Source organism: Mustelus asterias, chromosome 18 (genome assembly GCF_964213995.1).
Source record: "Mustelus asterias chromosome 18, sMusAst1.hap1.1, whole genome shotgun sequence".
NCBI lineage: Eukaryota > Metazoa > Chordata > Chondrichthyes > Carcharhiniformes > Triakidae > Mustelus > Mustelus asterias.
Window position 1 is genome coordinate 87,579,782 of NC_135818.1, and position 576,716 is coordinate 88,156,497.

The following is a 576,716-nucleotide window of genomic DNA, read 5'->3' on the forward strand; positions in this document are numbered from 1 at the left end:
AACTGTAATTAAAACACAGGAATAGTTTAAACATCACACACACTATCACACACATGGACACACACAAAAAAAACAGTCCCACATACTCACAAACACACACTGTCACATGCACACACTAAAGCACACTCACTCACTTATACTTCTGTACAAACACATAGACACATTCTCACAGACACATTTTCTAACACACACATTCACACAAAGACACACAAACACACACTTTCTCTCATACTTCCCCCCCCCCCCACACAGACACCCACTCTTTCGCACACACCCACTCTATCACAGATACTCATGCACACACACACACACACACAAGCTCACACGCACACAACACATACATGCACACATAAACCCTCTCCCTCACACACACTCCCTCCCTCTCACACACACACACACACACACACACACTCCCTCCCTCACACACTCTCCCTCACACATAAGCTTTGTTGCTGTGATCAGTGTGACGGGAGCTGGACGTGGTGTGTGTAAAGGGTGACACATTCACAGAATTCTTGTGATTCTCTTTCAGTGTGACGAGGTCAGGGTGTGAATATTTCAGTGGAATTTGTTGATGCTTTAGATTCCTTGCTGCAGTGTGGGCTGGGGAATCCTGAATGGTAATACGCTGAGGCTGAAATTGGCAAAAGCTTTCCCACCCCGCTGCCCCATGGATTCACTGCATTTCTCACCCACCTCCCGAATCCTGTTAACCCTCTACAGAACCGCAATTACACCCAGTCCAGAGAGTGCTTCCAGTCACTCTGCTGACAAGGCCAATTGTGAATATTCTCATCACCAACACATCAAGAAAAACAACAAAATAACTCTCACCATCATTCTCAATTTCCTGATGAATGTTTTTCAAGCTGCATCCTCAAAATAAATCTTGAATTCCTGGAGGGGTGGTCACCCAAGAGGGCTACAGAGAGAGAGCGGGACAGGGGGATGAGGTAGGATTGACACAGGGCTATGGGGAGGGAGAGAGCAAGATAGTGGGATGAGGTTAGGATTGATACAGGGCTATGGGGAGAGCGGGGAAGTGGGATTAGTTTGGGGATTGATACAGCGCTATGGGGAAAAGGTGGGGCAGTGGGATTAGTTTGGCATTGATACAGGGGGGTCTATGGGCAGAGAGCGGGGCAGTGGGATTAGTTTGGGATTGATACAGGGCTATGGGCAGAGAGCGGGGCAGTGGGATTAGTTTGGGATTGATACAGGGCTATGGGGAGAGGGTGAGGCAGTGGGATTAGTTTGGGATTGATACAGGGCTATGGGGAGAGAGTGGCACAGTGGGATTAGTTTGGGGATTGATACAGGGCTATGGGGAGAGGGTGAGGCAGTGGGATTAGTTTGGGATTGATACAGGGCTATGGGGAGAGAGTGGCACAGCGGGATTAGTTTGGGGATTGATACAGGGCTATGGGGAGAGAGCGGGGCAGTGGGATTAGTTTGGGGATTGATACAGGGCTATGGGGAGAGAGCAGGGCAGTGGGATTAGTTTGGGGATTGATACAGGGCTATGGGGAGAGCACGGGGCAGTGGGATTAGTTTGGGGATTGATACAGGGCTATGGGGAGGGAGCGGGGCAGTGGGATTAGTTTGGGGATTAATACAGGGCTATGGGGAGGGAGCGGGGCAGTGGGATTAGTTTGGGGATTGATACAGGGCTATGGGGAGAGAGCGGGGCAGTGGGATTAGTTTGGGGATTGATACAGGGCTATGGGCAGAGAGCGGGGCAGTGGGATTAGTTTGGGGATTGATACAGGGCTATGGGGAGAGAGCGGGGCAGTGGGATTAGTTTGGGGATTGATACAGGGCTGTGGGGAGAGAGCGGGGCAGTGGGATTAGTTTGGGGATTGATACAGGGCTATGGGGAGAGAGCGGGGCAGTGGGATTAGTTTGGGGATTGATACAGGGCTATGGGGAGAGCACGGGGCAGTGGGATTAGTTTGGGGATTGATACAGGGCTATGGGGAGAGCGGGGCAGTGGGATTAGTTTGGGGATTGATACAGGGCTATGGGGAGAGAGCGGGGCAGTGGGATTAGTTTGGGGATTGATACAGGGCTATGGGGAGAGAGCGGGGCAGTGGGATTAGTTTGGGGATTGATACAGGGCTATGGGCAGAGAGCGGGGGCAGTGGGATTTCCCTCGGAAAGAGATAGCATTGACATGATGTACCCAATGGCCTCTTTCTGTGCTGCAGTGGGTCTGTTACCAGTGCCAAATATTGCGTTGCATTGTTATTTGTGACGAATTAAAAAGAGACGAAGAACGGCCACAGACATCAGACTGCCAGCTAAACAATATTTACAGGAACGAAGCATTGTAGAGCCAATCATTTCAAATCAAAACAAATCATTCCTCGAATGTCACAGAAACACCCCCATGAATGGTAACAGAAGGGCAGCAGTCAGGAGGCTTTCAGCAATGTGACTCGAACCCACTGAGTATCCGAATCCTTTGTGTGCTGGGAGTCAGCAAGCAGAGACTCCCTCTGTGGTCCCACAACAGACAGATGGACATTCCTTGAATGGTCAGCACTATATCGCTGGCAGTGACAGACTGAAGCCCACCTACAGCTGCCGAAACAATGCAGACCCTCCTCATCACCCCCCCCCCCCCTCCCTCCCGCCAACCAACACGAAGGGAGGGGCTGCGCTTGAAGCCTTGTCTCTGCGTTCTGAGTGATAGAGAATGTCAAACAAGAACAGATTTCATCACAGTCAGAACACAGTCATTTTATTGTGGCTTTTAAAACTGCTGTACTGTACCAGGTGGGAGTGAGTTATTCCTTTTAAATAGCTCCTGTATATGTACAGGAGCCAACAGATACACACAAGCTGTACAGTACGTACAGCTGTACGGGTACGATATAGTCACGATTACGGAGACATGGCCGCAGAGTGACCAGGGAAATTGAACATCCAGGTGTATTTAGTATTTAGGAAGGACAGACAGAAAGGTAAAGGCAGTGGAGTTGCATAGCTGGTTAAAGAGGAAATTAACACCAAACTGAGGAAGGATATTCGCTCTGACAATGTGGAATCTGTACGGATAGAACTAAGAAGCACCAAGGGATAAAAAGCATTAGTGGGACCCCGAAACATAATGGTGATGTTGGGAACGGCATTAAACAGGAAATTAAAGATGCATGTGATAAAGGAACATTTGTAATTATGGGTGACTTTAATCTACATATTGATTCGTCACAATCCGGTAGAGAAGGAATTCCTGGAGTGTATACGGGAAGGTTTTCTGGACCAATATTTTCAGGAACCAACTAGAAAGCAGACCACTCTAGACTGGGTATTGTGTAATGTGAAAGGAATAATTGGCAATCTAGTTGTGCGAGACCCCCTTGGGGATGAGTGACCATAACATGATAGAATTCATCATCAAGATGGAGAGTGACGTAGTTGATTCTGAGATTAGGGTCCTGAATCTAAATAAAGCCAGGATGGTATGAGGCGCAAGTTGTCTATGATGGATTGGAAAACATTAATTAAAGGGATGACAGTGGACAGACAATGGCAAACACTCAGAGAGTGCACAGGTGAACTGCAACAATTCTTTATTCCTGTCTGGCACAAAAATAAAATGGGAAAAGTGCCAAACCATGGCTTACAAAGGAAATTAGAGATAGAATTAGATCCAAGGAAGAGGCAGACACCTTGACCAGAAAAACAACAGGCCTGAGGATTGGGAGCAGTTTAGAATTCAGCAAAGGAGGATAAAGGGATAGATTAAGAAGGGGAAAATAGAGTATGAAAGTAAGCTTGTGAGGAACATGGAAACTGAGTGTAAAAGCTTCTATGTGTATGGGAAGAGTAAAAGATTGGTGAAGATAAATGTAGGTCCCTTACAGTCAGAAACAGGGGAATTTAAAATGGAAACAAAGAAATGGCTGACAAACTGAGTACATACTTTGCTTCTGTCTTTATAAAAGAGGGAATGACAGAAATGTGGGGAACACAGAGTTTAGTGAGAGGGAAGAACTGAAAGAAATCAGTACTGGTAGAGAAATGGTGTTGGGGGAATTGATGGGATTGAAGGCTGATAAATCCCCAGGGCCTGATAATCTTCATCCCAGGGTATTTAAGGAAGTGGCCTGAGAAATAGTGGCTGCATTGGTGGTCATTTTTCCAGATACTATAGACTCTGGAACAGTTCCTATAGATTGGAGGGTAGCGAATGTAACCCCACTATTTAAAAAGGGAGGTAGAGAAAAAACAGAGAATTATAGACTAGTCAGCCTGATAGAGAGGAAAATTCTAGAATTCATTAAAGATTTTAACACAAAACACTTGGAAAATGGTGGCGGAATCAGATACAGTCAGCATGGATTTACGAAAATGAAATCATGCTTGGCAAATCTACTGGAATATTCTTTGAGGCTGTAACTAGTAAGAGTTAAGAGTGGATGTGGTTTGTTTGGACTTTCAGAAAGCTCTTGACAAAGTCCCACATAAGAGATTAGTCTGTGAAATTAAAGTGCATGGGATTGTGGGTAGTGTATTGAGATGGATAGAAAACTGGTTGGCAGACAGGAAACAAAGAGTAGGAATAAAAGGGTCTTTTTCCAAATGGCAGGCAGTGACTAGCGGGGGTAGCACAGGGATCAGTGCTGGGACCCCAGCTATTCACTGTAAATATTAATGACTTCGGTGAGGAAACTAAATGTATCATCTCCAAATTTGCGGATGACACAAAGCTGGGTGGGAGAGTGAGCTGTGAGGAGGATACAGAGATTCTTCAGTGTGATTTGGACAAGTTGAGTGAGTGGGCAAATGATTGGCAGATACAGTATGATGTGGATAAATGTGAGGTTATCCACTTTGGAGGGAAGAATGTGCAGCGGGACCTGGGTGTCCTCGTGCACCAGTCGCTGAAGGTAAGCATGCAGTTGCAGCAGGCAGTGAAGAAGGCAAATGGTATGTTGGCCTTTATTGTGAGAGGTTTTGAGTACAGGAGCAGGGGTGTCTTGTTCCAGTTATACAGGGCCTTGGTGAGGCCACACCTGGAATACTATGTACAGTTTTAGTCTCCTTGTCTGAGAAAGGATGTTCTTCTCTCAAGGAGCGCAGAGAAAGTTTACCAAACTGATTCCTTGGATGGCAGGACTGACATATGAGGAGAGATTGAGTCAGTTAGAATTGTATTCGCTGGAGTTCAGAAGAATGATTTGATTTATTATTGTCACATGTATTAACGTACAGTGAAAAATATTGTTTCTTGTGCGCTATACAGAAAAAGAATACCGTTCATAGAGAAGGAAAGGAGAGATCGCAGAATGTGGTGTTACAGTCATAGCTAGGGTGTAGAGAAAGATCAACTTAATGCAAGGTAAGTCCATTCAAAAGTCTGACAGCAGCAGGGAAGAAGCTGCTCTTGAGTCAGTTGGCGTGTGACCTCAGACTTTTGTATCTTTTTCCCGACGGAAGAAGGTGGAAGAGAGAATGTCCAGGGTGCGTGGGGTCCTTAATTATGCCGGCTGCTTTGCTGAGGCAGCGGGAAGTGTAGACAGAGTGTAGAATGAGGGGGGACTTCATAGAGACTTATAAAATTCTAACAGGACTAGACAGGGTAGGTGCAGGGAGGATGTTCCCGATGGTGGGGGAGTCCAGAACCAGGGGTCACAGTCTGAGGATTCAGGGTAGACCATTTAGGACTGAGATAAGGAGAAATTTCTTCACCCAGAGAGTGGTCAGCCTGTGGAATTCTCTCCCACAGAAAATAGCTGAGGCCAAATCATTGTACGTTTTCAAGAGGTAGTTAGATAGAGCACTTGGGGCAACGGAGATCAAAGGATATGGGGGGGAAAGGTGGGATCAGGCTACTGAGTTGGATGATCAGCCATGATCATAATGAATGACGGAGCCGGTTTGAAGGGCCGAATGGCCTCATCCTGCTTCTATTTTCAATGTTTTCTATACAAGTACCAGGTGGAAGTGAGTTATTCCTTTTTACACACTGTGTACAGGAAATGTACAGGAGCTAACACAGATACACACAAGCTGAATAGTACCGGACAGGAATGAATCTTACAACAACAACTTGTATTTAGATAGCTTCTTTGACCGAAAAAAGCATTTTAAAACATTTCACAGAAGCGTTCCTGATGAAACAGGGCCTATAAAAGGTGAAGGCGGGAAAATCAGTACGGAAACAGTAGAAATGGCAGAGGTGCTTAATGAGTATTTTGCCTCGGTTTTCACAGAGGAGAAAGACCTGGGTGGATGTACTGCGGGCATGCGGTGGACTGAAAAGATTGAGTATGTGGACTTTAACAAAGAGGTTGTGCTGGAATCTTTGAATGGCATCAAGATAGATAAGTCGCCGGGTCCAGATGGGATGTACCCCAGGTTACCGTGGGAGACGAGGGAAGAGATTGCAGAGCCTCTGGCGATGATCTTTGCGTCGTCGATGGAGACGGGAGAGGTGCCGGAGGATTGCGGATGTGGTTCCTATTTTCAAGAAGGGGAATAGGGATAGCCCAGGAAATTACCGACCGGTGAGTCTAACCTCAGTGGTTGGTAAGCTGATGGAGAAGATCCTGAGGGACAAGATTTATGAGCATTTAGAGAGGTTTAGTATGCTCAAGAATACTCAGCATGGCTTTGTCAAAGGCAGATCGTGCCTTACGAGCCTGGTGGAGTTCTTCGAAAATGTGACTAAACACATTGACGAAGGGAAGGCGGTAGATGTGGTTTATATGGATTTTAGAAAGGCGTTCGATAAGGTCCCCCATGCAAGGCTTTTCGAAAAAGTGGGAGGGCATGGGATCCAAGGGGCTGCTGCCCTGTGGATCCAGAACTGGCTTGCCCAAAGGAGGCAGAGAGTGTGTATAGATGGGTCTTTTTCTAAATAGAGGTCGGTCACCAGTGGTGTGCCCCAGGGATTTGTTCTGGGACCCTTGCTGTTTGTCATTTTCATAAATGACCTGGATGAGGAAGAGGAGGGATGGGTTGGTAAGTTTGCCGGCGACACGAAGGTTGGTGGGGTTGTGGATAGTCTGGAGGGATGTCAGAATTTACAGAGGGACATAGATAGGATGCAAGACTGGGCGGAGAAGTGGCAGATGGACTTCAACCCAGATAAACGCATAGTGGTCCATTTTGGCAGGTCAAATGGGATGAAGGAGTACAATATAAAGGGAAAGACTCTTAGTACTGTGGAGGATCAGAAGGACCTTGGGGTCCGGGTCCATAGGACTCTGAAATCGGCCCCGCAGGTAGAGGAGGTGGTTAAGAAGGCGTATGGTGTGCTGGCCTTTATCAATCGAGGGATTGAGCTTAGGAGTCTGGGAATAATGATGCAGCTATATAAGACCCTCGTCAGACCCCACTTGGAGTACTGTGCTCAGTTCTGGTCGCCTCATTACAGGAAGGATATGGAAAAGATTGAAAGGGTGCAGAGGAGATTTACAAGGATGTTGCCTGGATTGAGTGGCATGCCTTATGAGGATAGGCTGAGGGAGCTCGGTCTTTTCTCCTTGGAGAGACGTAGGATGAGAGGAGACCTAATAGAGGTATATAAGATGTTGAGAGGCATAGATCGGGTGGACTCTCAGAGGCTTTTTCCCAGGGTGGAAATGTCTGCTACGAGAGGACACAGGTTTAAGGTGCTGGGGGGTAGGTACAGGGGAAATGTTAGGGGGAAGTTTTTCATACAGAGGGTGGTGGGCGAGTGGAATCGGCTGCCGTCAGTGGTAGTGGAGGCAAACTCAATAGGGTCTTTTAAGAGACTCCTGGATGAGTACATGGGACTTAATAGGATGGAGGGTTATAGGGAGGCCTAAAAGGTAGGGATAAGTTCGGCACAACTTGTGGGGCCGAAGGGCCTGTTTTGTGCTGTAGTTTTCTATGTTTCTATTTTACTCTGATGAGAATGTAATGAATTTCACTGCAATCTATGAGCTGTTTTCAATGATTAAACTTTGTCATATTTTCAGTTTAATGCATCAACCCTTTAATATGGAATTGTTATTGGTGCAATTTCTCTCTGAAAGAATATCATAAAGAATGTTCCATTAATGAGACAATTATCCTGAACAAATATTCTGAACAAAGATGTCCCACCTGATAGGTAAATTACTTTCATGAGATTTCTATAAATAAGTTTCCATGTAAAAATGGGACTTGTAATTTCATTCTTTGTGGGAACTCAGAGTCAATCCCATTTCAATAACAATTCAATAAGCAACATGAACAATATCCCACTATTCAGCCCGGTGCAACATTGCTCTTTGACTCTCCCCCAAGTCTCATTCAAAGCTCCCAATCTTTTCAACCTTTCCTCAGGATGAGAATTCCTTCATCCTCAGGCTATTCCAGTGAAGCCTTGCTGTTCCCATCACTCCAATATGTCCCCTATATTGGGGAGCCCAGCACTCTGTCTGCAATATTCCAACCAGCTCATGTCCTGTACAAATTCAATAGCACTTGAGTTTATATTCAATGACTTTCTATGTAAAGTATTAAATCTCATTTACCTGTATCATTGGAATGATGTTGATAATTAGAATAGAGCGAGGTATCACGACGAGCAAGCCTTGAACCACACAGTTATTTATTGAAGGAAAGATCAAACTATGTACAATAAGATCAATACAGGTAAAAGTCTAGTTCCACTGATTCCCAGTCTCACACTAAAGGTTCCTTCCAACCAGGAGCCACGCCTTAACACCCGATAGGTGCTGCTTTGCATGCTTCCTCCTGATAGGCCCCAGGAGGGTCCCGCGACCCACGAACACCCACCCCTTAAAGGGGCCAAGCTCCCGCAGTAACCTTCTACCAAGTGACTATTTGTATCATTATACTTCCCGTCTTCACAGGTCAAGGGGATTAATGAACATTAAAGAGGTAGCAATAGATTAGAAACAAGACTTTAAACAGGCAAAAGCAGCGACAGAGAGACAGCTTAGTCCAACACACAGATTCGTGAAGCTTTCCATATTTTTGCTGAGTTGATCTTGCAGAGAGGCAGCATGAACTGAACAGACCGAATGGCCTTTGTGCCAGAACCATCCTCCTTCATAAGGATGATTCGGGGGTGACCTCATTGAGATTTTTACAATGTTAAATGGATTCAGGAGGATTGATAAAGAGGCATGGGGTGAGATTTTCTGGCCGTATTCGCCCCAAGGCCAGAAAATTCCGCCTGAGGTCAACTGTCCTTTGCATGGTCTGTGTCCCCCCCCCGCTACGAATCCTGTGGTGGGCGGGAAAATTGTGCCCATGGTTTCCACTGGGTGAGGAAAATTCCGAACAAGAGGACACAATCTTAATGTCCGGGCCACGTAATTCAGGAGCGAAATGAGGAAACACTGTTTAACATGGCACTGCAGCGAGGCGAGTGACCGGAGCAGGAGATGAAGGAGCACCACATTCCCAAGGGTAAGGTGTTGGATTGGGGGAAGGCTGACTTTAGTGGGATTAGGCAGAATTTGGCAGCTGTTGATTGGGAGAGGCTGTTTGAGGGTAAATCCACATCTGGCATGTGGGAGTCTTTTAAGGAACAGTTGTTAGGGCTGCAGGATAGGCATGTGCCTGTAAAAAAGAAGGATAGGAAGGGTAGGATTCGAGAACCGTGGATAACCAGGGAAATTGAGGGATTGGTCAAAAAGAAAAGAGTGGCGTATGTTAGGTCCAGGCAGCGAAAAACGGAGGGAGCTCTGGAGGAATACAAAAAGTAGGAAAGAACTCAAACGAGGAATTAGAAGGGCAAAAAGGGGTCACGAAATGTCCTTGGCAGACAGGATTAAGGAGAATCCCAAGGCATTTTATTCATACGTTAAGAGCAAAAGGGTTGTCAGGGAAAAAATCGGACCTCTCAGGGACAAAAGTGGGGAATTATGCTTAGAACCCAAAGAGGTAGGGGCGATCCTAAATGAATACTTTGCGTCGGTATTCACAAAGGAGAGGGATGTGTTGACTGGGAGTGTCTCGGAGGGGAGTGTTGACCTGTTAGAGAAAATCTCCATTACAAGGGAGGAAGTGTTAGGTTTTTTAGGGAATATAAAGACTGACAAATCCCCAGGGCCTGATGGAATCTATCCAAGGCTGCTCAGGGAGACGAGAGATGAAATCGCTGGGCCTCTGACACAAATCTTTGTCTCGTCACTGGACACAGGTGAGGTCCCAGAGGATTGGAGGATAGCTAATGTGGTCCCGTTATTTAAGAAGGGTAGGAAGGAGAACCCAGGAAATTATAGGCCGGTGAGCTTGACGTCCGTGGTCGGGAAGTTGTTGGAGAGGATTCTTAGAGGTAGGATGTATGTGCATTTAGAAAGGAATAAACTCATTAACGATAGTCAGCATGGTTTTGTGAGAGGGAGGTCATGCCTCACTAACCTGGTGGAGTTTTTTGAAGAAGTGACTAGAATGGTTGACGAGGGAAGGGCCGTGGATGTCGTCTATATGGACTTTAGTAAAGCGTTTGACAAAGTCCCTCATGGTAGGTTGGTGCAAAAGGTTGGATCTCATGGGATAAAGGGGGAGGTGGCTAGATGGGTGGAGAACTGGCTTGGTCACAGAAGACAGAGGGTGGTAGTGGAAGGGTCTTTTTCCGGCTGGATGCCTGTGACTAGTGGTGTTCCGCAGGGCTCTGTATTGGGCCCTCTGATGTTTGTGATTTATATAAACGATCTGGAAGAAGGTGTAACTGGGGTGATCAGTAAGTTTGCGGACGACACAAAAATGGCTGGACTTGCAGATAGTGAGGAACATTGTCAGAGGCTACAGAAGGATATAGATAGGCTGGAAATTTGGGCAAAGAAATGGCAGATGAAGTTCAATCCAGATAAATGCGAAGTGATGCATTTTGGTAGAACTAACGTAGGGGGGAGCTATACGATAAATGGCAGAACCATAAAGGGTGTAGATACGCAGAGGGACCTGGGTGTGCAAGTCCACAGATCCTTGAAGGTGACGGCACAGGTGGAGAAGGTAGTGAAGAAGGCATATGGCATGCTTGCCTTTATAGGACGGGGCATAGAGTATAAAAGTTGGGGTCTGATGTTGCGGTTGTATAGAACGTTGGTTCGGACGCATTTGGAATACTGCGCTCAGTTCTGGTCGCCACACTACCAGAAGGGCGTGGAGGCTTTAGAGAGAGTGCAGAGGAGGTTTACCAGGATGCTGCCTGGCATGGAAGGGCTTAGTTATGAGGAGAGATTGGGAAAACTGGGGTTGTTCTCACTGGAAAGACGGAGGATGAGGGGTGACCTAATAGAGGTGTATAAAATTATGAAAGGCGTAGATAGGGTGAACGGTGGGAAGCTTTTTCCCAGGTCGGTGGTGACGTTCACGAGGGGTCATAGGTTCAAGGTGAGGGGGGGAGGTTTAACACGGATATCAGAAGGACGTATTTTACACAGAGGGTGGTGGGGGCCTGGAATGCGCTGCCGGGCAAGGTGGTGGAGGCGGACACACTGGGAACGTTTAAGACTTATCTAGATAGCCACATGAATGGAGTGGGAATGGAGGGATACAAAAGAATGGTCTAGTTTGGACCAGGGAGCGGCGCGGGCTTGGAGGGCCGAAGGGCCTGTTCCTGTGCTGTATTGTTCTTTGTTCTTTGTTCTTTGTTCACACCAGGGTGGCACAGTGACACAGTGGTTAGCACTGCTGCCTCACAACGCCAGGGACCCGGATTCAATTCCCGGCTGGGGTCACTGTCTGTGCGGAGTTTGCACATTCTCTCCGTGTCTGCGTGGGTTTCCTCCCGGTACTCTAGTTTCCTCCCGCGATCTAAAGATGTGCGGGTTAAGTGGATTGGCCATGCTAAATTGCCCCTTAGGGGGGCTAGCTAGGGTAAATGCATGGAGATAGGACCTGGGTGGGATTGTGGTCAGTGCAGACTCGATGGGCCAAATGGCCTCCTTCTGCACTGTAGGGATTGTATGATTCTATGATCTCCTCGGATGTCACGGAGGGCAGCGAGAGGCAACCTGCAGAGGAGGAGGAGGAAGAATCTCGGGCTTTGGCCAGTGCCCACATGGGGTTCAGGGCTGGGGATGCCCTCAGAGTCTCTCCGTTTGGTGACGACTCGGACCAGAATGTGAAGAGCTCTCCCCCCCACCGCCGTGGAGTCTGACATCCTGTCACTGGTGTCCTGCCAGAGGGAGATCATTGTGAGGGTGGCATTTCTTCCTGATTTTGCGTCTCTGCCTTGTAGCTCCAGCAGCTCTGAGACGCCTAGACCCAGGGCACGTCACCGGCCTGGGGCTCCACCGAGTGCCAGATCCCTGGGACGTCTGTGCCTCCGCCTGTCAGGTGTTGGCATGGGGTGACTGGGAGGGAGGTCACCGTGGGGGTGTGATGGGTGCGTTCTGGGGACAGAGGGAGACACGAGGAGGCAGATTTACCCTGGCTGCATGAAGCAGGTCGTTCATCTTCTTTCACCACTGCAACCGTGTGTTTTTATGGAGTGAGTTGACACTCACTATCGCGGCACAGCCTCCCGGGCGAGCTGGTGACCTTGCTTGCTGGACGGCCTCTTCTTGACACCATCCAGAGGTTTGGTGAGGGCCCCCTCGGTGAGGGGTGGTGTTACCTAGCAGCTATTCTCCGACTGGGACAGCGCTGGGCAGTGTGGGGGAGGCATTTCAATGGTGCACTCACTGAATGCAGCCAATAGGGCTGTAGCTGGGTCAGCGAATCAGAGGCACGCTGCCACAATCACAGCGAGAAACTTTTCAACATTTTTTATTGAAGAGGCTGAAACAACAGCGACTTTTCCCACTGGGAGCAGTGGCGAGATCCTACCAATTCTCCCACCAAACCCAACACTTGGAAAAAACACCAGAAAACTGCACCCATTGTGAGGGGGGGGAGTTGGATGGGGTACAGTGTGTGTGTGTGTGTGTGTGTGTGTGTGTGTGTGTGAGGGTGGGGGGTTGGATGGGGTACAGTGTGAGTGTGAGGGTGGGGAGTTGGATGGGGTACAGTGTGTGTGTGTGAGGGTGGGGAGTTGGATGGGGTACAGTGTGTGTGTGAGGGTGGGGAGTTGGATGGGGTACAGTGTGTGTGTGTGTGTGTGTGTGTGTGTGTGAGGGTGGGGGGTTGGATGGGGTACAGTGTGAGTGTGAGGGTGGGGAGTTGGATGGGGTACAGTGTGTGTGTGTGAGGGTGGGGAGTTGGATGGGGTACAGTGTGTGTGTGAGGGTGGGGAGTTGGATGGGGTACAGTGTGTGTGTGAGGGAGGGGAGTTGGATGGGGTACAGTGTGTGTGTGTGTGTGTGTGAGGGTGGGGAGTTGGATGGGGTACAGTGTGTGTGTGTGAGGGTGGGGCGTTGGATGGGGTACTGTGTGTGTGTGAGGGTGGGGAGTTGGATGGGGTACAGTGTGTGTGTGAGGGAGGGGAGTTGGATGGGGTACAGTGTGTGTGTGTGTGAGGGTGGGGCATTGGATGGGGTACAGTGTGTGTGTGTGTGTGTGTGTGAGGGTGGGGAGTTGGATGGGGTACAGTGTGTGTGTGAGGGTGGGGAGTTGGATGGGGTACAGTGTGTGTGAGAGGGTGGGGAGTTGGATGGGGTACAGTGTGTGTGTGTGAGGGTGGGGAGTTGGATGGGGTACAGTGTGTGTGTGTGTGAGGGTGGGGCGTTGGATGGGGTAGTTTGTGATTTAAAAAAATGATGATAACTGTTTTTCTTGCCATTAAAAAAATCTGACATTTCCTTTCAGAGTTGTTGCAACTTTTCTCCATGAAGTGATTCTGTCGCGAATGAGACATTTATAGGACAGCAGCTTGCAAAAAAATGTATAATTCAGTGATAGAAAGCAGAGCTCTGCTCTTGATACATCTCCCCTTCGAAATAGTCACAGAATGACATTGGTTCTGTATCTCCGTGTGTGCAGCCAGCAATAGTCCAAGTGTTTGGTACAAAATAACTACCATCTATCAATTGTGAAATAGGAAGTTGTGTAAAATTAAGCAATGCCCCACATTTGTTTGCTCACGTTTGGATTGTTGTGTTCTGCAAGCCATGCCAGTGGGTTTTGAGGATGTTTATCAGTTTCTGCTCGTTTCCTACTTGGATGTGAGACTTTATAACCTCCGCATAGCTAACTCAACACACAGTAGGGCTCGTAACATCTTGTGTCATTGCTCTGAGATCGTTGCAACCTCCCTCTCTCAGAATGTAGGAACTTGTATCGAGGTACTGGACTGTGTCAAGGTCAAGATGTTGTAATTATCTGTTGGAGCACTTGACAGCTTCAGGGTCTTTTAGAGCAAGTAATTTATACTCTTATTGGAAACGAATGCCTGATGATTTGCCTTTTAATCATTGCATGGCCTGAGGGGACATTGCTCCACTCTCTGAACACGTGGGCCCACGAGACCACAGTCTCGATTCACTGCTTACCTGATAACATTCGGAATTACTGGAAGGATTGATATCACCATGAACATATCCTGGCAACAATATCCATTCAAATTGTTAGAACGTTAGGGACAATGTTTAGTCAAATTCCATATCTGCAGCGAATTAGAATATTGCCCCAAATTGAGGAGCTTTGGGTGATAGAGTCACACTAACTCCCATCACATTTTTATATCACTCTATATGTAGTGTGTGTGTGTGTGAGTGTGGACAAACACAGATACTTAAATATACTTCTATATACAAGTGTGTGCGTGTGTGACCATAAAGATTAACATTGGACAAAATATACAAAAATATTGAATTCCATTGGCATTCTATACGTTGGGTGTGAATGGGAAGATGTTTAATCTGTTAGGATTGTACACAATGGGAGTGAATGGGAGGAGGTTTAACCCATTGGGATTGTACAGATTGGGAATGAATGGGAGGGGGTTTGATCCATTGGGATTGTACAGATTGGGAATGAATGGGAGGGGGTTTGATCCATTGGGATTGTACAGATTGGGAATGAATGGGAGGGGGTTTGATCCATTGGGATTGTACACAATGGGAGTGAATGGGAAGGGGTTTGATCCATTGGAATGGTTTGTGTGTCTACCTGGAGTTCCTGGTTGTCGTGAGAACAAAAATATTCCGGGGAGATGAGTGACATTATTCCATTTCCAGTAACTATTCCCTGGAGTTATTTAAAAATAGATTGAGTTTTAACATTTGATTGCTTTCCAAAAAGATTACATTTCAAAATGTATATACATAAAAAAATTATTTCAATCCAGAACCAATAGACAGGCAGATTCCAGAAATGATCAGCACTAGTAACGCGGTAACTAGCAACTGAGAAAATGTAGCCACATTATAAAGCCGGTTACACAGAATAGGGATTACCACTGACTCTGTATTTTAATAAGGAGCAGATGGTGATGTCACTCAATGCAGGAATGCACCAACGTTGCAAAGAGCAAGACAGGAGATTTAATAAAGTAACGCAGGAAATAATGTTCAGGTGATGCTGCAAGACTGAGGGTATGAGGTGTGCTACAATCCTTGGTCAGTGACCAGGTCTGTTCGCATTATGTCGATGGAGTGTGAGGGAGTGTTTCATCAACAGGCTCGTTCATCACTACTTGAATGAATGATGTGGAGATGCCGGCGTTGGACTGGGGTGGGCCACGATAAGAAGTCTCACAACACCAGGTTAAAGTCCAGGTTAAAGGCTTATTTGGAATCACAAGCTTTCGGAGCGCTGCTCCTACATCAGGTAAACTTTAACCTGGTGTTGTGAGACTTCTTACTGTACTTAAACTAATAAAAACTGTTCAAACACTAAGAGCTATCCATGATCCCACCTCAAGGCTAATGGAAAAAGTGATCTGGGTAGCTCTGACCAACATCTCTTCATCTGTCAGTGTTAGAGGGGAGATGGTGATAATCTGGTAATGTCACAGGGCAGGAGCCCAAGCTAATGCTCTGGAGACACGGGTTCAAATCCCAAACTCCAGCTGGTGAAATTTCAATTCAATTAATAAAATCCGCAATTGAAAGCTGGTCTTAGTAATGCTGACCATGAAATTGCTGACCATCATAGATTGTCGTAATGTCTTTGAGGGAGGGAAATCTGCCACCCTTACCTGATCTGACCTATGTGTGACTCCAGACCCACAAAAATGTGCTCTGAAATATTCAGTTGAAGGGCAAATAAGGATGGACGTAAATGCCAGCCTTGCCAGTGACACCCACCCATGAAATAATTTTTTAAAAAGTGTGCAGTTAGTGTCTGACCTCAAAAGAGCAATGTTAGACTCCAAGATTCAAAAACCAACCAAATTGGGCAGTTTACTATTGGAGAAACAAAACAAGACTGTTAAATGTTGGCTATTTAACGACTAAACCTTTTCTTGGTCATCACTCAAAAACAGCTCTGCTGGGCAGGACGTGTCGTTCCTGTGTCTGACACCAGATTTCTGAAGCAACTGCTTTACTTGGAACTCGATTAAGGCAGGAGATTTCCAGGAGGACAGTGGAAGTACTTTAGGGATGTCCTCAAACAACCCTGGAGATATCAAACATCCCCGCTGACTCATGGAGACCCTAGCTTGTGACCAATCAAAATGGCGACAACTCCTTGGGAAGGCACCAAACACATAGAGGGACTCATTATGAACACGCAAACCATCAGAGGGAGCTCCCCAACCTTAAAGTAAAGTTTATTTATTAGTCACAAGTAAGGCTTACATTAACACTGCAATGAAGTTACTGTGAAATTCTCCTAGTCGCCACACTCCAGCACCTGTTCGGGTACACTGAGGGAGAATTTGGCTAATGCACCTAACTAGCACATCCTTCAGAAAGTGGAAGGAAACCGGAGCACCCGGAGGAAACCCATGCAGACACGGGAGAACATGTAACCTCCACACAGACAGTGTCCCAAGTCAGGAATTGAACCCGGGCCCCTGGCGCTGTGAGGCAGCAGTGCTAACCACTGTGCTACTGTGCTGCCCCAACAACCACCAAATAATCCAGCTACCTCTTCATCATCACAAAGATAAGTGGAAAAGTGAATCGTGTGGAGGGTGTAGAAGGTCTGCAGAGAGATTTGGACAGGCTGAATGAGTGGGCGAGGATCTGGCAGATGGAGTATAACGTTGACAAATGCGAGGTTATTCACTTTGGAGGAAATAATAGCAAATTGGATTATTATCTAAATGGAAAAAAATTACAACATGCTACTGTGCAAAGGGACCTGGGGGTCCTTGTGCATGAGACACAAAAACCCAGTTTGCAGGTGCAACAGGTGATCAAGAAGGCAAATGGGATGTTGGCCTATATCGCAAGGGGGATAGAATATAAAAGCAGAGATGTCTTGCTGCATCTGTACAGGGCATTGGTGAGGCCGCAGCTGGAATACTGTGTGCAGTATTGGTCCCCTTATTTGCGGAAGGATATAATGGCCTTGGAGGGAGTGCAGAGAAGGTTCACCAGGTTGATACCAGAGATGAGGGGTGTTGATTATGAGGAGAGACTGAGCAGATTGGGTTTGTACTCGTTGGAATTTAGAAGGCTGAGGGGGGGATCTTATAGAGACCTATAAGATAATGAAGGGGCTGGATAGGGTAGAGGTGGAGAGATTCTTTCCACTTAGAAAGGAAGCCAGAACTAGAGGGCACAGCCTCAAAATAAAAGGGGGGTCAGTTTAGGACAGAGTTGAGGAGGAACTTCTTCTCTCAGAGGGTAGTGAATCTCTGGAATTCTCTGCCCACTGAAGTGGTGGAGGCTACCTTGTTGAATATGTTTAAATCACGGATAGATGGATTCCTGATCGGTAAGGGAATTAGGGGTTATAGGGATCAGGTGGGTAAGTGGAACTGATCCACTTCAGATCAGCCATGATCTTATTGAATGGCGGGGCAGGCTCGAGGGGCTAGATGGCCTACTCCTGCTCCTATTTCTTATGTTCTTATGCTCTTTATCATCTGACCTGAAGAGGCAGGTGTCTGCAGATGGCGCATTGGTCTTATCCGAGGGAGGGCTTTAGATTTCTGAGGCGTTGCGCCCAGATCTGAGGCAGGTGGGACTTGTACAAGAAGGATGGTTTACACCTTAACAGGGCTGGGACTAATGAACTCACGGGGGTTTGCTAGTGCTGTTGGGGAGGGTTTAAACTAGCTTGGCAAAAACTGAGGGTAAATTCAGAGAGGAGAGGAGAAGAGAAAAACAGGCAGTGGGAATTCGAGAAGTATTAACTGATAAGGAAGATATCTCAGAGAGTGGTATCAAGGTATATAGAACACTGGAAGAGTTTAATAGAATAAAACTACAGCACAGGTTGATTAATGGAACAATGATATTATTGCTATACCAGGGACCTGGCTCAAAGAAGGGCAGGACTGAGTATTAATGTTTAGGAGAGACAGGAAAGGAAGAAAAGTGGTGGGGGAATAGCAGTATTGGTTAAAGGTGGCATTACAGAACTGGAGAGAGGATGTTCCAGTGGGATCAAGACAGAATCTTTCTGGCTGGAGGTAAGGAATGAAAAAGAGGGAATAACCACCAACTGGTGGAAGGGAGGTAGAGAAGCTCTCTGAGATACTTGCTCATCAGATAATACTTGTCTACCTCTCCCTGGCAGTTTGTCTCCTCTCCTCTGGATGGAACCACAATCCCGCCCTCGTCCGACCTGCCAGACATCCATCTCTGGGCTGGATCGTCAGCGATGGGATCAGGTGTCTTGGCCAACGTTGCTCTGGCGGTGAGGATGGAATGATGATGGTTGAGCCTTTCACGAGGAATTTTCCTGATCTTGTGCAGATTTGGAGAGATTCACTCGCAGATTATGTGAAGACAACTTAAGATCGATTACATTTTAAACATCTGTAACTGGTGGGTGTGAATGGAAAACAGCTGGTGAATTGAATAATTTGAAGTCATTCTCGGCTTGTCACAATGGGACATGACTGGTTGGCAGTAGTTGCATTGTCACTGTTGGGGCCCAAGGGCAGGAACCCATTAGAAACAAAATTACTGGGATATATAAGAAGCATGTCCTGAATAAATACAGGGCCCTCCTGTATTTTGAATAATTCAATTCTATCAGATCCATTCAATGAGGTGAATGCACTTGTCTCTGTGTAATCAGATTGAAGTGACAAATAAATATTGTTATCAGAGGGAATGCAGTATCTCGGTGATTTGGGTGCCAATCCAGCCGTTAGATCAGTTAAAGATCGGATTGGAACCTGTGTTAAACACATTTAGACAATTTGCTTTGGCAGCAAATTGATCCCAAAACGGTAGTGTCGCCCTAAAAACAGGAAAATCATTCCATAACAAACTCCTTCTGAGTTTACAACTGGCTCACATTGTTAATAAATGTAGACAGTGCAGAGACAGTTTTACTCTGTATCTAACCCCGCGCTGTCCCTGTCCTGGGAGTGTTTGATGGGGGACAGTGTAGAGGGAGCTTTACTCTGTATCTAACCCCGCGCTGTCCCTGTCCTGGGAGTGTTTGATGGGGACAGTGTAGAGGGAGCTTTACTCTGTACCTAACCCCGTGCTGTACCTGTCCTGGGAGTGTTTGATGGGGACAGTGTAGAGGGAGCTTTACTCTGTATCTAACCCCGTGCTGTACCTGTCCTGGGAGTGTTTGATGGGGACAGTGTAGAGGGAACTTTACTCTGTATCTAACCCCGTGCTGTACCTGTCCTGGGAGTGTTTGATGGGGACAGTGCAGAGGGAGTTTTACTCTGTATCTAACCCCGTGCTGTACCTGTCCTGGGAGTGTTTGATGGGGCAGTGCAGAGGGAGTTTTACTCTGTATCTAACCCCGTGCTGTACCTGTCCTGGGAGTGTTTGATGGGGCAGTGCAGAGGGAGTTTTACTCTGTATCTAACCCCGTGCTGTACCTGTCCTGGGACTGTTTGATGGGGTAAAAGCACTGATGGATTCCCAGGGACCTCCTGTCAGGAGCATAGTAGTAACACCAGGTTAGTGACTGACAATTATCAAAAAGACATCAGTCTCTTTGAAGGAAGTGTTTTAAATGTGTAAAACAACAGAAATAAGATAATGAGTCAGGGACATGGAATAGGAGAGCAAGAGGAGCAGGATTTTGGACAATATCTCGATGGTGGCCTCAGGTAAACGGTGCTCTGATGACCTTCCAGAGTCTCGCTTGGAATCTGAGGTCTGTTGCCCCGAGTCAGATTAAAATTCCTCTGTCACTCTAGAGGAATGCTTTAATTAAAATCCAATCTCGAGCTAGCTGCTAGCGATGTGAAGTTTGGATTAACAGAGCTGCAGTGAAATTAAACACCAGACATTCCTGAAAAGCTCATTAAATAGTTTCTCAGCTCCATCCTCACTCGGAGTTAACCAATAGGCCCGGCTGTCATTCTCTAGAAAACACAGCTCTCAGAGAGATGACCTGATAGATGGCTTTAAGATTTAAAGGATTTAATAGGATAAACATACATATGATGTTTCCACTTGCAGGCGAGACCAGACATGACGGCCATTAATATAAAGATTGTCACTGATAGGGAATTGCCTGGATGGATGTAGCTCCAACAACACTCAGCTCAACACCATCCAGTAGAAAGCAGCTCATTTGATTGGCACCCCATTCACAAACATTCACTCCTTCCAACACCGACACACAGTGGAGGCCGTATGTACCATCTACAAGATAGTTTAGGCTGAGCTGGTGCAGCCAGTCCAGTGTTGGATTTCCCTGGTGACCTTTTGAGAGAATGGCTGCCAAATTATAGGAAGAGCTGAACGTATTCCAGAGTTTCCCCTTCAACATTTAGCTGATCAGGTGTGCGCTGATATGAGTTTTATTTTGGCAACATTCAAGGACAGGCCAAGTCAGAATCGAATAGATTAAGAGTGGTTTGAAAATCTGGTGCAGAGTGGGTAATGACACTACAGCCATCCGCAAATGGCAGATCATGTACATCTACTGCGCTTAGTCTGGATTTGGCACAGAGGCGATTGAGGTTAAAGAGTTTTCCATGGAGATGGTATTTAATCCTGTCACAAGAGGACAGTTAATGTTTGATGAGGTAAACAGTCACTGTGTTAGGTAGATTGTATGATGAGGTTTAGAGAAGGTAAATAAGGAAAAACTCTTCCCATTGGCTGATTGTGTAAGGGCTGGGGGGGATACAGATTGAAGGTTTTGGGTAAGAATTGCCGGAAGAATGTGAGGAAGAAGGGTTTACACAGCGAGTGGCAAAGAGTTGGAACTCGCTGTCTGTGAGGGGGGCGCGAGCGGAAAAGATCAATAATTTCAAAAGGAAATTGGATGGACAATTGTAAGAAATAAACTTGCAGAGTTATGGGGTTGGTATGGGGGAGTGGGACTGATAGGTTTGACCCGTGGCTTGCTGGCACGGACTTAATGGGCCGAATTTCCTCCTTCTGTGCTGTAAGTGACTCTATGACTCTAAGTCTCTGGATTGGAACTTTAACCCTCAGAAGGACTAGAATATTCTACCCACTGGGTTAAACAGGCCTCACTGATTGAAGTGTTAGCACTTGACAGAAGTCAACGTCAGCATTCACGGGACAGGTGGAGGAAAATGGATAAAATGGGGATTAAAAGACTAGAATTCTGAACAGCGTTACTCTTTGTGTAACTGTATCAAAAACCTGCTTAAAGAGGTTGATTTTATGGAGAGTCTTACAGGAGAAGACACGGAGATTGAGGGGGGGGAATTCCAAGTTTGACTGAAGTCACCAATGGTGAGGCTGGGGAATGAACAGGGTTAAAGGGTTGTAGGTTTGGAAGAGGAAAAGCCAGGCGATGGGGTGAAGGAAGTGAGAGATACAGAAGAGAACTGCAATGGATTGTTATCAAAGTCTAGTGACCTTTGGTGACCTTGTGTTCAGCGACCTCTGACATACAGCAATGAGACTAACGGGCAGGGGTTATGGGGCAAAGTGATTAATCATTTACTCTTGTGAGTGGGAAGGTCACTTTCGGGGGCTGTTGTATTTCCTACAGTGACTATACTTTGTGAAAGTATTTTTGTTAGCGGTAAAGCTCTCTAAACATCCCGAGGTAGCGAAAGGTGCTTTTGAAATGTAAGGTTTTTATTTCGTTATCTTCTCTTGTCTCCGGCCCTCTCTATTTTGATCATTCCTCAGCTTTCTTCCTGGGACAGCTTTCGGCTGCACTGCCTCTCATTTCTCTCTCTTTCTCTCTCCCTGTGTCAATCTCCCTCTCAGCAGCCCACACACTCATCAGCTTCTGCCTGTCACTTCCCGAGGAGGAGGAGGACAGAATTAGTCAGAGACAGCCGAGTTTGATGGTGGCGAATGTTAGGTTTACCGTTAACCTGATTTGCTAGCTGGCTGATGGAATGAGAGTGTGTGCAATCAGCCATCCTTACATAACACTGCGCTGTGTGGTGATGAGTTACCAGTCTCTATTTAGCAGAGTGTGTTGCTGAGCTACGTCCCCCGGGTGTGGGATCTTGCTGTGCATGTACTCCATACTGATAGCCTATAACAATAACCTTAAAACTAATTCAGCGCAATCTCCTCCCCACACTCTATTCACCTCCCTGTATCTCTGACCCCCTCCAACCCTCTAACTGGAGAAAAGCTGGAGAGATCGCCCCAGAGTCCTGATCCATCGACCCACATCACCAAATCAGATGATCTGGTCATTATCACGTTGCTGATTGTGGGATCTTGCTGTGCACAATTTATTTTTTTACATTACTGGAGTGAGGGCGGCACGGTGGTTAGCACTGCTGCCTCACAGTGTCAGGGACCCGGGTTCGATTCCCGGCTAGGGTCACTGTCTGTGCAGAGACTGCACGTCCTCCCCGTGTCTGCGTGGGTTTCCTCCCACAGTCTGAAAGACGTGCTGGTTAGGGTGCATTGGCCGTGCTAAATTCTCCCTCAGTGTACCCGAACAGGCGCCGGAGTGTGGCGACTAGGGGATTTTCTCAGCAACTTCATTGCAGCGTTAATGTAAGCCTACTTGTGACACTAATAAATAAACTTAAAACTGACTGCATTTCAAAATTATTTTATTGTGGAGTGCTTTGGAACATCCATTAGAGGCGCTGTAGCAATTCAATCCTCTCTTTTGTAAAGGGTGATGGCAATTAGACTATTCAACTTCAAAGGGAGGTTTGAACCTCTAGTTAACAATAAACCTCCCCACTCCACACCGCTCAGTCAGGGAACTGTCCCAATTAAAATCTGAGCTCACACTTATCCTGCTGGAATCATACTGTGATAAAACGTCAGTCTAATCGGAGTAAAGCACAGACACAGGAGACTGTGTGGGCTGCATTCTGTCAAGTGACTGTCTCTCCACGGCAAGGAGAGAGGAGATCTTTGTAAATGTGTTCTTTCGTTGCTTTTTCACAGAGCTTGTCACAGTTTCGGGAGCGGAGCCCTCAAGTTGCTTCTTGATCTCTCCTACCGACACTCTGCTGGGAATAAGGAGCTGGATGGAGACCAGGATCCAGGCCTTATGGCAGCACAGTGGTTAGCACTGCTGCCTCACAGCGCCAGGGACCCAGCTTCGATTCCTGGCTTGGGTCACTGTCTGTGCAGAGTCTGCACGTTCTCCCCGTGTCTGCGTGGGTTTCCTCCGGGTGCTCCGGTTTCCTCTCACAGTCTGAAAGATGTGCTGGTTAGGGTGCATTGGCCGTGCTAAATTCTCCCTCAGTGTACCCGAACAGGCGCCGGAGTGTGGCAACTAGGGGATTTTCATAGTAACTTCATTGCAGTGTTAACGTAAGCCTTACTTGTGGCACTAATAAATAAATAAAATGTTTATTATAATAGTAAACTAATATTCACAGGAGCTGGATTTGGGGTGAATCCACAATCTGGATTAGCATTCCCGTCAGTCTGCAATGACCCTTGAGTCTCTTCATTGTCAAACGGGCTGCTCCATCCAGGAAGGACAATGTTAATATTCAGGATGAATGAATGGTGAAAGGAATTGTTCAATATTGGTGATGTGTGGGATGCTGCTGAGACTGGGGCTGAGGCACTTTGCAGAGATTCTAAAGGATGGAGCTTCACAGAGTCTCCCAACAAATATGATAAACACATGAATCTGGAACAGGGGGAGGCCATTCGGTCCCTCGAGCCTGCTCCCTCATTTAATAAGTTCATGGCTGACCTCATTGTGACCTCAACTCCACAATCCACCGACTCCCTCGATAACATTTGACTCCCTTGTCAATCAAGAACCTATCTGACTCGGCCTTCACAATATTTAATGACCCTGCTGCCTCTGCCACTTACTGGGGGAAAGAATTCCAAAGATTCTTCAACCTCAGAGAGAGAAAATCTCTTCATTTCCATCTTCAATGCGAGATGCCTTATTTTCAAATTGTGTGCCCGAGTTCTAGACTCTCCCCCAGGGGAAACATCCTCTCAGCCTCCACCCTGTCCAGTCCCCTCAGGATCTTACATTTCTATAAGATCACCTCTCGATCTTCTAAACTCCAGTGGATACAGGCCCAATCCGTCCAACCTTTCCTCAGAAAATAACCCCCTCCTCTCAGGAATCAGTAGAGTGATGGACTGCAGTTGTTCAAGAAGACAGCTGACCACCACATTCTCGATGGTAATTAGGAATGAGCAATAAATGTTGGTCGAGCCAGTGACCCCCACAGCCCTTGAATGAATAAAAAAGAACCTTACCTGAATTGCTCCTAATGTAATTAAATTCATTCTTAAATAAGGAGACCAAACCTGTACACAGTACTGCAGTTGTAGTCCAATTAACACCCTGTACAGCTGAACAAAACATCCCGACTTTTATATTCCATTTCCCTGCTCTGACCCACATGTGACTCCAGACCCGCAGCATTATGATTGATTCTGAAGTGCCTGAGCAAGCCACTTAGTTCAAGGGTTGGGCAATAAATGGTGGCCATGCCAGCGACAAGCACATACACAATACATTCCATCTGCCTCCCTACTCGACAAACCTGAGAGAGTGTGTTCTGGGTGTTGTGATATCTGAATCATGTCCAAATGTGCCCACTTTCCGACAGCAACATGATGAAAAAAGGAAGTGTGAACAGGGACAGAAGAAATGGTTTTGTGCTGTCAATCTATCTGTGTTTGGAAAAGATTATGGGTGGGTTTGAAAGACTCACGGGGTCGCAGGTCAACAATGTAATGATTGCAAAGAGAACTGTCAACTATTTCACATTACACCAGCAGGAAAACATTTCCATGCAATCCGGGCTCAATACAATCTCAGAGAAAAATTGCTCAGAATGCAAAACACATTGCCCAGCCCACACTGTATCAAACATGGATCGGAGAGTGTTTGATGGGGGACAGTGTAGAGAGAGCTTTACTCTGTATCTCACCCCGTGCTGTACCTGTCCTGGGAGTGTTTGATGGGGACAGTGTCGAGGGAGCTTTACTCTGTATCTAACCCCGGGCTGTACCTGTCCTGGGAGTGTTTGATGGGGACAGTGTAGAGGGAGCTTTACTCTATATCTAACCCCGTGCTGTACCTGTCCTGGGAGTGTTTGATGGGGACAGTGTCGAGGGAGCTTTACTCTGTATCTAACCCCGTGCTGTACCTGTCCTGGGAGTGTTTGATGGGGACAGTGTAGAGGGAGCTTTACTCTGTATCTAACCCCGTGCTGTACCTGTCCTGGGAGTGTTTGATGGGGGACAGTGTAGAGGGAGCTTTACTCTGTATCTAACCCCGTGCTGTACCTGTCCTGGGAGTGTTTGATGGGGACAGTGTAGAGGGAGCTTTACTCTGTATCTAACCCCGGGCTGTACCTGTCCTGGGAGTGTTTGATGGGGACAGTGTAGAGGCAGCTTTACTCTGTATCTAACCCCGTGCTGTACCTGTCCTGGGAGTGTTTGATGGGGACAGTGTCGAGGGAGCTTTACTCTGTATCTAACCCCGGGCTGTACCTGTCCTGGGAGTGTTTGATGGGGACAGTGTAGAGGGAGTTTTACTCTGTATCTAACCCCGTGCTGTACCTGTCCTGGGAGTGTTTGATGGGGACAGTGTAGAGGGAGCTTTACTCTGTATCTAACCCCGTGCTGTACCTGTCCTGGGAGTGTTTGATGGGGACAGTGTCGAGGGAGCTTTACTCTGTATCTAACCCCGGGCTGTACCTGTCCTGGGAGTGTTTGATGGGGACAGTGTAGAGGGAGCTTTAATCTGTATCTAACGCCGTGCTGTACCTGTCCTGGGAGTGTTTGATGGGGACAGTGTCGAGGGAGCTTTATTCTGTATCTAACCCCGGGCTGTACCTGTCCTGGGAGTGTTTGATGGGGACAGTGTAGAGGGAGCTTTACTCTGTATCTAACCCCGTGCTGTACCTGTCCTGGGAGTGTTTGATGGGGACAGTGTCGAGGGAGCTTTACTCTGTATCTAACCCCGGGCTGTACCTGTCCTGGGAGTGTTTGATGGGGACAGTGTAGAGGGAGCTTTACTCTATATCTAACCCCGTGCTGTACCTGTCCTGGGAGTGTTTGATGGGGACAGTGTCGAGGGAGCTTTACTCTGTATCTAACCCCGGGCTGTACCTGTCCTGGGAGTGTTTGATGGGGACAGTGTAGAGGGAGCTTTACTCTGTATCTAACCCCGTGCTGTACCTGTCCTGGGAGTGTTTGATGGGGACAGTGTACAGGGAGCTTTACTCTGTATCTAACCCCGTGCTGTACCTGTCCTGGGAGTGTTTGATGGGGACAGTGTCGAGGGAGCTTTACTCTGTATCTAAACCCGGGCTGTACCTGTCCTGGGAGTGTTTGATGGGGACAGTGTAGAGGGAGCTTTACTCTGTATCTAACCCCGTGCTGTACCTGTCCTGGGAGTGTTTGATGGGGGACAGTGTCGAGGGAGCTTTACTCTGTATCTAACCCCGTGCTGTACCTGTCCTGGGAGTGTTTGATGGGGACAGTGTCGAGGGAGCTTTACTCTGTATCTAACCCCGGGCTGTACCTGTCCTGGGAGTGTTTGATGGGGACAGTGTAGAGGGAGCTTTACTCTGTATCTAACCCCGTGCTGTACCTGTCCTGGGAGTGTTTGATGGGGACAGTGTAGAGAGAGCTTTACTCTGTATCTCACCCCGTGCTGTACCTGTCCTGGGAGTGTTTGATGGGGACAGTGTAGAGGGAGCTTTACTCTGTATCTAACCCCGGGCTGTCCCTGTCCTGGGAGTGTTTGATGGGGACAGTGTCGAGGGAGCTTTACTCTGTATCTAACCCCGGGCTGTACCTGTCCTGGGAGTGTTTGATGGGGACAGTGTAGAGGGAGCTTTACTCTGTATCTAACCCCGTGCTGTACCTGTCCTGGGAGTGTTTGATGGGGACAGTGTCGAGGGAGCTTTACTCTGTATCTAACCCCGGGCTGTACCTGTCCTGGGAGTGTTTGATGGGGACAGTGTAGAGGGAGCTTTACTCTATATCTAACCCCGTGCTGTACCTGTCCTGGGAGTGTTTGATGGGGACAGTGTCGAGGGAGCTTTACTCTGTATCTAACCCCGGGCTGTACCTGTCCTGGGAGTGTTTGATGGGGACAGTGTAGAGGGAGCTTTAATCTGTATCTAACGCCGTGCTGTACCTGTCCTGGGAGTGTTTGATGGGGACAGTGTCGAGGGAGCTTTATTCTGTATCTAACCCCGGGCTGTACCTGTCCTGGGAGTGTTTGATGGGGACAGTGTAGAGGGAGCTTTACTCTGTATCTAACCCCGTGCTGTACCTGTCCTGGGAGTGTTTGATGGGGACAGTGTAGAGGGAGCTTTACTCTGTATCTAACCCCGTGCTGTACCTGTCCTGGGAGTGTTTGATGGGGGACAGTGTAGAGGGAGCTTTACTCTGTATCTAACCCCGTGCTGTACCTGTCCTGGGAGTGTTTGATGGGGACAGTGTAGAGGGAGCTTTACTCTGTATCTAACCCCGGGCTGTACCTGTCCTGGGAGTGTTTGATGGGGACAGTGTAGAGGCAGCTTTACTCTGTATCTAACCCCGTGCTGTACCTGTCCTGGGAGTGTTTGATGGGGACAGTGTCGAGGGAGCTTTACTCTGTATCTAACCCCGGGCTGTACCTGTCCTGGGAGTGTTTGATGGGGACAGTGTAGAGGGAGTTTTACTCTGTATCTAACCCCGTGCTGTACCTGTCCTGGGAGTGTTTGATGGGGACAGTGTAGAGGGAGCTTTACTCTGTATCTAACCCCGTGCTGTACCTGTCCTGGGAGTGTTTGATGGGGACAGTGTCGAGGGAGCTTTACTCTGTATCTAACCCCGGGCTGTACCTGTCCTGGGAGTGTTTGATGGGGACAGTGTAGAGGGAGCTTTAATCTGTATCTAACGCCGTGCTGTACCTGTCCTGGGAGTGTTTGATGGGGACAGTGTCGAGGGAGCTTTATTCTGTATCTAACCCCGGGCTGTACCTGTCCTGGGAGTGTTTGATGGGGACAGTGTAGAGGGAGCTTTACTCTGTATCTAACCCCGTGCTGTACCTGTCCTGGGAGTGTTTGATGGGGACAGTGTCGAGGGAGCTTTACTCTGTATCTAACCCCGGGCTGTACCTGTCCTGGGAGTGTTTGATGGGGACAGTGTAGAGGGAGCTTTACTCTATATCTAACCCCGTGCTGTACCTGTCCTGGGAGTGTTTGATGGGGACAGTGTCGAGGGAGCTTTACTCTGTATCTAACCCCGGGCTGTACCTGTCCTGGGAGTGTTTGATGGGGACAGTGTAGAGGGAGCTTTACTCTGTATCTAACCCCGTGCTGTACCTGTCCTGGGAGTGTTTGATGGGGACAGTGTACAGGGAGCTTTACTCTGTATCTAACCCCGTGCTGTACCTGTCCTGGGAGTGTTTGATGGGGACAGTGTCGAGGGAGCTTTACTCTGTATCTAAACCCGGGCTGTACCTGTCCTGGGAGTGTTTGATGGGGACAGTGTAGAGGGAGCTTTACTCTGTATCTAACCCCGTGCTGTACCTGTCCTGGGAGTGTTTGATGGGGGACAGTGTCGAGGGAGCTTTACTCTGTATCTAACCCCGTGCTGTACCTGTCCTGGGAGTGTTTGATGGGGACAGTGTCGAGGGAGCTTTACTCTGTATCTAACCCCGGGCTGTACCTGTCCTGGGAGTGTTTGATGGGGACAGTGTAGAGGGAGCTTTACTCTGTATCTAACCCCGTGCTGTACCTGTCCTGGGAGTGTTTGATGGGGACAGTGTAGAGAGAGCTTTACTCTGTATCTCACCCCGTGCTGTACCTGTCCTGGGAGTGTTTGATGGGGACAGTGTAGAGGGAGCTTTACTCTGTATCTAACCCCGGGCTGTCCCTGTCCTGGGAGTGTTTGATGGGGACAGTGTCGAGGGAGCTTTACTCTGTATCTAACCCCGGGCTGTACCTGTCCTGGGAGTGTTTGATGGGGACAGTGTAGAGGGAGCTTTACTCTGTATCTAACCCCGTGCTGTACCTGTCCTGGGAGTGTTTGATGGGGACAGTGTCGAGGGAGCTTTACTCTGTATCTAACCCCGGGCTGTACCTGTCCTGGGAGTGTTTGATGGGGACAGTGTAGAGGGAGCTTTACTCTATATCTAACCCCGTGCTGTACCTGTCCTGGGAGTGTTTGATGGGGACAGTGTCGAGGGAGCTTTACTCTGTATCTAACCCCGGGCTGTACCTGTCCTGGGAGTGTTTGATGGGGACAGTGTAGAGGGAGCTTTACTCTGTATCTAACCCCGTGCTGTACACGTCCTGGGAGTGTTTGATGGGGACAGTGTAGAGGGAGCTTTACTCTGTATCTAACCCCGTGCTGTACCTGTCCTGGGAGTGTTTGATGGGGGACAGTGTAGAGGGAGCTTTACTCTGTATCTAACCCCGTGCTGTACCTGTCCTGGGAGTGTTTGATGGGGACAGTGTCGAGGGAGCTTTACTCTGTATCTAACCCCGTGCTGTACCTGTCCTGGGAGTGTTTGATGGGGACAGTGTAGAGGCAGCTTTACTCTGTATCTAACCCCGTGCTGTACCTGTCCTGGGAGTGTTTGATGGGGACAGTGTCGAGGGAGCTTTACTCTGTATCTAACCCCGGGCTGTACCTGTCCTGGGAGTGTTTGATGGGGACAGTGTAGAGGGAGTTTTACTCTGTATCTAACCCCGTGCTGTACCTGTCCTGCGAGTGTTTGATGGGGACAGTGTCGAGGGAGCTTTACTCTGTATCTAACCCCGTGCTGTACCTGTCCTGGGAGTGTTTGATGGGGACAGTGTCGAGGGAGCTTTACTCTGTCTAACCCCGGGCTGTACCTGTCCTGGGAGTGTTTGATGGGGACAGTGTAGAGGGAGCTTTAATCTGTATCTAACGCCGTGCTGTACCTGTCCTGGGAGTGTTTGATGGGGGACAGTGTAGAGGGAGCTTTACTCTGTATCTAACCCCGTGCTGTACCTGTCCTGGGAGTGTTTGATGGGGACAGTGACGAGGGAGCTTTACTCTGTATCTAACCCCGGGCTGTACCTGTCCTGGGAGTGTTTGATGGGGACAGTGTAGAGGGAGCTTTACTCTGTATCTAACCCCGTGCTGTACCTGTCCTGGGAGTGTTTGATGGGGACAGTGTCGAGGGAGCTTTACTCTGTATCTAACCCCGGGCTGTACCTGTCCTGGGAGTGTTTGATGGGGACAGTGTAGAGGGAGCTTTACTCTGTATCTAACCCCGTGCTGTACCTGTCCTGGGAGTGTTTGATGGAGACAGTGTCGAGGGAGCTTAACTCTGTATCTAACCCCGGGCTGTACCTGTCCTGGGAGTGTTTGATGGGGACAGTGTAGAGGGAGCTTTACTCTGTATCTAACCCCGTGCTGTACACGTCCTGGGAGTGTTTGATGGGGACAGTGTAGAGGGAGCTTTACTCTGTATCTAACCCCGTGCTGTACCTGTCCTGGGAGTGTTTGATGGGGGACAGTGTAGAGGGAGCTTTACTCTGTATCTAACCCCGTGCTGTACCTGTCCTGGGAGTGTTTGATGGGGACAGTGTCGAGGGAGCTTTACTCTGTATCTAACCCCGTGCTGTACCTGTCCTGGGAGTGTTTGATGGGGACAGTGTAGAGGCAGCTTTACTCTGTATCTAACCCCGTGCTGTACCTGTCCTGGGAGTGTTTGATGGGGACAGTGTCGAGGGAGCTTTACTCTGTATCTAACCCCGGGCTGTACCTGTCCTGGGAGTGTTTGATGGGGACAGTGTAGAGGGAGTTTTACTCTGTATCTAACCCCGTGCTGTACCTGTCCTGGGAGTGTTTGATGGGGACAGTGTCGAGGGAGCTTTACTCTGTATCTAACCCCGTGCTGTACCTGTCCTGGGAGTGTTTGATGGGGACAGTGTCGAGGGAGCTTTACTCTGTCTAACCCCGGGCTGTACCTGTCCTGGGAGTGTTTGATGGGGACAGTGTAGAGGGAGCTTTAATCTGTATCTAACGCCGTGCTGTACCTGTCCTGGGAGTGTTTGATGGGGGACAGTGTAGAGGGAGCTTTACTCTGTATCTAACCCCGTGCTGTACCTGTCCTGGGAGTGTTTGATGGGGACAGTGACGAGGGAGCTTTACTCTGTATCTAACCCCGGGCTGTACCTGTCCTGGGAGTGTTTGATGGGGACAGTGTAGAGGGAGCTTTACTCTGTATCTAACCCCGTGCTGTACCTGTCCTGGGAGTGTTTGATGGGGACAGTGTCGAGGGAGCTTTACTCTGTATCTAACCCCGGGCTGTACCTGTCCTGGGAGTGTTTGATGGGGACAGTGTAGAGGGAGCTTTACTCTGTATCTAACCCCGTGCTGTACCTGTCCTGGGAGTGTTTGATGGAGACAGTGTCGAGGGAGCTTAACTCTGTATCTAACCCCGGGCTGTACCTGTCCTGGGAGTGTTTGATGGGGACAGTGTAGAGGGAGTTTTACTCTGTATCTAACCCCGTGCTGTACCTGTCCTGGGAGTGTTTGATGGGGACAGCGTAGAGAGAGCTTTACTCTGTGTCTACCCCGTGCTGTACCTGTCCTGGGAGTGTTTGATGGGGACAGTGTAGAGGGAGCTTTACTCTGTATCTAACCCCGTGCTGTACTTGTCCTGGGAGTGTTTGATGGGGACAGTGTAGAGGGAGCTTTACTCTGTATCTAACCCCGTGCTGTACTTGTCCTGGGAGTGTTTGATGGGGACAGTGTAGAGGGAGTTTTACTCTGTATCTAACCCCGTGCTGTACCTGTCCTGGGAGTGTTTGATGGGGACAGTGTAGAGGGAGCTTTACTCTGTATCTAACCCCGTGCTGTACCTGTCCTGGGAGTGTTTGATGGGGACAGTGTAGAGGGAGCTTTACTCTGTATCTAACCCCGTGCTGTACCTGTCCTGGGAGTGTTTGATGGGGACAGTGTAGAGGGAGCTTTACTCTGTATCTAACCCCGTGCTGTACCTGTCCTGGGAGTGTTTGATGGGGACAGTGTAGAGGGAGCTTTACTCTGTATCTAACCCCGTGCTGTACCTGTCCTGGGAGTGTTTGATGGGGACAGTGTCGAGGGAGCTTTACTCTGTATCTAACCCCGGGCTGTACCTGTCCTGGGAGTGTTTGATGGGGACAGTGTAGAGGGAGCTTTACTCTGTATCTAACCCCGTGCTGTACCTGTCCTGGGAGTGTTTGATGGGGACAGTGTCGAGGGAGCTTTACTTTGTATCTAACCCCGGGCTGTACCTGTCCTGGGAGTGTTTGATGGGGACAGTGTAGAGGGAGTTTTACTCTGTATCTAACCCCGTGCTGTACCTGTCCTGGGAGTGTTTGATGGGGACAGTGTAGAGGGAGCTTTACTCTGTATCTAACCCCGTGCTGTACCTGTCCTGGGAGTGTTTGATGGGGACAGTGTCGAGGGAGCTTTACTCTGTATCTAACCCCGGGCTGTACCTGTCCTGGGAGTGTTTGATGGGGACAGTGTAGAGGGAGCTTTAATCTGTATCTAACCCCGTGCTGTACCTGTCCTGGGAGTGTTTGATGGGGGACAGTGTAGAGGGAGCTTTACTCTGTATCTAACCCCGTGCTGTACCTGTCCTGGGAGTGTTTGATGGGGACAGTGTCGAGGGAGCTTTACTCTGTATCTAACCCCGGGCTGTACCTGTCCTGGGAGTGTTTGATGGGGACAGTGTAGAGGGAGCTTTACTCTGTATCTAACCCCGTGCTGTACCTGTCCTGGGAGTGTTTGATGGGGACAGTGTCGAGGGAGCTTTACTCTGTATCTAACCCCGTGCTGTACCTGTCCTGGGAGTGTTTGATGGGGACAGTGTAGAGGCAGCTTTACTCTGTATCTAACCCCGTGCTGTACCTGTCCTGGGAGTGTTTGATGGGGACAGTGTCGAGGGAGCTTTACTCTGTATCTAACCCCGGGCTGTACCTGTCCTGGGAGTGTTTGATGGGGACAGTGTAGAGGGAGTTTTACTCTGTATCTAACCCCGTGCTGTACCTGTCCTGGGAGTGTTTGATGGGGACAGTGTCGAGGGAGCTTTACTCTGTATCTAACCCCGTGCTGTACCTGTCCTGGGAGTGTTTGATGGGGACAGTGTCGAGGGAGCTTTACTCTGTCTAACCCCGGGCTGTACCTGTCCTGGGAGTGTTTGATGGGGACAGTGTAGAGGGAGCTTTAATCTGTATCTAACGCCGTGCTGTACCTGTCCTGGGAGTGTTTGATGGGGGACAGTGTAGAGGGAGCTTTACTCTGTATCTAACCCCGTGCTGTACCTGTCCTGGGAGTGTTTGATGGGGACAGTGACGAGGGAGCTTTACTCTGTATCTAACCCCGGGCTGTACCTGTCCTGGGAGTGTTTGATGGGGACAGTGTAGAGGGAGCTTTACTCTGTATCTAACCCCGTGCTGTACCTGTCCTGGGAGTGTTTGATGGGGACAGTGTCGAGGGAGCTTTACTCTGTATCTAACCCCGGGCTGTACCTGTCCTGGGAGTGTTTGATGGGGACAGTGTAGAGGGAGCTTTACTCTGTATCTAACCCCGTGCTGTACCTGTCCTGGGAGTGTTTGATGGAGACAGTGTCGAGGGAGCTTTACTCTGTATCTAACCCCGGGCTGTACCTGTCCTGGGAGTGTTTGATGGGGACAGTGTAGAGGGAGTTTTACTCTGTATCTAACCCCGTGCTGTACCTGTCCTGGGAGTGTTTGATGGGGACAGTGTAGAGAGAGCTTTACTCTGTGTCTACCCCGTGCTGTACCTGTCCTGGGAGTGTTTGATGGGGACAGTGTAGAGGGAGCTTTACTCTGTATCTAACCCCGTGCTGTACTTGTCCTGGGAGTGTTTGATGGGGACAGTGTAGAGGGAGCTTTACTCTGTATCTAACCCCGTGCTGTACTTGTCCTGGGAGTGTTTGATGGGGACAGTGTAGAGGGAGTTTTACTCTGTATCTAACCCCGTGCTGTACCTGTCCTGGGAGTGTTTGATGGGGACAGTGTAGAGGGAGCTTTACTCTGTATCTAACCCCGTGCTGTACCTGTCCTGGGAGTGTTTGATGGGGACAGTGTAGAGAGAGCTTTACTCTGTGTCTACCCCGTGCTGTACCTGTCCTGGGAGTGTTTGATGGGGGACAGTGTAGAGGGAGCTTTACTCTGTATCTAACCCCGTGCTGTACCTGTCCTGGGAGTGTTTGATGGGGACAGTGTCGAGGGAGCTTTACTCTGTATCTAACCCCGTGCTGTACCTGTCCTGGGAGTGTTTGATGGGGACAGTGTCGAGGGAGCTTTACTCTGTCTAACCCCGGGCTGTACCTGTCCTGGGAGTGTTTGATGGGGACAGTGTAGAGGGAGCTTTAATCTGTATCTAACGCCGTGCTGTACCTGTCCTGGGAGTGTTTGATGGGGGACAGTGTAGAGGGAGCTTTACTCTGTATCTAACCCCGTGCTGTACCTGTCCTGGGAGTGTTTGATGGGGACAGTGACGAGGGAGCTTTACTCTGTATCTAACCCCGGGCTGTACCTGTCCTGGGAGTGTTTGATGGGGACAGTGTAGAGGGAGCTTTACTCTGTATCTAACCCCGTGCTGTACCTGTCCTGGGAGTGTTTGATGGGGACAGTGTCGAGGGAGCTTTACTCTGTATCTAACCCCGGGCTGTACCTGTCCTGGGAGTGTTTGATGGGGACAGTGTAGAGGGAGCTTTACTCTGTATCTAACCCCGTGCTGTACCTGTCCTGGGAGTGTTTGATGGAGACAGTGTCGAGGGAGCTTAACTCTGTATCTAACCCCGGGCTGTACCTGTCCTGGGAGTGTTTGATGGGGACAGTGTAGAGGGAGCTTTACTCTGTATCTAACCCCGTGCTGTACACGTCCTGGGAGTGTTTGATGGGGACAGTGTAGAGGGAGCTTTACTCTGTATCTAACCCCGTGCTGTACCTGTCCTGGGAGTGTTTGATGGGGGACAGTGTAGAGGGAGCTTTACTCTGTATCTAACCCCGTGCTGTACCTGTCCTGGGAGTGTTTGATGGGGACAGTGTCGAGGGAGCTTTACTCTGTATCTAACCCCGTGCTGTACCTGTCCTGGGAGTGTTTGATGGGGACAGTGTAGAGGCAGCTTTACTCTGTATCTAACCCCGTGCTGTACCTGTCCTGGGAGTGTTTGATGGGGACAGTGTCGAGGGAGCTTTACTCTGTATCTAACCCCGGGCTGTACCTGTCCTGGGAGTGTTTGATGGGGACAGTGTAGAGGGAGTTTTACTCTGTATCTAACCCCGTGCTGTACCTGTCCTGGGAGTGTTTGATGGGGACAGTGTCGAGGGAGCTTTACTCTGTATCTAACCCCGTGCTGTACCTGTCCTGGGAGTGTTTGATGGGGACAGTGTCGAGGGAGCTTTACTCTGTCTAACCCCGGGCTGTACCTGTCCTGGGAATGTTTGATGGGGACAGTGTAGAGGGAGCTTTAATCTGTATCTAACGCCGTGCTGTACCTGTCCTGGGAGTGTTTGATGGGGGACAGTGTAGAGGGAGCTTTACTCTGTATCTAACCCCGTGCTGTACCTGTCCTGGGAGTGTTTGATGGGGACAGTGACGAGGGAGCTTTACTCTGTATCTAACCCCGGGCTGTACCTGTCCTGGGAGTGTTTGATGGGGACAGTGTAGAGGGAGCTTTACTCTGTATCTAACCCCGTGCTGTACCTGTCCTGGGAGTGTTTGATGGGGACAGTGTCGAGGGAGCTTTACTCTGTATCTAACCCCGGGCTGTACCTGTCCTGGGAGTGTTTGATGGGGACAGTGTAGAGGGAGCTTTACTCTGTATCTAACCCCGTGCTGTACCTGTCCTGGGAGTGTTTGATGGAGACAGTGTCGAGGGAGCTTAACTCTGTATCTAACCCCGGGCTGTACCTGTCCTGGGAGTGTTTGATGGGGACAGTGTAGAGGGAGTTTTACTCTGTATCTAACCCCGTGCTGTACCTGTCCTGGGAGTGTTTGATGGGGACAGCGTAGAGAGAGCTTTACTCTGTGTCTACCCCGTGCTGTACCTGTCCTGGGAGTGTTTGATGGGGACAGTGTAGAGGGAGCTTTACTCTGTATCTAACCCCGTGCTGTACTTGTCCTGGGAGTGTTTGATGGGGACAGTGTAGAGGGAGCTTTACTCTGTATCTAACCCCGTGCTGTACTTGTCCTGGGAGTGTTTGATGGGGACAGTGTAGAGGGAGTTTTACTCTGTATCTAACCCCGTGCTGTACCTGTCCTGGGAGTGTTTGATGGGGACAGTGTAGAGGGAGCTTTACTCTGTATCTAACCCCGTGCTGTACCTGTCCTGGGAGTGTTTGATGGGGACAGTGTAGAGGGAGCTTTACTCTGTATCTAACCCCGTGCTGTACCTGTCCTGGGAGTGTTTGATGGGGACAGTGTAGAGGGAGCTTTACTCTGTATCTAACCCCGTGCTGTACCTGTCCTGGGAGTGTTTGATGGGGACAGTGTAGAGGGAGCTTTACTCTGTATCTAACCCCGTGCTGTACCTGTCCTGGGAGTGTTTGATGGGGACAGTGTCGAGGGAGCTTTACTCTGTATCTAACCCCGGGCTGTACCTGTCCTGGGAGTGTTTGATGGGGACAGTGTAGAGGGAGCTTTACTCTGTATCTAACCCCGTGCTGTACCTGTCCTGGGAGTGTTTGATGGGGACAGTGTCGAGGGAGCTTTACTTTGTATCTAACCCCGGGCTGTACCTGTCCTGGGAGTGTTTGATGGGGACAGTGTAGAGGGAGTTTTACTCTGTATCTAACCCCGTGCTGTACCTGTCCTGGGAGTGTTTGATGGGGACAGTGTAGAGGGAGCTTTACTCTGTATCTAACCCCGTGCTGTACCTGTCCTGGGAGTGTTTGATGGGGACAGTGTCGAGGGAGCTTTACTCTGTATCTAACCCCGGGCTGTACCTGTCCTGGGAGTGTTTGATGGGGACAGTGTAGAGGGAGCTTTAATCTGTATCTAACCCCGTGCTGTACCTGTCCTGGGAGTGTTTGATGGGGGACAGTGTAGAGGGAGCTTTACTCTGTATCTAACCCCGTGCTGTACCTGTCCTGGGAGTGTTTGATGGGGACAGTGTCGAGGGAGCTTTACTCTGTATCTAACCCCGGGCTGTACCTGTCCTGGGAGTGTTTGATGGGGACAGTGTAGAGGGAGCTTTACTCTGTATCTAACCCCGTGCTGTACCTGTCCTGGGAGTGTTTGATGGGGGACAGTGTAGAGGGAGCTTTACTCTGTATCTAACCCCGTGCTGTACCTGTCCTGGGAGTGTTTGATGGGGACAGTGTCGAGGGAGCTTTACTCTGTATCTAACCCCGTGCTGTACCTGTCCTGGGAGTGTTTGATGGGGACAGTGTAGAGGCAGCTTTACTCTGTATCTAACCCCGTGCTGTACCTGTCCTGGGAGTGTTTGATGGGGACAGTGTCGAGGGAGCTTTACTCTGTATCTAACCCCGGGCTGTACCTGTCCTGGGAGTGTTTGATGGGGACAGTGTAGAGGGAGTTTTACTCTGTATCTAACCCCGTGCTGTACCTGTCCTGGGAGTGTTTGATGGGGACAGTGTCGAGGGAGCTTTACTCTGTATCTAACCCCGTGCTGTACCTGTCCTGGGAGTGTTTGATGGGGACAGTGTCGAGGGAGCTTTACTCTGTCTAACCCCGGGCTGTACCTGTCCTGGGAGTGTTTGATGGGGACAGTGTAGAGGGAGCTTTAATCTGTATCTAACGCCGTGCTGTACCTGTCCTGGGAGTGTTTGATGGGGGACAGTGTAGAGGGAGCTTTACTCTGTATCTAACCCCGTGCTGTACCTGTCCTGGGAGTGTTTGATGGGGACAGTGACGAGGGAGCTTTACTCTGTATCTAACCCCGGGCTGTACCTGTCCTGGGAGTGTTTGATGGGGACAGTGTAGAGGGAGCTTTACTCTGTATCTAACCCCGTGCTGTACCTGTCCTGGGAGTGTTTGATGGGGACAGTGTCGAGGGAGCTTTACTCTGTATCTAACCCCGGGCTGTACCTGTCCTGGGAGTGTTTGATGGGGACAGTGTAGAGGGAGCTTTACTCTGTATCTAACCCCGTGCTGTACCTGTCCTGGGAGTGTTTGATGGAGACAGTGTCGAGGGAGCTTTACTCTGTATCTAACCCCGGGCTGTACCTGTCCTGGGAGTGTTTGATGGGGACAGTGTAGAGGGAGTTTTACTCTGTATCTAACCCCGTGCTGTACCTGTCCTGGGAGTGTTTGATGGGGACAGTGTAGAGAGAGCTTTACTCTGTGTCTACCCCGTGCTGTACCTGTCCTGGGAGTGTTTGATGGGGACAGTGTAGAGGGAGCTTTACTCTGTATCTAACCCCGTGCTGTACTTGTCCTGGGAGTGTTTGATGGGGACAGTGTAGAGGGAGCTTTACTCTGTATCTAACCCCGTGCTGTACTTGTCCTGGGAGTGTTTGATGGGGACAGTGTAGAGGGAGTTTTACTCTGTATCTAACCCCGTGCTGTACCTGTCCTGGGAGTGTTTGATGGGGACAGTGTAGAGGGAGCTTTACTCTGTATCTAACCCCGTGCTGTACCTGTCCTGGGAGTGTTTGATGGGGACAGTGTAGAGGGAGCTTTACTCTGTATCTAACCCCGTGCTGTACCTGTCCTGGGAGTGTTTGATGGGGACAGTGTAGAGGGAGCTTTACTCTGTATCTAACCCCGTGCTGTACCTGTCCTGGGAGTGTTTGATGGGGACAGTGTAGAGGGAGCTTTACTCTGTATCTAACCCCGTGCTGTACCTGTCCTGGGAGTGTTTGATGGGGACAGTGTCGAGGGAGCTTTACTCTGTATCTAACCCCGGGCTGTACCTGTCCTGGGAGTGTTTGATGGGGACAGTGTAGAGGGAGCTTTACTCTGTATCTAACCCCGTGCTGTACCTGTCCTGGGAGTGTTTGATGGGGACAGTGTCGAGGGAGCTTTACTTTGTATCTAACCCCGGGCTGTACCTGTCCTGGGAGTGTTTGATGGGGACAGTGTAGAGGGAGTTTTACTCTGTATCTAACCCCGTGCTGTACCTGTCCTGGGAGTGTTTGATGGGGACAGTGTAGAGGGAGCTTTACTCTGTATCTAACCCCGTGCTGTACCTGTCCTGGGAGTGTTTGATGGGGACAGTGTCGAGGGAGCTTTACTCTGTATCTAACCCCGGGCTGTACCTGTCCTGGGAGTGTTTGATGGGGACAGTGTAGAGGGAGCTTTAATCTGTATCTAACCCCGTGCTGTACCTGTCCTGGGAGTGTTTGATGGGGGACAGTGTAGAGGGAGCTTTACTCTGTATCTAACCCCGTGCTGTACCTGTCCTGGGAGTGTTTGATGGGGACAGTGTCGAGGGAGCTTTACTCTGTATCTAACCCCGGGCTGTACCTGTCCTGGGAGTGTTTGATGGGGACAGTGTAGAGGGAGCTTTACTCTGTATCTAACCCCGTGCTGTACCTGTCCTGGGAGTGTTTGATGGAGACAGTGTCGAGGGAGCTTTACTCTGTATCGAACCCCGGGCTGTACCTGTCCTGGGAGTGTTTGATGGGGACAGTGTAGAGGGAGTTTTACTCTGTATCTAACCCCGTGCTGTACCTGTCCTGGGAGTGTTTGATGGGGACAGTGTAGAGAGAGCTTTACTCTGTGTCTACCCCGTGCTGTACCTGTCCTGGGAGTGTTTGATGGGGACAGTGTAGAGGGAGCTTTACTCTGTATCTAACCCCGTGCTGTACTTGTCCTGGGAGTGTTTGATGGGGACAGTGTAGAGGGAGTTTTACTCTGTATCTCACCCCGTGCTGTACCTGTCCTGGGAGTGTTTGATGGGGACAGTGTAGAGGGAGCTTTACTCTGTATCGAACCCCGTGCTGTACCTGTCCTGGGAGTGTTTGATGGGGACAGTGTAGAGGGAGCTTTACTCTGTATCTAACCCCGTGCTGTACCTGTCCTGGGAGTGTTTGATGGGGACAGTGTAGAGGGAGCTTTACTCTGTATCTAACCCCGTGCTGTACCTGTCCTGGGAGTGTTTGATGGGGACAGTGTAGAGGGAGCTTTACTCTGTATCTAACCCCGTGCTGTACCTGTCCTGGGAGTGTTTGATGGGGACAGTGTCGAGGGAGCTTTACTCTGTATCTAACCCCGGGCTGTACCTGTCCTGGGAGTGTTTGATGGGGACAGTGTAGAGGGAGCTTTACTCTGTATCTAACCCCGTGCTGTACCTGTCCTGGGAGTGTTTGATGGGGACAGTGTCGAGGGAGCTTTACTCTGTATCTAACCCCGGGCTGTACCTGTCCTGGGAGTGTTTGATGGGGACAGTGTAGAGGGAGTTTTACTCTGTATCTAACCCCGTGCTGTACCTGTCCTGGGAGTGTTTGATGGGGACAGTGTAGAGGGAGTTTTACTCTGTATCTAACCCCGTGCTGTACCTGTCCTGGGAGTGTTTGATGGGGACAGTGTAGAGAGAGCTTTACTCTGTATCTAACCCCGTGCTGTACCTGTCCTGGGAGTGTTTGATGGGGACAGTGTCGAGGGAGCTTTACTCTGTATCTAACCCCGGGCTGTACCTGTCCTGGGAGTGTTTGATGGGGACAGTGTAGAGGGAGCTTTACTCTGTATCTAACCCCGTGCTGTACCTGTCCTGGGAGTGTTTGATGGGGACAGTGTAGAGGGAGCTTTACTCTGTATCTAACCCCGTGCTGTACCTGTCCTGGGAGTGTTTGATGGGGACAGTGTAGAGGGAGCTTTACTCTGTATCTAACCCCGTGCTGTACCTGTCCTGGGAGTGTTTGATGGGGACAGTGTCGAGGGAGCTTTACTCTGTATCTAACCCCGGGCTGTACCTGTCCTGGGAGTGTTTGATGGGGACAGTGTAGAGGGAGCTTTACTCTGTATCTAACCCCGTGCTGTACCTGTCCTGGGAGTGTTTGATGGGGACAGTGTCGAGGGAGCTTTACTCTGTATCTAACCCCGGGCTGTACCTGTCCTGGGAGTGTTTGATGGGGACAGTGTAGAGGGAGTTTTACTCTGTATCTAACCCCGTGCTGTACCTGTCCTGGGAGTGTTTGATGGGGACAGTGTAGAGAGAGCTTTACTCTGTATCTAACCCCGTGCTGTCCCTGTCCTGGGAGTGTTTGATGGGGACAGTGTAGAGGGAGCTTTACTCTGTATCTAACCCCGTGCTGTACCTGTCCTGGGAGTGTTTGATGGGGGACAGTGTAGAGGGAGCTTTACTCTGTATCTAACCCCGTGCTGTCCCTGTCCTGGGAGTGTTTGATGGGGGACAGTGTCGAGGGAGCTTTACTCTGTATCTACCCCTTCGTTGTTTCTGTCCTGGGAGTGTTTGATTGGACAAACAGCAAAGGATAAATGATCAGTTATTATTCTTTTGCTGATTTTGATTAAGGGCTAAATATTGGCCCAGGAAATTTCCCTTGTTGATTTCTGAAAGTGGCCTTGGAGGGGTTTTATATCCACCTGATAGGGACAGACAGAGCCTCTGTTTCCGAATTCCTTTTTATTCCTGTTTCTCAAGGGGTCGTTAGTCTGTGGAATTCTCTCTCCAGACAGCAGTGGGGGCTGGGTCATTGAATATTTTTAAGACTGAGCTCGACAGATTTTTAAGACACAGAAGTCGAGGGGTACGGGGGACAGACAGGGAAGCAGACCTGAGACAACAATCAGATCAGCCATGAATTTCTCACATGGTGAAGCAGGCTCGAGATTCTCTATGTTGCTATGTTTCTAATGTCTCCTCTGGAACCCGTGACAATGTTGCACGCCCTCAGTACTGATAGGGCCAAATTTTACCATTGCGTCACGTCCGTTTTCGGACGCAAAAACTTGGTAAAGTCAGGCATGGGGCGATTAGCGCGATTTTCGCCCACGTCTGCGCAGATATCCATTTTGCCAGGGCCCGAAAATGGCCACGATCCAAACCGCACCCAAAACGGGCGCAATGGCGATTTAAATGCATTTGCATGCCTTTAAATTGAATAAATGGGCTGCCCGCCCAACTTTATCAGCAATTCCCCCATTACCATCGCATTCGCCCGTCCAGATTCGGCGTGAAACTGGCATGCTCTGTAAAGGTCTGTTTCGGGAGCTCCAGCTTCTGAAGAGGTAAGTTCAGAGCTTCCAACGGCTCTCTGACTCAGATCGGTGGGGGTGGGGGGAGGGCGGGGGGGGGGGGGGGGAGGGGGTGGAGAGGGCAGGCCAGATCAAAGAACAAAGAAAATTACAGCACAGGAACAGGCCCTTCGGCCCTCCAAGCCTGCACCGACCATGCTGCCCGACTGAACTAAAACCCCCTACCCTTTTGGGTACCATATCCCTCTATTCCCATCCTATTCATGAAGAAGGCATATGGTATGCTTGCCTTTATAGGACGGGGTATAGAGTATAAAAGCTGGAGTCTGATGATGCAGCTGTATAGAACGCTGGTTAGGCCACATTTGGAGTACTGCGTCCAGTTCTGGTCGCCGCACTACCAGAAGGACGTGGAGGCGTTAGAGAGAGTGCAGAGAAGGTTTACCAGGATGTTGCCTGGTATGGAGGGTCTTAGCTATGAGGAGAGATTGGGTAAACTGGGGTTGTTCTCCCTGGAAAGACGGAGAATGAGGGGAGATCTAATAGAGGTGTACAAGATTATGAAGGGGATAGATAGGGTGAACGGTGGGAAGCTTTTTCCCAGGTCAGAGGTGACGATCACGAGGGGTCACGGGCTCAAGGTGAGAGGGGCGAAGTATAACTCAGATATCAGAGGGATTTTTTTTACACAGAGGGTGGTGGGGGCCTGGAATGCGCTGCCAAGTAGGGTGGTGGAGGCAGGCATGCTGACATCGTTTAAGACTTACCTGGATAGTCACATGAGCAGCCTGGGAATGGAGGGATACAAACGATTGGTCTAGTTGGACCAAGGAGCGGCACAGGCTTGGAGGGCCGAAGGGCCTGTTTCCTGTGCTGTACTGTTCTTTGTTCTTACTGTATTTGTCAAGACGCTCCTTAAAAGTCACCACCGTATCCGCTTCCACTACCTCCCCCGGCAACAAGTTCCAGGCACCCAACATCCTCTGTGTAAAAAACTTGCCTCGTACATCTCCTTTAAACCTTGCCCCTCGCACCTTAAACCTGTGCCCCCTAGTAATTGACTCTTCCCCCCTGGGAAAAAGCTTCTGACTATCCACTCTGTCCATGCCTCTCATAATCTTGTAGACTTCTATCAGGTCTCCCCTCAACCTCCGTCGTTCCAGTGAGAACAAAGAACAAAGAACAGTACAGCACAGGAAACAGGCCCTTCGGCCCTCCAAGTCTGTGCTGCTCCTTGGTCCAACTAGACCAATCGTTTGTATCCCTCCATTCCCAGGCTGCTCATGTGACTATCCAGGTAAGTCTTAAACGATGTCAGCGTGCCTGCCTCCACCACCCTACTTGGCAGCGCATTCCAGGCCCCCACCACCCTCTGTGTAAAAAAAATCCCTCTAATATCTGAGTTATACTTCGCCCCTCTCACCTTGAGCCCGTGACCCCTCGTGATCGTCACCTCTGACCTGGGAAAAAGCTTCCCACTGTTCACCCTATCTATCCCCTTCATAATCTTGTACACCTCTATTAGATCTCCCCTCATTCTCCGTCTTTCCAGGGAGAACAACCCCAGTTTACCCAATCTCTCCTCATAGCTAAGACAGTCCATACCAGGCAACATCCTGGTAAACCTTCTCTGCACTCTCTCTAACGCCTCCACGTCCTTCTGGTGGTGCGGCGACCAGAACTGGACGCAGTACTCCAAATGTGGCCTAACCAGCGTTCTATACAGCTGCATCATCAGACTCCAGCTTTTATACTCTATACCCCGTCCTATAAAGGCAAGCATACCATATGCCTTCTTCACCACCTTCTCCACCTGTGTTGCCACCTTCAAGGATTTGTGGACTTGCACACCTAGGTCCCTCTGTGTTTCTATACTCCTGATGACTCTGCCATTTATTGTATAACTCCTCCCTACATTATTTCTTCCAAAATGCATCACTTCGCATTTATCCGGATTAAACTCCATCTGCCACCTCTCTGCCCAATTTTCCAGCCTATCTATATCCTGCTGTATTGCCCAACAATGCTCTTCGCTATCCGCAAGTCCAGCCATCTTCGTGTCATCCACAAACTTGCTGATTACACCAGTTACACCTTCTTCCAAATCATTTATATATATCACAAATAGCAAACCAAGTTTCTCCAACCTCTCCTCATAGCTAATGCCCTCCATACCAGGCAACATCCTGGTAAATCTTTTCTGTACCCTCTCCAAAGCCTCCACATCCTTCTGGTAGTGTGGCGACCAGAATTGAACACTATATTCCAAGTGTGGCCGAACTAAGGTTCTATAAAGCTGCAACATGACTTGCCAATTTTTAAACTCAATGCCCCGGCCGATGAAGGCAAGCATGCCGTATGCCTTCTTGACTACATTCTCCACCTGCATTGCCACTTTCAGTGACCTGTGTACCTGAACACCCAGATCCCTCTGCCTATCAATACTCTTAAGGGTTCTGCCATTTACTGTATATTTCCTATCTGTATTAGACCTTCCAAAATGCATTACCTCACATTTGTCCGGATTAAACTCCATCTGCCATCTCTCCGCCAAGTCTCCAACCGATCTATATCCTGCTGTATCCTCTGATGGCCCTCATCGCTATCCGCAAATCCACCAAACTGTGTCGTCCGCAAACTTACTAATCAAACCTGTTACATTTTCCTCCAAATCATTTATATATATAACAAACAGCAAAGGTCCCAGCACTGATCTCTGAGGAACACCACTTGTCACAGCCCTCCATTCAGAAACGCACCCGTCCACTGCTACCTTCTGTCTTCTTTGTTCGAGACAGTTTTGTATCCATCTTGCCAGCTCACCTCTGATCCCATGTGACTTCACCTTCTGCACCAGTCTGCCATGAGGGACCATAGAACCATAGAAAATTACAGCTCAGAAACAGGCCTTTTGGCCCTTCTTGTCTGTGCCGAACCATTTTATGCCTAGTCCCACTGACCTGCACTTGGACCATATCCCTCCACACCCCTCTCGTCCATCAACCCGTCCAAGTTTTTCTTAAATGTTAAAAGTGACCCCGCATTTACCACGTTATCCGGCAGCTCATTCCACACTCCCACCACTCTCTGCGTGAAGAAGCCCCCCCTAATATTCCCTTTAAACTTTTCTCCTTTCACCCTTAACCCATGCCCTCTGGTTTTTTTCTCCCCTAGCCTCAGCGGAAAAAGCCTGCTTGCATTCACTCTATCTATACCCATCAAAATCTTATACACCTCTATCAAATCTCCCCTCAATCTTCTACGCTCCAGGGAATAAAGTCCCAACCTATTCAATCTCTCTCTGTAACTCAGCTTCTCAAGTCCCGGCAACATCCTTGTGAACCTTCTCTGCACTCTTTCAATACATCCTTTCTGTAACTAGGTGACCAAAACTGTACACAATACTCCAAATTCGGCCTCACCAATGCCTTATATAACCTTACCATAACACTCCAACTTTTATACTCGATACTCCGATTTATAAAGGCCAATGTACCAAAGGCACTCTTTACGACCCTATCCACCTGTGACGTCACTTTTAGGGAATTCTGTACCTGTATTCCCAGATCCCTCCGTTCAACTGCACTCTTCAGAGTCCTACCATTTACCCTGTACGTTCTACTTTGGTTTGTCCTTCCAAAGTGCAATATCTCACACTTGTCTGCGTTAAATTCCATTTGCCATTTTTCAGCCCATTTTTCCAGTTGGTCCAAATCCCTCTGCAAGCTTTGAAAACCTTCCTCACTGTCCAGTACACCTCCAATCTTTGTATCATCAGCAAATTTGCTGATCCAATTTACCACATTATCATCCAGATCATTGATATAGATGACAAACAACAATGGACCCAACACCGATCCCTGCGGCACACCACTAATCACAGGCCTCCACTCAGAGAAGCAATCCTCCACAACCACTCTCTGGCTTCTTCCATTGATGTGGAGATGCCGGCGTTGGACTGGGGTACGCCTCTGATATTCGGGTAAGCGTTCTCCAAGGCGGCCTTCGCGACACACGACAGCGCAGAGTCGCGGAGCAGAAACTGATAGCCAGGTTCCGCACACACAAGGACGGCCTCAACCGGGATATTGGGTTTATGTCACACTATTTCACATAAATATTTCTGCTTTTTTCCTCCTGAGTCTTTATCATGCGATCCTAGAATCAGAATTTATGTCACACTATTTGTAACTCCCACAGTTGCGTGGACCTGCAGAGTTTCACTGGCTGTCTTGTCTGGAGACAATACACATCTTTTTAGCCTGTCTTGATGCTCTCTCCACTCCCATTGTTTTGTTTCTTAAAGACTGGATTAGTTGTAAGTATTCGCATTCCAACCATTATTCATGTAAATTGAGTCTGTGTCTTATAAGTTCTGTTTGTGAACAGAATTCCCACTCACCTGAAGAAGGGGCTCAGAGCCTCGAAAGCTTGTGTGGCTTTTGCTACCAAATAAACCTGTTGGACTTTAACCTGGTGTTGTTAAACTTCTTACTGTTCTTCCATTGAGCCAGTGTCTAATCCAATTTACTACCTCCCCATGTATACGCAGCGACTGAACTTTCCTAACTAACCTCCCATGAGGGACCTTGTCAAAGGCCTTACTGAAGTCCATGTAGACGACATCCACTGCCCTACCCTCATCAATCATCTTCGTCACTTCGAAAAACTCGATCAAATTCGTGAGACACGACTTCCCCTTCATAAAACCATGTTGCTTCTCACTAACACGTCCACTTATTTCCAAGTGGGAATAAATCCTGTCTCGAAGAATCCTCTTCTTAATGTTTCTCAATAACCCCAATACCTCCTCCTTTTTGATGTCAACATGACTCAAACTATCTACACATCCTTTTCCAGACTCACCATCCACCAGGTCCTTCGCTCTCTGGTGTGGGGGTGGCGGGGGTGGTTGGGTTGGGGGGGGAGGAGAGAGGCTAGATGGATCTCTGGTGGGGAGGCCGGTGAAGGGGGGGTGCAGGGGCGTGGGGGACCGCTGCCACTCTGTGGGTGATTGGTGGGGGGAAGGGGGGTCCACTGCCACTCTGTGGGCAATCAGTTGGGGGGAAAGGAGGGCAGGGGGGTCGCGATCGGTCTGGGTAGCGGGGGGTCGGTGGATAAGGGGGATAGTTATGTTGTCGGGGTGGGGCGATATCTGTGGGGGCCATTGCTCCCGCTTTTTGCTCCCGAGGTGCTTTATCAGCTTTTTGTGGCCCGGGAGCGATGTGACAGGGGCGCACTTTTTCACATTTTTTTTCACTGCGCAAGTGCAGTTCAAAGCTCCAATCAGAGCTGCAGCATTTTGGGCGCAATAGGCCCCGCCCACAATGCGATTCAGACTCGCGATTTTTTTTTCAGGCTAAGTGTGTATGGGGGCGCATGAGAGCGGTTTTACAAGTTGGACCTGAATTGTGCCCAGATTCAGCACTTTGAATCAAAATGGTAAAATCGGGCCCATAGAGTCAGAGTTTTACAGCACAGAAAGAGGCCCTTTAGCCCATCGTGTCTGTGCTGGCCCTCAAGTACCTATCTATTCCAATCCCATTTTCCAATACTTGGTCCGTAACCTTGTATACTGTGGTATTTCAAGTGCTCATCTAAATGCTTCTTAAATGTTGTGAGGGTTCCCGCCTTTACCATCCTTTCAGACAGTGAGTTCCAGATTCTCACCACCCTCTGGGTGAAAAAGTCTTTCCTCAAATCTCCTCTGAATCTCCTGCCCCTTAATTCAAATCTATGCTCCCGAGTCATTGATCCCTCCACCAAGCGGAAAGGTTTGTTCTTATCTACATCTCTCAGAATTTTGTACACCTCCATGAGGTTCTCCCCTCAGCTTTCTCTGCTCCAAGGAAAACAGCCCCAGCCTATCCAACCTCTCTTTGTGGCTGAAACGTTCCAGCCCGGGCAACATCCTGGTGAATCTCCTCTGCACCGTCTCCAGTGCAATCACATCCTTCCTATAGTGTGGCGACCAGAACTGCACACAGTACTCTCGCTGTGACCTAACCAGCGTTTTATACAGCTCCATCATAACCTCCCTGCTCTTATATTCTATGCCTCGGTAAACAAAGGCTAGTATCCATGTGCCTTCTTAACCACCTTATCTACCTGTTCTGCCACCTTCAAGGATCTATGGACGTGGACCCCTTGCCTTGTTACATCACCTCACACTTTTCAGAGTTAAATTCCATTTGCCACCGTTCTGCCCATCTGACCAGCCCATCTGTATCATCCTGTCATCTAAGGCTTTCCTCCTCACTATTTCTCGCACCACCAATATTTGTGTCATCTGCGAACTTACTGGTCAGACCTCCCACATTCACATCCAGATTATTAATGTGCACTATAAACAGCAAGGGACCCAGCACAGATTTCCCTCCCACTGATGCAATGGAGGAGTTGCCTGGGTGATGTGCTTAAATCCTCCAGCTGGGTTTGAACCCAGGATTTTTTGGCCCAGAGACAAGTGTCTATCTGAGCCATCCTGGCATTACCACAGTCACTCCCCAAACAGTGTGTTCGCTGCTTTAGATATTTGTTCCATTTGCTTTCCTAATGAGTTATCAATGTGAAGATAATTTGAGATAATAATGCATTCATTATGTTGGAGACTTGGTTGAAACCAAGCTGTGTGAAATTAGTAATCAACACTTTAACATGTTGATATAAACTTTCTTTGCGATTGCAGGGAAGATGCTTATCCATTTTTTATAAATGCTGATCTTGGTTCTGCCTCAGTGAAGATCGGTTTGAGTCTAATCAGTCGGGCGATGAAGTTTATTATGAGACAGTCCTGATCACAATCAAAGACAGGATGATGGCAGCAGGAGAAAGAGGTTCTGAGGAGAAGCGCGCATTACTGGGACTATCTCCACTGACAGAGAGAAGTCTTCGGGAAGAACAAAGAGGTTTATGAAGTTCGGGAAAGGTTTCTTACAGGTTCAAGAGGGAAAGAATTATTTCCTGTGGTTCTGGAGTCAGTGATGAGGGGCATTAATTGAAGGTAGTTCCCAAGAGGGGGAGGAGAGAGGGTAAGGAGAAATTTCTTTCCAGAGAAGATAGTTGTAGTGTGAAATATTTTGCCACAGGGAATGGCTGAAGCAGAGACCATAGAAAATTTTAATGAAAATATATTTCAGGCAGAGAAAGATGCTGAAAGGGGTAGGGTGCGTAGCAGAGAATTAGTTTCGTAAATGGCTCCAGAATAATGATTGAGAAAGTAATTAATCGCAGGGCGAATGGATTGCCTCAGAGAGATGACCCAATGAGGATCAGTACTGTGTACAATTCCAGTCTCCATTTATTGAGGTTAGGCTATATCTGAACACTGTACACAACTCTGCTCTCCAGAAACCTTGGTTAGACCATGCTTGGTAAGAAGTCTCATTACGCCAGGTTAAAGTCCAACAGGTTTATTTGGCAGCACAAGCTTTCGGAGCGCTGCTCCGAAAGCTTGTGCTACCAAATAAACCTGTTAGACTTTAACCTGGTGTTGTGAGACTTCTTATTGTGCTTACCCCAGTCCAACGCCGGCATCTCCACATCATGGAGACCATGCTGGGAGCACTGTTTTCATCTCTGTAACTTTGCCCGACTCTGCCCTTGTCTCAGATGTTGAAAGCCTCATTCATGTTTTAGTTATCTTTAGGCTAGACAGTTCCAATGCTCTCAGGGCTGCTCTCTAATGTTCTACTCTTGTAAAGTTGAGGACATCCAAAATCCCACTGCACGTGTCCTAACTTGCACTGTGCCCGCTGATCCACATTGGTCCCTAGAATAATAGCATCTTGATTTTAAAATTCTCATCCTGTTTTCGCATCTCGATGTGGCCTTTAGAATCTCCTCCAGCCTCACAGCCACCAGATTATCTGTGCTCCTCCAATTCTGGCCTCTTTTGACCGATCTGTCCGATTTTAACTGTTCCAATATCGGTGCTTTCAAGTGCCTAGGACCCAAGCTCTGAAACATGATATATTGATGATTTGGAAGAGAAAACTGAACGTATTATCTCCAAATTCGCAGATGATACAAAGTTGGGTGGGAGGGTGAGCTGTGAGGAGGATGCAGAGATGCTTCAGTGTGATTTGGACAGGCTGAGTGTGTGGGCATCTGCATGGCAGATGCAGTATAATGTGGATAAACGTGAGGTTATCCACTTTGGTAGCAATAATAGGAAGACAGATTATTACTTGAATGGGTGTGAATTGAGAGAGGTGGATACTCAACGAGACCTTGGAGTCCTCGTGCATCACTCGCTGAAAGTAAGCGCGTTGGTACAGCAGGCAGTAAAGAAGGCAAATGGTATGTTGGCCTTCATAGTGAGAGGATTTGAATATAAGAATAAGGATATTTTGCTGCAATTGTATAGGGTGTTGGTGAGGCTACATCTGGAATATTGTGTGCAGTTTTGGTATCCTTATCTGAGGAAGGATGTCCTTGCTATAGACGGAGTACATCAGGCTGATTGCTGGGATGGCAGATCTGTCATATGAGGAGAAACTAAGTTGGTTAGGATTATATTCACTGCAGTTTAGAAGAGTGAGAGGGAATCTCATAGAAACGTATAAAACTCTAACAGGGTTGGACAGGGTAGATTCAGAAATAATGTTCCCAATGGTGGGGGAGTCCAGAACTCGGGGTCATAGTTTGAGGATAAGGGGTAAACCTTTTAGGACTGAGGTGAAGATAATTTTTTTCACCCAGAGAATGGTGAATGTGTGGAATTCACTACCACAGAAAGTAGTTGAGGCCAAAACATTGTGTGATTTCGGGAAAGAATTAGATATAGTTCTTGAGGCTAAAGGGATCAAGGGATAGGGGGGAAGGTGGGGGGGGATCAGGATATTTAATTTGATGATCATCCATAATCATAATGAATGGTGGAGCAGGCTCGAAGGGCCGAATGGCCTCCTCCTGCTTCTAGTTTCTATGCATGTTTCACTCCCTAAATCGCTCCACCTCTACCTTACTTTCCTCCTATAAGCCACTTCTTAAAAACTACCTATTCAATCACACTTTTGTTTATCTGATTTGATATCTCCATATGTGGCTTGGGACCTTTCATTATGTTAAAGATGCTATATGAATATAAGTTGTTGTTGTTCCACACACTTGGTTTCACTTCATTTGGAGCTGATATTGTATAAAATAATTTCAAGGTATTGGAGAAGATACAGAAAAGATTTACAACAATGAATTGAGAGATCATAAATATCAGGAAAGAATGAACAGGCTAGGGTTCTTTTCTCTGGAACATAAAGCCTGAGGCGATTGCATAAAAAGATCTTTATAATTCTGAAAGGGTTTGATAGAGTCAACATAGAGAAAGTACTTTCACCTGTGGGCTCAACCAGAACTAGGGGGTCATAAGCATAAGATGGAGAGACAGAGAAATGGAGAGAGAGAGATGGAGAGAGAGAGAGATGGAGAGAGAGAGATGGAGAGGCAGAGAGATAGAGAGAGGGAGATGAAGAGAGAGAGAGATGGAGAGAGAAAGAGAGAGATGGAGAAAGAGAGAGATGGAGAGAGAGAAAGATGGAGAGGCAGAGAGATGGAGAAGCAGAGAGATGGAGAGATGGAGAGGCGGAGAGATGGAGAGGTGGAGAGATGGAGAGGCAGAGAGATGGAGAGATGGAAAGGCAGAGATTGAGAAGCAGAGAGATGGAGAGGCGGAGAGATGGATAAGCAGAGAGATGGAGAGACGGAGAGATGGAGAAGTGGAGAGATGGAGAGGTTTGGCATGGGAGTTCCAGAGCTTGCATTGCAGGCAGCTGAAGGCACGGCCGCTAATGGTGCAGTGATTAAAATGGGTAGTGCTTAAAAGGCCAGAATGAGGGATTTTGGAAGGTTGTGGCTTGGAGCAGATTACAGAGAAAAATGGAGCTGAGCGCATGGGGCGGGGGGGGGGGGGGGGTGGGGGGGGTGGTGTGCTTGATGTGTGAATTCTAAAATTGGGATGTTGGTGGCTACTCTTTTGATTTCTGGCCTATGGGTTCTGTTGTATAAAGGGCTGGCGTAGAAAGGATTAACATGGGACAGAGTACAGCACTGTCCACAATGTCATGTAAAGGAACACATGACCCGATCTAGAGGGTAGTCTTGTACTGGACAGAGACGTGTGTAGAGGCAAGCATGGAAACAGCTCCTAGCTTAGACCATACACTGTGTGTATGAATATTGTTAAGAGCAATTAATAAGCACTTACTGTTAAACTATACAAAACTCAGAATCCTTTTGGGGACCTACTGAACTAAACATATCTTACAAAAGGTTCGAGTCCCACTTGAGGAGATGAAGAACTTGCTTGAGGAGGAGTCAGAATGGTGAGAATGCGGAATTTACTACCACGTGGTGGGTAACAGCACATACAAAGGGATTAGAGGATTCGGTGTGGGTGGGTGGGAAGAGGGCTTGTGTGGAGTATAAAGACCAATAGAGGGCGATTGGACTGACTGGGCTGTTTCTTTGCTGTAATACTCTGCGTGGCTCAGACATAGACTGATTCTCAGCTTTGACAGAGGGGGGAAAGCATTCCCTCTTTGTCAGCTTATGCTGAGTGTTTATCTATCAGGCTATATTCCAGGGTGCATCAACAAGCTGGAATGGGCTGGTGGAGCCCTGAACTCATTTAAAAAACGGCAGGTGATCAGTACCAGACTAAAAGATCGAGTCTTCATTACCTGAACCCATCTTTGTGGGACTCTAGCATCTGCCTGCTGCCCACTCTTAAATCACCCACTGGGATTGTTAAAGAGAAGGCCAGAGAGAGGGGAACGTGTGGGTGGATCCCGGGGAGGGGAGTGGGGGGGGAATATTCTTCAATGCACAGTCTCTGATAGGATCTTTTGCTTGGGATGGACAGATGTTTGGCTGCATAGTGGGGAAGCTTTTTATGATGAAGGACATATGGTGTGCAGTCCAGGTGAGCAGGGGGCTCCCAGCTAATGAAAGACTTTCAGAATAAATTATACCAAATGCGAAGTGTTTCGAATGCCTGTGATTCAACTGACTTCTTTAAATGGAGAAACAGATTGTGAATCTTTGTATTTTCCCTGGGATATTCAGGAATTATTCTTGTAATTTAAAAAACATTCTGCCGGAGAATATTTTTGGAATGGAACAATGAGTCTTATGTTTAACGTGTGTCATATTCGGAGCTAATATCCTTCCCTTCACTGCCTGCCCGGCCAGCAGTTCAAGTCAATCCATGTCCCAATGTGATTTAACCCTTTCTGTTCTGGTGTTAATTAGCTTGGGGGAGGGGCCCTCAAGAAGGGGAAAGGACACCTCAGGGCGTTCCAAAGAGCTTTCACAGCCAATGACGTGCAGTCACTGCTGGAATGTAGGAAAACACAGCAGCCAATTTGTGCACAGCAAGATCCCACAAACAGCAATGTGATAATGACCAGATTATTATTTCAGTGAGGATAGTTTAAGAATAAGCATTGGCCCCAGTACACCGGGGAGAACTCCTCTTTCAATAGGGGTCATTCGATACCAACATGTGCCTCAGGAGTATGAGGAGGCCATTTGGCCCCTCGAGCCTGCTCCACCATTCAATAAGGTCATAGCAGATCTGACTGTGGCCTCAACTCCACCTTCCTGCCAGTCCCCCAATAACCTTTGACTCCCTTGTTAGCCAGGTCACGATAAAGGCTGCGGATTAATGAACCGTTTCGATGCTCATGGGAGGCCATCAGCCTGGGAAGGGTCAGTATTTCTGGATGGGAGGGGAAAGGGGGAATAGGGGAGGGTAGGGGTGGAGGGACAGGGGCTATCGCTGGAGGCAGTGTCACGGCAACTTGTCAATGCCCATCCGCTGCTCATCTCGACTGAAGTGGGGGTTAGAGGGGAGAGGGGGCTTCTGTAGGGCAGTGGGTTAGAGCTGAGGAGGCAGCAACAACAACTTGCATTTATATAGTGCTTTAATGCGGTAAAAACATCCCTAAAAACGCATCATGAAAGGCAATTTGACTTTGAGCCATTTACAGCGATATCAGTGCAACTAACTGAAAGCTTAATCAAGCGATTACGCTCTAAGGGTCAACGTTAAGGAGGATAGAGTGAGGTAAAGAGGCAAAGAAATTTAGGGAGGGAATTACAGAGCTTTGGCTCAGGCAGCTGAAGGATCAGCTGTCAATGGTGGAATGATTTAAATGGGCCTATGTCAATGTTCTCTGGGCAACACATTCTCTGCTGCACCCGTGGAGGGAACACTGACACAGCTTGCGATACTGGAGGAGGTTCCAGAGATAGCGAGGGGTGAGGTCATGGAGGGATTTGAAAACAAGGATGAGAATTTTAAAATCGAGGCATTGCTGGACTGGGAGCCAGACCAGGTCAGCGAGCACAGGGGTGGTGGGTGAACAAGAATTGGTGTGAGCCTGGACACAGAGCTCACAGTGGGACTGACCAGAACTCTCTAAAAAACAGAATCTTTAACCACTTTAAATCACTGGTCCTAATGATCTACACTTTAATCCCACTGCATTGCTTTCTCTGTGTGTGTCAATTGCAGCCCTCTTGTCAAGTGTCTCTCTGTAAACTTAAACACTGTCTTCAATTTCTAATTACACCTTCTGTCCTTGTTTGGAGTTGAATGTCTCACTATTGTGTGGCAATCACATTAAAGCAATCCTGAGAACAGTTGCCCAGAGGAATGAGCCTCCTGCTGTGCTGGAGGTGGATGTTGTAATGGGCACCTTCATGTTTCCCCTAACACTTTTCTAAAATGGTTTATTCTCCACACCTGGAAATCTCTGCTTGGGATGAGCCCTTTTGCTGAGATTGAGGAATTTTGAGAGCAGAGGGATATGGGAACGCGTCAGTCTTTCCTGTAAGTAAACCACCCAATGAACTGAATCCAAGAAAAGCATCAGAAACCAGGCTGATTGAGTTACACAGACTCCCAATATAGCATTCCCAATCCAACAAACACAACCTGCATTGATATAGCACCTTTAAAACAGCAAAACATCTTGACGCTCTTTACAGGGGCTTTATCAAACTAAATCTGACACTGAGTCACACGAGGACCTTAGGACATCAAAGGCTCGGTCAAAGAGGGAGGTTTCACGGAGAATCTTAAAGATGGAAAGAGATAGAGAGGGTGAGGGAGGAAGGGTGGGTGAGGGAGGAAGGGTGGGTGAGGGAGGAAGGGTGAGAGGGGAGGGTGAGGGAGGGAGGAGGAGGGAGGGAGGAGGAGGGAGGGAGGATGAGGGGAGAGGATGAGGGAGGGAGGGAGGATGAGGGAGGGAGGGAGGATGAGGGAGGGAGGGAGGATGAGGGAGGCATGAGGGAGGGATGATGAGGGGGAGAGGATAAGGGAGGGAGGAAAGATGAGGGGGAGAGGATGAGGATGAGGGAGACAGCTGGAGGATATCAGCTTGGTGAAAGACGCTCTTTGTTCTGCCTGAGAGGCTTGTCCTGGAACGAGAGTTGCTGACTGGCACATTCCAAGCTCCCAGGACTGCGCGCTGAGGGACGCGCTAAAGCTTGGAGCGGCTGCCAGCAAGGTGCAATGAGGAAAGGTTGCTAAGGCCTTTCAGCCAGAATGAACCGAGGAACTGGAAACTGTATCGAACCCCTGGGGCTGTATGTCTGACACAGTTCTGGAGCTTTGGGTCCAGGGAGCTGTAGGTGAAACCACCAATGGCACAGTAATTAAAATCACAGATGCCCCAGAGGCCAGGATTCGAGCAGCACAAAGATGATGGTCTTTATCTTGAGGGTGTGAGCTGAGCAGTGTTGGACCATCAGCACAATCGCTGTCATTCGATAGACTGTCGGCCAGGATACACTTGGTTTTGTCACACTCACATCAGCCAGACAAGGACGCGGTGCCTCAGGTGATCACATGTGGGGCCTTTGTGAAGGCTTCCTTGCAGCAAATGCAAACCATGCCTCAACCTATTGAGTTAAACTCACTACAATGAACTATCCAGGGGCCATTGCTAGCCTTGTCAATGGGGAGTCCCTCTCAGATGCTGAAATATAACTTTCAAACTGTCTTTACACCTTGGATGAAGCAAAATCTAGACTTTGTTCTGACTCAGGTCAGGCCATTTCTGTTGTCTCCCTGCAAACACTGTACTCAAGAGTCAGCAGATCTCTGGATCTGTTGGTGTCTAGAAGAGCTTGCATTTCTATAGCACCTTTCATATCCTTAGGACATCCCAAGGCATTTCACAACCAGTGGGTGTATGTAAGTCCCCTTTTGTGCGCATGTCAGTGTTTGTGTATGTGCGTGTGTGTATGTCTGCTGTGTGTCAGTGCATTTGTGAGTGTGTCTGAATTTCTGTGTCTTTTTATGTTTGTATGTCTGTGATTGCGTGTCTGTGTTTGCTTGTGTTTTGTGTCTGTGCATGTGTTTGTGCATGTCTGTGTTTGTGTTTATGCATGTGGGTTGTGCGTGTGTGTTTGTGCGTGTCTGCGTTTGTGAGTGTGCATATCTGTGTCTGTCTGTGCATGTCTGCTTGTTTTTGCGTGTCTGTGTTTTCGCGTGTCTGTCTGTGTTTGCTATACAAGCATTCACTCCATTGTCCCACCCACGGGTGTCCCGAGGAACCGCCCCATTACACAGACTGCCTGAGACGCATTCTGCACGGTTAGTCCTGCTTGACAAGGACGTGGCCCACATGTCAATCACAACATTGATCGAAAGTAAAGAGCCTTCCTGTCAAATTTGATATTTCTCACACTACATAAGGCCATTTAATTACAGACCGACCACTTCACTGACAACCCTCACAGGAGGCTGAGAGATCAGGAAGACCTTTCCCAGTCGCTGACAGCGCTCATCAATTCTCCTTTATATTATCAAATTAAAATTCTACACTCCTTCACTAAATTGCTGTGTCATGGTGAGGACACTTTGATCTCATGGTCTCAGCTGGAATAATACACAGTTAACACCAAAGGACAGGCGCTTCTGAACTCTCCAAGTCTCCCTCTGGCAGCTGCAGGCTACCGACTCCATGGGCACTTGTTGTCAATCTGAATGCATGAGGCTGGCGAGCAGGTTATTACAGAATGGAGCTATCACAATGGATCTGATCCTGTCTCCATTCATCATTCACTCCCTCCCACTCCAACACAGGTCACTGAATAATGAATGTTATATCGTTCCCTTGAGTATTTATTATATGGGAGGTCCATCTCCTGTCTAAAGAATCAAATATTAGATACAGAGTAAAGCTCCCTCTACACTGTCCCCATCAAACACTCCCAGGACAGGTACAGCACGGGGTTAGATACAGAGTAAAGCTCCCTCTACACTGTCCCCATCAAACACTCCCAGGACAGGTACAGCACGGGGTTAGATACAGAGTAAAGCTCCCTCTACACTGTCCCCATCAAACACTCCCAGGACAGGGACAGCACGGGGTTAGATACAGAGTAAAGCTCCCTCTACACTGTCCCCATCAAACACTCCCAGGACAGGTACAGCACGGGGTTAGATACAGAGTAAAGCTCCCTCTACACTGTCCCCATCAAACACTCCCAGGACAGGGACAGCACGGGGTTAGATACAGAGTAAAGCTCCCTCTACACTGTCCCCCATCAAACACTCTCAGGACAGGTACAGCACGGGGTTAGATACAGAGTAAAGCTCCTTCTACACTGTCCCCATCAAACACTCCCAGGACAGGGACAGCATGGGGTTAGATACAGAGTAAAGCTCCCTCTACACTGTCCCCCATCAAACACTCTCAGGACAGGTACAGCACGGGGTTAGATACAGAGTAAAGCTCCTTCTACACTGTCCCCCATCAAACACTCTCAGGACAGGTACAGCACGGGGTTAGATACAGAGTAAAACTCCCTTTACACTGTCCCCATCAAACACTCCCTGCGTTGGAGATCTCTACTGCCTCCCGAAGATACACAAGGCAAACACATCTGGCTGTCCCATCGTATTGGGCAATGGGACCCTGTATGAGAATCTCTCCGGCTACGTCAAGGGCATCCTGAAACCCATTGGACAAAGAACCCCCAGCTTTTGTCGCGACACGACGGACTTCCTACAGAAACTCAGCACACATGGAGCAGTTGAACCAGGAGCACTCCTCGTCACAATGGATGTCTCGGCACTCTACACCAGCATCCCCCACAACGATGGCATTGCTGCAACTGCCTCAGTACTCAACGCCAACAACTGCCAGTCTCCAGATGCAATTTTACCACTCATCCGCTTCATCCTGGACCACAATGTCTTCACCTTCAACAACCAGTTCTTCATCCAGACACACGGAACAGCCATGGGGACCAAATTCGCACCTCAATATGCCAACATCTTCATGCACAGGTTCGAACAAGACTTCTTCACCGCACAGGACCGTCAACCGATGCTATACACTAGATACATCGATGACGTTTTCTTCCTTTGGACTCATGGTGAGCAATCACTGAAACAACTATATGATGACATCAACAAGTTCCATCCCACCATCAGACTCACCATGGACTACTCTCCGGAATCGGTTGCATTCTTGGACACGCGCATCTCCATCAAGGACGGTCACCTCAGCACCTCACTGTACCGCAAGCCCACGGATAACCTCACGATGCTCCACTTCTCCAGCTTCCACCCTAAACACGTTAAAGAAGCCATCCCCTACGGACAAGCCCTCCGTATACACAGGATCTGCTCGGATGAGGAGGATCGCAACAGACACCTCCAGACGCTGAAAGATGCCCTCATAAGAACAGGATATGGCGCTCGACTCATCGATCGACAGTTCCGACGCGCCACAGCGAAAAACCGCACCAACCTTTTCAGAAGACAAACACGGGACACGGCGGACAGAGTACCCTTCGTCATCCAGTACTTCCCCGGAGCGGAGAAGCTACGGCATCTTCTCTGGAGCCTTCAACATGTCATTGATGAAGACGAACATCTTGCCAAGGCCATCCCCACACCCCCACTTCTTGCCTTCAAACAACCACACAACCTCAAACAGACCATTGTCCGCAGCAAACTACCCAGCCTTCAGGAGAACAGTGACCATGACACCACACAACCCTGCCACAGCAACCTCTGCAAGACGTGCCGGATCATCGACACGGATGCCATCATCTCACGTGAGAACACCATCCACCAGGTACACGGTACCTACTCTTGCAACTCGGCCAACTTTGTCTACCTGATACGCTGCAGGAAAGGATGTCCCGAGGCATGGTACATTGGGGAGACCATGCAGATGCTACAACAACGGATGAATGAACACCGCTCGACAATCACCAGGCAGGAGTGTTCTCTTCCTGTTGGGGAACACTTCAGCGGTCACAGGCATTCGGCCTCTGATCTTCGGGTAAGCGTTCTCCAAGGCGGCCTTCACAACACACGACAGCGCAGAGTCGCTGAGCAGAGACTGAAAGCCAAGTTCCGCACACATGAGGACGGCCTCAATCGGGATCTTGGGTTCATGTCACACTATCTGTAACCCCCACAATTTGCCTGGGCTTGCAAAATCTCACTAACTGTCCTGTCTGAAGACAATACACATCTCTTTAACCTGTGCTTAACGCTCTCTCCACTCACATTGTCTGTACCTTTGAGACTTGATTACTTGTAAAGACTTGTAAATTGAGTTTGTGTCTTTATATGCCCTGTTTGTGACCAGAACTCCCAATCACCTGACGAAGGAACAGCAAGCGCTCCGAAAGCTAGTGGCTTGTGCTACCAAATAAACCTGTTGGACTTTAACCTAGTGTTGTGAGACTTCTTACTGTGCCTACCCCAGTCCTACACCGGCATCTCCACATCATGGCCATCAAACACTCCCAGGACAGGTATAGCATGGGGTTAGATACAAAGTAAAGCTCCCTCTACACTGTCCCCATCAAACACTCCCAGGACAGGTACAGCATGGTGTTAGATACAGAATAAAGCTCCCTCTACACTGTTCCCATCAAACACTCCCAGGACAGGTACAGCGCGGGGTTAGATACAGAATAAAGCTCCCTCTACACTGTTCCCATCAAACACTCCCGGGACAGGTACAGCATGGTGTTAGATACAGAATAAAGCTCCCTCTATACTGTCCCCATCAAACACTCCCAGGGCAGATACAGCATGGGGTTAGATGCAGAGTAAAGTTACCTCAGGTCAAACACAACCTTTTACAGCCTTGGGGTCCTTTCTGACCTTTTGATATGATAAGGTATCAGCACCAAGCTCCAGCTGCAGAACACTGTCTCGCTCCCCCTATCCAATCCCGGGTCTCTTTCAGCTTTTGCCGGTTTCTCATCATCTTTAACTTGTCACAGATATTCTCATGGACACCCTGTCCTTCCCGGCCAAATGAGCTCACACACTAAATTTCAAATCCCAGCCTTCACTGTAACACACACTCACATCTGAGCCTGGCTCCAGACACACTGCAGCTATGCTAGCATGGTGGGTACTTTACGGGACTAATAATCCAGAGGCCATTTGCAGATGTGAGTTCAGATCCCCCCCCCCCCCCCCCCCCCCCCCGCCCAAACATGTTATTGCTGCCGGGCACCTTGTTATTTTTGGTTGGTTTGAACGCCCCCACCCACCGTACAGTTTCAGTCTCTTTATCCAAGGTTGAGGATTGCCCCAACATTCAATATGATCATCTGCCTACCTCCACGACTCTTTCCCACATGCTTCCATTTCCTCCTGTCCAAAACAATCCATCCATCCCTTTGAACTTGGTGTCTGAGCCTCCAGGGCTCTCTGGATAGAGACTTCCAAAGATTCACTGAGTGTTGAGATTTCTCAGTCCTAAATAGCTGACCACGTCTGAGAATCTGATCTGGTGTTGCAGGTTTTCAGGCCAGGGGAAATATCCTCTCAACACCCACCCTCTAACAATTGAATATTACCAATGAGATCACCTCTTATTCTTTGGAACCCCAGACAATACAGATCTCCATTATAGAGCAGCCCAGGAATCCATCGAATGAATCTTTGTCGCACCCTAACCTTAGATAAAGAGACTGAAACTGTACAGGAAGGGGAAGTTCAAACCAACCAAAATTACCAAGGTGCCTGGCAGCAATAACACATTGAGGGCAGGTGGGGAATGGAACTGCAGCTGCTCAGTTAGAGAAAACACCCCCTCCAAGAACTGCCAGCCAGCTAGCAGTCCCAGCAGCTCCAGAATTCAGAGGTGGGAGCTGCCCGGACGACTAGTAAGTCCAGGATGGGCAATAGATCCGGGATCTTTATAAGGTGGAAGGGATCCTAGGGAGGGGATGATGGGGGAATGAGTTGGCGGGGGGGGGGGGGGGGGGGGGGGGGGGAATCCCAGTGTTGTGCTGGGGAATCCCTCCAGGAAGTTCCCAAGTAATGGTTTACTCCACAATTGCCCAGAAGTGTTAACTTCCTCTGAAACAATCAGGCTGCACTGGGAACTATCCGACAGAAGTCATGTGAATTGTTCACCTCAGGTGGTTCTGTCAGTATTACCCTGATAGTTACTCTGAAAGAGTTAGAAGGAAAATAAAATCCCTTATAGCTCCAGAGTAATAATCTAAATGCCCAGACCCATCCCCGCAGGGGACACCCCACACACCCCTTCCCCCCCAGGGGAGCCCCTCCCAGTCTGACCCTTCCTCCCCCAGTCCTGAACCCCGTTCTACTGCCTCACTCTCAGGAACTCGTCAACCACAGTCTTATAGAAATACACAACTTTCTTTCTCTCTTCTCAACTTAAAAAAGAAATTCTCAAACATCAATTGGTCCCATTTTCTGCTGCTCTTTCTCCAGAGCCTTGTAAAATTTCAACTATTTACGCAATTCCCTTTGGAAAGTTACTGTCGAATCTGTTTCTGCAGCCTTTCAGGGAGCACATTCCAGATCCTAATAGTTTTCTCTCCCTCTGGTTCATTTGCCAATCATCCTATATCTGTGTCCTCTAGTTATTGACCTTCCTCCCAGTGGAAACAGTTTTGCTTTTATTTTATTGAAGCGCTTCCTTCGCTCTTTCTGGCTCACTGCCCTTTTCCTATTTATTTCTATTTTGAGAGGTCTCGGAGCTTTTTTGAGGCTCCAGAGCTTTTTGTCTTACTGGTACTGATAGAGGGATAGAATCTAATAGTGATCGGGTCAGGCAGTGCAGTCCACTCAGTCCAGGAGGAGTTAATAAAACGGAATCCCAGTATGGGAACAGCTGAGCTGAGTGCTGATGTGAAATTGAGCCACACTCCTCCATCTACGCAGTCTTTGGAAAGGAGTACAAAAATAACTTTTTATATTGACAACCAGTTCCAAAAATAGAATGAGAGGCACCAACCAGAAGTCACACAGCAACTTATTTAGCAGCCAGCTTGTCTGTTTCAATCCTGGCTGGCACCGAGTCATCCTTTCTCTATGGCCATGGGTCCTGGTGGATAATCATACTCTCTGTTCATCACTGAAAGCACACGGTGCTCTTTGCCCAGCTACCAGTTATGTGAAAGGAATACGCTTCATGGTGAAACCTCCCTTCCACAGTAAATGTACCTGGACCCTACTCCCTCATTTATTTAATTTATCCAAAAATGTGTAGGTTAAGTGGATTGGCTATGCTAAATTGTCCCTTAGTGTGTAGGTTAAGGGGATTAGCAGGGTAAATGCGCAGGGTTAAAGGGATAGGGTGGGGGAGTGGCTGTGTGGCCTGGATAAGATGCTCTGTGCAGATATGATGGGCCAAATGGCCTCCTTCTGCACTGTAGGGATTTTATGGTTCATGATTCTACTCCTTGGTGAGGTCCTACACTGGGGAATTCCATTGGATTACATCAGATATGTGGCACAGAAACAGGCCATTCGGCCCAATCAGTCCGTACCAGCATTTATGCTCCACTCGTGCTTCCTCCCATCTTAATCCACCATTGTGACCCTCTATTCCCGTCTCCCTCAGATGTTTGTCCAGTTTCCTTTGAAACACATCTGCTGCAAATATTCATTTCAAACACTTTCTGTGGGAGCGAGTTCCATATTCTCATCCCTCTCTGGGTAAAGAGATTTCCCCTGAATTCCCCGTTGGATCTCTTCGGTACTATCTTATATCGATGGTCTCTAGTTATGTTCTTCTCCACATGAGGAAGCATTCTCTCTGTATCCACTCTACCAAAATCTTTCATCATTTTAAAGACCTCGATTCAGTCACTCCTCACCCTTCCTTTCTTCAACAGAAAAGAGACCGCCCTCTCATTGCTTTCCTGATGTGTATATCCACACATTTCTGGTATCATCCTTGTAAATGTTCTCTGCATACTCTCCAATGCTTCTATAGCCTTTCTATAATATTCGATTGATTACATACTATATCTTTCTAATTCCTTTTCAACCTGGTGATATCTTGCACTGTGAACTCTGACCCTTCACCCTGGTGACATTGAGCATTGTGGGTGTTAGCCCTTCAATTGGGATTCTCAATAAATTGAGGCTTTAAGTGACGATTGCCTATCTGGCTGACAATGTTGCTTCCTGTGCCAAATTTTATTATTGAATTTTACGAATTTAATACACCGACAGTTTGTACAAACCCCGGCTACGGGACTAGAACAAAGGGAATTTATCCAAATGGGCAAAGGGGCTGGTGTTGGAACTTGTAGCAGAAATGACAGCAACATTTGGCTCAAAGAGCTTCTCAGAACCTTGATCTAAATAATATGTTTCTATTTCTGATCATGGGACCCCGTTCCTTTGGCCAAGTCAGCAGCAAAGTATGGCTTAGGCACGAACTGGGCTTGTAGTTAATTCCCAGGCAGGAACTTTCAGTGACTGCAGGACTCAGCTTGTGTCTCCATGAATTAAATCACTAAAGTGGCTCCAGAGCCAAGGAATCTGGACCGGGGCTGGAAAACTCCATTTTTGACAGGTAGAAGTTTGGAAAACATGCGTCAAACATCAGGCGTCACATGTCAGGTGCCACACCTCAAAGTCTCATCGAGGTATACAAAAGCCAGGCATTTCCTGCTGGAGCTAAAAACCTACAGGCTCCTTCCAATCTAGAAACTTCCTTCACCAAACAGCAGATGAACTCATTGTGAAACATTTGCAAGCTCCATGGTCTTTAAGGGGCCATATTAATAAGTAATAGGAACATAGGAATTAGGAGCGAGAGTAGGCCATTCAGCCCTTCGAGCTCACTCTGCCATTCTATATGATCATGGCTGATCTCTATCTCATCCTAACTCCACCTCCCTGCCTTTTCCCCATCGTCCTTTATGCCACTTTTGATCAAATATTTATCTATCTCTTTCTTGAATCCATTGATTGATTCTGTATCCACTGCACTCTGGGGCAGTGAGTTCCATAGATTCACAACCCTCTGTGAGAAGTAGCTTCTTGTTATCTCTGTCCTGAACCTCCCCCTCTTACTCTACAACTATGACCTCTTGTCCTAGACTGTTCTAGAAGGGGGAACATTTGGTTACCATTTACTTTATCAATCCTGTTGAGTACTTTATAAACCTCAATCAAATCCCGCCTCATTCTTCTGTGCTCCAGCGTGTACAATTCCAAAATACTTAACCGCTCCTCATACGACAGTCCCTTCAAACCTGGAATCAGTCCAGTGAACCTCTTCTGAACCGCCTCCAGTGCCTCCACATCCTTCCTCAAAGGAGGTGACCAAAAACTGAATACAATACTCCAAGTGTGGTCTCACCAATGCCTTGTACAATTGTAACAACACTTCACTACTTTTATACACTAGACTCTTTGCAATAAATGCCAAGATTCCATTTGCCTTCCTTATCACATTCTGTACCTGCACACTCACTTGCTGATGCTATTGTTAGGAAAGTTATATCCTCCAAATTACTGGGAACAATGCCACAGGAGTTCTGCCAGCACTTTGATATAGATATTTTCACAGACCCAAGATGAGTATCTAGAGTTGTCTTTGAATTTGAAATTGAATTGAAAAACCTTTCAATTTGCTGTGTCCCTCTCGAGTTTCCTTCATCAGTAAGGTCAGGAACCCATGTCCAAGCAGCTAGAATCTTAGAATCTGGTTGGTCTAAAGCAGCTCATTAAATATTTACCCTTTTACCAAAGCAATCTTGTCTTTCCTTCCTTCCAACGAGAGGATCTGTCCTTCTGTGACTTTCGTGTTTTCAAAGTCAATGCACTCCCTCTGCAGCATTTTTAATACACTTTACATGCAAGATAATCCTCAGAACTGGTGGATAATAGCTGCTTAATACCAAGTGAATCATCAAACATCAAATGATCTACACACACACACTACCAGCTCTCTCTCAATTCCCACTTAACTATATATTTTCAATAATTCCCTCTCTATCCTGAAATAATTAGAATTTATCATTTATAACACAGTGCCAAAAATGGCCATCCTTCTCCGTTTGGACAGCTGGGACCTATAATCCTCCTTTAGACACCTTTTTGACCCTCACCACTGAGCAAACAGTGGGTTCATATCACCATCTTGTCACTGTTGGTCTGTAGGCAAGTATTACAGCCGAGTTGCACACAGCCACAGGACTAGCAACAGGTGGAGAGCTGATTTGGGTGCTGGTACGCTCCCTCGCATTACCTGCATTTTCCTTCAACTACAAGCTGTCCAAACTGTGCTGCAAGTATCCCATCCCATAATAGGGTCATCCAGCAGATAAAATGTCCTCATACCTCAAATTTAAAATAGAATCACAGGACGGTTACTGGCGAGGAGGCCGCCACTTGGCTCTTCATAGCGTTGCTGCCTCTCCGCAAGGTCGACTCAGCTAGACCTGTTCCTCCACCTTTCCCCATCGTCCTGCAGGTCTTTTCTCTTCAAATAATTATCCAATTCCCCTTTGAAAGCCACAACTGAATCTGCCTCCACCACAATCCAGATTCTAACCAGTCGCTGAGTAAAACCTCATGTTGTCTTTGTGTATTTTGCCAATTGCTTTAAATCTATTTCCGCTGGCTCCTGATTTTTCCTTCAATGGGAGTTTCTCCCTATCTGCTCAGTCCAGACTCTTGAATAACTCTATCAAATCCCCTTTCAATCTTCTCATCTCCAATCTATCCACACCCCTCGTAAATATTTTCTGCACTCTCTCTAGTGTATTAACATCCTTTCAAAAGTCTGGTGCCCAGAATTGGACACAATACTCGGCACGGTAGCACAGTGGTTAGCACTGCTGCTTCACAGCTCCAGGGACTTGGGTTCGATCCCCAGCTTGGGTCACTGTCTGTGTGGAGTTTGCACATTCTCCTCATGTCTGCGTGGGTTTCCTCTGGGTGCTCCGGTTTCTTCCCACAGTCCAAAGATGTGCGGGTTAGGTTGATTGGCCATATTAAAAATTGCCCTTAGTGTCCTGAGATGCGTAGGTTAGAGGGATTAGTGGGTAAAATATGTAGGGATATGGGGGTAGGGCCTGGGTGGGATTGCGGTCGGTGCAGACTCGATGGGCCGAATGGCCTCTTTCTGTACTGTAGGGTTTCTATGATTTTCTACTCCAGTTGAGAACCAATTAGTGCCTCTTACGTGGCACTTTATCAAACGCTTTTTGGAAGCTAATCAAACTTCTACAAAGTCATCTTCACATCCCTCTCTGTAACCTCATCAAAAATCTCAATCAAGTTAGTTAAATATATGGTTTTTCTTTAACAAATCCATGCTGACTTTCCTCAATTGATCCACATTTGTTCAAGTGACCGTTGTATTTATCCAAGATTATAGTTTCTGCAAGTTTTCCCACCAAGGTTAAACTGAATGAGCTGTAGTTTCTGGGCTTATCCTTAGACTATTTTTTGAACAAAAGCATAACATTTGCTTCAGTATACAAGGAGAATTGGGAAGATTCTGGCCAGTGCCTTTGCAATTTCTACCCTTACTTCACTCAATATCATCAGATGCATCTGATCAGGTCCTGGTGAGTTTTGAACTTTAAATACAGGCAGTCTTTCTAATACCTCCTCTATCACGATGTGGAGATGCCGGCGTTGGACTGGGTTGGGCGCGGTAAGAAGTCTCACAACACCAGTTTAAGGTCCAACAGGTTTATTTGGAATCACGAGCTTTCAGAGCGTTGCCCCTTCATGGTGAGTCACTTGATGAAGGAGCAGTGCTCCCAAAGCTCGTGATTCCAAATAAACCTGTTGGACTTTAACCTGGTGTTGTGAGACTTCTTACTCCTCTATCACATTTTAGCTCATTCAGTATCTCAACTACTTTCTCTTTCATTAGGATTTCCTTAGTGAAAACAGATGCAAGGCCACTTAGTGCCTCAGCTATGCTCCTGTCTCCATGTGTAAATTCCCTTTTTGGTTCTTAGTCGGCGCATCCTTCCTTTGACTATTTATGTCAATAGAAAACGTTTGGATTCTCTTTTATGTCAACTGCTCATCTCTTTTCACTAAACACCTGGAAAACCAAGATTTTCTTCCAACCAGCTCTCACTGCACAACACTTCTCGTCTTCGATTAAAATCAGCAGTGATATCCTAGATAAATGTGCGCCATTTTCCTTACCTTGGGAGCCTCCACTCAACGGAAGGCAGACATAGGTGACAAAATTCATCATTGCCTCCAATGTGTCAACTCAGTCTTTGGCCAACTAAGGAAGAAAGGATTTGAGGTCCAGAATCTCAAACCTGAGGCTAAGGTCATAGTTTACCAGCCAGCAATGACCCTGAGCTCCAAAATGTTTCAGAGACTTGGACAACCCACAGCCGGCACCTCAAAGCACTGGAGAAGTAGCATCAGCAATGCACAAGATCTTTTAAATCTGGTGGCAAGAAAGGTGGTCCAACAGCAGTGTCCTTTCCCAAGCCAGCTTTGAGGTAGTTATCACTCAGAAACAGCTGTGCTGGGCAGGACATGTCATCATGTGCCTGACACCAGATTTCTGAAGCAACTGCCCAACTCGGAACTTCCAGGAGGACAGCGGAAATATTTTAGAGATATCCTCAAAGCATCCCTGAAGATATAAAACATCCACGCTAACTGATGGGAGACCCTAGTTTATGACTGGCCAAAATGGAGAAGGTTTATTGAGGCTGGTACTGAGCACATTGAGAGACCACAGTGGGTTCATGCAGAGGTGAAGTTGAGGTGTTGGAGGGAATGCTCAAAGCTTCAAACAACCCATCTACCCAACCCTGCAATCACCAGCTGCCCTGCATGTGGCAGGGTCTGGATCACACACTGGATTTATCAGTCACCTCATCAAACTGGAGTGAAAGCAAGTCATGCTTGAACCTGAGAACCTAAGAAAGAATGCTCTCTCTTTGCTTCTTATTAGATTTTTCACTTCCCCTCTGAACTTTCTATATTCAGCCTGTCTCTCACTTATAGCTTCAACCTGACATCTGCTTTATGCAGAAGTTTCCCACATCCTCTTACTCTCTATCTCATGTCAAACAGGGAACTCTGGCTATGGTTGCCTTCGCTTTTCCCTTTTGTGGGAACACGTTCCAACAATACCTGAGCTATCTTCCCTTTAGAGGCAGCCAGCCCATTGCTCCATTACAGCTTTGCCTGTTAATCTTTGATTCTAGTTTAATTGTGGCATTCTCACCCCAGTGAAATTAGCCCTCCCCTAGTTATTTTTACTCTGGATTGCTCCTTGTCCCTTTCCATATCTAACCTAAACCTGATGATGCTTTGCTCAGAATCCTCCACAGCTCTTGCAGCCCTGAAGTTTCCTTGCAAATCTGTTCCTCTGCATCTTTCCACTAATTGTTGGCTTCTTCCTCATCTTTACATCACACAGGGGAGGCAATGGTGTAGTGGTATTGTCACTGGACTAGGGTCCAGAGACCCAGGTTAATCCCCTGGGGACCTGGGTTCGAATCCCACCACCACAGATGGTGAAATTTGAATTCAATTTTTAAAAATCTGGAATTAAAAGTCTAAAGATAACCATGAAACAATTGCCGTAAAAACCCATCTGGTTCACTAATGTCCTTACCTGGTCTGGCCTACTTGTGCCCCCCATTCCACAGCAATGTGGTTGACTTTTAAATGCCCTGAGGGATGGGCAATAAATGCTGGCCTAGCCAGCGACGCTCACATCCCATAAACAAAATTTTTTTTCCCTACCTCATCTCCCTCTGCAAACTCGTCTAGCCCTACATTTTACCCCTGAACACTGTCCCTCTGACCTTAAACCTACAGTCACCTGGATCTTACACACTGACTTCCACTCCCCCTCCCCGATGTAAATCTTGCTATCTCTCCACGTCTTTTGAGAAATCTCCTCACAATCCATTCCTGTTGCTCTGCCCTCCTAATCTTTCCTTTGCCCAATTCAGTGCCATTCTGTATCCAATCCATAAAGAACCATCAGGTTTCAGGCTCTTTTGACCATCGTTCCAAATAGTTTCTGTGGGGAGCAGGGTTAGTTGTAATGTACCGTACTCAGATATTTCATTAAAGGACCATTCTTTTGGGATTATAGTTCATTAAGATGCTAATGAGTCAGCTTTGACATTGTTTTCCCACAGAATGTAAATAGGTAATTCCTTACCTTATCTCAGCAATCTAAAAGATCCCTCATGCCTATTGTACTGGGAAGTCTTTGATCCCAGGACACAGAAGCTCAGACACTGGCGGCAGCGGCTTACACTTGAGAAGGTGCAGAAATGGAGAGGTTATCTCGATCAGGAAAGACTGAATAGGCCGTTTTTCTTTTCCCTGGAAAAGGGATGGCCTGCTAGAAAATCTTTAAGGTTATGAAGTGGTTTTTCAGAGACGACATAGAGAAGATGTTTCCATTTGGGAATGAGGCCAGAACCAAGAGACCTCAATATTAGATACTAATAAATCTAATAGGGTATTCAAAAGAAATGTCTTCAGCTCAAGAACAGCTTCTTCCCTGTTGCCATCAGACTTTTGAATGGGCCTACCTGGACCTACTTTATATAAAGCTGATCTTTCTCTACACTCTCGCACTAACACTATATCCTGCACCCGCTCCTTTTCTTTATGAACGGTATGCTTTGTCTGTATAGCGCGCAAGAAACAATACTTTCCATTGTATGTTAATACATGTGACAATAATAAATCAAATCAGCTAGACAAGAGCTAGAATGTGGAACTCAACACCACGAGTAAACACTGGCATGGAACTGTTGGATTGAATTATCTGTTTCTGTAAATATTTTGTTTTGCTGCACAAGTCATCGGTTTTACTTTAAAGGGAGTTGTAAGGGTTTTAGCTGATACTAAGAGATCAGAAGTACTGAAGGAACAATCAGCAGGCCCACTGATGCAGGGAGGCGTATCGTGTTCATTATTTTCTATCATTATGTAGAGTCAATTCCCATAAAAGATGTTCAGACCGCTTCATTACAAGGGCTACGAAGCTCAGACAGTATCTCTGACAGATTCAAATTTGTAACAAGTGCCTTGGGATATTTATTACGTCAAAGGTGCTAAATAAATGTACATTATTGTTGGTTAAGGTCGGAATATGGGCCAGAAAACTAGATCAAATTTCTGCTATTTTTCAAATTGTGTCATGGAAACTATTAAATCTACCAGAACAGGCAGACAGGACCTTAATTTAACATCTGAGACAGAGCCTCACACAGTGCAGTACTGACATGTTGGCCTAGATTATGTGTTTAGAAAGAAAAATCTTCCAACTATGTCAGGCTAACATCTGAAAAAGCAGCCTCTGTAAAAACTTTGCTGGCCCCGTCCTCACTCGCACTAAATTCCATTTGGCTTAAGCCTTGTGTTCACTGACCAACCCTGGCTCCCAGCCTGTCAGCAAAACGTGAACGGCACTGTATACAGTGCTTCACACAACCACTGGATGTCCCAAAGTGCTTTACTGACAATTAATTACTTTAGAAGTGGAGTCTCTATTGCGATTTAGAAAGCTTAGCCAATTTACACTCGATCAGCAAACTCCCACAAACAGCAACGTAATATCGACTGGATATTGTTTTTTGTGATGTCGATTTGAGACACAAATATTGGCCAAGACATCCAGGATAACTAAGCCTGCTCTTCAAAATAGGTAGGTAAACGAGGCCTCGGCTTAACATCTCATTTGACAAGACAGGATCTCTGACAACGCAGCACTTCCTCGGCACTGGAGAGTCAGCCTTGATTTTTGCACTCAAGCCCAGGAGTGGAACTTGAATCCAGAACCTTGTGATTCAGAGACAAGAGTCCCACCAACCGAGGCACTGCTGACAAATAGATTTGAAAATTTGCATCCTTGTTTTGAAATCCTTCCGTAACCGTCTCCAGTCTCTGCATCTCCCTGAGATCCCTGCATCCCCCCGAGATCCCTGCATCCCCCCCGAGATCCCTGCATCCCCCCCGAGATCCCTGCATCCCCCCCGAGATCCCTGCATCCCCCCCGAGATCCCTGCATCCCCCCCGAGATCCCTGCATCCCCCCCGAGATCCCTGCATCCCTCCGAGATCCCTGCATCCCCCCCCGAGATCCCTGCATCCCTCCGAGATCCCTGCATCCCTCCGAGATCCCTGCATCCCTCCGAGATCCCTGCATCCCTCCGAGATCCCCCCCGAGATCCCTGCATCCCTCCGAGATCCCTGCATCCCTCCGAGATCCCTGCATCCCTCCGAGATCCCCCCCGAGATCCCTGCATCCCTCCGAGATCCCCCCCGAGATCCCTGCATCCCTCCGAGATCCCCCCCGAGATCCCTGCATCCCCCCCGAGATCCCTGCATCCCTCCGAGATCCCTGCATCCCTCCGAGATCCCTGCATCCCCCCCGAGATCCCTGCATCCCTCCGAGATCCCTGCATCCCCCCCGAGATCCCTGCATCCCTCCGAGATCCCTGCATCCCCCCCGAGATCCCTGCATCCCTCCGAGATCCCTGCATCCCCCCCGAGATCCCTGCATCCCTCCGAGATCCCTGCATCCCTCCGAGATCCCCCCCGAGATCCCTGCATCCCTCCGAGATCCCTGCATCCCCCCCGAGATCCCTGCATCCCCCCCGAGATCCCTATATCCCTCCGAGATCCCTGCATCCCTCCGAGATCCCTGCATCCCTCCGAGATCCCCCCCGAGATCCCTGCATCCCCCCCGAGATCCCTGCATCCCTCCGAGATCCCTGCATCCCTCCGAGATCCCTGCATCCCTCCGAGATCCCTGCATCCCTCCGAGATCCCTGCATCCCTCCGAGATCCCTGCATCCCTCCGAGATCCCTGCATCCCACATTTTGTTTGCTAACACCACTTTAAACATTTGGGACATTTCTGACATTAAAGGTGCTACATAAATGCAAAATATAAGCAGAAAGTGCTGGAAAAACTCAGCAGGTCTGGCAGCATCTATGGAGGGAGAAACAGAGTTAACGTTTTGAGTCTAATATGACTCTTCTTCAGAAGTCATAGAATTATAGGGTGGGATTTTCTGGTCTCGCTTGTCCCGAAACTATAAAATCCTGCCCGAGGTCAGCAGACCTTCTCATGCCCTGCCCCTCGCCCGCTCCGATTCCCATGGCGGGTGGGCCAGAAGAATTTCGGTCATAGAATCTCTACAGTGTAGAAGGAGGCCATTCGACCCATTGAGCCTGCACTGACAACAATCCCACCGAGGCCCTATCCCTGTAACCCCACATATTTACCCCGCTAAGGGACATTTTACCATGCCCAATCAACCTAAACCCCACAACCTTGGAATGTGGGAGCACCCGGAGGAAACCCACGCAGACACGGGGAGAATGTGCAAACTCCACACAGACAGTGACCCAAGCCGGGAATCGAACCTGGGTCCCTGGCGCTGTGAGGCAGCAGTGCTAACCACTGTGCCACCGTGCTGCCAGGGAAGATCTAACAGTCAGAATTGGTGCTACTGGCGTGCAACTCACTACAGCATTACACTGATTAATACTGCAACCAAAATCTCATTTACTGCTCAGTGGCTCACCCTCCACGTATACAACTTGCGTTTATTTAATACCTTTCTCTGTGACCAAAGGTGCTTCACTAAAGTGACATTGAGGCGGAAGGGCAGATGCCAGAGTCTGGTCACAGATCCAGGATCTAAGGTGTGACATGGAGCTGAGGTCTCCACTGCCATCTCAGGTTAGTATAAAAGATTCCATAGCCGCTACTTGGGAGAAGAGCAGGGGGGTTCTTCCTGGCGCCTTGGTCAATATTTATCCCTAAACCAACAACACTCAGAACAGATTATCCTTTCATTGGTCGCATTGCTAATTGCTGGAGCTTGCTGTGTGTAAATTGGCTACCGCGTGTCTTACATTACAAAATGTGTACACGCAAACTAGCCACTTGTGTGAGGGTCTGTTGGGAAGGAAAATGGTGAGATAATAATCAGCAATAGTTAATTTAACACCTCAAACACAACTTTCGCAGCAGAAGTTCCATCTCCAGCTCCCTAATTCTTGTTTTAATTGAAGACTTCACTTCTTTTTAATTGAACACAGTTTGCAAGAACCTTCAGCAACTACCATTTTAAATCAGCAAAGCTAAACCTAAATAAATGGAACAATCTGAACAGTTGGCAGTTTTAGGCTTTGATAATATAAGCCTTGAATCCTACTAATTAAAGGATTAGCTAAGCCTTGATTTAAAATAGGTTACTAAATGAAAATTCAAGCTATAAAAGAAAAATTGACACCAATTATTCCAAACGTTCAATCTTCCACTTGATATTTAAAAAGAATCAAATGGCTGGTGCTTCCCTCCTCTCCTGTGAATTGCAAAAATCTCATGTTTCTATGGAACCTCATTTCACCCTCTGGAGGTTGGGAGTGCTTTCTGAGCCAATTAATTGTTTAGTGATGGTGCTGTCATTGCGTAGGCAAATGATAACAGTCAACTTGTGCACAGCAAGATCCCACAAAGCTGTTGGACAAATGTAGATCTGTTTTTTGGTTGAGGGAGGAACATAGGCCAGAGTATCTACTCTCTCTTAAACGATGGGATCTTTTACATCCACTGGAGTGGGATGATGGGCCTCTGATTAATGGCTCATGTAAAAGAATGTCAATGCAGTGCCCCCCAATACTGCACTGCAGTATCAAGTCTCGACAATGGGGGCTCAAGTCTCTGGAGCTAGGTTTGAATCCCACAACCTTCTGATCAGATATGAGAGTGTGACTCACCAAGCTGCAGCTCAGCAGAACCTAAGGACTATTTCCAGCTTGTGATACGAACTTCCAGCCATTAATTCAAGTGCTGCCTCACCAGATTAGGAAAGAGCCAGTATAATGTTTCACTGTAAGTAGTACAGGTACAGCATTACACTGATTAATACTGCAACCAAAACCTCATTTACTGCTCAGTGGCTTTTAATGAATTTTTTTTTGCATTTTGTAATTGCTGAGTAAAAGATCGAGTCACAGAGCGACACGGAGGGAGGGAGAGAAGGAGAGGGGAAGGTGGTGTTTGCTGCGAAAACTAAGCTGTTTACTATTAATTCTTCAATAGAACTAAAGGGGGCAATTATTATTGTTAATCATCAGGCCAAAAAACAGGCGAAGGTGAACTGCCACCTTTTCCAATCTCAATGGAAAACAAGTGTTTAATGGGATTCAGATGCAAAATAATGTGTTTTTCGCCTGGAGCCAAAATTTAAAATTACCCTCCAATGTTGTGACGGGTGGCCGATGCATTTTTACTACACTTCACCGAAGCCTGCTCTTGTTCCTGTTTGAAAAGACACAATCTATACACGGACTGCTGGCTGCAGAACCACAGCTTCAATCAGGGTGAAATTCACACAGAGCCAACACTAATTCTTCACTGAAATGCTGAGGTGACAGCACAGGTTCTCCATACTGTGCATGTCCCTTTATAGCTATCTCCACTTAATAGCTATGTTTTGGTAAAACTGATGCAGCTGTTGTGTATAGAATGAGCAGCTAATGTAATCCGTTATTACAGGAATATAATTATATGAAAAGGGTTCTGTTAACACTTCAACATTGCAGCGAAAACTCAATGTTTGATATATGGAATGGTTTAATGTATTTGATGTCACATGCACTCCACACACAGCTGTGGTGTGAATAATGACTGCATATATTCTCACAAATTGTTCAAATCAAAATATACATTAAATCCATAATGTCCTTGCTCACCCTTCAGTCGAACAGTGCTAAATCCCCTGAGTTCACGTTTTTATTATTTTTCTTTTAAAAAAAAGGAAGCGTAACACTGATCCTGTGGAACGAACAAAAAAGACCCCAGAATGACTCAAACCAGTGAATCCATTAACAACAATCAGCGATTTATACAGAGACCATCGAGTTTCATCCTGTGAACCAAAGTTAACATTGGAACTCTCCTTCACAATAACTTCCAGACCACCACAACGACGCGTTTCCAAACATAATTCATCACTCACGCACAGTTTTCAAATGTCAAATTGGACCCTGGGCAGGTTAGACAGCCACAATTTCTCCCAGTTCTCATCTTTCTCAAGAATTCTCTAACCTCTCACCCCCCCGTATTGGTTTGTTTGGAGGTTACTGGCCCCCTCCACAGAGAGACGGTCATGCCAATCCTGGCAAAATGGGGCAATTGGCATTGCGGGCGAGCTTTGCTCTGTGTGCCCATGGCTGCAGCATTTTCAAGTTGGCATCCCAACATGACAGCGCTGGTGGCTCCAGTTTCTGAAACCACCGCTCCACGCTCAAATGTTTAAGCACCTCTGCCCCACAGGATGTTAAGTACAGAGAAATACAAAACTAAACTGTTCAAATTAACTGTAATAAATAGTAAATTCTGTACAAAAATAAACAAAAAAAAAAATGAAATCAAAAGGCCAAGGGTCATCATTTCATGTTCAAACAGATCCTGATCAAAGAGGATTCGTCAGTCACAGCTAGTTGAAGTGCTCCACCTCGTTGCCAACATTCTGTCCCGGCCACAGACTTTGGAGACTTTTTTCCTGTCTCAAGCTTCTCACGCAAGGGAGTGGGATTCTGCCAGCAAGCCGTCTGTCAGGAGAAGTCCAGGAATCTTTCCCACTTTCTGACAGGCTGTTCACAGCCCCTTCGGGAAAGTGCCGAGATTGCTTAGAATGCATCGTCCTCCTCCATCTCAAAGCCGTAATCTTGAACAGAAAAATGATGCATTTGAGCGTCCAAAGGTAAAATTCTCTCTCACATTCTCCCCACTCTGCTTTTATCTTTATTCCTTTCCCTGACACATGGACACAGGCTAAGGTACAGTGCTGTTGACACCAGCTGTCCTCGAAAACTCATTCAAGTGGCTATTTCTGACTGTTTGTATTGTGTCTCTGATAGAACGATGTTCCAAGGTGCTTTGCAGGTGAATGATATCAGAGCATTATTCTTGTCAAGGCTCAGGAACAGTCTTGTCCAAACCTGATGCTCACACGCGCGCCTGATGCCCAGACGTGTGCCTGATGCCCACACGCATGCCTGGTGTCCACATGCTTGCCTGTGCCCACACGCATGCCTGGTGCCCACATGCGTGCCTGACTGCAAGCAGCAGGAAGCTGGACCCCCAGCACCTGGCCCTTTGAACTCAGCACTCAGAACGGACGGAGAGCTCAGTGCTGAGCTGGTTTGTGCTCCTTAGCCACTGAGTTAGATGGCCTGTCTACAACAGCTCAACTTGTTGTCAAACCAGCAACGAACACTGTTTCCCCACAATGTGTCATCTCTGTTATCTGATTGCACTGTGGCCCAGGATAGGAAGCTGCTGGTCCAACGTTACACACGTAATTGGAATCAGTGCACTGTTGAGGGGGGCAGTGTTAAACAGAGCATCCATTTCTTACCCACTGTCTCCCTAAACCCCCACCACTCAGCTCACCCCTAAATCCCTTACCCTACTACTCATCATATCTCTCAAACTCAGCCTCTCCCCCTACCCCTCAACCCCAGCCTCTCCCCCTATCCCTCAACCCCACCTTATCCCCATATCCCTCAACCCCACCTTATCCCCATATCCCTCAACCCCAGCCTCTCCCCATCCCTCAACCCCAGCCTCTCCCCCACCCCTCAACCCCAGCCTCTCCCCCAACCCCAGCCTCTCCCCCTTCCCCTCAACCCCAGCCTCTCCCCCAACCTCAGCCTCTCCCCCTACCCCTCAACTCCAGCCTCTCCCCCACCCCTCAACCCCAGCCTCTCCCCCAACCCCAGCCTCTCCCCTACCCCTCAACCCCAGCCTCTCCCCCACCCCTCAACCCCAGCCTCTCCCCCATCCCTCAACCCCAGCCTCTCCCCCACCCCTCAACCCCAGCCTCTCCCCATCCCTCAACCCCAGCCTCTCCCCCATCCCTCAACCCCAGCCTCTCCCCCACCCCTCAACCCCAGCCTCTCCCCCACCCCTCAACCCCAGCCTCTCCCCCACCCCTCAACCCCAGCCTCTCCCCCTACCCCTCAACACCAGCCTCTCCCTCTACCCCTCAACCCCAGCCTCTCCCCCTACCCCTCAACCCCAGCCTCTCCCCCTACCCCTCAACCCCAGCCTCTCCCCCTACCCCTCAACCCCAGCCTCTCTCCCAACCCCAGCCTCTCCCCCCTACCCCTCAATTCCAGCCTCTCCCCCAACCCCTCAACCCTGGCCTCTCCCCCTACCCCTCAACCCCAGCCTCTCCCCCTACCCCTCAACCCCAGCCTCTCCCCCTACCCCTCAACCCCAGCCTCTCCCTCTACCCCTCAACCCCAGCCTCTCCCCCTACCCCTCAACCCCAGCCTCTCCCCCTACCCCTCAACCCCAGCCTCTCCCCCTACCCCTCAACCCCCGCTTCTCCCCTACCCCTCAACCCCAACCTCTCCCCTACCCCTCAACCCCACCTCATCCCCATATCCCTCAACTCTTGCACTCAATTTACAATATTTGCTGAGGTTTTTCACTGATAACTGATTCTGCAATGTAATTACCTTTAACTGGAAAAGCACTGTTCATTCCCCTCTGTGTTTCAACTCCTCTCCTCTGAACAATTTTCCAGGGAGAGTTTTTGTTTAACACTCACCATTTCCACCGATCAGCTGCAGTGCACTCAGGCAGTTCTCTTCTTCTTCTTCCACCTCTTCCTCCTCCTCCACCTCCTCCTCATTATATACCACAGGACCGCTCTCCACCAGCACCGCAGCAGGTTGCACAGCCTGCACTTCACCACATCCTGAATCAACAGCCTGAGGGATAGAACATTATAACTACAGTGACAGAGCCACACACATCAGAGACACTGTCACCACGGTGACACCAGAGACACTGTCACCACGGTGACACACACACACACACCAGTGACACTGTCACCACGGTGACACCAGAGACACTGTCACCACGGTGACAGCAGAGACACTGTCACCACGGTGACACACACACCAGAGACACTGTCACCATGGTGACAGACCCACACCAAGACACGGTTACCACGGTGATGGACCAAATCTAATCCTGATACAATTCTTGAACTGTAGCCACAATCACCATCGAGTTTGTTTCTTTGAAGCCTTTGGATTCCCAAAGCTCCCTCTCTGCTGGGTGGATTTCCAGCATCTCATCTCAACAACAACTTATATATAAATATAACACTGTTAATGTGTCAAGGTGCTTTATAGGGGCATTATAAATCAAAGCACGGTATAGAGCCACGACGGGCGAGAATGGGTCAGGTGATGAAAAGCTTGTGTTTGTTGTGTTGAGGTTGATTGAGGTTGATCACTGTGGTTGGTCAACAACTTGATTATCGTGTCAAATATTCGCTCGAACAACAGACGGGGATCTGGTTGGACCTTGGCCTCAGCAATCCCAATGTTTATGACTAGGTTGCTAGCTAGACTACCTCAGTGGGCAACAAGTGTCAACCACACATGGGCTAAATGCAAAATACTGCGGACGTTGGAATCCAAAACAAAAACAGAAAATGCAGGAAAATCTCAGCAGGTCCGACAGCATCTGTGGAGCGAGAATAGAGCCAACGTTTTGAGCCTGGGTCGTAAAGGTAAGTGGGCCTAATGTCCCTTCCTGTGCCATCCTGACTCTGTGACGTATTAGATGCTTTAGATATCGGACAGAAAGTCAATTTTTACAAAATTAAAGGCGATTGAGGGCAAATGAAAATCCCAGGTGTGGAGTTGATTCCAGTGAAGGGGACACAGAACATAGAACATAGAACAGTACAGCACAGAACAGGCCCTTCGGCCCACGATGTTGTGCCGAGCTTTATCTGAAACCAAGATCAAGCCATCCCACTCCCTATCATCCTGGTGTGCTCCATGTGCCTATCCAATAACCGCTTAAATGTTTCTAAAGTGTCTGACTCCACTATCACTGCAGGCAGTCCATTCCACACCCCAACCACTCTTTGCGTAAAGAACCTACCTCTGATATCCGTCCTGTATCTCCCACCACGAACCCTATAGTTATGCCCCCTTGTAATAGCTCCATCCACCCGAGGAAATAGTCTTTGAACGTTCACTCTATCTATCCCCTTCATCATTTTATACACCTCTATTAAGTCTCCCCTCAGCCTCCTCCGCTCCAGAGAGAACAGCCCTAGCTCCCTCAACCTTTCCTCATATGATCTATCCTCCAAACCAGGCAGCATCCTGGTAAATCTCCTCTGCACTCTTTCCAGCGCTTCCACATCCTTCTTATAGTGAGGTGACCAGAACTGCACACAATATTCCAAATGTGGTCTCACATGGGAAAGTGAAGGTACTCAATGCTGCATGGTCACTGAGTGGTGATCAGGGCAAGAAACTCTCTGGGTCAACTGTGGCATTCTGATCTCTGTGATTGGATAAACTCAGCGTCGAGACCAAGGCAAGCATTGACTGATCTCGTGGGCACAGTACCACCCTGGGAGCAGTACCACCCTGGGAGCAGTACCACCCTGGGCACAGTACCACCCTGGGGACAGTACCACCCTGGGAGCAGTACCACCCTGGGCACAGTACCACCCTGGGCACAGTACCACCCTGGGCACAGTACCACCCTGGGCACAGTACCACCCTGGGAGCAGTACCACCCTGGGGACAGTACCACCCTGGGAGCAGTACCACCCTGGGGACAGTACCACCCTGGGGAAAGTACCACCCTGGGAGCAGTACCACCCTGGGCACAGTACCACCCTGGGCACAGTACCACCCTGGGCACAGTACCACCCTGGGCACAGTACCACCCTGGGGGCAGTACCACCCTGGGCACAGTACCACCCTGGGGGCAGTACCACCCTGGGCACAGTACCATCCTGGGCACAGTACCACCCTGGGCGCAGTACCACCCTGGGCGCAGTACCACCCTGGGCGCAGTACCACCCTGGGCGCAGTACCACCCTGGGGGCAGTACCACCCTGGACACAGTACCACCCTGGGCACAGTACCACCCTGGGGGCAGTACCACCCTGGACGCAGTACCACCCTGGACGCAGTACCACCCTGGACGCAGTACCACCCTGGGGGCAGTACCACCCTGGGCACAGTACCACCCTGGGGGCAGTACCACCCTGGACGCAGTACCACCCTGGGGGCAGTACCACCCTGGGCACAGTACCACCCTGGGGGCAGTACCACCCTGGGGACAGTACCACCCTGGGGGCAGTACCACCCTGGGCGCAGTACCACCCTGGGCGCAGTACCACCCTGGGCGCAGTACCACCCTGGGGGCAGTACCACCCTGGGGGCAGTACCACCCTGGGGGCAGTACCACCCTGGGCGCAGTACCACCCTGGACGCAGTACCACCCTGGGGGCAGTACCACCCTGGGGGCAGTACCACCCTGGGGGCAGTACCACCCTGGACGCAGTACCACCCTGGGCGCAGTACCACCCTGGGGGCAGTACATCCTGCAACTGAGGACAAAGGGTTGCTGAGAGATAGCGCCAAATGAAAATACATCTCTCTCTCTACAATACTTAGGATGAGGTGACAATTTAAGAGTGTTCGGTTTCCCTTTAATTCTTACTAATTATCACAGACACTATCAGTCTGTCACACCAGGAAAACGTGTGCTTATCTTCAGTAATGAGCAGCACTCGCTGCATAAAAAACTATTCCCCAGGTACTTTGTCAGCCTGTGTCTGAATATTAGAATGTATTTTAATTCTGATTAAAATGAAGCAATGCAAATTAAACCATTAGGATTTTTTTAAACTAACGTATTAAAGGATTTACATACACAACAAAACAATCACAGTTTTCAGCCTCATTTAATTTTACGATGGAAAAGACCCTTGTTCAGTAGACGAACATGGGGAGCGGATTCCACCCAATCCATGGGCTTGGGGAGGGGGTGGGGGAAGAGATCCAAATTGGGAGTAAATCTGAGACAGAAAGACTGGTGTCAAAGTCCCCCCCTCCACCTTGGGTCCCGTCTCTTCCGGATGGCTATTACTGAGCCGGGGAATTGGCTATGCTGCAACAACATTGGCGCGCCAACCAGCATTATTACTAAGATTACAGCCTGCGATCAAACCCGCTTCCCTCACTGAGCAGGGAAAGAGCTCATCCCACCCCACCCCATCTCCCTCACGTCACTTTACCCCACCGCGCCCCATCGCACCCCTCCACATCACTCTGCATCCCATCACACACCACCCTATCCCACCCAACCATCGCCTTTCTCTTTTTGTCAGGGCTCACAGTAAGGAATGATTCCTCATCTTCGGGCAGTCCCACTGCAATGAGGTCCCACTGTGATGAATACAACGAGGACTGTGACACAGCATCAACCCTTAATGAGCAGCCCCCCCAGCACTGAACTACAACATCAAACCGTAACCCCAACAATAAACCATAGCAAGAGCAACTCCACAGTACAAACCCCAAACAGGGTAATCCCGGCACTGAACCCAACGGGGACTGACACTGAACCCCAACGGGGACTATTTTGACACTGAGCCCCAATTTCACAATCAGTAACACCAGGAGAGGAGGAAAAGTTGATTTAAACATAAGAACATAAGCACTAGGAGCAGGAGTAGGCTATCTGGCCCCTCGATAAGATCATGGCTGATCTTTTCGTGGACTCAGCTCCACTTACCCACCTGCTCACTATAACCCTTAATTCCTTTACTATTCAAAAATGTATCTATCCTTGCCTTAAAAACATTCAATGAGGTAGCCTCAGCTGCTTCACTGGGCAGGGAATTTCACAGATTCACAACCCTTTGGGTGAAGAAGTTCCTCCTCAACTCAGTCCTAAATCTGTTCCCCATTATTTTGAGGCCATGCCCCCTAGTTCTAGTTTCACCCACCAGTGGAAACAACTTCCCTGCTTCTATCTTATCTATCCCCTTCATAATCTTATATGTTTCTACAAGATCTCCCCTCATTCTTCTGAATTCCAATGAGTATCGCCCCAGTCTACTCAGTCTCTCCTCATAAGCCAACCCTCTCAACTCCGGAATCAACCTAGTCAATCTCCTCTGCACCCCCTCCAGTGCCAGTATATCCTTTCTCAAGTAAGGGGTTGAAATGCAGTGAAAGCTGAATAAGAGCAAGTTACCTGGTCGAGTGCTGGCTTTTTCGAAGGTACTGAAGAAATCAGTGGCCGAATCCTGGAATAAAAAGGGAGTGAATAAGTTTTCCGATTGAACTGCTCAGACCAAGACCAAAGAGTGGGCTGAATCATGCAGGAAAAGAACATTATTCAAACTAAACCAGGGCCGATGCCCAGAAATTCACATTAATGAGTAAGCTTTAAACACACAACCAAAAGACCATTAATCAAAAAGTGTGGTGAGTGTTTTAAGTAATCTGTTCGGCAGTATATTAGGGATGTTTGAAATGGCGTGATATTACAATGCGAGTGTAGCTTATTGAGAGATGGGCTGCAGATTTAGAGTTAATGTAGGAATGGCCTTCACTGGAGCAATTTGCACACATGGACAAGAATTTTCAGTACTGGGCACTGGGAATCAATGCCTGTCATCGAGCCCATGGACAATGGGTGAGGGGGCCATGTGAGAGTCAGGTTACAGACAGCAGAACCTGGCATGGCCTGGGGTTTATGGAGAGTGAACATAGAACATAGAACATAGAACAGTACAGCACAGAACAGGCCCTTCGGCCCACGATGTTGTGCCGAGCTTTATCTGAAACCAAGATCAAGCTATCCCACTCCCTATCATCCTGGTGTGCTCCATGTGCCTATCCAATAACCATCTAAGTGTCAGTTCAGTGTCTAAGAGGCAGGTAAAGCAGGCATGCAATGAGAGTCATCTAGACTCGAAACGTTGGCTCTATTCTCTCACTACAGGTGCTGTCAGACCTGCTGGGATTTTCCAGCATTTTCTGTTTTTGTTTCAGATTCCAGCATCCGCAGTATTGTGCTTTTATGCAGTGGAATTGTTGGGTTTGGAGTTAACAAAAGCCTGGATTTGTATTGTGTGTGGACAGTGAGCAGGGGCAAAGGTGCTGTGTGAATGTTACTACAGTAATACCAGATCAAATTACAGCGCACGCTAAAAATCTGAAATGAAAAGAGAAAATGCTGAACAGGTCTTGCAGCATCGACAGGAGAGAAACAAGGTGAATGCTTCAGTCTGTGACCTTTCATCAGAACTGAATGTTTTTCACTGACGTCCAGTGATAGTCACCATGTGGCCTCACACAAGGCGGCCAGCATTTGGTCCATCCCAGCAAGGAGGGAAAGGAGCACAACATTCTTCTCTGCAGGACAAACTGAGGTGGAGATTGCGTTTTCCTGAAGTGATTGGCAGTTCCTGTTCACACAGTATCAGAGAAACTACAAAGCAAAGGGACCCGAGGGACACTAGCTCCTAATTAACTCACTTAGGAAATGATCTGTGCTTAATGAGGGGAACTGCTCCTTGCTGCTGTCAGAGAGACAGGCACAGACTGGCACACTGGATAACACAGAGTGATAGATCGGAGAGGTCCAGGCCTCCTCAGGACTGCTGCTTCATTGTATAATTAATTTCCAAGGTTATCTGAAAGGCCTGTGGCAGTTTGTTTAATTGTGAAGCAGATTTTCAGTCGTTTCGTTGTTTCCAGTTTAAAAAGCAAATTGATTTGTGTGTGCGGATACATTTCATTCTTCTGCCCTGCCCAAAGCCCCTCGATCATACGGGTGCAGTACCATAGAACAGCAGAGTGTTTACTCTGTATCTAGCCCAGTGCTGTACCTGTTCTGGGAGTGTTTGATGGGGGACAGTGTAGAGGGAGCTTTACTCTGTATCTAACCACGTGCTGTACCTGCCCTGGGAGTGTTTGATGGGGACAGTGTAGAGGGAGCTTTACTCTGTATCTAACCCCGTGCTGTACCTGTCCTGGGAGTGTTTGATGGGGACAGTGTAGAGGAAGCTTTAGTCTGTATCTAACCCTGTATTGTTCCTGTCCTGGGAGTGTTTGATGAGGACAGTGTAGAGGAAGCTTTAGTCTGTATCTAACCCCATGTTGTTCCTGTCCTGGGAGTGTTTGATGGGGGCAATGTGGAGGGAGCTTTACTCTGTATCTAAACCCGTGCTGTACCTGTCCTGGAGCTCCATCTGACAAAGGAGCAGCGCTCTGAAAGCTAATGGCATTTGCTACCAAATAAACCTGTTGGACTTTAACCTGGTGTTGTTAAAACTCTTACTGTGTTTACCCCAGTCCAACGCCGGCATCTCCATATCGTGTTTGATGGGGACAGTGTAGAGGGAGCTTTACTCTGTATCTAACCCAACTGGAAATCTAAGTTATGCCATGCTTCTCTGGTCGCCCACAATGATGATATTAAAATGTAAAATAAAGGCTCCCAGGAACTGAATCAGAGATGCGCCTGAGTGCCTGAAGATGGCCATCACAGAACGCTTGCATTTCTTGGCGAATATTGCCTGCTCTGAGGTGGTTTTATTGTCTTTTCCTCTGTGTTCAGCTCTCTTACCCACGTGCATATGAATAACATGAGAACAGTGACACTGCAGAGCACTGTAATGTACACAAAGCGAGACAGCATATTCCAGTGAAATCCCAAATACCATTCCATAAAGTGAAGCTCACCAGCTGTTCCATCCCACTCCCTATTCCCAAACCCTGATAGGTGAATGGTAGTGTTCGGATTGCAACATTCTCCATCTCTTCAAACAGCAGCTCCAGCCTGTGTCAGAGGCTGAAAATGTTTCAATAAAGCAATGGGGTGACCATGCCCCGGGAAAGCTCTGTCAGGGAAAGCTAAGAGCTGCTTTTTAACAGCTTATTTGGGGATTAACAGCAATGTAACTATCTGCATCCATGATTCTCTAAAAGCACCAGATGGTCTTAAAGAGTTTGCTTCAAGTTTGTGTGGAATTGGCAGTGGAGAATGCTTGGCAAAATCAGCTGTCACCTGTCCTTCCAATTGATTGATAAGCCACAGTGAAAAGGGCGACTTTTGAACCAGGAGGATTGAAAAGCTGACAGGCGGCATGTATGGAACAACATCAGCAGAGAGCAAATAATGGAGAACGAACAAAGGAGTGCGTGCTTGGGCACAGAAGCAGCACCTTCCACTGAGCTTCACCCGTGATACACACACTGGATGAGGGGCCACAGCTGGCTTGCTCTAGTGCATCAGTGCGGCAAAGGGTAGCTGAGATGGCAGAAGAGTCAGAGGAACAGAGATTACAGGACCAGCACTGTGCCAATATGGGGGGGTGGGGGAACAAGGACCAGCACTGTGCCAATATGGGGGGGTGGGGGAACAAGGACCAGCACTGTGCCAATATGGGGGGGTGGGGGAACAAGGACCAGCACTGTGCCAATATGGGGGGGTGGGGGAACAAGGACCAGCACTGTGCCAATATGGGGGGGTGGGGGAACAAGGACCAGCACTGTGCCAATATGGGGGGGGGGGGGGGGGGAAACAAGGACCAGCACTGTGCCAATATTGGGGGGTGGGGGAACAAGGACCAGCACTGTGCCAATATTGGGGGCGGCGGTGGGGACACGAAGACCAGCACTGTGCCAAAAGTCAAGAAGAAATTAGATTTCGCTCTTGGGGCTAAAGGGATCAAGGGATATGGGGGGGGAAGGGGGATCAGGATGTTGAATTTGATGATCAGCCATGATCAAAGTGAATGACAGAGCAGGTTCGAAGGGCCAAATGGTCTACTCCTGCTTCTAGTTTCTATGTAAGATGGATGTAAAAGATCCCAAACAGCAATTTTGAAGAGGAACAGAAGAGTTATCCCTCAATCAACTTCACAGAAACAGATGATCTGGCCATTAGCACATTGCTTTTTATGGGAGTTTGCTTTGTGCAAATGCACTGCTGCATTAAACATTACAAAACTAACTAACTTTCAAAGAACTTAGCTGGCAACATATAAATATAAGGCTTTCTTTACCTCCCTCTCCTACTTTAAGATGCTCATTAAAACCTATCTCTTTGGCCAAGAGTTTAGTCATTGGTCCCCATACATCTCCTTATGGCTTGGTATCAAATTCTCTGTTCGATGATGTCCCTATGAAAGACCTGAGGGTGTTTTGCTGAATGAAAGATGCTGTATAAATGCAAGTTGTTGTTGAAAAGGCAGCATATTGGCACAGTGGCTAGCACTACTGCCTCACAACATCAGGGACCCAGGTTCAATTCCCAGCCTGGGGTCACTTTCTGTGCGGAGTCTGCACATTCTCCCTGTGTCTGCGTGGGTTTCCTCCGGGTGCTCTGGTTTCCTCCCACGTACTAAAGATCTGCGGGCTAGGTTGATTGGCCATGCTAAATTGGCCGTAACGTCAGGAGAATTAGCGGGGTAAATGTATGGGGTGACGGGAATAGGGCCTAAATGGGATTGTGGTCAGTACAGACTCGATGGGCCAAAAGGCCTCCTTCTTCACCTTAGGAATTCTATAATTCTAACCTACAAGTCTGAGCAGCATCTAATTGGAAATCTCTTGGGAAATTAGTCATTCGGAGAAATGTGGCACCTGTTTAAAAAAAAACCCCACCACCCTGATTGAATGATTCCAGTTGTTTCAAGTACGTTGCTGGCTTCCCACTGTGCAATAGTTGGAACAGACGTCAAGCCGAGACACAGCGCTGTGTGCCCAAAGTAAACCCATTCCCATTATCATGCTCTCTTTCTATCCTGATGGCTGAGAACCTTGCCAGGGTACAGTTCACCTGGCACCACCTGTCCTCTGGTAACTTGGGCCATTTGCCATTCTTTGCTAGTTCACCTGGACAATTCTGATAACAACTACCACCAACGCCATATAGAGGCTCTCTTTATTATTAGTAATATAAAGTCCCAGTGTGCTTCACAGAGCATGAGGGAAAGAAATGGATGATGAGCTGAAGAAGCAGATATTAACAGGGCCGACCAAAACGTGGCGAAAGAAGCGGGTCTTAAAGGAGGCAAGGAGGACTGAGGGATTTGAGGAACATCCTCAATTGGCAGGACACAGAGGAGGGGAGGACATGAAGGGGTTGTTTGAAGGAATGGCTACAGGAATTGGCACAGTACTAAGAACGGGAAAGGGAGGCGAGGGGAGGGAATAGAGAGATTTAAATATAGAATCATAGAAACCCTACAGTGCAGAAAAAGAGGCCATTTGGCCCATTGTGTCTGCACCGACCACAATCCCACCCAGGCCCTACCCCCATATCCCCACACATTTTACCCGCTAATCTCTCTAATCTATGCATATAAGGATGAGAATTTTAAATTTGAAGCGATTGTTGAACTATCTGAGGCAATGCATTTCTTCTAATTACATCCTTGGCCAACATTCCCCTCCAACTTGATTTTCAAGTTTGCTGACGACATCACCGTAGTGGGTCAGATCTCAAACAATGACGAGACAGAGTACAGGAATGAGATAGAGAATCTGGTGAACTGGTGCAGCAACAATAATCTCTCCCTCAATGTCAACAAAACAAAGGAGATTGTCATCAACTTCAAGAAGCGTAGTGGAGAACATGCCCCTGTTCACACCAATGGAGATGAAGTAGAAATGGTCGAAAGCTTCAAGCTTTTAGGTGTCCAGGTCACCAACAACCTGTCCTGGTCCCCCCATGCCGAGACTATAGTTAAGAAAGCCCACCAATGCCTCTACTTTCTCAGAAGACTAAGGAAAGTTGGCATGTCAGCTATGACTGTCACCAACTTTTACAGATGCACCGTAGAAAGCATTCTTTCTGGTTGTATCACAGCTTGGTATGGCTCCTGCTCTGCCCAAGACCGCAAGGAACTACAAAGGGTCGTGAATGAAGCCCAGTCCATCACACAAACCAGCCTCCCATCCATTGACTCTGTCTACACTTCCCACTGCCTCAGAAAAGCAGCCAGCATAATCAAGGACACCAGACATTCGCTCTTCCACTTTCTTCCGTCAGGAAAAAGATACAAAAGCTCGAGGTCACGTACCAACCGACTCAAGAACGGCTTCTTCCCTGCTGCCATCAGACCTTTGAATGGACTTACCTCGCACTTTCTCTACACCCTAGCTATGACTATAACACTACATTCTGCACTCTCTCCTTTCCTTCTCTATGAACGCTATGCTGTCTGTATAATGCGCAAGAAACAATACTTTCCACTGTATCCCGATACATGTGACAATAATAAATCAAATCAACATTTATAAAAGTCCAATTCCTACAGCAGTCACAGGAAGATAATGAAAGGACTCTGCCAGTGTCCTCCCCCTCCCCTAGCGTGATTAGGATCAGTTTACAACACAGCTTTGAGTTTACATGTTTCCTACCACTCAGCTAATCTGTTGGAATATCCACTGAGAGAGCTCCATGCTAACTCACCTAGATGTGGAGATGCCGGCGTTGGACTGGGGTAAACACAGTAAGAAGTCTAACAACACCAGGTTAAAGTCTTTAACCTGGTGTTGTTAGGCTTCTTATTGAACTCACCTAGAGTACAGGGATCCCGGTCTAAGTGGCTCAGTAGCATTGCCAGATTTTCCAGTCAGTCTATGGCTCTTCTAGCATAATCCTGAAAGGATGAGAGGGAGGGGACCCAGATTCGCTGGAGTCTGGCTGCAGACAGGAATTCCCACTCAGTCACCGATGGCAGCGCCTCCTCATGCACCCTCTATTACAGCAGAACATTGACGGACCACATCTGGGGTGGGGCGGGGGGAGGGTAGGGGGCATGTACCTCGTCCCAAGAGGTTGATGGTAAGAATTCAAATTAATTAAAGAAACTTCCTTTAAAAAGACACCCAGCAAAGGCTTGGCTTAATACTGGGGAAGGTTTTAAAACGGGAATCTGTTCTCTCAGCCTCTGTGAGAGCAGCAGCAGGGCGAGGGGCTGCCTATCCAGGTCAGTCCCCTTGTCGTGTTGAGGGAAAACATTCCTCCTCAGCCTTTTAGGGAATAACTGCATGTGTCAACTAGAATGAAGAATCTGTTGCTGTTCTCCAACGCCTCTGAGCAGTGACAATGCTCCTGGGATGTTTGGGATTTGTAAATGGAAGTTGAGCGTTTCAGGGATTCCCTCGTGGTTCCGGGGTTGGGGGTTGGAGGAGGGGGCAGGTGGGTGAAAGTGAAACCGCAAACGAGCTTCCGTCTGGTCTCAGTGGGTCAGTGTTTTAGCAGCTTTACATGGCTCGTGTAACAGCAATGTAACTGTCTGGATTTCAGCAATCCTCAGCGAGATGCTGTCCACTCACTGGCACTCAGGAAGGTTGTCAGCTGCTGGGAATCTTGAAATAAAATCCCAGTCAAAACGCAGGGTGAGGTCAGTTCCCACCAAACCCTCAGGATTACAATTCCGGATCACAATTCCAGCAACCTCTGCTGGGAAATTGAATGCGCCAGCCACGGTTCAGCGGAAAGCACTCTCACCTCTGAGGCAGAGGTCACGGGGTTTCCGCCTCGTCTTTTGGATGAAATATTAAACCAAGGCACTGTCTTGCTTTCTCAAATGGACATAGGAACAGAAGTGAGCCATTCAGCCCCTCGAGCATACTCTGGTTAACAGCAGTTGTCTGTCCAATATTTATGCTTCAAACAACATCATTAAAAATAGATTATCCAATCATTACTACATTGTTGTTTGTGGGAGTTTGCTGTGCAAAATTTGGCAGCTCTTTTGCCTACACTACAACGGTGACTACACTTCAAAGCACATTGGGATGGCCTAAAGTCACAAAAGGTGCTATATAAATGCAAGTTCTTTCATTTCTAAATTAATTAAGCGAAGTGAGATTTGGACTGTGTGTGATGCCCACAATGACCCACCACCACCCCAGAAACACATCCAGCTACACAGCTGAAAAAGCTTGGGCTGCGGGAAGGGGAGGGGATGGAGGTGAGCCAGAGAAAGCTCAGGGTGGGTGGGTGAAGAGGGCAAGTTAGGATCGCTGCAGGGGGCGGGGTGGGGGGCTCAGTAGGCAGCTCAGGAATGACAGGTGAGAATGCTTGAGGGGATGGAGGGAGGAAGGGAAGAAATCTCGGGGAGGGGGAGAACATCTGGGAGGAATTGGAGAATGAGGAAAACTGCACACTAAGAAAGAGATGGAAGTGTGTTCAAGATTGTAACACACTCAAACTCCAGCTGGCATCAGAAATTGGTCTGTAGCAGCCTTGCAACACGCTGAGGGCCCAGTCCTTTCCCTCTGAGTGTTACAAGAGAGAATATCAAGGGAGTTTGAAGCAATTCAGGAATCATTAATGAGTGAAATTTATGCACCATGCATCCTTTTGTAGTTCACTTGCAAATTCATGTTCGAGAAAGCTACAAGCAAACATCTCACTGCAACAAAACCTGCCAGGCCAAGAGAAAATGCCGATTCAAACACTTTCCCAACTCTTAATGTTAAAGCTGGTCACAGATCAGGGGAGCCACAGGTTTCATTGCTGCTCTGTGCTGTAATAGGCTCTCTCAGTTGGGGTTGCCTTCTGGACAAGAGGAGAATACATCAGGCCAGGATTCCCATTCTCCCTCACCGTCCAGAAACTCATGGTGCAGATCCCTGCCTGTCATGCAGGGAGTGACAATCCATTTCACAGTCAAATCTCACACAAATGAAGAATGGACACTCGAGCACAGCACTGGAGGACAAGTGACTCCTATGGGACTATAGAATGGTATTTGATTTGAATTATTATTGTCACATGTATTGGGATACTGTGAAAAGTATTGTTTCTTGTGCATTATACAGACAAAGCATACCGTTCATAGAGTACATCGAGGAGGAAGAAAGGAGAGGGTGCAAAATAGAGTGTTGCAGTCATAAAGAGAAAGCATTGTTAGAGAGTTTATAAGAGTTAGAGTAGAGTTTTAAAAGCATAGAACAAGAGTAAAAGATAGAATTAGAGAGTGTGCTGGGGACAGCTCGCAAGAAGTCGCCTCATTCCGGCGCCATCTTGAATGTTTCTTCCTGGAGGAAAGGAGAGGGAGAATTGACCAAGAAAAGAAACTGTATCGTCACTCCCTTATGCATTAACTTTTGCAAAATATTTCAGAGTTGGAACATAAAACCCAGGCTGACACTCCCCTTGCAGTGCTGAGGAAGTGTTGCACTGTTGGAGGCATTGACTTTTGGATGAGGTATCACACTGAGACTCCTGTCTGTCCTCTCAGGAGGGACATAGAAGAACTCAAAGTCACCTAGAAAGATGAGTAGGACAGTTGTCCCAGCTTCCGGTAAACAACCCCCCAACCTTCTGAAACAGGTTTAACCGAGCACCCACTGCACTGCATTTTGTGGGAGCATGCTGTGTACAAGACAGCTGCCGCTGGTGGTTGCAATAATAATTCTCAAAATAGGCATTGTACATGGGGTATTTGAGAGATTTGATAAAACACTGTAGAAATGCAATTTCTTTCTCCCTCTAAAGCAGCATTACTAATGAGGCACATTGTGATGGGGACATGCTGAATCATTCGATTCACCATGCTAACACTACCGAACACTCAGATAAGCCAGTGTGCCATCAGGATTCTGAAACCTGTCGACATTCTGCCCAAGGATTACTCAGCCATGCGATGCAGGAATAAGTGAATACTTATTCAAATATGTGTTCAAACATGGACAAACAGAAATCTGTAACCTGTTATAAAGACAAAGGAGCCGTACGGAAGTGATATAAAGACAGCTGGTGCAGCAAGGGGAGAAGGGAAATCAAGCAAAAAACCAGCCTGGGAACTGAAATGCATAACACCTGCACTAAAGAGAGCACTCTTTATATTCTCAAGACCTTAAAACTCATTTTCTACATGGAAGCTGCCCCCAATTCATCCCAACTGTACGGCTGTGACCTCTACAGTCTCTCTTTCTCAGTCTTTATCCTCCTTTTACAACCTCACCATCTGCGTTAGCATGGAGCTAGTAAAGCCAACAGAGGCTGAATACAAGCTCATTAAGGATAGTTCCACTGTCCCTTTGGTTTTCTCCTTCACCCTCCTGGAACCTTCCTCAGTCTAATTCCTTACCCCTGTGGCCATTCTTTATAGGTGAGCAGCTCCATCAGGATGGACAAACTGTGGATGGTTTAATAACAGGGACTAATCCTAAACTGATTGATTTTGATTCTTTCAAAGGACTTGGTCAGCGTTTATTGCCCAATGCTAATTGCTTTTGAGAAGGTGGTGGTGAGCTGCCATCTCAAACCGTTATGTTGTAGTTAGGCCATAATGTTTTGGTGCCCTTATCTGAGGAAGAATGTCCTTGCGATAGAGGGAGTACAGCATAGGTTCACCAGGCTGATTCCTGGGCAAGTCTGTCATATGAAGAGAGACCAAGGCGGTTAGGGATCATATTCGCTGGAGTTTAGAAGAGTGAGAAGGGATCTCATAGAAACTTATAAAATTCTAACAGGGTTAGACAGGGTAGATTCAGAAAGAATGTTCCCAATGGCAGGGGAGTCCAGAACTAGGGGTCATAGTTTGAGGATAAGGGGTAAACCTTTTAGAACTGAGGTGAGGAGAAATTTCTTCACCCAGAGGGTGATGAATGTGTGGAATTCACTACCACAGAATGTAGTTGAGGCCAAAACGTTGTGTGATTTCAAGAAGAAATTAGATATAGCTCTTGGGTCTAAAGTGATCAAGGGATATGGGAGGAAGGGGGGGATCAGCATATTGAATTCAATGATCAGCCATGATCAAGATGAATGGCAGAGCAGACTCGAAGGGCCGAATGGCCTTCTCCTGCTTCTAGTTTCTATGTTGTTTCATGAGGGAGTTCTAGGATTTGACCCAGCAACATTAAAGGAATGTTGATTTTGTTCCAAGTCAGGGTAGTGTGTAACTTGGAGAAGCGAGACTTGGATTGTCTACACTTGCGCTTTCCAGTCTATGCTTTCTGAGCAGTTGGAGCACATATTGATTATTTTTCCCCTTTGTTGAGCCCAGGATCACAGTTGATGATTGTCTAGCTCCTCCCATCGCTTTGGAAGGGATCAGCTAACCCAGTGTGGATTAGTGATGCAACAGAACATCTCCCTATTTCAACTCAAGGACCTATAGACTGATAAAGTTATTCAAGCCTCCTGTGTGAATGCATTGTCACATGTATCTTCTCTGGGACATTTTTATGTCACGTTGAATCATAGGCAAATCTATTCAAATTTAACAACATTCATATAAACTTAGTAACATTTATTTCCATTACACCTATTAGGTTTTTCCTTCTCCCATCATTGACTTCCAGCCCCAGCTTCCTCAGCACAGAATATTAAAATCATAGTTAACCACAGAGCAGAGAAACCAGCCCAGAGCAATGCTAAACCAATCCCAATGTCATCTACTTCTACTCCAACTGAAAGCAGTAATCTCTGCCTCAATCACTCTCCATAGCAAAGCTATTCCATACTCCAACACCCCTCTGTATGTAACCGGATCAATTTTCCAATTTGGCAAAGGGGACAGTTAGATCAAAGCTAAATATTGCGTGTGCTGGAAACTGAAACAAAAACAGAAAATGCTGGAAATTCTCAGCAGGTCTGACAGCATCTGTGGAGAGAGAATAGAGCCAACATTTCAAGTCTGGATGACCCTTTGACAGAGCTCAGATTAAATACGGAGTCCAGCAAAGTCAAATGCTTTCTACTTCAACAATGAGTAGCAATCACCCTCAGAACACTCCACTAAGACACGGTGGCACAGTGGTTAGCGCTGCTCCTCACAGCACCAGGGACCCGGGTTCAATTCCAGCCTTGGGTGATTGTGTGGAGTTTGCATGTTCTCCCCGTGTCTGCGTGGGTTTCCTTCGGGTGCTCTGGTTTCCTCCCACAGTCCAAAGATGTGCAGGTTAGGTGGATTAGCCATGGTAAATGCACGGGGTTATGGGGATAGTGCAGAGATTGAGCCTGGGTGGGATGCTCCTTCGCAGAGCTGGTGCAAACTCGATGGGCTGAATGGCCTCTTTCTGCACTAAGAATTCTAAGGATTCTATGGATCTCACAGCTGTCACTTTCCCTTATGTGGAAATTAGTGGCTAACTGTGCAAGGACATACCAATCGCATCTCACTTCACAACCCAACCATTGCTGCCTGGTGCATGTGCACAGAGGAGTCAGAACTGCAAGATACACATGTTCCTTTTTGAATTTTCTGCAGTGGTTTGATGCAATTGAGTGGCTTGCGCAGCCATTTCAGAGCCAGCCACACTGACGTGGGCCTGGAGTCACAGGCAGGCCAGACCAGATAAGGATGGCAGATTTCCCTCCTGGAAGGACACAAGTGAACCGGATGGGTTATTGAGACTATCCTCTGGTTTCATGGTCACAATTACTGAGGCTAGCTTTTAAATTCTGATTTATTAATTCATTGAATTTAAATTCCACCAGTTACCGTGGTGGGATTTAAACCCATGTCCCCAAAGCATCAATCTGGGTCTTTGGATTATTTCTCTAGTGGCATTACCTCGACACAACTGTCCTCCCATCTCAGGGGTAATTATGAATGAGCAACAACTGTTGGCTTTGCCAACGATACCCATAATCCATAAAAGAACAAAAAGCACAGAGGTCACTGCAGCAAGGTATACGCACAAGGAGGTGATCAGTTTAAATCCAACTGGGGCTTGGTTGCGATGCCCTCCCCCCCCATGACTGAACAGCTTACTATGTTCATGGCCTGAGTTAGCACATTAAAAAGTGGCCATTCTGAAGTGGAACCAGAAAACAGCCAGTATTAAATTATAATCGTGCCGCAGCATGTATCAATACCTTCTGTGGACGTGGGAAAGAAATTGCAGTCAGGGTCTTTTATAGCAGGAGATGAAGGGGAGTTTACGGATCAGCTTGTACTGGTGCTGTGGGATCTGGGAGCTGAGCTCTGCATTATGAGCTGTGTGTGGGGAGATAGCCCCACATAGAGATGCGAATTGTGTGCAGTTACAACCAGGAGCCAGCTCTCATTAGCTAACAACTCACATCAGTGTATCAGCAGACTGGAAGCAGGAAATCATTTCACCTTTTGATCTTACAAACAAAAGCAGCAATCTCACTAACAAAACAGTAATCAAGATTGGCTAAAGGACAAGATTCACCAACCTTTCGCCTTCTGCCAGCTGCTAATAAAAGGAGCATTGAGCTGGTCAATCTACATCGCTGATGGAGAGAGTGTTCATTTTAAAATTCTCTTAAACTGAGGGTGGGGGTGGGGGTGGTGGGGGGGGGGGGGAGATACTCTTACAGTACTTGTCTAAAATAGTCACTTTCAGGCATCAGGTCAGATGGGCAATGTACCCCAGGGATATTTGATCATGGAAATCATCACAGTGTGTTATCCTGTTCTCATCTGACACCCATTCACAGACATTTTTCAATAGGAGTCAATACAGCCAGATCAGGAACATATGCATCTTAATTAGGTACTGGAAACCAGGTGAGGGAACCACTACTTTAATGGTATCCCAGATAAGATGTCAACCTGTGTGTGGGAGTATATTACGGAGGAGGCCAGAGGCAGGAAATGTCCAGGACATTGAGAAATTATGCAGTAGTTGTATGTGAAACGTGCTGTAGCTCTGTCAGCATTGACTTCATCCTGGAGGTAGCTGGTGTGTCCGTGCTGAGGCGAAGAGCTGGGTGGCCTAACCAATACCAGAGCAATAATCTGATCTGCAGTGAGATGATGGCCGCTTGGCTGTGGGTGTTACCCTAGTGCATGATGCCCAAGGGACAATGTTCAAAATCTGGCATTATAAAGCAAGGCCAAAGTGAATGTACAACGTGATGTTCTGTAAAAGGGAAGAACACTCGTGTCTTGGATGAGGCATCAACCCGTCAATGCCTTCTAGTGGACGTAAAAAGTCTCATGACATGATGACAGCTGCCTGGCGTACTGGGCAACATTTATCCCTCAACAAACAGTTATCTCTGCTATTGGTGAGATCCTACTGTGCATAAAATGGCCACTGCGTTTCCTACAACAGTGGCGACGCTTCCAAAGTACTTTATTGGTTATGAAGTGCTTTGGGATATCCTGAGGTTGTGATATAAATGTGAGTTGTTTCCTTTAATGAGCTGTTGCATGGCCAACGAGATGGCCCAGGGCTGACAAGCCCTCGCATTTGTTATGTGTCCTCATTCTCGTAAGTGATTGTCTTTACCGCACTTTCCCCCCTCTCATGTCCAGCAGCCCAGCAGGGACCAGGGGTCTGAAGGGTTAAACCCTGCTGGGGATGTGGTGTGTTGCTGGCCCTTCATCACCCCCCACCCCCCCACCCCCGCCGTGCGTGCCAATCTCCATTATTTAATGCCACAAGAGCAAAATTTGCACTTGAAAAGGAGCTGCAGATGAACACAGGAACAATATCAATTATTTCACACAGAGATGATCACAAACAACAGAATACCGCAGCTGAAATAAAGCATTTGCTGGTTGAAATGAAAGAGCGGAAAGAGGCCTGAAGAAATCTTGTAATTTTCTAATGAGTCCCTGTCCGTTTCGCGGCCCACGTGTCTCTCAGCCAGATGGTCGATAGAAGCAAAGAGAGAGTTCATCTAACTAAAGCTGCCACTTCCAATCAATCAGCAAAGCACTGCCTTCTCTAGCTGTTAAATCTCAGTCAGACAAGAACATCTTTGACTCTCGTGCACAAAGATTGCAACTAATAATTTCCAGTAATCATCGATCATCTTCTTGTTGGTTCCTTCACCCTCTCGGTACTTTATCCTCTCTCTCTCTCCCTCTCTGTAGCCACACACCCAGCTCAGCCGAATCTGGAGCAAACAGGTAGCTCGGCACTATCTATCTATCGTGTGTCATCAGGGAATTGAGCCCAAAGGAAGATTAAGGTGGATGTTAGACATCTAAAATCAGAACAAAAATGTTGTAAATATTCAGCAGGCCTGGCAGCATTTGTGGAACGAAGGTTTCAGGTTGATAATCCCGCATCATCGACCCAAAACATTCGCTCTGCTCCTTCCTGAACCTGCTGAGTATTCCCAGCATTTTCTGCTTTTATTATTGAGCCCATTATCCAGGCTGACACTCCCGGGGCAGTGCTAAAGGACTGCCGCATTGTCTACAGTGCCTCTTTTCAGATGAGATGCTAAAGCGATGTTCCATTTGCCCTCTCAGGTGACAGTCAGATTCCACAGGCAGTATTTGAAAAATGAGCAGGTGAGTGCTCCAGTGTCTTGGCCTACCTCTGGCCATGGCTGGCTGTGGGATCTTGCTGGGTGCTAATTGGCTGCCTATATTATATCAATGACTACACTTCAAGAAGTATTTTCTTGGCTGCAAAATGCTTCGAAACATCCTGAGGTTGTGAAAGGTGCTACAGAAATGCAAGTTTCTCCTTCTGTCTTTCAAAAACAAAGGGTTATTTATTTTTGTTTCCTTCAATGTGTGCCTCCTTCCCTGATGGAGGCAACTATTTCTGGGGTCTGCTACCTTGGGAGCAGGCTGCTTCTTCATATTGCAATCAACAGTTCACTTTTTTCCACAGACCGTTTACACAGCACCTTCAATATGTAAAAACCACCCACAGCAACCCACAGGGGTGCAAGGAAAATGGCAAATAGCTAAAGGAGCCACAGGGAACATTACACCCTCCATTGTGGAGGCAATTGGTTTAAGTGGGCAGCACCAAAGTGTGACTGACCTGCATTTAAACTATCCGATTGCTCAGGAGAGACACTGATAAAGATTGGTGAATAAATTTTGAAGATAAGTTTTAAAAAGGGAGTCTCACTCTGTATCTAACCCCGTGCTGTCCCTGTCCTGGGAGTGTTTGATGGGGACAGTGTAGAGGGAGCTTTACTCTGTATCCAACCCCGTGCTGTCCCTGTCCTGGGAGTGTTTCATGGGGACAGTGTAGAGGGAGCTTTACTCTGTATCTAACCCCGTGCTGTACCTGTCCTGGGAGTGTTTCATGGGGACAGTGTAGAGGGAGCTTTATTTTGTATCTATCCCCGTGCTGTACCTGTCCTGGGAGTGTTTGATGGAGGATAGTGTCAAGGGAGCTTTACTCTGTATCTAACCCCGTGTTGTACCTGTCCTGGGAGTGTTTGATGGGGGACAGTGTAGAGGGAGCTTTACTCTGTATCTAACCCCGTGCTGCACCTGTCCTGGGAGTGTTTGATGGGGACAGTGTAGAGGGAGCTTTACTCTGTATCTAACCCCGTGTTGTACCTGTCCTGGGAGTGTTTGATGGGGGACAGTGTAGAGGGAGCTTTACTCTGTATCTAACCCCGTGCTGCACCTGTCCTGGGAGTGTTTGATGGGGACAGTGTAGAGGGAGCTTTACTCTGTATCTAACCCCGTGCTGCACCTGTCCTGGGAGTGTTTGATGGGGACAGTGTAGAGGGAGCTTTACTCTGTATCTAACCCCGTGCTGTACCTGTCCTGGGAATGTTTGATGGGGACAGTGTAGAGGGAGCTTTACTCTGTCTCTTGCCCTCACCATAACTGATACAGCATTGTTTGATTTTGACATTGGGCGTCAAGTAAATACGTTTTCCATTTCACACTAACAACTAGCTGACTACAAAAGCATTAATCAATTTAGAATTGAGGAAACATATTCTGCAATTTTTTTTAAATGCCTGGTTACGGTGAAAACAGACTGCTGTACCACAGACACAATTACCATTTCAATTGCTGAATTACTCCCTCGGGATCAATCTTGCTGCTGCTCAATTTTCACCACTAATTCTCCATGCAGGAGGTAATAGGTATTCAAAACGCCCCCAAATCCAATTCCGCAGGATTTTATTACTGCCAGTATTTGGGCTGTATCACCAGAGTTCATGATGCAAGCTGCTTTCAGTTTAATTACCAATAATAATCAATGAATTACACCACTCGCGCTTCCAGAGCGTACCTGTTGGATTTGTGGAGGTTAAAACACGGTCATGCAGTGCTCATCCATACAATTTCTGCTGTCAATTCCAATGAATACCTTAAATATGCTGGAAAGAAGTGAGCTATTTACGTAGTGCTTCATATCTCTCATCTCAAAGCAATTAAGGAATTAACAACATTTAAAAAACGTCAGGGAGGAATAAAGCCATTTGGTTCATCGAAAACCAACACTTTACTCTGCTAACTGTCCCATCGAAGCTCATCCCACACATTAACTCTCACACTGAAGCCTATTCCTCTGGCAGATTAACTCTCCCAGCGTAGCCCATCCTTCACATGGTACAGTGATTCAAAATAGAGCAGGGTTTTAACACAGTACACTCTCAGATATAACTTGATGGTGTTCACTGCGATGGCATGGCCTACCTCTACTTAGGAGTTACTTCAAAGGAGAATTTGTACCTTCCAATACAGCAATACACCAGACCCTGAATATTCACTATCTTGTGGTGAAACCCATTTACTCAGCTGCAGGTCAGAGAGGAAACTGACTGTAACTTTCTGCCACACAAATCATTGTAGGAGCACAGATCTTAACCAGGACTGCTCCAAATTCTAGTCCAGTTGGCCGGTGACCACTACACATTTGTTGGAAATCTGGTCAGCCGGAGAGGGGGACAGAGATGTTTAAATATAGGATTATAAGGTGGGTGATGATGGAGGTTCTCACAAGTCCATAAAGGATAACAGTATTTCATGGGCTTTTACATCAGATATAAAGAGCTTACAGTTGAGTGTAGCACACAGTGTTCAGTTCACTAGCTGGGGCTTGCTCTGCCAGGCAAGTTACTAGATTATTTGAAAACATTTCGGGAAAACTATGACTATAGTTACACATCACTAAACTTCAGAGGGAAGTTTAAAGGGAAAATCAAAAGTAAAAACAGGTCAGAAACTGGGCCAAAGGAAAGGATAAAATTTGTGTTCCCGACAGCATTCTGTGATTGTAAGCAAGAATACCACTGCACTGAGTGTCAGTCTATATCAACGAACCATAGGGTTCAAGAAGGCATGTTTCCAACAACTTTCTTAGGCTAACTGGGGATGGACGACAAATATAATGTCCTTATCAGTAACACCCACAACCCGAGAACAAAACAGAAGGACACTTTCAAATGGCTCTTCACTTCAACTCACCCTCTTCTTACATAAAATGACGGTATTATTTGGGATGTTTATAGCTGGGGGTCACTTGCTGGCCTCAAAGGAAAATGGCAACACCTCCTGTGGGCTGGCATGTGCCACCACAATGACCAATGGCTACAGTTGCTTGGCAACAGATGCCAATGCTGAATACAACCCAAAATGCCACCTGGTAGTTTCATGTGCAGCATGTGTGGGAGAAGCTGCCTCCCAGGATTGGCTCCTTTAGTGATCAGCAAAGGTGTGCCGTGTGGAGATACCCCATCTGAAACGGACTGTTTGCTGCACGACCATCATCTTTCATAGATGGAAGGATGGTGGAACTGATTTGGAGTGGTGCAGTGCCAGTAAGTATATCTTTTTCAGAGTGCATTTACACCCCCCCCCCCCCAATTTCCACCAATGAAAATAAGCATTTACCAAGAATTCTGGCACCAAATCTTTCAAGATCTGTTGTTGGATATTTTACATATTGCTGCAGCAGAAGTAGGTGTGATGACATAAATGCAACCAGCAAGTAGTTCTGATAGTGTTGCTAAGCTAGACAATGAGGGAGTTGAAGAGATATCATTACAAAACCAGCAATCAGTTCCCTCATACCCCCTGGTTCACTCAGTCCTCATGGTTCAGTTGGTTAATGGAGTCAGGATGTGAACCACATCGGCTCAAGGTGTGAAACATTGGTCTGTGCTGAGCTAGCTCATCTGAGACAGGGCAGAGTTCGCAGTATCAGAGAACCTTACAGCTCAGAACAAGCCCTTCGGCCCATCGAGCATGTGTCAGTCTTTAAAAAATAGTCCCACTTCCCTGCTCTCTCTCCAAAGACCTGCAACATTTTCCTTTTTAAATATTTATCCAATTCCCTTTTGAAAGTTACGTTTGAACTTGTTTCCACGCCCTTTCAGCATCCCAGACCACAACAACTTGTACACTTTTTAAAATCCTCATCTCCCTGCTAATGTTTTTGACAATTATCTCAAATCTGTCTTCTCTGATCCTTCTTTGAGTGAAAACAGTTCCTAATTTATCTTATAAAAACCTTCCATAATTCTGAATATCTATTAAATCCCTCTATAACCTCTGCTGTCACAATCACAGTTTCATCTTCTGAACTGATTTGATTGCCCTTGGAGATTGGAGAGGTTTGCCAGTTTTTTTTTTCTCTTTTATTGATCCAGGTTTTTACTCTCTGCTTTTTGTCTCTGAGAAAATTACCTGACTGTGTGGCGGGTTAGGGAGGACGCTAGGGAAGGAGAGAAATGTTCAGTCACATGGTGTGGGCCTTTTCCTGTGTTGTCTGAGGTTCCACATCCTTGGTGCCATATTAATAAATCTTCTGTGTTTGGTCTTGACATCCTTTACTAAGATATTCCAATTGGCCTGATTACCTTGAGAGGAAGTCTTTACCATGTGTGTACGCTATGCAGTGATCCTCACTGGCTAGTACACTTGCAGACTTTATGTGATAGTCAAATAAATAACATACCCAGAAGGCAGGTGTTTGAACTCTGGCAGACACTGCCCTCCCCAGAAAGGTTTAGGTTCAGTAATGATGCCTTCTGAAGCTGAATGCTTGCCAACTATGCTGACTCACATGTCCACTTTGGGTGATGTCTGAAAATGATACTGCCCCCCCCCCCACCCACTCCCCCCCCCCCCCCACTCCCCCCCCCCCCCCACTCCCACTCCCCCCACCCCCACTGCCCCCCCCCCCCCCCCCCCCCCCCACACACAAACAACAATAACTACTCGCTTTGATATAGTGTCTTTCATCCCAAGATGCTTTACAGGAGCATAATCAGATAAAACTTGACAACAAGCCTGTCACAGATAAGGTGACTAAAAGCTTGGTCAAAAGCACAGATTTGAAGGAATGTGTTAAAGGAGAGGGAGGCAAAGCAGTTTAGGGAAGGAATTCCAGAGCTTGGGATCCAGGCAGCTGAAGTGATGACTGTCAATGGTCAAACAATGAAAATTGGGGTTCTGCAAGAGGTTAGAATTGGAGGAACACAGAGATCTCGGAGGCTTTAAGGGCTGCAGGAGGTTATAAATATATGTGAAGGTTGAGGCAATGGATGGATTTGAAAATAAGCAGGGTAAAAGTCAGCAGCTTCAGAAAAGACGCTGAAACTACAGCAAACTACAAAGAAAAGGGAGACAAGGTAGTTAAGGAAGAGGGCAAGAAGAAATCCGTCAAAGAAAAGAGAAAGAAAAGAGAATTCTTTGCAAGTGTTGAATTTTCCAGGGAGTCTCCCTGCAAAGATCTCTGCATTAATGAGATCATCTTTTCTAAACACTCAGACATGGTTAATAACCTGGAAAGTACATGGGCTGCAACCAGTCAGTCTCTAGACAGCCATCTCATAGGCCATTATATCTCATTTACTCCTCTCGTTACACTCAAGAGTAATGGTGTCTCTTGAAAGATGCATATATGAGGAGCCAGCAGAAATTATATCACACCAAAACACTAAAAGCATCAAAAACATTTCATTCCTTGAGGAGACAAAGTGACAAAACGACTTCAGCAAGTCAGCCTCAGGGAGACAGATAATCAAGGAGCTGGCTGGTTGGGAAGATCCTGGGTTCCATTAGCAGGGGCTGTTTCGGGGAATGTGACAGTCGGAGCAGCACAAACCTGGCCTCGACACCACAGGTTAGGACTCAGAAAATATTACAATCAGCCAAGTAAAAACCCTCTCCTGATCACCACCCAGGAATTCCGCTAGAACTCTGCTAGGGGCAGCACGGTGGCACTGCTGCCTCACAGCACCAGGGACTCAGGTTCAATTCCTGGCTTGGGAGTCCATGTCTGTGCAGAGTCTGCACTTTCCCCCGTGTCTGCGTGGGTTTCCTCCGGGTGCTCTGGTTTCCTCCCACAGTCTGAAAGATGTGCTGGTGAAGTGCATTGGCCATGCTAAATTCTCCCTCAGTGTACCCGAACAGGTGTCGGAGTGTGGCGACTAGGGGATTTTCACAGCAACTTCATTGCAGTGTTAATGTAAGCCTACTTGTGACATTAGTAAAACTGTTGAGGGGAATAGCCTCTCAGGGGAAGATACCAGCAGCAGCCAGTCCTGTGGCACCACACCAAGACCCTGTAGAGCAGGAATGGGCATAGAGCAAGCGAGCAGTAGTAATAGAGGACTCGCTAGTTAGAGGCACAGACAGGCATTTCTGTGGCCATGATTGAGACTCCAGGATGGTGTGTTGCCTCCCTGGTGCCAGAGTCAAGGACGTCTCTGAGCGGTTGCAGGACATTCTTAAGGGGGAGGGTGAGCAGCCAGACGTCGTTGTACATATTGGTACCAACGACATAGATAGGAAAAGGGGTGAGGTCCTGAAGTGTGAATATAGAGTTAGGCAGAAGGCTAAAGTGCAGGGTCTCGAGGGTAGTAATTTCTGGATTACTGCCAGTGCCACGTACTAGCGAGAATAGGAATAGGAAGATTAGGCAAATTAATGTGTGGCTTGAGGCTGGTGCAGTGGGCAAGGATTTAGATTTGTGAATTATTGGGATCTCTTCTGGGGCATGGGTGACCTGTTTAAGAGGGATGGGCTACACCTGAACTGGAGGGGGACTAATATCCTGGGAGATTTGCTAGAGCCACTCAGGCGGGTTTATACAGGTTTGGCAGGGGAGGTGTGACCCAAAGCAGTAGGGAGACAGAAGAGAAGGTTGAGGACAGCATGGAATATAAAGAGAGCACATTAAACAGTAAAGGCAGTGACAGTAATCCTAGTACTAGACAGATCAGGCAAAAGCAGGACAGAGAGCAAGGGAAGTCCAGATTAAACTGCATTTAATGCAAGCGGCCTGATGGGCAAGGCAGATGAACTCAGGGCATGGATGGGTACATGGGACTGGGATATTATAGCAATTACTGAAACATGGCTAAGGGAGGGACAGGACTGGCAGCTCAATGTTCTAGGGTACAGATGCTATAGGAAAGATAGAACAGGGGTGAGAGAGGAGGGGGAGTTGCGTTTTTGATTAGGGAAAACATCATGGCAGCACTGAGAGGGGGTATTTCTGAGTGTTTGCCCACTGAGTCTATATGGGTAGAACTGAGAAATAAGAAGGGGGAGATCACTTTGATAGGGTTGTACTATAGGCCCCCAAAACGTCGGCGGGAAATTGAGGAGCAAACATGCAAGGAGATTACAGATAGCTGCAAGAAAAATAGGGTGGTAATAGTAGGGGACTTTAATTTTCCCAACAATGACTGGGACAGCCATAGTATTCGAGGATTGGATGGAGAAAGATTTGTTGAGTGTATGCAGGAGGAATTTCTCATTCAGTATGTGGATGGCCCAACTGGAGAGGGGGCAAAACTTGACCTCCTCTTGGGAAATAAGGAAGGGCAGGTAAATTGGGGCAAGGCCAATCTTGATGGTATTAGACAGAAACTTTCAAAAGTTGATTGGGGGAGTCTGTTGGCAGGCAAAGGGATGGCTGGTAAGTGGGAGGCTTTCGAAAGTGTGTTAACCAGGGTTCAGAATAAGCACATTCCTTTTAGACTGAAGGATAAGGCTGATAGAAGTAGGGAACCCTGGATGACTTGAGATATTGAGGCCCTGGTCAAGAAGAAGAAGGAGGCACATGACATGCATAGGCAGCTGGGATCAAGTGAATCCCTTGAAGAGTATAGGGGGTGTAGGAGCACAGTTAAGAGAGAAATCAGGAGGGCAAAAAGGGGACACGAGATTGCTTTAACAGATAAGACAAAGGATAATCCAAAGAGTTTTTACAAATACATAAAGGGCGAAAGAGTAAGTAGGGAGAGAGTAGGGCCTCTTAAGGATCAACAAGGTCATCTATGTGCGGATCCACAAGAGATGGGTGAGATTCTAAATGAATATTTCTCATCAGTATTTACTGTTGAGAAAGGCTTGAATGTTAGGGAACTTGGGGAACTATATAGTGATGTCTTGAGGAGTGTACATTTTACAGAGAAGGAGGTGTTGTAAGTCTTAAAGCATATCAAGGTAGATAAATCCCTGGGACCTGATGAAGTGTATCCCAGGACACTGTGGGAGGCTAGGGAGAAAATTGCGAGTTCCCTAGCAGAGATATTTGAATTATCGACAGCCACAGGTGAGGTGCCTAAAGATTGGAGGGTGGCAAATGTTGTGTCTTTGTTTGAAAAGGGCTGCAAGGAAAAGCCTGGGAACTACAGGCCAGTGAGCCTCACATCTGTTAGAAGGTATTCTGAGAGACAGGATCCACAGGCATTTAGAGAAGCAAAGCCTGATTAGGGACAGTCAGCATGGCTTTGTGAGTGGAAAATCATGTCTCACAAATTTGATTGAGTTTTTTGAAGCAGTGCAGTCAACGCTGTCTACATGGACTTTAGCAAGGCCTTTGACAAGGTACTGCATGGTAGGTTGTTGCATTAGGTTAAATCTCACGGGATCCAGGGTGAAGTAACCAATTGGATACAAAATTGGCTTGATGACAGAAGCCAGAGGGTGGTTGCAGAGAGTTGTTTTTCAAACTGGAGGCCTGTGACCAGCGGTGTGCCTCAGGAATCGGTGCTGGGTCCACTGTTATTTGTCATTTATATTAATAATTTGGATGAGAATTTAGGAGGCATGGTTAGTAAGTTTGCAGATGACACCAAGATGGGTGGCATAGTGGACAGTGTAGAAGGTTATCTAGGATTGCAACAGGATCTTGATCAATTGGGCTAGTGAGCTGATGAATGGCAGATGGAGTTTAATTTAGATAAATGCGAGGTGATGCATTTTGGCCGATTGAACCAGGGCAGGACTTACTCAGTTAATGGTAGGGCGTTGGGCAGAGTTATAAAACAAAGAGATCAAGGGGTACAGGTTCATAGCTCCTTGAAAGTGGAGTCTTAGGTGGACAGGGTGTTGAAGAAGGCATTCGACATGCTTGGTTTCATTGGTCAGAACATTGAATACGGTAGTTGAAGTTGTACAAGACATTGGTAAGGCCACACTTGGAATACTGTGTGCAATTCTGGTCACCCTATTATAGAAAGAATATTATTAAACTAGAAAGAGTGCAGAAAAGATTTACTAGGATGCTACCGGGACTTGATGGTTTGAGTTATATGGAGAGGCTGGATAGGCTGGGAATTTTTTCCCTGGAGCCTAGGAGGCTTAGGGGTGATCTTATAGAGATCTATAAAATAATGAGGGGCATTGACAAGGTAGATAGTCAACATCTTTATATATGCCCTGTTTGTGAAACAAATCCTGCACTCACCTGATGAAGGAGCAGTGCTCCGAAGGCTCGTGCTACCAAATAAACCGATTGGAGACTTCTTACTGTTCTTTTCCCAAAGGTAAGGGAGTCTAAAACTAGAGGGCATAGGGTGAAGGTGAGAGGAGAGAGATACAGAAGGGTCCAGAGGAGCAGTTTTTTCACACAGAGGGTGGTGAGTGTCTGGAACAAGCTTGGTGGTTAAAAAAAGAGCGGCATGGATAAGTTGGGCCGAAGGGCCTGTTTTCATGCTGTAAACCTGTATGACTCTATGACCTGTGTTGCTAGTTTCTGGGAGAAGGCAAAGAAATAATAAGAACTATTTTTTAATTCAATGTCTTCTCCTGCATTGCCTCACACCCTGGAAACTGTACTGCCAGACCAGCACGTAAACTTAATCAGAAAAGCTGGCCCAGATGTCTATCGCCAAACCCCGGCCCCACTGAAATACAATCTGTAAAGGCAGATGTTTTGCAGCCTTGTGAACACAGTATTTATAGTGACTTCCACATCGTCAACCATCCCAAGGTGCTTCACAACAGCAATTATCAAACGAAATTTGACACTGAGCCACATCAAGAACTGTTTAGGTAGGTGACCAGAAGCTTGATGAAGGAGGTAGGTGACCAGAAGCTTGATGAAGGAGGTAGCTTCAGTGAGCCTTGTAAAGGAAGAGGAAGAGGTGGGAGGGAACTCGGAAACTAAGGGCCAAATAACTGAATGAAGGAATGGCCCCCAATGGTGGAGCAACTAGCATCAGGGATGAGCTAGATGCTAGAACAATGCCGATACCTAAGATGGCTGTAGGTCCAGAGGCACCAGAACAATATTAAAGTGAGGCTGCATAGCTACTCTGCTCCCCACACACACACATATATACCTAATGATCTATCTTTCTCAAATAAAACTGTCACACAAAATTAACTGTCCTCTCTCCTAACTCTTCAATCTTTTTTGTCAGCAGTGGGTGATCTGAGTTCCACATTGCGGGAGGGCAGGGATAATAAATGAGTCTGGATAAATACACTGGAACTGTCATTTCACATCAATACTTCATTGCTTTCCCTATTCCTCTCCATCTCCCAAAACCACACACCATTGAGTGATCACATTTCTGATCTCAGTCAGTGCCACACCATCAGTCAGTGGGGTGGCAAGCTTCATTCTCCAACACCACAATGCTGAGTCGGAATACAGCACTTTGCCCTTGCTCCCAGATCCCTTTATTCCTTTTTCTTCAACCACCAAACCAACCTGTTCCCAAACGTTGACTGTGTTTCTGCTTCAGCCACTGACCCCATTGGTGAATTCCACAGCCTCACAACCCCTGCATAAACACATGAATCAGAAGTAGGCCATTTGGCCCCTTTAGCCCTGCTCTGCCGTTTGAGGCCTCAGCTCTACTTTCTTGTCTGTCCCTTATACCTTATGACACCCTTATCAATCAGGAACCTATCTCACAGCTTTAAAACGATTCAGTGACCCTGCCATCACTGCTGTCTAGAAAAGAGAATTCCAAAGACTCACAAACCTCAGAGAAGAAAGTTCTCTTAATCTCAGTCTTAAACGGGAGATCGCTTATTTTTAAACTGTGTCCCCTTGTTCTAGTCTCTCTCAAAAAGGGAAACAGCCTCTCAGCATCTACCCCGTCAAGCTCCTCAGGATCTTATATGTTTCAATGAGATTACGTCTCATTCTTTTAAACTCCAAAGGATACAGGCCCAACCTTTGCTCCAAAGACAACCCCTTCACCCCAGAAATGAGTTGTGTGAACCTTCTCTGAATTCTTTCGAACACAATTATATCCTTTCTCAAGCAAGCAGACCAAAACTGTACACGGGCCTCACCATCACCAGTACACCTGGAACAAAACTTGCTGACTTTTATATTCCATTCCCCTTACAAATAAGTGACAACAATCCATTTGCATTCCTAATCACTCACTGTATCCACATGCCGCATTTTGTCAAACAATTTATTCTGCCCTCGGTCCTAATTTTCTCACATTTTAATCTTGAGTTTAGAACCTTGTTCTATTCCCCTTAGGCACTTAAATCAATCTGTTTTTATATACATTATCCCAGCCCATCATCAGTTTGAGCACCTCTGGATAATCACCCTGTAATCTGTTTAGTTCTAAAATGTCAAGTTTTCATCCCTTTCTTTGTGTGGGTATTTTTTTAACCCTGGTAGTGACCTCTAGTGAATCTGCACTGTACCCACCCTACTGACTTTCTCCATTGTGGAACCCAAACTGCGCAGTGCTCCAACTGTAGTCTTACTGAAGTTTTCTGAACAATATGTTTTGATTTATTCTATACCCTATTTACCCAGACCCACTTTGGAAGCTGTTTCCAAATCTCTTGTAAAATGAACTCCCAAATTCCTCTGCATTTCCACATCACCTGGCCTTATTCAAAATATAATTATTACTTCTTTTTTCTGCACCATCTCATTGACTGTCTTTGGATTCCATCTATTATTTCTAGCATCTTATCAACATGCCTTTCCAGTTTCACTAAGCTTCAGAATTTATTTTCACTGTGCTCCTTATTTCACTATTAGCAAAACTGGACACCACTCCCTGACCCTCTATCCAAGCCACTGATATACGCTGTCAACAGACAGTGCCCCATATCAGAACTCTCCCAGAGTGCAAACACGTTGTGAAATGACCCGTAACTTGTTTCCTATCTTCTAACCAATTTTTAATCGAAACTCCAGTCCTTCCCCCATTCCCACACCCATCAACCATTGCCAATAGTGCCTACAAACATACAAATTAGCAGTAGACCACTCGGCCCTTCGAGCCTGTTCCACCACTCAATGAGATCATGGATGATCTGAATGTAACCTTCCACCTACCCTGATAACCTTTCACCCCCTTGCTTATCAAGAATCTATCTAACTCTGCCTTGAAAATATTCAAAGATTCTGCTTCCACCGTCTTTTGGACAAGAGAGTTCCAGAGATTCAAGTCGCTCTGAGAAAAATAAAAACTCCTCATCTCTGTCTTAAATGGATGACCCCGTATTTTTAAACAGTGACGCTTCTTACGCTTCTAAACTCCATCGAGTTTATTCCACTATTTCACTGGGTAGCTACCCCACATGCCAAGCGTAGCTGTTCATGAAAGCGGCTCACCTCTCAAGCAGTAACAAATGGCCACTAGATTCTGGCCTTGCCAGCAGCACCCACAGCCCAAGGATGACTAACCGAATGAACAGAAAGAAAGAAAATGGGGTATTGCTGGTGTGTTAGCAGATTGTTCCTGTCACACACATTAGTCCCCACAACCACACAAATAACTCCTGCCCCTGCACGCACACACAAAAGCAACACAGACACATATTGCCACATAGATATGGACAGGCACACGCACACAGACAGACACACACATACGTGGTATGCTTAATGCCCTCTTCCACCCAGAATTGAATAGTCTACAACACATTAAAGCATTTAGACAGGTACATGGGTAAGATGGGTATAGAGGGACATGGGCCAAATTGGGACTAGCTTAGGGATTTAAAAAAAGGGGCGGCATGGACAAGTTGGGCCGAAGGGCCCAACTTGTCCATGCCGTAAATCTCTATGACTCTATGACATCTAAATGAAGATTGGCCACTTGTACTAAGTACTAGTGGACTCCTGGCGTCAGTGGAAACATTGTTCAGCAAAGGTCAGTGTCTTCAGGTAGGATAAAGCAAGTCTACAAAGAGATAGCTAGCTTGCTTTATTGTGTGTTTAGTAGAAAAGGTTAGATTATTCAGCTGCCAAATCCATAGAGAATGCGGCCCTGGCGTTTCAGAGCGAACACCACATCCATGGCAGTGACCGTCTTGCGCTTGGCATGTTCAGTGTAGGTGACCGCATCCCTGATCACATTCTCCAGGAAAACCTTCAGCACCCCGCGAGTCTCCTCATAGATCAACCTGAGATCCACTTGACACCGCCACAGGGAGCCAGGCAGCGGGTGGATTGCTGGCGCCCTGGATATTATCATGAAGCACTTTGCGGTGCCACTTTGCTCCACCTTTATCCAGTCCTTGCTTCCTTTCCCTCTGCCAGACATGATGATTCTTCACTCAGATCACTGCACAATACAGGGCAATGAAACATCCTGGAAATTAACCTGTGAGCGTTCTCATGGCTGTAATTTGTTGATCAAGATTTTCCAGCTCTGTGCACACACCAGCTGTTGGTTAATTCCAAGAAGCAGTGACATATGTTACAATTCTGAATCTTGTCTATGTGATTATATCTTGTTGACTAGGGATACAGATCCTCACTTAAACAATTTAATGATTAAATAACTGTGTTGCACCCCTGATGGTTTACCTAGTGAGTATCTGGATCTTAAAGCTCCTGGATAGAAATCCCACTCTATGCTGGGTTGGCTGATCGCAGTAAGAAGTTTAACAACACCAGGTTAAAGTCCAACAGGTTTATTTGGTAGCAAAAGCCACACAAGCTTTCGAGGCTCTAAGCCCCTTCTTCAGGTGAGTGGGAATTCTGTTCACAAACAGAACTTATAAAAACACAGACTCAATTTACATGAATAATGGTTGGAATGCGAATACTTACAACTAATCCAGTCTTTAAGAAACAAAACAATGGGAGTGGAGAGAGCATCAAGATGTGTATTGTCTCCAGACAAGACAGCCAGTGAAACTCTGCAGGTCCACGCAACTGTGGGGGTTACAGATAGTGTGACATGAACCCAATATCCCGGTTGAGGCCGTCCTTGTGTGTGCGGAACTTGGCTATCAGTTTCTGCTCAGCGACTCTGGGCTGTCGTGTGTCGCGAAGGCCGCCTTGGAGAACGCTTACCCGAATATCAGAGGCCGAATGCCCGTGACCGCTGAAGTGTTCCCCAACAGGAAGAGAACAGTCTTGCCTGGTGATTGTCGAGCGGTGTTCATTCATCCGTTGTCGCAGCGTCTGCATAGTTTCCCCAATGTACCATGCCTCGGGACATCCTTTCTTGCAGCGTATCAGGTAGACAACGGATGAATGAATCGCTGCCAGGGCACCAGTAGGAATACTATATTAACCTCAGCGCCCTGGCTTGAAGAGGAGGAAAATATAACCAGCTGACGTGTTTGTTGCACCAATGTGTGTGCTTCTGTCCACGCCTGGGCGTGTCTGTCTTTCCACGAATGTGTGTACATGTAGAACAGGATCGATCAGGTGAAACACCAACATTGCACAGTTGCGCCAAGGTGTTAGAGGAACTAGCACATAACCAAGCAGCTACCCTTCAGCAGAGCAGGGGGCGGTGGGGGGCAGGCGAGAAATTGGGGAAAACAATCTGCATTATAAAGCATAAAAGATAATGTACTGAGTCCATCAAATAGTGCAAGCACACTCCCCTCTGTCCTTCTACTAAATCTACAGCATTGACTAGTGTCACACACATTAGTCCCCACAACCACACAAATAACTCCTGCCCCTGCACGCACACACAAAAGCAACACAGACACATATTGCCACATAGATATGGACAGGCACACGTACACAGACAGACACACACATACGTGGTATGCTTAATGCCCTCTTCCACCCAGAATTGAATAGTCTACAACACATTAAAGCATTTAGACAGGTACATGGGTAAGATGGGTATAGAGGGACATGGGCCAAATTGGGACTAGCTTAGGGATTTTAAAAAAGGGGCCAAAGGCAATGCTCTAATGAGCCATGCTTGGAGACTTTCTGACTATCAGATGCTGCAGCCAGCCAGGCGAGGCTGGATCAGAGCTGGATCACTCTCCTGTCAAGGTCAGCAGGAGCAAACTACTGTGTGGTCACTCACACAGAAAAGGAAAACGGAGTGAGACAGCACGTTGGAGAACATTTGGCAGTCTCTCCTGATAAATTAGCACTTTCCGTGCTTTATTCTCCTGCAGTCTTCACTCTCCTGCTTGTGGATCAATATCAGAGCACTGACATGGGTGAAAGGCTTCAACCAGCCCCACAGCTCCTGATACCGCAGCACCCCCGTCCCAGTCCTGTTGCACAATAACATTGCCAATTGCTCTGTAACGTTCCAGATATGTTGGATAGCAACTAGCTGTGGGGCTGGCCCCATCAAGCTTATGGTGCTATGTTAACTCTGCCATGTACGTACATGCGTGTGTACAGTGGGCATGCATGTGTGCACACATCTGTGTGCATATAAGTGTTTGCGTTGTGTGTATACTTGCGCATGAGCAAAATTCATCCATGCCTTCTAATCGCCATCTACAGAATGGGTGAGGATTAAATCAGCAATTTGCATTCATATAGCACCTTGAATGTAGAAAAACACCATGTAGTCAGATTACAAAAACTGTGGGGGCAAAAACTCACTTCTTAATATTTTGTTTAATCTCAACACAATGATGTTTGAGCATTAATATTGCAAGGGAAGGTATTGTAAAACATTAGCATTCAGCCTGTTTTTACATCGGCTGTGTAAAGCACTAGGGATTTGATTCATGCGCTATTTGTGGGGGCCAATATCAGTACACATGTGAAAACCGTTGTGTGTCTCTGACTGTGGTTGGGGGCTGCAGGGGGTGGAAGAGAAGTGACATCCCTCTCATGCTGACCTCTTCTCTAATGGTGTGGGCAGAGGAGATGATAGGACGGGGTTGAAGGAAAGCTTATTGCGTACGTCTCCAGAGGGGACTGAAACATCATTGCATTGCTCCAGTTTTAAATGGAAATGTTACAATTGCTAATTAAATACTAACTGTATTTAAACAATATTGAATCGGATCTCCCAGCTACACCGCAAAGGATTTTGCACATTGAATTCCTTTAAAATGCAACTGGCATCGGGACCCTCCCAATGAGTCCCCCATCACGACCCCCTCCAACCCCTGCACACCCCCTTCCCGGTCTCCCCCCATCTGCCGATCACCCCCATTTGCTGGTCTCCCCCCATTTCAAGTAAAGTAGTTTATTTATTCGTAACAAGTAGGCTTACATTAACACTGCGATGAAGTTACTGTGAGTAAAACTCCGGCGCCTGTTCGGGTACACTGAGGGAGAATTTAGCATGGCCAATGGCACCTAACCAGCACATCTTTCAGACTGTGGGAAGAAACCGGAGCACCCGGAGGAAACCCACGCAGACACGGGGAGAATGTGCAAACTCCACACAGACAGTGACCCAAGCCGGGAATCGAACCCGGGTCCCTGGCGCTGTGAGGCAGCAGTGCTAACCACTGTGCCACCTTGCCAATCACCCCCCCCCCCCCCACCCACTGTTCAACCCCTCTGCATCCTGCATACTTCCCCCATTCTGGGCGCAAAGCCAATCCCACCGGCAAAACAGGGCTGAGAAGATGGCGTTCGGCGTCAAACCAGTTCATGTCCCCCCCCCCCCCCCCCCCCCCCCCCGCCCCTTGCTGGCACAGTGGGCTGGTAAGACCATGTCCAATGACATTAGGAAAATGTAACAATGTGTCATCAAGACCCATAATCACCTGATGAAGAATGAGCAATTATAGTCTATTTAATTCTAAATTGCTTAATTTCATTTGAAATCTCTCAGAAAACTGCTCCCGGTCTGTTTTATTTCAATTTATTTAATTCAAATTATTGGACAATTTAACTGCCCTTTCCGCAATCATTTTGACTTTGAACTAAACCTGTGCATCAACTCCAGTCTGTATATGATCAGTTTGGTTGAGGGAGGATGATCAGAACACTGCACTTTCTTCACCTGAACAGACAAACAGATCCTCAACTTAACGCTCAGACTCATTCAGAGTGTGCTGTGTTCTCGGCACTATACATATACTGTCCGTGGAGGATGCAGTGTATTATTCACCAGAATGTTGCCAGGGGTTTAAACAGTTAAATTATATGAGGGCAAGTTTCTCAGTCTGGGCCTGCATTTCCTAGACTATAGAAGATTAAGGTTTGATATCATCGAGTTGTTAACTAGCATTTTGATAGGGTTTATGGAGAGAAAACATTTTGTCTGGTGGGGGAAGTCCTGAACAAGGTTGGAAAACGTAGAAATTAAGGCCAGGTGGTTCAACGGTGACATGAGGAAGCAATCCTTCACAGAGAGGATAGTGAAAATCAGAACCCATCTTCCCACAGAAGCTGCTGGAGCTCAGACACAATTGAAAAGTAAAATAAACCCGAGATTTATCGATTGTAAGGGATTCACGGTAAAGACAGGAAAATTAAGATACAGCTCAGCTGTGAGCTGACTGAATGGCAGTGCAGGTTTGAAGGGCTGAACAGCCTCCTCCACTTCCCACAATAACACAAAGATACGCTTCACAGTGTGAGTTGCAGGTGGGAGGAAAGAGGCCAGGTGAGTCATGGGATAATTACCAATTGTTTTGGGTTCATTTCACTGCCGACAGTCCACAGGAAACATTTTCAAAGCTGCAATGGGGACAATGCTGGAGCCTGGCTCGTTAACAAAGCCCAGTCAGGATCTGGGAACCCTTGTTGATGTTATGGTAAATACGCCAACCCTTTTGAGCTTCCAGGCAGCACTGTGTTTGATATCCAATATTCTGAAGCTTTTAATTAACACCCAGGAGAATTTCAGAATGATCAAATTATACGGTTTTCTGGCTGCATACTGTGCAAAGCCACAATCACATCCCTCTCACTCCCGTTTGTCTCTCCCTTTGGAAGGCGATGAGTCAGGTTGGATCTTCCATACTAATGGCATTCTGTGACCTCGCTAGATTAACTAATGCTTCACATGTCAGCAAACCACAGCAGAAATTGACATTAATCGCAGTGTGCCCGCTCACAGACGGGCACTGTCCAGCCATAGCCACTGAATAGTGAACGGGAGGTGTTCACCTGTAGCAGTCCAGAGTCGCTAACACCAATTATAACCCTAACCCAATTATAATGCCCCTAACCCAATTATAATGCCCCTAACCCAATTATAATGCTCCTAACCCAATTATAATGCCTCTAACCTTATTATAATGCCCCCCAGATCAGCCAATTGGGTGAGAACATCGTTTTTGTGCAACTTCCCCTTTAAAGTACTCCTCTGCTCAAAGACCCCACACCCAGCCTGCAACTTGCATAAACAGCTCAAGCTGAACCATTGAGTCAATGGGCTGCAGAAGCAATGGTGAGGCTAACAACCTTAATGTGGAAATCGGACAGCTATTCCCAGCAATCAGACATACACAGCTAAACGGTGGGGCAAGGAAGCTGCGGTGTGAGGCTCTGTACGGAATTTTCCTGTCCCGCCCGCCACAGGAATCGTAGCAGGCGAGGGGGTGGACCATGCAAAGGTCTGTTGATCCTGGGTGGGATTTTCCGGTTTTGGGGTAAACACGGCCAGAAACCCCGCCCTCTATGTGAGAAGAGTATCTTGGTGAGCCACTCACCATTGAAGCATGCGGTGAGAGGTGAAATTACTGTACTTAGGTCCCTAACGCAGGGACAATAAAAAGCTCTGAAAAAGGGTCATCCAGACGCAAAACGTTGGCCTCTTCTCTCTCCACAGATGCTGTCAGAGCTGCTGAGATTTTCCAGCATTCTCTGTTTGTGCATGTGGACAATAAGGACAACCATGGTGGACTCCATAACTGCTATTGGGACCTAACTCAGCAATGATCTGGCGCGTTGTAGGTTTGGATGGCTCAGCATCTAACTGAATGAAATCAGTAAATCAGACTCAGCACAATATGAATTGCAGATTGATAATCTGATAAACAGATAAACATCCTGAGCACTGCAGCTGACGAAACCCCAAGTGATAATTCCAGAAAGTTGAAAACCTGCTCCACAACTCCTCTGTCCGTCACCATGTTAATCAGTTTAATTTCTTGTCTTTCACTCTGTATCCCACCAACGGCAACCTCCAAGTTCCTGAGTGAGCACAACACTCACCTCTCCTGTAATATAAAAGCAAAATACTGCGGATGCTGGAATCTGAAACAAAAACAGAGAATGCTGGAAAATCTCAGCAGGTCTGACAGCATCTGTGAGGAGAGAAAAGAGCCAACGTTTTGTGTCTAGATGGGTAGACTCTATGGCAGGGAAGAGTCATCTAGACTCGAAAGGCTGTCTTTATTCTCTCCTCACAGATGCTGTCAAACCTGCTGAAATTCTTCAGCATTTTGTTTTTGTCACCTCTCCTATACCCTAGCTATGCAGCTTCATAATCGACTTTACTTTGTAAAGTGTTAGCCATGGCCCAGTCAGCAGCACTCCTGTTTCAAGCCAGTGCAGTACTGAGACAGTGTTGTACTGAGACAGTGTTGTACTGAGACAGTGTTGTACTGAGACAGTGTTGTACTGAGACAGTGTTGTACTGAGACAGTGCTGTACTGAGACAGTGCAGTACTGAGACAGTGTTGTACTGAGACAGTGTTGTACTGAGACAGTGTTGTACTGAGACAGTGTTGTACTGAGACAGTGTTGTACTGAGACAGTGTTGTACTGAGACAGTGTTGTACTGAGACAGTGTTGTACTGAGACAGTGTTGTACTGAGACAGTGTTGTACTGACTTTCAGAGGAGACATTAAAACGCAGTCTGACCTGCCCTCACAGCTAGAGCAACATTTCCAAGAAAAACAAGGGAGGTAGTGTACATCCTGGCCAAAAATGACAACATTTTACATACAGAACCTCTAATGTAACAAAATAACCTGAGATATTTTACAGGAGCGTGAGAAAACTACACCCCAAAGTGTATCAGATCTGGAGCTATTGGGGCAGCCGACTGAAAAGTTGTTGAAAGAGGTCGGCTTTAAGGAGGATTGAGGTGATGAGGTGGAGAGATTATGGGAGGGAATTCCAGGGCTTAGGGCATCTGAAGGCACAGCCACCAATGGGGCAGTGGTGAAAATCGGTGACGCACAAGCTGCCAATATTTACCCTGCAATCAACATCACCAAAACAGATTCGCTGGTCATTATCTCCTTGCCGCAATCTTACTGACTAAAGCCTTTTTTGTTTGTGTAGCCTGCTTGCATGTGTGGATCTCAAAACCCCAAAGAGGGGGCTGCTCACAAAGGGAAATTCTGACTTTTTGATTATTAATGTAAAGCGGGAAATATTTTATCAGTTGCCCATCATACATATCTCCCAACTTTAATTTCCGCTGATAGATGCACAATGGGCTGTGGCTCCAATATCACCTGTTTTATACAACAGTACAGCACAGAACAGGCCCTTCGGCCCACAATGTTGTGCCGAGCTTTATCTAAAACCAAGATCAAGCTATCCCACTCCCTATCACCCTGGTGTGCTCCAAGTGCCGATCCAATAACCGCTTAAATGTTCCTAAAGTGTCTGACTCCACTATCACAGTAGGCAGTCCATTCCACACTCCAACCACTCACTGAGTAAAGAACCCACCTCGGACATCCTTCCTATATAGAACCATACAGTGCAGAAGAGGCCTTTCGGCCCATCGACCCCATACCGGTACACTGCTGCCAAAGTCAACAGTTTAAACCCATCTTCCCATCCATTTGCAGACATCTCAAGTTACTGATACTGACTGATTTTGATTTAGGATTTATCCACCAATATGAAATTGGAACAAGTTAAAAGCCCTTTCCAAATCTCCAGCTCATGAAATCCAAACAGGACAGAGTGTGAGTAAGAATTATGAGCATAAACTGGACCAAATTGCCTGGGGCTCAAGGGGCCAGGCAGTCTGGGCTGGGTTGTCCCACGGCTAAAGGTTGTACATCCCTTGTTTAAAATACATGAGGAAACATTTCCCAAAAAATTGTATTAGCTGAAGATTATATGAATAAAACTAGAACAAAAGCATGTACAGTGAGCAGTGTGCTCCTTTTATTGACGTGGGAAGCAGAGACAACACCGTGTTGTCCAGGGCAATCCATCAATATTTATAGGTCCCGATTTCACAGCCACACTGGGAAAACAGTGAGTAACCATACTGGGTCATTTAGAACAGCAGTGTGCATCTAAATAAGCTCAGAGGCCTGCTCCTGTGTTCTGCAGTTGGGTAAAGTTCATGAACCACTGAAGCTGAATTTACCTTTTACTTCTCCTCAGTTTTCAGTATAAGCTGTTATTGTATAAAATAAATACTGCATTGAAGAGGAACAAGTGAAAATGGGACAACTGTGAAGCAGAGACAGTGCCACTTAACCGTAAAGACTTCCTCATTACCCCACAGACGTTAGATCTGTGCTTTCTGGTGACTGACACCTGCCAACTGGAAAAGTTTTCACCATCTACTCTATCAACCCCCTCAATTCTGAACACACCTACCAAGTCTGCCCTTAACCTTCTCTGCTCGAGGGAGAACAATCTTCTTCTCTAGTCTCTCCACATAAAACTAATTGATCTGTGAGGATGGGCTTTTTATTTATTTATTCATGGCAGGTGAGTATCATTGGAAAGACCAATGCCATTTGCTGCCCATCCCTAATTGTCCTCAAGGTGAGCCCCCCTCCTGAACTGCGACAGTCCATCTGGTTTTAGGCTGGTTTGCTCTCCCCTCTATATTCAACTACTCACCTGAAACAGGGAGAATGTACATTTGGCTGGCAGAGGTTTCATATGGAATCCCTACAGTGCAGAAGGAGGTTATTTGGCCCATTGAGCCTGCACTGACGTATGGAGTTCAACAAGGACAGAAGTCATCGGGTTAAACACAGAAGTTTTGGGTAGGTTCAAAAGACCCTAGTTGTCACTGATGCAACACCATTTCACAGTTACACTTATGCTAAATCATAGAATCAGACAGGACAGAAGGAGGCCATTCGGCCCGTCATGTATGGGTCTGCTTTTTGAAGAGCTGTCAAATTAGCTTCACTGCTCTTCCTGGCCTTTTCATATAACCACACAATTGTCTCCTTTATGAACATGTTATGGGCTCCTGCAATTTGCTAAGGGAATTTCCGGTTTCAGGAGCCTTGTTATCCTTTAGTGGTACAGTGGTTTCTACCCACATCCGTACATGGACTCTGCTTCAGCCGCAAGCTCTGGAGCAAGTATGTTCAAGGCAGAACCAGGTCAGAGGAACAGGTCACGATGCAGGACATTAAACTGTCAAGACATTGGTTAACCAAGTTACTACACAGCGTATCGAACTGCTGGGGATAGTGGGAAAGCAAAATAAAAGCACATCAATCAAGAAAGTTCATTGCAACATCAAAACCCTCGAGCCTTGATTCTGAATTCCACCTACAGTTTAATCTGCCCTTGACAGCAGAGATTTCACCTTTACACTACAGACTGCGCTGATTGAAGGACACGGTCTCCGAATACAGTGTGGAGCAAAGCCACGTTGACCAAAGATCCCAAACACTAAGTCAACCTTTGCACGAGAAGGAAATTAGACAGATTTCATTCAGCAAATAACATTTTGGGATATGGTATGTGAGTGATTTGATGAGTGGTGAGTGTAGCAGATTCTCAAGGGTGCTTTCCTCACTTATGTTTGGATCTGTTATAGAGTCATTGACAGAGTTTGAGTGCTAGGATTAGTCAGCTATTCTGGAACTATAAGATCCAGGTTGATGCTCCAGTTGTGGCATGGAGGCGCTGTCCCACAGAGGAGGTGTTAAACTGAGGCCCCCTCACAGGTCGACGACAAAGATCCCACGGTACTAATTAAAGCAGGGGATTTCTCCCTTGTGTCCTGGTCAACATTTATCTCGCAATCAACATCACTCAAACAGAGACTCTGAACCCTGTCATGTGGCTGTTTGTGGCAGCTTGTGGTGAACAAATTAGCTGCTGTGTTCCCTACACAGAAGCACAGGAAAAGGAGGAGGCCCTTCGGCCCATCGAACCTGTTCTGCCATTCATCCACTTCAATGTCTTTTTCCTCGCTTTATCCCATATCTGTTTAAGCCATTGGCATTTAGAAAGCTGTCAATCTCTGCCTCAAGCACACTACACTCAGTGACTGAGCTGCCACAGCCCTCTGAGGTAGAGAATTCCAAAGATTCATAACGCTCTGTATGAAGACATTCCTCCACATCTCGGTCCTAAGTCGCATTCCCCTTATTTTGAAATTATGCCCCCAGACTCTCCAACCGGGGAAACACCTTACCCACATCTACTCTGTCTATGCCTTTAAATATCTGGTAGGTTTTAATGAAATAATTTCTCATTCTTCAAAGCTCTCGAGCAGACTTGCCCCACCTTTGTATGTCAGGTGGTGGTGGTTGGGGGGGGGGGGGGAGGCACATTTTGACATTTCAAAATTTTTCTCAATCAAGGGAATAATGAGCAAATTTTGGAAAGATAAAAAGTTTGGCACAAGATTAAGTTGATGGTGTCACGATGGCACACTGCTGCCTCACAGCGCCAGGAACCCGGGTTCAATTCCTGGCTTGAGTCACTGTCTGTGTGGAGTTTGCACGTTCTCCCCGTATCTGCGTGGGTTTCCTCCGGGTGCACCGGTTTCCTCCCACATGCCGAAAGATGTGAAGGTTGGGTGGTTTGGCCATGCTAAATTGTCCCTTAGTGTCCCAATATGTGCAGGTTAAGGGAATTTGCGGGGTAAATGTGTGGGGTTACAGGGATAGGGTGGGGGAGAGGGTCTGGATAAGGTGTTCTGTTGGAGAGTTGGTACAGACGCGATTGGCCAAATGGCCACTTTCTGCACTGGAGGGATTCTATGGTTCTATGATTTTTTTAAAAAAGCTGAAGTATAGAAAGAGACAACTTGCTGAGCAAACGAAAATAAGCAATAAAGAAAGCAGAATATTAGAGTGTAATAGGGTGAGTGTGTGTGTTTTTGGCTCACTCCCCAGTGAGTCTATCAGCAGCAAATATAGGACAGTAACATGATGGAGGAGCAGCTGTATGCGGATTCTTCCATTCAACCAGCTGTTTTATGGGCAGTTTGTAAACTGTCTGCCTCGGGCTGCACACTGGACAAGCCTCCTCCAGAGAACACAGGCCCAGATTCCCCAGTCTCTTTTCAAGTCCTGCCCAACAATTGACAGTCCTGCCACCCCAACAAGTCTACTGAACCCTCTGTTACACTCTCTCTATGGCAATAATATCCTTCCCAAGGTAAGGGGACTAAAACTGCACACAATACTCCATGTGTGGTCTAACCAAGGTTCTATAAAACTGAAGAAAGACTTTGCTACTCCTGTACTCAAATCCTCTTGTAATAAAATACTATTAGCTTCCTAATTGCTTGCTGCACCTGCATGTTAGTTTTCAGTGACTTATTGACAAGGACACCCAGGTCCCTCTGTACATCTACACTTTTATCCTTTTAGGAAATACTCTGCACATCTGTTCCTCCAACCAAAGTGAATATCCTCACATTTTTCCTCATTATATCACAGCTGCCATGTTCTTGCCCACTCACCAAGTCTGCTCAAATCTCCTTGAAGCTGTTTTACATCTTTCTCATAACACACATTCCCACCTAGCTTTGTGTCATCTGTCAACTTGGCAACATTACATCTGGCCCCCACATCCAAATCATTGATATATATTGTGGACAGCTGGGGCCCAGGTACTGATCCTTGCCGTACCCCACTAGCCACAGCAATGCCAATGCAAGAGTGATCCATTTATTCTTACTCTCTGTTTTCTGACTGTTAACAAATCTTTAATCCACGCCAGTATACTGCCTCTATCCCATTTGTTTTAATCTTTCGAATCAACCTCCTGTGGGGGACTTTATTGAAAGCTTTCCGAAAATCCAAGTACACCATGTCCACCGATCCCCCTGGGTTTTTTGTGCCTTGAAGTAATGTATAATTGCTGTTAACTAAGTAATAATTCTTTAAGACTATCCATTGCCTTGTACCGTCAGAATTTTTAATGTATTTTCCTAATCCACTCAGCCACTTTGTTCTTCATACCTTCATAATGTCCTTTGTTCAACGTTAACACCCTGGCTACAGATTAAACTACCTCACTTTCAAACATAATGTAAAATTCTACCATACTGTGGTCACTCATCCCCAAATGTTCTTTTACAAGATTATCAACTAATCCATTTTCATTACAAGAATAATTGATCTAGTCAGCTACTCAGCATACTGCTCTAGAAAACCATCCCCAACACACTCCAGAAACTCATCCTCCACAGCTCAACTTATCCAGTCTATATGCAGACTGAAGTCACCATAAAGACTGTATTACCCATGCTACATGCTTCTCTAATGCCCTCATTAATGCCATGGCCCACATTACCATTACTGTTTGCTGGCCTATAAACAACTCTAACCAATGTTTGTTGCTCTTTGCTGTAATTTAGCTCCACACATTGTTCCTCCGATCTGAGATTCTCCCTTATTCCTGCACTGATCCCGTCCTTATTATCAGCGCAACTCCATCTACTTTTCGCCTGTCCTTCCTAAATGTCAAATATCCTTGAACATTCAGTTCCCGTGTCCTGGTTACACTGCAGTGTGACTGTGTAGTGTAGACTGTCAATTGTTGGGCAGGACTTGAAAAGAGACTGGGGAATCTGGGCCTGTGTTCTCTGGAGGAGGCTTGTCCAGTGTGCAGTGTCCTGGTCACACTCCATCTGACGAAGGAGCAGTGCTCCGAAAGCTTATGGTATTTGCTACCAAATAAACCTGTTGGACTTTAACCTGGTGTTGTGAGACTTCTTACTGTGCTTACCCCAGTCCAACGCCGGCATCTCCACATCACACTGTAGCCACAGAAACATAAAAGATAGGAACAGGAGGAGGCCATTTGGCCCTTCGAGCCTGCTCTGCCATTCATTACGATCATGGCTGATCGTCCAACTCAATAGCCTAATCCTGCTTTCTCCCCATAACTTTGATCCCATTCGCCCCAAGTGCTATATCCAGCCGCCTCTTGAATACATTCAATGTTTTGGCATCAACTACTTCCTGTGGTAATGAATTCCACAGGCTCACCACTCTTTGGGTGAAGAAATGTCTCCTCATCTCCGTCCTAAATGGTCTACCCTGAATCCTCAGACTGTGACCCCTGGTTCTGGACTCCCCCACCATTGGGAATATCCTCCCTGCATCTACCCTGTCTAGTCCTGTTAGAATTTTATAAGTCTCTATTTCTGTAATGCTGATTAGATCATAGCCATTTAACTCTATTTGTGCTTTTAAATCATCTGTTGTTGTGAATACTGCATTCAGCTAAAGTGCCCTTAATTTTGTATTTGTGACATTATTCCACATTCCTCGCTTAGATGTTGCTCACCTTTCTTTCGCCTGCCTTCTAATTCCACTTGCTACTTTTCTACTTCCCAGCAAGCTAGTTTAAACCCACCCAACAGCACTATCAAATCTCCCTGCGAGGAAACTGATCCCAGTTCCAAAGAGGTCTACATCGTCCCACCTGCCCCAGAACCAGTGCCAATGCCTCAGGAATCTGATACATTCCCTCCTACACCAATTCTCCAGCCACTTGATCAATCGCTCAATCCTCCTATTCCTATACCCACTAGCATGTGGCACTTGGAATAATCCTGGAATTACTATTTTTAAGGTCCTGTCTTTTAAATTTTCTTCCGAACTCCATAACATCTATTTTCAGGAGCTCATCCCTCTTGCTACCTCCGATGTCACTGGTACCAATGTGGCCCATGAACTCAAGCTGTTTGCCCTCCCCCAGAAGGATGTTCTTCAGCCACTCCAAGACATCCTTGTCGCTCGTACCAGGGAGGCAACACACCACCCTAGAGGTGCATTTATAGCAGCAAAAATGCTCGTCAGATTCCTTGACTGTCGAGTCCTCCATCACTATTTCTCTTCCACTCTTCTTCCTCTTCCTGTGCAATTGTGCCATCTGTGGTGCCACGGACCTGGCTCTAGCTGCATTGCCATCAGGAACTACTGCCCTCACCATTATCCAAAATGGAAAAGCCGTTGGCAAGCAAGATAGACTCAGGGGACTCCTGCATCACCTGTCTGGTTCTGATAGTCTGCCTGGCGGTCACCCATTCCCTCTCTGCCTGCGTGTTCCTAACTTGTGGCGTCACCACCTCCCTAAATGTGCTATCTCCGTAGTTCTCCGCCTCATGGATACACCAGTGACTCTAACCGCCACCAGAGTTCTGAAACCCAGAGCTCAAACTTCTGCAGCCAGTGACACTTCCTGGAGGCATGTTCATCACGGGCGTCATGGTAGATGAAATTTAACCCTAAAAAGTGTGAGGTGATACACTTTGGAAGGAGTAATTTGACAAAGAAGTATCCAATGAATGGTTGGACACTAGGAAGTTCTGTAGAACAAAGGCACTATGGAATGTTTGTGCACAGATCTCTGAAAGCGCAAGGACATGTTAGTAGGGTGGTAAAAAAAGCATATGGGACACTTGCTAGAGTACCGTGTGCAGTTCTGGTCGCCACACTCCGTGAAGGACGTGAACACACTGGTGGGGGTGCAGAGGAGATTCACCAGGATGCTGCCTGGGATGGAACATTTAATTATAAAGAGAGGTTGGGTAGGCTTGGGTTGCTTTCGTTGGAGCAGAGAAGACTGAGGGGCAATCTGAGCAAGATGTACAAGCAGCTATTCCCCTTGGTTGAAGGGTCAGTCACGAGGGGTCATAGGTTCAAGGTGAGGGGCAGGAGGTTTGGGGGAGATGTGAGAAAAGACTTTTTTACCCAGACGGTCTGGAATGTGCTGCCTGGGAGGGCGGTAGAGGCAGGTTGCCTCACATCCTTAAAAAGTATCTGGATGGGCACTTGGCACATCATAACATTCAGGGCTATGGGCGAAGCGCTGGCAGATGGGATGAGGTGTGATTTCAGGCGTTTTTAATGTGTCGGTGCAGACTCGATGGGCCGAAGGGCCTCTTCTGCACTGTATAATTCTATGAAGTCCATGATTTCCCACATACCACGGGATGTACATTCTAATCAGCCTGAATAAGGTCAATAACTTACCAGTTAATCATCAATGACCTAACAAACCGCTCAGTTTGAAGGCAATTAGGGTTGGGCAATAAATGCTGGCCCAGCCACCGATGCCTACATCCCCTATACAAATTTTTAAAAATCAGATTCTTCCCCTGTACCAAAGTAAGAGCCAACAACTGGAGGCTGAAAAAGATAGAAAAAGAACGGAGTACCTCCCTCACCTAACTGCCAGCTTAACATTCTATCACCTCTCAGGATAGACCAAGCAGTACCGAAGACCCCAAAATTTATACTTTCAGAAAAACAACTGATTCAAACTTCTGAAAACCAGGTTAAGCTACCTCGCTAATTAACTAGCTGTCTCGAGGAGCTTGTATACTCCTGTTTTAAGCTGGAATATATTTAATTTGAGTAATTTTGAGTTATTAGATTTTTTTTTTAAAATGGACAGAGATTAATCCTTGAATCACCAGCTGTAACATCACAAAAGTGACTACACTTTAAAAAGTACCTCATTGGCTGTAACTCATTTTGGGACATTCTGAGGTCAGGAAAGGTGCTAAAGAAATGAAAGACTTTTCTTTTTTTTGTACTAAAGGTACATTTGCACTAAAGGTTGGATCTCATGGGATAAAGGGGGAGGTGGCTAGATGGGTGGAGAACTGGCTTGGTCACAGAAGACAGAGGGTGGTAGTGGAAGGGTCTTTTTCCGGCTGGAGGCCTGTGACTAGTGGTGTTCCGCAGGGCTCTGTATTGGGACCTCTGCTGTTTGTGATTTATATAAACGATCTGGAAGAAGGTGTAACTGGGGTGATCAGTAAGTTTGCGGACGACACAAAATTGGCAGGACTTGCAGATAGTGAGGAGCATTGTCAGAAGCTACAGAAGGATATAGATAGGCTGGAAATTTGGGCAAAGAAATGGCAGATGGAGTTCAATCCTGATAAATGCGAAGTGATGCATTTTGGTAGAAATAATGTAGGGAGGAGCTATACGATAAATGGCAGAACCATAAAGGGTGTAGATACGCAGAGGGACCTGGGTGTGCAAGTCCACAGATCCTTGAAGGTGACGTCACAGGTGGAGAAGGTGGTGAAGAAGGCATATGGCATGCTTGCCTTTATAGGACGGGGCATAGAGTATAAAAGTTGGGGTCTGATGTTGCAGATGTATAGAACGTTAGTTCGGCCGCATTTGGAATACTGCGTCTAGTTCTGGTTGCCACACTACCAGAAGGACGTGGAGGCTTTGGAGAGAGTACAGAGGAGGTTTACCAGGCTGTTGCCTGGTATGGAGGGGCTTAGTTATGAGGAGAGATTGGGTAAACTGGGGTTGTTCTCCCTGGAAAGACGGAGGATGAGGGGAGACTTAAGAGAGGTGTATAAAATTATGAAAGGCATAGATAGGGTGAACGGTGGGAAGCTTTTCCCCAGGTCGGTGGTGACGTTCACGAGGGGTCATAGGTTCAAGGTGAAGGGGGGGAGGTTTAACACAGATATCAGAAGGACATGTTTTACACAGAGGGTGGTGGGGGCCTGGAATGCGCTGCCAGGCAAGGTGGTGGAGGCGGACACACTGGGAACGTTTAAGACTTATTTAGATAGCCATATGAACGGAGTGGGAATGGAGGGATACAAAAGAATGGTCTAGTTGGCCCAGGGAGCAGCACGGGCTTGGAGGGCCGAAGGGCCTGTTCCTGTGCTGTATTGTTCTTTGTTCTTCTTTGTTCTTCCTTTTACCAGGATGGCAGGAGGTGAACTTTGGTCTTTTTGTCTAACAATACTGTACCATAGACTGGGGGAGGTATATATTGGTCACAAGAGCAACGCATCCATTTTATAAAGAACTTGATTTCCAACTCTCCTCATCCATTGTCATTTCTGATTCCAGACACTTTAGAAACATCACATCTGAACAAGCCTGTGTCACTTCAGTACTTCAACCACTTTGAGGGTGAGTTGCAAACCAAGCTCAGCTCAATCCTGGCATAGAATTCTACAGTGCAGAAGGAGGCCATTCGGCCCATTGAGTCTGCTCCGATCACAATCCCACCCAAGCCCTATCCCCATAACCCCATGCGTTTACCCTAGCTAGTCCCCCTGACACTACGGGGCAATTTAGCATGGCCAATCCACCTAACCCGCACATCTTTGGACTGTGGGAGGAAACCAGAGCACCTGGAGGAAGCCCACGCAGACACGGGGAGAAAACCTTATCACACCTTAGCCTGGAGTTAGCAGCCACTGATCAAAAACACGAGTTCTTATTTTTAAAGATTCCTCCCTGGGATGCTGGCAGGGTAAACAGTTACTGCCGTATCCCTTGCTGTTCCCCAAGTAGGTGCTAGTGGGCCTTTCTCCTGAACCACTGCAGTCTGTGTGCTGAAGATGTTCCCACAGTGGTGTCAGATATGGAGAGCGGCCGGGTGATGATGAAGGAACAGTCAATATATATTAGAAGCTGGATGGTGTGCAAGTTGAAGGGGGGCTTGGCAGGTGGTGGTGTTCCCATGTACCCACAGCCTTTGTCCTTCTAGGTGACAGAGGCCATGGATTTTGGAGGTACTGCCAAATGCTCCTTGGCTAGTTACTGTGTAAACAGTACACACAACAGCAGGAGATACAAGAGTCCAACAATCCAACTGATTACTCACCCAGACACACACAAACCAATTTTAGTGACTCTACTGTCACAATAATTAGATTAGAAGACACAGCACATTGCAGAGAGCAGGCCTGAGGCCTTCAAATTGCATCAGTCAATTCTACAACACATGTACCTAAGAATCCTCGCTTTCTAACATCTCTCATATATGGCAGAGACAAATGTACATCACAAAAACTGAATTTGTATTTATATGGCATGTTTCATATCCTCAGAAGTTCCCAAGGCAATTTACAGCCAATGAATTATTTTTGAAGTGGTTATTTTAGAGTTAATGATGATGAATGAAGGATAAATATTGGCCAGGACATAAAGGCGAACTACCCTGGCTCTTTGTATTAGAGCGGAGAGACCTTTTATCTCCACACAGCCCTGGTTTCATGTGTCTCCTCCTGAATAGTGATACCTTCGACACTGCAGCACTCCCTCAGTACTGCATTGGGAGTGGGAACCTAGATCATGCACTTGTATCCTAGGATGAGGCTTGAACCCATAACCTTTTGACTTAGAGACTATAGTGCCACCACTGAGCTGGAGCTAGACATCTTTAATAATACCTCAACAAGATAATAAAACCAAGTGAATTTCAACAGGACTTGCATTTCTCTCTAGTTCACAGGGTAAAGAATACTTTACAGTGGCATGGGAGAATGGAAAAGTTACTGCTTGCGCCAACATTTTAAAACGCCTAACAACCTTAAAAGACTCTGTCCAAATTGTCCCACAGCAACACCATGATTTATAGTGATAATTTATCTCAGCAACTCCGGACAAAATGACCAACTTTATTTGTCGTGCCAGGATGCCTCACTAACTCACATACCTTCGCACACCAGAAACCAACATCAAGGGAAGTAATTAGCACAGACAGAGGTAAAGTCTGAAGAAATTAGCATCTCAATAACAGACTAGCTCATCCAAATGAGGCTGAGATGGTGGTGAGGAGAAGGAAAGGAAAACTGACCACATACGACCCCAGAATATTAATCACCCTCCTTTTAAAAATCAGTATTTTCTTCATTTCGAAGTGAGGGCGACAGAGTGACGGCTGAAATGAAATTCTTTCCGAATTCAAAGTGATATTTTTAGTGAGGAAAACAAACGGCATTGTTAATCCCCTGCCTCAATTATATCCTGAAGATACAGATTTGTTCTGGGTAAAGCTTCATGTGGTCCAGCACTCCCGCAGACACCACAACCAAGAGAACATTTTTATGCAGGACTATTGGAGGGCTATTTGACTGTAGCAGCATCACCGCTGAGCTTGATCTTGTTCTTATCCAACACGCATGCATTCTGTAGGTTTATTTAGGGTATATGTATTTCAGGGTGAGTGCGATGTTAGGTATGTTGGCCCGACGTATCAAAGACAGCGTACAGAATATATCAAACAGCATAGGAACATAGAAACTAGAAGCAGGAGGAGGCCATTCGGCCCTTCGAGCCTGCTCTGCCATTCATTTTGATCATGACTGACCATCAAATTCAATATCCTGATCCCCCCTTCCTCCCATATCCCTTGATCCCTTCAGCTCCAAGAGCGAAATCTAATTTCTTCTTGAAATCAGACAACGTTTTGGCCTCAACTACATTCTGTGAACAAAGAACAAAGAAAATTACAGCACAGGAACAGGCCCTTCGGCCCTCCAAGCCTGCACCGACCATGCTGCCCGACTGAACTAAAACCCCCATCCCTTCCAGGGACCATATCTCTCTTTTCCCATCCTATTCATGTATTTGTCAGGACGCCCCTTAAAAGTCATGATCGTATCTGCTTCCACTACCTCCCCCGGCAGCGAGTTCCAGGCACCCACCACCCTCTACGTAAAAAACTTGCCTCGTACATCTCCTTTAAACCTTGCCCCTTGCACTTAAACCTATTCCCCCTGGTAATTAACTCTTACACCCTGGGAAAAAGCTTCTGACTATTCCACACATTCACCACCCTCTGGGTGAAGAAATTTCTCCTCACCTCAGTTCTAAAAGATTTACCCCTTATCCTCAAACCATGACCCCTGGTTCTGGACTCCACCAACATCGGGAACATTCTTTCTGAATCTACCCTGTCTAATCCTGTTAGAATTTTATAAGTTTCTATGAGATCCCCTCTCACTCTTCTAAACTCCAGCGAATATAATCCTAACCAACTTACTCTCTCCTCATATGACAGACCTGCCATCCCAGGAATCAGCCTGGCGAACCTTCACTGTGCTCCCTCTCTAGCAAGGACATCCTTCCTCAGATAAGGAGACCAAAACTGCACACAATAATCCAGGTGTGACCTCACCAATGCCCTATACAATTGCAGCAAAATATCCCTATCCCTATATTCAAATCCTCTCACTATGAAGGCCTACATACCATTTGCCTTCTTTACTGCCTGCTGTACCTGCGCGCTTACTTCCAGCGACTGGTGCATGAGGACTCCAAGGTCTCGTTGAAACATAGAAGATAGGAGCAGGAGGAGGCTATTTGGCCCTTCGAGCCTGCTCCGCCATTTATTATGATCATGGCTGATCATCCAACTCAATAGCCTAATCCTGCTTTCTCCCCATAACCTTTGATCTCATTCGTCCCAAGTGCTATATCCAGCCGCCTCTTGAATGCATTCAATGTTTTGGCATCAACTACTTCCTGTGGTAATGAATTCCACAGGCTCACCACTCTCTGGGTGAAGAAATGTCTCCTCATTTCTGTCCTAAATGATCTACCCTGAATCCTCAGTCTGTGACCCCTGGTTCTGGACTCCCCCACCATCGGGAATATCCTCCCTGCATCTACCCTGTCTAGTCCTGTTAGAATTTTATAAGTCTCTATGAGATCCCCCCTCATTCGCCTGAACACCAGCAAAAACAATCCTAACCTAGTCAATCTCTCCTCATACATCAGTCTCGCCATCCCCAGAATCATCCTGGTAAACCTTTGCTGCACTCCCTCGAGAGCAAGAACAACCTGCCTCAGAAAAGGAGACCAAAACAGCACACAATACTCTAGGTGTGGCCTCACCAAGGCCCTGTATAATTGCAAACATACATCCCTGCTCCTGTACTCGAAACCTCTCGCAATGAAGGCCAACATGCCATTTGCCTTCTTTACCGCCTGCTGCACCTGCATGCCTACCTTCAGTGACTGGTGCACAAGGACACCCAGGTCCCGCTGCACACTCCCCTCTCCCAATTTACAGCCATTCAGGTAGTAATCTGCCTTCTTGTTTTTGCTTTCAAAGTGAATAACTTCACACTTATCCAAATTATACTGCATCTTCCCCTGATTTGCCCACTCACCCAACCTGTCCAGATCATTCTGAAGGATCTCTGCATCCTCGTCACAGTTCATCCTCCCACCCAACTTGGTATCATCTGCAAACTTTGAGATGTTACATTTTGTTCCCTCATCCAAGCCATTAATATATATTGTGAATAGCTGGGGTCCCAGCACCGATCCCTGTGGCACCCCATTAGTTACTGCCTGCCAATTTGAAAAGCACCCATTAATTCCTACTCTTTGTTTCTTCTCTGCCAACCAGTTTTCTATCCATCTCAATACACTTCCCCCAATCCCATGCGCTTTAATCTTAGAACATAGAACAGTACAGCACAGAACAGGCCCTTCGGCCCATGATGTTGTGCCGAGCTTTATCTGAAACCAAGATCAAGCTATCCCACTCCCTATCATCCTGGTGTGCTCCATGTGCCTATCCAATAACCGCTTAAATGTTCCTAAAGTGTCTGACTCCACTATCACTGCAGGCAGTCCATTCCACACCCCAACCACTCTCTGCGTAAAGAACCTACCTCTGATATCCTTCCTATATCTCCCACCACGAACCCTATAGTTATGCCCCCTTGTAATAGCTCCATCCACCCGAGGAAATAGTCTTTGAATGATAATCTCTTGTGCGGGACTTTGTCAAACGCTGAAAGTCCAAATATACCACATCTACTGGTTCCCCCTTGTCAACTCTACGAGTTACATCTTCATAGAATTCCAACAGAATTGTCAAACATGATTTCCCCTTCATAAATCCATGCTGACTCTGTCTGATCCTGTCACTGCTTTCTAAATGCTCTGCTATAAAGTCCTTGATAATGGATTTGAGAATTTTCCCCACTACCGATGTTAAGCTTACTAGTCTGTAATTCCCTGTTTTCCCTCTACCTCCCTTTTTGAATATTGGAGTGACATTCGCGACCCTCTAGTCTGCAGGGACTGTTCCAGTGTCTATAGAATCTTGGAAGATGGCCATCAATGCATCCACTATTTCTAGAGCCACTTCCTGAAATACTCTGGGATGTAGATTATCAGGCCCTGGGGATTTATCCGCCTTCAATCCCATCAATTTTCCCAGCACCATTTCTCTACTTATATTGATCTCCCTCAGTTCTTCCCTCTCACTAAATCTTGCATTCTCCAACATTTCTGGCATTTGATTTGTGCCCTCTTTTGTAAAGACAGAACCAAAGTATGTATTCTATTGCTCGGCCATTTCTTTGTCCCCTCGTGTACATTGAGTATCCACCCATCTCAATTTATACACATTCAAGTAATAATCTGTCTTCCTGTTATTGCTACCAAAGTGGATAACCTCACATTTATCCACATTATACTGCATCTGCCATGCAGATGCCCACACACTCAGCCCGTCCAAATCACACTGAAGCATCTCTGCATCATCCTCACAGCTCACCCTCCCACCCAACTTTGTATCATTTGCAAATTTGGAGATAATACATTCAGTTCCCTCTTCCAAATCATTAATATATAATGTGAACAGTTGGGGTCCTCGCACAAATCCCTGCGAAACCCCACTAGTCACTGACTGCCAATCAGAAAAAAACCCATTTACACTACCTCTTTGCTTCCTGACTGCTAACCAGCTTTCTATCTATCTCAAGACATTACCAGCAATCCCATGTGCTTTAACTTTGCATAGTAGTCTGTTATGTGAGACCTTGTCTAAAGCCTTCTGAAAGTCTGAATAAATTACATCAACTGGTTCTCCTAGGTCAACTCTACTAGTTACATCCTCGAAAAATTCCAATAGATTCGTCAAGCATGATTTCCCTTTTGTAAATCCATGCTGACTTTCTCTGATTATACCGCTGCCTTCCAAATGCCAGGTTATGAAATCCTCAATAATGGACTCTAACAACTTCCCCAGTACTGACGTTAGGCTCACTGGTCCATAGTTCCCAGTTTTCTCTCTACCTCCCTTTTTGAATAGTGGGCTTACATTAGCTACCCTCCAATCTGTAGGAACTATTCCCGAGTCCAAAGAATTTTGGAAAATAACCACCTATTTCCAGGGCCACTTCCTTAAGTACTCTGGGGTGACGATTATCAGGACTTGGAGATTTATCCACCTTCAATCCCATCAATTTCCCCAAAACCATTTCTCTCCTAATGCTGATTTCCTTCAGTTCCTCACTAAAACATGTTTCTCTCAGCACTTCTGGCACATTATTCATGTCTTCCTTTGTGAAGACTGAAACAAAGTACAAATTTAATTCCTCAGCTATTTCTGTATTCCCCATTATGAATTCTCCCGTTTCTGAATGTAAGGGGCCTACATTCACTTTTGTCAATCTACTTCTCTTTACATATCTTTAGAAACTTTTACAGTCAGTTATGTTCCCCGCTAGCTTACTTTCATACTCCATTTTTCCCTTCTTAATCCCTTGGTCCTCCTTTGCTGAATTTTAATCTGCTCCCAATCCTCAGGCCTATTGCTTTTTCTTGCCAATTTGTATGCAAAACATAGAATCCTACAGTGCAGAAAGAGGCCATTTGGCCCATCGGGTCTGCACCAACCACAATCCCACCCAGGCCCTATCCACATATCCCTACATATTTACCCACTAACCCCTCTAACCTATGCATCCCAGGACACTAAGGGGCAATTTAGCATGGCCAATCAACCTAGCCCGCACATCTTTGGACTGTGGGAGGAAACCGGAGCACCTGGAGGAAACCCACGCAGACACAGGGAGAATGTGCAAACTCCACACAGACAGCGACCTGAGCCGGGAATCGAACCCAGGTCCCTGGAGCTGTGAAGCAGCAGTGCTAACCACTGTGCTACCGTTTGGCTGTTATAACAGGCAAACACTGACTGTACTCAATCAACCTGTGCTTGCAAAACTCAAAACACAGTGCCCAACATTAGATGGTGGAGAAGAGGATTAGAGGGAGTGGGAGGAAGTACAGTAGATTTCTGGGAGGATTTGGAAGCCGGGAATGAGGTGCAGGTGCTGACTGAGGGATTTCCAGAGAATGGGATGATGAGAAGGGAATAATGAATAACAATTGGGAGCAGGATACTGGATGATTGATTTTTCTGGCTACTTGACTAACAGCTGCTAATGGCCTGGATTGGGGATTACCTCTGTGATGTACCAGTTCACTAATATTCTTTAGGGAAGGAAATCTACTGTCCTTACCCGGTCTGGCATGTATGCAACTCCAGATCCACAGCAGTGTAGCTGACTATATCTGTCCCCGGTAAACAATTCAGTTATATTCAAGAAGGCAGCTCACCACCTCTCAAGGACAATGAGGGATGGGTAATAAATGCTGGTTATATGAGTGACGGCCACATTCCATTTGATTTGATTTATAATTTTCACGTGTAAAAATACTGTAAAAAGTATTGTTTCTTGCGCGCTATACAGCCAAAGCATACCGTTCATAGGGAAGGAAACGAGAGAGTGCAGAATGTAGTGTTACAGTCATAGCTGGGGTGTGGAGAAAGATCAACTTAATGCAAGGTGGGTCCATTTAAAAGTCTGACAGCAGCAGGGAAGAAGCTGTTCTCGAGTCGGTTGGTACGTGACCTCAGACTTTTGGTTTTTTTTCCGATGGAAGAAGGTGGAAGAGAGAATGTCCGGGGTGTGTGGGGTCCTTAATTATGCTGGCTGCTTTTCTGAGACAGCGGGAAGTGTAGACGGAGTCAATGGATGGGAGGCTGGTTTGTGTGATGGACTGGGCTTCCTTCACAACTTTTTGTAGTTTCTTGCGGTCTTGGGCAGAGCAGGAGCCCAGACCAAGCTGTGATACAACCAGAAAGAATGTTTTCTATGGTGCATCTGTAAAAGTTGGTGAGGGTCGTAGCTGACATGCCAAATTTCCTTAGTCTTCTGAAAAAGTAGAGGTGTTGGTGGGCATGAATGAATAGAAAGGTGCTGATCTGGATGGCTTGGTACTACAACAGTCTTTTTCAAGAACTGACCTTCAAATCTGGTACAGCTTTTGTAGCTTTTAAAATCTAATGTTGTCTCACGGCTAAAACATTGACATTTAACTTTTTCCCCGTTCCTTGTGAATTTTGTAAGATCGCATTGATATTTTAATTATTTGATTCAACTCTAAATATAACTTTTCAGAAAGTGGTCAACAATATAACGAGATTAAGGAATGGAAAACAAACACTGGAACCCAAGGGAACCTGTGACATAAAAACAGACGGTTTGGCTCAACCAGTCCATAATATTCATCATCTTCCACGAGCACTATTCCTAATCCGTGCTCACCCTGTTCCTGCATCCCTTCAACTCCTTTCCCTTCTACTGGTAATCAGAGTCAGCATTTTCAAGGCCACAGCAAAACTTTGTTCTGTTGAACTTTTCACTACTTCAGGATGTCCCAAAGCACGTCAGTGTGCTCTGAAGTGACAACCAATTTGCACACAGTAAACTCGCACAGACAGTAACGTGTTCATAACTGGATCAGTTATTTGAGTGATGTTAGTGAACGAATAAATATTGCTGACACTGGGAATAACTCCCCTCTTATTCTTCAAAGTAATTGAGTGAAACCTTTTACATCCGCCTGGCCTCAGTTTAGCCCCTATCGGAATAATGTCACCTCTGGCAGCGCAGCTCTCCCTCAGTACCGCATGGTGGGGTCAAGTCTCTGGAACTGCATCGCGGCAAAACGCCATCACCAACAGGAGAGGGCTGGCAGAATAACACAAGGCTGCCTGAAGGAGTGCACAGGGAATGCGGCATCGCCAGAAGCAAATTAGGCCAAAGATTTCCTTTAAGACGAGCTAACCTAATTCTGAATATCCAAGAGATTTACCTCCCCCTCTAGTACCTATGGCAACCAATTTATTTATAGAGAACTAATCATAGGGCATTATATGCTGCACTTATTCTCGGATAGAAACAGGAAACAAAAGCAATCGTCTGGAACAACCAAACATTTCAGAAATCTATTTCAGTTCAGTTACATCATTGAATCTATAATCTCAAAGGGATTTTTCATTAAATCTTCATTCCTAATGGAAGAATTATAGCTATTGCTATTTATCTTTATTCGGGTTAAGATGGATATATTGTACCACCGGGGCAGTCGCAATTCAACGCATCCATTCCAGACATCTGATGCTACATAGATGTCGCTTTACCCTGCACGGGAATCCCGTGTACAAATGAAGTCACAGTCTTGTCTCTTTTTGTAATATTTCCTTTTATGAACTCACACAGACACTGGTTCAGTCTCAACTGGAATACTGCGCCCAATTCTAGGCACTACCCTTCAAGTTACGTAGATAGATCAGAGAGGTTGGGACTGTTCTCCTCAGAGGTGAGAAGGCTGAGAGATCGGGAGACACTGTTAAAGAGGTCATAGAGGTTTACAGCATGGAAACAGGCCCTTCAGCCCAACTTGTCCATGCCACCCATTTTTTAAACCACTAAGCTAGTCCCAATTGCCCGCATTTGGCCCATATCCCTCTATACCCATGGAACTGTCTAAATATTTTTTAAATGACAAAATTATACCCGTCTCTACTGCTACTCTGGCAGCTTGTTCCAGACACTCACCATCCTCTGTGTGAAACATGACCCTCTGGACCCTTTTGTATCTCTCCCCACTCACCTTAAACCTATGCCCTCTAGTTTTAGACTCCCCTACCTTTGGGAAAAGATATTGACTTTCTCGCTGATCTATGTTCCCATTGGTGGACAGATTGAGAACAAGAGGGCACAGATTCAAGGTGATTGGTCGAAGAAGCAATGGCGACATGAGGAGAAACTTCTTTCACCCAGTGAGTGGTTTGGATCTAGAACACACAGCCCGACAATGTGCGGGGGGAGCTTCTATCGAGCCATTCAAGCACAGGTTGGATCTCTGCTGTGATAGTCTACACTGTTCCAAAATCTACCTGTATTCATTAAGCTGACTTACATGGGGACACCTGTCGATGGAACTGTCCGTGTCTCTCAGGGCAGCAGGAGGAAGGAAACAATAGAAACAAAACTCTGCAGTGAGGCTCAGCTGCAGAGAAACAGCCCTTCACAAAGCGGAGTAATTGCTGTAAAGCATGAACACACAAACCAGCAGGACACATTAAATATTCATATCAACCAACACACTGATGGCTGGCATTCAGTCATCTGTCGTTTAACTCTGATCAGAGGAAGCAGCTGAGAGGGAAGCAGGGCCCGGAACGGAGGAGTTTCAGGAGAGGAGTTTGGGGCAGGATGAGGAGAGGAAAGAATCAGGTTCCGTACTAATATTAACACTGACAGCTATCAGATCTGGACAGCAACCTCTGACACTCTTATTTTTAGCACTGCTTGCAAGGACTCGCTGACCTAATTTGTCCCTGATGAAGATTAGCTGACTACACACCTCTTCTCTGAGCTTTTGCTGATGGCTTTTTAAAATAAGATTATGACTAAGCTATTTCTGGACCACATGGAGCATGCATCAATTGAAGCTGAGGTCAAAGCCAAAGTCAAGGATGAGCATATCCAGCAGTTGTCATTGATCTCCAGATGATCTGCAATGATGTTGAGTTAGCTCAAAATGTCAATCAAAGGCTGAAATCAGAAGAAATAGGAGCAGAAGTAGTCCATTCAGCCCATCAAGCCTGCTTCACTATTCAGTAAGACCATGACAGATCTGACACTGGTCTTAACTCCACTTAGAAACATAGAATCCTACAGCGCAGAAGGAGGCCATTCGGCCCATCGAGTCTGCACCAACCACAATCCCACCCAGGCCCTACCCCCATAACCCTACTAACCCCCTGACACTAAGGGGCAATTTAGCCTGGCCAATCAATCTAACCTGCATATCTTTGGAGTGTGGGAGGAAACCGGAGCACCCGGAGGAAACACGGGGAGAACGTGCAAATGACCCGAGGCCGGAATTGAACCCGGGTCCCTGGCGTTGTGAGGCAGCAGCGCTAACCACTGTGCTACCATGCCTGTCCCCCATAAACTTCCAATTCTTTGTCAATCAAAAACCTGTCCACCACAGCCTTGATTCAATGACCAGCCTTTCTAAAGCCTCATCACCCTCAGTGAAGTAACTCCCCCCTCAGGTTGGACAAGATTCTCTGGCCCCCCAGCCACGTGTTTCCCATTGGTGGGAGGCGGTGCGCTGTTTGCAAGCAGCGGGATTCTCTGGTCCCACTGCTGTCAATGGGAATTCCCATTGATGCCACCCCATGCTGGCGGGAAACCCGCTGGTGGGGGTACACTGCTGGCGGAACCGGAGAATCCTGCCGGTGTGAACAGCCGGAGAATTCCGGCTCTCCACTTTAAATGAGTCATCCCTTCTTTTTAAGCTGTGCTCCCTAGTTCTAGATTTTCCACAAGAGAAACATCTTCTCAGTGTTTACCCTTCAGAATCTTATTTGTTTCAATAAGATCACCTCTCATTCGTCTAAACTCCACTGAGTATAGGATCAACCTGCTCAACCTTTTGTCAAAGTTATCTTCACCCTTGGAATCAGCCTGGTGAACCTTGACTGAACTTTCTCCAATGCCAGTAAACTCCACCCCTTTAGGAGGCCAAAACTGCACACAGTTCTCCAGGAGAGTGAGAGGTTAAATCAAGGACAATGTATTAGAAAGTTCTAACCTTGAGTTTTTAAGGTCTTTAGCTTATAGCAAATAAGGAAGAGAAAGGTGAGGTATAGGTGTTTAAAAGATTGGAGGGAAAAATAATGAGTTTGAGTAACTGAACTTTGAATCATTGGTAAAAAGTTGAAATTGCTTTTGTGATTTTAACAGGCAAAAGTTATTGTCCAATCTATCTGATCTAATTACTTTTAGCAATAGCCAATATGTATCTCCCCCTAACCCATTACCTATCCAGCCTCTATGCAGGAAGAGAAAATGATTCAAAAATCCCCCCCTGCATCGCATTGAAACTGCCTTCTAACCTCAGTGAGCACCCCGACTTCAGAGGCAATGCCTCAGAGGCAGAGAGAAGATGCTGTACATGGGTTGAGAGAAAAGGCACACCCCCTTCCTTCGAGGGCAAAATACCAACAGCTAGACACCATGACTGGCCAACGTGCAAGTCCAGTTCTGACAAAGGGTCATCCAGACTCGAAACGTTGGCTCTATTCTCTCTCCACAGATGCTGTCAGAGCTGCTGAGATTTTCCAGCATTTTCTGTTTTTGTGCAAGTCCAGTGCAGTACTGAGAAAGTGCCAGTGTGTCAGGCGTGCTGTATATTGGAAACATTAAGGCCTGAATTTTACATTTATCAGCCTCTCTCCAGAATCATACAGGTTTTATTTGTCTCGATTGGATGGAGACCCTGGCCAGGTTTCCTAGACCCTACCCAGGCCCTGGGGCTGACAAATACCTTGATCACCTTGCTAGCCAACATGAACCAACTATTCATAAACTGCTAACTGAAAGAGACACCTTCCTCGGCGAAGCATATCATCAAGAATCACACAGCACAGAAGTAGGACATGTGGACCGTCGTGCACATGTTGACTCTTTGAAAGAGCTATCCAATTAGTCAAACTCTCATACCGGCGGGATTCTCTGGTCCCGTTGGCACACACTCCTGCCCACGGGTTTCCCGTTGGCATGGGGTGATGTCAATGGGAATTCCCATTGACAGTGGCGGGACCAGAGAATCCCGAAACTGGCAAACAACGCACCACCTCTGGCCGGCAGGAAACTCCCGGCTGGGAGGCCAGAGAACCTCACCCTACCTGGCTCGTTCCCTATAAGTTCTACTATCAATGGGGAAAAAATGGTGTGACTGCTGATCAAGCCGTCAGGAAGCCCAATGTTAGACACACAGCTTCACAGTAATGTGGCATTTAGGAGTGGATTAAGCTGATGGGTTGGCACTATTCTGCATGAACTGGTAACGGTACCTCTTGCCCAGGTTGTTGACTGGTGTCGCCAGGTTTCGGGAGCTTGCTGCTGCCTTTCGCTGGGCTGGTCCCTTCTTACCGCGGCTGTTACTGCTGCCACGGTTATTGCTGTCACTTTCTTCCCGGCTTGGTGTGCTGCTCCCTTTGCTGTTTAGGTCCCTCAGCACATCGTAGTTTATCTTGCTTGAAATCTTCTTCTGCTCCAGCATTTTTTCGATGGCCTCTCCTGCCGTGCTGGCTCGGATTGGCTCGCGTTTCTTTGACGATTTTCTGGGCTTTGAAGAAATGGAAAGTTGTTGATAATAAATTCCCAGCTGCACGTTATTCAAAGCCGAAGGGCTAGCATCTAAGCCATGAACAACAGCAACAGCAGGGCCGGCACGGTGGCACAGTGGTTAGCGCTGCTGCCTCACAGCTCCAGGGACCTGGGTTCGATTCCCAGCTTGGGTCATTGTCTGTGTGGAGTTTGCACATTCTCCTCGTGTCTGCGTGGGTTTCCTCCGGGTGCTCCAGTTTCCTCCCACAGCCTGAAAGATGTGCTGGTTAGATGTATTGGCCATGCTAAATTGCCCGGAGTCCCGGGATGTATAGGTTAGAGAGATTAGCGGGGTAAATATGTGGGGTCGTGGGTGGGTGGGATTGCTGTCGATGCAGGCTCAATGGGCCAATGGCCTCTTTCTGCACTGTAGGGATTCTATGATTCTAACTTATATTTATATGTCTTTAATGTTATAAAACTTTCACTGGAGCATTAGAAACAAAATCTGGCACCAAGCCAAATAAGGAGATGTAGGATCAGATAGTTGGGACTATTTTCTTTAGTGAAGAGGAGGTTGAGGGGAGATTTGACAGAGGTATTCGAAATCATGAGGGGTCTGTTCAGTGTAGATAGGGAGAAAACACTCCCACTCATGAAAGGATTGAGAGCCAGAGGGCACAGATTTAAAGTAATTATTAATATTAATAATTGTGATAGGAGGAAAAGCTTTTCCACACAGCGAGCGGTTAGGAATGCTCTGTCAATTAATTCATGTTAATTGAAGCATTCAAAAGGGAATTAGACTGTTATTTGAAACGGAAGAAGATTCAGGGTTCCGGAGAGAAGGCGGAAGAATGGCACAAAGTGAGCTGTTCTTTTGGAGAGCTGAAGCAGATACGATGGGTCAAGCGGCCTCCGACTGTGCCACACTAATTCGGTGATTCTGAGACAAAAACTTGGTCAAAAAGGAGGTTTTATTTTGTAGCCGGAGAGAGGGATAGTGGGATGGAAAGATTTAGAAAGGGAACTGAAGAGCTTTGGCAGCTGAAAGCTTGGCCACTAATAATGGATCAATTCAATCAGGGGTGTTCAAAATTCCAGAATATATAGTAGCACAGAGATCTCGGAGGACGTGGAGCTGGAGGAGATTAGAGATAGTGAGGGGTAAGGCCATGGGAGCTGGAGGAGATTAGAGATAGTGAGGGGTAAGGCCATGGGAGCTGGAGGAGATTAGAGATAGTGAGGGGTAAGGCCATGGGAGCTGGAGGAGATTAGAGATAGTGAGGGGTAAGGCCATGGAGGCCATGAAAATGAGGATGAGAATTTTGAAATCAAGGTATCCCTTTTCTGGGAGCCGATGTCAGTCAGTGAGCCCAGGGTGACGAGTGATTGGGATTTGTTGTGAGTTAGCAAGTTCTGGATAACGTCAAGTTTACAGAGGGTAAAATGTGAGAGGCCAGTCAGGAATATGTTGGAAGGAATAAAGAAATTTCAGATTCAACACTGTGAGCATGTGTGTGTACAGGGCAACCAAAGATCTTAAACACTGGTCATAATAATAACGATAAAGTAGTCAAGGGAGTGGTAATGGTGAAAGAGAACACAGACAAAGAATGATCAGTTATTAGGAACACCAGGCAGAGAGAGAGCATGCGGCAGAGAGAGAGAGCGCATGCGGCAGAGAGAGAGGGAGCATGCGGCAGAGAGAGAGAGAGCATGCGGCAGAGAGAGAGGGAGCATGCGGCAGGGAGAGGGAGCATGCGGCAGAGAGAGAGAGGGAGCATGCGGCAGAGAGAGAGGGAGCATGCGGCAGAGAGAGAGGGAGCATGCGGCAGAGAGAGAGGGAGCATGCGGCAGAGAGAGGGAGCATGCGGCAGAGAGAGAGAGAGCATGCGGCAGAGAGAGAGGGAGCATGCGGCAGAGAGAGAGGGAGCATGCGGCAGAGAGAGAGGGAGCATGCGGCAGAGAGAGGGAGCATGCGGCAGAGAGAGAGCATGCGGCAGAGAGAGAGCATGCGGCAGAAAGAGAGGGAGCATGCGGCAGAAAGAGAGGGAGCATGCGGCAGAGAGAGAGAGAGCATGCGGCAGAGAGAGAGGGAGCATGCAGCAGAGAGAGGGGGAGCATGCGGAAGGGAGAGGGAGCATGCGGCAGAGAGAGGGAGCATGCGGCAGGGAGAGGGAGCATGCGGCAGGGAGAGGGAGCATGCGGCAGGGAGAGGGAGCATGCGGCAGGGAGAGGGAGCATGCGGCAGGGAGAGGGAGCATGCGGCAGAGAGAGGGAGCATGCGGCAGAGAGAGGGAGCATGCGGCAGAGAGAGAGAGAGCATGCGGCAGAGAGAGAGGGAGCATGCAGCAGAGAGAGGGGGAGCATGCGGCAGAGAGGGGGAGCATGCGGCAGAGAGAGGGAGCATGCGGCAGAGAGAGGGAGCATGCGGCAGAGAGAGGGAGCATGCAGCAGAGAGAGAGGGAGCATGCGGCAGAGAGAGGGAGCATGCGGCAGAGAGAGGGAGCATGCAGCAGAGAGAGAGAGAGCATGCGGCAGAGAGAGAGAGAGCATGCGGCAGAGAGAGAGAGAGAGCATGCGGCAGAGAGAGAGAGAGAGCATGCGGCAGAGAGAGAGCATTTGGCAGAGAGAGAGAGAGCATGTGGCAGAGAGAGAGAGAGAGAGAGCATGCGGCAGAGAGGGAGAGAGAGCATGCGGCAGAGAGGGAGGGACCGTGTGGCAGAGAGAGAGAGCATGCGGCAGAGAGAGAGAGAGAGAGAGCATGCGGCAGAGAGGGAGAGAGAGCATGCGGCAGAGAGGGAGGGACCGTGCGGCAGAAAGAGGGAGCATGCGGCAGAGAGAGGGAGCATGCGGCAGAGAGAGAGAGAGAGCATGCGGCAGAGAGAGAGAGAGCATGCGGCAGAGAGAGAGAGAGAGAGAGCATGCGGCAGAGAGAGAGAGCATGCGGCAGAGAGAGAGAGAGAGCGCATGCGGCAGAGAGGGAGAGAGAGCATGCGGCAGAGAGGGAGGGAGCATGCGGCAGAGAGAGAGAGAGAGAGCATGCGGCAGAGAGAGAGAGAGCATGCGGCAGAGAGGGAGAGAGAGCATGCGGCAGAGAGAGAGAGAGCATGCGGCAGAGAGGGAGCATGCGGCAGAGAGAGAGGGAGCATGCGGCAGAGAGAGAGGGAGCATGCGGCAGAGAGAGAGGGAGCATGCGGCAGAGAGAGGGAGCATGCGGCAGAGAGAGAGAGAGCATGCGGCAGAGAGAGAGGGAGCATGCGGCAGAGAGAGAGGGAGCATGCGGCAGAGAGAGAGGGAGCATGCGGCAGAGAGAGGGAGCATGCGGCAGAGAGAGAGCATGCGGCAGAGAGAGAGCATGCGGCAGAAAGAGAGGGAGCATGCGGCAGAAAGAGAGGGAGCATGCGGCAGAGAGAGAGAGAGCATGCGGCAGAGAGAGAGGGAGCATGCAGCAGAGAGAGGGGGAGCATGCGGAAGGGAGAGGGAGCATGCGGCAGAGAGAGGGAGCATGCGGCAGGGAGAGGGAGCATGCGGCAGGGAGAGGGAGCATGCGGCAGGGAGAGGGAGCATGCGGCAGGGAGAGGGAGCATGCGGCAGAGAGAGGGAGCATGCGGCAGAGAGAGGGAGCATGCGGCAGAGAGAGAGAGAGCATGCGGCAGAGAGAGAGGGAGCATGCAGCAGAGAGAGGGGGAGCATGCGGCAGAGAGGGGGAGCATGCGGCAGAGAGAGGGAGCATGCGGCAGAGAGAGGGAGCATGCGGCAGAGAGAGGGAGCATGCAGCAGAGAGAGAGGGAGCATGCGGCAGAGAGAGGGAGCATGCGGCAGAGAGAGGGAGCATGCAGCAGAGAGAGAGAGAGCATGCGGCAGAGAGAGAGAGAGCATGCGGCAGAGAGAGAGAGAGAGCATGCAGCAGAGAGAGAGAGAGAGCATGCGGCAGAGAGAGAGCATTTGGCAGAGAGAGAGAGAGCATGTGGCAGAGAGAGAGAGAGAGCATGCGGCAGAGAGGGAGAGAGAGCATGCGGCAGAGAGGGAGGGACCGTGCGGCAGAGAGAGAGAGCATGCGGCAGAGAGAGAGAGAGAGAGAGAGCATGCGGCAGAGAGGGAGAGAGAGCATGCGGCAGAGAGGGAGGGACCGTGCGGCAGAAAGAGGGAGCATGCGGCAGAGAGAGGGAGCATGCGGCAGAGAGAGAGAGAGAGCATGCGGCAGAGAGAGAGAGAGCATGCGGCAGAGAGAGAGAGAGAGAGAGCATGCGGCAGAGAGAGAGAGCATGCGGCAGAGAGAGAGAGAGAGCGCATGCGGCAGAGAGGGAGAGAGAGCATGCGGCAGAGAGGGAGGGAGCATGCGGCAGAGAGAGAGAGAGCATGCGGCAGAGAGAGAGAGAGCATGCGGCAGAGAGGGAGAGAGAGCATGCGGCAGAGAGAGAGAGAGCATGCGGCAGAGAGGGAGCATGCGGCAGAGAGGGAGGGAGCATGCGGCAGAGAGAGGGAGCGTGCGGCAGAGAGAGAAAAAGAGAGGGGGCACCAAAGAGAGATAGAGAGGGAACGTGGGGGAGGCACCACAGAGCTAGAGAGGTGCCAGTGGGAGAGGGAGAGTGGGGATGCCAGACAGAGAGTGGCATTCGACATGGCGCACACATCAGGCTGAGCAAGAGCGACCGAGAGGGAGTATTGTGACTGAGAGTTAGAGTTGTAAAGGAAGAGAAACACACACATTGGAAAGCTTGCACAGTCGTTAAGGGACTATTAGATTGATAATATCATCATTATTATCTGTCAACAAATGACATTCAGCGGAACGGCTGGTAGGATGCTGTGAACTAAGGAATCAGTAAAATTTAATGATGAAGCCATTAAATTTAAGGATGCAAATATATGCAATTCCAAAGAACTGTAGCTTAGGGACCTCAGTTAGTAAAATCATTCCAGTAAAATTACCTTCTGCTCTTTATAAATCCCAAGCTCTTTCTCTTTCGCTATCCGTTCCTCCTTTTCTGCAAAGAAAATATAAACATTATTTTCAGGATATAGGAATGATCTTCCCTTTGGTGAACTGACCAGAGTGGCATGGACAGCAAGGTGGCACAGTGATTAGCACTGTTGCATCACAGCGCCAAGGACCGGTTCGATTCTGGCCTTGGGTGGCTGTCTACGTTCTCCCCGTGTCTGCTTGGGTTTCTTCCGGGTGCTCCTGTTTCCTCCCACAATCCAAAGATGTGCAGGTTAGGTGGATTAGCCATGGTTAATGTGTGGGATTGGGCCTCGGTAAAATGCTCTTTTGTAGAGTCGGTGCAGACTTACTGGACCAAATGGCCTCCTTCTGTACTGTAGGGATTCTATGGAAAGATCACAGCCTGAAACGTTAGTGTTCAAGGTTATGAGGGGCATGGACAGGGTGGATAGGGAGCAGCTGTTCCCTTTAGTTGATGGGTCAGTTACGAGGGGACACAAGTTAAAAGTGAGGGGTGGGAGGTTTAGGGGGGATTTGAGGAAAAACCTTTTTACTCAGAGGATGGTGACAGTCTGGAATGTGCTGCCTGAGAGGGTAGTGGAGGGAGGATGTCTCACATCCTTTAAAAAGTACCTGGATGAGTACTTGGCAATTCATAACATTCAAGGCTATGGGCCAAGTGCTGGCAAGTGGGATTAGGTGGGCAGGTCAGGGCCTTTAATGCATCAGTGCAGACTCGATGGGCCGAAGGGCCTCTTCTGCACTGTAGGATTCTGTGATTCTGTTAACTGGGTGTCTCTCTTCATAGATGCTGCCTACCGAGCATTTCCATTTTTATTCCCGAATTCCAGCATCCTCAGTATTTTAGTTTTGAGTCAGATGGTGAAGAGTTCCATCAGTGGTTTGCGGAAGGTGGGCTGACTTCAGGTGACGCAGCAGCTGGGGAGAGTGCTGTCACACTCAGTGAACCTGGGCCAGGAGGGGCAGTGCCGATCCCAGCTCATCACTAACCTGTGGCCTCGCATGGGTGCTGGGTGACATTTCTGTTGTGGTCGTTATTACAGTCCAATAGAATCCCAACAAATGACAAATAGTCACTGAAACCAGACCTGTCGGCACTTGGGTAAGTTTGTTCCCAGTTCCACGCGACTGCCATTTTGTGAAGGAGAAGAGCATCATCTCAAAAGAGTCTTTTCCAACTTCAGGAATTCCCAAAGCGGTTTGTGGCCAGTTAAGTACTTTTTTGAAGTGCAGTCACCATTGTAATAGATCAGATATCCAACTGTACTCAATACGGAGAGATAAAAACCCTGGAATTAGTTAACAGTTGGACAAAGATGGGATAGGATTCCTGTTTCTCTCTCCCCTAGGAATGAGTTAATTGGCCACCCCCATCTACACTGCCACCTCCTGAATAACCATTCCCTGTGGGATGAGCACAGTCTTGTGCAGCTGTCAGATCCTCAGCAACAACACAGTCCATTGCTTATTCTACAGTCTGACTGTGTGGATGCTATCTAGTCCAAAAAAATAAATAAAATTCACAATGCACTGCGGCTGATGTGGCTTTACAAAACCAATGGTGCAGATAAAAGGTACTTGCTGAACATGTGAAAGAGAAAATGTTGCAGATAAGCAACTTGTCAACATCTGGAAACATTCTGGATGAGGGTTCCAATGGAGTGTCTCCACCCAAACTATTCACTGGCCTCTCCTGTTCACAGATACTCACTGACGTGCAGGATTTTTTACTTCTTTTTCGGAAAAGGAGCATTTGGAAATTTGATTCAGGGCAGAGCTCGATTCGAGAGAGATTGTACAGTTTGATGTGAGACAGGAACGCGATAGTGACCTCTGTGATCTACTCCAGTCCTCAGCAATGTCCTCCCCCGCTTGCCCTGAGGTCCGGCGTTCCAATTTCTCCGTTCTACCTGTGCTTTCCCGCCCTCCTCAGCTGCACTCACCCTTTTGTTCCTTCAGGTAATCTGCGTTTTCCCTCAGCCACAGCTCGGTTTTCATTTCCACCTCCTTCTCCGTCAGTAGATACTGCACACAAAAAAAATACAAGGTGTGATCGCAGCCAAAGGTCAACTATACAGCGAGCTGCTAAAGTTTCAACATGGCTAATGTGAAGGAGCTGCAGTGCACAGCTTCCTGACAGATAAATGAGGACACACCGCCTCTCGGTGCAATTCTGTCACGAGCTTCCAGTAAATCTCCACCACAACCTCTAGTTATACAGTTCCCTGAATGTAGTAAGACATTTTAAGGCTCCTCACAAGAGCATTATCAGACACTGAGCCACATAAGCAGATATTAGGACAGGGTCATGAAAAACTTAGTCAAGAAGGTAAAGTTTTAAAGAGAAAGAACAGGTCGGAGAGGGAAAAGTTTAGGGAGGGAATTCCGGAGTTTTGGGCCCCAACAGCTGAGGGTTCAGCTGCTGATGATAGAGAGCTGAAGTGAAGGAGCACAGGTAGCTTAGAGGGTTGTTGGGCTAAGGGGGAGTACGGGGACAGGAAGAGGTAAGACCACAGAGGCATTTGAAAATAAGGATGAGAATTTTAAGATTGAGCTATTGTTTGACCTTCGCGCAAGTTAGGACACGGGCAGCAGAGGGTTGGATGACTTCAAATTTACAGAGGCTTGAATATGGGAGAGCAACCAGGAGCGTGTTGTAATAGTCAAACCTGTAGATAGCAAAGGCATTGAAACAGGAATAGGCCAGTTGGCCCATCAAGCCTGCTCCACCATTCAATTAGATCACAGCTGATCATCGATTTTAATTACACTCTCCTACACTACCTCCATGAACGAGGTTTAGCTGCAGATGAACTGAGGCAGGTGCAGAGTCAAACAATGCTACAGAAGAGGAGGTAGATGGTCTTGATGATGCTGTGGATTTGGGCTTGGAAGCTCATCTCACAGTCAAACCTGATACCAAGACAGCAAACAATCAGGTTCAGCCGCAGACAGTTACCAGGGAGAGGGACGGAGTCGGTGGTTAGTGAGTGGAAAGCCAATATTTCAATTTCTGCTTATCCAGTTCAAGATGCTGGATAAGTATTCTGATCATTTTGAAACAGTCGAGAGAGTTTTGATGAAGTCGAGCTGGGTATCGCCAGAAACCCAAGTGTTTGCAGATGATTTCACAGAGGGAAAAGCAAGTAGATGGATCGATCCTTGGTAAACCCCAGAGGTAACAGTCCAGGAGTGGCAGGAGAGGCCATTGTAGCTGATTCTCTCTCTCTGGCTACAATTAGATGGATAAGAATCCAGGAAGGTCAGAGGACTGGGGAGATTCCAGAGATAGGTGAGATTTGCAAATCAGACTGAGAATGTTAAAATGGAGATACAGCCAGACCAGGACACAGTGCACAGCGGTGCTGCGAGAGCAGGATATGGGCAGCAGAGTAACAGGTTAATGATCTGCCTGCAATCCTTTGCCAATTCCAGACAGTAACTGGCCGCTAGAAGTTGCAGCTGGGGTGCAAAGACTCTCCTGCCGATTTAGCTATCTGAGGTAGTGTTCATCATGACTGCCATCTCACCAAACGGGGGGGATGGTGAGTGAAAATAGCAGACTCATTGCGAAGCACTGTGCCATGGCCTTGGTATTTCCAGAAACAATGCAACTGAAATCCAACTCCTCCCAATGACAATGTAAAGATGTAAACCGAGAGAATGAATTATTCTGCACAATGTCCAACATTCCTTTGAGAGGATGTCACTGCGAGGAAATTGAGCTTTTCCTATCCTTACCCAGTGTCACTGTCACATTTCCAAAGAGCAACAGTTTGCAGGGTCAGGTACACAGCACGAGAGTGTGTGTGCGTGGGACGGAGAGTGCGTACGTGACAGAGAGATAGAGAGCGCGTGGGAGTGCAAGTTACGATTTGCTCCTATCTGCCCAGCCGAACCACAAGACAGCTCGCTCCGATGCAAAGCCATCATTCCAAGCACACTGCACAATCCCAGCTTGATACAGTATTTTGGATGAGTAACAATAGACTATTATATAAGGTTACTTTTCCCAAATGAGTGCCTACAAAAAGAAAAGAGAAACCATCAAATGTGATTACAGTGCTGAAACCAGATTCTCTGACAATGAGCTGCTACACATGGTGAAAGAATTGCTCTTGTTTTACCTTTTCTTACATAACGTGATCTACAGTCTCATATTTCCAGTCAGCAGGGCTGCAGAATGAGCTTACCCTATCGATTTCACTGTCATCGATGCCATTCAGGTCCAGTTCACCTTTCTGAGGATCAATGTCTGCAAGGAGAGAATATAAAAACACCTGTTTACTCTATGTACTGAAGGTCAAAATGTGTCCAGCGTGTGCTAGGCTGGCTGGTCTCAATCAACAACAACTTGTAATTATATAGCACCTCTATTATTGTAAAACATCTCATGACACTTCAAGAAGCATTGGCAGATAAAAAGTTGACAAGACAATGAAAATATTGGGAGGTGGCCAAAAGGTTGGTCAGAGAGGCTGAGAGAGATGCCGAGGTTATGGGGAGGGAATTCCAGAGCTTAAAATCTAGGCAGCTGAAGCCACGGTCGCCAATAGTGGGTCAAAGGGAGTGGGGAGCGAACGAGAAGCTAGAATTGGAGGAATGCAGAGTTCTCAGGAGCACTGTAAGGTTGTGGGAGCACAGTAAGAAGTCTCACAACACCAGTTAAAGTCCAACCTGTGGGAGTACAGAGATGTGCGGCCAAATTCCCCTCCAACTCGATTTTCAAGTTTGCTGATGACAAGTGGGTCGGATCTCAAACAATGACAAGACAGTTATCCCAACAATGGTGGGATAGAGCATCTGGTGAACTGGTGCGGCAACAATAATCTCTCCCTCAATGTCAACAAAACAAAGGAGATTGTCATCGACTTCAGGAAGCGTAAAGGAAAACATGCCCCTGTCTACATCAACGGGGACGAAGTAGAAAGTGTCGAGAGCTTCAAGTCTTTAGGTGTCCAGATCACCAACAACCTGTCCTGGTCCCCCCATGCCGACACTATAGTTAAGAAAGCCCACCAACGCCTCTACGTTCTCAGAAAACTAAGAGAATTTGGCATGTCCACTACGACTCTCACCAACTTTTACAGATGCACCATAGAAAGCATTCTTTCTGGTTGTATCACAGCTTGGTATGGCTCCTGTTCTGCCCAAGACCGCAAGAAACTACAAAAGGTCGTGAATGTAGCCCAATCCATCACGCAAACCAGCCTCCCATCCATTGACTCTGTCTACACTTCCCGCTGCCTCGGCAAAGCAGTCAGCATAATTAAGGACTCCACGCACCCCAAACATTCTCTCTTCCACCTTCTTCCTTCGGGAAAAAGATACAAAAGTCTGAGGTCGCGTACCAACCGACTCAAGAACAGCTTCTTCCCTGCTGCTGTCAGACTTTTGAATGGACTTGGGCGGCACGGTAGCACAGTGGTTAGCACTGCTGCTTCACAGCTCCAGGGTCCTGGGTTCGATTCCCGGCTCGGGTCACTGTCTGTGTGGAGTTTGCACATTCTCCTCGTGTCTGCGTGGGTTTTCTCCGGGTGCTCCGGTTTCCTCCCACAGTCCAAAGATGTGCGGGTTAGGTTGATTGGCCAGGTTAAAAATTGCCCCTTAGAGTCCTGAGATGCGTAGGTTAGAGGGATTAGCAGGTAAATATGTGGGGGTAGGGCCTGGGTGGGATTGTGGTCGGTGCAGACTCGATGGGCCGAATGGCCTCCTTCTGCACTGTAGGGTTTCTATGATTTCTATGATTCTGCACCCTCTCCTTTTCTTCTCTATGAATGGTATGCTTTGTCTGTATAGAGCACAAGAAACAATACTTTTCACTGTATACTAATACACGTGACAATAATAAACCAAATCAAATCAAAAATGGGGAATGGCCATGGAGGATGGAAGCAGAAACACATGTTTTCACGGGCACCAGCTGTGCTCCAGGGGTTCCTCTGGGTGGATATCATACAGGTTTGGAAACTCAGCAGCTCAGCGTTACTTTTCCCACCAACCCTGTGAACATTTCCACACGACTCATTCACACGCCATCTCTCTAAACAGGACCACCCAATAGGGTCCACGAGCAGGAACACTAGCGGATTCCTCCAAGGGGACTTTGAAGCTGAATATAACAGAACCATAGGATGGTTAGTTTATTGGGAGATGGTGGCCTGGTGGGAATGTCACTGGGCTAGTATTCCAGAGCTTACTCAGTTCAACGGCAGTTAGGGATGGACAACGAACGCTGGTCCTGCCAGCGGCATCCACATCCCATGAAAGAATACAAAATAGTACGGCACTGAAGGCCATTTGGCCCAAAATTCTCGACTGGATCTTTCGAAGAGCAGTGCATTTTCATCCTACTTCCCAGCCCCTCCCCAGACACCAGAATGCTTTTTTCCTTCAAGTATTTTTCTGATTCCTTTTTGAAAGCCAGTATTGAAACTACCTCCAGTATTCTTTATCAGGCAACATATTCCAAATCCTTGGTCACCTCTGGTTTTTCTTGCCAATCACGAAGCCCTTGAGCTGACCCTCATTTCCTCTTCATTTAAATAATTTCAACCCTACAGGATATCCAAACGGCTAGCCAAGCTGAAACCAGCTAACTTAGCAGAGACCACCGTCATGTCGATATGTCTATGGACTTTGGGGCTCAATCAAAAAGATGGCTGTTACAGGTCACCTGATTTTCAAGTTGACTACAGTTCAGAAACTTCCAACAGTAATTTACAGAACTAAGTTCAGCGCTCTTCCTTATGGAATCTCACACCTATCAATGTGTGGACACATGGCAACCAGTGAAATAAGGGAACAGCAGACAGTTTGACTCCCCAGACTGGACTTATAACAAAGAGAGAACCACCAAAACTTGTTATACCCAGAGAATGCTAATAGCCACCATCTAGCTCCTAACATGAACAATGGATTTTGACCAGAGGCATTGAGACTGATTGTTTACCTGAAACTGACTCATCAATGGGCAATACCACTGGACCCAAGCTCCCCTGGCCTTTGGAAAGTTTGAATGTTACGTTCCTGGACTCCCAGGGCAGTCTGCTGTAAGAAACTTCGGCTGTCAATACCAAAGTCAGACTCCAGCCTGCCACAAGTCTAAAACTCCTTGAAACCTGGTTTTCTGGAAGATGATGTGGAGATGCCGGCGTTGGACTGGGGTGAACACAGTAAGAAGTCTCACAACACCAGGTTAAAGTCCAACAGGTTTATTTGGTAGCAAATACCATTTGCTACCAAATAAACCTGTTGGACTTTAACCTGGTGTTGTGAGACTTCTTACTTTCTGGAAGATTCCAGCCATCATCTGTAGAGTGCACCAAATCTCTGGATACCAACCTCACCTTGCTGCATCATCACCAAATTTGAAGGAATTCTGCAATTCCGGCTTAAACCAACCAGAATCTTAATTCCTACATGAAGGAACCCTCATCAGACTCTGACATTCATCGGAATTAACATCCCTACCTTTGCTTTTAAAAAAAAAAATATTCCTAGGATATGTGTAGGTGCGTGTGGTTGTGACGATCACCTCTCAGGTTTGAATGCATGAATAAACAATACTTTGGATTTAACCCGAGAGCTTGCCGTGAATCACTTTAAAATTGACTTTAAAAATTTGAGGAAACATGCCATAGCTTACTTCAAAAATTAAATCACAAGATTATAACAACGGCTAGTGATAGATCGGGAGTACAGTTCCAAAACCCTGTTTATTATTCCATTGCCAAATTAAAAGTTAACTGAAACATTAATTCTTACTCTCCCATCTTTACAATAAACTCAACAACTTTTCCTTATTTTTAAGCTGGGTTTTTTTTTGGGGGGGGGGGAGAGAATGAGGAGGTGGGAGAGTTGTTGTAAGTGGGGATTTGGAGTCCCTACATTCATGTGCATCTTATTGATGTTAAGAGTGAATGGGCTGTACTGATGATTAATTCTGAGCAGGTGGAGGGCTCCTCATTCAATGGGCCCATGCTTCAGGGGACAGCACTGAAATATCACAGTAATTGAATACAGATTCAATCCAGCTGCAGGTACAACAGGACCTTACCTAGCTTTGAAATGCAAGCTGTACACTGTGAATAGATTAAGACTGGGTGTTTTTTTTTGAAGACAGCCGGCTTTCTAAACAGCCCCATTATGGTGAGCACTGATCCTGCCACAAGGAGCTTTTCCTTTGAAGAAAGCCAGAGTCAGCATTTTCAAATTCAAAACTGAAAACACAGCGCAATACAAAAACCGAGGAGGAAATCTATTCCCATTGTGAAAAATAGAATAACAGAGACCCGGGAGTGAATTCCAGGCTGGAATCTAATTGAGGTTCCCGGGTTGGGAGGTTAGTGAGGGGGTGGCTGCGGGGGTAGGATGGTAGTTATGTCAAATACATGCAGGAGCAAGTTACAGGTTGGAATCTAATCAAGGGATTTAGTTGCACATTCATGAGGGGGAGAAAAGTTTGTGTCCAATTTCTTTTACACAGTGAGCTGGAATGTGCTGCCTGAAAAGGTGACGGAAGCAGAGTCCATAACAGAATTGGCTAAATATTTGTAACAGAAAGTTCTGGAGGGCTATAGCTCAAGTCTCACCTCAGCACTGTCACAGGCACCTCCCTTCTTCAAATCCACTCCTCTATCCCGGAGTCACACTCTAATAATCTCTCCCTCAATGTCAACAAAACAAAGCAGATCGTCATCGACTTCAGGAAGCATAATGGAGGACATGCTCTTGTCTACATCAATGGGGACGAAGTTGAAATGGTCGAGAGCTTCATGTTTTTAGGTGTCCAGATCACCAACAACCTGTCCTGGTCCCCCCATGCCGACACTAAGTTAAGAAAGCCCACCAATGCCTCTACTTTCTCAGGAGACTAAGGAAATTTGGCATGTCCGCTACGACTCTCACCAACCATAGAATCATAGAAACCCTACAGTACAGAAAGAGGCCATTCGGCCTATCGAGTCTGCACCGACCACAATCCCACCCTGGCCCTACCCCCATATCCCTACATATTTTACCCACTAATCCCTCTAACCTACGCATCTCAGGACACTAAGGGCAATTTTTAGCATGGCCAATCAACCTAACCCGCACATCTTTGGACTGTGGGAGGAAACCGGAGCACCCGGAAGAAACCCACGCAGACACGAGGAGAATGTGCAAACTCCACACAGACAGTGACCCAAGCCGGGAATCGAACCCAGGTCCCTGGAGCTGTGAAGCAGCAGTGCTAACCACTGTGCTACCGTGCCGCCCCACGGGCTGTTATAGATGCACCATAGAAAGCATTATTTTTGGTTGCATCACAGCTTGGTATGGGCTCCTGCTCTGCCTGAGACTGCAAGGAACTACAAAAGATTGTGAATGTCGCCCAATCCATCACGCAAACCAGCCTCCCATCCATTGACTCTGTGTACACTTCCCACTGCCTCGGAAAAGCAGCCAGCATAATCAAGGACCCCACACACCCCGGACATTTTCTCTTCCACCTTCTTCCATCGGAAAAAAGATACAAAAGTCTGAGGTCACGTACCGACCGATTCAAGAACAGCTTTTTCCCTGCTGCTGTCAGACTTTTGAATGGACCTACCTTGCATTAAGTTAATCTTTCTCTACACCCTAGCTACGACTATAACACTGCATTCTACACCCTCTCCTTTCCTTCTCTATGTACGGTATGCTTTGTCTGTATAGCGTGCAAGAAACAATACTTTTCACTGTATACTAACACAATACGTGTGACAATAATAAAGCAAATCAAACCAAATTAAGTCACTCCCACTCTGCATCAGGCTTGGGGGCTCACTTCAGAACATACAGGCATTTGGCTTTCCTGAACCTTGTAGTTACATAATGTTTACAACACTGAAACAGGCCTCTCAACTCAACAGGTCTATGCCGGCGTTTATACTCCACACAAACATCTGCCAACCCAACTTTAACTCACCCTATCAACATATCCTCCTGTTCTTTTCTCCCTGTGTACTTGTCTAGTTTTCCCCTAAATGCTATGATCTTCTCAAGTTTATTTGCAGGCAATGGGTAAATTAGTAACTGAAGCAAGTTCTATATTCCCACCATACTCTGGTAAAGACGTTTCTCCTGGATTCCCCATTGGATTTCTGACTGATTACCTTCTTTTTATGGCTGCTAATGTTGGTTCCCTCACCACAGAGTGGGAATATTTTCTTTTCATCTCCCCCGTCAGAATCCACCGTCATTTTGAAGGTCTCGATCGAGTCAGCCCATTTCGACATAGAGACCCAGCCCTGTTCAATTCTTCCTGCTGGACGTAACCTCTCAACTCTGGTATTTCTCTCGTAAATCATTTTTCACCTTCCCAGGGTTTCTACATCTTCTATTTCAATATAGAGACCAGAACTGAGCACCGTACTCTAACTTATGGTTATTTTATAGATTATGGAGGTACTTAAAGAATCCATCAGTGACACACAGGCTATTGAATACTTTCTTCAGCGATATGGAAAAGAATGGAGATTAAATAAGTGCAAGGAGAGAATAACTGCAGCCCTAGAGCACAATCGAATGTCATTATCCACTGATCCTGCGCTGCTTCCTTCTCCTCCTCCCAGATGTAACTCACTCCATATTGAACATCTACTAAAGACTCGCCTGTCTGGGCCCATTGCCCAGCACTGACTAACTGCTCCTAAGGGCCCAGTGATCAGAAGATGGGTCACAAAAGTCTTTTCCTTTTTCAACAAACACAAACAAAGTATGTTAAACATTAAATAAAGAATCTTGTGAAATGGGAATGACAGGTTTAATCTAAATGGTTCCAAATGATACAAAGGGACACGGTGGCACAGTGGTTAGCACTGCTGCCTCGCAGCACCAGGGACCCGGGTTCGGCTCCAATCTTGGGTGACTGTATGGAGTCTGCACGTTCTCCCTGTGTCTGCATGGATTTCCTCCGGGTGCTCCGGTTTCCTCCCACAGTCTAAAGATGTGCAGATTCGATGGATGAGCCATGCTAAATTGCTCCTTAGTGTCCTAAGGTATGTAGCTTAGGGTAACTTGCAAGCTAAATATGTGGGGTTACAGGGATAGGGTGGGGAGGTGGGCCTAGGTAAGATGCTCTGTTGGAGAGTCGGTGCAGACTCGATGGGCCAAATGGCCTCCTTCTGCCCTGTAGGAATTCTGTGGACTCTATGAGATTGCTCCTCATAGAGTAATACCTACGGTATTAAATGGGGAGCAGGTTGGAGACACTGGCATTGGAGGATAGAAAGCCTCCTTTATAGTTTGATTTCTGAGGCTACCAATATATTGGAATGTTCCCTATTTACACAGCGATGGAACGGACACTAGTGGCCTCAACACAGAAATATCTATAATGATTTAAAACTTGCAACTTCCCCCAGTGCTGTCTCCATTAACTGATGATGCAAAGACTCTGGACAGGTTTGTGGCATGTGTAGTCCCAAGGGATCAGGAAGCTTGCCTAAAAGTGCTTCGTACTTGTTGAATTGTAGTTACTGTCGTAAGATAGGAAATGTAGCAGTCAATTTCTACACAGCTGGCTCCCACAAACTGCAATGCAACGGTCAGATAATATGTTTCAGGTATTGGATGAGGGATAAATATTAAGATGTGGAGATAAATATTATGATGTGGAGATAAATATTATGATGTGGAGATAAATATTAGCCAGGAATAATCCTGCTCATTTTGGAGAGATTGGCTTTGGGATCTTTTATGTCCAGCTGAGGGAGGATGGATCCATCTTCTCTGGAAGAGAGAGGATGTGGCAACTGAGAGAAGAATTTGTGAGCGAAACCACTGCCACAGTCAGTGGTCTCCAATGCAGTAACGTGGAGGGACATCGGGCAGCTCCTTGCCCCTATCAACATAAACTCTACCCTAACACTCAGCCCGAGCTCCCCGCCATCTTCTGTTGTGTGCTTGGTGGGGCAAATGGTTGACTTTCCACAGCCTTGTTCAGGTTGTAAGCTGTGAGCTGGAATGCTAAAGCCCTTCAAACAAATATAACTAGCACATCCAAAAGAAGCGGCTGATAAACTTTAGCAGACAGCAATCTTTGTGACTCTTTGTCATTCAGCTCCTCCCATGCTTCAGTGCAAATCATTCCCAGTCTCATTAAAACTGCATGATCCCTATTCCCAAACAGAAACCTCAGAGTTCTCTTGTGGAATTTCAATTTCTCTAATTAAGAAAAAAAATCTCTTGAAAACAAATCAAAAGGCAGGCAGTGAAATGTGATCGAAGGGCTGAAGCAAAGGCTGGTTTGTAGTTCTTTTGCAATCATAAAGGAGGAGTGTAGAAGATGTTTTAGATGTGGCTCTTGTGCAGCTGAGACCTTAAAAATTATTCACAGCTTTGAAACTCATCTGTTCCTTAGGGTCATAAAATTAAATAGATTCACAGTGCACAAACTGGCCATTCGGCCCAAGTAGTCCATACTGAGTTCTGAATCACAGAATTATTACAGCACAGGAGGTGGTGGTGTCTGCGCTGGCCCTTGGAATGGACAATTCACCTGTTGCCATTTCCCCCACAGCTTTCATGGTCTTCCTTTTCAGATAATAATCCACTTCCCTCTTGAATGTCTTTATTAACCTACTTCTACCACAGTCTCAGGAAACACATTCCAGACCTTAACTACTCACTATGTGAAAATATTTCTCACGTCTCCATCGTTTCATTTGCCAATTACCTTAAATCTGAGTTCTATCATTCTCAACATCTCTGCATAACACAAGAGTCCTCCCACCCTATTTCATCAACCTCATCTCCATATCCATCTCTTCCTTTATCCCTCATGAAATTATCCAGCTTCCCCTTAAACAGACTTCAACCACTCCCTTCGGTAGTGAGTTTCATGTTCACACCACTCTCTGGGTAAAGACATTTCTTCTGAATTCCCCATTGGGTTTATTAGTGATGATCTTGCATTTATGACCTTGAGAATATCTTCCCTATATCTAAATCTCAATATCTAAATCTCAATATCTAAATCCCGACATCTAAATCCCGACATCTAAATCCCGATATCTAAATCCCGACATCTAAATCCCGACATCTAAATCCCGACATCTAAATCCCGACATCTAAATCTCGACATCTAAATCTCGATATCTAAACCCTGATATCTAAATCCTGATATCTAAATCTCGATATCTAAATCTCGATATCTAAATCCTGATATCTAAATCTCTATATCTATATCTCCATACAATGACATTTTAATTTTCTGATTTCTAAAATGCCTCAGCCTATTCTGTCTTAACTGATAAGTTGTTTTATTCTCTCACAGGACATGGACATTCAATTGCTGGTTAGGCAGCACTTTTATTGCCCATCCCTAATTGCCTTTGAGGAGGTTGTGGTGAGCTATATTTCCAAGTCAGGATGGTGAGTGGTTTAGAGGAAACCTGTAGATAGTGGTTTTCCCATGTGCTTACTGCTCTTGTCATTCTAGGGGGTAGATGCCATGGGTTTGGAAGGTGCTGTCGAAGGAGTCTTGGTGAGTTGCTGCAGTACATCTTGTAAATGGTACACACTGCTGCCACTGTGTATCGGTGGTGCAGGGAGTGAATGGTAACAGTGGTGAATGGGTTGCATTGTCCTGGATGGTGTTTGGTTTCTTGGGTGTTGTTGGAACTGCACTCACCCAGACAAGTGGAGAGTATTCCATCATGTTCCTGACTTGTGCCTTGCAGATGGTGGACAGACTTTGGGGAGTCAGGAGATGAGTTATTTGCTGCAGGAATCCCAGTCTGACCTGCTCTTGTAGCCACAGTATTTATATGGCTAGTCCAGTTCAGTTTCTGGTAAATGGCAACCCCCGTTGATAGTGGAGGATTCAACGATAGGAATAGTACTGAATGTCAAGGGGAGATGGTTAGATCCTCCCTTGTGGGAGATGGCCATTTGCCTGGCACTTGTATGGTGTGAATGTTATTTGCCACTTGTCAGCCTGAATATTGTCCAGGTCTGGCTGCATTTGGACATGGATTGCTTCAGTATCTGAGGAGTCGGGAATGGTGCTGAACATTGTGCAATCATCAGTGAACATTCCCATTTTTGACCTGATGATGGAAGGAAGGTTATTGATGAAGCAGCTGCAGATGGCTGGGCCTAGGACCATCACCTGAAGCTTCTTTCTGTCTCTAACATGTCATCACTAATCATTTTCCAAATACAAGGAAAATACAAGGAAGAGATCATCTGAAAGAGATCATCTGCACAGATTCAATGTTAGAGCAGCAATCAGTGTAAAGCCCTCTGTACTTCAAACTGCTCTAAAAAGAATGCACCTTCAGTTATATCCTCAGGACATCCTATAGCGCTGTACAACCAATGGATTAGATTTAACGCAGACAAACTACAAACATGACAATTCACTTTCACACAGCAAAGTCCCACAGTACAGCAAAGGGGAGATGATTCACCAGTTTTGCTGGTGTTCATTGCTGGAAAACTGCTGGCCTTCAAATTTACTGGTCTCTGAATAGGGCTGTGGGATCTTTAACACTCACGTGAATGGACTTGCAGGTTAATTCCTCGTGCAAATAAACCGAGGTCAGTTTTGTATAAGAGCGACAGGCTAGTTTATGTGCCCGCATCCTATAATAGGGCTTGAACCTCACTGCCTTCCTGCTCAGGGATAAGTGCGCTACCAAAAGGCCTAGCTGGCACAATAAATAGGTCAATAGTTTGAAGTGAGCAGAACAGGAAGGAGCTTACTACTTGTTTTACATTGCACACTGTTACCACGCAGCTTCCAAGTAACCAGTGACATGTAAAATTTGTGGCGAGATACTTTGGAACCCTAATACCTGGTGTTTTAGAACATGGTCTGTGTCTGTGAGTCCTCACATTCAAGAGTTCTAAATCTCAACTGTGCTGTCAGGGGAAGATGCTGAGAGAGATGAGGTATTTCTGCAGAGTGGAGAAACCGATTTCAGTTGGAGTGGTAGAATGCTCCAAATTGCCTCAGTCGATAGCACACTATTTCCATTCACTATTGTATCAGTAACAAGGAGGTAGAGCGTAGGATCAGTACCATGGGAAACACAGGAGTGTTTTACATGTATAGGGTCACTGGATTATGGAATATGTTAACAAAAGAGGCTGCTGGTGTCAAATCGATGATAAACCTTGTCAAGAAAAACTGAGAGCAATCTGAAGCTCCAGCAGAGGTGACCAAAAGCTTGGTCAAAGAGGTAGGTTTTGAAAAGACTGCCTTAAAAGAGGAAAACAGAGGGAAAGAGGCTGTTAAAGGAGAGAATTGCAGAATTTAAGAGGGAATCAGATAAACATTTCATGAGGAAAAGTTCTGAAGAGTAACAAGAAGGGAAGCAGAGTTCTAGTAGCTGGCTTTCATGCGGAGGCAGCATTGGCAGAGTTAGTGGTGAGTTCAAACCACGTCTTTCTGCTCTGAAATTTCTATTTCTAGGTTACTAAATATATTCCAAATTTTCAAGAGGATTAAAATTGCCCTAATGAATTGTACAAAACCGAAGCATGAACTACAAACAGTGCGACATGTTGCAGTGATTGGAGAGGAACCGACTCCACAATCTGACAGAACATACCTCACTGGTGGGTTAGTCTACATTCTGCTAAACTCTCACAAACAGCCCCAGTTTACTGATCATTCACTTCATCACTATTTGTCAGAGTCTGCATTGTGAAAAACGGCTGCCACATTTGCCAAATTAAGTCACTGCACTCCAAGGCAAGCTGATGTTTGTGAAATGCTCCAAGATATATTGAGAGATGCAATAAGACATTAAATAAATTCAAAGTCACTGCCTAGCATCTGACATCTAATATAACTACCCATCAAGAAATTAATATTTTTACATAAACAACATAAAATACAGGTAGTTTAAAACTCCTTGAAGGCTGGGAGTGCATTATAGGCAGTAATCCAACCTTGGGATTAGAATGGTTTAACAAATCTATTGATATTTGCTGTAGGGGTTTGTGATGTCATCCAGCCCTTTGATTGAGTTACAAGGGTAGGATTGCCTCTGTGAAATACTCCCCAGCTATGTATTATTCTCTAATGTCTTTTACTATTCCATATATATATGATGTAAGGTGCATTTTGAAAGCGTATGTATTACCACCTGGTGTAAGACACTTTGGGTTTAGTGATAAAGTTGAGAGTTTTGGATTTTGAAGTGGTTGTGAAAAAGGCTCAGATTTCCATCCCGACAGGACAGCGCTGCAGGGCATCGATAAAAAATACTTCATTCAAACAAGGGGATTTTGCCATTCATTTTCCTTTTTCTGTAGCCAAGTGCAAATATTGTGTATTTAAAACAAGCAGCAAGAGGGGTTGGCCATCTCTCCGCAGTCCTGCCTCATTAACCTCCTCAGTAGTACTCACAAAGCAGCCCGGAACAAAGCAGTGTATTTGATAGGCAGCCCCTCTACCAGTGAATCATAGCTGCATTGTGTTCTTTGCCGAGGTTTCTGTCTGCTCCTCCTAAATCCATCACCTCTACCAAGCTGGACAAAGTAAGAAGTCTCACAACACCAGGTTAAAGTCCAACAGATTTATTTGGTAGCACGAGCTTTGGGAGCATTGCCCCTTCATCAGGTGATTCACCTGATGAAGGAGCAGCGCTCTGAAAGCTCGTGCTACCAAATAAACCTGTTGGACTTTAACCTGGTGTTGTGAGACTACTTACTGTGCCTACCCCAGTCCAACGCCGGCAACTCCACATCAAAGCTGGACAAAAGCAGAAAACACACAAGAACACTGTCACCTCCACAACATCTCCACTTGGAAACTTACTGGTCGCTCCTTCATCATCACTGGATCAAAATCCTGGAACTCCCTACCTGACAGCATCTGTTACAGTGCCTTCACCACACATGCAGCAGTTCAGAGACATCTGCCATCAACATCTGTCAGCTATAATAGGCAGTAAATGCTGGCCTTGCCCAAATCCTGAAAATAAATATATATTTTAAAAGGCTATGTCTGTACCACTTCATAACAGGTCCCCTGCAGTTGGTGCAAGGCTGTATCTGTGACTCTTGTCTGCAGACTTTTTGTGGAACCCAGCAAGAGGAAAACCCAGAGTTCGGACAGGCCCAAAGCAACAGCCCGCGACATCAACCTTTATTGTTGTCTCTGGAGTGATCCAGCAGCTCCAAGGAGAGTTTTGGTGATGCCGCTGCCTTGGGTCAGTGACAATACACAGTCCACATGGCAAACACTTGGATGCTACAACTTGGATCTCAAACAATGATAAGATAGAGTACAGGAATGAGATAGAGAATCTGGTGAACTGGTGCAGTGACAATAATCTCCCTCAATGCCAACAAAACAAAGGAGATTGTCATTGACTTCAGGAAGCATAGTGGAGAACATGCCCCTGTCTACATCAATGGGGACGAAGTAGAAATGGTCGAGCGCTTCATGTTTTTAGGTGTCCAGGTCACCAACAACCTGTCCTGGTACCCCCATGCCGACACTATAGTTAAGAAAGCCCACCAACGCCTCTACTTTCTCAGAAGATGAAGGAAATTTGGCATGTCAGCCAAGACTCTCACCAACTTTTACAGATGTACCATAGAAAGCATTCTTTCTGGTTATATCACAGCTTGGTATGGCTCCTGCTCTGCCCAAGACCACAAGAAACTACAAAAGGTCGTGAATGTAGCCCATTCCATCATGCAAACCAGCCTCCCATCCATTGACTCTGTCTACACTTCCCGCTGCCTCGGAAAAGCAGCCAGCATAATTAAGGATGCCACGCACCCCGGACATTCTCTCTTCCACCTTCTTCCGTCGGGAAAAAGATACAAAAGTCTGAGGTCACGCACCAACCAACTCAAGAACAGTTTCTTCCCTGCTGCCATCAGACTTTTGAATGGACCTACCTCGCACTAAGTTGATCTTTCTCTATACCCTAGCTATGATTGTAACACTACATTCTGCACTCTCTCATTTCCTTCTCTATGAACGGTATGCTTTGTCTGTATAGCGCGCAAGAAACAATACTTTTCACTGTATACTAATACATGTGACAATAATAAATCAAATCAAATCTTTCCCCTCCAGAAATATAATTTTCAAAGGTGAAATGGTTCCGTTGCTGAGAAAGATGTTTAGAATGGGGAGCCACGAAGTATCTCGCCAACAGCAAGCAGATGTGTAGGTGTCTTGAATCACCTTCTTTCATTAAATGTCAGTATGAGTGAGTATTTCTGTGAGAAACTGAGAGTTCAAAGCAGTGTGACAGACAAAAAGACACAACAAGGATTAAATATGACCGGCACCTTTCATGACTTATGAGCGTGACTGTGAGATGCCATGCATTGAGAAATCCTATGACTCTAGTGTTAAGCATGACTTTCAGTTCTAAAACAGCAAGGTTATGTCTTTAGAACTTGTGTCCAGATGCAGTTTGAAATGCTGAGAATTGGCTGTGTCAGCTCTGAAGAGAGACTGATTAGGCTGGGGTTGCTTTCCTTAGAGGAGCAAAGGCTGAGGGTGGGGGGAACCTGACTGAGGTGTACAAAATTATAAAGGAGATAGATAGAGTAGATAGGAAGAAATCCCTGGTAGAGTGGTTTAGAAATAGGTAGGTTTTTCATGGCTGGCACAGACACGATGGACCGAAGGGCCTCTTTCTGTCTTGTAAAACTCAATGACTTTCCCCCAAGTAACAGAATTTTGTTTAAAATTACATAGAATTTACAGCACACAAACAGGTCATTTGGCCTAACCTCAAGATTTCAGGTCATTTAAGGTGACTATGCCAGTCTTTATGCACCACACATTCCTCCTCCCACTCTACATCAATTCACCCTATGAGACACCGAGGTAGCCTGCGCGAAGACTGTTCACTCTCCACCCAGCTTACTGAGATCCAGGGAATAAATAATTGGGTGCATGTATCATGGGTCCTCGGAGCCAGTCCCAGGACTTTCCCAACGCGACTCTCAGTTCTGCCCTCATGTAGTGCTATTTACCTCAACCATTCTATATGGTACAGAGTTCCATTTTCCCACCACTTTCTGATTAAAGAATTTCCTCGAATTCCTACTGGATTTATTAGAGACTACTTTAAATTTATAGTCCCTGATTGTGGACATCTGCATCCATACAAGCATCACCTTCACATCTACCCATCAAATCCTTTCATAACTTTAAAGAATAGGTCACTTCTTTTTCTAGAGAAAGGGGCCCAGGCTTGTTCGGTCTTCCCTGATAGTTACAACCTTCAGTTCCGGTATCATTTTCTCACTTTTCCCAGTGTCTCAGTTGGACTGGGATGGGCACAGTAAGAGGTCTCACAACACTCGGTTAAAATCCAACAGGTTTATTTGAAATCACGAGCTTTCGGAGCGCTGCTCCTTCATCAGGTGAGTCTGAAAGCTCGTGATTCCAAATAGACCTGTTGGTCTTCAACCTAATGTTGTGAGACTTCTCAGTTTGTTATAACAAGTCTAGAACTGGGCACAGTTCTTCAGGTGTCATCTAATCAAGGTTCTCTGAAAGCCGACTTGCTGCCAAGACTCACATTTTGAAGAGTAGAAACTTTTCTGCTGTTCAATTCTATTCCTCAAGAAATGAACCCCAATAATTTGATTGGTTTTTTAAAAAATCTCAGCTGCCATGATTTGTGAAGCAAAAGACACAGATTCAATGATGGTGATTTCCCAGGTACACCTGTGGACACAACCTGCATAAGGAGACCTTCCAGATCTTCCTGCGTGCCTTCACATGTCCCGGTACCTTTAATAACCAGCTCAGCAGAGAGAGACAGGGATATTGGCTTTAACACCTCTCCCACAGGTCAGCCTCTCCAACAATGCAGTGTGGGAGTAAGCCAGCCCTGAAACACAGCTCTGTTTTTGGGTTGAATTAGCACAATCTTTCCTGGGTTCATCGACCTCATGTTAAGTGCAAAGTAATTTTCTCCTGCACTTCTCCATCAAAAATGTATTTCCACATTCCTTTATTCAGGCTTCAATGTTTAACATTAAAGGGAATGAAAACACCAATAGAACTCCAGATCCAGGAGGAAAAAAAAAACAAAGAAAATATCTTTAGATGATAAAAAAAACTTCCACTTGCTCTTTTAAAAACAGCAGCATTTCAGAACACAGCTCACATTAAAAAGTCACCACTGACAGTTTAACAAGGGAAAGACAGACATTAGGCAGGAAGAGGAGGGGTAGGTGGGGGCGGATGCTGAAGGCAAGGTGTGTGCAAAGCAGGAGCAATTGTTCCCTGTCAATGACACAGTCACATACAGGCTATGCAGTGCCAAATGGGACGGTGTTGTCCCTGTTTTACCTGGTATGTACCCTACTTGTTCTACCTGGTGTGTACGCTACCTGTTCTACCTGGTGTGTACGCTACCTGTTCTACTTGGTGTGTACGCTACCTGTTTTACCTGGTGTGTACGCTACCTGTTCTACCTGGTCTGTACGCTACCTGTTCTACTTGGTGTGTACGCTACCTGTTTTACCTGGTGTGTACGCTACCTGTTCTACCTGGTCTGTACGCTACCTGTTCTACCTGGTGTGCACTCTACCTGTTCTACCTGGTGTATACCCTGCCTGTTTAGAAGCTGACCAGTACATCAAATCTGACAAGGTTTAACAATTGTTACTTCCTGTAACGTACTTCCAGCAAATTGCTCCTGTTAGAAAACTCTGACAAAATCAGTATAAGGACATTCTGCATCCACCTCTTGTTAAAAATAGCAGTTCAGCTTTACAGAACTTTGAATCGCCACAGTTAAGCCATTAATGTTCATTGCTGAGAAAAAACATTCGTTCTGAGCTGCAAGAAGTTTTGACCAACTAATTTTTTCCTTTCCACTCTTGCATATTCTCTAAAGGCTCTGCCCACCATGAGGAGTTACTGTGTACCCAGAGCGTGTTCATATGCAATGTTTCGAGCAGAGATCACTGGGTGTGGATTCGATACAGAAATCTCCCCTAGCCCAGCATCAGCCATTGTTATCTCACTCTCGCCTGGATCGGGTAGCGGCACGGTGGCACAGTGGCGAGCACTGCTGCCTCACAGTGCCAGGGACCCGGGTTCAATTCCCGGCTTGGGTCACTGTCTGTGTGGAGTTTGCACGTTCTTCCCGTGTCTGCGTGGGTTTCCTCTGGGTGCTCTGGTTTCCTGCCACAGTCCGAAAGACGTGCTGGTTAGGGTGCATTGGCCATGCTAGATTCTCCCTCAGTGTACCCGAACAGGTGCCGGAGTGTGGCGACTAGGCGATTTTCGCAGTAACTTCATTGCAGTGTTAATGTAAGCCTACTTGTGACTAATAAATAAACTTTAACTTTATCAGAAGGTCATGGGATCAAGTCCGACTCCAGAGTTGTGAGTGGATAATTCAGGCTGACATCCAGTGCAACACTGAGGGAGTACAGCACTGTCACAGGTGCAACCTTTAAGCTGAGATGTTAAATTGGAGCCCTGTCTGTTCACTCCCTTGCATTCTCTCCTGTGGCCAATATTAAAACAGACGATTTGGCCATGTGTCTCTGTCCTGTTTGTGGGATCTTGTTGTGCTTCCTGGCAGAGCTCAGCTGAAAAAGCAGCGATTGGAACATGCAACCTTCTGCTTTGCATAGTGCAGTGCATTTACTAATCAAGTCACTGGGGGAAGGTGATGGGACAGTTTCATGAGCTGATTCATGACTTGTATGTTTTCCAAATGAAACAAGATCCATCCAACATTTTACAGTGCTGCTTTGACACCAGCACAGATGAAGTAAATAACCTGATGTTTCATGTCATTGCATCTGCATGCATTAATTAAACTCTCCCACAATGCCAGCAATTAGGTACCTCTGATAACAACAGTCAGCAGGCCAGAACTACTTAAGCAAACAAATGGACGGGGAAAAAACAAGACAATGTCAACCATAATTTTCCTTAATGATCCAATTTTTAAAACAGCCCTCGACAATGCACAGCACGTTCACTGATCAAGTTCTGGAGTTTACAATCACAGAATGGGACAGCACAACATTCAGCTGCATCAGCGCTGGGAGAAAGCATGGACATGAGAATGGAAAGAAAGGAAATAATTGGACAGGCTCCGGTTCTGGGATTGTTAGGAAACCCAGCAGGACAATTCATCCCCTCATTTATCATCCTTGTTACCATCCCAGTTAGTGTTATAACTGGAAAGGAAGATCCCAGAATGGAATCTTGGCTCAAAAGACCTTAACTTTTACCTTTCTTAATAAAATATAGAAGAACAGAGTCGCAGGACCGCTAATTAGTTTGAATAAGAAAAAAAATGATTAAAGATGAAAAGATTGGATTATGATACAATAATCCTTAACTTCTCCCTTTAAGATTAACACAGATTACAAAATGTATCTTAAGATACAACGGTCTCAGTATCACAACATCCCTTGAAACAACACAAGATGGCTATGGTCAAATGCACTCTCCATGCTGAACCTCAAGTGGATGTCTGTGGATTTCTCCCTCAGAATCTCTCCAGATGATTGTCACGTGAGAGTTTCCAAACTCCACTTCCAAAAAACACCCTTTAAAATATTCTTCCACAATAATGCTTTCCATTCGCAGTTTTAAATCAGAAATCCAGTCAGGTTTTCCAAATGACTCTTAAACAAAGCCTCCACTCCACTTTTAACAACAAATCCAGTATCCAGGTTTTACCACTTCCCCTTTATAGAAACCCTACAGTGCAGAATGAGGCCATTCGGCCCATCAAGCCTGCACCGACAACAATCCTACCTAGGCCCTATCCCCGTAACTCTACATATTTACCCCACTAATCCTCTGACCTACGCATCCTGGCACACTAAGGGGCAGTTGAGCACGGCCAATGCGCCTAACCCAGGCATCTTTGGACTGTGGGAGGAAACCGGAGCACCAAGATCAAACCCACGCACACATGGGGAGAATGTGCAAACTCCACACAGACAGTGACTCAAGTTGGGAATTGAACCGAGGTCCCTGGAGCTATGAGGCAGCAGCAGTGCTAACCACTGTGCCAGTGTGCCGCCCTTTAGGATTTCTTGTCTTGACTGTTGTACAGACTGTTCACAATTGCTTTAACCAACGATTCCAGACTTTATTAAGACGGCATCAAACTTCTGATTTACCTCTGAGGTCTTTTCCCACTTTAAATCTGGTTACTGCAAATGCCTTTTTAACACACAACACTTTTCCCCTTGAGTTCTCCTGAACAATACCCTAGTCTCTGTTCTCTTAGCTTCAGTCTTCTTTATGTCCCAATTCCCTTGATTATCTGGATTGTATGTGGTTCTTTGGGAAGCTTGCCTCTGGTCCTGTCCAGTCTTTCTTCTGGCAGAGTTGAGAAATGTTTATTTCCAGAAGTCTTGTCTCCAACTGCAATCAAATTCAGCTAAATTAAGAATAAAAACCTTTCTGTCTTACAAGGTTCCCAGTTGCTAAGCAATCTCTGCTACTTCTATTTTCTCTTCATGCCGTAACTCTCTCTAAACATGAATGAAACACAGTTGGAATTGAAACCGACCTCCACACATACACACATCTGTCCAGCATGAATCTAACTATAAATTTTCTCCTTCCAGGCACAGAAACATTAAATTAAATTGAACCCACTTAAAACTATATCTTATTTCTAATGTTTACCAGTACAAATATAAATCCCTTAAAACTACATTTGTTTTCCTAGCACCCCCTCAGTTATTGGAAAGATAATCTGGAAGCCCAGGCTAATAATTCAAAAACCTCAGATTTCAAATCTCACAATGAACAACTGGAGAACCTGATCTCAGTTTCAAGGAAGGTTACCTGGTGTCCTCGTCCTTACACTAACATGGTTCCTTAACTATCTTCTGAAATGGCCTAGGAGTCACTAAATTATATCAAACCAGGACAATTTGGGATGGATAATAAATGTTGGTTTTACCAGTGAAACTCACATCCTGAGAATGATTTTTAAAAATTCACTCCCACTGTAAAGGATATCAACAGATCAACTTTCCTTCCCTCCCATTTTATATAATCACAAGTCACCTCCCACCCCCCAGTTACTCACACTATATAGAATACAAGAGGACAATCCTCTCATTCACTTAAAACTTGATAGAACCTCTACCCAACAACCTCCCGCCCATTCACTTCCATTGTACTGAACCCAAACAGATCAACTTCCATTCCCTGTTTAAAATTCCAAAAGAATAATCCTGTATTTATCAACACGGCCGCTCCCATCCACCTTTCCACTCCCAGTAGGAAAACCTCCCAATCCATTGTGTAGAATCACACCTCCACCCGATGTGCAGGATAATTTACAATGCACTCTCCCGATATAGCATCCCAACAAGATAATCCCCTCTTGCTCACTCCCACGACTGGTCTGATGGGAAGAAGGGCCAGGACCTGTGATTGTCTAAAGAGGGGACTTGTTTGTCAGATGCTTGCCTCTGCTTTGACCTGAAGGTGCATTGTGGATTGTTTGGCTGATGTTATTCGTCAGGCGGATTTTGTGCCTTTGAAAGATAAATTGACAGTGATAGTGGGTCAGCTTTGACTGATTGTATGTGGTAATGCCCATGCTTTTTGTCACAGTTTTTCACTAATTGTTAAAGACTCCCTTTTGATTATACTATGTCCCAGTTTAGGCTTCAAAGCAGAGAAGGGGTGTAATTATCTATCAATGTTCTTTAGTGAGCATCTGCTTTATCAGGAACTAATGGAACTTTATGAATATCTAATTTCACATGTAAAATCTGGTGTTAGTTCTAATGAGGAGCATTATTTTCAAAATCCATGAAAGATTTAAGACATTGTTCTGTAACGTAATAGATTTTGCAAGGTAAGGGAGCCACTATGATTCATTTTGCTACTAATTTCATTTCTTAATAAACTTAATTCACGCTTGGAGCATGAACCTTTCCATCTATCAAAGAGATCAGGAGCTTATGATTGCAATCTGTGTTGTGTCCTAAGTGATAAACGAGGTTCTCATTCAACCTACTGTCAAAACTATTTCATGGACAAGGTTGTTTCTGTGTTCATGGAGCATAGCTTCCCTGCAGAAACTGTCCCGTCTATTGGGCGGGAGAAAAAGTATCTGGATTCTAACTGAATCACAGCACCACTCTGCCCCACATTCGATAAATTCCCCACTAATATTTCAGATATCATAGTTAACCCGAGAGACAATCAAGGCTTCCTGATAACTAGTTCCAGGATACAAAGAAGTCACAACAAGGAAACAATGCGACTGAATCTGTCCATGCCAGCATTTACTGTCCTTGCAAGCAAAGATTCTGAATCACACTGACACGTTGTGTTCTATGTTTCTTCACTTCATTCTCCAGTCTAATGGTGAATATTGACACAGTTTCTGCCTCAGTCACTCAGCCTGGAGTGAATCCCAAAGCTGCACAACCCACCCATTGCCCTCGGTTCCAAAGCTCACACATTTATCTTCTAAGTCCCTCATTTAAGATCCCTCAAACAGTGGAAACAACTGACCCTGTCTCAGATTTTAAATACATCACTTGCATTAGAAAGTATTTATAATACAAGCACCAGCCATTTGGTCCAACGCATACACTGTAAATTGGAGCACTCTGTAAACTGCACTGGTATCACAAAACAAATTCAATGTTTCATGCTCTTTCTTTCAGCTTTATACTCAGCATCCTTGTGAATTTGTATTTAACCCTCGAAAAGCTCCACCCTTTCTTACAGCGAGGAGCCCAATGTTACATCTTACTCTCAGTGATATTGTGAAGCTTCTCATGCCCTGTTGGTCTCTCTGCGTCATGTGGTAAACCTGTAGCAGGAGTAAAGGCTGCTCAGCACATCAGGCAGCCTCCTTGCTCTGTGCATAGCTTGGCAGTTAGCATATGTATTGATGCATTTGCAGTTCCCCTTGGCAGCTCTCACTTTGCCTCCCACTCACAGTCAACAGAAAAAGACATGAAGAGTGCATATAAAGTAGGGGAATCAGTGTAAAACTAACTGCCACCAAGGTGTGCTGGGGCTCGATAGAGTGGGAGGATTTGGTACATGCTTGAAATCACACAATTTCAAAAATAATCTACATAATTGAGGCCATTTTAAACATCTGTTAGAGAGAAAATATGATCCTAATTAATTTGTACATCACGGAGGAAGGACCCAGCACCCGGTGTGATCGATTGCAGCAGAAACTCACACAATATCAACACTTTTGCATTTTCACTGCAAATATTTAGGTCTAGGGAGAGGGGGTGGGGGAGATTTCCACTTCCTATTGAAGCCTGAATGACTACAAGCCTCCCCCCGCTGCCCCCTCAATGTGCACCGCAGGGCAGAGGGTGATGTCAGTGGGATGGGGAAACTCTCTTGAGCAATTACAGGAGCTGCGATTCAGAAAACCCAACACTGAAAACTATCTGGTTAATTTTAAAAAGAATTCCCAGGTGGCCAATGCGTCACTGACTCAGGTAGCCGGCATTGTCCACTTCCCATCTTGTGTGACATTACCATGGGATCGAAAAGGAACTCAGCCTGGATCCTGGCAGTGGATTGGGCTGGAACAAAGAGACTTGAGCAATAAATCTAACAGGAAATACGAGCCTATAAGCATGGTCCCGGGGCCAAGGTCCAGGCTGTTCACCACAGACACTTCTAACTGTAATAGTCAACATTAGAAAAGTGAGCTGCAAGACCTACAAACATATTAATTAGGAGCAGGAGGAAGCCATTCGTCCCCTCAAACCTGCTGCATTCATCAAGATCATGGTTGATCTGATTGTGGCTTCAACTCCACATTCCTGTCTATCCTCGATAGCCTTTGACTCCCTTGTCAATCAAGAATCTACCTAACTCAGCCTTCAAATTCAGAACCGATAACTGACAAATAACATTCACGCCACACAGTACCAGGCTCCAACAAGAGAAAATCTGACCATCTCCCCTTGACTTTCAATGGCATTACCATCATTGAATCCCCCACTATCAACATCCTGAGGGTTACCAGAAACTGTACTGGACAGTATATAAATACAGAATATAAATACTGTGACTACAAGAGCAGGTCAGAGGCTGGGAATCCTGTGGTGAATAACTCACCTCCTGACTCCCCAAAGCCTATCCACCATTTACAAGGCACAAGTCAGGAGTGTGATGGAATACTCTCCACTTGCCTGGATGTGTGCAGCTCCAACAACACTCAAGAAGCTCAATACCATCCAGCAAAGCAATGTGCTTGATTGGCACCTAACCTACAAACATTCACTCCCTCTACCACTGACACACAGTGACAGCCGTGTGTGCCATCTACAAGAGGCACCGCAGCAACTCACCAAGGCTCCTTAGACAGCACCATCTAAACCTGTGACCTCTAGCACCTGGAAGGATAAGGGCAGCAGATACCTGGGAACACCACCAGCTGGAGATTCCCTTCCAAGCCACTCACCATCCTGACTTGGAAATATTTTGCCATTCCCTCACTGTCGCTGGGTCAAAATCCTGCAATTCCCTCCCTAACAGCACTATGGGTGTACCGACACCACATGGACCACAGTGTTTCAAGAAGGCAGCTCACCATCACCTTCTTGAGGGCAATCAGGGATGGGCGATAAATGCTGGCCTTGTCAGCAAGATTCACTTGCCATGAGCAAATAAAAAAAGGTTCAGCTGTTCTGGATGCTGTTGATTAAGGCAAGAGCAGGACACCAGAAAATCTTCCAACCTCTAATAATGCAATATCTACAGCTGCCTGAACCATAGAACGGGTAAGCCAGGATCTCAGTTACATATCTAACCAAGTGTTGTACAAGGAATGATCAGCATAGGTTACGTGTTCTGGTTATGGAGTGTGGCTTCATCTCACAAGCCACCAATTTGGTAAAAGTGCCGCCAACTAAACCAAACAGTCCTCTGGTAGTTTCGGTAAATGATATTTGGAATTTTTGGCTGCCCTCCTTCTGCAAACCGGGCCCCTCTGTTTTTATAAATTCTGGTGTCTTAGCAAGTTTATCAAGTGAACTGGTAGGTGACAGACCTGGATTGCTCAGGTTTGATCCCCAGTTTGGGTTGTTTCAGCCGGGGCAGCAGGATGGGTGCTATGGTTGCTTGAAGCATTCCTGGATCGGGAAAACCTTGATGTGGAGATGCCAGCGTTGGACTGGGGTAAGCACAGTAAGAAGTCTCACAACACCAGGTTAAAGTCCAACAGGTTTGTTTGGTAGCACAAGCCACAAGCTTTCGGAGCACTGCTCCTTCATCAGGTGAATGGGAGTTCTGTTCACAAACAGGGCATATAAAGACACAAACTCAATTTACAAAATAATGGTTGGAATGCGAGTCTTTACAGGTAATCAAGTCTTAAAGGTACAGACAATGTGACTGGAGAGAGGGTTAAGCACAGGTTAAAGAGATATGTATTGTCTCCAGCCAGGACAGTTAGTGAGATTTTGCAAGCCCAGGCAAGTCATCGGGGTTACAGATAGTGTGACATGAACCCAAGATCCCAATTGAGGTCATCCTCATGTGTGCGGAACTTGGCTATTAGTTTCTGCTCAGCGATTCTGCGTTGTTGTGTGTCGTGAAGGCCGCCTTGGAGAACTCTAACCCGAAGATCAGAGGCTGAATGCCCGTGACTGCTGAAGTGTTCCCCAACAGGCAGAAAACACTCCTGCCTGGTGATTGTCGAGCGGTCTTCATTCATCCGTTGTCGTAGCATCTGCATGGTCTCCCCAATGTACCATGCCTCGGGACATCCTTTACTGCAGCGTATCAGGTAGACAACATTGGCCAAGTTGCAAGAGTATGTACCATGTACCTGGTGGATGGTGTTCTCATGTGAGATGATGGCATCCGTGTCGATTTTCCAGCACGTCTTGCAGAGGTTGCTGTGGCAGGGTTGTGTGGTGTCATGGTCACTGTTCTCCTGAAGGCTGGGTAGTTTGCTGCAGACAATGGTCTGTTTGAGGTTGTGCGGTTGTTTGAAGGGAAGAAGTGGGGGTGTGGGGATGGCCTTGGCGAGATGTTCGTCTTCATCGATGACATGTTGAAGGCTCCGGAGAAGATGTCGTAGCTTCTCCGCTCCGGGGAAGTACTGTCCACCGTGTCCCGTGTTTGTCTTCTGAGGAGGTCGGTGTGGTTTTTCGCTGTGGCGCGTCGGAACTGTCGATCGATGAGTCGAGCGCCATATCCTGTTCTTATGAGGGCATCTTTCAGCATCTGGAGGTGTCTGTTGCGATCCTCCTCATCCGAGCAGATCCTGTGTATACTGAGGGCTTGTCCGTAGGGGATGGCTTCTTTAACATGCTTAGGGTGGAAGCTGGAGAAGTGGAGGATCGTGAGGTTATCCGTGGGCTTGCGGTACAGTGAAGTGCTGAGGTGACCGTCCTTGATGGAGATGTACTATCCAAGAATGCAACCAACTCCGGAGAGTAGTCCATGGTGAGTCTGATGGTGGGATGGAACTCGTTGATGTCATCATATAGTTGTTTCAGTGATTGTTCACCTTGAGTCCAAAGGAAGAAAATGTCATCAATGTATCTAGTGTATAGCATCGGTTGAAGGTCCTGAGGTCTTGTTTGAACCTATGCATGAAGATGTTGGCATATTGAGGTGCGAATTTGGTCCCCATGGCTGTTCCGTGTGCCTGGATGAAAAACTGGTTGTTGAAGGTGAAGACATTGTGGTCCAGGATGAAGCGGGTGAGTTGTAAAATTGCATCTGGAGATTGGCAGTTGTCGGCGTTGAGTACTGAGGCAGTTGCAGCAATGCCATCGTTGTGGGGCCTTCCAGATCTCAGGGTTCCTGTTCCCTATTCCAGTGAACTCTGCTGCTGGGAGAAGGGGATTGGAGCTCAGTGTAACAGTCTGTGGATACAGATTGTCCAGGCTTGCGAAACAGTCAGATGGGGGAATACCATGGGGGCCCCCTGCAGAGCTGTACTCCTGCAAGATTTAATGCCTTCTGGGCTGTTTGGGGGTGGGGAGACGGGAGAGAAACAGGAAGGAGCTTTCTCCTGCTAATGTCTGAAGGCGCTGGTCATCTGACACTGGCAGAGGGATGAATGATTCATAAGGATGGCCCATGCTACCCTTTTACACAAAGTGACACCCTAATCCTAACATTTACTGTAGCTGTAATGATCCTTTAAACCCTAGGTTACTGAACCTTTTCTTATTACTGCAGAAATGGATCTGTGCTTGTTGTTCATCAATATAACCTCGAGGCCTGACTGTAATAAAAGGATCTGCGAATATGAATTTTCTTTGTGATGGTTATAAGATGAGTGTTTACAGCACACAGAGAGCATTGTGTTCCCATATGGCTCGTGACTTTTTTTAAATGGGCACAGTCTTTGTTCAGAAGGCTTTTTGTTTTTCACAGGAACTTGGGGCAATTTATGCTGAACAGTACTGGGAGCAGATTTGTGCTTTGTTGGGAGCATTACTGGATCTCAAATCACTTACAACAGATTGCTTTCAGGCCAACATGACAACCGCTAGGCACACAGGAAGATCCCACAAACAGCAACGGAATTGACACCTTGCTGACCTGAGATTTGTTTTGCTTGAAGGAAGAATGCTGGTTAAGATAAGGGAGAAATTCCCACTCTACAAAGAGTGCCATGGGATTTCTGATGTAAACTACAGAAACCAATTAACTGTTTAACAGACTTATTTGGTAGCACAAGCTTTTGGAGCGCTGCTCCTTCATCTCCTCACCTGATGAAGAAGCAGTGCTCCAAAAGTTCGTGCTACCAGATAAACCTGTTGGAATTTAACCTGGTGTTGTGAGACTTCTTACTGTGTTTACCCCAGTCCAACGCCGGCATCTCCACATCCTGTTTAACCGAGAATCAGATAGTAGCAACAACGTGTATCTATATAGCGCCTCGAACGTATTAAAATGTCCCAATGTCAAGTAAAATGTCTTCACAGGCGTATTATCAAACAAAGTTAAACATCAAGTCACAAAGAAGATATCAGGGTAAATGCTCAAAGCTTGGTCAGAGAGATAGGTTTTAAGGAGCATTTTCAAGGGAGAGAATTAGAGTTGGAGAGGTTTGAGGAGGGATTTGGCAGCTGACAACATGGCAGTGGTTAAAATCATGATATGCAGACAGTCAGAGCTGCAAGAAATAGCTACCTCGGAGGGTTTTAGGGCTGGAGGGAGTTACAAAGGTTGAGCGGAGGCCATAGAGGAATTGGAAAACAAGGGTGAGAAATTTTAAATCGAGGTGTTGGTTTAGCCGACAGCTAGTGAGTGTCAGCGGGCACAGGGCTGATCGGTGAATGGGGCAAGGTGCAAGTTAGGGCAGCAGAGTTCTGGATGCTTTTCACATCAGGGAGAGTGGAAGATGGGAGGCCAGACCGGCGTGTGTTACAACAGTCAAGACTAGAGGTAACAAAGGCTTGGATGAGCAATTCAACAGCAGATGAGCTAAGGCAGGGACAGATTCGGATGATGCTATGCAGCAGGACAGACAGTTGGTGCTACATACTCCAAAGCTGCAAAGCTAATGAGACCCAAAGTTTTGTCGTGAGGCATAAAATATAAAACCAAGAGCTAATGATAAGCTTATATAAGGTCTCAGTTTGAGGAGGTGTGCAGTACTGGGCTCAGAAAATAAAGAGCTGGAGGCTGTAATAGAGGGCAGACTGCAGATTCATCTGAATGATGCTTGGTGAGAGGAAAGTGAAGACAAACTGAATTTATGTCTAAGTTTAACCCACTGCATGTGCATTGAAACAGAGAGATCCTAAAGCAAGGTGTTGCTAAAGGTCTCAGTCAAGGATTCTGCAGAAACAGCTGAGTCTCAGAGTATTCTTCACATGCAAGTTTAATTTCACCTTGGCTAAGGACTGTGAGATGTCCTGAAATTGAGTGAGATTGATGTGATGGGGGCCCACTAAATGAGGATGTGTGTATGTCCGTGTTTCTCCTTGCATATGCTTACCGTGTGTCACATCTACATGTCTATCATAGAATCATAAAATCCTACAGTGCAGAAGGCGGCCATTCGGCCCATTACGTCTGCACCGACCACAATTCCACCCAAGCCCTAAGTCCATAACTCCATGCATTTACCCTGCTAGTCCCCCTGACACTAAGGGGCAATTTAGCATGGCCCATCCACCTAACCTGCACATCTTTGGACTGCGGGAGGAAACCGGAGCACCATGAGGAAACCCCACAGACACGGGGAGAATGCGCAAACTCCACAAAGACAGTGACCTGAGGCCGGAATTGAACCTGAGTCCCTGGTGCTGTGAGACAGCAGTGCTAATCACTGTGCCACCATGCCACATATGTATACATCTGTGTGTGTACACTTTGCACATATTCACGTACATCTGTGTGTGTGTGTGTCTGTGTGAGTGCCTTTGTATATGTATGTGTCTGCGCCTCTGTATGTATGTGTGTGTGCCTCTGTGTATGTATGTGTGCGTGCCTCTGTGTATGTCTATGTGTGCATGTCCACACGTATCCTTGCCAATGTCTGTGTGGATTTCCCCTTTTCTAGTCTTTCAGATTTTATTTTTCCAAGGCATGTTTTAAGTTTGCTGATGAGACTGCCTGAGAGGCAACCCAGTAACAAAGAGTGCAGCGAGATGGAGGCACAGGCTTGTGCTGTCGCTGAGCCAAGGCAGTCTGCTGGAAAGACCGAGGCTTGTTTCCCTCAATCCTGTGACAGTATTGGATGATTTGAACAATGAGCTATTTCATCAGTGAGCGGGACCTCAGCACAAAGAGATCTTGTACATTAAAGTACCAACAGTCACAGTTGTTTAACTTTCAAATGAAAGGCTTTTTGCTGTTTCTTTTATTGTATCTTCATTAAAAAAAATCTTCACTCGGCAAAAGTTAAACCAGAATGGAGACTAGAACCCAATCAAAAAATCCAACTGGATCATCCTATTGGTTCCAAATCCTTGCTGGTTTGAGTTGGAGCATAATTTGAAGAAAACTGTAGTTGACACCTGGACTAGATGGAGAGGAATATTCAGCCAGGGTTCTTGTTAGATCCTTCACAGTACTTGCTGCTGGAAAGTGTTCACATCTCGGTGTTGATTTGGCTCAGATATGTTCTCCTAGATGGCCAAATATCAGCCAGTGTTAGCTGTAGACGTTTACACTTCCGATTGCCACATGGACAAGTAGTTACAGTGGTCTAGAGATTTAAGACCATGGCTGGAAATTTACCACCCTGCCCGCCACGGGAAATCGGAGCAGGAGAAGGGCGGACAATGGGAAGGTTGTTCACTTCGGGCGGGATTTTACGGTTTTGGGACAAACAAGGCCGTAAAATCCCACCCCATGATTCAAGCCTACAATCCCCAGAGCTGGACTGAGCAAGTTCTGCACCGTCAGAAAGGTCATCTTTCAAGTTTTATATTAAACAGAGTCCCCGTCCCTGGACGTTGGGCGGCACGGGGGCACAGTGGTTAGCACTGCTGCCTCACAGCGCCAGGGACCCAAGTTCGAATCTGGCCTTGGGTCACTGTCTGTGTGGAGTTTGCAGGTTCTCCCCGTGTCTGCCTGGGTTTCCTCCGGGGTGCTCCGGTTTCCTCCCACAAAGATGTGCAGGTTAGGTGGATTGGCCATGCTAAATGTACGGAGTTAAGGGGATAGGGCGGGGGTTGGACCACTGAGAAAAACTCTGTACTTTATCAAAATTGTGCCTTTAGGATGTTTTATGTCCTCTTGAGAGAGGGTCTTGGTTTAACTGAATGTCATCAAAAGACACTCCCCTAGTCATAAGTTCATAAGATATAGGAGCAGAATTAGGCCGTTCGGCCCATCAAGTCCGCTCCGCCATTCGATCATGGCTGATATGCTCCTCTTCCCCATTTTCCTGCCTTCTCCCCATAACCCTTCAACCCATTACCAATTAAAAATCTGTCTAACTCCTCCTTAAATTTACTCACTGTCTCAGCATCCACCGCACTTTGGGTAGTGAATTCCACAGATTCACAACCCTTTGGAAGAAGTAGTTTCTCCTCAGCTCTGTTTTAAATTTGCTACCCCTTATCCTAAGACCTCTCGTCCTAGAATGCCCCACAAGAGGAAGCATCCACTCCACGTCACTTTAACCACACCTTAATGCACTAGAAGCGTCAGCCTATATTCTGTTTTCAAATCTCTGGAATGGGAGTGTGGCACCACAGTAAAAGTACATCGCTGCATTCCTGATGCAATTTGCACAATGTTCCAATTTTCTCTGCTTTTTCTCTAAAGGTGCTGGCACCCGTGGTGCAGTTCCACAGCTACTGGCATCTCTTCAGCCCCTTGCCCATCATTCATGCTGGAGCTTGGAGTGTCATATTTGGCAGGCTGTTTAACTTTGGGAGGCATCATAGCCAAAATCGTCACTGACCAAGTGTGGTAATGCTGGATGACTCTTGCCCAGGAGGTGCTATGATGGGCTGTTGCAGTTCCCTGGCTGATGTCAGTACACTCAGTACAGGCTGAGAATCAAAGCTGGGTCCTTTGCTGTGTGTGTGGGTCAGTGCCATAGTGGGCAAGGCTTAATTTGGACTCTTCTTTCAAGTGCGAAAAGCAAATACTGTGCTGTTTTTACAAGTGCCAGCTGCCTGGCTGTTTGAAACCATTATGACATCAAAACATTTCAGCATGGGATAACTGACTGATCTCAATTCCACTTCAAAGTCTTCAAAATTACAGCGCCGGCCTATCAGCTTGCAGCCTTCCTCTCAGAAGGATTGAATATTCTTTTTAACTGCAATTCAAAGTGCTCGGTGCAAAAAGCAGTCAATAACCCATTAGCCACACAACTGAGTCACTAACTGGAGCTCATGGTCCTGTGCCCCATTTATCTGGAATATAATCCTGTTTCCTCACAGCCCTTTATATCCAGGGAAATGGTTCAGGCAGGATTGGCAAATCCTGGGCCACTTGCAGCTGGGCTGGGAGGGAGGAGACACTGGGAGTGCACAAGAGCAGTCATTATCATGTCAGCTGTGATACACTTGCCTCTGTTTGTAGTGGGTTCAAGCCCCATTCCACAGACTTGAGCACACAATTGTGGCTTATATTCCCACTGAGGGAGTGCCGCACTGTCAGAGGGTCAGTACTGAGGGAGTGCCGCACTGTCAGAGGGTCAGTACTGAGGGAGTGCCGCACTGTCAGAGGGTCAGTACTGAGGGAGTGCCGCACTGTCAGAGGGTCAGTACTGAGGGAGTGCCGCACTGTCAGAGGGTCAGTACTGAGGGACTGCTGCACTGTCAGAGGGTCAGTACTGAGGGAGTTCTGCACTGTCAGAGGGTCAGTACTGAGGGAGTGCCGCACTGTCAGGGGGTCAGTACTGAGGGAGTTCTGCACTGTCAGGGAGTCAGTACTGAGGGAGCACTGCACTGTCAGAGGGTCAGTGCTGAGGGAGTGCTGGACTGTCAGAGGGTCAGTACTGAAGGAATGCTGCACTGTCAGAGGGTCAGTACTAATCTCCAGAGAATAAAGGTCCAGTCGATTTAATCTTTTCTTCCAGGACAATCCTCCATCCCAGGAGTTAATTTAATGAATCTTCAATTCATTTCCATCGGTAAGTAGACCAAAACTGTACACAGTCTCACCAAGGCTCTATAGAATTGCCCAGTAAGAAGTCTCACAACACCAGGTTAAAGTCCAACAGGTTTGAATCATGAGCTTTTGGAGCACTGCTCCTTCATCAGGTGAGTGGCTTAGGGAGTGGAGAGCAGAGTGGGGGGTTGGAGAGCAGGGTGGAGGGGTCAGAGGCCGGGTGGGGGTCGGAGAGCAGGACGGGGATCGGAGGCAGAGCAGGGGGTCAGAGGCAGGGCGGGGGGTCAGTGGCAGGGTGGGGGGTCAGTGGCAGGGTGGGGTCGAAGCCAGGATGGGGGGGTCGGAGGCAGGGTGGGGTGGGGGGGAGGGGGCGGTCGGAGGCGGGGGGGGGGGGGGGCAGAGGTCAGTGGCAGGGTGGGGGTCAGAGGCAGGGTGAGGGTGGAGGGGGTCAGAGGCAGGGTGGGGTGGGGAGGGGCAGAGGTCAGAGGCAGGGTGGGAGTGGAGAGCAGGGTGGGGGTCAGAGGCAGGGTGGGGGTGGAGGGCAGGGTGGAGGGGGTCAGAGGCAGTATGGGGGGGAATTGGAGGCAGGGTGGGTGGGTAAGGGTGTAGGGGGGGGGGGGGATGTTGTGGAGTGAGCAGACTGACAGCCAGGATTGCTGTCCTCTGCCCAGTGATTCCTGTGCAAAGTGCATCCTGAACAAGAACAGTCCAACCGACACACTGTCTTGACTCACAACACAGGGAACAGGCGTTTGAGCATCGGGGGAGGAGGGGCAGCTGACAGATGCCAAATTCATTTTCAGCGATTGCTGCATAAAGCATCTCAAAAAAAAATCTGCAATTCAGCTGAATAGATTAATAACTTTCCAGCATTTTTTAAGAAACTGCCTGAAGGTCTGATTGAGGCTGTGAGTGAAGTTATTAGTTAGTGAGAGAAGATCTATCAAAAGCCTGGCCTAAAATTATTTTAATCATGGCCCAGCATATTGAGGCTTCATGATGCCTAGAGTTAAATATTGCTCACTATTTCTTAGTCCAGCGTAGCACAAAGACACGTGGCTCCAAAGTTGTAATTCCCTATTTATACGGGGCTAGCTGATCTCAGTTAAGTAGCAATAGGGGTGCAATAATGGGCCACAACTTCTCCAGCAAGGGAAAGAAGTTGGGGTTCCAATCCCAATTGGTGTCCAGTCACCGTGCTGTGGAACAAGAGGAAAAGACGCGCTGTATTTTCAGCTCCTGGTTTCCTGCTCTTTGGCTCCTCCAAAATCCATCCCGGACTCCCCTATCCTCACAAACTACCTCCCCATCTCTCAACTCCTTACCGTCTCCAAATTCTTTGAAGTTTTTTTTAACTCATGGGATATGGCTTTGCTGGCAAGTCCAGCATTTATTGTCCATCCCTAACTGCCCTTGACAAGGTGATGGTGAGCCACTGCCTTGAACCACTGCAGTCCATCTGGTGTAGGTACATTCACAGTTCTGTTAGGGAGTTCCAGGATTTTGGCCCAGTTCTGGTGAAGGAACGGCGATATATTTCCAAGTCAGGATGCGATGTGGCTGGAGGGGAGCATGCAGGTGGTGGTGTTGCCATGTGTCTGCTGGCCTTTTCCTTCTAGATGATAGATGTCGTAGATTTGGAAGGTGCTGTCCAAGGAGTTTTGGTGAGTTGCTGCAGTGCGTCTTGTAGACGGTACACATGGCTGCTGCTGTGTGATGGTGGTGGAGGAGGGAGTGAGGCCGGGATTCTCCGACCTTGCCCGTGGCTGGGATTCTCTAGTCCTGCTGCAGAGAATGGAGATTTGGCCGAGTGGTGGTGGGGTGTACAACACGGGAGAATTCTGGCCGAAATGTTTAAAGTGGGAATGGAATGCTTTCTCGTGGATTACGCCAAGCATCTTGAGTGTTGCTAAGGCTGTTGAACCAAACAAACCTTGCAGGTGTTTGACAGGCTTTGGGGAGTCAGGAGGTTGAACTACTTCTGACCTCCTTATGTCTCCTCCCAAATCTGTGCCGATCTTTCCTAGCTTCTTGTTTGAATCTTTGCAGTTAGGTTTCTGCCCCGACCACAGTCCTGGAATTCACAGATTTATTGCAGTGCAGAAGGAGGCCATTCAGCCCATCATGTCTGTCCTGGCTCTCCAAACGAGCATCATGACTTAGTGCCATCCCCCTGCCTTTTCCCCGGACCCCTGCACATTGTTTCTATTCAAACAATCATCTAACGCCCTCTTGAATGCCTCGATTGAACCTGCCTCCCCCACACATTTATCAAAGTAATAAATTACTTTGCAAAGTAATAAAATTCATCAACCGGCCTGTCCTGCAGCTTTTATCCTGGTGGACCACGCCACATTCTCGAATATCCCGCCTCTGATTTCAGGCTCAGTGGGACTGCCCTTGCCTCATTCAACTCTTACAACAACAACCTGTATTCATACAGCAGCTTTAACAGAGAAAATATTCCAAGCTTCTTCACAGGAATATTGTCCAGTAAAATGTGACACTGAGCCACATAAGCAGATATTAGGATGGTGACTGAAAGTTCGATCAAACAAGCAGACTGAGCAGGAGAGAGAGGTGGAGAGGTTTACCGAGGGTAAGTCACAGCACTTCGCCTTGGTAGCTGAAGGCATGCATGGCTGCCAATACCGGAATAATGAAAACTGGGGATGAGCGAGGGACTAGAATTGGAGGAGTGCCGGAATCTCGGATGCCTACTGGGCTGGAACACTGCACTCATCCAATTGTAACCAGTGTTCTAATCCTGATAGTCAGTCAGGGAAGGAAGAAACCAGAGCCAGTCTTTACTTGAGAGAGATTTATTCACAGAGTGAATCATTACAGGTGTATAACTCCAAATTCCACTCTACCCATGTGTCAGTAAACATTTCTTTACATATACGAAAGTAACCATTCAATCAAAGCCCTGCACCTCTATGTACTTAACCTCAATTGACAAAATTAACAACCAGGGCACTTCTAGCAGTGACTTCTCTACCTGGCCCTTTACCGATAACTTCAAAATTCCCAAAAAACCTACCCTGGTACCCACCCTCCCCGTCACTTTCTTTCTATATGCCTCCTTGGTGAACATCGTCAAAGGCGTGGATTCAGGGTGCACATGTGCACTGCTGGCACTCTCGGCCCCTCCCTCCACTGCTTCTCAATGTCAAGTCTTTCATCGGAAGAACAATGTTGTTTTTATTTGACACCTGCCACAAACGGTAAACCTGCGAGGCTGATTCCATCTCCCTCATTGCCATTGTTTCAGGCTGAACTGGGCTCTGTACAGCGTCAATCTATTGGACCCTGACCTGAGTGTCCTACTGCAGAGCACCACCCCTCTCACATAGCCTGTCTCCACCCATCTGCTGCTGAATCCACAACTCCATTCCTGATTTTTCCAATACTCTCCTCTTTGGCCTCCTACTCTCTCATTGCAAGTTATCCAAAAAAGCTGCTGACCAAGTTATAAAATTGGAGGAGGAGAAGGAGAAAGAGAAGTTTAACAAAATCTGAAGGAAGTTGGGAATGTAGTTGGAACCAAAGCATTCTGTCTCAATGGGGCAGGAGAAGTAAGGGGAGAATCTGATGACTAACAGGATGGTTATTGTGTAGGAGTGAGCTTTGTAACTCACTCCCACACATAATCACCAATTCAAAGCTGAACTGCCAATAAATCTGTTCCCTTTTTAGCATAAGCTCAATGGAAACCGTTTCACGATGTGTACTTCTAGTGCAGAAATAACACTGCTATCTCTGCCCTGCAATGTGTGCTGAAGATTCCTCCAACCTCAGCTTTTAAACGCTTGTTGCTTATACTGAGCTGGGAAAAGCTCATTTCCTTCCCAGTTGCTAATTGGCCCAGTTTAAAAAGCAGAAAAGGTTATTGAAGTTACAGAGAGCAGTAGAAAAATGATTGACCAATCTCAAAGGAAATTCTTCACAGACCTTTCAGCTACTTATCCATCAATGCCACCCAATCATCTTACTTCACTAAGCTGTACTCCTGCTACATTATATGAGAATTGTCTCCAGAGTGTGATGGATTTATTGTGAAGAGTAACTATTGAAGAACAGGTGTCAACTAAATTATCTTTCCCAATGTTTCACAGTGTCATTTGTCTTCATTTAATTTCTCATTATACATTCTGGCCTCAAAGCCCTTTCCCTCGCCAAGTTTTTTCTGGTGTAGAATCAAAGGCCTTTGAAGAGCATTGATTTCAGCAAACACATTGTCAGAGGATTTCCTTTCCTTCTCCTCTCCTCTGATGCTATCCCACATTAATTCCTGCTTGCCTATTACACCCAACCTTGTCAGACATTGACTCCCGACCCCGTAATTGCTCAAAAATTAAACTGCTCATCAATTTATATCCTTCTATGCTGCGTCTCTTGCCATCTCCATGACCTCCTGCAGAACCTCTTTCAAAACCTCTGATTCCAACCTTTACCATTCCTCTAGCCTCAGATCACCTAGCTCCCAATCATTGGAGGAGCTTCTCTAAGGCATTCCACCTCACCACTCCCCTCTAGCCCTTTAAGACCCTTCTCAAAATCCATCACTTTGACCATTCATCTCCAATATCACCCTTGGCTCCATGCCTATGTTCATATGTCTTCTCTGAAATATTTAAGATGTTTTTCTATATTGATAAATGCTCAGTGATTCACCCAAGTATGCTTCCTTCCATCTATTTTTTGCTATTTTCTTCTCTTGTCCTCTCTCAGAGCAACTGTCTCAGGCTGGATTCTTACTCAGGTAACTATCCCCTGGGAGTGTGGACAGGTTGTTTATCCACCATGACTATCACAGACCCCTTTCTGAGTTAATGTCCATAAAAAATGTTTTAGTTTATTTACTAGTGCCACAAGTAGGCTTACATTAACACTGCAATGAAGTTACAGTGAAAATCCCCTGGTTGCCACACTCCGGCACCTGTTCAGGTACACGGAGGGGGAATTTAGCATGGCCAATGCGCCCTAACCAGCACGGCTTTCAGAATGTGGGAGGAAGCCGGAGTACCCGGAGGAAACCCATACAGACTCGGCGAGAATATGTAAACTCGACACAGACAGTGACCCAAGCTGGGAATCGAACCGGGTCCCTGGCACTGTGAGGCAGCAGTGCTAACCATTGTGTCACGTGCCGCCCAATCCTATCAGTCACGTGAGAACAAGAATTTATATTTATATAGTGCCCTGCACCGTGAAAAATGCCCCAAGGTGCAGCGGCATAGAAGGGTCTGTGGAAGAGAGTCTGGGGCAGGGATGAAAGATCTGGAAGTCACAAAATAGGAGTTCCAGAACACAATAATGGCTACCACATCTTCCCTTTTATCTCTTTCTTTCCTATCGCCCGCAACGTTAGACATTTCTTCCAGAGAAAACAGCAAAATGGTGTCGACTCTCCAAATGAGGATCCCGCCAGGCCCTCCCTTCCTCCCTATTCCTGTAACCTTGCTAAATTACCATGGCTAATCTACCTAATCTACACATCTTGGGACACTAAGGGGCAATTTCCATGGCCAATCCACCTAACCTGCCTATCTTTGGAGCATGGGTGAAAACTGGAGCACCCGGAGGAAACCCACACAGACACGGGGAGAATGGCACGGTGGCACAGTGGTTAGCACTGCTGCTCCAACGCACAGGGATCCGGGTTCGATTCCAGCCTTGGGTCACTATCTCTGTGGAGTTTGCACGTTCTCCCTGTGTCTGCGTGGGTTTCCTCTGGGTGCTCCGGCTTCCTCCCACAATCCAAAGATGTGCGGGTTAGGTTGATTGGCCATGCTAAATTACCCCTTTGTGTTAGGGGGATTAGCCGGGTAAATATGTGGGGTTACAGGACGAGGGCCTGGGCGGGATTGTGGTCGGTGCCATCTCGATGGGCCGAATAGCCTCCTTCTGCACTATAGGGATTCTATGATTCTAATGTGCAAACTCCACACAGACACCTGAGGCTAGAATTGAACCTGGGTCCCTGGCGGTGTGGGGCAGCGATGCTAACCACTGTGCCACCGTGCCGTCCACCTCTGTTCAATCTGCAAAAATGATCCTGTGCTCTGGATATCTGACAGTTTAATTCTCCACCATAGGCCCACTTTGACTGCTCTGCACCTCCGATTCCAATGAACTGGAATGTGAACTCAACAAACTGCACCTCATTTTTCAATGAGACACTTCACTGCCTTCCAGAATTCAACATTCAATTCTGCAATTTCAGATCATAATCATTTCTTCCAGACAGAAACTATGGGTGGGATTCTCCAAGCTTGTTCGCCCCGCCCCCACTGCCAACAAGAATAGAGAATTTGATACCCAGACAAAACTCCATTCACTGCAGCTGGACTCGAGAATCCCAGCCACGGGTGAGTGAGATCGGAGGTTTCCAGCGATCGACTCTATTTCTCTCTCCACGGATGTTGCCAACCCTGCTGAGTTAATTTCCAGGATTCCAGGAAACCAGCATCCACAGCTTCTATCTATCTGTTGATGATGATTTTGCTGTTGCCATTCACACCTTCCCTGGACACATTTCATGCTCCATTAACATCCAGCGGTGCCTTGAACCACTGAGTCTTTTTAGACTCTCCAGCCATCCATGCATGGTTTCAGCCTCCTTATCTAAAAAAGGATGTACTTGTCACAGATGGAGTGCAGCGAAGGTTCACCAGACTGATTCCTGGGCTGGCAGGGTATTACAATATCCAAAGTAGAACAAGTGAAGTTGCTAGATTAGTTTACTTCCAAAATAAAACAAAAGCAGGAACATTTCACTTGACTACAACCCATCTAACTGAAGTAAAATCCTACAGTGCAGAAGAGGCCCTTCAGCCCATCGAGTCTGCACCGATGCATGAAATGCCATGGCCTGCCCACCTAATCCCACTTGCCAGCACTTGACCCATAGCCTTGAATGTTATGAATTGCCAAGTACTTATCCAGGTACTTTTTAAAGGATGTGAGGCATCCCCCCTCCCCCACCCTCCCAGGCAGCACATTCCAGACCCTCACCATCCTCTGGGTAAAGAAGCTTTTATTCAAATCCCCCCTAAATCTCCCACCCCTCACTTTTAATTTGTATCCCCTCGTAACTGACCTTTCAACTAAGGGGAACAGCTGCTCCCTATCCACCCTGTCCATGCCCCTCATAATCTTGAACACCTCAATCAGGTTGCCCCTCAGTCTTCTCTGCTCCAATGAAAACAACCCAAGCCTATCCAACATCTCTTCATAATGTAAATGTTCCATCCCAGGCAGCATCCTGGTGAATCTCCTCTGCACCCCCTCCAGTTCATGTCCTTCCTATAATGTGATGACCAGAACTGCACACAGTGCTCCAGCTGTGGCCTCACCAAAGTTCTATACAACTCCATCATGACCTCTATGCTTTTGTAACCTCTCTCCCGATTGATAAAGGCGAGTGTGCCATATGCCTTTCTCACCACCCTATTAACCTGCCTTTCCGCCTTTAGAAATCTATGGACAAACACGCCAAGGTCCCTTTGTTCTTTGGAACTCCCCAGTGTCAGACCTTTCGAAGTGTGCTTCCTTGTCAAATTACTCCTTCCAAAGTGCATCACCTCACACTTTTCAGGGTTAAATTCCATCTGCGGAAGGAGATGCCTGAGAAGAGAGATGCAACAAGATCTGTCTGCATCCACAGTCCAAAAACACATCCTGTAGGGTATGGTTCAAAATGCAGCTGAATGTGTGTCCGGATGAAGTCGGGTGGGAGGAGGATTGAGGAGAGAGCATAAACATCGGTATAGACCAGCTGGGCCAAATGGCCTGCCTCAACGCTATACATACTAGACTATGGAAAGGTCTATAATATGCTCTGGTCTGCCTTTCAAGCTAGTCAATGCAAAAAAAAAATATTCAAATGCAATAACTCCAAGGCAGCGGAGTACAGTCAGAGCAGCCGGGTGAGAAAGCTCCAGCTCTCCTCAGTGCCTCAGCCTACAGATGGGGAGGAGTTAAAAATCAAACAACAGACTTGGGTTTTCCACTCCCTCTTGTAATTCAGCATCGCAGTTGGAAAGTGTACAAATGCACAGGCTTTGGATCTGGACAGGATTGGGCCCATCTGTGACGCTCAAAGTGGCAGAATAAACTGGCAAGAAAACCCTGTCTGGCAAGTCTCGGAGGGAGGAGGGGGGAAGCACAGAGAGATGCCAGAGCAGGCTAAGGAGGGGAAGAGAAACGGCCCAAATAATTGATGCCTAAACAATGTAAAATCATGATTAGACATGTCATTACAGCAAATTGAAATTGCTCTTAAATTCACAAATGGCTGAATTTCCAGTGGACACAGTTATGAGCGTGGACCCAATCACTCAGCCAGTTACTAGCCTGAGAGGAATTGTGAACTCAACAATTTACAAGTTACTCCCTGGATGCCACTTCCTCAGTTTGATGGATGTTAGTGCTAATATTCTGTAATCCATTTAAAGATGATTGGTCTCTTATGATTTCCCTCCCTCCCACCAAACAGCCGAAATCCGGCAACATCTTTTTGTTTTTGAAAAGCTGCTGAAATTTAAATCTCTCCCTTTGTAACAGGGAACAGATGCACAAGGAGTGTAAAACATCTGCGCAAGATTTAACAGATACTACCCATCATCATTTCCCTGACACAGTCATGTCATGTATCCCCCATCAGCTGTTTCACACAGGGACGGGGGAGGGGACTAACAAACACAAGGGATGCTGGACTTTGTTAGCTTCACAAACTGGACATGGGTCCACTGGCGAGCAGCGGCGGTGCACTGGAACAGAAAGGCACAGTCCCACACTAAATGCATCTTTGGAGTCTCACCATCCTAACTGAGATATGCTCCGTGCATCAATCAGGCACCCCAACCGATGCATCTCAGTCTGGGTCAGCTCCAGTTTCTTCCCACATTCCAAAAGACTTGCTGGTTAGGGTGCATTGGCCATGCTAAATTCATCCTCAGTGTACCCGAACAGGAGCCGGAATGTGGCGACGAGGGGATTTTCACAGTAATTTCATTGCAGTGTTAATGTAAGCCTTTGTGACTAATAAATAAACTTTACTTTACTTTACCAATTCCTCCCCAGAGGTAAATGTGGGAAGGTGGAGAAGGATAGGGGCAAGGAAATTGGAAATAGGTGGACAAATGGCTTTGTGCAGCCAGAAGAACCATTCCCGTCACTTTGTGAAAGACAAGTGTGTAAATTTTCACATCTTTTTTTCAAGTGCTCCCCAGAGGTCCCTCCAGAAACTCTTCAAGACTGTGAAATACAAGTTGGCACTTGCATATTGCAAACTAGTCAAAATAAATTTCAATCTGAAATGTGTGCCAGGAGCATCATTTCAATTCCCTTCCCAAGGCAGTGACTCTATCTCGGTACTCGCAGAAAGTCACCTCAGTGCTCCATCCAACAGGGCAGGCTGGAGAGGCACTAAACCCAAACCAGATCCTATCCTCACACAGCAGACATGCATTTCCTGGAACAAGCTGGAGTCATGAGCAATTCTCACCCTTTCACCATCTTCACTGCACTAAAGGTGTTGATGTCTAATGTAGAACCTTCCGAAAGAAAAGCTTGCATCGTCATTGGCGCCTTTCACAATGTCAGGGCTCCCCCGCTCTTCTACAAAATAGCAAGGAACTACAAAAGGTCGTGAATGTAGCCCAATCCATCACGCAAACCAGCCTCCCATCCACTGACTCTGTCTATACTTCTCGCTGCCTCGGCAAAGCAGCCAGCATAATTAAGGACCCGACGCATCCCGGCCATTCTCTCTTCCACCTTCTTCCATCGGGAAAAAGACACAAAAGTCTGAGGTCACGTACCAACCAACTCAAGAACAGCTTCTTCCCTGCTGCTGTCAGACTTTTGAATGGACTTAACTTGCATTAAGTTGATCTTTCTCTACACCCTAGCTATGACTGTAACTACATTCTGCGATCTCTCTTTTCCTTCACTCTATGAACGGTATGCTTTGTCTGTGTAGCGCGCAAGAAACAATACTTTTCATTGTATGTTAATACATGCAACAATAATAAATCAAATCAAATCAAATCACTGCTGATTAGAGCTCCAAAAAGTTTCACTGCATTCCCTTAAATATAAAAGACACAAATCAAAAATCCTTGCCGATTGGAAAATACACTAATGATTCAAGTTTTCCAATCCATTCAATTAAGTGTCTCTTATGTCATCTCCTTTCCCTAAGGAGTGGGATTCCAGTATGCAGGTCAGGGTTAATGCTACAATTAGTAAGCTGAAACAGCAGCTTCCTGAGTGGCAGCCAGCTCACACAGGAAGGTCACAAGACAGCGCTGCTCCCGCCACACAGGTCCCCAGATGCCAAAATTAAACAGTTTGCTTTTGCTTAGATTTTCATTGTGACCTATCCCAGGCTGGGTTCCACCCCAGTGACCTGACTTACACAATGATAAATATTAATTGCAATCAATTTTCAACTTTGACCAGATTGAATGACACTTTTTTCTGAATATGCTTTACCAGGAGTGTTCCGGCTTAAATGAGAAGCCTGGACCCCCAGGGTCACCATATAAAGTTGCAGTTCCTGTTCCATTAATGCCCCCATATCTCCAGTTGCTGATAACAATGACCTTTGGTGCTCTGATTTATTCATCGGTAAAGAAACAGAACAATGAGCAGCCAAACGGACAGGCCCTAAAATCTGAACCATCCAAAACTCACGCAAGAACACCAGTTAGGGGAGAGCACCAGTCAATGGAGGTGTTGTAGGAGAGCACAGATTAATGGGAGAATAGGGGAGGGAACCAGTAAGTGGGTCCCTTTCCCAAGAAAAACAGGCAACCTGATTGGGTTTTTTGGGCTGATATGGAGATGATGGATTTCCTGGGAGGGAGTTCAATCATGAGTAAATGTATTAAGGATACACCTCGAGTGTGGTGAGAATGTCGAACTCTCCATCAAAGGAAACAGTTGAGGCAAATGACAAATACATTTCAGAGGAATCTAGATCAGTACAAGAGGAAGAAAGGAACATGAGAACAGGAGATCTGTCAGCATCTGTGGAGAGAGAAACATTTACTGGTGTGATTCGATAATGACTTTTTTTTGAATCCGAGTTCTCAGTTCTGAAGAGCAGTTTTATGCAGCACCTTAACATGCGGTACCTTGTCCAAGGTCTTGCTAAAGTCCATGTAGACAACGTCGATCGCACTGCCCTCATCTACCTTCTTGGTAATCCCTTCAAAAAACTCAATCAAATTCGTGAGACATGATTTTCCACTCACAAAGCCACGCTGACTGTCTCTAACCAGTCCTTGCATCTCTAAATGCCTTTAGATCCTGTCTCTCAAAATACCTTCCAACAACTTACCCACTACAGATTTTAAACTCAGCGGCCTGTAGTTCCCACGCTTGTCCCTGCAGCCCTTCTTAAACAAAGGTACAACACTCGCCACCCTCCAATCTTCAGGCACCTCACCTGTGGCTGTCGATGATTCAAGTATCTCTGCTAGGGGACCCGCAATTTCCTCCCTGGCCTCCCACAATGTCCTGGGATACAGTTCATCAGGTCCCGAGGGTTCATCTACCTTGATGCACTTTAAGACTTCCAGCACCTTTTTCTGTGATATGTACACTCATCAAGATATCACTATTAATTTCCCCAAGTTCCCTAACATCCATGCCTTTCTCAACAGTAAATTCCGATGAGAAATAATCATTTAGGATCTCACCCATCTCTTGCGAATCCGCACATAGATGACCTTCTCGATCCTAAAGAGGCCCTATTCTCACCCTACTTACTCTTTTGCCCTTTATGTATTTGTAGAAGCTGCTCTTTGGATTCTCCTTGGCCTTATCTACCAAAGCAAACTCGTGTCTCCTTTTTGCCCTCCTGATTTCTCTCTTAACTCTACTCCTACACCCTCTATACTCTTCAAGGGATCCACTTGATCCCAGCTGCCTGTGCATGTCATGCACCTCCTTCTTCTTCTTGTCCAGGGCCTCAATATCCCAAGTCATCCAGGGTTCCCTACTTCTACCAGCCTTGCCCTTCACTCTAAAAGGAATCTGCTTACCCTGAACCCCGGTTAAAACACTTCTGAAAGCCTCACACTTACCAGCTGTCCCTTTGCCTGCCAACAAACTCCCCCAATTAATTTTTGAAAGTTCCTGTCTAATACATCAAAATTGGCTTTGCCCCAATTTAGAATTTTAAGTTTTGGGCCAGACCTATCATTCTCCGTGGCTGTCCTAAAATTAATGGAATTATGGTCACTGGTCCCAAAGTGATCCCTCACTAACGCTTCTGTCACCTGCCCTTCCTTATTTCCCAAGAGGAGGTCAAGTTTTGCCCCCTCTCTAGTCGGGCCATCCACATACTGAATGAGAAATTCCTCCTGAATACACTCAACAAATTTGTCTCCATCCAACCCTCTAATACTATGGCTGTCCCAGTCAATGTTGGGGAAGTTAAAATCCCCTACCATTACCACCCTATTTTTCTTGGAGCTATCTGTAATCTCCTTACATATTTGCTCCTCAATTTCCCGCTGACTATTTGGGGGCCTGTAGTACAACCCTATCCAAGTGCTTTCCCCCTTCTTATTTCTCAGTTCCACCCGTATAGACACAGTGGACGAACCCTCGGATATATCCCCTCTCAGTACGGCCGTGATGTTTTCCTCAATCAAAAGTGCAACTCCTCCTCCTCTCTTACCTCCTGTTCTATCTTTCCTATAGCATCTGTACCCTGGAACATTGAGCTGCCAGCCCTGTCCTTCCCTTACTCATGTTTCAGTAATTGCTTTAATATCCCAGTCCCATGTACCCATCCATGCCCTGAGTTCATCTGCCTTGCCCGTCAGGCCTCTTGCATTGAAATAAATGCAGTTTAATCTGGACTTCCCTTGCTCTCTGCCCTGCTTTTGCCTGATCTGTCTAGTACTACGATCACTGACACTGCCTTTACTGTTTAATATGCTCTCTTTAAATTCTGTGCTGTCCTCAACCTTTTCTTCTGTCTCCCTACTGCTTTGGGTCACACCCACCCTGCCAAACTAGTTTAAACCCTCTCGAGTGGCATTAGCAAATCTCCCCGCCAGGATATTAGTCCCCTTCCAGTTCAGGTGTAACCCATCCCTCTTGAACAGGTCACCCCTTCCCCAGAAGAGATCTCAATGATCCACAAATCTAAATCTCTGCCCCCTGCACCATCTCTCAAGCCACGCATTCATCTGCCTAATCTTCGCTAGCACATGGCACCGGCTGTAGTCCAGAAATTACTACCCTCGAGGTCCTGCACTTTAGCCTTCTGCTTAACTCTCTATATTCACACTTCAGGACCTCATCCCTTTTCCTACCTATGTCGTTGGTGCCAATATGTACAACAACCTTTGCCTGCTCACCCTCTCCCTTTAGAATGTCCTGCAATCGCTCAGAGACGTCCTTGACCCTGGCACCAGGGAGGCAACACACCATCCTGGAGTCTTGATCACGGCCACAGAAACGCCTATCTGTGCCTCTAACTAGTGAGTCCACTATTACTGCCACTCACTTGCTCTTTACCCGACCCTGCTCTACAGGGTTGTGGTGTGGTGTGGTGTGGTGGCATAGGCCTGCCTGCTGCTGGTATTTTCCCAAAAGGCTATCCTCCTCAACAGTATCCAAAACAGTATACCTATTTAATAGGGGAATAGCCCCAGGAGACTCCTGCACTACCTGCCTGCCTCTCCTGGTGGTCACCCATCTACCTGACTGAACCTGTGGTGTGACCACCTCCTGGTAACTTATGTCTATCGCACTCTCTGCCCCCTGTATGCTCCGCAGGGCGTCTATCTGCCGCTCCAACCAAACAGTGCAGTCTGTGAGGAGCTGCAGCTGGACAGACGTCTTGCAGACAAAGTTGTAAGGGAGATTAGATTGCTCCCTGACTTCCCACATCTGGCAGGAGGAGCATACCACTGCTCTAACTGCCATGCTGCCCTTTTACAGTTAAAAAGATAATAGAATCTCAACTCACCTTTCCCTTGCTTGTGATCCTCACAGTGACATTTTTGATTCGAGGAGGAAGGAGGGAAACACTGAAGTAGTGTTTGGGGTTCAACTATCCCTTGGCGTGCTGAGTATTTCCAAAACATTCTATTTTTATTTCAGATTTCCAAGCTTTCACAGTCTTTTGTTTTTATAACACAAGTACAGAAGGAGGCCTTTTATTCCCTTGAGCCTGTTTGTTAAATGAGATGATGTCTGATCTGTGACATAGTTCCATACACCCTACATTGTTCCATATTCTTTAAAAATCTATCAATCTCAGTTTTAGACTGAGCAAACATACAGAATTCTGACATCAATTTTTACAATGTGTTTGTGGATTTTGCTAGGCCAGCATTTATTGTACATCCCCAATTGCCTTTAAGAAGATGGTGATGAGCTGCAGTCCCCGAGGTGGTGTACCACGCACAGTGATTGGCATTTGTGTGAAGAACTGTTTCTTAATTTCACTCCTAAAAGGTTTGGTTTGAAGTTTTAGACAATGGCCCAAATTCTCTGAGCAGTGAAATTGTTTCTCTCCACCTACCCCTTAACGCCTTGAAAATCAATCAAATCGCCCCTTAACTTCCAGATTCTAGGGAATACAACCCGCATTTGTTTAATCTCTCCTCGCAATTTAACCTTTGGAGTTCAGGTATCATTCTGGTAAATCTATTCCCCACTCCCTTCAGCAGCAGTGCATCCTTCCCAAGGTGTCGTGCCCAGAATTACTCATAGCGACCCCAGGTGTGGTCTAACCAGGGCTGTGTGTAGCTGAAGCCTGGCTTCTGATGAGCAACACAGAGATCTCCACAGTTGGATGTCCAACGTCAAACACAGAGATCTCCACAGTTGGATGTCAACCTGCAGATGTCAATTGGATATCTAATTGTTAATATCCTAGAAAATGTACTTTTCACACCTTTCGGTCCCAGCATGTGTGCTATTCCACCTGCAACCCAAGCCAGCTACAACTTGGAAAGTCAATTTCTCTTGGCAAAATCACTCAGGAAATGAGTCTGCCTTTTCTCGTTATCAAAATTGATGTGTAATTCTAGTATTTTCAGTCTTTGTTTTAGTAGCTTGTGCAATGACCGGGCTACTGTACCAATGATCCCTCATAACTGTTTGTAACAAGTTACTTACTTGTTTAATTTCTCCTAACAGAACTCTTTTCCTAAATAAGAAAAACCTCCTTCATAATCATGTAAACTTTGCAGTTTATAAAGAAATCAGGATGAATAGGGTTTAAACAATCTGTCCCCAAATCCCCCTTGTAACTCTGGTGGCATCTGGTTCTCATCATGTCCCTATTAACACAGGTTAATTTACTGAATCCACGGTGAAAAACTGTCTGTACCCTAAGTGCTGTGGCAGTGTCCATGCGCCTGTCTGCTAGTAGCCCTTCCCTGTGCAAACTGTGAGATTGCAGTTAGTATATTCTGCTTGCACTGAACTGATGAGTCCGGGTTTGATTTTTACAGGTTACACGATGCAAGATTACAGGAGCAGGAGCAGCAGCCCTTAAACTCCACTTTGACGCTGTCCCATTGATAATCAACAATTTCTATCCCCAATAAAACTGGTACAAATGCTGAGTTAAAAATCATTGAATGATTCAAAAAGGCACGTATGAACATAAATCTCTCACCGTTACCCCAGAGATCAGTGGCTTTGTGCACTGCCTGGTACACAGCACCCCCACCTTGGAGTCAGCAGCTTATGAGTTCAAGTCTCACTCTAGGAGTTTAATCACCTGGTCATTGCTACACACAAACCCACTGCCACATTTCCCACATTACAATAGTGCTTTGTGACGATCCGATGTTGGGAAAGGAAGAAGCTATTTTTTATTACTGAGGAGCAGCAGAAAAATCACAGCCTCTGGAATTAGTTGGATGTAGACGGGGCTAATTCGGATCGAGGGAGAGGTACAAGTCTGTCAGCATTCCCACTTTGGATCATTATTCATCGCCTTTCCTCAGGACATTCCCCAATCACATGACAGCTCCCTAGCTGCATTTAGGCTGATGTCAATAAAGGTTACTTGAATCTGTTGACAGAAGCCCTTGCAGCCAGATCCTTTAGAGGAAGGGGCAAAATGAGAAATGAAACAAAAAGCAAAAATGGCTCAGTCAACCAGTGTATCGTCCATTGTGCAAACCATTAGTTCTTGTAATGTATCGTCCGACTAACAAAATGTCTAAACAGTTGATCCTGGAAACTGTGAATCCTGATCCAATGACTCTTGGTGGAAGATGTATGTCTATGAATATCGAGAGGGGTATGCACTGGAGCTCAGCTATGATGCCTATCAGGGTCGAATGTCCAGCTGACACACACCTCCGAGGTTCGCAGTGACGAAGACCGCTTGGGTGAAGCGTTGTTGGGCTGCTTGTGTCAATGGAACACTACTCCAGTGATAGCTCACACCTTCAGCAGACAGAAAGAGAAAATTGTAGGAGGTCCTAGAGAAGGCTGGAGAGTAATTTTGTTGAAGGCTCGCACTTTGGCTGAGACCTGTACTGAGCTGGGGTGCAGTACTGTTGGTATAAACGGTGAACTGTACCGTAACCATTCAGTAAAGTGCCACCAATTCAAGTCTCCACTGACTGTCTGCCTCTGACCAACAGCAGGAGAGCCAACTATTTTTCCTGCAACTTGAGGGCATCAGTGGGGGAGTGGTACTGTAATCCTGTGCCACACTAGCAGCTGCTGGCTATTAGTGTTTGTAAATTACCCTACAATTGACATCTCTCACAGACTGGCATCAATGTTAACTGTGGAACAAGGACAGAAAGGCCATTAGAACCAATGGGCCTGGTCCTTTCAGGTTGCTGTCAACTTCACTTAGCTACTAGATCTCTTCATCCCATCCTTCTCAATTCCTTTCCATCGCAAAACTATCCGTCTTAAGTAACAACAACTCGCATTTATATAGCACTATTAATCCAGTAAAACATCTGTGGGCGGCACGCTGGCACAGTGGTTAGCACTGCTGCCTCACAATGCCAGGGACCCAGGTTCAATTCCCGGCTTGGGTCACTGTCTGTGTGGAGTTTGCACATTCTCCCCGAGTCTGCGTGGGTTTCCTCCGGGTGCTCCAGTTTCCTCCAACAGTCTGAAAGACGTGCTGGTTCGGTGCAGTGTGACGACTAGGGAAATTTCACAGTAACTTCATTGCAATGTGAATGACAGCCTTACTTGTGACCAATAAATAAACTTTAACTTTACTTTAACATCTCGAGGCGATAGGGAGGCAATGGCCTAGTGGTATTATAGCTAGACTATTAATCTAGAAACTCAGCGAATATTCTGGGGACCCGGGTTCGGCAGATGGTGGAATTGGAATCCCGCCTCGGCAGATGGTGGAATTGGAATTCAATTTTAAAAAATCTGTAATTAAGAATCTACTGATGACCATGAAATCATTGTCGATTGTTGGAAAACCCATCTGGGTCACTAATGTCCTTTAGGGAAAGAAATCTGCCATCTTTACATGTGACTCCAGAGCCACAGCAATGTGGTTGACTCTCAACTGCCCCTGGGCAACTAGGGATGGGCAATAAATGCTGGCCCAGCCAGCGATGCCCAGGTCCCATGAATGAATAAAAAAAGGCACTTAACAGGAGTGTTATCAGACAAAGAACTGATAATGAGCCTCATAAAGTGATATTAGAGCAGGTGGCCAAAAGCTTCGTTCAAGGGGGTAAATTTATAAAGGATGTCTTAAAGGAGAGAGAGAGGTGGAGAGTTTTAGGGAGAGAATTTTGGAATTTGGCGTCCAGGAAGTTGAAGCCATAGCCACCAGCGCTGCAGCAATGAAAACTGCAGATGACTAAAAGGGCAGAAATCTGCGGGGTGGGGTTGTGGGGCTGGTGGGGGTTACAGTGGAGATGGGGAGATTTGAGCACAAGAATTTGAATCATTTCTTGGACTTGGCGTCAGTGGTGGCACTGGTTGCCCTCTTACAGGAGCTTGATGATGGAATGTTTTCAGGTGGTTTAACTGTGGCAGGGCTTTGCTATAGGAATAGCAAAGATGTGCAGGTTAGGGGGATTGGCCATGCTAAATTGCCCTTTAGTGTCCCATAATATGCAGGTTAGGGGGATTAGTGGGGTAAATACTTGGGGTTACGGGGAACAGATCTGGGTGGGATTTCCCCTTAGTGTCAAGGGGATTATGTGGGTTACAAGGATAGGGCGGGATTGTTGTCAGTTCAGACTCGATGGGCCGAATGGCTTCCTTCTGTACAGTAGGGATTCTATGATTCTTTGAATCTGGACCGATTTTTTCCCTCTTCTCCGTCATTAATTTGGCAAATCCGAGGTTAATTCAAACACTTTTGTACCAACCATCCTGACATGGCTCGGTCAGTTGAATGCCTAAGCTCACAGCACTATCAGGAGAAGCGCAGAACCTCATCTAATTATCTCTTGACCCCATTTACACTGTTTGTTTCCCTGGTAATTTATTCAAAAATCGGATTATCCTTTGGGTAACTTCTGGCTTGCTCCTAAGTTCCTTATTTTTAATTTGTTCCCCTGGTATTTGATCCCTTCACCAAGGTTAGTGTTTTCCATATTGTGGTGCTTCCTCTATCACTGTTGATTTTACTGTACACATTATACCCGTTTAGTCCTGTGCCGATCTCCTCAGGAATGCACCAGTGTCCATCAACACCAACATCCCTGTGGCAGGCACCTGACCCCAGTGACCTACATCACTGTAACCTAGACAACGTGTGTCAGCTGGACATTCGACCCTGATGGGCATCATAGCTGACCCCGAATGCAAAGCCCTCTCACTATTCATAAAAATGCACCTTCCACCAAGAGCCACTGGATCAGGATTCTCTGTGTCTCTATGTTTCTCTCTGAGAAGATTTCTGTCATTGTTTGAGGCTGGGATTGTCCGGGCCGCTGCAAATGAATAGAATTTAGGCTGAAATGTCAAATTCTCCGTTCTGACTTGCAGCAGGGTGGCCACGGACAAGACTGGAGAATCCCGCCCAACATGAACTGAAAACACTACCGTGTAGGAAAATGCAGTGACTGCTTTGCACACAGCCAGCATAATTAAGGACTCCACGCACCCCGGACATTCTCTCTTCCACCTTTTTCTGTCAGGAAAAAGATACAAAGGTCTGAGGTCACGTACCAACCGACTCGAGAACAGCTTCTCCCCTGCTGCTGTCAGACTTTTGAATGGACCTACCTCACACTAAGTTGATCTTTCTCTGCACCCTAGCTATGACTGTAACAATACATTCTGCACTCTCTCCTTTCCTTCTTTATGAAAGGTATGTTCTGCCTGTGTAGCGCGCAGGAAACAATACTTTTCACTGTGTGCTAATAAATGTGACAACAATCAGTAAATCAAATCAAATCAAAAGGGTTCCCAGTTGAAGGGATCCTGCTGTGTGGAAAGCAGTCACTGCATTTCCCTACACGGTAGTGTTTGCAGTTTGCAGATTCTCTGATCTTGTCCGTGGCCACCCTGCTGCAAGTCAAAACGGAGAATTTGACATTCCAGCCGAAACTCCATTCACTCTCAGCGGCCCGGACAATCCCAGCCACAAACAAGGATTTTTGGTGGTCATGTGAAGCACTTTGGAGAGGTTTCGCCTGAAAGGGTGGTGGAAACACATTCAACAGTCGCTTTCTAAACGGAATTTTATTCATTTCTCAAAAGGAAATATTTGCAGCATTATGCAGGAGAGTGGGATTAATTGGTTTGCTTTTTCAAAGAGCTGGCACAAGCACAATGGGCCTGTTTTCTATAATTTTACGAGATTTTGTAAAGACATAATTAGGCACTACACTGCCTTTCTTCTTTTGTTCCATCCTCCTTATCCGAAAGGTGCAAAGGTCAAAAGAAAGTATCTGAACTGCTGCTATGCTGAGGTCAATGCTGAGAACAAGCTCAGGAAGAGACTGTCCTCATCTGAGTCGCCCAGTACCACTTCAGGCAACATCTTTAGACACAAAGCCAATGGGGCAGCCTGCTGACACTGATCATTTCTGTTTTGATTTGATTTTGATTTGATTTATTATTGTCACATGTATTAGTATACAGTGAAACGTATTGTTTCCTGTGCGCTGTACAGACAAAGCATACCGTTCATAGAGAAGGAAAGGAGAGAATGCAGAATGTAGTGTTATAGTCATAGCTAGAATGCAGAGAAAGATCAACTTAGTGTGAGGTAGGTCCAGTCAAAAGTCTGACGGCAGCAGGGAAGAAGCTGTTCTCGAGTCGGTTGGCACGTGACCTCAGACTTTTGTATCTTTTTCCCAATGGAAGAAGGTGGAAGAGAGAGGCAGGGTACGTGGGGTCCTTAATTATCCTGGCTGCTTTGTTGAGGCAGCGGGAAATGTAGACAGAGTCAATGGATGGGAGGCTGGTTTGCGTGATGGATTTACAACCTTTTGTAGTTTCTTGCGGTCTTGGGCAGAGCAGGAGCCATACCAAGCTGTGATACACCCAGAAAGAATGCTTTCTATGGTGCATCTGTAAAAGTTAGTGAGAGTCGTAGCTGACATGCTAAATTTCCTTAGTCTTCTGAGAAAGTAGAGGCGTTGGTGGGCTTTCTTAACTATAATGTCGGCACGGGGGGACCAGGACAGGTTGTTGGTGATCTGGACACCTAAAAACTTGAAGCTCTCGACCCTTTCTACTTCGTCCCCGTTGATGTAGACAGGGGCATGTTCTCCACTACGCTTCCTGAAGTCGATGACAATCTCCTTCGCTTTGTTGACATTGAGGGAGAGATTATTGTTGCCGCACCAGTTCACCAGATTCTCTGTCTCATTCCTGTACTCTGTCTCATCATTGTTTGAGATCCGACCCACTACGGTGGTGTCATCAGCAAACCTGAAAATTGAATTGGAGGGGAATTTGGCCGCACAGTCATAGGTGTATAAGGAGTATAGTAGGGGGCTGGAAACACAGCCTTGTGGTGCACCGGTGTTGAGGATGATCGTGGAGGAGGTGTTGTTGTCTCTCCTTACTGATTGTGGTCTGTGAGTTAGGAAGTTCAGGATCCAGTCGCAGAGGGAGGTGCCGAGGCCCAGGCCACGGAGTTTGGAGATGGGTTTCGTGGGAATAATGGTGTTGAAGGCTGAGCTGGTCAATAAATGGGAGTCTGACATGGGTGTCTTTGTTATCCAGGTGTTCCAGGGTTCAGTGCAGGGCCAGGGAGATGGCGTCTGCTGTGGACCTGTTGCAGCGATAGGCAAACTGTTCTGGATCCAGGCAATCCGGGAGGCTGGAATTGATTCATGCCATGACTAACCTTTTGAAGCACTTCATAATGATGGATGTCAGAGCCACCGGACGATAGTCATTAAGGCAAGCTGCTTGGCTTTTGTTAGGTACCGGGATGATGGTCGTCTTCTTTAAGCAGGTAGGGACCTCAGATTGAGGTTGAAACACTGAGATAAAGAACTGCAGGCTTCTGAGAAAGGATGAATGAGAGCTAATGACCTCAGGAGTGAGATATTGGGCCTTTTCTCTAAGACCGCCACAACAGAGATGAGGATGGCCTCAGGCTTACAGCTGGATCACAACAGGGGCGGCTATGACAATGCTGAAAACCTTCATGTTCAGTCCAGCTGCTCTCAACTTGAACAGAGCCTCAAATTCCCCAGGTTAAAATTCCTAGTCGGAAGTGATCACACGGATCAGTCATCTCAGGAAGGAGACTGAAGGATGGGTGGGTGCACCCAGGAGCTGGGAGTGTAGAATTAGAAATGGAAACATTTTGAAGGTCACACTGCTTTTAAACTCTTACCAATTTTACATCAGTGAACATTTGAAGACTGAAGCAGCTGCTCCTTGCTGGATAACGGCAATGTTTGATTCAATACCTGGTCTGTGTTCAGTTAGCAAAACTAGAACTAGCCTCACCATCTGCACGCTGAACTCAGGGCAAAGGGAGTGATTAGATTGGCTCCATGCACTCAATCAAGATCCAGTGAAGGCAGTAGATGTTTATTTTTCTTCATTCTTTCATGGGATGTGGGCACCTCTGACAAGACCAGTGTATGTTGCCCATCCCCAATCGCCTTTGAGTAGTTTGCTGGGCCGTTAAGAGTCAACCACATTGCTATGGGTCTGGAGTCACATGTAGGCCAGACCGGGTGAGGACGGCAGATTTCCTTCCCTAAAGGACATTAGTGAACCAGATGGGTTTTTACAATAATTGATGATAGTTTGTTGTAGTATAAGGATCTGGCATAGAAAGGGTTAATGTGGGACTGGGTACAGTACTGCCCACACAATGGTGGAGAACAGTCTTGCATTGGACAGAGACATGCATTGAGGCAAGCATGGAGACAGCTCCTAGCTTGGACCATATACTGTATATATTTATATAGTTACGAGTACCTAATAAACACTTAATGTTAAACTATACAAGACTCAGAACCTCTTCATGAGAACTAACAAACTGCACACAACATCTTACAACAGTTGTCATGGTTACCATTACTGATGGTGGATGTACTAATTTCACCAGCTGCCATGGTGGGACATAAACCGCACCCTGGAACATTCGCCTGCACCTCTGGATTACTAGTCCAGTGACATTATCTCCAAACCACTGTCTCCCAATCAATGGGGGTGTATGTGACTCGCAGGAGAGTGGGGCCCACTGTGCAGCAATTATCCAGCCAAAGCCCAACGTATATCTCACACAGGAAAAATGGGACTGTACATAATCTCCAGACATGAAGTTGTATCTTCCAGCTTTTATTTTACTGCTGCAATACAGTATATAGGTGTATGTAAATATGTATTTGTCCATGAGCGTCGATAAAGATGCGCACACTGTCTCGCGCGCTCACACACTCTCACACACACACACACTCTCACACACACACACACTCTCACACACACACTCAGTCTCTCACACACACTCAGTCTCTCACACACACTCAGTCTCTCACACACACTCAGTCTCTCACACACACTCAGTCTCTCACACACACTCAGTCTCTCACACACACTCAGTCTCTCACACACACTCAGTCTCTCACACACACTCAGTCTCTCACACACACTCAGTCTCTCACACACTCAGTCTCTCACACACTCAGTCTCTCACACACACAGTCTCTCACACACACAGTCTCTCACACAGTACCCGCCTCACTCCTCCAAACTGGCTGAAACATCATGGGTGGGGTTTTATGGCCTTGCTCGGGCGAGATTGTAAAACCCTGCCCGAGTTCCGTTCTGGGAACCTCGCCTGCCCCAATTCCAGGGCGAGCGAGATGGTAAGGTTTCGGCCTATGGGCGGGATCCCCTCTGGCTGCACTCGCCCCAAAACCGTAAAATCAACGGACCTTTCCACGGTCTGCCCCTCGCCCGCTCCGATCCCCTTAGCGGGCGGGACAGGAAAATTTGGGCCAGTGTTTCATCATTTTTAGCTTCCTTTTTGTGCTGACCAACAGAAACACAGAATATATTACAACTGAGAAAGAAGCGCTGGAGATATCAGCAAGAACCACGACATTCCTCTGAGTTCTTTATAGGAGTCATTTTTCCATTTACAACCTACAGGCTAACAGCTCCTAAAGTAGAGGAACATTGGACCAACATGTTAGAGAGGTGAGCACTGGATCGAATGCCCATGAATATCAACCAAAATAATCTCTGTCTTAAACAATCCACTTACTGATTTATAACAACATTATTCACAAAGCACCTTTAGAATCATAGAATCATAGAAACCCTACAGTGCAGAAGGAGGCCATTCGGCCCATCGAGTCTGCACCGACCACAATCCCACCCAGGCCCTACCCCCACATATTTATCCGCTAATCCCTCTAACTATGCATCTCAGGGACAATTTTAACCTGGCCAATCAACCTAACCCGCACATCTTTGGACTGTGGGAGGAAACCGGAGCACCCGGAGGAAACCCACGCAGACACGAGGAGAATGTGCAAACTCCACACAGACAGTGACCCGAGCCGGGAATCGAACCCGGGACCCTGGAGCTGTGAAGCAGCAGTGCTAACCACTGTGCTACCGTGCAAAATTCCCCACGATGCTTCACAAGGGCATTATCAAACACATTTGATGCCAAGCTGCATAAGGTGATAATACAAACAGACAAGTATAGCTTTGTCAAAGGAGGGAAGAGAGGCAGAAAGTTTAGGGAGGGAATTCCAGAGCTTTGGGCCCAGGCTGCTGATAAAGCGGCTGGTGGAGCTATGAAAATCAGGTGTGCGAGGAGCCAGGATTGGAAGAGTGCAGGGATCACGACAGTTACTTGATTCTCAATTTTAAACAATTTAACAACTGAGTAGATTGCATTGGAGCCTTGGTGCGAGACTTCTTGCCCAAGTCTCCGCGTAGACACAAACTTGTTGCATTACAGAGTCAGGGAAAGCAGCACACTTACCTGACTCAGGTTCATCAGCCGCTATACACTCTTCAATGGACTCCTTCAGGCCGAGGCTGGCAGCTGTTGGGAGGGGGCCTAATAGCGAAGATATGTTGGGGGGTTTGGGCGGAGGCTCCATTTCCTTCTTCTCTTCGGTTTTGTCATTGTCCATTGGCTGTTCTTCATTCAGGAAATCATCACAGAAGTCCTTGTTGAGATGGTTTGCGACCGCTGTCAACTCTTCATCCTCCCCTTCTTCCTCACCTAATCCACTGGAGGTTACTGAGGCTCCGTCATCCAGAGCATCTGGAACACAGTTATAGCAGAACAATGATGCAGGAATGCACAACGCACACATATCCAGCCAGTCACCATCACTGCCCCTTTGAGAAATCAAATTTATAAAACAATTTAACTGCTCTTTCGGGTTTTTATTTATATCAACTCCTCAGTGAAATCCCAGCTCACTCCCGGGTATCTGTTATTCTCTATATAAACCACCCCAAATCCATCGATTAGATTCCAGTCTGTAACTCACTCCCAGGTATCTGTTATTCTATATATAAACCGCCCCGAACCCCTCGATTAGATTCCAGTCTGTAACTCACTCCCAGGTATCTGTTATTCTATATATAAACCGCCCCGAACCCCTCGATTAGATTCCAGTCTGTAACTCACTCCCAGGTATCTGTTATTCTATATATAAACCACCCAGAAACCCTCGATTAGATTCCAGTCTGTAACTCACTCCCGGGTATCTGTTATTCTATATATAAACCACCCAGAAACCCTCGATTAGATTCCAGTCTGTAACTCACTCCCGGGTATCTGTTATTCTATATATAAACCACCCTGAAACCCTCGATTAGATTCCAGTCTGTAACTCACTCCCGGGTATCTGTTATTCTATATATAAACCACCCTGAAACCCTCGATTAGATTCCAGTCTGTAACTCACTCCCGGGTATCTGTTATTCTATATATAAACCACCCTGAAACCCTCGATTAGATTCCAGTCTGTAACTCACTCCCAGGTATCTGTTATTCTGTATATAAACCACACTGAACCCCTCAATTAGATACCAGCCTGTAACTCACTCCCGGGTATCTGTTATTCTCTATATAAACCCCCCTGAATCCCTCGATTAGATTCCAGTCTGTAACTCACTCCCGGGTATCTGTTATTCTATATATAAACCACCCCAAACCCCTCGATTAGATTCCAGTCTGTAACTCACTCCCGGGTATCTGTTATTCTATATATAAACCACCCCAAATCCATCGATTAGATTCCAGTCTGTAACTCACTCCCAGGTATCTGTTATTCTGTATATAAACCACACTGAACCCCTCAATTAGATACCAGCCTGTAACTCACTCCCGGGTATCTGTTATTCTATATATAAACCACCCTGAACTGCTCGATTAGATTCCAGTCTGTAACTCACTCCCGGGTATGTTATTTTATGTATAAACCACCCGAACCCTTTGGTTAGATTCCAGTCTGTAACTCCCTCCTGGGTATGTATTATTCTGTATATAAACCACCCGAACCCCTCGATTAGATTCCAGTCTGTAACTCACTCCCGGGTATCTGTTATTCTGTATATAAACCACCCGGAACCCCTCGATTAGATTCCAGTCTGTAACTCACTCCCAGGTATCTGTTATTCTATATATAAACCACCCCGAACCCCTCGATTAGATTCCAGTCTGTAACTCACTCCCGGGTATCTGTTATTCTACATATAAACCACCCAAATTGCTCAATTAGTTTTCCGCTTGCAACTCAGTCTTGGATAACTGTTATTCTATACATAAATTGCACTGAACCCCTCGATAAGATTCCACTCTGTAATTCACAGCTGGGTGTCCGTTACTCAATTTATAAACCACCCAAATCCTTTGATTAGATTTCGGGCGGTAACTCACTCCCTGGTATCTGACGTTTGATATATAAACCCATCGATTAAACTGCAGTCTGAAAATTCAATCCAACTCTGAGGTTTGGATAGTTCATATACAACTTGTATATCAATGACCTTTATTTGTTAGCAATCAGCGACAAATTGACACTCAATAAACCACAGAAATTACATAACGTTTGTCCATTCTTTGGTGTCATCACCTTTCAGTAACGGCTGATGCAGTCAAAATCAAAATATGTCAAAAATAAAATAAAAATACTCCCAAGATATCAATGTACACCGAATAAATGGTAGGAGTGCTCTCTATAATAGGTCCTGCTTTGCTCAGGTTGGTCTGGGAAGGAGTAGAGAGGGCTGGGGAAGAGGAGAGGAGAGGATTGTTACAACAAATTACCCTCTTGAGTCTCACTGGATAAAAGCAAACATTACGAAAGTGACCCACAAAAAACAATAAAGATCCCACAATCTGAGCCTGGTCTATGTGGAGTTCGGCAATTTCAATTGATTAAAGGCGGGCTTGAATCCCAGCATTAGTGACAGGTTTAGACTCAGTTATGTTCACCGCAGCATCAAACAGCCCGCTGCCACTCAATATCTCAGACTCTGCCCATTGTTTGCCAGGAGTGGTGGGGGAATCAATGTCTCACAGTGTTGTTAAAATGATTGCAATAGATTTCACTGCACGCCGTTTTATGAGGCAGGTTTAGTTTACAGTCAGTGCTAGTTCAAGTATGTTCTCCGGCACTCTTGCTCTGTCACACTGAGGATACTGAATAGCAGCCACACAAAGCTCACGCCACACTGGACTCAGCCTCTCCAAGGGGGATCATCACATCCTCTATCCAAGCAGCTGTTCATTCAACTCTTCATCTGTCCGCAACATGCGACTGTCAACCAATTTTAATTAAACTTTTCGTGTTACACAGACATATTCCTTTCACCCATTAAGATTACTGAACTGATAAACTATGAAGCAGGGAACTTGAAGAGAAAGGGTGTGTAATCTGTTTTAATCACAACAGCAAAAAAAATCGATAAAGACAGGTTGAGTGCTGCTCAATTAATTTTTCTTGCATTTCGAATATTTCATTCCAAAATGATCGAGGAGTTTAATTAAACTGCTGTGTCTCTCACAAAACACAGCGTTTAATCCTATTGTTGATGATTCCCTCGGCTCTTGGGCTATCATGGGCTTCAGCAGGGCACACACTACTCCCTCTCCATTCTTTACATTTCCTTTTCCTCCTCCCTACTCACTCAAGACAATCGACTCAGGCTGGAGGATGCTTGTTTCAGCTTTTAAACACCATGTGGCACCTGGAAATTATTCTGGGCCCTCACTGGCCCTTGTTTTTTTGCTCTGGCCCTCCCAAGAAATTCCATCGCTCTGACGGGAGTTGGGGGAAAACAGGGTGTGTCTAATTATGATGCTACAGCCGTCATGGTGTGGGATGATTTGGTAAATTAGCTCCATACCTCACTGTCGCCTCGCTCCAACCCTCCGCCATCTTCGACTTGTTACACTGCCTTTTCAACATCCAATCCTTAACGGGCAGAAACTTCTTCCAGCTGAATAATGGGAAAAGCCATTGCCTCTGGTCCCTGCCATAATGTTTCATTCAGAAACATCTGCATCAAACGCTTTTTGAAATGTAGTCACTGCTGTTGTCGAGTAAAATGCAGTAGGGAAAATATACACAGCAAAATCGCCCAATGGGATTAATGACCAGTTATTCTGTTTCTGCTGCTGGTAATCGGACACAGAGAGAGCACCTTGTGTTTTTTTCAAATAATGACATTACTTGATCACCCATCCTGGACACTAGGACAGTCAGACAGGGCTTCATCCAAAATACAGCACTCCTGACAGTGCCATACTCTCCCTACGTTGTTGTTAGCCTAGATTACACTTCTGCAACTGAGCTTAGCCCATAATCAAAGCAGAAAAATGACCTATTTAAAAACTGTAATCCAGAGCAATAACGTTTAGTCGTTTATTCCCCTTCCTGAAGCCAAAGTCACTGGAGGTCAATCATGGGGCCCCCCACACTATTACTGCCCTGCAGTGACCCATCAACCCAACACAGGACAGGTAGGAATGTTGCAACAAGTCTCAGGGGTCTAATGCTGGAGGTTACTTCTGTGAGTAAGCATCGGGTTAGGGCAGAATTAGGACTAGTTGTGATGCTCTACATCCACCAGCACCGTGAAGAACCATCACTTTGGGGATATGATAGAATGCTGCCTATATCCACAGCATTTTGTTCACTAACGTTTCCTCATTAATATAAAGTTGTCCTCTCACCACCTCCAGGGAAGAGCAAGTTGTTGTGTGTACAAACCTCCTTTAGCGTATGTAGCATATGCTCCTCGATACCTTGGCCGTGTGATCTCCAGCTCTGTCTCAATTTCATCTTGGTAACTTGCTATTTCACCTGAAAAATACAAAACAGAATTTTTCTTCTTAAGACACGTACTATAAACACTAACCGTTTACTGACCAGCGATGAAGTTAAAACTCTTCAAAACTGGAGGTGGGGGATTGGGGCAGAGGGGCATTGATGTTTGTGAGAGAGACAGAGAGAGAGAGGAAGGAATGTTCAATTACCTTCAAAATCCACCAACTTTTTGGAGAGTTCTTGCTCCAGCTGAAATGAAATGAAAATTACTTTTCACATATCAGCACCCTCTGCAAATAATTTATCCGACTCGTGTACATATTCCAGGGCCAGACAGAGGGAGAATCACACACTGAATGTGTGGTCTTTAGAATGAGATGTAAAACCAGGGTCCATTCGCCTTCTTTGCTAAACGGTCCCCTGACACAATGTCAAAGGAGAGCAGCAGAGGTTTACCCAAGAACTTCATCAATGTTTATTCCTCAATCTCTGTCACCAGAACAGATTATCTGGTCATTTAGTTCACTGCTGTTTGTGGGAGCTTGCTAGACACAAGCTAGCCTCCCGTATTGCTTACAACAGTGATTAAACTTCAACAGCACTTTATTGCCTCTGAAATGCTTTGGGACGTCCTGAGGTGGTGAATACTGTTCTCCATCAACGGGGATGAAGTAGAAAGGGTCGAGAGCTTCAAGTTTTTAGGTGTCCAGATCATCAACAACCTGCCCTGGTCCCCCCCATGCCGACATTATAATTAAGAAAGCCCACCAACGCTTCTACTTTCTCAGAAGACTAAGGAAATTTGGCATGTCAGCTACGACTCTCACCAACTTTTACAGATGCACCATAGAAAGCATTCTTTCTGGTTGTATCACAGCTTGGTATGGCTCCTGCTCTGCCCAAGACTGCAAGGAACTACAAAAGGTTGTAAATGTAGCCCAATCCATCACGCAAACCAGCCTCCCATCCATTGACTCTGTCTACACTTCCCGCTACCTCGGCAAAGCAGCCAGCATAATTAAGGACCCCACGCGCCCCGGACATTCTCTTTTCCACCTTCTTCCTTCGGGAAAAAGATACAAAAGTCTGAGTTCACGTACCAACCGACTCAAGAACAGTTTCTTCCCTGCTGCTGTCAGACTTTTGAATGGACCTACTCACATTAAGCTGATCTTTCTCTACACCCTAGCTATGACTGTAACACGACATTCTGTACTCTCTCATTTCCTTCTCTATGAACAGTATGCTTTGTCTGTATAGCGTGCAAGAAACAATGCTTTTCACTGTATGTTAACACGTGACAATAATAAATCAAATCTGATCAAAACAGAAATACAAATCCTTCGTTCTCTATCTTTCTACCAGTGAAGCCATCAGGAACCAGATGAAGGGGAGAGAACCAGAGAACCTCTTGAAACGTTTTCACTTTCTCACCATCGTCCCTTGTCACGTTTCAAGCTCAGCTATCTGTCTAGTTAGCAAGTTTCACATGGTTATACCAGGCTATCTGCCATTCAGGAAACCGCAGCCTTTTCATTTAATCCAAAGATAAACTCTAAAGGACCTACTGGTAAACACAGTGCGGGCAAGATAACTTCTACAGAGAGGCTTTAAAACCAGGTTTGCCTGCATGTATATTTAAAAAGGTAATCATTTTCAGTAGAATAGTTCCCTCGACAATTTTCCATTACTAATCTCTACTATTATTGATCCAGAAGATAGGGAGTTGTTTGTGCACAGTGTGCATCTATTTCTGGTCCATTTGCTGATATTTTGTTTTTAAAGTAAAAAGCAAGGTCTCCATGTTGGTGAAGCCCATGCGAGTATGATACTGAGTCTAAAACTGTTGACTGAACAGGAAGTAGGAAGTAACTTCAATAGTAACTTTCAAAAAGGAAATTAAATAAATTTGTGATAAACGGAAAAATTTGTTGGGTTATGGGAAAGAACAGAGGCAATGGATCTGGAACAAAGAAAATTACAGCACAGGAACAAGCCCTTCGGCCCTCCAAGCCTGCACCGACCATGCTGCCTGACTTAACTAAAACTCCCTACGCTTCCGGGGACCATATCCCTCTATTCCCATCTCATTCATGTACTTGTCAAGACGCCCCTTAAAAGTCATTACTGTATCCACTTCCACTACCTCCCCCGGCAACAAGTTCCAGGCACCCACCACTCTCTGTGTAAAAAATCTGCCTCGTACATCTCTTTTAAAACTTGCCCCTCGCACCTTAAACCTATGCCCCCTAGTAATTGACTCTTCCACCCTGGGAAAAAGCTTCTGACTATCCACTCTGTCCATGCCCCTCATAATCTTGTAGACTTCTATCAGGTCTCCCCTCAACCTCCGTCGCTCCAGTGAGAACAAACCAAGTTTCTCCAACCTCCCCTCATAGCTAATGCCCTTCATACCAGGCAACACCCTGGTAAATCTTTTCTGTACCCTCTCCAAAGCCTCCACATCCTTCTGGTAGTGTGGCGACCAGAATTGAACACTATATTCCAAGTGAACACTAAGGTTCTATAAAGCTGCAACATGACTTGCCAATTTTTAAACTCAATACCCCGGCCGATGAAGGCAAGCATGCCGTATGCCTTCTTGACTACCTTCTCCACCTGCATTGCCACTTTCAGTGACCTGTGTACCTGTACACCCAGATCCCTCTGCCTATCAATACTCTTAAGGGTTCTGCCATTTACTGTATATTTCCCATCTGTATTAGACTTTCCAAAATGCATTACCTCACATTTGTCCGGATTAAACTCCATCTGCCATCTATCCGCCCAAGTCTCCAACTGATCTATATCCTGCTGTATCCTCTGATGGTCCTCATCGCTATCCGCAAATCCACCAACCTTTGTGTCGTCCGCAAACTTACTAATCAATCCAATTACGTTTTCCTCCAAATCATTTATATATATTACAAACAGCAAAGGTCCCAGCACTGATCCCTGAGGAACACCACTTGTCACAGCCCTCCATTCAGAAATGCAACCTTCCACTGCTACCCTCTGTCTTCTTTGACGGAGCCAGTTTTGTATCCACCTTGCCAGCTCACCTCTGATCCCATGCGACTTCACCTTCTGCACCAGTCTGCCATGAGGAACCTTGTCAAAGGCCTTACTGAAGTCCATGTAGACAACATCCACTGCCCTACCCTCATCAATCATCTTCGTCACTTCCTCGAAAAACTCGATCAACTATCTAACTGGATATCAATGACATAAAGCCATTAGGTAAGGAGCTGACAGGGTGGCACAGTACTCAGCACTGGTGCCTCACAGAGCCAGGGACCCCGATTCGATTCTTGTCTTGGATCACTGTCTGTGTGGAGTTTGCACATTCTCCCCGTGTCTGCGTGGGTTTCCTCCAGATGCTCCGGTTTCCTCCCACAGTCCGAAAGATGTGTGGGTTAGGTGGATTGGCCATGCTAAATTGCCCCTTAGTGCCAGGGGGATTAGCTAGGGTAAATGCATGGGGTTATGGGGATAAGGCCTGGGTGGGATTGTGGTTGGTGCTGACTTGATGGGCCGAATGGCCTTCTCCTGCACTGTAGGATTCTATGATTTGGCTGAGCTGTGGTAGTCCTCTGATCAAACAGCTCTCTCAAAGAAAGGTGCTTGGGGCAATGTACTTGAGGAGGTTTGATTTCTGGGGAACCATACCCCACCAAGAGCCAGTATCTTCAGCAATCAGGTAAAGAAAAGTGATAAGATTGGAGAAAGAATTAAGAATAAGTTTTGTCAAAGACATCGCTCTGATGTTCTGCTACATATCCCTGGGTCTTCCAATTGTTTACAAGGTTACCTGTTGTAGTCTAATCTTCCGCTTGCCAGCTGTGAATGAAGGTGGGTCGCACTCTTCCTCCAAATCGATCTTCATAAACTCATCAATTGTTAACTGGCTAGTTGGTGTCTCTTCAAATTCATTGAGCCTACAACACAAGACAAAAAAATCAAACTGAAAGGCTTCAAATGCTTCATAACTACATAAAGCACATCTAAAATATTTACTTAGCGAACGCAAATACCCAGAGCTAAACAATCGGCTCCTCATTCGCTGAATTTAAGGTGAGTATTCCTCCACTCAGTAATGTGCCTCTTTGTTTGCGTCTCTCCACAAGGGTGCAAGGGGTTAGTACTGAGGTCCCAGCTGTGGAGGTTGGCTGCACAGGGCCCTGACTTGTCCTGAACCTCTTTCGCCCAAAACTGACATCGAAAAAACATCTAAACGTTGATGTCGGGGCATTCAACTCAAACCAATGTGGATTTATGAAAAAGAATGCCAGACAATCAGAGGGAAAATTCATTAACTATCATTTATTATGTGGGCAGCACGGTAGCACAGTGGTTAGCACTGCTGCCGCACGACACCAGGGACCCGGGTTCAATTCTGGCCTTGGGTCACTATCTGTATGGAGTTTGCAAGTTCTCCCTGTGTCTGTGTGGGTTTCCTCTGGGTGCCCCAGTTTCCTCCCACAGTCCAAGATGTGCAGGTTAGGTGGATTGGCCATGCTAAATCCCTAGTGTCAGGGGGATTAGCAGGGTAAATGACAGTTACGGGAATAGGGCCTAAGTGGGATTGTGGTCGGTACAGACTCGATGGGTTGAATGGCCTCCTTCTGTACTGTAGGAATTTTATGATTCTACCCGAAACTGCAAGCTATCAGCAGCTGCAATGTAAACCTGTTAAACTGCCAAGTCCCATCTCTGTGGGGATAGCAATAACTGCCTCATGTCTCTCAACAACTTGCTACACCAAACTCCCATTGAGAAGGGAAAAATAGAAGGATATTAATGTTAATTATAGTTTGTTTTACAGGGCAAGCTTAAAGAATCCATAATGTAAGAGATCACCAGGTCCTTGATGCAATAACCATACACAGACCAAATGGAAGGGGCTTGATGGAGTGAACAAGCCTCTCTGTAGATTACCGCTTCTCAGCTCACATTAGGACTGACTGTTTGAAATGGGATAAATATGGATATAGGAAACAAAAGGAAACATTTGCTGGACTATGGGGAAAGAGCAGGGGCAAAGGAACGAATTGAAAAGCTCTTTCAAAAGGTGAGCAGAAGCAGGGTGGTTTCCAATGCTGACTGTGAATTTAGACAGTATCCCATCGCTGGACACACACTCGTACTGATATTAGGATTTCTTTCAATGAAGAACAGAAACACAACTACATCTGACACATGAAGGAAATTGAAATAAAACTGGATAACCGCACACCACACACAGGACAGGCTTTTCCAGCCACACTCACCCCAAAACCGGAAAATCCCACCCGAGGTCAGCGGGCCTTTGCATGGTCCGCCCCTACCCGCTACAATGCCCGTGGCAGGTGGGATAGGAAAACTCCCCCCACACTCTTTGATTACTTTGTAAAATGCTGTAAATACATTTCTGGGCAATGCCTTTCTCTCAAGGTTAAATGGATTTAAAAATAGTTCAGCGAACAGGAAAATCAGGTTTGATGGCCTAATGTCCTTTCTAACACTGTGCTTTCTGACATCTCCACATCCATACACAGTCCTGCGATCAGTCCCTGAGGAAATGTGTGGCAGAGATAGGGAGCAGCTCTGTTATAATGGTGCTTTCTCATGATTGTGCATCCTTAGTTGAAGATGAAGCATGGCATATCAGTAGGGAAAATCAAATCTAATCTCCTGATTGAGGATGCCCCCATCACCACGGTGACACAGCTCTCAATGGTGTCCGTTCCATTTCTCGCTTCTCACCCCTTTTCCCTCCCATTCAGACAATGATACAGTTCCTCTCATCATTATCTTCAATCTCACCAGACTCCTCATTCACTGGATCTTCCCCCACCCTTTCTTCCACCACCAGTGAGATGCCACCAAATGCATCTTCCCCTCCCCTCCCTGCATTCCGAAGGGACAACTCCTTAATCATCCCACACCTCCCGTGCAAGAACAGGAGATGCAAAAGCTGGCTATTATCTCTTTCCTTCCCGCCATCCAGGTGAAGCAGTCATTTCCAGCTAGTATACTGTATTCACTCCTCACTTTGGAGTCCCCACTACATTGGGAAGATCAAATGCTGATAGGATGATCGCTTTGCAGAACACCTCTATTCAGCCCATACATGTGACCCCCAAGTTTCTGATCGCTTGCCATTTTAACTACCTGCCCCACCCTGACTTCTCTGTCTCCAACCTCCTCCGCCACATCAACTGAGCTCAACGGAAATAAAGGCAAAATACTGCGGGTGCTGGAATCTGAAACAAAAACAGAAAATGCTGGAAAATCTCAGCAGGTCTGACAGCACCTGTGGAGAGAGAACATAGCGGACGTTTTGAGTCTGGATGACCCTTCGTCAGGTGGGCTCTGAAGAAGGATCATCCAGACTCGAAACATTGGCTCTGTTCTCTCTCCACTGATGCTGTCAGACCTGCTGAGGTTTTCCAGCATTTTTTGTATTTCTTGTTGAGCTCAACTGAAGCTTGGGGAACAGCCCCATATCTGACGACCAGGCATTTTACAGCCTTTCAGACTCAAATTCAACAATTTCAAATTATAAACTTCTAATCTTTTTCACATTTGGATGGCGGCTGAATGGTGATGATCGTGCTATTCCCATTTACAACTCCCAAGGACACTTCTTTTGTTTCTTTACTTGTCCATTACCACCTCTTTCTGCCTTGTCCCGTCACCAATTAGTCATTCAATCTCTCCAACTATCCACTTCTTTTGTTATTTCCCCCTCCCCCATCTTTCCTTCCAGGCTTAAAAACATCTCCAAGCACTCCCAGTTCCGATCTGAAACATTAAATTCTGCTTTTCTCTCCACAGATGCTGCCAGATCTGCTGAGTATCATATCATAGAATCAAAGAAACCCTACAGTACAGAAAGAGGCCATTCGGCCCATCGAGTCTGCACCGACCACAATCCCACCCAGGCCCTACCCCCATATCCCTACATATTTTACCCGCTAATCCCTCTAACCTAGGCATCCCAGGACACTAAGGGGCAATTTTAGCATGGCCAATCAACCTAACCCGCACATCTTTGGACTGTGGGAGGAAACCGGAGCACCCGGAGGAAACCCACGCAGACACGAGGAGAATGTGCAAACTCCACACAGACAGTGACCCACACCCGGGAATCAAACCCAGGTCCCTGGAGCTGTGAAGCAGCAGTGCTAACCATTGTGCTACTGTGCTGCCCAAATTATTTGCAACACCTTTTATTTTTACCAAGAGAATATGCTGGAAAATCTCCAGCAGTGCAGTATAATCTCCAGCACTGCAGTATAATCTCCAGCACTGCAGCATAATCTCCAGCACTGCAGTATAAGTATCTCCCACTTTCTATGTCTTTTAGCTTTGACAAAGGATCGTCTGGACTCGAAATGTCAGCTCTTTTCTCTCCTTACTGATGTTGCCAGACCTGCTGAGATTTTCCAGCATTTTCTCTTTTGGTTTCAGATTCCAGCATCTGCAGTAATTTGCTTTTATCTTTATTTCCGATGTCCATCTTGTGCGGAACTTTACTCTTGAATTATCCCCAGTGTCCTGGCCAATATTCAGCCCTCAACCAATGTTGCCAATAAAACGAAATGATCTGTTGATGATCACATTGCAGTCAGCGGGAGTTTGTTGTTCAGAAATTGGCTGCCATGTTCTCAATGTTACAACAGCGACTATACTTCGAAAGTAGTTCACTGACTGTTAAAGTGGGATGTCCTGAGGCTGCGAAAAGAGCTGCAGAAATGCACGATAAAAGCAAAAAGCTGCGGATGCTGGAATCTGAAACAAAAACAGAAAATGCATGGCTGTCAGACCTGCTGAGATTTTCCAGCTTTTTCTGTTTTCGTTATGTAAGATGGTCTTTTTCCATAAGGACCAAAAGTTCGATCAGAGAGGTAGGTTTTGAGAAATGTCTTGTTTTTAAAATGCTTCCATGAATGAAGACAGGCTTATGAATGGAGCCACATCTCTGAAGCCCCGTGCAGGATATTAGCAGAAGGCACAGAGAGCAGTGAGTGAGACTCCTAAATCACAACACTGAAAGCTGAAATTTGTTCCATATGACTTTAATGAGACCTCAACGGAATGCTTCTTTCAGTTATTTGTTCCCCATGTTATCAGGAACTTTTCTACATGTCATGAACTCATAAAAAGGTGCGGCACGGTGGCACAGTGGTTAGCACTGCTGCCTCATAGCGCCAGGGACTCTGGTTCAATTCCAGCCTCTGGACACTGTCTGTGTGGAGTTTACACGTTCTCCCCGTGTCTGCGTGGGTTTCCTCCGGGTGCTCCGGTTTCCTCCCACACTCCAAAGATGTGCGGGTTAGGTTGATTGGCCATGCTAAATCGACCCTAGTGTCAGGGGGATTAGCAGGGTAAATGAGGGTTACGGGACCAGGGCCTGGGTGGGATTGTGTTCGGTACAGACTCAATGGGCCGAATGGCTGTACTGTACTGTAGGGACTCTATGATTCTATATTCCTTTTCTCTATCTGCATTGCAAACTCTGCCAAACAAGGCTTGAGGAATCTGACCTGTCAAATTTGGATCATGGAGCCTCAAAGTGTATCATGTTAGTGCAACCTCCATATTATCCCGATAAGGAACCTCAAACAAATAATGTAGAGAATAAAAATTCCACTGTAGAGATTTTCCTTTTACATTCGACACTGTAAATGCTTGAAAATTAATATTTTAAAAACTTCTCAACTCCAATCTAATATTTCTTTCTCACCCACCAGGACAAATATGCATTTTTATTTTTTTAAAAACTTATTGCAAGCTTCAGTTCCGTGCGCACACAGCTCAGATTCAGGCATCACTCCAGGATTAAGGCTGTCACTCTAGTGCAGTGCTGCATTGTCAGAGGTGCCATCTTTCACATGAGACTTGATCTCCTTGATTGAGTGAACACAAAAGTATTCAGTGAGGAGCAGAAAGCTCTCCCCTCTGTCTGAACCAACATTCATCCCTCAGCCAACACTACTAAGAGCAACTACAAATGTACGTTACTTAAGTGGGGAAGGAAAACCATTCCATTCAGTATAGTAACAGTGGTAGGAAAGTTACTAGAATCTGTCAGTGACTGTCGTAAATAACAGCTGATCAGAGGGAGTAGGTATGAATTTGTGAAGGGTAGATTAGGTCTGACTAAATTGTAAATATCCCTCTAAGGAGATCACTAAGGGAAAGTCAATGGATGTTAACCATATGGATCTCCAGGAGACATCTGATAAGGTTGCCTGTAAGGAATTATAAACAGGATGAAACTGCACAGAATTGAAGGAAAACTTGTGACATGGATTGGAAATTAGTTGGGAGGCAGGAAAGATACTCTGATTGACAGGATGGGGTAAGTGTACTCACCAGGGAAATTTTCTTGAGGTCTCAGCTTTTCACCCATTTACATTAATGACTTGGATGAAAGAATAGGGAGTTTGTATATCCAAGTTTGCAGATGACAGTTAAGAAGGTATAGTAATTTGTGTAGATGAGAACAGAAGTTCCAAAGCAACATAGAGTAAGTGAGTAGATAAAATTACCTTATGTAGTCCAGGATTGGGGTCCCTCTCCCAAAAAATGACTAAATGTAGGAAGATTGCAATCTGATTTACGCTGGCTTATCTCCTTTATGCCCCACCCCCATCCTTCCTGCCCCCCTCAGGCCCCACTCCCTTGTCAATGCCACTGCCCCCCTGGCAGTGTCCATCTGGCAGGCCAGGGTACCAGTTGGCACTACCAGTTTGGCATTATCCAGCCATGTCCCCAGCCATCCGGGGGCTTCAATGTCCTCTGGTCCCACCTCCCCAACCCCCCCGCGGGGGGATTACGTCCAGGCAAGGTGGCTGGGAGAATCGAAACAGGATTTTGGCCAATGCGCTAGACCCCTCACCCGCGATTCTCTGAGCCCACGCCGTCCCAATGCGATCAGCATCAGGCGCGATGCAGCTGGAAAATCACAGTTTATGTGTCAAAATAAGAAGTGATTATGATGTTATCAGATTGTTATGCAAACTGAGCAAGTTCATTAATGTCCTTTAGGAATGGGAATCTGCGTGTTTATCCAGTCTGGTCTCCATGTGATTGACTCAAATAAAAATGCTCAACAGCCTGACAGCATCTGTGGAATGGGAAACAGAGTTAATGCTTCGATTCTGACACAGTTGACTCGACTGCCTTCTAAATTGTATAACACCAGGCGACAGCAGCCCCCGATATTAGAACAAGTCATTATCATCTCAGAGCAACTGAGAATAAGCAAATGGCAGCATTGCCAGAGATTCTACAGGTCCAGAATAAGCAAACAGAAGATAGATTGTCTCAAGAAAGAAGAGTTCACACCTTAGCAGGAGGTCAAAGAAATGGGGAATGATAACATAATGATTATGCTACTGGGTGAATAATATGGAGGTCTGGACTAACGTTCCAGAGATACGGTTCAAACCCCACCACAGCAGCTGAGCAATTTAAATTCAATTAATTAAATAAATTTGAAATTATAAAGCTAGCATCGCCAACTGTGACCCATGGACCCGCTGGTTGTCAAAAACCCACTGGTTCACTCATGACGTTTAGGGAAAGGAATATAACATTCTTACCCAGACTGGTCTGTATGTGACTCTGAACTACAGCAATGTGATTGAACCTCTGAAATAGCCTAGCAATACCTTCAGCTGTACCAAACTATTGATGCTTGCCTTGTTTCAACAAGGCAGCTCACCACCACTTTCCCAAGGGCAATTAGGAATGGGAAACAAATGCTAACCTTGCCAGTGAAGCCCTCACCCTACAAACAAATTTAAAAAAGAAACTGCAGGAGCCAGGGTAAATTCCTTCTCCTCCAAACGCTTCTGAGGTTTCAAAACATTCGGTCTTTTAGATGAGATGTTAAGCTGGGTCTGCCCACTCACATTGACAGAAAAGATCCCTGAGCGCAATGTCAAAGAAGGGCAGGGAAGCTCTTTCCAATATCCTGACTCCCAACGATCAGCATTGATAAACACAGATTATCAAGGCAACAAAAACAGAAAATGCTGGAAAATCTCAGCAGGTCTGACAGCATCTGTGGAGAAAGAATAGAGCCAATGTTTCGAGTCAGGATGACCCTTCGTCAGAGCTATTTGTGGGAGCTTGCTGTGTTCAAACTGCCTGCTGCGTTTCCTACATTACAACAGTGAATACACTTTGAAAAGGATCTTCATTGGCAGTGAGGCACTTTGGGAGAGAAGGGCCTCTAAGTGACTTCTGTGGCTGGTTCTGGTCATTGCTGACTTACCTCTGCACACATCTGGTGAGTAGGTATGGATTGTTGTTAGAAAAGGGTGCTTACCCCAACAGTAACAGTTCTCTCCTGATCTAACATAACTTAGGCTGAAGGCTCAATATTACATGGCAGGTGATTAAAGCCTTTATATTAAAGTCAGTGACTATATGCTAAGATACAGAGGGGCGGTGCATTTATATAGTGCCTTTCACGACCTTGGGACCCCCTAAGGTTTTTGAAATAAAGCAGAGGAGTTCCGCTCAGTGCTGCAGCCCGCATTTATCCCTCAATCGGCCATCAGTAAAAACCCAGTTCGTCTGTATGGTCTAATATTCTTGACTAGACTCACGCAGGAGCCTTTCCCTTTCGGGGAAGTATCACTGGAACGGCATCCCAGCTAGAGTCAGCACCTTCAAGAGGTTAGGACACAACAAGGGAAAATAAACACATAATAAATTGAATATGAAAAGGCAATGCATTACACAGTTAGAAGCAAAGCTTCCGATCGAACATAAACTCTTCTGGCCCCGTATTTCTGACAGCTTTTTAACCAGCTGCACTTTTCCACAGGGACCTATTAAAAAGGCATTTGCCAGCATGCTTCATAACCCCTCCTCCCAACATACATGGAAAAGGAAAGAGATTTCCTATTAAATACTGGAGGCTACTTCAAAAAAGCATCGACTGGTGTCAAAAAGAACGTTTAAGAATTGCCCTAAAGGAAAACACATCTGTTCAACACCAGGGTGAGCACTCTCATCTTACAGGGAGATCCAGATACTGGAAGCCCCAAATGCTGAACTAACATCTCTCTGGCTTCAGACACAATACATACTCATCATAAAGAAAGACAGCATTTCTATGATGCCGTTCAAAACTTCATGATGTCCAATGTGCTTTACAGATCATGATGTACTCTTTGAAGTGTAGCCACTGTTGTACTGTAGGAATCCCGGCAGCTTGTACCTTGCAAACTCCCACAGTAAACAAATATAATTAAATATCATTGACCTGAACCGTTAACTCTATTTTTCTCTCCTCTGTTGCTGTTGGATCCAGTGAGCATTTCCAGCACATTCTGTTTTTATTTTAAATGACCAAATTGTCTTGTTTTAGGTGTTGACCAAGGGATGGAATGCTAGCCAAGGCACCTGGGACAACTCCCCAGTTCACCATCTTTGAAAGCATGTCAAAAACCTTTTCAATGTGCCAGTGTTGTAAAAGGCGCTATATAAATGCAAGCCCCTCTCTTCATTTCTCATTGATAACACAAATTTTATACACACAGGCTTTATTCCCCTCCGTGTGTGATATGCAACCTACACCCTGAACTGTAGATCAGCAGACAATTGTCTTTGTTGGTGTTGTCATCTCGTGCAAAGTCCAGAATCGTGGCATGTTTGAATTACTTTGCCATTGATAGGAAAAATGCATTAAAACAAAAATGTTTTATTCATTCTTGGGAGGTGAACATCGCTGACCAGGCCAGCATTTATTGCCCATTGTTAATTGCCCTTTGAGTAGGTGAGCTTCCTTCTTGAACCACTGCAGTCCATGTGGCACAGGTATATCCACACTGCTGTTCGGAAAGGAATGCCAGGATTTTGAGGCAGTGAAGGAACGGCGATATATATCCAAGTCAGGATGATATATGGTTTGGAGGGGAACTTCCAGGTGGTGGTGTTCCCATGTGTCGCCCGCCCTTGCCCTTCCAAATAGTGCATGGGTTTGGAAGGTATTGTCAAAGGAGCCTTGGAGAGTTCCATCATTTTGCTGATGATTGAGAGCAGACTGATGGAGTGGCAATTGGCTGGGTTGAATTTGTCCTGCTTTTTGTGTGCATGACATACCTGGGCAATTTTCCACATTGCCAGGTAGATACCAGAGATATAGCTGTACTGGAACAGCTTGGCTAGGGGCACGGTGAGTTCTGGAGCACAAGTCTTCAGGAGTATTGCTGGATTATTGTCAGGGCCCATTGCCTTTGCAGCATCCAGTCACTTCAGCCGTTTCTCAATATCACGTGGAGTGAATCGAATTGACTGAAATGCACCTAAAGAACAACTGAACAGAGGTGACAAAAAATCACTGTTGTCTGGTTTACAATTTGAAAATTTCTGGCTGGTTCCCTCGAAAAGCAGAGCAACTCTTTAAATTCAGCAGCTGACTTTTGTTGGACTAAAGCTTCAAAATCTCCTCACCGTCACACATCACACCCAATATGAGCTTTGACAGTGATTGGCACCAGGTTATTTGACATGAATGCATCACATTCCAGCTTGATCTCTCCCTGACCCTGCCACAGATACACACTACCATGAGCAATCACTGCTTAATGATCAGGATCAGTTATCCCCCCCATGGAACCGAGTGTCACTGAGTTCAACTGCAATACTCTCACTGCTCCTCTGGCTGAGATCAGCTCACGTGTCACAGACTGAGGTTAAGCTGACCTTCCCAATCTGTCTGGCTCACAGCCACACTGGCTAACGGCACCATTTTCATTAGAAAAACAATCTCTGCAACATTTCTGACAAATTATCAACAGTACAGGTGGACAACAGCATCTACACTCATGCAGCTCAGCTGAGACTGTTGAGATACACAGGCCACGCCTAATTACCAATAATGTGTACCAGCCTTGTATATAATGGTGCGTGTGAGTGAGAGGGTGCGTATGAGACAGCTTATTGCATGAGTGTTAAACAGTTTCTGTGCACGCAGTTGGACATTTTGGGAGGGCAGAACTAGCCTCGATTGTGATGCCCCCAGTGGTTGCACAACCTGTCCAGGTTTAGAAATGAAGAATGGGTGAAGAGGTAGAGATGCGGTAGCTGACTACGATGGAAGCTGTCAACACTTACAGAGGAGAAAATAGGACCAAAATAAGCGGATGATAAACGCATCAAACATTAAAATTCACCTTTTCCTGAGAGTTGACTCACAGACTTTGACCACGCGAATCACCTCTTTCACTGTCCGTCTGAAATCATGCATCCTGGCAGCAACCAAGAGAGCTGGAAAACACAACATCAAAACTCACTCCTCAAAGACTGGAAGAAAAACCTCCTGTAGACAGACAGGCAGAGGCACAGGCACCTGAGAAACACAAGGAGACCAATGCAGGCACCTTCAAATGAATGGAAATGAGGTTTTCTTCAAAAAAAGGGAGCAGGTGGCATAAAACTAGAAACCAAATTGAGTTAGTCTTACTCCAAGCAGTGGGAGGGCCCAGCCCTGGGTATACATGCCTATCAAACATACTGCTTGACACCAGCATGTTTATCTGATATTATTTCCCCGCAATGTCTATTCATCCTTCAGAGAGAGAGAGAGAGAGAGGGAATTTAGCTGTCAGGCAGGGAATGAGCTCAATTTGATGAGAATTGCCCATCGTTGAGAAGTGATGGACCGTTCTCGGGTTCATAGAGGAAGGCCAGCTCTCTGCTGTGGCAACAGGGGCCACATTAGATACTGTCTAGGTTGCAATTTATGGACAGAAACTAGAATCTTGATGTTCTCAGATACACAAAGTTTTGATATGTCAACATGGTGCTGAATACCTTAAATGATTTGAACAGCATTTAAAATATTGAAGCAACCACACAAAAACATACTCCATTAGCTTATCCTGTTTCAGTCTCTGGGTCTAAGTACAGAACTCTCACTTTCCTCACCTCATTCAGAATTAGCTCTGCCCCTACATCAAAGTACCACCAAGAACAGGAGCTCAATAGTAAACTGTGGCTCAAGCTAACACTCGATTGCCCCTTGACTCCAAACACTGAGGCCAATGGCAAGCTTTACTGCTTTCTTCAGCTTTCCTCCCTCTTCCCCCAGTCGTGCTGACTCCGGCTGGGATACAGTTCGACAGGTGCCTGCGCCGCCTTCCAATATCCCCCCCAAGCAGCCAGTCTTCCTCTGTGAGTGTTGCTGGGCTATTTCACAGCTGGGATGGGCATCATGTATGCCCACCCTATCCAGGACTCACACATGCACCTCCAGTCAGAAAGTGAGAATGATAAGGAGCAGGGTCCCGGCATGGTCTTTCTCCTCTCTAAAAAAAAAAGAGGGGCTGCTAGCGGCTAGCATGGTACAGCCCAGGGATGGAGCCTGTTGCCTTGAGGCTGTGTATCAGAGGTGGGGAAAGCATAGAATCCTGGGGACCAGGTCTCTCAACCATGACAGAACCTGCAGAGTGGATACTGCAGACCAACTGCCCTCTCTTCAGAATGCCTCACTTTGTTCCAAACCATTTAATCATCCGTCCCCTAATCGTGCATGTACGATAAGCACGGGAAAAATGGCACGTACACATCCACACTGCGGATGCCAAGCAGATTCTGGGCAATCACCTTGAAAGAGGCAGCCATCCAGGCAGTGCTGCTTCCCCACTCAGCTTCTGGACAAGAGCCACAACAACAACCTGCAAATAAGCAGTGTGGAATCTGGAACTTCCTCCACACAGTTTCTAATATTTACAATTCGGAAAAGGGGCTTGACGGACAGCAGTGATTCACACTGAATTTCAGTGCCTGCAGACTGGCCGCACTTGCAGTGAAGGAGGCACTGTACTAGCACGAGTCCACTGGAATAGAATATCCTCTGGCCATGTCCCTACTCCTCTCTCCCAGTCACCACCCCATGCATCTTGAACTGGTGCCATTTCAAGTCCCAGTCACTTAAGAATCAAAAGCAACTCTGGTCTTGAAGAGCAGACTAAATGGAAAAAATGCCCACCTGGACCGAGGACTGATTCAATGCCTACAATCCTGACTTGCTATATTATAAAAGGCTGTGTGAGAGAACCAGCACTTACCCAGGCAGAGAGGCGCAGAGAGTTTTAATCATTTGAACTATTCTGCAGGCAAAGCAAATTTCCTGAAGCTGATGTCACAATAAAGAAGAATAACTCTGCCTCCCGACTCCCTGGGCATATTGGATGGGTTGGGAAGGTGTGAGGGGGAAACGCGCCCTGTTTCTGCCAATTCCACCAGCACTGATCAGGAATTCACCACTTTGTCGACTGCAATCTTTAATCAATGTTTTGGGGAGTGAGTGTAGAGAACCCCGGATTGTTGGTAACAAATATCTCTCCAAGGTTTTAAGGTTTAAAGTTTATTTATTAGTCACAAGTAGGCTTACATTAACACTGCAATGAAGTTACTGTGAAAATCCCCCAGTCGCCGCACTCCGGCACCTATTCGGGTAACACTGAGGGGGAATTTAGCCTGGCCAATGCACCCTAACCAGCACGTCTTTCAGACTGTGGGAGGAAACCAGAGCACCCAGGGGAAACCCACGCAGACATGGGGAGAACGTGCAGACTCCGCACAGACAGTGACCCAAGCCGGGAATCGAACCTGGGTCCCTGGCGCTGTGAGGCAACAGAGCTAACCACCGTGCCACTGTGCCTGGACTTTCCATTATGATCATTTGCTCATGGGCCTTACCGAGAGCATTTAGACATTTTTTTCATATCCTTAACAACTTCTAGAATTTTTTAAAGAAGTGAATTTTGTGCTCTCGGGGAAGAGTGCAAAACCAGTGCCAAGTAAAGAGTGCGGCTCCCTCCACTGCTCCAACAATATACCTCAGCCCCTATTGTGTAGTAATTGTTATTCCCTGCACTAACCTCTCTGGAGGATGAGATTGCCAGGTTGTGCCAGCTTTGTGAATTTCTCAGGCGTATTACTCATCAGAGGAAGCCATAGGCCCAGAAGGAGAGCTGGTATTCAGTCTGCCAATCCCAGAGGTGAATTATAAAATTACTACTTCAACCAGGCACCTTCCCCTTTACACTTCCTTCTTAAAAGGTAAGGGCGATCCATTACATAGAGAATGCAGAAATCGTCAAACACGCTTGTTTTGGAGATTATGCTCTACATCAGCTTCTTCCCACTCTCCTTGATCTAATTCTGTCAGCATAACCTTCTATTCTTTATTGTGTGCTAATCTATCCTCTCCTAAAATTGATCTACTTTGTCGTAACTGCTTCTTGTGGTAGTTAGTTCCACATTTTCACCACTTCCTGCTTTCTCCTGAATTCCCTTTTGAATTTATTAGTGACCATATCATATTTCTGGCACTTGATTTTGAACTCAACACAAGTCTATCCGAGCAAACCATTTGAAAGGCCTCTTAGACTTCTATTTTCCAGAGAAAACAATTCTAGCATATTCATTCTTTCCTGATGGTTAGTTATAACCTCTCAGCATTCTTGTAATTAGTGTTTTCACCTCTCCCAATAGCTCCATATCCTTTATGGAATGCACAGAAATCAGGGTCCTCCAACTGGGTTCAATACAAGCTTAACCCTACATGTTTGTCTTGCCAGTCAGATTGTGCAAAGGGAGTTGCTATAAATTTGGAGAGGGAGGAAGGCGAGGGTGAGGGCGAGGGCAAGGGTGCGGGCAAGGATGAGGGCAAAGGTGAGGACACGCTGGGCCATAGAGAGAGGACGAGGATGAGTTACCTGCTCCGCAAAGTCCAGATGGCCTCCGGCCGGTGTGCATCCAGTCCCGCTTCATCCTCTGTAACAAACGGAGCGCCGTCATAGAAACCTCATGATTCTTATCCCCAAATTCTAGCATATGCGCAAACCTTGGTATATATAAACATGGATCTGTGGGAAAAGGAAGAAAATGTTACAATGGGGAGGGAAAGGAAAGAACAGGAATAGAACTCTGCTCCAATGAGGGTCAGGTACCTGCGTCAGGAAGAGTCAAATCTCCTCTGACCAAGGCTCTACCCTGGACTGACGTCTAAAAGACAGGATTTAAAATCAACCCATAGCTCTTCACACCCCTGTGGAGGTCTCCAGGAGCTACCTGGTTCTGTCCACCCGTTATCAGCACCTCATTTCTGCTGCTATAAATTAAGTAAGAAGTTTAACAACACCAGGTTAAAGTCCAACAGGTTTATTTGGTAGCAAAAGCCACACAAGCTTTCGAAGCTCGAAAGCTTGTGTGGCTTTTGCTACCAAATAAACCTGTTGGACTTTAACCTGGTGTTGTTAAACTTCTTACTGTGTTTACCCCAGTCCAACGCCGGCATCTCCACATCATGGCTATAAATTAATACAAAAATTACAACATTTCCTCCAATGATAGCTCTATTATCTTTTCAGTGGCAGGTATTTTAAATATCTCTCTCTAGAAGGTCTCCAAGCATGTCAGTTTTTGTGGATCACCCACACAAAGTTTGACTCTGCCCACTCATTTAACGCCAATCCAAAAATGAATGCACACTGCACCGACCAATTTAATTCCTGCCACTCCTATGAACAGCCCACAGTGTCAGCGCTGGCTCAGTGGGTAACTCTTGTGCCTCTGAATCAATACTTCACTGGCTGAAAAACACTTTAGGATATCCCCAGGTCATGAAAGATCCGATAGAAACTGGAGATAGAGTCATAGAGGTTTACAGCATGGAAACAGGCCCTTCGGCCCAACTTGTCCATGCCGCCCATTTTTAAAAAAAACCCCGAAGCTAATCCCAATTGCCCACATTTGGCCCATATCCCTCTATACCCATCGTACCCATGTAACTATCTAAATGCTTTTTAAAAGACAAAATTGTACCCGCCTCTACTACTACCTCTGGCAGCTCGTTCCAGACACTCACCACCCTCTGTGTGAAACAATTGACCCTCTGGACACTTTTATATCTCTCCCCTCTCACCTTAAACCTATGTCCTCTAGTTTTAGACTCCCCTACCTTTGGGAAAAGATATTGACTATCTAGCTGATCTGTGCCCCTCATTATTTTAAAGACCTCTATAAGGTCACCCCTCAGCCTCCTACGCTCCAGAGAAAAAAGTCCCAGCCTATCCAGCCTCTCCTGATAACTCAATCCATCAAGTCCCGGTAGCATCCTAGTAAATCTTTTCTGCACTCTTTCTAGTTTAATAATATCCTTTCTATAACAGGGTGACCAGAATTGCACACAGTATTCCAAGTGTGGCCTTACCAATGTCTTGTACAACTTCAACAAGACGTCCCAACTCCTGTATTCAATGTTCTGACCGATGAAACCAAGCATGCCGAATGCCTTCTTCACCACTCTGTCCACCTGTGACTCCACTTTCAAGGAGCTATGAACATGTACCCCTAGATCTCTTTGTTCTGTAACTCTTCCCAACGTCCTACCATTAACTGAATAAGTCCTGCCCTGGTTCAATCTACCAAAATGCATTACCTCGCATTTGTCTAAATTAAACTCCACCTGCCATTTGTCAGTTATACTCTTGCTTTGAAACTTTCTGATTTACTATTAGGCTTCATTTGAACTCCCTTCATTAAGGCAAGCATCTCTTCGAATACAGTCTTGTATTTATCCAGATGGTGCTATAGGTCTGTTTTCTTGCTCTCTTTAACCCCACCTCCATAAAGATTCTCTAACCACTTCCACTGGTCATCTCACAGTTTGTTCTTTATCTCGATACAACCTTTGTTTAGTCACGAATGATATCCTGTGCGAATAAACAACAGTAAATGGCCTCTCCTTGTCCTTTTGCCTGGGTGCTCTGCAGCCACCTGGACTCGATACTGAGTTCAACAATTCTCGATCTCCAGTTCGTTTTGTGCCTTTTTTGCTGCTTTGTTCCTTTCTCTCATTTCTTCCTTTGTTTCACATTCAGGTGCCTGTTATCCAGCCAGTCACACCTCATCTAAACACATCTTTTGTTTGTACACTTTTCCCATTACCTCTCACTTTGAGCTTGCATTAAGAAACCTTTTCTCATTTAATCTCTCCTGCCTCCCACCCCCCCCCCCCACCCTGTCACAGATACTCCCGCCCCCACTTCACTTGCTCAAACCTATTACATTTCTAACGCTTCCCAATTCTGATTCATTGAAACATTAACTTTGTTTCTGCAGACGCTGCCTGACTTGCTGAGTATTTCCAGTGTTTTGTTTTTATTGCCTCTTTGTACATCTCAATCTGCCTGCAGCATTTCACATGGTGTGACCACACCATCCTCCTCCAACACCTCTCCAATGCCCTCCAGCTGGGTGTGACTGCTCTCTCCTGGTTCCATGCTTATTTATCTCATTGTAGTTAGACTTTGCAAAGGCTTCTCTTCCTGCTCCTGTCAGCCCAAGCCCTGAGCACAGACTGCTTCATCATCTGACAAATCGCAGATGGAGCTGAAATGCCACAGACAGCAGCGGCAAAGCCCCATTTTTGATGTAACAGTGGAGCATGGATCAAGCGTGTGAAGATGGTTGGGCCTAGGACATTACCCAAGGAGTACCTGGAACAAAGTCCTGGAGCAGAAGACAAGCCCCCCTCCACCCCCAACTATAATCCTTTGTCAGGTGCGACTCCAGTCACTGGAGAGTTTATTTCCGCAGATCTGCTCTCCAGTTTTGCTGGGGCTCTTGGTTTTCACACTCAACCGTGTGCTACCACAACGTCATGGGCAGTCACTCTCAGCTCTCCTTCACAATTCAGCTGTGTCCATTTTTGGACCAAGGCTGCAATGGGGTCTGGAGCTGAGTGGTCCTGGCAGAACCCAAGCAAGGTAAGCAGGTGCCGCGAGATCGCATTGTCAATGACCCTCCTCCATTTCTGTGTAGATGACGGGGAAGAGGCTGAAAGGGCACTGATTGGTCAGGTTGGATTTTTCCTACTTTACATTTCTAGTTCTTCAAAGTACAAGGAATGCAGTGCATTGTCCCTTTGCTCACGATTACAATATTGTAGATATTTAATTGGGAATGTCACAGTCCATTACAACATTCATCAAAAATTCTGACATGAGAAAACTGCAATAGTGTGTAACAGGAAGAAGCAACATGAACAGTAACTCACTGATGTAAGATTGGGGGATATTGTACAAGTTTAACAGAAGATGTAATTGTTATCTCTCCATATGGTTCTCCTTTTCCATCTTGTTTTTGGGAGGGGTGGAATGTTAACATTCCTTTTGGATTAATGAGTTTTTCTCTGAACGTCTTGTGCTCGATATGACCGCCTTCCCATAATGACCCATCACATGATTTGGCATCAGCAAGCTATTCAGCCGTGAGGATGGGGCGTTATGGCCAACACCAGTACTGTCTTCACCCAACTACATTCTGCAGCCGTCACTCAGCAGGGAAAACCCTCCAGTGAGTTTGCCTCTTCCTAAGCCAAGGGCGTTGAGGTCAATGGTGAGGGGCTGTAGATGAGGAATCAAACCCAATCTCCCTGTGTACAAATGCCCAGCATGAGTCTTCACCAAGAGGAAGAAACAGGATAAATGTGGAGAACAATTTCACTCAGAACCTTCCTGATTCAGTTACAAAAGGAGATTACAAGAATAATTTTGGCACCAGCTGCTTTTACACCAAATTGTGTCTGTGACAGAAATCATTGTGCAAGGAATCAAACAAAGGAAGAGAGTGAGAAGTGTGCCAGTGAACACACTTGAGAGGGAAGAGAAAGCACCAGCTGAACCGTACACCAATTTAGGACCTAATGTTTTTCCTATTGCCAATCAATACATCATCACTGGCCTGTTAAAACAGGCTGAGTTTGGATAGCTATTTTTTTTGCCTCTGCAATGCAGATTCTGAGCTATGCGCTGGGTTCTAAGCACCATCTCTCACACAACAATGTTGCAGTGTCAAACTGCACTCTAACAAGACAGCTAAAGGGTAAACAAACGGTAAATACTGGTAGCGGTAGTGGGAGAAGGAAGAAGAGTTGAGATGCGAATAATGATGCTTTAAGCTTCTAAAATAGGTCTGAAAAGTCAAATGATTCCACAAAACAACATGCCATTTTTAAAGAGCAAAGTAAGAAAGGTCATCAAGCCTGAAACATTGGGGGCGATTCTCCCAAAAGTGCTGAATTGGTGGGAAAACTGTTCTAGATCATAACTGTTTTCTCAGTTCAACTTCTCACCTGAATCTCCCCACTCTGTGCATTGCAGAGGTCCCAATCGTGAATCTCATTAAAAACCCAGGGGGGCAGGGCCTATTCACGCTGGAGTTTGACAGTTCCGGAACTCTGCGCATGCGCAGTGATCCCGATCTGTCAGACTCCCCATCTGCTGGCCAGCTCGATCACTGGCCAGCCCGGGACCCCTGCACTCCCCCACGGCCCTCCACAACACTTCATGGGCCAGCCCTGACCACCCCCCACCCCCCCCACGCCCGCCCCGGAGAGCCCCGATGTCCAGCCCACCCCTCCCAAGCAGTGGTGATTCCCTCCCCCCCCCCCCCCCCCCGCGCCTCCGCACCCCCACCTGCTGGTCCCCCCCCCGAGTCAGACCCCTCCCAAGCCCACCCCAATCGCTGCCCTCCTTCCATCCCAGACCGATCGCCATGCAGAGCAGGACCTCCCAACCCCACCGATTGCCCCTAGGCCCTGCCCACAATAGGTCCTGCCCAATGCCCAATGGGCAGTGCCAAGGTGCCCCCTGGGTGTGGGCATTTTGCCCCTTGGGCAGTGCCGGGGGCACAGGCTGGCACTGCCCGGATGTCCATGCCCAGGGGGCACCATCCCTCTGCCACTTGACCCCCTGGAGGGCCCCGATTGCCACCCCTTCATTCCAGCGGGATCTCCCGCTAGTTCCCCGAAGGTAGGGAGCTACTCTAAACCCCGCCGGAATGAAGTACTCCTGGCGGGGTGGGAGATTCAATTGGGACCGGTAAGTTCCCGATAATTACATTTAAAATACATTTAAAACATATTAAACAAAGATTCAAATGACTTCCCTGTCTTCCCGCCGGTTTCCAGCGTGGTCTGGACTCCGACTGTTCGCCGGCGCTGGAAGATGTGCATGTGTTCCCGGCGCACGCGCAAATCCCGGAACAAGGCCGGCGACACACACCAGTAAAGTTGCGGGTCGGGATGGGAGAATCGCCCCCGTTAACTCAGTTTCTCTATCCACCAATACTGCCAGACATACAACTTTTAGCTTATCCTTCCCTCTCTGACCCCTAACACTGCCTCTAGAGGCATTGAACACCAGCTGAGTACTGCTGTACAGTGGAAACCAGCCCGCCATACATCATTCAGGTGGCTGTTCTTACCAGGCATGTCCAAAGAGCAACGGCCAACAAGCTATTTGACCATGAGAGGCATTGCAACCAAAAGGGATCCTGATCCTTTTCGCATCTGACAAACATACAAGTTCACGTTTAAATATATAATACTAAACAGGCAATTGAAGCTGGATTCTCAGGTTGGCACAGTTCAGTCGTGCAGAGATTGCAATTGTGCCAATTGGGCCATTCAGTTTCAACTAAAAAATATTGAAAGTCAATTATGTCAACAATATGGTCAACAATTGAAGAGGTGATCATTTGATCGTGGTTTCAAATTATTGGCAAACAGCCATAGAATGGCACATCATCAAGAATGGTAACATTAACTGGCTTCTGAGATTTTTCAATGGAAAGTCCCACAGTTAATTCCCTGGTACCCCACAGTTTGCTCATGGGAGCAGGCAGTATGTCTCAGTTCAAGCCTGGTCCACACGGAGTTATCTGGCTGCAGTCAGCTGGTGGCAGGGGTTCTTCAGTAAGGATCAGGCTACCCTACTGATACTGATAGGTAGCAGAGAGCTGTTCTCGGTCTTGGGCACGTAACCAAGTTAACATTGTTGTGCAGCAATGAGGGATTGTTGGAAATCACATTAAACTGATGCTCTGCTTGTCTACAAGTGTAGATGTTAAAGATTGAACAGCAGTGTTCAAAGAGCAGCACAGTGTTTCCTGAGGTCCTAGCCAACTTCACTCAATCAACAGCACTTCTCAAGTAACAAAAGCAGAAAAATGCTGGAAAATCTCAGCAGGTCTGACAGCATCAGTGGAGAGAGAACAGAGCCGACGTTTCGAGTCTGGACGACCCTTCGTCAGAGCTGAACAATATTTCAAATATAACCCCTTGGCTGTGAATTGTTCGGCTCATCCTGAGAATAATCGGGGGCTATATAAATATCAGTTCGTTTTTCCAGCTATGTTTTTTATGGAAAATGCAAGCAACCACAAAGTAAAAGTACTGGAATCCTTTATAACAATTCTAGCTCTTTCATCCATGATTGCAATGGGGTATGGAGCTGAATGTCCCGGGCAGAGTCTAAGCTGAGCACTGGCGAGCAGGTTATTGCTGAGTAAGTGCTGCTTGATAGCATTGTCAATGATACCTTACATCACCTTGCTGATCATTAGAAATGGGGGGATGGCTAGGTTGCTTTTTCTGGACAGACATACCTGGGCAATTTTCCACATTGCCAGGTTGATGCCACTGCTGTAGCTGTACTGAAACAGCTTGCCTAGGAGTGCGGCCAGTTCTGGAGCACAAGTGTTCAGCACTACTGCCAGCATGTTGTCAGGACCCACAGTCTTGGCTATTTCCAATACTTTCAGCCATTTTTGATATCACATCGAGTGAATAGAACGTCGCTTCCTCTTGTGGGACATTCTAGGACGAGAGGTCATAGTCTTAGGATAAGGACGAGCACATTTAAAACAGAGTTGAGAAGAAACTTTCTCCCAAAGGGTTTTGGATCTGTGGAATTCGCTCCGTCAAAGAGCAGTGGATGCTGGGACAGTGAATAGATTTCAGGAGGTGTCAGACAGATTTTTAATTGGTAATGGGTTGAAGGGTTATGGGGAGAAGGCAGGAAAATGAGGATGAGGAGCATATCAGCCATGATTGAATGGCGGAGCAGACTCGATGGGCCGAATGGCCTAATTCTGTTCCTACATCTTATGAACTTATGAATCAAATTATCCAAAGGCTGGAATCTGTGATTTTGAGGATCTCAGATGCGGGTCAAATTGGATCATCCATTCAGTACAAGTACACTGTCTCAAATCCAGCTTTCTGCAAAGTGCCCACCCCATGCGGACGTGAAGATCGCGCTGGACGAAATATACACCACTACGAATAGCCTTGAGACGAAACATTCCGAGGCCTTGTTCATCTTGGTCGGGGACTTCAATCAGGCCAAGTTCAAGAGCGTCCTACCAAGTTACCACCAACAGGTCTCCTGTTCCACCAGAGGCCCAAACATCCTAGACCACTGCTACACAAATATCAAACATGCCTACCGCTCTATCGCCAGCCCACACTTTGGCAAATCAGACCACAAGGCTGTGCTCCTGCTCCCGGCTTACAAGCAAAAACTGAAGCGGGAGAATCCATCAAAGAGAGTCATGCAATGTTGGTCTGAGGAATTGGATGATCTCCTATGGGGCTGCTTGGAGTCAGTGGACTGGTCAGTATTTAAAAACTCTGCGACCAGCCTGAACGAGTACGCCACTACAGTAACTGACTTCATTACTAAGTATGTAGAAGACTGTGTGCCAAAGAAGCAAATCCGTGTGTTTCCCATACGGGAACCATGGATGAACAGGGATATCCACTGCCTGCTGAAGTCCAGGTCTGAGGCGTTCAAGTCAGGCGACCCTGACCTATACAAGAAAACCAGATACGATCTAAAGAGATCCATCAAAGATGCCAAAAGTCGGTACCGGACCAAGCTAGAGTCCCAGGCTAGCCACACCAACCCTCGCCGAATATGGCAAGGTCTGCAAGACATAACAGGCTACAAGATGAAGGCATGTAAAATCGCCGGCTCCAACGCACCCCTCCCTGATCAGCTCAATGCATTCTACGCCCGTTTTGAGCAAGAGGTCAGCGAGAGCATGCCCTCCACCCTGGAAGCCCTGGATGAACCTGTATCTGGGGTCACCATTGCTGATGTCAGAGCAGCTTTCTTGAAGGTCAACCCACGGAAAGCGACTGGCCCGGATGGGGTACCCGGACGAGCGCTCAGATCCTGCACGGATCAGCTGACGGGGGCATTCACAGACATCTTCAACCTCTCTTTACAACAATCTGAGGTCCCTATCTGCTTCAAGAAGATGACCATCATCCCGGTACCTAAGAAAAGCCAGGCAGCGTGCCTTAATGACTATCGGTTGGTGGCTCTGACATCCATCATTATGAAGTGCTTCGAAAGGCTAGTCATGGCACGAATCAATTCCAGCCTCCCGGACTACCTGGATCCACTACAGTTTGCCTACCGCCGCAACAGGTCCACAGCAGATGCCATCTCTCTGGCTCTACACTCAACCCTGGAACACCTAGATAACAAGGACACCTATGTCAGACTCCTATTTATTGACTACAGCTCAGCCTTCAACACCATTATTCCCATGAAATTCATCTCCAAACTCCGTGGCCTGGACCTCGGCACCTCCCTCTGCGACGGGATCCTGAACTTCCTAACTCACAGACTGCAATCAGTAAGGATAGGCAACAACACCTCCTCCACGATCATCCTCAACACCGGTGCCCCACAAGGCTGTGTTCTCAGCCCCCTACTATACTCCTTATACACCTATGACTGTGTGGCCAAATTCCCCTCCAATTCGATTTTCAAGTTTGCTGACGACATCACCGTAGTGGGTCGGATTTCAAACAATGATGAGATGGAGTACTGAAAAGAGTGAGAGAATCTGGTGAACTGTAACAATAATCTCTCCCTCAATGTCAACAGAATGAAGAAGATTGTCATCGACTTCAGGAAGCGCAAAGGAGAACATGCCCCTGTCTACATAACAGGGACGAAGTAGAAAGGGTCGAGAGCTTCAAGTCTTTAGGTGTCCAGATCACCAACAACCTGTCCTGGTCCCCCCATGCCGACATTATAGTTAAGAAAGCCCACCAACGCCTCTACTTTCTCAGAAGACTAAGAATATTTGGCATGTCAGCTACGACTCTCGCCAACTTTTACAGATACACCATAGAAAGCATTCTTTCTGGTTGTATCACAGCTTGGTATGGCTCCTGCTTTGCCCAAGACCGCAAGGAACTACAAAAGGTCGTGAATGTAGCCCAATCCATCACGCAAACCAGCCTCCCATCCATTGACTCTGTCTACACTTCCCGCTGCCTCGCAAAGCAGCCAGCATAATTAAGGACCCCACGCACCCCCTATATTCTCTCTTCCACCTTCTTCCATCGCGAAAAAGATACAAAAGTCTGAGGTCACGTACCAACCGACTCAAGAACAGCTTCTTCCCTGCTGATGTCAGACCTTTGAAAGGACTTACCTTGCATTAAGTTGATCTTTGTCTACACCCTAGCTATGACTGTAACACTACATTCTGCACTCTCTCGCTTCCTTCTCTATGAACGGTATGCTTTGTCTGTACAGCACGCAAGAAACAAAACTTTTCACTGTATACTAATACATGTGACAATAATAAATAAAATAAAATCAAAGTGGCGATCCAAAAACCAGGCCTTTTTTTGAAGCTACCATGTGTGAATTTTAATTGCTGCAGAGCACCCAGGCAAAAGGACAAGGAGAGGCCATTTACTGTTGTTTACTCGCACAGGATATCATTCGTGACTAAACGAAGGATGTATCGAGATAAAGAACAAACTGTGAGATGACCAGGTTAGAGAATCTTTATGGAGGTGGGGTTAAAAAGAGCAAGAAAACAGACCTATAGCACCATCTGATAAATACAAGAGTGTATTCGAAGAGATGCTTGCCTTAATGAAGGGAGTTCAAATGAAGCCTAATAGTAAATCAAAAAGTTTCAAAGCAAGAGTATAACTGACAAATGGCAGGTGGAGTTTAATTTAGACAAATGCGAGGTCATGCATTTTGGTAGATTGAACCAGGGCAGGACTTATTCAGTTAATGGTAAGGCGTTGGGAAGAGTTACAGAACAAAAAGATCAAGGGGTACATGTTCATAGCTCCTTGAAAGTGGAGTCACAGGTGGACAGAGTGGTGAAGAAGGCATTCAGCATGCTTGGTTTCATCGGTCAGAACATTGAATACAGGAGTTGGGACGTCTTGTTGAAGTTGTACAGGACATTAGTAAGGCCACACTTGGAATACTGTGTGCAATTCTGGTCACCCTGTTATAGAAAGGTATTATTAAACTAGAAAGAGTGCAGAAAAGATTTACTAGGATGCTACCGGGACTTGATGGATTGAGTTATCAGGAGAGGCTGGATAGACTGGGACTTTTTTCTCTGGAGCGTAGGAGGCTGAGGGGTGATCTTATAGAGGTCTTTAAAATAATGAGGGGCACAGATTAGCTAGATAGTCAATATCTTTTCCCAAAGGTAGGGGAGTCTAAAACTAGAGGACATAGGTTTAAGGTGAGAGGGGAGAGATACAAAAGTGTCCAGAGGGGCAATTGTTTCACACAGAGGGTGGTGAGTGTCTGGAACAAGCTGCCAGAGGTAGTAGTAGAGGCGGGTACAATTTTGTCTTTTAAAAAGCATTTAGATAGTTACATGGGTACGATGGGTATAGAGGGATATGGGCCAAATACAGGCAATTGGAATTAGCTTCGGGGTTTTTTTTAAAAATGGGCGGCATGGACAAGTTGGGCCGAAGGGCCTGTTTCCATGCTGTAAACCTCTATGACTCTAAAATACCTTGTCAGCTTCCAAAGAGAAAATGCTGGAAAATCTCAGCAGGTCTGGCAACATCTGCTTTGCTTTTACCTTCTCAGCTTGTTTGGCTAGGTGCTGTATTTGCACAATGGCATGTCAACTGGTCACAGGCTTCGCACACCTGACTGCTCCTGTGGTCTGAGCAACCCTTGACCTCACCTGATCCACCCGATCCGGTCTGAACCATCCAATCTGAAAACCAGAATTCAGCACAGACTCAGTCCCAAGGCTGCTGGTTTTGAGACACTGTCCCTGTATTCCTGACTGAAGATGATTGAACACGTTATCTTTTACCCAGATGGACTCCCCCATCACTGGCAATGTTTTCAGAACCTCCTCCTCCGGTTAATTGCTTAATTGTCAATTCCCATTGATAACTGGATGTGGCAAGACTGCAGAGCTTTGGTCAGATCTGTTGGTCATGGACTGTCCATCGCATGCTGCTTCCACTGTTTAGCATATCATTGTATTGCAGCTTCACCAAGTTGGCATCTCAATTTTATGTATGCCTGGTACTGCTTTTGGCATTCTCTCCAGCACTCCTCACTGATTCAGGGTCGATCTCCTGGTTTGATCGTAATGGTAGAGTGGGGGATATGTCGGCCGTGAGGTTACAGATTGTGGGTGAATACAATTCTGCTGCTGCTGATGACCCACAGTGCCTCATCGATGCCCAGTTTTGAATAGAACATAGAACATAGAAAAGCTACAGCACAAACAGGCCCTTCGGCCCACAAGTTGCGCCGAACAATTTCCTTACCTTCTAGGCTCATCTATAACCCTCTATCTTACTAACCTCCATTAACCTATCCAAAAGTCTCTTGAAAGACTCAATTGAATCCGCTTCCACCACCACTACCGGCAGCCGATTCCGCGCACCCACCACCCTCTGAGTGAAAAACTTACCCCTAACATCTCCCCTATACCTACTCCCCAGCACCCAAAAACCTGTGTCCTCTCGTGACAACCACTTCAGCCCTGGGTAAAAGCCTCTGAGAATCCACTCTATCAATACCTCTCAACATCTTATACACCTTTATGAGGTCACCTCTCATCCTTCGCCACTCCAACGAGAATAGACCTAGCTCTCTCAACCTATCCTCATGAGGCATACCACTTAATCCCGGCAACATCCTCATAAATCTCCTCTGCACCCGTTCTATGGCTTCCACATCCTTTCTGTAATGAGGCGACCAGAACTGGGCACAGTACTCCAGGTGGGGTCTGACCAGGGTCCTATACAGCTGCAGCATTATCTCACGATTTCTAAACTCAATTCCTCTATTGATGAAGGCCAGTATTCCATACGCCTTCTTAACCACAGCCTCTACCTGCGATGCCGCTTTGAGTGTGCTATGAACCCGGACCCCAAGATCCCTCTGTTTTTCCACACTGCCAAGCGTCTTCCCCCTAATATTATATTCTTCCATCCTATTCGACCTGCCAAAATGAACCACCTCACACTTATCTGGGTTGAAGTCCATCTGCCACTTCTCGGCCCAGTCTTGCATCTTGTGTCTCGTTGCAACTGCTGACATCCCTCTACACTATCCACATTTAGCATCTATCCCATCTAGCACTGATGGTAGTGTCACACAACTTATCCTCAGTGTGAAAACAGGACTTCATCCTGACCAGGACTGTGGGGTGGTCACTCCCACCAATACTGTAATAGACAGAAGGTTCACTCAACTCATTCCCAGGCTGAGGGGCTCATCTTGTGAAAAAATGTTAAACAGGTTGTGCTTATACACGTTTGAGTTTACAGCAGTATAATAAAAGCAAATTACCGTGGATGCTGGAATCTGAGCTCCGACGAAGGATCATCCATTACTTTTAGGCTGGATTCTGACTTAGAGGCGTTCAGTCATAATCCCACGGATGGTAGCTTCGCACCATTGGCTCCTCAGCCAAGCACATACACCAAATGTCCGAACCTGCAGTTTTTCTCGTACTGAGCAGGATTACTATTTAAGTGGTTAGCACTGCGGCCTCACAGCATCAGGGACCCGGGTTCGATTCCAGGCTTGGGTCACTGTCTGTGTGGAGTCTGCACGTTCTCCCCATGTCTGCGTGGGTTTCCTCCCACAGTCTGAAAGATGTGCTGGTTAGGGTGCATTGACCTGAACAGGCGCCAGAATGTGGCGATTAGGGGATTTTCACAGTAACTTTATTGCAGTGTTAATGTAAGCCTTACTTGTGACTAATAAATAAACTTTAACTGTCAGGCCTGCGGAGATTTTTCAGCGTTTTGTCCGAGTTTACAGCAGTTCCCTTGCCTGTATTTGACCTGAAGCCATGAGACTTCATGGGGTTAAGAGTCAATGTTGAGAATTCTGTGGGCCATTCCCTGCCCTACTCTATAATATTATTTGCAGCATATATACACACTGCCTGTGGAACAACCAGGGGCAGTGATAAGGAATCTGGGACATAGGTTGTAAGGTATGATTTGGTGAGTATAACAGCGTCAGGTTCTCTGCGGGACAGCTCCCCCAATTTTGGCACAAGTTTCTGGATGTCAGTCAGGAAGACCTTGCAGGTCTGAGAAGGGAATGTTTTGGTCATTTCTGGTGCCTGGGTCAATGTCAGGTGGTCCATCCAATTTTATTATTTTTCAACTTTTGATATCACTAGACTATTTCAGAGGTCAACCACATTATTGTGCGTCTGGAATCACACACAGACCATACTGGGTAAAGATGGCAGATTTGAATCCATGTTCCCAAAGCATTAATCCGGGCCTCTGGATTACTAAGAACAAAGAACAATACAGCACAGGAACAGGCCCTTCGGCCCTCCAAGCCCACACCGCTCCCTGATTCAAACTAGACCATTATTTTGTATCCCTCCATTCCCACTTCGTTCATGTGGCTATCTAGGTAAGTCTTAAATGTTCCCAGTGTGTCTGCCTCCACCACCTTGCCTGGCAGCGCATTCCAGACCCCCACCACCCTCTGTGTAAAATATGTCCTTCTGATATCTGTGTTAAACCTCCCCCCCTTCACCTTGAACCTATGACCCCTCGTGAACATCACCACCGACCTGGGAAAAAGCTTCCCACCGTTCACCCGATCTATGCCTTTCATAATTTTATACACCTCTATTAGGTCATCCCTCATCCTCCGTCTTTCCAGTGAGAACAACCCCAGTTTACCCAATCTCTCCTCATAACTAAGCCCTTCCATACCAGGCAACATCCTGGTAAACCTCCTCTGCACTCTCTCCAAAGCCTCCACGTCCTTCTGGTAGTGTGGCGACCAGAACTGGGCGCAGTATTCCAAATGCAGCCGAACCAACGTTCTATACAACTGCAACATCAGACCCCAACTTTTATACTCTATGCCCCGTCCTATAAAGGCAAGCATGCCATCTGCCTTATTCACTACCTTTTCCACCTGTGACGTCACCTTCAAGGGTCTGTGGACTTGCACACCCAGGTCCCTCTGCATATCTACACCCTTTATGGTTCTGCCATTTATCGTATAGCTCTACCAAAATGCATCACTTCGCATTTATCTGGATTGAACTCCATCTGCCATTTATTTGCCCAAATTTCCAGCCTGTCTATATCCTTCTGTAGCCTCTGACAATGTTCCTCACTATCTGCAAGTCCAGCCATTTTCGTGTCGTCCGCAAACTTACTGATCACCCCAGTTACACCTTCTTCCAGATCGTTTATATAAATCACAAACAGCAGAGGTCCCAATACAGAGCCCTGCGGAACACCACTAGTCACAGGCATCCATCCGGAAAAAGACCCTTCCACTACCACCCTCTGTCTTCTGTGACCAAGCCAGTTCTCCACCCATCTAGCCACCTCCCCCTTTATCCCATGAAATCCAACCTTTTGCACCAACCTACCATGAGGGACTTTGTCAAACGCTTTACTAAAGTCCATATAGACGACATCCACGGCCCTTCCCTCGTCAACCATTCTAGTCACTTCTTCAAAAAACTCCACCAGGTTAGTGAGGCATGACCTCCCTCTCACAAAACCATGCTGACTATCGTTAATGAGTTTATTCCTTTCTAAATGTGCATACATCCTATCTCTAAGAATCCTCTCCAACAACTTCCCTACCACGGACGTCAAGCTCACCGGCCTACAATTTCCCAGGTTATCCTTCCTACCCTTCTTAAATAACGGGACCACATTAGCTATCCTCCAATCCTCTGGGACCTCACCTGTGTCCAGTGACGAGACAAAGATTTGCGTCAGAGGCCCAGCGATTTACTAGTCCAGTGTCAGTGCCACAGTGGAAAATCCTAGGACATTGCTGCAGGAACTCCTCAGGGTAATATGCTGGGGTCATACCTGGCACAAATGAATATAGTTGTTGTTGGAGTCAGTCATCTCATCTCCAGGACATCACGACAGGAGTTCCTCAGGGTAATATCCTGGACCTAACTACCTTCAGCTGTTTTATTACTGACGTCCCATTCATCATAAAGTCGGAAGTGGAGATATCCGCCGATGACTGCACAATGTTCAGCACCATTCGCAATTCCTCAGACTCACATTGTGCAGTCATCGGCGGACATCTCCACTTCTGACTTTATGATGAATGGGAGGTCAGTAGTAAAACAGCTGAAGGTGGTTAGGTCCAGGATATTACCTGAGGAACTCCTACCGTGATGTCCAAATGCAACAAGAACTGGACACTATTCAGACTTGAGCTAGTAAGAGGCAAGTAACATTTGCAGCACATAAGTGCCAGGCAATGACCTTCCCCAACAAGAGGCAATCTAGACATTGCCCTTTGATGTTCAATGGTATTACCATTACTGAATCCCCTACCATCAACACCCTGAGATTACCATTGACCAGAACCTTAACAAGATCAGTCACAGAAACACTGTGGTTACAGGAGCAAGTCAGAGGCTGGAAATTCTGTGGCAAGTAACTCACCTCTTGACTCTCTAAAGTCTGGCGACATCAACAACGCACAAGTCAGAAATGCGATGGAATACTCTTTAGTTTCCTGGAAGAGTGAAGCTCCAACACTCAAGAAGATCAACACTTTCCTGGACAAGCAGCCCACTGTGCCCCATCCACCATCTTAAATATTCACTCCCCACCACCGATGCACAATGGCACCAATGTGTACCATCTACAAGGTGCACTGACACAATGTGCAAATTAGACTGAGAAAGCTATTCTAAGTAACAAAGGGATTCAAAATACAAAAGAGAATATTAAAAACTTGCAAGGGATATGAAAGGTAACAAAAGTTTTATTAAAAGAAAGGAAGTGGTGAAGGATAATGTGGATCCATTAAAGGAGAGATGTAGGGAAGACAATAATGGATAATAAGCAAACCGTAAATTAGTTAAATGAGAATGCTGTACAGCACAGCAAAAGGATTAAATTCCAGCAAAACAGGAATCCGAAAAAAAATGAAACGAAGCAGGTTTAATATAAGCAATTAAAAAGATAACACAGGAAATAGTGAGTGGACACATTTCCAGAACCTAATGGTTTCCATCACAGAGTGTTAAAAGAATTAGGTGAGGGAATTGCAGATGCCACAGTCGTAATTTTTCTCACAGCTCTACAGATTCAGAAACTATACTTTTGGATTAAGTAATTGCAAGTACCATTCCATTACTTAAGAGAGAAAGGGAGGAACTAGGGTCGCTAACCCTCCTGGAATGGCAGTGAAAATACCAGAATAGCCCTCATTCTCCCACTGGCTACCGAAAGCAGTCTGGGACATTTTAAAACCATAGAATTAGTATTCCCTGTTAATCAATCAACTCTGGGAGTTCAAGAGTCCATTTAATTGAATGGCAGCACCACTGTGCAGGCACAGCCAGCGTGGTCACCCATGCAGACTGCACTCATGGACACCGCTGCTTGCTGCTCTGCCTGTTTCTTCTCATGGCGGCTGGCACTGTAACCGTCTGCGACTGGGTGGAATTAGGAAGCTTGAGTCGAGTCCTCAAGTACCCTGCTTAAGACTCGGAGAGGAGAACGAACAAAGGAGCCAGTCCAGCCTGCAGGTAAAGCAGTGAGCAACAGGGCCAGGCAGATGAACTAAAAAAAAGTTTATTTATTAGTCACAAGTAAGGCTTACATTAACACTGCAATGAAGTTACTGTGAAATTCCTCAGTCCGGCGCCTGTTCGGGTCAATGCACCTAACCAGCACGTCTTTCAGAGTGTGGGAGGAAACCGACGGAAACCCACGCAGACACGAGGAGAACGTGCAAACTCCACACAGACAGTGACCCAAGCGGGAATCGAACCCAGGTCCCTGGCGCTGTGAAGCAGCAGTGCTAACCATTGTGTTACCATGCCTACCTATCTGAACGCTGACAACTACCCCGGCTGGAAATCACCATTCCACACCATGGACTTTTCTAAAAAATACACACCCACAGTGCCCAGTCCCACCCGTCCAGCCAAGCCTAGTAGCAGCTCCTACAGCCCAACTGAAAAGGTGCTATTTGGGAGAGTCAGTGCAGACTCGATGGGCTGAATGGCCTCCCTTCTGCACTGTAGGGATTCTATGGTTCACGCAAGATAAAAGGGAGTGCGTCTGCTTCCAGCCCCTTGTTTGCTGCTGAGCTCTTGATTAAAAAGCCCCAAAAATCAACCTTCCAGAGCTTCCCATCGGGAGATTAGAGTAATCAAAGTGTCATACTTAAATAAAAAGGATGGCTTCACTGTGCACAGATTTGGAAATGATAAGCCAAAGGCCAATCACGTTCCGATAAAAAGAAATCTCTTGATAAAGCTTTATTCTGAGTTTGCAACCCTCGGAGGAAGTAGATAACTACAGACCTCCGTTTCATAAGAATTGTAATAAAGTTACTAAAATCCACCAGCCGAGAGAGGAGTGACTGAACTCCCACACAAATAGCAGCTGATCAAAGAGAGTCAGCATAGATTAATCCCGTTTTAGGAGATCACTATCACGCTGGATACGGGAGTGTTTATGGATGTTAACCTCTAAAAGGCATTTGAAAAGGTTCAACGTAAGAGATTAACAAAAATGAAAGCACGCAGAACTGAAGGTAACTTTATATCATGGCTGGTTGGAAAGTGGGACAGTAAGAAGTCTCTCAACACCAGGTTAAAGTCCAACAGGTTTACTTAGCAGCACAAGCTTTCGGAGCACTGCTCCTGGTGTTTAACCTGGGGATGTGAGACTTCTTACTGTGCTTACCCCAGTCCAACACCAGCATCTCCACATCATGGAACGTGGGAAACAGATAAGGGAATTTGACAAGTGTTCCTCCTCTGGGATCTCAGCCTTTCACCAAATACATTGACTTGGATGAGGGAAGAGAAAGTTGTATATCCAAGTCTGACACTTAAGTTAGGAGGAGCAGTGAGTCGTGCAGATAGGAGCAGGAAGTCTAATTGTGGGGAAGTGTGAAGTTATCCACTTTGGATCGCAGGAAGACAAATTGCAATATTATCTTAATGGTGAGAGACTAAAAGCTGTGGAGGAGCACAGGGATTGAGGTGACCATGTACACACATCACTAAAAGCTGGAGCACAAGTACAAAGAACAATTAAAAAGGTTAATGGAATGTTAGCCTTTATCTCAAGGGTGTTGGAATGTAAAAGTGAGGAAGTGATGCTTCACTTGTACAGATCCTGGGTCAGACTCCAATTGGAGCCCAGTGTTAAGATGCAAGCAGTAAACTTCAGGAAAGACATATTGACCTTGGAGTACAGTGCAGCTTCACAAGAATGATACTAGGTCTCCCGTGTTTAGACAATTGTCGGGTGAGCTAATTAAGAGCTTTAAAAATTATAAATAGAATAGATAAGGAGACATTATTACCTTTGACAGGGAATACAAATCAAGGGGATCACCTTAAATATAGAGGCAGGCCATTTAGATTGCAAGAAACTACAAAGAGTTGTGAATGTAGTCAATCCATCATGCAAACCAGCCTCCCATCCATTGACTCTGTCTACACTTCCCGCTGTCTCGGAAAAGCAGCCAGCATAATCAAGGACGCCGCATTCTCGTCTACTTTCTTGGGACAGCACGGTGGTTAGCACTGCTGCCTCTCAGTGCCTGGGATCTGGGTTCGATTCCCAGCTTGGGTCACTCTGTGTGGAGTTTGCATGTTCTCCCCATGTGTGCATGGGTTTCCTCCGGGTCCTCCGGTTTCCTCCCACAGTCTGAAAGACATGCTGGTTAGGTGCCTCAGCCATGCTAAATTCTCCCTCAGTGTCCCCGAACAGGCGCCGGAGTGTGGCGACTAGTGGATTTTCACAGTTACTTCGTTGCAGCGTGACCAGCCTTACTGGTGACTAATAAATAAACTTTTTTCCAATCAGGAGAAAGGTACAAAAGTCTGAGATCACGTACCAACCAACTCAAGAACAGCTTCTTCCCTGCTGCCATCAGACTTTTGAATGGACTTACCATATATGAAGTTGATCTTTCTCTACACCCTAGCTACGACTGTAACACTACATTCTGCACTCTCTCCTTTCCTTCTCTATGAATGGTATGCTTTGTCTATATGGCGCGCAAGAAGCAATACTTTTCACTGTATTCCAATATATGTGACAATAATAAATCAAATCAGTTTTGGAGTGAAATCAGGAAGTATTGTTCCTGCACAAGGGGCAGTGGAAATCTGGAACTCACCACATGACTCCATGGTTTAGCGTCCTGAGAGTTAATGGTACAACAAACAGAATCATTGGTCAGTGCCACAACTGGCCAGTGGTAATTTGTTCCTCTGACAGACACTGGTGAAATGACTGCCACTAGGCAGCCTGGGTCATCAAAACGACTCTGTAACTGCACAGAGCTGGGTCAGTGTAATGGCCACACCAATGCAGGCATCCCATACACTGTGCTGGCTCACTCTGCATTCCAAACAGAGTTGCCAACTTTCCAGGATCAACTTGAAATCTCCCCGAATTGAAGATTAATCTTGCGGACACTGCTGCAAACAGGGAGAACACCCCCACCCCCACTTCCAGGCGGGTGTGTCAGGGAAGCAATATCAGGACTGCGGGGACTGGGTGGTTGGAAACAGGATATCATATGGTGAATCCTCCGGGAATACATCTAACCAGAGTTGGCAACTCTAATTCCAGGCCTGACTTGCAACTTTAGGGGTGGGAGGGTGGTTAAGTTAGGAACTGGGTCTCACATTTATATAACAACTTCCATGACCACAGGAAGTCCCAGGTGCTTTACAGTCAATAAAGCACTTCTGACACAGAGTCACTGCTGTAACGAAGGAACCACAGAAGCCAATTTGCATACTTCAAACTGCCATCGAGTCATAGAGGCATACAGTACAGAAAAATGCCCTTCAGCCCATGGTGTCTGCATCGGTCAAGGACAAACCACCTAACTATTCTAATCCCATTTCCAGCACTTGGCCCATAGCCTCGTATGCCTTGGCATCGCAAGTGCACATCTAAATGCCACAAGCAGCAGTGAGATTATGACCAGATCATTGACTCCAATGGAAACTGACCTGGGATGCAGAGTGCCAGTTTCGCTCTGCACTCACTGGTTGAAAGAGTAGTCCACTGTTTGCCTAATTCTTTATGAGAGCGGGGACAGCACGAAATCACACAAATGAGAGTATGTGATGTACAAAATCACACCCTGGGATTTGTCCAAGATTGAGAACTCTTGTCAAACTGCAATGTGAAGTTTCAAATGGCATGTTGCCACTAGTTGCGGCCGATCTATGGTAAAGCCACATTAGTTTCCTCCCTCTTCCAGACACTATAATATTCCCTTTCAAACATTTCTGAGGCCAATCCTGCTGCCAGCTCCAACACAAGGAATCCCAGGAGTTCCAAGCTCAGCTCCCACCTCAATGAAAGGCCTGTTTCATTTCATGAATGTAATTTTGTGTATTTGGTTTCCACGGTACAGAAGCAGTTTTTAAAAACATTCCTAGTTATTTCCCCTCACCCCCCCCCTCTCTCAGGAGCTCAGTATCCAGTGACAGTCATTGGGTAGTGGTCGAGGGCATGAACTCTGGCTGAATTCTAACTTCCCTGGCCCAGGGGTGGTTAAGGCCAATTGTAACACCATTCGCGCCATCCTGACTGGAACAGGCAACTGACTGGAACCACAGGAGCCTCCAGCACAGAATGTCTCCACCAGCTCATTGCTGGAGCAGTCCAAAACTAATCCCACTATCCTGTGTTGTTTGCGGAGCCAATACCTTCCTCTGCTTTTCCCTGAAAGACAGCAGTTGTCTTTGTCTCAATCACCCACTGTGGCAAAACATTCCAGGTTCCAAAATTCTCTCCCTGGAGAAATCTTTCCCAACCTCATTTTAAACTGATGTCTCCTCACCACTGACACTCCATGCCAGCCCCTCCAAACCAAACCCCAACCAGGGAAACAGTCTTACCACAAAATAAAAATCGCATCATTTGTGGATTAACACCATGGAAAAATGACCGTGAAAGCTGGTGGTTATCTCCAAAAAGAAAACTGATGCACTATTGTTCTGAGAGAAGCGGATATAGAAACATAGAAGATAGGAGCAGGAGGAGGCCATTTGGCTCTTCAAGCCTACTCCGCCATTCATCGCGATCATGGCTGATTGTCCAACTCAATAGCCTAATCCTGCTTTCTCCCCATAACCTTTGATCTCATTCGCCCCAAGTGCTATATCCAGCCACCTCTTGAATACATTCAATGTTTTGGCATCAACTACTTCCTGTGGTAATGAATTCCATCTCCTCATCTCCATCCTAAATGGTCTACCCTGAATCCTCAGACTGTGACCCCTGGTTCTGGACTCCCCCACCATTGGAAACATCCTTCCTGCATCTACCCAGTCTAGTTCTGTTAGAATTTTATAAATCTCTATGAGATCTCCCCTCATTCGTCTGAACCCCAGTGAAAACAATCCTAACCTAGTCAATCTCTCCTCATATATCAGTCCTGCCATCCCCGGAATCAGCCTGGTAAACCTTCACTGCACTCCCTCGAGAGCAAGAATATCCTTCCTCAGAAAAGAAGACCAAAACTGCACACAATACTCTAGGTGTGGCCTCACCAAAGCTCTGTATAATTGCAACTACACATCCCTGCTCTTGTACTCGAAACCTCTCGCAATGAAGGCCAACATGCCATTTGCCTTCTTTACCACCTGCTGTACCTGCATGCTTACCTTCAGTGACTGGTGCACAATGACACCCAGGTCCCGCTGCACGCTCCCCCTCCCAATTTACAGCCATTCAGGTAGTAATCTGGCTTCTTGTTTTTGCTTCCAAAGTGAATAACCTCACATTTATCCAAATTATACTGCATCTGCCATTGATTAGCCCACTCACCCCCCAACCTGTCCAGATCATTCTGAAGGATCTCTGCATCCTCGGCACAGTTCACCCTCCCACCCAACTTGGTATCATCTGCAAACTTTGAGATGTTACATTTTGTTCCCTCATCCAAATCATTAATATATATTGTGAATAGCTGGGGTCCCAGCACCGATCCCTGTGGCACCCCATTAGTTACTGCCTGCCAATTTGAAAAGCACCCATTAATTCCTACTCTTTGTTTCCTCTCTGCCAACCCATCTCAACACACTTCCCCCAATTCCAGGAGATTTAATCTTGCACGATAATTAATCTCTTATGCGGGACTTTGTCAAACGCTTTCTGAAAGTCCAAATATACTGCATTGATTGGCTCCCCCTTGTCAACCCTACCAGGACACACTCTCCTGATTTGCAACTACACATCCCTGCTCTTGTACTCGAAACCTCTCGCAATGAAGGCCAACATGCCAGCGAAGGTTTACCAGGCTTCACTTAGCTCAGATCCACACAACATGGTTAACTCTTAACTTCTTGGACAGTTACTCAATTGTACAAGGAACTGTTTCAGCGCTATTGGATGTGAGCACTGAAATAATGTTATCTACATCCCAGGAGCAAATATACTCAAGAAACAAAACTTTATTTATGTAGTGTCTATAACATAGTAAAATATCGCAAGGTGCCTCACAGGAACATTACTAAGCCAAACATGGTACCAATTTGTACAAGGATAAATTCGGACAAGTGAACAAAAGGTTGGTCAAATAAATGGCAGAGTGGTTTAAGGAGGTAATTCCTGAACAGGCAGCTGAAGGCAAGGCTGTCAATGATGCAGTGATGAAATTAAGAGATGTACAAGAGGCCAGAACTGGAGAAACACAGAGATTTGGAGAACTTGCTGACCTGGACTGCACGCTACCACACAGTGGCTGTACTAATTTGGCTGTCAGGATACCATTGAGGAGCTGAATACAATTCATTATAAAAAAACGTCTGCAATTGCAGAGTAATCGTTTCTGAATGCAGAATAGGTGACAATCCAAATTGGTTCTAAAAACAGGAAATGTTAGTATGAATCATTTATTCTGTTTCGTTGTCCACAGATGCTGCCTAACCTGCTGAGAATTTCTAGCATTTACTGTTTTTATTTCAGATTTTCGGCATCTGCAGTATTTTATTGTTGAATCCAAACACATTCTCTATTCCTTTACCAGGTCCGTTCCTCAGATACCCCAGTCACAGACCTCTTCTGATCTTGTGCTGTGGCAGATGAAGAGAACGCACATATAGTGGAACTCAAAGATAAAAAGAGAAACCTCTTGGGGTCCTACTCAGAAAAATGCCCTTCAGCCCATGGTGTCTGCCTCGGGGTCGGCACAGTGGTTAGCATTGCTGCCCCACAGCACCAGGGACCCGGGTTTAATTCCGGCCTTGGGTCACTGTCTGTGTGGAGTTTACACATTCTCCCCGTGTCTGTGTGGGTTTCCTCCGGGTGCTCCAGTTTCCTCCCACAGTCCAAAGATATGCGGGTTAGGTTGATTGGCCGTACTAAATTGACTTCAGTGTCGGGAGATTAGCAGGGTAAATATGTGGGGTTACGGGAATAGGGCCTGATGGGATTGTGGTCGGTCAGACTCACTGGGCCGAATGGCCTCCTCCTGCACTGTAGGGATTCTATGATTTATACACCAGGACGTGTGAGAAACTACCCTCTCTCGAGGAATCATCTCTCCAACACACTGCTCTTAACTAAAATACAGTAAGTAGTCTCACAACACTAGGTTAAAGTCCAACAGGTTTATCTGGTAGCACGAGCTTTCGGAGCGCTGCCCCTTCATCAGGTCAGTGCTCATCTCCACATCTTAGCTAAAATTCAGAACTTTCTGAGGTGAACTCTGTCTCTCCAAAATAAAACAAGTTACTGTGAATGCTGGAATCGGAAACAAAAACAGAAATGCTGGAAAAGCTTAGTGGGTCTGACAGTATCAGTGGAGAGAACAGTTAACGTTTCAAGTTTGGATGACCTTCAACTCTGATGCCAATCCCCTTGAGTGTCACGGGGTAAGCGCGCGGAGTCCAAGCGGAAACAGTAGAAAGAGAGTGCAGAATCCAAAGTGTCCCACCCACCCGTGTTTTTAAACATCACCTGCCAAACCTGTGGCAGAGTCTGCGGCTCCAGGATTGGACTAGAAGGAACTACAAAAGGTTGTGAATGTAGCACAATCCATCACGCAAACTAGCCTCCCATCCACTCACTCTGTCTACACTTCCCGCTGCCTCAGCAAAGCAGCCAGCATCATTAAGGACCCCACACACCCCCCGGACATTCTCTCTTCCACCTTCTTTTTTGTTTTTATTCCAATTCAATCAAAGCAAGTTCAATTCAGAGTCTCAACAAGTTGAGACATTCCCGATCCAAGCTGACACGACAGGGCTCTCACCTCCTGTCTTGGGCTTGATCTACATGATCCAAGCTGATTGGAGTAGGCATAGCTCCTCCTCCAAGGCTTGATCTCATTTGCATCTTAGCCAAAAGGCCGAGATGCCGCTTTTAAAAATTGCTTCAAATGAAGCTAAAATGTAACCTGATGACTTCAACCAAGCGCAGCATGTCGATACTACACTTGATCTTCGCCAAAAGGCCGAGAAGTGATAGCTGTCAGACTTTTGAATGGACCTAGCTTGCATTAAGTTGATCTTTTTCTACACCCTAGCTATGACTGTAACACTGCATTCTACACTCTCTCGTTTCCTTCTCTATGAACAGTATGCTTTGTCTGGATAGCACGCAAGAAACAATACTTTTCACTGTATGTTAATACATGTGACAATAATAAATCAAATCAAATAAAATCAAATCGACTATTCAGCATCACAGAACCTACCTCCCCAGACTGGAAGCAAGTCGCCCGCGACCCTGAGGGACTGCCAAAGAAGAAGAAATACAAGTTGTTGTTGACAGACGAGCTAGAGGGAATTGAATATGATTTCTCTTCTGTATCAATCTGGCGTGATTAGAAGGCAAGGCATGTTTCTGGGAAAAGTGTAGGGTGTAAAGCTACACTTTAAACAAGTGTGTAATTACTCGGAATGAAAAGGCTTACATTACTGCCGCCCCCTCTCACAGAAAGTGCAACATAACCATGGCAAAGATAAATTCATAACAGTAGCAGAATTGTTTTACCAATTACAACAAAACTGACTCAAAATTATCAACTTCTCGGTATTACTAAATTTCAGCAACGTAGGGAATTACAGTGCAGCTCGAAGTACACAGTCCGAGGTACAAAACAATCAGCCTCAACGAGTGAGCCAGAAAGAGTGAACAAATCTCCGATTCCGTCCCTGTTCTGAGCGAGCGTGGGGGAGATTCCAACTCCTACATTTAACCCAGTAACACCCGGGTGTGCGCATATCCTGCTGCTTAAAGACTGATGCATGCCTACACTGACAGCCAAGTACCCACTCAGCTCCGATTTGAGGAATGGAGAAAGTACTCAGCATCTGTAGCTGTCTGGGGATCTCAGCAAATAAGGGGACAGTGGACATAAGTAAGTGAAGGAAGTCACTTTGAAAATCTTACACAATATCAGTTTGAAAAAACCTAAATAAGAGAATGTAACATATTGAAGGTGGCTCAATGAACAGGTACCTTCGTCTCCCAGGCAGAAGGTTTTAGGGTTGAGCCTCTATTCCAAAATCTTGAGGAGACAACCAATGCAAACACTGCAATACAGTACTGAGGGAGCTCTGCACTGACTGAGGTGCCATCTCTTAGATACACAAAGCTAAACCGGTGCCCCATCTGCTCTCAAAGGTGGACATAACATGCTACATGACAAGAGTGTGTTGGGAGGTGATGGCCTAGTGATATTATCGCTAGACTATTAATCCAGAAACTCAGCTAATGTTCTTGGGACCTGGGTTCAAATCCCACCACAGCAGATGGTGCAATTTGAATTCAGTAAAAAAAATCTGGAATTAAGAATCTGCTGATAACCATGAAACCACTGCCGATTGTCGGAAAAACCCATCTGGGTCACTAATGTCCTTTAGGGAAGGAAATCTGCCGTCCTTACCTGGCCTGGCCTACATGTGACTCCAGAGCCACAGCAATGTGGTTGACTCTCAACTGCCCTCTGAAATGGCCTGGCAAGCCATTCAAGGGCAACTAGGGATGGGCAATAAATGCTGGCCAGCCAGCAACACCCATGTCACACGAATGAATAAAGAAAAAGAGTCCCTGGAGTCCTGGTCAACATTTACACGTTGATCAATTTCAAAACAGATCATCTGGTCATTTACCTCATTGCCTTTAGTGGGACCTTGCAGAGTACATTTTGACTGCTGTGGCTCCTGCATTGACTGTTTCACTGTAAAGCACTTTGGAACATTCTGAGGTCACGAAAGGTGTAATATCAATAAATGCATGTTCCTTAACTTCTCTCTATCAGACAGTTGAGCTCACTGAAGATCCTTATTCTTGCGTACTGAAACACATCTGTTCCTCTGAAGTGGTTTATGTGCCCTTTAAATAGGATTATTTCACTAATAATGGTGTATAAGTAAAGATGAGTCAGCTGCCCTTTATCTCAGAGTACTCCCAATTCCAAGTACTTATCTCCATAATAATACTCTTTATTTTGTTTAAGCCACTGCGCGCCAGTGTTGCTGGTTCAGTGTCTGCTCCACAGGATCAGACCCCCCCCCCCGGGAGGCAGGCCCCCCCCCGACAGAGCACACCCCCAACCTACCTCGATCGCTGGTCTCCCTCCACCATCTTTCCGTTAGCAAGATAAGCTGTATGTTCCTCAGCTAGATCCACTTGGTCAACACAAAGATGGTCCTTATGCCTTGTGGGTCCATCTGGCTCACCAAGTCAGTTACAATACTGCGTTCAGCATCTACTGAACCGTCTTGGATACAAAGGATAATGAATGGTACTGGTTTATCTTCCTGGTGTTATCAGTACTGTAACATCAGGAATGGCTGCCGACACCAAGGATACAATTTTTAGCATAAGCAAGGCTTACATGCAGAACCCTAATGCCATTATCCTTTGTATCCAAGATGGTTCAGTAGATGCTGAACGCAGTATTGTAACTGACTTGGTGAGCCAGATGGACCCGGCACACCCCCTCTCCTCCTCCCCGATGATCTGGATCAGAGAGCATGCATTTAAATCGACTTAATGAACCTCTCTGTTTTTTTCTCCCTGCCCGGGCGCGCTGCTTCGGATTTTTTTTTGAATCGGACCGGAGCTGGCAAAACGCGTATGGGCGCGCTGGAAAGAGGATTCCAGGCTCGGGTCTATTTGACGCCCAGATTCGGCACTTAGACTCAAAATGGTAAAATCAGGCCCAATATGTTGAAAGACTATTCAACTGTTGAAAGAATCAATTGGCAGTAAACAGTCTTGTTCTAATTCAGTAAACAGAGAGACACATTCACTCACTCGCTTTGACAAAGGCGTTGGAGATGCCCAATACCGTCCAGCATAGAACATAGAACAGTACAGCACAGAGCAGGCCCTTCGGCCCACGATGTTGTGCCGAGCTTTATCTGAAACCAAGATCAAGCTATCCCACTCCCTATCATCCTGGTGTGCTCCATGTGCCTATCCAATAACCGCTTAAATGTTCCTAAAGTGTCTGACTCCACTATCACTGCAGGCAGTCCATTCCACACCCCAACCACTCTCTGCGTAAAGAACCTACCTCTGATATCCTTCCTGTATCTCCCACCATGAACCCTATAGTTATGCCCCCTCGTAATAGCTCCATCCACCCGAGGAAATAGTCTTTGAACGTTCACTCTATCTATCCCCTTCATCATTTTCTAAACCTCTATTAAGTCTCCCCTCAGCCTCCTCCCCTCCAGAGAGAACAGCCCTAGCTCCCTCAACCTTTCCTCATAAGACCTACCCTCCAAACCAGGCAGCATCCTGGTAAATCTCCTCTGCACTCTTTCCAGCACTTCCACATCCTTCTTATAGTGAGGTGACCAGAACTGCACACAATATTCCAAATGTGGTCTCACCAAGGTCCTGTACAGTTGCAGCATAACCCCACGGCTCTTAAACTCCAACCCCCTGTTAATAAAAGCTAACACACTATAGGCCTTCTCCACTTGAGTGGCAACCTTTAGAGATCTGTGGATATGGACCCCAAGATCTCTCTGTTCCTCCACAGTCTTCAGAACCCTACCTTTGACCCTGTAATCCACATTTAAATTAGTCCTACCAAAATGAATCACCTCACATTTATCAGGGTTAAACTCCATTTGCCATTTTTCAGCCCAGCTTTGCATCCTATCTTGTCTCTTTGCAGCCAACAACAGCCCTCCACCTCATCCACTACTCCACCAATCTTGGTGTCATCAGCAAATTTACTGATCCACCCTTCAGCCCCCTCCTCTAAGTCATTAATAAAAATCACAAAGAGCAGAGGACCAAGCACTGATCCCTGTGGCACTCCGCTAGCAACCTGCCTCCAGTCTGAAAATTTTCCATCCATCACCACCCTCTGTCTTCGATCAGATAGCCAGTTACCTATCCAATCTGCCAACTTTCCCTCTACCCCACACCTCCTTACTTTCATCATAAGCCGACCATGGGGGACCTTATCAAACGCCTTACTAAAATCCGTGTATATGACATCAACTGCCCTACCTTCATCAACACACTTAGTTACCTCCTCAAAAAATTCAATCAAATTTGTGAGGCACGACTTGCCCTTCACGAATCCGTGCTGACTATCCCGGATTAATCCGCATCTTTCTAAATGGTCGTAAATCCCATCCCTAAGGACCTTTTCCATCAATTTACCAACCACCGAAGTAAGACTAACCGGTCTATAATTACCAGGGTCATTTCTATTCCCTTTCTTAAACAGAGGAACAACATTCGCCACTCTCCAGTCCTCTGGCACCATCCCCGTGAGAAGTTTAACAACACCAGGTTAAAGTCCAACAGGTTTATTTGGTAGCAAAAGCCACACAGTCCAACCCCAGTCCAACGCCAGCATCTCCACATCATGACTACCATCCCCATGGACAGTGAGGACCCAAAGATCAAAGCCAAAGGCTCTGCAATCTCATCCCTTGCCTCCCAAAGAATCCTAGGATATATTTCATCAGGCCCAGGGGACTTATCGACCTTCAGTTTATTCAAAACTGCCAGGACATCCTCCCTCCGAACATCTATTTCCTCCAGCCTATTAGCCTGTAACACCTTCTCTTCCTCAAAAACATGGCCCCTCTCCTTGGTGAACACTGAAGAAAAGTATTCATTCATCACCTCGCCTATCTCTACTGACTCCATACACAAGTTCCCACTACTGTCCTTGACCGGCCCTAACCTCACCCTGGTCATTCTTTTATTCCTCACATAAGAGTAAAAAGCCTTGGGGTTTTCCTTGATCCAACCCGCCAAGGACTTCTCATGTCCCCTCCTAGCTCTCCTAAGCCCCTTTTTCAGCTCATTCCTTGGTAACTTGTAACCCTCAATTGAGCCATCTGAACCTTGTTCCCTCATCCCTACATAAGCTTCCCTCTTCCTTTTCACAAGACATTCCACCTCTTTCGTGAACCATGGTTCCCTCACTGTGAAACGCATTGTGAAACAAACAACACCAGTCTTCCCAATAAACAACTTGTATTACTTTAGCGCCTTTAGTTTAAGGTATTAAAACATCTTCACAAGAATGTTACAAATTAAAATGGGACACTGAGAAACATAAGGAGATATGAGGGCAGATGGTCAACAGCTTGGTCACTGGGAAATGATAAACAGCTTCTTAAAGGAGGGGAGAGAGTTTTAAAAAGACTTGAGTTTATATTGTGTCGTTCCTGCTCACAGAATGTCTCAAAATGTGCAGCCAATGACACTTTTGAAGTGTGGTCACTGTTGTAGCGTAGGAAACATGGCAGGCAATTTGCACATAGCAAGCTTCCACCAACATGACCAAATAACGTGCTTTTGAGATGTTGATTGCGGGATGAATATTTGCTCAGACACGAGGGAGAATCTCCATGCTATTCCTTGAAGAAGTCTCATGGGACCTTTTTGCATCTACTTGAGAGGACAGGAGGGGCATCAGTTTAATGCCTCCTCTAAAAGGCAGCACCTCCAATTAGTGCAGCATTCCCTCAGTAAGACATGATCTGTGTGCTCTAGTCATAGAATGCTGGAGAGGTTGGGGGGGCAACTTCAAAGCCTCGGGCCTTGGTAGCTGAAGGCATGACCACCAATGGTTACAGAGACATAATATAGCAGCACAGAAGGGAAACAAACATTCAGCCCATTTTGTTTTGTGTGTGGACGTCACTGGCATTTGTGTCCGTCCCTAATTGCCTTGAACTGAATGGTTTGCTTGGCCAGTTCAAAGGGCAACTGCATTGTGGCTCATAATCAAATGTTCCATGACTGATGATTTCATTTTATGTTCATCACTGTCTTCCAGATTACACATTATCAGTCCTCAAGACCAGACAGAGATGGAAGATTCCCTTCCCTAAAGGCTCTTGGTGAACCAGATGGGTTTTTATGACAATCAATGGTAGTTTCACAGTCACCATTACTGAGAATAGCTTTCAATTCCAGACATTTTATTAATAAATTGAATTTAAGTTCCACCATCTGCCATGGTGAGGTTTGAGCCCATCTGGATTACTAGTCCAGTGACATTATCACTACACCACTCTCACCCCATTAAGTGCACGCCCACTTTTCTGTACATGTGAAGTGATTAAAACTGGGGATGAGCAAGAGACCGGAATTAGTGTAGTGCACGCAACTTGTAAAGTTGTGGAGCTGGAGAAGACTTCAAGGGTAAGGAGAGGTGAAGACATGGGGGGGATATGAAAACAAGGATGAGAATTTTAAAATTGAGGCATTGCTGAATCTCAATGTAGGTCAGCAAGCACAAGGGTGATGGGTGAGCCAGACTTGGTATGAATTAGTGGGCATTATGATTTTGGGTGACCTCTTGTTTACATTCAACAAAGCTTGGTTCACAACCACTCCATTCACTTCTGAAGCTCCATCTGTGCTGTAGTTTGGATGTATGCTTGTTTCTATGGCCACATTGTGCGCAGCAGGTGGCTGAAGAAGTTTAAATCCAGGTCTCGGAAACTTTGATTTGATTTATTGTCACATGTATTAGTGAAAAGTATTGTTTCTTACGCACTATACAGACAAAGCATACCGTTCATAGAGAAGGAAAGGAGAGAGTGCAGAATGTAGGAAAACTGTCATAGCTAGGGTGCAGAGAAAGATCAACTTAATATGAGGTAGGTCCAATCAAAAGTCTGATGGCAGCAGGGAAGAAGCTGTTCTTGAGTCGGTTGGCACATGACCTCTGACTTTTGTATCTTTTTTCCGACGGAAGAAGGTGGAAGACAGAATGTCCGGGGTGCGTGGGGTCCTTGATTATGCTGGCTGCTTTCCTGAGGCAGCAGGAAGTGTAGACAGAGTCAATGGATGGGAGGCTGGTTTACATGATGGACTGGGCTTTGTTCACGACCCTTTGTAGTTTCTCGCGGTCTTGGGCAGAGCAGGAGCCATACCAAGCTGTGATACAACCAGAAAGAATGCTTTCTATGATGCATCTGCAAACATTGGTAAGAGTTGTAGTGGACATGCCAAATTTTCTTTGCTTCCTGAGAAAGTAGAGGCATTGCTGGGCTTTTTTAACTGTAGTGTCGGCATGGGGGGGCCAGGACAGGTTGTTGGTGATCTGGACACCTTGAAATGTGAAGCTCTCAATCATTTCCACTTCATTCCCATTGATGTAGACAGGGGCATGTCCTCCACTATGCTTCTTGAAGTCAATGACTATCTCCTTCATTTTGTTGACATTGAGGGAGAGATTATTGTTGCCGCACCAGTTCACCAGATTCTCTATCTCATTCCAGTACTCCATCTCATCATTGTTTGAGATCCGACCCACTACGGTGGTGTCAACGGCAAACTTGAAAATCGAGTTGGAGGGGAATGTGGCCACACAGTCATAGGTGTATAAGGAGTATAGTAGGGGGCTGAGGACACAGCCTTGTGGGGCACCGGTGTTGAGGATGATCGTGGAGGAGGTGTTGTTGCCTATCCTTACTGATTGCAGTCTGTGGGTTAGGAAGTTCAGGATCCAGTCAAAGAGGGAGGAGTCAAGTCGCAGGTCACAGAGTTTGGAGATGAGTTTTGCAGGAATAATGGTGTTGAAGGCTGAGCTGCAGTCAATAAATAGGAGTCTGACATAGATGTCCTTGTTATCCAGGTGTTCCAGGGTTGAGTGCAGGGCCAGGGAGATGGCATCTGCTGTGTACCTGTTGCAGCGATAGGCGAACTGTAGTAGAACCAGGCAGTCTGGGAGGCTGGAACAGATTCGTGCCATGACTAACCTTTCAAAGCACTTCATAATGATGGATGTCAGAGCCACCGGACGATAGTCATTAAGGCACGTTGCCTCGCTTTGTTTTGGAAACAGGGATGATGGTTGTCTTCTTGAAGCAGATAGGGGCCTCAGATTGGTGTAAAGAGAGGTTAAAGGTGTCTGCGAATACCCCCGCCAGCTGATCCGCGCAGGACCTGAGTGCTCATCTGGGTATCCCACCCGGGCCAGTCGCTTTCTGTGGGTTGACTTTCGAGTAGGCTTCGAGAAACTTCAAGAAGTTTCTGACACTAACCAAACTTGCGCATTTTGATGCTGGATTTATCTATCAATGAGACTAAGAACTACCTCTATTCCACAAAATTCAAACAGGACAAATCAAAACATAACTAAGCAGGACTGAGATGTCCAGATTTCAAGGGAAATTGTCAGCAATACCAGGTATGGCCCTTAGACCACAGATTAACTTGTCCCTGTTGCAGTTAACATCTTATCCTCTCTTACTGAGTTACATCTTCCCGAGGTCTCTGCTTTCTCCCATCTGCTCCTTCTTTGCAATGATGACTAACTCTGCTCATCATCAAATGTTCTAAGACTGATGATTTCATTCTATGTTCATCACCTTTTCCCCGATGACACATTATCAGTCCTCGCTCAGTGTGATGGCTGAATCATATCCTGACAACTTCCATATCCCTCAACAAGGCATCGAAAATCCAACTTTCAATTCTTCAAGGTAGTAAAAGTTTATTTATTGTCACAAGTAGGCTTACATTAACACTGCAATGAAGTTACTGTGAAAATCCCCTAGTCGTCACACTCTGGCGCCTGTTTAGGTCCACTGAGGGAGAATTTAGCATGGCCAATCCACCTAACCAGCACAATCTTTGGACTGTGGGAGGAAACCAGAGCACCTAGAGGAAAACCACACAGACACGGGGAGAACGTGCAAACTCCGCATAGACAGTGACCCAAGCTGGGAATCGAACCCGGGTCCCTGGCGCTGTGAGGCAGCAGTGCTAACCACCATGCCGCCCCAGGTGGTTCAAGTAGGTGGTTCATTCAGTCTTTTAGAATACTCAGGACAAGAATCCTACCACAACCCTTCATTTACCAATGAAACTGGCGTTTGCCATTCTCTCTAAATGAAACTTCCATTCTACATTAATGAAGCTCTCTCCTTTGAAGTCTCAGCTTGCTATAAAGCCCAAGTCCACCCAAAGCTTGAATCCTCTTCCCAAATCTGGACACACTGACTCTCTCCCAATCCCGTACAAGTTGCACAAAGAAAGGTTCAGTGCAGAGACCTCTACTCCAATTCATTCTTTTAGACTGAAGGCCATGTTACTCATCACCCTCAGCCCTTCATTAACCCTACAACCTTCAAGTGTTTAAACCCAAATTTAAGTTCAAGTTTATTGATTAGTGTCACAAGTAGGCTTACATTAACATTGCAATGAAGTTACTGTGAAACTCCGCTTGTGGCCACACTGCAGCAGCGCCTGTTTAGGTACACTGAGGGAGAATTTAGCACGGCCAAATGCACCTAAGCAGCATGTCTTTTGGACTGTGGGAGGAAACCAGTGCACCCAGAGGAAACCCACACAGACACGGGGGGAGAATGTGCAAGCTTCACACAGTGACCCAAGCCGAGAATTGAACCCAGGCCTCTGGTGCTGTGAGGCAACAGTGCTAACCACTGTGCTACCCAAAACTGGACCGAAACTGGAAGGTTTTAATTGTGACATTGCAAGGGTTAAATGGGAATAACGTTGACCACAAAAGGCTAGATTAGCTGCAAGTCACCATGGGTACATATCATCCTGTGTGTCTGTATGTGTGCTGTTTGAGGTGTGTGTGTGTCTGTATGTGTGCTGTTTGAGGTGTGTGTGTGTCTGTATGTGTGCTGTTTGAGGTGTGTGTGTATCTGTATGTGTGCTGTTTGAGGCTTATATTCTGGTGCTCAGTGTTTGACAAACAAAGCTTTGACGCCTTTTCTAATAACAAGTGCCCTTTAACTCCTGCATCCTGCATAGGCACGGATCTGACATGTTATTTGCTCCCCTGGTTTATGTGGAAGCTCTGAGTCCCTCTGCTGCTGAAGGTGGGGATTGTTTGAGAAAGCTCTGTAAGGCCAGCCCCCAGCGCATTTCTAATTCCTGAATCGTTGGTTTGACGGGAAAGGAGGGGGTGGGTTAGACACAGAGCCTGATCATGGCTTCCTGCTGCTGGGAGGATCGCAGAACCCAAACTTTCGCCGCCTTTTCTCTCCGTGCCGACCTCAGCTCAGCAGCAGCGCAGGTACAGTGGAGGAGGGCCGTGCACAAGGCTGTGCTGGGCGCGTTTGGCAGCAATAAATGGCGTGTGTTACAATGATCCTGTCCCACTCTGGCCTCTGAATGCAGCCGGGCGGATCGAGCTGTGTGTATCAGTCGCTTCCCTTTCCCACGTCTGCAATTACTGATCAATACGTTATCATTAAAAAAGAACAATCGGTTTGCAGGCACGGTTAGTGTGGAGGTGGTGGAGGAAAGGGGCATTATTGGGGCGTGATTTTAAAACAAAAAAAAACTGCCATCAATCGAGTCGGAGCTGAACTTCCCCGGCTTCGATCTCCGAAACCAACTTTGTTATTGAAAAAATCGGGGGTTAACCAGAAGCAGTCGATAGATTAACACAGCCGCCAGAATGAATACACAAACATGCAATATTGATGTGTGGACTAACTACATAATTGTACTTGTGTGTGCTGTGGGTGGGCTGACTGGAGATTGACATGCTAATCTCTCTCTGTGCGCCAGCCCCCTTTTCCATTTTAAATATTCCAATCAATGATTGCTGAGCTGGCTGAGATTTCCTCCCTCCCTCCCTCTCATTTTCCCTCCTGATCCCCCCCCCCCCCCCCATTCCTCGCTGGTGTTTGGGTTAGGTTGGCATCACGTGAATACCTGCTGGTAGTAAAAAGGCAGAGAGGCAGCAGCCTCTGATAGTTTGTGGATCTACAGCAAGCTTTGGAGTTAGTCTGTGTGTGCGTGTGGAGATCTCCAGTGTTGCCATTCTGTGTGAACTGGTCTGCGGTGACTCTGATCTTTTTATTAAGAAGCATTCCTTTTGCTTTTCAACCTTTACTCCGGTGGAGACAGGACAAGAACAAAAACTGCAACAATATCGCTGCGAATTTTTTTTTGCTTTGGCCCGGATATTTACTGGACTATTTTTATCTTTGGGATTGAAGTCGGGAGGACGTGGAGGAAGGAGAAACAATAAGGCAGTGTTTACAGCGAGATCTGCTCACTGATTTAAAGGGCTGGGGAGGAAGAAACTTTTCACTGCAAATCTGGCTCGCATCCACTGGTGGAAAATCAAACTAAAGCAATCCAGGATATTTATGTTGCTCGTGAAATACATCCAGGGTCAGTGAATCGACAGAAAGTTGCTTTTTTGTGTGTGTGTAAATTTTGATGTGATCTGCCGCAGAACCGGTTTTATTGATTTTTTTTTTGACTCTTTGTTTTTCTCTTTTTTTTCAGAAACTCTTAAAAAGTCCAAGAGCGTGAAGAGAGAGGGCAGCGGCAGCAAGCTCCCGGCTTGCTATGAGATCGTAACTCTTTCGCTGGGTAAGAAGATGGCTGCAGAGTTGTATCCCTCCAAACACAGCAGCGGCAGCAGCAGCCTGCAGTCCAGCGAGTGCAGCAACAGCAGCGGGAACACAGTCAGTAAACGCAGCCTCTTGCTCCGACAGGGCCAACAGCAACAGAACCTCAACAACAACCACATCCAGAACACTAACTGGCAATCCTTCTACCCCACACTGCGGGAAAGGTAGGCAAAGCACACTCTTACCTCCTGCTGATCACTCATTTCTCTTTGGGTTTTGCAAGAAAATTTTAAAATAAAAACTTTAATAAAGTTTTCTTCCCCCTCCCCCCCCCGCCGCCTTTCCAGGAATGCTATGATGTACAATAACGAACTGATGGCGGATGTACATTTTATTGTGGGTTCCCCAGGATCAACACAGAGAGTCCCAGCTCACAAGGTGTGTAAATAATCGCGGGACTTCTCTCTATTGGGAAATGTTATTAAGATCGTTGTAAATGATTCGAATGTATACATTAAGAAAATTGCAGGGAATCACAATGTTTTAAGTACTGTTTGACTGAAAGGTTGCGTGACTGGGAGCGATTCCTACAATCAAACGCTTGGCAGCTGTAATTATTGTTTTTTAAACAGTTAAGCGCATTATAAATTACAGACAAGGGGTGATTTTGTTTTGCATGGAGGTCCTGCCACGGAGAAGCGTTTTGTGATGTGTGTGCCGCGCTCTATCTAATCTTTTGTTAGTATTGAATTTGTGTTGTTCCCTTCCAGTACATCTTGGCAGTCGGGAGCTCCGTTTTCTATGCCATGTTTTATGGAGAACTCGCCGAGGAGAAATCCGACATTCCTATTCCAGATGTGGAACCCGCAGCTTTCCTGATTCTGCTGAAGTAAGGGGATTTTTGTGTGTGTGGCCTGGAAGGGGGTGCGGTGTGGGGAGTATAAACAGCAGATATCATTGAAATAAAACTAGTGATCTTTTAGATAGTGCGTCATGGTGGGTGAGATTTTAAAGTGCCTATAATTGTTTTTGTGTATAGATTTTAAAGTGAATGTATTTTTTGTGTGAGATGTGAATGGGGGTTTTCTGTGCGAGATGTTAAAGTGGATTTAATTGTTGGGAGATTTTTAACAAGTGACTATCCCCCTTCCTGCAGGTATTTGTACAGCGATGAGATTGATTTGGAGGCAGACACAGTACTGGCTTCTTTGTATGCTGCCAAGAAGTACATTGTCCCTTATCTGGCAAAGGCTTGCGTTAACTTCCTGGAAACCAGCCTGGAGGCAAAGAATGCCTGTGTCCTGCTGTCCCAGAGCAGGCTGTTTGAGGAGCCCGAACTGACCCAGCGGTGCTGGGAGGTGATCGATGCCCAGGCAGAACTGGCCCTCAAGTCAGAAGGCTTCTGCGAGATCGATCTGCAGACTTTGGAGATCATCCTGTCGCGGGAGACACTCAACACCAAAGAGGTTGTGGTGTTCGAGGCCATCCTGAACTGGGCGGAGGCAGAGTGTAAAAGGCAAGGGCTCCCTCCCACAGCTCGGAACAAGAGGAGCGTCCTGGGCAAGGCTCTGTATATCGTTCGGATTCCTACCATGACACTGGAGGAGTTTGCCAATGGGGCTGCGCAGTGTGACCTATTGACCCTGGAGCAAACCCATGACATATTCCTGTGGTACACGGCGCTGAAGAAGCCTCAGCTGGAATTCCCCACCACCCAGAGGAAGGGCCTGGCATCTCAGCGGTGTCACCGTTTCCAGTCTTCTGCCTACCGCAGCAACCAGTGGCGGTACCGGGGCCGGTGCGACAGTATCCAGTTTGCAGTCGATAAGCGCATCTTCATCGCAGGACTCGGGCTGTATGGCTCAAGCTGCGGCAAGGCAGAATACAGTGTCAAGATCGAACTGAAGCGGCAGGGGGTGGTTCTGGCTCAAAACTTTACCAAGTTCATATCAGACGGTTCCAGCACCACATTCTCAGTCTGGTTTGAACACCCGGTGCAGGTGGAGCAAGACACATTTTACACTGCCAGTGCCATCCTGGATGGCAATGAGCTGAGCTACTTTGGGCAGGAGGGAATGACGGAAGTGCAGTGTGGGAAAGTGACATTTCAGTTCCAGTGCTCATCTGACAGCACCAATGGCACAGGGGTACAGGGGGGACAGATCCCCGAACTGATTTTCTATGCATGAGCAAAAAAAACACTTAAACCTGCCTCCCTGAGACTAAAAAACAAAAGATGTTTTGCATCCGACTGCTGCTAACAGAAGGGAGCACAGCAAGGTAGCAGAGCTCTTGCTGCTTCAAGTGATAATATATTAAACCACACCATGGTCCCTATGACATCAACTACAGATCAAACTATCTTTACAAGTGGAAGGAATGTTTGATTGTAAATTAATTTTATTTATTTATATTGACTAGAGAGTATTGTTATTTGACTTGCTGGAGCTGCAATGGGCAGTATCCAGTCATGCACTCCTTTTGTGCCGTACTTTTGTACAAATGTGCTATCTGTTCACAGTGGCTTGAAGCTGACCAACGAATGACATGTTTTAACACCTCAGTGTACTTGTAAGTGATGAACCTGTACAGTATAAAGATTTTTACATGGTTATATTTTATCCTGTTGTCTTTATTGAAGTTTAGGAAGGTACAGGGCCAGAAAGGATCAAAGGTGATTAAATTCCAAATGAAACAGATCTGTTACCTCCTGCCACCAGCTTGGCCAAAATACTGTCCAGTTTCTGCTTGAATACATTACACTATCTCCCTCTACACATTCCTTTCTCTATGAAAGTACAAGGTTAGGAGCCCAACTCCATTTCTCTTCCAAATTGTGAGTGGCTGTTACTTTATTTCCTTCCTTCAAGTCTCCTTTATCAGCCAGGAGCCCTGCTTGTACAGAATCCTAATCATTGGTGCTGTGAAATTCTACAGAATACTTTGCCATGTTGAGGAGAAGTAGCTAGCTGATTTACCAATACCAGTCTACTGTATCACTGGCCAATATTACTGCTGCACCACACTTTTCCCTCTCAGTACCATGGTCTAAAGGGTTGATGCTGTGTACTTACTGATATATGTGAGATAAGGCTTCTTAAATAAGTCTGCTCGCATGTGTGCAGAGCACTGCATGGAGGAGAAGCTGAGTGAGCACTAAACCATACTTAGGTGCTAATCCAAAAAGCAGGACTGGCCCAAAAAGCCAGTTAACATTTTGAAATAATCCTTAATGTTTACTCATCAAAGTTGAGATGATTGGCTCCCCACCCTGCAGCCGAACCCTTCCCCCGGGTCCACAGTTCAAATACAGCTGACATCAATGCCAAAAAAATCCATCTAACAGCTGGAGTCCCAGAAGAGAGTCTGGTCAGTCATTATCCCAACAGCAGAACACACAGACAGCAACAACAAAACTGTGAATGTGGGGGGAATGAGGGCAGGTAACACTGAGGGGTGACGTTTTGAAGTTAGGGCTAAATATATTTGTCAGGGACATGTAGAGGGAGCTTTAATCTGCACCAAACTCTGCCACACCTGACCTGGGGCATTCAGTGTTGACAGTAAGTAAATAAAAAGTGTTCTCTTCCTGCTACCTTCATGAGTTAAAGTTTAGTTTGTTGCCTTTTTTTTTTAAGAGCTATGACGGAACAAATTTATCCTTCTTGGAATTGGCCAGATCTAAAATACTTTGTCGGATAGATATGTTTTTCCAATCACTCGCTGGGAGATGGCAGAATTTAGAACGAGAGAAACAATAGCAATAGCAACAGTTAACAAAAAGCCCTAAAATGCAGTTTGGAATCTTCTTCTGCTCTGCTTGTCAAACCCACTTAGGCCAGAAAGAAGCAAGTACAAGATAACACCATGGCTTGGCGCTGCAATATACAAGCATGCAGGCAGCTCCTCACACTGATATAGAGGCCTGGTAACAGGTTATCAAACTGCTTTTAGTGGGAAACAAAGCTATTAAAATAAGACAGCAACAAGCCAACTGGAGGCAGGGAAACATAGCGATGTATTAAATAGACGAAAAAAGAGAAATATCATTTCCATCTTGTCATTAATTCAAGGCTCTGATGTTCCTATCCTTTTATGTTAGATGTGAAACCACTAACAGATGTGTAGTATTTCCACTGTGAACTGGAACACTGTTTACATTGTTGAAAGGCTTTTAAGCACATACACCATTTACATACGTGAAAAGCTTTACAGTGCATGATTTACACAGTTCCTCGAAAGCAGCTCTATAGCAGATACCCAGTCTAACCAAAGTACACGTGTCCACAACTTCAGTCAATCCACGTCACATTCACCGGACAAGCCGCAGAACATACACAATATTGTTTAATTTTCAATCATGCTGAAATAGCTAAATTCAGCAGAGCAAATGAGAAATACAACCAGCCTCAGAATCCCAGTGCTGATCAAAAACAGGAGAGAAACACAGTATAGGATAGAGACAGGCTCAAAATCCAGAGAGACACATGGGGAAAGAGAAAGAGTGAGGAGAGACAGACACACAAAGAGAGAGACGGGAAAGAATCACAGAAATTTAACTGAAAGAAGCCAGATTGTTGTTCTTTGCGCCGGCCAAAGCAGAACCATCCAGCCTGATCCTACTTTGATGTTCTTGCTCCATAGTTTGTAGGTAACAGCATCACAAGTGCATATCCAAGTATTTTTCAAATGCAATTTTGTGATTCTTACCAGCAATCTAGGTAAAAAGAACCCCCCCATCCTCCCCACCCCCAGAATGTTTCTCTCTACTCCCCTGTCATCCTTCTGCTAATTTCTTTATATATGTGCCTCCTGGTTAGTGACATCTTAGAAAGATAGGTCTTTCCTGTCCACTCCATTGAGGTCCATCATTTTTTGCATCTCAGTTAAACCTCCCCTCAGCTTCTTGGTTGCAAAGAAAACAACTCCAACCTTTTCAACTTTAGCTCATAGCTAAAATTCTCTCTGGTGTAATCACCTCCTTCCTGTGTGACATGCTGACCAAAACTGTGTGAAGTACTCTATATGTGGTCAAAATACTGTTTTATACAATTCGAGCATTACCATGAGACACAGAAAAAAAAACGAGAGACAGTTCAAGAGAAAAAGGGACACAGACTTAAAGAGTGAGAGGGAGAGAAACCCTGAGGACAGGGAGAGTGAGGCACACACACAAAGGAAAGGTACAGATGACAGATCAAAGATAAAACAAAAATAAGTGTGCATGTGACAGAGAAAGACACACTCAAGACTAGCCTTCCCTGACTTACTGAAAACAGTAACAGTTTTAACAACACCAGGTTAAAGTCCAACCGGTTTATTTGGTGTTTGCTACCAAATAAACCTGTTGGACTTTAACCTGGTGTTGTTAAAACTCTTACTGTGTTCACCCCAGTCCAACGCCGGCATCTCCACATCTTACTGAAAATGCATGGGAGGGTTGGGTTGACTGGTGCTATCCTCATGGTGAACAGTAACCCATTCACATCAGCATTGATTGCCATTTTATGGAGGATCATGAACTACTGTCACAGGACACAACAGGAAAAAAACATCAGCACAGGAATAATTACAAGAATTAAATCCTTTTAAAGACATGTCATTGCACATTTATTTTCAAGAATCTGTCATCTGCATACACAGCATCTATAACGTCTTAACAATTCTGACATGCACCATCACCTCCTCATACTCACAACTTTATTTTCAAATCCAGTATCAACATCACTTCTCACTGGCCTACCTATAGCTGATGAAAAGATTTCCTTACACTCAGGGTCCTACTATTTATAATAGTCTGTGCCTCCTGCAGTCGACGTGCATCTCATCCTACCTTGCTCTGTATATGCCATTCTCTCTAGATTTGTGTCCAGTGCTTTTTCTCTCTCAATATATCTCTTGTATATATAAAGTAAGATAGATTTCGAAGAGTTTTGCACAGCTGTTTTACCATGGAACAGGATCACAAAGCCCTGAATTCTCTGTGGCCACATAATACCCGACAGGGCCAGCACTGTTCATTCAGAGGCCCAAGCAAAACAGCAAATGTGACCCAACTGAACGGATTCCTTGTCTGGAGGTTTAAATCACCAAAATAAAAGAACTGTTTATTTCACTGGCCATCAACAGTCACAACCTTCATCCTCATCAATCTTAAAATCAAAAATAGGCATGCAATTTTTTTCCCATAAATTCTGCGTGCACTAACCTCAGTCCAAAGAAGTTATTATTTCTCAATCTTGGATTAATCCCAGGGTGGAACTTGATTATAACATCCGACTTTTTCCTTAAGGTGCACATTTCTCCACCACTTTGTTTAAGATAGATCATGTTTTCCAAAAGGATGAAGTATTTGCAGCATATATTGTGAGGTTCTTTTCCTGGTGTGTGCTGAGTTGAGTCTGTCCCCTGGCGAGGGCAACAGCCAAAGCTCCAGCTCAATATCCAGTGACCTTGCTGGAAAATGCCAGGTCCGGCTGTGCCAGGCTTTGGGGCAAATTTTCCCATTCCGCCCGCCACGGGAATCGTAGCGGGCAAGGGCCGGACCATGGAAAAGTCCGTTGATCTCAGGTGGAATTTTCCCATTTTGGGGCGAGCGCAGCTGGAAAATCCTGCCCAATCTCTCCCAGCACACTTCCTCACTTCAGCACCAGCCCATCACCTCTTACTTCACCAAAAGTCTCTTAATCCTTCGACTGTCTGTGTCGTTCAACATCTCGTCCTGGACAAGACATAACTTGAATGAGTTAACAAGATTGCCATACCTTCTTCAGTTTCTATCACAAATAGCAAATGCTTGGAACCTGTTCTAACTTCTTCCCCAGTCAATAACTCTGGCTAAACTATCTCCCATATCCTCGCCATCACCCAGACAGTCTTCTGCCTCAGCTCATCTGCTGCTGAAACCAACATCCATGTCTTTACTCCAGTCCCAACCATTCCAGTGCTCTCCTGAATGATTCTGCACCATCTCCTTCTCCCCTATATACTCTATGAGCGAGATGCTTTGTCTGTATACCGTGCAGGAAACAATACTTTTCACTGTATCGCAATACATGTGACAATAATAAATCAAATCAAATCTTATTGTTCACCCTCCACAAATTTCTGTTCATCCAAAACTGCTGCATGCATCATAGCCCACACCAATTCCCGTTCACCCACCATCACTGTCCTTGTTTAGCTGCCTCTGTTTTCAATGCCTCCAGTTTGAAATTCTAATTCTCTAAATCCCTCCATGGCTTTGCTCCTCCCTCACTCTGTAACTGATCCAATCCTACAACTCACTGAGATTTCTGTGTTCCTCCAACTCTTACCTCAACCTTATATGAACCAGCAGCAGGAGTAGGACACTAAGCCCATCGATCCTGCTCCACTATTCAACAAGGTCATGTTTGATCTGATTGCAACCTCAACTCCTATTCCTGTCTAGTCCCGATAACTTTTCACCCCCTTGCTTATCAAAAATCTGTCTATCTCTGCCTTAAAAGTATTTAAAGACTGTTTCCACCATCTTTTGAGGAAGAGAGTTCCAGAGATTCATGACACTCAGAGAAAAAGCATCTCATCTCTGTTTTAAATGGGCAGCTCCTTATTTTTAAACAGTGACCCGGGTTCTAGATTCTCCCACAAGAGGAAACATTCTCTCCACACCCACCCTGTCAATGTTGTCTCTTATGCTTCTAAACTCCAGTGGATACTCCAGTGGAGTTGGGACGTCTTGTTGAAATTGTACAAGACATTGGTAAGGCCACACTTGGAATACTGTGTACAGTTCTGGTCACCCTATTATAGAAAGGATATTATTAAACTAGAAAGAGTGCAGAAAAGATTTACTAGGATGCTACCAGGACTTGATGAATTGAGTTATAAGGAGAGGCTGGATAGACTGGGACTTTTTTCTCTGGAGCGTAGGAGGCTGAGGGGTGATCTTATAGTGGTCTTTAAAATAATGAGGGGCACAGATCAGTCAATATCTTTTCCCTAAAACTAGAGGGCATAGGTTTACGGTGAGAGGGGAGAGATACAAAAGTATCCAGAGGGGCAATTCTTTCACACAGAGGGTGGTGAGAGTCTGGAACAAGCTGCCAGAGGTAGTAGTAGAGGCAGGTACAATTTTGTCTTTTAAAAAGCACTTAGATAGTTACATGGGTACAATGGGTATAGAGGGATATGGGCCAAATGTGGGCAATTGGGATTAGTTTAGGGATTTTTTAAAAAAGGGCGGCATGGACAAGTTGGGCTGAAGGGCCTGTTTCCATGCTGTAAACCTCTATGACTCTATGATACAAGCCCAGCCTGTCCAACCTTTCCTCTTAAGACAACCTGCCCATTCTAGATGTTAATCTGGTAAACAATCTCTGAACTGCTCCCAATGCATTTACATCCTTCCTTAAATAAGACCAATACTGTACACAGTACTGCAGATGTGGTCTCAATAGTGTATAACTGAAGCATAACCTCCCCACTTTTGTAATCAATTCCCCTCATATAAAACACTAACATCTAACCTATTATTATCCCTTTGTACCCTCCTTATGTCCTCTTCCCAACTTACTTTCCTACCTATCTTTGTGTCGTCAGCAAACTTAGGAACCAGGCCTTCGATCATTAAACCAGTCATTTATATAAGATTTTAAGATGTTTGTTAAAATGATATTTTAGTCATTCCTCCTAATACCTTCTTCATTGTCTTGTATTCACTTCTGTCTGATTGCATTTCTGTGAACCTACTTGGATATTTTGATGTTAAAGGCAAGTTTTTGTTGTAGAAAGTCAGCATCTAGGCTTAAGGTACTGGCCCTGTGGAATTTTATCCAATTGCATCCAAGATAACCTGATTCGTATGGCTCAGTTACTCGGTTCTTGATCTAAGTTGAGTTGTCAATTCCATCAAACATGCATTTTTAGAGAAAAAATAAAGCTGGAGTGATCGTGTTGTGAGTTTGGTTGGATCAAATGTAAAGACAGAGCTGAGGACAAAGGAGTGCTGCAATCAAAGCCACACTCCAATCTACCTTGCACCTTTGTACCTTGTTCAACCTTTAGATCATTTCCAGCTTACTACTAGGAATTGCACAAAGTGAGGTAGGTGTTGTAACTAACCTCTGATTTTAATTTCTTCCACTTGAAAGGAGCCTGTTCAGGATATTCGATCATGGAAGGAGGGTGAAAGAGGATGTACGATTGTGAAGGAGGGTGAAAGAGGGTGAAAGAGGGTGAAAGAGGGTGAAAGAGGGTGAAAGAGGGTGAAAGAGGGTGTAAGTTGGTGACCGTGGGTGTAAGCGGGTGAAGGAGGGTGAAGGAGGGTGAAGGAGGGTGAAGGAGGGTGAAGGAGTGAAATCTACAGGAGTACTGTAGCAGAGTGCTTGTGTTACTGGACGAGTAATCTAGAGGCCTGGTCTAATGATTCAGAGACACAAGTTCAAATCCCACCACGGCAAATCCCACTGAATGCAGTAAATTAAATAAAACTAGATTAGTGAGCTTGTCTCATTAATGAAGCTACTGACTGCTGTAAAAACCCATCTGTTTCTTCAATGTTCTTTAGTGAAGGAAATCTGCCATTTTAACTGGTCTGACCTACATGTGACTCCAAATTCACAGTAATGTGGTTGACTCTTTCCTCTGAAATGGCCGAGCAAATCACTTTGGATGTATCCCAGGGAAATTAAGGATGGGCAATAAATACTGACCTTGCTGGCAATGCCCATATCGTGTGGATGAATAATTAAAACAAATGTCCATGCAATTTGCTTTCAGTATAGATCATTCGAAAACAACTGAGAGCAGAAATGGGGTCAATTTGCTCTACAGCATTAGGCCAATTGCAACACGCCAATAAACACTAACTCAGTATAAACTGGGTCCTTGTAGCACTTCATGTCTTAACAAATCTGAGCCATCAGGAGACTGCCTTTATGCTCTACAAAGAACCTTGAACAGACTCCACATGTGTGCACACCTACCTCTATTCAGTACTGAGAGAGTACAGCACTGTCAGAGGTGTTATCTTTTGGATGGGTCATTAAGATGAGGGCCCCGTTTGCCCACTCCATAGAACCAACCATGGAATTATAGAATCCCTACACTGCAGAAAGAGGCCATTCAACCCATCGAGTCTACACTGAAAGAGCATCCGACTCAGGTCCTCCCCTTTACCCTTTCCACATAACCCTGCGCATTTACCTTGGCTAATCCACCTAACACACACATTTTGGACTGTGGGAGGAAACTGGAGCACCCGAAGAAAACCCACGCAGACATGGGGAGAACGTGCAGACTCCACACAGATAGTCAACAAAGGCCGGAATCGAACCCAGGTCCCTGGCACTGTGAGGCAGCAGTGCTAACCACTGTGCCGCCGTGCCACTCAAATGGACATAAAATAAAGCACTATTTCAAAGAAGAACAGGGGAGTTCTCCCCGGTGTGCTGATTTGATATTTATCCATCAATATCATAAAACTGGATTATCCGGTCATTATCATGTTGCTGTCTGTGGACAAATTAGCTGTCGTGTTTCCTTTATTACAACAATGACGGCATTCCCAAAGTATTCACTGGTTGTAAAGCACTCTGCTGCTCCAAAATGGTAAAAGTCATTATCGAGATGCAAGTACTTCTTTCTTTCCAATGTCTTTCAAGATAAAAATAACTAAGTAATGATTTCTCTCCATTACTTTCTCTCACCCATCATGCACTCCACAGCCCCACACTCCTGCTCTGTATGGGCACGTAAGGGACCACAGTAGACCACATGGCCCGTCAAGCCTGCTCTGCCTTTCCACACAGTCATCGATGATCTTCAGCCTCAACGCCCCTTTCCCGCCCTCTCCCCACATCCAGGCATATCTAAAAAAATGAGGGTTTAACCGGGTGAAGCTACAACACAGAACTAACTGTGTGCCAAACCTCAGAATTCAGCCTGCGATAGACTGAGTGAAATAATCCCATGACTAACGGATCAGCTCTAAGCTCTGCAGTCCTGCCACATCCAGCCGTGAATGGTGGTGGACAATTAAACCACTTACTGGAGGAGGAAACTCCACAAATATCCCCTCCTCAATGATGGAGGAGTCCAGCACATCAGTGCAAAAGATAAGGCTGAAGCATCATCAGCCAGAAGTGCTGAATAGTTGATCCAGCTTGGCCTTTTCCCAAGGTCCCCAGCATCACAGGTGTCAATCTTCAGCCAATTTGATTCGCTCCATGTGATATCAGGAAATGACTGAAGGGACTGGATGCTGCAAAGGCAATGGGCCCTGATAACATTCCGGCAGTACAACTGAAGACTTGTGCTCTGGAACTTGCCGCTCCCCTAGCCAAGCTGTTCCAGTACAGCCATATCACTGGCGTCTACCCGGCAATGTGGAAAATTTTGTAGGTATGCCCTGTCCACAAAAAGCAAGGCAAATCCAACCCAACCAGTAAGCACCCCATTAGTCTACCGTCCACCATCAGCAGAGTGGTGGAAGGGGTCATCGACAGCGCTATCAAGTGGCACTAACCTCAGCAATAACTTGCTCACGGAAATCAATTTGGGTTCTCAGTCCCAGGACAACACTGCAGGAGTTCCTCAGAAGAGCACTGTGGGTACCTACACAACATGGGCTGCAGTGATTCAAGAAGGGGGCTTGCCACCACCTTCTCTAGGGTAACAAGGGAAGGGTAATAAACCTAGCCAGCGATGCCCACATCCCGTGAATGAATCAAAAAAAGATCCTTTATTCCCGAGAGACCAAACATTTGTCTATCTCAGCTCAGAGTGAGTGTGTTCACCTCAAAGCTACACAGGGTTTGATGCAGCTAAGGCAGGCTATGTTCACTGGGTGTAAACTGAAAACATACAATGGTGACTTATTAACTACAGCGTAGGAAAGAAATTATTGCTTACAGACCTATTGCTGGAGCATTTATACAAAGCTCTCTGGCCAGGAGAAGAAAAGTTTTTCCCAAAACGTAGACATTCACCTGCAAGAAAGTTGAAGAACATTTAAAAGCTGTAAATTTGAATCTTTAAAGTATATATCCTCTAACTTCCTTTTAAAGGAGCCTGGAGCTGTTTTTAGCATTTGAAGACATTTTAAGTAACCTGTTGCTACAAAAGAATATCTCAGGGCCAAATTATCATCTCTGCCCAAGATTTAACTGCTCCCCCGCCACACCTCACCCCACCCCCTCTGCAACAAAACACATTCCATCCACCCCACCCAACAAATTCCTCCCCCCATTCTTTCCTTAGGTTACTGGTTGCTGTTCCATGAGTCCCTTGGAGGTACAAGATTATGACCAGTTTAGATAAGACAGACAATCAGTTCCCATTAGCTAATGGTACAGGGATGAAGGGGCACAGATTTATGGATTTCGGGCAGGAGATACAGGGGGAATGAGAAGGAGGATGTTTTACAACTCGCTGCCTGTGAGGGTGATGGAAGCAGAGGCAGGTAATGATTTCACAAGGAAATTAGATGGACATTTGAGTGAAATTAAGTTACAATGGTAGGGGGACAGGACGGGAGAATGGGACTGATTACTGTCAGAGCCAGCATGGACTCCAAGGGCCAAATATTCTGTGCCATAATAACTTTATATATCCACTTACACTCCATTCAGTACCTCCCCGAACAGGCTCAGGAGTGTGGCGACTCGGGGAATTTCACAGTAACTTCACTGCAGTGTTAATGTAAGCCTTACTTGTGACTAATAAATAAAAACTTTAAACAAAATAACCACTCTATAAGTGAGCCGAGACTGAGAATCAGTAAGGCATGCAAACAAGGGGAGTGTGATGTCAAAGGGTCACCCAGGCTCGAAACGTCGGTTCTATTCTCTCTCCACAGATGCTGTCAGACGTGCTGAGATTTTCCAGCATTTTCTGTTTTTGTTTCAGATTCCAGCATCCGCAGTGTTTTGCTTTTATCTGGGGTATGATGGATGTGGGAGGGGGAAGCATCACTGTAGAGAAGGCCTTTGGGTAAAGACTTTGGCTCATCTGTGGCGGCCCACATAGTCGAGTGACCTGCTGACAGTTGTTTGGGCTCAGATCTGAAGAATGGCCACTCGGTCCAGGCTAACGCGTGTGGAACTGTAATCCCAGGGTAAGTATCTTCAATAAAAGAAACACCCAATCTGTTTGGAGAGGGAGTAGGAAAGACTGACCCCAACAAACTCCTGGGAAAGTGAAGTCCAGAGGGGATACTTCATGTTGAATGTGTCACATCAAGTCCAAGTGAATAAGGATCAGCAAGACATCCGTCACCCTTAACTTTCAATTCACTGCCTGTCAAGTGATGTGTCATTCCCAATCACTTCCTTTGCAGAGTCACTCCAACCATCTTACTGACCGGGTGGAGTCACCATCATCGCACAGCAGCTCCATTCAAACAGCAGGCTGGGAACTGAAACCCTGCCTCTTCCCCACGCTCCCCACAACCGATATTCCGTCTCCGACCACCTCACCACTCTATCCCCTCACAACCTCAGTTCCTCACTCACTGCTTCCCATCTCCTTCCACCCTCTCTTCCCCCCATCCCCTCCTCCTGTCTTCTCCCACCCACCCCTCCCTCCCCGTCTTCCCCTATCTCCCACCTCCCCTCCTCTTCCCCCACCTGCCATCTGGCCCTCCTCCCCCCCCCTTCTCCCACCCCTCCCTCCCTCACCCCCTTCCCCCTCCTCTCCCCACTCCTCCTCCCACTCCCCCCTCACCCCCTCTCTTCCCCCCTCACCCCCTCTCTTCCCCCCACCCCTCCTCCCCCACCCGCTTACCCCTGTCCTCACCACCCCCTCATCCCTGCCCCCTCCCCCTCCTCCCCCCACCCTCCTCCCCCTCCTTCCCCACTCCTCCCTACCCCCCCACCCCTCCTCCCCCTCCTTCCCACCTCCCTCACCCCTACCCCCCCCAACCCCACCCCCTACCCCCTCCTCCCCACCCCCTCCCCCACCCCCTACCCCCTCACCCCACCCCCTACCCCCTCACCCCTACTCCCCCACCCCCTACTCCCCCACCCCCACCCCCCACTCCCCCCCCCCCCCCCACCCCCCCCCCCACCCCTCCTCCCCACCCCCCCCCCACCACCCCCCCCCCACCACCCCCACCCCCCCTCCCCCCCCTCCCCCCCCCACACCCCCCACCCCCACCCCCCCTCCCCACCCCCCCCCCCCCCCCCCCCACCCCCCACCCCCTCCCCACCCCCCCACCCCCCTCCCCCCACCCCCCCCACCACCCCCTCCTCCCCACCCCCCCCACCACCCCCCCTCCCCCCACCCCCTCCCACCCCCCCCACCCCCCCCACCCCCCCCACCCCCCCCACCCCCTCCCACCCCCCCTCCTCCCCCACCCCCCCCACCCCATCCTCCCCCACTCCCCCCACCCCCTCCCTCCCCCACCCCCCACCCCCTCCTCCCCCACCCCCTCCTCCCCCCACCCCCTCCTCCCCCACCCCCCCCACCCCCTCCTCCCCCACCCCCCCCCACCCCCTCCTCCCCCAACCCCCCCACCCCCTCCTCCCCCAACCCCTCCTCCCCCCACCCCCTCCTCCCCCAACCCCACCTCCCCCGCCCCCGCTTCCCCACACCCCCCCTGCCCGCTCCTCCCCCACCCCCCCTGCCCCCTCCTCCCCCCAGCCCCCCACTCCCCCCACCCCCTCCTCCCCCCACCCTCCCTCACCCCCCTGCCCCCCACTCCCCCCACTCCCCCTACCCCCTCCCTCCCCCACCCTCCCTCACCCCCCCTGCCCCCCACTCCCCCCTCCTCCCCCTACCCCCTCCTCCCCCACCCCCCCACCTCCCCCTACCCCCTCCTCCCCCACCCCCCCACCCCCTCCTCCCCCACCCCCTCCTCCCCCACCCCCCCTACGCCCCCTACCCCCTCCTCCCCCACCCCCTCCTCCCCCACCCCCCTACCCCCTCCACCTCCCCCACCCCCCCTACCCCCTCTACCTCCTCCTCCCCAGCCCTGCCTCCCCTCAGCCCCCTCCTTCCCACCTCCCCTCACCCCCTCCTTCCCACATCCCACATCTCCCCTCCCCCCCGCCAAACTTTCTTTACCCTTGAAAGGTTCTGGTTAAGTTTTGAGGTCTGTTACCTTAGAAACAGCCAGGATAGCTTTGGCATGCAGCCATCGAATGTAACACAGCAAGGACATGAAATGGAGCGGAAAATAAGAACACAACAATCGGCGACAGCAGCATTTGTACACTGCTCAGTGCCTGGACTCATCATTTTGAGTGCAGCAAGTACACTAACTCTGTAACAGGAAAGTCTCAGCAGTAACACCATCGGAAATGGTTTCCTGACTATTTCAGGTACCACAAAGTGTTACTTTTAAAACATCGTCTGAAGATTCGGTTTTTAAATAAGGCCATGAAATAAATAATCAAGCAGGCGCTGCTGAATTTTTAAACAAGAAATTGTTTAGGTCACACTTAAGAATATTTGATGTCTTCCTGGCCGTCCCTGGAGAAAGGGACAGTAAAGATTGACTCTGATTCTACTCATGAGTGAGGGCTTCAATACAGAAAGGCTTTGAAAAAAATACTGCGGCCTCTGCACCACAACAAAGAACGTTAAAGAGGGCCAAAAACAAACACTGAAAAAATGGATTCTACTGGTTGGCAAATCATCAGTAAAATAGCAGTGACTCCAGATTAATTCACACAATCGTGGTCATTTGGCCCATCAACCCTTTCAAAGAGTAGGGGGAGAATCTGGGAGAAGTTGAAGAAATGCTTTCACACAAAGGGGTATTTGTTTCACGATATCTAGAACATTGTTTAAAGGGGAACTTGGATACACTTTTGAAAATAACTTGCATTTAGCAGCACTTTTAAAGAAGAAAAATGCCCCATGCTGCCTCACAGAGGCAGGGGGAAGAGAGGGGCCTGGATGGCTGGAATTATGGTCATCAATGTTGGGGTGAAGGGCGAGGGGAATACACAAGATGTCAGAGGCTGGGAATGGATGAGTTGGGGGGGCATTGTAGGAGGTGGAGGAGGTCAGCTGGAGAAATGGGGGGAAGGCAAGAACATGGAAGGATTTAAACACGAGGATGAGAATTTTAAACTGAAGACACTGGGGGACCTAGAACCACATCTCGGTCAGCAAGAACAGGAGTGATGGGTGAGTGCATCAAGATACATGTAGTAGCTTTATAAACTGAATTATACAGAGCACCGAGTATGGATTCCATCAATAGATTGTGGAGGTGGCAAAGGCCAAGGTAAGAATTTTTAGCTGCAGGTGGACCAAGTCAGGGTGGATACAGGCAATGTTACAAAGGTGAAAGTTGGTGAACAGACAGCACACACAGAGTTGAAAGTTCAGCTTGAGGTTGAAGAAGATGCAAAGACTGCAGACAGTCAGTCAGGTTCATGCTGAAACAGTGCACAGGGAGGCGAATGGAAGCAGTGGTTTGTGTACAAAGCTTGTGTTGTGGGAGGAAGATAATGGCTCCAGTCTTCCCAATATTCAGCTGGAGGAAACTGAACTGCATTCAAGACTGGCTATCAACACAATGTGAAGATGCCGGCGTTGGACTGGGGTAAACACAGTAAGAGTTTTAACAACACCAGGTTAAAGTCCAACAGGTTTATTTGGTAGAAAATGCCACTAGCTTTCGGAGCGCTGCCAAAAAGCAGCACTCTGAAAGCTAATGGCATTTGCTACCAAATAAACCTGTTGGACTTTAACCTGGTGTTGTTAAAACTCTTACTGTATCAACACAAAAACAAGGAATGCAAGGAAAGGATAAAGAAATGGATTACAGTGGACAGCACATGTTGAGAAGACAGCACTAGAACAGGCGCAATGGGCTGAAGGGCAATGTTAATAAAGGAACAATGAGATAATGACAAGATGATGGTCAGGACACCAGGGGGAACTCGTTTTCAAAAGGGCATGATGGAATCAGTTACCTGATAAGGCAAGTCCACCTGAGAGGAAACCTCACTTGAAAGATAGTAAATGTGACAGTGCAACATTCCCTCAGTCCTGACCTGAAGTGTGAGCTTGGATTAGAGGCCGGATGAAATGTATCTCAGGCAATTCCCCTCTGGCCACAAGAGAGATGATGTGGAGATGCCGGCGTAGGACTGGGGTGGGCACAGTAAGAAGTCTCACAGCACCAGGTTAAAGTCCAACAGGTTTATTTGGCAACACAAGCTTTCGGAGTCTCAGGCTCCTTCTTCGGGTGAGAGGCCCCGCAAGCTTGTGCTGACAAATAAACCTGTTGGACTTTAACCTGGTGTTGTGAGACTTCTTACTGCACGGGAGAGTTGCCAGAGGAATGGAGGAAAGTCATTTTGGTACCATTATTCAAGAAAGGAAGAATGGATAAACCAGGAAACTATAGGCCGGTGAGTCTAACCTCAGTGGTGCGGAAGCTATTGAAAGCAAATCTGAGAAACAGAATTAATCTGCATTTGGAGGGGTAGGGATTAATCAAAAACAGTCAGCATGATTTTTTTTAAGGGAAGGTCATGTCTGACCAACTTGACTGAATTTTTTGAAGAGGTGGCCAAGTGTGTGGATGAGGGCAATGTATTTGAGGTATTCTTCCCGGACTTCAGCAAGGCTTTTGGTAAGGTCCCACACGGGACCACAAGGTAAGAGCCCACGGGATCCAAGGAAATTTGGTAAATTGGGTCCAGAATTGGCCGAGTGGTAGGAAGCAGAAGGTGATGGTCAAGGGGTGTTTATCTGACTGGAAGCCTGTGCCCAGTGGGTTCCCACAGGGGTCAGTTTTGGGGCCCTTGCTGTTTGTGGTCTATACAAATGATTTAGACTTGAATGTAGGAGGGTTGATCAATTAGTTTGTGGATGATATAAAAATTGGTAGGGTGGTAAACAACGCGGAGGATAGACTTTGATTACAGAAGGATACAGACAGACTGGTCAGTTGGGTCAATCAATGGCTAGATTATTGTGTGCAGTTCTGGAATCCATATTATAGGAGGGATATGATAGCATAGGAAAGGGTGCAGAGGAGATTTACCAGGATGTTGCCCGAGCTGGAGAGTTTTCGTTATGGAGAGAGATTGGATAGGCTGGGGTTGTTTTTCTCGGAGCAGAGGAGACTGGGTGGGGGTGGGCATGATTGAGATGTGTAAAATTATGAGGGGCATGGCTAGGAAGAAACCTTTCCACTTTATGGAGGTTCAATGACAAGGGAGCATAGGCTTAAGGTAAGGGGCAGGAGGTTGAGAAGGGACATGAATGAAGACTTGTTTACTCAGAGGGTGGTGGGAGTCTGGAACTCACTGCCTGAAAGGGCAGTGGAGGCAGAGACCCTCATTACACTTAAGAAGTATTCTAATGTGCACTTGCAATACCAAGGCATACAAGGCTATGGACCAAGTGCTGAAAAATGGGATTCAAATAGTTGGGTGGTTTGTCTTTGACGGCGCAGACTCAACGGGTTAAAGGACCTTTGTGCTGTAGATGTCTATAACTACGTCTCTTGAGTGAGACTGGAACATACACACACTGAGGCACAGGTGACACCCAAGGTAAGGGTTCTTGGCTGGCTCCAGTGAAACTATACCCCTGAAAGAGTGAGCACCTTTGGAGAAAAGAGGTACCATTTTTCAGGTGAAGCATCCTCTTGGTGAACACAAAAGATCCCATGACAAAGTTTCAAAGTGTTCTCCTCAGAGCCCTGACCAGCATTTATTCTTCAAACAACAGTAGGGGAATAGATAGGCATTTGTATGGCTGCAAATGAGACTCCAGAATGGTCTGTTGCCTCCTGGTGCTAGGGTCAAGGACGTCTCAGAGCGGCTGTAGGACATTCTGAAAGGGGAGGGCAAACAGCCAGTGGTCGTAGTACACGTTGGTACAAACGGCATAGGTAAAAAAAGGGATGAGGTCTGAAAAACAGAATATAGGGAGCTAGGAAGCAAACTGAAAGTAGGACCTCAAAGGTAGTGATCTCAGGATTACTACCTGTGCCACATACTAGTCAGAGTAGAAACCACAGGATACATAGGATGAATACCTGGCTGAAAAGATGGTGTGAGGGGGAGGGTTTCAGATTCCGAGGGCTTTGGGACCGACTCTGGGAGAGGTAGGACCTGTACAACCTGGAAAGGACAGTAAGGAGAATAAGGAAAGTGATAGGCAGAGAAATCAAGGGCCAGAATCAGATAAGGACCGAGTAAAAAAATAGTAGGAAAGGGAAAAGAAATGTTAAAAGTGCTCACCTTAAGGTTTTGTACCTGAATGCTCGGAACATTCGATACAAAATGGATGAATTAGTTGCATAGATAGATGTAAAGGGGTATGATATAGTTGGCACTACGGAGACGTGGCTCCAAGGTGAGCAAGGATGGGAACTAAACATTGAGGGCTATTCAGTGTTTAGGAAGGACAGATGGAAAGGAAAAGGTGGTGGAGTTGCATTGTTGATTAAAGATGATATTGAGTAAAGATATTAGCATAGATGATGTGGAATCTGTAAGGGTCGAGTTAAGAAACAACAAAGGGCAAAACCATTGGTGGGATGGTATACAGACCACCAAACTATAGTAATGTGGGAAAAGCATTAGACAGGAAATCAGAATTGCAAGTCTTAAAGGAACATCTGTGATTAGAGGTGACTTTAATCTGCTTATAGATTGGGAGAGTCAAATTAGTCACAGTACAACAGAGGAGGAATTTCTGGAGTGCATATGGGATGGTTTTCTGGAGCAATACATTGAGGAACCAACAAGGAAACAGGTCATCTGGGTGTTGTGCAATGAGAAAAGATTAGTTGGCAATCTAATTGTGAGAAACCCTTGGGGACGAGTGACCATAATATGGTAGAATTCTTTATCAAGGTGGTTAATGATGTAGTTGATTCTGAGACCAGGGTCCTGAATCTCAATAAAGGATACTATGATGGTATGAGGCACGAATTGGCCATGATGGACTGGGAAACATTGCTGAAAGGAAAGACAGTGGACAGGCAATGGCCGGCATTTGAAGAATGAATAGGTGAACTCCAGAAGCTGTTTATTCCTGTTTGGCGCAAGCATGGTAAGGGAATTCTGGCCAAACCATGTCTTACAAGCGAAATTAGAGATAGTATCAGATTCAAGGAAGAAACATACAAATTGGCAAGAAAAAGCAGTAGACCTGAGGACGGGAGCAGTTTAAAATTCAGCAAAGGAGGTCCAAAGGATTGATTAAAAAGGGGAAAATATAGTATGAAAGTAAGCTAGCAGGGAACATAAAAACTGACTGTAAAAGTTTCTATAGATATGTAAAGAGAAAAAGATTGATAAAAACAAATGTAGACGATTTACAGTCAGAAACAGGAGAATTTATAACACAGAATAAAGAAATGGCTGAGGAATTAAATTTGCACTTTGCTTCTGTCTTCAAAGGAAAACATGAATAATGTGCCAGAAGTGCTGAGAGAAACATATTTTAGTGAGGAGCTGAAGGAAATCAGCACGAGTAGAGAAATGGTTTTGGGGAAATTGATGGGATTGAAGGTGGATAAATCTCTCGATCCTGATAATCTTCATCCCAGAGTACTTAAGGAAGTTGCTCTGGAAATAGTAAATCCATTGGTGGTTACTTTCCAAAATTCTTTGGACTCGGGAATAGTTCCTACAGATTGGAGGGTAGCTAATGTAAGCCCGCTATTCAAAAAGGGAGGTAGAGAGAAAACAGGGAACTATGGACCAGTGAGCCTAACTTCGGTATTGAGGGAGTTGCTAGAGTCTATTATCAAGAATTTCATTTGGAAGGCAGCGGTATAATCAGACAAAGTCAGCATGGATTTACAAAAGGGAAATCATGCTTGATGAATCTATTGGAATTTTTTGAGGACATAACTAGTAGAGTTGACTGAGGAAAACCAGTGGATTTGGTTTATTCAGACTTTCAGAAGGCTTCCAACAAGGTCTCACATAACAGACTACTATGTAAAGTCAAAGCACATGAGATTGCAGGTAATGTCTTGAGATGGATAGAAAGCTGGTTAGCAGATAGGAAGCAAAGAGTTGGCATAAACAAGTCCTTTTCTGATTGGCAGTCAGTGACCAGTGGGGTTCCACAGTGATCTGTGCTAGGACCCGAACTGTTCACATTATATATTAATGATTTGGAAGAGGGAACTAAATGTATTATCTCCAAATTTGCAAATGATGCAAAGTTGGGTGGGAGGGTGAGCTGTGAGGATGATGCAGAGATGCTTCAGTGTGATTTGGACAGGCTGAGTGTGTGAGTATCTGCATGGCAGATGCAGTATAATGTGGATAAATGTGAGGTTATCCACTTTGATAGCAATAAGAGGAAGAGATTATTACTTGGATGGGTGTAAATTGAGATGGGTGGATACTCAGCAAGATCTTGGAAGCCTCCGGCATCAGTTGCAGAAAGTAAGCAGCAAATGGTATGTTGGTCTTCATAGCGAGGGGATTTAAGTGTAGGGATAGGGATGTTTTGCTGCAATTGTACAGGGCATTGGTGAGGCCACGTCTGGAGTATTGTGTGCAGTTTTGGTGTCCTTATCTGAAGAAGGATGTCTTTGCTACAGAGACGTACAGAGAAGATTTACCAGGCTGATTCCTGGGATGGCAGGTCTGTCATATGAGGAGAGTCTAAATTGGTTAGCATTATATTCACTGGAGTTTAAAGAGTGAGGGGGATCCCATAGAAACTTATAAAATTCTAACAGGGTAGATTCAGAAATAATGTTCCCGATGGTGGGGGAATCCAGAACTAGGCGTCATAGTTTGAGGATAAGGGGTAAACCTTTTAGAACCGAAGTGAGGAGAAATTTCTTAACCCAGAGGGTGGTGAATGTGTGGAATTCACTACCACAGAATGTAGTTGAGGCCAAAATGTCTGACTTCAAGAAGAAATTAGATATAGCTCTTGGGGCTAAAGGGATCAAGAGATATGGGATGGGGGGGGGATCAGGATCTTGAATTCAATGGTCAGCGATGATCAAGATGAATGGCAGAGCAGAATCGAAGGGCCGATTGGCCTACTCCTGTTTCAAGTTTCTATGTTTCCATGTAACAGTACAAAAATACATTATCTGATCAAACCACAGGACATGCATGGAATATTTTCTCATGAAAGTATAACACAATAACGCAGCATAATTTTTTGACCAATATTGAGCAGTTGCCAATTAGAAAGTATAAAAACAGAAAAGCCATCTCCCTGCTTTGGGGAAAGCAAGCGAGCAGCTGGAAAGACAGAAATAAACCAAGAACCAGCTGCATTTGGGCAGAATTTACCAATGTCGCTTGGCCAGGTTAAAATGCAAACAAATGGCAATCTAATTTAGTCTTGACAGCTGTTGCTAGCTGCGGCAAAGCAATCAGCAAAAATGTGACTTAAAAAGAGCTCTAAAGGGCAAATCCTCACACCCATTACAAATTGCAACCTTGCTAAAGGTGTTGACACAAGTGTCCGTATGCATTGGGGGGGGGGGGGGGGTCAGTACTGGAATGTCAAATGCCAGCAAGTTCACCGTAACGACTTAATCATCCACTCCCTCAACCACCGGCTGCAGCTTGCAGCAAAGATCTTCTGCAGTAACACAGGCATCTTCAACAGCACCTTCCAAACCTGGGATTTCTACCACTAAGCAAGGCAAGGATGGCAGATGCATGAGAACACCATCACCTTCAAGTTCCCCTCCAAGTCACACACCGCCCTGACCTGGAAATTTATCATTCCCAAATTGTCACTAGCTCAAAATCCTGGAACTCCCTTCCTAACAGCACAGCAGGTGTATCTACACCAGACTGCAAAGGTTCCATTTGGCAGATCACCACCACCTGCTCAAGGGCAATAAGGAATGGTTTTTTTTACAAATACTGTTTTTGCCAATGACACCCATACCTAGAATATAAATTTTTGAAACACCTCTCCAGTGCCTTTTGTAAGCAGTCATTCTTCAAAAGCAAGTTGAGACAAATGGACTTTCCCTCTTGTGTGCCATCACCAGGATAAACAGGACATGAAGCCGAGGCAGCGGTTGTTTCTGATGCTGGGGCAAAGAGTCTTCTGAACCCTCCACTTAGGCTCACAACTCTGACCTGTGAAAGCTATCCCTATCTCGAAACAAATTCAACCAAATGTCACTTGGCAACATTTTAATTAGCAGCCTCTCTGTGCAATGCTATCAAATCTAAATATGGGGGCACAGGTTAAGTTATGGGAAAGACACCAGAAAAGGTCACAGGCGTGAAACACTAATTCTGTTTTTCTCTCGACACACGCTGAGCATTTCCAGCGTTTTTAGTTTTTATTTCAGATTTCCAGCACCTGCAGTATTATACTTTTATCTTTTGTTTCTTGACCTGTCCAATTGGTCTTGCACCATCATCACTTTTCTCACTGAATCACTATTTCCCACTTGCCGATCGCAGACTTTACCCTCTGTTCTTCCTTTTCCTTTCCTCTGTACTTGTTTAAAACTATCTCAAACTTCTTCCAGTTAGGACGAAAGGATATCAGCCTGAAACACTGAACTCTTTCTCTCCGTTTTGCCGCTGTTTCCCACATTTTCTGTTTTAAGCCATGCAGCCTCACGTTTCTCACTACCATCAGTCTCCCGAATACTGCGTGTCCAGACTATGGTGATGGAAGAGCTTTACAGCTGCCCTTGGCCAACTTCCACAGTATAAATGTATTCGACAAGTTTCACTGGAAGTAATTTTTGCGATTTGCCTTTTAAGGAATAGGAGGAGGCCATTCAGCCCCTTGTATCTGTTCTCCAATTCAATTAGATCCTGGCTGATCTGTACCTCAATTCTATTTACCCACTTTAATTCAATTATACTTAATACCATTGCCTAACAAAATTACATCAATCTCAATTTAGAAATTTCCAATTGACCCTCTACCCTCTTTCCCAATTCCTGCCTCAACAGCTTTTGGGGATGAATATTCCAGATGTTCACTAACCTTCATGCAAAGTAATACGTCCTGGCATCAGCCCTGAATGGTCTAACTCTAATTTTAATCCTATGCCTCATTGTTCTGGGTTCCCATTCAGAGGAAAGTGTTCTCTCCATTGACCCTATCACCTCCTTTGATCATCTTAAGTACCTTAGATCATCTCATGGTCCCTCATATTCAAGGGAATACAAGTCTTGTCTCAACAGGGTTGGCCTCGTAATTTAATCCTTTTCATCTAATTGTATTCCACACTGATAGCAAACTGAGTTGCAAGAATAAGCCTATGAACATATGAGTTAGGAGCAGGAGTAGGCCATTCAGCCCCTCGATCCTGCTCCGCTATTCAATAAGATCATGGCTGATCTAATTGTAACCTCAACCCTACATTCCTGCCTACTCTTGATAACCTTTCACCCCCTTACTCATCAAAGAATCTATCTCTGCCTTAAAAATATTCAAAATCTCTGCTGGCACCACCTTTTGAAGGAGAGTTTCGAAGACTCACAAATGTCCAAGGGAACAAGTTTCTCCTCATCTATCTTTATTTTTAAACATGACCACTAGTTCTGGATTCTCCCACAAGGGGAAACATTCTCCTCACATCCACTCTGTCAATAGCCCTCAGAATCTTAAACTATGGGAAATACAGGCTGAAACAAATAAACTAGTAAAACATAACCAGGTGTCAAGCAGGAGGTTATTGTGACTGTAACCATGGATCACCTGGATACGGTTGCCCGAGGCAAAAATCTCTAACAGTGCTTAAGATAGAATTGGATTTTACATTTTGAAACTGTAGAGTTGTTTGCATACAGATGATCCAAATGGTCTTCTTTCATCTGAAATCATCTCTTTAGTGACTACTAGCTTGAGTTAGTGACCCCCAGCATTCCAGGAGAATAGAACACTGGAGGAAGAGGAGGCGGGAGAACAACAGTTTCCTGTGGAAACCATTCATGGTTTGGGGCACATTGCAACAAAGAGACATGTCAAGGAGAGTATATTGTTAAAAAAAAGCTGTCATACATTATCTGTTCCTCACCCACTGTCAAGTTATTTTTGTCCAAATTTAATTTAACAAAAAAAATGTGAAGTTGACATTGTCAGGAAGTGTCGACAGGTGCCAAAGATTTAATAAAGAAAAAATCAGGACAAGTAAGCTGTTTTCAGACGGTGCGTTGTACATACCTGCAACAAGTCACTGAGATCCAACAACATGTCTTGAGGATTTAGTCAAGGAAGATGTAAAGAAAGACACAGTCCAGCGACAACACAATGAGACCAAAATGGAGAGAGAGCCAGAGACACCCAGACAATTCAAACACCTATTCTCCTTTCAACAAAAACATTACAATCAATGGTCTAGAAAGACAGCTTTGTTTATTAGTGTAGATAAAGGCATACATCTGAGCTGTCAATGCTGACTGAAGAGTGATATTTAGGATCAGAAAGTGGTGCTGCCAGCAAACATATCCAAGCACATGGAGCAGTCTATTTACTTTAACACAGAAAAAGGCTGTTCCAGGCCAACTGGTCCATGCACACATGTATCCAATAGTCTATGTCAAATTTAGCCACCCTACTCCCATGGGATGGCACGGTGGCACAGTGGCTAGCACTGCTGCCTCACAGCGCCAGGGACCCGGGTTCGATTTCTGGCTTGGGTCACTGTCTGTGTGGAGTCTGCACGTTCTCCGTGTCTACATGGGTTTCCTCCGGGTGCTCCGGTTTCCTCCCACAGTCTGAAAGACGTGCTGGTTAGATGCATTGACCCGAACACGCGCCGGACTGTGGCGACTAGGGGAATTTCACAGTAACTTCATTGCAGTGTTAATGTAAGCCTTACTTGTGACACTAATAAATAAACTTTAACTTTATATCCCTTCATCCCCCAGTCCTTGAATGTTGACACTTTCTACCTGAAACTGAATTCTTTATCCTCAAGTCTCTGAAGTTTCCTGTTCTAATTTTCTGACAATCTTGTCAGCGTATTCCATATGAGGTCCTCCATAACTATTGACGAGTCTATTTATCTACCTTCTCCATAACTTTAAGCACTTCTGTCTTATTGCCCTGTAATCAATGTTGTTCCATCTAAAAACTGTCCCAATTTTCCAAGTCTTTCTTTGTATATTTACTTTTCCACTCAAGTGAATCTTTGTGGCACACTATTTTAAGAGTGACACACGTTAAAACAGGTCACATTTTGAAAATCCGGAAAGCAAACTTCACAGACGGAGTCTCTGAAACAGTCCTGTACAGCTCCATCACTGTAAACATAACTCCTTGCTGTTTCTGAATGAAAACAGGCTTTTGTTCCTGCGCTGTCCTTCACCCAGCATCGACTCCTACACTCGGGACAAATCGACACAGATTGCAGATAAATCAGTTCTATGTTGAACAGGGGTGCTCTGTACTTGCCTTTGTGAGGAACAAGAGCCACTCTGTGCTATGTTTACTCTGAAATACGGTGGTGAATCACAGAGCAAACCAGAAGCAGCACTGCAATTCCATCACGTTTCCTCCCTCTCTCCTACTGAAGATGTGACTCTTTGCTGGGGGACAGGTAACGGCTGCTCAATGCTCCTTCTGAACTCACCTACACGGTCAGCACTTGCACATCAACTCAGCACAGAATGATGCCAGGATATTTGACCGCAGTGGCATCACAACTTGTTTATACTGGATATCCACTGATGAGCACTTTCAGCAGAACTCATTGGTCAAAGAATAGTAGCCCTGCCTATTTTAAGGGCTGCTATTTCAATAATACTCTTGAAAGGCAGGAACAGAAGCCTGGAACTTGGCCCTCAATTTCCCTGAAAGAGGGAGGGAAGGGAAGGGCAAGGGAGAGAGGAGGAAAAACATCCAGCCCCAGGTTCCTGCTCCAAATTGCTATCTTGTTGGAGTTGGTGGACAAGAACAGAATCAGGTTCAGCTGCCGTGGTTGAATAGCTGGCCAGTACTTGGCACCTAAATCTGTAGTGTAGTGGTCATCACATTTGCCTAACACCTGAAAGGTCCTGGTTCGAGACCAGGCCGAAAAAGTGTCAAAGTCATTTAAAGCTGTTCCTCTTGTGGCCTGGTGTATAGGTCATTGAACTGGTAATCCGCAAACCTGGGGCAATGCTCCGGGGTTTCACGCTCGAATTCCACCACAGTCGATGGTAAACCCCCCCTGTGGCAGGCAAGGCTGAGCAGAAAAACTACAGGAGTGAACACACTTCCCAAAGTACTTCATTAGCTATGAGTCACTTTGTGTTTCCTGAAATGGTCAAATGTAGTACAGAAATGCATGGATGTTTTCCTTTCTTTCATTCGGCTCATGGGGAATAACTGAGGGACAACAGGGTGCCTATGGAAGCAAAGAAAAGCGCTGCAAGAAGTTAATGCTTTCAGGAAGAGAGGGAGTGGGGAGTAGGGGTTGGAAAATGTTTGGCTTTATGCCACATTTACAGAAATGTACAAGTATCATTAATTACTTCTTTCTTGAGTGGATGTGAAGGCACCACAATCCCACTGACAGATTTTTTTCAGCAGATACTTCAAAAAACTCTATACATTTAAAAACGAGTGGGGTAATATAAAAAGACTTGCAGATTCCCTTGAAAAACTGCTTTTCAGAAGCTTTGCCAACTTGAAATCTCTTTGATAATTCCTGAGGTGCTTTTCATGTCACAGCACAAGAACTGAAGCCTTTAGTTTCCCCAGAAAGCAGACGATTCTTCATTAGACAGGAGAGCATACTTTTCTCATCCCAGCACAACTGAGCGGCCACACCTGTGCAGTGGGCTGTTAACAGCCAGCACCAGATGGTTCAACTCACTTGAGGAGCTTTTAATACACAATATGTTTAAAGCACAGAATTTACTGTTCGATGTAATGTGCCAGTCTGCATCAGAAAAAAGATTTGTTAACATGCCAAGAAAAAAAGAATGAAACCGAGTGAGTGAAGAGTTTGCAGGGGTATAGCACATTACGCTTTTACAACAGCCTGGAGCCTGTCACGATCAAGAAATTACCTACATTCATTTTGTATGGAGATGACTGACTTGGTAACTCATGGGTAGTAACTGGTTGAGGGGGCAAGTGCTGGCTGGAGCACCGAAAACTCCCTGTTGTCCTGTGAATAGCACGGTGGGATCTTTTACACATTCCCCAACAGATCACTGCGGTGTCAAATTCAAGTATCATTGAAAGATGGCACCTCCCAACAGCGTAGCACTCCTTCATTACAGCACCGGAGAGTCAGCCCAGAACATGTGCTCAATCTGTAGATCGGGACTTGAAACCATCACCTCCTGACTCAGAAGAGAATATGTGGCATCAACTGAGGCAAATGGACAAGGGGTACTGAAGAGTAGTCCTTGCCTTTGGAACAGTGCAAGAGGAGTTAATAGTGGAAAGGGAGAAAAATAGGCATAAGAATGCAGTTTACATTATCGGCGCTACTGTAAAATCTGCCAAGAGTACCGAGGGGATGAGAGAATCTAACTGCCCATTATTTCCTTGCCTTTCTGCCCCAGCAGATCTGATTTTATGCTGGAGTTTGTTTTAATTTAGATTCTCCCATTCACAGTACTAAATCCAGCTCCTTATCCCAGCAGGAGAGGTAAAGACCTTTGCAATCAATGAATCGATGGTTCTGAGCCAGCGTGAAGGGAGCTGGGTTTTGCAGTGTAAACAGCAAGAAGTGGTGTCCTGGAATCCAAATTAAAGTAAGCACCTGCAAGCCAGGGAGCAACAGAACTGCGGCACCAGCAAGATGGCAGGACCCAGATCACACTTTCCACTGTAGCTCCTTATTTAAAACAGAGGATTCGCTGATGAGATTAACCTAATGGCTTCCATTTGTTCAAGCTCCATAACCACAATCACCAGGATTCCAAGCAGTGATAACATGCTTCATCAAGCTTAAAATAGTCCAAATCTTAAAACTTCAAAACCCACTGGAGAATTTCAAGAGAAAGAGGCCACAAAACTGAGTTGGGCTTTCGTTCAAGTAGGATAAACCAGAATAAACCAACCATTTAAATCTTTAACAACTTTTCCCCCTCACCCACTTACTGGTAGGAAATCAGACCTGGTTGGACTGTTATGTGAACTGCCTGCACTGCTGCTGACAAACATAAGGCAGCAACCAATCAATTAAAATGGGTGGCATGCTTGTGGGTAGCATTCCCATCTGAGTCAGAGAGTTGTGGGTTCAAGTACCACTCTAAGGACACAAGCACATAATGTAGGTCGACACTTACAGCGTGGTACTGAGGGACTGCTGCCATGTGGAAGCTGCTAGTTTGCAGATGACACATGAAACCTGAGCCTGGATGTTAAAGATGCCATGGTTCCTATTGGAAAAAAAGCAAGGAGGTTCTCCCCCGAGTACTGGCCAATATGCACCCCTCAAACAGCATCATTAAGCTGTTCATTTAAAGTTTATTAGTGTCACATGTAGGCTTACATTAACACTGCAATGAAGTTATTGTGAAAATCCCCTAGTCGCCACACTCCGGCACCTGTTCAGGTACACTGAGGGAGAATTTAGCATGGCCAATGCACCTTTTTCCTTGTTCTTTAGGAGATGTACGAGGCAAGTGTTTTTACACAGAGGGTGGTGGGCTCCTGGAACTCGCTGCCGGGAGCGGTAGTGGAAGCAGATATGATAGTGACTTTTAAGGGGTGTCTTGACAAATACATGAATAGGAAGGGAACAGAGGGATATGGTTCCTGGAAAGGTAGGGGGGTTTTAGTTCAGTCTGGCAGCATGGTTGGTACAGGCTTGGAGGGCCAAAGGGCCTGTTCTTGTGCTGTAATTTTCTTCGCTCTTTGTTCTAACCAGCACATTTTTCAGACTGTGGAAGGAAACTGGAGCATACACATGGGGAGAATGTGCAAACTCCACACCAACAGTGACCCAAGCTGGGAATCGAACCCGGGTCCCTGACGCTGTGAGGCAGCAGTGCTAACCACTGTGCCACCACTGAGCGCTATCTTGCTGTGCACAAATTAGCTGCCATGTTTCCTATTTAACAACAATGTCTTCTCTTCAAATGTTGCTATGAAGTGCTTTGAGACATTCTAAATTTGTGAAGGGTGCACTGTAAATGCAAGTTCTCTCCTTTCTTTTTTAACAACAAATGTTTTTGCTGCTTCTCGCAGACCTTGGGTATATTTTAAACTTACCGGTTAGGCATCAAAAGCTGGTCAGCAGATCAGCCCCATTTCTAAAAACCAGCCCTAATTTCACATCCACCGATAATCAAAGAGTTAATTCCCGATCACTAACCGGGACACCTGCTGGAAGCTAATGTTGGACAATGCTGTGATTTCCTCTATAATAAACAGCACACATGAAATGATTACTTGGGAAGGTTACTGACTTCAAACCCAAGTAAGAATCAATCCCTCCAGGAAAGGTTGGGAGACAAGCAGCCGGAAAAGGCTTCTCTAAAGGTGGCTAGTATTTTTATCCATTCTCTGGCGTGGGTGTCACTGGGGAGGCCAGCATTTATTGTCCACTCCTAACTGCCCTCAAGAAGGTGGTGGTGAGTCAGTTTCTTGAACAGCTCCGGTTCGTGTGGTGTAGGTACTCCCACTGTACCATTAGGTTCCAGGATTTTGACCCAACTACAGTGAAGGAACGGCGATATAGTTCCAAGTCAGGATGGTGAGTGAATTGGAGGAGAGTTCCCATGCTGCCCTTGTTCTATAGGGGTAGAAATCACAGGTTTAGATGCAACACTGGATAGGCAGATTGATGACCAGGAACTGGTAAAAAAAAGTACCTATAGGCCCTTGTCAGCAACACTCATCCCGCAAAATAAGTAGCATTTTAAAAAAGCCATAGTCTCCTAGAGCTTGCTTGATAACCATAGGAAGTTGGGAAAGGGCTTCACTGAAGTTCTTGATGTTAGCTGCAATTTTCCTGTCTTCTTCACTCTCTTCCCTTGCCCAGAGGTTCCCGGTATGACGGGTGGGAGGGTCGTGTTGAGGTTTCACAGTTTAATGGATGGGATGATCCAATAATTTTTCCATTGTTGCTGTGCCCCTCAATTAAGCACGGGTTCATCTGCTGCTGATGGGCCTGCTGTGTGTTGAAAGCAGTAATTTTATTTCAGGGTTAATTGTGTTGGGATTAATAGGACAGGTCATTGAACATTCACCCAAGTGTGGCTTTGTGCTGATCATTGCAATTTCCTCATTACTTTCTGAATCCTAACTAAAAGCAGATTCGACTGGACCTCCCAATGACCCCAGTACTGCCTGTCAGCCCAAAAGAGCAGGAAGGTCCCAGGTCTTGTGTTACATTAGCTGCTCTCAGCCCCAGAACACTAAAGGTAGCCTCAATATTCTAAGGCATAGACACACTAAATGTCCCTTGCTGGAGGCTGTACAAGGATGTTGGGTTCCTGGAAAGCAAATAGGGCGAATGAAGAATTGGAATTGGCTGTGCATAGTTCACAAACGTTCCCATATGGAGAATGGAAATGTGTGAGAGATTTTAAATGGAAGCCAGTGCCTGTACAAAGCTTCCACGAGAAGAAAAAAAGATAATCCTCGATGTTAAATTTCTGGCAATGTTACCCCTACTGATCAGTTTTCTTCTGGATGTTATGTCCATACAACTACCCTTGGGGTCCAGAAACCTCTAAATGAGTCACGGTTCAAACATAACATAGAGAAACACATGGAGGTGGGTTTCTGCTTGGTCCTGGCCAGAGAATCATTGCAGCACAGTAGGCCATTCCACCCATTGAGTTTATCCCAGCTGTGTGAGGAGCAATCAAGTGGGTTCCATTTCTGTAGCCTTGCACATTTATTTCCCTCAAGTGTCCATCCAGTTTTCTTACGAAACCATTGATTAACCTACTTCCACCACCCTTGTGGGCAGCGAGTCCCAGGACATTACAACTCACTGTGTAAAAACGTTCTTCCTCGCCTCGTCTTCCCCCCACCATCTCTTGCCCCAAGACCTTTAAATCCACGTCCCCTTGGCCTTGTGCCATTGGCTAATGACTTAGCATCAAAACAGGAGGTACGTTAATACTGTGGAGGGAGTAGCTTTTTTTCGAGGCTTGCCTTAGAGTGTGGGACACCACCAGGTTAACAGCTGGAGAGAGAACAGGATAAATCAGAAAGTGGTGCGTCAGCAATGTTGAGTTTAAGCATTTAACAGACTTAAGAACAAATGTGGGACGGGAGGTATTCCCCAGTTTGTGGCCTTGGGGGAAAAAGAGTAGAAGTAGGAAATGTTCAACAAGTACCAAAAGTTATGGGAGTAAGGGTAGAGAGGAAGAATGTTTGAAATGGCATATTCAAAATGTTGGAGGAACAAGAGAAAAAAAGCTCAACAGAGAGCCAACCACAGTAACATTTACATAGAAATGAATGAGGATCTATCGGATGACAAGTTTTTTTTCCATAAATAAATTGGTTTGCGATAGCTTCACTGCATGAGTATCACATCTGTGGGGCAATTGCTGCAAGATTACTGCCATGTAATCTGTTGAGGATTACTAGCACAAAATGATTGTTTTGATTAAGGATAGTGGACGGAATGGAAGTCTCTGCAGCAATGTTACATTTCCAATAATGTACAAACTGAACTAAATGACATGTTGTACAGTTCAATCTATTCTAAAGGACCTCGACCAAAAGAAACTTTAATGCAGCAGCTGAAAACCCTAAACTCATTTCTTCATCTATATCGACTAAATTCAATGCACTTAACGGATTAATTGTTAACTCTTGGACAGCCACTAAGCTTTCATACTGAAACTACACTGACTTTACATCCTGTATCACTGTCATACAATCCAGGATGGGTTCTCGATAGTGGGGAGGGTGGTGACACTACAAGGTCGCAATGAACACCCACCCACAATGGGGTGGTGGTAAGCCTTCTTGAACCACTACAGATATTGCAATGTTATTTCGGGCAAAGGTTCCAATTGATGCATCTTGGGAAAAGAGGAAGAAAAAAGTGAAGGGGGGGGGGTGGGGGGGATTAGAGAAAAGTTGACAGAGCTAGTCATTTCTCAACACATCGTATCTTTAGTATATAACAACCACTTCTACTTAGCTCAGCATCAACAGCAAGATACCTCAAAAGCCCCTCATTAAGTGCAGAGAAAAATAGAAAGAGAGACAAGACTAGAAATCATAGAAGAAATCATAGAAACCTTACAGTGCAGAAAGAGGCCATTCGGCCCATCGAGTCTGCACCGACCACAATCCCACCCAGGCCCTAACCCCATATCCCTACATATTTTCCTCACTAATTTCCCCTCTAACCTACGCATCTCAGGACACTAAGGGGCAATTTTAGCTGGCCAATCAACCTAACCCGCACATCTTTGGACTGTGGGAGGAAACCGGAGCACCCGGAGGAAACCCACGCAGACACGGGGAGAATGTGCAAACTCCACACAGACAGTGACCCGAGCCGGGAATCGAACCCAGGTCCCTGGAGCTGTGAAGCAGCAGTGCTAACCACTGTGCTACTAGAATGTACATTTCTGTGCCAGCTTTGCCACAGTAACAATAGGGTTACTATATTCGGTGATCTCAAGTTTCCCAACATTAACTGGGATAGACATTGTGTTAAGGGCTTGGACAAAATGGATTTCTTGAAATATGTACAGAAGAAACTTTTAAGTCAATATGTGGAGGGTCCAACAAGGGACGGCGCAGTGCTGGACTAATTCCGGGGAATGAAGCTGGACAGGTGGTTGAGGTGGTGATGGTGGAGCATTTTAGTGATAGTGATCACAACACGGTACAATTTAAGCTTGTTATGGGCAAGGAAATAGACAAGTTGCAAAAAAAATGTTTTGGATTGGGGGAGAGTGGATTTTAATAAAATAAGGCAGGACCTGGCCAAGGTAGACTGGAAACAGGTACTAATGGGGAAATCGACAGAAGGGTAGTGGGGGGCATTCAAAAAGGAAATAGGGAGCGTACAGGCCCAACATAGTCCCTCTAGCTGATAGGAAGGAGTAACAAGCTCAGGGAACCATGGATGACCAGAGATATTCAGGATACGATAAGGAGGAAGAGAGAGGTTTTTAGCAGGTACAAGGGGAGCAAATCAGAGGAGGTATTAGTGAAGTACAGAAAGTGCAGGATGGAGCTTAAGAAAACAATTAGGAGAATAAATAGGGGATATGAGAAAGTTCTGGCTGGCAAAAGTAGGGAAAATCCCAAGTTATTCTATAAGTATATCAATGGGAAGAGGATAACCAGGGAAAGAGTAGGGCCCATCAGGAACCAAAGGGGCAATCAGTGGGTGGAGCCGGAGGACATTGGTAGAGTGTTGAACAAATACTTCACATCCGTCTTCACCCAAGAGAATGGGTGTGGAACTCAGGGAGAGAGATTGCGAGGTTCTTGAACAAATTGACATAGGGACTGACAAGGTACTGGAGCTGTTGGCAGGCTTAGAAGTGGACAAATCTCCAGGTCTGGAACTGTGTCCCAGGCTATTGTGGGAGGCAAGAGAGAAGATTGCAAGGACTCTGACCCAAATTTCTAATTCCTCTCTGACCACGAGGGAGGTGTCAGAGGACTCGAGAACAGCTAATATGGTTCCGCTATCTAAGAAGGGTTGTAGAGATAAGTCAGGGAACTACAGACCAGCGAGTCTCACATCAGTAACAGGGAAACTATTGGAGAAAACTCTGAAGGAGAGAATCTCTCCCCACCTGAGGCAAGGTTTGATCAGGGATAGTCAGCATGGCTTCGTCAGAGGGAACTCGTGCCTAACAAATTTGATTGAATTCTTTGGGGAGGTGACCAGGTGTGTAGATGAGGTTAGTGCAGTTGGTGTAGTTTATAGGGATTTCAGCAAAGTCTTTGATAAGATCCCACATGGGAGACTTGTAGAGAAGACAAATGCACATGGGATACTGGATAATTTGATAAGGCGAATTCAAATTTGGCTTAGTTGAAGGAGACAGGGGCTGATGACAGAGGCTGCTTTAGTGACTGGAAGACAATTTCCAGTGGCATACCACAGGGATCTATGCTGGGTTCTTTAAACTTGGGTTGTTTATGTTGGAGTAGAGAAGGCTGAGGGACAACCCGATCGAGGTTTACAAAATTATGGGGGGATGGACAGGGTGGATGGGGAGCTGCTGTTCCCCTAAGTTGAAGGGTCAGTCACAAGGGGGCACAAGTTCAAGGTGAGGGGCAGGAGTTTTTGGGGAGGATGTGAGGAAAAACCTTTTTACCCAGAGGGTAGTGATGGTCTGGAATGTGCTGCCTGGGAGGTTAGTAGTGGCGAGTTGCCTCACGTCCTTTAAAAAGTACCTGGATGAGTACATGGCACATCATAACATTCAAGGCTATAGGCCAAGTGCTGGTAAATAGAACTAGGTAGGTAGGTCAGGAGTTTCTCATATGTTGGTACAGACTCATTGGACCGTAGGGCCTCTTCTGCACAGTGAGAATCTGTGATTTAACAGAAAGGGAAAGTTATGGTGATAACCAGATAACAGAGACAATGACAGGGAGGCCATTATGAAAAACACAAGGGAGGTTCTGCGGCATATTCCTTGGGAAGGAGTTCCAGGATGCATGGCACACTGACAGATAGGAGTAGCCACCAAAGCTTCGATAACTAGAACCAGAAATCAAGAACTCAGGGTCAGAAAAGTGGAGAGATAAGAGTAAATGAAATTACGATAGGATGGCAGGATTTCAAAATTAAGGTAAAGGTCCGCAAGTTAATGTTGTTTGCAGAAGATGGGACCGTGGGCTCAGTGTGGGCATGGTCTATGATGTGCTGAATGAGGTGTAATTATTTCAGGAAGAAGCAATGAGATTGGCTAAGAGCAGTTTTAGAAAAGTTAAGCCATGAAGTTATAAACAGAGGCTGGGTTTTGGGCAATATGGGAAAAAGCAAGAATAGAAAGCAGCCAAATTGGGAGGTGCAAGAAAGCAGTTTTGGTAGCTGGAACAAAGGTCCCTGAGCTTGAAATTCACCATGTGCCTACTGGCTTAATATGAGGTGACAGTTGGGGAGACTGAGCTAAAGTCAAAGGCAAGTTGCTGCTGGTAGGAGCCGTTGGGTTGGTTTCAGTCCTACCAATGTTAACCCAGAAAAAACTTTCCTCATACCCAAGTCTTAACCTCCGAGGAAACGTAGACTTTTGTTGATGTAGCCAGGTTTCATCTGCGCACATGCAGAAGCCCAACGCGTCTGGGTGATATTTTTGAGGTGTTCAATTATAAATGCTGACAAGGAGAGGATGAAGAATGAAGCATTGGCATGTACCAGAAGTAACCATGTGGGCATGAGGAGGAACAAACCACTGGTGGTGAAACTGTACAATTAAAAGTATAAAAGTAAACTTCCAACTGGAACCTTCAACAATATCACAGCTACAAGTTCTTAAATCAATCTTACTGAACAGGATCAAACAGGTAACGGGAAATGCCACGATATCTGTATTCAAACTAAGTGAGGATCGACATTCCAATTGGTCACCTCGACTACTCCCTCCTACATCTTCAAGTTTGCATACATCAGCAAACCTCCAGCCTCTAACATTGAATGGTCGCAAGCATTGCTCTTGCTGGATGGTGAAAATCAGGTAGCAGGGAAATGATGCAGTGTGAAGCTGCTAATCTGATAGCGTCTCCACTTCAAGGTACCAGGTCAAGCACCCAACATATCAGTGGGTAAAGTGTACCATCCACTGCAGTTAGAAAGAACTCGCATTTTTATAGCAAGTTGTCATAACTTCAACTGCTTACCTGGGGGAGAGAGTCACATAGTAGTAATACCACCGGACAAGCAATCGGTTCAAATCCCATCATAACAGCTAGTGGAATTTGAATTCAGTTCATAAAAATCTTCAATTTGAAAGCTAGTCTCAGTAATGGTGGTCATGAAGCTATCATTGATTAATGTAAAAACCTATCTGGTTCACCTCCTTTAGTGAAGGAAATCTGCCAGCCTTAGTCAGTCTGACCGATATGTGATTCCAGATTCACAATGCTGTGGTTGGTTCTTAACTGCCCTCTGAAATGTCCTCACAAGCCACTCATTCCAAAGGCAATTAGGGTGGGCAACAAATGTTGGACTTCAGTGATGCTTCTATCCAATGAAAAAATGTGTTTAAAGTTAATATGTTGAAGCATAATCACTGCTCCGTTAGTCATGCAGCAATTATTTCATACGCAGCAAGCTCCTATCAACAGCAATGTGAGACACTAATTAATCTACTTTGGTGAAGTATGAGAGAGGCACATTGAACAGAAACTGACATAGAATGTCCCCGTTGTTCTTCAAATATTGCCATGGGATCTTGCAACTACACCAGAATTAATTGTATTGGGATTAATTGAGATTGGAACTCTGACAGCACTCCCTCAGGAGGGGCAGGAACTCTCGATTCACAAGGTAAGAGATCAGTGTGCTGAACAAAGGCAACAACGAGGTTCCAACCATGCCGACAGGAAGGTCCCAACACGGTTTCACAAGATTCTCTCTCAGTTGGAACCCTAAAACTGTTCTCAGTATCCTGGATCAGAGGGATTGGAAGGGCAGGCCAGAAAGGGAATGCAAAATTAGCAAAGGTTTGCAATAGTAGTTATCCTGTAGTGAATGCTCCTGGCATGAACAACATTACATTTTTGGTTAAAGACAAAATACTGCAGGTGCTAGAATCTGCAACAAGAACAGAAAATGCTGGAGAAACTCAGCAGGTCTCACAGCATCTGTGGAGAGAGAATACAGCCAACATTCTGAGCAGACGAAGGGTCATCCTGACTCAAAACGTTGGTTATATTCTCTCTCCACAAATGCTGTCAGACCTGCCAAGATTTTCCAGCATTTTCTGTTTTTATGACATTCTCGGTTCATGTTCTTGTCAGCTGTGGCTCAGTGGTCAAAATTTCCCCTCGAGTCAGAAAGTTGTGCTCAAAAACTTGAGTTCGAAATCTAGGATGGCACTTCAGCCCAACTGAGGGAATGCTGCACTGTATGAGGTACCATTGTTCAAATGTGTTGTTAACCAAAGGCCGCAGCACTCTCTCAGGTGGATGCAAGATCCAATAGCATTATCTATTGGAACAGCAGGAGACATGCGCTCTCTCTGGTGTCCGACCTGCATTTATCCCTCAACCGACATATATACAAAACATCAACGGAAAATACCGGAAATACTCAACAGGTCTGGCAGCAGCTGTGGAGAGCGAAGGGGAGTTAACATTTCAGACCTGCGACCTTTTGCCAGAACATTGAAAAAAAAATGATCTGGTCACTGTCATTGCTCTTTGTCGGACCTTGCTGTGTACAGATTGTCAACACATATTCTGCGTTACCACAGTGACTACACTTCCAAAGAGACTTTACTGGCTGTAAAGCACTTCTGTGCACTCTAAGGTCATGACTATTCATAGAAGTGCAAGTGGCTTCTTTTGAAAACTTGCCCACAAACAAAGAAGAAGCCCTTGGTGAGGCAGTGCGGAGTTACTGGAGCTCAGTGATCCATACCCCCTGCATTGGGTCAACATATGAGCGGAAGAAAGAGCATTGCCAAAATAAACCTTTCAGCGTCACTGTAGACATCACAGTCACAAGCACCATGTGTGTGCACTCTGAGTCATCGCCTCGACAGTGAGAATTAGCTGCAGGCAGATGATGTTGTTTAGAAGCTGCTACCATTACAGCCTTGCTCCTTCAAGACATGTGACCAGAATATACAATCTTTTCATTTAAAGAAAATCCAAAATCATAGGATATTTGTTAGCAAGGCATTTGATATTTGCATTTTATTTTAAAATACCGCCCTGCATATTTTGGGTTAAATTTTTTTTTTTTTTACAGACACCCTCTGTTATCCTACCTGGGAAAATGGCTGGAGATAGAGTTGGTGAATATTGTAACATGTGTAAAAAGTCTCACAACTCCAGGGTTAAAGTCCAACAGGTTTATTTGGTATCACGAGCTTTCAGAGCACCGCTCCTTCATCAGGTGAGTGTCACATCATTGTAACATGTGTGCATCACAGCTGCACTCACTCCCCCAACATCATCCACATGTGCCACTCCTACAAGTGAATACAAACGTAGCTCAGGACAAATCTACCCCTCCCTGGCCCAAAGGCAAAAGCAATTCTCCCAATTGGTGCACCAGTGGGTGGAATGGTTAACTCAGCATTCAGGGTCAAACTTGGCCCTTTGGACTGCACCTTTCCATTACACTTTCGCAACTAGAAAACAAAGATCTGTGCCTTTTAAAAAATGCAACATGGGGACAGGGAAGTGAGAAAGAAAAGGGAATATGAACATCTCCAGCATTTGTTTTGCGGAATCTCCTTCTCCCAAAGCACTTTCAGTATTTTTTTGATTTGATTTATTATTGTCACATGTGTTAGTATACAGTGAAAAGTATTGTTTCTTGCGCGCTATGCAGACAAAGCATACCGTTCATAGAGAAGGGAAGGAGAGAGTGCAGAATGTAGTGTTACAGTCATAGCTAGGGTGTGGAGAAAGATCAACTTAATGCAAGGTAAGCCCATTCAAAAGTCTGATGGCAGCAGGGAAGGAGCTGTTCTTGAGTCAGCTCGTACGTAACCTCAGACTGTTGTATCTTTTTCCCGACGGAAGAAGGTGGAAGAGAGAATGTCCAGGGTGCGTGTGATCCTTGATTATGCTGGCTGCTTTTCTGAGGCAGTAGGAAGTGTAGACAGAGTCAATGGATGAGAGGCTGGTTTGCGTGATGGATTGGGCTACATTCATGAGCCTTTGTAGTTTCAATAGTTATCTCCAGTTAGCTATCTAAAAGTCGTCCAATATCAACCAACATCACTCCACCCTGCCCAACACCCTCAAAACAGCACTGCTGATACCTGAAGCAGAGGAGGGGAAAAGTGTAGTGGTATCCCTCCCCCACTCCAAGGTAGAAGTGTGTACAATTAAATGGGTTGTGTGTCTTCCAGTGAACTTTAGTGAGTTGCAGTTGTGCCAAGGTGGCACAGCAGGCCAGAACGATGCTGTGTGTTAGATAGTGCTCCCATCACAAAAGAACACAATACTGAAGAATGAGAGAGAGAGAGAGACAAGAACTACTTGCATTTATAAAGGGCCTTTAGTGTAGTGGAAAATAACAAGGCACTTTACAGGACTATCAATCAAAATCCGACATTTGAGACACCTAAGGAGATATTAGGATAAAAGTTCAAGGTTTGGTCATCGCGTCTTAAAGGGAGGAAAGGAAGATGGAGAGTTTAGTGAGAGAATTCCAGAGGTTAGGGTCCAGACTGCTGAAGGCAATAATAAAACAATGTGAACATGCAAGAAAGCACCAACAGCAGAAATACAACTGTAGTAAGATGTGGAACAGAAGTCAATCCATCAAGCTGAGGCAGTCCTTACAAAGCTGCAGACTTAGCCAGATACTGCAGAGAGATGAGACGTGGACATAACAGCAAGACCCGAGTTGGCTCCCAGAAGATTAGGAATCTGGAAAATATCAGACACAACCTGAACGTATGCTGCAAAGATGTTCGAAAACCTCAGGAATCTCCAAAACAAGTTGTTTCTAATTCTTCACCGCTAGACTTTCCATTTCCCAGATACACACTGCATACTCGCCTGTGCACTCTTCATTTGCCTAAGAAGGATATGTTGATGCTGGGAGATATGTTAATGGGGTTAGAGGCAGGATGGGAGGGAGCTCATGTGGAACATAAACACTGTTGGCCAAATGGCCAGTTTCTCTGCTGTAAATACTTTGCAAGTCTAAAATTGGGCAAAAGCAAAGCTTAAGTTTAGGAATTTCCAATGGGGTATGTAACAGATCATATCAAGAAAGAAGAGAACCAACAATAAATTATAAATGCACAAGTGAATAGAACCTAAGTACTGTAGCATCTAGGAGACATTAAATCACAAACATGCTTAAAAATTCATACTCTGAGGCAAGTGTTCCTTCCTGTATCACAATGGTTTCATAATGGCTGTACATTAACCACTCTATTCACATTCGATGAGTAGCTGATACCATTGTATTGCTAATGCAAGGGTGAACAGAGGTGCTAATGGTTTGATGTGCACAGATGTCTGTATAATGACTTTACTGATGCCGATCCATTGTCAAAGGAGCAGTGCATACATGGAATATTCTTCCAGTAAAGAAGAATCAATGCTAAGTCAAGTACTCCCTTCAGAATGCGAGAGAGAGGGGAAGGAAGCTGGATCAGCCCCAGCTGCTGCTGAAATTTCCACTTCCAAACTTGACCATTGTAATAAAAACAAAAAACTCAGCAGATCTGGCAGCATCTGTGGAGAGAGCAATAGAATCATAGAATCCCTACAGAAGGAGGCCATTCGGCCCATTGAGTCGGTACCGACCATAATACCACCCAGGCCCCATTCCTGTAACCCTCATTTACCCTGCTAATCCCCCTGAAACTAGGGTCAATTTAGCATGGCCAATCCACCTAACCCGGACATCTTTGGACTGTGGGAGGAAACCCACGCAGACACAGGGAGAACGTGCAGACTCTGTACAGACAGTGACCCAAGCCAGGAATCGAACCCGGGTCCCTGGCGCTGTGAGGCAGCAGTGCTAACCACTGTGCCGCCTGACTTAATATTTCAACTCCAATATGCGTCTCCTTCTGAAGAGATGCTGTAGGGCCTGCTGAGAATTTCCAGCATTTTCTTTTCCAATGCGATTTACTCTGGATCTTGCACATCCTCCACTCCCAGCATAATAGCGATACAAGTTTCCTAGCCTTTGGAAGTTTGAAATCTTTTTGACTTGCTACTTTCCCTTCCCACCTTTAAAAATCTGCTCAAACCTTATCCTTCATGCCAGCTCTTCAGTCACCTCTCCTTAATCCCCCCACTGCCATTCTATGAAGCACCTTGGGATAATTTGTTATGTAAATAGCAGAAATTCAAACTCTAGTGCGACACAAATTCAAATTGTTGCAGGGTTAAAGAGTTCAATTTCCTCCCAAATCAGACAGTGTAAATTCCCCTTGTGGTGTGATTGGGAACGATTAAACCAAAGTGCCAGAAGTTAACATGAGCAGTCTTCCCAAACTCCATATTTGTTCATTCAGAGAATCCATCAATCCAGATTGAGAAGTAGAGATTCAATATAGTGGAGGGACACTCATGGGTGTGGTTCTTGTACTGTTTGCTGGAAGTAGCCCAAGTGAAATAAAGGAACAGAGTGTATTTTCCCACCCCAGAGCTATTTCTCTTGTATACAGGTTTACGTATCACAACAGGGTGCAGCCAGAAACAACCAGAACAAGAGGTGTCTCCTTGGTCTGACTCTGGTGGCGACTGCTAAATGGACCAATACTAAAAACACACTCCACCCATGTGAATTCTCCAAAGGCACACAAACTGAAATCTCAGTGAACTCTCGGACTCTTCATGAGTTCCTTTAAATTCCTGCGAAGCAAACACCTCTTTGCTTTGACATTAAAATTCACAGTCCCACAAAAACAGGACACTCCCTATTCATATTAATTCTGAAGTCTGTGGTGAATTAGGTGAACACAGTAAGAAGTCTCACAACACCAGGTTAAAGTCCAACACGTTTATTTGGTAGCAAATACCACTAGCTTTCGGAGCGCTGCTCCTTCGTCAGATGGAGTGGAAATTTCCACTCCACCTGACGAAGGAGCAGTGCTCCGAAAGCTAGTGGCATTTGCTACCAAATAAACGTGTTGGACTTTAACCTGGTGTTGTGAGACTTCTTACTGTGTTCACCCCAGTCCAACGCCGGCATCTCCACATCGTGAATTAGGTGACCATGGACAGTATGACCTTTGGAGGAGCCACAGTTACCCTGGGCAGGTAGACATCAAGTGAGGGAAGAGCATTGCTCTGGTGCCACACAGCTGAATTGCCACTTTTACACTCACCATCTAGGCTTACAACTCGGGCCATTTTCAACTGAGCTTAGAGCAATTTAAACTCACATTTACATACAATCTGTATCACTCAAATATTTAAAATACAATTCATGCAGACAGCAATGAGATGAATAAGTTAATTTATTTATGGTGCTACTGGGTGAGGGATGAATGTCAGTCTCAGGGGAACTCCCTCTCTGCATTTAGTGTCACAGGATTTTTCATAGAATCATTGCGGTTTACAGCATGGAAACAGGCCCTTCGGCCCAACTTGTCCATGCCACCCCTTTTTCTTAAACCACTAAACTGGTCCCAATTGCCTGCGTTTGGCCCATATCCCTCTATAACCATCTTACCCATCTGTCTAAACGCTTTTTAAAAGACAAAATTGTACCCGCCTCTACTACTACCTCTGGCAGCTTGTTCCAGACACTCACCACCCTCTGTGTGAAAAAATTGCCCCTCTGGACCCTTTTGTATCTCTCCCCTCAAACCTATAATGCTCTAGGAAAATTCATGATGTGGAGATGCCGGCGTTGGACTGGGGTAAACACAGTAAGGAGTCTAACAACACCAGGTTAAAGTCCAACAGGTTTTTATTTGGTAGCAAACGCCACTAGCTTTCGGAGCGCTGCTCCTTCGTCAGGTGAGTGGAAAATCGATCTTCCACTCACCTGACGAAGGAGCAGCGCTCCGAAAGCTAGACTCCTTACTGTGTTTACCCGAGTCCAACGCCAGCATCTCCACATAGAACATAGAACATAGAACATTACAGCGCAGAACAGGCCCTTCGGCCCACGATGTTGCACCGACCAGTTAAAAAAAAAAACTGTGACCCTCCAACCTAAACCAATTTCTTTTCGTCCATGAACCTATCTACGGATCTCTTAAACGCCTCCAAACTAGGCGCATTTACTACTGATGCTGGCAGGGCATTCCAATCCCTCACCACCCTCTGGGTAAAGAACCTACCCCTGACATCGGTTCTATAACTACCCCCCCTCAATTTAAAGCCATGCCCCCTCGTGCTGGATTTCTCCATCAGAGGAAAAAGGCTATCACTATCCACCCTATCTAAACCTCTAATCATCTTATATGTTTCAATAAGATCCCCTCTTAGCCGCCGCCTTTCCAGCGAAAACAATCCCAAATCCCTCAGCCTCTCCTCATAGGATCTCCCCTCCATACCAGGCAACATCCTGGTAAACCTCCTCTGCACCCTCTCCAAAGCCTCCACATCCTTCCTGTAATGTGGGGACCAGAACTGCACACAGTACTCCAAGTGCGGCCGCACCAGAGTTGTGTACAGTTGCAACATAACGCTACGACTCCTAAATTCAATCCCCCTACCAATAAACGCCAAGACACCATATGCCTTCTTAACAACCTTATCTACTTGATTCCCAACTTTCAGGGATCTATGCACACATACACCTAGATCCCTCTGCTCCTCCACACTATTCAAAGTCCTCCCGTTAGCCCTATACTCAACACATCTGTTATTCCTACCAAAGTGAATTACCTCACACTTCTCCGCATTAAACTCCATCCTCCACCTCTCGGCCCAACTTTGCAACCTGTCTAAGTCTTCCTGCAAACTACGACACCCTTCCTCACTGTCTACCACACCACCGACTTTGGTGTCATCAGCAAATTTGCTAATCCACCCAACTATACCCTCATCCAGATCATTAATAAATATTACAAACAGCAGTGGCCCCAAAACAGATCCCTGAGGTACACCACTTGTAACCGCACTCCATGATGAATATTTACTATCAACCACCACCCTCTGTTTCCTATCCGCTAGCCAATTCCTGATCCAATTTCCTAGATCACCCCCAATCCCATACATCTGCATTTTCTGCAGAAGCCTACCATGGTGAACCTTATCAAACGCCTTACTAAAATCCATATATACCACGTCCACTGCCTTGCCCCCATCCACCTCCTTGGTCACTTTCTCAAAAAACTCAATAAGGTTAGTAAGGCACGACCTACCTGCCACAAAACCATGCTGACTATCACCTATCAATTCATTACTCTCCAAATAACTATAAATCCTATCCCTTATAATTTTTTCCAACATCTTGCCGACAACAGAAGTGAGACTCACCGGTCTATAATTCCCGGGGAAGTCTCTGTTCCCCTTCTTAAACAATGGGACAACATTCGCTAACCTCCAATCTTCTGGTACTATACCAGAGGCCAACGACGACCTGAAGATCAGAGCCAGAGGCTCTGCAATCACTTCTCTTGCCTCCCAGAGAATCCTTGGATAAATCCCATCCGGACCAGGGGATTTATCTATTTTCAGACCCTCCAGAATATCCTGCACATCCTCCTTATCAACTGTAATACTGTCTATTCTACTCCCTTGCAACCCAGTGTCCTCCTCAGCTATATTCATGTCCCCTTGCGTGAACACCGAAGAGAAATATTGGTTCAATGCTTCACCAATCTCCTCCGGTTCCACACATAACTTCCCTCTGCCATCTATAACTGGCCCTAAACTTGCCCTAACCAACCTTCTGTTCTTGACATACCTATAGAACGCCTTAGGATTCTCTTTAACCCTATCCGCCAAAGTCTTCTCATGTCCCCTTTTAGCCCTTCTAAGCTCGCTCTTCAACTCCCTCTTAGCCAATCTAAAGCTTTCTAGTGCACTACCCGAGTGCTCACGTCTCATCCGAACATAAGCCTCCTTTTTCTTTTTAACCAACAAAGAAACTTTTTTGGTGCACCACGGTTCCCTAGCCCTACCAATTCCTCCTTGCCTGACAGGGACATACCTATCACAGACTCGCAGTAGCTGCTCCTTGAAAAAACTCCACATGTCGGACGTTCCCAGTCCCTGTAATCTCCTAGTCCAACCTATGTTTCCTAATTCTCTCCTAATAGCCTCATAATTACCCTTCCCCCAGCTAAAACCACTGGCCCGAGGTTCATGCCTATCCCTTTCCATCACTAAGGTGAACGTAACCGAATTGTGGTCACTATCACCAAAATGCACACCAACTTCCAAGTCTAGCACCTGGTCTGGCTCATTTCCCAGCACCAGATCCAATATAGCCTCACCTCTAGTTGGCCTGTCTACATACTGAGTCAAAAAACCTTCCTGCACGCTTTGAACAAAAACTGACCCCTCTAACGAGCTAGAGCTATAACAATTCCAGTCAATATTAGTCAAGTTAAAATCCCCCATAACAATTGCCCTATTACTTTCACTCCTAAGCAGGATTGACTCCGCAATCCTTTCCTCAACCTCTCTAGAACTTTTAGGAGGTCTATAAAAGACTCCCAACAGGGTGACCTCTCCTCTCCTATTTCTAATCTCCGCCCATACTACCTCAACAGATAAGTCCTCATCAAACCTCCTCTCTGACACTGTGATACAATCTCTGACCAATAATGCTACCCCTCCCCCTCTTCTACCTCCTTCCCTACTTCGACTAAAACATTTGAACCCCGGGACCTGCAGCATCCATTCCTGCCCCTGCTCTATCCATGTCTCTGAAATAGCCACAACATCGAAGTCCCAGGTACTGATCCACGCTGCAAGTTCACCCACTTTATTGCGAATACTCCTGGCATTGAAGTATACACATTTCAAACCCTGCTCCACCCCACCTCTGCAATGCCGTGCATTGCAGTCCCCATCCATGCATCCCTCACTTTCAGCCCCACTACTCAGGATCCCTCCCCCCCCCCGAATCAGTTTAAACCTCCCTGCATGGCCTTAGCAAATTTACCCCCCAGGATATTGGTCCCCTTCTGATTAAGGTGTAGACCATCCTTCTCATAGAGGTCACACCTTCCCCAGTACGAGCCCCAATTGCTTAAGTACCTGAACCCCTCCCTCCTGCACCATCCCCTCAGCCATGAATTCAAACCTTCCCTCTCCCTATTCCTCTCTAAACTATCCCGTGGTACAGGCAAGAGTCCAGAGATAACCACTCTGTCAGTCTTGGCCTTTAGTTTCCACCCCAACTCCATAAATCCCTGCCTAATATCCCCTTCCCCTATCCTCCCTATGACTACCATCGACACCGCAAACTGCCGGCTGCAAGTGGAGAGGATCTCCAAGATCACACATATCGACATAGGAAAAAACATACAGAGCCTTGCGCCTCATCATCTAACAGTGCATTTTGCCGTAGAATGACACTGAGGATTTCTGATTATATACTCAAATATTTGAATCTACAGCATTCCAACTTGGAGACGGGTGAGCTACCAACCAAGACAAACTGGATTTTCATGGTGCACGGGTTAAAATTTAAAATACAATAAGGCATGAATCCCTCAAATAACTAGCCGGCCCGGTGGCTAGCGCTGCTGCCTCACAGCGCCAGGGACCCAGGTTCAATTCCAGTCTCGGGTCATTGTCTGGAAATAGGAGGGTCTGACAGAAAGCTTGATTAAAAGGGCGGCACGGTAGCACAGTGGTTAGCACTGCTGCTTCACAGCTCCAGGGACCTGGGTTTGATTCCCAGCTTGGGTCACTGTCTGTGTGGAGTTTGCACGTTCTCCTCGTGTCTGCGTGGGTTTCCTCCGGGTGCTCCGGTTTCCTCCCACAGTCCAAAGATGTGCTGGTTAGGTTGATTGGCTATGCTAAAATTGCCCTTAGTTTCCTGGGATGTGTAGGTTAGAGGGATTAGTGGGTAAATATGTAGGGATATGGGGGTAGGGCCTGGGTGGGATTGTGGTCAGTGCAGATTCGATGGGCCGAATGGCCTCTTTCTGTACTGTAGAGAGAAAAAAAAATGATAGGATTGGCAGAGAAATTGGCATGCTTTCTTAAAACAGAATAGGTAAAGGGAGTGATTCCAAAGACTAGGACAAAGATGGCCGAAAGGGCTACCATCAATAGTTACTGTGATCAGGAAGATAGTAAAGCCCCAAGAAGGGGAACTAAACCCACTGAGGGGTTTATGGGATAGGTTAAGAGGTTTACCCTAATGCATTAAGATGCAGGCAGCCCATGTGGCTTATGTGGTGATCTCAAACAATGATGAGACGGAGTATAGGAAAGAGATAGAGAATCTGGTGAACTGGTGCGGCAACAATAATCTCTCCTCCAATGTCAGTAAAACGAAGGAGATAGTCATTGACTTCAGGAAGCGTAGTGCAGGACATGCCTCTGCCTACATCAAGTGATGAAGTGTAAATGCTCAAGAGCTTCAAGTTTTTAGGTGTCCAGATCACCAACAACCTGTTCTTGGCCCTCCACACTGACACTACACTTAAGGAAGCCCAACACTTCTACTTTCTCAGGAGGCAAAGGAAATTTGGAATGTCCGCTACAACTCACACCAATTTTTACAGATGCACCATAGAAAGCATCCTTTCCAGATGTATCACAGCTTGGTATGCCTCCTGCTCTGACCAAGATCGCAAGAAACTACAGAGTCATGAACGAAGCCCATTCCATCATGCAAACCAGCCTCCCACCCATTGACTCTGTCTACACTTCCCGCTGCCTCGGAAAAGCAGCCGGCATAATCAAGGACCCCACGCACCCCGGACATTCACTCTTCCACCTTCTTCCATCGGGAAAAAGATACAAAAGTCTGAGGTCATGTACCAACTGACTCAAGAACAGCTTCTTCCCTGCTGCCATCAGACTTTTGAATGGACCTATCATACATTAAGCTAATCTTTCTCTTCATCCTACCTGTAACTGCAACAATACATTCTGCACCCTTTTCTTTCCTTCTCCCCTATGTACTCTATGAACGGTATGCTTTGTCTGTATAGCACACAAGAAACAATACTTTCCACTGTATCCCAAAACATGTGACAATAATAAATCAAATCAAATAAACTGGCCAGACCTGCACTTTGGACACAGCTAGAGTTTGTTGAGGGTGTGTTGGCAGAGAAACAGGGACAGTGGGACTGACGCAGGCAATGTTACTGAGTGAGAGTAAGGAATAATGCGGAGGGTTAATTCTGTGTAGTTTGAAGCTCAACTCAGGGTTAAGACTGTGCACGGTTAGTTCAGCTGAAGTATGTCACTGGTGAGGGCCAAGAATTAAAATCAAACAGAAGAAAAATTCTGTAATTTAGATTTGCACGATTAAAACGCATTAAGCTCGTGAGAAGCAAAATTAAGACAGTTCATAGAATCCCCTACAGTGCAGGAGGAGGCCATTTGGCCCATCAAGTCTGCACCGACCACAATCCCACCCAGGCCATATCACCTTAACCCCACCTATTTACCCTGCCAAGGGCAACTTAGCATGGTCAATCCACCTAACCTGCACATCTTTGGACTATGGGAGGAAACCAGAGCACCCAAAGGAAACCTACACAGACACGGGGAGAACATGCAGGCTCCGCACAGACAGGGAGGCCGGAATCGAACCCTGACGCTGTGAGGCAGCAATGCCACTGTGCTGCCCCTAGTTACTTAGTTAGATACTTTCACTTTGTAGTGAAGTGCCCTGAACACTAGTGTCTCTGAGGTGCAAGGAGGTTGAATCTTATACACAAATGCTGAAACATCCAGCAGTCAGCACGCTTTCCCTGTTTCAGTAATCTGATACCCAGTCAGGCAAGGTGGCAGTACATCACGGCACTACCAATGATTAACCAGGAGCCTGACTCATTACTGTGACCTGCAGCTTTCCAGCAACAACTTGCATTTATAGGATGCATTTAACACAGTAAGAGGTCCCTTGGTACTTCACAGGAGCCTAATCAGACAAAAACTGTCACCAAACCAAAATTAGGACAGGTGACCAAATACTAATTAGAACAACAGACATCCGGGAGCGAGTTACAGGGTGGAACGTAATCAAGAGGTTCAGGGGCTTTGTACATATTTGGAGTGAATTAATCTAAACATCACAAATTATGACAGTTACAATGAACTGGTTTAGCAATCAGCTGAAGACAGGGATTGGGAAACCACAGGTTGAGCAAGAAACCAGTGTAATGTTCAGTACATGAGGTGGAGTGATTTACTACTTTTCTACCATAATGGCTAAACTGTTCCTTGAATTATAATGAAGCTGGGATTACATCTATGTTAGGTGAACTACAACACATGTATGCATGCCATGCACACGCACACTCGAACACGCGAGCACACACACACATACACACACTAACTACATGCACAGTACTATTCCACGCACTCATGCAGCCATTACATAAGTAAAGGCAACAAAATAAACATTATTTAAAATCAGGCACTCTCTTCCTTCAGGGTACTTCAACAGAATACAATTAGTAATGCTACGTTGCTGCAAACGCCCTCCATCCTACTGCCTAAGATGCTGACTCATCCTAGGATGCACACACACCACTTGCTGTTTGTTAACTCACCCAAGCGACCACTACCCAGATGGACTAACGCATTCAACACTGGCCATCAGAGTCAACTTCTATTTTACTCAAGTCAAAATACATATACTTTCCCAATCAGTTGAACATTATTTTTTCTTTATTGTGGGATGTAGATGTCAGCAGTAAAGCCACCTTGTTACCCATCCCAATTACCCTGGAATTGAATGGCTTGTTGGACCATTTCAGAGGGCAGTTGTGTCAACCTCATTGCTGTAGATCTGGAGTCACAGGTAGGCCAGATCTATCCAGTAAAGAGGATAGCAGTGAGCTAGATGGATTTTCTTTTAACAACAGACAATTACAGTTGTCGTGGTCAATATTAATGAGACTACCTTTATATTCCAGATTTTTTTATTAATTGAATTTAAATTCCACCAGCTGTCGGGGTGGGATTTGAACCCATGTCTCAATAGCATTAGCCTGAGCCTCAGGTTTGCTAGTCCAGTGACATTACCACAATGCCATCATCTCCCTACCACATGAATGGAGCAGGCAGTCAAAGGGCTACATCGGCTGCGTTTAATTTATGCAACACAGACCTAATATCGAACACGGAGCATTTTGGTCTATGTGACTTGACACTACACCATGCAGGGCCAGCAGCCTTGAAATCAATGTCTTTAAATCGATCCCTGACCACATTTCTATTTGTGCCTCCACTGTGCTGCACTGAATGGCAACTACTGAAATCCACACTACTCCATGTTTCCTGGAATTCTTCTCATGAGGTTCCAGAATAATAGTGATTGAGAGATCATAGAATTCCTGCAGTGCAGAAGGAAGCCATTCGGCCCATCGAATCTGCACCAACAACAATCCCACCCAGGCCCTATCCCCATAACCCAACATATTTACCCTGTTCGTCCCCCTGACACTAAGGGGCAATTTAGCATGGCCAATCAACTTAGCCTGCACACCTTTGGACTGTGGGAGGAAACCAAGAGCACCCGGAGGAAACCCAGGGAGAATGGCCTCCAAACCCTCCAAAATAGCTGCACTCCTTTAATTCCGGCCTCTCGTCCATTTCCAATAATAACTGCTCCACACCGGTTGCTGTGCCTTCTGTTGCCAAGGCCCCCACCTCTGGGTTTCCCTCCCTAAACCTCTCTACCTCACTGCATTCCTTTCAAGGTGCTTTTTAAAACCTTCCTCAAGCTTTTTATTATCTGACCTAATATCTCCTTGTGTGGTTCGGTGTCATTATTTTATAATGATCCATTAAAGTGCCTTGGGACATTTCATTACATTCAAAGGCAGTCTTTAAACAAGCAGTTGCTGAGCCTAACTGGAGGCTTATGACTGCACTCTGCAGTGACAATTCATTTTCAGCTGATTTCAATCCAGCAAACCTTGGGTGTCCTTGAAACGAGATGGTTACTCATGTACATATGTCCCCTTCATTAAATGGGGTATGCCTTAAGCACAAGGAATCCATGTCAGATGAACAGAAGCATTTCTGCAGTTAGATCTCAGGAGAACAACATTGCCAGTTCACTTGGCTAAAATGGGTTCCTTTATCCAGACACTGTGGTAGACGATCAAACAGCAGCGTATATCGACATGTTCCCAGACGTTGGACTGTAACAGTTGGATCTGTACAAGCACCCAGTGAATCTATTAGTGTGGGTTTCATAACAAGTCCACGGAAAGGAATTTTACACTGGTATATATATATATATATATATAACTCACACTGGCTGGCTCGCTAGCTCGTCACATTTGTACCACTAAACCCGGCTCTTATTCCAGTGGCAGGTTCAATCAAGCAGATGCAGCACGGATTCATGAAGGGAAAGTCATGTTTGACTAATTTACTGGAATTGTTTGAGGATATAATGAGTGCGGTTGACAGAGGGGAACCGGTGGATGTGGTGTATTTAGATTTCCAGAAGACATTCGATTAGGTGCCTCACAAAAGGTTGCTGCATAAGATAAAGGTACACAGAGTTGGGGGTAAAGTGTTAGCGTGGATTGAGGATTGGCTATCTAACAGAAAGCAGAGAGTCGGAATAAGAGTCGGGTCACTGTCTGTGTGGAGTTTGCACATTCTCCTCGTGTCTGCGTGGGTTTCCTCCGGGTGCTCCGGTTTCCTCCCATAGTCCAAAGATGTGCGGGTTAGGTTGATTGGCCAGGTTAAAAAAAAAAATTGCCCCTTAGAGTCCTGGGATGCGTAGGTTAGAGGGATTAGCGGGTAAATTAGCGGGTAAAAAAAAAAGGATTAGCGGGTAGGGCCTGGGTGGGATTGTGGTCGGTGCAGACTCGATGGGCCGAATGGCCTCCTTCTGCACTGTAGGGTTTCTATGAATTTCTATGAATTCTAAATGGGTGCTTTTCCGGTTGGCAATCAGTGACTAGTGGCGTGCCGCAGGGATCAGTGCTGGGGCCTCAACTATTTACCATATACATAGACGATCTGGAGGAGGGGACCGAGTGTAGGGTAACAAAGTTTGCGGATGACACAAAGATGAGTGGGAAAGCAAATTGCGTGGAGGACACAGAATCTGCAGAGAGATTTGGATAGGCTAAGTGAGTGGGCAAGGATCTGGCAGATGGAGTACAACGTTGGTAAGTGTGAGGTTATCCACTTTGGAAGGAATAATAGTAAAATGGACTATTATTTAAACGGTGAAAAATTACAACATGCTACTGTGCAGAGGGACCTGGGGGTCCTTGTGCATGAATCACAAAAACTCAGTTTGCAGGTGCAGCAGGTAATCAAGAAGACAAATGGAATGTTGGCCTTTATCACGAGAGGGATGGAGTATAGAAGCAGGGAGGTCATGCTGCAACTGTACAGGGTACTGGTGAGGCCGCACCTAGAGTACTGTGTACAATTTGGTCCCCATATTTAAGAAAGGATATATTAGCTTTGGAGGGGGTACAGAGAAGGTTCACCAGGTTGATTCCGGAGGTGAGGGGGTTAGCTCATGAGGAGAGATTGAGTAGACTGGGCCTGTACTCATTGGAGTTTAGAAGGTTCAGGGGAGATCTTATAGAGACATATAAGATAATGAAGGGGCTAGACAGGGTAGAAGCAGCGAGGTTATTTCTACTTACAATGGAAACAAGAACTAGGGGGCAAAGCCTCAAAATACGGGGGAGTCAATTTAGAACAAGAGTTGAGGAGAAACTTCTTCTCCCAGAGGGTAGTGAATATTGGAATTCTCTGCCCAATGAAGCAGTAGAGGCTATCTCGTTAAATGTGTTTAAGTCACAGATAGATAGGTTTTTAACCTTTAGGGTATTAAGGGTTATGGGGAGTGGGCGGGTAAGTGGAACTGAACCCACTATCAGATCAGCCATGATCTTATTGAATGGCGGAGCAGGCTTGAGGGGCTAGATGGCCTACTCCTGCTCCTATTTCTTCTGTTTTTATGTTCTTATATCACAGACCCATAAACAAGGAACAAACTGAACACAAAATACATTCAAATTATCACCTGTAAAACAGGGTGATAGAAATTGCTGACAACAAAAAGGAAGCTCTTTACCAAGGATTCAGGCACAAGGCTTTTTTCTCTGCTCTTGACATTCTAAAGCTGCTGCTGAAGAAAGATTACTTGTAATTACAGTTATTAATTACTTACTCAACTGCCTCATCAGGGAACACAGCTCCATGCAAAAAGTTCAACTACTGTCATGCTTCTATACTCTCCCCCGGGACAGGATCACCCATTGGATGTGTTTGTTCGGGTACAGGTTTCCACAGCGAGGGAAACTTTATGGAAAAGAACCACAATTAAAGATTTTTTTTCAGAGCTGCATACACCTGGGCTGTTCATTACATAACTCATGTTAGACTCAGTTCTACCATTCCTTTCCCCACAGCAGTGTGGTAGATGTTTAACCTCTGAAATAACCCGGAACATCACTCAGTTATATTCAAGAAAGGCAGCCCATCATCATCTTCCCGGGGCAGTTAGCGGTAGGTAATAGATGTTGACCTTGCCAATGATGGCCAGATCCCATGAATGAATAAAATAAACATTATTTTCTCCTCTCCTCAGTGTGGACATGTGACTCGACTTGGTGGGTAAGGGGATAGCAAAGCTGAGGGAGATAATTCCCAGAGTGCAGGAGTACTTGTGCGCAAGGCTCCAAACCACATCTGGGAAAGCAGGGAGGAAATGTGCAGCAGCTAGGGGCAAACACTGCGTTGCAAGGTTGAAGAAAATCGCAGAGATATTGGAGTGAGTCCATGAAAAGATGAAAGGGATGAGCATTTCCTTCCACAATATCCTGGTCCCCTTCTAAATTATTCTCAACAACTCATCCGTTGCCACCACCCCTCCCTTCCATTTTGATTTGATTTGATTTATTACTGTCACATGTATTAACATAGTGAAAAGTATTGTTTCTTGCGCGCTACACAGACAAAACATACCGTTCATAGAGAAGGAAACAAGAGAGTGCAGAATGTAGTGTTACAGTCATAGCTAGGGTGCAGAGAAAGATCAACTTGATGCAAGGTAGGTCCACTCAAAAGTCTGACAGCAGCACGGAAGAAGCTGTTCTTCAGTTGGTTGGACCTCAGACTTTCGTATCATTTTCCCGAAGGAAGGTGGAAGAGAGAATGTCCGGGGTGCGTGGGGTCCTTAATTATGCTGGCTGCTTTGCCGAGGTAGCGGGAAGTGTAGACAGAATCAATGGGGATGGGATGCTGGTTTGGATTGGGCTACATTCCCAACCTTTTGTAGTTCCTTGCGGTCTTGGGCAGAACAGGAGCCCATACCAAGCCGAGATACAACCAGAAAGAATGCTTTCTATGGTGCATCTATAAAAGTTGGAGAGAGTCGTAGCTGACATGCCAAACACAGGAGATGCATCACCTGACTTTTAACCTCCTCAGTTTGCACCAAGCAGGACTTCAAACACTCCTTCCAGGTGAAAGTGATTTATTTATACTGCTTTTAATTTATCAGATCTCATTCGCTGCAGTCTCTGCAGTGTGGAGACCGAAGGCAGACTGGTCTGCAGAACGCCTCCGCTCGGTTCTCAGGCATGACTCTGAGTTTCCAGCCACCTGTGATTTCAGTTCTCCACACCAACGTTACTTCGAAGTCAACCTCCTGCACTGCTTCACTGAGCTCAATGCAAACTCGAGAAAGTCGTCATCGCCGCCTGTCCCCCGATTACCGATTGACGTCTACTCAGGGCTGCAAGTTATTGCCATGGGTCCTTATGTGGCTAACAGGCTGATTCTAGAACTGCAGGCCTTTAGGCACCAGGGATCCAGAATGCGGGATTTGCCCCTTTTTCTTTCCTTCACTGCTGCCATTCTGCCTGATAATTAAGTTCTGGTGAATCAAAGCGTGATGCAGCTTGATGAAAAGGTTACTGCCATTCTGAATTGGTAGCAAGCTCGTCCAGTTGTTAATGTCAATGCTACTGCACTTCAATCAAGAGTTTCAGAGTCATTGAAATGGTTTCTTTGTCCTCCCTTGGAACACTGGCCATCTGAGGGTTGGAGGAACAGGACCTGGCGGGGGGCAGGATTTTCTGTTCCCCCCCACGGCATGTTGCACAATGGTGGAGGCAGCCCACCATTGGCGTTCTATGCACCCCCTGCTGCTAGGGGTGGGGGGTTCGCCATCAGCGGGACCAGAAGATCCCGCTGGTAAAAACAGCCGGAAAATTTCAGCCACATCAAAATTGATTTTGCTGGATATCAGCCTGAACACTCGTGGAGCTGGCTTCAAGAACATGACCGTTTGTTTATTCAATGAATATTCCATTTTCAATTTGGCACTTAACGGATTTCTGGAGTCAAGACCGAGTTTAAAATTTCAAACTGTAATCTCTGACTTCACTTTGGTGGATGGCAGCTGATTAAGATTCCTGGAACCATCTCTTGTTTCTTTACTTGCCCCATGCCAGCTCCTTTCACCTTGCATCTCCTTCCCTCATCCCTTTCATCATTTAATCTCTCCTGCTTTCCACCTGATCACGGTCCTTCCCTTTTCTTCTCCCGCCACTCCCAGCCGCTTTCTCTCTGTTACATCGTTAACATTTGCCAGTTCTGATGGAAGCTGATTAGCCGAAAACATTAACTTTTCCTCTCACTACAGACATTGCCTGTTTTTATACCAACACGCAGAATGTTTTTCTTTAGTAGAGCATTTTCAGTTCAACATGCCGGGAGACAGAGAGCTAATGGAGTTGAACAAGGGCAGTGTGTCAGGTATGGAGGGTATAGAAAGTGAATGCGTATTGTATAGGGACAGTATACTGGCGACATGAACTGTTCTTCAGAAAAGAATAGAGTTAGGATTAGATCCAGTCAGAACCAAGTCAAACACAAATATTCTGCACACAATGCTATTAGTATTCCACACACGAAGCAGCCATGACGTAAGTGCTGTAAGGCATCAAAACAAATGTCATTTAAAATCAACTGCTCTATTCATTCAGGTTAGTTGAGTGCAGTTGAATTAGTTGCGGATGTGTTCCAGCTCAGGTCGTCTCTCTTCCCCACTTTATCACACATTTCCTCTCCTTACAGAGGTATGGCTTAGCCCCACTGACACCAGCTGCCTTCCAGTACCTCACCCATGTGACCATCATTCATACACAAGCCTCAACAGGGAGACAGAGTACACAGGCAGCACCCAACCTAACCACACCAATACAGTGTGCAGTACGTGCAGTTTAACGCAGACTGTCTGTGACATTGTTCCATTAATAGGACTCTGACCTCCTGGATCTAATCCAGGTACTATAACTCAGTTTATTTAGCTGTGTGCCATACAGGATAACAAACAAGTATTAAGTTACATACTGTACCACCCCTAGTTCCGAATCCCTCTGAACTAACAATGGTCCAATCTCTATTTATGCTGCAACTCGGACCCCTCGATCAGATTCCAGTCTGTAACTCGCTCCCTGGTATCTGTTATTCTATATATAAACCACTCCGAACCCCTCGATCAGATTCCAGTCTGTAACTCGCTCCCTGGTATCTGTTATTCTATATATAAACCACCCCGAACCCCTAGATTAGATTCCAGTCAGTAACTCACTCCCGGGTATCTGTTATTCTATATATAAACCACCCCGAACCCCTCAATTCAATTCCAGTCTGTAACTCACTCCCGGGTAGCTGTTATTCTATATATAAACCACCCCGAACCCCTCGATTGGATTCCAGTCTGTAACTCACTCCAGGGTATCTGTTATTCTATATATAAACCACCCCGAACCCCTTGATTAGATTCCAGTCTGTAGCTCACTCCTGGGTATCCGTTATTCTATATATAAACCACCCCGAACCCCTCAATTCGATTCCAGTCTGTAACTCACTCCCGGGTATCTGTTATTCTATATATAAACCACCCCGGATCCCTCGATTAGATTCCAGTCTGTAACTCACTCCTGGGTATCTGTTATTCTATATATAAACCACCCCGAACCCCTCGATTAGATTCCAGTCTGTAACTCACTCCCGGGTATCTGTTATTCTATATATAAACTACCCTGAACCCCTCGATTAGATTCCAGTCTGTAACTCACTCCCGGGTATCTGTTATTCTATATATAAACCACCCCGAGCCCCTCGATTAGATTCCAGTCTGTAACTCACTCCCGGGTATCTGTTATTCTATAAATAAACCACCCGAACCCCTTGATTAGATTCCCGTCTGTAACTCACTCCCAAGTATTTATTTTTTACATACGAAACACCTGACTCCCTCAATTAGATTCCAGCGAACATGTGACACCCAGTTATTTATTATTTTATAAAAACTTACGAAATGCCCTGTCATCTTCCTCCAGATGGGTTCTGTTCATCTTCTTCCTCTACTTGGGAGAGGCAAAGGGAAATTGAAAGTAAGGTTTCCCGGTCCTTGACCATCTGCTACTGAACGTGTACAGGAGTGGATGACGAACATGATAGGAATTGGCTCAAGTCTGGCCTTGAACAACAAGAAAGCTCACAAAAGCCTCAAGGGCCAATTGTACAAGGTCGTGTGGGATAACTGGCACCTATAAGAACTTACCCCAGCATAAAGGGGCAAAAAGTTGATGAGAGGCGGAAATAAAACCACATACAAGAAGAAAGTACAATTTACTTACCGTAAAACACAAAGCATCATTGTTAGTTACTGGACTCAAACACACAAGGGAGAAGCATACCAAAGCTCCCAGTCTCCGAAAAGATCAATCTTTTCATTAAACACACTAACTGCCCAATTTTTATGTATTTGCACCTGGACAATGAGTATTTTTATTGGATTAGGGAGCAAACAGCCAGTATTCCCAGAGACAATCACTGCGATATGAAAGCTCAAATCAATTTTCAATCAAGCCCACATCAAGAAGAGGTTGCTTTTTTGGGAGGACTGGTTAAAATTAAAGAGTTGAGTTCATTTATCAACTATCAGACTGGACTGTTCTGTTGAGTGTTCTGTCCAGAAAATGTCTGCAATGAAAATCAAACAGCAAGTTCTGTCTCCACATATAGTTCTGGTGATTCAGAGCAATTGGTCAAAAGTTTTCAGTGTTCTTTTTTATCAGTAAACATGGGAATTGAAGCTACAACATTACCCTCCTTCCTAGAATACACCAGAACTGTTATAACCTGGAATACATTGCCTGAAAATGTGATGGAAGCAAATATACAGAACAGTAATTTTCAAAGGGAAATTGAATCTGTATTTGAAACCTTGCAGAGTTATTGGGAAAGAGAAGGGAGACTGGGACTCACTGAATAGCTCTTTCAAAGAGCTGGCACAGGCTCAATGGGCTGAATAGACTCCCTCTGTGCTGTACATTTCAATGAAAATTGCTCATGAAATGGAGCATTTGAAACTGTTTATTCAAAGAACAGCAGCCGGCTGAAGGTGGACAGAATCAAGGTGATCTGGAATATATTACAGTACTGCCACATTGACAACAGGGGACAGAGTTTCCACTTGTCACATCAACACAGTCCAGGCAAATTCCGCTGGAATAGCACAAAAGATTGGGGAATTTTAAACGTAATTACAGTTGGAGGGCTGAACACCCTTACGAAATGATTGATTCTGCTGATAAATCCATTTTTAGCTATGTTATTGAAATTCACCAGGTTAGCACGCAAATACATCAAGGAATACATTTCAATGGAAAGAGGATGTAATCGCTTCTTTTCCTTCTATTACACTGCTCAATTTCAGTGGGTTTGTGGAAAATTTAACAGTTGAGATTGTACAAATGAGTTTTAGTGGAAACTTGAACTGTAACCTAACCCGACTGCACTCAAAGCGGAAGATCTACTCTCTGATGTTTATTCATAGGCAATGTCTCTATCTCAAACTGAGACTGGCTACAGATATGTCTGCACTGCAAACTTCTCTGTGAATCATTTTGCTCAGAAAGTTGAGGAATGGACAAAGGTGACACCCCTCGAACAGAAAGGGGTACTTTCGCTGCTTCTGCATTCCTCCAATGAGTGAATGCCTCTGCACTGCAAGTGAACCTGCTGGTTACGTTTTGCCACCGTCTGCGAGCGAGGGATTGTTCCCCCAGCGCTGACCTCTGTGTTAAATTTAGCCCAGCTGGTGCAAGTCTCTGTGGGAAGGGCTCTGCAAAAACTGCTACGCTACACACAATCTGCCCCAGGGGAAGCAATTCTTAGTAAGGCATACTCTGGGAAAACACTAGGCAGCTTGTGTTCCCATGAAAATCGGTGTCATTATGATTAAATCTGTACAACATACATTTTCAAATCAAAATGTGGATTTCATTAGTGTGCTGCAAGAATTCCTCAGTACTTCAAACATTGAAATTTCTATTTCAAAACACTGCACTCATTTTTTTCAAAAGCAAAGTTCATTATGCTCCTGGTATTTAGCATCAAGAATATGGGTCCCCTTGGTTCCAGTTCTAGACCACGCTGAGTTGGTGGACTCACAGACATGTCGTTATTTATTTAAATGCAAGGAGCCATTCCAGACAAGTTGAACATCCTTTATCTTGTGTTTGAGAAATCCTGCATTTCTATAGAGCCTCTCACAACTTCAGGACATTCAAAAGTGCTTTTCAGCCAATGAAGTACTAATTTTAAAAAAAGTAATTCATAGGATGTGGACATTGCTGGCTAGGCCAGCATTTATTGCCCATCCCTAATTGCCCTTGAGGGGGTGGTGCTGAGTGTCGGTACATCCTCAGTGCTGTTCGGGAGGGAGTTCTGGGATTTTGACCCAGCGACAGGGAAGGGATGACGATATATTTCCAAGTCCAGATGGTGTGTGACTTAGGAGGGGAATTTGCAGGTGGTAGTGTTCCCATGTGTCAGCTGCCTCCCTTGTCCTTCCAGATGGTAGCAGTTGTGGGTTTGGAAGGTGCTGCTGAAGATATCTTGGTGAGTTACTGCAGTGCATCTTGTGGATGGTACACACTGCTGCCACTGTGCGCCAATGGCGAAGGGAGTGAATGTTTGTGGACATCGAGACTTCTCAATACATGGCTGTACAGCAACTGACGGTACCCAAGTAAATCTATCATGACTAATTCAGGATTGTAAGGAGTCTCACATCACCAGGTTAAAGTCCAACAGGTTTATTTGGTAGCACAAGCTTTCGGAGCGCTGCTCCTTCATCAGGTGAGTGGAGGATTGGGTTCACAAACAGGGCATACATAGACACAGACTCAATTTACAAGATAATGGTTGGAATGCAAGTCTTTACAGGTACAGACAATGCGAGTGGAGAGAGAGTTAAGCACAGGTTAAAGAGATGTGTATTGTCTCCAGCCAGGACAGTTAGTGAGATTTTGCAAGCCCAGTGTGGTGAACCACTGTAACTACATGTGTATGCCTGGACACACCCATGCTGCACCTGGCCCGAGGCTCCTCCCTTTCCACCTGAGACTCCTCCCTTTCCACCAGAGCGAGGTATAAAGGTGATGGTTCCTCCTCCTCGCCTCAGTCTAGGCCAGGTCAGCTACAAGGGTGTGTTCCTGTTCTTTGTGAATAAAAGCCTGTTAATTTCACTCACTCACTGGAGTCTTCGTATCATGATTGATAATGCATCACCCAGGCAAGTCATGGGGGTTACAGAGAGTGTGACATGAACCCAAGATCCCGGTTGAGGCCGTCCTCATGTGTGTGGAACTTGGCTATCAGTTTCTGTTTGGCGATTCTACGTTGTCATGTGGAGTGAAGGCCGCCTTGGAGAATACTTACCTGAAGATCAGAGCGTTCTCCAAGGCTCTTCACTCACCTGAAGGAGCAACGCTCCAAAAGCTTGTGCTACCAAATAAACCTGATAGATCATAGAATCATAGAAACCCTGCAGTACAGAAAGAGGCCATTCGGCCCATCGAGTCTGCACCAACCACAATCCCACCCAGGCCCTACCCCCATATCCCTACCTGTTGGACTTTAACCTGGTGTTGTGAAACTTCTTACTATGCTTACCCCAGTCCAACGCCAGCATCTCCACATCATAATTCAGGATTGCCAGCAGCCATTCTAGACTCAGGCAGAGTTTAAAACCGACCTATACTGACATAGAATTATAACGATACGGATTTCAGCACAATGTGAATCTCCTCCAACTTTATATCAACATAAGTTTCTATTCCTCCTCCACCCCGTGTACTTCTCCTTAAATGTTATTCAGCTCAGCCACTCCTTGTGGTAATGAGTTTAACATTCTAACCACACTCTGGGCAAAGTTAGTTAGTTACAGGCATAGGGAGTCTCTCTCCACCCTCAATGCTACAATCAGCAGTACAGGCAGAAGTTGCCTAAGATACAGAGGTGTCATCAGCTCCTTTGCCATAGCAGTGTAAACAAGGCTAAACAGCAGTTGTAAAATTCCTACCGTAGTATTTATCCCAGTGCAGCATGGAATCATTCTGCACTTCCAACAGAACTCATTACAATAATAAAGCAGCGTAAGGTGCTTTTATCTTTGAAAGGCTCCCTTTACTCCCCTCGAGTGGTCTAATTGGGACCCATTCTTCGATCAAAGCAGCAAGATCAGCCAGAAGGCACTATCCCTGCAATGCAAACATGGTTTCACAGTGGCTATTCTTCATATAATACAGACAGGCACTAAACCACAACAGCAACAAATTAGGACTAGTAGGTGCAATTAGTCTGAGGCCTTTCATTTACAACCACAGTGAGGCTGGAGGCAATAGCACGGCTTCATCTATCCCCATTCCTTTTAACTCATCCTTCCATCTGTGAAAGATGATGGGCAGACAACAAACAATCCATTTCAGGTGTCCTCACGTGGTGCACCTTTGCTGGTGGTTGAAGAGGTTAATTCTTGAGGGGCAGGTTCTGCCACAACGACACACATGAAGCTACAGAGTGCCGTTGTGAATTTGTTTTGGTGTTGACACCCATTTCCAAGCCACTTGCCATTGCACTGGTGCATGCCAGTCCACAGGAGGTGCCCCAACATGTGTGCCTTTGAGTCTCGTATTACGCCTTCTGTTGTCTCATTGCTATTATTAATTCTGCCACTTAACCATATCCTGTCCGCCATCTAAGCAGCTCACAAGTCATTCTGGCATCCATATCACAAAGGTTTTTTCAGAAGACTAAGGAAATTTGGGATATCCGCTATGACTCTCACCAACTTTTACAGATGCACCATAGAAAGTATTCTTTCTGGTTGTATCACAGCTTGGTATGGCTCCTGCTCTGCCCAAGACCGCAAGAAACTACAAAGGGTCATGAATGTAGCCCAATCCATCACGCAAACCAGCCTCCCATCCATCGACTCTATCTACACTTCCCACTGCCTCGGAAAAGCAGCCAGCATAATTAAGGACCCCTCGCACCTCGGACATACTCTCTTCCAGCTTCTTCCATCGGGAAAAAGATACAAAAGTCTGAGGTCACGTACCAACCGACTCAAGAACAGCTTCTTCCCTGCTGCTGTCAGACTTTTGAATGGGCCTACCTCACATTAAGTTGATCTTTCTCTACACCCTAGCTATGACTGTAATGCTACATTCTGCACTCTCTCCTTTCCTTCTCTATGAACGGTATGCCTTGTCTGTATCGCGCGCAAGAAATACTTTTCACTGTATGTTAATACATGTGACAATAAATCAAATCAAAAGTCTGTATTCCTGTAATATTTTTAAAATAAAAAACAGAAGTCGTCGACAAGAAACGTTAATTGTTTTGCTCTCAACAGATACTGCAAACCTGCTGAGTATTTCCAGCACTTTCTATTCATATTCCAGATATCCCACATTTAGCACTTGTTTTGCAACATTTTAAACATTCTCTGAATATGTAGCAAATCTAATGTCAGCGTGACAGCCACTTTACACAAACAGATGAGGAATAAATATTTATCAGTCTGTATGGTCTGTTGGTGAGTTACATTAACTAGGATACTGGAAAAACCTCCTGATCTCTGAATAGTATGATAGCAGCACACCCAGAAACATTGACGAGCTATCTAGTAAGACAAAAAACACAAGAACCAGGGCCAGCCAAAGGTGCTACTTGTTTTATCCTCCTACACCCAGGGGTGCTGAAATTTACGCTAAGATAATATCTACAGCATTAGCAAAGGCCAAATATTCAACTTGTGACCTCCACCACCAAGTAGGAGGGCAGCAGCTGTATGAGAACATGATCACATCCAAGTCACACACCACCTCAGTTTGGGAGTAATATTTCTTCCAGTCATAATCCTGGAACTGCTTGCTTTTTTTATTCATTCCGGGGATGTGGGTGTCACTGGCTGAGCCAGCCCATCCCGAATTGCCCTTGTACTGAATTTCAGAGGGCAGTTAAAAGTCAACCACATTGCTGTGGCTCTGGAGTCACATGTAGGCCAGACCGGGTAAGGACGGCAGATTTCCTTCCCCTAAGGGGCATTAGTGAACCAGATGGGTTTTTCCAACAATCAACGCCAGTACTGAGGCTAGCTTTATATTCCAGATTTATGAATTGACTTTAAATTCCACCACCGGAATTTGCATCCCTGGTCCCAGAGCAATAGCTGGGACCTCTGGATTATTAGTCCAATGGACTGAATGCCCTCCTTCTGTTGCAACAATCTATGATTGAAACATAGGAACAAAGAAAATAGAAGTAGGCGGCCATTTGGCCCATCAAGCACGTTCTGCCATTCAATGTGATCATGGCTGATAATCTATCTCAATGCCATATGCCCTCACTCCCCCTGTCCATTTCTTTGTTGAATTCACTGTGACTTGGACACTGCTGTCTTATATGGTAGAGAATTCCACAGGTCCATTGCCCTCAGTGAAGAAATTTCTCCTCATCTCAGTCCTAAATGGCGTACCCTATATCCTGAGACTGTGACCCCTTGTTCTGGATACAACATACAACATAAAGTTGGACTTTAACCTGGTGTTGTTAGACTCCTTACTAGATACAACAGCCAGAGGAAACAACATCCCTGCATCCAGTCTGTCCAGCCCTGTCAGAATATTATACATTTCAATGAGATCCCCTCACAGTCTTCTAAATTCTAGTGAATTCAGGCCTAATTGATCCAATTTCTCCTCATTCGACAATCCTGCCATCCCAAGAATCAGCCTGGTGAACCACTACTGCACCCCCTCTATGGCAAGTATAGATTTTCTTAGGTATGAAGAACAAAACTGCACCCAATACTTCAGGTATGGTCTCACCAAGGCCTTGTACAACAGCAGTAGGCCATCCTTACTCCTGTACTCAAACCCTCTTGCGATGAAGCCCAACATACCATTTGTTGTCCTAACTGCTTACTGCACCTGCATGCTTGCTTTCAGTTACTGGTGTACAAGGACACCTAGGTCCCTTTGTACGTCAACATTTCCCAATCTATCACCATTTAAATAATACTCTGCCATTCTGTTTCTCTGTTCAAAGCCGATAACTTCACATTTATCCCATTATATTGCAGCTGCCATGCATTTGCCCACCCACTCAACTTGTCTAAATTACCTTGAAGCCTCTTAACTTCCTCCTCACCACTCACAATTCTACCTAGTTTTGTGTCTTCTTAAAAACATTTTCTGGGAAGCAGGGTATGATAATATAGTGCTATGTTATTGAACTTGTAATCCACAGCAAATAAATTAAAATCCCACCACAGATAATTTAGGGATCTGAATTTTTCAAAAAAAAGCCGGTTTCAGTAAGAGTGACCATAAAACTGAGATGTTCCCTTGCAGGAAGGAAATCCATTGTCCTTACCCATACTAACCTATATGCGACTCCAATTCCCCATCACTATGGTTGGCGCAAGTGCCTTCTGACTGGACTGGAAACATTGGCTCTATTCTCTCTCCACAGATACTGTCAGACCTGCTGAGATTTTCCAGCATTTTTCTGTTTTTGTTTCAGATTCAATGCAAGAAGTGTAACAGGTAAGGCAGATGAACTTAGAACTTGGATTAGTATTTGGAACTATGATGTTGTTGCTATTACAGAGTCTTGGTTAAGGGAAGGACAGAATTGGCAGCTTAACATTCCAGGATACAGATGTTTCAGGTGGGATAGAAGGGGAAGTAAAAGGGGTGGGGGAGTTGCACTACTGGTTAAGGAGAATATAGTAAGAATTTTTACAACACCAGGTTAAAGTCCAACAGGTTTATTTGGTAGCAAATGCCATTAGCTTTCGGAGCGCTGCTCCTTCGTCAGATGGAGTGGATATATGTTGAGAGCAGATATCTACTCCATCTGATGAAGGAGCAGCGCTCCGAAAGCTAATGGTATTTGCTACCAAATAAACCTGTTGGACTTTAACCTGGTGTTGTTAAACTTCTTACTGTGTTTACCCCAGTCCAATGCCGGCATCTCCACATAAGGAGAATATCACAGCTGTACTGCTAGAGGACATCTCGGAGGGCTCATACAGCGAGGCAATATGGGTAGAGCTCAGGAATAGGAAGGGTGTCGTCACAATGTTGGGAGTTTACTATAGGCCGCCCAACAACCAGTGGGAGATAGAGGAACAGATATGTAGGCAGATTTTGGCAAGGTGTAAAAGTAACAGGGTTGTTGTGGTGGGAGATTTTAACTTCCCCTATATTGACTGGGACTCACTTGGTGCTAGGGGTATGGATGGACAGAGTTTGTAAGGAGCATCCAGGAGGGCTTCTCAGAACAGTATATAGATAGTCCAGCTAGGGAAGGGGCCACACTGGAGCTGGTATTGGGGAATGAGCCTGGCCAGGAGGTTGACGTTCCAGTAGGGGAGCAGCTCGGGAACAGTGACCACAAGCTTTAAGGTACTGATGGAGAAAGAAAAGTGTAGTCCTCAAGTCAAGGTGATAAATTGGGGGAAGGCTAATTACAACAATATTAGACAGGAACTGAGAATGTAGATTGGAGGCAGATGTTTGACGGCAAATCAACATCTGGCATGTGGGAGGCTTTCAAGTGTAGGCGGATAGGGATTCAGGAGCGGCACATTCCTGTAAGGATGAAGGATAAATATGGCAAGTTTTGGGAACCTTGGATAACGAGAGATATTGTGAGCCCAGTCAAAGAGAAAAAGGAAGCATTTGTCAAGGCGAGGAGGCTGGGAACACACGAAGCAAGTGTGGAATACAAGGAAAGTAGAAAGAAACTTAAGGAAGGAGTAAGAAAATCATTGGCCAGCAGGATTAAGGAAAATCTCAAGGCTTTTTTTACATGTATAAAGAGCAAAAACGTAGCCAGGGAGAGGGTTGGCCCACTCAAGGACAGGGGAGGGAATCTATGCATGGAGCCAGAGGAAATGGCGAGGTATCTGGGAAAGGGTGTGTAGATAGTTTGAGTCATGTTGAGATCAAAAAGGAGGTGGTATTGGGATTCTTGAGAAACATTAAGGTAAATAAGTCCCCAGGGCCTGATGGGATATATCCCAAAATACTGAGAGAGGCAAGGGAGGTAATTGCTGGGGCCTTGAGAGAAATCTTTGTATCCTCACTGGCTACAGGGGAGGTCCCAGAGGATTGGAGAATAGCCAATGTTGTTCCTTTGTTTAAGAAGGGTAGCAAGAATAATCCAGGTAATTACAGGCCGGTGAGCCTTACATCAGTGGTAGGGAAATTATTGGAGAGGATTCTTCGAGACAGGATTTACTCCCACTTGGAAATAAGTGGACGGATTAGCGAGAGGCAACATGGTTTTGTGAAGGGGAGGTCATGTCTCACTAACTTGATTGAGTTTTTTGAGGAAGTGATGAAGATGATTGATGAAGGCAGGGCACTGGATGTTGTCTATATGGACTTCAGGAAGGTCTTTGATAAGGTCCTTCATGGCAGACTGGTGCAGAAGGTGATGTCACATGGGATCAGAGGTGAGCTGGCATGGTGGATACAGAACTGGCTCGGTCAAAGAAGACAGAGGGTAGCAGTGGAATGGTGCGTTTCTGAATGGAGGGCTGTGACAAGTGGCGTTCCTCAGGGATCAGTGCTGGGATCTTTGCTGTTTGTAATATATATAAATGATTTGGAGGAAAATGTAACTGGTTTGATTTAGTAAGTTTGCGGATGACATAAAAGGTTGGTGGATTTGCGGATAGCGATGAGGACCATCAGAGGATACAGCAGTATATAGATCAGTTGGAGACTTGGGCGGAGAGATGGCAGATGGAGTTTAATCCGGACAAATGTGAGGTAATGCATTTTGGAAGGTCTAATACAGAAAGGAAATAAACAGTAAATAGCAGAACCCTTCAGAGTATTGATAGGCAGAGGGATCTGGGTGGACAAGTACACAGGTCATTGAAAGTGGCAACGCACTGGAGGAAGTAGTCAAGAAGGCATACGGCATGCTTGCCTTCATTGGCCGAGGCACTGAGTTTAAAAATTGGCAAGTCATGTTGCAGCTTTATAGAATCTTAGTAAGGCTGCACTTGGAATATAGGTCACCACACTACCAGAAGGATGTGGAGGCTTTGGAGAGGGTACAGAAAAGATTTACCAGTATGTTGCCTGGTATGGAGGGCATTAGCTATGAGGAGAGGTTGGAGAAACTTGGTTTGTTCTCACTGGAACGACAGAGGTTGAGGGGCGACCTGATAGAAGTCTACAAGATTTTGAGGGGCATGGACAGAGTGGATAGTCAGAAGCTTTTTCCCAGGGTGAAAGAGTCAATTACTGGGGAGCATAGGTTTAAGGTGCGAGGGGCAAGGTTTAAAGGAGATGTACGAGGCAAGTTTTTTACACAGAGGGTGATGGGTGCCTGGAACTTGCTGCCGGAGGAGGTAGTGGAAGCAGATACGATAGTGAATTTTAAGGGGTGTCTGGACAAATATATGAATAGGATGGGAATAGAGGGATATGGTCCCTGAAGGGTAGGGGGTTTTAGTTCAGCCGGGCAGCATGGTCGGTGCAGGCTTGGAGGGCCGAAGGGCCTGTTCCTGTGCTGTAATTTTCTTTGTTCTTTATTCCAGCATCCACAGTATTTTGCATTGATCTTAAGCAAGATTCTGTGGTGTATCTGAAGAAATATCTGCACACCATGCACTGGAGAGAAGTAAACTTGCAAAACTATGGGGATACAACAGGTGAATGGGACTGATTGGATTGTCCTGTGGAGAGGCAGCATGGACTTGATGGCTGAATGGCCTCCTTGAGTACTGTCGTGGCTCTATGACAGCACACAGACTGCAGCTATTCCAGAGGACAGCTAACCACCTTCTCAAGACAACCTGGACGTGGCAATGGCTGCCAGCCTTGTCAGCGATGCCACATCCCAAGAATGAAAAACATTCTCAACGACAGGACCAAAGTTCTTGGGAACATCAGCAACAGCAAAGGGATCATTGTTCCTTCTGGCTGTGATACATGGATGGAAATGCTTTCAAAGAAAAATAGGGTAAACAGAAGTAGTTTGTTTCACTGCCAAGTAAGAGGACATCAAACTGGAGAAAGCTGAGTTATCAGCAGCCCACTCTTAACAGGCTACTGGCTGCAGTCCAGAAAAGCACTTTCTCACATCTCCTATCTTAGCATAAGGAGCCCAGTACAGGCATTATTCACCCAACCCCCTCCTACAATAGGCATGCAATCTGACCCTCCAACACTTGCTTAGAGAGAGCAAATTAAAGTGGAACACACACACACACACACACATCACAGCAATAGAGAGAAGCATGTCCCCTTCAATAAGAGGGATATGGTCTCATAACCAGCACACAGATGCAGGGAGACATCTGGCTTTTCTATTTGGTACAAAGTAGTAAAATCATGTTCACTTTTAAAAAATCTTAACTCAGCACCAGCATGAAGTTCTGTCAAAAATTCAGGCAACATGCCTGGCAAATCAGCTAGTCAGTAAAAGCCATACCCAGGAGAGTTATTGCTTCCACTCTTTGGCACCATTTTGCAGATACACAAAGCAATAAAGCTCTCCGCATGCAGAACCCAGAATAAATGGAAATCAATTCTCAGTTTCTAAAGGATGCCTCTAGGAGGGAAAACAGTGTGTTATGAATAACAACATTCCATGAGGGCCTAATACAGGGTTTTTCTCTGATCATATCCACTAAGTGGAATTTGGCTGTATGGAGCATTTTGTTTTACGTTGCAAATTATTTACAGTTCAATACCTTGTGTGTAAATATGCTGTCCAGTGAGATAGCAAGCAATCTCAGATTAATCACCCTCTTTCTCATCCCCCCCACTCTGGGCTGAGTTAGCCAATCCCATTCCAGTCACAAGTCAGATCAGCGAGCCTTTGGACTGCTCTGTGAGGGAGGGCGTGTACATTAACTAAAGACACTGCTTAAATGGAAGTGGTTGTTAATGAAGTAAAACATCCCAAGATGCTTTGCTGGCATGAAAGCAAACAAAACTTGAAACCCAACCACAGGGTGACCGAAAGCTTGATCAATGTGATAGGTTTTCATGATTATTTTAAAAAGAGGGAAGAGAGCTTCTGGGGAGGGTGGTTAAGCAGCTAAATCCATGTCTGCCAATAATGGAAATATTTAAAATCAAAGACATAAGAGTTATAGAGGTTTACAGCATGGAAACAGGCCCTTCGGCCCAACTTGTCCATGCAGCCCTTTTTTTAACCACCAAGCTAGTCCCAATTGCCCGCATTTGGCCCATATCCCTCTGTACCGATCTTACCCATGTAATTGTCTAAACGCTTTTTAAAAGACAAAACTGTACATGCCTTTACTACTGCCTCTGGCAGCTCGTTCCAGACACTCACCACCCTCTGTGTGAAAAAATTGCCCCTCCAGACCCTTTTGTATCTCCCCCCTCCCACCTTAAACCTATGCCCTCTAGTTTTAGATTCCCCTATCTTTGGGAAAAGGTATTGACTATCCAGCTGATCTATGCCCTTCATTATTTTATAGACCTCTATAAGGTCACCCCTCAGCCTCCTACGCTCCAGGGAAAAAAGGCCCAGTCTATCCAGCCTCTCCTTATAACTCAATCCATCAAGTCCCGGTAGCATCCTAGTAAATCTTTTCTGCACTCTTTCTAGTTTAATAATATCCTTTCTATAAGGATATTATTAAACTAGAAAGAGGAGGACAGAATTCTAGAAGCACAGAGATCTCAGTGAATTGTGGAAATACAGGAGGTTAGAGAGAGAGGGAAGGTTGTAGGGTTTGAGGAGGTTACAGAGATTGTGGTTGGGGGTGGGGTGGAGGCAGGGCGGAGACGATGGAGGGATTTGATTCCTTCAAATAAACATGCTTGGTTATTTCCAGCATTTTCGGTTCTCTGTCTCCCTTTCTTGGTCCCGACTGCTTCAGTGACTCTGCTGGAATGCCTGCACATGTCTGAGTGTGCGCATCCTTGCTGCAACGCCCGCTGTCTGGGCCCACACTTACAAGGAATGAGACTGAAGGACAGAAAACTGAGAGAAAAATAAAGCAGGTGTAGTTCTGGCTTTGCACAGTGCCACGAAGGGTTAAATGATGACTGCAGCAAATTGGACACGGGGAGCTGCACCTCCTCCTTCCACTGGCAGTAACACGAGATACAGAAATGCTTTCAATTGGAGAGGAGAAATGAATCAACCCACACTTCACAGGTGACAGCGCAGCAACATTCGGGGAAGCTCTGCTTCTGTTTATTTCCACATCCGTCTTATGCCAAATTGAACCTGCAACGTCACTGCAGACACATCAACTTTCACTGAGACAGCACGTTGCCTGACAGTGAGCCAACTGTACAGCTGTGCACACAAAGAGGCCTGACTGATACACAGAACAGAAAGTCACTTTTATACTGTGACTTTTTATACTTTTATCCACTTTTGACAAATGGATCTGATGGAACCCAAGCTTCACAGCGCTCCCAACTGTCTGCTGCCTGGCAGCACTGCCACCTTAAAAACTGCCCACATTGCTGTCAGAGTCCAGCAAAGGGGTTCTTTTGGTGACTGAATGCCAGGACTAGGCATAAGCCCTAAACAGATTAAAGCTTGTGTTATGTGGCATAGCAAATACTCAACTACCTCGCTGCTGTAATGTGGGCATACGCTGTATCTAAATATCGGCCAAGAACACGGGGGCCTAACCAGGCTCCTCTTCGAACTAGTGATGTGGGATCTTTTACATCCACTAAGATGGCAGAAAATAATTTGGTTTAATGTCTCAATTGAAAAGGGGAACCTTCAACACTGCAGTACCCTCTCAGTACTGCATGATGTTAGAATCACAGAATCCCTAAAGTGCCAAAAGAGGCCATTCGGCCCATTGAGCCTCCACCGACTACAATCCCACCCAGGCCTTCTCCCCGTAACCCACGTTTTTACCCCACTAGGGCCTCTGACACTAAGTGGCAATTTAGCATTGCCAATCAACCTAACCTGTACATCTTTGGACTGTGGGAGGAAACCGGAGCACCCGGAGGAAACCCACGACAACATGGGGAGACCATGCAAGTTCCACGCAGTGATCGGAGGCCCAGGCGCTGTGAGGCAGCAATGCTAACCACTGTGCATAGATTATTATTATGTGCTCAAGTCTCTGTAATTTCCCATTCAATAAAGAAGTCCCAGTTTGATGTCAAGAAGTTGTTTGATAGAAATTATTCCAAGATTTCAAGATTTTACATTTCTTGGAAACGTAGAAATGAGATGAGAAAAAGAGAGCAACAACAGGAATACATTGTCATTGCACAGTCCCATGACATTACAGAAAGCATGCTATCAGGAACCAATTGTCCTTTCCTTTTCATTATTCGCCATGCTCTCTCTCAAAACAAGAACAGGCTGTCAGTATGCGTCATGTTCCAATTCTGGGACACAACATACTGTAATCTTCAATATCATAGGAACAGAAGCAAGAAATTTAGCTCACTGAGCCGGCTCCACTGTACAATGAGATCATATCTGATCTGTACCTCAACTCCATTCATCCACATTCCTCAATATGCTTACCTAACAAAAATCTACCAAGCTCAGTCTCAAAAGGTCCAACTGACCCTCAACATCCACACTCTTTAGTGAGAAAGAGAGTTCCAGTTTCCCACTACCCTGTGTGTGGAGAACTGCCCCCTCATGTCACACCTGGCAGGCAATGTTAAGACTAAGCCCCCCCTCTTCCCGATTCCCCACAAGCCATTTAGGACTGATAGAGGAGAAATTTCTTCACTCTGAGGGTGGTGAAGCTGTGGAATTCTCTACCACACGAGGCCAAGGCACTGAATATATTTAAGGAGGAAATGGATAGATTTCTAGACTCTAAAAGGAGTCTAGGGCAGCAAGGAGTATGGAGAGAGCATGGGAGTATGGCATGAGACAGAGGATCATATTGAATGGTGGAGCGGGCCCGAAGGGCTGAATCACTTTGCCGACTCTTATTTTCCAAGTTTCAGAGGAAATAGTTCTTTTCAGACTTTAATTATTTTAATCTTAATCAGATCACCGCTCAAAATATTCTAAACTCAAGGGAATGCAATCCCAACTTCCTCATCAATTCACCCTTTCAGCCCTAATGTCATTTTGCAGATTTCCAGCCTGGGTCTGACTGAAGCTCTGTACAACCGAAGCGTCACTCCCTCCCTGGGGATTCCAGCCCCCACCTTGAGGGAAAGGCTAACATTCTTTATAAGTTGCTTTCTGTGCCCATCTCTGAAATGGCAGTCACTGCAACAAGCTTCAAAGCTGATGGTGCACAACCATGCAATTTGTATAGAGGAAATTCACTGAGCAGTCACAGAAGTAAAGAATGTATTGCAGTCCCCGTTCAGTGATTAAGTGCATCAAGTGGTTTTGCCACCGAGCATAGCAGGAGGTCCCAAACACGACCCTCAGCTTGTGTGACAAGTGAGCTGATCTCTCATGGGGTAACTGTGAGGATTGGCTTCATTATCCACAAGTAGATGGGCAGGAAAAAGGGAAAATTGAGCAGAGTTTCTGTTTCTGATTGCTAATTAGCAAGCCTTCCTAGAAACTGAATGTATGCAGATGTTGACTAAGAGTCAGCTGCTGCAGTTTATACAGTCAACCAGCCTGGCACCAATACTCACATAAGGAATAGAAGCATCTGATAGGGTGAGATGAAGATATGGGAGGTGGCTCCTGTGGAGCAATAAAATGCCATTTTAGACTCGCTGAGCCAAATGATCCGCATCTGCGCTATAAACGCTGTCAGATTCCAGATTGTTGCCCAACCAATGGTCAGCACCTTCAGGAAAGGATAGGGGGAAAAATGATTTTAACATTATGCAGACAGACAGATAACACTCCCTTCACCTGCATTCCTGACTAGCTTGTCCATTCTTTTATCAGGAAACTCAATACACATTGATGAGAGAACCATGTATTACTATGAGCCCTTGGAGAGGGACACGGAGATTGGGTAACTCGTGATTTACTGTGAACAAACTAGACTCAATAAAGTGAATGGCAGGCCAGGCTTCAAGGGCCTGGTGGCCTGTGCCTATTTCTATTGCTTGTGAGCTCACTATCATCTTCCCTCACCATTGCCCATTGGGGTGGCATGGTAGCACAGTGGTTAGCACTGCTGCTTCATAGCTCCAGGGACCTGGGTTCGATTCCCGGCTTGGGTCACTGTCTGTGTGGAGTTTGCACATTCTCCTCGTGTCAGCGTGGGTTTCCTCCGGGTGCTCCGGTTTCCTCCCACAGTCCAAAGATGTGCGGGTTAGGTTGATTGGCCATGCTAAAATTGCCCCTTAGTGTCCTGGGATGCATAGATTAGAGGGATTAGTGGGTAAAATATGTAGGGATATGGGGGTAGGGCCTGGGTGGGATTGTGGTCGGTGCAGACTCGATGGACCGAATGGCCTCTTTCTGTACTGTAGGGTTTCTATGATTTCTATGATTTACCCAAACAGGGTCAGACCTGGTGTTGCTCAAGATGCTTCTTGACTTGGACAATCAAACAAAGCACCATCATTCCTTCAATCCTATCCAGAGAGAATTTCTGATGAGCTCATGGTGCACCTATAAGATAGTAGTACAGCTTTTAATATTATCTAAGATTGACCTGCAGAGAATATTATGCAGAGTGTAAGGAAAAAAAATGATATTTTAAGGGATTTACATTTGTATTGGTAAAATTTAATTTAATGTTTCTGTGTCTGGAATGGGAAAACCTAAAGGACAAAGGTGTTTGTATGTGTGGGGTTGGTTTCAATTCCAACTGTGTAGGCGACACAGTGGTTAGCACTGCTGTTGCACAGCACCAGGGATCCAGGTTTGATTCCAGCCTTGGATGACTGTCTGTTTGAGACTGTTTGCACAGTCTCCCAGTGTCTGCTTCCTCCAAGTGCTCTGGTTTCCTCCCACAGTCCTGAGATGTGCAGGTTCGGTGGATTGGCCATGTTAAATGTGAGTGGACCTGTGTAAGATGCTCTTTCAGAGAGTCAGTGCAGTTTCAATGGGCCGAACAGCCTCCTTCTCCACTGTAGGGATTCTATGTGTTTCTATTGCGTTTAGCGGTGGTTATAGCATGAAGAGTAAATAGTAGTAATAGTGGTTGCTTAGCAACTGGGAGTCTTTTAAGGTAGAAAGGTTTTTGGCCTTAGTTTAGCTGAAATTGACTGCAGTTGGAGACAAGACACTTGGGAGTGCACATCTCTCAACTTTGCCAGAAGAAAGACTGGACAGGACAGGGGGCAAGGTTCCCAAACCACCAGATATACTCCAGATAACCAGGGAATTGGGATATAAAGAATGTTTGAAGACTGTAGTTAAGAGAACAGAGACCAAGGTATTGATCAGGAAAATTCAAGGGGAAAAATAAACCAAGTGTTCTGAGTTAAACAGGTAGCTGCAGTGACCAGATTTAAAGTGGGAAAGCAGACTTCAAAGGCAAGTCAAAAGTTTGATGCCATTTTCAGAGTCTGGGAATCAAGAGTTAAAGCAATTGTGAACAATTTGAACAGCAGTCAAAACAAACCTTTTGTCCATGGGATGTGAGTGTCGTTGGCTGGGCCAGCAGTTATTGACCATTCTTTAGGGCATTTAAGAGTTAAATATGTTGCTGTGGATCTGAAGTCACATGTCAGCCAGATCAGGTAAGGACGACTGACTTCCTTCCCTGAAGAACATTCGTGAACCAGTTGTTTTTACAACAACCGACAATGGTTTCACAGTCATCATTAGACTTTTAATTCCAGATTTTTACTGAATTCAAATTTCACTATCTGCCATGGTGGGATTCAAACCAGAGCATTACCCAGGGTCTCTGGATGATTACACCAATGACAATACCACTACATCACTGCCTCCCTGATTCCCTTACTGATTAAAAATCTGGCATCATTCTGATGAATCAGCATTGCCCTCTCCACAGCCAAAATATCTTTGCTGACATACATTGCACCAACTTGTTGGGCTGAATGGTCTGCGTCTATGCTACCAAATCTAAGTAATTCTACCTAATACATGTTTCAACAGCAGCGGCTGGACAGGTTTGTTTCCTTCTCTCTAATCTGGGTGGCACCAAGATCAGCTTTACTCAGCATATAAGGGAATCAAACTCAGAGATTTCCTGATGTATAAAACTCAGCCACCAGGCAGTGCATGCACCCATTAAGTCACTGAATCTTCCAAAATAAAACTGAATATACCCCTTCAGAAGGACAATGCTATTTACTGCAACCATATTCATGTCGCTCCCTGGGGACATAAATTGGGTAAATTACTGAACAAACTGTCCAAAAACCGTCAGTGTTACACAACCCCAGTCTTTCACCATCTAATCACTGAAGCACCAAAACAATAGCTAAGAGGCTCAGTTATATTGCTTTTCGAGTGTTTAGACAAGTGCAAGCATGGAAGACATGACAGGCAATGAGTAACAAGTTTCTCACACACCCACTTTCCTGTAAAACTGCAGACAATAAGAAAGAGGAGCGCTTGTATTTTCCCAGAGTTAATACTGATAGGGAATCTGGCTCTTCCTGTCCACAGGCTGCTTAATGTCTACAATCAGTATCTGAATTACATATTGGTCAGTAATAGATTGCCAAAAACAAGAGATTAGGAATTATATGAGGGTGACAGCAGTGTTACGAGTGGCAGCTGGAGATAAAGATGAGTATGAGCTATCCACATCAGGCAAGAGGAGACACTCATCTTTGAAACAAAGCATCAAGTAGAAAATCTTACTCTCGAGTTAGTTGATTGCAGATAGAACTTTAAGCTCCCAGAGGGGAAAAAAAATAACATTTATAGAGTGGCTTTCGTGACCACAAGATGTCCCAAATGCTTTACAGCCAAAGAAGTACTCTTGAAGTGCAGTTAGGGAATTCAGCAGCCAGTTTGCACCCAGCAAACTCTCATGAACAGCACCTTTAGAACCATTCATCCCCCCAGCAACATTCAGGGTTTTTCATAAGAGAAGAACTACTCTGACTTTGTAAAACACCCCAACATGCTTAATGGAAGCGATATCAAATAAAAGTTGATATGCAAGGACATAGAAGGACAGGTGACCAAATGGAACATCAAAGCAGAGGTAGAGAGACAGAAGTTTAGAGATAAGGCAACTGAAAGTCCAGCCATCAATGGCAGAGTGAAGGGAAAGGGGATGCACAAGAGAAGAGTAATCTAGTCCTTGCCAATATTCTGACTCTCTGCTGATTCTACCAGCTGCAACTGGAACCACTCCTCCACTTCCTTGTGACTTCCACAACAAATCTGAGTTGGAAACTGCAAATTCTGCAGATCACAAGGGAAATGGTGTCAAGAGCTGCTCTGAACCTACAGAAGTTCAAAATCTAATTCAAAACGTTACCAAAATAGCCCGGCGTGTGAGATCAGAGTTCAAATCCCTTTTGAAGTTCTGAATGGCTTTCTAGTGCCTTGGTTTACGTTGTCTCTCAGTTTGCCTTAATCTGTAAAAACCTGCTGTTTGCCAGCCTTTAATCCTCGTCATGAAGTCTAACCTTCTTTATTATACGCTTGTAATGAACTGGCTGAGTGGCTTTCTTTTACTGAAGGTTCATATTACAAAGGTTTGAGTTCGGTTGAAAGAAATCAGGAATACATTCTGATCTTAATTCAATATTGTTGAATTGAAATTAATGCATAATTGAATTTTAGCAAAAAAATAAATAACTTCAAATGAAGAGTTCTGAAAGGTCTTTGACATGAAATGTTAACTTTGTTCTTCTCTCAACAAAGAGCTTCCCTGATCTGCTGAGCACATCTCCCACTTTCTAGTTTGATTTCTAGTAATGCTGCTTCTGGTGAGATGGAAATAAATTAATTTGACAAGTTTATTAATGAACCAGTCCTGGCTGATCAACACATGATTGTGAATTAGAACAATAATCTTCCCCAAAGTTTGTCCAGGGTGATCCATGGGTGGCATTACACCCGGTTAGGGGTTCATACATCTTTGTTCTGGACCATGGCATAAATTCTGCGGAACTGATTAAATCTATTCTTCCTTTAGCTGCAGCACATTTCACAATCTCAGAACCTCCCAAAATGCTTTAAAGCAAATGAAGCCCTTTTCAAATGTAGTCGCCCACTGTAATCAGGGTCACCAACTCTCGCAAAGAACTTCAGGGTCACTCTGGGAGTCCATTAGACAGGGGGGGGGAGGGGGGATATAGATTGAAGCAGAGGGGTACTGGGCATGTGCGACATCCGAATTACAAGAAAAACAGGACATGGGCAGTGGCCTCAATTATGGGGAAAATCCATAAAATAAAGATCAGATAGTCACCCTAGTTTTAAGGCAGGAAATGAAGCAGCCAATTTGCACGTAGGAAGCTCTCACAAACAGTGATGTGATATTGAACAGATGACCTGTTCTAGTCATGTTGGCCGAGGAATAAATATTGGCCAGGACAACCGGGAAAACTCCATCGCTTCTCCTTGAATAGTGGTTGTGAGATCTTTCCCACAGAGGGAGGATAGGCATTGATTTAATATCTCATTCAAACAATAGCACATTTGACAGTGTAAGACATTCTCAGTCCTGCATAAAATGTCGGCCTAGGTTTTGTGCTCAAGTCTCTGCAGTGGGTCTTGAACCTGCAACTTTCGAACTCAAAGTGCTGAATGACCCCTTAAGTTTGGAACCCTAGAATGGTTACACTGCACGGGAGACTATTGGTCCTTTGATTCCATGCCAGCTCTCTGCAGGAGCCCCTAGTCCCATTCTGCCACCCTTTGCCTTTAGCCCTGCAAACCTCTCTCTTTAGATAATTATCCAATTCTCTTGAAAGCCTCAACTGAACCTGCCTCCACAACACTCCCATCAGTGCATTCCAGGTCCCAACCATAAAAAGGTTTTTCCTCGCATTATCGTCATTTCTTTTGCCAAATCAGTTTGCTGCCCTCGAGTTCTAGATCATTCTGCCCACAGGAACAGTTTTCCCCGACCCACACCCCTCATGATTTTGAGTATCTCGATCAAATCTCCTCCTAATCTTTCCTTCTCCATGGACAACATTCCCAACTTCTCCAATCTACCTTCATAACTGAAGCTCCTTGTGAATCCTTTCTGCGCCCTGTCCAATGCCTTCACATCCTGTGGCTCGAGGGGCTAAATGGCCTATTCCTGCTCCTAATCTGTAGGTTCACATGTACTATATCTGGTGAACTGAATCACTAATCGCAGTGTATAATAATCCATCCTTATCACAGAGTTGGAAGGATGCTGATTCTGTTGAGCAATCAACCCTCCATTGTTTTGTTTTCTAAGTTTGTTTGCCAGCTCAAGATCACACGTCGTCACCCTCCATAGGTCGGAAAGACTGCATCAAACCAGACAAGAACATAAGAAACTGGAGCAGGATTATGGGCCTTCGGGCTTGATTCAATATGGATATGACTATCCGCTACCTCAGCTCAACCTTCCTTCTGTACCCCCTCGATTCCATTAGTAACCAAAATACGTCACTCTTTCCCTCTCTCTGTATATGCTGACTCTTGGGCAGCAACAATGTTCTTGTGCCTTATACAAGTAGTTGTTACAACAAACCTGTGTTTAGCTGAACAAGGAAAATAATCTCAAATGCGCTTCACAGACACGGTCATCTAAAATAGATGCCAAAAAAGGAGCGGCTTAGGCAGCTGAAGGTAGGGTTTGCAGTGGAGAGTCAATGGGAAGGAGGAATAACCAAGAGACCAAAGGTGAAGAGCAACTGGAGAGGGATGGATAGAGGTTTACAGCATGGAAACAGGCCCTTCGGCCCAACTTGTCCATGCCGCCCTTTTTTTTAAACCCCCAAGCTAATCCCAATTGCCCGCATTTGGCCCATATCCCTCTATACCCATCGTACCCATGTAACTGTCTAAATGCTTTTTAAAGGACAAAATTGTACCCGCCTCTACTACTACCTCTGGCAGCTTGTTCCAGACACTCACCAACCTGTGTGTGAAAATATTGCCCCTCTGGACACTTCTGTATCTCTCTCCTCTCACCGTAAACCTATGCCCTCTAGTTTTAGACTCCCCTACCGTTGGGAAAAGATATTGACTATCGATCTGATCTAATACACGTACAGGGAGTAGCAAGGCCTGAAAGAAATTAAACAGGAGTGTGAATTTCAAACAGGAAGAATTGGGGGATCAGCAGATGGTATTGGTTAGCCAAGACAGTGATGGGTGGCATGAGTTGGCACCAAGACAGCTGAGATTAGCGGAAGCTTCGAGTGTGGAGAAAGACAGTCAGGATAATGAGTAGTCAAATCCGGGGATGACAAGGGCATGGTGAGGGTTTCAGTAGCAGTAGGAGGTGAAGGTTGCTGAGGTTAGAGGTGAGAGCAGCTGTATTTGGTGATGGGGTGGTACGGGGTCACAATTAGACTCTTAACAGTGTGGAATGCTCGAGCTTTGAGCAAGTCCGCAGGCCCATTCAACCACAATCACTAACTCAGCCCAGACCACCGAGCAAAGTTAGAATCCTTCTCCAAATGGATGGATGTGAACTTGTCACCAAATTAAATTTGCATTTGTTACAGTGACCACATTTAAAATAACGCCAGCTCATTTCAGCTCTGAATTAGCTGGTAAATGGGTTTTGTTTCATAACTGGAGTCAGACGTTTGAGGACAATCGAGGTAAAACTGGAAGCTCGCTAGTGTGTTCCCTCCTGTGGATGCAGAGCTGACCCGTGTATTTCCAGCATTTCCCGTTTTCCGCTCAGATTTCCAGCATTTGTAATTTTTGAACCTATCACGATACAATTAAATGACATATTTTGCCTTGGGGAGGGGTAAAGGGGCTCATGGCAGGAGGAGAAAAAATTTGAATGCAGACAATGCCTATTCACAAACTCTTATAAAACAATGATTCCCCTAAAATAATCTGCAGCCCTGCACAGCCCACCGGAAAATAACATTAGATCTGTGAAAATCAACAACAGTCACACCACAGTGCAGAGGGACCCTCTGGCTGAAGGGCACAGTAAATCTGCTGCTTTTATGGGTAGGCGTTCAAATGCGTTTCGTTTTACAGAAAGTCACCAGTAGTTCTAATACGCAATCATTCTTCTCTCCTCCTCCCCCACCCCAGTCAAACCAGGGCAAAAAACACTTTGTAATCAGCATCAGTGTTGCTACGGGGTTGAGGGAGTTTGATGTTCACACAGGTTCAACATCTTCACAACCAGCCCCTTTCCTCTCAAACTCCACACATGACGTCTTGTACATCCTTCCCCCTTCAGCCTTCTGTCAGAAGCACAAATGGGTTCTGCCAGATATAAATCTTTTATTGACTGAATCTGACATGCTGCAGATGGACTCATACAGGGCATTGTGATTCCTGCTTCTGTTTCATTCTGTGAAAGTTTAATAAGAGGTCTAAATAAAGGTCTATTGTACAGACCGTTTCTGGCAAGACTGCTGGTGTTATTCCTGGTCCCACAGATCTGAATTTCTCCTCCAACTCAATCAGAGCTATTGTCAAACATTGACAAGATGACCATGCAAAGATTTACAACATCTGCATATGTTCCAGAATTTCCCCCCATTCCAGGATTACATTTGTTCTGCATTTTACTGCCTTAAATATATGTCTGCCGTTCACCACACTACACCAACTGCCAACCTACCCTGGCCTGTCCATCCCCCGTGCCACCCAATTACGTCGTTCCCACAACTACTAAGCAGATAAATCACTTAATCGGTTTAGTCACCGTGACGCACTGACATCATCTCACTATAACCAAAAATAAAGCTGTCTTCTCAGGAGCACCATTGAAAGAATGGCACGTACTGAGAATTCAGTGCAGTGCCACACAAAACAGCTAGGAAGTCACCCTCGACAACTGTCATCACTTCTGGCTACATAACATGTTCAGTTGGGAGGATACATTTAAAATCGCACAGAGCTCCATGGAGCAAGTTTTGTTTTGTAGTGGGAGCCTTTTTGTTCTTAAACCTCGAGCACAGAGAAACGGTGAAAGAAAAACAGAAGAGCTTACTGATTGGCTAAGTGGCCAGATTGTGAGTTTCAGAACCACACAATCCAGCAAGGTCCGCTCATAGAATGCCGACAGTGCAGGAGAGGCCATTCAGACCATCAGATCTGCACCAACTCTCTGTCAGAGTATCTTACTCAGGCCCTCATCCTGCTTTATCCTTGTAATCCCACACATTTACCATGGTTAATCCACCAATCCTACACATCTTGGGACACTAAGGGGAAATTTCGCGAGGCCAATGCACCTAACCCACACATTTTTGGACTGTGAGAGAAAGCTGGAGCACCCGGAGGAAACCCACGCAGACACGGGGAGAACGTGCAAACTCCACACTGCGACCCGAGGGCAGAATTGAACCCGGGTCCCTGGAGCTGTGAGACAGCAATGCTGCCAATCACTGTGCCACCATGTTGCCCTATGTTTAATCACTGCTCAGTAGCTGACCTCAGCAAATGTGGCCTCAATCACCCATAGTGTGTGGGGGTGGAGGAACCTATACATTACTTGGATTTGAATGAAGAATCCCAAAATTTATTGCCATGACAAAATTGTCATTTTGGCAAACACTGTCCTGCAAGTGGCTTCAGCAGAACATAGATTAGTGGAATGGGCAGACAGGTGGCAGGTACAGTTTCAGGTGGAGAGTATGAAGTAATACACTTTGGGAGAACAAAGCATGTAACAAGAGTGTACACTTGTATGGATAAGTGATTCAAACAGCTAATTCCCCAAAATTATAAGCATAGGTAGATAAATACACAAAACATGTCAAACATTTTTGGGTCTTATGAACAGGAAGACAAAGTAAAAAGAGAAGGACAATGTATATACATAGCTTATTTCACAACCTCAGGAATGGCCCAAAGCCTGGGACGTGGGGCAACATGCTGGTTAGCACTGCTGCTTCACAGCACCAGGGACCTGGGTTCGATTCCCGGCTTGGGTTGCTGTCTGTGTGGAATCTGCATGTTCTCCCCGTGTCTGCGTGGGTTTCCTCCAGGTGCTCTGGTTTCCTCCCACAGTCCGAAAGACGTACTGGTTAGGTGCATTGACCGTGTTAAATTCTCCCTCAGTGTACCCGAACAGGTGCCGGAGTGTGGCGACTAGGGGATTTTCACAGTAACTTCATTACAGTGTAAATGTAAGCCCATTTGTGACTAATAAATAAAACATTACTCTAACGTTTATGTCTCAAAGCCCATGGTCACCAATTTGCACACAGCAATGTCCAAAAATTAAATAATGACCAAAAAAGTCCAATTTAGTGATGTTTATTTTGAGATAACCGCTGTCACTATGGAGAGCTCCCCTGAACTCTGCACAAATAGTGCTGTAGGACCTGAGCAAAGTAGTAAAGTAGAATTTGAACAATTTCTGCTTTGTTAGGATAAATCTTCAATTACTCTAAGGCAAGTGCACACCTGTCCCATGGATTCTATTGAATGTACTGTGCCAACCTTCAAGACAGTGCCCAAAGGAAAAGGCTCCAGTCTGCATCGTTTGGACGTCAGAGTCCATGCTGGGATCATGCTCGAACAATCCTCTGTCCGGCTATTCCTAAACAGCACCGCAAAACTCCAACAGACTATAAAGCCTCTGATTTAACCTTTGGCTCAAACACTACTCAACGACAGTCAGGGCTTCAGCGTAATCTTAAGATTTAAGGCACAATGCCCAAGATATCAGGAGGTGCAGCCCCACAACGCTGTGTTCTCAGCCCCCTACTATACTCCTTATACACCTATGACTGTGCGGCCAAATTCCCCTCCAATTCGATTTTCAAGTTTGCTGGTGACACCACCATAGTGGGTCGGATCTCAAACAATGACAAGACAGAGTACAGGAATGAGATAGAGAATCTGATGAACTGGTGCGGCAACAATAATCTCTCCCTCAATATCAACAAAACAAAGGAGATTGTCATCAACTTCAGGAAGCGTAAAGGAGAACATGCCCCTGTCTACATCAACGGGAACAAAGTAGAAAGGTCAAGAGCTTCAGGTTTTTAGGTGTCCAGATCACCAACAACCTGCCTTGGTCCTCCTGTGCCGACACAATAGTTAAGAAAGCCCACCAACTTCTCTACTTTCTCAGAAGACTAAGAATATTTGGCATGTCAGCTACGACTCTCATGAACTTTTACAGATGCACCATAGAAGGCATTCTTTCTGGTTGTATCACAGCTTGGTGTGGCTCCTGCTCTGCCCAAGACCACAAGAATCTACAAAAGGTTGTGAATGTAGTCCAATCCATCACGCAAACCAGCCTCCCATCCATTGACTCTGTCTACATTTCCCGCTGCCTCGGCAAAGCAACCAGCATAATTAAGGACCCCACGTACCCCGGACATTCTCTCTTCCACCTTCTTCCGTCGGGAAAAAGATACAAAGGTCTGAGGTCACGTCCCAACCGACTCAAGAACAGCTTCTTCCCTGCTGCTGTCAGACTTTTGAATGGACTTACCTCGCATTAAGTTGATCTTTCTCCACACCTTAGCTATGACTGTAACACTACGTTCTGTACTGTCTCCTTTCCTTCGCTATGAACGGTATGTTTTGTCTGTATAGCGCTCAAGAAACAATACTTTTCACTGTATGTTAATACATGTGACAATAATAAACAAAATAAAATCAAGGTGCATGGCTTTGCATCGAATCCACTGCATGCCCCAACAATTCCAGGTGCAACTCTGACTGGGGCAAGTCTGAACTGCAGTTGTTGATGTAAAACAATTCCAGTAAATTTGGCTGATAGTTCCTGTCAAACACTTAACCTGATGCAAGATGTCCACAAAAACCTCTCAACAAAAACAAAGCAAGGTGAAAGAGGTAGTGTCTTGCATCATCCATTATCGAGAGCTCAGTGTACTTTGGCAGCACAACAGTTACTCCTAAGATTTGCAAACTGTTTGAAAATCATTCAAAGGTGAAGTCCAAAGGATTTCCTACCCTTTTCATTGTTAAAGTAGCTAAGTTGCTTCTGTGTTATTGCAAAATTTAACCGAGACTGCTGGCTACAAATCCATTATCTGTGACTTGAGACTCACTCATTTTGTTTATCTCCCCTCGGAAAAATTCCATCATCTCTGCATGTGTCAGCCTGGCTCAGTTACTATCACTCTGAGTCGGTGACTGGTTCAGAGCCATGCCAGAAATGCAGGCTGTACTTCACATACTAGAGGCATTCAAACCCTCTTAAATTAATAAAATTAAAGGGGAGGAGTCAGTTACTGAACACTGAGCAAGATGCATTTATTGAGCTTCTCATCATTGATTCTTTGCACGTTCTTCACAACCCTACCTGCCTTTACCCAGCTGTCTAGTTTTCACCATTATGTCCTCGCAAGTGTCGTTACAGTGCGACGTGTACGACCAAAGGAAAACCCAAATTAGTTTCAAGCACAGTCAGGCTGGACAACTGTTTGGACAACTGAAACTGCCTTGTCACTTGCTGAAATCATAGGTAAAACAAAGACTACTGACTCAACCTGTAAATCTCAGCAATATAGTACATGATCTATATCCAAAAGTTGGAAATATGACAAAAATGGGCGGCACGGTAGCACAGTGATTAGCACTGCTGCTTCACAGCTCCAGGGTCCCGGGTTCGATTCCTGGCTCGGGTCACTGTCTGTGTGGAGTTTGCACATTCTCCTCGTGTCTGCGTGGGTTTCCTCCGGGTGCTCTGGTTTCCTCCCACAGTCCAAAGATGTGCGGGTTAGGTTGATTGGCCAGGTTAAAAAAATTGCCCCTTAGAGTCCTGGGATGCGTAGGTTAGAGGGATTAGTGGGTAAAATATGTGGGGGTAGGGCCTGGGTGGGATTGTGGTCGGTGCAGACTCGATGGGCCGAATGGCCTCCTTCTGCACTGTAGGGTTTCTATGAAAAGGGGTTTATTTGAACTGGGTCTGGTGAATATCATAAGCTGTAGGTTATGTGGTGAAATCCTGTTGAATAACAGCCTAAAACCATCGCTTCAATATAGACACTTTGACACATAACATGCACAACAAAAGGACAAAGCCCCAAACTTTTTCAAGTATTCACCAGCACAGCTATTGGTGAGCGAGATAGTTTTACCCTCGGCGCTGATGATAATGCTCAGCCACATTTAGCCTCATACCGAGCAAGTTAGAGAGCTGGAAAGGCAGGAAAACCCATATCCAGCTCTGACAAAGGGTTATCCAGACTCAAAACGTTGGCTCTATTCTCTCTCCACAGATGCTGTCAGAACGGCTGAGATTTTCCAGCAATTTCTGTTTTTGTTCTCACCCTATACTACCTGTAGCTGCAGATATAGTAAGCACTATGCTTGGAAACAAGGCCCTAAAATTAATTCAGTTAATAACAGTGAAATAATATCAAATTAATGACATGAATAATTACATCCTAATTCAATTAGTAAACCATGTCATTCATAGCCAATACCAAGCTCTACACTGAGCTGAATCCACAAGTGCACCTTCTGCTGTACAGGTGTTATATTTACAAAGGTGCAACACAGGAGGATATTTTATTTTCTCAGTTGCTGCCTATCTCAATAGTGGAGAGGATTTTTACAGATAACAGCTTCATAAATCAACAGGATATTGTGTGGTCACATGCTGGCATCAGTAAAGGTGGAACAAAGTCAATGACTGCTAAAACTAGTGTAGTAGTGACCTATCGCAGAGGATTTGCTGTAAATGTGATACGGATGCACTGAGTATACATTGAGAGGTACTCACTGTCAAAAGCACATCTGCCAACTTTATGGAGGTGCTGGATAACGCTGTAAGAAGTCTCACAACACCAGGTTAAAGTCCAACAGGCTTATTTGGAATCACGAGCTTTCAGAGCGCTGCTCCTTCATTCGGACTCACCTGATGAAGGAGCAGCGCTCCGAAAGCTCATGATTCCAATTAAACGTGTTGGACTTTAACCTGGTGTTGAGAGACTTGTTAATGTGCCCACCCCCAGTCCAACTCTGACATCTCCACATCCTGGATAATGCTGTGAGGATGGTAAACTTTATAAAACATTGATCCCTGAATTTGAGCATAGGTTCAGTTCTGTGAAATGAAGTGGGATCTATTGGTGCCCCACATGGAGGTTTGATGAGTCGCGTGGCTTGATCATTCCGAGGTCAGGTTATTCTTTATAAGCTGCCTATTCCCACTCTCTTACTCTACCTATGACACACTTTGCTTCCCGCAGCTGTACTAAATGTCAGATATATTTTCTTGTCTCACTGAGTTGAAACTAGGACTTCAGGGCTGAGTGTAACTATCTTCGATATCCAGGGTAAAATGATTAAGAAGCTGGAATTCTGGGCCTGCATTTGAGGAAAAGGCCGCTGAAAGCAAGTTATGAGGAGACAGTCTGCAAAGGGATATAGATCGGTGATTTTGGTTGAGTGACAAGACTCCCCTGCTCCTGTTCGGGCAGCGCCATGTCCACCTGAGCAGGCATCTCCACACAGTGCAGAGCTCCCTCAGCCCTGCACTTGGGTAAAAGGCCACTGCCAGAGAATAGCTGCAACCAGAACTTAAGACCTGTCCACCTTATAACATCAGACATTCAGATTTTCTTCCTAGTTCAATGCACCTTCACACGCCGACAAGAGTTTCTCAGGGAAAGAAAGTGACCAAAAGAAGCACGTCCATCAGAGGCAATGGTACTGGGATGTATCTGAAACAGTTACATGCACGGGAAGCTTTACTCTGTATCGATTAGACATTTCACACACACACACAAAGAAGATCTGGCATACAGCAACTTGTAACTTTCATAAACTTGGACAGAGAATTAAATAAAGTAACTCATTATCTGGATTTACTTTAAAAGAAAACTACAGTTAAACATGGTTTAAATGTTCTGAAGTTGACCTTTTAAGGTTGGCATCGTTTATACAGCCTGAAAAGGATACGAGGTGTGCCCTCTGTTCGACAGACGAGATAAAGGCAGGCAGCAATGACGTGGCTCATTTTCCGGCCCCTGGTGAGGTGCTTGCTCACTGCCATTTTGAAGAAGTTAAAGGCAGTATCGAGGCAATGCTGGTTTAACTGAAGCTGGTTACCCAGGTGGTGAATCTGACGCCGACCTAAGGAGCAAAAGCAAGATCAAATTTAGGATGTATGTGTCTGCAGCTCCTCGTCACATCCCTCACATCAAGTCTGCAGCACAGAGCCAGACCATTTGGCCCAACTGGTCTATTCCAGAGTTTATGTTCCACATGATGGGGAGGCGATGGTCTAGTGTTATTATTGCTATTTTATTAATCCAAAAACCCAGCTAATGTTCTGGGGACTCGGGTTCAAATCCCGCCATGGTAGATGGTGGAATTTGAATTCAATAAAAAAATATCTGGATTTAAGAATCTGCTGATGACCATTAAACCATTGCCAATTGTCGAAAAAACCCATCTGGTTCACTAATGTCCTTTAGTGAAGGAAATCTGCCATCCTTACCCGGTCTGGCTTACATGTGACTCCAGAGCCACAGCAATGTGGTTGACTCTCAACTGCCCTCCAAAGGCAACTAGGGATGGGCAACAAATGCTGGCCAGCCAGCGATGCCCGTGTCCCATGAATGAATAAAAATAAATGATCCTCCTTCCACCCCATCAAATACTAGTTTTTTAAAAAAAGTTAATTTATTAGTCACAAGTCGGCTGACATTAACACTGCAAAGAAGTTACTGTGAAAATCCCCGCGTCGCCACACTCCGGCGCCTGTTCGGGTACACTGAAGGAGAATTTAGCACGGCCAATGCACCCTAACCAGCACATCTTTCAGACTGTGGGAGGAAACCGGAGCATCTGGAGGAAACCCACGCAGACACGGGAAGAACGTGCAGACTCCACACAGACAGTGACCCAAGCTGGAAACCGAACCCAGTCTCTGGCGCTGTGAGGCAGCAGCGCTAACCACTGTGCCACCCAGCTTGACAAACTTGATCGAGTTCTTTGATGAAGTCAGGGAGAGGGTCGATAAAGGCTGAAGTTGTGAATATGAATTTTCACGCACGAGGGTACAAAACTGAATAAGAATTGAGAGCAGGGATTGGTTACTTCCCAGACTGAAGGGAAGAACAGAGCGGCGTTCCTTTGGGATCGACACAAGGACCACCGCATTTTTTAACATATTTAAACTTGGCATTGGAGGCCTAATTTCCAGGTCTGCAGTTAACATGAAGCTCAGATATGTGTCAAAAATATGGAGGATAAAATGAAAAGTGGCAGATTAAGCTCATTCTCTGAAGATTCAGGTTCAATTGCATCTTAATCAGTATTTATCTGGCATTTTTAAAGTAACAAAATGCCCCAATGCATTTTCCAAGAGTATTTTACTTAACAACTGACAATGAGTCACATAGAGAGAATCTGCTTTGTCAAAGATGTTTTTGTAAATTCATTTTCTGGGATGTGAGCGTCGCTGGCCAGGCCAGCATTTATTGCCCATCCCGAACCGCCCTCCACTCCAGAGGGCAGTTGAGAATCAACCACGCTGTGTGGCTCTGGAGTCACATGAAGGCCAGACCAGGTAAGGATGGCAGATTTCCTTCCCTAAAGTGAACTAGATGGGTTTTTCCAACAATCAACAGTGGTTTCATGGTCATCAGTCGACTTTTAATTCCAGATTTTTATTGAACTCAAATCTGCCATGTTGGGGTTTGAACCGGGTCCCTGGATCTTGTCCTGGGTCCCTGGATTACGAGTCTAATGACAATACAACTACGCCACTGCTTCAAGGAGATGGAGAGGTAGAGAGGTTTATGAAGATATGAATTAGGAGCGAGAACAGGCCATTTGGCGCCTTGAGCCTGGTCCATCATTCAAATTTCAGAACTTGGGCCACGGAAGCACAGCCACTAATGGAGGAACAATTAAAATTGGTAATGCACTCGAGGTCAGAATGGGAAGAGAGTAGAGATATTGGAGGTTTGTGGGGCTGGAGGAGATAACAGAGATCAAGGTCATGGAGGGATGTGTACAGAAGAACATATGAATGAGAATTTTAAAAATCGAAACAATAGTGAATGGGAAACCCATATCAGTCAGTGAGGACTGTGGCAATGGCCTGGTGTATTTTATGTTTTTTTTAACAACAGGTGGTGACAGCTCAGGGAGGGGGAAAGGAAAGGAACCTCAACAATCACAAATCAGTCAGGAATTACCCCGTGTCATTAGAGACTCAGCCGTACCCAATTGAAAAGTGAAAGCTATCACAGCAACATTAGTGTCGCAAAAGAGATGTGTCTGACATCAATTTAGCAAGCGAAAGCTGTAGCCAAGCTCCTGGCCCAGCGCTGCATGCATGTATAATTAAAAGGCAAGATTGCCCTGTGGGCTTCAGAGTCTGGAACAGGATGAGTCAGTGATGAGGGGGAGGGGGGACGGATGAATTAAAAGTGAAACAAAAGATTACTGTTCTTCAAATACCAGACAAATCAGCACAAAATAAATAAATAACACACCCAGACTGTGGGCATGGAGATAAGGCAGAGGATGAACACAGATGAGTGTGTCCTGAGGGTATATAAACACAGACATACTTGCTTTTGGGGTCAAGGATGAGTGGAGAGGTGACTAGCTCAGTCTGAAATGTGAAATAAGCCTTATTCCAATGATGTCTAAACTCCTGCAAACTATGAAAGAGTGTGATAAAACCCTCGCCTTCTCAGCCACTCCGGAATACGTCAGCCAGCACCGGTTTAATTGATTGCCCATCCCGCCTACAAAATGATTCATCCCATGGAATGACTCATACATCGCCGAGATACAGGGGATAGTGGAAACCTTTCATCTATTGTTAGTCAAAGGGTTGAATAGTTTCTGGGTGGGAGTGGGAAAAATAAACAGAGGGAGAAATAATGGGGTGAACGATGTGTACCATTTCCACAATTAGGAATGGTAAATAGGAGAGGATCCATTTCCCAGACAGCAGAAACAAAGGCTCATTATCTCAGCGAGTACAGGAAGCAGGTTGTGCTGCTCCCTGTCTCAGCACACTGACCAAACCTGAATGCTCCTTGCTCAATCTCAAGTGACTTATTCCATTCTGTCTCCTTCCCCGGGGGAGGGGATGCAGGGAAAACGCACTCCTGGGGAGGGGTTACAGGGGGCAACGCGCTCCTGGGGAGGGGTTACAGGGGGGAACGCGCACCTGGGGAGGGGTTACAGGGGGGAACACACTCCTGGGGAGGGGTTACCCCCTCTAGGGAAGGGATACAGGGGGAACAAGTTCCTCCTCTGATGGTCTAGTCCACAATTGAAAAATCTGCCATAATTCTGCGCTGTCGTGTGTCGCGAAGGCCGCCTTGGACACACGACAGCGCAGAGTCGCTGAGCAGAAACTGATAGCCAAGTTCCGCACACACGCGGACGGCCTCAACCGGGATATTGGGTTCATGTCACACTATTTGTAACTCCCACAGTTGCGTGGACCTGCAGAGTTTCACTGGCTGTCTTGTCTGGAGACAATACACATCTTTTTAGCCTGTCTTGATGCTCTCTCCACTCCCATTGTTTTGTTTCTTAAAGACTTGATTAGTTGTAAGTATTCGCATTCCAACCATTATTCATGTAAATTGAGTCTGTGTCTTTATAAGCTCTGTTTGTGAACAGAATTCCCACTCACCTGAAGAAGGGGCTTAGAGCTTCGAAAGCTTGTGTGGCTTTTGCTACCAAATAAACCTGTTGGACTTTAACCTGGTGTTGTTAAACTTCTTACTGTGTTTACCCCAGTCCAACGCCGGCATCTCCACATCAGACAGTGGGAGCAAGGGGAAATCATTTGAATGAGACAATCAGACTGGATTCACTGGAGTAAAGCATGTTGTGGCGGATCCAAATGTTCCTAACGATCAGAGTTTAAAGATGAGTGTGGTTAAAAGATTCTCTGTCGCGGTCAGTGAGTCGCTAAAGCAATCAGGCAGGTTACGGGGGATCTCAGATCTCGAGCGTATCAGGATATGGAATAGTGGTATCTTGGATGGTTTAGGAATGAAATAGGATAAAGTGGAAATCTAGGAATAAAAGACACATAAATCATCCAGTGATAAATTCAAAAGCAGTGGTGGGATTCTTTCCCACAGGAATAGAATATAGAAGCAGGACGATAATGTCACATTTACTTAGACCATATGGAGGAGTGTCAACAGTTATGGTCTTCATTCTACAAAAGAATATATAGCGCACCAAGTGAAACCAGGATTGAGCATTAGGGCAGCGGCAGGAGCGGGGCCGGGCGGGGACTGGCGGAGTCAGGCAGGGACTGGCCGGACAATAGGGTGGACATGGAGAAGCCGTCACCAATTTTGGATGAGCCCAGAACAAGTGGTCATAAAATTAATCATAAACACATCAAAGGAGGAATAACGAGAGATATTGTGAGACTAGTCAAAGAGAAAAAGGAAGCATTTGTCAAGGCTAGGAGGCTGGGAACACACGAAGCAAGTGTGGAATACAGGGAAAGGAGAAAGAAACTTAAGCAAGGAGTAAGGAGGGCTAAAAGGGGTCACGAAAAATCATTGGCCAGCAGGATTAAGGAAAATCCCAAGGCTTTTTATACATATATAAAGAGCAAGAGGGTAGCCAGGGAGAGGGTTGGCCCACTCAAGGACAGGGGAGGGAATCTATGCGTGGAGCCAGAGGAAATAGGCGAGGTATTAAATGAGTGCTTTGTGTCAGTATTCACCAAAGAGAAGGACTTGGTGGATGATGAGTCTGGGAAAGGATGTGTAGATAGTTTGAGTCATGTTGAGATCAAAAAGGAGGTGGTATTGGGATTCTTAAGAAACATTAAGGTAGACAAGTCCCCAGGGCCTGATGGGATATACCCCAGAATAACTGAGAGAGGCAAGGGAGGAAATTGCTGGGGCCTTGAGAGAAATCTTTGTATCCTCACTGGCTACAGGGGAGATGTGATGTGGAGATGCTGGTGTTGGACTGGGGTAAACACAGTAAGAAGTCTAACAACACCAGGTTAAAGTCCAACAGGTTTATTTGGTAGCAAACGCCACTAGCTTTCGGAGCGTGCTGCTCCTCAGGTGGAGTGGAAGATCTGCTCACAAACAGGGCATACAGAGACTCAAACTTAATTTACAGAATGTAACCCCCGCAACTTGCCTGGACTTGCAAAATCTCACTAGTTGTCCTGTCTGGAGACAATATACATCTCTTTAACCTGTGCTTAACGCTCTCTCCACTCACATTGTTTGTACCTTTAAAACTTGATTAGCTGTAAAAACTGTAAAGGATCGCATTCCAATCATTATTCTGCAATTGAGTTTTTGTCTCTGTATGCCCTGTTTGTGAGCAGATCTCCCACTCCACCTGATGAAGGAGCAGCACTCCGAAAGCTAGTGGCGTTTGCTACCAAATAAACCTGTTGGACTTTAACTTGGTGTTGTTAGACTTCTTACAGGGGAGATCCCAGAGAATTGGAGAATAGCCAATGTTGTTCCTATGTTTAAGAAGGGTAGCAAGGATAATCCAGGTAATTACAGGCCGGTGAGCCTGACGTCAGTGGTAGGGAAATTATTGGAGAGGATTCTTCCAGACAGGATTTACTCCCACTTGGAAATAAGTGGACGTATTAGCACGAGGCAACATGGTTTTGTGAAGGGGAGGTCATGTCTCACTAAGTTGATTCGAGTTTTTCGAGGAAGTGACGAAGATGATTGATGAGGGTAGGGCAGTGGATGTTGTCTACATGGACTTCAGTCAGGGCTTTGACAAGGTCCTGCATGGCAGACTGGTGTAGAAGGTGAAGTCGCATGGGATCAGAGGTGAGCTGGCAAGGTGGATCCAAAACCGACTCGGTCATAGAAGACAGAGGATAGCAGTGAAAGGGTGCGTTACTGAATGGAGGGCTGTGACAAGTGTTGTTCCTCAGGGATCAGTGCTGGGACCTTTGCTGTTTGTAATATATATAAATGATTTGGAGGAAAATGTAACTGGATTGATTAGTAAGTTAGCGGATGATACAAAGGTGGTGGATTTGCAAAGAGCGATGAGGACCATCAGAGGATACAGCAGGATATAGATCGGTCGGAGACTTGGGCGGAGAGATGGCAGATGGAGTTTAATCCAGACAAATGTGAGGTAATGCATTTTGGAAGGTCTAATACAGATAGGAAATATATAGTAAATGGCAGAACCCTTAAGGGTATTGATAGGCAGAGGGATCTGGGTGTACAGGTATTCAGGTCACTGAAAGTGGCAACGCAGGTGGAGAAGGTAGTCAAGAAGGCATACAGCATGCTTGCCTTCATCGGCCGAGGCATTGAGTTTAAAAATTGGCAAGTCCTGTTGCAGCTTTATAGAACCTTAGTTCGGCCGCACTTAGAATATAGTGTTCAATTCTGGTCGCCACACTACCAGAAAGATGTGGAGGCTTTGGAGAGGGTACAGAAAAGATTTACCATGATGTTGCCTGGTATGGAGGGCAGCAGCTATGAGAGGTTGAAGAAACTTGGTTTTTTCTCACTGGAACGACGGAGGTTGAGGGGCGACCTGATAGAAGTCTACAAAATTATGAGGGTCATGGACAGATTTCCCAGGGTGGAAGAGTCAATTACTAGGGGGCGTAGGTTTAAGGTGCAAGTGGCAAGGTTTAAAGGAGATGTACAAGGCAAGTTTTTTTTACATAGAGGGTGATGGGTGCCTGGAACTCGCAGCCGGGGGAGGCAGTGGAAGCAGATATGATAGTGAGTTTCAAATACATGAATAAGATGGGAATAGAGGGATATGGTCCCCGGAAGGGTAGGGGGTTTTAGTTCAGCCGGGCAGCAGGCTTGGAGGGCCGAAGGGCCTGTTCCTGTGCTGTAATTTTCTTTTTTCTTTGAGGAATTTAGAAGCAATTTATTTGGTGGAGTGGTGACGAGATTACAGACTTCACTGACAAATGGAGCAATCGAACAATGACACGTGTGATAGATACGGGATGGATAGGGGAGCAGGGTGTGAAGAGTTAATCAGCAGAGCGATGAGAATCCTGGAGACCACAAATACCAGCATACATCAGCTGGGTTAAATTGGTTACTGAACCTCATCAACTCCAATATTAATAGTACATCAGATACACATTAAATATCAATGTCTAGGAAAAGAGCAAGGAGATGGGATTGCAGTAAATAACCCCAGTGTGGAGCCATCACCTGTACAGCTCCTTGATTATCCATGCTATATTCAAGGGCTTCACAATGGCACACTGTAGCTGCCCCTTGGCAGATGCTCAGGGACAATCCTGGAGACCATCTGCTTCATTAGAAATGCCACGTGGAGCTGGGGTAGGAGAACCCACCCCACTGACAGACCAGCCGTAATCTACACTCTACCATGAGATCACAGGATTAACCCCCTGGTTCATCAGAGTTAATTAGTCTGAGTCAAAGGGTCATGATGAACACCACAACTGCCCACCTCCCCTGCGCCCTCTGTCAGTTTAAAACTCAAGACTGACGTGGGTTGCAGACAGTTGGCACCACCTGTGATAATCTACCCCAAAAAGTTAATGCCTTCTGGAAATGAGACAAGAGAATTTACAGAAACAAAAAAGATTTGCCGATGAACATCCAAACTCTGTGCTTCAAAAAACATTTACCACCTAACCTCACTAAAGTTTAATAGTCTCAGGAATCAGATGACAAGTTGTAAAACCACCCAATATAGATGCAGCCCTGTTACTGATTATAAACTTTACAACTTGATAAAGAGCAAGCGCTCATGCTGGGTCTGTGAACTTAACCCCTCTGTGACTTAACCCCTCTGCGACTTAACCCCTCTGTGACGAGGTATAACCCCTCTGTGACTTAACCCCTCTGTGACGGGGTATAACCCCTCTGCTTCTCAAGGTTCTGCACTTGGCTGCTTTTTGCTCTTGACCCCACAGCGTTGTTCCCCGTTAAGTGGCAGGGTGCGCTGCCATGCAGAAGCCTCAAAGGCACCACCCAGGCCGTGTGTCAAATAGTGTGTGCACAGCTGCACAATACTATTTGGAGAGTCCACAGACTGAAGAACAATTTCATTTCAAAGGGAATAAATAGAATCAGAGCTGGGCCTGCATTTGACAGCCCAATTCTCACTCAGATACTGCGGTATAATGGGTTGTCTGATGAGGAAAGGTTGAGCTTGTATCTGCTGGAGTTTAGAAGAGTAAGAGGCAACCTGAGTGAAACATATAAGATCCTGCGGTGTCTTGGCAGGAGACATGTGGAGAGGATGTTTCCTCTTGTGGGAGAATCTGGAACAAGGGGTCTCTGTTTAAAAGTAAAGGGCTGTCCATCTAAGACAGAGATGAGGAGAAATATTTCCGCTGAGGATGGTGAATCTTCTCAAAAGGCAATGGAATCAGAGTCTTTGAATATTTTAAGGCACAGCTCGGTAGATTCTTGATTAACAAGGGGGTGTAGGATTATTGGGGTCAGCAGGAATGTGGGGTTGAGGTTACAATTAGACCAGCCCCGATCTTATTGGCGGAGCAGGCTCGAGGAGCTGAATGGTCTACTCCTAATTCACATGTTCATAATGACAACTGTGCCTTCAGCTATCCCTAGCCCAAGCTCTGGAATTCCCTCCCTAAACCTCCACTTTAAAGATGCTCCTTAAAAACCCACCTCTTTGGCCAAGCATTTTGTCAGCTACCTAAACGTGAACGTGACTCGGTGTCAAAGTTTGCCTGATAATGCTTCTGTGAAGGTTCTGTATCCAAAGTGCTATAATAAATGTATGATGTTGTTGACTGCCCTTTCTTTATAGATTACATTGCAGCCTCTGTTCGGTAGTGGCCTACACGGGACACTTAGGAGCTGAGGAATGCTACGGTTTAAGATGCCTTCCAACACCTCCCACTCAAACGGAAGCTTCCATAAGTAGATCTATGCTGACAAGCGTGAGGTCTGCTGTTGCTTCACATACTGAGAATGAGGCAAAATGTAAATGAACAAATTTTAAAATACAGAATCATAGAATCCTACAGTGCAGAAGGAGGCCATTCAGCCCATCGAGTCTGCACTGACCACAATCCCACCCAGACCCTATCCCCGTAACCCCACACATTTACCCTGCTAATCCCCCTTGACATTAGGGTTAATTTAGCATGGCCAATCCACCTAACCTGCACATCTTTTGGATTGTGGGAGGAAATCGGAGCACCCAGAGGAAACCCACGCAGACACAGGGGGAATGTGCAAATTCCACACGGAGAGTGACCCGAGGCTGGAATTGAACCCGGGTCCCTGGCGCTGTGAGGCAGCAGTGCTAACCCACTGTGCCGCCCAGAAAATGCAATTGCGTGTGAATAACTAGCCACGTTTCAGATGAAGCGTTAAACCAAGGCCCTGCCTGCCCCCTCAGATGGATGAAGACGTTCCCATGACATTATTTCGAAGAAAGGGAGTTCTCCTCGGTGTCCGACCAGCATTTATTCCTCAACCAACATTATGAAAACATCATGTAAAATCATACCTGCTGCTCTCTATGCAGCCCTATGAAAGAAGATGAAAACAGATTATGGGCACATTACCATGTTGCTATTTGTAGGAGTTTGCTGTGTATAAATTGGCTTCTTAGTTTCCTACATTACAGCAGTAATTACACTTCAAAAGTACTTCATTGGCTGAACAGTGTTTTAGGCTATTCTGAGGAATTGAATGGCATAGTTTAAACGCAAGAAATGAGAGAAAGGTTGGCCTTGAGTTTACTAGCTAGGAACAGAGTCAAGCTGTCAGAGGCTATATCTTCCAGGTTGTTTTATCTAATAACTAAATTAAGGGAACTGTTCGTGTAGAATGCAGCTGATGCACTGTCAGCATTCACATTTCTTCAGTAACAGAACTAGATGTCAATGTTCATGGAAAGCTGCCATTGCCCACTGTTGTGTTAGTTTGGAGGGGAGAGATACATCAATCACCTTCATTGGCCCAGGTTGCTCAATTTCATTACTCCACCATTCCACTATAAATATTGTGGTAGGGACGACTTGTGAGAGCTTCATTTCCCACGCAAGATTTTGAAATATTCTCTGTGCGGGGACAGATTATTGAAGAAATGTATTTCTCCCTGGGGAGGACACAGAATCAATTACCTATTCACCAGGCTCAGAACTGTGCACAGAAACAGGAGCAGACCATTCGGCCCATCGCGCCTGCTTCCTATTCAAGTCATGTCTGCTCATCCAGCTCAATACCACTTCCTGCAATGTATTGTTTTCTGTCTGGAACACATTCAGTGCCTGAGGCCCCACAGTCCCGTGGAGTAGAGAATTCCAAAGATTCACCACCCTCTGTGTGAAATAAACCCTCCTCGTCTCAGTCTCAAATGGCCTGCCCCTTATTTTGAGACTGTATCCCCTGGACACAAGAGCACCATGTTCAACAATCAATGCCCTTGTAAAGGGTGATGCGTTCAGATTATATTGTGGAAGGTTCACTCAACTGATTCCTGGGATGAAGGGGGTTATCTTATGATTAAAGGTCAAACAGGCTAGGCACATACTCATTGGAGTTTAGAAAAATGAGAGGCGATCTTTTTAAAACATACAAGATCCTGAGGGGACATGACAGGGTGGATGCTGAGAGGATTTTTGTGAGAGACAGTGGAATTGAGGGAACAGTTTAAAAATAAGAGGTCTAGCATTTAAGACGGAGATAAGGAGAACTTTTTTATCCCAGCGAATCATTAGTCTGTGGAATTCTCTTCCCAGGGGGCTGGTCATTAAATATTTTTAAAGTAGAGTTAATAAATTCTTTATTGACAAGTTGGGGGTCAAAAGAACTGGGGGGGGGGGGGGGGGTGGAGAGGGAGAGAGAGAGAGAGAGAGAGACATGGAAGTAGAATCATGGAATCCCTACAGGGCAAAAGGAGGCAATTTGGCCCATCACGTCTGCACCAACTCTCCAACAGAGCTTCTTACCCAGACTCTATCCCTGTAACCCCACTAATACCCCTAACCTACACATTCTGGGACACTAAGGGGCAATTTAGCATGGCCAATCCACTTAACCTGCACATCTTTGGACTGCGGTAAGAAACCGGAACACTCAGAGGAAACCCACGCAGACACGGGAAGAACATGCAGACTCCACAAAGTCACCCGAGGCCAGAATTGAAACTGGGTTCCAGGCTTTGTGAGGCAGCAGTGCTAATCACTGTGCCATCGTGCCGCCCTAGAGCGAAGGCTAAGGTCAGCCATGATCTTTTCAAATGGCAGAGTAGGCTTTCACAGAATCCCTACATTGTTGGAGGCTATTTGGCCCATCGAACTCCACCAACAACAATCCCGCCCAGGCCCAAGCCCCATGTATTTACCCTGCTAATCCCCCTGACACTAAGGGGCAATTTAACATGGCCAATCAACCTAACCCGCATCTTTGGACTGGGGGAGGAAACCGGAGCACCCGGAGGAAACCCACGCAGACACGAGGAGAATGTGCAAACTCCACACAGACAGTGACCCGAGGCCGGGATTGAACCTGGGTCCCTGGTGCTAGGAGGCAGCAGTGCTAACCACTGTGCCGCCCTTTTGGACTATTCCTGCCCTTAATCCATATATAACAAAGAACAAAGAAAATTACAGCACAGGAACAGGCCCTTCGGCCCTCCAAGCCTGCACCAACCATGCTGCCCGACTTAACTAAAACCCCCGACCCTTCCGGGACCATATCCCTCTATTAAAGAACAAAGAAAATATGTTTGTTATGAGGAGGAAAAAATCCTTCCTTATAAGCTGTGCTATTCACTGGTTCCAAATATAAACCGGGGTTACCAAATGTAAACAGAGCTCTTGGAATTTTTAGGGTGGGTACATTCAGCTAAGGTAAGGGATCCCCAGAGATCCGCGTGTCCATGACTGCAATGCCCTTTCCCTCTTGCACACAGCTTTTCCTACCATTGGGAAAGGCCTCTTGGCAAAATGGCCACAACATTTGGTGGAACTCGTTACCACAAAGAGTAGTTATGAACTAAAGAGGCACAGCCGCGGCCTTTCCACTCCGGGACCTGGGCCGTGTCTGCCCAGGAATCAGCAACAGCTCCAGCCCATTTCAGAATTATACCAAGCTTCTCACGGTTGGACGAAAGACACATGAACATCCTCCCTGTTATGATGGTGTGATCATTCCGGAGAAGCCAAAGTTGAAATTCCTTAATAAAGTTGCCAACTACAAGAAGCCCAGGTGCTGGATCAAAAGACTGTGAAACATCCTTCAACCAGCGACACGGACTGCTGCATTCGCCGAGGATCAGTCTGACATTGTAGCTTCCAGAGGTGGTTCATTTCACTGGGGTCACTTTGAAATGATGGGCCTCACCATTAAACAATAGATGGATGCCAAAACCATGTTTGCTCACTGGTGTGTAAATGCTCCATATAAACCCATCACACGCAAAAGATTAGATCAGAGAATGGGTGGTAGGAATGCGGCCATCAATCACGATGTCACTCCAGTCAAGTGTGGCTGGATTACAGATGAACTCCATATTAAGTAGGAATCAGTACCTTCAGAATGAGGAATGGCGATTAGTGGGGGAAAAAGTGATGTGGAATAAACCTCCCAGGTTGGAGTTGATGTTTAATTCATGGTTTAACACATGACTCTGTACAAACTCGATCATACCAATTTACTGCTGTTTGCTGTTATTTTTTAACCCCATCTCCATTTTCTACTCTCTTCAGTACACCTTGGTCTGCATGGTTCAGCTCAATTGCCCAGGCATGTCCTGTACACAAAAAGCAGGACAAATCCAACCCGGCCAATTACCGCCCAGTCCACTCTTGATCAACAGTAAAGTGATGGAAGGGGTCATCAACAGTGCTATCAAGCAGCACCTGCTCAGCAATAACCTGCTCAGTGACGCCCAGTTTGCATTTCGCCAGGGTCACTCAGTTCCTGACCTCATTCCAGCCTTGGTTCAAACATGGACAAAAGAGCTGAATTCCAGAGGTGAGGCGAGAGTGACAGCCCTTGACATCAAGGCCGCATTTGACCGAGTGTGGCATCAAGGAGCCCGAGCGAAACTGGAATCAACGGGTATCAGGGGGCAAACTCTCCACTGGTTGGAGTCATACCTGGTACATAGGAAGATGGTTGTGGTTGTGGAGGGTCAGTCATCTCAGCTCCAGGACATCTCTGCAGGAGTCCCTCAGGGTAGTGTCCTAGGCCCAACTATCTTCAGTTGTTTCATCAATAACCTTCCCTCCGTCATAAGGTCAGAAGTGGGGATGTTCGCCGATGATTGCACAATGTTCAGCACCATTCACGACTCCTCAGATACTGAGGCAGTCCATGTCCAAATACAACAAGATGTGGACAATATCCAGGCTTGGGCCAACAAGTGGCAAGTAACATCCGCGCCACACAAATGCCAGGCAAGGACCATCACCAATAAGAGACACTCTAACCACCGCCCCATGACATTCAATGGTGTTACCATTACTGAATCCCCCACTGTCAACATCCTTGGGGTTACCATTGACCAGAAACTCAACTGGACTCACCACATAAACACAGTGACTACAAGAGCAGGTCAGAGGCTGGGAATACTGCAGCGAGTAACTCACCCCCTGACCCCCCCCAAAGCCTATCCACCATCTACAACGACACAAGTCAGGAGTGTGATGGAATACTCCCCACTTGCCTGGATGGGTGCAGCCCCAACAACACTCAAGAAGCTTGACACCATCCAGGGCAAAGCAGCCTGCTTGATTGGCACCACATCCACAAACATCCACTCCCTCCACCACCGACGCTCAGTAGCAGCAGTGTGTACTATCTACAAGATGCACTGCAGCAATTCACCAAAGATCCTGAGGCAGCACCTTCCAAACTCACGACCACTTCCATCTAGAGGAACAAGGGCAGCAGATACATGGGAACACCACCACCTGCAAGTTCCCCTCCAAGCCACTCACCATCCTGACTTGGAAATATACCGCCGTTCCTTCGCAGCTGCTGGGTCAAAATCCTGGGATTCTCTCCCGAACGGCATTGTGGGACAACCCACAGAACGTGGACTGCAGTGAGTCAAGAAGGCAGCTCACCACCACCTTCTCAAGGGCAACTAGGGATGGGCAATAAATGCTGGCCAGCCCGCGACGCCCACGTCCCACAAATGAATAAAACAACTTTACTAAATAAGCCATCAAGGAGGCATACTTGTGTCTCACACTCAGAATTCCTGCCCAGTTGAGCTGGTTTCTCCCGACAAGAAAACACCAGCTTATCTGTGTAATGAATTGTCAGGTGCCTTCCCAACTGTGTTTCTAGCCTTATAAATGGTTCTGTGCTCAGATCAAATAGAACGTCATCTTCTTAAATAGCCAGCAACCGATTAATGAATCAATTGTTGTCTTCTCTGCTGCCAACCTGTTACCATCAGTGCCGTCAGTCATCAGGCAATGCTCATTCTGCCAATCTTTCCACTGGCTTCAAGTAATGGAGACAGACCTTCACTGGTGAACCAATTCACCCTGCATCAGTTTCAAAACTCCTTGTCCTCATTAATAATTTAGACCATGCAGGGAGATTGATGTGTTGTTTTGATATTTATAAGCTGCAACTTACCAACAGTTATCTGATTAGAAATAGTTTATCTTCTTGAAACATAGAGGGGAATTGACAGGGTGGATGCTGATAGGATGTTTTTACTTATGGAAGAGACTAGAATAGGGGGACATCGTTTAAAAATAAGCAGTTCCCAATTTCAAACAGAGCTGAGAAGAATTTTCTTCTCTCAGAGGGTCATTAGCCTGTGGAATTCTCTTCCTCAGAGAGCAGTGGAGACTCGATCGTTGAATATTTTTAAGACGGAGTTAGATAAATCTTGATTGACGAGAGGGAGTCAAAGGGTATAGGGGTAGACAGGAAAGTGAGGCCACAATCAGATCAGTCATGATCTTATCAAATGGTGAAGCAGACTCAAGGGGCTGAATGGCCTACTCAGCTCCTGATTCATAGCTGGCAAGCTGCAGTGAATGATGCGCCAATTTTTCACAGTGACATTTCGTGCAACTCACCATGTGGGCTCATTAGCATAAGCCCAAACATCCCATGGACCAATACGTTCTCCACCATCACAAACTAGAAAGGGATTGCCAGTAAAATGGCCAATCTTCAACTGGCTGATTTAATAATCTTGGTTTTAATTGGTTTCAACTGATGATTTTAATCTGTCCTTGGTACATAAGACCGTGAGCCACAAGTGCATCTTGCTCGCCTGAAACTGGCTAGTTAGACAAATCTGAAGTATGTGTCGCTGCAGCATGAAATGCAGCAATAAGGTCAGGCTTGATCGGACTGCCACTTACTGCAGGTACAGGTGATTCATGCAACCACAGGTGCCTGTGCATTCGAGGGACTGTATACAATGTACTAAACACTGCTGGATGGGCACAAACTGGCAAAAAGCTGCCATGCCAGCCTTGGGAAGCCGGCTTATGTGAGCAGGAATGAACATTTGAGCCTCTATTTTTAAAAATGGAGATGCCGGCGTTGGACTGGGGTGGGCATAGTAAGAGGTCTCACAACACCAAGTTAAAGTCCAACAGGTTTATTTGTGAGTCACCTGATGAAGGAGCAGTGCTCTGAAAACTCGTGATTCCAAATAAACCTGTTGGACTTTAACCTGGTGTTTAAAAATGATGGATAACTGAGTGAAAAGTAGTTGTGTGTGCAATTCATTTGTGTCTAAAATTCTGCCGTCTTTAACACTAATATTATTTAATTACATCAATAACTGGAAGCAAATGATGTGGAATGTCCAGACTACAAGGCATTTTTACATGCCGATTCCCAGAGTTCAATTTCTCCCGTATACTTAAATAAATGTGAACAAAGGTCTTTTCCCACAGCTGCCTGCGGTGTACAGGATGTGCCCAGTGTGGTACAAAAATGCACTGATTCGAAAGGTCCCATGTTTAATCTTGGTCTGTGCTGGTCTCAGTCAAGGCTATACAGTATACTGCCCCAGGACAAGGCATTGAAGGGGAAACACTCCTAACTGCTGAAACAAATGCCCAACACTTCTGGTCACCCTATTGTAGAAAGGATATTATTAAACTAGAAAGACTGCAGAAAAGATTTACCAAGATTCTACCGGGACTTGATGGTTTGAGTTATAAGGAGAGGCTGGATAAACTGGGATTTTTTTTCTCTGGAGCGTAGGAGGCTGAGGGGTCATAGAGGCCCTTCGGCCCAACTTGTCCATGCCGCTCTTTTTTTTTAAACCCCTAAGCTAATCCCAGTTGCCCGCATTTGGCCCATATCCCTCTATATCCATCGTACCCATGTAACTATCTAAATGCTTTTTAAAATATAAAATTGTACCCGCCTCTACTACTACTTCTGGCAGCCTGTTCCAGACACTCACCACCCTCTGTGTGAAAAAATTGCCCCTCTGGACACTTTTGTATCTCCCCCCTCTCACCTTAAACCTATGCCCTCTAGTTTTAGACTCCCCTACCTTTGGGAAAAGATATTGACTATCTAGCTGATCTGTGCTCCTCATTATTTTATAGACCTCTATAAGGTCACCCCTCAGCCTCCTGCGCTCCAGAGAAAAAAGTCCCAGTCTATTCAGCCTCTCCTTATAACTCAATCCATCAAGTAGCATCTTAGTAGCATCCTAGTAAATCTTTTCTGCACTCTTTCTAGTTTAATAAAATCCTTTCTATAATAGGGTGACCAGAATTGAACACAGTATTCCAGGTGTGGCCTTACCAATGACTTGTACAACTTCAACAAGACGTCCCAACTCCTGTATTCAATGTTCCGACCGATGAAACCAAGTATGCCGAATGCCTTCTTCACCATTCTGTCCACCTGTGACTCCACTTTCAAGGAGCTATGAACATGTACCCCTCGATCTTTGTTCTGTAATTCTCCCCAATGCCCTACCATTAACTGAGTAAGTCCTGCCCTGGTTCAATCTACCAAAGCGCATCACCTCGCATTTGTCTAAATTAAACTCCATCTGCCATTCATCAGCCCACTGGTCCAATTGATCAAGATCCTGTTGCAATTGGAGATAACTTTCTTCACTGTCCACTATGCCACCAATCTTGGTGTCATCTGCAAACTTACTAACCATGCATCCTATATTCTCATCCAAATCATTAATATAAATTAATATAAATGACAAATAACAGTGGGTGATCTTATAGAGGTCTATAAAATAATGAGGGGCATAGATCAGCTAGACAGTCAATATCTTTTCCCAAAGGTAGGAGAGTCTAAAACTAGAGGGCATAGGTTTAAGGTGAGAGGGAAGAGGGGAGAGATCCAAAAGGGTCCAGAGGGTCAGTTGTTTCACACAGAGGATGGGGAGTGTCTGGAACAAGCTGCCAGAGGTAGTAATAGAGGCGGGTACAATTTTGTCTTTTAAAAAGCATTTAGACAGTTACATGGATAAGATGGGTATAGAGGGATATGGGCCAAATGCGGACAATTGGGACTAGCTTAGGGGTTTAAAAAAAAGGCAGCATGGATAAGTTGGGTCAAAGGGCCTGTTTCCATGCTGTAAACCTCTATGACTCTAAGATACTTCCCTCAATCCTTCAATTCCCCAGTCACTGGAAAATATGTGGACATCAAGATGAGAACTTGATTCGCTACACAATCGAATAACCCAACACTCGTGGTCAAACTTCAGCCATGTACAATGGGCTATCTGGATGAGGTACTACAGCATTCCTAACATCACCACATGACACAAACTCTTGCCAGTTTCAAAAAGATGTCAAGCAAACAAAACCAAAAAAGTAATATTTTTAAAACTTCAAATCATTCCTCCAAAGAGTAAGTTAGCTTGTGAAAGCCAGACATCAAAGAGCAGTGCAGATGCTGAATGAGGTCAGATAGACTATGAAAGCACAGTCTTTCCAGCTCTGGGGACCAAAGTTTCAGTTCAGCCCAGACTGCTGGGATGAAAAGCTGGAAGGATGGTCCATTGTTTTCAGCTGCCTCAGCCCAGTTCCTGGTCTCTGCAAGTTCAACATAACAAATTAACTCATGACCAACAAATCCTACATCTTTAGATTGAAAATCAGAAGGGGGAGAGAAACATGAGAAAGTGGATGGAATTGTAAGTGAATTTTTAATATTGATGCACATAATCCTCACCATTTAAACTGGCCAAATCTGGTTTAAATCAAAAGTAACATTAACCAATTTCTATTACTATGAAAGACAATAAATTTCACAGTCGCTGTTTACACTGTGTAACGTGTGGCAGTTATTTCTGGTAGAAACAGGTATTTAGTTACATTAAATGATATCACAATGACCCAACCAAGTGAATGATCAGATCTTTTCTATGCAAGTTACCAACATGCACAGGTTCTCAAAAGGGTCTTATTGGTCCATTTCAAGGTTTAATTAATAGACATAGAATCCCTACAGTGCAGAAGGGGGCCATTCAGCCCATTGTGTCTGTACCAACCACAATCCCACCCAGGCCCTATCCCCACAACCCTATACATTTACTCTAGCTAATCCCCCTGACACTAAGGGGCAATTTAGCATGGCCAATCCACCTACCCCGCACATCTTTGGACTGTGGGAGGAAACTGGGGTGCCCAGAGGATACCCACGCAGGCTCGGGGCAAATGTACAAACTTCACACAGACAGTGACCCGAGGCCGGAATTGAACCCGGATCCCTGGCGCTGTGAGGCAGCAGTTCTAACCACTGCACCGCCCATAATGTCAGAATTGTAAATCATTGCAAATAGCACCAACTTGCCCATTAGAAGCAGTGGAGACCAGGTATTGTGCTTGTGTACATCATAAAACTGCTTAAAACGGCATGTACGTATATATATAAATTAGTAGGTCACTTGGCCCCGCTACCATTCAATAACATCATGGCTGATCTGGTTGTAACCCCAACCCCACATTCCTGCCTATCCCCAGATAACCTTTCACCCCTTTGTTAATCAGGAATCTATTTAGCTCTGCCTTAAAAATACTCAAAACCCTTGGCTTCTACCATCTCTTGAGGAAGAAAATTCCAAAGACTCACGATGCTCAGAGAAAATGACTCAATTCTCTGAATTGGGCAACCCCTATTTTTAAACATAGAACATAGAACAGTACAGCACAGAACAGGCCCTTCGGCCCACGATGTTGTGCCAAGCTTTATCTGAAACCAAGATCAAGCTATCCCACTCCCTATCATCCTGGTGTGCTCCATGTGCCTATCCAATAACCGCTTAAATGTTCCTAAAGTGTCTGACTCCACTATCACTGCAGGCAGTCCATTCCACACCCCAACCACTCTCTGCGTAAAGAACCTACCTCTGATATCCTTCCTGTATCTCCCACCACGAACCCTATAGTTATGCCCCCTCGTAATAGCTCCATCCACCCGAGGAAATAGTCTTTGAACGTTCACTCTATCTATCCCCTTCATCATTTTATAAACCTCTATTAAGTCTCCCCTCAGCCTCCTCCGCTCCAGAGAGAACAGCCCTAGCTCCCGCAACCTTTCCTCATAAGACCTACCCTCCAAACCAGGCAGCATCCTGGTAAATCTCCTCTGCACTCTTTCCAGCGCTTCCACATCCTTCTTATAGTGAGGTGACCAGAACTGCACACAATATTCCAAATGTGGTCTCACCAAGGTCCTGTACAGTTGCAGCATAACCCCACGGCTCTTAAACTCCAACCCCCTGTTAATAAAAGCTAACACACTATAGGCCTTCTTCACAGCTCTATCCACTTGAGTGGCAACCTTTAGAGATCTGTGGATATGAACCCCAAGATCTCTCTGTTCCTCCACAGTCTTCAGAATCCTACCTTTGACCCTGTAATCCACATTTAAATTAGTCCTACCAAAATGAATCACCTCACATTTATCAGGGTTAAACTCCATTTGCCATTTTTCAGCCCAGCTTTGCATCCTATCTATGTCTCTTTGCAGCCTACAACAGCCCTCCACCTCATCCACTACTCCACCAATCTTGGTGTCATCAGCAAATTTACTGATCCACCCTTCAGCCCCCTCCTCTAAGTCATTAATAAAAATCACAAAGAGCAGAGGACCAAGCACTGATCCCTGCGGCACTCTGCTAGCAACCTGCCTCCTATCCGAAAATTTTCCATCCACCACCACCCTCTGTCTTCGATCAGACAGCCAGTTACCTATCCAATCGGCCAACTTTCCCTCTATCCCACACCTCCTCACTTTCATCATAAGCCGACCATGGGGGACCTTATCAAACGCCTTACTAAAATCCATGTATATGACATCAACTGCCCTACCTTCATCAACACACTTAGATACCTCCTCAAAAGATTCTATCAAATTTGTGAGGCACGACTTGCCCTTCACGAATCCGTGCTGACTATCCCGGATTAATCCGCATCTTTCTAAATGGTCGTAAATCCCATCCCTAAGGACCTTTTCCATCAATTTACCAACCACCGAAGTAAGACTAACCGGTCTGTAATTACCAGGGTCATTTCTATTCCCTTTCTTAAACAGAGGAACAACATTCGCCATTCTCCAGTCCACTGGCACCATCCCCGTGGACAGCGAGGACCCAAAGATCAAAGCCAAAGGCTCTGCAATCTCATCCCTTGCCTCCCAAAGAATCCTAGGATACATTTCATCAGGCCCAGGGGACTTATCGTTACTCTAATTCTAGATTATCCCACAAGAGGAAACATCCTCCTCACATCCACCTTGTCAAGACCGCTCAGGATGGCGGTGCCGTGGTAATGTCATCGGGCCAGTAATCCTGAGGTCCCAGGCTCTGGGGACATGAGTTCAAACCCCACCACGGCAGCTGATGGAATTCAAATTCAGTTAATCAAAATCTCAAATTAAAAACTAGTCTCCGTGATATTTTGAAACATATAATATCCTGAGAGGTCTTAACGGTGGATGTGGAGAGGATGCTTCCTCTTATGGGAGAAAGTAGAACTGAGGATCACTGTTTCAAAAAAAGAGGTTGCCCATTTAAAGTGGAGTTGAGGTGACATAGTTTCACACAGAGGGTTGGGAGTCTTCTGAAATGATGGTGGAAGCAGAGTGTTTGAATATTTTTAAGGCAGAGGTAAGTAGATTCTTGGTAAGCAAGAGGGTAAAAGGTTACGAAGGGTAGGCAGGATGTGGGGCTGAGGTTACAATCAGATCAGCCATGATCTTATTGAATGGTGGAGCAGGTTCGAGGGGCTGAGTGGCCTACTCCTGCTCCTTGTTCCTACGTTCGCATGTTCATTTAAATTGCCTTTTATTCTTCCAAACTCCAGGTTCATACAAGCCTAGCCTGTCTCACCTTTCCTCTTAAGACAACCCGCCCATTCCAGGTATTAGTCTGAATTACATAACACCACTCTGAACATTTAATGCTAAACCTGTTCATCAAAGGGCACCATAACTGTTCAAAATGAGGAAACTAAGAGGTTGGGGAGGGCAAAGGAAAAGCGTGCAACTCTCCAATGGTCTCTGAGCCAAAGTCTGGCAGTGAATACCAATATTTGATTTTAAGTTTATGCTGAAGGCAATTCAGTCCAGTGTCTTTGCTGGCTCTTTGCTGGAGCTAGCGAGTTAATAGCCCTACTCCTCCACTATAGAATCATACAGCACCACAGGCCATTCAGGCCATCGACGTGTAACAGGCAGCCACAGCCTGCGGAGTTGCAATAGGCCTCTGCACAGTAAACTATCATTCCTGATCAATGGATCCTGGTGAGGAAGCACATCGGTCTAATGTCAGTTGAGGGCACAGCTGTGGTGCCATTTATGCTCAAACAGCTGAATCCAGAACATGGGTATCGCTATTGCTCATCTCAAATTGTCCACAGGAAGCTGGTGGCGAGCCACCTTCTTGATAACAAATGGCTTGTTAAACCATGGTAAGAAGTCTCACAACACCAGGTTAAAGTCCAACAGGTTTATTTGGTACCACAAGCCACAAACTTTCGGAGCATTGCCCCTTCATCAGGTGAGTGGGAGTTGTGTTCACAAACAGGGCATATATAGATACAAACTAAACCATTGCAGAGGGAAGTTAAGAATTAATCACATTGTTGAGAGTTTGGAGTTCCACATTGGTATTGATGGTAATTTTCTTGTCCCGATTGGCTTTTTATGATAATCTAGCACTAATACTGATCCCAGCTCCGAATTCCAGAATCATTTCTTCACTGATTTGAAATTTCCCAGCTGCAGTGGTGGGATTTTAACTCACAAATCCAGATATATTAGGTCAGATCTCCGGATTACTGAGCCAGTAACAGAACCATTACACTCTCATTCCTCAGTTTGGAGGGTAGTGACCTGAAAGCAGGACGATACAGATGGAATGATATAATAGAAAGAGTCTGCACACCCTTAGAGAGGTGAAAGAAGATAAGGACATTCAATTAGGGATTGGAAACCAATAGAAGAAATCTCTCCCTGTCAACTCACTTCTGGGAATAGTCATTTGCAGCAATTACAAAGAAATTCTACGCAACATGTGCACTTTGAGATTACTCCAGGGAATTTTAAGTATATATTATATATACACCATGGGATTCAAGATGAGTCATTTTATTCCCTGAAGCATTATTTCCTGAGCAGATGGTGCTGTTTCTCACAGACATTGTGAAGAGTGGACGAAAGAGCATAGTTACCCAGATTTATCAGCAAACACTGCGAATGGTAACCTCTTTTCAGATGCTGATGGACTTGGCTATTTCCAGCCTGTATTTTCTACTTTTAAAGTGGAAATCAGACTTCAAACACAAACACATAAGAAGTAGGAGCAGGAGTCAATCATATGGCCCATCAAGCCTGCTGACTTCCCCTTCTGGCTCCCATGTTAGCTATGATTAATGGTTTCCTCTCACGTACTGTACCATCTCTCCTACAAAGCTGCCATCATCCTCCTTTTCATCAAAATACCTCTCTCCCTGCAAACTACTGCACCATCTTCAACCTCTCTCTCCTCTCCCAAGTCCCCAAACGTGTTGCTGCCTCCAAAATCCAGTCGCACCTTTCCATGGTGAATCTCTCACTCAGGTTTCCATCCATCAAACTACCGAAAGAGCTGTTATCAAAGTCACAAACGACATCCAATGTGACTGTAACAAAGTTAAACTTATCCTTTCTTGTACTTTCCAACTCATCTGCAGCCTTTGACATGATTGACCACAATGTCTCTGTCATCCAGCTGAATGGGCCTGATCTTACCTGGTTCCATTCTTATCGATCTAATCATAACCAGTGAATCACCTGCACTGGCATCTTTTCCTGATCCTGCACTGTTCCCTCTGGTGTCTAAGGATCTATCCTCGGTTTCCTCACATTTCTCATCTTTATGCTGTCTCTCAGCATCTTCTGAAAACAGTATCAGTTTGCCCAAGTACACTGACAACATCCAGCTCTAACTCGTTCTCAATGTTTCCTTTAAGCTGCAGTGCCCTGAAGCAGCATGAACATCCCCACACAGGCCGACACCAGTTGCCCATTTGAAATACTATCCATTTAAAGGGCTGGAGCCTCCAAAAACAAATCCAAAGGGAATGTCGCATCTCTTTGACCCTCCACTGTCTCTACTTTGTCAGATTTTGGCTGACATTCAATACTGAATGAGCAGAAATTTCCTTCACAAACTGGCCACAACCCCAACCTGCTCCTTTCTCAATTGTCCAAGGCTCAATCTGACCGTTCACAATTCTGATGCCATATCTGACCTGAGATGAGCTTCCAACTTTCCATCCACACCACAATTAACAGTGTCAATGTCCACCTCTGTAACATTGTCAGACTCCGTCCCTCCCTCAGCCCATCCTTTTGTTACTGCTAGACTTGACTTTTCCAACATATATCTGGCCACACATTCTATTCTCTGGAAACTAAGTCATCCAAAATTCCCCTGCCTATGCCACAACTCACAACAAATCGCACTGGCCCATCACCCGTGCTTACTGCCTACTTTGGCTGCTGAGTAAGCAATGTCATGGCTTGGTAAAATTCACATTCTTGTTTTTAAATCCTTCCATGGCCTTCAATCTCCACAATGTCCAACTCTCCTCCAGCCCTACAAGCCCCAGATATCTGTGTTCCTCGAGTTGCAGCCCGACTGCTGCACTGATGGTGGATGTTGTGCTATAAAAAAAGAGCTTTGTGCTGTTCAATTCCATAGAATCAGAATCCTGACAGTGCAGGAGGAGACCATTTGGCCCATCGGGTCAGTACTGACTCTCCAACAGAGCATCATACCCAGGTCCAACTCCCCACCCTATCCCCGTAACCTCACGCATTTACCCTGTTAATCCCCCCAACCTACACATCTTGGGACACTAAGGGGCAATTTACCATGGCCAATCCACCTAATCTGCAAGTGTCTTTGGGATGAGGTGGAAAAGCTCCCATTGCACTATTTCCAAGACGATCTGTGGCGTTATCTCCAGTGCCTAGGCTAATATTTGTTCTTCATCACGAAACCAGAATATCTGGTTGTGATTACACTGCTCCTTATGGAATCTTGCTATGAACTTCCTAGTTACTGTGCTTCAGATATTATAACAGTGAATAAATACACTTTAAATGTCCTTCAACTGACTGGAAGGCACGCGAAGGTGCTTATACAAATTCAAGTCTCTCTTTCATGGGCTTCCTTAGAACATAGAACATTACAGCGCAGTACAGGCCCTTCGGCCCTCGATGTTGCGCCGACCAGTGGAACCAATCTAAAGCCCCTCTAATCTACACTATTCCAATATCATCCATATGTTTATCCAATAACCATTTGAATGCTCTTAATGTTGACGAGTCCACTACTGCTGCAGGCAGGGCATTCCACGCCCTTACTACTCTCTGAGTAAAGAACCTACCTCTAACATCTGTCCTATATCTCTCCCCCCTCAATTTAAAGCTATGTCCCCTCGTGCTAGCCAACACCATCCGAGGAAAAAGGCTCTCACTATCCACCCTATCTAATCCTCTGATCATCTTGTATGCCTCTATTAAGTCACCTCTTAACCTTCTCTCTAACGAAAACAACCTCAAGCCCCTCAGCCTTTCCTCATACAATCTTCCCACCATACCAGGCAACATCCTGGTAAATCTCCTCTGCACCCTTTCCAACACTTCCACATCTTTCCTATAATACGGCGACCAGAACTGTACGCAATACTCCAAATGCGGCCGCACCCGAGTTTTGTACAGTTGCAGCATGACCTCATGGCTCTGAAACTCAATCCCTCTACCAATAAAAGCTAACACACCGTACGTCTTCTTAACAACCCTATTAACCTGGGTGCCAACATTCAGGGATCTATGCACATGGACACCCAGATCCCTCTGTTCATCCACACTACCAAGTATCTTACCATTAGCCCAGTACTCTGTATTCCTGTTACTCCTTCCAAAGTGAATCACCTCACACTTTTCCGCATTAAACTCCATTTCCCATCTCTCAGCCCAGCTCTGCAGCCTATCTATGTCCCTCTGTAACCTGCCACTTCCCTCCGCACTGTCTACAACTCCACCGACTTTAGTGTCATCCGCAAATTTACTAATCCATCCTTCCACGCCCTCATCCAGGTCATTAATAAAAATGACAAACAGCAGTGGCCCCAAAACAGATCCCTGCGGCACACCACTAGTAACTGAATTCCAGGATGAATATTTCCCATCAACCACCACCCTTTGTTTTCTTACAGCTAGCCAATTCCTGATCCAAACTACGAAATCGCCCTCAATCCCATGTGTCCGTATTTTCTGCAAAACTTACCATGGGGAACCTTATCAAACACTTTGCTGAAATCCATATACACCACATCAACCGCTTTACCCTCATCTACCTCTTTGATCACCTTCTCAAAGAACTCAATAAGGTTTGTGAGGCACGACCTACCCTTCACAAAACCGTGCTGACTATCCCTAATCAAATTATTCCTTTCTAGGTGATTATAAATCCTATCTCTTGTAATCCTTTCCAATACTTTGCCCACAACAGAAGTAAGACTCACCGGTCTATAATTACCAAGGTTGTCCCTACTCAACCTTCTTGAACAAGGGGACATTTGCTATCCTCCAGTCTTCTGGCACTGTTCCTGTAGACAATGACGACACAAAGATCAAAGCCAAAGGCTCTGCAATCTCCTCCCTAGCCTCCCAGAGAATCCTAGGATAAATCCCATCCGGCCCAGGGGACTTATCTATTTTTACCCTTTCCAGAATTGCTAACACCTCCTCCTTATGAACATCAATCCTATCCAGTCCAACAGCCTGCATCTCAGTACTCCCCTCGACAACACTGTCCCTCTCCAGTGTGAATACCGACGAAAAATATTCATTTAGTGCCTCTCCTATCTCTTCAGACTCCACGCACAACTTCCCACTCCTGTCCTTGACTGGTCCTAATCTTACCCTAGTCATTCTTTTACTCCTGACATACCTATAGAAAGCTTTAGGGTTTTCCTTGATCCTACTTGCCAAAGACTTCTCATGTCCCCTCCTGGCTCTTCTTAACTCTTTCTTTAGGTCCTTCCTGGCTAACTTGTAACTCTCAAGCGCCCTAACTGAGCCTTCATGTCTCATCTTAACATAAGTCTCCTTCTTCCTCTTCACAAGAGATTCAACCTCCTTAGTAAACCACGGTTCCCTCACACGTCTGCTTCCTCCCTGCCTGACAGGTACATATTTATCAAGGACGCGTAGTAGCTGTTCCTTGAACAAGTTCCACATTACAATTGTGCCCATCCCCTGCAGTTTCCTTCCCCAACCTATGCCAGCTAAATCTCGCCTAATCGCATCATAATTTCCTTTCCCCCAGCTATAACTCTTGCCCTTTGGTATATACCTATCCTTTTCCATTGCGAAAGTAAACGTAATCGAATTGTGGTCACTGTCACCAAAGTGCTCACCTACCTCCAAATCTAACACCTGGCCTGGTTCATTACCCAGTACCAAATCCAATGTGGCCTCGCCTCTTGTTGGTCCTTGTCCATTTGATCTTTGGATTTTGTTGTCTAGTGACAGGAAGTGAATGGCCTCAAGAGGCAGGCAAACACTTTATCCATAAAATAATCCTAGGAGCCTCATTAACCCTGCAGGTGCCAATATCAGCCCTGGAGCTTACTCCTCTCCTGCTGGAAAGCCCTGTGGCAACCAACAAAAATTGCCCGTGAAGGCATGATTGAAATTCAGCTCAGAACGTTGCCCCTTTGTTCCATTGATGCAACAAATGACTTTAGGAACAAAGAATGCCGTTCTTTCACTCAGTGAGACCATGGCTGATCTACACCTCAACTCCATTGTTTTACATAACAAAGATCTATCAATTCAAGTACTTAAAGTAACTACTGACCTCCCCAGCATCCACAACCTTCTGGGAGAAAAACTCCAGACTGCTACTATCCTGATTGAAAATTTGATGGACAATACTGAAAGGATGTGAATAAATATACACACAACAGAATATTTGAAAACAATTAGACGAATGTGAGGTAATGCATTTTGGAAGGTCTAATACAGATGGGAAACATACAGTAAATGGTAGAACCCTTAAAGTATTGATAGGCAAAGGGATCTGGGTGTACAGGTACACAGGTCACTGAAAGTGGCTACGCAGGTGGAGAAGGTAGTCAAGAAAGCATACGGCATGCTTGCCTTCATGGGCCAGGGCACTGAGTTTAAAATTTGGCAAGTCATGTTGCAGCTTTATAGAACCTTAGTGAGGCCGCACTTGGAATATAGTGTTCAATTTTGGTCGCCATATTACTGGAGGCTTTGGAGAGAGTACAGAAAAGATTTACCAGGATGTTGCTTGGTATGGAGGGCATCAGCTACGAGCAGAGGTTGGAGAAACTTGGTTTGTTCTCACTGGAACGATGGAGGTTGGGAGGGGAGACCTGATAGAAGTCTACAAGATTATGAGGGGCATGGACAGAGTGGATAGTCAGAAGTTTTTTCCCAGGGCGGAAGAGTCAATTACTAGGGGGCACAGGTTTAAGGTGCGAGGGGCAAGGTTTAAAGGAGATGTACGAGGCAACTTTCTTTTACACAGAGGGTGGTGGGTGCCTGGAATTCGTTGCCGGGGGAGGTAGTGGAAGCAGATACGATCGTGAGATTTAAGGGGCGTCTTGACAAATACATGAATAGGATGGGAATAGAGGGATATGGTCCCGGGAAGGGTCGGGGAGTTTTAGTTCAGACGAGCAGGAGGCTTGGAGGGCTAAAGGGCCTCTTCCCGTGCTGTAATTTTCTTTGTTCTAAAGCAATCATCAACTTTTTCATCTTCTGCTCCAATTCAGGTATACGTTACTGTACAAAAAAGATTAGTGTTTTTAAAAAAAAATTCCTGGGATGTGGGTGTTGCATTCATTGCCCATCCCAAGTGGCCATTTCACAGGCCATTTAAGAATCAATCAGTGGATCAAGAGTAACTGGTTAGGAATGGCAGATTTCCCAGTGAACTAGATGGGTTTCTTTAATGACAACGGTTTCATGGTCATCATTGGACTTTTCAGCTTTTTATTGAATTCAAATTTGACTATATCTGCCAGGGTGGGATTTGGACCCATGTTCCCTGAGCATTACCCTGGGTCTCTGGATTAACAGTCCAATGACAATACCTTTACGCCACACCTCCTGAAGGAGGAGTTAGCATCGAGTCCAATGTGACACTTCGTTTGGAAGTTCTGAAGTGTCAGGTTGGACTTGAAATGTTAATTCGCTTTCTCTCTCCACAGATGCTGCCACACTAGCTGTGCTTTTCCAGCACTTTCTGTTTTTATACTGGAGAAAAACAAGATTTTTAAAATTCCTCACGGGCTTTTTAAGAATGGTCTGTTACAATTGGAGGCTGAAGAGGGAGAAGTCTACAGACAAGGACAATGCTGCCAGATAAACAAATTCAGGACACACTAATCAGCCCAATGTTAAACCTCAATCTAGTGAAACCTCCAGTGAGCTGCTCTAGAAGAAACAATAAGACAAAGACACACACAGACTGCCACCAATTAATGTAGCTGCAGATTTACCATTCTGTAAAGTCTGTGCACGTGACTCCTTCCCGAGGTTAGTGTGGAACCCAGTTCCCAGTGACGGAGCTTTTCCAGGACCTGAAATATAAAAATTCAGAATGGAAGTGAATCAGCAAAATGTACTCGAGTAGGATTTAAAGTGTATTTATTTATTAGTCGCAAGTAAGGCTTACATTAACACTGCAATGAAGTTACTGTGAAAATCCCCTAGTCGCCACACTCCGGCGCCTGTTCGGGCCAATGCACCTAACCAGCACATCTTTCAGAATGTGGGAGGAAACCGGAGTATCTGGAGGAAACCCACGTAGACACGGGGAGAACGTGCAAACTCCACACAGACAGTGTCCCAAGCCAGGAATCGAATCCAGGTCCCTGGCACTGTGAGGCAGCAGTGCTAAGCACTGTGCCACCATGCTGCCCCGTTTTTTAATATGAATTAGATTTTTTAAGCATACAAATCAATATAACACTGAAATTCAACCCCACATTAACCAGACTGCAGAAACAGAGGAACATAGAAACTAGAGGCAGGAGTCGACCTGCTCCACCATTCATTATTATGCCTGATCATCAAATTCAATATCCTGATCCCCCCTTCCTCCCACATCCTTTGATCCCTTTAGCCCCAAGAGTTATATCTAATTTTTCTTGAAATCAGACGTTTTGGCCTCAACTACATTCTGTGACAGTGAATTCCACACATTCACCACCCTCTGGGTGAAGGAATTTCTCCTCACAGAGGGAGCATCGAGGATTGGAGGGGAGTGGTGGAGAGAGGAGGGAGTGAGAAGAGAGTGAATGTTACAGAGGGAGAAGATAAGGAGGTTGGAATAGACCATTTGGTTCTACGAGCTTGTTCTACAAATCAATACGATGATGGCTGATTTTCTACCTCAATGCCACCTTCCTTCACCATGATCACCTTTGTATCCAAAGTCTTGAAGACATTCAAAGGCTACTCCAGAGAGCTGTGGATGTTCAGAGAATTCCAACCAAGTGAAGAAATTTCTCCTCATCTCAGAGTCATAGAGGTTTACAACATGGAAACAGGCCCTTCAGCCCAACTTGTCCATGCCACCCTTTTTTTGTTAAACCCCTAAGCTAGTGCCAATTGCCCGCATTTGGCCCATATCCCTCTATACCCATCTTACCCAAGTAACTGTCTAAATGCTTTTTAAAAGACAAAATTGTACCCGCCTCTACTACTGCCTCTGGCAGCTCGTTCCAGACACTCACCACCCTCTGTGTGAGAAAATCTCATTCATGAAAGTACAATGCCTAATTCAGAGAATGTGACACAAGATGGAATTCTCCCATACCCACAATGGCTGGCAGGATGGGGGAGAATTCAGCAGGAAGCCCAAAAATCAGTTTTACACCGGCGTGAATTTCCCACGGGATTTTCCGCTGGTGCACGGGATGACAGATTGGAAAAGCTGCTGGAGGCCAATGTGAAACTCATTTGCATCCCGTTAATACGATGCTGATGAAAGCCTGAACCCCCCCTCCCCCCGTGGGGAAAACACCTCGGTGCAAAATACGGCTGGAACAATGTGGCGTGCAGATGTCGGGACTCACCTGAACAATGCCCGGGGCTATCTCAGGAGTTCAGGATGGAGGCCACAGGCCACCCTGCACCTGGAACACCACGGTGATGTCCGGGAGGAGCAGCTGCAGGTGGACCTTCCAGATTTGGTGCACTGGAGGAGGTCCATCTTCTGGTTTCAGAATGTTCCTGAAGATCCACCTGCTTTCTCCAGTAGTGGGTCAGTGATGTTAGGCATCTTTTCAATATGGTGCCTGGACACAACAGCAGACTACACGCCATCAGGCCTGCCCCACCACGGAATACAGCGCAAAGCCTCCAGGTGCATAGTTAATGAGGCCAGGGCTGGATTCCCGCCAGCCTCCACAGTGGGAAACACTCCACGTTTCAGTCCCGCCACGGACGACTTAGTTTCCACCTAACTTCACATTAAGAAGTGTCTTCAGAAGAAGGGTCACATTCAACTCAAAATGTTAACTGGGGTTTCTCGCTCCACAAATGCTGCCAGAGCCGCTGAGCATTTCCTGCATTTATTTCATATTTTCACTCTCGGCAGTATTGAGTTTTCCTTTATTCCAGATACAGAAAGCTGAGTCCACTACAGCGCTGGGGCTGAGTTTAGCAATGCCTTCCAGACTCAAAGCCTAATGAGCACAGTATAAAAGCAGCTTATCAAGACAGCATTAGTTAGATGTCTAGGAATGTGATAACATGAGTAGGTGAAGCAGAAGGTTGGGGGTCGGGTTTTAGACCTTGCTCCTGGCTGCTTACTCCCTCTCCCATTCCAACAGTTGTGCGCAGAAAATCTCTCCGCTAACTTAGCACCGCTTGGATGCAACGTACACCAAAGCCCCATTTGCCCTTACAGATCAGCATGAGCAATGGCAGCATTGTGAGTGGGACCAAGAGTTCTCCCGGAATCCGGGCCAATTATTTATCCCTCAATCAACATCTATAAATATTATTTGGTAATTAACTAATGACTGTTTGTGGGATCTTGCTGTGTGAAAACTGTCTGCCATATTTCCTACCTTAAAATAATGACTACATTTGGTTGTAAAGTGCTCTGGGATGTCCTTAAAGGCACTATTGAAATGCAAGCTATTTCTTTCTATTTCCAAGAGCTTTAACCACACATGTATTTTGCTCCTTTAATTCTCTCCTTTATCCACCCACAATTGGAGGAAGTGGCAGGAAGCTTCGGAACTCATTGGATGCTGCCAGAACAAAAATGCATCAAGATCCGTGCATGCATTAAACATAGAAGAGAATCCGGCATTCCCTCTGTTAACACATAGCAGAGAGAAGCCTGCAGACTGACAATACAGCCCTGTACATCATGACTGCTGGGAAGTCAAGGCTTTGGTGCTGCATCATCGGGGGATAACGACAAAGAGATGTTTCATCCCAACATGAATAGTGAAGGAATGTAAGAACTTTAACCCTGATCAATTACTAACTGAACCCAAGCAATCGCTCACAGTAAAGCTGAGGCTCAAAGATGATGGCAACAAGGAGAAACACGCACTTTTCTTATTCATTCGTGGGACATGGGCGTTGCTGGCTGGCCAGCATTTATTGCCCATCCCGAGTTGCCCTCGAGGTGGTGGTGGTGAGCTGCCTTCTTGAATCGCTGCAGTCCACGTGCTGCGGGTTGACCCACAATGCCGTTAGGGAGGGAATTCCAGGATTTTGACCCAGCGACTGCGAAGGAACGGCGGTATATTTCCAAGTCAGGATGGTGAGTGGCTTGGAGGGGAACTTGCAGGTGGTGGTGTTCCCATGTATCTGCTGCCCTTGTCCTTCTAGATGAAGTGGTCGTGGGTTTGGAAGGTGCTGCCTAAGGACTTTTGGTGAATTGCTGCAGTGCATCTTGTAGATAGCACACACTGCTGCTACTGAGCGTCGGTGGTGGAGGGATTGAACATTTGTAGATGTGGTGCCAATCAAGCGGGGCTGCTTTGTCCTGGATGGTGTCACGCTTCTTGAGTGTTGTTGCAGCTGCACCCATCCAGGCAAGTGGGGAGTATTTCATCACACTCCTGATTTGTGCCTTGTAGATGGTGGATAGGCTTTAACAAGCACCCAGTAGCAATGATGCGCACAATCATACATCATCTTTACTGTCCCTGTGCTTAGCAATCCTCAGTGTACAGTTCCACAGGTACCAATCACATTCCAGTACCTCCTTAAACCAACAATTCATTGTATTCATATCAAGCTTGTATAATAAAACATCCCAAGACAATTCACAAGCACAAATTTGACACCTAGTTCCATAAGGACATGAGGACAGGAGGTAGGGTTTCTGAAGCATCAGAGATTGAGAGAAGTTGAGAGTCAGAGATATTTAAGGATGGAATTTCAGAGCTTAGGGCACCAATGGTGAAGCAACTAAATCGAAGTTGTTGAAGAGACCAGGATTGGAGGAGTGCAGATAGCTCGATGTGTTGCAGGGTTGGATTAAATTAGAAAGAGGAACTCAACTTTTCCAAATAAAAGAATCTTTCATGTTTTCTTTTAGGTCAATAAAATTTAATCTACCTTTGTAAGCTGCAACAGTCCACTGTCACTTCCATTAGAAATTCAACACTTGTAAAGTCATTATCTCATAATATAGAGGGATATGGGCCAAACGTGGGCAATTGGGACTAGCTTAGTGGTTAAAAAAAAGGGCGGCATGGACAAGTTGGGGTGAAGGGCCTGTTTCCATGCTGTAAACCTCTGACTCTATGACTATAATGCAAATTTTGAACCCAGCCTAATTACTTGGAAATCTAACCTCACCATCGCCTCTCATTACAAACGCATGAACCTCACACATAGAATCTTACAATGCAGAAGGAGGCCATTCGGCCCATCGAGTCTGCACCAACCAAAATCCCACACAGGCCCTATCCCCATAACCCCATGCATTTACCCTAGCTAGTCCCCTTGACACTAAGGGACAATTTAGCATGGCCAATCCACCTAACCCGCACATATTTGGACTGTGGGAGGAAACCGGAGTATCCAGAGGAAACCCACGCAGACATGGGGAGAATGTGCAAACTCCACACAGACAGTGACCCAAGCCGGGAATCGAACCTGGGTCCCTGGCGCTGTGAGGCAGCGGTGCTAACCACTGTGCCACCGTGCATTCCCCACCTTTAACCCTTTATCTCTCAGCTCTTATAGACAAACCTGCCTCTCTTAACATTCCCCCAGTTTAATCATGGTACAGAATACCACCATATTTTCCCCCAAAATTAAAAAAAATCCATCATCACACTAAATTTCAAACATGGATTCTTCTACAGCCATGCGTGGGGGAGACTCTGGCTGGTTTGTTCCACTTCCCCTAGACCAAAAGATACACCACATTCCCTAAAGCGTATGCCTCAATAGAAGACAGAACGGTGTAACTACTCACCAAACTACCTGGATCCTGTGTTAATACAGGGTTATGCTCAACAGAGCGTGGTCAGCCATTTAATCTGCACACACTGATTTGTCCACACAAAGAGCGAGCAAAGGATTCGATTAAAACCAAATCTGAATGGGCTGATTGGTGAAAAATAAAATTCAATGTGGATAAATACTACGCATCAGAAGAAAAATGGGACATGAGGTACCCCCAACAAGGGTGACTAAGCCAAACTGACTGTGCCTAGGTGGCTTTATGGATGATTCCATATTCAATGTGCAAATCAGGAAAGCCACTAGAACATTGCATGATAACAACTTGCATTGATGTACTGTTCAGAATGTTCCATGCAATATGTTCCAAGGCACCACAACATGAGCGTATAAGTCAGAGGAAGTCATGCTCAAATTATCCCATTCTCTGGTCAGGCGAGACCTCTTGTCTCACTCTTGCTACTCAGACTGTAAGAGCGACACTGTGAAGATAAACCACAAGACTAACCCCAACATTCGGGGAAGAAATTTGGTTTCTCCGCCGTATCAGGAAGTGAAAGAAAGCAAACTCAATGCGTGCAAGATACCAGTAATGCCCAAACTATTAACCCGATACACTATCTTAAACTAAAGTGTGTAACAGGGCAAGGGTTAAAACTAGTGAACACCAAGTGAGGAAACAATGTCAGGATAGAGTTGAGGCAAAACGATCAACTCATGAAATGGATTCTTGACTGAGCAGTGGATGCCAAATTGAAAATGATTTTTGAAAGGTTTGGATTCGATGGTCTTTCTCAATACATGGGCTAGGATGAGGTAAATGCACCCAACTCTGTGATTCAATCACAGGTACACCAGCAGTTATTGTGATGAATTGGTGCAGTTCTACATCTACAAGATGCCAAGGCTCCTTCAGTAGCACCTTACAAGCTCCGCAACCTCTACCATCTCAAAGTACAAGGGCAACAAACGCGTAGGAACACCACCACCGGCAAATTTCCTTCCAAGCCACACACTATCCTGGCTTGAAGGTGCATCATTGTTCCCCCGTCGCTGGGTCAAGATCCTGAAAACCCCTTCCTAACAGCACTGTGGCTGTGCCTACACCACATGGACTGCAGTGGTTCAAGAAGGCAGCTCACCACCACTTTCTGAAGGACAACTAGGGAATGGGCAGTAAATGCTGGCATAGCCAGCGACACCCACACCCCAAAAATAATTTTTTAAAAGCTGCATTATTATGCAACTTCAGAAAACACATTAAGGAATTACTTCGACTGTTTTGGCTAACTCAGCAACAGTCAGCATTCTCTTCAGATGTGGCAGGTTACGACAAGTAAACACAAAGGAAACAAACTAGCCAGGAAAGCTTGCCATGTCTATCTGTTGTGTATGTATAATAACTGTTTGGCATTTTCAGTGTGACGCCTGTTAAGCATTTTTCTGTGAAGTAGCTTCTGGGGGGGTGGGGGGAGAGAAAGAGGGGCAAGTGGAAGCATCGGTTTAGAGTTGCACTGTCATATTTTGAACACGATCAGCAGATTCGATGCATTCACACCAAAAATCACCTCACAATCCCAAAGTAAAACCACTCTCTCAAATTTAATTTTAATCGGCTGGTCACATGCTCAGTAAGAAACCAACTGGGAGGACAGAATTCCATGTTCGGGATAAACTGGCAGCATACCATCAATAAAGGTCAACACAAGGACATCATTTGGGGGTCGACAGTACAGAGCATTTTACCGAGGCAGCTTTAATATTAATAATGTCTCAGTGCCAGAGGGAAACCCCACACCACACCCCACCCCACCCACGCACACACACAGTGGGCCCCTGTCTGGCTGGGGTCTATATTAGAGGGAGGGATCAAGTGGGGAGAATTTCAGCTGCCAAGGCAGTAACTATGAGTGGGACAAAGCTTGAAGTTCTAGGTTTGCTGGATGGCGCTGACAGTGGGACATTACCCAGTGTCTCCTCTCTCTCTAGCCCAGGGCAAGGGGCCAACTACAGTATTCCTGCCCAATTTAGCACAGGCCAGGGGGTTACAGTGCCCCAGATTTCCACAATCATGCCAAACAGTACAATCAGTATTCTGAACAAGCTGCACAGGCAAATTCAAACTTGAAAGAGGGAACATGAATGAGTGAGCGAGAGGGAGAACAGGTGGGGGGGGGTGGGTAAAAGGAGAGCAGGGGGGGAAAGGAGAGAGAGGGAGAGAGAGAGAGAGAGAGAGAGGAGACAAGAGAGAGAGAGGAGACAAGAGAGAGAGGGGAGACCAGACAGTGGGTGGGGGGAGGGTGGGCGGAGACCAGAAAGGGGGAGGGGGCGGAGACCAGAAAGGGGGAGGGGGGGAACGGAGACCAGAAAGGGGGGGGGGGGAAACGGAGACCAGAAAGGGGGGGGGGGGGGGGGGGGCGGAGACCAGAAATGGGGGGGGGAGAGACCAGAAGGAGGTGGGGGGGGGGGGGGGGGTGGAGACCAGAGAGAGAGAGAGATCGAGAGTACGAGAGACAGAGGGAACATGAGAGGGAATGAGAGAAGAGAGGGTGCAAGCGGGTGAGTAAGAGAACGAGAGAGATTCTGTGCCATGTTACTCTTTGCTGTTTGATCATTAATCAGCACAGACTGAAATGTTCCAGAGCATCTTTTAATCAAAGCCTGACTCGAAGAGGTAGAATTGGCAGAACGCAGTATTTAATATACCTTGGAGAATATCAACACCACCCAATTCACAAACAGTACATGGGAAAAATAAAGGACTAGTTTTACCAGAGGAAGGGCTGCATTTGCTGAATGGTAGGTATACCAGAATCTTACACCTTTACAAACAGCCTCTTGCATCCCAGTGACACGAGGATCTAGACATCCAGCTACACAGAACTACACAGTATTTACAGCACAGAAACAGGCCATTCGGCCCAAATGTCCATACTTAAACTCCATACAAGCCCCCACCTATGCCTCTTTATCTCACCCGACCACCACATCTCTCTCCCTTCTCTTCAAATACATGATGCTATTAACCTCTGTTACTCCCTGTTCCAATATATTGGTGGCTAGGCCATTCTGCTGATGTTAAGGAAAGGTGTGTAAAAGAACCTAAAGTGCAGCCAGGGGCGCGGGTTCTGGGGACCTCCCGCAGTCACAGCATTTCAATTTGTCACTAGTTTACGTTGCTGGTGTGGTGAAAATAATAGATTTAGAAAAGGTAGTACATTTCCCTCAGAATTATAAGCATTCAATCTTACAACCTGACTCAGTCCATTATGGAGTCTCAATGCAGAAACTTTCCGAGGGAAGGTATAAGTGTTGAACAGTAAAGGTCTGTTGGTGCGCGACGCTAGGCGCAGTGATGAACTGTTCCACGCTTTGTCAGCCACAGCTAAAAACAAGAAATGGGAGCAGGGGTGGACCTTATGATGCCTTCAGCCTGCTTCACCATTCAATACAATCATGGTTCAATAAGGGGTTACAAAAGGGGCACATGAGCTAACGGTGTTGGGGGGAATATTTTAACATTGGATTGGCTAACTAACTGGAAGCAGGGAGCTGGAAGAATGGATCAGTTTCAGGATGCTGAACTGTAACTAGCGGAGTGCAGCAGGGATCAGTGCTGGGGTCTATATTACTGACTCGGAGGAAAAGGCAGAGTGTATTTGTAGCCAAATCTGGTCATGGGACAAAACCAAGAAAGGAAAGCAAGTTGTGAGGATACAGGGAGCCGGTACAGGAATCAGATTTGTTAAGTGAGTGAGCAAGGTGGGGAACAATATGGGGTCAAGCACATTTGTCCACTTTGGCAGGATGAATAGACAAGCAGAATATTACTTAATGGAGAGTGCAGAATGCTGCAGTACAGAGGGATCTGGGTGACCTTGTACATCAATCACAAAAAACGTCAGCATGCAGGAACAGTAAGTAATTAGGAAGGCAAATGGTTTTTATTGCAAGGGGAATAGAATATTAAAGTGGGGAAGTCTGGCACAGGACACTGGTGTGACTGCACCAGGAGCACTGTGTTTAGTTCTCATCTCCTGACTGAAGGAAGGATATACTTTAATTGGAAGCAGTTCAGAGAAGGTTCACCACATTGATTTTGATTTGATTTATTGTCACATGTATTAGTATACAGTGAAAAGTATTGTTTCTCTTGTGAGTGTACAAAGCATACCATTCATAGAGAAGGAAAGGAGAGAGTGCAGAATGTGATGTTACAGTCATAGCTAGGGAGTAGAGAAAGTAAAGTAAAAAGTAAAGTTTATTTATTAGTCACAAGTAAAGCTGACATTAACACTGCAATGAAGTTACTGTGAAATTCCCCGAGTCGCCACACTTCAGCGCCTGTTCGGGTCAATGCACCCTAACCAGCACGTCTTTCAGACTGAGAGAGGAAACCGGAGCACCCAGAGGAAACCTATGCAGACACGGGGAGAATGTGCAGATAGTGACCCAAGCCAGGAATCGAGCCCAGGTTCCTGGCGCTCTGAGGCAGCATTGCTAACCACTGTGACACCGTGCTGCCCCAACAAGATCTACCTAGTGCAAGGTAAGTTAAGGGCGGCACGGTAGCACAGTGGTTAGCACTGCTGCTTCACAGCTCCAGGGACCTGGGTTCGATTCCCGGCTTGGGTCACTGTCTGTGTGGAGTTTGCACATTCTCCTCGTGTCAGCGTGGGTTTCCTCCGGGTGCTCCTGTTTCCTCCCACAGTCCAAAGATGTGTGGGTTAGGTTGATTGGCCATGCTAAAATTGCCCCTTAGTGTCCTGGGATGCGTAGGTTAGAGGGATTAGCGGGTAAAATAGGTAATATATAGGGATATGGGGCCTGGGGGGGATTGTGGTCGGTGCAGACTCGATGGGCCGAATGGCCTCTTTCTGTACTGTAGGGTTTCTATGATTTCTATGATAAGTCCATTCAAAACTCTGACAGCAGCAGCAGGGAAGAAGCTGTTCTCGAGTCGGTTGGTACGTGACCTCAGACCTTTGTATCTTTTTCCCAACGGTAGAAGGTGGAAGAGAGAATGCCCGGGGTGCATGGAGTCCTTAATTATGCTGGCTGCTTTGCCGAGGCAGCAGGAAGTGTAGACAGAGTCGATGGATGGGAGGCTGGTTTGCGTGATGGACTGGGCTTCATTCACAATCCTTTGAAATTTCCTGTGGTCTTGGACAGAGCAGGAGCCAGACCAAGCTATGATACATCTGGAAAGAATGCTTTCTATGGCGCATCTGTAAAAGTTGCTGAGAGTCATAACTGACATGCCAAATTTCCTTAGTCTTCTGGGAAAGTAGAGGCGTTGGTGGGCTTTCTTAACTATAGTGTCAGCATAGGGGGACCAGGACACCTAAAAACTTGAAGCCCTCGACCATTTCTACTTTGTCCCCATTGATGTAGACAGGGACATGTCCTCCACTACGCTTCCTGAGTCGATGACAATCTCCTTTGTTTTGTTGACATTGAGGGAGAGATTATTGTTGCCGCACCAGTTCACCAGATTCTCTATCTCATTCCTGTACTCTGTCTCATCGTTGTTTGAGATCCGACCCACTACGGTGGTGTTGTCAGCAAACTTGAAAATCGAGTTGGAGGGGAATTTGGCCGCACAGTCATTGGTGTATAAGGAATATAGTAAGGGGCTGAGGACACAGCCTTGTGGGGCACCGGTGTTGAGGATGATCATGGGGGAGGTGTTGTTGTCTATCCTTACTGATTGCGGGTCTGTGGGTTAGGAAGTTCAGGATCCAGTCACAGAGGGAGGAGCCAAGCCCCAGGCCATGGAGTTTGGAGATGGGTTTTGTCAGAATAATGGTGTTGAAGGCTGAGCTATAGTCAACAAATAGGAGTCTAGCATAGGTGTCTTTGTTATCTAGGTGTCCCAGGGTTGAGTGCTGGGCCAGGGAGATGGCGTCTGCTGTGGCCCTGTTGCGTAGGTAGGCGAACTATAGTGGACCCAGGTAACCTGGGATGGAATGAAGGATTATCTTATGAGAAAAAATTGAATAGGTTGGGCTTATATTCATTGGTGGTTTAGAAGAATGAGAGGTAGTAAGATCCTGAGGGGGCTTGCCAGGGTAGATGCTGAGAGGATGGTCCCTCTCACTGGAGTGTCTAGAACTAGGGGGCACATTTCAAAATAAGGGGTCCCCCATTTAACTCAGAGATGAGGAAAATGTTCTGTCTCTATATTCTTTCCAGGCAGCAGTGAAGGCTGGTCATAAGTTAAGGCCACAGTCAGGTCAGCCATGACCTTACTGGTTGGAGGAACAGGCTCAAGGGGCCGAATGGCCAACTCCTGCTGCTGTTGGAAGGTTTGGTAACAGAAAGGAGTAGCAGGACTAGAAGGAAGGAAAAACAAAGTACAGAATCTGCATCAGATGCAAATCAGAATGCTGTCAAAAAGGCAAAGTTAAGGGCACTCTACATGAATGCGTGCAGCATGTATAACAAGACAGGTGGTCTAAAGGCACAAACAGAGGTAAATGGGTTTGATATAATTACCATTACGGAAACATGGCTGCATGGTGACCAAGACTGGGAACTGTATATTTGACACTTAGGAAGGACAGACAAGGAGGGAAATTCTAGATCTAATATTATACAATGAAAAAGGACTAATTAATAACATAGTTATAAAATAACTTTCCGGGATGAGTGACGATAATATGATCGAATTGTGTTTGAAAGTCTACTCCTGTTCCTATTACCCTACATTTTTCACACAGAGGGTGGTGGGCGAGTGGAATCGGCTGCCGTCAGTGGTGGTGGAGGCAAACTCAATAGGGACTTTTAAGAGACTCCTGGATGAGTACATGGGACTTAATAGGATGGAGGGTTATAGGTAGGCCTAGAAGGTAGGGATATGTTCGGCACAACTTGTGGGGCCGAAGTGCCTGTTTGTGCTGTAGTTTTTCTATGTTTCTACATTCCTTGTGATCTACTGGGTAGCATTCCTGCCTCGGAGTCAGAAGGTTGTGGGTTGAAGTTCCATTCCCAGTGCAGTTGGGATGTTAAACCAAGGCCCCATCTTCCCTCCCCATTAGATATAAATGACTCCCCGGTACTATTCTGAAGAGGAATCGGAGAGTTCTACCTGCTCTGCTGCTCATTATTTATCTCAAAGCAACATCAGTCAGCTGGCCTAGACATTATCTCATTGCCATTTATTTCATGTGGCATTGGTTAACTTTAGGGCAGGCGATGGCCTGGTGATATTATTTCTACATTATTAATCCAGAAGCTCAGCTAATGCTCTGGGGACCCGGGTTTGAATCCCACCCATGGCAGATGGTGGAATTTGAATTCAATAAAAAAATATCTGGACTAAGAATCTACTGATGACCATGAAACCATTGTTGATTGTCAGAAAAAGCCATCTGGTTCACTAATGTCCTTGAGGGAAGGAAATCTGCCGTCCTTGCCTGGCCTACACAGCAATGCGGTTGACTCTCAACTGCCCTCCAAGGACAACCAGGGATGGGCAATAAATGCTGGCCAGCCAGCGATGCCCATGTCCCATGAATGAATAAACTGAACATGCATCATGGACAGCATCAAGTCAGCTCCTGGGAAACCCAGGCCAGTTTCCGGAGTATGCTTTGCTAATTACCCATCCTCCCCACCATAACATATCTCCACCCTTTGTGCTACTGCTTTTCAGGTTCACTGCAGACTCCATATTCAAGCTGCAACTGTGAATGCAGCGATTGCAGTGTGAAGAGCTTCCTGAAAGCTATACTCTGGGGTCAGTGCAGTAGACGAGCAGCGAGGACACATCAGCCCGGGGAAATCGGGGCGCTGTGCGAGTGCGAGACCTCCATCCCATCAATACCAAATCCAGCAACTTCAAAACCTGCAACTGGACGTTGCTCAATAGTTCCCAACTCTTTCAGCACAAGTCTACTCCAATGACATGGAAATTCCCAGCACTGCACTGGGAATGTCAGCCTGGATTTTGTGCTCAAGTCCCTGGAGCAGGACTCAAAGACTGGGCCTGCTGACTTGGACATTTACAACAGTGTCAATGGACTGCACAGTGCTGTCTGTACTGAATAACAACAGGACTGCCCGTGAGGTCATCTAGTAAATAAACGCAGGGCCGCTACCAGCTTAGTCCACTTGCCCAAGATCACTGGAAAAACAACTTTAGGAGAACACTGCTGGTCTCAGACAATAAGATTTCTGTTTTGTTTCTTCTTGCCAGAGTATTAAATAAAATGACATCAGTGTTTACATGCTCAATTCATTAACACTGAGGAAATCAACACCCTAATTGGTGTTTGTGAATCATTATAAATCCAGTAACATTACCTCATGGTGAGGTAAGTTATCACTATGTGCTGCCACTGAGGCAGGTGCCAAGCTTGCAATACTCTAATCTCAGCATTTACAAACAGCAACAGCAAACTCATGACCATGTTCAGCAGAGTCAGTCCTCATTACACAATCACTGCTGTGTACTGCACACCGGCCCCTCGGTGTGGCATGGCCCCCTCATCAGACTGAGTCTACCCCCTGCACCCCTTCCTCAGACTGGCTGGCTGCTGTGTACCCCTCACAATAAACATCACTGACCCTCCCATTACCTCAGGCCCTCAAAAGTTAAAGTTTATTTATTAATCACAAGTAGGCTTACGTTAACACCGCAATGAAGTTACGGTGAAAATCCCCTAGTCGCCACACCCCGGTGCCTGTTCGGGTTACACCGAGGGAGAATTTAGCACGGCAAATGCACCCTAACCAGCACATCTTTGGACTGTGGGAGGGAACCGGAGCACCCTGAGGAAACCCACGCAGACACGGGGAGAATGTGCAGACTCCACACAGACAGTGACCCAAGCTGGGAATCAAACCCGGGTTCCTGGCACTGTGAGGCGGCAGTGCTAACCACTGTGCCACCGTGCCGCCCACATTCCAGTGACACGCACTGTGTATTGTCAGACACCCAAGTGTTACTCACTTCCCTGCTTCCAAAAGCCTCAAGCAGGCTCTCCCTCACAGTCTGTACCCAACCTCTCTATTCGCCTTTCCTCCAGCTCCACAGAATGCTCATCCATAATCTCAGGATGTCCCAAGAGAATCGGTTACTGATGAGTGACTTTGTAATGGAGTGTGCAGTTCTGGTCGCCACATTATAGGAAGGATGTGATTGCACTGGAGAGGGTGCAGAGGATATTCACCATGCTGTCTGGGCTGAGCTATGAGGGACGTTTGGATAGGCTGAGCGGTTCTCCTTGGACCCGTGAAGGTTGAGACAGAACCTGTAGAACTGTACACCATTAGGAGTGGCAGAGAGAGAGTGGATAGCATGAGGGGCATGGATAGGGTGGATAAGGTGGCACTCTTTCCATTAGTAGGGGGGTCAATAACCAGTGGGCAGAGATTTAAAGTAAGAGGTAAAAGGCTAAGAGGGGAATTGAGGAGAAGCTTTTTCACCCAGAGAGTGGTGGGAGTGTGGAACTCACTGCCTGAAGGGGTGACAGAGTGGGAAAGTTTCGTAACACTTAAGAAATATTTAGATATTCACGTGCGCTGCCGTAACTCCCAGGGCTATGGGCCAAACACGGGAAAAAGGGATTCGTGTAGTCTGAGCCTTGTTGACCAGCATGGACACGATGGAGCTGAATGGCCTCCTTCGCTGCATTAAACAAACATCCCTGAATCTATAATCTAGCAAACATGAACATCTGATTGCTTTGAGAACTCTGACTACACAGCAGTTACTGCACGCTAAAGTAATTAATTCTACATGAAATGCTTTGGAACCTTCCCAAGATGCAAAAGAACATGTCATATGAATGTCAGCACGATGCTTTATTAGAGACACAGACACAGTCACACACACACACACAGGCACACACACACAGGCACACACACACAGGCACACACACACAGGCACACACTCACACAAGATGATCCTCAGTGAGTATTCACCGCACTCACTAACTCATCATGCTCAGAGTTATTACCGAGCATCCTTTCCACACCAGAACTGACCCAATGCTGGACGCTGTACAATGTCAATCCCAATTTGCAGGTTTATGAAATGTGAAGCAGGTCACATCAGCCAGAATGCTGATTCTTTTCAGATCCGTTCTGATGAATGTTTCCGTTTTTTTTGGGCAGAACCAAGTTATTTCAACCCTGCACAAACCCCGAATCAATAATTCCAAATAAAAACCCCTCACCCTGTGCAGCAGAGCAGGGGTGATCTATGAATGCCAAACCCACTGCAGGAACAGGCAAACACCCATCAGCCACAAGCTACTTCACTCAAATAAAGACAGACAGTGGGCTTTGACACATCACTGAATTGTTACCGTGCAGAGGAGACCATTCGGCCCATTGTGTCTGCACTGGCCCTCCAAACGAGCATTATAATTTACTGCCATTTCCCCAGATTCCTGTACTTTGCTTCTATTCAAGTCATCATCGAATGGCCTCTTGAATGCACCAGGAACCCGATACAAAGCGGCCAAATTTACAGTTAATACCAAACCAAGAGAAGCCACAGTGAGCTACATAAACGGGAAGGCCAACAGCAAACAGAATTTAATGCAGCTCGGGGTAAAATCAGCAGCTTTGTGCATGGTGTTGAAGTAGAATGAAGTATGGATGAAGTGGAAAGACACACAGTAGTTTCACTGTACAGAAAGAGGCCCTTCGGCCCATCATCTCTGTTCCAGCCATCAAACACCTAACTATTCAAATCCCAGCAATTGCTCTGTAGCCTTGTGTGCTGCAGCATTTCAAGTGCTCATCTAAATGCTTCTTAAATGTTGTGAGGGTTCCCGCTTCTACCGCCCTTTCAGGCAGCGAGTTCCAGATTCCCACCACCCTCTGGGTGAAAAAGATCACAGTAAGAGTTTTAACAACACCAGGTTAAAGTCCAACAGGTTTATTTGGTAGCAAATGCCATTAGCTTTCGAAGCACTGCTCCTTCGTCAGATGGAGTGGAAATCTGCTCTCAAACAGTGCACAGAGACACAAAATCAAGTTACAGAATACTGATTAGAATGCGAATCCCTACAGCCAACCAGATCTTAAAGATACAGACAATGTGGGTGGAGGGAGCATTAAGCACAGGTTAAAGAGATGTGTATTGTCTCCAGACAGGATATCCAGCAGTGCTTCGAAAGCTAATGGTATTTGCTACCAAATAAACCTGTTGGACTTTAACCTGGTGTTGTTAAAACTCTTACTGTATTTACCCCAGTCCAACGCCGGCATCTCCACATCATGAAAAAGATCACCCAGAGGGTGGTGGGAACCTCCTGCCCCTAAACTCAAATCCATGCCCCCTGGTTATTGACCCCTCTCCTGAGAGGAAATATTTCTTCCTACCTACCCTATGTCCCTCATAATTTTGTACACCTCCATGAGGTTCTCCCCTCAGCTTTCTCTGCTCCAAGGAAAACAGCCCCAGCCTATCCAGCCTCTCTTTGTAGCTCAAACGTTCCAGCCCAGGCAACATCCTGGTGAATCTCCTCTGCATCGTCTCCGGTGCAATCACATCCTTCCTATAGTGTGGCGACTGCACAGTACTCTCGCTGTGGCCTAACCAGCGTTTTATACAGCTCCATCATAACCTCCCTGCTCTTATATTCTATGCCTCAGCTAATAAAGTATTCCATATGCCTTATCGACCTGTCCTGTTGCCTTCAGAGATCTGTGGACATGTACATCAAGGTTCCCCGCGTTCTACTGTTCATTGTGTATTCCCTTGTCTTGTTAGTTCTCCCAAAATGCACCATCCCACACTTTTCAGGGTTAAATTCCATTTGCCGCTCTTCTGCCCGTCTATATCATCCTGTCATCTAAGACTTTTCTCCTCCATCTGAAATGCTCCTCCACTGACACTTCTGCCATCTAGCCTGCTTCATTCCCTAAATTAGGTCCGGTACTGCTCCCTCTCCTGATGGACTGTCGAAATGCTACAACTCAGAAGAGACAAAATTCACCAATGCCAAGGGGAGCACGGGTCCAAGGCGTTTGGGAACAGCAGCATCGTGGCAAGTTAACGAGACTGGCCATCCGCAAGACACGGCCTCAAATCCCAGCACGGGCAGACTGAGTACAGTGCTCATCATCTGAAAACGGATAGCTGCTCTCGGTCAAAGTGGCTTTTGCTACCAAATAAACCTGTTGGACTTTAACCTGGTGCTGAGACTTCTTACTCGGTCAAAGTTACCATGAAGCTGTTGGAGTGGCAAAAAACCCCCACCTGGCTCAGTGTCCTTTAAAAGAGGGAAGCTGCCCTCCTGACCAGATTGGGCGGCACGGTAGCACAGTGGTTAGCACTGCTGCTTCACAGCTCCAGGGTCCCGGGTTCGATTCCCGGCTCGGGTCACTGTCTGTGTGGAGTTTGCACATTCTCCTCGTGTCTGCGTGGGTTTCCTCCAGGTGCTCCGGTTTCCTCCCACAGTCCAAAGATGTGCGGGTTAGGTTGATTGGCCAGGTTAAAAATTGCCCCTTAGAGTCTTGGGATGCATAGGTTAGAGGGATTAGCGGGTAAATATGTGGGGGTAGGGCCTGGGTGGGATTGTGGTCGGTGCAGACTCGATGGGCCAAATGGCCTCCTTCTGCACTGTAGGGTTTCTATGATTTCTATGATTTCTATGATCTGAGACTCGAGACCCCTCACCGAACGTGCTGATTCGCAGCTACCCTCTGCAGGGTCCCGCAATCATTCAAACCCACGACAATTAACACGGAATGCAGTGCTTCAATGTGGCTCAGTCACTTCCTCAGGGCAATTCAGATGGGCAATAAATGCCAGCAATAATATAACAGTGTTTTCACTGAAAGGTTCCTCCTGAACTGTCACTGAATGGAACAAAGGAACCCTCTCACAGTCGATCTTCTCAGCCTTCAATTCTTTCAACGGCACCAAGATCGCCCACTCCTATTGCGTCCTGACCGTCCACTCCCATCCCGACTGTCTACCCCCGCCCGACTGCCCATTCCCACCCCTACCGCCTACTCCCGCCCCTACCGCCTACTCCCGCTTGCTCGAAGGAAAACAGCCCCAGCCTCTCCAGGTAGCTGAAACGTTCCAGCCCAGGCAACATCCTGGTGAATCTCCTCTGCATCGTCTCCAGTGCAATCACCTCCTTCCTATAGTGTGGCAATCAGGACTGCACACAGTATTTAGCTCACCCTCTCCCATCTGCTTCCCAATCGCCCACTCCCGCACACACTATCCCTGATCATGACTGTGAGAGAGGAATCGTGGTGAATTTGGCAAGCCACAAGTGCCTGCAACGCCACACATACAACAACCAGTCTGTTCTGGGGCAGTAGTTAAAGGACAAATCTCGATCTGGGCACACAGAGAATCTTAAGATTCGCATTCCAACCATTATTTTGTAAATTGAGTTTGTGTCTTTATATGCCCTGTTTACGAACAGAACTCCCACTTACCTGACGAAGGAGCAGTGCTCCGAAAGCTAGTGGATTTTGCTACCAAATAAACCTGTTGGACTTTAACCTGGTGTTGTGAGACTTCTTACTGTGCTTACCCCAGTCCAACGCCGGCATCTCCACATCATGACTACCCTCTACCCACAGCTAGTTTTAGTATTTGCTTCTCAAGGACAAAGCCTGAATTGACGGCCAGTTCCCAGCTGAGCTGCCTCTGAGCAGGAGCAGTCTGATTCTGACCCAGCCACAGAGGAGGAACAATAGTGAGAGACTCGGGGGTAAACCGAGTGACCGTGTCCCCATGACACTGCTGTTCTTGTCCCTTCTCACACCCACTTAATGCCTCTCCCTACCCTGTGTCTTCCCACAGCAACTCATGCCCCACCCCTGGAATCTATTGCCTACTCTCTCCGTCCACTCACCCAGTGCCCACGCTCTCTCCCTCTCGGGCAGTGCCCACAGCCTCCCCCTCTCTCAGGCAGTGCCCACTCTCTCTTCCTCTCTCTCTCTCTCGGGCAGTGTCCACACTCTCTCTCTCTGCCTCTCTCAGGCAGTGTCCACACTCTTTCCCTCTCTCGGACAGTGTCCACACTCTCTCTCTCTGCCTCTCTAGGGCAGTGTCCACACTCTTTCCCTCTCTCGGACAGTGTCCACACTCTCTCCCTCTCTCAGGCAGTGCCCACTCTCTCTCCCTCTCTTGGGAAGTGCCCACATTCTCTCCCTCTCTCGGGGAGTGCCCACATTCTCTCCCTCTCTTGGGCAGTGTCCACACTCTCTCTCTCTCTCTCTCTAGGGCATTGTCCACAGCCTCTCCCTCTCTCAGGCAGTGTCCACACTCTCTCCCTCTCTCGGGAAGTGCCCACATTCTCACCCTCTCTCGGGCAGTGTCCACACTCTCTCCCTCTCTCGGGCAGTGTCCACACTCTCTCTCTCTCCCTCTTTAGGGCAGCGTCCACACTCTCTCTCTCTCCCTCTCTCGGGCAGTGTCCACACACTCTCTCTCCCTCTCTCGGGCAGTGTCCACACTCTCTCTCTCTCCCTCTCTCGGACAACATCCATGCTCTCTCCCTCTTTAGGGCAGTGTCCACACACTCTCTCTCTCTCTCCCTCTCTCGGGCAGTGTCCACACTCTCTCCCTCTCTCGGGCAGTGTTCACACTCTCTCCCTCTCTCGGGCAGTGTTCACACTCTCTCCCTCTCTCGGGCAGTGTCCACACTCTCTCCCTCTCTCGGGCAGTGTCCACACTCTCTCCCTCTCTCGGGCAGTGTCCACACACTCTCTTTCCCTCTCTCGGGCCGTGTCCACACTCTCTCCCTCTCTCCGGCAGTGTCCACACTCTCTCCCTCTCTCGGGCAGTGTCCACACTCTCTCCCTCTCTCGGGCAGTGTCCACACTCTCTCCCTCTCTCGGGCAGTGTCCACACTCTCTCCCTCTCTCGGGCAGTGTCCACACTCTCTCCCTCTCTCGGGCAGTGTCCACACTCTCTCCCTCTCTCGGGCAGTGTCCACACTCTCTCCCTCTCTCGGGCAGTGTCCACACTCTCTCCCTCTCTCGGGCAGTGTCCACACACTCTCCCTCTCTCGGGCAGTGTCCACACTCTCTCCCTCTCTTGGGAAGTGCCCACATTCTCTCCCTCTCTCGGGCAGTGCCCACAGCCTCTCCCTCTCTCGGGCAGTGCCCACTCTCTCTCCCTCTCTCGGGATGTGCCCACATTCTCTCCCTCTCTCGGGCAGTGCCCACAGCCTCTCCCTCTCTCGGGCAGTGTCCACACTCTCTCTTCCTCTCTCGGGCAATGCCCACACTCTCTCTCTCCCTCTCTCGGACAATATCCACGTTCTCTCCTTCTTTAGGGCAGTGTCCACACTCTCTCTCTCCCTCTCTCGGGCAGTGTCCACACTCTCTCCCTCCCTCTCTCAGGCAGTGTCCACACTCTCCCTCTCTCGGGCAGTGTCCACACTCTCTCCCTCTTTCGGGCAATGTCCACACTCTCTCTCTCCCTCTCTAGGGCAGTGTCCACACTCTCTCTCTCTCTCCCTCTCTAGGGCAGTGCCCACACTCTCTCTCGGGCAGTGCCCACGTTCTCTTCCTCTCTCGGGCAGTGTCCACACGCTCTCTCCCTCTCTTGGACAGTGCCCATGCTCTCTCTCTCCCTCTCTCGGGCAGTGTCCACACGCTCTCTCCCTCTCTCGGACAGTGCCCATGCTCTCTCTCTTCCTCTCGAGGGCAGTTGGAATATTGCGTACAGTTCTGGGTGCCACACTATAGGGAGGATGTGAACGCATTGGAGAGAGTGCAAAAGAGGTTTACAATGTGTTCAGGGATGAGAAACTTCAGTTATGAGGATAGGTTGGAGAGATTGGCACTGTTCTCCTCAGAGAGAAGGCTAAGAGGAGATTGGATAGAGATGTTCAAAATGATGAGGGGTCTGGACAGAGTAGCTGGGAGAAACTGTTCCCACTCATAAATGGATCAAGAATGAGAGGGCACAGACTTAAAGTGATTTGCAAAAGAAGCAAATGTGATGTGAGAAAGACTTTTTCACCCAGCGAGTGGTGTGTGTCTGGAATGCTTTGCCTGGGAGTGTGGGGGAGGCAGTTTCAATAGAGACATTCAAGAGGGCATTGGATGATTGAATAGAAACAATGTGCAGGGGTCCGGGGAAAAGGCAGGGGAATGACACTAAGTCATGATGCTGGTTTGGAGAGCCAGGGCAGACATGATGGGCTGAACGGTCTCCATTGGCACCCTAATAATTGTTATCAATCAGTCCTTTTGAGATTCTGAACAGTATGTAAATGGTCTCTCTAATCTACTCCGTTACATACCCACTGTTTATTCTTGAGATTTTAACTTTGTCTTTGATTAATGGCCCAATGGGATAATCTATCATCATCTCCCTTACCCAATCCGAATCATTTCTGAAAGATCCGCCCAATATCCTCAATTCAGTCTTCATCCTCAAACGAAGACTATTCAGGGTCTTGGTCAATGCTTCCTGCAATCCCAGCGGGAACTCAAGAGGAACCTCTTTATCCAGAGAGGGTTGAGAATGTGGAGCTCGCTCCCACAGGGAGTGGTGAGGTGAATCGTATTGATACCAAGAGCAAGCTAGATAAAGACACGGGGGAGAAAGGAACAGACGTAATGTTGATAAGTGAGATAAAGTAAGGTGGGAGGACCCTCATGTGGAGCATAAACACCAGCCTGGAGTAGATGGGCTGAATGGCCTGTTATTCTGTGCAGTAAATTCTATGTAATTTTGTATGCCAATCGTGAAGAGCCCAGCTCTCCACACCATTCCCCCTTTACAGGATTAATCAATCACTTTGCACAGAACCAGCACATCTTCTGCCTTAATATAGCACCAAAATCTATTGTCCTGAAGCTTTTAAATAACTTATCCAAACACTTTCTGCAGACCCTGATCTCCACCCTGTACAAAGAGAAATTTCTCCCATATTATTTCATTCCATCCTCCCAATGCATTCCCTACAATAAACAGCTGCTCAGTTTCTGTTCTGATTTATACCAACAAAACATCTTTAAAAGTAGAAAAATATCTCAAGGAAGCACAAATGAAAGCAGACCAGGTAACAAGGCAGAAGGTAAGAGAGGATGTACCTCATAAAGTAAAGTTTATTTGTCAATGTTACAAGTAAGCTTACATTAACACTGCAATGAAGTTACTGTGTAAATCCCCTAATCGCCACACTCCGGCGCCTGTTTGGGTACATTGAGGGAGAATTTAGCATGGCCAATGCATCTAACCAGCACGTCTTTCAGACTGTGGGAGGAAACTGGAGCACCCCGGGAAACCCACGCAGACACGAGGAGAACGTGCAGACTCTGCACAGGCAGTGACCCGAGGCCGGAATGGAACCTGGGTCCCTGGTGCTGTGAGGCAGCGGCGCTAACCACTGTGCCACCCGTAGTTTGCTAATCTGCAAAGTTATCTAATCCTCATGTAAAAGATTATATACTGTCCCCAAAGACACATTGCTGGAGTTACCCACTAGCTACTGTCTGTCAGTTTGAGAAAGATCCATTTTGCAGTGTTTTCCAGAATCCATTCACAGTCACAGTCAATATACAACATCCTCCCTCACCTCATAGCTATAGTGACGCCAGTCTCAGAACAATACATCAGTTTCGTTAAACATGATTGACCCAGGAAAAATCCATGCCATCTATCTAAATTATGCATGAATTTTATTCACTAGTTGCTGTTCCCGAGACTTTGCTAACGATTTGGTGAATATTCACTTGACTTATCTTCCAGCTAATGTTTCTGAACTGAATTGGATCATCTGCTGCCTTAAACAGTGTACAGGAACAAACAAATAACCTCTCATATTCTTCATTTGTTTAAATTTAAAATTTACATCTTGGCAAAATTACAGTTAGCACATCAGACGTACAAATTTCAAATATCATTTCAAACATTCGACAAGTTCAGAGGTATCCCAATGCTTTTTTATAGCGTGTATTTTCAAGCACTCATCACAGTGGATGACTTACTCCTCTGTTTCCCTTTATTACTCAGACACAAATGTCCATCAAATATTTATTTTCAGGTGTCCATTTTTAAAGAAACAGATCTGTGATAAATGCTGATAATGGAGTATCCATCATTAACAGCAGTTATCTAATCCAAAAGCCTGACTCTCTGATGGCACAGCGCTCCCTCAGCGCTGACGCTCTGGCAATCGGGCGCTCCCTCAGCGCTGATTCTCTGGCGATTGGGCGCTCCCTCAGCGCTGACGCTCTGAATGTCTGAGGTTCCCTTAGCACTGACACTCTGGATACTGGGCGCTCCCTCAGCAATAAACTGGGACATCCATCTACATCACATGCTCTAGACATACAGACTTGTGTTTCCATAACATCTCATGACCCAAGGATGGTTCACAGTGTGTTCTCCATGAAGAACATGGAGCTTTTATCCCAGTGGTACTGAAGGAAACAGGACAGCTAACACTGCTGTGTCTGGGCAACTGCTTCTGACTGATTTGACAACAAGGAAAAAAGATACAAGGTGCCACACCGTGGTTGCTCAAACAAACCAACGCAGCTTTATTTACAAGCTGTTACCTGATTGAAGTCCAACGTGGAACAGAAATAAAAACCTTGGCTCCTTGTTAACAAGAGCCTGGGTGAAGAGATGGAGGTATGAAAGAATGCCGAGGATTAGGCTGGTTCATCATTTTGATAAAGTTTGACTTGGATATCAGTTCAGTTCACTGGGGTGGGACTCTCGGTGAGGGTGTACCTTGTAGTAAGTTTTCGTTCTTGAAGATTTGACCAGGGGCGGCACGGTGGCACAGTGGTTAGCACTGTTGCCTCACAGCGCCAGGGATTCAGGTTCTATTCCCAGCCTTGGGTCACTGTCTGTGTGGAGTTTGCACATTCTCCCCGTGTCTGCGTGGGTTTCCTCCGGGTGCTCCAGTTTCATCCCACAGTCCAAAGATGTGCAGGTTAGGGTGGAATGGCCATGCCCCTTATTGTCAGGGGGACTAACAAGGTAAATACTTGGGGATAGGGCCTGGATGGGATTGTTGTTGGTGCAGACTCGATGGGCTGAATGGCCTCCTTTGGCACTGCAGGATCCTGTGACGTCTGGTGATGTCACAGCACATCACACGGAGATGCATCGCTTTACAATACAGAACAAATACTCCAACAATACAATAGTAACTACACTTCACAAAGTATTTCATTGGCTGTAAAGAAAATGGTTAAGGTTGCCTTGAAAACGATATTTTCGGCTGATCTTTCTCCGCATCCTACACGTAACTGCAACACTATATTCTGCATCCTTTTCTTTTCCCCTATGTACTCTATGAACGCTATGTTTTGCCTGTATAGCACACAAGAAACAATACTTTTCACTGTATCCCAGTACAAATGACAATCATAAATCAAATACTGTCGGATTCGCTTGAACCAAGTTCAGCAAAGATTCAACAGAAAAGCACCAGACTTCTGGCCACGGACACATGCTGCCATCTGGTGGACACAGCATGCAAACACAGTTGATAATCTCCAATAACCAAAACTTTATAAAGTGCTGGGAGAATTAGGGGAGAGTTGAGAAGGAACTTTTCCTTCCAGAGGGTGGTGAGGGTTCTGAAACGCGCTACCAGAAAGGGTAGCAGAGAGAAAAACCCGTGAAGCATTACAAACAGTCCTTGGATGTGCACTCAAGGTGCCACAACCCAGAAAATTATGCACAAGAGCTGGAAAGTGGGATGAGGCTGCATGGCTCTTTTTCAGCTGGCATGGGCATGATGGGCCAAATGGCCTCCTTCTGCAAATCATTCTATGTTTCGGACGAGATATTAAACCGAGGTGCTGTCTGTCCTCTGAGGCGGATGTAAAAGATCCAATGGCACTGTTTAAAGTAGAGAAGAGGCCTTGTCCCTCATGTCCTGGCCAATCAAAATCACAGGAACAAATTTCCTGGTCATTATCACATTGCTGTCTGTGGGATCTTGCTGGGTACAAATTAGCTGCTGCTGTTCCTGCGTTATAAGGGTAACTACACTTCAACACCTACTTCACTGGCTGGAAAGCACTTTGTGCTGGGGTCAGGAAAAGTGCTACATAAATGCAAATCTGTTTTTAAAGTTTTATAGTTTATTTGTGTCATAAGTAGACTTGTATTAACACTGCAATTAAGTTACTGTGAAAATCCCCTAGTCGCCACACTCTGACGCCTGTTCGGGTACACAGAGGGAGAATTTAGCATGGCCAATGCAACTAACCTAATGGGGGTGAAGTGTAAAGGGTCGAGAGCTTCAAGTGTTTAGATGTCCAGATCACCAACAACCTGTCCTGGTTCCCCCATGACAACACTATAGTTAAGAAAGCCCCACCAACGCCTCTACTTTCTCAGAAGACTAAGGAAATTTGGCATGTCAGCTACGACTCTCACCAACTTTTACAGATGCACCATAGAAAGCATTCTTTCTGGTTGTATCACAGCTTGGTATGGCTCCTGTTCTGCCCAAGACCGCAAGGAACTACAAAAGGTCGTGAATGTAGTCCAATCCATCACGCAAACCAGCCTCCCATCCATTGACTCTGTCTACATTTCCCGCTGCCTCGGCAAAGCAGCCAGCATAATTAAGGACCCCACTCACCCCGGACATTCTCTCTCCCACCTTCTTCCGTTGGGAAAAAGTTTCAAAAGTCTGAGCTCACGTACCAACCGACTCAAGAACAGCTTCTTCCCTGCTGCTGTCAGACTTTTGAATGGACTTACCTTGCATTAAGTTGATCTTTCTCTACACCCTATGACTGTAACACTACATTCTGCACTCTCTCCTTTCCTGTTCTATGAACGGTATGCTTTGTCTGCATAGCGCGCAAGAAACAATACTTCTCACTATGTTAATACATGTGACAATAATAAATCAAACCAAAAGCTAACCAGCATGTCTTTTGGACTGCGGGAAGAAACCGGAACACCCAGGGGAAACCCACGCAGACACGGGAAGAACTTGCAAACTCCACACAGACACAGTGACCCAAGCTGGGAATCGAACCCGGGGTCCTGGCGCTGTGAGGTAGCAGTGCTAACCACCGTGCCACCCCTTTTTATCTATAGATCTCTTTGCTCTTTTATCGCATTGATTCTAAAACATTTTCCAAGATTATAAATATTGTTTCCGTTTTTCCCCGTCTTCAGTGCACCATCTCACATTTATCTGCTCCTGCTCATTTGCTACTGCACTGTCCAGCTTTTCTGTGAGTTTTCTGCCATTATCTTTTGAAGTTGCATTATCCTCAGCAGGGAGGCAGTAGCCTAGTGGTATTGTCACTGGGTTAGTAATCCAGAAACCCAGGGTAATACGCTGTGACCTGGGTTCAAATCCCATCACGGCACATGGCAAAATTTGAAATCAATAAAAATCTGGGATTAAAAGTCTGTTGATAACCATGAAATAATGGTCATAAAAACCCATCTAGCTCACGAATGGAAGGATAACTCGCTAGGGAGGTAAATCTGCCATTCTTACCTGGTCTGGCCTACATGTCCACGCATACACTCTGACCTCTTCTCATCCCTCCCTAGGTAACGTGGGTGCACGTCATCCAAGCTGGGGTTTTAATGCGTTTTGCGAGTTTATCATGAACATTTTAAATCCAACTCGCCCCTTATTCAGTTCTGAAGAATCATATTGGACTTGAAACACTGATCTGCTTCTCTCTCCACAGATGCTGTCAGACCTGCTGAGTTTTTCCAGCATTTCCTGTTTTTATTTCAGATCTCCAGCATCCATGGTATTTTGCTTTTATGAAATCAATATAGGAACAGCTGACAAACATCCTGGTCACGGAGGTAGACTTTATGAAGTGTTTTAAAAATAAGGTAGAGAGCTGGAGAGGTTTGGGGAGGGAATCCCACAGCTTGTAGCCCAGGCAGCTGAAGGTAATCCCGAGGCTGGAGCAACTAAGATTGGAATGCACGGGAGGCCAGAATTAGAGGAACACAGATACCTTGGAGAGGTGTGGGACTGGAGGAGGAGACAGGGAGACGCGAGGCTATGGAGGAACCTCTTATATACTGAGAGAGACAGGAAAGAAGGATAACGAGATATGGGAACAAGGTTGGAGCACGGAATTAGACTACTGGTCATTAGCAGAATAAACATCAGCAGAGTGGGGTGACTGGTGATGTAGGAAATGGGACAGGCAGCTTGTGCACAGTCCCATAAACAGCAATGTAATACATTTCTCCACAATCACTTTCAACTGTGCTGGTGGAGAGATAAGCATTGACTAGGACAGAGTGGACAATCCTGCTCCCCTTTCAATGGTACCACAGAGTCTTTCAGACCCAGCTGACAGTACAGAGGGCCTCAGCACAGCAAAAACTGAATGCTGCAAAGACTCAGCAGGGCTGGCAGCATCTGTAGGGAAAGAATTAACATTTCAAGACCCCCATGGCCCTTCCTGAGAAATAAAGAGGGGGAAATGTGATGAGATACAAGACTGGGTGGGAGAGTGAATAGTGGGAGCCAGGAGAGACAGCAGCAAAGATATAGCACACCTCAAGAACAAGGGACAGATGGGCCAGCAGGGGTGGGGGGGGAGGAGGGCTTTGCATTGGAACAAAAAATGTTTTGATACTTAAATAAAATAGTTAAGATGGAGGAGAAAAGACACAGCCTGAAGTTGTTGAACTCAATGTTGAGTGATGAGGATTGGAATTGGGAGATGTTGTGCTGCTCCTCCAGCTTGTGTTGGACTTCACTGGGGCATTGCAGCAGCCCAGGACAGATGTGTGGGCAGGAGAGCAAGGTGCTCAGTTAAAATGGCAAGAAAGAGGAAGGTTGGGGGTCATGTTTGTGGGCTGGGTGATGATGTTCTGCAAATCAATCACCCAGTCTGCGTTTCGTCTCCCCGGTGTAGAGGAGACGGCATTGGCTGCAGCAAATACAGTCGACCAAACTGAAGAAGGTGCTGGTGAGATGCTGCTTCACCTGAAGCAGTGTTTGGGGCCGTGAATGGTGAGGAGGGAGGACATAAAGGGGCAGGTGCTGCACCTTCTGCAATTACAAGGGAGAGAGCCACGGGAGAGGGGGTGGGGAGTTGAGGTGCTGGAAGAGTGGAGCAGGGCGTCACGGAAGGCACAGTCCCTACAGAATGCTGACAGGAGGTGAGGGGAAGATGTGCTTCATGGTGGCATCATGCTGGAGTTGCAGATATGCCGGAGGATGATCCTTTGAATGCAGAGGGTGATGGGGAAGCATCATCGGAACAGATGCAACTGCAGCAGAGAAACTGGGAGAATGGGAAGGTTGGAGGTGTAGTGGACAGTGAGGAAGGTTTTCAAAGCTTGCAGAGGGATTTGGACCAACTAGAAAAATGGGCTGAAAAATGGCAAATGGAATTTAACGCAGACAAGTGTAAGATATTGCACATTGGAAGGACAAACCAAAGTAGAACGTACAGGGTAAATGACAGGACTCTGAAGAGTGCAGTTGAACAGAGGGATCTGGGAATACAGGTACAGAATTCCCTAAAAGTGACGTCACAGGTGGATAGGGTCGTAAAGAGTGCCTTTGGTACATTGGCCTTTATAAATCGGAGTATCGAGTATAAAAGTTGGAGTGTTATGGTAAGGTTATATAAGGCATTGGTGAGGCCGAATTTGGAGTATTGTGTACAGTTTGTCACCTAGTTACAGGAAGGATGTAAATAAGGTTGAAAGAGTGCAGAGAAGGTTCACAAGGATGTTGCCGGGACTTGAGAAGCTGAGTTACAGAGAGAGATTGAATAGGTTGGGACTTTATTCCCTGGAGCGTAGAAGATTGAGGGGAGATTTGATAGAGGCGTATAAGATTTTGATGGGTATAGATAGAGTGAATGCAAGCAGGCTTTTTCCGCTGAGGCTAGGGGAGAAAAAAACCAGAGGGCATGGGTTAAGGGTGAAAGGAGAAAAGTTTAAAGGGAATATTAGGGGGGGCTTCTTCACGCAGAGAGTGGTGGGAGTGTGGAATGAGCTGCCGGGTAAAGTGGTAAATGCGGGGTCACTTTTAACATTTAAGAAAAACTTGGACGGGTTCATGGATGAGAGGGGTGTGGAGGGATATGGTCCAAGTGCAGGTCAGTGGGACTAGGCAAAAAATGGTTCGGCACAGACAAGAAGGGCCAAAAGGCCTGTTTCTGAGCTGTAATTTTCTATGGTTCTATGGAGTCCTTACTGGAAGCAAGGTGTGAGGAGCTGTAGTTGAGGCAGCTGTTTGAGTCGGTGGGCTTATAATAAATATTTGTGGTCAGTCTATCACTCGAAATGGAGACAGAATTGTCAAGGAAGGGAAGTTTAGAGATGCACCATGTGAAGGTGAGAAGGGGGTGGAAATTGAAAACAAAATTGATAAATGTTTCCAGATCCAGACGAGATTGTGAAGGGGCACCAATACAGTCAGTGATGGGAAAAGAGTTGCGTGAGCGGACCCGAGTAGGACTGGAACAAGGAGTATTCCATATAACCCTCAAAAAGACAGGCAAAACTGGGGCTCATGCAGGTACCTATGGCCATAGCTTTTACTTGCAGAAGTGAGACAAGTTAAAGGAAATATAATTGAGCGACAGAACAAGTTCAGCTGGGTGGAGCAGAATGGATGGGGATGGTTCAGGCCTCCACTCAAAGCAGCAGCAAAGTCCTCAGCCCCTCCTGATGGGGCATGGAAGTGTAGAGGGATTGGACATCCATAGTGAAGAGGTGATGGTTAGGGTAAGGAATTGGAAATCACTGATATGACGCAGGGCATCGGATGAATCACAGATGTAGGGGAGGGAAGACACTGCACAAGGGGAGAGAGGGTGGAGTTAGGATAGGAAGAAATGAGTTCCGTGGGGCCGGAACAGGCTGATACAATAGGTTTGTCAGGGCAGCCTTGTTTGTGGATTTTGGGAAGGAGGTAGAAGTGGGATGTGCAGGGTTGGGGGATTATGAGGTCAGAGGCTGTGGGGAAAAGATCTTCAGAGGCAATGAGGTCAGTGACAGTCCTGGAAACAATGGTTTGATGTTTGGTGGTGGGGCCATGGTCCAGGATGAGGCAGGAAGAAGTGTCTGAGAGTTGGTGCTCGGTCTCTGCAAAGTAGTGGTCAGTACGCCAAACAACAACAGCTCCACCCTTATCAGCAGGTTTGCTCACAAGGTCAGGGTTGCACTTTAGAGAATGGAGTGCAGCAGGTTCAGGGCGAGGCAGGTTAGAGTGGGTGAAATTGAGATGGCTGATGTCCCACCAACACTTCTCAATGAAAAGACAGGTAGGAACAGAATGCTGGAGATGGGGGGGGGGGGAAGGATACATTGAACGGGGGAAAGGACTCCTGCCCAAAGGAGTGAGCACAGAGGTGAAGGCGCGAGGAGAAGAGTTCAGCATCACAGCAAGCTCAAAATTCATTGAGGTGAGGACATGAGGAAATGAAGCTGAATTCTTTACTGAATACAGAATGTTCAACGTCAGAGATCGGAGAGAATAGTGAATAGTGGCAAGGGCTGGGATTGGAAGATGGAATGGGGTCAGAGGGATGGGAAAGTGTAGAGGGTCCAGGATGGGTGTTGGCATAAGTTGCTGGAGCTCGTGTTCCTTGTTGTTAAGACACAGGCCAGAAACTCCAAGGTGTTTTGTGAAGTTAGCCTAGAGCATAAGTTCACATTTGCTTTGGCATTAGGATGAGCATAAAGTTTTTCACTCCAGGTATGATTCAAGTGACCCACTAGGAAACTTTTATCAAACAAAGTTTATTTAAGAACACAGTTGGAATATAACAAAAAGAATTAGCATAGCTTATACCAATTACAAGACTTAAACATGACACAGTATCATTCTTAACAGCTAGCTATCTCTTTGTTCCAATTTAAAGCAATACCCGATAGACATACACCCTTCCTCAGTATTAGTCAGCACTAGCGCTCACGTGTTGCTGGATTTTCAGTTTTTTACACTTCTGGATAGCGATCCCGATAGCAGTTTTCAAAGAAGGATATATCCTCAAAACAGCCAAGCCTCAGGGGTAAACCCAGTCTCTGGCAGCTTCTAATCTTCAGACCTCAAAGGGGAAAACAGAGACACAGCTCTCTCTCTCGGCTCCCAGATGCTTCCCAAAACAGTAACACTTAGACAGCAGAAACTCCAACTCCAGAGAGGGGGTAAAAACGCTGCTGTTTCTCTCAGCTCCAAGCAGCTGCTGAAAAACAAAACTAAAACTGGACTTCTGTGAAAACATTGCTGTCCCCAGTCATTTGACCTGACTTGTCAGTCACCCCAAATCAAGCTCTACTCTGCCATCTCAGGGGAACGCTAAAACAACAGAACAATGCATTAGTTCAGATTAAAACAAACATGATGTCAGTTATACTGCTTCAGTAACAATAAAGGACACTGGCTGCAGAAAACACTGCTCCAATAAAATCCCAGGGACTGCTGAAACACCCTGCAGAGAAACATGATTGAAATACATTTCTTAAAGGCACAATATTGTCACATTAACATCTGAAAAGAAGAAGTAGTTTCTGGTTAAGGCACCGGATGAGGCAAAGAATAAAATGGAACTGATGACGATGACAGATCTGACAGTGGAGAAATCAGTGCTGCTGGAGAGAGAGAGAGGGGTCAAGTGTACGCAGACAGCGGTACACGGCACTGAGTGTCGATCTCAGAACGTGGCAAGAACAGTAGTCCAAGGAGCATTGTGTATCCCGGAAATAGCTGGACGGATCCAAAACATGAGGGGTGAAACTTGATTTGGAATCGATGTGGGGGGAGTCAGCGATGGAGACAGTCGCTGAGGAAATAACTGCGACTGTGGAAGCAGGTTTTGATAAATACCAAAAGGGATACGGAAAGCAATGAAGGTGAACATGGTAAAAGGAACAACGAGAATCCTATCCGGGGGGGGGGAGAAACCAGGTGGTGCAGTTCTTCAAGGTAGACATTCGGTGATGATACTGTGCCTTTAAGAAGTGTATTTGTACCATGTTTCTTGTAAGGGGTAAGTTTACAATTCTGTTTTACAAAGTGTTGATTTGTCTGAACAACAAGCAGCTCAAACGTCGAGAATGTAGGATAACGACTGATTTTAGCCAATGGTGTGTTTGTCTAAACAGTTAATGCATTTGTGTTACTTAGGTTTCCCTTGGGGTTTCAGAGCAGATCTTTGATTATGTTGATTGAAAAGACGGAGTCTAGTGTTAATGGGCGGAGTGAAGCTTGCAGGAGAGACGGTGTTTAAAACAGTCAGTTTCTGCCTGGTTCTAAAAGAAGCAAGACGTGTCTCTGTCTCTGTCCTGAAGTGCTCTGAGAGCTCTAGGACTGGCAACCCGAGTACAAACACGTGTGTTGCTAACTGACTTTGAAGAGGGGCTTCAAGTCTGTAAGAGGAATATTGTTTAAATTGCAACTCAGGGATAGGTTAGCAGTTAAAGAATTGTATCTTGTCGTGTTTAAGCATTGTTCAAATGTTAAAAGTTAAGCTAAGTCATTTATTATCATTAAACTGTGTTGTTAAATAAAGTTTGTTTTGATAAAAGCTTCCCAGTGTGTAAATAGAATCGCGCCTGGAATGAAACATCTTATCCTCACACGAATGCCAAAATAGAGAATTCTTGAGGTCTATTCGAGCTTCACAATATACCTTGGGGTTTCTGATCCGTATCCTAACAATTCCTGGAAGAGAAATGTCTCCTCAAAGGGTTCAGTGCTGAACTGCGAGCCTCGGTCAAGTGCTCATATCTCTGGATGGAACATGAACACATGATCCGCTGTCCCTGTGTCAGTGCTGCTCGCTGAGCTGACACCAGCTCCTTAGGCAGACAGACCATTAAAAATTCACAGCTTATGTTAAACCAACTGATCTCAGGCAAAGGTGCTTTCCAGGAGAACACCAAGCCCCCGATTCCCCTCCAAGTCCTTCAGCATCCCGACTTGAATATACATCACTATTCTTCTGTCATCACAGAGCTTAATATACTGGAACTCTCAAAGCAGCCGGTTTGGTAGCAGCATTAACTCAAGGAGGAAAGCGCCCACACCCCCCCAAATACTGTGTACCTAGATAATATACCTGCTCAGTCTCTATACCCCTGTGTACCTAGATAATATACCTGCTCAGGCTTTATACCCCAGTAGTGTCCCAGACCAATATACCCGCTCGGTATCTATACCTCAGCACTGTGTACCTGGACTAATATACCTGCTCAGTGTCTGTACCCCAGCACTCTGTTCCTCACCTGAAGTTAAAGACCAGGTTCCAGGAGGAACACCACACCATCCGCAGCATCCCTAACACCGAACACCAGTTCCTGCTGGGGGACTTTAACGCCAAGTTTGGGGCCGATCATGGCTCATGGCCCTCCTGCCTCAGATAACATGGCATTGGAAGGATGGCTGGAATTCCACAGACTCCCTACAGTGCAGACTAAGGCCCATTGAGAGTGCACCTACCTTCCAAAAAAGCACTCTACCTAGACCCACTCCCCCACTCTATCCCCATAACGCCACACGTTGATCCTAGCCAATGTACCTAACCTGCACATCTTTGGACTGCGGGAGGAAACCGGAGCACCCGGAGGAAACCCACACAGACTCTGGGGAAACCATGCAAACTCCACACAGATAGTGACCCAAGGCTGGAATTGAGCCCGGGTCCCTGGTGCTGTGAGGCAGCACTGCTAACCACAGTGCCGATTGGCGAGTTGTGCGCCTACCACAACCTCTGCATCACCAACACTTTCTTTCAAATCAAACCCTGTTCCCAGGTTTCATGGAGAGAGCCAAGATCACACCGATAGCAGAAGCTGGTCATCTCCAGGAGAGCCTCTGTATAGAGTTCTAAATACACACAGCTTCCACAATGCAGACTGTGACACTGACCAATCCCTAAAGTGCAGCATAGATTCCAAACAAAGATACATCAAACAAAATGGTCATCTGTACATCGACACAATCAGAATTTCTCACCCACCACTGTCACAGGAGATTCTCAATTCTCTTGAGCAAATTGTTCAAATCACAGGAGATGCAGAGACTAAGTGCGCCCACATTAGACGTCATCTATAACTCAGCAATGACCACCTTTGGCGAACACGAGAAGCAGAATAGTTAGATTCATCTGGTTAGGTGAATAGCTAATGGAACCAGAGCTCAGTAACGCCATTAGTTCTCTAACCAGCACCTGGAAAGGACGGCATTACCCCTGAAATAATCACACTCCCCAAGCCAGCCGTAAACTCCAAACGCCACATCTGCTTTGCCAGGCTGGGGTGAGGGAGCAGCAGCACAGAACATGCCGAATGCCAACATTATGATCCTCTGTGAGAACAAGGGCAACCGTAGTGACTGCAACAACTACCGTGGAATCTCCCTGTACAGCACAGCGGGGGAAGCCTTTGCCCACATTGTTCGAAACAGACCTCAGAAGCTGGCTGAATGTGTCTACCAGGACACAGTGCAGCTTCCGTGCAGAGAGATCCACTATCGACATGCTGTTCTCCCTTCACCAGCTCCAGGAGAAATGCTGTGCACAATGATGTCCCTCTACATCATCATCATCATCAATCGCACCAAAGCCTTTGGCCTCATCAGCAGACGTGGTCTCTTCAATCTACTCAGCATCATCATTTCACTCCATGACAATATGAAAGGCTCAGTCCAGTACAACAGTGCCTCACCAGACCCTTTCCCCAGCTGGAGTGGCCTTGCACCCACACTGTTTGGGATCTTCCTCTCGCTGTTGCTCTCTCATCTGTTCAAGTCTCTGGCAGAAGATCAGATAGTAAGGAAGTCTAACAACACCAGGTTAAAGTCCAACAGGTTTATTTGGTAGCAAACACCACTAGCTTTCGGAGCGCTGCTCCTTCGTCAGGTGAGATAGCATAGATCAGATAGCAGCCTGTACAACTTTGTTCATTTCAAACTGAAGATAAAAGTGCAGGAAATCCTCACGAGGGAACTCCTCTATGCTGACCATGCTGCACTCACTCCCCACATGGAACAGTGCCTGCAGAGACTCGACAGGCTTGCGGCTGCTTGCTACAAATTCAGCCCAACCATCAGTCTCGAGGAAACTAACACCATGGACCAGGACATCAGGAATGCTCCATCCATTATCAATGACCACACTCTGGAGGTGGTTCATGAGTTCAACTACTTAATGGGCTCAGCCATTACCAGCAACCTGTCTCTCGATGCAGAAATCAGCAGGCACATTGGAAAGGTGTCTGCTGCTAGGGCGTGGGAAAATGGGGCACTCACATGGAACACAAAAGCTCGAGTGCTTCAAGCCAGTGTCCGCAGTATGATGCTCTACAACAGTGGACATGTGTCAGCTCAGAACAACACCTGAACGCAGTCCACCTTCACTGCCTCCGCGGATCCTCAATCTCAGGTAGCAGGGTCGCATTGCCAACAGCTAGCCAATGTCCCCAGTATGTACGCCACACTGAGCCAGCGGCACTCGAGGTGGCTTGGACATGTGCGCTGCCTGTCTCCAAGGATCCTCAAGGATGTATTGTACAGCGAGCTTGCCACCAGTACCAGACCTATTCACCACCTATCCCTTTGCTTCAAAGACATCTGCAAACGTGACATGGGTCTTGTAATATGGACCATACAGTAGTGAAGGAGGGAGCGAAAAGAAGCAAAGAGAAGAGATGCAACAGCTGGCAAGAGACATCCAGAGAGAGCCGGATGCTGCCAAACTGACCGGTGACCCATTGGCACACACCCATCGTCTCTGAGACAAGGATTGTCGAAAGGAGAAACTCCAACTCCCACAGCAGCAGGAGGAAGAGTGAATCTTCAGTAGAAGCAGTAGAAACATAGAAAGAAACATAGAAAAACTACAGCACAAAAACAGGCCCTTCGGCCCCACAAGTTGTGCCGAACATATCCCTACCTTTTAGGCCTACCTATAACCCTCCATCCTATTTAGTCCCATGTACTCATCCAGGAGTCTCTTAAAAGACCCTATTGAGTTTGCCTCCAGCACTGACGGCAGCCGATTCCACTCGCCCACCACCCTCTGTGTGAAAAACGTACCCCTAACATCTCCCCTGTACCTACCCCCCAGCACCTTAAACCTGTGTCCTCTCGTAGGAGACATTTCCACCCTGGGAAAAAGCCTCTGAGATTCCACCCGATCTATGCCTCTCAACATCTTATATACCTTCAGTAAACTGAAGGAAACCGGCTTCAGGAGCAGCAACAAGACAGACAGTGTAAACAGCTTCAGCGCACAGCCCACACCGCAGCTCTCACCGCAGCTCTCAGCATCAACAGTTTCCTTCCAGCAAGTGGCAATTCTTCTTGTGCCAACCAAATAAACCAAACAAACTCAACAACAAAGCAAGAAGGGCAGCCCCCAAAAGGAGGGAACCGCCCAAAACAAAAGACAACGCATAAAGGAAACTCAAAACCTCAAATTAAAATGTGATTAAAGGGGTCAATATTGCACCCAGCCCCTGCGGGGCGAGAGGAAGCTTTCAAGGATGCTGGTTCACCTTGATCAATCCAGTGAAACTGACCAATGGAAGTGTTGTTCGCACCCACCAGGAGGACATCTGTCTACATCCCGACTCAGACAGCAACAGTTCCAGAAGGAAATGCTGCTGTGGACGACAGGGAGTGGTTCCTGATGTACAAGGACTCTACTCCAGGAGAGAATGAAGGACAGTCATTCAGATACTCAGACTCTCAATCTATTCTTGCGGCCACAAGTGCAGCTCCAGAGACAAGCCTCCCAATGTCTGGAGTCACCTGTGGTACTGCGCAGGTCACAGTGTAGTCTCCAAGCTCCTGAAGGACTCACGTATAGTTGAGACATGAGTTTCATTATGTTTCTTCCTTTGAGGGAGATTGAAATTAGTGAGGGAGTATCGACTGTTCCTATTTATGTATCTAAATAGTCTTCATATTTGAATGTACTCAGGTCTCTCGTCACAAACGCCCCTCGCTCTGCAAACACCCGTCTTGCCACAAAAGCCCATCTCGCCACAAGCACCCACTCACCGTGCCCGGCCCCGCCACTGGTGCCGCGAGCACCCCTCTCACTATGCATAGCCCTGCCACGAGTGACGCTCTCACCCGCAAGCAACCCTGCTGCAACTCACCACGACGCGCCCCCATCACGGCAAAGTGCCACCTACCACAAACTCCCCCTCGATCTCCAAACATTTAAGTATCCCACTTCCTCGCTTTCCAATGCATGCGACAACTCCCAGTTATGGGAAGTTTATCCATCAAAGCATTAAGATGACAGTTGAAGTCCCCACCAATGGAGGAATTCGATGCTAATTCAGCAAAATCCATAAAGATTTTAGTAACAAAATAGGGCGAATAATTTGGGGGGGGATGTAGGGCATAGACATTATCAAAATGCTTTCCCCATTCAACAGCCCCTTAATCACATATCCCCCCTTATCCTTCTCACAGTTCTCCAATCTAACAGACACATTCTTACTCACTAAAACCAAACCCCTTGACTACTAGTTGAGAATGAGGCAAGAATCATCCACCCCACCCAGTCCCGCTTCAAAATCGGTGTTCCTGTCATCTAGATGAGTTTCCTGCAGCAAAGCTTTGTCAACTTTCTCCTTTTTAAGGAAGGACAAAATCTTTTTCCTTTTAAGAGGAAGATGTATCCCGTACATTCCAGAAGCAAATCTTCAAAGTAGCAGCTGCCACTGCTTATTCGGCCAAAGTGTGTGTCAGATATTGACACAAAGAAACTAGCTTACCCGCCAAAGATGTTCCCATCCTGTTCGGGCGTACGCCAAAACATACCCTGCCCCCATCTCCAGTTATACCAGATACTAGAACGTCTTTTTCTAGAACGCAAGACTTGTCTGCACTCTAGCAGGAACCAAACCCCACAAATACAAAAAACACTGCATCATTAGTTCTAACGGAGTTTTCCAAACCAAATGTGAGGTCCCATAGGACTACACCTACAAACATTCCATAATTACACCAAGTCTTTTACATCAAAAAAGAGACATGATATGTCACACGAAGTGTGGGTACAGAAAACCCTTTCCGCACTCTAACCTCTCCTATTAAGACTTAAGCCACTCGCCCACCTCCCAGCAGTGATGCTATTCATGTTTATCATGGTCAGAGCAAAAGGACACCATAAAACATGTATCACCATTATCAGCGTACAGATGTAAAGGAAGGAAGGATATTTTTTACACAGCCCGAGTGTTCTATAATCTGCACAACGGAATCCTGAGGAATGTTTTCCATTAAGGACAACTGCAAGTCCCTGCCAATCTGAAGGATAGAAATGAATTGTAATGATCACCCGTCAGAATAACCAATACCAACACAGAAGCAGGAGGGAGTTAGGCAGTCTGCCACTCCAAACTATTGCCTTCCGCAGAGCTAACAAAAGTCATGGCATTAGCCAGATTGTCGAACATCTTTATAGAGTTGTCACCCTCAGTGTAGCACAGTATAGGGTGGCACAGTGGTTAGTGCTGCTGCCTCACAGCGCTAGGGACCCGAGATCGATTCCTGGCTCGGGTGACGGTGTGTGGAGTTTGCACATTCTCCCCGTGTCTGTGGGTTTCCTCTGGGTGCTCCGGTTTCCTCCCACATTCTGAAAGACGTGCTGGTTAGGGTGCATTGGCCATTCTAAATTGTCCTCAGTGTACCCGAACAGGCACCGGAGTGTGGCAACTAGGGGATTTTCACAGTAACTTCATTGCAGTGTTAATGTAAGCCTTACTTGTGACTAATAAATAAACTTTAGTGCACCCTCAGTTGGGCACATTGCACTCCAATGGTTTTCAGTCTTCTAATTACAAAGTCCTTGTTCCTCTGTTGTATCGCCAAAAAGAAATCTTGAAAGAAAGAAAGACCTTTGCTCCATCATAGAGCAAAGCCCCACATCTCGCTGCCTCCAATACAGCAGTCACCAGCTGCAATGCCTTCGACAGTGCTGGATCGAGAGACGGTTCGAGAGTGCTGGATCGAGAGACGGTTCGAGTGTGCTGGATCGAGAGACGGTTCGAGTGTGCTGGATCGAGAGACGGTTCGAGTGTGCTGGATCGAGAGACGGTTCGAGTGTGCTGGATCGAGAGACGGTTCGAGTGTGCTGGATCGAGAGACGGTTCGAGTGTGCTGGATCGAGAGACGGTTCGAGTGTGCTGGATCGAGAGACGGTTCGAGTGTGCTGGATCGAGAGACGGTTCGAGTGTGCTGGATCGAGAGACGGTTCGAGAGTGCTGGATCGAGAGACGGTTCGAGTGTGCTGGATCGAGAGACGGTTCGAGAGTGCTGGATCGAGAGACGGTTCGAGAGTGCTGGATCGAGAGACGGTTCGAGAGTGCTGGATCGAGAGACGGTTCGAGTGTGCTGGATCGAGAGACGGTTCGAGTGTGCTGGATCGAGAGACGGTTCGAGAGTGCTGGATCGAGAGACGGTTCGAGAGTGCTGGATCGAGAGTGCTGGATCGAGAGACGGTTCGAGAGTGCTGGATCGAGAGACGGTTCGAGTGTGCTGGATCGAGAGACGGTTCGAGAGTGCTGGATCGAGAGACGGTTCGAGTGTGCTGGATCGAGAGACGGTTCGAGAGTGCTGGATCGAGAGACGGTTCGAGTGTGCTGGATCGAGAGACGGTTCGAGTGTGCTGGATCGAGAGACGGTTCGAGAGTGCTGGATCGAGAGACGGTTCGAGAGTGCTGGATCGAGAGTGCTGGATCGAGAGACGGTTCGAGTGTGCTGGATCGAGAGACGGTTCGAGTGTGCTGGATCGAGAGACGGTTCGAGTGTGCTGGATCGAGAGACGGTTCGAGTGTGCTGGATCGAGAGACGGTTCGAGTGTGCTGGATCGAGAGACGGTTCGAGTGTGCTGGATCGAGTGACGGTTCGAGTGTGCTGGATCGAGATACGGTTCGAGTGTGCTGGATCGAGAGACGGTTCGAGTGTGCTGGATCGAGAGACGGTTCGAGTGTGCTGGATCGAGAGACGGTTCGAGTGTGCTGGATCGAGAGACGGTTTGAGTGTGCTGGATCGAGAGACGGTTTGAGTGTGCTGGATCGAGAGACGGTTTGAGTGCTGGATCGAGAGACGGTTCGAGTGTGCTGGATCGAGAGACGGTTCGAGTGTGCTGGATCGAGAGACGGTTCGAGTGTGCTGGATCGAGAGACGGTTCGAGTGTGCTGGATCGAGAGACGGTTCGACAGTGCTGGATCGAGAGACGGTTCATTCACCAAGTCGCCATGTCGAGGAGTCGGCCCCACCCCAGTTGCTTCTGACTGCACTCTTTTGTCAATCATTTTCTTAATATTCCTCAGCATTTCATCACCAAGATTTAACAGTCGGTGACACGGCACGGCTGGCGAGCCCTCCCAAAGGACCAGTGGACAGCACTGTGGGCGAAGTGGCCGGAAGGGGTCAGTAAGAGCAGATTTGCTGACACCAGGGGGCAGCACGATAGCACAGTGGTTAGCACTGCTGCCTCACAGCGCCAGAGACCCGGGTTCAATTCCGGCCTCGGGCAAGTCGGTGCAAACTCAATGAAGCAAAGGCCTCCTTCTGCACTGTTGGGATTCTACGGTTCTAGAGCAAGGCTGGGAGGGGAAAGTGACAGGGAGGAGAAATCGCCCAACAGGAAAGATTAGCCCCACTTACATCACCCCACACTGTCCCCCCAGCAGACAGACTGGTGAGGAGATTAGGTGAGAGTGAAGGCTAGGATAGTTATCCATACGACGACAGCAGCGAGTGCCTCACAAGGCCCTTCAGAGGGTGCAAAGAGAGGCGCTGACACAAAGTGCTCCTTTGGCTTGGAAACACTTTGGGATGTTTTGAAACACAAGAATACAGGTTCTTTGAACAATCAGGTGCTACAAAAATTAAGGTTAAATTAGAGCTCCAATATCATTTATTTGAAATAAATTTCAAACACCAAATACTTTAATAAAAGCAAAATACTGTTGCGGATGCTGGAATCTAAAACAAGAACAGAAAATGCTGGAAAATCTCAGCAGGTCTGACAGCATCTATGGAGAGAGAATAGAGCCAATGTTTCGAGTCTGGATGACACTTTATCAGCAGTTCTGACAAAAGGTCACCCAGGCTCGAAACATTGTCTCTATTCTCTCTCCATAGATGCTGTCAGATCGGCTGAGATTTTCCAGCAATTTCTGCCAGATAGTTTAATGCTAATTGTGCAGACACAAAGAAATGGTTATCAAAAGGAGGTTCTGAAACCACACAACAGAGCATGAAAATACACGATCAAATAACACTGTCTCAGGATTGGCTGTGACAAACTATTTAGGAACAGGAGATGGCCATTCGGCCCCTCAAGTTCATTCTACCATTCTATCAGATCCCGACCCATCTCAACATCTTTTTCCAGCAGAAGAGGTTATAAGAAGATGATCATTGTTTAGCTTATCCTCATTGGGGGAATGAGACCAGACAAAAATCTGTTAAACATCACAATATCAGAAGAATTCTAAAATCTCATTCCAATTGTTTTTACAGATATTAGAGTCCCCTCCCCATCATCCTGCAGTTATCTGGACAGTCACTGATGTCAGTTTAATGGCTCAAACTATTAACATCAATTACAAAGACCTCACTGAAGCTGCATTAGACTCTCAGACTGTGACAGCTACCTCGAGCACCTTATCGTGTACTCAGCCCCATTTATCTCTCCCAACGCTACTACCTCGAGTTAGATTTGACTATTGTCACATGTATTAACATAGTGAAAAGCATTGTTTCTTGCACTCTATACAGACAAAGCATACCGTTCATAGAGAAAGAAAGGAGAGGGTGCAGAATGTAGTCTTACAGTCATAGCTAGGGTGTTGTGAAAGATCAACTTAATGCAAGGTAGGTCCATTCAAAAGTCTGACAGCAGCAGGGAAGAAGCTGTTCTTGAGTCGGTTAGTACCTCAGACTTTTGAATCTTTTTCCCAACGGAAGAAGGTGGGAGAGAGAATGTCCGGGGTGCGTGGGGTCCTTAATTATGCCGGCTGCTTTGCCGAGGCAACAGGAAGTGTAGACAGAGTCAACGGACAGGAGGCTGGTTTGCGTGATGGATTGGGCAACATTCATGACATTTTGTAGTTTCTTGCAGAGCAGGAGCCATACCAAGCTGTGATACATCTGGGGCATCTGTAAAAGTTGCTGAGAGTCGTAGCTGACCTGCCAAATTTCCTTAGTCTTCTGAGAAAGTAGAGGCGTTGGTGGGGCTTTCTCAACCATAGTGTCGGCATGGGGGGGACCAGTAGAGGTTGTTGATGATCTGCACACTTGAAGCTCTCGACCATTTCTACTTCACCCCCGTTGATGTAGACAGGGGCATGTTCTCCTTTACGCTTCCTGAAGTCGATGACAATTTCCTTCATTTTGTTAACATTGAAGGAGAGATTATTGTTGTCGCACCAGTTCACCAGATTCTCTATCTCATTCCTGTACTCTGTCTCATCATTGTTTGAGATCTGACCCACTATGGTGGTGACATCTGCAAACGTGAAAATCGGGTTGGAGGGGAATTTGGCCACACAGTCATAGGTGTATAAGGAGTATAGTTGGGGGCTGAGAACACAGCCTTGTGGGGCACTGGTGTTGAGGATGATCGTGGAGGAGTTATTGCCTATCCTTACTGATTGCGGTCTGTGGGTTAGGAAGTACAGGATCCAGTCGCAGAGGGAGGAGCCAAAGCCCAGGTCATGGAACTTGCAGATGAGTTTTGCAGGAACAATGGTATTGAGGACTGAGCTGTAGTCAATAAATAGCAGTCTGACATAGGTGTCTTTGTTATCTAGGTGTTTCAGGATTGAGTGCAGGACCAGGAAGATGGCGTCTGCTGTGGACCTGTTGCAGTGGTAGGTGAACTGTAGTGGATCCAGGCGGTCCAGGAGGCTGGGATTGATTCGTGCCACGACTAACCTTTCGAAGCACTTCATAATGATGGATGTCAGAGCCACCGGACGATAGTCATTAAGACACGCTGCTTGGCTTTTCTTTGGTTGCTGGGATGATGGTCATCTTGAAGCAGATAGGGACCTCAGATTGTTGTAAAGAGAGGTTGAAGATGTCTGTGAATGCCCCCGTCAGCTGATCCGTGCAGGATCTGAGCGCTCGTCCGGGTACCCCATCCGAGCCAGTCGCTTTCCGTGGGTTGACCTTCGAGAAAGCTGCTCTGACATCAGCAATGGTGACCCCAGATACAGGTTCACCCAGGGTTTCCAGGGTGGAGGGCATGCTCTCGCTGACCTCTTGCTCAAAACGGGTGTAGAATACATTGAGCTCATCAGGGACAGGTGCGTTGGAGCCGGCGATTTTACATGCCTTCATCCTGTAGCCTGTTATATCTTGCAGACCTTGCCATAGTCGACGGGGGTTCGTGTGGCTAGCCTGGGACTCTAGCTTGGTCTGGTACTGTCTTGTAGGTATCTTTGATGGATCTCCGTAGATCATATCTAGCTTTCTTGTATAGGTCAGGGTCACCTGACTTGAACGCCTCAAACCTGGACTTCAGCAGGCAGTGGATATCCATGTTCATCCATGGTTTCCGGTTGGGGAACACACGGATTTGCTTCTTTGGCACACAGTCTTCTACACACTTACTAATGAAGTCAGTTACTGTAGTGGCGTACTCGTTCAGGCTGGTCGCAGAGTTTTTAAATACTGACCGGTCCACTGACTCCAAGCAGTTCCATAGGAGATCATCCAATTCCTCAGACCAACATTGCATGACTTTCTTTGACGGATTCTCCCACTTTAGTTTTTATACCTTTAATGCAATAAAACATCCCAATGTGCTTCACAGGAGCATCATTATAATCTGTGACACTGAGCCACATAAGGAAATATTAGGTGAGGTGATCAAAAGCTTAGTTGAAGAGGTAGGTTTTAAGGAGAAGCGTGAGGTAGAGATGGTGGAGGTTTAGGGAGGGAATTCTGGAGCTTAAGGCCCCAGACAGCTGAAGGCAGGGCAGCAAACGGTGAAGTGATTGAAAGTTGGACAAGTGGCCAGAATTAGTGAAGTGTACAGATTTTGGAGAGTTGTGGGGTTGGAGGAGATCTCAGCGATGGAGAGATTTGAAAACATGCATGATAAATTTTTAAATCACGATATTACTTGACCAAGAACCAATGTAAGTGAGCGAGCACAGAGCTGACAAGGAACAGGACTCGTTGCAAGTTAAGACAGAGAGCAGGTCAGTCAGCAGTACATTGGAATAGTCAAGTCCAGTGGTAACAAATCGACGAATGATGTTATGAAAACTATACTTACCTTAATGCTGAGAGCAGAAGTTAGGAACCTCAACTCCCATCAAAGCTCACACTTTCCACATGTGCAGTCCAGGAGTGGGCTGCACACGCGCAGTTCTGCATCGTAAGATCTTCAGGCCCAGCGTGCCTGCGCATAAAGAAATGGAAAACAGCATAAAAACTCCAGCCAGGTGACCAGGAGCAGAGTGCCACGGAAGACTCGTGTTGCAGCTTGAGGACGGGGGGAGATCCCAACGAGAGTCTCAGAGAGGCAACAGGGACAGGCAGAGATCCCAGTTCAATTAAGAGAGGAGTAAAGAATAAAGTCCCCAAACAGGCTGCAGGTCGCAGACGACAACTGGAGGTTGGTGATTCTGTGTTGTGGGCTGTTGGGGTGAAGGTACCGCTTTGGAGCGGCAGGAATCTGCTTCGCACAACCAAACCAAAGAGCTGAAGTTGCATTTGAGAATTGAGGTTTTTTTGGTATGAGCAGTTTTTAATTAGTTTGCAAGTCTGTGCAAGAGAATTAGTTTCTTCGTCCTTGGACAGAGACATAATGACCTCTTCCTTCTTGGCCTGTAGATGTTCTTCATGGCATTTACCAGCTTCCTTGGCCCTGGTTCTGCGAGCTTCAGCCTGGTCAGCCTGTAGCTTCTTGTGAGCCTTGTCTGCCTTCAGTTTGTGAATGTGTTGCAGCAAGATACATTTATTCTTGAAGGCATTGCTCTTCACCTTCAGATTTGACTTATTATTGCTACATGTATTAGTATACAGTGAAAATTATTTTCTTGCCCACCATACAGAAAAAACATCTCATTCATAAAGTACATCGGGGAGAAGGAAAAGGAGAGGGTGCAGAATGTAGTGTTGTAGTTACCGATAGGATATAGAAAAAGATCAGCTTAATATATGGTAGGTCCATTCAAAGGTCTGATGGCAGCAGGACACTGCAGATACGGTAGTCTGAAACAGAGAACAGAGCCAACAGAAAATACTGGAAAACTCTCTCCACAGATGCTGTCAGACCTGCTGTTTTCTCCAGCATTTTTTGACAATGAATAGGAATCTGACGTAAGTGTCCTTGTTATCCAGGTGTTCCAGGGTTGCGTGTACAGCCAGGGAGTTAACATCTGATGGGGACCTGTTGCAGCGGGAGACAAACTGTAGTGGAGCCAGGCAATCTGGGAGACCGGAATTGATGTGTGCCATGAATAATCTTTCAAAGTACTTCATAATGATGGATGTCAGAGCCACCGGGCAGTAGTCGTTAATGCACACTGCCTGACTTTTCTTTGGAAACAGGACGATGGTCGTCTTCTTGAAGCAAATAGAGACCTTGATTTGATTTATTATTGTTACACGTATTAGCATACAGTGAAAACTATTGTTTCTTGCGTGCTATTCAGACAAAGCATACCGTTCATAGGGAAGAAACTGAGAGAATGCAGAATGTAGCGTTACAGTCATAGCTAGGGTGTAGAGAAAGACCAACTTAATGCAAGGTAGGTCCATTCAAAAGTCTGACGGCAGCAGGGAAGAAGCTGTTCTTGAGTGACCTCAGACTTTTGTATCTTTTTCCCGACGGAAGGTGGTGGATGAGAGAATGTCTGGGGTGTGTGGGGTCGTTGATTATGCTGGCTGCTTTTCCGAGGCAGCGGGAAGTGTAGACAGAGTCAATGGATGGGAGGCTGGTTTGCGTGATGGATTATTCACGACTTTTTGTAGTTTCTTGCGGTCTTGGGCAGAGCAGGAGCCATACCAAGCTGTGATACACCCAGAAAGAATGCTTTCTATGGTGCATCTATAAAATCAGAGGCATCTCAGATCAGAGTAAGGAGAACCTGTAATACACGTGGTGATCGATCTTAGACTCTCTGCAACTGTGAAGCAGACGCCTCAGAATTCTCATTCTCCTCACCGAGGCCAGTTTCGCCAGCATGCAGAGATAAGCAGTACCCTTTTGTTGACCAGTGCCCACACGCCAGCCCTTCCTGTATACAAAGGGTGTTCTTCCTGCATCGAGCATGCAAGTTTATAGTCACAGACTTGGGGATAATCAGACCATCTTTAACTAATTTTTGATCTGTTGACAGGAATTGGTATTGGTAATCGCTTTGTTTCACTGGGATGCAGCCATACCATCTTCTTGCCACAACGCACAACACCGAAGACCAGCCTCTTCTGAAGCTTGAGCATATTCATGGTTACTCCGCACCTGGAAATCCACGGGAATGGATTCTCGGAAGATGAGACTGAAACCCTGCAAGGTGGGCCATTGTTGATACCATCCGAGTTGGAGTGACACTTGGAGAGAATTCCCAGGTTAGATCCTCCAAGGTGAAGACTGGAATCCCTCGTGAGAGAGTCAAAGTTCCAGTGAGATTGGTTGACTCAGTATTACTGACATCTGGGTGGGTTTTTGGGAAATCCATGAACTGTGTCTTCGTCACATTCACCATTAATTGTACAATGTGGTGTGTTTGACCACAATTGGTTTAATTCACAAGTATCTCACACTTAACCGAGTTTAAGACAGGTATTGTAAATTGTTTTATCTCTCTGACCTTGTATCTTAAAGTTTATTTTTGTTGGTTCAAAACTCTTGGAACTATATGACTTTTTTCATTGAGCAAATGTCTTGAATCCCAAACTGTGTCTACTGCCCCTAGCCAAATCTTAACAACGTGGGGTTCTGGTCCAGGAACATAATCACAGCATTGCGCAGAATTAGCCAGAACACGATATTTCTCTTCCTCTCGGTCACATGTAGTTAATTTCTGGGATATCTCGACTGTGTGAGAAATGCAGAGACAGAGGATGAAGCTTCCTTCCACACTTAACTCTTGGTTGCACTATCTAGCAAATATGCTGCCCAAATTACATCAACATCAAAGCTATGGTAGACACCGTATTGCATATTCGCAATGTGGTGCAGCAGGTAAATTCTCACTCTTGCACAAGAGGGTTCAGGAGACTTGAGCCCACAATGCCAGCCACGCTCCCAGCGCAGCGCTGTGGAAGGGACGCAGTCCAAAGTGCCATCCTCCAGACAAGACATAGAACTGAGTCCCCATCTTCCCTCTCAGGTGGGGGGCAAAGATTCCACGGCATTCCAAGAACAGCGGGAGAATCTTCCCAGACAATATTTTATCCCTCAACCAACATGACTGGAACTGACTGCGGGATTACAGGGCAAGGCCCAGGTGGGATTGTGGTTGGTACAGGCTCGATGGGTCGCATGGCCACCTTCTGCACTGTATGGAGTCTATGATCCATAGAATCCCAACAGTGCAGAAGGCGGCCATTCGGCCCATCGAGCCTGCACCAACCACAATCCCACCCAGGCCCTATTCCCGTAACCCCACATATAAACCCTGCTGATCCCCTTGACACGAGGGTCAATTTAGCATGGCTAATCAACCTAACCCGCACATCTTTGGACTGTGGAAGGAAACCAGAGCACCCGGAGGAAACCCACGCTGACACAGGGAGAACGTGCAGACTCCACACAGACAGCGACCCAAGCTGGGAATCGAACCTAGGTCCCTGGCGCTGTGAGGCAGCAGTGCTAACCGCTGTGCCTGATGGTGATGACTGCCTGATCACGACCACAGGTGGGAGCTTGCTGTGTAAAGCGTGGTCACCTTTCCTGCAACCATATTTCAGAAAGTACTGTGTGGATAGTCAAGCATCTTTTGTGGGGGGGGGGGTTAAGGTCATGTTAGAGGAATCCAAGCTCTTTACCACCCAATGCAATATCAATAAACAATAGCAGTAATGTGCAGTTGCTAAGAAGTTGACACTGCAGCACCCTGGGCTTTTCCAGCAGCAATGTGAATCAATCCTGTGGAAAGCTTTGTGAGGGGGGGAAATGTTGCCTGTTTTACAGCAGTCACTCGCACTGCCTGCACTCACTCACCGTCCAGGGAGACGAACTGCCCCACGGCCGAGGAGCCGCCGCCGCTGTTCTCCACGAACTGGACCTCGGACACGATGATGTTGTCCTCCAGCACCGAGCCGCAGGCCGTGCACACCGCATCGCCCCGGGCCTGGTCAATGTCGATATCGGTGCAGCCGCAGGTGCGGCAAACCCGGGAGCTGGACATGGCGGCGCCTCACAAACCAGCCCCAAGGATGATAATAATCTCCAAACACACCCACACCGGGGCTGACCCCCAACCCTCAGGCCGGCCCGGGGCCGCGCCGGCTCGGACGCTGCCCCCAGGAAAGCCCGAGGCTTCTTCTGGGCCTAGGCCGGGGGAGGCGGTAACCGGCTCCGGGGTTTATTTACAGATGGGAGCCGGGGAATCTCTCCGGCCTCCCGCCTCTCTCTGTCGGTGTCGGGCTCCGGCTCCACTATCCCGGTCCGGGTCCGGGTCCAGCTCCGCTCCCTCAGCCCCGGTCCCGCTCCGCTCGGCCGCCGCAGCCAGACTGAGCCGGCGGCCCGGAACCGCCCATTCACCGCCTGGCACGGGGGGTGCGGCGGGAGGCTGTGAATAACAGAGGCAGAAATAAAAGACATTCCTCAATAAAGTGCAGCCCACACTTTCCACCCTGAATAAATAATATTTATTGGAATATCTATCCCTATAAACAGCCGCTAATCCGTGTGGAAATTATTAATAATAAATTATTATTCTCCCCCTCTCCCCTGTCCAGATCCTCGTTACCAAGGTCCAGGGAGCACGCTGGACAAACCCACGTGCTGCTATTTAAAGGGGCCGCACTGTCAAAGACAACATCTCACCTCCAGACTTGACCATTGATTTGATTTATTATTGTTGCAAGTATTACTTATACAGTGAAAAGTATTGTTTCTTGCCCGCTATACAGACAAAGCATACCGTTCATAGAGAAGGAAACGAGAGAGTGCAGAATGTAGCGTTACAGCCATAGCTAGGGTGTAGAGAAAGATCAACTTAATTCAAAGTAAGTCCATTCAAAAGTCTGACAGCAGCAGGGAAGAAGCTGCCCTTGTGTCAATTGGTACGTGACCTCAGACTTCTGTATGTTTTTCATGACAGAAGAAGGTGGAAGAGAGGGGTGCGTGGTGTCCTTGATTATGCTGGCTGTTTTTCCGAGGCAGCGGGAAGTGTAGACAGAGTCAATGGATGGGAGGCTGGTTTGCGTGCTGGACTGGGCTACATTCACAACCCTTTGTAGTTTCTTGCGGTCTTGGTCAGAACAGGAGCCATACCAAGCTGTGATATAATCAGAAGGGATGCTTTCCAATGTGCATCTGTAAAAATTGATGAGGGCCATAGTGGACAGGCCGAAATTCCTTTGCCTTCTGAGAAAGTAGAGGCGTTGATGGGCTTTCTTCACAATAGCATCTGCATGGAGGGACCAGGACAGATTGTTGGTAATTTGAACACCTAGAAATTTGAAGCTCTTGACCATTTCCACTTCATCAACTTTGATGTAGAACAGGAGCATGTTCTCCACTATGCTTCCTAAAGTATTCCACTGCAGCCCTGTAAAGAGAGAACATGCTGGAAATACTCAGCAGGGCAGTCAGCACCCATGCAGAGTGAGAGGAAAGCAGTTGGCGTCTCATGTCTGTTACCGACCATCAAGCCTGTGAAACGATGCCTCGAGCCCTTCGAGGCCTTGTCATTCTTCGATAGGATCATGACTGATTTTGAGCATCAGCTCCACCATCCGGCACGACTCCCATATCCCTTCATTCCCTTAATACCCAGAAATCCAACGAGATTGGTTCCGGGAATGAAGGGCTACAGTTACGTGCACAGGTAGCAGGAACAGAGGGTGGCCCGTGAGCCATCAGCATGCTTCCATCTACACAAGGTGATGGACATTGCGACCAATCCATTGAGCATGGGGTGGCTTCATATAGTGCACTTCTGCTCATGACTGAAGAGACTAATACATGAGAGGCAGATTCTGCCGCTTATTATTGTAGCTTATTCTTAGTGCTGGCACCTGTTGTCAAGTTTCTGTAGCCATTGGTCATCATGATTACATATTCTGGCCATAGGTAATGTTGCTATTTTCCTCTGTCATCGGCTAGTGTCTGGGCTGAGAACTTCCATGAAGCATAAAGATGAGTTCAGTGTGTAGGATGGTTCCATACTGTGGGGGTCAAGAGCAATCATTCTGCTCCTGGTCATTTGTAAATCTCGCATGAAGTTCATGAGGCTCATCCAGGTGCTTCTCGAATGAAATGTTTAGACGGGTCATATGTGACTAGTGCGATTGACGGAGGGGAACCGGTGGATGCGGTGTTTTTGGATTTCCAAAAGGCGTTTGATAAGGTGCCTCTCAAAAGGTTGCTGAAGAAGATTGGGTCACACGGAGTTGGGGGTAGGGTGTTAGCGTGGATTGGGGATTGGCTATCCGACAGGAAGCAGAGAGTTGGAATAAATGGGTGCTTTTCTGGTTGGCGGATGGTAACTAGTGGCGTGCCGCAGGGATCGGTACTGGGGCCTCAACTATTTACCATTTATATAGATGATCTGGAGGAGGGGACTGAGTGTAGGGTAACAAAGTTTGCAGACGACACAAAGATAAGTGGAAAAGTGAATCGTGTGGAGGGCGTAGAAGGTCTGCAGAGAGATTTGGACAGGCTGAGTGAGTGGGCGAGGATCTGGCAGCTGGAGTATAACGTTAACAAATGCGAAGTTATTCACTTTGGAAGAAATAATAGCAAACTGGATTATTATCTAAATGGAAAGAAATTACAACATGCTGCTGTGCAGAGGGACCTGGGGGTCCTTGTGCATGAGACGCAAAAACCCAGTCTGCAGGTGCAACAGGTGATCAAGAAGGCAAATGGGATGTTGGCCTATATTGCAAGGGGGATAGAATATAAAAGCAGAGATGTCTTGCTGCATCTGTACAGGGCATTGGTGAGGCCGCAGCTGGAATACTGTGTGCAGTATTGGTCCCCTTATTTGCGGAAGGATATATTGGCCTTGGAGGGAGTACAGAGAAGGTTCACCAGGTTGATACCAGAGATGAGGGGTGTTGATTATGAGGAGAGACTGAGCAGATTGGGTTTGTACTCGTTGGAATTTAGAAGGCTGAGGGGGGATCTTATAGAGACCTATAAGATAATGAAGGAGCTGGATAGGGTAGAGGTGGAGAGATTCTTTCCATTTAGAAAGGAAACTAGAACTAGAGGGCACAGCCTCAAAATAAAGGGGGGTCAGTTTAGGACAGAGTTGAGGAGGAACTTCTTCTCTCAGAGGGTGGTGAATCTCTGGAATTCTCTGCCCACTGAAGTGGTGGAGGCTACCTCGTTGAATATGTATAAATCACGGATAGATGGATTCCTGATCGGTAAGGGAATTAGGGGTTATGGGGATCAGGCGGGTAAGTGGAACTGATCCACTTCAGATCAGCCATGATCTTATTGAATGGCGGGGCAGGCTCGAGGGGCTAGATGGCCTACTCCTGCTCCTATTTCTTATGTTCTTATATGTTTGGTGGACTAATATGGATCAGGAAGGTCATAGAATCCATACAGTGCAGAAGGAGGCCATTCGGCCCATCAAGTCTACACCGACCACAATCCCACCCAGGCTCTTTTCCCGTAACCTCACATATTTCCCCTGCTAATCCCCTGACACTAAGGAGCAATTTACCATGGCCAATCCACCTAACCCGCACATCTTTGGACTGTGGGAGGAAACCGGAGCAACCGGAGGAAAGCCACTCAGACACGGGGAGAATGTGCAAACTCCACACAGACAGTGACCCAAGCCGGGAATCGAACCCAGGTCACTGGCGCTGTGAGGCAGTAGTGCTAACCACTGTGCCACCCTAAAGGGCAGGTGACAAAAGTGTTAGTGAGGGATCACTTTGGGACCAGTGACCATAATTCTATTAGTTTTAAGATAGCTATGGAGAATGATAGATCTGGCCCAAAAGTTAAAATTCTAAATTGGGACAAGGCCAATTTTGATGGTATTAGACAGGACCTTTCAAAAGTTGATTGGGGGGGGTGCAGTCTGTTGGCAGGCAAAGGGACAGCTGGTAAGTGGGAGGCTTTCAAAAGTGTGTTAATCAGGGTTCAGGATAAGCACATTCCTCTTAGAGAGAAGGGCAAAGCTGGTAGAAATCGGGAACCCTGGATGCCTCGGATATTGAGGCCCTGGTCAAGAAGAAGAAGGAGGCATATGACATGCCTTGGCAGCTGGGATCAAGCGGATCCCTTGAAGAGTACAGAGGGTGTCGAAGTAGAGTTAAGAAAGAAATCAGGAGGGCAAAAAGGGGACACAAGATTACTTTGGCAGATAAGACAAAGGAGGATCCAAAGAGCTTCTAAAATACATAAAGGGCAAAAGAGTAACTATGGAGAGAGTAGGGCCTCTTAAGGATCAACAAGGTCATCTATGTGCGGATCCACAAGTGATGGGTGAGATCCTAAATGAATATTTCTCATCAGTATTTATTATTGAGAAAAGCATGGATGTTAGGGAACTTGGAGAAATAAATAGTGATGTCTTGAGGAGTGTATATATAACAGAGAAGGAGGTGCTGGAAGTCTTAAAGCCCATCAAGGTAAATAAACCCCTGGGACCTGATGAAAGGTATCCTGGGAGGCTAGGGAGGAAATTGCGGGTTCCCTAGCAGAGATACTTGAATCATCGACAGCCACAGGTGAGGTGCCTGAAGATTGGAGGATCGCAAATGTTATGCCTTTGTTTGAAAAGGGCTGCAGGGAAAAGCTTGGGAATTACAGGCTGGTGAACCTCACATCTGTAGTAAGTAGGTTGTTCGAAGGTATTTTGAGAGACAGGATCTACAGGCATTTAGAGATGCAAATACTAATTAGGGACAGTCAGTATGGCTTTGTGAGTGGAAAATCATGTCTCACAAATTTGATTGAGTTTTTTGAAGGAGTAACCAAGAAGGTAGATGAGGGCAGTACAGTTGATGTTGTCTACATGGACTTTAGCAAGGCCTTTGACAAGGTACCACATGGTAGGTTGTTGCATAAGGTTAAATCTCACGGGATCCAAGGAAAGGTCGCCAATTGGATACAAAATTGGTTTGATGACAGAAGCCAGAGGGTGGTTGTAGAGGGTTGTTTTTCAAACTGGGGGCCTGTACCAGCGGTATGCTTCAGGGATCGGTGCTGGGTCCACTGTTATTTGTCATTTATATTAATGATTTGGATGAGAATTTAGGAGGCATCGTTACTAAGTTTGCAGATGACACCAAGATTGGTGGCATAGTGGACAGTGAAGAAGGTTATCTCGGATTGCAACGGGATCTTGATCAATTGGGCCAGTGGACTGATGAATGGCAGATGGAGTTTAATTTAGGTGATACGAGGTGATGCAAATGTGAGGTGATGCATTTTGGTAGATCGAGCAGGACAGGACTTACTCAGTTAATGGTTGGGGAGAGTTATAGAACAAAGAGATCTAGGGGTACAGGTTCATAGCTCCTGGACAGGGTGTTGAAGAAGGCATTCGGCATGCTTGGTTTCATTAGTCAGAACATTGAATACAGGAATTGGGACATCTTGCTGAAGTTGTACAAGATATTGGTAAGGCCACACTTGGAATACTGTATACAGTTCTGGTCACACTATTATAGAAAGGATATTATTAAACTAGAAAGAGCGCAGAAAAAATTTACTCGGATGCTACTGGGACTTGATAGTTTGAGTTAAAAGGAGAGGCTGGATAGACTGGGACTTTTTTCTCTGGAGTGTAGGAGGCTGAGGGGTGATCTCATAGAGGTCTATAAAATAATGAGGGGCATCGATCAGCTAGATCGTCAATATATTTTCCCAAAGGTAGGGAGGTCTAAAACTAGAGGGCATAGGTTTAAGGTGAGAGGGGAGAGATACAAAAGGGTTCAGAGGGGCAATTTTTTCACACAGAGTGTGGTGAGTGTCTGGAACGAGCTGCCAGAGGTAGCCGTAGAGGCGGGTACAATTTTGTCCTTTAAAAAGTATTTAGACAGTTATATGGGTAAGATTGGTATATAGGGATATGGGCCCAACGTGGGCAATTGGGACTAGCTTAGTGGTTAAAAAAAGGACGGCATGGACAAGTTGGGCCAAAGGGCCTGTTTCCATGCTGTAAACCTCTATGACTCTATGGGCCCTATTTTACCATTTGGATTCTATGCACTGGACGGACTTGAAACTGGGAGTGTTTCAGATCTGCCTTTTTGACCCGTTCTCAGGCACACTGCCTGAAAAATTATCAGCGATTCCGAATCGCGCTGCTGAAGCCTGTGAGCGGGGCTGAACATGCCCGAAATCCTGCAGCTCCGACCGGTGCCTCCAACTGCGCATGTGCAGAAAGAAAAATGGTAGCAAACTGCTCCCCTGCCACATTCCCTCAGGCTGGATAATGCCTCCCCCTGGCCCCCACCGACACTGCCACACCCCCCCAACATTGCTGACCCCCTTATCCCCCAGACCGATCGTGGGCCCCTCCCCCCTACCGATCTCAGGCAGAGTGGCAGTGGACCCCCCTTCCCCCTCACTGATCACAGGTAGAGTGGCAGTGGACCCCCCCCCCCCCACCAATCTCAAGCAGAGTGGCAGCGGACCCCCCTTCCCCCTCACTGATCACAGGTAGAGTGGCAGTGGACCCCCCCCCACCAATCTCAAGCAGAGAGGCAGCGGACCTCCCCTCCTCACCCCACCAATCTCAAGCAGAGTGGCAGCGGACCCCCCCTCCCCCCCACCAATCTCAAGCAGAGTGGCAGCGGACCCCCCCTCCCCTCCCCCCCACCAATCTCAAGCAGAGTGGCAGCGGACCCCCCCTCCCCTACCCCCCACCGATCTCAAGCAGAGTGGCAGCGGACCCCCCCCTCCCCTACCCCCCACCGATCTCAAGCAGAGTGGCAGCGGACCCCCCCTCCCCTACCCCCCACCGATCTCAAGCAGAGTGGCAGCGGACCCCCCCTCCCCTACCCCCCACCGATCTCGAGCAGAGAGTCGTCAGATGCTCGGCACTTACATCCTCATTAACTGGAGTGCCCAAATCGGAATTTTGTAGAGCATGTCTGTTTTGCGCTGATTCCGGATGGGTGAACACGGTGGTGAAGGGGGAAGTGCCGGTAAAATCAGGCATGCAGCCTATTAGGTCAATTTAAATGCATGCAAATACATTGAAATTGCCGTCGCGCCCATCTCGGGCACGGTCCTGATCGTGGCCATTTTTGGGCCTTGGTAAAGGAGGAACCAGAGCGGAGGTGGGTGTGGAACCTCACGCCCGACTTTACCAAGTTTTCGCGCCCGAAAACGGGCATAACGTGATGGTAAAATGGGGCCCCATGACTTGAAGAATACGGTGAAGTCCTGTTCAGAGTGTCAGATCAACCAGCAGATGGCGCCACCAGCACAACTACACCCTTGGCCTGTTTGACCATGGTCCAGATTTCACACGGACTTTGCCAGACCTTCCATATTCATGAATCAACCATGATCTTATTGAATGGCGGGGCAGGCTCGAGGGGCCAGATGGCCAACTCCTGCTCCTAGTTCTTATGTTCTTATAAACACATGTCTCTGGTTGTCGTAGAAATGCATTCAAAATGATTGGAAGCTGATACCTTGAGGAATATTACGGCTCCTGTGACTGTCTCTGTCCTATTCCTCTCTGTGCTTCCACTTCTCAGGAGCTGGATAATGATGGAGCAGACTGGGAGAAACTCCCAACTTATAACAAAAGAACACAGTCACACAAGTTTTATTCCTAAATAGAGTGAAGTCAGTTTAGTGAGTGCGACCAGTACAACATAACTTATAAGTCATACTCCGAGCCGACACCTACTGTCGTTGCTCTGGACATGTCCATATATTGCTGGGAGGAGTTCATGTCTCCAATTGAAGAATCAATGGCAGTTGTATAGGAGTATCCGCTCTTCTGTACCAGGACCTCCTCCTCATGCTCCTTTGTGCCTTCATTCTCCATGTAAAATTCGATGGGGATGAGCTTATCCGAAAAGAAGTTAGAGAGAGGCTCTCCGATGATTCCCATGCTGCAAGATATAGAACACGGAATGGTAAAGGAGGCATTTCTTTCAGATTCCTCCTCACGTTTCCCAAAGTCGCTGATCCCTCACTGGGTTACACGGGTGCCGATGGCTTTTCCCTTCTTCATGTGTTAGTGCTTTGATTCCGGAGGCTGGACCAGCCAAGCCCAATTCTGTCCCGACCTGCACTTACCCAGACCTGCCTGATACTGGGACAACAGCAGGTGACAAACTCCCCCTGCCAGTGATCCAACCAAAACCACACTATCGAGCCAAGACCAGCACGTTCCAGCTAAATCCCCATTCAAGCTGAAATCTCATATCTCAAACATGGCAAGAGAGAGGTGGGAGAAATACTACCATTTGTCATAGCAGCCCCCAGTGAGAGTCAGCACCTTCAGGAGAGGAGGGGGACCCTGTACCCCAGTGAGAGTCAGCACCTTCAGGAGAGGAGGGGGCCTGTACCCCAGTGAGAGTCAGCACCTTCAGGAGAGGAGGGGACCCGTACCCCAGTGAGAGTCAGCACCTTCAGGAGAGGAGAGGAGGGGACCCTGTACCCCAGTGAGAGTCAGCACCTTCAGGAGAGGAGGGGGCCCGTACCCCAGTGAGAGTCAGCACCTTCAGGAGAGGAGGGGGTCCCTGTACCCCAGTGAGAGTCAGCACCTTCAGGAGAGGAGGGGACCCTGTACCCCAGTGAGAGTCAGCACCTTCAGGAGAGGAGGGGGACCCTGTACCCCAGTGAGAGTCAGCACCTTCAGGAGGGGAGGGACCCTGTACCCCAGTGAGAGTCAGCGCCTTCAGGAGAGGAGGGGACCCGTACCCCAGTGAGAGTCAGCACCTTCAGGAGAGGAGGGGACCCTGTACCCCAGTGAGAGTCAGCACCTTCAGGAGAGGAGGGGACCCGTACCCCAGTGAGAGTCAGCACCTTCAGGAGAGGAGGGGACCCTGTACCCCAGTGAGAGTCAGCACCTTCAGGAGAGGAGGGGACCCTGTACCCCAGTGAGAGTCAGCACCTTCAGGAGAGGAGGGGGACCCTGTACCCCAGTGAGAGTCAGCACCTTCAGGAGGGGAGGGACCCTGTACCCCAGTGAGAGTCAGCGCCTTCAGGAGAGGAGGGGACCCGTACCCCAGTGAGAGTCAGCACCTTCAGGAGAGGAGGGGACCCTGTACCCCAGTGAGAGTCAGCACCTTCAGGAGAGGAGGGGACCCGTACCCCAGTGAGAGTCAGCACCTTCAGGAGAGGAGGGGACCCTGTACCCCAGTGAGAGTCAGCACCTTCAGGAGAGGAGGGGACCGCACCCCAGTGAGAGTCAGCGCCTTCAGGAGAGGGGGGGCCTGTACCCCAGTGAGAGTCAGCACCTTCAGGAGAAGAGGGGACCCGAGCTTAGGAAAATAACTCCATGCTCTTCACTGCACACCTCTTTGATATAACCCACAAGCTTTGCTACAATGTTCTGATTTGTCACCTTATATTCCCTGTGGCTCCATTGGAAATGATGTGGAGATGCCGGCGTTGGACTGGGGTAAACACAGTGAGAAATCTCACAGCACCAGGTTAAAGTCCAACAGGTTTATTTGGTAGCAAAATCCACTAGCTTTCGGAGCGCTGCTCCTTCGTCAGGTTTGTGAACAGAACTCCCACTTACCTGACGAAGGGGCAGCGCTCCGAAAGCTAGTGGATTTTGCTACCAAATAAACCTGTTGGACTTTAACCTGGTGTTGTGAGACTTCTTACTGTGCTCCATTGGAAACACAGAGCTTCTGCTTTACTGAGTTTCCCAGACCTTTCCTTCATTACTGAGGAAGCCGACTCTGGGATACAATGCACAGGTCCCAAGGTCTCTCTGTGATGTTACCAGGGTGGACAGTTTTACGTGTGGCCCAGGACAGTGGGCACATTGTTCAACAAACTGTGCATTCCCAAACCTATCCTCCCACAGAGGTCACATGCACATCCTGGGGGCCAGTCTGTGGGACAGGGCTCAATCACACAGGCTCTGATGTTCTTTCCCCCAACCTGGCTCAATGAGACTGGGGTCTCTGGGCTCTCTCCATCCTCAGAGCAGATAGGCCAGCAGAGCTGCAGTCCTGCGATCATTCTGGCCTCAAAATGAGGGGTGGGGTTATGCTGCAGCTGTACAGGACCTTGGTGAGACCACATTTGGAATATTGTGTGCAGTTCTGGTCACCTCACTATAAGAAGGATGTGGAAGCGCTGGAAAGAGTGCAGAGGAGATTTACCAGGATGCTGCCTTGTTTGGAGGGTAGGTCTTATGAGGAAAGGTTGCGGGAGCTAGGGCTGTTCTCTCTGGAGCGGAGGAGGTTGAGAGGCGACTTAATAGAGGTTTATAAAATTATGAAGGGGATAGATAGAGTGAACGTTCAAAGACTATTTCCTCGGGTGGATGGAGCTATTACAAGGGAGCATAACTATAGGGTTCGTGGTGGGAGATACAGGAAGGATATCAGAGGTAGGTTCTTTACGCAGAGAGTGGTTGGGGTGTGGAATGGACTGCCTGCAGTGATAGTGGAGTCAGACACTTTAGGAACATTTAAGCGGTTATTGGATAGGCACATGGAGCACACCAGGATGATAGGGAGTGGGATAGCTTGATCTTGGTTTCAGATAAAGCTCGGCACAACATCGTGGGCCGAAGGGCCTGTTCTGTGCTGTACTGTTCTATGTTCTATGAGGGAATTCAGTCTGTGGATGGATTGGAGAATCAGAGAAACTTGCAGCACAGAGTCAGCACCTTCCCTTCCGATCTGTGTCGACTCTTTGCAACAGCAGCCATGCTCAGTCCCACACCACTGTCCTTTCCTGAGCAATTTTCTAAGTTCTTAATCTCCATCCAGCTGTCCAACCCCCTTTTAAAATTATGAATGGAATCAAGTCCCATCACCTGTTCAGATCCTGACTGCATTGTCTTTCTGAATGAGTAACTCACCCAGTGCCATTCCCCCGCCATCTCCCTGTAACCCTTCGCATTCTTCTTTTTCACATAACAGTCTCATTCTCTTTGAAATGCTTCAATGGAATCTCCCTCCACCACCCTCTAGGACAGCACGGTAGCACAGTGGTTAGCACTGCTGCCTCACAGTGCCAGGGACCCGGGTTCAATTCCCGGCTCGGGTCACTGTCTGTGTGGAGTCTGCATGTTCTCCTCGTGTCTGCGTGGGTTTCCTCCGGGTGCTCCGGTTTCCTCCCACAGCCCAAAGACGTGCTGGTTAGGCTAATTGGCCATGGTAAATTCTCCCTCAGTGTACCCGAACAGGCGCCGAATTGTGGTGACTAGGGGATTTTCACAGTAACTTCATTGCAGTGTTAATGTCAGCCTACTTGTGACACTAATAAATAAACTTTAAACTCTCAGGCAGTCCATTCTAAACCCTAACCATTCGCTGCGTGAAAACATTTTTCATCATCACGCTTTTGATTCTTTTGCCTATTATTTTCAATCTTCCCCCCTCTCATTCTTGATCTTTCCACGAGTTTTTCCCAGTCTACTCTGTGCAGAACCCTCATGGTTTTGAACACCTCTGAAATCTCCTGTCCACCTTCTCTTTTTCCGATATCAGCCAACATGGTCCTCCAATACCAAACTTGACCCCAATTTGCATATCGAAAGAGTTTACACTCAGATTCAAGTGGGAAAAAATGTCTCTCCCTCTCGATCTTTCTCCAATCGGATTGACTCGATTACCTACAGTTATTGTCACACTGGCCAGGGGTTAAAATTTGTTTTCCCCGATTTCCTCAATCAAAACCTCACCATCCTGGAAAGCTCTGTTTGATCACCTCTTCACCTTCGCTGTTCTGAGGAGAGCCTCCTCCTCCAGGTGCCATGCCCCAAGAGACTGTTAACCAGCATGGACAGGTAGTATTGAGGAAGTAGGGAGGCTGCAGGAGGACTTGGACAGGTTAGGAGAGTGGGCAAAGAAGTGGCAGATGGAATACAATGTGGAAAAGTGTGAGGTTCTGCACTTCGGAAGGAGGAATGGAGGCATAGACTATTTTCTAAATGGGAAAATGTTTCGGAAATCAGAAACACAAAGGGACCTGGGAGTCATTGTTTAAGATTCTCTTAAGGTTAACGTGCAGGTTCAGTCAGCAGTTAGGAAGGCAAATGCAATATTAGCATTCATGTCGAAAGGCTAGAATACAACAGCAGTGATGTAGTTCTGAGGCTGTATAAGGCTCTGGTCAGACCCCATTTGGAGTATTGTGAGCAGTTTTGGGTCCCGTATCTAAGGAAGGGTGTACTGGCCTTAGAAAGGGTCCAGAGGAGGTTCACAAGAATGATCCCTAGAATGAAGAGCTTGTGATATGAGGAACGGTTGAGGACTCTGGGTCTGTACTCGTTGGAGTTTAGAAGGATGAATGGGGATCTTATTGAAACTTACAGGATACTGCAAGGCCTGGATATAGTGGACGTGGAGAGGATGTTTCCACTAGTAGGAAAAACTAGAACCAGAGGGCACAACCTCAGGCTAAAGGGACGATCCTTTAAAACAGAGATGATGAGGAATTTCTTCAGCCAGAGAGTGGTGAATCTGTGGAACTCTTTGCCGCAAAAGGCTGTGGAGGCCAGGTCATTGAGACAGAGATAGATAGGTTCTTGATTAATAAGGGGATCAGGGGTTATGGGGAAAAAGCAGGAGAATAGGGGTGAAAAAAATCAGCCATGATTGAATGGCAGGTCAGACTCGATGGGCCGAGTGGCCTAATTCTGCTCCTATGTCTTATGTTCTTATGGACCTCCATTCGATTTGTCCATCATTTTGCTTGGCAGAGAATGGCAGGGGCTTCAAAGAGAATTGTCCTAACTTTTCCAATCTCCTCTCATAAATTGAGGTCCCTCACTCTGATAGCATCCTGGTAATCTTTCTCGCTCCCCTTCCTACAGCCTTTCCATCTTCCCTGAGGTGTGGCGCCCAGAATGGTCCACAATATTCCAGCTCAGGCCTCCCCACTGATTTATAAAATTCTCAACATATCGCTTTTCTTTTCTGTTTTCTCCTCGATTAATAAATCCAAATAACCTATCTGTATTTATAACCAGGCTATCAGTATTTGTGTCTATGGATGACACCAAGATCTCTTACTCATCAGCACGGACGGCACAGTGGTTAGCACTGCTGCCTCACAGCACCAGGGACCCGGGTTCGATTCCCAGCTTGGGTCACTGTCTGTGTGGAGTTTACGCGTTCTCCCCGTGTCAGCGTGAGTTTCCTCCGGGTGCTCCGGTTTCCTCCCACAGTGCGAAAGACAAAAAAAAAGAAAATTACAACACAGGAGCAGGCCCTTCAGCCGATGCTGGTTAGGTGGATTGGCCACGCTAAATTCTCTCTCAGTGTACCCGAACAGGACTGGAGTGTGGCGACTAGGGGATTTTCACAGTAGCCTCATTGCAGTGTTAATGTAAGCCTACTTGTGACAAATAAATAAATAAAGCTTTAACCTAAACAAGCGGGAGTTGGGATGGTTCTCCCTGGAGCAGAGATGATTACGGGGAGATTGAATAGCGATATTCAAAATCATGACAGCTCTGTCAAAGAGTGAGGACAACAGGCACAATGGGCCGAATGCCTCCTTCCGTACTGCAATGTCCGTGCCCAGATAACACCGCTGGGCGAGATGGGGGTCATTGCTTACACATCAGACAAGTCGCCCTCCAGATGCACCACCTTGGTCTTCTCCTCAGCCAGCTGGATGTTGAAATGTGGATTGACACGGTGCTGTTTGAAGAGATACTCCGATTTCTCCCGAGGCGTCTGGAGCAGAGACTGAAGGACCGGCGATCGTTGGTTAAGGATTTTATTTATTGGTGGTCGCTTTGACTGAGGCCGTCTGAGTAACAAGAAAAGGTTGATCAGTAACCGTAGGGAGGAGTCCACAGATAATCACCCACCACCCATCCCCAGAGCCCCCTAAGATGGCGCCATTTGGCACCTAAACTGGCAATTTCCATCAGAAAGGAAGCGAGTGAGATACACAGCAATTAGAAAATTCCTTCATCAGGAGATGTTCCTTGATATTGTACCTCAAACATCTTATACCCTGTCCTGGGAGTGTTTGATGGGGGACAGTGTAGAGGGAGCTTTACTCTGTATCTAACCCCGTGCTGTACCTGTCCTGGGAGTGTTTGATGGGGACAGTGTAGAGGGAGCTTTACTCTGTATCTAACCCCGTGCTGTACCTGTCCTGGGAGTGTTTGATGGGGACAGTGTAGAGGGACCTTTACTCTGTATCTAACCCCGTGCTGTACCTGTCCTGGGAGTGTTTGATGGGGACAGTGTAGAGGGAGCTTTACTCTGTATCTAACCCCGTGCTGTACCTGTCCTGGGAGTGTTTCATGATGTGGAGATGCCGGCGTTGGACTGGGGTAAACACAGTAAGAAGTCTCACAACACCAGGTTAAAGTCCAACAGGTTTATTTGGTAGCAAATACCATAAGCTTTCGGAGTGATGCCCCTTCGTCAGATAACTACTCCATCTGACGAAGGGGCATCGCTCCGAAAGCTTATGGTATTTGCTACCAAATAAACCTGTTGGACTTTAACCTGGTGTTGTGAGACTTCTTACTGTGTTTCATGGGGACAGTGTAGAGGGAGCTTTACTCTGTATCTAACCCCGTGCTGTACCTGTCCTGGGAGTGTTTGATGGGGGACAGTGTAGAGGGAGCTTTACTCTGTATCTAACCCCGTGCTGTACCTGTCCTGGGAGTGTTTGATGGGGACAGTGTAGAGGGAGCTTTACTCTGTATCTAACCCTGTGCTGTACCTGTCCTGTGAGTGTTTGATGGGGGACAGTGGAGAGGGAGCTTTACTCTGTATCTCACCCTGTGCTGTACCTGTCCTGGAGTGTTTGATGGGGACAGTATGGAGAGAATTCTGCTCTGCAGAGGAGGGGAACCATACCCTAGTGAGTCAGCACCCTCGGGAATGGGGAGAAAATAGGGGATGAATGAAAGCATTTAATTCTGAAGTGTTCTTCATGCTGATGTTGTTACCTGGAGCCTGCTTGGGCAGGTTTGGAGCTCTTTTCTCCTCCTTCACTTTATGAGCTGGGGTAAATATGTCTGAACGAAGCAGTCGGCTGATTTCCAATTCGATCACATCAAAGTTCTTCCTTCCATAAGTCACCCAGGTCACATAAGTGCAGTAGGAGTAGAAGCACTAAAATTACAAAAAGGGGGCTGCTCAGTACCTCGGAACATCGAAACAGGAGTCCTTCACACCTAACTATTTCCATTTTATGGGATGTTGCTGTTACGATACCTGCTTGTCTGAAGCACACAAAGGCATTAGGCTAATATCTCAGACTGTGGTGAAGTACATCCCACTGATACTGTGTGAGCTGTGGCTGGGAGACACTCTTCTTGCCTCGGAGGCACAAGGTTCTGTATTTGTAAGGCTGACACTCCAATGCAGTACTGAGGGAGTGCTGCACTGTTGGAGTCTTTTGGATGAGATGTTAAGCTGATGCCCTGTGCGAAGGTGGATTTAAAAAGCACATGATACTCTTTCAAAGACACCATCCGGGACAAAGCAACCCTCTTGATCAGTACAGCATCCTCACTGTCTGCTGCAACTCCGTGTCTGAATCATTTTGTTCCATTTGTACTCCAGTATCCACTTCATTTACATATCGCAAAGCTGCAGTAGTCCCAGCACTGACCCTTGGAGAAAGGTTTTGTCAGGATGGATAAGGAGGATAACACTTTCCGGTTGCAGACAGGTCAATAACCAGAAGGCCCAGATTTCAAATAATTAGCAAATAACCCAGGGGTAATGTGACAATAATTTGTTTATACAGAGCAGGTTATTATTATCTGGAATGGCTGCCTAGAAAGGTGGTGGAAGCAGATTCAGTCACTAACAATTGGATTTAGCCTTTGAAGGGGCAAGATTTGCAGGATTTGGGAGTGCCACATCTTCAAAAAAAGTCATGACAAAGCGTCAGTGAGGATTTTCCTCATGAGAATGAATGCCGATTGTTATTTACTGGACTGCCCTTGGATTCAAATTTACCCTGAAGAGCTGTCGATCCTTTTACTTGAACAGAGGTGAGGCTGGTGAGTTAACCAGTTAGCTGTATCCATGGGGATGTATCCGTGGGGATGTGTCCGTGGGGATGTGTCCGTGGGGATGTAGCCGTGGGGATGTATCCATGGGGATGTATCCGTGGGGATGTATCCGTGGGGATGTGTCCGTGGGGATGTGTCCGTGGGGATGTGTCCGTGGGGATGTAGCCGTGGGGATGTATCCGTGGGGATGTATCCGTGGGGATGTGTCCGTGAGGATGTACATGTGGGGATGTATCCATGGGGATGTATCCGTGGGGATGTATCCATGGGGATGTATATGTGGGGATGTATCCGTGGGGATGTATCCGTGGGGATGTATCCATGGGGATGTATCCGTGGGGATGTATCCGTGGGGATGTATCCGTGGGGATGTATATGTGGGGATGTATCCGTGGGGATGTATCCGTGGGGATGTATCCATGGGGATGTATCCGTGGGGATGTATATGTGGGGATGTATATGTGAGGATGTATCCGTGGGGATGTATCCATGGGGATGTATCCATGGGGATGTATATGTGGGGATGTATCCGTGGGGATGTATCCGTGGGGATGTATCTGTGGGGATGTATCTGTGGGGATGCATCCATGGAGATGTATCCGTGGGGATGTATCCGTGGGGATGTATATGTGGGGATGTATATGTGAGGATGTATATGTGGGGATGTATCCATGGGGATGTATCCATGGAGATGTATATGTGGGGATGTATCCATGGGGATGTATATGTGGGGATGTATCCATGGGGATGTATCCGTGGGGATGTATCCATGGGGATGTATCCATGGGGATGTATCCGTGGGGATGTATCCATGGGGATGTATCCGTGGGGATGTATATGTGGGGATGTATCCATGGGGATGTATCCATGGAGATGTATATGTGGGGATGTATCCATGGGGATGTATATGTGGGGATGTATCCGTGGGGATGTATATGTAGGGATGTATCCATGCGGGTGTATCCGTGGGGATGTATCCATGGGGATGTATCCATGGGGATGTATCCATGGGGATGTATCCGTGGGGATGTATCCGTGGGGATGTATATGTAGGGATGTATCCATGGGGATGTATCCATGGGGATGTATCCGTGGGGATGTATCCATGGGGATGTATCCGTGGGGATGTATCCATGGGGATGTATATGTAGGGATGTATCCATGGGGATGTATCCGTGGGGATGTATCCGTGGGGATGTATCCGTGGGGATGTATCCATGGGGATGTATCTGTGGGGATGTATCCGTGGGAATGTATCCATGGGGATGTATATGTAGGGATGTATCCATGGGGATGTATCCGTGGGGATGTATCCGTGGGGATGTATATGTAGGGATGTATCCATGGGGATGTATCCGTGGGGATGTATCCGTGGGAATGTATCCATGGGGATGTATCCGTGGGGATGTATCCGTGGGGATGTATCCGTGGGGATGTATCCGTGGGGATGTATCCGTGGGGATGTATCCATGGGGATGTATCCGTGGGGATGTATCCGTGGGGATGTATCCGTGGGGATGTATATGTAGGGATGTATCCATGGGGATGTATCCGTGGGGATGTATCCGTGGGAATGTATCCATGGGGATGTATCCGTGGGGATGTATCCGTGGGGATGTATCCATGGGGATGTATCCGTGGGGATGCATCCATGGGGATGTATCCGTGGGGATGTATCCGTGGGGATGTATCCGTGGGAATGTATCCATGGGGATGTATCCATGGAGATGTATCCGTGGGGATGTATCCGTGGGGATGTATCAATGGGGATGTATCCGTGGGGATGTATCCGTGGGGATGTATCCGTGGGGATGTATATGTAGGGATGTATCCATGCGGATGTATCCGTGGGGATGTCTCCATGGGGATTTATCCGTGGGTATGTAACCGTGGGGATGTATCCGTGGGAATGTATCCATGGGGATGTATCCATGGGTATGTAACCGTGGGGATGTATCCGTGGGAATGTATCCATGGGGATATATCCATGGAGATGTATCCGTGGGGATGAATCTGTGTGGGTGGTGAGTGAGCCAGTCTGTGATAATGGCACTCACCTCATACAGTTGCCTGTCCTTGTGTGTAGATGAACCCATCGCCCTGTCAAAAGTTCCAATCAGTTACTTTGCTTCATCTCAAACCAGCAGAGTGAACAATAAGCAGCTATTCCGAGCATCTTTATGGGAGAGAGTTCTTTCTGTGAACCTCAGTGTCAAGAATCCAGCTTTAATGTTTAGATTCTGTGCCCGAAGGAAGGAATAGTTTCTCTCGCTGCCCCTCTTACTTTATTAAACTCGGATCAAGTCACCCTTTAACCATTTCTAGCCCAGTGAATACAACTCAAAATTATTTAATTTAACACTCGGATTCCAGGTATCATTCTGGTAAAGCTACACTGCACCCCCTCCAAGACCAATATATACATGGAGCTGTATCCATGGGGATGTATATGTGGGTGTGTATCCACAGGGATGTATATGTGGGAGTGTATCCACAGGGATGTATATGTGGGTGTGTATCCACAGGGATGTATATGTGGGGGTGTATCCATGGGGATGTATATGTGGGGGTGTATCCATGGGGATATATCCTTGGGGATGGTTGACATGTTTAGCTGTGTTTAGCCTGGAGAGGCGATGAGATCCCATTGCAGGAAAAGGGCCAAATGAGGTCATTAACCTGGCAGGCTGGCCTGGGAATTACATCTCCAGGGTTGGAAACCCAAGCGCCCAGCAGCTAGTCAGAGGCCAGCACGCTACTGAAGGCAGTGGGAAGCAGTGGTTGCTGCTGGTACTATAGCCACCAAGGCCTCGAATTGCCATTGGATCCCAGGTGAATGATGATGGCAGTGGAGGTCATGTGTGGAATGACAGTTGAGGAGCGGGGGGGAGAAGGCAAGGGGGCGCTGGCTCTCAGTGAGCCCCTCCTTCTCGATTCCGTGTCCCTCGGTCGGGCACCGGGTTCCTGACAACAAGGACTGCCCCTTTGGAAACTGGCTGGCTTCCCACACAATGAGTCTCTCCGTCATCACTGGATCGATATCAGCAGCGATGGGGTTGATCCTTATGTGACCGTCCGCTTCTTCCAGCCCTCCCAGCTGCTTACCTGCCGCCTCTACCAAAGGCAGGGCATTAAATTCCAGCTGTATATTTGGCTGCGCCAATACCAGTCCCGTTGAGGGGAGGTGAGGAAAAGAAGCCACAAGCAAAAAAGGAGGGAGGAAGCTGGGAGCAGGTCCAGGAGAGCCGTCACTTATCCTCGCACTAGTCCAGGCCTGGCTGCCATCCACACAGATGTCCATAAGACCATAAGACATAGGAGCAGAATTAGGCCACTCGGCCCATCGAGTCTGCTCCACCATTCAATCATGGCTGATATTTTTCTCATCCCCATTCTCCTGCCTTTTCCCCATAACCCCTGATCCTCTTATTAATCAAGAACCTATCTATCTCTGTCTTAAAGACACTCAATGACCCGGCCTCCACAGCCTTCTGCGGCAAAGAGTTCCACAGATTCACCACCCTCTGGCTGAAGACATTCCTCCACATCTCTGTTTTAAACGATGGTCCCTTTAGCCTGAGGTTGTTTCCTCTGGTTCTAGTTTTTCCTACTAATGGAAACATCCTCTCCACATCCACTCTATCCTGACCTCGTAGTATCCTGTAAGTTTCAATAAGATCCCCCCTCATCCTTCTAAACTCCAACGAGTACAGACCCAGAGTCCTCAACCATTCCTCATCCGATATGTCAGTGATGGTGAACCAAACTGAAGGTTGGTACTTACTTTCCGCAAGCCATGTGGTGCTGCTTCACCATATCCAAGCCCAGTAACAATTTTGAGTATATCTGCGCCATCAGTTTTTGTGCTAATTCCATTTTAGCATCAGCGTTAGCCATCTCTATCTGCTCCAGGGCTCTGGGAGGAAGGGGACGGAAAACAGAAACTTTAACAGCAGCAACAGCTGAGAGGTTAACTGAGCTCCTTCTATTTTCATCCATCATCCCTGTCCATCATCTCTTCACTGATTTCCTCAACCCCATCCCATCACCTTCCCATCATTCTCCCAATTCACGTTCCAAACCCACGATCATCTATAGATCTCCCCGTGGGCCTTGTAGAATACGAGCCTCCTTACTAGGCGAGTGGAGGCTCACCCAATAGGGAAAGAGCAATGGGATTACATCTGCCCTTGTTGACAGTAGGCTCCCAGTGATTGGAAAGTGGTTCATGTTGTCCAATTGATCATGTGGATCCAGAACTGGCTTGCCTGCAGAAGGCAGAGAGTGGTTGTAGACGGGTCTTTTTCTGAATGGAGATCGGTCACCAGTGGTGTGCCCCAGGGATCTGTTCGGGGACCCTTGCTGTTTGTCATTTTCATAAATGACCTGGATGAGGAAGTGGAGGGATGGGTTGGTAAGTTTGCCGATGACACGAAGGTTGATGGTGTTGTGGATAGTCTGGAGGGATGTCAGAAGCTGCAGCGTGACATAGGTAGGATGCAAGACTGGGCGGAGAAGTGGCAGATGGACTTCAACCTGGATAAATGTGTAGTGATACATTTTGGCAGGTCAAATGGGATGAAGGAGTATAATATCAAGGGTAAGACTCTTCGCAGTGTAGAGGATCAGAAGGACCTTGGGGTCCGGGTCCATAGGACTCTTAAATCGGCCTCGCAGGTAGAGGAGGTGGTTAAGAAGGCGTATGGTGTGCTGGCCTTCATCAATCGAGGGATTGAGTTTAGGAGTCGGGAGATAATGATGCAGCTTTATAAGACCCTCGTCAGACCCCACTTGGAGTACTATGCTCAGTTCTGGTCGCCTCATTACAGGAAGGATGTAGAAATTATTGAAAGGGTGCAGAGAAGATTTACAAGGATGTTGCCTGGATTGGGTGGCATGCCTTATGAAGATAGGTTGAGGGAGCTCGTAATATGTGTAGGGATATGGGAGTAGGGCCTGGGTGGGATTGTGATCGGTGTAGACTCGATGGGCCGAATGGCCTGTTTCTGCACTGTAGGGTTTCTATGATTTCTATGATTTCTATGACAACAATCACACCCAGGCCCTATTCCCATAACCCCACATATTTACCCTGCTAATCCCCCTGACACTAAGGGGCAATTCAGCATGGCCAATCAACCTAACCCGCACATCTTTTGGACTGTGGGAGGAAACCGGAGCACCCGGAGGAAACCCATGCAGACACGGGGAGAATGTGCAAACTCCACACAGACAGTGACCCAAGCCGGGAATCGAACCCAGGTCCCTGGCGCTGTGAGGCAGCAGTACTAACCACTGTGCCACCGTGCCATCCATAACCATTGTGCACCGTGTTGCCCATAAAGGTTTTCCTACTGTTTAGTGTCAGGCCCGAGCTCTTGTGTGCCTGGGTGAAGGTGATGACGACGGCTTGGAGCTCGGCCTCCGAGTGTGCACAGGCGCAAGCATCAACTGCGTACTGTAGCTCAATGACAGAGGATGGGACAACCTTGGATCTGGTTTGCATGTGATGGAGATTGAACAGATTCCCAATTGTTCTGTAGCTTAGCTCCACTCCAGCGGGGAGCTTGCTGAGGGTAAGATGGAGCACTGGAGCAAGGAATCGAGAGGAGTGTCAGTGCGATAACAGCCTTGCGTGACGCCAGTCTGAACATGAATTGGATCTGTGGTGGATCAGTTGGTCAGGTTCACGGCTTGCATGTTATAATGGAGCAGGCGGAGGAGGATGGTCACAAACATTTGGGGGCAGTTGGAACAGAGGAGGACGCTCTATAATCCCTCATGGTTGACCATGTTGAAGGCCTATGAGGATAAAGAAGGCCATGTACAAGGGTTAGTGCTGTTCCTGCATTTCTCTACTGGTTACTGTGTGGTGAAGAACTTGTCCCTTGTGCTCCTTAATGGGCGGAATCGGCATTGCATCTTTGGGAGGAACTCTTCAGTCATAGGAAGACGGTGATTAGAGATCGCTTGCGATGATCTTCCCTGTGGCCAAAGGCAGGGAAAATCCTCTGCAGTTGCTGCAGTCGGACATGTTGCCTTTCTTTGGTCATGATTATGATGTCCTGAGATCTCCTGACATGTTCTCTTTCTAGATAACAGAAATTGTACTTGTGACAATGCTTCACGCCATGTCTTAGTGCATCAGTGGGGATTCCATCTGCTCCTGATGCCTTAGAAAACATCGGAACTGAGGAGAAACAGGAGTAGGCCATTCAGCCCACTAGCCCACTCCACTATTTTATACAATCATGGCTGATCAGACACGTCACTGCCTTTTACACCCACGATCCCCATAACCCTTTACCTTATTGTTAATCAGAAACCTGTCAATCTCTGCGTGAAACATACTTAGTGACTGAGCTTCCACCGCCCTTTGGGGTCGAGAATTCCAAAGATTCACAACGCTCTGTGTAAAGACATTTCTGCTCATCTTGGTCCTAAGTCACATTCCCCTTATTTTGATCATGTGGATGCTCCATTGTAGAATATATTTTACAGAATTGTTTATCCCGTGTCTGCGTGGGTTTCCTCCGGGTGTTCCGGTTTCCTCCCACAGTTCAAAGATGCGCGCATTAGGTGCATTGGCTGTGCTAAATTGCCCCTTTGTGTCCAAAGATGTGTAGGTTAGATGGATTAGCCATGGTAAATGTGTGAAGTTACAAGGATTGGATGAGGGGGTGGGGCTGGGTAAGATACTCTGTCAGAGTTGGGACAGACCCGATGGGCCAAATGGCCTCTTCTGCACTGTAGGCATTCTCTGATTCTATGAGAACAGTCCCAACCTCTCCAATCTATCCCCATAACTGAAGTTTCTTATCCCTGGAACCATTCCTGTAAACCTTTTTCTGATTAAGGCTGAGATAGACAGAGTTTTGGCCTCTCAGGGAATGAAGGGATATTGAGAGCAGGCAGGAAACTGAATTTTAAGTCCAAGATCAGCCATGATCATATTGAATGGCCAAGCAGACACGACAGGCCATGTGACAGGCCTGCTCCTAGTTCTTGTGTTCTTACCACCACACTTACGTGACAAAAGTACCCGGCTTGGACTCCAAATCATACTTAGCAAGGAATGCAGAAAAATAATTGAGTAACATCTTCAGGAATTCGTTCAAGTGACGAGTTCTGAAACAGCAAAAGAACAAAGCTGCATTTTACACATCACCATATAACCAGCAAAAACTGAAAATGAAAACTCTGGAAAGTTCCATCTGAAACTGGGAAAGGAAGATAGTGTTTCACTGGTGAATCTCTAACTAGAATTCAGTTTATCTCTCCCCTCTTCATCATCTCTAGTAACTGTTCTCCACACCTTTCCCAATGTTCTTCGAATATTGCATGTTGGAGAGATATCCCTGGGGATTTATACAGCTTCCGCTGCACAGTGTTCGACGGATTGCCATAAAAACTGCCCACCCACCTTGAGATAAGCTTAAAGGTTCTTAAAAGTGGTTGTACAACAATGGTTTCCCCAAAAGGACTGGCTAGGAGGTAGGGAGGAAATGTTCTGCAAATCGTAACAGCTTTCATTTGAGGCAGGAACTTTACACAGATTGCAGTTTGTTGAATTTTATTAGTGATCTGTACCCTGACATGGAGCCGACAGCTTGGCCAAAAACTCAAATGTAAAATGCATGAGCCCAGTCAAGCAGACTTTCAGTTCAAGGGAGTTAGGATCAGATTTACACACTCGAGAATGATCGCTTCCAGTGTGGAGTCACCACGTGGCAGTTTAGAAGGCTGTGTTATGCAATGAATCTGCAGGGGATTGGCACTGGTTGCTTCATATGCTGGGCACTCATTACAATTGGATTAATGATGTTGGAAAACCAACATTAATTTAGGGTTTAGGATAGCTTTCTTGAGTTTCAATTCACAAGAATAACGCAAAAAAAAAACTAATAAAATAAAACTCAAAAGGATTCCAAATGGGAAAAAAAATCAATTTCCCAATAGCACCATTGATGGCGCCAGACTGTGGTGACTTCCTACGAGCTGTCCCCAGATTACCCTCTAATTCTATCTTTTACTCTCATTCTGTGCTATTAAAACTGTACACTAACTCTTATAAACTCTCTAACAATGGTCTAGTTAAGTTGATCTTTCTCTACATCCTCGCTATGACTGTAACACTACATTCTGCACTCTCTCCTTGCCTTCCTTCTCCCCTATGTACTCTATGAACAGTATGCTTTGTCTGTATAGCGTGCAAGACACAGTACTTTTCACTGTATCCCAATACATGTGACAATAATAGATCAAATCAAATCAAATCAAATCAAAAGAACTGCACAGGAACCTCTGATCCAGTGGTGACCATGTCGCTTGCTGCTTGTTGGCTGCAGTACTGGGCTACAGACCGGTGATGAAACAATCATTGAATCAAACAATATAGAAAAAGGCCATTCATCCCATAACACCTGTGCTGGCTCTTTGAAAGAAATGCATAGAATGTACAGCACAGAAACAGGCCTTCAGCTCAGGACTAGTCTGTGTTGGTGTTTATGCATCCCATGAATCTAATCCCATTCCATCTAATCTCAGCTTTCAGCACGAGGAAATCCCCTTCAGCATTCAATGACTGATCCTACCGCCTCCATCAACATCCTGGGGGTTATCATTGATCAGAAACTGAACTGGACCAGTAAGAAGTCTCACAACACCAGGTTAAAGTCCAACAGGTCTATTTGGTAGCACGAGTTTTCAGAGCGCTGCTCCTTCATCAGGTGGTAGTGGAGGATTGGATTCACAAACACAGCATATATAGACACAGACTCAATTACAAGATAACGGATGGAATGTGAGTCTGAACAGGTAATCAAGTCTTTACAGGTACAGACAATGCGAGTGGAGAGAGGGTTAAGCACAGGTTAAAGAGGTGTGTATTGTCTCCAGCCAGGACAGTTAGTGAGATTTTGTTAGTGAGGTTTTGTTTGTGAAACAAATCTTCTACTCACCTGATGAAGGGGCAGCGCTCCAAAAGCTCATGCTACCAAATAAACCTGTTGGACTTTAACCTGGTGTTGTGAGACTACTTACTGTGCCCACCCCAGTCCAACGCCGGCATCTCCACATCATGAACTGGACCTGTCATATAAATACTGTGGCTACAAGGGCAGGTCACAAGCTAGGAATTCTGTGGAGAGTAACTCACCTCCTGACTCCCCAAAACTTGTCCCATCATCTACAAAGCACAAGTCAGGAATACTCTCCATTTGCCTGGATGGGGGCAGCTCCAACATCACTCAAGAAGCTCAACACCATCCAGGCAAAGCAGCCCCGCTTGATTAATACCCCATGCACCAGCTTAAACATTCATTCCCTCCACCACCGACACACAGTGGCAGTCATGGATACCATCTACAATATGCACTGCAGCAACACATCAAGGTTCCTTAGACAGCACCTTCCAAATCCATGACCACTACCATCTAGAAGACGAAGGCAGCAGACACGTGGGAACACCACCACCTGAAAGTTTCCTTCCAAGTCACTCACCATCCTGACTTGGAAATATATCACCGTTCCTTCACTGTCGCTGGGTCAAGGTCCTGGAACTCCCTCCCTAACAGGGAGGGAGTTCCAGAATGTACCTATATCACATGGACTGCAGCGATTCAAGAAGCCTGCTCACCACCAACTGCTCAAGGGCAATTAGGGATGGACAATAAATACTGAACAATCGAAACCCTAACAACAAGAAATCAAGAGAAACAAAAACAGAGAAAGAAACAGAGACTTGAAGAAGAGGTATAGGTGGGTGGGGGCAGAGTGAGATGCTTCAAAACTATCTCACCTGCGGGGGCACTGGGGAAGGGGTTGGAATGACCACTGGATCTAATCTCCAAACAAGTCAAGAGCCAAGCACCAAATGAGAGCCTGTCCCATCACTGAAATTAAAATTCTTCCCAGAGTAACGGACAGAGTGAGGCAGCAACACACAGAGATAGAGAGGTAAGAGGGAGAGAGAGAGGGAGAGAGAGAGGGAGAGAGAGACGAATGCAGAGAAAGAAAAAGGCTGACGGTTTTATAATTTTACCATCCAGGTGTCCCAGGTTGCTTTACATCCAATAATGGAGTACTATGAATTGTGGTCACTGCTGTAATTTGGAAACATGCACAGAACGATCCCACAAACATTAACATGATCATCTGTCCATTGGGGGATAACTGTTGCCACAAAGCTGGGAAAAGCTCTCTGCTGTGGGTGAGGGAGAGTGAGCCGCAGCCAAGTACAGAGACAAGGCAACAAAAAGAGACAAACCCTTACCCCAACATCTGCTGAAAAATCGGCAAATCGCAGCCTGAATCTTTTTCTTCCAGAAGAAGGAAAGCAGCCTCTGTTAAAGAACAAAAACAGGTCACATCACAATTACTGATATACTGAGTGCAGTTTACACAACAACCCTGTTCACAGTATAACCCCACCATCACAACAACCCTGCTCACAGTGTAACCCCACCATCACAACAACCCTGTTCACAGTGTAACCCCACCATCACAACAACCCTGCTCACAGTGTAACCCCACCATCACAACAACCCTGTTCACAGTGTAACACCACCTTCACAACAACCCTGCTCACAGTGTAACCCCACCATCACAACAACCCTGCTCACAGTGTAACCCCACCATCACAACAACCCTGCTCACAGTATAACCCCACCATCACAACAACCCTGCTCACAGTGTAACCCCACCATCACAACAACCCTGCTCACAGTATAACCCCACCATCACAACAACCCTGCTCACAGTATAACCCCACCATCACAACAACCCTGCTCACAGTGTAACCCCACCATCACAACAACCCTGTTCACAGTATAACCCCACCATCACAACAACCCTGTTCACAGTATAACCCCACCATCACAACAACCCTGTTCACAGTATAACCCCACCTTCACAACAACCCTGTTCACAGTATAACCCCACCATCACAACAACCCTGTTCACAGTATAACCCCACCATCACAACAACCCTGCTCACAGTATAACCCCACCATCACAACAACCCTGCTCACAGTGTAACCCCACCATCACAACAACCCTGTTCACAGTATAACCCCACCATCACAACAACCCTGTTCACAGTATAACCCCACCTTCACAACAACCCTGTTCACAGTATAACCCCACCTTCACAACAACCCTGTTCACAGTGTAACCCCACCATCACAACAACCCTGCTCACAGTGTAACCCCACCTTCACAACAACCCTGCTCACAGTGTAACCCCACCTTCACAACAACCCTGTTCACAGTATAACCCCACCATCACAACAACCCTGTTCACAGTATAACCCCACCTTCACAACAACCCTGCTCACAGTGTAACCCCACCTTCACAACAACCCTGTTCACAGTGTAACCCCACCTTCACAACAACCCTGTTCACAGTGTAACCCCACCTTCACAACAACCCTGCTCACAGTATAACCCCACCATCACAACAACCCTGCTCACAGTATAACCCCACCTTCACAACAACCCTGTTCACAGTATAACCCCACCTTCACAACAACCCTGTTCACAGTATAACCCCACCTTCACAACAACCCTGCTCACAGTGTAACCCCACCATCACAACAACCCTGTTCACAGTATAATTCCACCTTCACAACAACCCTGTTCACAGTGTAACCCCACCTTCACAACAACCCTGTTCACAGTATAACCCCACCTTCACAACAACCCTGTTCACAGTGTAACCCCACCTTCACAACAACCCTGCTCACAGTATAACCCCACCTTCACAACAACCCTGCTCACAGTGTAACCCCACCATCACAACAACCCTGTTCACAGTATAATTCCACCTTCACAACAACCCTGTTCACAGTATAACCCCACCATCACAACAACCCTGTTCACAGTATAACCCCACCTTCACAACAACCCTGTTCACAGTGTAACCCCACCTTCACAACAACCCTGTTCACAGTGTAACCCCACCTTCACAACAACCCTGTTCACAGTATAACCCCACCTTCACAACAACCCTGTTCACAGTGTAACCCCACCATCACAACAACCCTGTTCACAGTATAACCCCACCTTCACAACAACCCTGTTCACAGTGTAACCCCACCTTCACAACAACCCTGTTCACAGTGTAACCCCACCTTCACAACAACCCTGTTCACAGTATAACCCCACCTTCACAACAACCCTGTTCACAGTGTAACCCCACCATCACAACAACCCTGTTCACAGTGTAACCCCACCTTCACAACAACCCTGCTCACAGTGTAACCCCACCTTCACAACAACCCTGTTCACAGTATAACCCCGCCTGCAGTTACCCCCTCCCCCGTTGCTTGCCATCTATTTCTATCTCCTCTCTGTCAGTGCAAGGTTTATTCACCAACTCTGATCTGCTTCTGCTCAATCGTGGATTAGTTTCAGGGGTGATAGGACTGTTCTACAGGGAAAGATTTTTTAAAAATGTTTTATTTATTAGTCACAGGTTAGGCTTACATTAACACTGCCACAATGAAGTTACTCTGAAAATCCCCTAGTCGCCACATTCCGGCACCTGTTCGGGTACACTGAGGGAGAATGTAGCATGGCCAATGTATCTAACCAGCACGTCTTTTGGACTGTGGGAGGAAACCGGAGCACCCAGAGGAAACCCACACAGATACGGGGAGAACATGCAGATTCCGCACAGACAGTGACCCAAGCCGGGATTTGAACTCAGGTCCCTGGTGAGGCAACAGTGCCGCCATGCCGCCCCCTATTGTGCAGATTGGGTCGTGACAGCACGCCTGGAATACTGCGTACTCTTTTGATCTCCAAAGAATGATATACTTGCCTTCGGGAGGGAACAAGGAAGGTTCACTGGAAAGATTCTGGGGAAGAGAAAGTTGTCCTAGGAGGAGATAGTGAGTAGAATGGGCTTATACTCTTTGGAGTTTGGAAGAATGAGAGTGGATCTCACTGCAATTCTCTACCCCAGTGTTATGGAGGGCTTGTGGCACAGTGGGTAGCACCCATGCCCTGATCCTGAAGCTCCAGGTTCCAATCCCACCCCAGGACTTGATGGCCAAGGAATGATTCAACCTGCAAATCTTGTCCACACACACCATTGGCTGGCAATAAGAGTGGGAGGGACTCCAAATCACCATGTGATTGAAAGAACCTTGGTGTCTATTCCAGTTCTAGGTTACAGAATGTATGTTGCCACAGCAACTTCAACTCCCTAGTGATCAAAGATCCTATTTGAGTGATGTTGATTGAGGGATAAATATTGGCCCACTGTACCAGGGAGAACCCGCCTGCTCTTACCTCAGTTACAAGGACAGACTGGAGAGAAGGCGGCTAAGAGGAGATTTGACAGAGATGTTCAAAATCATGAGGGGGCTGGACAGAATAGACAGGGAGAGACTGTTCCTGCTCGGAAAAGGATTGAGAATGAGAAGTCATTTATTTAAAATGATTTACAAAAAAAAGCAAACGTGATACAAGAAAACACTTTTTCACCCAGCGAGTGGTTGGGGTCTAGAATGCGCTGCTTGGATGTGTGGCGGAGACGGTGATGCGCTATTCAGACACGAGGCTCGAAGCTCAGTAAATGAAGGCTTTTATTTACTGTTAATGAAGCTACCAGAACTTATGTACACTATCCCAGACTGAAGGGGTCCCGGCCAGAGCAGGGACTCTTATACCTCTCCCAGGAGGCGGAGCCCGACTGGGATGTGCCACAACAGTAACAAACACAGGTGTAACAACCCCACCCTAACCCAACAGCAACAATAGCACAACCCAACAGTAACATATGTACATCCTTGTAGTCCTGGCCAGCCCCTGGCTCAGCACTATCCAGTGGGAACCAATGATGGTTCACCACAGACGGGTTCAATCGAGACATTCAAGAGGGCATTAGATGATCATTCGAAGAGAAGGAATGTTCAGGGCCGGGGGGGAAAGGGAGGAGAATGGCACTAAGCCATGGTGCCCATTTGGAGAGCGGGTGCAGACACGGTGGGCCAAATAGCCTCCTTCTGCACCGTAACAATTCTGTGATTCTTCTTCTAATTGTGTCCATGGAATCTTCTAGATCCACCTGAGAGAACAGGCAGAGTTTCATGTATTTCATCTGAAAGGCTGGGATCACACAGCACTGCACTGGAGCATCAGCCTGGATCTTTGGGCTTACGTCTCTGGAGTGGGACTTAGATCATTGACCTTCTGATTGAGAGACAAAAGCGTTCCACACTAAACCACAGCTGACACACCCGGGGGAATGCCAGCCCTTATGGGAGTTGGTGTCCTTGGAAGAGGAATGGGGACAAGGCTAGGGACAAGGGAAACAAGAAACTGTGTAATATTACACACACATGCTCACTTTTGATGTTTTCGAGTGTAACGTGCTGAGTCCGTCGACCTTCTGATTTCTGGGCTTCAACTACATTCCCCAGAACCTTCCCATCACTTATCGCTTTCCTGAGGATAACAATACTGTGCCCGGAAATACCAGTCTTTGAGTTGCTTTCAAACAAAAAACAAGATATTATTGAATTATCCTGCACCTTCCAAAAACTCATAAAAGAAACAAAACCAAACTGAAAGACAGTGCCCTGGGCAGTGCAGCACTCCTTCAGTACTGTAGTACAGCACAGGAAACAGGCCCTTCGGCCCTCCAAAGAGATTGGAGTGTCAGTCTAGTAACTGCAGAAATTTAACTAAAGTGGATACAAAACTGGCTGAACAATAGGAGCAGGGACTAACAGCCAATGGATATTATTCAGGCTGGAAGAATATTTGCAGTGGGGATCCCCAGGGGTCGGTATTGGGAGCCTTGCTTTTCCTGATATATATGAATGATCTCGATCTTGGTGTGCAGGGGACAATTTCAAAGTTTATGGATGACACTAAACTTGGAAGTGTTGCAAATTGTGAGGAGGACAGTGTGGAACTTCAAACGGAGCGGAGTAAACAAGCTGGTGGAGTGGGCAGCTGGTGGCAGATGACGTACATGTGGGGAAGTGTGAGGTGATACATTTTGGTAGGAATGAAATGGAGAGACAATATTAAGTAAGGGGTAAAGTTCTTAAAGGGGTGCAGGAGCAGAGGGACCTGGGTATATATGTACATAGATCATTGCAGGTGGCAGGCAGGAGGAGAGAGCAGTTAATAAAGCAGATAGTATTCTGGGTTTGATTAATAGGGGCATAGAATACAAGAGCAAGGAGGGCGGCACGGTAGCACAGTGGTGCTGCACTGCTGCATCACAGCTCCAGGGACCCGGGTTCAATTCTGGCCTTGGGTGACTCTCTGTGTGGAGTTTGCACGTTTGCCCCGTGTCTGCATGGGTTTCCTCCGGGAGCTCCGGTTTCCTCCCACAGTCCAAAGATGTGCAGGTTAGGTGGATCGGCCATGATCAATGTGTAGGGTTACAGATACAGAGCAAGGGAATGGGGCTCGGTAAAGTGCTCTATTGGAGGGTCGGTGCAGACTCAATGGACTGTATGGCCTCCTTCTGCACTGTACTGGGCGGCACGGTAGCACAGTGGTTAGCACTGCTGCTTCACAGCTCCAGGGTCCCGGGTTCGATTCCCGGCTCGGGTCACTGTCTGTGTGGAGTTTGCACATTCTCCTCGTGTCTGCGTGGGTTTCCTCCGGGTGCTCCGGTTTCCTCCCACAGTCCAAAGATGTGCGGGTTAGGTTGATTGGCCAGGTTGGAAATTGTCCCTTAGAGTCCTGGGATGCGTAGGTTAGAGGGATTAGCGGGTAAAATATGTGGGGGTAGGGCCTGGGTGGGATTGTGGTCGGTGCAGACTCGATGGGCCGAATGGCCTCCTTCTGCACTGTAGGGTTTCTATGTTCTATGTTCTATGTACGGATTCTATCAAAGATGACTTCTATCAAAAGTGTCTTGTATAAACTGAGCTTATACAAGACACTAGTTAGACCTCAGCTGGAATATTGTGTACAGTTCTGGGCACCACGCTATAGGAAGGATGTGAAGAGAGAGCGCAGAAGAAGTTTACAAGAGTGGTTCCAGGGATGAGAAACTATAGTTATGAGGATAGATTGGAGAGATTGGGACTCATTAAAGAGAAGAAGGCTGAGAGGAGATTAGATAGAGATGTTCAAAATCATGAAGAGGCTGGACAGAGAAAGACAGGGAGAAACTGTTCACCCTCATAAAAGGATCAAGAACTAGAGGGCACAAATTTAAAGTGATTTGCAAAGGAAGCAAAAGTGATGAGAGTAAAAAGTTTCACCCAGCGAGTGATTGGGGTGTGGAATGCCCTGCCTGGGAGTATGGGGGAGGCAGGTTCAATCGAGGCATTCGAGAGGGCGTTGGATGATTGTTCGAATAGAAACAAGGTGCAGGGGTCCGGGGAAGCGGCAAGGGGATGGCACTAAGTCATGATGCTGGTTTGGAGAGCCGGTGGGCCAACTGGCATACTTCTGAGCTGTAACGATTGTGTGACTCTGTGGGTAGTTAAACAGGTCGTGGATGCAATGGTTTGATCTCCCAAAATTCTTTCGGTTCGCGAATGTTCTCTGTGGATCGGAAAGCAGAAAACATACCACTGCTTATTTCGGAAAGGAGGGAGGGAGAAATCTTGGCATCAGGTAGCAGGGAAAATTCAACAATCTACTCATGAGGACATGGCAATGGAACACTTGGAAAATCTCAATATGATTAGCCAGAGTTGATACACTTTTTTTGGAAGGGAAATCATGTTTGGTGAATTTAGTAGAGTTTACTGAGCGTGTAACTCGGAGGGTAGAAAAGAGGCAATCAGTGGATATGAAGAAAATTGGATTTTCAGGAAGTGTTGGATAAAGTGTAATTAATGTAAAAGGTTATTGCACAAAATCAGGCTTTTTTGGATTGGAGATGAAATATTGGCATGGCTTTAGGATTGGTTAATAGACAGAAACAGAGGGTAGGAAGAAGCAGGTCACTTTTTTTTAAGTCACTCAAGATATAGGCATCTCTAGCAAGGTCTACAGTTATTGCACTTTAACTGAGTGGCTCGCTAGGCCATTTCCAAGGGCAGTTAAGAGTCAACCACATTGCTGTAGATCTGGAGTCACATATAGGCCAGATCAGGTAAGGACGGTAGATTTCCTTCCCTAAAGGACATTAGTGAACCAGATGGGTTTTTACAACAGTCCACGAGCATCTGTTTTAATTTTTAGATTTATTCAGTCACAGAATTTAGATTTCTCAGGAGCTGTGGTGGGGTTTGAACACATATCTCGAACTCATTCATACAGCTGTTTGAACTACTAACCCAGTGACATAACCACGATACTACCATCCCCTGCAGCTGCAGCTTGGCAGGTTGTGACCAGTGAGCTGTTATAAGGAGCCGTATTCGGCTCTCTACAAGTTTACAGTTTATATCAGTGGCTTAAATGAGAAGGCTGAGTGTAACATATCCAAGGTTGCTGACGATGCAAAGCTGGTTAGGAAAGTATGAAGGAGGAATATGAGGAGGCACAGGACATAAGCAGGTTAGTGAATGGGAAAGAGGCCAGCAGATAGGGTATCATGCAGAGAAGTGTAGGGAAAATAGAATATTCTTTATAAAGGGAAAGTAAATGTTGGCATTCAGAGAGATCTCTATAAAAATTACAGAAAGTTAACATGCAGGTACTGCAAGTAATTAAGAAGGCAGATGGTATGTTAGCCTTTATTGTAAGTGGTTTGAGGTATTAGAGTAAGGAAGTCTTGCTGAAAAGAGAGACATGCTGTTGAAGCTTTTCATCTTACACTCATCAGAACAAACTCAAGAATGTCAATTTTCAAATGACCACAACAATTTCATACTACAGGACAAAAGGGTTCTGATTGATTGACAAGTCAACTCTGATTGGCCAAGACATTGTCATGGAGAAAGCAATGGGGAACTATAGGCTCCCCACGCTCCTGGGTAATTCAAAAATGGTGGAAAGTTTAAACATATTCCTTTAGTTTGCAGACATTGGGTCCCTGTGTATGAATCTATGTCACTTCTAACAAGCGTAAATGAGCCATTTTATGAGCCAAGATTAGTTGTTACGGTAACGATTAGCACACTCAGGATTGTTCAGCAAGTGCTGCCCAATCGCAGAATCACCAATCAGCATCCTCCCTCCTATAGCATAAATTGTTGTGATCTTTTGAAATTTGGTATTCTTGCGTTTGTCTTCAAGGTGAGAAGTTTCATCAACATGTCTGTGTTTTCAGAAAAATTTAACTCATGTATTATTACTGAGCAACTACTCGTAAACAAGTCTTACTGCAATTATATATCAAGAAAACCTGTGCGAAAACCGAAGAAATTGTGTTTTTTTTGTTGGTAGTATTCTTGTCATATTTTTAAACAATTAGGGAAAATGGATAGTAATTAAAGCAAGGGGCAGGGTGGCTGTAAACTGGGGGTTTGATATGTTACTGAGCTCAGCAGGACTTCAAACAGACATTTACCTAAGGTAATTTAATAAAGGTGATTACAGAGCATGAATAGATTTGAATGGGTTGTTGTGATTCGAAGGAGAAGGTATGCGAGTTATGAAGGAAATGTATCATAGGTAAAGTATGGGCAGAGTGAGTTTACTTTTCTATTAAATTCTAAAAGCTAAAGTAAAGAGATCATAGAATCCTACAGTGCAGAAGGAGGCCATTCGGCCCATCGAGTCTGCACCGACCACAATCCCACCCAGACCCTTATCCCCAAAACCCAATGCATTTACCCTAGCTAGTCCCCCGACACTAAGAGGCAATTTAGCCTGGCCAATCCACCTAACCCGCACATCTTTGGATTGTGGGAGGAACCCGGAGCACCCAGCGGAAACCCATGCAGACACGGGGAAAATGTACAAACTCCACACAGACAAGTGACCCAAGCTGGGAATCGAACCCGGGTCCCTGGTGCTGTGAGGCAGCAGTGCTAACCACTGTGTCACCGTGCCCGCCCCACGATGAAATTAATCAAACCTGGGTGAGACCAGTTCTAAAGATCCTGGGTGAGATCAAAGAAAAATAATGCATTTAAGGAGGTACCAACACCTATGAAGGTGATCTCAGTAGACAGCCAGAATCACTGTCAAACACCCAACATGCAGTGTGAATGAAGCCAGATCTGAAAAGCCAACTGCTAGTACCTCAGAGGTCTCCCCAAGAGAGAATTAAAGGCACCGTGTAGTAAACATTACCATATTTTAATAGATCTTAAAATCTGTCAGGTGTTGCTGAACAGATTGTGGAAGATTAGCTCTGAAGGTAGTTAAATTAAGATTATTTGGAACTGTATTCGTACTGTGTGAAGACCTTTTGTCTTTAGCATCTGCTACTGGTAGCAAATTGCAAAACATAATCATGGATATTAAAATTGGCAGGGACAAGAGCTGGACACAAAGCACGCCCTCAGTGTTACACTCAGAAAAAACAAAAGCATTTGCATTTTCATAGGGCCTTTCACAACCTCAGAATGTCACAAAGCATTTTACAACCAATTAAATCCTTCCAACGTATAATCATTGTCTTTCTTAAGTGTAATTCTATTTTATTTTATTGTTTCTTTCTCTTTCTTAATAAATCTTTACTTTGCTATAAAACCATGAGTAGTCGAGGAAATCGTTTCTGAAGTTCAAAACCTCTCCTCATAATGTACAAATTGCACAAACAAACATGAGGGCAGTTGTTTCAAGTTTCCCTTCTGGAATATGAACAACTGGATATTTACCATGAGCAATAGCCTTACCAAAATACCTGGAGTGCAATTGGTCTCCATACCTAAGGAAACATGTACCTTTAAAAGGGTGTAATGAAGATTTACCAGATTGATTACGAGGATGAAAGGACCGTCCTGCAAGGAAAGCTTTAGTAGAATAGGTTGATAGTCAAAGAATAAGAGGTGATTTCATGAAAACATAAAAATCTTATGGGGCTTGACAGAGAGATACTGATAGGTTGTTTCCTGACTGGGGAATCTAGAACATGGGAGCACAATCTCAGGATAAGGAGTTGGCTATTTTGGATTATGGTGCGTGGAAATTTCTTTAACTAAAGTGTTTGGGAATTTTTGGGGTTAGAGGGCTCAGTTCATTTACTGAGTATATTCAGGCTGACATCAACAGATCTTTGAGACCAATGTAGACAACGGGATCATGAATTATGTGGGAAAGTGGAGTTTCTGTCCAAGTTCAGCCATGATCTTATTGAATGGTGCAGGCTCAGGAGACCGGATGGCCGAATCCAGCTCCTATTTCTTACACTCTTATTATTTCTGCAAGTTTTTCACTCACTCCTGAAACACTTGGTTCAGAGGATCCAAAGTGTGTCGAACTTTGCCTTTAGCATCTGCTGATGATGACAAACTGCAAAACAAAAACATGGATATTAAAGTTGGCAGGAATTAAAGTTGGACAAGAAGCAAGCTCTCTGTCTTACACTCAGAGCAAATGAAAACACTTGCATTTTATAGTGCCTTTCACAACCTCAGAATGTCACAAATCATTTTACAACCAATTAAATACTTCTAAAGTATAATCACTGTCACAATATAGGAAACAACAACTCACCAAACCTCCATCGATAGCACCTTCTGAACCCACAACCACTACCATCTAGAAGGACAACGGCAGCAGGCGCATGGGAACACCACCACCTGCAAGTTCCCCCTCCAAGTCATTCACCATCCTGACTTGGAAATATACCACCGTTCTTTCACTGTCGCTGGGTCAAAGTCCTGGAACTCCCTCCTTATCAGCACTGTGGGTGTACCTACACCACATGTACTGCAGAGGTTCAAGAAGGCAGCTCACCACCACAATCTAAAAATACTGTATAGATGGAGCGTATTATTTCAGCTATTTAATTTGAAGGTTATACGCCTGGCAGGAAGAGAGAACGTGATTGCAGATGCTTTATCATCACATTGATGAAGAAGGATGGAACATTCAATGGTGGACAAGAAGGACTGAACTGGACCATGCTAACTGTTAGATTTGCATGCTTACATATAATAAGAGTAGTAGTAGTGTGCAAAACTTTTATTCGCTCCAACATTGGCAACTGTGCCTTCAGCTGCCTCCTTAAACCTCTGTATCCCACTTCCCTCTTTTAAGACACTCCTTAAAATTTATCTCTTTAACCAAGCTTTTGGTCACATGTCCTAATGTCTCTTTTTTCATCACAGCTCACTGCGTCCGATAAAACTTTGGAAAGTGAAGCCATGTTCTCACATTGTTAGTTCATGTCTTTTAACGGGGAGGTATAACAATATTAGTTGCTATAGATTTTTTATGTTTAAGGGCAATGTTTTGCAATTCAGATTTTTTCTACAGGCAGTCAGTATATCTGCAGGAAAAGCAGCTCAGATGCTGGGAGAGTAGCTAAATACTCATCCTAGCCATCTACTGTATACTTAGGAGAGCGCGAATGATTTTTTGTTTATAAATGAAGGTTTCTCCTGGGGTTTCTGATTAGGTTGATTGACAGGGTCATGTGATAATGTGGTTAATGGGAGGAGCTAGGTATGTAGCAGAGAAAAACAGCTTTCAGTTCTGGCTGGGGTTTGTTTAAAGTCAGAGGTCTGCAAGCTGCTCTGAAACGCAAAATCTCTCTCTGAAAGCATCAAGGCTGACTACATCCTTTATAGCAAGTATATTTATGGTTGCTAACTGTATTTAAAATGGGGTTTTAAGTCTGTAAGAGGATGTTGCTTACTTGGAACAGAAATTGTGTTGTTAGAAATTAAAGTTGTTTCCCTTCATATTTTTAACTATTGTTCCGCTGTTAAGTTGCTTCATTTTGTTAGAGTTATACTTAAACTGTGTTATTAAATAAAGTTTGTTTTTGTTTTAAAAGATCCCTAATTTGTCAGTGGAATTACTCCTGGAGTGAAACACCTTATCCTCACATTTTATGCCAAAATAGAAAAAATTATTAGGGTCTAGTCTGGCTTCCTGATAAAGTAAAGTTTATTTATTAGTGTCACAAGTATCTTACATTCACACTGCAATGAAGTTACTGTGAAAATCCCCTAGTCGCCACACTCCGGCGTCTGTTCAGGTACACTGAGGGAGAATTTAGCACGGCCAATTCACCTAACCTGCACACCTTTGGACTGTGGGAGGAAACCGGAGCATCCGGAATGTGGGATTCTGGTCCAGTGCCCATACAAACTTGTACACAAAAGATCTTCCAAAAACTACCGCCCTTGTGATGATCTCCCTTGTAACTCAACTGCATTCATATCGGACGCAGTGAGCTGTGAGAAAAAAAGAGATATTAGGACATGTGACCAAAAGCTTGGTCAAAGAGATAGATTTTAAGGAGTGTCTCAAAAGGAGGGAAGTGGGATACCGAGGTTTCGGGAGGAAATTCTTGCAGCCCAGGCAGCTGAAGGCACAGTCACCAATGTTGGAGCAAATTAAATTGAGAACGCACAAGTGGGCAGGATTAGAGAAGCACAAAGATCTCAGAGGATTGTAGGTCTGGAAGAGATGACAAAGATAAGGAGGAGTGCGGAATGAGAATTTTAAATTGGAAGTGTTGACAGACAGAAATGAAAATGATTTTTGGACCAGACTGGACGGTGCACAGGGGCAAGGTCAGAATTTCCATCAGTCTTTTCCTGAAACAAGTGATTGAACAACCCTATAGGGGACGAAGGCAGCGGGCAGCATTTAGTACAGAACGGGTTAAATCACTTACCTGACCAACTCGAGCGTGTTTGTGTCGTCCTTCCAGACCCAATGTGCCGGTACAGCGGCAATCAGCTGCAAAAACACACATAGCCCAATTTGGAAAATGAATCCATAAGATTTGCAACAGGGTATCACAAAATAAAGAATAAAAGGGTCAAGATATCAGCAATACACCCTTGTCTTGCCGGCCTTCTAGGATTGTCCTGGAGTCTCCAGGGATTGAAGATTAATCTTCTGGAGAATACTCGGAGCGAAACGCCGGAGAAAAATCACAGGAATATTTAACAAAACTGTGTTTCTTTTACTTTCTATCAAACCTTTGGTCTTTCAGTTGTATAAAAAAATTGGAGATGTCTACAGTAAGTTGTTGGACAGCAAAGATTAATCCTATTGGGTACAAAGGGTCAGTTCTATTTCCATTGGCTATGAAAAGACAGTGTTCCTAGAGGACAGCAGTGCCAGGCAGGGGCAATTTGAGCTTGGAGGTCAAGCATACAAAGAACAAAGAAGATTACAGCACAGGAACAGGCCCTTCGGCCCTCCAAGCCTTCACCGACTATACTGCCCGACTGAACTAAACCCCCTACCCTTCTGGGGATCATATCCCTCCATTCCCATCCTATTCATGTATTTGTCCAGACTCCCCTTAAAAATCACTATTGTATCTGCTCCCACTACCTCCCCCGGCAATGAGTTCCAGGCACCCACCACTCTCTGTGTAAAAAAATCTGCCTCGTACATCTCCTTTAAACCTTGCCCCTCGCACCTTAAACCTGTGCCCCCGAGTAATTGACTCTTCCACCCTCGGAAAAAGCTTCTGACTATCCACTCTGTCCATGCCCCTCATAATCTTGTAGACTTCTATCAGGTCGCCCCTCAACCTCCATTGTTCCAGTGAGAACAAACCAAGTTTCTCCAACCTCTCCTCATAGCTGATGCCCTCCATACCGGGCAACATCCTGGTAAATCTTTTCTGTGCCCTCTCCAAAGCCTCCACATCCTTCTGGCAGTGTGACGACCAGAATTGAACACTATATTCCAAGTGCGGCCTAACAAAGGTTCTATAAAGCTGCAACATGACTTGCCAATTTTTAAATTCAATACCCCGGCCGATGAAGGCAAGCATGCCGTATGCCTTCTGACTACCTTCTCTACCTACATTGCCACTTTCAGTGACCTGTATACCCCAATACTTCCCCTTTTTGAACTCAACATGGCCCAAACTATCTACACACCCTTCCCCAGACTCATCGTCCTTCTCTTTGATCGATACTGACGAAAACTACTCATTTACATGCAGTTGACTCACCCATGTACTCGCCACAGGATTCCCAGCCTCTGCCCTGCTCTTGACGCCACAGTATTTATATTTGATTTGATTTATTATTGTCACATGTATTAACATACAGTGAAAAGTATTGTTTCTTGCACGCTATACAGACAAAGCATACCGTTCACAGAGAAGGAAACGAGAGAGTGCAGAATGTAGTGTTACAGTCATAGCTAGGGTGTAGAGAAAGATCAACTTAATGCAAGGTAAGTCCATTCAAAAGTCTGACAGCAGCAGGGAAGAAGCTGTTCTTGAGTCAGTTGGTACATGATCTCAGACTTCTGTATCTTTTTCCCGAAGGAAGAAGGTGGAAGAGAGAATGTCCGGGGTGCGTGGGGTCCTTAATTTTGCTGGCTGCTTTGCCGAGGCAGCGGGAAGTGTGGACAGAGTCAATGGATGGGAGGCTGGTTTGCGCGATGGATTGGGCTACATTCACGACCTTCTGTAGATCCTTGCGGTCTTGGGCAGAGCAGGAGCCATACCAAGCTGTGATACAACCAGAAAGAATGCTTTCTATGGGGCATCTGTAAAAGTTGGTTGGTCCAGTTTAGTTTCTGGTCAATGGTAGTCCCCAGGATGTTGATGGAGGGGGAATTCAGAGATGGTAATGTTGTTGAATGTTGAAGGGGAGATAATTAGATTCTCTTTGTTGGAGATGGTCATTGCTTGGGACCTCTATGGCACAAATTTTACTTGCCACTTTTCAGCCCAAGCCTGACTTTTGTCCAGGTTTTGCTGCATGCAGCATCTGAGGAGCTGCAAACGGTACTGAACATTGTGCAATCATCAGCAAATTCTGACTTTATTAGACCATAAGACATAGGAGCAGAATTAGGCCACTTGGCCCATCGAGTCCGCTCCGCCATTCAATCACGGCTGATATTTTTCTCATCCCCATTCTCCTGCCTTTTCCCCATAACCCCTGATCCCTTATTAATCAAGAACCTATCTATCTCTGACTTAAAGACACTCATGACCTGGCCTCCACAGCCTTCTGTGGCAAAGGGTTCCACAGATTCACCACTCTCTGGCTGAAGAAGTTCCTCCTCATTTCTGTTTTAAAGGATCGTCCCTTTAGCCTGAGGTTGTGCCCTCTGGTTCTAATTTTTCCTACTAGTGGAAACGTCCTTTCCACGTCCACTCTATCCAGGCCTCGCAGTATCCTGTAAGTTTCAATAAGATCCCCCCTCATCCTTCTAAACTCTAACGTGTACAGACCCAGAGTCCTCAACCGTTCCTCATACGACAAGCTCTTCATTCCAGGAATCATTCTTGTGAACGTCCCCTGGACCCTTTCCAAGGCCAGCACATCCTTTCTTAGATATGGGGCCCAAAACTGCTCACAATATTTATTATAGAGGGAAGGTCATTTAAGCAGCTGAAGGTGGCTTCGGATAATACCCTGAGGAACTCCTGCAACAATGACCTGAGGTTGAGAGAGTTGGCCTCTGTAACCACAACCGTCTTCCTTTGTGCCAGGTATGACCCCAGCCAGCAGACAGGTTTCCCGATTGCCACGGACTTCAATTTTCCTCGGGCCACACTCAGGCAAATGCCATTGATGTCAAGGGCAGCCACTCTCACTCACCTCACCACTTGAGTTCAACTCTTCTATCCATGTTTGGACCAATAAGGTTAGAAGCTGAGTGGCCCTGGTGGAACCCAGGCTGAGCGTCAGTGAGCAGGTTATTGCTGAGTAAGTGCCACTCGATAGCACTGCTGGTGGCAGCTTCAGACATCACAATGTGATTATCTTATAACAAACACAGATGCTGTTACTTATTATCAGCCAGTTTTCCATGGCATTGCCACATAGGAACTCAGAGTCATGAAGTCTTCAGGTAAACTGGGCTGAGAGGGAAGGATAGAAAAGAAACAGGCACTGCCACCTCAAAAAGGTCACTCCTTATTAAACAATCACAGTCTACTCTCCTTTTATGTGACACGACATATTATTTGCAAAAATTATAAAGATTTGTATTTCTATTGTGGTTTTCACAACCTCAGGATGTCTCAAAGTGCTTTACAGCCATTGAAGCTGCAGTAACTGCTGTAAGGTAGGAAACATGGCAGCTAATTCGTACCCAGCAAGCTCCGAGAAACAATGTGATAATGATCTGATTTTCTTTTGGTTGAGTTTAAAGTTTTTCTAAGTTTATTTGTTAGTGTCACAAGTAGGCTTACATTAACACTGCAATGAAGTTACTGTGAAAATCCTCTAGTCGCCACACTCCAGCGCCTGTTCGGATACACTGAGGGAGAATTCAGCATAGCCTATACCAAAGTTGGGGAGAATTCCCCTGCTCTTTTTCGAAATATGGCGATGGTATCTCACTTTAACATCTCATCCAACAATAATGACCAGGAGAACTGATAGGAATGCATTAACACTAAGGCCCTCTGGTCAATCCAGCCTGTCCCACACGAATTCTGGCATCTTGTACTCCTCACACCACCATGTGATCGCCTGGACGTGGTGAATTAATCCAGGGTGATATTAGGGCATGAGTTGGCAGTGTTTCAGCGATCCACATTTCTCCCTAATATTATTAATTAGAACAATCAGTCAACTGTATCGTAATTGTGGTGTCACCAGGGGCTGTGTGCTGAAAGGGCAGAATTTCCCTCCCAATATCCTCCAGTTTCTGGATAAGAGATATACCTACCAAGATGGAAGTCACATGGCAGACTGATGAGGAATCAGTGCACCGAGGATGGGCTGTACAGCCTTATCAGGCTATATAAGCAGAGTACTGAGCCCTGATAAAGGAAGAAGATCACTTGTGAATGAGAGGAACCAGCACTGGAGAGGGAAGGATTTGCTGTGTGTAGAACTGTGTGGAGAGTTAGGCTTGAGGAAGAGCTAGGTATTTATTTCCTATTTTTTCTGTTTTGATGAGTGTCTGAAAATCTTTAAATAAACATTCATCTTTATATTGTATCTGGACAACTTTGAGTTATTGAACTGAGAGAACTCTACTTAAACTAGCAAAGTGCCCGGCCCCTGGTGACATCACACAATTAAATCCTGTTATTGTTTTATAAACCTCAATCAGATCACCTCTCAGTCTCCCCTTCTCTATACAAGTTCAACTCTTGTATCATTTCTTGATAACTAAAATGTTTTACACTGGAGATTAGTCTATGCACCCTCTCCAAGTCTCAAGATCATGCACTATGCAAGGACTGTATGTAAAGTTGGACACCTTTTCACTTAGGGTCAAGGGTTAGTGATTGGATTTTAAGTTTTGGGTTTAGTGGTTTGAGTTGGATAATCCATGTATTTTATCTTTTTTAATGCGCTATTACACAGACACCGCTATGAGCAGTTTGTACAATCCTACACAGAGTCTGTACTAAAATAGGAACTGAGTACCTCCAACACGTGTAGTTAAATGTTAATACCATAGTTCTAAAAGTTCCAGTGATTTTTCAGCATGATGTTTAAGATCATGATTAGGGTTGGGTTTTAGGGTTGGGTTTTAGGGTTAGTATCTGTGTTTAGTTTTGTGGTTAGGGTTTAGAGTCAAGGCTAATGGTGAATGTTTAGAATTTAAACCCCCGCTATGTTTCATTAAGTTGTCCCATTATTAAAGCCCGCGAGTTGCACCGTGAGTTGTGGAGCTGAGTGAGAGATATCTCCCCAGCGGGAGCTCCTCAGCCCCTTCCCCGCTCGCCTCGCCTTGACTAGCGGCTTCTCTCCCAATCTTTCCCCAGTTCTCACCTGGTCCAGTTCGAGATAGCCGTCCATCCTTCCCATACAACCGCAACTCCACACATGCTGTTTACATCGGTATCCTGGCAACCGCAGCAAGCAACCATTCCAGGAACAGAGTAACAATTGCCGAGCAAAGAGAAGCCAAGCCCTCCCCCACCGCAAAGGGCTCAGTGTAAGAGTCCCCACTAGGACTGACAGTAACAACCCCAATGGGAGAGTAACCTTCCTGGAATTGTGATAACCCCGGAGCAGCGTAGAGTAAAACTCTCCCTCCCCAGGAAAAAGGTAACCCCGGAGGGGGAAGTACTAGGTGGCAGGTTAGCACAGTGGTTAGCACTGGTGTCTCACAACGCCAGGGACCCAGGTTCGATTCCTGGCTTGGGTCACTGTCTGTGTGGAGTTTGCACATTCTCCCCATGTCTGCGTGGGTTTCCTCTGGATGCTCCAGTTTCCTCCCACAGTCCGAAAGACATACAGGTTAGGTGGATTGGCCATGGTAAAACGTGCAGCGTTACAGGGATAGGGCGGCGACGTGGGTAAGATGCTCTTTCGGAGAGTATGCGGAGACTCCTTGGGCCAAATGGCCTCTTTCTGCACTGGGGATTAAGAATCACTCAGGCAGATTACCTGGGTGAGAGAGCTCCTGGGAATTGTGCCAGTATGGAAAAAGAGGATCAGTCAGATGAATGCACACTGGGGGAAAAAGGATCAGGAGGGAGGGCTTTAGATTCTTGTGTCATTGGGACCAGCTTTGGGGGAGATGGGACCTGTGCAGGCTGGGCTGGTTTCACCCGAACAGAGAACATAAGAACTAGGAGCAGGAGTAGGCCATCTGGCCCCTCGAGCCTGCTCCGCCATTCAATAAGATCATGGCTGATCGTTTCATGGACTCAGCTCCACTTACCTGCCCGCTCACCATAACCCTTAATTCCTTTACAGTACAAAAATGTATCTATCCTTGCCTTAAAAACATTCAATGAGGTAGCCTCAACTGCTTCACTGGGCAGGGAACTGCACAGATTCACAACCCTTTGTGTGAAGAAGTTTCTCCTCAACTCAGTCCTAAATCTGCTTCCCCTTATTTTGAGGCTATGCCCCCAAGTTCTAGTTTCACCTGCCAGTGGAAACAACTTCTCTGCTTCTATCTTATCTGTTCCCTTCATAATCTTATATGTTTCTATAAGATCTCCCCTCATTCTTCTGAATTCCAATGAGTATAGCCCCAGTCTACTCAGTCTCTCCGGGCTCCAGACAAAAAGAGGTCACGAAATGTTCTTGGCAGGCAGGATTAAGGAGAATCCTAAGGCATTCTATTCATACATTAGGAACAAAAGAGTTGTCAGGGAGAAAATCGGACCTCTCAGGGACAAAGGAGGGGAATTATGCTTAGAACCCAAGGGAATAGGGGAGATCCTAAATGAATACTTTGCATCGGTATTCATGAAGGAGAGGGGCGTGTTAACCGGGAGTGTCTCGGAGGGAGGTGTTGACCCGTTAGAGAAAATCTCCATTACAAGAGAGGAAGTGTTAGGTTTTTTAGGGAACATTAAAACTGACAAAGCCCCAGGGCCTGATGGCATCTATCCTCGACTGCTCAGGGAGACGAGAGATGAAATTGCTGGGCCTCTGACGGAAATCTTTGTCGCTTCTTTGGACACGGGTGAGGTCCCTGAGGATTGGAGGATAGCGAATGTGGTCCCGTTGTTTAAGAAAGGTAACAGGTATAACCCAGGAAATTATGGGCCGGTGAGCTTGATGTCCGTGGTAGGGAAGTTGTTGGAGAGGATTCTTAGAGACAGGATGTACGTGCATTTAGAACGGAACAATCTCATTAGTGACAGACAGCATGGTTTTGTAAGAGGGAGGTTGTGCCTTACAAATTTGGTGGAGTTTTTTGAAGAAGTGACAAAAACGGTTGATGAAGGAAGGGCCGTGGATGTCGTCTATATGGATTTCAGTAAGGCATTTGACAAAGTCCCACATGGCAGGTTGGTTAAGAAGGTTAAGGCTCATGGGATACAAGGAGAAGTGGCTAGATGGGTGGAGAACTGGCTTGGCCATAGGAGACAGAGTGTAGTGGTCGAAGGGTCTTTTTCCGGCTGGAGGTCTGTGACCAGTGGTGTTCCGCAGGGCTCTGTACTGGGGCCTCTGCTATTTGTGATATATATAAATGATTTGGAAGAAGGTGTAACTGGTGTAATCAGCAAGTTTGCGGATGACACGAAGATGGCTGGACTTGCGGATAGTGAAGAGCATTGTCGGGCAATACAGCAGGATATAGATAGGCTGGAAAATTGGGCGGAGAGGTGGCAGATGGAGTTTAATCCGGATAAATGCGAAGTGATGCATTTTGGAAGAAATAATGTAGGGAGGAGTTATACAATAAATGGCAGAGTCATCAGGAGTATAGAAACACAGAGGGACCTAAGTGTGCAAGTCCACAAATCCTTGAAGGTGGCAACACAGGTGGAGAAGAAGGCATATGGTATGCTTGCCTTTATAGGACGGGGTATAGAGTATAAAAGCTGGAGTCTGATGATGCAGCTGTATAGAACGCTGGTTAGGCCGCATTTGGAGTACTGCGTCCAGTTCTGGTCGCCGCACTACCAGAAGGACGTGGAGGCGTTAGAGAGAGTGCAGAGAAGGTTTACCAGGATGTTGCCTGGTATGGAGGGTCTTAGCTATGAGGAGAGATTGGGTAAACTGGGGTTGTTCTCCCTGGAAAGACGGAGAATGAGGGGAGATCTAATAGAGGTGTACAAGATTATGAAGGGTATAGATAGGGTGAACAGTGGGAAGCTTTTTCCCAGGTCGGAGGTGACGATTACGAGGGGTCACGGGCTCAAGGTGAGAGGGGCGAAGTATAACCCAGATATCAGAGGGACGCTTTTTACACAGAGGGTGGTGGGGGCCTGGAATGCGCTGCCAAGTAGAGTGGTGGAGGCAGGCACGCTGACAACGTTTAAGACTTACCTGGATAGTCATATGAGCAGCCTGGGAATGGAGGGATACAAACGATTGGTCTAGTTGGACCAAGGAGCGGCACAGGCTTGGAGGTACGAAGGGCCTGTTTCCTGTGCTGTACTGTTCTTTGTTCTTTCTCAGCTCCGCGCCGATTTCTGGCGTGATTTGGCGGAACGTGGTTGGAGAAACTTGGTTTGTTCTCACTGGAACGACGGAGGTTGAGGGGCGACCTGATAAAAGTCTTCAAGATTATGAGGGGCATGGACAGAATGGGTAGTCAGAAGCTTTTTCCCAGGGTGGAAGAGTCAATTACTAAGGGGCATAGGTTTAAAGTACAAGGGGCAAGGAGATGCACGAGGCAAGTTTGTTTTTTACACAGAGGATGGTGGGTGCCTGGAACTCGATAGGGTCTTTTAAGACACTTTTAGATAAGTACATGGAACTTAGTAAGATAGAGGGTTATAGGTAAGCCTAGTAATCGCTAAGGTAGGGACATGTTCGGCACAACTTTGCGGGCTGAAGGGCCTGTATTGTGCTGTATTTTTTCTATGTTTCTAACTCGCTGCCGGGGGAGGTAGTGGAAGCAGACACGATAGTGAGTTTTAAGGGGCGTCTTGACAAATACATGAACAGGATGAGAATAGAGGGATATGGTCCCCGGAAGGGGAGGGGGTTTTAGTTCAATCGGGCAGCATATTTGGTGCAGGCTTGGAGAGCCAAAGGGCCTGTTCCTGCGCTGTAATTTTCTTTGTAACAATTCTGCAAAATGCCTGGAAGTACAGTGGAAAGTTCCTGAATCTGGTAGGGAGTATTTCTGCATTCTCACAGGAAGCTGAGTGGATTTGGTGACATTTCCACACCAAGGTATAATAGGTATGGGAGCAGGAGTAGCAGTGCTCTGGGTCTATAACATGACAAAGAGCTGGAGCAGAGACTGCAGGGTGAAGAAGCTCTACCTGATGCTGTCTGCCAACTAGATGCTGACTCCACCATGCTTCTTGGCAGGGATAGGCATCAAGCATCTCGGTGTGCATCCTCATCACCGTTCTCCCATACGCGACATCATTGAGGTCCCCTGCATCGGAATCCATCTCAGGACCTGGCAAATAAACCATCCTTTCTCCCTTGGCCTGGCTGTAGCCCATTCATGTCCAGTGATAATCTCAACAGTATCTAAGACATGTGCAGTGACAGTATCTGAGCAGGTGGCAGCGAGTATCATGTAGGAGTCCAGACAGTGTGTTGGCTACTTGTTCATAGAGGGTGGGGACTATAGTAAACCTGTATGAAGCCTTACCTGACCTCCAAGTATTCTCACTAGATACTGGTTAGGATTTTCTCAGACTTGAGTTGTTATAGTGCCTTTCATGTCATCTTTTAGGTTACTTAACTCAGTACCAAGTAAGAATTAAAAGCAGCAACTTCTTCAATGATGTTAGGTCCCATCTATAGAAACTCTGCTCCAGACAGCACAGAATTAAGGTTGTCTTTATTTTTTTTGTTATTTTTAAAACATTTCACATCTGGGTTAAACACAATGAATTAAAATAGATGTAAACAAAAAAACTCAACAGGAATTTTAGTTAAGCAAAAAGCAGAATACTGCGGATGCTGGAAATCTGAAATAAAAACAGAAAATGCTGGAAATACTTAGCAGATCTGGCAGCATCTGTGCAGCGAGCAAGAAAATTAATGTTTCAGGTTGATGACCTTTCATCAGAACTGGGAAAAGTTTAGAGATGTAATAGGATGCATATTTCTGGCTTTCTCTTGTATTAGCTTTCAGACAACAGCAGACCGAGTCTTGGAAGATCTTTTGTTTTTTTTCTTGCCCCATCAACATTCCCTTTAGCACTGGAGGACTCTTCTATCCTTCAATTTCTCCCGTCTCCCACCCTGTCACAGACCTTTGACCTTGCCGCACTTACCCCTGGCTCAAAACCAATTACATCTCTAACTTTTCCCACTTCTGATGAAAGATCACTGATCTGAAAGGTCAACTCTTTTCCCTTGCTCCACAGATTCTGTCTGACCTGCTAAGTGTTTGCTGCATTTTCTGCTTTTATTTTGAATTTTTTTGTTAATTTAGGAACACAGAAGCGGCTGAATATAACACTCAAAGCTTTATATCCACAGAGAGCTGCCACATTCTTATAACCAGAGTTAACTATAATGTTTTGCAGAAGTTATAATTTCACCTATTCGAAAGCATGTTGTTGTAAAGACTTAACATTCCACAAGGAACAACGAGTAACATTGTTCCATTGCGCTACATAGAAGCATGAGATCTATTCCAACAGTTTCTTGAATCTATGCAATACTTATTTCAGGAGTCTACAGGTTAATTTCAGGAGTCTACAGATTGAAATTCATCCATAGAAGGGGTGCAGTTAACATTCTCCAGTAGTACAGAAGGTTTACACTTTCTCGGACACCACAATAAGGTGGAGGTGTCATTCCTCCTCCCCTTCCAGGAATATAAAAAGGCTAGCCCCTCCAGTAGCTCCCACTCCCTCAATAAAAAGGTCTCTGACCCTCCTCCCATTAGCTGCTTTACCAGGAAATGAACTATGTAGCGGCAGTCTCACATCACTGCATACTTGCCAAATTTGTGGCTGAAAATAATGGCATCTTATTTATTGGTTATTTAAATATTTCCCCAAAATTAACCGAACAATACATTCCTTATTCTACTCAGGGACAGTATCCTACCTAAAGAAATTGGGAGTTTGTTGTGGTGGATCCCAATTGATTGTATCCATTCTTCCCCTGTCTCTATCAACACAGTTTGATAACTGCAAATTTCATTAGAATAAGCACATGTTTGAGTTTGTGAAGAAATTCACTGATAATTGAAAATTGGAAAGAAAATGGGCGACATGGATCATAATCGGGGTATGGGGGTGTACCTATACAACATGGACTGCAGCGGTTCAACAAGGCAGATCACACCACCTTCTCAAGGGGTAATTGGGGATGGGCAATAAATGCTGAACTTTTGAAAAAATGAACTCTGGTAATTAATTTATAATAAGCTAATGATCCTTAGATATCTCACACTTCAAGGTAACTAAGCTGTTGAGTGACTTGCCAATGCACTATCAGACATTTCCTCTTTCCTTCCTTCTGTAATGCTGAAGTAATCTGGAAGCTAAGCAGTAGTTAGTAATTCCAAACCTAATGGTTTAAAGTTTTCCAGTGCTCCTACCCATGTCACTCAGTCAACTTCTTCAATAGTGGGTCCAGAAGCATTGCTAGGATTGGAGGTACTGCCAGCCCCCCCAGGCATACCAGCACAAGGACAGCGAAAGAATTTAGCTATTGGCTTGCAAACTTTCTCCAGCTCCTTCTGCTGGTGCTCAAACTCATCCTTCTCTGCTGCCTGGTTTCTTTCCAGCCAGCTAAGGACTTCCTGACATTTCGCAAGGATTTTACTCCTTTCCTCATCAGTGATTTTTCCTTTCAGCTTCTCATCTTGTACCACTTGCTTCACAGCATATATATAAGTCTCTAGGGCATTTTTGGCAGCCACTTTTTCACGGTTTGAATCATCCTCGGTCCTGTAGTGTTCTGCATCCTGTACCATGCGCTCAATCTCATCTTTGCTCAGCCGTCCCTTGTCATTAGTGATGGTGATCTTGTTTTCTCGCCCTGTGCTCTTGTCCACAGCTGAAACATTCAGGATACCATTGGCATCTATGTCAAAGATCACCTCTATCTGTGGCACTCCACGCGGAGCTGGTGGGATATTAGAAAGGGCAAATTTGCCAAGCAGATTGTTGTCTCTGGTCATTGCCCTCTCACCTTCATAAACCTGAACGAGGACGCTGCTTTGATTCTCTGAATAAGTGGTGAAGATCTGAGTCTGCTTGGTGGGGATAGTAGTGTTTCGTTTTATGAGGGGAGTCATGACACCTCCAGCTGTTTCAATACCTAGAGACAGGGGAGCAACATCCAACAGCAACAGGTCCTGCACATTTTCAGACTTATCGCCTGTTAAAATAGCTGCCTGTACAGCAGCACCATAAGCCACAGCTTCATCTGGGTTGATGCTCTTGTTCAGCTCTTTCCCATTGAACAATTCTTGAAGCAGTTTTTGGATTTTAGGGATCCTCGTGGAGCCTCCGACAAGAACAACATCCTGAATCCGAGTCTTGTCAATTTTTGCATCGCGAAGGGCTTTTTCAACAGGGTCCAGTGTGGCTCGGAACAGATCGTTGTTCAATTCCTCAAACCGGGCCCTTGTGATGGATGTATAGAAATCAACCCCTTCGTACAGCGAGTCAATCTCAAGACTGGCTTGTGTACTTGAGGATAGGGTCCTCTTGGCACGCTCGCAAGCCGTACGCAGACGTCTTACTGCTCTCTTGCTCTGGGCGATATCCTTTTTAAATTTCCGTTTAAATTCTTCCATGAAATGGCTTACCATGCGATTGTCAAAATCTTCTCCTCCCAAATGAGTATCACCAGCAGTGGACTTGACTTCAAAGATACCTTCTTCAATGATAAGAACAGAAACATCAAATGTTCCACCTCCCAAATCAAAGATGAGGACATTATGCTCACCAGGTCCTGTTTTGTCTAGTCCGTAAGCAATGGCAGCTGCAGTTGGTTCATTGATAATCCTCAGCACATTTAACGCAGCAATGGTTCCAGCATCTTTAGTGGCTTGTCTTTGACTATCATTAAAATAAGCTGGCACTGTGATCACAGCATTCCTCACGGCAGTGCCCAGGTATGCTTCTGCGATCTCCTTCATTTTTGTCAGCACCATAGAGGAAATCTCCTCAGCAAAGAAAGTCTTCTGTTCTCCTTTGTATTCCACCTGAACTTTGGGTTTCCCTCCTTCACTAATCACTGGGGAAAGATGAATGAAGACATTTTTAATAAGTGAAATAAATCTCTTTCCATTTCTTAACAGAATATTTGTAATCTTTTAATGTCAAATACTTCCCTACCAAATAAACCTGTTGGACTTTAACCTGGTGTTGTTAAACTTCTTACTGTGTTTACCCCAGTCCAACGCCGGCATCTCCACATCATCAAATACTTCCCCTCACAGGTAAATGGTAAGGCATACTCGCAGACCACCCCTGCCAATTCTAATTTATAACCATCTAGGTATGGTGTGGACAAGAACGCAAAGCAGCTGATCTTCAGAGATTAGATGCTTACAGCAACATGACCCATTATGTTTGTGTTCTTTCCAAAACTAATCTCATTGGACTGCATTTTCCCTCTGTTATGGTTCAGGTTAGAAACTCCAAAGTGTTTTATGAAGCTCACCTGAATCATCAGTTTTGCAACTTGAATTTGACTAGGATAAGCATGATATGTTCCAGCTCAGGTGTGATTCCAAAGACCCACTAGGGAGCTTTTATCAAAGTTTATTTAAGAATATAGCTAACATGTATTGTAAGAAATTTAGCAATAACTTTTATCAATTACAAACAAGAAACAAAACAACTACTACAATGTATAACCCTTAACAAATGTATCTAATATGTTCCAATCAAACCAATCACATGGACAAAAGACCTTTTTCACAGGTTTAACATAGCATAGACTAATGCTCATGTGATACTGGATTTGGGACCTTTGGACAAAGTCTGTAGTTCTCTGGATTCACTCCGAACAGTTTGAAGACAAGGCAGCTTCCCAAAACACCAGAGAGATTCTGGTCCAGCCCCCAACAACACCAGATTTTCACCCTTCATGAAAACAAGACAATTTCCAAAAAAAAAGGGAGAGAGGGAAAACACTTCTTTTTAGCTTGCTGTCCCTTCTAAAATTTAAAACTCAAACCTACAGCTGCAAACTGAAACTGAAATTGAATCTGACACCTGACCTGCCCAGTTTTTTTCTTCTCCCAACAATTACATCACCTAAGGCTGTGAGCATAAATTTTTTTTTTTAATTCTTAAAGGTACAAAAACATCACACCTCCATCCTTAAGAAAGAAAATTAACCATCAACATTCAAAGATAGTTTCATTTTTCAAACCCCTTCAGTTTCACAGTACTCGTACTCTGCGATAAGTATACATACATTTTACAAAATCAAAACATGCAAACATAATAGTAATATAGTCCATTTCAGTTTTTGTCTTCCACCATTGAACACTTTTTTAAAGTCACATTCATGACAAAGCATCCTCCCCAAAATTCTCCTTTAATCTTTAATCCTGCGTTGATTCCAAGTTCAAATTCAGTTTGTTATTGTGATAAATTAGCTCTGGTAATGTCCTCACAGAACTAGGCAGGATCAGCAGGATAACACATTACATGGGTGTAGTCAGCGGCATTTAGAAAGGTAATTTTATCTGTGTCCTCTTTCTTGTTCATTGGCCTTAGCTCCTCCTCTGTCAAGCAATTTGACTCCTTTGTTTGCTCTGGATCTGTACCATCATTTTCTGCACACTCTTTGACAAAGACACATGGCAGATTGTCTTTCTTGGTGTCAGAACCCATTTTGACCATGGTTCCAAATAGCTACTGTAATGTATTTGAACACTAGCAGTGTACAGTGCGGTTTCACTGGGCATCCACATCTCTGCACGCTGTACACAATCATTATGCCAGCAGTTCATTTTAGATGATGGTACAATTTTGGCAAACAGTCTGATTCCACCTTGTTGTCCTTTCCTTTGATCCACATTAATATGATACTTCCACTCCTCAATCTCCTTTTTTAGATCACACATGACCGTTGATTCATCCACACTTTCCTTTGCATGGATGATGTGCTGTTTCTGATGGTCCTGCAATTTATGTTCAGGCAATTTGAACAACTCAGGAACATGTTCCAAAACAGCCAACTTGTCTTGTATCTCTCTCTCTACACCTGCTCACTTTCTTTGTTCACATTTGTGTCCATTAACTGGTTTTCCTTCTTCAGTTTTGTGTGATTGGTCGAGACTTTCAGCTGCTGCATCTCAGACTCAGTAAACATGACCATCAAAATTTAATAACACCTTTATAGAGTCCAGGCCAATAAAAATGTTTTTGTATTTGAGGCTGAGTTTTCCTTACTCCCAAATGACCTCCTACTGGTATCTCCTACGCTACTCGCAATATCTCCTTTCTATACCCTACCGGCAATATCACTTGATGAACTTCTGCCTACTTTTCATCCGAATATGTAAAGGTCTCCATTTCCTCATTAAGACATCATTTTTAAGGTAATAACATTCTAGTATACACTCAGATTCTTCTTCTATGTATGCTTTCTGATACAACTGTTTTATTTCTGTATTTTTCTGTTGTAACTCTGTCTACTTTCCCGAACTAAAAATATCCACCTCATCCACTGGATTTGGGACCTTTAGATGAAGTCTGTAGTTCTCTGGATTCACTCCAAACAGTTTGAAGACAAGGCAGCTTCCCAAAATACCAGAGAGACTCTGGTCCAGCCCCCAACAACAAGAGATTTTCACCCTTCAGGAAAACAAGATAATTTCCAAAAAAAGGGAGAGAGGAAAAACACTTCTTTTTAGCTTGCTGTCCCTTCTAAAACTTCAAACTAAAAACTCAAACCTGCAGCTCCAAACTGAAACTGAATCCCTGTCACCTGACTGCCCACAGTTTTTTCTCTCCTCCAAACAATGAAATCACCCAAGGCCATGAGCATGAATAAAAAAAACTCTTAAGGTACACGAAGATCACATCGCTGTATAAACCCAGCTTCAGACATTCATACATTTTTTTGTTGAAAGATGTCGGGCCCAACCAGTTCCTTTAATAAAGCATTCAATCTCTAACAACTCTCTGCATGTTGAAAGTCGACAATTTTTCTCCTCATTAGCACTGGCTTGTGTAACATGACATCCGCTCCTTAGCCAGTTCCCCAGGGGGGAAAGGTTCAGTGGGGATGTGCGGGGGAAGTTTTTTTACACAGAGAGTGGTGGTGACCTGGAATGCACTGCCATGTGAGGTGGTTGAGGCAGATATGTTAGCGGCATTTAAAACTTAACTGGATAGACACATGAACAGATGGGGAATAGAGGGTGGGTCTAGATAGGACAACGTGATCGGTGTAGGATTGGAGGGCCGTAGGGCCTGTTTCTGTGCTGTTCTTTGTTCTTTCTCTACTCATTCAATCAACATATAAACTAGAAGCAGGAGTAGGCCATTTGGCCCTTCGAGCCTGCTCTGCCATTCATTTTGATCATAGCTGATCATCAAACAGATTTAACATCTGTTAAATCTCTTAGTATCTTATGCACCTGCACTCACACTTTCTGGGAATCACGCATTTTAAGAAAGAGGGTTTTTCTACTTCACTGTATCCATCAGCACCTGCCATTAGTGCAAAGTCCCATTTCTGTTTTTCCTTCCAAAGTAGATCACCTCACAGTTCCACATTAAAATTGCATTGTCACTAAACTGCCTATGTCCTGCTAAACACGGCATGGTGGCACGTCTCCTCCCCATGCTCCATTTGCTTTCCTGTATCTCTGACCCCCTCCAACCCTCTAACTGGAGACAAGCTGGAGAGATCGCCCCAGAGTCCTGATCCATCGACCCACATCACCAAATCAGATGATCTGGTCATTATCACATTGCTGATTGTGGGGTCTTGCTGTGCACAATTTATTTTTTACATTACTGGAGTGTCGTAGAGTCACAGAGGTTTACAGCATGGAAACAGGCCCTTCGGCCCAACTTGTCCACGCTGCCCCTTTTTTTAACCCCTAAGCTAGTCCCGAATACCTGCGTTTGGTCCATATCCCTCTGTACCTATCTTACCCAAGTAACTGTCTAAACGCTTTTTAAAAGACAAAATTGTACCTGCCTCTACTACTATCTCTGGCAGCTTGTTCCAGACACTCACCACCCTCTGTGTGAAAAAATTGCCCCTCTGGACCGTTCTGTATCTCTCCCCATAAACCTATCTCCTCTAGTTTTAGACTCCCCTTCCTTTGGAAAAAGATATTGACTATCTAGCTGATTTATGCCCCTCATTATTTTATAGACCTATATAAGACCCTCGTCAGACCCCACTTGGAATACTGTGCTCAGTTCTGGTCGCCTCATTACAGGAAGGATGTGGAAAAGATTGAAAGGGTGCAGAGGAGATTTACAAGGATGTTGCCTGGATTGAGTGGCATGCCTTATGAGGATAGGCTGAGGGAGCTCGGTCTTTTCTACTTGGAGAGACGTAGGATGAGAGGAGACCTAATAGAGGTGTATAAGATGTTGAGAGGCATAGATCGGGTGGACTCTCAGAGGCTTTTTCCCAGGGTGGAAATGGCTACGAGAGGACACAGGTTTAAGGTGCTGGGGGGTAGGTACAGGGGAGATGTTAGGGGTAAGTTTTTCAGAGGATGGTGGGCGAGTGGAATCGGCTGCCGTCAGTGGTGGTGGAGGCAAACTCAATAGGGTCTTTTAAGAGACTCCTGGATGAGTACATAGGACTTAATAGGATGGAAGGTTATAGGTAGGTCTAAAAGGTAGGGATATGTTCGGGGGCCGAAGGGCTTGTTTTGTGCTCTGGTTTTTCTATGTTTCTTTCTATGTTTCTAAGATCACCCCTCAGCCTCCTACACTCCAGAGAAAAAAGTCCCAGCCTCTCATAACTCAAACCATCAAGTCCCGGTAGCATCCTAGTAAATCTTTTCTGCACTCTTTCTAGTTTAATAATATCCTTTCTATAATTGGGTGACCAGAACTGTACACAGTATTCCAAGTGTGGCCTTACCAATGTCTTGTACAACTTCAACAAAACATCTCAACTCCTGTATTCAATGTTCTGATCAATGAAACCAAGCATGCCGAATGCCTTCTTCACCACTCTGTCCACCTGTGACTCCATTTGAGCATGAACCTGTGTCCCGAGATCTCTAAGTTCTATAACTCTCCCCAACGCCCTATCATTAACTGAGTAAGTCCTACCCTGATTCAATCTACCAAAATGCATCACCTCGCATTTATCTAAATTAAACTCCATCTGCCATTCGTAAGCCCACTGGCCCAATTGATCAAGCTCCCGTTGCAATCCAAGATAACTTTCTTCACTGTCCACTATGCCACCAATCTTGGTGTCATCTGCAAACGTACTAACCATGCCTACTAAATTCTCATCCAAATCATTAATATAAATGATAAATAACAGTGGACCCAGCACTGGTCCTTGAGGCACACTGCTGGTCACAGGTCTCCAGTTAGAAAAACAACCCTCCACAACCACCCTCTATCTTTTGTCATCAAGCCAATTTTTTTATATCCATTTAGCTACCACACCCTGGATCCCATGAGATTTAACCTTATGCAACAACCTACCATGTGGTACCTTGTCAAAGGCCTTGCTAAAATCCATGTAGAAAACATCAACTGCACTGCCCTCATCTACCTTCTTGGTTACCCCTTCAAAAAACTCAATCAAATTTGTGAGACATGATTTTCCACTCACAAAGCCATGCTGACTGTCCCTAATCAGTCCTTGCATCTCTAAATGCCTGTAGATCATGTCCTTCAAAATACCTTCTAGCAACTTACCCACCACAGATGTGAGGCTCATCAGCCCGTAGTTCCCAGGCTTTTCCCTGCAGCCCTTTTTAAACAAAGGCACAACATTTGCCACCCTCCAATCTTCAGGCACCTCACCTGTGACTATCAATGATTCAAATATCTCTGCTAGGGGATCTGCAAATTTCTCCCTAGCCTCCCACAACGTCCTGGGATACACTTCATCAGGTCCCAGGGATTTATCTACCTTTGTGCCCTTTAAGTCTTCCAGCACCTCCTTCTCTGTTATATGACATCACTATTTATTTCCCAAGTTCCCTAACATCCATGCTTTTCTCAACAGTGAATACTGATGAGAAATATTCATTTAGGATCTCACCCATCTCTTGTGGATCCATACAGAGATGACCTTGTTGATCCTTAAGAGGCCCTACTCTCTCCCTTGTTACTCTTTTGGCCTTTATGTATTTGTAGAAGCTCTTTGGATTCTCCTTTGCCTTATCTGCCAAAACAATCTCATGTCCCCTTTTTGCCCTCCTGATTTCTCTCTCAACACTACTTCTACTCCCTCTATACTCTTCAAGAGATCCACTTGATTCCAGCTGCCTATGCAGGTCATACGCCTCCTTCTTCTTGACTCGGGCCTCAATATCCCGAGCCATCCAGGATTCCCGGCTTCTACCACCCTTGCCCCTCACTCTAAGAGGAATGTGCTTACCCTGAACACTGGTTAACACACTTTTGAAAGCCTCCCGCTTACCCTTTGCCTTCCCACAGACTCCTCCAATTAACTGTTGAAAGTTCCTGCCTGATACCACTGTGGCCCTGCCCCAATTTAGAATTTTAACTTTTGGGCCAGACCTATCATTCTCCATAGCTATCTTAAAACTAATGGAATTATGGTCACTGGTCCCAAAGTGATCCTTCACTAACACTTCTGTCACCTGACCGTCCTTATTTCCCAAGAGGTCAAGTTTTGCCCCCTCTCTAGTCGGGCCATCCACATATTGAATGAGAAACTCCTCCTGAATGCACTCAACAAATTTCTCTCCATCCAAGCTCTAATACTATAGCTGTCCCAGTCAAAGTTGGGAAGGTTAAAATTCCCTACTATTACCACCCTATTTTTCTTGGGGCTATCTGTAATCTCCTTACATATTTGCTCCTCAATTTACTGCCAGCTTTTTGGGGACCTATAGTGCAACCCTATCAAAGTGATTTCCCCCTTCTTATTTCTCAGTTCTACCCATATAGACTCAGTGGGTGAACCCTCGGATATATCCGCTCTCAGTATTGCCGTGATGTTTTCCTTAATCAAAAGTGCAACTCCCCCTCCTCTCTTACCTCCTGTTCTATCTTTCCTATAGCATCTGTACCCTGGAACATTGAACTGCCAGTCCTGTCCTTCCCTTAGCCATGTTTCAGTAATTGCTATGATATCCCAGTCCCACGTACCCATCCATGCACTGAGTTCATCTGCCTTGCCTGTCAGGCCTCTTGCATTGAAATAAATGCAGTTTAATCTGGACTTCCCTTGCTCTCTGTCTTGCTTTTGCCTGGTCTGTCTGGTACTACGATTACTGACACTGCCTTTACTGTTTAATGTGGTCTCTTTAACTTCTGTGCTGTCCTCAACCTTCTCTTCCGTCTCCTTACTGCTTTGGGTCCCACTCCCCTGCCAAACTAGTTTCAGTAAGGGCGGCACGGTGGCACAATGGTTAGCACTGTTGCCCTCACAGCACAGTAAGAAGTCTCACAACACCAGGTTAAAGTCCAACAGGTTTGTTTGGTAGCACAAGCCACAAGCTTTCAGAGCGCTGCTCCTTCATCAGGTGAGTGGGAGTTGTGTTCACAAACATGGCATATAAAGACACAAACTCAATTTACAAGATAATGGTTGGAATGCGAGTCTTTACATGTAATTGCCTGCAGAAGGCAGAGAGTGGCTGTGGAGGGGTCTTTCTCTGCATGGAGGTCAGTGACCAGTGGAGTGCCCCAGGGATCTGTTCTGGGACCCTTGCTGTTTGTCATTTTCATAAATGACCTGGATGAGGAAGTGGAGGGATGGGTTGGTAAGTTTGCTGACGACACCAAGGTAGGTGGTGTTGTGGATAGTTTGGAGGGATGTCAGAAGTTGCAGCGAGACATAGATAGAATGCAAGACTGGGCGGAGAAGTGGCAGATGGACTTCAACCCGGATAAGTGTGTGGTGATCCATTTTGGCAGATCCAATGGGATGAAGCAGCAGTATAATATGAAGGGTACCATTCTTAGCAGTGTAGAGGATCAGAAGGACCTTGGGGTCCGGGTCCATAGGACTCTTAAATCGGCCTCGCAGGTGGAGGATGCGGTCAAGAAGGCGTACGGCGTACTGGCCTTCATTAATCGAGGGATTGAGTTTAGGAGTCGGGAGATAATGCTGCAGCTTTATAGGACCCTGGTTAGACCCCACTTGGAGTACTGCGCGCAGTTCTGGTCACCTCATTACAGGAAAGATGTTGAAGCCATTGAAAGGGTGCAGAGGAGATTTACAAGGATGTTGCCTGGATTGGGGGGCATGCCTTATGAGGATAGGTTGAGGGAGCTTGGTCTCTTCTCCCTGGAGAGACGAAGGATGAGAGGTGACCTGATTGAGGTTTACAAGATGTTGAGAGGTCTGGATAGGGTAGACTCTCAGAGGCTATTTCCAAGAGCTGAAATGGTTGCTACGAGAGGACACAGGTTTAAGGTGCTGGGGGGTAGGTACAGAGGAGATGTCAGGGGTAAGTTTTTCACTCAGAGGGTGGTGGGTGAGTGGAATCGGCTGACGTCGGTGGTGGTGGAGGCAAACTCGTTGGGGTCTTTTAAGAGACTTCTGGATGAGTACATGGGATTTAATGGGATTGAGGGCTATAGATAGGCCTAGAGGTGGGGATGTGATCGGCGCAACTTGTGGGCCGAAGGGCCTGTTTGTGCTGTGGCTTTCTATGTTCTATGTAATCAAGTCTTAAAGGTATAGACAATGTGAGTGGAGAGAGGATTAAGCACAGGTGAAAGAGATGTGTATTGTCTCCAGCCTGGACTGTTAGTGAGATTTTGCAAGCCCAGGCAAGTCATGGGGGTTACAGATAGTGTGACATGAACTCAAGATCCCGGTTGAGGCCGTCCTCATGTGTGCAGAACTTGACTATCAGTTTCTGCTCAGTGATTCTGCGTTGTCATGTGTCGTGAAGGCCGCCTTGGAGAACGCTTACCCGAAGATCAGAGGCTGAATGCCCATGACTGTTGAAGTGTTCCCCAACAGGAAGAGAACACTCCTGTCTGGTGATTGTCGAGCGGTGTTCATTCTGTCGTAGCCGTCACAGGCATTCAGCCTCTGATCTTCGGGTAAGCGTTCTCCAAGAGGGCCTTCACGACACACAACGCAGAGTCGCTGAGCAGAAACTGATAGCCAAGTTCCGCACACATGAGGACGGCCTCAATCGGAATCTTGGGTTCATGTCACACTATCTGTAACCCTCACGACTTGCCTAGGCTTGCAAAATCTCACTAACAGTCCAGGCTGGAGACAATGCACAGCTCTTTAACCTGTGCTTAATCCTCTCTCCACTCAAATTGTCTGTACCTTCAAGACTTGATTACCTGTAAAGACTCGCATTCCAACCATTATCTTGTAAATTGAGTTTGTGTCTTTATATGCCCTGTTTGTGAACACAACTCCCACTCACCTGATGAAGGAGCAGCGCTCTGAAAGCTAGTGGCTTGCGCTACCAAATAAACCTGTTGGACTTTAACCTGGTGTTGTGAGACTTCTTACTGTGCTTACCCCAGTCCAACGCTGACATCTCCACATCATAGCCTCACAGCGCCAGGGACACGGGTTCGATTCCCGGCTTGGGTCATTGTCTGTGCAGAGTCTGCACATTCTCCCCATATCTGCATGGGTTTCCTCCCATAGTCCGAAAGACGTGCTGGTTAGGTGCATTGGCCAAGCTAAATTCTCCCTCACTGTACCCGAACAGGCGTCAGAGTGTGGTGACATAGGGGATTTTCATAGTAACTTCATTGCAGTGTTAATGTAAGCCTACTTGTGACACTAATAAATAAACTTTAAAGTTGAAACTTTTTATCAGCCTTGCTATTTGAAAAAACCCTTATTTTTGCATTTTAGGCAAATTGTTATCTTGTGATCCCTAAGCCCAACTCCAAATCATTAGTGTAAACACCAGGAAGCAAGAAAATGGACGTTACACTGGTTCTGAAGGTACACTAAGTCCAACTCTTCTCCCAAGCTGGCAACTAGCTCATTGCCTCTTGGCCACCAACAGATTTTCTGTCCATGGTTCATTCTTCTTGCACCATGTACTTAAAATTTTACAACAAACCTCTGTGGGACATTCTCAAAATCTTTCTTAAAACTTCATGTAAATATCAGCTTTTATTGCACCACTTTCCCATATGTTACTCTCATCTGTCACTGTTTCAAGAACTGTAGGGGACCTAATAACAGCAAAAACCCCAGAGTTAGCGAGGAAAAGGAGGAGTGGAAGAGAGTGGAAGAGGAAGACCTCAAAGTGAATTGAAGAATGTTTGTGGAGAAAGGAAATGAGGTTTTGCTTTTGGCTAACTTGTGTTTGAAGTGTTTCATAAATCTTTAATGTTCAGATCAAGAATTGCATTATTTCCTGAGGCAATTGGGGGGGGGGGGGGGGGGGCGGGGGAGGGGGGTACATTTCTATTTTTGATTGTGATCCCGTTATGTCATGTAACATCATGCTCAGAGTACCATCTAAAGATGCAGTATTATTGGAATGTTATCACCACACAAAATTTTTAATAAATGTGGAGGTGTTCATATCATGGAGGGATCCACTGTCAATGACAGAGCTTCCTTGAGATGAACAAAGACTAATGTCAGGGGAGTCTTGTTGTGGAAAACCTCGTGTCTCATGGCACTGTACACCTTGCCCTTCCAGTAGCCATCAGAATCATTGTAGCCTTGAATTTCTTCACTTCTGGCTTCTTCCAAAGAACAGCTGTGGGCTTTGGTGGTATATCGCAAATGGCTGCATCTCAAGTTCTTGATGTCCTCTTTGCAGTACTTCCAATTCCAGACATAGGGTGCCTCACAAGAACAAAGGGTTTTGTCTCCAACACTTGATTTGTGCAGATGTAGGAGGGACATCATCGATTGATGGCCATCAAAGCATTTAATGACCGGCTTGTGAGATTTATTAATAGGAACTGCTTTCACTTGCTCAACATTCAATTGGTCTGTGACCACAACAAGAGTTCTGTCTGTGCGCTCACTTTCCTGACAGCTGCCATGGGTCCTTCATCACCCTCCAGCCCAGGGTGCAGAAGCTTTCACTCCACCAACTAAACTCCATGGATCCATTCTAAGGGACGAATGATAGCCGTTGAAGAGATAGCTATTTACCCTTTGCAAGAATCCAACACAGGGGCAGAGCTATTACAATTATAGCCATCTGCTCACTAAGACAACCAATGTGCAAGCCATCAAGCTTCTGAAGATGTGATTTTGGCGCTTGGACCAGTCGGGTGACAGTCGGGGGGTGGCGGGGGGGGGGGGGGGGGTGGCGGCATAGTGCTTAGCATTGCTGCCTCACAGCTCCAGGAACCTGGGTTCAATTCCGGCCTTGGGTCACTGTCCGTGTGGAGTTTGCGCATTCTCCCCATGTGTGCATGGGTTTCCTCCAGGTGCTCCGGTTTCCTCCCACTGTCCAAAAGATGTGCAGGATAGGTTGATTGGCTATGCTAAATTGCCCCTTAGTGTCCCAGGATGCATAGGTTTGAGGGATTAGCGGGCTAAATATGTGGGGTGACGGGGATAGGGCCTGGATGGGATTGTTGTTGGTGCAGACTCGATGGGCCAAATGGCCTCCTTCTGTACTGTAGGGATTCTATAAACAAATACAGTACACTCCTTTGATGTTCTCCAGAATGATAGTGGTCTGCTATATTCTCAAAAACATTACTCTCCAGAGAGGTGCAGACCTTGAAGAGGATGCAGTTCATAGGAGGAGGAGGATGAAGAGGAGGAGAAAGATGAAGACCCAGAGTTGCTGTGAGGTGGCAAAAGAATCCTTTAGAATGTCCTGTGATCGTCTTTTATGTACAGATGGTTTACTTAAATTGTATCAAAGAATGATTAGTATCAAACATACAAATTCAGCTAAAAAACGTTGTTGTCTGTGCCTTAAAACGCACCAAGTTTCATTCTTCTATCACTTTCTGCTCGCTGAACTACACTGGTTTCTGGTTGGCAATGTCTCAATTTTCAAATTCTCATCCTTATTTTCAAATCTTTCCTTGGTCTCTCCCTTTTCTATCTCTGTAACCTCCTCCAGCCACACATCACATCATAATCTTTGTGCTCCTATAGTTCTGGTTACTCAAGTATTCCAGATTTTAATCGCTGCACCATTCAGCTGTTTACAATTGTCAAGATGTGGAGATGCCGGCGTTGGACTGGGGTAAACACAGTAAGAAGTTTAACAACACCAGGTTAAAGTCCAACAGGTTTATTTGGTAGCAAAAGCCACACAAGCTTTCGAGGCTCTGAGCCCCTTCTTCAGGTGAGTGAAGAAGGGGCTCACCTGAAGAAGGGGCTCAGAGCCTCGAAAGCTTGTGTGGCTTTTGCTACCAAATAAACCTGTTGGACTTTAACCTGGTGTTGTTAAACTTCTTACTACAATTGTCAATGCAGGGGATTGTTAAAACTCTATATAACTGCAGGTTGTTAAGGCGCTACATCAATGCAGGGGTAGTTAAGGCGCTGTATCAGTGCAGGGGGTTGTTAAGGCGCTGTATCAGTGCAGGGGGTTGTTAAGGCGCTATATCAGTGCAGGGGGTTGTTTAGACGCTATATCAATGCAGGGGTTTGTTGTTGACGGAAGCAGCTCCGGTGCCGGCGGCCATTTCATGCCCTTCCCATCCTCACCCCGCTCACCGGTGAAAGGCCAGTGCTTCATGTCGGTCTGCACCATCGGGTCATCGAAGGTGCGACCGATCAGCCTCTTGGCGTCGAAGACGGTGTTGGTGGGGTTAATGGCCACCTGGTTCTTGGCGGGGTCGCCGATCAGGCGCTCGGTGTCGGTGAAGGCCACGTAGCTGGGAGTTGTGCGGTTTCCCTGGTCATTGGCGATGATCTCCACCTTGCCGTGCTGAAATACACCGACGCACGAGTAGGTGGTGCCCAGGTCAATGCCGACGGCCGCCGCCGAACGGTCCGCCATGGCGCCCGACTGAGACGCTGAGGGGAGCGCGCTGGGCAGATGGCCGTTTCTCCGCTGGCGCTCTTTTATACCCGGCCCGCCGCCGTTTTCCTCACACCTCATGCACCGCGGGCCAATCAGAGCGCGGCATTTGTCCAGCCCTGTTCGTAGAGAGATGACGCTGCGGGACGCCAGCCAATCAGAGCGCAGCGCTACGGTGCGAGGGCCGTGACGCCTGGCACGTGGGCCAGCCGCGCTTGCGCGGTAGGCCTCAGGCTCCGACCAATCAAAACAAAGGGCGCGTCGGCCAGCGCGTTTGATTGGAGAGTGGGGTCGGGGTGACGTCACCAACCGCCAGCGGCACGCGCTTCGCCAGGCCGACCTTTGAAAAGCCCCTGGATGCGCGCCTGGCACCTCATAATATTCAGGGCTGTGGCTCGCGTGCTGGCAAGTGGGATGAGGTGGACAGCTCGGGGCTTTTAATGGGTCCGTGCAGACTCAATGGGCTGAAAGGCCTCTTCTGCACTGTAGGATTCTGTGAGAGACACGGCCCTTCGGCCCACACTGCTCCATATTGACCAACTTCCCCAAACTGAACTGGTCCCATTTGCCCACATGTTTTCCCTTTCCCTCTAACCCCATCCACGTACCTGACCAACTATCTTTTAAATGTTGTAATTGTGCCCGACTCTACCACCTCCTCTGGCAGCTCATTCCATGCACGCACCACCCGCTGTGGGAAAACATTGCCCCTCAGGTCCCTTTTAAATCTTTTCCCTCTCACCTTAAACCTATTCCCTCTAGTTTTGGACTCCCCCACCCTGGGGAAAAGACCTTGGCTATTCACCTCATCTATGCCCCTCATGATTTTATAAACCTCTATAAGGACACCCTTCATCCTCCTATGCTCCAGGGAAAAAAGTCCCAACCCATCCAGCCTCTCATAATTCAAACCTTTCAGTCCCGGTAACATCCTTGTAAATCTTTTCTGCACCCTTTCCAGTTTAATAACATCAATCCATTGGGCGACCAAAATTGTACGCAGTGCTCCAAATGTTGCCTTACCAATGCCTTGTACAGTTATAACACAACGTCCCAACTCCTGTAATCAGTGCTCTGACCAATGAAGGCAAGTGCGCCAAACACCTTTTTCACCACCCTGTCTACCTATGATGCCACTTTCAAGGAACCATGTACCCGCACCCCCAGGTCTCTCTGTTCGATAACACTCCCAAATGCCCTACCATTAACTGTGTAAGTCCTGTCCTGGTTTGTCTTACCAAAATGCAACACCTCGCATTTATCTTGAATTAAACCCCATCTGCCAATTCTCCGCCCACTGACCCAGTTGATCAAGATCCCGTTGTAGTCTTAGATAATCTTCTTCACTGTCCCTTGCAACAACAATTTTGGTATCATCTGCAAACTTACTAACCATGCCTCCTATATTTTCATCCAAATCGTTTACATAATTGACAAACAGTGGGCCCAGCACAATCCCTGCAGCACACTGCTGGTCACAGGTCTCCTGAAAAACAGTCTGAAAAACAACTCTCTACACCCTCTGTGGCAAGCCAATTTTGTATCCAATTGGCTAGTTCTCCCTGGGTCCCATATGACCTAACCTTACTGACCAAACATGCAGTACCTGGTCGAAGGACTTGCCAAAGTCCACGTAGACAAGATCTTCCTCACTGTTCCCATCTATTTTCTTGGTCACCCCTTCAAAAAAAACTTATCAAATTTGTAAGACACAATTTCCCACGCACAAAGCCGGGCTGACTATCCCTAATCAGTTTTTGCCTTTCCAAATGCATGCAGATCCTGTCTCTCAGAATCCCCTCCCACAACTTACCCACCACTGGCATTAGGCTCACTGATCTGTAATTCTCTGGCTTTTCCCTGCCACCTTTCTTAAATAACGGCACAACATTTGCCTCCCGCCAGTCTTCCGGGAACCTCACCCGTGGCTATCAACTTGGTTAAGGGCGGCGGTGGATTTTGATTGGCATCTCACAGGAGCGGCATCATCGTCCGACTGGCCAAACAGGTAAGCAATTAGCGAAGCATGCTGAGCGGAAGGTGGCGGTTTGAATGGTTACAGATACTGCTGGATACAATGATGCCATGTGCTGAGTGCATATGGGAAATGGACAGAAATGGAACATTTTCCAAGGAGCATTCTGGAAACTTGCTAATTCCTCCAGCTCCTTGAGCATGTCCACTTTCCAATAGTTTACTGGAGAGATCAACAGGAAAAACACACCTTGGAAAGTATGTTGCCCTTGAATAGGACTGCATTGATGCCCAGACTCCAAGGGATAACCAAAGGGGAAAGATTTATCAAATGAGAGTTATATTCCCTGGTAGTTAGAAGTTTAAAGCCGAGCTTAAACTGTGGATCACAGAATTGTTACAGTGCTAATAGGAGGTCATTCAAACCATTGCATCTGCACCAGAGAGTCTCATTACCCCGCCACCTCCCTGTAACCCTGCACAATCTTCTTGTTCAGATAACAGTTTAATTCCCTTTTGAAAGCTTTGATTGAACCTGCTCTCAGGCAGTGCATTCCAAACCTTAACCACTCATTGTGTGAAGAAGTTTTGTCTCATATCGCTTTTTTTTTTGTAAATCACTTTAAATCCATGCCCTGTCTTTCTCAATCCTTCAACGGGTGGGATGTTTCTCCCTATCCACACTGTCCAGCCCTCTTCTGATTTTGAATAATTCTACCGTATCTCCTGTCAGCCTTCTTTTCTCAAAGGAAAACAATTCCTACTTCTCCAATCTATCTTCATAACGGGAGTTTCTCATCCCTGGAATCATAATCTTGAATCCTTTCTGCACTCTCTCCAACACCTTCGCATCCTTCCTAAACTGCAGCACCCAGAATTAGACAATATTCCAGAGGTCAAACTAGTGTTTTATAAAAGTTCAAAATAACCTTGCTCTTGTATTCTATGCCCCACCATCCATTAACCACTACTAAAACCAAGGATGCTGTCCATTTTTAAATTCTCTCTCAACCAGTCCTGCCACCCTTAATCACTGATGCAATTATACGGCCAGGTCCCTCTACTCCTGTGTACCCTTTAGAATTGTACCTTTTATATTGTTTCTTCATGTTCTTCCTACCAAAATGAACAACTTCACGTTCCTCTGCATTGAACCTCGTTGTCACTTGTCCACCTATTCCACCAGCTTGTTCCTCTGCCTTTGAAGTTGTGCACTCTCCTCCTCACATTTCACAATACTTGCAAGTTTCAGAGCACCTGCAAATTTTGAAATTGAGGTCTGCACACCACATATTGAGGACTGGCCCTGGGGAACTCCACTGCAAATCTTCCTCCAGTGTAAAAAACATTCATTAACCACTACTTGTTTCCTGTCACTCAGACAACTTTGGAATCGATGTTGCCACTGTTCCTTTTATTCCTTCAACTATAACTTTGTTCACAAGTCTGTTGAGTGGCACTGTATCAAACACCTTTTGGAAGTCCACGTATGACACATTAACTGCATTTCCCTCATCAACCCTCTAATACCTCTTCAAAAACTCCACCAAGATAGGTTTTCCCTGAACAAATCCGTGCTGGCTTCACTCAATTAACTTGCATTTGTTGATTACTATTAATTTGGACCCTAATTAAATTAGCTGCCAGTTTCTTTTCACACTCTCTTTTTGCTTCTTTTATTTGCTATTTCATTTCCCTTTGAACCTTCTACATTCAGCTTGGTTTTCAGTTGCATTTTTGAGTTGACATTATCATGAGCAAACATTTTCTTCTTTAATTTCCATCTCTTGTCATCCAGGCAGCTCTGGATTTAAAAGCAAAATACTGTGGATGCTGCAAATCTGAAATAAAAACAGAAAATGCCGGAGAAACCAGTCTGAGGCTATCTCAGCCAACATTCACATAAACCGCCGCAGCTCATCATCACTTTTCAAGGGCAATTAGGGAATGGCCACCAAATACTGGCATCATTACTGACACTCATCCACAAAAAGAAGCTTGCTTTCTAGTTCAGGGTGACTGGATGATCATTAATGGGCTCATTCTGTACTATCCCATCAAACATGCACAGCAATGACTGATCACAAACACAAAACCTTCACTCTGCTTATGTCCCCACAGATCCGCTGAGAGTTTCCAGCATTCACTGTTTCTATACCAAAAAGTAGTGTAGAGATGAGAACATAATTGAAAAGTCTAATAGAATAATGGCCTTTATCTTAAACAGTTGGAATACACAGTGGATAGATAACATGATGCTGCAGTTGTATAAAGCACTGTTCAGACTCTACAGATCAGGAAGGCTTTGTTAGCCCCTGAGAAAGTGCAGCACAGATTCACTAGAATCGCACTGACAATGAAAGGATGGAAGTACTGGTCACATAAATTGGACTTGCATTTCCTTTGGTACATAATAAAGATACGCTCTGATTGATTTAATAAGGGTTTGTTAGATAGAGAAACTTATTCCTCTTGTTGGGGGAAGGTCTCCTAACTTTAAATCTAGTGCTTCTTTTCAATGTGCAATAGCTTTAATTATTTTTGCATAGCCACAGACAAGCAATATTTAAACAAGACCTACACACACATAACTTAGCAGTTGTATTCTCTCTCCACAGATGCTGCCAGACATGCTGAGTTTAGCCAGCATTTTTTGTTTTTATTAGCAGGTACATTGTTTGAGGTACAGATCAGCCAATGATGTAATTACAAAATAGATCGAGCTCAAAGAATTTAATGATCTATTCCACTTCCTTTGTTCAGAAAACTCCCGGGGGCAAGTACCATAAGAATTAAAATAGATAACAAATAAACTGCCATTAAATACTGCTATGAAAGCCACAACATGAATTAGATCTTTTTAATATTCAGAGTATAAGACCATAAGACATAGGAGCGGAAGTAAGGCCATTCGGCCCATCGAGTCCACTCCACCATTCAATCATGGTTGATTTCAACTCCATTTACCCGCTCTCTCCCCATAGCCCTTAATTCCTCGAGAAATCAAGAATTTATCAATTTCTGTCTTGAAGACGCTCAACGTCTCGGCCTCCACAGCCCTCTGTGGCAATGAATTCCACAGACCTACCACTCTCTGGCTGAAGAAATTGAAGTCAGTCAGAATTCCACAGACCTACCACTCTCTGGCTGAAGTATGTGAGCATCATCGCTGGCTAGGCCAGCATTTATTGCGCATCCCTAATTGCCTTTGATAAGGTGGTGGCGAGCTGCCTTCTTGAAACGCTGCAGTCCATGTGGTCTAGGTACAGCCTCAGTGCTGTTGGGGAGGAAGTTCCGGGATTTTGACCCCTGATAGTAAAGAAACGGTGATGTATTTTGAAGTCAGGATGGCGAGTGGCTTGGAGGGGAACTTGCAGGTGGTGTTGTTTCCATATATCTGCTGCCCTTGTCCTTCTAGATGGTAGATGCCATGGGTTTGGAAAGTGCTGTTGTAGGAGCCTTGGAGAGTTGCTGCAGTGCATCTTGTAGATGGTATACACTGCTGGCACTGTGCGTCGGTGGCAGAGGGAGTGGTCCTTGGTGATGGATGGGATGCCAATCTAGTGGGCTGTTTTGCCTTGGATTGAGTTTGAGTATTGTTTCATCTGCACTCATCCAGGTGAATGCAAAATGTTCCAGTCTTAGTGAGGGAGTCCATATAAGGTCATCTCCGGGTCAAATAGAGGCAGATAATTAAAGGAGTGGAAATGCAGCTCAGGGTCAAACCTGATGCTAAAGTTGTGAACAGTCTGGTTCAGATGTGAATCTAGTGAATGGTACAACATGACGTCAATATAGTTGCTGGTTTTGCTGGTGGAATGTTATGTGGGATGGAGAAAGTGTGAAGATGGAGGAGTGAACTGAGAGCACATTGGAAAGAAATAAGAGAAACAGGACTCCAGCATTGGTTAGTGTTGCTGCATACATACGGAACAGTTTTATTAAAAATGGAATAAAAAAATTAAAGAAAGATTTAACCATCTACTTTCAGGCTCTTTAAACAGTACATCAATTCACAATTAATTTTTCATATTGCTTCTATAAGGCATTTTTGAGGCCCAGAAAACTTTGGGCCTCACTTTGCTGGGAGTTTTCTATAGGCCGCCCAATAGTAACAGGGAGGTGGAGGAGCAGATAGGGAAACAGATCCTGGAGAGTTGCAATAATAGCAGAGTTGTTGTGATGGGAGACTTTAATTTCCCAAACATAGATTGGAATATCCGTAGGGTAAGGGGATTGGATGGGGAAGAGTTTGTTAGGTGTGTTCAGGAGGGTTTCCTGACACAGCATGTGGACAAGCCTACAAGAGGAGAGGCTGTACTTGATTTGGTATTAGGGAATGAACCTGGGCAGGTGTCAGATCTCTCAGTGGGAGAGCATCTTGGGGATAGCGATCATAACTCTATCTCCCTTATGCTTGCATTGGAAAAAGAAAGGATCAGGCAAGCTAGGAAAGTGTTTATATGGAGTAAGGGGAAATATGAAGACATGAGACAGCAAATTAGAGGAGTAAATTGGAAGGAGGTATTCTCGGGGAAATGTACTGAAGAGAGGTGGTAGTTTTTCAAGGAATGTCTGTCTAGAGTTCTACAGGACAACGTTCCGAGCAGACAGGGAGGTGTTGGTCGGTTAAAGGAACCGTGGTGCACGAAAGCTGTGCGGGACCTAGTCGAGAAGAAAAGGAAAGCGTACAAAAGGCTGAGAGCTTGGTGAAGATAGGGATCTAGATGAGTATACGGCTTGTAGGAAGGGACTAAAGAAGGAAATTAGGAGAGCCAGAAGGGGTCACAAGAAGGCCCTGGCAGGTAGGATTAAGGAGAACCCTAAGGCGTTCTATAAATATGTGAAGAGTAAAAGGATGAGACGTGATGGAATAGGGCCTATAAAAGGTGAAGGCGGAAAAGTCTGTTCGGAACCAGTAGAAATGGCAGAGGTGCTCAATGAGTATTTTGCCTCGGTTTTCACAGAGGAGAAGGACCTGGGTGGATGTACTGCGGGCGTGCGGTGGACTGAAAGGATTGAGTATGTGGACTTTAACAAAGAGGTTGTGCTGGAATCTTTGAATGGCATCAAGATAGATAAGTCGCCGGGTCCGGATGGGATGTACCCCAGGTTACTGTGGGAGGCGAGGGAGGAGATTGCAGAGCCTCTGGCGATGATCTTTGCGTCATCGATGGAGACGGGAGAGGTGCCGGAGGATTGCGGATGTGGTTCCTATTTTCAAGAAGGGGAATAGGGATAGCCCAGGTAATTACCGACCGGTGAGTCTAACCTCAGTGGTTGGTAAACTGATGGAGAAGATCCTGAAGGACAGGATACATGAGTATTTAGAGAGGTTTAGTATGCTCAAGAATACTCAGCATGGCTTTGTCAAGGGCAGATCGTGCCTTATGAGCCTGGTGGAGTTCTTCGAAAATGTGACTAAACACATTGACGAAGGGAAGGCGGTAGATGTGGTTTATATGGATTTTAGCACGGCGTTCGATAAGGTCCCCCATGCAAGGCTTCTAGAAAAAGTGAGAGGGCATGGGATCCAAGGGGCTGCTGCCCTGTGGATCCAGAACAGGCTTGCCCAAAGGAGGCAGAGAGTGGGTATAGATGGATCTTTTTCTAAATGGAGGTCGGTCACCAGTGGTGTGCCCCAGGGATCTGTTCTGGGACCCTTGCTGTTTGTCATTTTCATAAATGACCTGGATGAGGAAGTGGAGGGATGGGTTGGTAAGTTTGCCGACGACACGAAGGTTGGTGGGGTTGTGGATAGTCTGGAGGGATGTCAGAAGTTACAGAGGGACATAGATAGGATGCAAGACTGGGCGGACAAGTGGCAGATGGACTTCAACCCAGATAAATGCGTCGTGGTCCATTTTCGTAGGACAAATGGGATGAAGGAGTACAATGTAAAGGGAAAGGCTCTTAGTACTGTAGAGGATCAGAAGGACCTTGGGGTCCGGGTCCATAGGACTCTAAAATCGGCCCCGCAGGTGGAGGAGGTGGTTAAGAAGGCGTATGGTGTGCTGGCCTTTATCAATTGAGGGATTGAGTTTAGGAGTCCGGGGATAATGATGCAGCTATATAAGACCCTCGTCAGACCCCACTTGGAGTACTGTGCTCAGTTCTGGTCGCCTCACTATAGGAAGGATGTGGAAAAGATTGAAAGGGTGCAGAGGAGATTTACAAGGATGTTGCCTGGATTGAGTGGCATGCCTTATGAGGATAGGCTGAGGGAGCTCGGTCTTTTCTCCTTGGAGAGACGAAGGATGAGAGGAGACCTAATAGAGGTGTATAAGATGTTGAGAGGCATAGATCGGGTGGACTCTCAGAGGCTTTTTCCCAGGGTGGAAATGTCTGCTACGAGAGGACACAGGTTTAAGGTGCTGGGGGGTAGGTACAGGGGAGATGTTAGGGGTAAGTTTTTCACACAGAGGGTGGTGGGCGAGTGGAATTGGCTGCCGTCAGTGGTGGTGGAGGCGAACTCAATAGGGTCTTTTAAGAGACTCCTGGATGAGTACATGGAGCTTAATAGGATGGAGGGTTATAGGTAGGTCTCGAAGGTAGGGATGTGTTCAGCACAACTTGTGGGCCGAAGGGCCTGTTTGTGCTGTAATTTTTTTTAAAAACCTGTCACTTACAACTTGTGTTTTATCTCCCTAACCCAGGAATATTATCAATTGAATTGGTTATCCGTAATCAACAACATAGCAGGATTGGGGTGGCATACTGCACTGGGGAGATGGATTAGAGAGAGAAGGGAAGGGAGAGAGGGATACAGATAGGGTGACATACAGGAGTTCTGGATCAGAGAGGGGGCGGAAGACACATGGTTGATGGAGAGGGAGGAAGAGACAGAGAGAAAGACCATGAGCAAACTGCCTCTGCAAAGCAGCAACACGATTGCTCTGCACCCAAGACTTCTTTCATAATAATGGTTTTGTTCCAAAAGACAGAGTGGGTTGGGAGTGGTTATAGCACTCGGATTGGGAAGCTCCAAGATAATCGCCTTGGTGCTGGGAGATTAGAACCAGATGGTTTTTTTGCACCGGTCAGCAAATACTTGCTGAATCAGCCACAATGACACCACAGAGACTAGAGTGGAGGAGAGAGAGAGGGAGGGAGGAGAAAGGGAGGAAGGAGAGAGGGGGAGGGAGGAGAGAGAGGGAGGAGAGAGAGGGGGAGGAGAGAGAGGGGGAGGGAGGAGAGAGAGGGGGAGGGAGGAGAGAGGGAGGAGAGAGGGAGGGAGGAGAGAGGGAGGGAGGAGAGAGGGAGGGAGGAGAGAGGGAGGGAGGAGAGAGGGAGGAGAGAGAGAGAGGGAGGGAGGAGAGAGGGAGGGAGGAGAGAGCGGGAGGGAGGAGAGAGCGGGAGGGAACAGAGAGGGAGGAGGGGGGAGAGAGAGGGGGAGGGGGGAGAGAGAGGGGGAGGGAGGAGAGAGCGGGAGGGAACAGAGAGGGAGGAGGGGGGAGAGAGGGAGAGACTGAGGACAGAGAGGGTCAGCTATTCATCTCCTTACCCTTTTCAAATTGTTTCCAGAATCATGGTTGGTGTGCCCATTTATTAACTGACAGGATGATACAGGAGGCCATTTGGCCCATTATGTCCACACTCTGAAAGACTGATCCAATCAGTCCTACTTCTCTCACTCTGTCCCCATAACTCTGAAAATGTCCTCTTTCCGATCAGAATTCACTGCAGAAAACTGTCTTGTTTCCCTCCCTGGTTCATTGTTATCCTCAATCCGTGTCCCTGGTCCCTGACTTCCAGTCACCAACCCGCAATCTCTGATCATTGATTCTCAGGTCCGTGGACACTGACCCTCTTGCCTCTGGTCACAGTTTCTATTCACTCTTGTCAAAACCCATTTGTAATTTTGAACAACTCTCTCAAATCTGCCCAGAACCTTCTCTGCTCCAAGGAGAACTCTGCCTTCTCCAGTCTCTGTGTCCAACACCCAGAGGGAACTGCTGGACACAGATGCGTCTCTGTTACGTGTCACTCAGGAGTATTCACTAACAATTTGTTGGATTGTATAGCAGGGCCACTCACTAACAGAGAAAGGAAATCAGTTCATCAGAGCCGGAAATGGTGGAGAATCATGAACAAAAAATTGGATTTCTGGAGCCATGTGCAAAATGAAAATAAAGTAAAGAAAGCACCTTCCGGATCTGTGAGACACCGAGTAACCGGCGAGATAATACTTGTTTAGTCTGAAGATTATAGTATGGAACTGACGTGAGCGGTGTCAGTGAGCCCTCTCAGCGAGTGAGTGGTCAAATGTGAGATACTGAGCCAAACGATCCCATAATATCCTGAGTGAGCTGGTCTCACAGGTTGCTGATGGTGACAATGGGTGAGAGTGTCAGGAGGTGAGGATGGTGAAGAATGCAGCTAGACTCCTGCTGATAAAGGTGGCTGGGTTTGAGGAGGAGGAAATGCTGCCTTTAGTCTCCGATAGTTCCACCAACAGACAGCCGTGTCATTGTACAGGTGGGGGGGGGGTAAGAGCTGCCTGGGTACCCCAACAAGCATCAGCACCCAGGGTGGCGGGCGGGCTGGGGAAGTTGTTTGCAATGAGGAAAGAGATTCCAATTCTTGACAGGTCCAGTGAAGAACTTAGCCCATCATCATCATCATCGTGGGGGAGGGGGGGTTGTTTGGGGGTTGGAGGAGGGTCACTCACATTTTCTTGGTGTGGCTGCTCAGATGGTGCATTGTCAGCTCTTTCTTCAGCTTGAACTTGTCCCCGCACAGGGTGCAGGCGTGGAGGTGGACATCAGTGTGACGTTCCAGCGACTCTCCATCCCCAAACACCTGGAAACAAACCTCGCAAATGACCTCTCTGCCCGCAAGGTGGGACACCATGTGCCGCAGGTGGTCATGCTTCCGGTAGCTGCCCTGGCCACACCTGGGGCAGACGTAGCGGGCATCGCCTCTGTGCATGTCGAGGTGGAGCCGGAGCAAACGCTCCCGCAGGAATTCCTTGCCACAGATCTGACAGGCAAACTCCTTCTCCTTGGTGTGGGTGGTGAAGTGTTCCCGAAGGTGGCATCGTTGGTAGAAAGCCTTCCCACAGAGGTTGCAGACATGTTTCCGCCGATCCACATGCTCAGATGAGGCCTCGCGGGCAGGCTGTCCAAACATGCAGCGGGAGACATGCTCGACCCACAGTTTCTCCTGGTCAAAGGCTCGGGCACACTGCGGGCACTGGAAGTTGCGGCCTGTGTGCCGGTACATGTGCTCCTGGAGCTGCCAGCGTTGCTTGAAGCTTCCCCCACATACCTGGCAGGTGAACCGGCTCACTTCATGCCCAGGGCTCTCGGGTGAGGGACCCTCCGTAGATGCTGCAGCCGAGGAGGGGAGCAGTTCCCCTCCAGCCTGCCAGGTGTACAAGGTGTCATGTGCTCCCAGGCATTGCTCAGCATGTTCCTGCAAGCGACCCCCCTTTACCAGGATCCGGCCACACTTACCGCAGGCGCACACACTTTCCACATGATGTGCCACGTAGTGAGCAGATCGCTCACTCTCGGGCAATGCCACACCGCACAGCTCACAGGCTGGCCCCAGAGGACTGTCCCCCTCTCTCTGTGGCTCCATCTTCAAGACACCCTCCAGTCCGTCCTCCTCTTCGTCCTCCTCCTCCTCCTCTTCCTCCTCCTCTTTCTCATCCACTGTCCAGCCAGATTGACCCTTGCCCTTCTCCACTGTCCGTTGATGGCTACTGCCCACAGCTGCCCTCCTCTGGGTGGGGAAGCTGTTGTAGACTTTGCCAGCTTCCTCAAAGGTCATTCTGTCTTCCTTCTCCTCGTCAGAGGGGAGGTCGGCATCATCCATCACCTGAACCACGGTGATATCACCGAGGTCGACAGCTGCCGTGTCCTCGGGCTCACTTTTCACCAGGTGACTGTTGGTTGCAGAATCCAGGAGGTCCCCCTTGGAGTCAGTGTCATTTTCTGAGCTCTCCTCAGTTGGGATCTCGGAGGAGTCTGCCCGTCCCCCAGGGCCTTCCTCGCCTGCCCGTTCAATCTTGTCAGAGCTGCTCTCCTCCCCCGCTCCGTCGGTTCGGGGGGGCGCGCGTCTGCTGTTGCATGTCAGTGCATGCTCGTTGAGGAGCTTCTCACAGCTGAAAACAAAGCCACAACAGTCACAGGTGTAACGCTTCCCAAAACGATGGTGCAGCCTCCCCTTCAGGCCCGTACGGCTCTGCTTGCGGGGAGGGCTGGAGGCCTGCTTCTTGGGCAGGCAGTCCACGCTGGAGGGCAGCAGCGGGAGAGGGGGCAGGAGGGGCAGAGGGACAGTACAGGCCTTGTTAACCTCGGGACTCGGTTCCCTGCGGGTCCTCTTGGTCGCGTCCAGTGGGTCATCATACATACGGACCCCGAACATCATGGAGTCTTTGGGGCAGCCAAAAGCCAACGGTGGTGACTGCACAGACTTTCCATTGCTCTCCTGCAACTCATCCAAGCTCTTTGGCACGTAATAAAGCTGCAGGAAGGTCATGGCTGACCGCAACTCCTCAAAGTCAGAAGGCACTCCCACCAGCCTGCCCAGGTACATGATCTGCAGAATGAGGTCAAAGCACTCAGCACTGATGTTGACATTGCTCAGACTCAGGTTCCCTGTTAGTTGCTGCTGGCTGATGAACATCATTCGGAAATAGGAGCTGCAGGCAGTCAGCACTGCCCGATGGGCCCGAAAGTAAATGTCATTGATAATGATACAGCAATCACACAGGAAGCCCCATTCTCTCTGGTTGTTCAGCTGCTGCAGGACGTATTCACTATGGCTCAACCGTGACATCCTGGATTACCAATCCCAACCAGGATCCTAGAAAGAAACAGAAATTTGGATCACTGAACAGCAAAGCACAGGAAGAGCCCATTCAGCCCATTAACTCCATACTGGCTCTTTCAGAGTCTCACTCCGCTGCTCTGCACCCATTCATTTGCAACATTTAACCAATTTGCCTTCAAATGCAATGATTCAATCTGCATTTCAAATCCTGAACCAGGGCTCTGAAACTGGCCATCCCATATCCACACCCAGTTCCTTCACATCTAATTTACGATTCTCAGCCTTCCCCAGTTGGAACACATTAAGATGAAAAAGGCCTTTAAAGTAAATGTGCGATGGAATTAAGGGGAAAAGTCACAATTCCACAAATAAAAACAATAGACTCAGAGACAGACTTTGTAAAATACACAAACTGGATGTAAATGATTGAGAATTTAATAAACTCAACCTGACAACATAGGGTCTGTGGACTTCAACAGAAAATGCAGCAGACTGTACACTTTTTTTCTGTAAATTAAAGAGACCAGCATTATCAGCTCTAGAGGTACAGTGACTCCCCGGCCGTAGAGGTCCAGTCACACAACTGTCATCAAGGTCCTGTCACACTATGACTGCAGATTATTCCTTTTCTTTGAGGAGCAGGTTTTTAGGATTGTGACTATTATCAATGCTAATACAGCATAGGGCCTCAACCCTAGAACCATTCCCATGAATCCTTTTTGCATCCTCACATATCCTCCGCTAGACCTAAGATGTAGGAGCAGAAGTAGGCCATTTAGCCCATCGAGTCTGCTGCACCATTCAATTAGATCATGACTGATCTGATCTGACAATTCTCAACTCCACTTTCCTCCTTATCCCCATAACCCTTGACTCCATTACTGATTAAAAATCTGTCCATCTCAGATTTCAACACAACAGCCCAGCCTCTACATCCCTCTGTGGTAAATTATTCCACAGATTCACTACCCTCGAGAGAAGAAATTCCGCCTCACCTCTGCCTTAAATGGGGCCACCCCCTTACTCTGAGATTATGCCCTCTGGTCCTAGACTCTTCCATGCGGAGAAACAACCTCTCAACATCTACCCTGTCAAGCCTCCAGGGAATATTATATGCGTCAAATGTGGTGCCCAGAATTGGACACAGTATTGTAGTTGAGGCTGAATGACTATTTTAGAAAGCACAGGGGATAGCAGCTCCTCGTCTTGTGAAAGCATTGACTCAAATGTGCCATTGATAGTCATCAGCTGGCTGAATGTCCTGTGCCTGATCCCAAAATCCCAAACCACCAATTAATGCAAGACAGGTGGAATATCTTCCAGTGTTTGTTGCATTACACAACGCACCTGTATTTCCGGGGGAAGATATTGGTGTCATGGTATTGTCACTGGACTAGTAATCCAGAGACCCAGGCTGATGCTCTGGGTCAAGGCAACTAAAGACATAGCCACCAATGGTGGAGCAGATAAAATGGGAATAAAGAACAAAGAACAAAGAAAATTACAGCACAGGAACAGGCCTTTCGGCCCTCCAAGCCTGCACCGACCATGCTGCCCAACTTAACTAAAACCCCCTACCTTTCCGGGGACCATATCCCTCTATTCCCATCCTATTCATGTACTTGTCAAGACACCCCCTTAAAAGTCACTACCGTATCCGCTTCCACTACCTCCCCCGGCAACGAGTTCCAGGCACCCACTACTTTCTGTGTAAAAAATCTGCCATGTTGAAGATATAAGAACATAAGCACTAGGAGCAGAAGTAGGCCATCTGGCCCCTCGAGCCTGCTCTGCCATTCAATAAGATCATGGCTGATTTTTTCGTGGACTCAGCTCCACTTACCTGACCACTCACCATAACCCTTAATTCCTTTACTGTTCAAAAATTTATCTATCCTTGCCTTAAAATATTTGGGAGTGTTGTGAGGTTGGAGGAGGATATAGAGATAGGAGAGGGTGAGACCATGGAAGGGTTTGAAAATAAGGATAAGAGTTTTTTTTAAAATCAAGGTGTTGCTTATTCAAGTGCCAATGTAGGTGAGCGAGCACAAGGAGTTTGGCTAACTGAGACTTGGTGTGAGCTGGAACATGAATAGGAGAGTTCTGATATCTGTGTTTGGGGCAGTGGGTGTGGGTAAAAAGCATGTGGGTTATTTGCATATATTTTCCAAAGAGCATGTTCAAGACACCTGCACTACTTCCAGCTCAAATTAAATCTCATTTTAGCAACATACCCAAAACCTAACCAATCACCACGGTTACAGGTTGCTCAATGGAGTGTCACTGGGTTAAACATTCCTGACTCACAACAACCTGCCAATCTTAGCCAGGGCAGTGGAATTAAAGTCTAATCATCAAGTCAAGGGAGAGTGGCCAAGACTTCTCCACCAGGATAACTATACCTCCAAACCTACAGAATCAATCTGGAGAATTCAGGGATGAAAGATTAATCTCCCAGACACTCCCACAAATGAACAAATTATTCCAGCTGAGAACAAACTGGTGACTTATTAAGGGTGAACATAACTTCTTTGTTTAATGCCTCTGACCTTTTACAGTCTGCCCTACTGCCTCCCTAGACAAATATTCACCTACAGAACGTGCAAATCAAATGATATCCAAAGGCAACAACTGGGGCAGTAACAATTCGAGCGACTTTGTCATCTCCCAAATACTCCATAAGGCACAAGATTCCTCCAAACGCAAGGGTCCAGATGCAACCGTGTAGTGCGGACACCCGTGCTTTATGAGACATCATCCAGGAAACTGCAGCCCACTTGATCAGCACCCCATCACCACCTTCAACATTCACTCCCTCCACCACTGACACAGTGGCAACAGTGTGTACCACCTCCAAGAGGCACTGCAGTAATTCACCAAGGCTCCTCCAACAGCATATAAAGATGTAAATTCGGAGCAGGAGTAGGCCACTCAGCCCCTCGGGCCTGCTCCACCATTCAATAAGATCATAGCTGATCTGATTTTAACCTCAACTCCACATTCATAGAAGCATAGAATCCCTACAGTGCAGAAGAGGCCATTCAGCCCATTGAGTCTGCACTGACTCTCTGACAGAGTATCTTACCCAGGCCCTCTCCCCCATCCTACCACCAGAACCCCACACATTTTACCGTGGCCAATCCACCCAACCTGCACATCTTTGGACTGTGGGAGGAAACCGGAGCACCCGGAGGAAACCCACGCAGACACGGGGAGACTGTGCAATCGCCACAGTGATCCAAGATCGGAATTGAACAGTCCATGGCGCTGAGAGACAGCAGTTCTAACCACTGTGCCATCGTGCCGACCCCCGATAGCCTTTCGCTGTTTTGTTAATCAGGAATCTAACTAGCTCTACCTTGAACATATTCAAGGGCTCTGCCTCAACTCTGCCTTTTTGAGGAATAGTGCTCCAAAGACTCGCACCCTCTGAGAGAAAAACTTTTTCCTCAGCGCTGTTTTAAATGGACAACCTCTTATTTTTAAACAGTGAACTTTAGTTCTAAATTCTCCCACAAGAGGAAACATCCTCTCCACATCCACCCTGTCCAAGATCCCTCAGGATCATATATGTTTCAATCAATTTGCCTCTTATGTCTCTAAACTCCTGTGGATACAAACCCAGCCTGTCCAACCTTTCCCCATAAAACAAACTGCCCATTCCAGATATTAATCTGATAAACAATCTCTGAACTGCATCCAATGCATCTGCATCCCTCCTTAAATAAGACCAATACTGCACACAGTACTCCAAATATGGTCTCAATAGTGCTCTGTATAACTGAAGCATAACCCCCGGACTTCCGTATTTAATTCCTCTCCCAATAAATGATAACATTCTATTAACTTTCCTAATTACTTGCTGTACTTCTATACTAGCCTTTTATGATTCATGCACTAGGACACCCAGAGCCCTGCAATCTCTCCCCATTCAAATAATAGGCTTATTTTTCTCATCAAAGGCTTTGCTGAAATCCATATAAACTACATCAACTGCACTATCCTCATCCATACACCTGGTCACCTCCCCCAAAAGTTTGCAATCTCTCCTCCGTCACAATCTCCCCAGTGCAATGCCAGGGCCCGGTTGCAACGCTCCCTGCGCCAGGGCCCGGTTGCAACGCTCCCTGTGCCAGGGCCCGGTTGCAACGCTCCCTGTGCCAGGGCCCGGTTGCAACGCTCCCTGTGCCAGGGCCCGGTTGCAACGCTCCCTGCGCCAGGGCCCGGTTGCAACGCTCCCTGCGCCAGGGCCCGGTTGTAACGCTCCCTGCGCCAGGGCCTGGTTGCAACGCTCCCTGTGCCAGGGCCCGGTTGCAACGCTCCCTGCGCCAGGGCCCGGTTGCAACGCTCCCTGTGCCAGGGCCTGGTTGCAACGCTCCCTGTGCCAGAACCCGGTTGCAACGCTCCCTGTGCCAGGGCCCGGTTGCAACGCTCCCTTGCCAGGGCCCGGTTGCAACGCTCCCTGTGCCAGGGCCCGGTTGCAATGCCCCAGTCCCCCAGCTGAATTGCAATCTCTCTCCGGTTGCAATGCCCCTGTCCCCCGGCTGGGGTTGCAATATCTCCCCGGTTGTAATGTCCCAGTCCCCGGGCTGGGTTGCTATATCTCCCCGGTTGCAATGTCCCAATCCCCAGGTTGGGTTGCAATATCTCCCCGGTTGTAATGTCCCAGTCCCCGGGCTGGGTTGCAATATCTCCCGGTTGCAATGCCCCAATCCCCAGGCTGGGTTGCAATCTCTCCCCGGTTGCTGTGCCCCGGTCCCCGGGCTCCGTTGCAATCTCTCCCCGGTTGCTATGCCCCGGTTCCCGGGCTCCGTTGCAATCTCTCCCCGGTTGCAATGCTCCGGGCTGGGTTGCAGCTCTTACCCTGGCTGGGTGTAGATGGCTGTCCTGCTGCCGGTGCCTGAGCAAGGGGCTGTGAGCCGGGTTCTGTACCGGGCGGTGTGGGCAGTGGAAGCCGGGACTCGCTGCTTTTTCCCCGGGACAAGCTGCAGCTTCTGCCGGGCTCGGGGCCTCAGTCACAGGAAATGAGCCAGGGTGTCTCCTCCCAGCTCAGCCCAGTACACAGGCTGCTTCCTCCCACAACTCTCCTCGGATCAGACAACACAGCAAGAGGCCATTTGACCCATTGCCCCTGTGCCAGCTCTTTGTTGGAGCTGGCCAGTAAATGGCACACTACTCCCCCATAGCCATACAAACTTTTCTCTTCTAATATTGATCTAATTTCCTTTCTGATAATTACCATTGACTCTGCTCCCAATGCCCTACATACATTCTCCTGCTTTTTAAAATATATTTTTTAATGTTTTTGCATTATTGATGCAGTTCCTCTCAAAACCAGTCAAGAAGATGCCAGTTTCTTTCTCTTTCTCTCTCTCCCCTGTCCTGTCGACACTGTAAGAGTTTTAACAACACCAGTTAAAGTCCAACAGGTTTATTTGGTAGCAAATACCATTAGCTTTTGGAGCGCTGCTCCTTCGTCAGATGGAGTGGAAATCTGCTCTCAAACAGGATACTGGCCAGGATTCCCTGATCTCGTTTGCCCTGCCACCGCTGCCAGCGAGAATGGAGAATTTGGCGCTCAGCGGGACAGAAGAATCTCAGCCACGGGCGAAGTTGGAGAACTCCGGCCACCAAAGGGGTTTTGGTGGAGTAAATAATGATAAACCATTTCCACTGGCAGAGCGATCGATAACCAAGGGCTTTAAAATCATTGAACCAGAGGGAGGATGGAGAGACTTTTTTTGAATCCTCCAAGTTGTTGTGATTGGGAATGCACTGCCTGGAAAGGGCAGGGGAAGTAGATTCAATGAAAACTTTCAAAATAACTTGTTTTTCTTCTTTATTATTTCATGGGATGTATTTGTTTGCCTATCCCTAATTGCCATTGAACTGAGTGGCTTGTTCGGCCATTTCAGAGGGCTTTCAGAGTCAACCACATTGCTGTGGCTCTGGAGTCACATGTAGGCCAGACCGGGTAAGGACGGCAGGTTTCCTTGCCTAAAGGACATTAGTAAACCAGATGGTTTTTACAACAATCGATGACAGTTGTCATGGTCACCAATACTGAGACTCGGTTTCAATCCCAGATTTATTAATGGAAATCAAATTCCACCAGCTGCCGTGATGGAATTTGAACCCATTTCTTTACACCCCCAGACATTAGCCTGGGCCTCCGGATTACTACTCTAGTGACATTGCCGCTACCCAACTGTCTCCCCAAATTGCAGGGCTATGGAGAAAGAACAGGGGAATGAGACGAGTCAGATAATATTATCATTCCAGTCTGATTTCGGAATGAAATGTTCATGTGCTTACAAACATAGAAACACACATACCGACATACAAACATACTCTAGGTATGTATACCTAAGTATCCAAAGTGCCACATCACTCACTACTGCACCACAGTCAGTGTATTGAGCTAACAATCTGTCAGTCTGCAGTGTATACTGTGATCTGAGAAGTACAACGAAGCTCCAGCATTTGCATTTAAATTGTGATTATTTTCAATGTCTCGGAACAACAAGAACTGACACCGGCACAAATGGGCTGAATGGCCTCCTTCAGTGCCGTATCACGCTATGATTTTCCTGAGAAGACAGTTCCATAGATACTGGTCAAGTGAGGGAATACAGAAGAAAGGGCAGCATCAATCATCTCTTCTACCACCAATCATTTTGATGAAGCTAGCCTACTCATTTACCCTTGAAATCTTACATAGAAGCTGGAGGAGGCATTCAGCCCCTTCAGCCTATTCCATCATTGATTTGTATCTGATCTGTACCACAACTCCACCTTGCTTTATATCGCTGGATACCTTTACTCAACAAAAATGATCAATCTCAGTTTGGAAAGCTCTGATTGACCCAGAATATTCACACCTTTTCAGAGGAGAGAGTTTCAGAATTCCACTGCCCTTTGTATGAGAAAGTGTTTCCTGAGCTCACCCTGAATGGCCTGGATTGAATTTTAAAATTCTGCCTCCTTCTTCTGGACACTACCCACCAGAGGGAATAGTTTCTCTGTCTCCATCACATCAAATCCCTTTGTGATTTTCAAACTCTCCATTAAATCACCCTTCAACCTCATAAGGTCAAGGAAATTAATCCAAGTTACTTCCTTCCCTTTGCTAATATTCAGTTTTCTTTAAACAACTTTTTCATAGAATCACAGAGTCCTAAAGTGCAGAAGAGGCCCTTTGGCCCATTGAGTCTGCACCGACGCATGAAAGGCCCTGACCTGCCCACCTAATCCCACTTGCCAGAATTAGGCACATAGTCTTGAATGTTATGGCGTGCCAAGTACTCATCCAGGTACTTTTTAAAGCATGTGAGGCATCTCGCCTCCACCACACTCCCAGGCAGCGCATTCCAGACCGTCAATTACTGGGAGACACCTCCCTGTGACATCACTCAACCTCCAAAAACAAGTTACATTTATATAACACCTTTAGTCTAATAAATCATCGCAATGTACTTCATGAGAGCATTATAAAACACTGAGTCACACGAGGAGATATTAGAGCAGATGATGAAAAGCGATAGCTGTTAAAGGGAGAGAGAGAGACAGAGGTGGAGAGAGGGAATTTCAGAGCCTAGGGCCCAGGCAGCAGAGGGCACGGCTGCCAATGGTGTGGAGTTTATAACTGGGAATGTGCAGGAGATATCACTCCCTGTGACATCACTGTCACTGAGATACTCGCTCCCTGTAAGCACAGCAAAGTGTTTCACAAAGTTAACAGAATTGTAGCTCATGAGATAGGAGATTCCGTGTTAAACTTGGATATAAAATTTGCTTAAGGTCAGAAAGCAGCTAGTGGTGATAAATGGTTATTTTTCAGGCTGGAGGGGGGTTAGATAAGGTTCAGTCCCAGGACCACTGTTTTTCCTGACTTGAGTACTGGAATAAAGAGTAAAATGCCAACATTTCTTGATGATACTAAACTCACAGGTGTGGCAATGAGGATGATACAAGTCAACTGTAACTGGACATCAATAGACTAGCTGAATCATAGAATCCCGACAGGGCAGAAGGAGGCCATTCAGCCCATCAAGTCTGCACCGACTCTCTGACAGGGCATCTTACCCTGGCCATATCCCCTAACCCCACAGATTTACCCCACTAATCCCTCTAACCTACACATCTTGGGACACTAAGGGGCAATTTAGCATGAACAATTCACATAACCTGCACATCTTTGGACTGGGGAGAAACATGCAAACTCCATACAGACAGTCACCCAAGGCTGAAATTGAACCTGCAGGTAGAATTTATTACAGAAAACTGTGAGGTGATGCATTTTGACAGAAGGGATTGGAAGAGGCAATATAAACTTAATGGCAAGATTAAAGCAAAATACTGTGGATGCTGGAATCGGAAACAAAAACACAAAATCCTGGAAAATCTCAGCAGGTCTTTCAGCATCCGTGGGGAGAGAATAGAGCCAATGTTTCAAGTCTGGATGACCCTTTGTCACGAGGTGACTGGGAGAGAGGAGGTTAGCTTAAAAATAAAAGGGGCTTGTATACAGTGTGAGAGGGAGGATAGGCAGGTGATGGAGAAGGGGAGCGCTCAGACCGAAGGGTTGAGATGTGTGTATTTTAACGCAAGGAGTGTAGTGAACAAAATGGATGAGCTTAGAGTGTGGATCACTACTTGGAAGTGTGATGTGGTGGCCATTACAGAGACTTGGTTATCTCAGGGACAGGACTGGATACTTCAAGTGCCGGGTTTCAGATGTTTCAGGGGGGACAGGGAAGGAGCAAAAGAGGTGGGGGAGTGGCACTGTTGATCAAGGATAGTGTCACGGCTGTAGAAAAGATGGATGCCACAGAGGGATTGTCTACGGAATCTCTGTGGGTGGAGGTTCGCAACAGGAAGGGGTCAATAACTTTACTGGGTGTTTTCTATAGGCCGCCCAATAGTAGAACATAGAACATAGAACAGTACAGCACAGAACAGGCCCTTCGGCCCACGATGTTGTGCCGAGCTTTATCTGAAACCAAGATCAAGCTATCCCACTCCCTATCATCCTGGTGTGCTCCATGTGCCTATCCAATAACCGCTTAATTGTTCCTAAAGTGTCTGACTCCAGTATCACTGCAGGCAGTCCATTCCACACCCCAACCACTCTCTGCGTAAAGAACCTACCTCTGATATCCTTCCTATATCTCCCACCACGAACCCTATAGTTATGCTCCCTTGTAATAGCTCCATCTACCCGAGGAAATAGTCTTTGAACGTTCACTCTATCTATCCCCTTCATCATTTTATAAACCTCTATTAAGTCTCCCCTCAGCCTCCTCCGCTCCAGAGAGAACAGCCCTAGCTCCCTCAACCTTTCCTCATAAGACCTACCCTCCAAACCAGGCAGCATCCTGGTAAATCTCCTCTGCACTCTTTCCAGCGCTTCCAAATCCTTCTTATAGTGAGGTGACCAGAACTGCACACAATATTCCAAATGTGGTCTCACCAAGGTCCTGTACAGTTGGAGCATAACCCCACGGCTCTTAAACTCCAACCCCCTGTTAATAAAAGCTAATACACTATAGGCCTTCTTCACAGTAGCAGGGATGTGGAGGAGCAGATTGGGAAGCAGATCCCGGAGAGATGTGATAATAACAGAGTGGTCGTGATGGGAGATTTTAATTTCCCAAATATCGATTGGAATATCCCTAGGGTAAAGGGTTTAGATGGGGAGGAGTTTGTTAGGTGTGTTCAGGAGGGCTTCCTGACACAGTATGTGGATAAGCCTACAAGAGGAGAGGCTGTACTTGATTTGGTATTAGGGAATGAACCTGGGCAGGTGTCAGATCTCTCAGTGGGAGAGCATTTTGGGGATAGTGATCATAACTCTATCTCCTTTACATTAGCATTGGAGAGAGATAGGATGAGTCAAGCTAGGAAAGTGTTTATTTGGAGTAAGGGCAATTGTGAGGCTATTAGGCAGGAAATTAGAGGCATAAATTGGAAGGAAGTTTTTTCAGGGAAATGTACAGAAGAAATGTGGCAAATTTTCAAGGAAAATTTGTCTGGAGCTCTGCACAGCAACGTTCCAATGAGACAGGGGAGTTATGTTAGGTTACAGGAACCATGGTGCATGAAAGCTGCAACGAACTTAGTCAAGAAGAAAAGAAAAGCCGACAAAAGGTTCAGGGAGCTGGGTAAGGTTAGAAATCTAGAAGATATACGACTAGTAGGAAGGAACCTAAGAGGGAAATTAGAAAAGCAAGAAGGGGTCATGAGAAGGCCTTGGCAGACAGGATAAAGGAAAACCCCAAGGCATTCTACAAGTATGTTAAGAGCAAGAGGATAAGATGTGAAGGAGTAGGACCTATCAAATGTGACGGTGGGAAAGTCTGTATAGAACCGGTAGAAATGGCAGTGGTACTCAATGAATACTTTGCTTCAGTATTCACAGTGGAAAAGGATCTTGGTAGTTGCAGTGCAGATTTGCAGTGGACTGAGAAGATTGAGCATGTGGACATTAGGAAAGAGGATGTGTTGGAGCTTTTGAAAAGCATCAAGTTAGATAAATCGCCGGGACCGGATGGGATGTACCCCAGGTTACTGTGGGAGGCAAGGGAAGAGATTGCTGAGCCTCTGACGATGATCTTTGCGTCATCAATCAAGACGCGAGAGGTTCTGGAGGATTGGAGGATTGCGGATGTAGTTCCGTTATTCAAGAAAGGGAGAAGAGATAGCCCGGGAAATTATAGACCAGTGAGTCTAACCTCAGTGGTTGGTAAGTTGATGGAGAAGATCCTGAGAGGCAGGATTTATGAACATCTGGAGAGGAATAGTATGATCAGAAATAGCCAGCACGGCTTTGTTCAAGGCAGATCATGCCTTACAAGCCTAATTGAATTTTTTGAAGATGTAATTAGACACATAGACGAGGGAAGAGCGGTCGATGTAGTTTATATGGATTTCAGCAAGGTGTTTGATAAGGTGCCCCATGCAAGGCTCATTGAGAAAATGAAGGGGCACGGGATACAAAGGGACATTGCTTTGTGGATTCAGAACTGGCTTGCCCACAGAAGGCAAAGAGTGGTTGTAGATGGGTCTTTTTCAACATGGAGGTCGGTCACCAGTGGAGTGCCCCTGGGATCTGTTCTGGGACCCTTGCTCTTTGTGATTTTTATAAATGACCTGGATGAGGAAGTGGAAGGATGGGTTGGCAAGTTTGCTGATGACACAAAGGTTGGTGGGGTTGTGGATAGTGTAGAGGGATGTCAGCAGTTGCAACAAGACATAGATAAGATGCAAGACTGGGCGGAGAAGTGGCAGATGGACTTCAACCCAGATAAGTGTGTGGTGGTTCATTTTGGCAGGTCGAATAGGATGAAAGAATATAATATTAAGGGTAAAGGCAGTGTGGAAGATCAGAAGGATCTTGGGGTCCGGATTCATAGGACGCTCAAAGCAGCGTCGCAGGTAGAGGCTGTGGTTAAGAAGGCATATGGAATACTGGCCTTCATCAATAGAGGAATTGAGTTTAGAAATCGGGAGATAATGCTGCAGCTGTATAGGACCATGGTCAGACCCCACCTGGAGTACTGTGCCCAGTCCTGGTCCCTCATTACAGAAAGGATGTGGAAGCCATAGAAAGGGTGCAGAGGAGATTTACAAGGATGTTGCCTGGATTAGGTGGCATGCCTTATGAGGACAGGTTGAGAGAGCTAGGTCTTTTCTCCTTGGAGAGGTGAAGGATGAGAGGTGACCAGATAGAGGTGTATAAGATGTTGAGAGGTATTGATAGAGTGGATTCTCAGAGGCTTTTACCCAGAACTGAAATGGTTGCCACAAGAGGTCACAGGTTTAGGGTGCTGGGGAGTAGGTACAGAGGAGATGTTAGGGGTAAGTTTTTCACTCAGAGGGTGGTGGGTGCATGGAATCGGCTGCCGGTAGTGGTGGTGGAGGCAGATTCGATAGGATCTTTTAAGAGAATTTTGGATAAGTTCATGGAAGTTAGTAAGATAGAGGTTTATAGGTAAGCCTAGTAGGTAGGGACATGTTTGGCGCAACTTGTGGGCCGAAGGGCCTGTTTGTGCTGTTACTTTTCTATGTTCTATGTTCTATCCCAGGACGAGAGGTCATAGTCTTAGGATAAGGGGTAGCAAATTTAAAACAGAGTTGAGGAGAACTACTTCTCCCAAAGGGTTGTGAATCTGTGGAATTCACTACCCAAAGAGCAGTGGATGTTGGGACAGTGAATAAATTTAAAGAGGAGTAATACAGATTTTTAATTGGTAATGGGTTGAAGGGTAATGGGGAGAAGGCAGGAAAATGGGGATGAGGAGCATATCAGCCATGATTGAATAGTGGAGCGGACTTGATGGGCCGAATGGCCTAATTCTGCTCCTGTATCTTATGAACCAATTGGTCTCCCAAAGTGAAGCAGACAGTCGCCTCAGATCCAATGGCAGGAGCTTGCATGTCACAGAATCACAGAATCTTTACATTGCAGCAGGAGGCCATTTGGCCCATCGAGTCTGCACTGGCTCTCTGAAGGAGCATTCAACCTCGTCCCTCCCACGGACCGCAATCAGAAAGGATAGTTGTCTTCAGCCCCATACTATACTCCTTGTACATTTATGACTGCGTGGCCAAATTCTGCTCCAACTCCATTTTCAAGCGTGCTGATGACACCACCGTAGTGGTTCGGATCTCAAACAAAGATGAGATGGAGAACAGGAACGAGATAGAGACTCTGGTGAACTGGTGCGATGACAAAAATCTCTCCCTCAATGTCAGTAAAATGAAGGAGATAGTCATCAACTTCAGGAAGCGTAGTGGAGGACATGCCCCTATCTCCATCAACGATTATGAAATGGAAATGGTCAAGAGCTTCAAGTTTCTAGGTGTTCAGATCACCAACAACATGTCGTGGTCCCTCCACACCGATGCTTACATAGAACATAGAACAGTACAGCACAGAACAGTCCACCAATGCCTCTACTTTCTCAGAAGGCTCAGGAAAATTTGCATGTCCACTACGTCTCCCACCAATTTTTACAGAAGCAACATGGAAAATATCCTTGCCGAATGTATCACAGCTTGGTATGACTCCTGCTCTGACCAAGACGGCAAGAAACTACAAAACGTTGTGAACGTAGTCCAGTCCATCATACAAACCAGCCTTCCATCCATTGACTGTCTTGGAAAAGCAGCCAGCATAATTAAGGAACCCACGCACCCCGGGACATACTCTCTTACACTTTCTTCTGTCAGGAAAAAGATACAAAAGTCTGAAAACACGTACTAACTGATTCAAGAACTTTTAGACAGTTACATGGATAAGATGGGTATAGAGGGGATATGTGCCAAATGCGGGCAATTGGGATTAACTTAGGGGTTTAAAAAAAAGGCAGCATGGACAAGTTGGGCCAAAGGGCCTGTTTCCATGCTGTAAACCCCTCTGACTCTAAGAACTTGGAAGACAACCAATTTGGAAGATAACCCCTCCAATCCAGAAATTAGTGGAGTGAACTCTCTGCAGAGAGATTTGGACAGGCTGAGTGAGTGGGCGAGGATATGGCAAATGGAGTATAACGTTGAGAAATGCGAGGTTATACACTTTGGAGGAAATAATAACAAATGGGATTACTATCTCAATGGAAACAAATTAAAACATGCTACCGTGCAAAGGGACCTGGGGGTCCTTGTGCATGAGACGCAAAAGCCCAGTCTGCAGGTACAACAGGTGATCAAGAAGGCAAATGGGATGTTGGCCTATATCGCGAGGGGGATAGAATATAAAAGCAGGGATGTCTTGATGCACCTGTACAGGGCATTGGTGAGGCCGCAGCTGGAATACTGTGTGCAGTATTGGTCCCCTTATATGAGGAAGGATATATTGGCATTGGAGGGAGTGCAGAGAAGGTTCACCAGGTTGATACCGGAGATGAGGGGTTTGGATTATGAGGAGAGGCTGAGGAGATTGGGTTTGTACTCGTTGGAGTTTAGAAGGATGAGGGGGGATCTTATGGAGACTTATAAGATAATGCGGGGGCTGGATAGGGTGGAGGCGGAGAGATTCTTTCCACTTAGTAAGGAAGTTAAAACTAGAGGACACAGCCTCAAAATAAAGGGGGGTCGGTTTAAGACAGAGTTGAGGAGGAACTTCTTCTCCCAGAGGGTGGTGAATCTCTGGAATTCTCTGCCCACTGAGGTGGTGGAGGCTACCTCGCTGAATATGTTTAAAGCGCGGATGGATGGATTCCTGATCGGTAAGGGAATTAAGGGTTATGGGGATCAGGCGGGTAAGTGGTACTGATCCACGTCAGATCAGCCATGATCTTATTGAATGGCGGGGCAGGCTCGAGGGGCTAGATGGCCTACTCCTGCTCCTATTTCTTATGTTCTTATGTTCTTATGAACCTTCTCTGAACAGCTTCTAATGCAATTATATTCTTTCTCAAGTAAGGAGATCAAAACTGTACATGTTGCTCCAGATGTGGTCTGAAACCATGGCCTGTAGCCATGTAGAGATTCTAGTTCAAAGGCAGGGATGCACCACAACACCTGCTTGAAAGGGAAATGGATGTACACTTGAGAGAAACATCACCATTGACCAGAAACTGAACTAATCCAGCCATATAAATCCTGTGACTTAAAGAGCAAAGTTTAAAGTTTTTAAACGTTATTCATTTATTAGTGTCACAAGTGGACTTACATTAACACTGCAATGAAGTTATTGTGTAAATCCCTTAGTCGCCACAATCTGGTGCCTGTTCGGGCACACTGAGGGGCAATTTAGCATGGCTGAGGCACCTAACCAGCACGTCTTTCGGACTGTGGGAGGAAGCAGGAGCACTCAGAGGAAACCCATCCAGACACAGGGAATACGTGCAGACTCCACAGAGTGACCCAAGCTGGGAATCGAACCAGGGTCCCTGGCACTATGAGGCAGCAGTGCTAACCACTGTGTCACCTACTGTGTCACTGTGGCTGGGTCAAAATCCAGGAACTCCCTTTCTAACAGCACTGTGGGTGTACCCACACCACATGGACTACCGTGGGTAAAAGGCAGCTCATCACCACCTTCTCAAGAACTGTTAGGGATGGGCAATAAATGCTGGTCCAGCCAATGATGCCCATGTCTCATGGGAAGCAGATGCGGGAATGGGACTGGATTGCTCCACAGGGGGACAGCATGGATAGGATGGGCCGAATGTGCTCCTCCTGTGTGGCATCGTGGCGTCATGGATGTGAGGGTTCTCCCAGTGACGCCACAGGGAGAGTGTCAGTTTCCCGCTGACGTCACCGCGCGCGGGAGGGGGTTCCCGCTGACGTCACCGGGAGGGTCCTGCTGCAGGGATCGTGGCGGATCCGGTAAGGGAGCGAGTGGATCCCGAGAGATCCAGGACTGGGAGGGATCCGGCACCGGGCGGGCGGGGAGAGAGAGAGAGAGAGAGAGAACCCGTACCTGGGGGAGCCGTTACTCAGAGCCAAGGCCGCGCACAGGCCCTCATCCCCGGGCACTCCCGTTGCCCCAGGCCCGGGTCGCCGACCGCGGAAGGACAGCCGCAGTCGTCCGAGATCCAGCGGCCTCCGACCCGGCGAGTGGGGTGGCTCTGTGTCTTTGGAGAGAGGGGAGTGTGCGGCTCTGTGTCCCTGGGGGGAGGGGGGAATGTGAGCTCTGTGTCCGGGGGGTGGATGGCGGTGGGGTGGTGCTCTGTGTGGGGTGGGGGTGGGGGTGGGGGGAGGTAGAGTGGGAGTTCTGTGGAGGGGGTGGAGTGGGAGTTCTGTGGAGGGGGTGGAGTGGGAGTTCTGTGGAGGGGGTGGAGTGGGAGTTCTGTGGAGGGGGTGGAGTGGAGTTCTGTGGAGGGGGCTGGAGTGGAGTTCTGTGTGGGGGGGTGGAAGGGTTGGAGTGGAGCTCTGTGTGGGGGGAGGGTGGAAGGGTTGGAGTGGGAGCTCTGTGTGGGGGGGGAGTGGGAGCCCTGTGGGGGGGTGGGGGGAGTGGGAGCTCTGTGGGGGGGGGGGGGGGGTGGGGGGAGTGGGAGCTCTGTGGGGGGGGGGGGGTGGGGGGAGTGGGAGCTCTGTGGGGGGGGGGGGGGTGGGGGGAGTGGGAGCTCTGTGGGGGGGGGGGGGTGGGGGGAGTGGGAGCTCTGTGGGGGGGGGGGGTGGGGGGAGTGGGAGCTCTGTGGGGGGGGGGGGTGGGGGGAGTGGGAGCTCTGTGGGGGGGGGGGGGGGGTGGGGGGAGTGGGAGCTCTGTGGGGGGGGGGTGGGGGGAGTGGGAGCTCTGTGGGGGGGGGGTGGGGGGAGTGGGAGCTCTGTGGGGGGGGGGTGGGGGGAGTGGGAGCTCTGTGGGGGGGGGTGGGGGGAGTGGGAGCTCTGTGGGGGGGGGGTGGGGGGAGTGGGAGCTCTGTGGGGGGGGGGGGTGGGGCGAGTGGGAGCTCTGTGGGGGGGGGGTGGGGGGAGTGGGAGCTCTGTGGGGGGGGGGTGGGGGGAGTGGGAGCTCTGTGGGGGGGGGGTGGGGGGAGTGGGAGCTCTGTGGGGGGGGGGGTGGGGGGAGTGGGAGCTCTGTGGGGGGGGGGTGGGGGGAGTGGGAGCTCTGGGGGGGTGGGGGGAGTGGGAGCTCTGGGGGGGTGGGGGGGGTGGGGGGAGTGGGAGCTCTGGGGGGTGGGGGGGGTGGGGGGAGTGGGAGCTCTGTGGGGGGGGGGGTGGGGGGAGTGGGAGCTCTGTGGGGGTGGGGTGGGGGGAGTGGGAGCTCTGTGGGGGGGGTGGGGGGAGTGGGAGCTCTGTGGGGGGGGGAGTGGGAGCTCTGTGGGGGGGGGGAGTGGGAGCTCTGTGGGGGGGGGGGGTGGGGGGAGTGGGAGCTCTGTGGGGGGGGTGTGGGGGGAGTGGGAGCTCTGTGTGGGGGGGGGTGGGGGGAGTGGGAGCTCTGTGTGGGGGGGGGTGGGGGGAGTGGGAGCTCTGTGGGGGGGGGGTGGGGGGTGGGGGGAATGGGAGCTCGGTGGGGGGAGTGGGAGCTCTGTGGGGGGGGGAGTGGGAGCTCTGTGGGGGGGGGCGGAGTGGGAATTCTGTGGGGGGGGGGGGGCGGAGTGGGAGTTCTGTGGGGGGGGGCGGAGTGGAAGCTCTGTTGGGGGGGTCGGAGTGGGAGCTCTGTGGGGGGGTCGGAGTGGGAGCTCTGTGGGGTGGGGTGGGGGGGGGAGAGTGGGATCTCTGTGGGGGGGGAGGGGGGGCGAAGTGGAGGCTCTGTGTCCCTGTGGTTGGGGGTGGGGGGTGGAGTGGAACGGAAACTGTTCTCATTCATCAGAATGAGAGGAGTGCAGAGATCTGGGGGAGGAATGTGCGGCTGGAGGAGATTACAGAGAGAGGCAGGGGTGAGGCCATGGAGAGACTTGAAAACAAGAATGAGAGTTTTAAGTTTGAGGTTTTGTTTAATCGGGTGTCAGGGTAGGCCAGCTTCATGTTCATGTGGGCATCACTGGCAAGGCCATCCCTAGTTGCCTCTTGAGTTGCCTTGAACCCCTGTAGTCCGAGGTGTACGTACAACCACAGTGCTGTTAGGAAGGAAGTTCCAGGATTTTGACCCAGTGACAGTGAAGGAACGGTGATATATTTCCAAGTCAGGATGGGCATAGAGTTTGACAACGTGGAAAGAGGCCCTTTGGCCCATTGTGTTTGTTATGGCCATCAAGTACCTATCTATTCTAATCCCATTTTCCAATACTTGGTCCGTAACCTTGTATACTGTGGTATTTCAAGTGCTCATCTAAATGCTTCTTAAATGTTGAGAGGGTTCCTGCCTTTACCATCCTTTCAGGCAGTGAGTTCCAGATTCTCACCACCCTCTGGGTGAAAATGTTTTCCCTCACATCTCCAATAAACTTCCTGCTCCTAACCTTAAATCACTGCCCCCTGGTTATTGACCTCTCTACTAAGGGGAAAGGTTTCTTCCTATCTATGACCCTTGTAATTTTGTACACCTCCATGAGGTTCTCCCCTCAGCTTTCTCTGCTCCAAGGAAAACAGCCCCAGCCTATCCAGCCTCTCTTTGTAGCTCAAACGTTCCAGCCCAGGCAACATCCTGGTGAATCTCCTCTGCATCGTCTCCAGTGCAATCACATCCTTCCTATAGTGTGGCGACTGCACACACTACTCTAGCTGTGGCCTAACCAGTGTTTTATACAGCTCCATCATAACCTCCCTGCTCTTATATTCTATCCCTCAGTTAATAAAGGCAAGTATCCCCCATATTCCTTCTTAATCATTTTATCTACCTGTCCTGCTGCCTGCAGAGAGCTTTGGACATGCACACCAAGGTCCCTCTGGTCAACTGTACTTCTTAGTGTCCTACCATTCATAGTATGTTCCCTCACCTTGTTAGTCGTCTCAAAATGCAGCACCTCACACTTTTCAGGGTTAAATTCTAATTTCACTGTTCTGCCCATCTGACCAGTCTGTGTATATCTGAGTGGCTTGGAGGGGAACTTCTTGGTGGTGGTGTTCCCATGTGTCTGTTGCCCTTGTCCTTCTAGATGGTGGAGGTCAAAGATTTGGAAGGTGCTGTCGAAGGAGCCTTGATGAGTTGCTGCAGTGTATTTTGTAGATGGTACACAGTACTGCCACTGTGTTAGTGGTGGAGGGAGAGAATGTTTGTTGTGGTGGATGTGGTGCCAATTATTAGGGCTGCTTTGTCCTGGATATTGTCGAGCTTCTGAAAGGGGGTTCCATTGACCAGAAACTGAACTTAACCAGACATATATACTGTGACTGCAAGAGCAGGTCAGAGGCTGGGAATCCTGTGGTGAGTTATTTGCACCCAAACCCTGTCCCACCATCTACAAGGCACAAGTCAGGAGTGTGATGGAATAATCTCCACTTGCCTGGTTGGTAGCTGTGACCAGCATACCCTTCTATTCTTTTACTCTCGCTCTATGTTTTTAAAACTCTACTCTTTTAAACTCTGACCTTGTATTGATTTGATCTTTCTCTACACCCTAGCTATGACTGTATCACTACATTCTGTACCCTCTCCTTTTCTTCCCTATGTACGGTATGCTTTGTATAGCACGCAAGAGACAATACTTTTCATTGTAAACAAATACATGTGACAATAAATCGGATCATAAAATCACAACACTCAAGGAGCTCCACACCATCCAGGACAAACTAAACCGCTTGATTGGTACCTCATCCACCCCAGATCATTTATTAAATGCTCACTCCCTCCAGGCAATACAATGTGTAATTTGGTTCAAGTCAGGACACAGGCAGTAGAATTTTGGATGACGGGGTGCAACCCTCCTGGGTGTGCTGCCCAGGAATAGTCACATTTATAGATAATAAAGTCATGGATATGGATTTCAGCAGCTGATGAAGTAGGTGGTCTTGGAGATGGAGTATATGAAGTTGGCAGCACACCTCCGGGTTAACTGGGGGACTGAAGTGGCAAACTAAAAATGTGTACTTGTTTTGACAATGTCAGAGCAGATTTGGGACTGGTGATGGGGGAAGGGTTACTGTATTGTGTTACAGCCGCAAGCACAGGGCTCTGAACCGATGTAGCCTAACTGCTACCTTCATACACTTGCAATGTGGTTTCTCAGCCCCCCAGAAATGGGCTAGTTAATCTCACCACCCTGCGTGCTATAACCACAGCAGCAACCGATGGAAATTCATGCATTACGAGGCAGGATGCTTTATACTTTACCTGCAAGCCTGCAACCCTTTGCATATTTCCCTCCTCGTTGTTTGAAACCTGTTGCAGTGCCCTGGTGACTTACAAAAACAGATTGAGACTTCTGGCTGTTTGGAATATCACTGAGTGCGAAAGGGCTGAAGATGTAAATCAATTTCATGGACTTTCACCATTTCCTGGTCTCGGCCTAGCTGATCTCTTGTTTATTTCTAGGCTTTAACCCAAAATCTTCTCCTGTCTCAATGGTCTACAATTTATACCAAATAGTTCTGAGTGGGTTAGATGCAGGAGACTCTCATTCTGCTCCCTGTCCCATGCAGATACCAGGACTAATAATCCAGGAAGCGTGAATTCAAATCCCACTGCGGGCAGTTTGAGAATCTGAATTGAGTTTAAATACTTTGGAAATGATGATTTGTTCTCAGTGAGGCTGTCAGAGTGTCCAAAAAATCCAACTGATTCTTTGTGTCCTTTCGGGAAGGAAATCTGCCATCCTTACCTGGTCTGGCCGACATGTGACTCCAGACCCACAGCAATGTGGTTGACTCTCAAATGGGCTCTGAGGTGGCTGAGCAAACCTCTCAGTTGTGTGAAATGGAGGGAAGTGGAGAAATAACAATTGATACTGGCGATGCATGCACGCACGCACACGCTCATACACACACACACACACACACATTCTCACTCACACACTCACATCACACACTTTCACCGGCACGCACACGCGCTCACACGTGCACACATGCGCACACGCGTGCGCGCACACACTCTCGCTCATACACATTCACACGCGCTCTCACACACACACACTCTCTCTCACATTCACTCACTCACTCACTCTCACTCTCACACTCACACACACTCACTCACATTCACACACTCACTTGTACTCACACTTGGAAAAAAAAAATTGATACAGGCGATGCCCTTTTGGCTAAGATCAAGTGTAGTATGGATAGGATGCTGCGCTTGGTTGAGGTCATTAGGTTACATTGAAGCTTCATATGTTTCATATGAAGCAATTTTTAAAAGCGGCATCTCGGCCTTTTGGCTAAGATGCAAATGAGCTCAAGTCTTGGAGGAGGAACCTCCCCCTTCTCCAATCAGCTTGGCTCATGTAGATCAGGCCCAGGACAGGGTGATTTTGGTCGCTCGCCCTGTCTTGTCAGCCTGGATCGGAAATGTCTCAACTTGTTGAGACTCTGAATTGGACTTGATTTGATAGAATTGGAAAAGTATAAAAAAAAATTGATACTGGCGATGCCAGAGACTCCACAAGAGAATTTTGAAATATTCAGATTATTAAATAATTTCAAGCCAATTCTCAGCTCTTTCCATGAGCCCCTTCCATCTCTTGTCTTCCAGAAACACTGACGTCCCCGGGGGAAGGTCTGACTCTGGACCACTTACTGATCCTCACCAGGTGTGACATAGTCAGTGGACCACTCAACACACGGACATTTGCCTATTTCATTGGCCGCTGGTTTATTAGTTACTGGAATGAGGGCCACAGTTTAAAAATGAGGGTTTCTCCCATTTAGGACCAAGATGAGAAGAAATGTTCTCTCTGAGGGTGTGAACCTTTGGAACTCCTTTCCTCAGAGTGGCGGAAGCAGGGTCACTGAATATTTTTAACGCAGAGCTAGATAGACTTCCTTGTTTATCAAGAACCCAAGGTTAGGGACAGGCGGGAATGTGGGGTTGAAGTTGCAATCAGATCAACCGTGATCTTACTGATTGTGGAAGGGTTCAAGGGGCCGAGTAGCCTACTCCTGCTCCTAATTGGTATGTTTGGACATACAGCTTCTTCCCTGCTGCCATCAGACTTTTGAATGATCCCATCATATATGAAGCTGATCTTTCTCGACACACTATCTGTGACTGCAGCACAATATCCTGCACCCTCTCCTTTCCTTCTCCCCTATGTACTCTATGAACGGTATGTTTTGTCTGTACGTGCAAGAAACAATACTTTTCACTGTATCCCAATACGTGTGACAATAATCAATCAAATACCTATGTGGACGTTTACTGGATAGGCCAGAACACAGCAGTGTCAGTCTGTAGATCTGTTTGATGGATCCTAATGCTGTATTTCACCACTTCCTTTCCTTCAATATTAGAAAGACAGACTTTTGTTATTATAATTGTGTTTCGCACCTCTGAATGTCCCACAGTGCTGTCATTTTCAAGCATTGCCATGTAGTAATAACCAGATAATCAATTCTGGTTTAGATTTTGACTGAGGGATTAATATTTACCCCAGGACATTGGGGAGAACATTCTTCCAAAGAGTTTCAGGGACGTTCTCACCGGGACGTTGTCACCAGGACGCGTGCCCTGCCAGCAATTGCCCCTTCCTGAGGCCGGGAGTCACGTGTAGGGCAGATTGGAAATGGACTGTAAGTTCTCTAATCTGAGGGACACTGGTGACGATTGGCCATCCTCCTTGGTTAGTTCTCCTGCTCGCTCACTCAAGTGAGATTTATTGAATTAGTTTCACGTGTTCCTGCGGTGGGATTTGAACCCACACCTCCCAGCTGCTTGCCCTATACCAGAGTCACTCGGTTCCAGTGTTGTGGGAGGGCAGGCTGCTTTCTCCAGAGAGAGCTTGTTAATCAGCCTGTTTTCTATCCGATAGGAGCTGCATCATGGATGTAGCTAACCATGGTCTGGTGCTGCTGCAGCAGTTGAATATCCAACGGGAGTTTGGTTTCCTGTGTGACTGCACAGTGGCTGTTGGAGACATTCACTTCAAAGCCCATCGAGCTGTGCTGGCTGCATTTTCCAACTACTTCAAGATGATCTTCATTCATCAATCGAGGTAAGGCCCCCCACTTAGCGGACTTGCATTTATATGGTGACTTTCACAATTGAGGGGACATCCCAAAGTCCCACAGCAAGGAAATGTGGTTAGCAGGTGCGTGTACAGCAAGCTCCCACATAGCAGTGTCCATGGATACCAGGGAGAACTCTGCTCATCTTGAAAATAACGGCCATGCGATATTATATGTCTTCTAGAGAAGCACCTCAGTTTTAGCGTCTCCTATGAAAGACAGCATAACATCTCTGACAGTGCAGCACTCCCTCAGCACTGACCCTCTGACAGTGCGGCACTCCCTCAGCGCTGACCCTCTGACAGTGCGGCACTCCCTCAGCGCTGACCCTCTGACAGTGCGGCACTCCCTCAGTACTGACCCTCTGACAGTGCGGCACTCCCTCAGCGCTGACCCTCTGACAGTGCGGCACTCCCTCAGCGCTGACCCTCTGACAGTGCGGCACTCCCTCAGCACTATGCTGGGAGTGTTGTGATCCTGTCAAGTTTAAGTTTATGGAAAAACACAGTGGGAATTGATGCCTTGGCTTCTTTTTTGTTCAACAGTGACTACATCAAAGTGCAGCCCGTGGATATCCAGCCAGACATCTTCAGCTACCTGCTGCACCTCATGTACACGGGCAAGGGCCCGAAACAGCCTGTGGATCCAAACAGACTGGAGGAGGGCATCCGTTTCCTGCATGCCTACAACCTGGTCCATGACCCGGGTCACACCGGCCAAGTCTTTGTCCAACACCCTGACGTGCTGCCACTGCAGTCACCCAACCTTTACGGCATTCAGATATCCGGCTCCCAGAAGTTGGCCATGCGGGACCTGCAGCCATCAGGCACACGCAGTGGGCCCTCTGGCCAGGGCTCTGACCCACTGTGCCAGGTGTCGGTTGGGGTGCCATCTAACATTCCAGAGCATCGCTACGCCCGTGCTCCTGTGATGTCAGCGAGCAGCCAGGACTCAGCAGTTCAGCCAGTTTCAGAGGATTACAGCTCGACCCTCTCAACAGGGTCCCGGAGCGGCACCTCAGGGGGTCTGCAGGTCCCTGGCCTCAATTTCAAACGGGGCAAGCACCACAAACTCTACTCGTGCCACTACTGTGGAGAGCGCTTCAGTGTGAGGAGCAGCTTGAGAGATCACCTGTATTCCCATGCCAGTGGCACTCTCCCCCATGGACCTTCCTCAGAGAACAGGACCCCTGGAGACTCTCAGGAGATTGGTGAGGAGGCAGAAAAACCAGAGGGGATCCAGACAGTGGGCAGCGACCCCCTCCTCCCACCTCTTGACCAGCAGGATGGTAACAGCCTTGACGAGCAACCCCCTGTGGGCCTCACCCTCACTATCGATGCCAGTGGGGACACTGTGGAGACCAGCAGCAACTTTGGCATCGCCAAGCGGAGGAAGTTTGCCTGCAGCGTTTGTGGTCGTGAGTTTCTGTAACCCCAATTGAGGGGAAGGTGGGGGGGTGAGGATGGGGTAGGGGTGACATTGTCACTGTTGGGGGTGGTTTCACAGAGTCAGGAACTGTCAAGTGTTTGGGGAGGTTTGTAGGGGGGTGGATGGGCTCTGGAGGGGAGGGGGAGCGTTATTGTAAACTGCGCCAGTTTGAATTCTATCTCCATCTAGGCACCTCTCCACAGAACTCTACACCTCTCAATGTGCTGAAGCTTGCAGTCAGCCCAGCGCGTACTCTCTCCGATTTCTCCAGATCCTTGCCTTCCTTATCTCTGTAATCTCTGCCAGCCCCACATCACCATGTGAGATCTCCACGTTCCTCTAATTCTGACCTCTGGAACATCCTCAATTTTAATCGCTCCACCATTAGTCCTCTGGTAGGAGTTCAGCTGCCTGAGTCCTGAGCTGTTGAATTTGCTCCCTGATCCACTCCACTCTACTCTCTCTCTCTCTCTCCCTCTGCACACCCCCCCCCCCCCCCCCCCCCTCCCTCTCCCTCTCTTCCTCTCTCTTTAGCCAAGCTCATCTACCCTGAGATGTCAAATTTGGGATTGTCAAACTTCCTGGGACGATTTAAGATGGTACAGAGCTATTTAACTACACGTTGTCCTCGTTCTTGCTGTTGTTTCTGATTCGGGAGTTCCTCATTCCCAATGTTCTGCAGTTTGAGACCTGCCTTATAGTTGCAGCTACCTCTGTCTCTGAATCGCAGCCTGAGGGATTTGTCAGCACTTGAACAGGCTTTTGCCAATCACTCTTGGAACTCCACATTTGAAGTTTTGCCATTCAGTTTCGAATCTTACAGCACAAAGTGGCCATTCGGCCCATCGTGTCTGTTAGACCTTTGAAAGAGCTAGCCAATTAGTCCCACTCTCCTCTCTTCCCAGAGCCCTGCAAACTTTCCTCCAAGTATTTACCTGATTTCCCCTTTTGAGAGTTCCTGTTTCCACCACCCTTTCAGGCAATGCCCTCCAAATCATAATAACTCTGTAAAAAACACATTGGGTTCCTGCCCCACGTATTCTATCAATACTTCTGATAATTTTGGATACCTTTACCAAATTTCCTCTTCACTTTCTCCTAATCCTAGCTTCTCCACTTCTCTAAGGTCTCTGGTACCATTCTTGTAAACATCCTGTGACCCTCTCGGTTTGACAGAGTTCTGGGGCAGTTTCAGCCTGAACACACTCAATGACTGCTAGGACTGTGACTCAAACCCTTTATCCCTCTTTATTTTGTGGTTGACATTGCTGACTGCCATTCTCCTGTAATACCTCTTTGGTGTCATGGTGAGACTGTCTTGCCTTGGGCCCAGACAATCCACCTACCAGCACTGTAGGCAGGGCCATTTTCCAAAGTTCCACCCTTGTCCCTTTTCCCTTCCTTCCTTGGAGTCAGCGTTCATGAGTATGCTGATCTTTCCCAACTCTGTACCACCTATCGCACCCCTATTGTCTGCCATCAAGTATTGTAACGTCCTCCACACCAGCATTGTGAAGACAGAAGCCTTTGTCTTCAATCCCCGCTGGAAACTCCACTAACCAGCCACCAACTACATCCCTGTCCCTGGCAACTGACTGAGGCTGAATCAATGTGTTCATAACTTTGATGTCATACTTGATTCCAAGAAGAGTTTCTGACTAAAACCTCTGTAATATCATCCAGCTTCAGCCTCTCTCAGCTCCCTCATTCTGAGACTAGACTATTCCAGCCCCACCCTGACTGGACTGTCACCACCCACACACACACTGTAGACGTCAACTGGTTCAAAACTGCTGCCGTGTCCTAACTCAGCCCTGTGCTCGCTGACCGACACTGGCTCCCAATCCAACGACAACTCTGAAAATTCCCATCCTTGTTTTCAAACCCCTCTGCAATCACACCCGTTCCCTATCTCTGCATTTTACTCAGCCTCACAACCCTCCCAGATCTCTGCTCTCCTCAAATTCCCGCCTCTCGAGCATTTCTGATTTCAATCGCTTCACCGTTGATGGCCAAGCTCCAGCTGCCTGGGTCCCAAGCTCTGGAACTCTCTCTCTAAACCTCTCCACTTCCTTCAAGACAATCCTTAAAGCCTCCCCTATTCCCTGTCCTGATGTCTGTCTGTGTGGCTCGGTGTGAGATTCTGTCTGTTGATGGTTCCTGTAAAGCTCCTTTGATGTTTAATGTTATTGAGTGTTTACTGTAGAGAAGCAGGTGCTCTGCCCAGCTGCGCTGCTGGTGTTCATGCTCTACGCACGTCTCCTCCTCACCTCACCCTATCACAATATCCCCCAATTCCTTTCTTCCTCGTGTGTTTATGCGACTTCCTCAAAATGCATGGACTCTCTTTTGGAGAGTTGGTGCAGACTCAGTCCCTACAGTGCAGAAGGAGGTCATTCGGTCCATCGAGTCTGCAGCACCAACAATCCCACTGAGGCCCATCCCCATAACCTCACGCACTTACTCTGCTGATCCCCCTGACACTAAAGGGAAATTTAGCATGGCCAGTCCACCTAACCTGCACACCTTTGGCATGTGGGAGGAAACTGGAGCACCCGGAGGAAACCCACGCAGACACGGGAAGAACGTGCAAACTCCACACACACACTGACCCGAGGCTGGAATTGAACCCAGGCGCTGTGAGGCAGCAGTGCTAACCACTGTGCCACCATGCCGCCCTCAATGGGCTGAATGGCCTCTTTCTGCACTGAAAGGAATCTGTAAGGATTCTGTGGCACTCGCTCAGTTCCACACTGTGTGTGTCAGTCCACTGAGACATCACAAGATGGGGCAGCACGGTGGCACAGTGGTTAGCACTGCTGCCTCAAGAAGGGGCTTGGAGCTCCAAAAGCTTGTGTGACTTTTGCTACCAAATAAACCTGTTGGACTTTAACCTGGTGTTGTTAAGCCTCACAGTGCCAGGGACCCAGGTTCGATTCCCAGCTTGGGTCACTGTCTGTGTGGAATTTGCACGTTCTCCCCGTGACTGCATGGGTTTTCTCCAGGTGCTGCGGTTTCCTCCCATAGTCCAAAGATGTGCGGATTAGGTGGATTGGCCATGCTAAATTGCCCCTTAATGTCAGGGGGACTAGCTACAGTCAATGCATGGGGATAGGGCCTGGTGGGATTGTGGCCGATGCAGACTCAATGGGCCGAATGGCCTTCTGCAGTGTAGGATTCTATGATTCTATGAAGACCAATATGCTGAGTGAAGTTGGGGAAGAGCGAACTCATTTTAATTGAAATTGTTAGTAAGATAAGTTAGTTTAGAGGCGCTGGGGCGGTAATGTCACTGGATTAGTAATCCAGAGGCCCAGACTAATGTTCTGGGGACCTGGTAGAATTTAAATAAATTAATAAATCTGGAATGGAAAGCTAGTCTTAGTAATAACCATGATGCTATCATCATTATTGTAAAAACCCATCTGGTTCACTCACATCCTTGAGGGAAGGAAATCTGCCATCGTTACCTGGTCTAGCCTACATGTGACTCTAGGCAATGCGATTGGCTCTGAAATGGCCTCAGAAACGGCCTCAGAAACTACTCAGTTCAAGGGTAATTAGGGATGGGTAATAAATGCTGGCCCAGCCAGCGACGCCCATATCCCATGAAAGAATGGGGGGAAAAATTTTAAACAGGAATTTCTATCGTTTATAAGGATAGGGGACATTTGGCATTTGTGGAGAGTGAGACAGTTAATGTTTCTGGTCAGTGATTTCCAGAAGGTTCCAACAGCATTCTCAGAATAAGAGGTTCGTGTGGCTCAGTGAGTTGTGTCCCTGCCTCTTGAGTAAGAAGCTGGAGAGTAACCACCTTGTTAATCCTTCCAATACTACCCCCTCCTCCCCTTAATCCTTCCAATATTCCCCCCCCCGTTAATCCTTCCAATGCTCCCCCCGTTAATCCTTCCAATGCTCCCCCCGTTAATCCTTCCAATGCTCCCCCCGTTAATCCTTCCAATGCTCCCCCCGTTAATCCTTCCAATGCTCCCCCCGTTAATCCTTCCAATGCTCCCCCCGTTAATCCTTCCAATGCTCCCCCCGTTAATCCTTCCAATGCTCCCCCCGTTAATCCTTCCAATGCTCCCCCCGTTAATCCTTCCAATGCTCCCCCCGTTAATCCTTCCAATGCTCCCCCCGTTAATCCTTCCAATGCTCCCCCCGTTAATCCTTCCAATGCTCCCCCCGTTAATCCTTCCAATGCTCCCCCCGTTAATCCTTCCAATGCTCCCCCCGTTAATCCTTCCAATGCTCCCCCCGTTAATCCTTCCAATGCTCCCCCCGTTAATCCTTCCAATGCTCCCCCCGTTAATCCTTCCAATGCTCCCCCCGTTAATCCTTCCAATGCTCCCCCCGTTAATCCTTCCAATGCTCCCCCCGTTAATCCTTCCAATGCTCCCCCCGTTAATCCTTCCAATGCTCCCCCCGTTAATCCTTCCAATGCTCCCCCCGTTAATCCTTCCAATGCTCCCCCCGACCACCCCCCCTGTTATTCCCCAAAGCAATGAAACAATAAATACAAAGATTATTGGAAGAAGTAAAAGCAAGATGCTGCAGAAACTGGAAATCTGAAATAAAAACAGACAATGCTGGATAAACTCAGCAAGTCTGCAGAGGGAAACAGAGTTGTTATTTCGAGTCCAATCGGATTCTTCTACAGATGCTGCCGAGTTTATCCAGCACTTTCTGTTTTTTTTATTACTTTTATTTGTTTGTTTATGGGATGTGGGTGTCACTGGGTGGATTTATTGCCCATCCTTGAGGGCATTTAAGAGTCCACCACATTGTTGTGGATCTGGAGTCACATGTAGGCCAGACCAGATAAGGACAGCAGATTTCCTTCCCTAAAGGACATTAGCGAACCTGATGGATTTTTGCAACAATCGACAATGGTTTCAGATTTTACTTCCAGATTTTTATTGAATTCAAATTTCACCATCTGCCACGGTGGGATTTGAACGCAGGTCCCCAGAGCATTACCCTGGGTCTCTGGATTACTAGTCCATTGCCTCTGTGACGAGCGGATGAATTCATCGCGGTGTCTTTGGGCCAATATTTTTCCCACAATAATCATTGTGCTGTGACTATTGTCTCCTTCTGCAGATTCACCCGACAACGAACCCATCAGTATTTCTCCATCATCCTCATTTCTCCCGCCGGGGAGCGAGGAGGTATCGGCCGGCAAGCACCAGCAGGAGGCGAGCGAGAGCCGGGATGGCCAGGTGGTGGAGCTGGAGGCTGCCTTCCGCGAGGTCTTTACGCAGTACGACTCGGCACAGGCACATGCCCACTACAAGTGCCAGCGTCTAGGCTGCGAGCGTGTGCAACCGGACTGCAGGAGGGGGGACAAGTTTGTTCACAAGTGGCTGTCGGACAGGGATCTGACGTACTGCGAGCAGACGGGGGTTTATTGGCTGCTGTACGAGGAAAGTCAGGGGATGTTCTGCTACTTGTGCCGTCGGCATGACACCCAGAACAAGCAGAACAAGACCAAGGTATTCAACGGCACGCCCGCTGTGCGTTACAAGAAGTCTGCGCTGCAGGTGCACGCAGAGTCACAGCAGCATGCAGCAGCCGTGCATGCGGAGCTGGCGGGTCGCATGTCGGAGCGGGAGATGGCCGAGAAGGAGAAAGAGGAGGGGGCGGCTCTCCACGCTCTCTTCCTGGCTGCTTACTGGCTGGCTCGCGAGGACCTGCCCTCTGCCAAGCTGCTGTCGGTGTTGCGGCTCCTGGCTGAGGCTGGCCTGAAGGGGGCCACCCAGTTCCGACGCTCGGACACCCTCCAGGAGGTCTTCCTGTCATTGGGCCAGGTGATACGCAGCCGGCTGCTCAGCCGGGTGAGGCAGGCCGGCTGCTACGGGCTGCTATCTGACCAGGTGGCCACCTCGACAGCTGCTGATGCCAAGGACTCTGCCGCGCTCATGGCCTTCGTGCAGTACGTCGACCCCAAAACTGCCGAGGTGTTGACCAACTTCCTGTTTGTGCAGACAGCGAGGCGGCGGCCGGAGTCTGACCTCTCTGAGGAGCTGGCCGGACTGATCAGTCGGACAGTGGCCCGGCTCGAGCTGTCTGTCCAGCGAATGGCCTCGTTGGTGACCGATGGAGGTGAGGTGATGACCGCTGAGAGGGTCGGAGTGGCCGCGAGGCTCCGAGAACTCAACCCCTCTCTCATCGCTTTTCACTGCCTCTGTCACCGGCTAATATTGGCTGGAGCCTCGGCCTGTCCGGACTGCCACTACCTGCTCCGGGTCGAATCCTACCTGGAGCAGCTGTGGGAGCTGCTGGAGAAATGCCCTCGCCTAGCTGAGGCCTACCTCAGTGTGAGGCTGGACAAGGCTCTGCCCAGCGGCAGGCTCAGGGGAGAGCTGCTCCACAGGCTGAGGAGGGCCTGTCGCAGGAGGCGAGTGTCCTTTGACTCCTCGGTCGAGGGGGCTTACAACGACTACGGGGCCTTGCTCCAGGCCCTGTCTCACCTGCAAGGCACAGACGCTGCAGCCTGTGGCCTACTGGGCCAGCTGAGGAGTGTGCGCTTTGCTGGGGCTCTGTACATCCTGCGGGAGGTCTCTCCCATTCTGGCCGGCCTCAGTAAGGTGTTCCGCAAGGGAACAGTGAATTACTTCACCCTGGAGCCTTCCATCAAGTACACGGTCTACAAGCTGAATGAGGCTGCAAGCTCCAGGGAGGCTCTGACCAGGCTCAAAGCCGATCTGCTGCCCACTGGGCGCCTGGCCTCGACTGAGCTGGCACTGCCCAGCCCAGAGCAAGAGGCTGAGCTTGGCTCTCTGCTCGATGCCTATGTGACGGCGGTGAAGTTAGATCTCCAGCGTCGGTTTGGCGGATCCCTGTCCCTGGTCTCTGCTTTCTCTATCTTTAACCCACTGCTGGTGCCGGCACCGGAATCGCCAGACTTTGCCGATTACGGTCAGCCTGAGATCAGGACGCTGGCTGCCCACTTCCACCGGGATGTCGATGGAGGTGAGGTCAAGGTGGGCCAGCTTCTGAGTGAGTGGGGAAAGCTGAAGTTTGACCTTCACACCTGGAAAAACAACGTGCCGGACTCGGTATTGACGGATACCCGGGTGACGGTGACCGAATGGTGCCTCCGCCGCCTCTTCACCCTCAAAAGTGAGCTGTACCGCTCGTGTGCCACCCTGCTGCCACTTGCTGAGGTCTCGCTGTCAATGCCCATCACCAGTTCCTGGTCCGAGCGGGGGTTCGGGGCGCTCAGGCGGATCACTGCCCGCCTCCGAGGGGGCCGCACTGACCTCCTCGACAGCCTCATGCACATCAGTGTCAACGGGCCCGACTTTGGCACTGTTGACTGTTCCCAGATAGTCCAGGAGGCAGTGCTCCTGTTTCTCCAGCAGAGGCGTCGCAGGTTTGGCGGAGGAATGGTGGGAGGGGGATTGTTGGTGCCGGAGAAGCCCCCCCTGTCCTCGGCCAAATGGGAGGACGCGAGCCAGCCATGTTCCTCCGAGGTGTCGGACATACAGAGTGAGCAGGAGCTGGAGCAGTTGCAGCAGGAGCTGGATGAGACAGTGAACAGTCTCCAGCTTCCTGTCAACAGTGACTCCGAGGACAGCCTCTGTGACTGAGCCCCCTCCCAAAGACAGAGGAAACATGAGCAGACCAAACAGGAACAGGCTATTCGGCACCTCGAGTCTGCTCCACCAGTCAATCAGATCACGGCTGATCTGTATTGGATTCTGCCCTGTTTATTGGTGTAAAGGTTCCGCTCACCATATCCAAGGGGCCGGGGCCACCACCCTCTGTTACAGTATGGAATAACCCGAGGGTTCGGACTGTTACCAAACCTGACTGCAGTTTCAGGCCGAGGTTTTCGGACACGTTAACTGTGGGTTATTCCTGAGCACTGTGCGTCAGGCGGGAGAGGCTGCACCTTCTCACCCGCAATGATCTGCTGACAGCCCCTCACCCCTTCTAACACAGCCAAATCATGTGATCTTTACTCCTCATTCATGGTGCTATTTGTAACCTCCATCTCCAGGCCCCCTTCTCTGATATTCTCTCTCAGATGTGTGAGAGAGAGCGGGAGAATGTTGCTGCCACCGTGAAGCAACTCTGAGCCATTCTGGAATGTGATTCTCAACAATACACTGCATTCAGCGCAGCTTTTCAAAATGCCTTTAGAATCCTGTAGATTAGTTAATAAATTTTTTAACTGTTTAGTATGAGACTTTTTTTTACTGTAGATGCATTTTAAAAGTGAAAATAAATTAAACATAATTTTCAGTGTTTCTAAATTCATTTCACTGACTCTCACTGGGGTACAGGGTCCCCGCTCTCCTGAAGGTGCTGACTCTCACTGAGGTACAGGGTCCCCGCTCTCCTGAAGGTGCTGACTCTCACTGGGGTACAGAGTCCCCTCCTCTCCTGAAGGTGCTGACTCTCACTGGGGTACAGGGTCCCTCCTCTCCTGAAGGTGTTGACTCTCACTGGGGTACAGGTCTCCCCTCCTCTCCTGGAGGTGCTGACACTCACTGGGGTACAGGATCCCCTTCTCTCCTAAAGAACAAAGAAAATTACAGCACAGGAACAGGCCCTTCGGCCCTCCAAGCCTGCACTGACCATGCTGTCCGACTTAACTAAAACCCCCTACCCTTCCGGGGACCATATCCCTCCATTCCCATCCTATTCATGTACTTGTCAAGACTCCTCTTAAAAGTCAGTATCATATCCGCTTCCACTACCTTCCCCGGCAACGAGTTCCAGGCACCCACCACCCTCTGTGTAAAAAAAAAAAAAAATCTGCCTCGTTCATCTCCTTTAAACCGTGCCCTTCGCACCTTAAACCTGTGCCCTCTAGTAATTGACTCTACCACCCAGGGAAAAAGCTTCTGACTATCCACTCTGTCCATGCCTCTCATAATCTTGTAGACTTCTATCAGGTCTCCCCTCAACCTCCGTCGCTTTAGTGAGAACAAACCAAGTTTCTCCAACCTCTCCTCATAGCTAATGCCCCCCATACCAGGCAACATCCTGGTAAATCTTTTCTGTACCCTCTCCAAAGCCTCCACATCCTTCTGGTAGTGTGGCGACCAGAATTGAGCACTATATTCCAAGTGCGGCCTAACTAAGGTTCTATAAAGCTGCAACATGACTTGCCAATTTTAAACTCAGTACCCCGGCCGATAAAGGCAAGCATGCCGTATGTCTTCTTGACTACCTTCTCCACCTGCATTGCCACTTTCAGTGACCTCTGTATCTGTACACCCAGATACCTTTGCCTATCAATACTCTTAAGGGTTTTGCCATTTACTGTATATTTCCTATCTGTATTAGACCTTCCAAAATGCATTACCTCACATTTGTCCGGATTAAACTCCATCTGCCATCTCTCCACCCAAGTCTCCAACTGATCTATATCCTAGATATAGATCAGTTGGAGGTGCTGACTCTCACTGGGGTACAGGGTCCCCCTCCTCTCCTGAAGGTGCTGACTCTCATGGGGGTACATGGTCCCCGTCCTCTCCTGAAGGTGCTGATTCTCATGGGGATACAGGATCCCTCTCCTCCTTTCCTGAAGGTGCTGACTGTCACTGGGGTAGAGGGTCCCCTCCTCTCCTGAAGGTGCTGACTCTCACTGGGGTACAGGGTCCCCCTCCTCTCCTGAAGGTGCTGACTCTCACTGGGGTACAGAGTCCCCCTCCTCTCCTGAAGGTGCTGACTCTCATTGGGGTACAATTCCCCTCAAATATCAAAGAAAATTACAGCACAGGAACAGGCCCTTCAGCCCTCCAAGCCTGCACCGACCATGCTGCCCGATGGCCCCCTACCCTTCCGGGGACCATATCCCTCTATTCCCATCCTATTCATGTACTTGTCAAGACGCCCCTTAAAAGTCACTACTGTATCCGCTTCCATTACCTTCCCAGGCAACGAGTTCCAGGCACCCACTACTCTTAACTCAATGGTACCAAGTTGAATGAGATGGAATGAAAACTGAAAATGCTGGGAAAACCCAGTAGGTCTGGGAGTATCGCTGGAGAGAGAAGGAGTTAACAATTCGATTCCAATAAGACATCTTCAGAACACTTCTTGGAACTTGTTCTTTTTCTCAGGAATCATGCTGGAGTCAAAAAATTGACACTCTCTCCACAGATGCTGCAAGACCTGCTCGTGTTTTTCCAGTAGTGGTTCAAGAAGACAGCTCGCTGCCACCTCAAGGGCAGTTAGGGATGGGCAATAAATGCTGGTCTAGGCAGCAACCCCCACATCCTGTGAAAGAATTTTGAGGTATATTCCAGATTCAACAACCTGTGTGAAGACATTGCTTCTCTAATTGTCTTACCAATTATTTTATATCTGTGACAGTTCCTGAATGATTTGCCAAAGCTAATGGAGCAAGTAGAGAGAAACCATCAAACTGTTCCAGTTTTAAATACCTTTATTAAATCTCCTTCTTCTTCATCTGGATTAGATAAAACAAATGTGATCAATGACTGCAGGAGATCCAAAGGCATCAGCATGAAGCCAGACAAATGTCTAGACCAGTCTCTGGGGTGGATTGTTAGGCTGGATGTGAGAGTTAGACTCTATAGAAAGAGGCTGAGAGGTGGAGAACAGATTTTGAAGCGTGGGTTTGGCAGGGTGTGTTCAATCAGCTGGATGGACAAAAAGATAAATGAGTGGTTAGATCAGAGGAGCCAGGTATCAGAAGGGTTGCTCAATACAATTAGAGAGAGAAAGACAGCTGAGTACAGAGATTGGAAGCAAAGCCTTATTCTGACAGCAACTGAAGGAGAAATTGAGGGTAAAAACAGAAGAGGAAGAAGAAAAATTGGATGGGGGGGATAACATTGAGATGTGGACTGAGGGCAGGTTGAAGAAAAGTGATGGCAACAGCCTAACTATTGCTGTAGTGAAAGCAAAGGAATGGTTGTGTGCTCAACGGCGAATAATGCCAGCTTCTCCAGTCTCACCATGTAACTGAAATCCCTCATTCCAGGCAGCTTCCTGCTAAATTTCCTCTGCACACATTCCAGAGCTTTGACATCCTTCCTAAAGTGTGGTGCTTAAATCTCAACATAATCAGAGACTCTCATGGTTTTGTAAAAGGAAAATTGTGTTTGACTTTATTAGAGTTCTTTGAGAAAGCAATAAGCAGCATGGATACAAGGGAGTCAGAGGATGTCCAGAAGATATTGGAGAAGATTCTTGTTTCTCTTCATGCACCTTGTGGTGCACAAGGCAGATTTTCATCTATTCCCATTAGCAAGGTTTTTCCTGGTACAGCTCACTAGTCTGTCACCTGAGGCTTATAGCTTGAGGAGGTGCCATTCTGCATCAAGTGTGGCTGAACAGGAATGTCTCCCCCTCTTGCCGCCAGCCATTGGCATATTTGGAAGGATTTTCAAGTTTACACACTGAACCTATTTGATCACATTATGTATACACCTTCCTTGGCCATCAAGTCTTAGGGTGGGATTAGAGCCCAGAGCTTCTGGCACAGAGGCAGGCTACCCATTGCACCACCAAGACTGCCCATTTGATAATGTGTGGTGGCACGGTGGTTGGCACTGCTGCCTCACAGCGCCAGGGACCTGGGTTCAATTCCCAGCTTGGGTCACTTGGCGCGGAGTCTGCACGTTCTCCCCGTGTCTGCGTGAATTTCCTCTGATTGCTCCGGTTTCCTCCCACAGTCCGAAAGACATGCTGGTTAGGTGCACCTGAACAGGCACCAGAGTGTGGCGACTAAGGGATTTTCGCAGTAACTTCATTACAGTGTTACTGTAAGCCTACTTGTGACACCAATGAATAAACTAAACTAAAACTAAACTACCATGCAAGGTATAGGCAGTAACATGTTAGCATGGATAAAAGATTGGTTAGCTAACAGGAAACTGAGTAGGCATAAATGGGTCATTGTCTGGTTGGCAGGATGTGGCAAGTGGCGTGTCACAGGGATCATTGCTGGGGCCTCAACTATTTACAATTGATATCAATGAGTTTAATGAAGAGACCGAAGGTAACATTGCTAAATTTGCTGATGAAGCAAGTGTTCGTAGAATAGTATGTTGTGAAGTTGACATGAGGAGACTGCAAAAGGGCATAGGTTAAGTGAGTAGGCAAAACTTTGGCAGATGGAGTATAATGTGAGAAAATGTGAACTTGTCCACTTATAGTATATTATTTAAATGAAGAGAGATTGCAGAACTCGGTGAGTTACAGAGGGATCTGGGTGTCCTGGTACATGAATCACAAAACGTTAGTATGCAGGTACAGCAAGTGATTGGGAAGGTGAACAGAATATTGGTGTTTATTGCAAGGGGAATAGTTTATAAAAATAGGGATGTTTTGCTACAGAGGAATTGGGCGAGGTATTAAATGAGTACTTTGCGTCAGTATTCACCAAAGAGAAGGACTTGGTGGATGATGAGTCTGGGAAAGGATGTATAGATAGTTTGAGTCATGTTGAGATCAAAAAAGAGGTATTGGGGTTCTTGAGAAACATTAAGGTAGACAAGTCCCCAGGGCCTGATGGGATATACCCCAGAATACTGAGAGAGGCAAGGAAGGAAATTGCTGGGGCCGTGAGAGAAATCTTTGTATCCTCACTGGCCACAGGGGAGGTCCCAGAGGATTGGAGAATAGCCAATGTTGTTCCTTTGTTTAAGAAGGGTAGCAAGAATAATCCAGGTAATTACAGGCCGGTGAGCCTTACATCAGCATTGGGAAATTATTGGAGAGGATTCTTTGAGACAGGATTTATTCTCACTTGGAAATAAGTGGACATATTAGTGAGAGGCAACATGGTTTTGTGAAGGGGAGGTTGTGTCTCATGAACTTAATCGAGTTTTTCAAGGAAGTGACGAAGATGATTGAGGGTAGGGCAGTGGATGTTGTCTACATGGACTTCAGTAAGGCCTTTGACAAGGTCCCTCATGGCAGAATGGTGCAGAACATGAAGTCACATGGGATCAGAGGTGAATTGGCTAGGTGGATACAAAACTGGGTGTACAGGTACACAGGTCACTGAAAGTGGCAATGCAGGTGGAGAAGATAGTCAAGAAGGCATACGGCATGCTTGCCTTCATCGGCCGGGGTACTGAGTTTAAAAATTGGCAAGTCATGTTGCAGCTTTATAGAACCTTAGTTAGGCCGCACTTGGAATATAGTGTTCAATTCTGGTCGCCACACTACCAGAAGGATGTGGAGGCTTTGGAGAGGGCACAGAAAAGATTTACCAGGATGTTGCCTGGTATGGGGGGCATTAGCTATGAGGGGAGGTTGGAGAAACTTGGTTTGTTCTCACTGGAGCGACGGAGGTTGAGGGGAGACCTGATAGAAGTCTACAAGATTATGAGAGGCATGGAGAGAGTGGACAGTCAGAAGCTTTTTCCCAGGGTGGAAGAGTCAATTACTAGGGAGCATAGGTTTAAGGTGGGAGGGGGAAGGTTTAAAGGTGATGTACGAGGCAAGTTTTTTACACAGAGTAGTGCCTGGAACTCGTTGCTGGGGGAGGTAGTGGAAGCGGATACGGTAGTGACTTTTAAGGAGCGTCTTGACAAGTACATGAATAGGAAGGGAATAGAGGGATATGGTCCCCGGAAGGGTAGGGGTTTTAGTTAAGTCAGGCAGCATGGTCGGTGCAGGCTTGGAGGGCTGAAGGGCCTGTTCCTGTGCTGTAATTTTCTTTGTTCTCTGTTATAGTTGTACAGGGTGTTTGGTGAGACCACATCAGGAATATTTTATACAGTTTTGGTCGTCTCATTTACGAAATGAAGTGGTTCCAAGTGCATTCAAATGATACCTGGGATGAAGGAGTTATATTACGAAGAAAGGTTGGACAAGCTGCTGCTGTATCTATTGGAGTTTGGAAGAATGAGAAGTGATCATATTGGAAGGTCCTGAGGGGACTTGACGGATTTTTTATTCATTCACAGGATGTGGGCGTTGCTGGCTGGGCCAACATTTATTGCCCATCCCTGAAGGCAGTTAGAGTCAACCACATTCGGAGGATGTTTCCACGCGTGGAAGAGACTAGGGGGACACCATTTAAAAATAAGAGGTCTCCCATTTAAAACTAAAATGAGAATTTTTTTCTCTGAGGGGAGAGTTTCTTTGGAATTATTTTCCCCAGAGAGCAGTGGAGGCAGAGCATTGAACATTTTTAAGGCAGAGGTAGACAGACTTGTGGTTAATCAGGGGATGAAAGGTTATCGGGATTGGTCGGAAACGTGGTGGTCAGAATTGAACGCAATGTTCCTGTTGAGGACTTACCTGAGATTTAGCATGATTTTCTTGAATGCTAACAAGACCAGTTGTATCAAACTTGCCGCCACCACTTTCTCGAGGACATTAATTGGAGAGCAATAAATTCTGGCCTTACCAATCTCACCCGCATCCTGTGAATTTTCTTTTGCCACACTAACAATGATGCAGGGATAGCATCTCAAAGTTCCCCTCAGAGTCACACATCATCCTGATTCAAACATTTCTGTGCTTCATTGTCGCTGGGTCAAAATCCTGGAATTCTCGAGCTGACACTATCACCACTGCGGGAGGACCATCACCATCTGCTGGAGGGGGCTTCTCGGGGGTGGGCAAGAAGGGCTGGTGCCTGTGGTGCTTAGAACTTGAGAACGCATAAAGGAGGGTCACCAGAAGTTGACTCGAGATTGGAATTGGGAATTGGTATTTTAACAATATCACTCTTGTTGAGGACTTGCAGAGATTGACAAGGGTAAGTGTGGAGGGGTTTCAGCAATGTGGAGACATCAGAGAAACTGCAATTCTACTGAAAAAGGAGAAAGTTGAAGGATGATTTAATAGAAGTTCAAAATAGGAGTTTTGTTACAGTAGATGGAGAAACTACTCCCAGTGATAGGAGGATTGATAAGAAGCTTGAAATTCCAGGACAAAGCAGCCCGCTTGATTGGCACCCCATCCATTCCCTCCAGCACCGACGCCCAGTAGCAGCAGTGTGTACCGTCTACTAGTTGAACCGCAGAAATTCACCAAAGATCCTTCGACAGCACTTTCCAAACCCACGACTGCTTCCATCGAGAAGGATAAGGGCAGCACATGGGAACACCACCACCTGCAAGTTCCCCTCCAAGCCACTCACCGTCCTGACTTGGAAATATATCGCTGTTCCTTCGCAGTCGCTGGGTCAAAATCCTGGAATTCTCTCCCTAAAGGCATTGTGGGTCAGCCCACAGCACATGGACTGCAGTGGTTCAAGAAGGCAGCTCACCACCACCTTCTCAAGGGCAACTAGGGATAGGCAATAAAATGTTGGCCAGTCAGCGAAGCCCACGTCCCACGAATAAATTTTAAAAAAGTCATTGGCAAAAGAAGCAAGGACAGAATGAAATTTCTTTGCACGCAGCGAGCTGTGATCTGGAAGGTGCTGCTTGAAAGGGTGGTAGAAGCAGATTTATCCTCTGGATTGCTGTGTTCAGTAACATGTCAGTTGCTGCCTCCACTCCCCAGGCTATCTGGGTCAGACAATGGAACTTACCCCTTCCCAACCTGCATCACACTTTCGGAAGGATGTGAAGACATTGGAGAGGGAATGGAAAGATTCACAAAAGTGGGGCCAGGGATGAGAGACTTCAGTTACGTGGAAAGATCGGAGAAGCAGGAGTTGTTTTCCTTAGAAAAGAGTAGGATGAGAAGAGATTTGATGGAGGAATTCAAAATGATGGGGAGTAGATCGGGAGAAGACTGTTCCCATTGATGGAAGGATTGCGAAACAGAGGAGGCCAATTTAAGGTGTTTGGCAAAAGACCCAAAGGTGAAAATCCGCTTGTGTAGCAACTGGAAGCGCACTGCCTGGGAGTGTGGTGGAGACAGGTTCAATCGTAGCTTTCAAAAGGGAATTGGATCATTATCTGAAGACGTTCTTTTCACAATTGTTCACACGGCATGTTTCCACCCAACCCCATTGTTAATGTGTTTCACACAAGCTTACTGTCACATCTGCCATTGGGCAGCTTTCGTTACAGGTTGTCCAGTTGGTGACATCACAGCATCCAGCTGGGCTGCCCCTGGCTGTGGTGGAAGCAGAGAAATCCTCAGAGAGGTTAGTCTCAGTGTCAATGAAACAGTTCTCACATTGTCCTCAGCCCAATGCCTGCACCCATTCTGATGGTGCTGTGACCTCAGCTGGGGTGTAAAGAGGAACAGCTCCCATTGCCTCCCAATCTTCACAGGATTGAAAGACTTCTCTCCCTGGGAAAAACATTGCTCCAGCTGAACTCTGCCCAGTTTAAATACTTGGGAGGACTGGGGACATGTCACAGTATGCGGCAGTTAGAATAGTGCTGCTCATCTTTTTATTCGCTGGCTAGACCAACATTCTCTGCCCATCCCTAATTGCCCTTGGTGAGTGGTGAGCTGCCATCTTGAACAGCTGAAGACCATGTGATGTAGGTACACCCATAGTGCTGTTAGAGAGGGAATTCCAGGATTTTGACCCAGCAACAGTGCAGAAACAGTGATATATTTCCAAGTCAGGATGGTGAGTAACTTGGAGGGGAACCTCCAGGTGGTGATGTTCCAAGGTATCTGCTGCTCTCGTCCTTCTTGATTGTATAGGTCATGGTTTGGAAGGTGCTGCCTAAGGAACCTTGGTGCATTTCTGCAGTACATCTTGTCGATGGTACACACGACTGTCACTGCATCAGTGGTGGAGGGAGCGAATATTGAAGGTGGGGATGGGGTGCCGATCAAGTGGGCTGCTTTTGCTGTCTGGCATGTCTGTACATTTCCACATAACCCACTGTCCTGTTGGCATCTCCATCTACAATTACATGGGAATCTTTTGAGTTCAACTGTTACTAGAACTCATCTCAAAACTGTGCCTCTCGCTGAACCGGCTGGTTGCCAGGTTTAGCAAGGAGGATAAGTCCAGAAGCAGGAAAAGGTTGTGTAGCCCAACACACAGAACCCATTCGTTGATCTCAATCCAACTGACTGACCCACCTTCTCTCACCCCCTCACTGCATGTTAATTATAACAAGAAATTAGTAGCAGGGCAAGGAAAAATCTTTTCACCCAGAGGGTGGTTGCAATCTGGAACGAACTTCCTGAGAGGATGGTGGAGGCAGGTTCGATCGAGGTATTCAAAAGAGAATTGGATTGTCATCTGAAAAGAATGTGCAGGGTTACGGAGGGACTGGGTAGAATGCTTTATCAGAGAGCCAGTGCAGACTCAATGGGCCGAATGGCCTCCTGTAAAGGTCCTGTGATTCTGTGGGTTTTTCTATAACTGATATCTGTAGAAACATTGTTGAAGTGTTGCGATGGGAAATGAAGCGCGAATGGTTTTAGCCAAGTAGCATCTGTAATCGCTGCTTTCTTCCCACCTTCTCAGTCTCTCAGATTGGAACTGTTAGCAGGAATTTGTTATAAAGACACATTTTGTGTACAAATTCAATACTTCTTTTCACAAAGAATTGACTGCTAGATAGATGAGAAGACAATGCTGCCATCAATATAAACCTCTCTAAAGCCCTTGACAAGATGCAGTAAGGAAGGTTTGTTTAAAAGTGTGAAGGAAAATTCACACTGAGCATTTGGTTATCTGACTTGATCTTTCCTCATGTGACTCAGCGTCTCAAGAGATAGGTTTGAAGAAGCATCTCTAAGACAAAAGAGAGGCTGGAAGGGCCCCCAGGCAGCTGAAGGCCCAGCCACCAGTGGACAAGTGATTAAAACTGATGGTGCTCGCCAGAGCAGAACTGGAGGAGTGCAGAGATTTCAGAGGGTTGTGGGACGGGAGGAGATTACGGAGAGAGGGAGTGGCGAGGCCAGGGAGGGACTTGAAAACCAGGATGAGAATTTTAAAGTTGTTTGACCAGGTGCCACTGTAGGGTCAGCAAACACAGGGGTGAAAGGTGAAGGAGATTTGGTGTGAGTAAAGCTGCAGACAGCAGAGGTTGAGTAATCTCGTGTTTATTCAGGGTGAAATATGGGAGATTAGTCAGGAATGTGTTAGAATCATCAAGTTTAGAGAAAAGGAAAGCATAGATGAAAGTTTCAGCAGCAGACGGAGACGAACAATGTTACAGAGGTGAAAATAATTTTAACAAATGTAACATCGGAAGCTCATCAGGGGGTCAAAAATATCCGGCATCTCCACATCAAAAATAACACCAAGCTAAAATGGACTGATTTAACCGCAAACCGTCATCAGGGGTGGAGTCAGTGACACTGTTTGGAGCGGGGATTGAAAACAATGGCTTCAGTCTTCCCAATATTTAATTGGAGGAAATTTCTGCTCCCCCAGTACTGGATGTGGGGTAAACAGTCAGATAATTTAGTGACAGAGGAATGGGGAGAGGTGGGGGTGAGGTAGATGAGGTATCGTCAATGTACCTGAGAAAACTAACAGAGAGCTTTTGGATGGTGTCACCATGGCAGTATGTAGATGAGAAATGGGAAGGGGGTGGGAAGGTCAAGGAAGATCCTTGGGGTACACCAGAGGTAACAGTGTGGGAGCAGGCAGAGAAGTCATTGTCAGTAATTCTCTGGCTCTGATTAAGTAGATAAAGATGGAAGCAGGTGTGAATGGAGAGGGGTGGGAGGAGGATGGTGTGGTCAGCCTTGTTGCAAACAGGTTGAGGAGGGAAAGTTTATCTTTGCCAAACCCACAGAAGAATTCAATTGTAACTTTGATCAGTCGTTTGAGTACCAGGCAGGGTGGAAGCGTGATTGAAGAGATTCAAACATGGAGTTCCAGCAAAGATAGGGATGAATTTGGGAAGCGATATATTCAAGGACATTGGAGAGGAAAGGGTGGTTGGGGATGGGATGATAGGTTGTAAAGACGATGAGGGTTCTAGAGATGGGTTTTTGAGGAGGGGGTGATGTGAGTTCTAGGGGTGGGTTTTTGAGGGGGGTGATGGGGGTTCTGGGGGTGGGTTTTTGAGGGAGGTGATGGGGGTTCTGGGGGTGGGTTTTTGAGGGAGTGGGTGATGGGGGTTCTCGGGGTGGGTTTTTGAGGAGGGGGCGATGGGGGTTCTAGGGGTGGGTTTTTGAGGGGGAGGGTGATGGGGGTTCAAGGGATGGGTTTTTGGGGAGGGGGTGATGGGGGTTCTAGGGGTGGGTTTTTGAGGGGGAGAGTGATGGCGGTTCAAGGGGTGGGTTTTTGGGGAGGGGGTGATGGGAGTTCTGGGGTGGGTTTTTGAGGGGGTGATGGGAGTTCTAGGGGTGGGTTTTTGAGGGGGAGGTGATGGGGGTCCTGGGGGTGGGTTTTTGGGGGGAGGCGATTGGGGTTCTCGGGGTGGGTTTTTGAGGAAGGGGCGATGGGGGTTCTAGGGGTGGGTTTTTGAGGAGAGGGTGATGGGGGTTCTAGGGGTGGGTTTTTGAGGAGGGGGCGATGGGGGTTCAAGGGGTGGGTTTTTGAGGGGGAGGGTGATGGGGGTTCAAGGGGTGGGTTTTTGAGGGGGAGGTGAGGGTTCTGGGGTGGGTTTTTGGGGGGAGGTGATGGGGGTTCTCGGGGTGGGTTTTTGAGGAGGGGCGATGGGGGTTCTAGGGGTGGGTTTTTGAGGAGGGGGGCGATGGGGGTTCTGGGGGTGGGTTTTTGGGGGGAGGTGATGGGGTTCTAGGGGTGGGTTTTTGAGGAGGGGGCGATGGATTTTCTCGGGGTGGGTTTTTGAGGAGGGGGCGATGGGCGTTCTGGGGGTGGGTTTTTGGGGAGGGGGTGATGGGGGTTCTAGGGGTGGGTTTTTGAGGAGGGGGCGATGGGAGTTCTAGGGGTGGGTTTCTGAGGAGGGGGGCGATGGGGGTTCTGGGGGTGGGTTCTTGGGGGGAGGTGGTGAGGGTTCTAGGGGTGGGTTTTTGAGGGGGGGGTGATGGGGTTCTAGGGGTGGGTTTTTGGGGGGAGGTGATGGGGGTTCTCGGGGTGGGTTTTTGAGGGGGAGGTGATGGGATTCTCGGGGTGGGTTTTTGAGGAGGGGTGATGGGGGTTCTAGGGGTGGGTTTTTGGGGGGAGGTGATGGGGGTTCGAGGGGTGGGTTTTTGAGGGGGAGGTGATGGGGGTTCTTGGGGTGGGTTTTTGAGGGGGGGTGATGGGGGTTCTAGGGGTGGGTTTTTGGGGGAGGTGATGAGGGTTCGAGAGGTGGGATTTTGAGGAGGGGGTGTGACGACAGATTTGAAGCAAGGACAGATATTTACATGATTAAAATGGTAATGGTGATTACGTAAAGCGATGATCAGGCCACAGATCAAACACTGTGGGCAGAAGAATATTAAATCCCGAGAGTATCGAGCTTATTGGAGCTGTCAGTGATGTTGTGTGGGTAGAAATCTAAAATATAAAACATACAGTCCTGACCTGGCCTTGCTCGCTATGTTCCAACAGGTGCTGTGAACTCTTATTGTTGTCTTTGTACTGAAATGAATCCATTCATTTCAGTGAATTTGATGAATCAGAGTTAATTTAGTGTTGGAAATGTATCAGAAAGAATTGATTGTGGCTCATTATATGTCAAACAGCGTCAGTGGTGAGACTGGGACACTGTGCTGAATATAGCAATGCTGAGGACGCAAGCCAGACTTTCAAGCACTTTGGCTGCTTTCTCAATCTTGCTTTAGGTTGTGGTGGAAGGAAGGAGTGTTGGCAATGGATTACTCTAAGAACATAAGAAATAGGAGCAGCAATAGGAGAGATGGACCCTCAAGCCCGTTCCGCCATCAATAAGGTCATGGCTCACCTGATATCTGCACTTTCCTAACCCATGCTGAGATTCCTTAATTCCCAAAAAACTAACAATCTCTGTTTTAGATAGACTCAATGATGAGCATCCACACTTATGAATATATGGAATAGGTACAGGAGAAGGCCACTAAGATCATTGCTGATCTGTTTGTGTTTCAAATTCCACGTTTCCATCCACCCCAATAAACTTTTAATCGCCTGCCTAACAAGAATCTATCCACCTCTACTTTAAAAATATTCAATGACCTGCTTCCACCATTCTGAGGCAGAGAGTTCCAAAGTCACACAACCTTCTGAAAGGAAAACATTCTTCTCATCTCTGTCCTAAAAGGGTGACCTCTAATTTTAAAAACAGTTCCCCCTAGCTCTAGATTCTCCCACAAGAGGAAACATCCTCTCCACATCCACCCTGTCAATACCCCTCAGGATCTTGTATATTTCAATCAAGCCTGTATGTTGTCTCCAAAGGAAGACATTAGCTTTATAGAAACGTAGAAATTAGAAGCAGGAGGAGGCCATTTGGCCCTTCAAGCCTGCACCACCATTTATTTTGATCATGGCTGATCATCAAATTCAATATCCTGATTTCCCCCCCCCCCCCCCATATAGAAACATAGAAAACTACAGCACAAAACAGGCCCTTCGGCCCCACAAGTTGTGCCGAACATATCCCTACCTTTTAAGCCTACCTATAACCCTCCATCCTATTAAGTCCCATGTACTCATCCAGGAGTTTTTTTTAAAGACCCTATTGAGTTTGCCTCCACCACCACTGATGGCAGCCGATTCCACTCGCCCACCACCCTCTGTGTGAAAAACTTCCCCCTAACATTTCCCCTGTATCTACCCCCCAGCACCTTGAACCTGTGTCCTCTCGTAGCAGCCATTTCCACCCTGGGAAAAAGCCTCTGAGAGTTCACCCGATCTATGCCTCTCAACATCTTATATACCTCTATTAGGTCTCCTCTCATCCTACGTCTCTCCAAGGAGAAAAGACTGAGCTCCCTCAGCCTATCCTCATAAGGCATGCCACTTAATCCAGGCAACATCATTGTAAATCGCCTCTGCACCCTTTCAATCTTTTCCACATCCTTCCTGTAATGAGGCGACCAGAATTGAGCACAGTACTCCAAGTGGGGTCTGACGAGGGTCTTATATAGCTGCATCATTATCCCCAGACTCCTAACTCAATCCCTCGATTGAAAAAGGCCAGCACACCATACGCCTTCTTAACCACCTGCGGGGCCGATTTTAGAGTCCTATGGACCCGGACCCCAAGGTCCTTCTGATCCTCCACAGTACTAAGAGTCTTTCCCTTAATATTGTACTCCTTCATCCCATTTGACCTGCCAAAATGGACCACTACGCATTTATCTGGGTTGAAGTCCATCTGCCACTTCTCCGCCCAGTCTTGCATCCTATCTATGTCCCTCTGTAACTTCTGACATCCCTCCAGACTATCCACAACCCCACCAACCTTCGTGTCATTGGCAAACTTACCAACCCATCCCTCCACTTCCTCATCCAGGTCATTTATGAAAATGACAAACAGCAAGGGTCCCAGAACAGATCCCTGGGGCACACCACTGGTGACCGACCTCCAATTAGAAAAAGACCCATCTATACACACTCTCTGCCTCCTTTGGGCAAGCCAGTTCTGGATCCACAGGGCAGCAGCCCCTTGGATCCCATGCCCTCTCACTTTTTCGAGAAGCCTTGCATGGGGACCTTATCGAATGCCTTGCTAAAATCCATATAAACCACATCTACCGCTTTCCCTTCGTCAATGTGTTTAGTCACATTTTCGAAGAACTCCACCAAGCTCATAAGGCACGATTTGCCTTTGACAAAGCCATGCTGAGTATTCTTGAGCATACTAAACCTCTCCAAATGCTCATAAATCTTGTCCCTCAGGATCTTCTCCATCAGCTTACCAACCACTGAGGTTAGACTCACCGGTCGGTAATTTCCTGGGCTATCCCTGTTCCCCTTCTTGAAAATAGGAACCACATCCGCAATCCTCCAATCCTCCGGCACCTCTCCCGTCTCCATCGACGACGCAAAGATCATCGCCAGAGGCTCTGCAATCTCTTCCCTCGCCTCCCACCGTAACCTGGGGTACATCCCATCCGGACCCGGCGACTTATCTATCTTGATGCCATTCAAAGATTCCAGCACAACCTCTTTGTTAAAGTCCACATACTCAATCTTTTCAGTCCACCGCAAGCCCACAGTACATCCACCCATGTCCTTCTCCTCTGTGAAAACCGAGGCAAAATACTCATTAAGCACCTCTGCCATTTCTACTGGTTCCATACTGATTTTCCCGCCTTCACCTTTTATAGGCCCTATTCCTTCACGTCTCATCCTTTTACTCTTCACATATTTATAGAACGCCTTAGGGTTTTCCTCAATTCTACTTGCCAAGGCCTTCTCGTGACCCCTTCTGGCTCTCCTACTTTCCTTCTTTAGTCCCTTCCTACAAGCCGTATACTCATCTAGATCCCTATCTTCACCAAGCTCTCTGAATCTTTTGTACGCTTTCCTTTTCTTCTCGACTAGGTCCCGCACAGCTTTCGTGCACCACGGTTCCTTTAATATCAATATATTAAAGGGATCAATATCCCTTGATCCCTTTAACACCAAGAACTATATCTAATTTCTTATTGAAATCACACAATGTTTTGGCCTCAACTGTTTTCTGTGGTTGTAAATTCCACACATTCACCACCCTCTGGGTGAAGAAATTTCTCCTCACCTCAGATCTAGAAGGTTTACCCCTTATCCTCAAATTATGATCCCCTAGATCTGGACTCCCCGACCATTGGGAACATTGTTTTTTAATCTATCCTGCCTAACCCTGTTAGAATTTTATAAGTTTCTATGAGATCCCCTCACTCTTCTAAACTCCAGTGAATATAATCCTAATCCTAACCGACTTAGTCACTCCTCACATGAGAGACCTGCCATTCCAGGAATCAGCTTGGTAAACCTTCGCTGTACTCGCTCTATAGCAATGATACCCTTCCTCAGATAAGGACACCAAAACTGCACACAAAAATCCAGATGTGGCCTCACCAACGCCCTATACAATTGCAGCAAAACATCCCTATCCCTATACTCAAATCCTCTTGCTGTGAAGGCCAACATACCATTTGCCTTCTTTACTGCCTGCTGTACCTGCATGCTTACTTTCAGCAACTGATACACGAGGACACCCAAGGTCTTTCTGAATATCCACCTCTCTCAATTTACACACATTCAAGTCATAATCTGTCTTCCTGTTATTGCTACCAGAGTGGATAACCTCACATTTATCCACATTATACTGCATCTGCCATGCACATGTTCACACACTCAGCCTGTTCAAATCACGCTGAAGCATCTCTGCATCCTCCTCACAGCTCACCCTCCCACCCACCTTTGTATCATTTGCAAATTTGGAGATAATACATTCAGTTCCCTCTTCCAAATCATTGATGTATACTGTGAACAGTTGGGGTCCTAGCACAGATTCCAGGGGAACCCCACTAGTCACTGACTGCCAATCAGAAAAAGACCCGTTTATGCCAACTCTCTGCTTCCTATCTGCTACAGTAAGAAGTCTCACAACACCAGGTTAAAGTCCAACAGGTTTATTTGGTAGCAAATACCATAAGCTTTCGGAGCACAGCTCCTTCGTCCACATCAGTCCTATCTGCTAAGCAGCTTTCTATCCATCTCAAGACATTACTTGCAATCCCATGTGCTTTAACTTTACATAGTAGTCTGTTACGTGAGACCTTGTCAAAAGCCTTCTGAAAGTCTAAATAAACCATATCCACTGGTTCTCCTCGGTCAACTCTACTAGTTACACCCTCAAAGAATTCCAGTAGATTTATCAAGCATGATTTCACTTTTGTAAATCCATGCTGACTTTGTCTGATTATACCGCTGCCTTCCAAATGCCGAGTTATAAATTCCTTGATAATAGACTCTAGCAACTCCCTTCGTACCGATGTTAGGGTCACTGGTCTACAGTTCCCTGTTTTTCTCTCTACCCCCCTTTTTGAATAGCGGGCTTACATTAGCTACCCTCCAATCTGTAGGAACCAGTCCAGAGTCCAAAGAATTTTGGAAAATAACCACCAATGGATCTACTATTTCCAGAGCCACTTCCTTAAGCAGTCTAATGCTTCGTATCAAACACGGCTGCCAACAGCTAAGGGAGAAGATCCGTCACCATCCTCTCAGGGATTGGCAGCAAATGCCAGCAACACCCATACCACAAGATATATAATCTTTAATTACACAACAGCTTATTGTCACTGAGTGCTGCACTCACAACATTGCTTAAGATAATTGGCTTAATTAATTAAATAGGACCTGCAATCATACGTTAAGAATTTTAATTAATCATATTAAAACACAAAAACAATTTTACAAATTGTTGCCTATGTATAATGGAAGTTGCTGAAAAGAGACATCCTGTCAAAGCTTTTTGGCTCGCACTCATCAGGTCAATTGCAAGAATACCAATGTCAGCGCAAACAACAACTTCATACTGTATGAGAAGAGAGTCTGATTGGTGGACTCTGACTGGTAAAGTTGTTGCCATGGAGGATGCACCAGTTAATGGAGTGTTATAATTCAGGTCAGAAACTCCAAAAGTGTTTTATGAAGTCCACCTCGATCATAAGTTTTGCACTTTGAATTTGGCTAGGGTAAGCATGAGATTCTTCACTTCAGCTATGATTGCAATGACCCATTAGGGAGCTTTTATCAAACAAAGTTTATTAAAGTGTACAATTAACGTGTATAGAAAGGCAATTGGCAATAACTATTACCAATTACAAATAAAAAAAACAATCATGATATTATATAAACCTTAACAGCTAAACACTGTTCCAACCAAACAAATCCCAAAAACAGAATCTTTGCCACAGGTTTAACACAGCTCATGTGATATTGGAACTGAATCCTTTGGTTGGAGAATTGAAATCCTGAACTCTCAACCTTGTAACTTCTAGCAGCCCTCTGGATACACCCAGAACAGTTTGAAGTCAGAACAGCTTCCCAAAACACCAGGGAGAAAGAGAGAGAGAGAGACTCCAGGCAAGCCAACCACTAACAGCAGATTTTCCACTCCAGGGAGGCAAGAAACCTTGCTTTCAACTAACCAGCAGAATTTCCAATACCAGGGAGAGAGAAAGAGGAACATTGCTTTCGGTCTGATGTCCACCCTTTTTGAAACTAAAACTGAAAATGAATCCTTAAATTTTCATCTGGGGAGGAATCACCTGACTTTGACCTGTCAATCAATTTCCCCCTCACAATGCAGTCATAAAACATCCCAGAAAGTACCCGAGGCTCAGAGTAAAAATAAACAAAACCCCATTTAAACCATTGAAGCAGCAATAAAAGGAATTCTAGCAACCAGCCCGGCAACAATAAAACCCAAAAGGCCTGCTTACAACTACAGAGAACATGATTTTAAAAAAACATTTCTCAGAGGTACACTAACGTCACTGACAGATCTCTGCCAAACACAGCTTGAAAATTTAAACCAGCAGTTTGACTCTGATTGGTCGTGGCATTGCCCTGAGGAATGAACCAGTCAATGGCTGTCACTGATTTTGTTTCACTGAAACAGGCTTGAAAAGCTTTAGCAAAATGTCTTTTTTCAGCAATACTCAATTCCTGTGCTAACCAAACGTCTATAATGCAAGTTCGCGAAATGACACGAAAACACTGAAAGTATAAAATTCCAGATTGGTTGCCCCCTATCATCGGATTTGGAGTTTCACCATGATGCACTGGGGACCTGTTTAAGGACAGCAGGTCGAACTAGGGTGCAAAGGGCCTTGGTTTGGATGACATGGTTTGTGAGTGTGTTCTCAATTTCAGCCGTGGAGAGTGAATTAAACTGGCTCGAGTCAGGTCATGTCTGTGTTTCACCAATTCTCCCCACCAGGTATTGCTGGTGAAGGGAACAGCACCTCATGGAGGAGAGGGGCGGGGGTAAGGGAAGAAAGGGAGGGGGGGATGTGATTCTAGAAACCTCTGGCCCTAATGTCATCTTCTGTGGTGCAGGATCACATTTGGGATGTCTGATTACACTGTAGGTGCTATGCAAATGCAGCTTGTTATTGGTAGTCCTGCTAGGAAGGACATTACATCCCAGCAGCAGCTGTGTATATTTTAAGAAAACACCCTCAAATCATTTAAATTCAGTTCTGCTTTCTATTGTTTATCACGGGCACTCCACCAGCTGGAGGTTCCCCTTTGAACCACTCACTATCCTGACTTGGAAATATATTGGCCGTTCCTTCACTGTGGCTGGGTTAAAATCCCGGAACTCCCTGCCTAGCAGCACTGTGGGTGTACCTACACCACACGGACTGTGGGGAAGTTAGGGATAGGCAATAACGCAGGCCTAGTCAACAATGCCAAGAATATATTTAGAAAGCAGCAGTTGCCATGGTGAATAATGTTTTGTACATCTTTGTGTAACAGTGACATTGCAAGACTGATTGTATAATTCCTACACCCTAAACCCGGGGACGCGGTGGGAGCAGCCATAGTCATTCCATCCAAATGTCAATCAGACAGATTTCTCTCTGAGAGTAACAGTTTGGAGAGCTGTATGTGAGCAGTGTGAGACATGACGTGGAGAATGTGCAGACCTGGGAGGAACAGGTGGATGGGACCCATGGTTCACAAATCTCTCCATCGCTGGAGGGGTTTCCTCACCTCCTGTTTGTTACAAACTCATTGATAGAGACTGATCACTGCGCTTAGCCAATAATTCCATTCTCACAGTGACTCCCAGGGTGAGGGGAGGTGAATTAGACACATCTCGGTCTTTCTTTCTCTTGCAACTCCTCTTGTTGTCATGGCCATCATTTTATCTATAGTGGGAACATTCAGAGGATCTGTCTGGGTGAAGGATCAGTGAGGATTATTTTAACTGGTGAAATCCATCTATCTGTTGGCTATACACCACACCCAATAAATACAGCCAGAGTTAAAACGACTCCCAATATTTCACTTCTTGCCGGGTATCAGTCATGTTACAGGCTGTGGGGAAGAGTAACTGCGGGATGCCAGGTACCATCACTGATGTGTGGCCAATGTCGTTGAAGAATCAGGAATTTCCAAGGCCATCTTGCTCAACCATGTTGCTGATTTGAGAATGGTTCCCAGTGGGACGAGAGTGAGCAGCCCTCCCAACTGTACTGATCTTTCCAGAGAGTCAGATAGTGACAGCACAAAGAGAGAGGAAGAAAGAAACGCACTGTGGGAGAGCAGAAGTTTAAAATCAGAAGTTGAGTTTTAAGCTTCCTCTCCAATCTCACTCTTGCTTTGTCTCCTGCTTTCCATTCCTCAGGAGTCTACTATGAGTCTAAGCTCTCTGATGTGGGAGGGTTTTCGGCAACATGTTCCATGTTTGTCTCTCCAACCAGCTGTTCCACAGCTGCCTTCATGGCTGACTGTACAATGCAGGAAGCTGTCTGAACCAGCAATGCCTCACGCATCTCTGCTCCTTCACTGAGGCCTGGCATCTCGAGGCTAAGGACAACATCACTCGGAGGATCAACTTCCCATTCACCATCACACTCAACAACATATCTCTTGTCTTCTGACAAGTCATTCCAATTCACCCACCCATGGAGACCACCTTCACCAGAAACATCTTTCTCAGGGGTGTCTGAAGGGTGGAGGGTGTCACAGCTGGGATCTGGGGCAGCAGTGTTCTGAAGCCCCGCATTCATTCCTTCTAAGAAAGCTTCTTGTTTAATAATGCTCAACATTGTCCCGTTTGTGCTTCCTTCTTGCTCAGCGTCCTGCTTTGGATAGGAGCAGATAGGATTAGCATTCTCGTTGCTCAAATCATTGCAACTTTCATATCTGCCTGACTCCTGGATTGGTGTCTGTTGAGAATCCTCAATGGCCAATGGTTCTGGAGGTTTTGCTGAATTATCTTTCTTTGGCAATTGGGTCGATTGCATCTTAACTGTGCTTGGTTTTTGCAAATCACCACTTCCTATCGGAGCAGGGTCAAGCTGAGCTGGGCTTTCCTTTGCTAGCCCTTGTCTCTCTGATTCTGTGTCCACTCCCAAAGTAACTTGAGTGAATCTTTTCTGCAGACTATCTGGAACCACATCAGCCTCAGGGAGGTGCGGTGGGTTGATCTGTGTTGTCCCAGTGTCACTCTGCAGTCCCTGTGCTGTTGTTTGAGGAGAAAGCATCGACTCTGATGGCACAAACTCAAAGTCATGTGAGTGCTGGTCACTCTCCTGTGTGCCATTGATCCACACAGCTTGACCATTGTCCTCAAGCAGTCCTGCCCTGTCCTGCAGTGTTGCTGGGAAAATCCTTTTGATTCCCTCTCTCTCTTCAGTCTTCGCTTGGCTCTCAGGGTGGTTGCTTTTGGAGACACTTGGTAAATGAAGATCTTGGTTTCCATTCAGTGATACAGCCACAGCTTCTAGATGCAGGATTTCTGAATCTCTGTGGGTGTGACTCATGTAGTCTGCATTCCCCTCAGGGTCTTCACTCGGACTCTCGGCTTTCTTCCTCTGGCCTCTGGTCTGCTCTTTGAGAAGCGGTTTTGAGTTGGACAAGATGTTTGTGCCCGATTCCCGGGAATCCTGCAGCATTCCCGTCTCTGCACTTCCATCTTGCTGGCATTGGCTACCCGGGCAATCCACATTCCTCTGGGCGAAACTCCTCCACTCCTTTTTTGATTTCATTAGATATCTGAAGGAGGCCCAGCCCGATGATTTTCTTCTCAGTTTTCCTCGGCCATCAGGTGTACAAGCCTCAGGTTCTTCTTCTGTGCCGGATACATTGGATTCGTTGGCATCTTCCTGTACGTGTGCGCGGAGACCAGGACCCCCTGACACCGAGAGGTTCCATTCAGGGGCTTCTGTCCTGTTCTGGGCGCCAGCAGAGTGGCATGTGGCTTCACTCTCAGCATAACATATCTGAGCAGCAAGGCAGCTCCCCAGCTTCTGGCTTTCACCTTTTGTCTCTGCTTGACTTCCTGGCCCATCATTCTGAGATCTCGCCTCTGCCTCCTTCACTTTGTTTTTTCTGGGTTTTTTGACACAAATCAGAGATCCCCAAGTGGCACTTGACCCCCTCAGTCCCTTCCTTGGTCTCTCGCTTTTTTGTCCTGCTTCTTTCCTGGGCTTTATTTTGTGTTCGACAGGCCCCTTGTTCGACTGGCAGTTTTGCCCTTTGATCTCGAGAAGTGGGCCGTTCAGCTTCGGTGAAGAACAAGGCCACATTGCTTCATTTTCCTCACCTGTAGACCTCTCTCCACCACCACTCTCTGAGTTGTCTTTAAGGATTTTCTCATCAATCCCCGGGGACACAGCCCACAGTGAGTCCTCAGAGTAACTCTTCTTCTTCCAATCTCCAACAGCAGCAGTTTCCTCATCTTCTTGAAGAACATCTGAGGCAACAACTCCAGACTGGTACTTCGGAACGCTGCAACTTCCTGACTGCCCAGCTTTGCTTCCCTTTAGATTAGCTGCCTTTTTATTTTTCATGAGGAATAACTTGGGAGGACCTCCCTTGGTCAGTTTCCTGACTAAGCCAATTTTGCCCTTGCTCTTTGGGCGGGCGCACACATCTCCTTCTTCAGTCGAGGCTGATGAGGTAGTCACATCCATGTTGCTGTTTAAACTCTGGTTTGTCTCTTCAGCACCCTGTATGACAGTTTGGGAATCAGTTACCTTGTTTGGCTTATGGCCACATCATGGGCTCTCTTCAGCCTAAATTAACATCTCAATGATGGCTCGACGTTGAAACAAAGATCTGCAGAAAAAAAACACAAGTCACTAAACAACAGCAAAATACTGCAAATGCTGGGGATCTGAAATAAAAACAGGGAATGTTGGATAAACTCCAGGTCTGGCAGCATCTGTGGAGAGAGAGAGAGAGACACAGTTAACGTTCCAAGTTAATGACCCTTTGTCAGAATATTATTAGCCACATTTAGGATGCTGTGTACCGTTTTGGTGCCCTATAAGGAAAGATATATTGTCACTGGAGGCAGCACAGAGGAGGTTTACTAGAATGATCCCGGGAATGGAGGGACTGCCGAATGGGGAAAGATTAAACAGATTGGGTCTGTACTCCTTGGAGTTCAGAGGAATGGGAGGTGATATGATTGAAACATAGAAGATTCTTAGGGGTTAAGACAGGGTTAATGTTGGGAGGATGTTTCCACTCATGGGAGCGTGTAGGACCAGAGGCAGAGTCACAGAATAAGGGGGGCTCATTGAAGACAGATTTGAGGAAGAATTTCTTAGAGAATGGTGAATCTTTGGAATTCTTTACCCCAGGAAGCTGTGGAGACTGACTCCTTTCCAAGGCTGAGATAGATAGGTTTTTAATCCATCAGAGAATTAAGGGTCATGGAGAGAAGGCAGGAAAGTGAACTTAGTGAGCGTTAGATCAGCCATGATCTTATTAAATGATGGAGCAGGATCGAAGGGCTGAATGGCCTCCTCTTGTTCCTATTTCTTATGGTCTTATAACATCATACAATCTTATGGCACTTGGCCCATCGTGATGTGCCAGCTCTTTGAAAGAGCTTTTCAATTCGTCCCCACTCCCTCCTCCAATTCTTTTCGCAGATCCCCGATAGTTCCAACCCTTTCAAATATTCATTCAATTCCCCTTGAAAGTCATATTTCTGCTTCCAGCGCCCTTTCAGGGTGTGGGGTGGCATGGGCCACCACGTTGATCAGTACCTACAGCGCCCACAGACTCCAACCCTTAAAATAACAACCCACAACAGCACTCTGTAGCTTCATGTGTGTCAGTTGTGGCAGAACGTGCTCCTCAAGAATTTACCTCTTCAACCACCAGCAAAGGTGCACCACGTGAGGACACCTGATGTGGATTGTTTGTTGCCCGTCATCTTTCACAGATGGAAGGATGGTGACAATGACCTTTTCTGGCAGCTTATTCCTGACTGATACACAGTGGCTGCCGTGTGTACTGTCTACAAGAACTCACTGCAGGAACTCACCAAGGCTCCTTAGGCAGCACCTTCTAAGCCCACAACCACTCCCATCTCGGATAAGGGCAGCAGATACCTAGGAACACCACCACCTGGCGGTTCCCCTCCGAGTCACTCACCACCTGGACATGGAATTATATCACCATTCCTTCACTGTCGCTGGGTCAAAGTCCTGGAACTCCCTCCCTAACAGCACTGTGGACTGCAGCGGGTTCGCGAAGGCAGCTCATCACCACCTTCTCAAGGGGCAAATCGGGATGGGCAATAAATGCTGGTCTTGCCAGCGACGCCCACACCCTAATAATGAATTTTAAATAAACTGTGTAAAGTACATTCTCCTCCCAACTCTGATTCTGTTGGTGATTATCTTTAACCTGTGTACTCTGCTTACTGCTCCTGTTGCTCCTGCAACCAATTTCCCTTTATCAAAACCTTTCATGATTCTCAACAGCCTCTTCAAATATTTACAGGAACTAAACTCAGTTCTTTAATATTCTGCCCCCAACTCACAGCTTAATCCCATTTCTCCAAGCAGCTCTCACTTACCCACACTGCTGGCTCACTCTCACCATTTCCATTAACATCAGGCCCCTTATCCCTGCGAAGAGTCTGTACCTGGCACACACAGATCACCAGGTGACTGGCCCACTCACGTATTTATATATACAGCGATATAGATGATAAGCAGCACGGTGGCACAGTGGTTAGCACTGCTGCTTCACAGTGCCAGGGACCTGGGTTCGATTCCCAGCTTGGGTGACTGTCTGTGTGGAGTCTGCACATTCTCCCCGTGTCTGCGTGGGTTTCCTCCGGGTGCTCCGGTTTCTTCCCACAGCCTGAAAGACGTGTGGGTTAGCTGCATTGACCTGAATAGGTGCCGGACTGAGGCGATACGGGGAATTTCACAGTAACTTCATTGCAGTGTTAATGTTAGCCTTACTTGTGACTACTAAATAAACTTATTTTTTAAAAAAGCATTGCAGTAGTGGTGTGGCTATGTTACTGAATTAATCATCAAGGGAAAATGAGTTCAAATCCTGATTTGAATTTAGATTTTAAAAGTCTGGAAATGAAACTCGTCTCAGTAAAAGTGAAGCTGTCCGGTTGTTGTAAAATCCCAACTGATTCACCCAACTGACCCAGGCTGTCCATTAGAAATAATCCCAGCTTTTCCAACTGACCAGAAACATTAACACCTCATGGCCACTGGCAGACTGGACCCTAAATCAGCTCAGTGACAGGAAACAAAGGATAATGATCGCTGGATGTTTTTGTGAATGGAAAACTGTTCCCAGTGGTGACCCACGGTTCAGTGTTGGAGCCCTAACTTTTTGTGTATATATTAATGTTTTAGACTTAAATGTGGGTAACATAATTGGGAAATTTGCAGATGACACAGAAACTGGCCATGTAGTTGATGGTGAAGAAGATAGCTGTTGACTCCAGAATAATATCAATGGTTAGGTTGAGTGGGCAGGGAAGTGGCAAATGGAATTCCATTAGACCATAAGACCATAAGACACTGGAGCAGAATTAGGCCACTCGGCCCATCGAGTCTGCTCCGCCATTCAATCATGGCTGATATTTTTCTCATTCCCATTCTCCTGCCTTTTCCCCATAACCCCTGATCCCCTTATTAATCAAGAACCTATCTATCTCTGTCTTAAAGACACTCAATGACCCGGCCTCCACAGCCTCCTGCGGCAAAGAGTTCCACAATTTCACCACTCTCTGGCTGAAGAAATTCCTCCTCATCTCTGTTTTGAAGGATCGTCCCTTTAGCCTGAGGTTGTGCCCTCTGGTTCTAGTTTTTCCTACTAGTGGAAACCTCCTCTCCACGTCCACTCTATCCAGGCCTGTCAGTATCCTGTAAGTTTCAATAAGATCCCCCCTCATCCTTCTAGACTCCAACGAGTACAGACCCAGAGTCCTCAATTGTTCCTCATACGACAAGCTCTTCATTCCAGAGATCATTCTTGTGAACCTCCTCTGGACCCCTTCCAAGGCCAGCACATCCTTCCTTAGATATGGGGCCCAAAGCTGCTCACAATACTCCAGGTATTCCATCCAGAAATGTGTGAGGTAATGCATTTGGGAAGGGCAAACAAAGTAAGGGAATACTGAATAAATGGGAATGTATTGAGATGTATTCAGGAAGTGAGAGACCTTGGAGTCCACAGGTCCTTGAAATGTTCAGGTGGTCAAGAAAGCACATGGAATGCTTTTCTTTATTGGGTGAGGTACTAAATATAAAAGCAGCAATGTATAATGGAACTGTAGAAAACGCTGGTTAGGAATTATGTGTACAGTTTTGGTCACCACATTACAGGAAGGTCATCAGTGGAGAGAGTGCAGAGATTCACAAGAATGTTGCCAGGGCTTGAAATTTGCAGCTACAAGGAGAGATTGGACAGGCTGCGAGTTGTTTCCCTACAATGGAGGAGACTGAGTGACCTGAGTGAGGTGCACAAAATGATGAAGGGCCTAGACAGGGTAGACAGGAAAGATTTGTTCCCCCCTAGCTGAGAGGTCAGTTACCAGGGGTCAGAGATTTAGGTGATTGGTGGAAGGATTAGAGGGGATATTGAGGAAAATCTTTTCCACCCAGAGGGTGCTGGGTGTCTGGAATTCACTGCCCAAGTTGCTGGTTGAAGCTGAAACACTCAACTCATTTAAAAGGTCAAATCTGTATCTGAGATTCTGGAACCAGCAAGGTTACGGACCAGGGGCTGGAAAACGGGATTAAAATGAGTGGCTTGTTTCTTTTCTGGCTACCACAGACATGATGGGCTGAATGGCCTCTTTCTGCACCGTAACTTTTCTATGGTTAGTGACACGGACATCTGGTCGATGCTTGGACACACATACCTGACTGATTGTCCATGTCCCAAACTAGTACTGACTACCTTACTCGACAAACCCACTTGACATTGTGACCTCGCCCCCTTCTTTAAGGGGGGGGGGCGAGCTCATCTTTAAGTGAGGTCTTCAGACACTTTCCGCCATGCTCTCAGTTACCCCATCAGGAGAACCCACTGAAAGACTCTCTGTAAAACACAGCGAGCTGGGGGAGCTGGATTCGGGACGAAGCCAGAGGGATGGGTTTTAAATGGGAGCCCAGCCTCCCTCTGCTGGTCGGGTTTGGATTCACTCCAGATGATGGAGTTCACAACTCGCCCCCAGAATCTCAGCGCAAATTCATTAAATGCCAAAGTCTTTCAATTGCTTTGAATCCATTAACACTGTCACAGAGAAGCTGAAATGTGACTAGCCCTCCTGCTGGGCTCTGAACGTTAACTCAGTCCAGCCTCAGAATTGGAATTTGGAAATATTTCTGAGAGTTTAATAGGAGAGGATTTCTACAGGAGTCTCTCCCCCGGATGAAAAACAAGTAAGTAGAACAACCTTGTTTAGAAAAACAATGCTAACAGAATGGTTGAAAAGGTGGTACAGTGGTTAGCACTTACACTTACAGTGGTTGGCCTTACAACGCCAGGGACCCGGGTTCAATTCCAGCCTCGGGTCACTGTCTGTGTGGAGTTTGCACGTTCTCCCTGTGTCTGCGTGGATTTCCTCCGGGTGCTCTGGTTTCCTCCCACAGTCCAAAGATGTGTGGGTTAGGTGCATCGACCTGAACAGTTGCTGGAGTGTGGTGACCCGAGGATTTTCACAGTAACCACATTGCAATGTTAATGTAAGCCTCCTTGTGACACTAATAAATAAACTTTAACTTAAAAGCCCTGACCCGAAACGTTGGCTCCATTCTCTCCCCACAGATACTGTCAGACCGGCTGAGATCTTCCAGCATTTTCTGTTTTTGTTTCAGATTCCGCAGTAATTTGCTTTTATTTTGAAAAAGCTATCTAGGTTAGTCCCACTCCTACTATTCCACCCCTGCCCCTCCAACCCCCGACCGTGACACTACTAATTTCTCCTAGAATGCTCTCTTGAAAGTTATTATTGAGCCTGCTTTCACCAGCCTTCCACTGCAGATCACAACAACTCATAAAGTCTCAGAGACTCTTCCAGCACAGAACGAGGTCATTCAGCCATTAAACACCAATCTCCTCATCTTCCTCTCTGGTTCTTTACCCAGTCAGTTCATAGAAACATAGAAAACTACAGCACAAAACAGGCCCTTCGGCCCCACAAGTTGTGCCGAACATATCCCTACCTTTTAGGCCTACCTATAACCCTCCATCCTATTAAGTCCCATGTACTCATCCAAGAGTCTCTTAAAAGACCCTATTGAGTTTGCCTCCACCACCACTGACGGCAGCCGATTCCACTCGCCCCCACCCTGTGTGAAAAACTTCCCCCTAACATTTCCCCTGTACCTACCCCCCAGCACCTTAAACCCGTGTCCTCTCGTAGCAGCCATTTCCACCCTGGGAAAATGCCTCTGAGAGTTCACCCGATCTATGCCTCTCAACATCTTATATACCTCTATTAGGTCTCCTCTCATCCTACATCTCTTCAAGGAGAAAAGACCGAGCTCCCTCAGCCTATCCTCATAAGGCATGCCACTCAATCCAGGCAACATCCTTCTAAATCTCCTCTGCACCCTTTCAATCATTTCCACAACCTTCCTGTAATGAGGCGACCAGAACTGAGCACAGTACTCCAAGTGGGGTCTGACGAGGGTCTTATATAGCTGCATCATTATCCCTGGACTCCTAACTCAATCCCTCGATTGATAAAGGCCAGCACACCATACGCCTTCTTAACCACCTCCTCCACCTGCGGGGCCGATTTTAGAGTCTTGTGGACCCGGACCCCAAGGTCCTTCTGATCCTCTACCGTACTAAGAGTCTTTCCCTTTATATTGTACTCCTTCATCCCATTCGACCTGCCAAAATGGACCACTACGCATTTATCTGGGTTGACGTCCACCTGCCACTTCTCCGCCCAGTCTTGCATCCTATCTATGTCCCTCTGTAACTTCTGACATCCCTCCAGACTATTCACAACCCCACCAACCTTCGTGACGTCGGCAAACTTACCAACCCATCCCTCCACTTCCTCATCCAGGTCATTTATGAAAATGACAAACAGCAAGGGTCCCAGAACAGATCCTTGGGGCACACCACTGGTGACCAACCTCCAATTAGAAAAAGACCCATCTATACCCACTCTCTGCCTCCTTTGGGCAAGCCAGTTCTGGATCCACAGGGCAGCAGCCCCTTGGATCCCATGCCCTCTCACTTTTTCTAGAAGCCTTGCACGGGGGACCTTATCGAACGCCTTGCTAACACAGAACACAGAAACCCTACAGTGCAGAAGGAGGCCATTCGGCCCATCGAGTCTGCACCGACCACAATCCCACCCAGGCCCTATTCCCACATATGTTTACCCGCTAATCCCTCTAACCTACACATCTCAGGACTCTAAGGGGCAATTTTTAACCTGGCCAATCAACCTAACCCGCACATCTTTGGACTGTGGGAGGAAACCGGAGCACCCGGAGGAAACCCACGCAGACACGAGGAGAATGTGCAAACTCCACACAGACAGTGACCCAAGCCGGGAATCGAACCCAGGACCCTGGAGCTGTGAAGCAGCAGTGCTAACCACTGTGCTATCATGCCGCCTAAATCCACATAAACCACATCTACCGCTTTCCCTTCGTCAATGTGTTTAGTCACATTTTCGAAGAACTCCACCAGGCTCGTAAGGCACGATCTGCCTTTTACAAAGCCATGCTGAGTATTCTTGAGCATACTAAACCTCTCTATATGCTCATAAATCTTGTCCCTCAGGATCTTCTCCATCAGCTTACCAACCACTGAGGTTAGACTCACCGGTCGGTAATTTCCTGGGCTATCCCTATTCCCCTTCTTGAAAATAGGAACCATATCCGAAATCCTCCAATCCTCCGACACCTCTCCCTTCTCCATCGACGACGCAAAGATCATCGCCAGAGGCTCTGCAATCTCTTCCCTCGCCTCCCACAGTAACCTGGGGTACATCCCATCCGGACCTGGCGACTTATCTATCCTCTAGTTACTGACCTCCTCCCCACAGTGGAAACCATTTCTCTGAAACAATTTCTGAGACCTATCTGAAAAGGGAGAATGTTACGGAGTTACGGAGGGATGGTGGGGATTGGCACTAGATGACACTCTCATTTAGAGAGCTATTACAGACACATTGGGCCAAATGGCCTCCTTTCTGTAACAATTCTGTGATTTATATAATCTAAACTTTTCATAATTTTAAACCTCTATCAAATCTCCCCTTAACCTTCTCTTCTCTAAGGAGAACTAGCTGAGTCTTTATTCTCCCTGAGTTGTCACACTCTCACTTGGACGCAGAGGTAAGTTTCACTCCAACATCTCACCCAAGGGTGACACAAACAATTAGAGTAGGCAGCACATTCAACCACTGCAGGCATCATGCATGGTCTGAGGCTGGTACTTCTGTGGACATCCAGCTTACAACCCCTTCACCCATGATTCCTGAAGATTATAAGAAATAAACAAAGAACAAAGAACAATACAGCACAGGAACAGGCCCTTCGGCCCTCCAAGCCCGCGCCGCTCCCTGGTCCAAACTAGACCATTCTTTTATATCCCTCCATTCCCACTCCGTTCATGTGGCTATCTAGATAAGTCTTAAACGTTCCCAGTGTGTCTGCCTCCACCACCTTGCCCGGCAGCGCATTCCAGGCCCCCACCACCCTCTGTGTAAAAAACGTCCTTCTGATATCCGTGTTAAACCTCCCCCCCCTCTCCTTGAACCTATGACCCCCTCGTGAACGTCACCACCGACCTGGGGAAAAGCTTCCCACCGTTCACCCTATCTATGCCTTTCATCATTTTATACACCTCTATTAGATCACCCCTCATCCTCCGTCTTTCCAGTGAGAACAACCCCAGTTTACCCAATCTCTCCTCATAGCTAAGACCCTCCATACCAGGCAACATCCTGTAGAAGCAGGAATTGGCCATTCAGCCCCTCGAGCCTGCTGTAACATTCAGGAAGATCGTGGTTGTTCTGATTGTGGCTTCAACTCAGCATTGCCGCCTGTCTCCCATATAAAGATTTTCTTTAAGTTTATTTATTCGTGTTACAAATAGGCTGACATTAACACTGCAATGAAGTTACTGTGAAAATTCCCTAGTTGCCACACTCTGGCCCCTGTTCGGGTACACTGAGGGAGAATTTAGCATGGCCAATGCACTTAACTGGAATGTTTTTCCGACCGTGGGAAGAAACCGGAACACCTGGAGGAAACCCACGCAGACACGGGGAGAACGTGCAGACACCACAGGGCCAGTGACCCAATTGGGAATCGAACCTGGGTCCCTGGCGCTGTGAGGCAGCAGTGCCAATCACTGTGCCACCGTGCCTCCAATCCTCCAATCCTAACAATTAGACTGGACTTTATCGTGCGGTTATCATTTTGAATGACAATACCGTCTCTCTGCTGTAAATCCCAATTTCACCGATGCAGTCAGGTCACAGAAGAGCAGTTTTTTGGGTTTTTTGCACTTTTTTCCTGTAAATCTAAAGAAAATTTATATAAACCCCTTTAATTTGACATTTAATAACTGATGAGGAATTGTAATTCTGAATCCCACAAACAGTCCAATTAGAGTGCTTAATGAATACTTGTTAGATATTCACAGGTAGGTTTGTGTTGCAGGGTTTGTCTTGCTCACCAATCTGAAATCTACAATGTTTATCACCTATTCCCAAAGACAATTTCCATGTTCTAATGGGAATGGCATCTTATAACAATATGCTAATTATCTAAATTAATTAACTTTCATATTTGCAATTTTTGATGAACAAGTCCCTTGTCCATCAAAAACCTATCAAACTCAGCCTTCAATATATTGATTGTCATAGAGTCATAGAGGTTTACAGCATGGAAACAGGCCCTTCGGTCCAACTTGTCCATGCTGCCTTTTTTTAAACCCCTAAACTAGTCCCAATTGCCCGCATTTGGCCCATATCCCTCTATACCCATCTTGCCCATGTTACTGTCTAAATGCTTTTTAAAGGGCAAAATTGTACCTGCCTCTACTACTACCTCTAGCAGCTCGTTCCAGACACTCACCACCCTCTGTGTGAAACAATTGCCCCTCTGGACACTTTTGTATCTCTCCCCTCTCAGCTTAAACCTATGCCCTCTAGTTTTAGACTCCCCTACCTTTGGGAAAAGGTATTAACTATCTAGCTGATCTGTGCCCCTCATTCTTTTACAGACCTCTATCAGCTCACCCTCAGCCTTCTACGCTCCAGAGAAAAAAGTCCCAGTCTAAGTGACCCAGTCTTCACTGCTCTCTGACGGAGAGAACTCTGAAGAGTAACGACACTCTGAGAGAAGAAATTTCTCATCTCCATCTTTAATGAAAGACCTGTTATTTTGAAACTGTACCCCAGAAAGGGAAACATCCTCTCAGCATTCACCCTGCCAATCCCCTCAGAATCTTATGTTTCAATAAGATCATCTCTTCAGTGGGATTTCATTTCTGATGAATTGGATATAACTCCGAGCCACTTCCACCCTCTGTTAGACTAATAACCTGATCACTGACAGATTGCTATTTGTTATTGAAAGAACGCAGAATCTATTAGACATTGAATTAATAAAATTTTAAAGTTTATTTAATAGTCACAAGTAGGTTTACATTAACACTGCAATGAAGTTACTGTGAAAATCCCCCAGTCGCCACACTCCGGCGCCTATTCGGGTACACTGAGGGAGAATTTAGTATGGCCAATCCATCTAGCCAGCATGCCTTTTGGACTGTGGGAGGAAACCGGAGCGCTCAGCGGAAACCCATGCAGACATGGGGAGAACGTGCAAACTCCACACAGACAGTGACCCAAGCCGGGAATCGAACCTAGGTCCCTGGCGCTATGAAGAAGCGCTGTGAACCATTGTGCTACCGTGCCGCCCCATAGATAACACCAACAACAAACGTTCTAGGTGAGGGCTGTCCACTTAAAGATTATACCACCCGACCAGTCCATCAAATCGATTACAGTCTCCTGTGTACAACAGGAAGTATTCAAACATTCAGAAACTAACAAAATGCAAACTGAACAATCCACTGGCTGAATCATCATCCAGAGGAGACAGAGTGAGAGAACGAGAGAGAGACAGAGAGAAAAGGCACAGCAAGAGTCCAGAGAAGGTGAGAGAACGAGAGAGACAGAGAGACACAGAGAGAGAGAGAGAAAAGGCACAGCAAGAGACAGAGAAGGTGAGAGAACGAGAGAGACAGAGAGACACAGAGAGAGAGAGAGAAAAGGCACAGCAAGAGACCAGAGAAGGTGAGATAGATAGAAATGCATGGGAAGAGAAGGGACAGGGTGTAGAGAAAATACAGCTGGAAATGAGTTATTATTAGAAGTTGCAGACTGAGGCAAGAACACAGTCAGAGAAATGAGATTACTATAGAGACAGGAAAAAAACTCAGAAAGTGATATAGATCAGATACAGAGAAAGATTTTATATAAGTTACACTTATATTTCAGCATGACAGATATAGAAATATTACATATATAAATGGAATGAGACAAGGTATATGAGGAGAATACATAGAAAAAGTATGAATAGATCGAATTGTACAGAGCATGCAAGCGCTGGGGAATTTACAGGCAGTGGATGCACACAATGCAGAGAATAGAACACAGAGAACATCTTTACAACAATATATAAATAGATGATATAGAAGTTAAATGGAATGGGTATATAGTATCCAGAGTATCATTACTCATTTAGATTAGATATTTGTAATTGTCGGTTAGAACTCACCATCCACTCTGGTCCACACACGAAGCAGTTTCTTCAGCACTGATCTCGCTCTCGCTCTGACGTACACTTTTGATGCCAAGTGGCTCCTTTCAATAGAAACTAAACACCCCCCTCACTGACCCCCCCCCCCCCTCACTGACCCTCCCCGCCAACCCTCATTGTCCCCCCCCCCCCCGCCACCCCCCCCCCACACCTCTGACAGCAGACGGGCAGCTTGCTATCGTAGTCACGCATGCCAGGCACATCACTCTTATCCCAAACGAACTGGAATCCTATGAATATTGCATGACCAGAATCCGCCTGATTCACAATTCACTGATTAACAGCAGTCTCTGCCTTCTGCAAACAACTCCGACAAATTCACTCAAACCCTCTTGATGCACGGCAAGGCAATTTGGAATTAACAAGAAGCAAGATAATGAACAGTAGTTCGATTAGATGTTATCGGTAATGTAGATGCTTCCAGGAATGTCACTTTGCATTCAATTAATTACTAAATAGGATTCATACTTTGTCAACACATTCATTCCCTATTTTGTGCCCCCTCTCCTGAAGGTGCTAACTCTCCCTCAGCACTCCCTTAGCACTGACCCTCTGACAGTGCAGCACTCCCTCAGTACTGACCCTCTGACGGTGCTGCACTCCCTCAGTACTGACCCTCTGACAGTGCTGCACTCCCTCAGTACTGACCCTCTGAGAGTGCGGCATTCCCTCAGTACTGACCCTCTGATGGTGCGGCACTCCCTCAGTACTGACCCTCTGACAGTGCAGCACTCCCTCAGCACTGACCCTCTGACAGTGCGGCACTCCCTCAGTGCTAATCCTCTGACAGTGCAGCACTCCCTCAGTACTGACCCTCTGACAGTGCGGCACTCCCTCAGTGCTGACCCTCTGACAGTGTGGCACTCCCTCAGCACTGACCCTCTGTCAGTACGGCACTCCCTCAGTACTGACCCTCTGACAGTGCGGCCCTCCCTCAGTACTGACCCTCTGACGGTGCTGCACTCCCTCAGTACTGACCCTCTGACAGTGCGGCACTCCCTCAGTATTGACCTTCTGACAGTGCGGCACTCCCTCAGTACTGACCCTCTGACAATGTGGCACTTCCTCAGTACTGACCCTCTGACAATGCGGCACTCCCTCAGTACTGACCCTCTGACAGTGCGGCACTCCCTCAGTACTGACCCTCTGACAGCACGGCACTACCTCAGTACTGACCCTCTGACAGTGCGGCACTCCCTCAGTACTGACCCTCTGACAGTGCGGCACTCCCTCAGTACTGACCCTCTGACAGTGCAGCACTCCCTCAGTACTGACCCTCTGACAGTGCAGCACTCCCTCAGTACTGACCCTCTGACAGTGCAGCACTCCCTCAGCACTGACCCTCTGATGGTGCTGCACTCCCTCAGTACTGACCCTCTGACAGTGCGGCACTCCTTCAGTGCTGACCCTCTGATAGTGCGGCACTCCCTCAGCACTGACCCTCTGACAGTGCGGCACTCCCTCAGTACTGACCCTCTGACAGTGCAGCACTCCCTCAGTACTGACCCTCTGACAGTGCAGCACTCCCTCAGCACTGACCCTCTGATGGTGCTGCACTCCCTCAGTACTGACCCTCTGACAGTGCGGCACTCCTTCAGTACTGACCCTCTGACAGTGCAGCACTCCCTCAGTACTGACCCTCTGACAGTGCAGCACTCCCTCAGCACTGACCCTCTGATGGTGCTGCACTCCCTCAGTACTGACCCTCTGACAGTGCGGCACTCCCTCAGCACTGACCCTCTGACAGTGTGGCACTCCTTCAGTACTGACCCTCTGACAGTGCGGCACTCCCTCAGCACAGACACTCTGACAGTGCGGCACTCCGTCAGCACTGACCCTCTGACAGTGTGGCACTCCTTCAGTACTGACCCTCTGACAGTGCGGCACTGCCTCAGCACTGACCCTCTGACAGTGCGGCACTCCCTCAGCACTGACCCTCTGACAGTGCGGCACTGCCTCAGCACTGACCCTCTGACAGTGCGGCACTCCCTCAGTACTGACCCTCTGACAGTGCGGCACTCCCTCAGTACTGACCCTCTGACAGTGCGGCACTCCCTCAGCACTGACCCTCTGACAGTGCGGCACTCCCTCAGTACTGACCCTCTGACAGTGCGGCACTCCCTCAGTACTGACCCTCTGACAGTGCGGCACTCCCTCAGCACTGACCCTCTGACAGTGCAGCACTCCCTCAGCACTGACCCTCTGACAGTGCGGCACTCCCTCAGTACTGACCCTCTGACAGTGCGGCACTCCCTCAGCACTGACCCTCTGACAGTGCGGCACTCCCTCAGTACTGACCCTCTGACAGTGCGGCACTCCCTCAGTACTGACCCTCTGACAGTGCGGGGCTCCCTCAGCACAGACCCTCTGACAGTACGGCACTCCCTCAGCACTGACCCTCTGACAGTGCGGCACTCCCTCAGTACTGACCCTCTGACAGCGTGGCACTCCCTCAGTACTGACCCTCTGACAGTGCGGCACTCCCTCAGTACTGACCCTCTGACAGTGCGGCACTCCCTCAGTACTGACCCTCTGACAGTGCGGCACTCCCTCAGTACTGACCCTCTGACAGTGCGGCACTCCCTCAGTCCTCCAGTGGTAATGTCAGCCTGGGTTATATTATATTGAATTCTCTGGAGTGGGTTTTGAACTGACAGATGTCTGAGTGCAGTCAGTGAGCTGTCCTCTGAGCTGCAGCATTAGGTCAGGGAACCACTCAGGAGCAAAACACTCGAGTGATGTACAAATATAGTTCTCTGGCCCAGGCTGGAAGGGGAAAAAACAATTTGCGAAAGTCTAGCTCTGAATTCTAAACTCTGCGAGGATGAGGAGTTATTAACACTTTGTTATTAAGCTCCTGTTGTATCTGACATTGTGTCCCGGGCAGTGTAATGATTCTGCTGCTCTGGGAGGGAGATGATGTCTAGTCAGATCTTAGTGACAGGACAAAACACACACAATCTCAGCAAACCAGCTCACTTTCCAACATTCTGCTCAATATCATCACTGTAACTGGAACAAACCTGCCAAACCACACAAATTAAAAGCTGTTAATTATGCGCTGTGCAAGTCTGGAATATGTTGACGTGTTAAGTTACTTAGTGTTCTGTATCGTCAGTGTTTATTAAAAAAAATTATAATCAGATATGTCGCAGCAAGAAATTCTTTCCAAAGCACTCAAGGATATCTTGCGTTTATATAGCATCCTATTACATCCCAGAGACAGCCTGAAACACCACAAACACACAATGAAACATAGAATCCTACAGTGCAGAAGAAGGCCATTCGGCCCATCGAGTCTGCGCTGACCACAATTCCACCCAGGCCCTAACCCCGTAGCCCATGCATTTACCGTAGCTAGTCCCCCTGGCACTAAAGGAGCAATTTAGCATGGCCAATCCACCTAACCCACACATCTTTGGACATGTAGGAGGAAACCGGAGCATCTAGAGGAAACCCACGCAGACATGGGGAGAATGTCCAAACTCCACACAGTCACCCAAGGCAGGAATCGAACCTAGGTCCCTGGCGCTGTGAGGCAGGAGTGCTAACCACTGTGCCATCGTACCATGAAATTCAGGATTGCTGAACTGTAGGCAAATATGGCAGCCATCTTGGTACACAGCAGGATCCCAGGGCTAAGGTGAATGGACAGCTAATGTGTTTCTGGTTATGTTCCTAATGAATACCCAGGAAGATAAATCCCACCGAGCCTGCTTCACTCAGTCAGCAGGGCAATATCCAACACAAACTCACTCAACCCCAACCACGCAGTGTCTGGAAGAGAACACCAAAAGAAAACTGCACCCAGCTGAGGTAAACTCGGAGTTGGAGAGAGTATTGTGTAAGATGATGCTCTTAACAGCCTCTCTCTCCTCTCCAATTGTTCCCTCTCCATTTCAAGTCTGTCTTCGTGGAGTCTGCACATTCTCCCCGTGTCTGCGTGGGTTTCCTCCGGGTGCTCCCACAGACTGAAAGATGTGCTGGTTCGCTGCATTGGCCATGCTAAATTCTCCCTCAGTGCACCCGAACAGGCGCCGGAGTGTGACGACTTGGGGAATTTCACAGTAACTCCATTGCAGTGTTAATGTAAGCCAAATTGTGACACTAACAAATAAACTTTACTTTTCTTTACCATCCCATCCACCAGCAACCCACCCTTGAGCCTCCGTTCTTGCAAATTACTGTCCCATCCCCAACTCCCTTTCTCTCTAAAGTTCTCCAAAGTGTTGGCGCCTCCAAAGTTCTTTCCTGGAATTCCAGGTTTGAATCCCTCCAGTCAGGGTTCTGTTCCTGCCACAGCACCTTGTCAAAGTCACAAACGCCATCCTAGAAACATAGAAACCCTACAGTGCAGAAGGAGGCCATTCGGCCCATCGAGTCTGCACCGACCCCAATCCCACCCAGGCCCTGCCCCCACATATTTTACCCGCTAATCCCTCTAACCTACGCATCCCAGGACTCTAAGGGACAATTTTTTTTTTAACCTGGCCAATCAACCTAACCCGCACATCTTTGGACTGTGGGAGGAAACCGGAGCACCCGGAGGAAACCCACGCAGACACGAGGAGAATGTGCAAACTCCACACAGACAGTGACCCGAGCCGGGAATCGAACCCGGGACCCTGGAGCTGTGAAGCAGCAGTGCTAACCACTGTGCTACCGTGCCGCCCTAACTGTGAACATGGGAAATGTTCCCCCTTTGATCTTCTACATCTGTCTGCAGCAGTTGACCACGTCACTGGTGTCCGTGTCTTCAACAGACTCTGGTATCTGGGACCCTGGGATACCAGGGCAGGAATTAATCAGTTAATGGTAGGGCGTTGGGGAGTGTTATAGAACAAAGAGATTTTGGGGTACAGATTCATAGCTCCTTGAAAGTGGAGTCACAGGTGGACAGAGTGGTGAAGAAGGCATTCGGCATGCTTGGTTTCATTGGTCAGAACATTGAATACAGGAGTTGGGATGTCTTGTTGAAATTATACAAGACATTGGTAAGGCCACACTTGGAAT

At 46.6% G+C, this 576,716-nt stretch overlaps 6 protein-coding genes, 1 non-coding gene and 1 pseudogene across 11 annotated transcripts; 2 read left to right on the plus strand and 6 right to left on the minus strand.

The window, feature by feature from the left end:
• Positions 1–74,654: 74,654 nt before the first annotated feature.
• brf1b (BRF1 general transcription factor IIIB subunit b) lies at positions 74,655–429,503 on the minus strand. 4 transcript variants are annotated; one of them, XM_078234524.1, is made up of 18 exons: positions 428,960–429,503; positions 380,914–380,994; positions 351,858–352,031; positions 289,107–289,138; positions 275,908–275,980; positions 227,783–227,932; positions 224,231–224,324; positions 213,859–213,985; positions 210,257–210,296; positions 209,991–210,083; positions 205,739–206,026; positions 149,987–150,048; positions 147,737–147,818; positions 145,760–145,815; positions 140,566–140,840; positions 82,813–82,864; positions 78,332–78,494; positions 74,655–76,438 (listed from the first exon to the last, which is right to left on the minus strand). In XM_078234524.1, the coding sequence occupies exons 1-18, from the start codon at positions 429,144–429,146 to the stop codon at positions 76,401–76,403; spliced, it is 2,067 nt and encodes a 688-aa protein (XP_078090650.1). In that variant the 5' UTR covers positions 429,147–429,503; the 3' UTR covers positions 74,655–76,400. The 4 variants fall into 4 exon arrangements, with proteins under 4 accessions (XP_078090650.1, XP_078090651.1, XP_078090654.1 ...); XM_078234525.1 differs by lacking the exons at positions 289,107–289,138; positions 351,858–352,031 and having other exon boundaries at positions 428,960–429,451; XM_078234526.1 differs by lacking the exons at positions 74,655–76,438; positions 140,566–140,840 and having other exon boundaries at positions 78,370–78,494.
• Positions 252,481–252,679, minus strand: LOC144507440 (U2 spliceosomal RNA). The gene has a single exon (XR_013500111.1). It is a non-coding gene; the product is annotated as a U2 spliceosomal RNA (small nuclear RNA).
• On the plus strand, positions 262,557–266,624 carry btbd6b (BTB (POZ) domain containing 6b). Of its 2 annotated transcripts, none has more exons than XM_078234509.1 (5): positions 262,557–262,711; positions 263,941–264,232; positions 264,356–264,446; positions 264,779–264,897; positions 265,165–266,624. In XM_078234509.1, exons 2-5 carry the CDS (start codon positions 264,036–264,038, stop codon positions 266,195–266,197), a joined length of 1,440 nt encoding a protein of 479 aa, XP_078090635.1. In that variant the 5' UTR covers positions 262,557–262,711; positions 263,941–264,035; the 3' UTR covers positions 266,198–266,624. The 2 variants fall into 2 exon arrangements, with proteins under 2 accessions (XP_078090635.1, XP_078090634.1); XM_078234508.1 differs by having other exon boundaries at positions 262,608–263,823.
• LOC144506880 (large ribosomal subunit protein eL19 pseudogene) lies at positions 425,092–427,242 on the minus strand (annotated as a pseudogene).
• Positions 429,504–436,778: 7,275 nt separating the features above from the next.
• ppp1r36 (protein phosphatase 1 regulatory subunit 36) lies at positions 436,779–472,849 on the minus strand. Its single transcript, XM_078233142.1, has 9 exons — positions 472,823–472,849; positions 467,776–467,840; positions 465,363–465,434; positions 459,457–459,599; positions 455,374–455,443; positions 452,130–452,228; positions 448,885–449,016; positions 442,667–442,861; positions 436,779–437,016 (listed from the first exon to the last, which is right to left on the minus strand). Exons 1-9 carry the CDS (start codon positions 472,847–472,849, stop codon positions 436,779–436,781), a joined length of 1,041 nt encoding a protein of 346 aa, XP_078089268.1.
• Positions 472,850–478,997: 6,148 nt separating this feature from the next.
• On the minus strand, positions 478,998–498,643 carry LOC144506784 (heat shock-related 70 kDa protein 2-like). Its single transcript, XM_078233143.1, has 5 exons — positions 498,617–498,643; positions 497,184–497,283; positions 495,112–495,185; positions 493,199–493,907; positions 478,998–480,637 (listed from the first exon to the last, which is right to left on the minus strand). The coding sequence occupies exons 1-5, from the start codon at positions 498,641–498,643 to the stop codon at positions 478,998–479,000; spliced, it is 2,550 nt and encodes an 849-aa protein (XP_078089269.1).
• Positions 498,644–499,382: 739 nt separating this feature from the next.
• On the minus strand, positions 499,383–511,261 carry zbtb1 (zinc finger and BTB domain containing 1). The gene is made up of 2 exons (XM_078234523.1): positions 511,125–511,261; positions 499,383–506,294 (listed from the first exon to the last, which is right to left on the minus strand). The coding sequence occupies exon 2, from the start codon at positions 506,265–506,267 to the stop codon at positions 504,147–504,149; it is 2,121 nt and encodes a 706-aa protein (XP_078090649.1). The 5' UTR covers positions 506,268–506,294; positions 511,125–511,261; the 3' UTR covers positions 499,383–504,146.
• A 10,275-nt stretch (positions 511,262–521,536) lies between these two features.
• LOC144507343 (uncharacterized) lies at positions 521,537–538,430 on the plus strand. Its single transcript, XM_078234510.1, has 4 exons — positions 521,537–521,597; positions 528,554–528,736; positions 529,295–530,166; positions 535,281–538,430. Exons 2-4 carry the CDS (start codon positions 528,564–528,566, stop codon positions 537,770–537,772), a joined length of 3,537 nt encoding a protein of 1,178 aa, XP_078090636.1. The 5' UTR covers positions 521,537–521,597; positions 528,554–528,563; the 3' UTR covers positions 537,773–538,430.
• Positions 538,431–576,716: the final 38,286 nt, after the last annotated feature.

Excerpts from the sequence above, each read along its gene's own strand:
- btbd6b (XM_078234508.1), top strand. The coding sequence starts at position 263,799 with ATGTTGCTCGTGAAATACATCCAGG. Across the intron at positions 263,824-263,940 it reads GCTCGTGAAATACATCCAGG|AAACTCTTAAAAAGTCCAAG; the intron begins GTCAGTGAATCG and ends CTTTTTTTTCAG. Across the intron at positions 264,233-264,355 it reads TACCCCACACTGCGGGAAAG|GAATGCTATGATGTACAATA; the intron begins GTAGGCAAAGCA and ends CCGCCTTTCCAG.
- brf1b (XM_078234524.1), bottom strand. The coding sequence starts at position 429,146 with ATGTCCAGCTCCCGGGTTTGCCGCACCTGCGGCTGCACCGATATCGAC. Across the intron at positions 289,139-351,857 it reads TCGAACAGAGGGCACACCTC|ACATGTTGTTGGATCTCAGT; the intron begins GTATCCTTTTCA and ends TAAATCCTCAAG. Across the intron at positions 210,297-213,858 it reads GGAAGATTAGACTACAACAG|CTGGAGCAAGAACTCTCCAA; the intron begins GTAACCTTGTAA and ends ATTTCATTTCAG.
- ppp1r36 (XM_078233142.1), bottom strand. The coding sequence starts at position 472,849 with ATGGACGGCTATCTCGAACTGGACCAG. Across the intron at positions 467,841-472,822 it reads GCTATCTCGAACTGGACCAG|CTGATTGCCGCTGTACCGGC; the intron begins GTGAGAACTGGG and ends GTGTTTTTGCAG. Across the intron at positions 437,017-442,666 it reads GAGGGCGACTTGTCTGATGT|CATGGGAATCATCGGAGAGC; the intron begins GTAAGCAATGAC and ends TATATCTTGCAG.
- LOC144506784 (XM_078233143.1), bottom strand. The coding sequence starts at position 498,643 with ATGCTCACATACTTCAGCCAGAGAGTG. Across the intron at positions 495,186-497,183 it reads AACCAAGCTGAATGTAGAAG|GGGTGACCAAGAAAATAGAT; the intron begins GTTCAAAGGGAA and ends TTTTTTTTGAAG. Across the intron at positions 493,908-495,111 it reads TTGGCAAGTCCTTCGACCAG|CACGCGAGCCACAGCCCTGA; the intron begins GTACTGCATGTT and ends CCCACTTGCCAG.
- zbtb1 (XM_078234523.1), bottom strand. The coding sequence starts at position 506,267 with ATGTCACGGTTGAGCCATAGTGAATACGTCCTGCAGCAGCTGAACAAC.
- LOC144507343 (XM_078234510.1), top strand. The coding sequence starts at position 528,564 with ATGGATGTAGCTAACCATGGTCTGGTGCTGCTGCAGCAGTTGAATATC. Across the intron at positions 528,737-529,294 it reads ATCTTCATTCATCAATCGAG|TGACTACATCAAAGTGCAGC; the intron begins GTAAGGCCCCCC and ends TTTGTTCAACAG. Across the intron at positions 530,167-535,280 it reads TGCCTGCAGCGTTTGTGGTC|ATTCACCCGACAACGAACCC; the intron begins GTGAGTTTCTGT and ends CTCCTTCTGCAG.